Raw genomic sequence first — 576,716 nt, forward strand, 5'->3', positions numbered from 1 at the left:
ATAGTAAGTCCCCCACCATAGGAAAATTAACTTCCCTCATGAAAGATCTGTTTAAATTCATTGGACAATGCTGAACTCCTATATGGAGGAAAAAACAACCCAAATAGAGAGGAGGATATTCTCTCGGGCTGAAAGATCCTCCCATATGGTGCCATGAATGTCTATTATTGAGAGATAGAAAGGCCCTTACTAGGTGAAAATTTAGACTGAAGTCATGAATTCCCGATTTATAGGAAATCACAAAACAACACTCTTTGAATTACATTCCTGATTACTAAGACACTAACTAACTCTACTCAGCAAGATTATATCCCTAGGTTGCAAAAACACCAACATATTGCACACAAAGAAGAGACAGGAGACATGATAGCCACAAGGAGAAAGAACAAAAATGTGGTAAGAAAAGATTGGAAGTCCTTGTTCTGACTCCCTGATGAGCTGTAGAGACTGGAGTTAGTCCAAGGGCCTTCAGAAAACACTGAGAGGTAGCCCCAAACAGAAACCTTCAGTTGCCCTGGGACCTTCTAATCCCACGTGACAGCTAAGCCCTCTGTGAAAAGAAACTAGATTAAAATAGACAAGAAGCCTCAGAAATGCAAGTAAAGGGTTGAAGTTAAAGGTCAACTGTTACCCTTCTGAGGAATTCCTTTCTTCCTGGCCAATGCACCAAAATATGTTGTCGTCTTACCAATGCACCAAGATGTAACAGTCTTCCATCATGTGGAAGTTCTTTGTTCTACTTCCAAGAAGATTAAGGCATGCAGACACCAGGGTGAAGTTGGAGTGAAAGTTTAATAAGCTCAAAAAGAAAACTCTCCTAACGAGGTGCCTACTATGAGGCCAGTTCTGGGGATTTTATGAACTAGAAAGGGGAAGGAATGTGCTTAGTCTGTAGGCTGTCCTGGAGAAGGTGACTCAGCACAGCCAGGCACCTGGTCCAGGACCAATCAGAAAGCCTGGCATGGGACCTTGGCCTAGGACCAATCAGGGGCTGAAGTGATGATTCATAGAGACTGTTTAGCTTGGTCCGGGGACCAATCAGGAGCTGGAGTGAAAGTTTGACCCAGAACATTGGCCTAGGACCAATCAGAGGCTGAAGTGATTGATGATTCATAGAAGCCAAAATCAGTCCAAAACCAGGAGAGGAAAGTGCGCCACTGGAACCCACTGGAGCCTACTGTGCCCACTCCCACAAAAGGAGAAAGGACTTTTTCCTGGGAGCCCAGTGTCTATACAAAGGACAAAGTCATTTTTATGCCAGAACTTGTTCCCTCATCTGAGTGAGCCAGAGGTTTGTACAGCTTTGATCTGAATGGGCCAGAGGTTCTCCTATCTGTGCAGCCATGGGCATGTCTCCAGGCACAACATCCTTTGCTAGTTCCCTTCTCAGTGCCTGCAGCTTGGCTTTTTTTCCCAGGATGCTTTTTACATTATGTAGGGGTGAGGCACTGACCAGTGGGCTGAGGGCTCTCCAGGGACCCTTCCTGCTATTTACCTAAGGCAAGCTAACTACTTCCAGTGTCATCCTCATCTTTTGATCCTTAGATGGCTCACTGTCACCTTTGAATATAGCTGATATGAAGGGTTAAAGGGGAAAGGGATAATATCCTCTTGACATTTCAGATATTCATTCTGCTTAAATATTATTGGCAAGAAACTAGCCAGTTGTCCACCTCTAGCTATAAGGGAGCCTTGGAAATGCACTAGGAATTCTCAACACCCACGTACCAGACTAAACATTCTATTACCATGGAAGAAAGGAAGAAAAAATGTTGGGGCAACTAATAGTCTGTCACAGGAACAAAAATGAAGGTCATCTTGCAATGAGCAGAGCCAAGCAAATAATGTGTTGCCATCAGTTTTAGGGTAGGAGGTGCTATTTTATCTAATACTCGTAAGTCATATATACTTCTCAGTGTATAAAAAGTCCAGGTGTACAAAGAATGGATTACAAAAAGTCTTTAATATCTGTAATGAGGAAATGATATTTAAAAGAAAACAATCACCCTCCCCTTTCTCTGAAAGCACGTTGACCACAAATTCCACTTAGCCTGCCAGCTCACACTTTCAGCTTCTTTACCAAAACTTCCCTCCTTTATATCACAATATTAAAAGGGGAACTGAGAAAGCACTTTTCAGACAAATCAATACGTACCCAGGATGACAGCACAGATTAGTAAACCACAGCAAAGTTTATTCATGTGTGAGGGACATAAAAATACATTGTTTGTTTTTCTAGGCTGCCAGTATAAGCTTTCAAAATGTTTAAAGTAAATACAACCAATAATACAGCTAGATACCACACTGCAATGAACCCTAATGCTATTTATAAGCTTTAAAATACTTTCAACTGAAACCAATTACATTTTTATATACATAGGTATATTATATAGAAATTACCTATAGTTCTTTTTAAAAATTCTATGACGTTAACATGAAACTTTATTAGAATTTAAGATTCTGTAGGGTAAACCTGATAAACCCTTAAATTCAATTATGTTGGAGTAATGTCTTCTTAAGAAACGGTAGATAGGATAAAATAATTTACAGATTTATCTGCCTTTGACTGGAAGGAATTTTAGGTAATCGCCTGGTTCAGCCTACTCCCTAAAGCCACATAGTTCTATGATTTCCCCTTCGCTCAGCTATTTTCTATCTAAAGAGATCACAAGGCGATTTCCTATGTAATCATGAGACATTCAAGTGCAAGTTAATTTCCTAAGAAATCCTACTCCAAAATCCACTGTACGTATTGAGCAAGATAAATTAAGTTTGCGTAATGAAAATACACAACAAACATTGTGTTTAGTGTTTTGGCTCCACTTTTAATTAGTGAATCATAGCTCCTATGCTGAGGAAACATATTACGTATAGATCAATATAAATAAATTAATGGATTGACTAAGTGAAATGCATCCAGTTCAATGGAAATGTGCATTCCATTCAGAGCCATACTTTAGAATAAAAGAAAAGGAATATAAATAAGCAAAATATAATTCGGAGAAGGTTGGTATATCTGTAGTTGGAGCATCTTGGCTTGAATGTCTTTATATATGACTCAGAAGCCTATCGAAAGGGCTCTGAGCCTCAGACACAAGATCAATGCCTTCTTTGTACGTGTCCCTTACCCAAAAATGGCTCTGCAGGAGTGTCCTTGGATAACCAGGACATATAGACAGCCTCTGCAGGAACTCTTGGCTCTAGAATTTGGGACCGAGGGAGATGCAGCAAGCCCATCATGATGAGTGCAACCAGATGTGGAAGAATCCAATGCTGGGTACATCACGATCTCATCAGCAAGCCAGCGTAGGAGGAGAGGCTGCAGGGGCCCCGCTGATCTGGAAGATCTTCTCTGCTGCGTCTGTACACCTGGCGCTGTGTGACTAAGACAGGTCTTCCAGAGATTTGGTGGTGATGGAGTGAAACATATGTTCCAAGGAAATGTTTACTATGCCAGGCAGAAAGCAGTTGCTGTTCTCTCACTGGAACATGATGAAACGGTCCATTCCGATGACGGGTCCATCATTCGGAAGAGGGTGCGATGGCTGAAGTAAAATTAAGTGCCTCGTCTCCAGTTTTCTGCCACACAACATGCCTGTACAACAGAAATTTGGGAACACTGCAGAACAAACGGTGCATGTAGATGTTCCAAACAACATCTGATCTAGTAAGACGTGGCACCTGATCAGAGTAGCTACAGTTAATTACATCTATTTTGTATTAGGCTTAAGACCATCTGCAGGACCTTTTCTTTGGAGGGGCTGGCATCAACCACATGGCAGCCAGGATTCTCCATCCGCTGGTAGGACATTTCGACCCTGGGGACAGGCAAAACACAAAGTGTTGTTTACTTTTACACACAGCTATTTCCACGAATGTTCTTTTCCAAGCATAGTATAAAAAGCTTGAAATAAGCTTCGCATCTCACTTATCTCATTGTAACTAGCTGTGCTCACAGAAGACATTGATGCATTTTGTTTAATAAATAATAAATGAATAATAATGTTTAATAGCTAGCATTTGTTTTCTGCCAAGTGTTAGCATTTTACATGATTTTTCTCTTTTAATTCTCAAAGTAACCTTAGGAGGGAGACTACCATCATCCCTGTTTTGCAGAGAGAGCAACGGAAACTCAAAGAATTTAGGTGATTTGCTTAGTGGCGAATTTCCCCCCAGTCTGTGCCCTGAATAATTTTCATACAAGCCAGAGTCCTTAACATATGCATGGTTTTCACTGATGACTCTTCTCATATTTTGCCAGAAATCTACACATTCTTTCCAGGCCAGCCGGTCTTCATATGTATACAGAGTGATTAGTGCCCGTTTCTTTATGGAATCATTATAGCACTGTGGTTAAAACAGAGGCGCCGAGGTATCGGCTGCACTCACAACTCTGGTTGACCACTTCCTAGCCAAGTGAATTGGTCAAATCTCTTAGCCTCTCTGTGCCTCAGTTTCCTCTTCTGCAAAATGAAGACTGAAACGATACCTTCCTTGCAAATGTGCACTGAGGTTTAATGGAATTAATACAAGCAAATGGCGTAGTATAGTAACTTTACCCACAGCAGCCACCATTATTTATATTATAACATTACTATGTTATGATAACAGTGCTATCATTGTTTAGTTAGAGAAAATATTTCTGCTTCAGTTTTTAAAGGCAGTGCTGTAGAGCTGATTCACAGTCATGAGGCAGGAGGCCTGGCCTGACTCTCTTCTGCCGTCGTGTTTATAACTTTCTAATTAAAACAAACACACTGGCTGCAAAATCAGAAAGATTTTAATCCCGGTTTTACTACTGAAGAGCTATGTACATTTAGACTAATCACTTAATCCTTTGAGCCTTAATGTTGTAAACTGTAAAACATGGCTAATGTTTTCTTGCAAGGATGACATAACATCAGTAAAATGCCTGACGCACGGGAAGCACCTAATAGGTAAATGTTACTATGAGCTTGTTATCTAGTGCTCTGTGTGATTGTATTAAGACGGGAACCTGAGGCACAGAGTCACTTACTGTCTTCTCCAGGTGTAGCTTCTCCTAGCAGAGCCAGGACCAGCAGCAGGGTCTGATCCCCAGTCTGATGACCTTTGCTTTAAGATAACAATGCTGCAGCCCTGTGGTGACAAGCCCATTGAAAGGGGCTAAAGTCACTTAGAGGAAGTTGCCTCTTGCATTTGAAAACTGGAAACAGTATCACTTCCTCACAATCCTAAGGCCAGTGCCAGTGCCTCCTCTCCCTTCAGGAACGCCTGCTGCTCGCACTGTGTCGGGACACCTACTTTTGACGAAACACACTGTTGGCCTCGAGTTCTGCTTCTTCTCTGGTCTTCTCCATGCCCCGACCCTGCAGCCTCTGCAGCCTCTCCTCAGGACTCACGGTGAGCAGCAGGACGAGGTCGGGTTTCAGCAGGTCCTCTGGCCACTGGTATACAGGGTGATGGGCTGGGGGCAGGTGCTGGAGACCTCCACTCACCTCAGTGGCTATGGCATAGGTGGCCGTGCTGTGCCAGTACCTCAGAAAGAAAGGAGTAGTGAGTTCTCTGCAGAAGTCAAAATAGCTCCTGAAAATCAGGAGCTGGGAATGATAAAACCAGGGTTGGCTCTACAGAAGTTTTCCTAGTATTGTATAAGTTAAATAAAATTAGGTTGTATAAACTAAAAAAAAGTTATACAATATTGTTTAAAAAATAAAATCGACAACAGTAACAATGCAGTGTGTTCTTCACACAGCTCCACTGACCCATCTCGAACTACCGTTTAGTGTGGCCTCCTCCATTGCATCTTTTTGGTCCTGCTGTATGCTTTCCTCTAAGAAAGAACAGAGGGTGATAGAGGATGATGAACCTGTTTGGCAGTTCATTTGTATTTAAGGGCTGTGTCTTGGCAGACTGAAAACCTGGATAGGCCATGTCAGATCCTATACTGTTTTCACATTAAACTTGCCAATGAAATTCACGTTCTGGGAACTGAGTAGAAGCCTCTTCGTTTCTCCCCACTATCCAGTCTGCTGATGGTGCCTCAGTAGGAGACACGGAGACAAATGCACCCTGCACAGCTCCATGAAAGTCCCCCAAGCCTGAGCAAGTCAGTTGCTCTTTCTGCTGGCTGTTATAAAAAATGCTTTTGGGGGAGGAAAACAAAATCATTACCATAAATAAAACTCAAATCAGCCTCCATTTAAAAGTGCCTAGTGGCTTCTTACTACCTACAGGAAATGCTTGGCCTCCAGAAAAGACCCAGAACATCCCTCCTAGTCTGTACCTGCATACCTTTTCCTCTGGTGAGAGTGACGTTGTCAGCCGACAAAATTCTCCTCTCCCTTCAGACTCCTAGGAAGCCCCTAAGCAGAACTGATTGTTTTCTCCTCCGTGCTCTCAAAACCTTTATACCCGACTCTACTGAAAAACTCTTCAGTGTAAATTAGAGCTACTTGTTACAAGTATAATATCTCTTGTCCCCTCCCTTCGGTAATTTCTTGAGTGGGAAATCTGTTTCAGTAATGCATGTCTGGCACACAACAGATATGCAATGAATGTTCTTTGGGTGTATAAATGAAGAAATGAATTAAAATGATTTCATGTATTGGCATAGCTCTTAGACTCTTGCCCTGTTCATGCCATCTTCCAGTTTTAAGTGACTAAATGGACAATTCAGATCCAATGTAAAAGAACCATCACCCACAATCAATATTTATGATATAAACATTCCAACCTAGAGGTACCCAGGGGCCCCTCCTCATCTGTATTTTCAAATTACCACCTTCAATTATTTAAAGTCCTAAAATTTTGATCATTTTAGAATTGAACTCCTCTCCACAGTGAAAAGTACACAGTGGTATCCATATAATATATTTCCTGTGTCACCTGAGCTGTGCCTCATTCTGCCTCTGCCCCCTACTTGTTTGTAGATGAAGTTAAAAGTTATCTAAGCTGATATAGTCTCAATTTCCTTATCTGAAAAACAGAGATGATACAAGCTTTGTTTTCCTTCCATGATTGTTGCAAATATAGACAAGTGCTTACAAAAGAACTGTATCATACTGTTATTATGAGATAAATATCTAATTCTTATCAGACACTGGTTATAACTAAAGCCACATCATTGCAAATTATGATAACAGAACACAGGAGAGCAGTGACAAGGACAAAAGGAAAAAATCACTTGGGAGTTGATAACCCCAATGCCATCCATCTTTCAAAGCCCTTGTTCACCTCCAAAAGTGTGCTCTGAGAGCTTCAGGCCATTGCCAGCTCCTGTGAATTCTGCCTGGACACCTTCCTATGTGTTACTCAACTCCTGTTACTCACAAACTAGTACTTTCACCTTCCCTAGCAGATGGAGTTTGTCCCCCATGCTCAAAAAAGCCAATACAGGTCTCAGTTTTCCTTTTCTGGCCCTTGAACTATAATTTACATCACCAATCTGCACATGCTCCAGATTCACTGAATTAAATACCTACCTATGAATGCAGAATCTAATATCATCTGAATTTTCAAAGTCTTCTTTATTGTAGAAAAGTCACCAGCAAGAAGAGATTTCCAAAGGTAATTAAGGATAATTAAGTCTCCAACCTTAACCACAGTTCCCATCAAAAATTACTGTCTCTCATGTTTTTCAGCTAGATGATGGTGTTGTCTAAAATGGATTTCATTAAAATCTTTAAACATGAACAAAACCCACCAAAGACAACAGATAACTGCTCTTTTATTTTTATCTGACAAGGTGATACAGCATTTCTTTAAAGAACTAAATTGCACACAATTCACACACACAAAGAAGACAAATCAAGGGAAAGAATTAGGGACCTGTTTTCTATAGAGTTCTCCCACTGACAACAGGGCTGCTTGCTTTAAATAATCACACCCTTAGGCCATTAATTTCAGATGCTTCCCACTATTTAGTATTCTCCAATCCTGCCATCAGGGAAGCCACGTTAGTTCAAATCAAAAGCAATTTGCCAACACATTATACACAGCTCCTATAATAATGCTTTATATTTTAATAGCGATTTCCTATCTTCAGGGCACTTCCACACACATCAACTCACTGGATCTTCATCATAAGTCTTGACGGTAGGCAGGGAAGGGGTATGAGTATCCCCAGTTAACAGATCAGAAAACTGGACACAGAGCACAGAAATCCCTGCCTGCACACGGAGGCTGGCACTGCTTCAGGATCCGCAGGCATCCTAGGAAATAATGTGCTTCAGAAAATCATACCCTACTAGGAAAACTAATTCTCTTTGAAATAAAGGGGGCTGGTCAAAAAACATATCACTACGGCTTGGTTCTTTGTCCCCACTGAAATCTCACCTCGAATAGTATTAGTTTGGTATAAAAGTCATTTCAGTTTTTGCCATTAAGAGTAGTATCAAAAACCACAATGACTTTTGCACTGACCTAGTAATTCCCACTGTTGGAGATGAGGCCTGGTGGGAGCTGACTGGATCATGGGGGCGGACTCCCCTGTTGCTGTTCTAGTGATGGTGAGTTGTCACAAAATCTGGGTATTTAAAAGTGTGTAGCACTTCCTGCTTCTCTCACTCTCTCTCTCTCTCCTGCTGCCATTGCTTCCCCTTCACCTTCCGCCATGATTGTAAGTTTCCTAATGCCTCCCCTGCCATGCCTCCCATGCAGCCATGCAGAATTGTCATTCAACTAAACCTCTTTTCTTTATAGATTATTCAGTCTCAGGATGTCTTTATAGCAGTATAAGGATGAACTAATACAGATATCACATATGATAACATCAGGCATGTTAACAACAGGACAAAAACATTTTCTAGGCAAAGCCTTCCCACAAAGGAACAACATTTCTTATCCTCTTCAGTTCATCCTAAGATTCCACATAACTTGCCAACTTTGAAATTATTATTGTGGGCCGGGTGTGGTGGCTCATTCTTGTAATCTCAGCATTTTGGGAGACCTAGGCAGGCTGATCACCTGAGGTTGGGAGTTCAAGACCAGCCTGACCTACATGGAGAAACCCCATCTCTACTAAAAATACAAAATTAGCTGGGTGTGGAGCTGGGTGTGGTGACACATGCCTGTAATCCCAGCTACTAGGGAGGGTGAGGCAGGAGAATTGCTTGAACCCCAGAGGCAGAGGTTGCTGTGAGCCAAGATTGCACCATTGCACTCCAGCCTGGGCAACAAGAACAAAACTCCGTCTCAAAAAAAAGAAAAGAAAAAGAAAGAAATCATTATTGTGTTATCCCCATTGCCAACCTTATTGCCATCCCAGGGTTAAAACTACTCTTGGGCCATCACAGTCTAGACTGCAACAGCCTTCAAGCTGATTCTGTTTCCTTTCTTGCCCCTCCCCCACCACACACTTTATTCTCCACATACACTCCAGGTGGTCTCTTGATGGAATATTTCAGGCATACAGAAAAGTGTACAGAGAAAGATATCGTTTCAAGAAAGGAGTAGTAGTTCTGTGAGCAGATATGACAAGTCAGTTTTAAGTGACAAATTTACCCATCAGGAACAAGTGGGAAAGCTAGAGGAGTCAAAATTAAAGCTTGGTAATACTAAATGTCAGCAGGGCTGTTAGTCACAGAGAATTGGCAAACACTGCTGTGGGGAGGGGAGGAGACAAAACATTCTTTCAACCTCTTTAGAATCCTTTTGCAACACCTACCAGACCTGAGCAGCCACAAGACCCATGCCCCTGCAATTCTGCTCCTGGGAATCTATGCAACAGAATTACATCCACAAGTGCACCAAAACTGTATAAAAGCTAGTTCACAACAACAGAGGCAAATCTTAAAAACACATGTGGTATGTGCCAGGCCTCCATACACAAGCCTGGAGCCTGATAGTCTGAAGTCCCGCTTGCCTCGGCTGATGTCTCCCACCCACGGCCTGCATTCGCCATTGCCCCTGACTGCTTCCCTGGACAAGCCCCTCACCCAACCCTGCCATCTTAACTGTCCTTATGATAATGTAAATACCTCTCACCCAACCCTACCGTTGTAACTGAACTTGCGGTCATGTATACTCCTTGCCCCCTACCCCCCAGCACTGTAACTGATCTTATTCTGCAATACCCCTGCCCCTCAAAAAACTACCCAAACCTATAAAACCAACTCCTATCCCGCTGACCTTCACTAATGTCCTTTCTAGCCTTAGCCCACCTGCACCCAGGTAAATAAACAGCCATGTTGCTTACACAAAGCCTGTTTGGAAGGTCTCTTCTATCAAAGCGCGTGTTTTTTCAACAGTATGAAAGAAATCAGGTGCAAATAACTCAATACCTAACAAATAGTTGCATTTGTAGGCAGTTTAAGAACAGACAGAACTAACATATGGCTATGGCAGTTGGAACAGTTGCTACCCCTAGGGAGGAAATGGGCAGTGACTGGGTGGGGGCAGAACAGGGGTGTAGGGACTGCGGCAGATTCTCATTCTTGATCTCAGTACAGATGACTTGACTCTGTTCACTTCTTGAAATTCCTTGAGATTTACATTTATCATGGTTCCACTGGACTGTAAGTCCATTAAACCTTTCTTTTGTAAATTGTCCAATCTTGGGTATGTCTTTATCAGCAACATGAAAATGGATTAATACAATCATTTTTCATTGAATCCTCTAAACTGAGACTAGTTTTTTGACACACAGGAGGTGTCCAATAAGTATTTGTTGAATAAATCAATGAACAAATAAATAACTGAAAGTATAGACTCATTAATGTCCCCAATATGCTATTTCCAGCTACTTATTAATGTCCCCAATATGCTAGTTCCAGCTTACCTTTTTGATATCTATATTTCTCATCAGCAAACTGAGAAGAACATTTAATATTCATCTACCCAAATTATAATTCCAGATACTGGCATTATATATGTAATTCTCTAGCAAATGCCAGGCACTGGGGTAGGTAATTAACAATTCATAAGCAGCATTCCTATTATTATCATAATATGGTTTGACTTAAACACAATTTTGTCATGGCATATACATGTACACACACACAGACAAACTTCTATATTAGGGAGAAAATACCTAATTCAAGGCATCTTACACCTACCTGTCTACAATCACAGGAGACTTGGCAGATTCTTTAGCTATTTCGGAGGCCACAATATAATTGCCCAAAGAGTAGAAAGCTCTTCTAATGATAGCTGGTTCATCATCAAAGATTTTCCTCCACTGGCCAATGCAAGAGGGTGGTGACTTTAACAGGACAGCCTTAAGCGAGTCTGCAACTGACTGGGTCACTGTGGTTTTACCTGCAGGTCACACACAAAGTAGACACATCTTAACCACAGCCCAGAAGTTAATATTGACTTACAAAGAGCAAAGACATTCTCTCCACCTGCAAATCAAAGAAGTAGACTAAATAACAGGATTCTTTATAAAATGATATAGACCCACAGGGAGTTAGGATTCCTCTGTGTGGTGTTAGGAAATCTGCAGGAAGCAATTTTGGTTAGGGATCAAATCCAGTGCTGGGAGTCCAGATACAAGAGGCCCTTTTATGTGTGACTTTTATTCCTGGCAGCCCAGCTACTGCTTACCCTCTTACCAGGCTCCCCAACCTGAGGACATTCTCTCCTCTTACTCTGTCTATAGTTGAAAAACCCAAGCCTGGTATCCATGGCGACTCTACTCACCCCTCCTCTCTTTCTACCTTCTTCATATCCTGCTTCCACTTCTGTGTAATCCCTTTCCGATTTCCAGCCCTGGTTCTACCACTCCATCCTGTGCTTGCCCCTTTGGGCTTGGCCTTTAGAGCTTTTGTGTCTGCTTTAGGCTTCAGCTTCCTCCTCAAAGGCACGGCTTAGGCCTCCCTGACTTTCTGAGTCCCCCTTGAACAGCCTTGGGTGACAGATTAGCCCCTTGTCAGAGCCCATCTCACAATTTTCAGCTGCTGCCTGCAGCTCAGGACAGGTGGTGATGAGAGATGGTCTACTCCACACACTGCACACTAGCTTCTCTGAGCTCCTACTGTTTCAATTTATTTCTATGTTTCTCTATCACACACTCACCACTTTATTGCCAACTGTTTATTTTCTTTTTTTCTTGGATTGTCAGGATAGGCCCTAACAGTAGCTACCATTTCAGTGTCTACTAGGATCCACGTACGCAGCATGTTATGCTCCTAATTCTAGTGACCCTGCAAATCAGTTATTATTTAATCATCTTACAGATGAAGAAACTGAGCCCTGGAGAAGTGAACAAATGTACCCAAACTCACCCTCCTGGCAGGCCTGGGTGCAGGATGCAAACGCAGGGCAAACAGAACCATTAGCCTGTGTTCTTTCTGCCACTCTATGCTATCTCCCTGTAACGTCTATATGTGTGGATGCTGTGCTGAGGTTGAATGTTTATATCTCCTGTAATCCCACCAAATCTAAATTAGCTGTAGGCACAAAATAAATGATCAGCAAAACATATCAGCTGAAGGACTGATGGTGTTCCAATTCCCTCTGTGGCTGAAAGAAACTATGACTGGTTGTGGGCACAGCCAGTACACTTGAGTGATGACAGCTGGTCCCCTGAAGGCTAAGACATGGCCTGGTCATTCAAATGGAGCCAGGATGGTCAAGGTGGGCCATCACCTGTGCTGCATCTGCTTAGTGGGGTACACAAGAGCTTCTATATGAAAGTTGTCTTTTATTTATTAAAAGTAAAAGTCTGTACCCCTCAAGTTTACACAGGAAGAGAAACTCCTGTGCTGAACCACCGGATGCTAGAGTTCTCCAAGACCAGCCCTCTCCTCGGTGTCTCCTCTGCCACAGGAGCAGCACTTCTGCCCCTTTTGTGTTTTGGTCTAATGTGAGCACCTCCATTGTATTTTGAGCTCAGTTTGACAGCTCAGAAGACTTTTTTCCCTTCCATTTCCTAGTTCTTCCACATTTTGCTCCAAAAGAATCGCTGAATTTCCTGCGGTTCCTGGACATGCCACGCTGGTTCAAGCCTGCGGTTCCTGGACACGCCACCCTGGTTCAAGCCCTTGCACCTTTGCCCATGCTATTTCTTCTGTCTAGAGGACCTTTCCTGCTTTCATCACCTGACAACTCCTATCTGTACTTAAAATACAATCCAGGTATCACCCCTTACCATGCACTACACCCCACAAACCCCCACAGAGGCCAGATTCAGTGCCCTTCTTGCGTTCCGCCGGAGCATGGATGCTCTGCATCCACACTTCATGCTGCTTCACACTGAAGGTCTTATTCATCTCTGCACCGCAGGGCCTGCTACACAGTAGGGGCACACATAAGGCTCCATATAAAGTTTGACTTTGCAGGAACTATTTCTGTTTCTGCAACTAATCAGTTAATGTCATTGCCTATAACTAAAAGGTAATATTATCTTACCAGTGGCATCCAGTCCTTCGATGGCAACAACCTGGAACTTTCCTTTCTGGACCTGTTTTGGGCACTGGTCGACCAGGTCAAGCACCGCCCGGGCTTCAGGAATAAAGGAGGTACACTGTAAAACAACACCTATTCATCAGCAATGAAGCCAGGGGTTGTTGCAGAAATCACACCTAAATTGCTGAGGACAAGATTGCTGAATGCTAATAAGGCCTAAGTTATACCGAGCACCGTGCCAGGCCATGGGAATTCAGAGTAGTTTGAAGCTAAGATGGGCCGCAGTGTTTTATTTTATATTGAATAGCTGAGGCTCGAAAAAGCTGTGCTTGTCTGGGTCACTCGGTAGCCTGCAGCCCTCACTGAGCAGCTTCGAGACAGGCCCGGCAAGGCACGTCACAGTGTCCTGTGACACAGCAACCATGGAACTACAGGCCCGCTGGGAACATCGTGTCACAAGAATGGGTAATCAGCTACACAGTGGGCTGCATCTGCAGCATGTCCTCTCCTAGCCTCTCAGAGGGCTGAGAAAAACAGCCAAGTACTGCAATCATGAAACCAGCAGAGCAGCGTCCCCCTGGGAATTCCCAGTTCCTCAGTGTGCATTATCTCACTGCATGCTCACAGCATCTCACAGCGAGGCCCAGACCCTAACTTATGTGCTCGCTCTGAGCAAGGAAATCTTCTAAATGTTTTACAAGTATTCAGCCAATCCCTCTGATAGCTCTGGGGAAGGGGAGAGGGGACTATTATTATTCCCATCCTATGAATTAAGGAAACTGAGGCAGAGAGTTGAAGAAACTCCTTCGAAGTGACACAGTTAATAAATGCCAGAGTTTGCATTTAAATACAAATGGCTGATCTTGCACTCTTAACGGTTCTACAACCCTGTGCCATAAGGTTGGAAAATATTCCCAATATCCATGGGGCATCCTCAGGGGTCATCCTTGTCACAGGAGGGCATCTGTCTAGCCTGCAATCAGAAAGAATCCTCAGTCTCTTTCTTTGAGTACCTGCTGTGAGTCAGATGTTTTCTTAATCATCAGGACAACACCCCAAGATGGGAATCGTACAAGCCAAAGAGGAAAACGGAGCAGTTGAGTACCCTGCACAGGTTCACGCCAGTCGGTAGGTAAACACTATTTAAGTCTAAGTTTCTTAAACCTCCTAAACTCACACATTTTCTTTTTCACCCCAAGATCCTTGAATGGTGATCAAAAGCAAATAAATTACTTCCCAGCTGACATTATCTTCCCACCCTCCGGGCAGCCCCTTTACCCCTCCTTAGTGCTGTCGGATGCTTTTACAGAAAGCATGGCACAGCTTGGTGTTGGGCTCTGTCCCGCATCAGGTTGCAAGACTTGTAAACAAGAATCTTTAAAGAGCTGCCTGACACACAGGCCACCTTCCCTACCTGATTTGTGAACAGAAATAAACAAACCACCCAGCCAAGAACCAGCTTTACAGATCAGCCTCTTGGTCCAGTTCTCTGGTCTGAAGTGTCCCGAGGCCACGCTGGGCACTGGAAAGGGACAGAACTCTTACCTCCTCCAACACGGCCCGGGCGACTTCCCTGTCCCGGAAGACAACGGAACTGGCCAGGTCTGGCACCACCGGGTGCAGCGGGGGCTCCGGGGCGGCCACGACGCGTGCGCAGCCCACCTGCAGGCGCCGGCCATCCTGCATCTCCCAGAGGCGCTGCCACAGCTGGCCGGGCGGGTCGGTCTCGAACTCTCCCAGGTGCGGGCGCGGGGCCTCGGCACCTTCGTGGCAGGTGCCCAGAAGCTCCAGCAGCGCGCGCCGGGTATCGGGGTCATCCTGGGGGTCGCGCAGCAGGAAGCCGTGCTGCGCGCCGCCGGCCTGGCCGCCCGGGCAGTAGCAGAGCAGCCTGAGCAGCTGGCACCGCTGGAAGGGGCCGCGGCGCAGCTGGTGGAGCAGGCGGTGGTGCAGCCGCGCCGCCCGGACCCGCGCCCCGCAGCCGGCGCCCGGCGTCACGGGCACGCACAGCGAGTAGCTGCGCTCCGGGGGCCCCAGCAGCGCCGCCAGGCGGGGGTCGGGGGCGTCCGCGTGGCCGGGGGCGTCCGCGAGCAGGGCGAAGTGCGCCAGGCTGCAGTCGGGGAGCTCCAGGACGAAGCGGCGCGGCGGAGCCATGGCCCCAGCGCAGACCCCGCGCAGCCCGACCCGCGGCCCCGAGAGTCGCCCGCGCAGGAGCCGGCGGGCGAAGGCCATGGGCGCGCCGGGCGGTGGACCCCGCCTTCAGCCGCGCGTCGGAAACGAAACCCGGGGGGGAAGCGAGGCGACGGCGGGAAAAGGAAAGCGAAGCGCTGCGGGAAAACGAAAGCAAAGCGCTGCGGGAAAACGAAACCCCGGCGGGGCAGGAGCCCTGGGGAGAGGGCGCCCTTCCGGCCTGGCCTCTTCGCCGCGAGATCTGCGCGGTAAACAGCAGGCGCTCGGGAGCAAACGCTCGGCCCCGAGGCCCCAGGTGCGCGGCGCACCGAATGAAGACCTGGGCTCTCGGCCCCGAGGTAGCTCCGTGTGCGTTCTGTGGGTGACTGGCGGCCCCGACCCCGGTTTGACTTCCTCCTCTGCGGCTTCTGCCGGGTGCATGGAGTGGGGGCGGGGTGCACGCGCGAGGGACAGAGAAGTCCCTTCCCGGTGTAACTGGCTCTTCATCGCGCACGTGCAGGCGCACTACCGCCCTTGGATGACTGACCAGGCCCTGCAGACCGTGAGCGCCTTCCCTGACCTCGGCTCCCAGTTCTGACCGCGCGTCCCCGCCCCTCCAATCCCGCAGAGCTGCTTTCCTGCGGGAAGAGGGCGCAGATCTGGCTCTTCCCTCGCCAGTATCTGTGTCACCTGTGCACTCACTCATCTGTGCACTGACTCACCTGTGCACTGACTTACCCGTGCACAAGCATTTCCCTCTTCTTGGGATTGCCCTCTCCCTTTTGTTGATCTCCAACTGGGAAGTGTCGCCCAGACTGGCACCTCGAAATCGCCTTTCATTCACCAAATTGCCGTTTCCTGCACTAAGGTGAAGTGTTATCAGGATAGCATCCTCTGCCTGCTACAGTCTAGCATCAGCACTGTTGCTGCGCGATTGGGTAACTGCCTAACAGGGTAACAGTGTTTGCCCCGTTACATGGATATTTTATTCTGTGTTTACTCATTAACTGATGCCTTTTAAAAGGCAACTGATGCCTTTTAAAAATGATGTCAGGCAAACCAAAAGCAAGCTGAAGGATAATAATCCCCAGGGAAAATAAAAAATTTAGAATTGAGACAAAGATTGAAAACTTATATTTTTTATGTCTTAATCAAGTTGAACTTAAACTTGGGGTTGTGTTTGATTCCGAAAAGTCTTAACAAAAATGAAATATAGATCGGTGGTTGGCGTGTGAGTTAATAGGCCAAGAGGAATTAGAAGTTTAAAATTGTTTAGCTCTTTGAGAATAGAATCGTTTTTATACTCTATGAGGAATTTCAGTTTTGGACATTTAGCACGTGCGGATGGTTTCACATGTTTGTAGTATATGAATGCAAGAGCCTTCCTGTCACCGCTTTAAGTCAGTGCTGCGTCTTCAAGCCTGCTTGGCCTTTTCCCTATGCCATCCACCTCTCTGGATGTATTACTCTATCCTGGCTGCCATCACAAAATACCACGGACTGGGCAGCCTAAACAACAGAAAATGTATTTTCTTGAAGTTCAGGAGATCAGAGAAGTTGGAGATCAAGGTGCCAGCAGGGTTTGTTTTTTCTGAGGCCACCTTCTCCCTGTGTTCTCACGCGGTCTTTCCTCTGTGCTTGCATCCTTGGCGTCTCCGTGAAAGTCCGAGTTTCCTCGTCTGGGAAGGACACCAGTTAGATTGAATTAGGTCCCAGCATGTTGTTCTCGTTTTAATGTAATCACCCATTGAAAGCCTTATTTTGAAATACAGTCCTACTGTGAGGAACTGGGGGCTAGGACTGTAACATATGAATTTTGGGGGACATGCTATAGCCTGTAACCCCACATATCTGGGTTAGGAACCTCTCCTGCGTGCCCCACCAGGGCTATTTGTATCCTCGGACTTTCACTCTCTGCAGTCACTTGCCCGTCTGTTTCCCACCACTGTGCGCCTTGAGGGTAAGTTGGAAGCCTAGCTTATCCCTAACTTTTCCCTGAGCCTCCGACTGAAAGAAAACCTGACACGCAGTTTGCTAAATGAACCATCCTATTTTTTTTAAAGTTTTCCTCTATTTTTCACCTACCTTTGCCCTACAAAGGATGTAAAGTTAATAACACTGCAGTATCTGGGTCCAGTCAATATTATAAAAGTGTTGAAGATGTTGAAGATATAATATCTTCATTCATAAAGGACAAATTTTGTTAGGTTTTCGAGCCCCTTCAAATTTGTAGGACAGAGCCTCTGGCGGCCACAGCTGGAGGTTTATAGTGACTCAACTTGCCTGTAGCAGCCCACTCTTGCAGGTGTGAAGGGGAGAAGCTGCAAGCTGGGAAGATACTTCACAGAGGTGTCTTTAAGTGAATGACTAGCACAGCTGTACTATAGGGAAAAACGTAATCTTCGGCACTTATAAACAAGAAAAAATGAAACTTTTCCAGCCATTCTGCTCCTAAGAAAAAAAGAAATAGAAAGGGAGAATTAACCAATATAAACAGCAATTAATAAATAATAAAATGAAAGAAATAGCATTTAGGAAAACAGCTTAGTTTTCAAAAACATGTTTGAACAGATATGAGTACTCAGTTCATAAAAGAAAGAAAGAAAATGCAAATCAGAATAGGAATAAATGAGATGGTAGAACCACAAGTTGAAAAGGATACCCAAAGGAGAGTACTGCGAACAATTCCACATTCATAAAAGTGAGTATTACAAAACAAATGATGAGCTCAAAAAGCAAGAATTAATACAATGAGCCAAGGATAGAGTGATGACTCTATGACCCTGTAACCCAAATCCTAGGCGAGAAGTTAATGAAAGGGCGAAAAAGCAGTGAGCAAGTTTCAGAGATCACTTATTTATCAGGGAAGAGATAAGCCCTCTCCTACGTAAGCCTTCGGTTTGTTTTTCAAATAAAAAATTATCCTAGCACATTTATGGGTTTACAATTTGAAGAGTATTCTACTGTCTCATGGAGTTGGTTTTCTCACTGAGAAATGCTGTTGATACAGCTACCTTTTAGGGAAGAGTTACCATGACAGGTCCAGCTGCTCACCCCTTGCATATCTCCATAGGAGTCTGAAACCATGATTGCTCTTTGGCCAGACCTTGGAAAGCTGACCCTCCAAAGGCTCTTTATATTCATGATTGGTGATTCTGTCGTGGACACTGGAGCAATAGCCCATGACATGCCAACTTGCAATCATTTTGCGCAAACATTAAGATTGACGATATGCACCTCACTCATTGTTGGGGTCCTGAAATTTGGTTACCATAGCTGGACACATGGCAGGATGTGCCTATGTGTCTAGCCCTTCATATAGTGGCAGACCCTGAGACTCAAACGGGCTTTTCCTGGCCAGTGGTTTCAAACATGTCCTGATAGTTCACCGCTGGAGAGAGCATACCCTGTGCAACCCAGGTGATGAAGGACTCAAAAGCTTATAACTACCCTCTCCAGACTGCTTGACTTACCCCTTTTTCCTGTTGCTCTTGCTCTACAACCTGGTAGAGGAATAAAGCCCAGATGGGAGTATAACATGCTGCTGATCTTATGAGTCCTGTTTGTGAATCATCAAGCATGAAGGTGGTCTTCAGATGTACACACACACACACACACACACACACACACATGCTCATGAAAAGAAAAAAATAAAAATTTCAAAGATTAGTACTCACTCATTTCAGAGCATGTTAATATTCCATTTCATGTATGTAAATACACAGACACACAAACACAATTACAACTTTGGGCCCATGAATGAGTGAAGGGGAAAGCCAAAGAGAAAGAAGATGTTTGCAACCAACATGTAACCAACAAAGTGTACAATATGCAATGAATTTCTACAAATTAATGATAAAATGCAGGAAATCTAATAAGCAAAGGATTGGAACAAGCACATCACACACACAAAATACTCAAATGACTAACAGAAGATACTGAATGTCATTGGTCATAAGGGAACTGGAAATTACAACCACAGCAAGCCTATTGTGACGTGAACAAATGTGAAATGGAAAGAGTCAATCCTTCAAGATGGAACCCAAGTGGCTAACTAGGCCTGAATTTAAAATAGAGCCAAACAGCCATTTGCTGACCAGAGATCACACAAATACTGTGACTTCCTGGAAAGCCCACCCTTTCTAACTTTGGGACTTTGAGAGTTCATCTTAATCCACCAATCAAAACTCAATAGTATTGATTAATCAGAGCTCAATTGTATCAACCAATCAGGATGCAGCTGTGTCACCCAGTCAGGACCAAGTGAGTTTCAGTCTTTCATTTGCATAAATGTACCTGATTGGGACCCTAGGTGGGACTTTGCTATAAAACCCTAGACTTCTTTTGTTCCCTGGAAAACACCTTTGTTTAACACTGAAGGCTGGTGCAAATTGTTCACTGGAATAAAATCTCTCTCTTCCAGAATCCTTTTCAGAGAACATTTGTTCACATTTAGAGGGTCAGAAGTGTAATTTGAAAAGAATCCTGATTTTTTTTCCCAGAGCAGTCCTTAACCAACTCATTTGTGCCTCCAAGAGGCCCCTGAGCTCAGTTGTCTTAAATAAATAATTTCAAGAAACAATACTCACTGTTATTTCGAGTATTTTGAGATTTCATTTTATGTGTATAAATACACAGACCCAAAAACATGATGATAACTTTGGGCCCATGAGATGGGGGGAAAGAAGGTGGGGAGGTCTTCAGATAAGTCTTCCTGAATTCATACCTTCCATGCTTTGGATGAGGTCTCGGAGACACAGTTTCCCCCATAGGTCCCATCTATTGTGCCCCCAAAGAGAAACTTCTTTTAGCCATGGGATTGGGTGAGAGAGTGCTCTCAGCCAGTCTCTCATCTAGATTGCAAAGGGAGCATGTCCTCTTGACCCCAGGTTGAGGAGGGAGCCTTTCCAGACAGTTTCCTCCATCCAGACCCTGGAGGGTACTTTCCCTATTGGCCCGGGGTTTAGGAAGGGCCTTCTCGGTCAGGCTCTGCCAGTCTATAAAGTTTAGTGGGGATGCTCATGGTAAGGGCACTTCAAAGAACAAGTTTGTGAGGTCAGTGCAATGAGTAGGCCATGTTTTCAGTTCTTCCCAGTGTTTGAATCTCACTGTCTTCTAAGCAAAGGGATTTTACCTGACTCATGGCTCAAGTTTTAAAATTAAAGCTATAAGATCATTATTTGCACCTACCTATATTTTCGTGTGTATGTGTGTATATACATGTCTGCTAGAATATTCTCTACAGTACCAGATTGGCTTCTAAAAATGGGTACTCATAAATTAAACAAATAAGTCAAAATGCTTTTCAAGTTCATATGACTTAGTAATTTTTAGGTGGATAAGACTAGTCTAATATTGTTTGTTTGATGAGAATGTCTGTGTCTTTGAGTTATCAGAAACTATGCATATATTTAACATTAGGTTTTTTTATTTCATTATAATTGCCTGGCATGCAGTAATATAAAGTTGGTTGATAGAAAACAGCTTGAGATTATGCTAGATTTGTCTAAAGGATCATGAAATTTTCCAGGTATAATTATTAAAAATGAAAAGATGGGGTGGATGTGTATGGGATAAAAGTTTTTAAATGAACTTTTGGTAATGGTTATGTTTTGTAATATGTTTACTTAGGAAGGCTTTTCCAAGTCTTTTTACTAACTATAGCTCTAGAATTTTTCTAAGCTAGATTAAATGATTAATATTAATTACATATCTAGATCATTTAGAAATAAGATAATGCTAAGACATTATTGCTAAATATGAGTTTAGGCTTACATACTTTTGGCTTCTTAATTCAGAAGAACAAGAGTTATTTGGATCTCTCAGTAAAAATGTTCTGTTCCATATTAAAAAGTCTTGTGTTAGAAAGCCTATAGCTCTTGAAATTGTAGAATGTGTATTATTGGATTATTGGTATGGCATTGATGGTTAAAAATTGCTTACTTTCTAGATTTTTCACTGAAAATTAGGGTTGCTAAGAAATAGTATTATAATTAATGTTTGTGATTAAGCTACTAGAGCAGAGGGCATTCTGTTTGCAAATAGTATTGTAATCAGTGTGTGTGATTAAGCTACAAGAGCAGGGCATTGTTTGCAAATGTATGAGGAGGATATAATGTATTTTTGATAAGGAAGGTTGAAAAGAAAAGAGAAATGAGAAAGAAACTTGTATGGTATATTTTTATCTTACAATAAAATGACTGGTTGTTTAGGAACGAGGAAGTTTGGAACGAAGCAGAAAGTCTAAGCATGTCATCAAAGGTCTAAGTAAATCGTAAGCTGCATGAAAAGAAAGCTTATAAAAGCAATTTTCTGTTCAATCAGGTTGGCTACAATTGAAAAGAAATTGTGTATGAGTCTTTCTAGGAATTAAACTTTAGTATTAAAAATATACTGATAGAGAACATTAAAATTTGGTCCCCTGTGTTAAGATTTTCTTGAAATATTGATTTGCTCTTAGTAAAATTAGAAGAGGTTTTAATTTTTAATTTGCAAATCTGTTCCCTTAATAGTCATCCTCTAAACTGCAAGCAGTTTCTGTTTCTGGCACATTTTCTCCTGAGATCTATATAATCTTCCTGGTTTCAGGTTGTAAATGCAGCTCACCTTCTCTTGGTCCTGGAAAAGGTAAATTCTTTTGTTTGGCCACAAATCTCCTTCAACCTTTTTTGACACCTGTAACTTTTTCTCTGGTTATAACACTGCTGTCATGGCCTGATACTAAAATGTTTATCTTGAAGGTCTAGAAAACCAGTTTTTCTGCACTATAGCTTGATTTTTACACTCAGCTTTTCTTGATGTGTCTGAATTTTTCCATGTAACCAGGAAGCTTCCTATGCTGTTCCTAAGAACCAAGGATTTCCCTGCTCAAGGTGCTGGTTTTCTTGTTTACATTTCTCTCTATATATATACAATAGAATATGCTTAGAGTCCTGGATACATTCTTCTGTGCCTGATTAAATTCAAATACTCTTTGCGACAGGTTTAACTTCCAGGTTATGCAAATGGGCTTTCAGTAAGAAGAAGCAATCACACTAAAGAAGGTTTGTTTCCCCTTTACCTATTAGGTAACGGGCCTAGTAAACTAAGATCCTGTGTTTGCTTCATGTTTTTATCAGGCATTTGATTACTTAGAGAAACTGAACTTTAAAAAGGTTAGGGTTGGCCGGGCGCGGTGGCTCAAGCCTGTAATCCCAGCACTTTGGGAGGCCAAGGCGGGTGGATCACGAGGTCAAGAGATCGAGAGCATCCTGGTCAACATGGTGAAACCCCGTCTCTACTAATACAAAAAATTAGCTGGGCATGGTGGTGCGTGCCTGTAATCCCAGCTACTCAGGAGACTGAGGCAGGAGAATTGCCTGAACCCGGGAGACGGAGGTTGCGGTGAGCCGAGATCGCGCCATTGCACTCCAGCCTGGGTAACAAGAGCGAAACTCCGTCTCAAAAAAAAAAAAAAGGTTAGAGTTATCATATCCATGTAAATCTGTATTCTTTTTGAAGTCTTCTAATTATCACTCTTTTTATTTAGCAGTGACATATGGTTCTGGTTAATCAAGTATTTTGAACCTTTAGACATCTTTGGCAGGTTTCCCCAGCATCAAAATCCTAAATTAAGTCTTTTTGATCTTGTAGAGATATTAAATGATTAGGCTTATTTGGCAAATCATATGGGAAACATATCAAATAAGAAATGGTGTTTAACTTATTTTAAGTTATATTCCTATAAATATTTTACTAATGTGTGCTCCAAATTGCATGAGATTCTTAAAATTCCTAGATGCCATAGATATGGTTTAGATCTGTGTCTCCACCCAAATCTCATGTTGAAATTGTAAAGCTCAGGGTTGCTGGTGCAGCCTGGTGGGAAGTGATTGGATCATGGGAGCAGGTCCTCATGATTGGCTTGGTACCAACCACTTGGTACTGTCTGCAGGATAGTGAGTTCATGTGAGATCTAATTGTTTAAAAGTGTGTGGCACCTCCTCCGCCCCAACATCTTTCTCTCTTGCTCCTGCTCTGCCTATGTGAGACACCTTCTCCCACTTTGCCTTCTATCATGATTGTAAGTTTCCTGAGGCCTCCCCAGAAGCCAAGCAGATGCTAGCATCATGCTTCCTGTACAGCCTGCATAACCATAAGCCAATTAAACCTCTTATCCTTATAAATGACTCATTCTTGGATATTTATAGCAATGAAAGAATTAACAAATATATCATAATAGGTATTATCAGTCATGAGTATGATTATTGTGTTAAATGGTGGTATACACAGAAATACCTATATTTACTTGCAATTATTTCTACATTCTTTCTTACAATTTCCTTGTAAACTCTCATCAGAGTTTTGATCATGGCTGTTCTAGATTTTTCACATCCATAATTATTGTTTTAAATTCTTTTCTAGTAGCATTTGCAATCAGCTGTAGCCCAAAATTACTAATTAAGATTAAGAAAAACAAAATTAATTACTTGAAATTAAAAAATTGATAAGGATAATTTTATGACTTTTATTTAAAATGTTGGTTCTCCACTTAAATGTTTTGTTTTTCAGATTCAAGGACATTTCCTTTCATAAGCTATAGTTTGCAATAATTTGGTGAAGTATACTTTTATGAACGCAAGTGGAAGCATTTGCCTCTCCCCCTACTTGAATCCTCTAGAATGACACTATTTGTCAGCATTCTTATTTTATTTCCATAAGTTCAGTAAAAAATCTCTCTTTTATAAGCAAAATACTGTTGGAAATACTGATTATATTACTAGGCTTTGGCTGAAAAGTCATATTTAAGAAGGTTCATAAAATGCCTGGCTTCAAGAGTTCCAAGCTTTACAGTGAATGCATAGAACTTGTCACTTCCCAGTAGGCCCAAGGACCTTAAGACCCTAAGTAAAATCTAAATTCTACCTTCATTTGGCTTCCTAGTCTCTAGAGGTTCTAAAACCTGAAAGTTTCTCTATGATTAATGTGGAGAGAAAAAGTCATGTTGTTAAGGAAAACTAAAGTGCACCTATTAATAGGTTAAAGCTCTGTGCACTGTTTTCAGGTGCTGGTTTTCTACCTGTAGACTGGACTGGATCCTGAGTTCTCCTGATTTCCTACAATATCTGGCTACAATTAAATCCTGACAAAGTTTACCAGCCCTCTTCCCTCAAGCAAAACCATAGAGCCTCTCGAGACATTTCCCCTACTCAAATTACTCAACTAGGGGAATCAGTTATTAAGATTGGAAAAAAACTCATCAGAGCTCTGTTCAACACTGTGACTACTCTGTCTGTCCTTAAACACAGCATGCTTTTTTTGGACCGTCCTCGGAGTTCTAAATTCATCCAGATGGTTGGGGTAGCCAGCCCACCTATGATGGTTCCTAATCTGTTTTTTTTTTTTTTTTTTGGAGACAGAGTTTCGCTCTTGTTACCCAGGCTGGAGTGCAATGGCGCGATCTCAGCTCACTGCAACCTCCGCCTCCCAGGTTCAAGCAATTCTCCTGCCTCAGCCTCCCGAGTAACTGGGACTACAGGCACACGCCACCGTGCCCAGCTAATTTTTGTATTTTTAGTAGAGACAGGGTTTCACCATGTTGACCAGGATGGTCTCGATCTCTTGACCTCGTGATCCACCCACCTCGGCCTCCCAAAGTGCTGGGATTATAGGCATGAGCCACTGCGTCCGGCCTGGTTCCTAATCTTTATCTATTATTTTCCAACGAGGACCCTTCAATGGCAGTTGTTTTTCCTTTGGACTTTCACATACTTCCTAGGATGGAAGTTCTTAGAAACATGCCAGGCCCATATTTTACTATCCTAGAAAGAAGAAATGATGCTTGAGTTATCCTCACCAGGATATTTTGCCACAGAAATACCTTTTATCCAAGTTCCCATCTATTCAGTTAGCTCCACCAACACTACCTACCCTATTCTCTAAGAGCTACAATCCAACACTCATGATAACCCCTCAGATTATGAAGGTAATAGTTGTGGATACTCTCAAGGATATAATTCATCTAGAAGGGTTAACCCTAGTGAAGGAGCTAGATTAGGAAGGTTTCTTGGATCCCATTTAAACTAGATTCTGCTCAGAATTAATAAGTGATCAGAAAACCTTCCTGAACTGTTCACAGAATTGCCTGCTCCCAAGCTATTAGGGTGTAGCAGAGGTCCATAGACTCCCTTGCTCATGTAGCCCTAGACAAACACATTGCTTTAGACTATCTCCTCCCTGCACAGAGTGAAGTTTGTGCTGTTGCTACCACTTTCTGCAGGGCAGAGACTTCCAGGTAGGTTGAATTGGAAACATCTAAGATTTTAAGGCTAGCCGAATCTCTGGAGAAAAAAAAAAAAAAAAAAAAAAAACCTTCAAAAAGCCTCCTGGCTGGACTTACCAGGTTGAGTTTCTGATTTCCAGATATTTCCACCTGGCTTCCCCTGCAGTAGGGTTCCTTCTGCATGCCACCCTACAAGTCTTGATACTCCTCATGTTTGAGCAAAGTATTTGGCTCCTCTTTAAGATTTTCCCAGCCTATTTTAACAGATGCCTGCAATAGACCCCCAGTAGGATCGTGCCGACCTAACCCTTGAGACTTCAAAATTGCTCCAGCCAGAAAGGAGAACCAACTTAACGCAAAAGAGTTTGATTCAAATTTAACAGGTACCTGTATGCCTCTCATAAGTGAATGGCTGTAGTTGATCAATTGGCCACTGCCCTGCCACTAGGGTCCCTGTGCAGGACTAGATACACCCAGAGAAGACAGCCAACCAATCCAGCACCATGACAGGCCAAAACCAGCCTAACCTATCATCAACGCTATCTGCCTAAAGGTTTTGATCCAGATGGGGGAAATGTGAACAAATGTGAAACAGAATGAACCAATTCTTCAAAATGAATCTGAGTGACTAACCGAGCTGATATTTACAATAGAGCCAAGCAGCTATTTGCTGACTAGAGGTCACACATGGACTCTAAATTCCTCAAAAACCTGCAACCTTTGAACTTTGGAGTGTTCAGACCTCACCTAAATCAACCCGTCAGGGCTAGGCTGTATCAAGCAATGAGGATTTGTCTGTGTTGACCAATCAGAACTCAGCTGCATTGAGCAATCAGAACTAAACAACTTGTTTACATAAACATAAACATACCTGAGTGGGAAATTTCACTATAAAACTGTGATCTTCCCTTTATTTTCTGGAAGGCACCATCATTTTATATCAAAGGCTGTGTCTCCCCAGTTTGCAAACTGTTCATTGGAATAAAGTCTCTTTCCTCCTAATTCGTTTTCAAAGAACTTTTATTCACAGTCTGAAGAACAAATGCATAGGTTTTAGTTGTCTATGGAGGCCCTCAGTTGGCATTTGTGGCTATAAAATCTGTACCTGTGGCGTGAAGTCATCTCCCTTATATAATTCAATATGTTTCAAAGAAAGTCTGCCCCTCCTGAATGCTCCACTTAGATGGGTGGGGAAAGAGAACCAATGAAGGAAAAAGCATATGTTAAAAGAATACCAACATAACTGTTGAATTTTGTGACCTCATTGGCAGCAGGGACTTTGACTTATTTATTTCATCTGTATTTTGGTTATATTTATTGCTTTTATCTGATACATAGGAGACTCTCAATAAATATGTGGAAGGAAGGGAAGAAAAGTAAAGAAAGCATGTGTGAATAAATAAATGAATGAATTAAATAATAAGTGAATTTAAAAAACTGAACTAAATAGTATAGGTCTAGGAGCAATAATAAAACCATGTGATGATAATAAGCAATTACTGAGCAGTGTTGCAAGTGCTTAAATCCCAGCTCCAATCTTTTCTCCTGTGTGATGTAAGTTTCGTCCTCTGTAAACTAAGGTAGTACATGCAAAATATCAGACAATGCCTGACACACAATAATATATTCATGCAAGATATTTCTCATATGAGGCTAGCGCTACTCTCGCTGCTTACTATGCATTATATTACTTACTCTTTAACAGGCCTAGTGTAAGTTAGAGATCTTATCTGTATTTTCCAGATGTACTTGCAAGATCAAGCGAGTAAAGACATTTATCCAAAATCATACAATATTGGCAGGTAGGAACCTGCCTGGTTGAACCAGGTAGGATTCAACCCTTACAATATTTTGCTTCAAAAAGCCTGTGTGGGTACCCTCTGTGCTACCTAACATTGATTTGAAATGTAAACCGACTTAGTTCTCACTTCTTCGTAAACATGTGATCATGACCTAGCAAAAAGTAATTTTCAACTGGGTAAGACCATGGTATGAGAGTTTAAGAAACTTTGGGCAAGATTTCAAGGTCCTGAGACATACCTACTGTTGCATATTTGGTAATCATTAAGCATGCAATTTTGCAAACGTTAAATTAAATATGCTTAATGTTTTCTTTTAAGTAAGATAAGTCATTTCTGTTTCTATTCAGAATATGATAGTATCAGAATAACAAGAATAATCTGTTTCTATTCAGAATATGACACTATCAGAATAACAAATTAGGGTTAGAATAACTGAACACTCAAAGTTTGCCAGACACTATTTTGTGAATTCTTCACAAAAATAAGCATTTTCAGTCTGCACAAAAATCGCATGAGATACGTGGTTTTGCTGATGAAGAAATGGAAATCCAGAGACATAAAGTTGCTTATTCAAAGTCACCCAGCTACATTGTGGCTCTAGCAGTTCAGCAACTGGGACTCTTCCAACTTTCTGCAGGTGTCACAAAAGCACAAGATCGCATGTTTACACACACTTCTCAGGAAAGAGCGCTAGAAGGAAGGTTTCAGTAAGAAGGTAAACAAGGCTTTCAAGAAAATGGTAAAGATAAATAAATGATGAGTCACAGTAATTCTCACCAATTAGGAAGCATCTTAGAAAAGCATTGGATTTCCTCTAACTAAAAATGTCTATCAAAAGTGATACTGAAATGCAGGAAGATGTAAATATCTAAATTTTAACACTGTCACCTTGCATAAATGAGGCTGAATAGCTAATGAAGTAGTAAAACCTAAATTCAATTTGGTTCCATGCCTTTTCACTGTCATCTGAAAGGGATCTCGAGGTGAATGATCTTGGACTCATCCTCCACCAGCCAATCAGTCTGTTTATTATCTGGCTTTAAAAAGAAACTTTTCCAACCAGGTGCGTGGCTCATGCCTATAATCCCAGCACTTGGGAGGCCAAGGCGGGCAGATCACAAGGTCCGGAGTTCAAGACCAGCCTGGCCAACATGGTGAAACCCCAACTCTACTAAAAAAAAAAAATACAAAAAATTAGTTGGGCATGGTGGCACACACCTGTAATCCCAGCTACTCAGGAGGTTGAGGCTGAGTGGGAAATTTCGCTAATGGGAGAACTGCTTGAACCCAGGAGGCAGAGGTTGCAGTGAGCCAAGATCGTGCCATTGCACTCCAGCCTGGGCAACAGAGCAAGACTCCATCTTGAGAAAAAAAAAAAAAAAAGAAAGAAACTTTCTGAGGGCCCACCCATGATGGAGCAAAAACTGTTACTTGGCTATGTCAAGAGAAAATAATGCAGCAAGTACAAAGCGTGTTGATCAGTGCACCTGTGTCTCCCTATTGGATGGAGAGTTAGATATTCATAGAGACTGCTGTCCTCATCTGTAACTACATCAAGCTAGAGAGACTGTCATAATACAAATGGACTAAGGCAGCTGTGAGTAGAGAAAGCAGGAACACTGGTCCCCATCTCTACTCTTCAGTCTTGGCCCTGTTTCAACTTTCACTTTCATCTATGGTAAAATCGAAACTCTAACTCAGCTGAGTGTTAGTCGAAGAAGGTGTGTCCTGCTCCCTGATGACAGGTTGCTCAGAGACTGCTGATTTCCACCCCTATATAAAGCAAGTCCCCAGCATGCAGCGGCCACTCTGCTCCAGGCATCTGCCACCATGTGGGTGCTCACACCTGCTGCTTTTCCTGGGAAGCTACTGAGTGTGTTAAGCCTGCCTTTGAGCTCTCTGTGGAGGAGCCTGGTCCTGCTGTTCTGTTGGCTGAGGGCAACGTTCTGGCTGCCAGGGATCAAGAGGACAAAGAAGCAGCTGGTCCCGAGAGAGCCAGACAAGACCAAAGAGGAGGAAGAGGACCCCCCTCTTTCCACCACCCCTACCAGCGTCAACTACCACTTCACTCGCCAGTGCAACTACAAATGCGGCTTCTGTTTCCACACGGCCAAAACGTCCTTTGTGCTGCCCCTTGAGGAAGCAAAGAGAGGACTGCTTTTGCTCAAGGAAGCTGGTGAGTCCCTAGTCCCAGGCAGAAATCAGGATTCTCACCCACCGGACAGTGGGGTAAGGTGAGGAGGGGCTGGGGGCACACAAGCTGGAAAGCTTCTCCAAAACTCAAGCTCACCATTTGCCATTGCATGGTCAGTATGTTGTCCTGCAAGAAAATAATTCAGTGAATTTTGGAGTGAGTCCTTCCTAAATCACAGAGTTGGCCCAGAGTGGGGGATTGGTGGAGCAAACCTGTCCCTCCTATCTCTTGGAAGCAAGCAGAGGTCTACGCAAAGGGCAGGTCCCTGTCACACTCAGTGTTTGGAAAGAGGCAGTTTGGGAAGACTGCACCACTTTCTGAGTTCACCCACAACACTAACAAATTTGGGTTTTCCAGAAACAGTTATTAGTAATTAGGAAAGTTGGAAACAAAAACAAAACTTTGACATAAAAACAGCAGTAGTTGAACCTTATATTTGAGTTTGTGTATGTTCTTTTCATAGGAAACCTTAAAATTGTTTTAACAAATATGTCAAAGACTTAGCTCTAAAGAATGCTTACTGGGCATCACCACATTGATAACTTGCAGCATCTTGGAGATAACTCAGTACGTGACCTTCAAATGCAACATCTTCCACTCCAGATCTGTTCTTCCTTCCATCCTTGTTTTTCTGTCTTTCCTAGAGTACCTTCTCAGCTAGTACCTTCAGCAACATCTCTAGCTTCCTCCCCTTCTTGTTTAACTTTTTAATGAAAGCATGGCATACATGCATCAGATTATACATATTCAGAGTGTACATCTTGATGAATTTCACAAAGCAATCACAGTGAGGTAAATAGCCTGCAGATCCAAAGAGAAAGCATCACCAGCCCCCAGAAGTGCATGCTGCACTCTAGCCACTACCCTGGTCCTCAAAGGTAAGCACTTGCTGGACTTCTAACTCACAGATTCATTTTGCCTGTCCTGTTCTTTATATAAATGGAATCATACGGTGTGTGCTATGTTGAATCTCACTTCTTTCCTCCTCGTTACATTGGCTTAGTCCCCCAAAGCTGATTGCTCAGGTGAGAACCTGACTTCCCATTCTCAGTGTGGCTTAACCCAAATTCCTGTCATTTCTCACCGTGATTATTATAATTCAACTCACTGCCTCTGCTCACCCCACTGAAAACTCCTGGTCTTATTTTAAAATGTAGTTTTGGTGATTTAACTCCCCACCTAACTCTCCTACTTATGAGCATCATTGTCAAGGCCACTGGCAAGCTCAGTGTTGCTCTCAGCATCCACTACCCTGATGGCTTGGGTTCCCTCTGCTGTAGACACAGCCTTTCACACTCATTTTCTTCAAACACCAAAATCATTAAGAGTGGTCATATTGTTGTCTCTTCCTAAAATGTCGGTCCTCAAATCTGTGTTGGTGAACTTTCGAAGCTCCTTTGAATTCTCCTTGGTCCTCTGTGGCCATAATTATGCCCTTTACTTTTCATTTGTGAACTCGTAGCACTTGCTACAAAGGTGTCTTGCAGCTTCTATAAATGTACTATTTTGTTCAGTTTTGTTTTTAATGTCTGGGTCCTCAAAGAAATTATGTTCCAAGGTTGAATTTGACCCTCCTATGTATCTTCATGCCTGGCAGAGTGTCTAGAATGTTATAGAGCCTTAAGAAATGTTTTTAGATAAATGAATGAATATAAGGAGATATGTTGAATGAAATTACAGCTTTCATTCAGAAGGCCAGGGTTTGAGTTTCTGTTCTTAACATTTACTAGACTTGTCAAGACATTTAACTTTTCTGAGTATCAGTTCCATGATCTTAATATTATCATTAGATAAAAATGATAACTGATAAACCAATCGCAAAAATTGGTGCAAGGCAGAAACAAGTGAATGTTCATGTATTTTTGTCATAAATGATAACCTATTAATAATTATAATTAATACTTTTATATAATAACCTCTTGGTTTAAGTAAGTAAAAGCAAAGTTCATTGAAATGCTTACAGGATAGTGTAGGTTGTATTTTCCTGTAAGAGAGATTTCTAGATAATGGAGGAAAACATATTTTTGTGGTTGTAAGCCTTAAAGAAAGAGGAAAAAAGCACAAAAGGTGGCTCTGCAGTCAAGGACAGGTTTATTTTAGAGGAAACAAACATGAGAGGGGCTTCTGGCCAAGTTAAGTCAGAGCCCACACTCTTACAGACTAAGAGTTTTTAAAGATTTAGAGTGGGAGAGTTTATTAGAGGGTTACACTGCTTCTGTGTTTCTTTGTTGTGCTTATCTGGGAGAGGGAGTTATGTGTTTGTTTCCATACATCTTCCTGCACTGCTGGCATACCCACCCTGAGTCTGCTTTTAGCTTCCCTATCAGTCCACCTGAAGGGAAAGGAATGTCCTTATTAAGGCCCACTGCTTCACTGGGGCCCATTATATGAGGGTGAAGTTTGGCAGTTACCCAAGAGACCTCCCGCCCCACCTCTCTCCGTGCCTGAGCTGTCTTATCTGTGTTTTACTGTCTGTTCTTTCTGGCTTCTTGCAGTTAGAAGAGAAGTGATTTTCTTGAAACGCGTGAGGCTAGAAAGGGTGCTGGAACTTAAAGTGGCAGTGTTCGTCACGAGATGACAGTGCTCCAGCTCTGTCAGTGGTAATTAAAGGTTTAAAATTACATTAAAATTTGAATTTTAATATATATTTTATACATTATATTTAAAATTAAAATTTACTATTCTGGCTAAAGATACTTCTAAAATATATTATTTACTTTCCTGGCTTTTAAACTGCTTTGAAATTCTGTTCAGAAAGACTGAATATAATCTAAAACAATGAGCATCAGATCTGGGCTGTAATGGGATCACTCGTGTATGTTAACACCATTGTCAATCAATTCCTCTTTGTCTAAGATCTTAACTATGCCTCTAAATTCTATTCCTTCCGTTTTCTTATTCTTCCATCCCTTTTAAATATACTCCTCAAAATTGTTAGCAGTTCTTTGCCACTGGCCAGTACCCTGTCTTACTTTCTCCAGTTTATCTGCTTCTACATCACCACATTTATTAGGTAACTATGTTTTGTTTTGTTTTGTTTTCAAATTATAATGAATGTCACTCAAGCAGCCTCCCAGCATGATGGATTATAAATAGGGAGGTGATATAATGTCTCACTGTCCAATCATTGACACATCTGAGAGTGTAAGGGGGCGCTAACACTAACTCACAGATATTGTTTTGTCTACCATAAACCAAAACTGTTCCAGGCACACCAGGATGGAGGCTTCTCTACTTATAAAGACTCAAGGCTTTGGAGCCTAGGCAGGTACCCTAGCTCCACTTTTCTCTAGCTTTATGATCTTGAACAAGTTGTTTAACCTTTCTTGGCTTCAATTCTTGCACCAAATACCAGATAATAATTCCTTCCCATGGGTTATTTAAGAACTGAAAGTTTTAACCATATTACCTTGGGTGGTGTATGGTGTATGGTGAGGCCAGATACAGAATAAGAGAGACCAGAAAGAGCTTTGCAGCTTTGTGACTCCCAGTACCTTGGGGAGTGCACCATGGGCCCTCCAGGACCACACAGGAAGCACCAGGTTAGTCATCAGGCAGGGGAAGACGGGGATTGTAGAATAAGCCCATAGGACAGTTTCTACAGGAGCAAACAGGTGAGGCAGGGCCAGCAGACTTGGCACGGGCTGGTTTGGATAATTTCAATGGGCCCTGAAGCATGGGTCCTGTCCCTGGTTTTCTGGTACCAGGCCCTGGGATGACTAGAGTGGTGAAGAGTGTCCCAAGGTTTAGTATAGACAAAGTAGTCAGAGGGTCAACTTAATTGGCTGCTCAAGAAGAAGAACTGACTCACTTCTAGCCAGAGCCTCAACACTAAGTCAAGATGGCATTTCAAAAGATACATGGCAGTGAGACTGTACACATTAAACTGCCAAGCACGGTATTCAGCACTTAGTAGGTGCAACGTTTGAGCGGATAGGCTCATGAAAAATGTTCTTGTGGTTCTGCTGCTCTAGCTGGTATTCCTATTTTATTCCCATGACCTAATCTGTTTGAGATGTTTACTGGGTCTAACACTTACTTCTTTGGTTTCTGATTCTAATGTCTGCGTTTTTTTTTTTGTTTTTTTTTTTTTGTTTGTTTTTTTGTTTTAGATGAACTCTCGCTCTGTCACTCAGCCTGGAGTGCAGTGGCAGGATTTTGGCTCACTGCAACCTCTGCCTCCCGGCTTCAAACAATTATTCCACTTCAGCCTTCCAAGTAGCTGGGTTTACAGGCACCCACCACCATACCAGGCTAATTTTTTTGCATTTTTAATAGAGATGGGTTAGCCAGGTTGGTGTAGAACTCCTGACCTCAGCTGATCCTCTCACCTCGGCCTCCCAAAGTGCTGGGATTACAGGCATGAGCCACCATGCCTGACCTGCTTCCATTTCTGTGACTTGTCACCTTCTTCCTTTTCTTCTCCATGTTTTAAACCAACAACTGCTCTCCTCTAATCTGAGCACATTGTTTTACAACTGGTTTCAACACAGCCAGAGTTCTGTGAAGTGGACATTGAAAACTTCATCTGGTGGGAAAAGTTGCTCACTCGTGAAAGGCTCATTCTGGAAATTACCTACTATGATGTGTCCATAATACAATCAGCTAACAAGTACTCAGTGAACTGGATTGAACAGAATAGAATTAGAAATGAACCTCATCATGATAATATCACTGTATAGACATCTGAATTTCAAGATATTCTGGGCCTTGTAGTTGATTGTGGCATATTTATCTTCATTTCCTCCAACTTCTCCTCCACTGCATTAGAATTACAGTAAAAGAATTAAAAGAAGGACAATAAAACCACAAAGAAATCAACACATAGTTGTAACCAATTCATGGCATGAAACAGTTTCTGCATGTGTCTTCAGGGAGATGGCAACAGGAAACTCACCAGATTGCTCCACAGAGCACAGAGAGTTTCAGAAACTGGTCCCGTCATTTGATACGGAGGGTTGGTGTGAGGCAGGAATGAGGTACTTTTTTACTACTTTATACTTTCCCCATGGCCCCTCCCCAATTCCTGCAGAGGTTTTTTTTCTGAAGGATCTGGTTCCCAAGGGCTGAGCACTCAGGGATACTAGCTATAGTGAAGAATAGAAACCACCCACTGAAAACAGCAGAAGTAAGAGCAAGTCTGCCCAGCAGGTAGGGAGGCCCCATCCTCCTAGCATGCAGACAGGCAGGTAAATGACGCAAAGGCCCATCCTCCTAGAATGTAGACAGGCAGGTGTATGATGCACAGGCCTATCCTACTAGAATGCAGGCAGGCAGGTGTGTATCGAATAGACCCCATCCTCCTAGAATGCAGGCAGGCAGGTGTTTAACACATACACTTCTCCTAGAATGCAGGCAGGCGGGTGTGTAATGCACAGACCCATCCTCCTAGAATGCAGGCAGGTGGGTGTGTAACGAGTACACCCATCCTCCTAGAATGCAGGCAGGTGAGTGTGTAATGCATGCACCCATCCTCCTAGAATGCAGGCAGATGGGTGTGTAATGCATAGACCCATCCTCCTAGAATGCAGGAAGGCAGGTGTATAACACATGCAAGAGACAGATAATCTCTGAGAAAACAGGATGACTCCAGAGTAAAGAGCAAGGATATTAGCATTTGGAGGTTTTCCAATGAATAAGCCAGTTTACCTCTCTGTCTCTTCATAGTAAAACCCTCCTTTGGACCAGCCCCTCCCTTCATCACAAAATTCCATTCAGCTATTTTGCACCACACTGAAATTTGAATGAATGAACAAAAACATCAAAAGAAAAGACAGACACCAAAACAAATGCACATAGAGGATGTAGAAAGAAGAAAACTTCCAAAAAATCTATAGCTAGTAATTACAGAGAGATAAAAGAAAGAATTGCATATGTGAAACAAGAATAGAATGCCGGGAAAGGAATAGTCAGAATATGGAAGCATCTTGGGAACTAAAAGTGGGGTTTCTAAAATTACAATTTTAATAGAAAGACAAAAAGGTAAAGTCTTACCAAAATGAGACGAAAAAACAGGATAGGCATAGGAAGGAAAATGATAAGAAAATAGTGGTTAAATTTAAACACTCCAATATTTCAGTAATAGAAGTTCCAGAAAAAGGAAAAAATAAAAATTGAGACAAGGTGTGAACAATCAAATAATATGAGGTTTTTTTTCATAACATAAAGAGCTGTGATTTTAGATTGAGGCCTTCCAGGTGACCAGATGGTGACTAAAGAGAGATTTTTAGGACACCCTGTCTTGAAATTTCAAAACGTTAGGAAGAAAGCTTCTGGAGAGTAGAGAAAACCATGCACTTACAAAGGATTGCAATAGGGTGTTATCAGGCCTCTGAACAAGAACACTTAAAACTGAGTAAGTTTGCTGAGAATGATGGTTTCCAGATTCATCCATTTCCCTAAAAAGGACACAAACCCATCATTTTTTATTGCTGTATAGTATTCCATTCCACATTTTCCTTGTCCAGTCTATCATCGATGGGCATTTGGGTTGGTTCCAGGTCTTTGCTATTGTAAACAGTGCTGCAGTGAACATACATGTGCATGTGTCTTTATAATAGAACAATTTATAGTCTTTTGGATATATAGCCAGTAATGGGATTGCTGGGTCAAGTGGAATTTCTATTTCTAGGTCCTTGAGGAATCACCACACTGTCTTCCACAATGGTTGAACTAATTTACACTCCCACAAACAGTGTAAAAGTGTTCCTATTTCTCCACATCCTCTCCAGCATCTGTTATCTCCAGATTTTTTTTATTGCATTTTAGGTTTTGGGGCACACGTGAAGAACGTGCAAGATTGTTGCATAGGTACACACATGGCAGTGTGATTTGCTGCCTTCCTCCCCATCACCTATATCTGGCATTTCTCCCCATGCCATCTCTCCCCAATTCCCCACCGCCCGCTGTCCCTCCCCTATTTCCCCCCAACAGACCCCAGTGTTTACACAAGAAGAGAAAATCAAACCACATGTTCTCACTCATAGGCAGGTGTTGAACAATGAGAATACATGGACACAGGGAGGGGAGCATCACACACTGGTGTCTGTTGCAGGGGAATAGGGGAGGGACAGCAGAGGGTAGGGAGGTTGGGGAGGGATAACATGGGGAGAAATGCCAGATGTAGTTGACGGGAGGGACGGAGTCAGCAAACAACGCTGCCATGTATGTACCTATGCAATAATTCTGCACGTTCTGCACATGTACCCCAGAACCCAAAGTGCAATAAAATGTATAAAAAACAAACAAAAAATGCTGAGTAAAAATGATTTCACCTAGAATGTGACACCTGGCCAAACAATTGATCACCAATGCATTTTGAGGTATACAAGTCTCCGCTTTAATTCCTACTTTACATTTTTTCCAGGAAGCTTGTAAAGGAATTTTCCAAAATCAGGGAGTAACCCCAAGAGAGAGGGGGACGCAGAATCCAGGACAAGGAGTAGGGTGGGAAACGCAGAGTGAGGAGGAGTGTCATTCTCAGGCTGGCAGCTGGTCCATGGACCGTCACGCCACGTGGCAGGCGGGTGGGGGGCGTGTGGCTTTCTGCATTGCAAATCCCCGTGTTGCCTCATTGTACCCTTTGGTGTCTGAGCAATTCTGTTCATCTGTGTAACCAATTCCCTGCATCCCTGTTTAGACCCTGAATCAAACACATGCTATTCCCATTGGGTAGGATTGGTGTTGGGAACTAGGGTTAGGGGAGGGGAAGATAATGAGAAAGTTTTATTTCACTTTTTTTTACATTGAGAAAATATTATTTTTGCTATTAAAAATATATATATATATTTGTTAAGTGGTAAAACTGATGTATCACCTTGCACAGGTATGGAGAAGATCAACTTCTCAGGCGGAGAGCCATTTATTCATGACCGGGGAGAATACCTGGGCAAGCTGGTGAAGTTCTGCAAAGCAGAGCTGCAGCTGCCCAGCGTGAGCATCGTAAGCAACGGAAGCCTGATCCGGGAGAAGTGGTTCCAGAATTATGGTGCGCTTCATGGGATGGCCCTCTCCTTATTGCTATTGTTATTGTCGGTTCTTGTATTTCTTTCCATCCTGGGCCTTCAGCCAGACCTGCTGAGGAACTGGAAGGGAGGAAAAACTAATCTTGCTTACTCTAATCGCTTTTCAAGCTGTGCATGGCAGTATGGCAGTTTTAGTTCCATAGGGCTCTCAGTACACAAGTTTGGCAAGTTAGATAATAGACCTTATTACTGAGATGACTATCTTGTACATTGCAATTTAGCAAATATAAGACCTCTGGCCTTAGTTTAGACACTAGCAGGGAAAATTGACACATTTGACAACTTTGTAATAAAATATCTCTGTTGGGACTGGACTGGATCCATGACTAATTGTATCAGAACCTCGTGGTGGGTGGATTGGCCAATGTGGGGGGCTCAAAGGGATTTCACCGTGTAGCCAGGATTAAGAACTGCTGAATTCTAAGGCTGCTGAGGTTCCTGGGAGTTCAGTTTTATGCAGATGTCATGTCCATATAGCAGTACTTGAAACTTAGGAAGGACTTGGAAAACATTAGCTCTTCTTGTATGTGCTATCATGTTGGGGCACAGGTATAGCCTGTTATGGTACAATTCTCTTACAATGGTTCTCTTTTTGTCTGAGCTGTTCGAGCCTTGAAATCGTTCAAAGAGAAGCTGCATTTATAATCTCTTGAGGATGTTGCTGAGACATCTTTGAGACCTCATCTGAGATGGTGCAGACATGGACTGTGGGGGAGGGACGCTGTGGATGTGCGTTGAAGGGTCCATCTGATAAGGGTGAATCAGGAAGAGAAGAGCAAAAGTGTCAGGTGCAGGTGTATTAGGAAGGGCCCACAAGGCCGTGTGTAAAACCAAAACGGTAGTGAAGGGCGGCACTTTGTCACAGAAAAACAGAAACGTCAGCGTAAACACATACATCACCAGAGTCCAGAGAGGCCAGACACAGGCTTCTGAGTCCTTCTCCATCCCAGGCCTCACAGGTTGTACTTTCTCTCTAGCAGTGAACTACGGGGACGTATTTGGAATGTCTTTGCACAGAAAGGTCCATTTGAGTACTAGGGTGTGAGGCTTTATACAGGGCTGGTCATTTACGCCCATGCTGCTTTGGAATCAGCTATTGAAACTGAAACTCAGGACCCTAACGATGCAAACAAGGAAATCGTGGATCTTGTTAAACAGTCCTGGCAAGTCTTGAGAAGTTGATTCAACAGGCCCCATTGCTCCAGGTTTATACACCTCATCAATTAGTGATATATAGAATATTGTGTTGGTCATATATGCAGGGGTTGGCCAAGATTCCACCATGGTTCCAGGTTCTCCTGGAAAGATGTAGGGGCTGAGCAAACAGATCTGCTCCATTAGATCTGTCTTCCCAAGAGCTTTGTAAAGGAAACGCTGAGAACAGGAGGAGAGTTATTATGGAGACAGAGCAAAAGTTGGAAAGGGGGCAGAATACAGCAATTGACTTACAGATCCTCAGATGACTTGGAAATCAACTAGGTCAGTCTTCAGTATAACTGATAAGTCTCTGTGTTTTTGGTTTTGAACTTAATTTCTGGTCTGTCTGGAGATCAGGTGCTCAGTTACTTGCTTTTTCACCATGTGATATGCCATGAGGAATTTATTTCAGATCAATTTTAGAATGTTTTGAGTTGTTTTAAATAATGGACAGTTGCTTTATTCTGGCTCCAGTTTCTGCTAGATGTTTTGAGGGCATATGTTACTTATGGGCAAAATAAAATTAGCCCCAAAATAGGAATTAAAATGCCTCTTTTTGTAACATTAGAGGATAGTTGCTTTAAAGAGTTTTGAGACTTTCTAGCTTCTATAATTTGAAAGTAATTTTAAGAAAAATAGCTCTTAACAACTCACAAAACTAGGAAAACTCAGACTTAATCAACTGCAAGGAATGACTCAGCCATTGAGAATGCCTGTACTTAAGAGATAAGTGGATGGCATGAAGGAGCAGAGGAAACTGAAGGGGTAATAAGAGAGATGGAGTAGGAACTAATGTTACAGAAACCAAAATGAAGGTAATTGTGAACACTTTCTGTGCTCCCGAAACAACCTGCTCTCACAGCTCCTCCCATAAGCATGTTGCACGGAGGGACCTGTTGATAGTTTATTCCCACACCAGGCTTCCCTTTCTCTTGGTTTTCTCCACGTCTAGCACAGTTGACCCTGACATCACGTAGAGTGTCTCTAAATATTTAGAGGATTAACAACTATCAAGGAGATGTCAAGAAGAAACTGACGAACTAGGCAAAAATACTAGGGATCTTCAATAGGGCAGTTTTATCTGTTTGATGGAAAGAAAAAGAAGTAAATTTATAATTGTTCATAAGTAAGTCTGGAGGCATCCAAATATATCTACCTGCCTCAGAAATTACATACTTTCTGTGCAGGAATAAATGAAAAACCTCATTTAAATATATCAACAAGCGTTCACACATACACACGTGCAGAATTTTCAAATAATCAGCTGTGTTTGCATCATTATTTTACATGCGTATTTTCAAGTTTCTTTGACACCAGAAGAAAGTATAATTCATATCTCAATGAGTTTTGTGGGTATAAGGAAAAGTGCCTTTTAAAAAATTAAAACAAGATATATTTTATCACAAGAGATATAAATAGCCTGAGGGGCTCGGTCCTTGGATAGAAGAGTTTAAAGATGATCATTTTCCTTCAGGTGAATATTTGGACATTCTGGCTATCTCCTGTGACAGCTTTGACGAGCAGGTCAATGTCCTTATTGGCCGTGGCCAAGGAAAGAAGAACCACGTGGAAAACCTTCAAAAGCTGAGGACGTGGTGTGGGAATTATAGAGTCGCTTTCAAGATAAATTCTGTCATTAATCGTTTCAACGTGGAAGAGGACATGACTGAACAGATCAAAGCGTTAAACCCTGTCCGCTGGAAAGTAAGTACACAAGGTTCCTTTTGCTGATTTCCTGCAAGAAAACGTTCAGGAACGCCTTTTTTCAACGAAACTGAACACAACACTTACACAAGAGAACTCTGGACCTCGCAAGCCATTCCAGAAGTCAGGTCCTTGGTTTTTCAGCTATGTTACACTTAAAGCGATACTTTTCTTTGCCTTACTTCCCTTTTCTGAAAACTTGAAATGATTTCCTTTGGAAATATTGTGAGGATAAACATCAAAAAATATGCTCAGTGCTTGGAAATGTTTGAAAGAATATGTTCATAGAAAGCCAAAATTTCTTTCTGAAACTCTTGGCTCATGGATGGAGAGATACAGGTTCCTTATACATTCTGATGCAGTGAATTTCTGGAAGACATTAGGGGTAAAGTCATCCCCAAGTTGTAGCAAAATGGGACTTTTATTCCCAGATTCATGCTTTAGGGCTGACCCCACTACCCACTACTAAAAGCCTAAAGGCCACACACACAAGCCAGCTCCACGTATGCAGCACCCGCTACATGCAGACACGATGACTAAAATCCTTGTTTTCTACCTTTGACTGCTCATCAGCATCGAATCAGGAGGCTGTTTAAAAAGCAGCCTCTTGGGCGTCATATCTGCTGTCCTGAAACAGGGCCTGTGGTCAAGGCACGTACAGTCGGGAGGGCTTGCAAAACATGTATTTCTAATGAGCAGTTCTGGGGACTGTTGTACAGCTACGCAGCACCTGTGTCTGGAGCCCAGCGTGGATGCAGTGAAAGATCAGATGCAGAGCTCAGTGCTGGCACAAACACACAGAGATGGGGGAAAACTCACACAGTAGCAAGCTATGTGGGCTTCCATTACGTGAAGTGGCAAAGCAGGCCAGACTTAACTGGAAGGCTTCATATAGGAGGAGGCGTTTGGCTATGCTCTGAAAAATGGAAAGAATTTTCATAGGCGGCAAAGACCTGAAGCAGGAAGTCACGTCCAGACTAGAGGGCTTGCCTGCACAAAGAACAGCCTTTCCTTCAAAGCTGCCTTGGAGGTTTCTTTCAATCCCATGTCAGCATTCCAAATAGAGTTAGGAAGGAGGGAAAGAGGCATTCTGTCATTTTCCCAAAGCTGTCCTGTAATATGTGGAAATGGGTTAGGGGAAGCTGGAGATGGTACTTATAACATTTTTTAATAGGTATGTTGAACATGGACTTATGATTACATATATAAGGACGTGAAATATCAGCCACATTCCCAGGTCTAGAAGGAAATGGAGGAAAGATAGAGACGTATGATAGGAAAAACAGGGACTACGATCCACCAGGAAGGCAGCGGCTCCAGGCGGGGGCTGAGCCGCCTTAGAGATGCGGACACTCCTGCCAGACCCCACTCCTCTCCCCACCTCTCTCCTCTGCCAGACCCTGCTCCTCTCCCCACCTGTCTCCTCTGCCCCGTGTTTCCTGTTGCTACCATCTTCCTCATTCATTCTAGATTTGCCATTTCAAGATCCTGACTCTTTTGGTGGAAGCAGCTCCTGCCTGTTTGGAAAACCAGATTGTTGATGTTTTCAGGCTTCCAATTGACATAGATTGATGCCCCTGTATCAGATGCCTGTTCTTAGTCTAATCGTACATGGCACTTGGAATCTGGTTTCCTGAGGCTATCTCCTCCACCACGAGGCTGTGGGATGGAAGGTGCCACCAGCTGTGTGTCTGGGACAACAGCACTGAGCATGTGGACTGCTCACTGGGAGGCTTTGTTGTGAACTGTAGGCTTGCTCCAGCAGCATGGGAGGAGGGGGCTCCTTCTACCCCTCCATGCCCAATCCCACACCCTCAGTATTGTTCCCCTTACTGCTCCTATGACTTGGTTTTCTCCTGCAGAGACCCTTCCATTCTGGCTGGCTGATTCTGCAGTCAAAGTCCCTGGAAAAAAAATGCCCGTGATGTATGTCTTCTTTGGTAGTCAAGCCTGCTCATTATTCAAACCTGCATGGGAGGACAGTCCCTCCTTGCCAGACCTCTCCTTACCCTGAGCCTGGATGGGGCATGGGGGTGGGTGACAGTCCCTCCCAAGATGCTCAGTCTGTTAAGGAAGACACCATGAAAGCAAATAGCAAAATTATCCTGTGAGCAGGGGCCAGTGGAGGCAGATATCAAAAAACAGAGGACCAAAAAAGAAGGAGAAAAATAAAGAGTGAGCAAAAAAGCAACACTGAAGTGTTGATGGTTTCTTCTCATCTGACTACAGTGGGATCTGAGTGGTTCAGACAATGACATTAGTGAAATTCTGTGTAGAACAATCCTTTCCATGGAAACCCTTTACATCTGGGCTTGTCCTGGCTCTGTCTTGGGTTAGCTGTCACCTTTTGTCACCTTGGGCAAGTCTCTTCATTGCTTGCCTTCCCTAGGACTGACTTCTATTTTCAAATGATGGTAGTATGTATAGAATCATACACTGTACACACTCATACACACACATTTGTATACTTAAAACACTGTTGAAAGATAATAGTGATGATTTTGAAAAACAGTTCTTAGATATTAAATGAAAAACAGACATACTAGAGGCTTTAAGAAGGATATATTAAAAATCAGCAAAGAAAACAATGTCTTTAAAATGTGTTTTTCTTGGTTATGGGATTACACATGATTTATTTTTCTTGCTTTTTTATAGTTTATACTTTTTCAATAAGTATCCATTATTTTGTTGCCTGAAAATACTAGATTATAAGACTAAATCAAACATAATCTAGACCAGTTTTTGAAAGTTTATATTTTAAGAATGTGCTTCTAACATCATATTCCTAAATTTCAGGGCAAGCTTTCCTTTCACCAAAGTCATATCCTTATAGAATGTTCCTCAGCTTGTAGAGTCTTCTTTGCTCAGAAAAGATGAAGCTTGAACAGGGGAAGTGAGGTTTGGGGGAAAACATGGAGAGCTCTCTGCAAAACCAATGCTACCATTGCCTTTCAGGTGTTCCAGTGCCTCTTAATTGAGGGTGAAAATACTGGAGAAGATGCTCTAAGAGAAGCAGAAAGATTTGTTATTAGTGATGAAGAATTTGAAAGATTCCTGGAGCGCCACAAAGAAGTGTCCTGTTTGGTGCCTGAATCTAACCAGAAGGTTGTATAAAGCAAAAGTTGTTTTCTTTATCATTATATATTCAGATAGATTCCCAAAAGGGAAATCTCTCAGCCAAGGGCACCACACATTGTTACTCTAGAGAGTTCAGTGGTGAGAGGTGGGAGGAGTGCCATGTCAGGGCAGATAAGGCTGGCATTGGCTCTACGACCTCCCAACTGTGGGTTCTTTAGAGAGCTTCAGTTTCTCTGTCTACAACGGATAGAGTGGTACTCTGCAAATGATACAATTGTATATAGATTCATGTAGATATTCTTGATATATGATTCATATATGTATAATGTCCCTATGTGTCATACATGTATGACACAGTCCCTAAACATAGAAAGAACTAACAAATGCTACTCTATTGATATCAACATTATCACATTATTTAGTTGAATAATCTGTATGTATAATTTTGTTGCATAGAATGTAAAAGAAATGTTTCACCAACTGTTTAGTTTTCTAATGTAATGACCATTGGATCCATCCTATTAGCACAAATTTCGTAAACAGATAAAAGAGGGTTGATCAAAGCAAGTCCACACTATGGAGCTTCCAGGTAATACTAGAGGCAGGGTATCTAAAGATGTATTCTCAGAAGCGACAGGAAAAAAAAAATCCTTCTTCCTGCAGCAGTAGAAGGAACTCCTTATTAATGAAAGATACACACTTAAAAAAAAATTATGATAGTATAATTGAATGCATAAAATTAAAACTATATGTCACACATATAAAATTAAAAGTGAAATATTTTAATGTGCTTTACTGAATTGTATCAAATAAAGTCTTATATATAAAAAGTTCTTTAAATCAATAAAAATCTATTAACACCAGAAAAGCAAAACAGGAATGGGCATAGATAGATAATTTACAGAAGGAAAACAAATGGTGAATAAACATTTTAAGAGCATTTGATATTGTATTTAGTTCATATTGTTAGCAAGAGTATATCATTGCAACTTTCTTAGAAAACAAATTGCTAACTTTATAATCTTTGAAATAGTCACATATTTGAACTCAGAAATTGTACCTTAAAACATGAGAAATACTCACAGATGTAGAGAAATATTTATGTAAAGATACGTTACTGCAGTATTAAGAATAATACCCTAAAATTAAAGATAGCCTGTCATTTAGCATACAGAGAGAATGGGTAAATCTGTAGGTTCACAGAATGATATGTTACACAGACTAACATGCATATTCCAAAAATTTTTAAGTGACAAGGAGAAATTCTGATAATACAATACTAGATACAGATAAAAAACAGTATGCAAAATTAATTTGAAGTTTAATCCTAACGTGTAAAAAAAATGCATACTCCTATGGTTATCTTGGTGTAGTGGAATTATTAGTAGTTTTTTTTTTACCTTTATAACTTTTTGAACTTTAAAATTCTGTGACATAAATATTAGTGTTATTATTTTACAAGCATCTTCTCCATCTGCCATCCAAAAATATACATACAGGAAAATATTTACCCCGTATGCTTACGTAATGCTAGGAACTCACATAGCAGACATTCATTCCTTATGCTTTAGACTTCTGAGGCTCTAGGTTAATAGTTCAAGGTTAAAAGGTAATATTGAAGCAAGCATGAATAAGAGAATTTTAGAATGCAGGACAGGATGACCATCAAAAAGAAGAGAAAAGGGGTAGAGGAGGTTTTCTTCTGTGCACTATTTTATTACATTTTTTAAGACTCCATTTTAATTAAATAGTTAATATGAGATGAAAGAAAATCTGGTTGAGTGCCTCCTTTGTAAGAGGGACTGTTCAGCCTTTGACCCATTGCCATTTTCACAAATGCTTCATGAGCCAGGATTTATTATCCCCATTGTATGTATACACCAAGATGCCAAGTGGTAGGTGCCATTTACCTGACTTGTATCAGGAGCAAAATCTGAATTTTGATGACCCCAAAGCTCACCAACCTTTTAGCCAGTTTGTTTCAAACTTCAAAAAAATCACCTGAGATCTTGTGAAAAGGCAGACCCTTATTCAGCGGGTCTGAGCTGGGCCCACCACTCTGCACCTTGAGCTGGTTCCCAGGTGACGCTGATGCTGCTGGTCCCCCACTAGACAGTGAACAGTGGGTCTGCTCCCATCCCTGCATGGGAGTCGGCAAATGCAGGCCCGAGGGGTGGGTCTGGCCTGCCACCTGTTGTAGTACAGGATGCAGGTTGAGAGTTGATGAGGGAAAATATCAAAGCAAGAATCGTACTTATGACCAGTGAACATTATGTAAAACTTGGCTTTCTGGGCTCATGAATGAAGTTTCAGTGGAGCTCAGCCGAGCTCTTTTCCTTATGTATTGTTTGCTTTGTCTTTGGGGCTGTGATGCACGGTTGATTAGTTGTGACAGACTGTGTGGCCTGCCAAGGTGAAAATATTTACTATCTGGCCCTTCACAGAAAACAGTTTGCAGACCCCTATCTATGGGTAGGTATGGAAGAAATACCTTCCGATTGACAGTACAGTTTCACCTTCTTTATACCTATAGAAGGCATAGCTATTTATAAGTAATGTTAGGGTAATATTAAAATCCTCAGGTAAAGTCACCCTTTAGCTCCAAAAAAATAACATCGAAGACAGTTCTGCTTTATAAGTTGAGAAGGGGGATATTAGATACACGGTGGACACAGTTGTTGGGAATATCAAGTAAGGAAGAAAAGGGCTCTCCCAAAGTGTGAAGGGATGGGGAAATTGCCTTGGAGTTCACTGTCAGGGAAGCCTTCAGGATGGAGGTTCTGATGTTTGACCTTTTCAGCAAAGAGCAGAGAGTCCAGGCCTGTTGTGATCTGTTGGAAACCGAATGCACACAAACAGAACCTCGTCTTGCGAGGGCCACGACAAAGGAAACTCAAGGGAAATGAGAAATGCTTGGTCCAAAATAACACAACGCAAACACTAAACGTGGACAGTTGAGCTCACATACTGAAAAATATACCTGAAACTAAATTTGTATTAACTTCTCCTTTGCAGATGAAAGACTCCTACCTTATTCTGGATGAATATGTGAGTATTTCTAATGAGTTATAAAATGATCACTTAATTAATTAGCAGCAATGCCAGAGTTGAGTTCCATGAGCGTAGCTACCTAGTACCTATTTGTCCTTAATTAGCACTTCACAGTTTTATGGTCAGTGATTATGATTGTGCCAGAGCCCTCACTTCACAGGGTCAAAATGTGGAGCTGAACACTGGAACAGCATAAGCTTGAACCCAGGTCCTGGCATTGATTTGCACTGAGCACCCTGTGACATTTTCTCCCATATGGCTGTACATCGTGGATAGCACATCGAACCCATTATCACACATAACAGAGTCATCTGTTATGTAGTCCTGGGCTGGAGCTTCTCCTGAGATAGGGCATCCAGCCTGCTTTGGAGGAAGGTCATATCACTCTTCTCTTTATCTTGGACAAACCAGACACAGCTAGCTTTTCCTCTGATTGATAAACCTTGGCTTTGGTGAGGAGAGGCTTATGGTTCTGCTCCAAACACCATTAATATTATTCCTACCCCACTGCCTTCCAAAGGCAGAGGGAAACCTGCCCTTCTGAAAATTGAAAAACAAATCACGTTCCCCTTTCCTCTGTCTTTTTTCTCCTATATCTGTAACCTTTGCCATTCTTCCTAGCAAAGGACAAAAAATTCCATTTGAAGACGTTTTAAAGAAATTAGCTTCAACAACCTTGAGTTCAATATTTAAATTGGATTTGTTTTTTGGAGAAATGCTTACTGTCACTTTTGATATTTGCTTTTCTTTCTGGTTTTTTTTTTTTTTTTTTTTTTTTTTTTGAGACAAGGTTTCCTCTGTCACCCAGGCTAGAGTGCAGTGGCACAATGTGGTCTCACTTGATCCTCCTGCCTCTGCCTTCTGAGTAGCTAGCTGGGTGCACTACCACACCCAGCTAGATTTTTATGTATTTTTTGTAGAGATGGGATTTTGGCATATTGCCCATGCTGGTCTTGAACTCCTGGGCCTCCCCAAATGCTGAGATTCCAGGCATGGGCCCCCATGCCCAGCTGATAATTTGTTATTTTCAAGTTAATCAATCATTGTTTATAGCCATCCATTTCTTAACAATATAACCTTTCTTAATAGAGCATAAAGAACAAGGTGACAAGGAAAACATTCAGTTTCTGAGAAACATTCAAACAATTAATTTTGGGAATGGAAATGATTATGATTGACTTGGGATTTTGACCGGCATCCCTCAGCAAACTAGCTGCTAGTCTCCACATATTTGGAAAACACATAGTCAAAGCAAAATTTATTTTACCAATTGAATAACATTTTGCTTTAACAAATATTACTTGAGCTCCTATGAAACAGTCAGTGTAGGTCATACGGAATGTGAAGAAATCATTGCTGCCTACAGAGTAGAATAGGACAGAATAAAACAAATGAAAATGGATGGAATAAGATTAAAACAAAGACCCTTAGCAGGTCATAGAAAACTCTTCGTGATCCAGCACCCGTCTGCCTCAGCAGCACGTTTCTTTTCATCCTCTCTCTTTCTCAAAACAAGGTTTCATCAATATTTACGTTAATACATGCATGCACTTATACAGGCACATCGTTTCTATTCCAGAAACATCGTCTACCTCTAATTTCCCCAATACACCATGCTGTATCACACTTCCATGCTTTTGTGATACCATTCCCTCCCATTAAAAATCTCAACACGTAATCTGGATGTCAGCATTTGGGGGAAGCCTCTCCTGATCACCCCTTCCCCCAGTGCAGCAACACCTGCCCATGTGGGATGCATATGAGTCTGTTTATTGTGCGCTTAGTTAATCTACTATGTTTAAGCCAGCCTCTTCCACCAGAACATGAGCTGGTTAAGTAGAGAGATGGGGTACAACTGGTTCAATATCAGCCACAGATTTCAAAAAATATCTGTCGACATGATCGGAATATCCAAAGCTATTTGAGATTAATACTCTAGACTGAGTTTTACAGGATTCATTGCATGGAAATATACCAGTTTCTGTTATGAATTTTCTAGATGCGCTTTCTGAACTGTAGAAAGGGCCGGAAGGACCCTTCCAAGTCCATCCTGGATGTTGGTGTAGAAGAAGCTATAAAATTCAGTGGATTTGATGAAAAGATGTTTCTGAAGCGAGGAGGAAAATACACATGGAGTAAGGCTGATCTGAAGCTGGACTGGTAGAGCAAAAAGTGGAATGAGACTTCAGCGTACCAGTGGGGAAACTCCAGAGTGACTGCCATTGTCTACAGCACTATCCCGTCGGTCTTTCCCAATGGCTGAAAACCTGTTTCTGCTGCACGTGACATCTGATTACCTGTGGTCACTGAACTCATAAATAACTTGGGTAGCAAATCCTGAGACAATGTAAAACCATTAACTTTACTTGACTGGCTTATAACCTTGTTATTGAAACAGCACTTCTGGTTTTGAGTCTGATTTATCTAAAAAGAGAGAATACACACAGGAATAATGACCCCCCCAAAAAGCTTAGATAAGCCCCCTGTACACAGGACCTAAAATTTAGCTCAATGATGCATTTGTAAGAAATAAGCTGTAGTGATATCTGTGGTGGCAGTATTGAATTTGGATTTGATTTTTTAAGCAATGTTTACTGTGACTTCTATATTTCCATTTTGAAGCTTTTTCCTGTTCTAGTTTTGTTCATTTGAGAGAGTCAGTATTTTTTGCTAAATATCCAGATACCAATTTTCACATCTGAGACATTACAAAGTGTCTGCCCCAATTATTTCTGCTGGTTGTAGTGCCTTTTCCTTTTTGCCTTTACACCATTGCCGTCTTGTACTTCTTACTGCGAAGTATAGAAATGGGCAACAGATGTTTCCAAGAACATGTGGTATGATAACCCTACCAATTTGCAAGAAGTCCCTAGAAGGAGACAACACATGGAAAGCCAGTGTGGTGCAGCCAGCACACAGTGACTGTTCCGTGAATGCTGGCTACCTATGTGTATGGTACCTGTGTCCCTTTCTCTTCAAAGGTTCTGACCAAAAACAAGACACGCTTTCCATTTGATGATGCAATTGACATGGGGGCAGTGCTTTCACTGCTTTGTTCACCTGTCATTTAGGTCACATGAGGCTGTCAAGCAAAGGAATCCGAGTGAAGTTGAATAGCTGGTTGTCCCTACGTCTCTGAGAAGTGACGGCACACTGGCTTGGCATAAGATATCCTAAGATCATGCTGGAACCTTGGACGAGGATGAATGTGAGCGAGAGTAGGGAGAGTGCCTGGATTTCATGTCAGTGAAGCCATGGAACCATCTCAGATTTTTGAATGAACTTTGAATCAATTTAAATAAGGTACCATTTAGGTCAGCCTAAGAAGAATCAGCTCAGAGAAAGCAAGTATGAGGGAAAATGTCATGTAAACTGGGTCAGGGAACAAAACCCTCTCCCTGTGGAAGAATCCTATGCAGTTTGTTTGTGTAACTTCGTATGTTGTTGCCTAAAAAATAACAATTTCTTATCATTGTTTCAAAAAAGCAAAATCATGGAAAATTTTTGTTGCCCAAAAGGTCATTTTAATTCAGCTGCAATTTCAGTGTTCCTCACTAGGTGGTATTTAAACGTTGCCTGATGTCATTAAGCACCGTCCAGAAATTCTGCTTCATAATCTATTTTCAAGACTCGATGATTGTTGAAAGTTTTGTTCCCTTGCTGGTGAGGAGTTGTGATCCTTTGGAGGAAGAGAAGATGCATTCTGGTTTTTGGAATTTTCAGCATTTTTGTGCTGGTTTCTCCTCATCTTCATGGATTTTTTTACCTTTCATCTCTGATGTTGGTGACCTTCACATGGGGTTTTTGTGTGGGTGCCCTTTCCGTTTATGTTGATGTTATTCATTTCTGTTTCTTAGTTTTCCTTCTAACAGTCAGGCACCTCTGCTGCAGGTCTGCTAGATGTGCTGGAGATCCACTCCAGACCCTGTTTGCCTGAGTATCACCAGCAGAGGCTACAGAACAGCAAAGATTGCTGCCTGCTCCTTCCTCTGGAAGCTTCATCCCAGAGGGGCACCTGCAAGATGCCAGCTGGAGCTCTCCTGTATGAGGTGTCTCCCAGTCAGAAGCCATGGGGGTCAGGGACCCACTTGAGGAGGCAGTCTGTCCCTTAGCAGAGCTCGAGTGCTCTGCTGGGAGATCCACTGCTCTCCTCAGAGCCGGCAGGCAGGAACTTTTAAGTCTGCTGAAGCTGTGCCCACAGCTGCCCCTTCCCCAAGGTGCTCTGTCCCAGGGAGATGGGAGTTTTATCTATAAGCTGGTGATGGGGCTGCTGCCTTTCTTTCAGAGATGCCCTGCCCAGAGAGGAGAAACCTAGAGAGGAAGCCTGGCTATAGTGGCTTTGCTATGCTGTGGTGGGCTCTGACCAGTTCAAACTTCCCAGTGGCTTTGTTTAAACTGCTACTCAAGCCTCAGTAATGGTGGAGGCCCCTCCCCGTACCAAGCTCCAGCATCCCAGGTCAACTCCAGACTGCTGTGCTGGCAGCGAGAATTTCAAGTCAGTGAATCTTAGCTTACTGGGTGCTGTGCAGGTGGAATCCACTGATTCTAAGTGAATCTTAGCTTGCTGGTAACTTGGCTCCCTGGCTTCAGCCCCTTTTCCAGAGGAGTGAGCGATTCTGTCTCGCTGGCATTCCAGGTGCCACTGGAGTATGAAAAAAAACTCCTGCAGCTAACTCAATATCTGCCCAAAGGGCCACCCAGTTTTGTGCTTGAAACCCAGCCCCTGGTGGTTTCAACCCGAGGGAATCTCCTGGTCTGCGGGTTGTGAAGACCATGGGAAAAGTGTAGTATCTGGCCTGGAAAGCACTGTTCCTCACAGCACAGCCCCTAATGGCTTCCCGTGGCTAGAGGAGGGAGTTCCCCAACCCCTTGTGCTTCCCCAGGTGAGGCGATGCCCCACCCTGCTTCTGCTCGCCCTTCGTGGGCTGCACCGACTGTCTAAGCCATCCCAGTGAGATGAGCCAGGTATCTCAGTGGGAAATGCAGAAACTGCTTGCCTTCTGTGTTGGTCTTGCTGGGAGCTGCAGACGGGAGCTGTTCCTATTTGGCCATCTTGTGAGCCCTACAGGTCAGGTTTAATTGCATGAAAATGCCCCGTGTATGCTTAGGATAACTACAGCAAGCCCACTTCAGATGCCACTAAAATGGACTTAAAAGATCAGAAAGACTGTTACAATATTTATTTTATAATTCTTTAAAAAATACACATTTTGAAAACAGAGTAAAACAAAATGAAGAAAATTAAAATTACCCATAATTGTATCACATAGAGGTAACCCCTAATTTAGCTCATGTCTGTCCAGTCATATATATTGCTTAATAGAATTGCATTCATACACAATAATTTATTTTTCACATAATATTTTCTGAAGGTTCTTAAAGTCAATTAGCCTTTTATACTTTAATGAGAACAGCCATTCTTAACAATTCACACTAATAGATGAGAAAACATTCGATGACATTAAAAAGCCAGAGTTCATTTCAGAAAAACCATTGGATTTGGTTTTTGAGTTGTTTACGTATTTGTTTATGTATGTGAGTGGTATTCTATTAATTTTGGTAATATTCTCTCTCTCTCCACACACACACACACACACACACACACACACACACACAAACACAAAGCTTCTCTGTGCAAGTTCATTATTGCAGAATCTGGAAGACTGCCCAAGAGTTGTTTATTTTTTAAATTCAAGGCTGCCTCAACTTGTTCCTGACACCCCCTCAGCAACACATCTGAATAGACTGACCTTTATCAGTTCTCTTCCTGGATTATACTCAGCTTTCGGAGAACTCGCCCACATGAGTAGATGTCAGAAAACCTGTGTGTGTGTGTAGTTGGTGCTATCTGCTTTTGTGAAGAATACCTCATTTTTCATTAAATCATCACTCAGATACCACTCTTTCCAGGAAGCCTAGCAGACAGCAGATATTCAAATGCTAGTTGAGTCAAACTGACCTGAATTAGTCAGCTCAGGTTGCCATAACAAAATACCATATACCACGTGGCAGAAACAACAGACACTCATTTCTCTGGAGGCTGGAAGTCCAAGATCAAGGTGCCATCTGGTTCAGTTCCTGGTGAGGCTTCTCTCCCTGGCCTGCAGATGGCTGCCTTGTCCCTGTGTCCTCACATGGTGGAGAGAGAGATCTCTCTCCTTTTATAAGGCCACCATCCTTTTGCATAAGGACTTCATTTGAACTTAACTACCTGCTAAAGACCTTGTGTCCAGATATAGTCACATTGAGGATCAGAGCTTCGACGTGTGAATTTTGGAAGGAGACAATTGGGTCCATAGCATGATCCATCATTGAAGCAGTAAGATGCAATATACCTAATAGATTTCACTTGACTTTGATGCCATTTAATAAGGTCACTTCTATTGAAACAGGCAATGCTGTGAGCAGTATGACTTGGTGACACCTGGAAGTTTCTAGTGCTTTAAATATTGCCCCCATCATCTGTGACAGAGCCTGAAATATCTTCGTTATGATTAAACATGTAGTTTCTCCACTGATTTTCTCTAAAACTGAGGGAGTTTGGGAAAGTGGCAAACATTAATCTTGTTCTTATCAAGTTGTCATGGGGATGTGTCAGTCCCACTTTTCTCCCAGGTATAAGCCAGGAGAGGGAAAAGAAGGGAACAGAGAGTAAACCTGAGCTATTTCCTACCTATTTGGCTACCATAACCTGGTGATGCCTGGCAAGATCCTTGCAGTTGAAAGGTTTAATTCTGGAACAGATTGGTGCATATCTACCATGTGGTCAGACCTGTGCCAGACGCTATGGGGAATATCTAAGAAGAGGAGTTAGGGTTTTCACCTTTGAGAAACTTACAAATGTTAGGACACGAGTTATATACACAAGCGAGTTAAACAACTGAGTAAGAGGGCAAAGCAGTGATAGAAAAGGCACAGGTTGTGGAGACAGGCTGGCGTGAGCTGTAGTACCACGTTTGATTAAGGGTGGGATACTTAGGTTCACAGAGGCCCAGTTTCCTCATCAGCAAAATGAGGGATCAATGCAAAGATTACAGTAAGGACTTGAGTTAATTATGCAAACAGCCCCTGGCAGCCTCTGATAACTAATAACAGTTACCCATGAGTTCACATTGTGTCAAAGCTATCCTTCCTAATCTGATGTAACTTAGGACAAAATAGATAAAAGCTCGTGTCGCAGTTTGAAGTCCTGATAATTATCCTGAGCAAGAAGAGAGGACATTTGGGGTTTGGGGAAGAACACCTGAGAGAACAGGAGACTTATGATGACTGCCCTTTGGTTAACTTATTACACACCTGTGATGTATCAGGTTTTATAGCACCCACTAAAAACACAAAAATAAACATGACATTGTTTTGTTGCTAAGGTGCTCAAAGCTTGTGGAAAAGGCAATCTTGTAAACGAATAGGTAAAATAAATGTTGAAGGTTAGTAGAAGTAGCAACAAAGTTATCACCCTCCAAAAAAACATGGCAGACTCTGGTCTCCCATTCTACATCTTAACGGGAATAGTGAGATGAGCGCCTCCCAGTGCTCGGATCTGACAAATTTGGCAGAACATAACCTAAAAATGCTCCGACTACTCAGCCACAAAAGAGAATGAATTAATGGCATTCGCAGCAACTTGAATGAGACTGGAGACTATTATTCTAAGGAAAGTAACTCAGGAATGGAAAATCAACCATTGTATATATCACACTTAAGTAGGAGCTAAGCTACGAGGATGTAAAGGCATAAGAATGACACAGTGGACTTGGGAACTCAGCGGGGAAGGGTGGGATGTGGGTGAGAGATAAAAGACTACAAATTGGGTGCAGTGTATACTGCTCGGGTAATAAGTGCACCAAAGCTTCACAAATGACTACTAAAGAATTTACTCATGTGGCCAGGCGCTGTGGCTCATGCCTATAATCCCAGCGCTTTGGGCAGCCGAGGCGGGTGGATCATCAGGTCAGGAGATGGAGACCATCCTGGCCAACATAATGAAACCCTGTCTCTACTAAAAATACAAAAATTAGGCAGGTGTGGTGGCAGGCACCTGTAATCCCAGCTACTCTGAAGGTTGAGGCAGGAGAATAGCTTGAACCCGGGGGACAGAGGTTGCAGTGAGCTGAGATCACATGAGTACACTTCAGCCTGGAGACAGATTGAGACTCTTTAAAAAAAAAAAAAAAAGAATTTGCTCATGTAACCAAACACCACCAGCTGTTCCCAATAACTTATGGAAACAAAAACACAGCAAAATAACCCTGTTTTGTTTTGTGAAGAGGCCAATGTAGGCCTTCAAATGGCCTCAAAAATCAGAGATACAGAAATGTGTGAAGTAACTGGATATAAGACAGTACAGGGTGTTGGGAGCTGGGGCGAGCTAGGAAACATAGTCCTCTTAGAGGCATTCAAGTTGTATAAAACATGACACTCCCCAAATGAAAGACCTCTGAAGATCTGACTTGTCTTATCAGATGCCTGTCTTCAAATTCAAGCCTCAATGCCACCAAGACTATCCCTAATTTATTCAATGGTATGTCAGGCATTGGCCGTTCACTGAGAACTTATAACCTTAATCAATCATTATTCCTTAAAAGAAATTTTTTGACTGAGAACTTATAACCTTAATCATTATTCCTTAAAAGACATTTTTTGACTCCCTGTTGTAAAGACTTTGAGTAGTCATTCATAACCCCTTCCGTGAACATGAGAAAATTATGCTTCCTCACTCTCTTTCAGTTAAGCAAAGCTACTGATTCCAGCCAATGATGAGTGCATTGCTGGTACAAGGCTCTACAACATTTGCTTTTGGGTCCACACTGATTACAGAGGAGGCCTCAGGTTGAGATGGCGGAGTCTGAAAACAGGCAACCTTGATCTTGTATGTTTCTAGGGAGGATAGTGTCAGAGAGACAAATATGGTCACAGCAAACTGTATATATGGGACAGTCCAGCTTTTGAGATTACTTGTTACTGTAACAGATTAGTCTGTCCTGATCAAAAAGATCCGGTAACAAATAACACTCAGATTGTCTAAGGCTGATGCTGGAGATACAATTTCAATAGGGGTTAAGGCATTGAGACTTCATAGTCCCATTTTACAAGATTTCCATTCTCCATGCGGGTGGCTCTACAACTGATAGAATCACAATAATCTTAGTCTCGGGGAAATGTGCCATTGCCTTCCACCAGTGGACACACAATTCTTCTCTTAACTTAAATTATATGGTCCTTAAGGGGAGAGAGCATGTTTTGGCAGCTAACAGCTTTTGAACCCTGGAGCATGTGGCAAGTATGGTGTTAAGTGCTCTGATAATTTTTATTTTAACTGCTCACAGAAACCATGTAAGAGAAGTGTTATCATCCCTCATTTTATAGTTAAGGAAACGAACTGAGGGAGTCAGTTGACATGACCACATGCACAGCTAGATCTTGATGAAACCCAGACTGACTTTAGCGGCAAAGCCTGAGCCAAGCTCAGGGAGAGGAGGGCTTTGTCCTTCCTTCCAAACCGTCTGGGACTCAGCTTCCAGGTTTCCGGGTTTTATTTGTTGTTGTTATTTGTTTGTTTTAATCCGTGAAGCCTGCTCCTCTCTTGGTGATTAGAAACTGTGAGTGCATGTCTTCTTTAGAGGAAGTGGGTTGTGGCTTTGCTCTGTGATCCTCTGATAAGAGTAAGTTCTCAGAAATACAGCCCAATAGACCCAACTTTCACACAAAGATATAAAATGAGAGAAGAAGGAAGGAGAAGACAGATTGATAGAGATCTTCATACACATGCAAGATGGGGAAAGGAGAAAGAGGAGTTTGCATTCTTTCATTCTAATATTACTTTCTTTCACGTCTAAGGCCAGACATACAAATGTAATAATATAATAAGAGTAACAAAAGTTATGTGAACCCAGCTCAGCAGAAAGATTGGCTAGCCCAGGGGAGTGACAGAAATGTTACCAGAGGTGTCAGTGCTACACTGAAGTTGAAAATAGTAGGAGAAATTTTCCAGGTTGTCAAGGAGTGGGGGTTCTCTGAGAGTGTTTGTGTTTATTACTATTGTTGATGGTGGTGGCGATGGGGGGTGTGTGTGTGTCTGTGTGTGTGTGTGTGTGTGTGTGTGTGTGTGTGTGGAGATAGAGAGAAAGAGAGAGGGTTTTTTTTAGGTACTGTATATATTTTAATGAGATTGAATAATCTAAGGCTAGGAGCGTTTAAAATCATAGCAGAATGAAAGTTAAATACTTAAATACAGGTTCCCATCTTTTCCTAGTGCTCGGCTACCTGCCTCAAGTGTACTCTCATGTCTAAGACTGAATGACTTACTCTGCCTACCTAGTACTGTACTCGGGCTCTCCTTAAAGACTCACGTACCTATGAATCACTGCTACTCAAAACCGGTTTACAGTGAATGTGTTAGCTTTAGTTGTTAGTTTAGACAAGACCATGCCGCAGTAACAAATAAACCCTAAAATTTCAATAGCTTAACACATGCAAGTTCATGTTCTCCTGAGAATCATCCTAGCAGTGGGCAACCCACAGATCCAGCTGACTCCGTTTGGTGGTCCCACCGCCTCAATCTGTGGCTCTGTTATCACTGGGACGGGGATGGGCAAGTTCAGTGTCATGGAGGTCTTCTCATTGCCTTGGCCCAAAAGTGAGGCTTCTGTCCATAGTCTATGGAACAAAACGAGTCACATGCCCTGTCCTGACAGCGAGGGGGCTGGGAAATCTGGAAAAGTGCATGACTATCTAGTGAGCATTAAATGTTCACCCACAATGAAGTCAGCCTGGTGTTAAATATAATCTAATCATTCTTAGAGAATTGAGAACGTCTTTAAAAATTTTGTCAAGCCCAAAGGGCCATATTCAATTGATTACTATAGAAAAGCAGTTTAATAAAAAGTTAGAAGCCCTGTGAATCTGTAGTATTACTATGTGTGACATGAGCTAGCAGGAATCCTGGACCTGGCACAGCCTTTGTAAAACCTCAGTGTTTCCATAAGTGAAATGAAAAGATCAGACAAAACTTTCTCTTGGGTCTTTTTCAGTTCCGAGTAGAATCTATGGAGCTTGCATTTGAGCCATGCATAGAAAATCTGGTTAATAGAGAACCATGGAAGATTTATTTTGTTCAACAAATTTTTGTTAAGTGCCTGGAACTCATCTTGCCAGTGCTGAATATGATGTCAAACAAGACAGACACGTCTCTACGTTCTGGGAGAATGCTTTACTTTTTAATTCACATGTTAATATTTTCATTTATTGTCATCTATTTTGCCACCTTTGTATAGCACTTTTATTTTTATCATGACTCTTGTTCTCTAAATTGTAGGCATGAGTGGACACCTTCCACGTGCCTGTATTAGTTTGATAGGCCTGGTGAAACAAAGTACCACCTTCTGGGTGGATTAAACCACAGAAATTTATTGTCTCACAGTTCTGGAGGTGTATTAGGGTTCTTCCAGAGACACAGAATCAATAGGGTAGAGAGAGAGAGAGAGAGAGAGAGAGAGATAGGAAATTTATTATTGGAATTGGCTCACCATGATTATGGAGGCCAAGAAATCCCATGTTGTCTGCAAGCTGGAGACCCCGAAAAGCTGGTGGTGGAAATCAGTCAGAGGCCAAAGAGCTGAGAACCTAGGGGTGGGGTGGGGAGGGGGAAGTGCGCTCCCATGTAAGGCTGGAATCCTGAGGAATCCTGAGGCCCAACCAGGAGCTGTGAAGTCAGGGGGCAGGAAAAGATGGATGTGCCAGCTGGAACAGAGGGAACATCATATGTGCCCTTCCTCCTCTTTGTTTGGGCTCTTCAGAGATTGGATGATGCACATCGGTGAGGGCAGATCTTCTCTACTCTGTCTAAGGATTCAAATGCTGATCTTGCCCAGAAACACTCTGAGAGACCCACACGGAAATAGTCTTACTAGCTATCTGGGCATCCTTTAACCAAGTCAAGATGACACTAAACATCAACCATCACAGGGGGCTAGAAGTCCAGGTCAAAGCTTCGGCAGGATTGCTTCCTTTTGAAGGCTGTGAGGGAGACTCTGGTCCAGGCTCCTCCTCCAGCTGCTGGTGCTGTGCTGGTCGTCTTTGGTGTTTCTTGGCTTGTAGAAGCATCACCCCGATCTTTGACTTCAGGCTCACATGGTGTTCTCCTTGTGTGTGTCTGTGTCCAAATCTCCCCTTAAATAGGGACACCAGTCATATTGGACTAGAGCCCACTCAGTATGACCTCATCTTAACTAATCCTATCTGCAATGACCCTAGTTCCAAAGAAGGTCACATTCTGGGGTACTGGAACTTAGAACTTCAACATATGAATTTTAGGTGGACACAATAAGTCCATGCAGTGCAGTGTTAAGTGACTGGAAGGATGAATTTTCTTCCTCACTTGCACTTTCTTTCTTGAGGTTTTGTTTGAAGCTCTTTGAAGACACCTCTGCATCCTGTCTTACGTGGGTGCTATACCCGTTGCAGAGATTACTTGAGATTTCAAGGTTGGAAAAGAAAAAGAGGATACTTTTGAGGAGAGGAGGGAAAGAGTACAGACAAGGGAAGCTGTATTAGTCTGTTCTCATGTTGCCAATAAGGACAAACCCGAGACTGGGTAATTTATAAAGAAAACAGGTTTAATGGACTCACAGTTTCCCATGACTGGGGAGGCCTCACAATCATGGTGGAAGGTGAGGAGGAGTAAAGTCACGGCAGGCAAGAGAGAGTGTGTGCAGGGGAATGCCCATTTATAAAACCATCAGATCTCATGAGACTTATCCACTGTCACGAGAACAGCACAGGAAAGCCCCACCCCATGAGTCAGTTACCTATGACCAGGTCCTTCCCATGACACGTGAGAATGGTGGGAGCTACAATTCAAATGATATTCAGGTGGAGACACAGCCCAACCACATCAGAGGCTTTCCCAAGAAGACCCGGAGAGTAGCAGGAACTCTCCCCTGTTCCTTGGCATCACCCGGGGAAGGCTGTGTGGCTAACTGGGGGCTGTGCCTTGGCAGGGAAGCCTTGTGCAGTCTGCCCCTGAGAGAAGACATGGCTTCCGGGATGAGACGGTCAGTAGCACAGACGGGCTGAAGATGAGAGGTTGCATTCCACATTCGCAGAACCATAACATCTCCCAGATTCCCCTGTGTCTCTGAAAAGAGAGAGACAGAACACAAACTGACATTTAATTTCCTGCTATTCTGGAGAACAAGATAGTGAATTTGTTAATTTTAAAAATAAAAAAATTGAATTTCTATATTTATGGAATGTGTGATTACAAATTCACACAAACTGCATTGTCTAATTAAAAAAAAAAATTTCAAGTGTGGGTCTTGAGCATCCCTTGATTTTGTGTCAAGAAGAGAAGTGTCAGAATGGCTGTCTGCCTTCCCAGCCTCTGGCCGGTTGGCTGCAGCACTCAGCCTGCTTCCCATGAGCAGAGAATTTTGCCCATCTAGGTAATCAGGAAGTGAATGTTCGATGAGTGAAGGGTGAGTCACACGGCATTGGCACAAACACTTGGCAACAATGAGTGTCCTTTACAATGGGCTTTATGGGGCAGCCCTCTGGGGGAGATGGGCCAGCCAGAGCTGAGTAGGGGGCTGGACCGAAAACTGACAGTCACAGGTGGAAGTGAACTTGAGAGACCCAACTAACTTGTTGTTGGAGAGAACGAGGGCAGGTGCTCAGAGGCACAGCTCAGAGGAAAGGATTTTACTCAGTGTTTATTGAACGCTTATTGTGTTCAAGCCCTAAGAGGGAATATGTAGAAAAATACTGTTCTCGGCTGCACACGGCGGCTCACATCTGTAATCCCAGCACTTTGGGAGGCTGAGGTGGGTGGATCATGAGGTCAGGAGTTTAAGACCAGCCTGGCCAATATGGTGAAACCCCATCTCTACTAAAAATACAAAAATTAGCTGGGTGTGGTGGTGCGCACCTGTAGTCGCAGCTACTCAAGAGGCTGAGGTAGAAGAATTGCTTGAACCTGGGAGGCGGAGGTTGCAGTGAGCTGAGATCGCGACACTGCTCTCCAGCCTGGGCAACAGAGCAAGACTCTGTCTCAAAAAAAAAAAAAAAAAAAAACTCAAAAAGGAAAAATGCTGTTCTCTAGAAGCTTAAGATCTAAGAATCAGAGAGTGAAGGCCACAGACATGAAGTGTGACAGATAATCAACATAGACAAAGACCAAGTATTACATCAGCTCAGAGATCAGAGATCTGGGGATGGGGCATGCCATGATAGGCTGGGAAGTCTTCGCAGAGAAAACTGCCTCTGAGTGCTCTTTGAGGCCTGCTGCAAACTGTACTTTCAACGCCTGTGTCGCCTCTCATTATCTCCCCAACAATGACTGCATTCACAAAGACAGGGCATGGGAATGAAGTCACATGTGTTACCACATGAGCACTTACAAGTCTCAGTTGAGTCAGGGTGGTTTTGCACCTTAACTCTCTTCCTGTAGCCCCAGATGCTCCTATGCATTCCCCAACTTGACTGCTAGGCCTCTGTGTGTCACGGGAATGCCTGCATCTTAATCCGGACCATTTTATTGTGGGGTACACCGTCCACCTCTTGTGCATTTGCAGTCACCCACCCGTACATTCTCTGAATCCTTCATTCATAAGTAGTACTCAACCAGGAACTTCTCTGGTATCCCAACCCGGACATAGGAGCTGTGAATAAATTTTTCATAAAGCTCAGGCCTTTATGCAGAACTATTTTCATCTTCCAGTGAGAGGCTGGAGCAACAAAGTGCTGTTGTTAAGATTCTTCCCATTGTGCATTTTTCTTGAATAATGACATTTCTAAAAAGAATCTGAAACTAAGGCATTAGAAGGCAAGTGCTCGTTCATATCTTTGGAGAGGGCAAATATTTACCAGAACAACTTCTCAATCCAGAGGAGGCAGATTTATTTTATTTTACTACAAAGATGTATGTGTAGCAGAATACAAATTATGCACAGCTTTGAGTTAGTTAAGAATCACCTGATTTAATTCTTTGGAGAAATGAGACAAACTGTAGCTAAGGACTACAGAGTTCTTTTAGTTTGCCAGTTATGTTTAATTTGACTATCTATTTATCTATTTATTTAGGGACAAAGTCTCACTCAGTTGCCCAGGCTGGTTGCAGTGATGCAAACACAGCTCACTGCAGCCTTGATCTGCTGGGCTTAAGGCAATCCTCCTGCGCTGGCCTCCCAAAGTGCTGGACTTACAGGTGTAAGCCATGGTGCCCGGCCTATTTGATTTCTTTAATCCCTCCCAAGAACTCATATATACTATTGCCACCTCATTTTCCACATAAGGAAATGGAAGCACAAAGGCGTTAAGTACCTTGCTTAATGGCTAGTAGGCGGTAGAGCTTGAATTTAGACCACGCAGTACGGAGGGTATGCCATTAAGGAAAAACGATGATCCAGTGGAGTTTCCATTTCATACTGCAGAAAAGAGAATCTATATATTGAAGAAGGTGTTATTTCATGCACAGTCATAGGTTTTGTTCATATATGCACCATCTGACATGTAATTTAACAGTTGTGTGACTTGAAGCTTCTACGAGGAGTGGCAGAAGATACAGGAATTCTATGAGTACCTTCGCAGATAGACCTTAGATTCCAACAAGCTAGACAGCTTAAGGAAGAGAAAGAAATTGCTGTGCTTGGATCCCAGATGTCCATCCACCTTTGGGGACCACCAGGGGTGCCCTCGCTTCTCCATCCTTCAAGACAAGCAGGCAGTGGGATGAACAGACAGACTTTCCTTGCGAGGCTTGGTTCAGGAAGGCTCTGGGCTCATCCCACAGCCGCCCCAGAGAGGGTCTGTCTGGGGGGCAGGTGCTGGCTCCGGCAGGGTCTGCGGCCGAGCGGGAAGGAAGCCCAGGGCGCAGCTGCACAGCTCAACACCGGTTCGCGCCCCGGTTTGCCCCGGTTTACAGTGTTGGGTTGGGTCACCCCTTCTTTCCTAGCTCGCTGATGTGTGTTCCCTCGGTGTGGGAATCAGGGGAGTGTCTTCTGGAGGCCACTGAAGCAGGAGTGGCGTTTCACGTTCGCGTGCCCGGGCTGTCTCTGCAGCCCCGCGTGGTCCCGGAGCCTGGCCTGGGAGCTGCGGGGCGGCTCCCGGCCTCGGGCGGGCGCTGGCGCGGGCGGGCGGCAGGGGGCGCTGTGCGGCGCGGCGAGGCGCGGGGCGGGGGCGGGGCCGAGCCTCCAGTGGGCCCAGCCTCTGTGCGCGCTCGCGCCCCGCCCGCGCCGCTGCCTCTCCCTGCGCGGGCTCTCGGCAGGCGGGAGGCGGCAGGGCCGGCGCTGCCGTGCGGGCCGTGCGGGCTGCGCGGGCGCAGGGAGGCGCGGGCGGCAAACGGCTGGCACCCGGCACCCCGCAGCTGGCACCGGGCGGAGCCGTCGGAGCAGCGCGTCGCGGTTGAGCAGGAGCCCCGGCCGCGCGGGCCCAGGTGGGGTGACGCGCGTCCCCTTTGTGTCAGCAGCGCCCGGGCCGGCCGCGGCGCGGGGAGGTAGGGCGGGACGCGGCGCTGTGGGGCCGGCCTCGGGGCTCGGCGATCGCGGCCGCGCCTGCCCTGCTGGGTCCTACCGGGGCGCCTGGGTGGCAGCGGGCGAGGGGGGAGCGTCCCGGGCGGGCACCCGCGGGCTCTGTGCAGAGGACGCCCGCCCTGCCCTGCCCCTGCCCCTGCCCCTGCCCCGGTCCATGCCCTGCCTCTCGCCCCAGCTGCCCGCGCCCTAGCGCGGTGGCCACTTTGGGACCTGGCGTCCCTGCCTGCCCTGCGCGCTCGCGGGTCTGCGCTGTGGCGCGGGATCAGCGCGCCCGGGGCCAGGGTCCCGCGGGGGAGCCGGCAGCTGGGCTTTCTGGATACGGGGCCCCGCCCTCAGGCCCCGGGGCTGGAGTCTCGGCCACAGACGAGGTTTGGGAAAGGACGGGCTCCCGGGGCGGCCACCGACGGGGAAGGTCGGAACTGGCCGAGGAGGACGCCCCCGTACATCCCCTGCGCGCGGGTCCGCGGCCGCCACTGCCCCCGGTCCCCGCCGAGAGCCCATTCCCGGGGAATCAGCCGCCGCCTGAGCCTCGGAGTTCCCCGCAGGTCTTACCCACCCCAGTTCCCGGCTGCCGCCCCCTGGCCCCCTGCACCTTGCTTGGCTCCCGGCTGTTATGTCGCCTATGTCAGCCTGGAGGCTTCCTGGTCCTGGGGTGAAGGGGTGACTTCTTTACCCTAGTGGTCTTCTTAGGCAGGTCTCAGGATGGGCACTCCAAAAGTTCCTTGTCTTTTTTCTAGCAAATCATAATTTTGAAAATCCATTGAACAAATATCTTGTGCTTGCCTCGTGCAGGGTCAAGGCTGGTAACAGGAGTTAGACAAGGCCCCAGGGACCTATTCAGTGGGTCCCTGCTGCCCTGCGGTGAGACCTGGAAGAAAGCACTTCCGTAGTGGGGCCTGGGAGGTGGAACCCGGACATGCCCCAGTGAATGGGCCTGGGGTTGAGAGCTGAGCCTGGCAGATGGGATGCATTTGTAAATGAAATACTGGGAAGAAAGTAAGTTGGTATAGATGCCTGTGGAGCTGTGGGAGTCCCCATCAGAGAAAGGAGGGAGTCGGGGTGGCTTTGCAAGGGAGGGGGTGTCTGAGTCAAAGCTTGCAGGTGGGGCAGGTCCCAGGTGGCAGGAAGGGCCTCTGTCCAGAGACAGCTGCCCCAGCAAAGGAAGGGGGAGGGACAAGGTATGTGACACGGTGAACTTTCCCAAGGGATTCACCCCATTGGCTCCAAAGGAGACAACAGCCTTTTGATTGTATTCTCTTCTCCAGTACTGAGATTAGGGAACCTCGTTTTTTGCATGTTTCTAGCGCCTTTTACATTTTTGTTTTTATTTTTAATGCTTGCAAAGGAAATGTGACTAGAGAGGTCAGATGAGGATACGTGGTGAACTCTTTGAATTGTAGGCCAAGATTTTGGGTTTGACTCTGTGTCAGTGGGAGCCATTGATGGTTTTGGAGAAGGAGAGTGATCTGAGCCCTGCTTCACAGTGATTGCCACAGTGTTAAGTGGAAGGGAAGGCGTGGTGCAGTGTGCCTACTGTGGCCTTCAGAGTCAGACCCCCACTGGCTATGGGGTTCCACCTGCATCAGGCATCAAAGGCTGTGCATGGATTGAGGACCTCATGAGAAAATGGGTGCAAATTACCCAATTTTAATGGGATGGAAATTTTCCAGACCCAGCTCAATTTGAGTTTTGCAAGAGGCCCTAATTCTAATGTCAGCAACTCTGGAAGGGGAGCTAATGAAGGGCAAACTCAAATGCACGACGAGGGCACCCCCAGGTCATCTGTGCAGTGAGGATTTGGGAACTCAAAGAGCATTGTAAAATGTATATATTTTATAAATAGATACCAGTGCCCTCAGCTTGCTAGTTGGTAATCCCTGTATCCAGACTGTTACTAGAGTAAGTCATGTCTCCTGGGGATTCAGTGTGGTTTGGGACTTTGAAGGGACCTCACACTGCTCATCTGAAGCGGCTGAGGTTTAGAGGCAGACGTGCCGCTCTGGCAGGCAGCGGTAGGGCCAGGAGCTACAAGCCACGTTGCCTGCCTCAGAACATTTTCCCCTGTGGTCCAGCATGTGGCCCCACTGCCTGCTTTTGTTCATATTTCTCTGCCACCCCTGGAAGCCTTTCCCTCTGAGGGTAGAGATGGATAGAGAGTCCACCCTTGGAGACTGAGAATCACAGAAGCAGGTGGGCCAGCACCCATCTGCCAGTACGACCCCCTCGTCGTAGCCCTGGGAACCTTGTAGCTTGGAGAGGAGGGATCAGGTAGCCCAGGCCACAGGAAGGGCTGAGGCTGGTCCAGCCCTGGCATCAGCTTTTCTGGTTCTGTCTGCTGTCCCCTTTTCCCACACCTCACTTGCAATGGAGGATGGAGCTGTGCTCACTGCCTGCGTGTTAGGTGGTCTGGAACCACTCAAGATGGTACTGAGCCCTCAGGCGCTCCCAGGGCACTCGGCCAAGTAGGAACCCCTGGCTTCCCAGGATGTGGGATCTCAGAGGCAGCCCAGAGGTGGGGAATGGAATGGAATGCTGCTAAGGAAGAGGGACTCTCCCTGTTTTCTCTGGGGAATTTCTTAACTTTGAGATCCAAAAATGAAGTTGATGGTGCCTTTCTTTTCTTTAAGAAATAATAATTTCCAGGACCAGTCTCCTTTCTCCATTGTTTCTGCATTACTGAAACACATGAATACCCTTTCTTAATTAGATGAAGAAATTAAATTGAAGCCTCCGCTTACATACCTGCTGGGTAGTGGGGCTGAAGGATAAAGCTTTTTACAATTTCCTGACCCAGCTGTTTGGCCCTGAGCCAGCATTGTAACCTCCCTGGATGGCCTCAGTTTTTTGAGGGTAAAACTGAGACATTGGCCTAAATGTTTTCCAAGATCCAGACATAAAAGTGTACCATTTGATCATACTTTTTTTTTCCCAGGAGAATCAATATTGCAGGGCAAGTACAAACATTTGTAAGGGTTTTTTTTTTTTTTTTGAGAAAATATTTTAACTTTCAGAAGAGTAGCTTTTTTCCCAAGATGAAATGTTGAGAAATGAAGCTTTGAGGAGGGTGGCTCATTCCTGATAAGAGCCTTCACCTTGCTCTGCTCCACAAATAATCCAAAACCTGAATTTAAAAGTGTTTGCTTTCTGGATGTTCTTTAGAACTGGAAGACGGGCTTTCTCTAAGGAGCAGGCGTATAAGCTGGATGCCATGTTCCAGACAATAAAGTTCCTTGATGGCACAAAATGTGCTCGCTGGTATTTTATCATGTCAGGTATGCTTGGCACTAGAGGCGGAGGAGGCGGTGGTCAATACTCACTATGCATTTGCCTGATCTTCAGGGCTTTGCTTGGATCGTGGATGCCGTTCTCACACAGCCCCACAGCACAGACATATGTGGCTGTACCCAGCTGACAGAAGAGGAGAGTGAAGCAGAGAGCAGGGATGTTATCCAAGGTCACACACACGTCGTCGATTTTGAAGCCTGACTTTGAACCCAGAGGCCTGCAGATAATGATGGATCCCATGACCTTAAGGAGGCTACAGTCTAGGGAGCGGAAAGCTCAAACATTAACAGACAGTTTGAACAGTAGGCTCAAGGCAGCAGGGGAGGTTCGGGCAGAGTGCAGTGGGACCCATGGGAGGGCGCCTGGATCAGCCCCGGTGGCAGGGAGTCTGCTGCTTGCTTGGGGCGATGATGCTGGTCTGGGATGGGAGGGATGAGTCAGAGTTAGCCAGGCAAATTAGATGGTCAGGGTCACATTTGGGGCCTGAGAACAGTCAGAAACAGCCTGGGGTGGACAGGGAACTTAGGACCAGCACATGGGACCGAGCTCCCCAGCTGCCTTACTGAGCCTATTTGGGGTGGCTGGTGGTATCTGAGCTGTTTGGACCCAGGTTTCCATGTGTGACATCTCCTGGAGGGTCCTGTTGGTGCGTTTTCATTTTCACTGTTGTGTTCTGGAGCCTCTTTCCTTATTCCCTTGCCTGCTCCTGCAGTTCTACCTACTGGGAGTGTGAGTTCAGGGTAAGATCAGGGGAACCACCCATCGCAACCATTGTTTTTACAGTCAGCTACCTTGCTCTCCTGGCTCCCGAGTGACCCAGAGTCGCCTGGGGCCAGCGACTGGGAACCTCCGAACTAGACATGAGCCCAGCATAGGTGCTGGATATAGCAGTGCAGGCTCGGGGGGCTTCTGCCTATGGGAGCTATGGGAGCAAAGGGGTGGGGTTCCAAGTCCTGAAAGTGGGTGTTGGCAGAGTCTCTTTCTTGATTAAACAGGCTTTTGTGTCTGTCCTAGGACTGTGCACTTATCTTAACAAATGTGTGTGGCTGGGAATACTCTAGGTTTCCAAAGAACTGCTTTTCGGGTAGTCTTTTGGGCCAGGCGTGTTTATTGTTGGATGTGTGGTGTGGTAAGGTCCTCTGGAGGGCGAGCGAGTGCAGAATGCTGCCAGCGAGACTGCCTCCACTAGCCATGAAGAGGGCACCCGCTTTGTCACAGTGCGTCTCGGAATCCAGGGTGTGCCACCTGGCTGGCGACCTGGTGGGTTGCAGGAGCCCTCTGTGCACCCTCCGTCACTGAGCAGTCCGCACCTCATCTGCAAGCTTTCCAGCATTCTAGAGTGAACTCTCAGATGTCTGCACCCGCTGCTGGCCCCTGCTGCTGCCTCTCCAGTGAAGGCTGCCCTATCCTCTGAAGGAAAGGGGGCCTGCCAGAGAGACAGCAGACCTTCCCCCGTCCCTATTCTGCTTCTGGGTGGGGTAGGTAGTGTTCACCTTCACAGAAATACTCAGATGTCTGCATTGGGGGACTTTCTCCTCAAGTTCAAACATTCACTGAAATAGACATGTGCTGGAATCAATGCACACATTTTTTGAACTTTCTTTGGCAGCTTGTGTTAAGCCTGTAGGTGTCTTAACACTTCTCTATTCAGACACCTCCAGCAACTCTAGTTGCTTAAGTCACCTCTCAGCTGGCGGTTGAGAGTTCAAGCCTCTTCCTGCCTTGGCTCCAGCCTGTCTTTCCAGGGCTGATCTCAGCAGCTGCTGACTTGTGCCCTGGGATGCTCTCCCACCATCCATGTGCCAGCTTCCTAATCATCCTCAAAGGCTCATGGCAAATGCTGCCTTTCCTTCTAGCTGTCAAATTACCTATGTGGGTGACTGTGGAGATGCTCTCCTCTGACACTGGCGTTAGATGGAGCCACATGGAGCAAAAGGGGACAGAGTTAAAGCCCCAGGGCCCAGCGAGGTCCTGCAGGCCCAGGTGCCTGTGTTCTCTCTCCTCTTCCCAGGCAGAAATGTTTTCCCCACCAGGTGCTTCCATAGCAACTTTTTTTTTTCAGAACCTATAGTTGCATTTAAAACTGTCTAAACTAATTTTAGTGACTTATGTAACTTTAGTGACTTATGTAATTTTAGTGACTTCCTCTGCTAAATTATAAGCTCTGCACGGGTAGCAACTTACTCATTGTTACATTCTCTCAGTGCCTATCGTGCTCTTTCTGAATGGATTTTTGTTAAGTGATCGACTACAAGAGAGAGAAACCTGGTTCAAGAGGGAAGCCTGCAACAGATTATGAATGAAGAAATGGAATTAGAGTTTAAATTCTGTACTCCGCCATGATCTGAGCAAATCAGGTTCTCTCTTTAGAACAGGTCACAGAACAGTACATCGCAGGACTGTGAGAGGTTGGGTGGGAATATTTGCTTGGGTTTAAGAGTGAGGGTGGCAGAATGTAGCCCGGTGGCCTGGAATGCAGAGAGAGAATCCTGGGTACTGTTGTTGTGTAGACAACACGTATGTGAGATCCAGTGTAACAGTTGGCGAGCCTTCCATGGCCGTATTGCTTGGGATCCTGGGGCCCGAGGTCCTCCGTGATGCACGGGAAGTGTGTGACGTGGCCCTTGCCTGTGATGTTCCTCTTCCAGCAAAGGGAGATGCATAACGCAGGACAGTTAGGACCAAGTGCCAGAATGTGCTCATCTGAACGCGTGTCCTGTGAGTTTGGTGAGGAAGTGATTGTGGAAACTGGAGTGAGCATAGGTGGGCTTGGAGAGCTGGGGCTATTAGTGAAGGGGGCACTCTGAGCTGGCACAGAGAGGGGCAAAGACCCAGGTGGGGCAGGGTTTGCTCTGGAGGATGTTGAGGAGACAGGGCTGTAGAGAAGGGCCCTCCATCTCCCTTCTGAGCACGGGACTCTATGAAAGGCTGGCATGCTTTCGCTAGTGCCTTGGAAGAGCTTGCCAGGTAGGGCCGAAGGGCTAGAGGTGCATGTGGTTCTTCCCGTATCGGAGTTGAACTGCAACTGTGAAGTGTGCTGTGCTGTGAGGAGCCATTCTTCGTGTTCGCTGTGTTCTCTGTCTCTAAGGAACCCATTTTCTGTACCTTCCGTGCCCTTGGTCTGTGGTGCCAGTTGTGCACTCACAAGCATGACGCAGGCGGTGTGCTCCGAGGGAGCCTTTGCTTTGGGAAGGGTGCGGGCTCGCAGAGACCTTGGGCTGACTCTTTGTTACCTGATGGATGGAGAATGTTGGGAAGCACTTGGGTCCGCCTGTGAGTTTTCTGGCGGCCCTGATTGCTCCGTGGCGCGTCTTGGTAGATATGCACTGGAGCATTGTAGTCTAGGGCAGCGGCATCCAGAGAGCTTCCAGGAGACTTTCTGAATTGGCACCTTAGATCTGAACTCTCTTGACTAAAACGTGTGCATTTCCTCCTAATCACCTGGCAGAAGGAGAAAGGTTGTAATCCCTGGTGTGGACGGGATAGGGCTGGATCTGTGCTCACAGGTCTTACTCACAAATCGCAGTTTTTTCTCTCTTCTTCTTGTCTCAATTAAGCACCAGCCAAGACCCTGAAAATGGAGCCAGTCTGGTTGTTGGTGGCCATCAGAGCAGTGGATAGGACCAGGTGTACTGGGAAAAAGGAAAAACAATCTGTTTATTTAATCTATTGTGAGACCCTAAGAAACTGCCTGTGTTTCAGCTTCTGCCTCCTCCTTCCTCCCCAGTTGCTCTCCTTTCTTTCCCCTTGTCATCACGTGCAGGGGTGAAAGTGGCTAGATACAAGAATAGGATTTCCCATTTATCCAAAAACCAAAGCAGACAGGAACTTCAGAATCTGATATGGGCAAGCTGCAGGTAAAGGGCAGGTTCGAGGCCTAGAATCAAGATAGATGATTCTCTGTAATAGCTGCCTACATCTGTATGTGTCTGTCTTCTCTCTCTGTCTCTGCGCTGGGGGTGCGTCTCTTCCCACAAGGCCATCAGTCATGTTGGCTTAGGGCCAACTCTGTTGATCTCATCTTCAGTTGATTGCATCTGTGAAGACCCTAAGAAGGTCACATTCATAAGCATCAGGGGATAGGAGTTCAGTATATCCTTTGGGGGAGACATGATTCGATGTATACGCACACACACACACACGCATACATAACACACAACGCATATATATGTACCAGTAGCAGGTACGATGTGTGTTTGTATTTGGATATGTTAGCATATGTTTGGCCAGCAACATAGCACTTACTAACAAAGACTTAAACAGCTTTCTGTTTCCCTGATAGCAAGGCACTGAAGGTAGGCGCTTCCAGGCGCTGGTGCAACTGCTTGAGATGTTACTGAGGGCCCAGGTTCTCTCTTCTTCCTGCTCTGCCATCCTTAGCACGTTTTCCTTTGTGCCATGGTGCAAAAGTGCTGGCCATAGCTGCGGCACATCCGTGTTTAAGGCAGTGAGAGAGGTGGGGGAGTTGATGTCAGCTGCATCTGTCCCTTTTTGTCAGGAAGTGACAAGCTTTTCCAAAAGTCTGGCAGCCGACTCTTCAGGGCGCAGTGCTAGAGCTGGGCTGCATGGCCAGCTCCTGGAGAAAGGGAAGGAGAGAAAATGAGGGTCTGCCTGGGAGGAGGTCTGGAGGATTGGACAGAATAACACATGTGAGATCCTGCCCCATGCAGGGGTTGGCCATGCTAGGCCTTGGTAAACTGCCTTTTCCTCTCTTACCTGCTCTTCCTGGCAAAGCAGAGGCCATATGGATTAGGCCTAGAGCCATGTGCATGCAGCTTCATACAGGTGTGGTGTAAGAACACCTGTGCATTCATCAGTAGGCTCGGCACGGGTGCAGCATGGGCTGGGAGTCCCAGTCCTGTCCTGGTCATCGTGTACACCTCTAGCACCCGGCACACAAGCTTCTCATAGGAGGCGCTCAGTACATATTTGTTGAATCTGCATCTTTTCCCTCCAGGGACAATTGAGTCCAGAAACAACCACATGCATTCACTATGATATTCATGGATGTCTCACTCTTCATTTCTATTGTTGTTGTTGTTATTTATTTACTTTTGTTCTTTTATCCATCGTTTGGCAAAACTGCTTGGTACTGGGGATTCAGAGACACACCGGGACTGTATAGTGAAGGTGAGGGCTTGCAGACAGGAAGGAATGGGGACGGGGTACCTTTTCTGGAATAAAGGGGAGTTTACCGTTCTGGAGTCCTCATGGCAGGGATTCATCACTTAAACCTGCGGCATTTTATTGAGTCCAGTTTCACTCTAGTAAAAACAACCAGCTGGAACACATAGGAAGCCCTGTCGGTCCAGCGAGATTGCTTGCTCTTCACTTCTCCTGTTTGTGAAATAGCACAGGATTGGAGGTGCAGGGTTTTTCATATGCTGAATAAATATTTGTGTAGCCTCTGCTCTAGGCCAGGTACTGTGCTGTCAACTGTAAAAACCTGAGTAAGACTCAGAAGGATGTGTGTGCAGCTCCTCCTGAAAGGAATGCACAGTTTCTGCCTGCAGATTGGCCGAGGGAAGCATTTCTTATCCGTTAATACTTTAATCACTCCTGGTGCTCTCTCCCTTTGGCCTGCAGCTCTGCTTCTGTGACAGTGACCTTGTTTTTTTTTTTTTCTGTCCCTGGCCACATGCAGTGGATCCAGCCTTTCCTCTTGAGGACCAGCTTGACTGTGCCTGCCTAGGCGAGTGATCAGGGCCTTGAGCTGTGTCCTGCTGGCCTGGCAGATAAGGGCTGCTTTCTGGAGGCAGGCAGAATTTCTTCCTTGTGGAGCAGGAAAAACAGGATGCAGACAGGCAGAGGCGAAGCGAGGACCTGGAGCGGGGCTGTACTGTGTGGTAGCCTCTGGCCCTGCGGGACCCCGGAGCCCTTAAACTCTGGCCAGTCCTGATGGAGCTGTGTCGTCGGTGGGTTTTGAGTGTGAAAAATAGAATGTAAAGTACCCAGTCATAATTGTTGATGGATTACATGTTGAGATGATTAAATTTTGGCTATATTGGGTCAAATAAAATATATTACTGAGTTAACTAATTTCCCATGCTTTTTAATAAGATGTGGCTACCAGAAAATTTAAAATGATGCCTGTGGCTTTCGTCAGACCGAAATGGTGCTGATCTGGAGGGCCTTGGAGAAGTGTGTCTCTTTGCAGGTTGCCAGCCTTTGGACCAGTTCTTCTAGAGAGCTTACGTGTCCTGGAATCTGGGGTCCTAGCATGGACAGCGCCCCTCACCTGCATCTGGGGGCCTGGTTTGTGCCATTTCACTGTCACCAGGCACGTCCTACATGCCTTGAGTTTAGTTGTGGATGCTTCAGACTCTTTCTCCACTTGGCCAATCTGGAGACATCGTTCTTTGTAGCCTGTATTATTCAGACTCAACTGCCCAACCAACTCAACTCTGTCAGTCTCAATTCAGATTCCAACATGTTGGGGCCTTTTTAAAAAATGTGTAAAATGGAGGATTTGGGTCAGATGAATTCAATATTTTTCCTTAAAAACTCTACTGTGAAAATCCACCCTAATACCCATCATCTTTCCGTGAAGTTCATTGCCGCAGGCCCCCTTCATTTCTCCGCTGGGTCCACCACCTGCCTGCGTGTTTTTCATTGGCATCATCCTGGCCTTCAGTGGTCAGGGCAAATGGCACCCAATGGATCTTGCACACATATTTGATTCCCAGTGAAGACTGGTTGACAGAAACCTCTCCCATACCTCTCTTCTCTGCACATCCTACATCTGCTCCCCAGACCAAGCCCGCACGTCTAGAATACTAAGTGTGCTCCCAAGGCCACCAGCGCCTCACCTGGGTACTGCTCTTCTCCACTGGCTTCTGCGTGCCCTGGCCTCTGTGCTCCTCCCTTCCTTTCTGGCAACCATGCATTCCTCATTTGAGCCCTTGCCTTCAGAGTTGCCCCAGATTTTTTTCTGCATCTTTGAAACCTGTGGCTTTCCCTGGCCTTTTCTCCACGGCTGGCTCCAAGGCCTCCGATTACCTGATGCCCTCTGTGGTCCTGGCTTTCCCCGTGGACTTCCTCCTCACCTGCTTTTTCCTGAATCCTTTCCTGCCCCGGTGTCTCCTGCTGTGGCAACCTGCCTTTGGTGATGGTCAGAAACTGGCTTGTCCTCTTCCTGCCACTTCTAGGGGTTCTGCGTGGCCCCTTTAGGCCTCATCAGTTCCCTGAGCAGCTCTGGCATTTTGAGGGTGACATGGAATGAAGTCAGCATCCTTTTGCTCCCTAGGCACAGCAGACTTGGTGCCGAGGGCCTATGAGATTTGCCCAATGAAATATTTTTAAAAATTGGAAACAATTATTAGCTCTAGAGTATTAAAAAAAATTGTTGTTAACACATATGACATGTTATATCAGCAAAATTTAACTGTCATTGAGTTGACTGAAACTCCATGCATAGTTACACTGGAATTGTATTTAACCTGATGTGAGGGTGCTTTTCGGTTTTTGACATAGAGAGAGATGAGACCTGTGGAAGTCACATGTTCCCGAGTTAAATACTGCCCTTGCCGCCACAGTTTATATCTTCCCAGCTCTTCCTGATGGTAGAGTTGAGACTCCAAGTTTGACATTTATTTGTTGCACTTCTATAGGTTGAATGTACAGTGAGCTTGGCTCCTGGAGCTAAGCCGTGTGTCTTACTCATTTTGAATTTCCAGCACAGGACGTGGCATGCTGAACTTCAGTCTGTGAAACTTTTCACTGAACTCAAGACTTTCTTTTTTTTTAATAAGAGACATTCAGATCCTGCCTGAAGGTCTGGGTTTTCTTTTTACTGAAACACCACAATATGGTGGTTTTCAAAACCACGCTGCCTATACACTGACCCCAAATGGCAAAAACCCTTAGCTGAGATGCTAATAAAAATAATTATTGGGAAGCTCATACGATCATAGTTTGGAAGACTTTAGTTTAAATTAATTAGAATATTTCCTGGTATTGACTTATATATGTTATCTACACCTACTATTTATATAGAAATCAATTTAACTATAATATAACTACCATTATGTGATAACAAATAGCTTTGGAGATAGGATAAAGTTTTTCTTGTTAAGCATGGAACCGTTATTTTTTTTGAAAACATTTTTCTAAGAGAAAGTAGCTAAAATGGGCATTTTCTAGTATGATGAAGTGGGGCCTGCTGCAGGAAGGAAATAAATATAAATCATGTTGGCTCAGCAGAAAGAATGAATTTCTAGGCCTAAATTAGGGGAAAGGATGGCTTAAGGAAAAAAGCATTATTTTTATTTGCAATGGCATGATTACTTTAGACAGTTGCACTTTGGGGAATCCAGCTCAAAGAAATGATACTAAATGTGGGGAAAAAGAAATGCTTGATGCACAAATGTATTTCTTCATGGTTTTTAAAGAATAATAGCCCCAAATGGAAAATATCTAAATAAGGCTAAGTAAATACCATGCTCTAATTAGATAAGATTTTTGGAGATAGTGGGCATGGGAAATGTTTATAATAGATTATTAAATGAAAACAATTTTGAGACAGACTTGTACAGTTTGATGTACAAACATGAAAAATGTGCTGAGTAAAGGAATCAGAACTCATAAGGATTGTGACATTTTCTCTAGTTTTTATTTTTCAATTATGGTTTTATTTCATTTTTACTGCAGTAAATTAGTTTTGTAAAAAATTAATTATAAATCTGTCACCCCCTCAGTATACACATACAAATTTCATTACTTCATATACCACAAATACACACACACACACCCCCACACATACACATATGTTTATATACACACACACACACACACACACACACACACACACACACACATCATTTAATTTTTTGAGATAGGATCTTGCTGTTGCTTGACTAGGGTGCAGTGGTATAATCTCAACTCACTACAGCTTCAATCTCTGGGGCTCAAGCAGTCCTCCCACCTCAGCCTCCTGAACAGCTGGGACCACAGGTGTGTGCCACCACATCCAGCTAATTTTTATATATTTTTTAAAATAGAGATGGGAATTTGCCATGTTGCCCAGGCTGATCTTGAACTCTTGAGGTCAATAATCCTCCCACCTTGGCCTCCTAAAGTGCTCGGATGACAGGCATGAGCTACTCTGCCTGGCTAATTATATATATTTCAACCAATAAATCTACCTTATATCTTTTGTGGATATTTGTGGCGTTGAAGTGAAACAAGGGAGGAACCCTCCTGTTATTAATAAATTGGACAAAGGCATGCAAGCTTCCACGTTGCCGCGGAAGGGCTGCCCTCCCAGGCTGACCTGATCCCATCCCCTGCAGGTGTGGCTGAGTGCCGTTCATGTTAGAACTGGGACAGTGTGCCTTGCAGAGTCCCGAAGCATCTCCTAGTGCAGCGGCTGTGGTCAGTGCTTGAGCAGAGAAGGCAAGACTGTGGGGACAGAGACAGAATCCTGCTCAAGACTTCAGGCCCTAACCTCTCTGTAAATGTTCCTGTTTTATTCACCTCTAAAGTGAAAATAGTACTAGGGTTACTTCTTTTGTGGAGATCCCCTGGGGATTAAAGAAATCATGCCTATGAAATGTTGAAGGAAAACCATGAAGGCCTATCCAAAATGCACATCCACAAATCACCCTTGGAATTCCACAGGTCAGAAGCTGGGTTTTGGGAATGGGGAGGAACAGGCCCTGCTGAGCTGCCCTTTCCTCACTGTGGAAAACTTCATTGGCTTAATAAAAGACTGTCCTCTGGTCCACAAAAATGGAAAGTATTTGAGCTATCTGTTTTTTTCCCCCTAGTTTTCAGGTAAAGTTAGCCTAGGTGAAATAATGCCATATTTCCATATTTTTTTTGAATTATCCATTTTGGTGGTTATTTTGTTTTAAATGTATGGTGAAAATGCCAGAGGCTCTTGTATTATTTAGAAGTGTGCAGTTTAATCTCCAGATATTTGGAGACTTTTAATCTGTCTTTCTCTTACTGATTTCTAGTTCAATTCCATTGTGATATGAGGGCATACTTTATGTGATTTTTGTTTTTTCCTTTGTTTGTTCTTACATTTAAGCTGTGTTTTGTGGCCTGGAATGTTTCCTTTGAACTAAAGGAATGTGTATTCTGCTGTTGTTGGATGGAATATTCTTTATCAAGTAGATCAAGTTGATTGTTAGTGCTATTCAGTTCAACTATGTTCTTATTATTTTCTGCCTGCTGAATTTGTCCATTTCTGACAAAGAGGTGTTAACGTCTACAACTGTTAATAGGGGATTTGTCTGTTTCTACCTGCAGTTCTGTCGGTTTGCTCTATTGTAGGGTATTATATGGTTAGCATTGCTATGTCTCGGAGATTTGATCCCTTAATTATCCTTAATTATTTTGTGATGGCCCTGTTTGTTGTGATGATTTTTCTTGCTTTGAACTCTGCTTTGTCTGAAATTAACATAGCTAGTCCAGCTTTATTTTGATAAGTGTTAGCATGGTATATCTTTCTCCATCCCTTTCCTTTTAACCTGAATCTTCCTATTTGAAGTAGGTTTCCTGTGGCCAACACAACATGTAGTTGATGCTTGCTGCTTTACCCACCCTGAATATCTGTACCTTTTAACTGATATATTTAGACCATTCACAATTACACACACATTTAAAATAGAAAATACTATGTATTGCTATTTGAAGATTTTTTCCTTAACATATTAAGTTACCTTATTCCTTTACAAAATTACACAGTCAAAGGAATTGCTTTGTAAGCTCTTTAAAATTGGTATGTGTTTTATCTCACCATTCTAAATAAACTATTTTTTCCAGTGGTAATGCCTCTAATATAACAAGCTCCTTATTTTGTGCCTACTTTGTTATCCGGTCGGGTAAATCAATTGGTTCTTTGTGAGCAGTTTAAGCCTCAGACTCAGCTTCATTTTTATGAGTGATATCTTAGAATCAGGAATGATGGTAGAATTAGCCAAATGCCTTTTATCACAATAAGGGAATTTTAAACAATACTCTTTAATTAATTTATAACCAATGAACCAATGAGTTTGTTCCATAGCTATAATTTGACAAATGCCTCCACTACTGAAGAGTGTGTTTCATTTTCCCCCAGAGAAGACAAGTGCAAAATAACTCACTGCAGGGCGACTCTGAAGGGATCCCTGTGTTTCCCAGCATACAGACTATTAGTATACGATGCATGCAGACAGAGAGGTGCTTTATCAAAGCAGGACAAGACGTCTATTCACAGCAAAGTCAAACAAACCACACATGTGAAAACCTCCACTTATAGTGGCTGCTTAAGCTTAACTGCACAGAGCTATACTGCTTTTTGAAATACTAACTTGCAAGTTCAGCAGCAGCAAAAAAAAGAAAAGAAAAAAAATGACAACAACAAAAACAACAACAACAACAACAACAACAACAAAACAGTCCTAACTTGGAAATTGAAAGACTGGAAGAGAAGTAGAGGGATTCCTTTGGAACCCCTCTGTGTACATGTGTGTAAGGAATTGTAGGTAAGTTGGAGGGTCTCTCATGAGCAGTGTTTTGCTGTGATAACCAGTGGGCACAGAGTCTAAAACCCTCATTCATTATGGAGAAGAGAGAGGAAGGATATGGAGAAGGAAGAGCCTCCACTAACTGGGATTTCTATGTGGATTTCAGAGCCGACCTTACTCTAAGGATTTGTTTCAGGGAGGCTGCAATGCAAAGAAATGCTGTCTTTTTGTGGGATTTTAATTTAGAGCTTGCAATTTGTTATACGTATGAGATACAATCCTTGGTGAGGCAAAATAAAAATAATTGTTTTTTCTCAGTGTGTAGTATCTCATGGGTACTGTATCAAAAGTCTTTAGCATCTAAAAATTTAAAGTTATAAATGCAGAGAGCAAAAAAAAAAAACTTTGAAAGAATATAACGGAGAATAAAATTTCCTTTATTTTAAAGCAATTGTCTACATTTTAAAATTTTCATTCTTCTAGAAAAATTGTATTTTGAGTATATAACTTAAACATATATTCACAAATGGGATCATAGTGTATAAATATTTTTGTACTGTGCCTTTTTATTTGCTGATGTATCTTAGACATCTTTTCATGGCAAGACATGCAGGTTCAGCTTATTCTTCAGTCCTATAGCTGTATTATTTATTCAGCTTTTCTTCTATTGATGGGTATGTAAGTAGATTTTCAGTTTTTGCTATTGTGAAGAATGCTTCCAGAGTTTTTCGTTTTATTTTGTTATACACATCAAATTTGTTTTTGCCAATGTATCTCTAGAGTAAATACTTAGGGCAGCACATGTGTGTCAGAGTTACGTGTGTTTTATATTTTGATCTGTTTCCAAGTCATTTTCCAAAATGACATCTATCCCTGTACTGCTAAAAAATGAATGAAAATTCCTCTTTCACCACATTCAACAGTATTGGGGTTTTATTCAACAGTATCAAGATTTTTAATCATTGCTGATTTGACAAGTGAAATATGGTATCTTTTTACTTAACGTCTTTAGGAGTAAGTTTCAGTGTCTTTTCAAATGTTTATCAGTCACTGCTATATTTCTGTTAACTTATTCAGATTCTTTACCTGCTTTTCTATTGTAGTGTTTCCTATTGATATTTTCTTAATAAATTAGAAGTATTAATTTTTCATTCCATGAAATGAGAGTAATTATTCCCAGTTTTGTTATTTACTTTTTACTTGTCTTATGTTATTTTTTTCCAAATAGAAATAAACTTTTTACGTAGTTAGAACTTTATGACTTCCTTATTTTCGAAGTTTGTTTTAAAGGCCTTTCTCTGTGCTGGGTTATACATATTTTAGTTATTTTTTTTTCCTCTGGTAAAATTGTAGTTTTACTTTTAGCGTTGTTAGGAAACCAGCCTAATCTTTATTCCTAGCCTATTTTCTCCACACCTATAGCATCTGAAAACTGTTTAGTGAATGACCCATCTCTATTATTCTGAGATACTACCTAGAAGTATTTAAGGATATCTGCATAGAAGACTCTGTGGAGTCCTGGATAAGAGCAGGTGCTCTGCAGCTGGACGTGGGTTGCTACTGACTAGCTATTTGATCTGGAAAAGGATTTTAACCTGTTTCCTCTTATGTAAAATGCAGCTCTTTTGCAGTAGCTGTACTTTCGCCAATATCGTGCTTATCACAGCCAAGTTCAGTGACTATAACAAGGTCAAGGTGGAGTAGATTCCGTCTGTGCTTCTGATTGCCAACTAGGCCATTGTGCCCTCTTCCTCCTGAAAAATCCCCTGTTCCCTTGAGACATGTGCCATCTGACTTTACCATCCCTTTTCCTTCTTCTTTGAGCCTTCTACAGATATGCCCTCCTCTTGTCCTCCTCCGCATTCATAGACAAGTTTAGCAACTAATTCACTGTCTTCTTCTTCCTTCCTGTCACTACTTTAGCCATTTCAGCATCTGCATAGCAGTCCATTCCAAAACCAGATCCTTCACTTTCTTCCTTGGCCTCCTCCTCCTTTTGGTCACCCTCTTCAGTCCTACATTAACTACCCATTCCTGCAGTAACACGCAGTTCTTCTAAAATCTGGACATGCAGCGTCTCATTCTGAGGGCACCACCCTCTCAGCGCAGCTCCCCTGTTACTCCTTCCATGCTGGTCAGTCTTCATCCCTGAGCTGCATCTCTGTGCCTGGACATCCGAGAGCCCCGCGGCTCCATCCTCAGGCCTCTTCTGCTGTCTTTCCCTTCTGCATCCCTGCCCATGTGAGCTCATTTAGCCTCCAGTGTTAATGTTAACAGTATGTAGTTGGCTTCTCACTTTGTGTCCCCAGACCACCCCCATGAGCCCATGCTTGTTCTCGGCATGGCAATCTGCACACCTACCCTAGGGCTTCTGAGGGACACCCGTGTCATGGACGATGTGGCTCACACGCCGTTCAGGACAAAAGTCTGGAAGCATCTTCAACTTCTTCCTTTCCCTCCTTGCTTCCCTCCCTCCCTTCCTTTCTCCCATCAAATGCTTTGGGAGGTACCTTCACAATCTGTTGGATTTCTGCTTGTCACTGCTTTTCACTGTTCCTTTAGGCTGAGCCACCTAAGGGAACACTTCTCTTAGGAACTGGGGCTGCTTGGCCTAGGGGAGCAGTGAAAGCAGGGAGAGCTTCACTGTCACTGCTTGTGTGGGGCAGTGGGCATGTTTTTGGAGCATGTTCTTCTCCCTATGTTCTCACGCCCTGCTTGCTCATTTCATGCAGGAGTCACTTAAAATATTGCATCTTTAGAGAGGCCTTAAAGACTAAGGAAATGGCACCTCTTTTCTTTACCTGGTTGTATTTTATTGTAGCTCTAATCACTAACTGATGGCATGTATATACACACACACACACATATAGATGCATATATGTACATGTGTATGTATATAGATGCATATATACACATGTGTATACATGCTTGTGTGTGCATATAGATAAATTCTCAGACTGCAAAGTTCTAAAGGTTTTGAGTGGTTGTCACTGTTATTCTCATAAGCCTTTTTATTGTAGTGATTTCAGCTGCTGCTATTTTGGTGCCTTTATTTAACAAGAGTCATCTTATAGAATCTTAAAAAATCACCAACAGGATCCTTTTCTATATTGATATACACACACTTGGTGAAAGAAAGAAATGAATAAAATAATTTCTTTAATGTGTCTTTTTGCATCAGGTTGACTTTCTCAGGTTATTCTGAACCATTGAGTCTTTTGTTCGTAATTTGAAGTAGCATCTGCGTTCCTAGAAAGGTGTAAATTAATTACTTGTATTGAAATTACCAGAGAACCACACTGCTAGGAATGAGAAGCCCTATCGTATCCTTTAGTGTGTCCGATTTTCTCCGAGTGACACACAGTTGTGTGTGTGTGTGTGTGTGTGTGTGTGTGTGTCACTGAGGGCCAGGTGTGGTCTTAGAGGTTCCTACATTGTCTGAGCTCCTTGAGCACAGGGATCATGTCTTCTTCACCTTGTTATCACTCCTACTGGGTGACTCAGCACATGGTCGGGGTGCAAGAAAAGGTTGAGGAGTGCGTGAACATCTACGATACATGTTTCTGCTAAAACCCAATACATGCACTCCTGATGTTCTGCAAAACCAGGTACTAAAAATATGAGGCCTTCATGAGAAACATAAGGACAGGGACTGACCACTCAATACCTGTGTGGCTTTGTAACCGGAGTAGTATGAAGAACAATTCTTGATTCCTAGGTGCCCATGCAGCCTGGCTGGAGGCTGTGTGTTACAAATACGGATGACGAATGACCAAGTGAAATCCTGTGGCACTTCATTAGCGCCCATTTGCCGGTGCTAGGAAAATACGGATCCAAGTCAGCTGTGTGGCCATGCGCTGCTGTCCAAGTGGGGACAGGAGACTTTACAACCTACCAACAGCCCAGGAGCCACACTGGACTCCCAGCACACCCCTCTGGGCAAAGGGTTCTGTGGCCAGGCTCAATTTATAAATCTTTTTATAATGGAGCTGGAAAAGGCTTCGTTTGTCAGTGCACCAGCTGAGCAGAGAGCTTTTCTTCCTGCTGGAAGTTATAATTCTGTTTACAGGCTCTTCTTACCTGGAGAAAATGGCAGAAGCTGTAGTAAAAAAGACTATATTGTCTTGCGTTTGAAGGCTCAGAATTTATTGCCAAATAAAGGCAGAGAATAGATTTGCAACAACGTGGATTACATTTTCTGGAATGGGTATCTTGATGCTGCTCAGGACTAAGGAGGAACAGCTTTCTGGAGGTGAGAGGCTTGCTCTGTGCAGAACCAGGTGATGATTGATTGGAGGCTGTGTCAGGGCTCTTGGCTGGGGAGACATTAGCATTAAAGGCTTTAGCTTTAGCAGCCTGATCCTGAGTGTTGCAAGAAAATTAGCATCCTTAGGCTGCATGTGAGCAATGCTCCTTATTTTAGTAAAGGGGCAGTAATGAGGGAATATCTGCCAAAAAGATATGTGGGCCTGTCCACCAGCCTGTGTCTTCTGTCTGGTCAGATGGAAACACTGCTCCTCTGATTCTCTCCTTCAAGAAAACCAGGACGGCCCTGCAGAGGCAGAGTGGGAGAGAGAAAGTTGTGGTTGAATTTGTTCTTTGCTTCCTGAACAGAAATGCCTAAAATTAAGCAGAGTTTACATGTGGTGTCACAGTGCTGATGAACGAAAGCTATACTGAGAAAAGAGAACATTTGGGAAATCCTGAAGTAATCTTGCCATCGTCTTTTAAAATTTTTTCCACTTGGCATGTTTCTTTCTTTTTAAATAATAGTTTTATTAAAATGCAATTCACACAGCGTAAAAGTCATCATTCTGAAGTACGCCATTCTGTGGTTTTTAGTATAGTTGCAGTTTTGTAACTAACATCACTATCTAATTCCAGGACCTTTTTGGCACTTACTCCTTATCCTCAGGTTCCAAGCCTCTGGAAGCCTGTGATCTACTCTCGGTCTCTGTGGATTTCTGTTCTCAACCTTGCATGTGAATGGTTCCATAAAATACGTGTTCTTTTGTGTCTGACTTCTCTCATCTGGCACAATGTTTTCAAGCTTTACCCATGTTATGGCATGAATCAGTACTACATGTCTTTATATGGCTAAATCCACTGCATGGATTCACCTCATTTTTTTTTATACGTTCACCAGTTGATGGACATATGGGTTGTTTTCACTTTTTGGCTATTATGAATAATGCTGCTGTGAACATTTCTGTATAGGTTTTTGTGTGAAGGTGAATTTTCATTTATCTTGAGTACTTACCTAGGTGTAGAATTGCCAGACCATATGACAGCTCCATGTTCAACACCTTGAGGGCTACCACACTACTTCCTGAAGCAGCTGCACCACTTTACTTTCTCCCCAGCAATGTGTAAGAGTTCAAATTTCTCCACATTTACACTTACTAGCTGTCTTTTGATTCTAGCCATCCTAGTGAGTGTGAAGTAGTATCTCATTGGAGTTTTGATTTGCATTTCCCTAATTGATTGGTCATATAGAGCATCTTTTCATGTGCTTATTGGCCACTTGAATATCTTCTTTGGAGAAATGTCTATTTCAATCCTTTGCCCATATTTATATTTGGGTTGTCTCTTTTTCTTTATATATTCTGAATCTGAGGCCTTTATCAGATATATGATTTGCAAATGCTGTTTTGCATTCTGTGGGTTGTCTTTTTACTCTCTTGATGGCGTTTTTGACATACAAACAATTTTAACTGTGACGAATTGCAATTTATCTATTTTTTCTTCTTCGAACTTTTAGTGCCATATTTAAGAAACTATTTCTTCATCTGTGGTCATAAAGATTTACTTTTATGTTTTATTCTTAGAGTTTTATAAATTTAGCTATTATATTTAGGTCTATGATTCATTTGCTGTTAATTTTTGTAAAAGGTTTTAAGGTCTGTGTCTAGATTCAGTTTTTCAGCACTATTTGTTTAAAAAAAAGAGTACTATCATTTACCCATTGAAATGTCATGACACTCTTGTCAAGAATCAATTAACCATAAATGTAGGGACTTACTTTTGCACTGTCACTTCTAATCCATTAATCCATATGTCCGTCCTTATGTCACTATTACACTGTCTTGATTAATATAACTTTATAGTAAGTTTTGACATTAAGAAGTGTAACTCCTCCAACTTTTTTTTTAAGATTCTTTTGACTATTAAGCATGTCTTGGATTTCTTGGTGAATTTTAGGATCAGCTTGTCAATTTTTATAAAAAAAGAGAGCTGTGATTTTAATAGAGATTACAGGTAATCTATTCACCAATTAATCAGTCTGTTAATATATTAGTTTGGAAAGTGTTGCTGTCTTAACAACACTGTCTTCCATCCATGAACATGGGGTGTCTGTCTTTTTAGGGCTTCTTTAATTTCTTTTAACGATGTTTTAGTAGTTGTTAATATACAGATCTTACACATCTTTTGTTAAATTTGTTTTTAAGTATTCTTTCTGGTGCTATTCTAAAGTATGTTTCTCGTAATAACGTAGAGTTGTTACTCATTCAACTAATTCCTGCCATGTGAATGGAGTGTTTAAACCATTTAGTTTAATTACTGATAACGTTGAATTTATGTCTGCCATTTTACTATTTGTTTTCCATGGATCTTAATGTTGCTTGTGTTCGTCTCCTCTTCTGTTTTGCCTTCTTTTTTATTAGTTTATTTTATCCTCTTTTAATTCTATTTTTATTTTATTATGTACTTTTGAGTTAGTTTTTTACATTGTTGCCCTGAGGAGCAAGCTTTTCTGTGGATTTGCATCTCTCTCTATAGGAGACTCACGGAGCAAAGCTGAATGGCTGTGATTGAAAAGGAGGAGACAGAATGAAGATTGAGGGACAGTTTGTTATCTCAGAATTGTCTGTGTTGATGGATTTATCCATTAACTTCTTGGCAGATTTTTTTAACATAGTAAACCTCAGTTTTTTTCTCCAGTGTACTATTATGCTTCACAAATCTCTGACTGGATAAGATTTCTAATGATCTCAGTAGCCCTTCCTCTGGGCTTGAAGGTGAGAAAGGCTTTGTATCCTGCCCCTCTCTTCCCTGCTCCTCTAACTGCCTATGTCCTTCTGTTGTTTCTTAGGCATCCAGCACCCTGAGGACTCTGACATGCCCCCAGCCTCCGCCAGCTCTGCAGGGAGCCCTGGTGCCAGAGACGTTCTCCCGCTTCTCCCTATGTGCGCCTGACCTGAAGGCAGAGCCGTCTGAGTGTGCATAAGCACAGCAGGACACCAGGACCTGGCCTGAAGATATTTCCTCTCCTCCCGTCTGGACTTCTCAGAGGTAACTTTGAATTTGGAAAATGAAGGCATGCAAACCTTCATTGATCTCTTCTTAGTGGAATCTCAGGCCATTGTTGGTAGGCCTGCCTGGGTGGATTTTTCTGTACCTCTTAAGCCACGCCATATAGGCGGTTTTCTAGTAGGTTTCCCTGGAATGAATTTTAAGATAGTGTTCAACACATTATTTTGTGCTATTGTAGTTATTTATACTTTGGAAAGATTTCCAGGTTTGTTCATTTGCTCCTTATAGCAATCTTTTGCGTCTCCTGTTTTAGATCTCCCTGATTCACTAGTGCATTGAGAACACGTGGACTGAGCTGCTGCACGTGCCAGGCACAGCTCTAACACAGAACACAGTGGAGCAGCACCAGTGCCTCTCTCATGGAGATTCTGTGTTTTGGGGAGTACAAGTGGAGGATGGGGTGGGGACAGGCAGGAAGATACAGACAATTTCCATTTGACAGTAGTGGAAGCAAATTATATGCTATGCAACAAGATCTAGATATTGTAGAGAAAAGAAAAAGTAGACCGTGTTTAGTGGGATGGGGCAGGTTGTAGTTTTAAGTGGGGGGTCAGGGAGGTCTCTAAAGGTGAAATTGAACATGGACTTGAAGGGGGTGCAGGAACTAGCCACTTAGCATCTGGGCAAGAGCGCTGTAGAGAGAAGGACTGGTAGCTGCAGCTTACTGACAGCTGGAGGAGCACGCAGGCCAGGGTGACTGGAAGGACGCAGCACAGAGCCATGAGTTGGGGCTGGCTGGGAAGTAGCAGGACCTGGCTGTGCCTGGCATTGCAGGCTGTTGGGAATTCTAGGTTCATAATGGGAAATCAGTGTAGGGTTTTAAACAGAGAAGCAGGGTCTGTTTCATTTTAATAGGCTTAGTCTGGCCTCCACATTGAGAATAAACTCTATAGAGGGTGGAGGACAAAGATAGAAGGTGGAGACCGTCTTGAAGGAGATGTAGAGGTGGAAGACAAGGCCAGAGTCTAGGAGACAATCCCAGAGGACATTGGAGAAGGTGGAGGACAAGGCTAAAATCCAGGAGACCATCTCAGAGGCCATTACAGAGGGTGGAGGACAAGACTAGAGTCCAGGAGACCATCTCAGAGGCCATTACAGAGGGTGGAGGACAAGGCTAGAGTCCAGGAGACCATCTCAGAGGCCATTACAGAGGGTGGAAGATAAGGCTAAAATCCAGGAGACCATCTCAGAGGCCATTACAGAGGGTGGAGGACAAGGCTAAAATCCAGGAGACCATCTAGGGGCCATTACAGAGGGTGGAGGAGAAGGCTAAAATCCAGGAGACCATCTCAGAGGCCATTACAGAGGGTGGAGGACAAAGATAGAAGGTGGAGACCGTCTTGAAGGAGATGTAGAAGGTGGAAGACAAGACCAGAGTCTAGGAGACAATCCCAGAGGACATTGGAGAAGGTGGAGGACAAGGCTAAAATCTAGGAGACCATCTCAGAGGCCATTACAGAGGGTGGAGGACAAGGCTAGAGTCCAGGAGACCATCTCAGAGGCCATTACAGAGGGTGGAGGACAAGACTAGAGTCCAGGAGACCATCTCAGAGGCCATTACAGAGGGTGGAGGACAAGGCTAGAGTCCAGGAGACCATCTCAGAGGCCATTACAGAGGGTGGAGGACAAGACTAGAGTCCAGGAGACCATCTCAGAGGCCATTACAGAGGGTGGAGGACAAGACTAGAGTCCAGGAGACCATCTCAGAGGCCATTACAGAGGGTGGAGGACAAGACTAGAGTCCAGGAGACCATCTCAGAGGCCATTACAGAGGGTGGAGGACAAGGCTAGAGTCCAGGAGACCATCTCAGAGGCCATTACAGAGGGTGGAAGATAAGGCTAAAATCCAGGAGACCATCTCAGAGGCCATTACAGAGGGTGGAGGACAAGGCTAAAATCCAGGAGACCATCTAGGGGCCATTACAGAGGGTGGAGGAGAAGGCTAAAATCCAGGAGACCATCTCAGAGGCCATTACAGAGGGTGGAGGACAAAGATAGAAGGTGGAGACCGTCTTGAAGGAGATGTAGAAGGTGGAAGACAAGACCAGAGTCTAGGAGACAATCCCAGAGGACATTGGAGAAGGTGGAGGACAAGGCTAAAATCTAGGAGACCATCTCAGAGGCCATTACAGAGGGTGGAGGACAAGGCTAGAGTCCAGGAGACCATCTCAGAGGCCATTGCAGAAGATAGAGGACAAGCCTAGAGTCCAGGAGACCATCTCAGAGGCCATTGGAGAAGGTGGAAGACAAGGCTAGAGTCCAGGAGACCATCTCAGAGGCCATTACAGAGGGTGGAGGACAACGCTAAAATCCAGGAGACCATCTCAGAGGCCATTGCAGAGGGTGGAGGACAAGGCTAAAATCCAGGAGACCATCTCAGAGGCCATTGCAGAAGATAGAGGACAAGGCTAGAGTCCAGGAGACCATCTCAGAGGCCATTGGAGAAGGTGGAAGACAAGGCTAGAGTCCAGGAGACCATCTCAGAGGCCATTACAGAGGGTGGAGGACAAGGCTAAAATCCAGGAGACCATCTCAGAGGCCATTGCAGAAGATAGAGGACAAGGCTAGAGTCCAGGAGACCATCTCAGAGGCCATTGGAGAAGGTGGAAGACAAGGCTAGAGTCCAGGAGACCATCTCAGAGGCCATTACAGAGGGTGGAGGACAAGGCTAAAATCCAGGAGACCATCTCAGAGGCCATTACAGAGGGTGGAGAACAAGGCTAAAATCCAGGAGACCATCTCAGAGGCCATTGGAGAAATCTACTGTAGTAATCCAGACAAGAGGCAGTGGGGCACACTGGTGATAGCAGCAGCAGGGAAGAGTGGCCACATTCTGGATACAGCTTGAAGACAGAGCCCTTACCATGTCCTTACAGAGTCGTTGTGAGTATGAAGAAAAGGGAAAAGCCTGTATTGATTCCAGGGGCTTTAGTTTGAGTCACTAGATGGAGTTGTCACCATGGAGATGGAGTAGTTTGCAGCTAGAGGAGGTTTGGGTGCAAAAAGGGATTCAGAGGCCGGGCGCAGTGGTTCATGCTGGAGGCTGAGGTGGGTGGATCACCTGAGGTCAGGAGTTCAAGACTAGTCTGGCCAACATGGCAAAACCCCATCTACTAAAAATATGAAAATTAGTGGGGCATGATGGCAGATGCCTGTAATCACAGTTACTCGGAAGGCTGAGTCAGGAGAATTGCTTGAAACCTGGGAGTCAGAGGTTGCAGTGAGCCGAGATTGCGGCATTGCACTCCAGCCTGGGTGACGAGCAAAACTCCGTCTCCCAAAAAAAAAGAGAGAGAGAGACAGATTCAGAGTTCAGTTTTGAACTTGTTGAGTGCGAGAAGATTATAAGATACCCACATGGAGATGCCGAGTGGATGGTCCTATCCAGATTGGATCGTTTAAGAGGGCAGTCTGTGCTGGAGAGGTGATAGAGTCTTTGGCCTCTGGTTGGTATTTCAAGTAATGAGATCAGATGAGACCCCCGGTGAAAGAAGAGAGGAGATGTAAGGACTGGGCCCTGGGACATTCCAGTTTCATGAGGAGCGGAAGATGACAAGCCAGGAAAGGAGACCAAGAGAGAACAACCAGGGGGATGCGGGGAAACCGAGAGCCTGGGGAGGAGGACTGCGAATGGAGGATCAGATCAGCCGGGGTCAGTGGTCTGGTGCCTGTGGCAACACAAGCTGGATTGGAGAGAAGGGCGCAGGGGAAGATGTGGAGACAGGGACTGTAGACAACTCACTTGAGCTGCTGCAAAAGGGAGCAGAGTCTGAGGTGATATCTGGTGGGGTAAAAAAGCTTAGAATTAGTTTTCAGTTGGAAGCATTATCAGCATGTTGATATGGGGTGATTCAGTAGAGAGGAAAATATGGATTACATGGGATGGAAGTTGCTGAAAACACTTCTTGAGTAGGAGAGAGAGATGAGTTTGTAGACACGTGGAGTTACTGGCTTTAGGAGGAACGTGGATAGTTGTCAGTGGGGATGGATCAAATGACAGATACATGCGTGGGTGGTGCTAGGAGGACACTCTGCAGTTCTCTTCTGATTGCCGACCTTTCTTTGTGAAGTGGGAGTCAAAGCCAGCATCTGAGCACGCCACGTGGAGGAGGGATTGGAAGTTTGCAGAGACCAGCAGCAGAAAGTCCTCTAGAGAGGAGGTGCAGAGCAGCCATCTGATGGCCGTCAGAGCCCACTCGAAGCTCTGGCCTCAGATTCAAAGAGCCACTCTGGGTGATTGAGTGCTTCTCCAGATAGCACTGCGGGGGAGCTGATACATGCAGGAGGTCAAGAACTGAGAGATCTTTTGACCAAGCTGAGAAGGACACAGTGAAAGTGTGGCCGGAGTTGGTAGTGTGTGCCGGCGAGAGAGGATCCTAATCTCAGAGAGCGCGGAGACAGGGGGGTGAGGAGAAAGGACAGTGGGGCTGAGGGAGGAAGGAGCAGAGGAGGAGCCATTGGAGATGTGGGAGGGTGCTGGGCGCTGTGGGACCTGCAGTGGCACAGGCAGTGATCTGAGGTGGTGCGAGGAACCAGCTTATGGGGTGTCTGCGGGAGCCCCAAGTTCCAGCGTTCCTGCCTGCAAGCCTGGCTCCTCAGTCATCCTGCCTCCCATTTTCATAGTCTGTACTTTAAAAGGGCTGCTGGGGAGATCTTCCCTTCTACCTACTCGATTGCCTGCTTACTCTTTGGTGATCCTGGGAAGGCATTGCTAAGGTGTCACTGTTGCGTTTCCTGGCTGGGACACTGTGACCCAGATGTGGCCACCGTGAAGGTCGACATTTGGAGCTTCCCTCCCACTTCCTCTTCTATTTCTTGGAAAATAAGTGCATTCCAGATGTATGTTTATTTTTTAATGTTAACTTTAGCATATTAGGATTATTGCATCTTTCCTTGCCGTGCACTTACTGGTCCCGAGATACAGACTCCTCGGGGGTGAGGGAGACATTAAAGTACCCTGGAGGAAACTCATCATGAGGCCAAGTGGAATTTTGTGTTCTCTCTGTTGGCCATGCCCACCCCCCAGGACGCTCTATGTGGGACTCTGTCTCAAACAAAGTCCAAGAACTGTGAAGTGGCTTCATATTCACAAAAGAGTCATGGTGAAGTGGCCAAAATACTAGAAAATGACATTCCAGCACATGCAAAGATGCTTCTTAATGGTTAGGATTTATAAAGAGAGATGGTTTTCGTGGAGTATAAACCAGCCTCAATTCAGCCTTCTATGACTGAAGTAGTTAAATCTGAAATACGGGTTTTTGTTCTGTTCTGTTTTGTTTTGTTTTTCCAAAGTGGAAAATATCAGTAGTTTAAAAAGAAATCTTTGGTTAAGAAATTTGGCCTTGGCCTTGACCTTCACTCAGCCTTGGGACCGGCCATGTCTGGGGACCTACAGCTTTGTGTGGCCGGCTCATTGCTGGTCTGGCTAGTTAGCCTTCAGGGCAAAGGTCACTTTTAAAGCACGAACCAGAAGCAAAAATATCGGTACCTGGCTCTAGTTTCTCATGGTTTCAGAGTTGCTGACATGGAGAAATGAGCAGTATTTTTAGAAGTGGACACAGAGATGCTGTTCTGAGATGCAGCGGCTGATGGTGTTGTGAAAATCCATCCTAACAACCACATTTTCCACATTTAGCTCAGTTACAGCTTTCTGGGGTTTGTTTATCTTTGTGTTTAAGCTCTTCCGGTCATGTTCCTCCACGTACTGTGCTCTAGGCTACTATGTGAAGTCAGTCTGTTGCTGGGTCAGTCTTCTTTGAGCCTTCCCTGTGTTTACACATGCCATATTGGAGGGGCAGAGAGAACGCCAAGTGCCTGTTTTCTATGATAAGACAGATGTCTCTAGAAAGATCAAGTCGGCATTTAATGAGCATCCACTATGTGCAAGGTCTCATGCTTGAGGCCCCGAGGATAAATGAGAAGACATAGGCTGACTTCTGTTTGTAAGAATGTGGTTTCTTTTGTTGATTTTTTTTTTTTTTTTTAAGTACTGTTGACAAGCTGAGGATATGGAATCCAGTTCCCACAATTTGAGCATGGGCCAGAGTAAAAAATAAGACAATGAGAAATGGATGCCGATTGTTAGAAGAATTCTCACAACCAAGACAGTTTTGAGTCTGCTGTGAGGAAAGGAGAGGAGAACTTGGGCCCTCGGACAGCAGGACTTGGGGGGGCCCTTAGAGCCTGGAGTCTGAAGATTTGCGGTCAGGAAGAGGTAGAATCTGTCTCCTGGGCAGGGAGAACCATTCGGATGTGTCAAGGATAGCGATGCGATTAGAACAAAAGGGTTCTGGATGGTTGACTGAGTGATGTTGTGCTTCTGGGATAAAGAGAAGAAGATTCAGTAGGAAATGTTGGGTCATGAGGCTTAGCAAAAATGAATGTATTTTTGTCCCTATTTTAAACTTACAGTTTCTTTTGATTGTTCCCAAAAATTTAACAACAGAGTTTCACAGACACATGCATATACAATAATGAAAGAAATATCATGCCTGATGAGAACACCATTAGTATCTTGCCTTTATAATTTGTTATAAAATGGGCAACATAATTCAGTCACCTCAATCTTGTTTTAAGCCTGACCTTACTGATTTTAATAATCTGTTTTATGAGCTGTGTTTCATAATTTATCTCTCAGTACTTTAACAATTATTTTTCCTTCTTTCTCTCTCTCTAAATATATGTGATATAAATATAATACATATAATTGTATGTACATAAATATATAGTCATTGTAAAAACATTTATTTGAATTTAAAGATAAGATAACACCTCTTCTGGTAGAACATAGGTCTGATCGATTTGATAGTGAGAACCTCCTTTGTTTCTCAGGTTATTAGAATGAGCTAAACATACAAATAATATTGACAAACATGTAACTGAAGCATTTTTAATAAAATCACGTATTAAGATTTTTTTCAAGCTCGTTCTGAGTATATTAACTTAAACAAGGTGCCTCTAAGTGAAAAAGTAATGAGTACAGTTATTTATGAAGTCTTAGTATAGCCTCTTGATGTATTTCCCAGAAATTGGACCTGAATGACTAATGTCTTGGTTGTACATTCTTTTGCATATCTGGTGATTCCCAAAGGTTTACTTTTGTGGGAAGATCTGCTGATTAAGTTGTCAGCTGATCACTTAAAGTTAGTTTTCCTTTTATTACTATGTTATTTTTGGCATATACATAGAAGTTCAAAGACTTGGGTTCCATTTTTACAATGTATCTTCTAGTCCATCTGTGTATGTATGTGAACAAAGTAGTGAAGTTATTATAGCTATAAAAATGGAAAATTGGAACAAAATTGATCTTGAATTGAGTCTTATTACACATATAAGTAACATTTATCTGTAGATATACAAACTTGAAGAGAAAAAAATCCAAATTCTTCTATTTTCAGTAGAAGTTTATTTTTTAGATTTAAGAAATATACATTAATTTTATATTTATCCTGTTTGTATTAATTATAGAATCATTACAATTGTAGTAAATTTTAATAGTAGGAACCTTATGATAACAAGCTATTTCAAAAATTAATACTTTTCTTAATTTTTAAAATCAGTAAAATATTTCTGCTAGTAAAATATAGACAAAGAATCCTAGATTACATTACATGAAGTAAAAATTATGTCAGGAGAATAACAATGGTAATATAGTTTCAGAGAAATAAAGGAATGCTATAAAATTTCTACCCAAGAAGAAAGTTTCTACATATATAAAATAGTGATAGATCAAAAACTAAATCTTTTTTAACTAACATTGACTTATGTGAGAAGTAGAAAATTTCCTCTTCAAAGTTTCCTTTCTTTTTTAAGAAAAATTCGTGTTAGACATAATTGTTTTAAACACTTTCTTCAAAAGCCTTCATGCTTTTTGCTAGAAGCCCTATCCTATGTAGCTGTTAGACATGCTTACAGACATGTACTACATTCTGTATCTTTGTACTTTAACCAAGATATCTGCTGGACGTGCTCACAGGCATGTCCCAGGTTGCAGCCTATGTTTCTTCCTTATTTGGACTTCCATTTTTTTTTTTTTTTTTGCTCTCCATTGCTTTTACCTGTTTAGAAAAAAGTTTCAAGTTATTAGCCAATCAAGTTTTAGTTTAGATTGTGAGGTCTGGCTCCAGCCAACGGAGATCAGACACAGAAGTAAGGACAACCCCAAATGCATAAGAAATAAATATGTCTGCTTTCCTTTGTTCATTGTACTCTCGTGGCAAGATTGCTAACGGAAGTACTCTTTCTGCAGGAAGTAAAAAGAATTGCTTTGCTGAGAGATCCTTTGTCCCAGTACTAATTTTTCTTTGTGGCACCAAAAAGAAAAAATTTATACATAACAACTTACTTTTTAAAAGGGAATATGCCAGAAATTACATCATTTTCAGCAATTTGTAGTTCTTATGAAGTTTTTTGATGGCAATTGGGGGACATGCAAAGGGCCTGAGTAGCTTTTAAAAATTATTTTAAGCCATATTTAAGTCAAAAAAGGGGGCAGCCTCCACTGCAGGCCACACAGAGCAGATGAGAGGGTCAGTGGGAAGAGGTGGAGCTGGAGAGTTGGAGAGGCCTGGCTCTTCGCCGTCCTGCTCACGTGATCTGGAGAAGCCATTTCCTCTCAGAGCCTGGATTTCTTAATTGTACAATGGGAATGGCAGAGGCTGTCTCTCAGGATCAGATGTGTTGAAGGGTGGGGAAATTGTTCATAACGTGTAATCAACATTCAGATATTAGTCACTCACGTGTTAGCTACAGGCTAAGAACTAAAAGCACATGAAATGACCACCTGTAGCCCAATCTAGGTCCTGAAGGAAGAGGGAAGGAGGTCAGTGTGTGTACCTGGTGCAGCTCTGCTAAACCATGGAAACTCAGCAGATACAAACAAGATACCAGAGAGCTCTGTTGCTCCCAGCTGCAAGGAAGACTAGGTATTGAGATGGTCTACATGTTTTGTTCTCTCAGGGGAGAATACTCTGATAGTGCTGCTGTGTTGCAGGAATTTGGGAGATTCAGATCTGGCTGAGGGATGTCTTTTGTTCGCAGCACAGAAAGAAGGGACAGCCTTAGAGGAGATTGATTTTTATTCTCAAGCTCCTGGAGCCATGCAAGTTTGGATCCTGTCCAGAGGTCTAGGGACGCATGAAATGACACATGATTGCTGCTGACAGCTATCATTTGTTTATCACTTTGATGTTTATAAATGAACTTCCATTTGCATGGTTATTTTGCCAGCTTACACAATGCCCCTGTGAGCCATAGTGCTTCCTGTCATCCAACTGAGAGAACAAAGACTGAACAAAGCTTGCTCAAGATGAGGCAACGGGCCATTGGTGGAGTTGGAACAAGCCCAGGATGCTCCATTTTCAAGTCTCGCTTTACCTTTCTGCCTGATAAAAGTTTTGCAGGGACCCTTAAGAGGTGACTTTTAGCACCAGGAAAGCAGGGGAGATTAGAACATCTTGGAAAACATCTTGATTCCAAATGGAAGTGATTTAGGATTTTAAGACCTGGCAGGGTCCAGATGGGGTTGGGTGTGGTGGGAGTGGAGTGGATCATTTCTGAACATTGGTGTTTTGGAGGAGCCATTTTAAGGACTATCAGCTGGTATTTTATATGCTTCAGAAGAGAACTTGAGTACCAGAAATAATGGTGTCCAGCCAGCTGTAGGAGGAAGCACATATTGAAATCAGATGAATTATTTTGCAGAGATTAGGAATGCCACTGTGAAGTCCATTGGTGGACAAGGTCACCGGGGGCAGAGGAGAGGCACCACTGGGCTCTGGGGTGTCTGTCCATCCCTGAAAGCGTAGGCCATGCAAGATGACCACATGGTGCTTTTGATCCTTGTCTGGGTCCTCTGGGTCTGCTTTGTCCAATTCAAGTTGAAACTTTGGTGCAGGCTAAAGTCAGCTCCAGAGAATATAATATTATCATCGACACCTCCCAGAAAGCAAGTCTAATGCAATTTGAGGTTTGGAAGAATCTGAATGAAGAGCCTGCTATTTCTCTTATTACGTGAGTAAGTCAACTGAACGTGAGCATTAACTACAAATGGGAGGTTTATATATAAATTGTTCCAGGATGGAGGAAAAAAAATCACATTTCAGAGTCTCTGAAGAGAGGGTTAGCCTGGGGAAGGCATTTCACAGTCCTTTTTCTTTCTTTCTTTTTTTTCTTTTTTAAGGAAATCAGTAAACTTCTGGTAGACTAGAGAATGATTGAAAGACATGGTCCAAGGAAGGTTCTCATATAGGACAGGTATTAAAGGACATCCTCTTTATTAAAAGGATGAAAATCCACAGACTTTGAGAGCTGGCCCTGGAGGCAGTCTAGGTCTTTTTAGCACAGAGCCGAGTCTCTGGCAAAAGAGACAGTGAAGTGAGGAGGGTGCGAACAAAATCCAGGACTTCCATTTCAGAGACCTGCACTCAGTCAGGGTAGTTATGTGTTCTTTAAATTCATTGACAGATCAACATTGGATTTTCAGGATTCATTCAGGATCTGTCTTTGCTCTTAATCTTAACTTTTGTCTTTGAGTTCTTTAAGTTTTCTAAGGAATTACTTAGTTAAGTAATTATGGATAATTTATTTTAAAAATAAATATACATACACAGTAAAATTATTACACTACAGAGAGTGTATTAACTAAAAATTTAAGTTCTCTACCTTCTTCCCCAGAGAAAAACTATGATCATCATCATCATTATTATTAATTTTTATTTTTTGATTTACCCCTCTAGAAAATTTAGGAGGGATAAAAAGATACCCATCTTTTAATGAAAACAGGATTCTGCCATTTTATTGTTCTAAGCAGTGCATTTAAAGAGCTGTATTCAGTAGAATTTGACCTGTGGAAAACTTCATTATGTAAGTTTTGAAGCATAATTAATGAATACCCATTAGCCTATCTTTCAAACAAAAGCATTGTGGATGTGAATGGTGCTCCTATATCTTGCTGCCCTGGCACCCCACCTTTCCCCTGAACTACCTACTAATCTTCCCTTGCTATTTCAAGCATTCTTGATTGCTAAACCTTGTATCCTGTAGATCAGTTTAGAAAGAATTGATATATTCTGTAATACTGACTTTTCTCATCCATGAACAGTATATCACTATCCATGTATTTATGTCTTAAACTTCTTCTATATTTTGTACTTTTCTCTAGATATACACCTTACTTATCTTTTGCTGAATTTGCTCCTAGTACCTTAGTTTCTTTTATACCTTTGGAAATGGAATCTTTGCTGGAGTGCATAAATGTAATTACCTTTTTAATATTGATCTTGCATCCAGTCACTTTACTAAACCTTTGGTATTCTTAATATTTTGTCTATAGATTCTTGTACATATAATGTATTTTATAAATAATGAAAGTATTGTTTATTCATTTTCAGTTCTTATACTTTTGATTTCTTTTTACTGTTTTCATTTTTGCATTACAGCCCAAGGTACATTGTTGAATTGAAGTAATAGCAGATATTCTTTCCTCTAGCCTGAGTTTTATAGGGAACCAAGAATATGTTTGCTATCGTATTTTTCTAAATGTCCTTTGTTAGGCTAAGGAAATTACCTTGTGTTTCTAATTTGTAGAGTTGTATTCTATGTTTTTAATCATAAATACATGTTGAATTTCATCAAAGACTTGTTCTGCATCTATTAAGAGGACCACGTGGTGCTCACAGTTTTTATTATGTTCTGTTACATTTACAGTATATTCAAATGTTAAATTCTCTTATACTTCTAAGATAAATCCAGCTTGTTTAAATACACATCTGACACACATCTGGATTCTATTTGTTCATATTTTGTTTTAAATTTTTGCTTCTTTACTCATGAGAGAGTTTGGCTTATATTTTTTCTTTCCTTAACTGGTTTTGTCTGATTTAAGAGGGAGGTTTTGTGTGTTTTTTTTCCGATTTTTCCTAATTCATCAGAAGATTTTGTGTATGATTTTTATTATCTGCTGTTGAAATTTTGGTAGTACTCAACTGAAAATGAGACCTAGTGATTTCATTGTAGGAAGATTTCTAATCAGTTTTTTTCAAAGTTTGTAAGATTATTTATACTCGTTTCTTCTTCAATATTCTTAAGCTATATATTTATAAATATATATATATAAACTAAGATATATATTTGCATATATTTATATATATAACTTAAAAAAAAAATAAAAAATGAACAAATAGTATCCAGATGTGTAGAATAGAATCCAGATGGAATCTTACTATGCTGCCCAGGTTAAGTTGTATTTCTTTAGGAGTGTGTTCATAATTCCCTGCTTTTCAATTTGATTAGCATAAAATTATTCACAGATTTTAAAATCTCTTATATTATTTGTTACAATACAATTGTTATTTTTTCTTCCTCAACCAACCTACCAGATTGTTCATTTATTATGATTTTCAAAGAATAGCATTCTTGACTTTGTTGACCCCTCTGTATTGTAACTTTACTTTGTGTTTTATTTATTTTTGTTTTTGTTTGTAATAGGTCTTCTTTTGCTCTGAGTTTGGGCTGTAGTTGCTTTTCTAACTTGTTCAGCTAAAAACAGCTCAATAATTTTTAGCCCTGTTGTTAAAATATACACATTTAAGATTATAAATTTTCTTCTCAGGGCCGGGTGCAGTGGCTCACACCTGTAATCCCAGCACTTTGGGAGGCTAAACCAGGTGTATCACCTGAGGTCAGGAGTTTGAGACCATCCTGGCCAACATGATGAAACCCCATCTCCCATCTTTACTAAAAATGTAAACAATTAGCCAGGCATGGTGGTGGGTGCCTGTAATCGCAGCTATTTCTGAGGCCGAGGCAGGAGAATCACTTGAACCAGGGAGGCAGAGGTTGCAGCGAGCTGAGATCGTGCCACTGCACTCCAGCCTGGGCAACAAGAGCAAAACTCTGTCTCAAAAAAAATTTTCTTCTCAGTACTGCTTTAATCGCATCTCATAAGTTTTCTTTAATAATATTCTCTTTAATATTTAGTTCTACATTTTTTTAAGTTACATATTTTTCTGTAACTCATTATTTTATTTATTTATTTATTTTGAGACAGAGTCTCACTCTTGTTGCCCAGGTTGGAGTGCAATGGCACAATCTCGGTTCACTGCAACCTCCGCCTCCCAGGTTCAAGCATTCTCCTGCCTCAGCCTCCCAAGTAGCTAGGATTACAGGCACTTACCACCATGCCCGGCTAATTTTGTATTTTTAGTAAAGACAAGATTTCTCCATGTTGGTCAGACTGTTCTCGAACTCCTGACCTCAGGTGATCCACCCGCCTCAGCCTCCCAAAGTGTTGGGATTATGTGTGTGAGCCATTGTGCCCAGCCAACCCATGGGTTATTGATGAGTCTTTCACAATTTTCAAACGTGGGGAATCTTTACATTATCAATATCTATCTTAACTGCATTGAGGTCAGAATACATGGTCCATGTGATATCATTTATATGAAATTTGCTGACTTGTTCTTTATGTCCCAGCATAATGTAAGCTTTTGTGAATGTTCTGTGTATTTTTGAGAAAACTGTGAATTCCCAGTTTATTGGTTCTGGGTTTTACAATCTATCACATCAAGATTGTTTACAGTGCTTTTCCTATTTTCTGCATTTTTGCTGGTTTTGCACGTTTGCCGTTTTAAAGCAATGTGTAGTGAGTTTTCTCAGTGCAGTGGTGTGCTTGGCATTTTTCTCAGTAAGCCTGTTGTTTTTGCTTTGTGTATTTTGAAGTTACTTGATATATACAAATTTAGAATTTTATGGCTTCTTAATGAATTGAGCCTTTGATAATATATTAACTTCTTTTTCTCTAGTTATGCTTTATTATTCTTTTTTTTTTTTTTTGAGACAGAGTCTTGCTCTGTCGTCTAGGCTGGAGTGCACTGGCGCGATCTTGACTCACTGCAGCCTCCACCTCCTGGGTTCAAGCCATTCTTCTGCTTCAGCCTCCTGAGTAGCTGGGACTACAGGCACGCACCAACATGCCCTGCTAATTTTTTGTATTTTCAGTAGAGACGGGTTTTACCATATTGGCCAGGCTGGTCTTGAACTTAAAGCCTGTTTTGCCTGATAGCTTTCTTTTGGTTGGCATTTTTCTTGATCACTTTTCTCCATTCTTTGACTTCTGATTTCTCCAATTTCTTATGGTTTTAGGTATATTTATCTGTTTTCAAGATTTAGCTTTACCATTTCTTTCTTTTGGTTATCAAGTTTAATCCATTTATTTCCTATGATCTTTAATACATTTGGGTTTTTTCTCCAGATGATTTTATGCTGTTTTCTGGTTTTTTAAATGCGTATTTGTTTCTTTATATTTTTACTCCTTTTTTTCTTTTATAATTTGGAAGTTATACCTTCTGTTTCTCTTCTCTCAGTAGTCACCACTGATATTTTTCTGTGTTCACAAAAAGTTAAAAAAAAGTCTTAACTTTTCAGTTCCTAAAAACTCTAAAAGCCTTAGAATTCTGTAGTTGACTTACAGGTTTATAAGCTAGGATGCTTATTTATTTTTTAGTTCAATCTGTTTTAACTGGGCTTTATTTATTTCCTGGTGGAAAGGGTCTTTGTAGAATCTAATTCGTCATAATGAGGGAAGTGGAAGTCTGCAATTTTATTTTTATTGCTACTGAAGACCTGAGTGGCCCTTTTGTTCAAACCTGTTTCATCATTTGGATGGAGCATCAAAGAAGATGGGACCTCTTCGCTGATAAGTTTTTCATGACACTTACAAAGATTTTCAGTTAAGTAGGCACAACAGATTTTCAGTGTAGAAAAAATATTTTTAAATTCACGCATGTAAGTCTAGGGCTATGTGACACACTTTGCAAATGTAGAAGGAACACAGCACTGGTAAACTTAGCTGTTATCAAGTTGATATTCTAGATTATTTTCATTCTATAGTTTTTTAACCTTATTTCCTATAGTAAACATATATCAACATTTATAAGGTGACCCATGCACTACCTTATCCAAGAAGATAAGTGTTATTCATAAAAATAGACACCTCTTTGCCCTGTTTTTTCTGTGTGACTTGAAATTTGGGGACAAATCAGGATTTCATTATCAAACATGTTTATTAGAGTGTCCACAGCACAATGACAGAGCTTGTTAGGGTAAGATAGGAGACATTTTTTCCTTTGATTGTTTTACTGTAAGGCAACACTGTTGTGTCCAAATATGAACACTTAAAGGAAATCATAGGGATCATGCAGTACAGAGTTTTCAAAATTTTGGGAGTAGTTTTGTGGTGATCCATTTTCCAATGGAAGTCTTATGGACGCCCAGTGTCTTAAAAATAAATAAAAATAAAATTCAGCTCAGGCCCACATAGGAATAAGTTTAGGGCACCTGTGACCCCCATCAACTAAGGCTTCTCTCCATGGTTCTCCTCCACGAAACCCACAAGACCATCCCTATATTTAAGGCCTTCGTGTTACAGAGGAGTGATCAGAGGCCTGCGGGGTCCCAGGGCTGGCCAGTGGCTAGACAAATCTGTTCTTCTCAGCCTGTTCCAGTCCCTCCTGCCATCCACAGTTCACTTCCACAGCCAAATAGAGTTGCTCCTTCATGCAAAGCCAATTAGGAAGTGTCTGGTGCGTTTTCTTTCTTAATTATTTCTTTTAAAATCAGTGCTGTGTCTAGATGTTTTGCTTGGATGATCCCTGATTTTCCAGCCAGACTTGCTCTGTCTGTTGTGCCCCAGCTCCGTGCCTGCAGCCGGCTTTGTTGGTGTCTCCCAGACTGGAAACGCCTCTCCAGTGTCCCAAGACAGGGATATGGTGACAAGAAGCCCCATTTTAATGACTGTCTTTTGTTTGCTACAGGCCCTTTGCTGGTCTTCTAGCTGTTGTCACAGAGGGATTGATTCTTTTCAAGGAGACAGACCACATGCTATTTCTGTGCTGTAAATTTCCAAAGCTGCTTCTCTGTCCACCTCTCCAACCACACACTGGAACGAGAAGTGTGTTTGCAGCTATAATCAGCACACTTAAGTACTAGTTAAATTCAGGGTGAGTACAAAATCCGTACAGCTCCTGACTCTGAAAGAGGCTATAAAAATATTATAACATGGCTTCAAGCCCTCTGGGACCTTTAAAAATAAGGCAATCCCTCCTCACCCATTTAAAGCTTATTGGGGGTTCTAAAATAGCCCAGATTACATGTTAAGGGACTTGTCTGATTCATAGAGGATTGTGTCAGACACTCAGGAGTCCTGGCTGCCGACTGGCAAATTCTTTTCTTGTTTCTGTTTTTTTTTTTTTTTTTGGTGGGGTGTGGGGGATAGGACACACAGTTATAGCCGCTTACTTTTCCGTAAACTCCTTGAGGCTAGTCACCTTTCTCTGTATCCAGTACACGGTGTGTACCTGAAATGGTTGTGAAATAGTCAAACTATAGAGTCAGCGGTGCCTCCAGAAGAAGCAGCTTTCAGCTCCCTAATCTCATGTGTGCACCACACATCTTTGTGGATGTCATTTCTGTCAGTCATTGCATAGATCCCCATGGCAGCCCCGTGAGAAATAGTAGGGCAGTTGTAGATGATGATACTGAGGCTTTATGGCACTGTGGAATGGTCCAAGGTCTCATGAATTTAATTTGCAGTTGGGTCTTGAGTCTGGGTCTCTTGGATCTTAGACTGAGATTTTTGTTTGCTTGGCTCACGGTTCATCTCGAGTCTGGCTTTAGGATGCTCTGTTTAATCTGGTGGCATCCTGGGACACTACTCAGCTTCAGTGGAAGAACAACCTACATGCTTCCGGGAGGCTTGGCGGCTTATAGTTCACCCCCTCACACATTATCTGATAAGCTTTCAGCACATATGTATGCTCCGAAAGATATGCAGGGCGCTTGCAAATTATTACTTACCTGCAGCAAAGTTCTGACTGCTTTCCTTGCCTCAGACTGTAGAAAATCATGCTGAAATGACATGCATATGAAAATGCTCTCTGTGGAAAACTCCCTCAGTAGTTCTCGGGGCATCAAGAGCAAAGTGTGGACTCTTCTCCTGAACCTGTGAGGAGGCCTCTGGCCTGGCTGCAGCCTCATTTACTCTCAGGCCCCCAGCACACTCCAGCTGGAACATAAGGAAGAATTGATGGCCCTAGATCACCCTTTGGTGGCGTGGTTTCTCACTGGACGTTCCCTGCCCTTGGTTGAGTGTCTGCAGGAAGCTGTTCCTGAGAGTCCTTCTGGCTGAGAAACCCCTCCTCTGGCCTGCATGCTTGCCTCTGTTGAATCCTGCATCCCTCTGCCCTGCGTATAGGGATTTACCAGCTGCGTCTGGGCTGTGAGCTCAGCGTAGAAGGCCTTACCTCTGCTCTGGTGTTGAGAGTGCTCAGAGGTCAGAAGGCAGTGGTAAATGTTTGCTGAATGAAGGAACTGCATTTTAAAAAGTTCCCTTTTACATTGTACATGTGTGCAAAGTGTGACTGGGGGATGTGATTGTGTGCAGGTAAGTGCTGGATGTTGCGCTTACTCAGAGGGAAACTGGTCTACCTGATGTGCATCTTGACACTGACCACACCAGGTGCAGAGAGCCCACTGCATAGAGGCTGCCGTGGGATTGGCAGGGGGGTGTGTACCCACGTGGTTTATGTCTGTATCTCCTCCAAGCAACTCTGCACACTTTTGCATCGAGCTGGCCCTCAGCAGGTGCTCCTGGGATTGAATGACACTGTAATCTCTCTAAATACTTGGACTTTAGAAGTCCTCTGGTCTAGACTTCTGCTGAGATCCTAGAGGACACTGAAAGGCATTTCTGAGACCTACCTCTTTGCAAATGCTTTTATTTTAAGTAAAAGAAAATGTCCTTGTTTCCTCCTACCCTTTTCCAATCTTAGCTTCTATATTGCCTTGCAGGGACTGTGGGCCATCACTAGCTCCCCGCCTCTTACCACTCAATCTCAACATGTCTGTTTTTTAGCAGCTCGATGTGAGGTTCTTAGCTTTCCTTCTGGGGGCTGCAGCTGAGGCTGCCTAATCTTGGATGTGCCCAGTTAGGCAACGACAGAGTGGGGTGGGGGAGTCAGGATGGAACTCCAGGGAAGCAGATGGATCGCCGGAGGGCTGCTGTCACATTGCACTGGAAGGTGACAGATGGAAGCACACAGTAGTCTGCAGCCAAGCTGTCATGCGCAGCCACCACAGGGCCCTGGGCGTGTTGTCTCCTCCTGGAAGGTGGAACTTGATCTCTGCTCTGCCTGGCCTCAGCAGCCCCCTTGCAGGGCTCTGCTCTGCGCTGGTGAAGTAACAGAAAGCAAAATGGAGTAATCGGAGGACACAGCACAGTAACTCAGCCACCTGCCATACCAGACACAGAACAAACACACAGACAAGGTCAAGCCTTCCTTGCTTTCCTCCCCCACCCCCAGGTGACCACCCAGTTTGGGACAAAAAAAGAATGTTGCATTTTAGGTAGAGCAGCTGGTGAAAGTTCTCAAGCCAGTTGTCTTAGTGATTCATAGCTCTCTCTGAGCATAGACCTTGAGCAATAACCCCTGTGGCCCACTTCTGTCATTCGTGGTGGAGCTCGGGCTCCCTCTGGGAGTTACAAATGTTGGGCTGTGACCAGCACCCTGCGCTAACGCGGCAGCCTCTCTCCTGTGTCATGGTGGGGAGTGTGTGGGATGTTGATGTACAAAGCTGAAGAGGGTTCAGTATCCGTGATTCTGAGGGACTGTCCACGTGGCTATAACGGATTTCCTGGAGGGTCCCAGGCTGGCTGCCTTCCCAATCAGACAGTTGCTCCTGTGGATCCCGCAGGAGGAAGCAGAGGAGGCCCAGCCCGGCTGTGCTCATGAGGCTGCTCCCCCACGTCTGCTGGCACCACGTGTAGACACAGAGAGCAACACGTGTGCCACTTTCCTCTTGTATGTCCTGTGACCCTCAGGGCAGGTGGCCTTACCGTATTTACAGAATACTAGACACAGTGACAGGGTTAAGCCATAGAACGTCAGACCCTATGGGGACTTTAGCCACTAGTAGGCCAGGTGTCTACAAGCTGCTTTTGTTTCCGCAGCAGGACTGTCCTTCCCCCAAATCAAATACCATATGTGACTGAGCTGGGATGGAGGTCTTGGAGTCCCTTTGCTTCTACCCTGAATTTCTGTGAGGTAACTGAGGTGCTTCCTGGTTCCATGTGGGCCTGCTTGCTGCCTCCAAGGGCGGTCAGTCCAGGTGCACAGGCGTATCTAGCAGGAAGGCCAGGTGCTGCATGCCCCTTGCCTCGGTCCCCGTGCAGGGCTCACTGTGGACATTTCTACCGCCTTGTTTAGTTTCATGGGAATGAACTCAGATGTCACAGGAGCCCCATGGGCCCCATGGCTATCAGGAAGCTGAAGCCTCCCCTTCATGCCTCCTTGTTGTGGTTGCCGCCTGTGTGCCAAGAAGGATTAATTTTGTCACACAGAGGACACTGGAGGATAGCCCACACCACTGGCCACTTCTTTGAAATACTTGGAATTATGTTGTGATGTGTTTCTGTTAAACATGAGAGAGCTTTAGTTGTGTTTTTTTTTCCTTTAAGCAAATGTTTGAGAGCCGTTTTGTTCATGAGTTTCATGTTGACTTTCAATAATGAACGACATTATTTAGAGAACTGTTGTTTATGGAGAACCCCCTTCGACAGGCAGGGATGGGCATTTTACACAAGTGACCTGGTTCACTTCTCACAGCACCTCATGAAGAAGGCGTCATCCTCAGCTTATTTTGTACAAGAGAGAACAGAGAGACAGAGAGCTGAAGCTCAGCACTGCCAGGCTGCTCAGTGGCCGGGGCAGACTTAAAATCCAAGTTTGCTTGATGACGCATCCCACCCGGTCTCTGGTGCACAATCACTTCCACTTGTAGCAGGTAGGGTGGGTTGTCTTTTCTTGGGCGATTTTGTACATTGAAGCGATTTTGTACTCTCTCTAGGCCAGTTCAACCATAAGCTAAGCTCCCATATAGCAGAAAGCAAATGTTAGGCACCCTCCAGCGTGCCGTTATTAAGAAGCTGCCGTCTTCCTCACAAACCCACTGGGGGAGTTGAGAAGAGGACGTGGGTTTGCTGTCTCACCTGCAAGGTGGCAGTGGGGTGGGCTGTGCAGAGATCAAGGTTGAGAGTAGGCCCTGCTGAAAGGTGCTTGGACACTATTCCAAAGCGTCTCTTTTACCCAGTGGCTCCCTCAGTGGTGCCTTAGGTCATCTTGCGGGTGCAGCGTGAGGTCCAGTGGCTGCTCTCCAGTGTTGGCTCCCTGTCTGCACTTGGAGCGGAGAACATGTGATGCTCCTGGTGAAGCACCCCATTGACTCATTCCAAATAAACCCCCTCGGTGAGAGGACAGGGCCTCCGCATCTGTGTGGCCAAGTCACAGCTCTGGGTGTGAGGCTGGTGATCTGATGTGTCAGAAGCGCCCCAGCCTGTCTGTAACTCCAGGGAGCTCCGATCGCAGGGTCTCAGGAGGCCTTGTAACTTTCACAACTTGTTCTCTCAGTGGGGCACTGGGGCGTGACCAGGAGTCAGAGACTATGAAAAGGGAGCAGAGAGATTGAAAGGTGGGATGGAAGTGAAAGTGGAACATGGCACATTGGCATGATTATTTAAAAGTTTATTAAGAAAACAGGGATCGTGACGTACTTGTGCGTGTGCACATCCAGGTAGGAGAGCTGCTGCCGGATGTCTTAGTTCATTTTCTGTTGCTGTAATTGAGTACCCGAGACTGGGTAATTTATAAAGAAAAGAAATTTATTTCTTGCAGTCCTGGAGGCTGAGCAGTCCCGGATCAGGTGACCTCGTGGGTGGGCTGGTGGGGGTCTCATGCAGCAGCATCACAGCACAGCAGAAGGCAGCACAGGACGAGGGGCACAAAACCGAACCAGAGCGGCTTCTGTAACAGACTTACTCTCATGACAGCTGCTCCACTCCCGTGATAGCCCATCAACCTGTGAATGGATTAACCCAGTCATGAGGACAGACCCTTTATAACCCAGTCACTTCTTAAAGATCACCACCCCCGATACTGTTACATTGAGGATTAAGTTTCAACATGATCCAGAGGGAACAAACGTTCAAACCATCGCACAAGCAAGTGAAGTTCCCAAGTCTTCTGGATTCCCTGGGACTTGTCTATGCCAAATAGGCATTTTGAGCTCAATCAAGGGGTTACCTGTACCTGCCCTCAAGGGATCATACAACGCTGCTCCATGTTACTTCCTCTCTGTGGCCTGTTTTCCTAAGACCTTCCCAGCCCTCACATTCTGTGATTCTAAGAGTAAGAAATGTATGTCTCACCCCTAGTATCTGGGAGGATATTTCATGGCAATGGAGACCACTGGAAAACTCAAGGAAGCATGGGTGGAGGAAAAGTAAACTGTGTTGTTTTGCCCTTTTACTCAGTGAAGCCCTAAAATCCTCTTCTTTTTCCTTTTATTTTTTTCCTTGGAATAGACTACGGATAATGTCCACATAGATCCTTGTGCCTTTAGCATGGAGTCTTTGCAACAGAGTGAAAACCTTTGAGGTTCCCAGATCAACTCTTAGAATCTGCCTTCCTCGCCTGTTTTTTTTTAAAATAGCCTAGCTGAAGGTGGCTTCTGATACTTAGAAGGCATACCGTGAAGGGACTTTAGCTTTTCTGTTAGAGAAGTTGAGTCAGGGTGAGTCCACCTGAGCCCCTGGATGATACTCTTTTGTAAAGGCAATGAGAGTGGCCAAGGATGTGTTCTGGAAAGTGATGGTCACAACACACAACTGGGGAAGTATAACGCCATCTTTAATTGAAGGAGAAATTCATCACGACTCGGGAGTATTGGTGTGTAGAGAGAAGGAGATTGAAGTTGAGGAGCACTGACTTGCGCTCTGTGTAGATCAGGCATGTATTTCATTCCGCTGTGAAGGTCACGCCAGGTAAATCTCGAGGCCCTTCCACACCTAAAATGTTCCTGGCAAATACGTGGGTTCCCTGGTGTGGAGGTATGAGAGTTCTTTTCTCCTTAGCTGTTGACAGGCAGTTTCAGGCTCTCTGCTGCATTCAGGCTCACAAGTGGTTTGTTTACTTCCTTCAACATGAAGGAAGAACTGAAGAAAGTACTGGGGGGTGCTTAATTTTGAAATTGGCAGTGAAGTGATTGTATGAAGTCATTAGTCAGTATAATGCCAATTTAAATTGTGTGTGTGTATGTGTGTGTTTGGTACTGAGGAAAGCTTTCAGAAAAATCTGCTTTGCTATTTGAAATACACCTTGGTCTTCTGGATGTCTTTCTTGGAGTTAGATGGTTTTTCTTCTTTATGGCTTTTAGTGTAATTTCTCTTTAAAACATGTAATAAATTAGAAAAGGAATAATTCATGCGTTTTTTTTTTAAGCCTGATGTTAAATCAGTCCATGAGTTTTCGTTACCTCTTACTACATCGCAGAAAGGTCTATTGCTTCATCGCTATTTAACATGTTGTGATTACATTTCCTGTCTTCAGCTATACTCACATGTTAAGATGATAATGATTATGTGCAGCGACAGTATAACCAGGAAGAGACAAATTATTATCTGCAGGGTGGAGGCATCTTATTTTCCAGATTGAATTCCTATAAAGGTACACTGTTTTTTTTTTTCTTAGAATGTGAACTGCTTTTTTACAGTCCTGAACTGAGTGCCTGCTGTGCCCAGGGCACAGTGGGTGCAGTCCCTGGGATCCAGAGTATTTGATACAGATCCAGCCTTAGGAGATAGCAATGTGTTTGGAGAGATGAGACATGCATGCCTCCTAATGATGCCATTTATATTTTATTTCAAGAGCAAGAGAGGAAAGCTCCGATGAAGGAATCTTGCTGTGGATGACATCCTTGAGGTCATACTTCATGTCTGACACATGAGTTTGAATATCCATCTCTCTTTTGTCCTTCTGCCTAGAATTTCTTTCACTCACATAGCATCACTCCAACCTTATAGCCCAGCATAAATAGCACTTCTTCCACGAAGCATTCCTGGCTTGGCCACCTGGAAATGCTGTGTTTTCTTGGAACTCCTAGGCAGTGTGTGGTATTGTGGAAATAATCTTAGCTACAGTGTTTCATTGGCATTTGAACATCTGTCTCTCATTTACTAAATACATGTGAAATTGAAACAGCTTCCTTGTCTGGGGTAATACCTGAGGTTTGTTGTCTCATCAGGGAGAAGAAGGACACGGACACATGAAGGGTGAGGTTGAGAGTGGAAGTTTAATAGGCAAAAGAAAGAGAATAGCTCTCTGCTACAGAGAGGGGTCCTGGAAAAATAGGTTGCTGGATCCATGGTGAAATGCATGGGTTTTATAAACAAACTGATGGGGAAGTGATATCTGATCTAAATACGGAGCAAAAGACTGGTTAGTACAGGTGTGCCATTTGCATAGGGCTCAAATCTCTGGTAGCCCCTGCCCTAATCTTTTATTATGCAGGTGGGTTCTCTGCCTGAGCTGCACCGTGTTGCCCTTTTATTTATTACTGTATATGTGGTAATAAAAACGGGAAGATGGAACCTCCGTGTTTGGCATGCCTGGCCCACAGGTAACCGTTTTCTATTGGTGCAGCTGCTGGCATTCCCCCATGCAGGCTTCTAGCTTCCTTATTTATGTTTACAGCTTGATTTTTCAGGCTGTTCTTTGTTAGAAGAGAAATTATTCTGGGACGTTGATTTTTGTTAGAAGGGAAGCTCTGCTGAGGACTCTTTTGCCCTCACTCTCTGCCTAAATAATTTCTTTCTACCTCCTGTTTCAAAACTTGGTGCTGTTTATTCTTCTGACTAAACACCCATTACCTAATCTGTGAAGTCACATATCTCATCAGATTATGGATAGTTAAATTCACTTAAATAGGGATAACTTCTAACATTTGACTAGAAAATTAAAAAAACAGGGCTGGGCACGGTGGCTTATGCCTGTAATACCAGCACTTCGGGAGGCCGAGGCGGGTGGATCACGAGGTCAAGAGATTGAGACCATCCTGGTCAACATGGTGAAACCCCGTCTCTACCTAAAAATACAAAAAATTAGCTGGGCATGGTGGCGTGTGCCTGTAATCCCAGCTACTCAGGAGGCTGAGGCAGGAGAATTGCCTGAACCCAGGAGGCGGAGGTTGCGGTGAGCCGAGATCGCGCCATTGCACTCCAGCCTGGGTAACAAGAGCGAAACTCTGTCTCAAAAAAAAAAACAACAAAAAAATTTGTTTTTCCCCATTCTATTTTGCTTAGATATTTATGTACTTGTCTTATTTTGTTAACCACAGCATAAACTTCCAGAGGCAGGGCAATGCCTTTTCCATTACTGAGCATAGGCATTTAATTCAAAGAAGGTTTTCAGTTAATGACTGGCCCAGCCTTGCTGGTCTCCATGGTTTATGCCATCATGATGCCAGTGTTGAGTTTTTGGTGGTGTTTGAACTGTGATTGATCACTGAAGGGAGATGACAAGATCATTTTGATAATTTTAAAAGATGGATGAATAAGGGGACTGTCCTCAGCACTGAGAAGCAGAGGTCAAGGATGAAGTTGTACTTGGACTAGAAGTAGGCTAAGTTATAAGTGGTGATTTGATGCATGAAATCCACCTATCTGTGTTTGAGATACTGGAGGACACCTTTTCTGAATCTTGCCTTGTTCCACAAAGAGATAGTGAGGCCTGAACAGACAGGATCATAGTAATATCATGAGTCCTCAGGTAACATGAACACTAAATATCTGAAAATGTATGTTTGATTTTTACCCTTACTGGTCAAGCAAGGAGTTTCTGGTTTGAAATATTTGTGGGCACTTAGAGGTAAGTGAGTTTCCAACCATTTTAGGGGCTTGAAAATTAATACACAACACATTCGGATCTGATATACCTTCTGTGTTGGCTGCGTCCTGTTCCTTAATGGATTGGTGAACCCCTCTCGGTATCATGTCACTTTCTGAGTTCGTAGGCATTCCTTGTCACGCAGTTAAATTCTTCGTGACTTGTTTCTCTAAGTTAAACCACCTTTTCTTACCTCCTTCCCCTTCTCAGATTGAATCTGTGTAATTGGATGTGTGAGGTCTGCTTAGTTGCCATCTATCTGAGCCACTTTCTAAAAAATGACAGAACAAAAGACGATTACAAGAGATGAGGCCCAAACAAATCGTGCAGTTTAGCTAATTTCCTTTTCTCCCCTCTTCTTCCCTTTCTTGCTCTCTCTTTTCCCCTTTCTTCTTTCCTTTAATTGATGAGCAACAGTCTTTAGCTAGTTAATAACATATCTAGAGTTAAAACGCAGAGGTTCTGAGTCACGTGTCCTTGGTGTGCAGTCATTGGGTGAGGAACTGGAGTTGTTAAAAATGAATTTAATGTGGTCCCTCCCCTCAAGCAGCCACAAATTAGAGGCGTGGGACGCACTGTATGCACAGAAGTGGCTTTGCATTTGAACACCATCATTCTGGCAGTTGTGCGGGCAGTGGGTTGGTCTGGTCTTGCATTTCCCTCACCCCCCTCCTGCCCCACTCCAGCAGCTGATAGGCAGAGCTGTAAAGAAACTAATGACATGGCTCAGAAAAGAGGCATGAGGTTAAAGAAAAACCGTGGCAAGGGTAGCAGAGATGGAAAGAAGAAACAAAGCATCATAGCAAGAGAACACATTGGCTTCCAATGTGACTTTTCATTCTTTGAAATAGGGAGTACAGTTTTGCACTTGACACAGGAGCAAGGAGTTTAGGTATAAAAGTAGGATTTCTGCACATGGAGGAGTTCTGCCTGTGTGTGTATGGAGGGCGCCCTGTTTGGAATTGTTCACAGACAGTTGTACTCAACAAGTGTCAAATGTTTGCCTCACTATAGTTGCCAGGCCTGTTGTGATGATATTTACAAGAAATGTGAAACAACCTTGTAGACACATGCAGTGGGACGAGGCACGGCTTTTCTGGGCCTGGAGGGAAAATAGGACGTGTTCTCAGTTCATGAGCAGGGTGTGTTGGAGGCCATGATAGGAGGCAGTGGTGCCCCTGAGAGGCAGGGAGCAGCCCCCACCACACATGCTAAGGCAGGTGGAAGCTCTTAGGTGAGTGGGTCATAGCACCAGACTCCTCCCATCTAGCGAGAGCAACTTTCTGTCAATTACTCAGGTATAGAAAGGTTTGTATATTCAGGGCCTTCATGGAGGTTAGGGGACCAGTGCCTTCTAGAGGGAGAAGCTTTTCTCTCCTCCCCCTCTTCCCTGCCCCCTCCTCTTTTCAGATGGAGTTTTGCTCTTATTGCCCAGGCTGGAGTACAATGGTGCGATCTCAGCTCACTGCAACCTCACCCTCCTGGGTTCAAGTGATTCTCCTGCCTTGGCTTCCAGAGTAGCTGAGATTACAGGTGTCGGCCACCACACCTGGCTGATTTTTTATATTTTTAGTAGAGACAGGGTTTCATCATGTCATCTTAGTACTTTGGGAGGCCGAGGCATGGAGAAGCTTTTCTAGGCCTCAGGCGTGACGCAGAACCTGTAGCGGGAAGGTGGGGAGGTGAGTCCTGGCAAGTGTGGAGCTGCAGGCCGGTGTGGTGGTGCAGAGCTTGGGGAAATGGGACAGAATTGCATCTTTAGGATGGCATCCATGAAGCTGTTTCCCCATCCTTTCCAGGTAAATAAGGAAATAAGCACCATATTTACAAAAATTGCTTTTGGCAAGTAAGTGTAATTATAATCTTAAAAGGAAATCTCTATTTTACCTGCCAGATTGCTATGCTGTTTGTATTTGGTGAACAGACAAAAAATTTGCCTGTGTTTATCAGGGTTTTCACTTACTAAGCTTTCAGTTTTTAAACAGGGTGTGCATTTTAGGTTTGAAGGAGATAAATCTTTAGTATTATTAAAAAGGAAAGAAAGAAAGGAAAAAAGAGCCCCCCCCACAACACACAAATACCAAAGTTGCACATTCTGCATTAGAGAAGTTGTTGACTCAGCAACAGTTGTTACCGCCTGACTTTTGCAGGCACTTCAAAGTCTTAGCCCATATATTTCATAGTCAGAAGAAATGGTGCTTTACATTGACTGTGTATGATCCTGACAACATTGGCCAGAGAAACACTGGAATATTTTAAAATTTGAGTTATTCTCCAAATGTCGGATGTTTTCTTCACCTTCTAGCTGGGGTGCAGAAACGGCAGCAACACTCAGACTGAACAGCCGTGGTCAGTTAACCCACTTGGGTCTTCCCAGAACCTGAAAAGTCTGTGCTCTGAGGTTTGTTTGGGGAAAGGATAAATTGCCCCTGGAGAAATCCCCAGTCACCAAAATGTCTAAAGCAGCTCACTATAAAAAGAATATTTTAAGAGGCTAATAGTAGCCAAGCTCCTTTTCCATGACAACCCCCTCTCTTGAGTTTTGAAATACAGTAAATATTGGCATGAGAATGGGAGTGATTTAGGGGCTATTTTCAGGAGGGCTGAAGCATTTCAACTATAGTAGAATAATAACTGAGCAGAGTGTTCCGTCAACAGGGTAATTAGGAAGTCAGTGGTTAGGGCATTAGCACAAGCTTGTGCATGGAAGGTGATTCTTGAGCTGCTGTAAACCTGGTGGGGATTTTCTGTTGCCAGGTCTCTGGTTATACATCCTGGGCACTTCCACCTGGAAGCCCTCCTGATCCTTGAGGATCCATGCTTCTCCCCTGCACAGACTTATTTTCCCGACCGACCTTCGTCTCTTGGCTTTAGTGCTTTGGTTCATGGTGTCAGGAGTTCTTTTTTTTTTTTTTTTAATTATTTTTTTTTTTATTGCATTTTAACAATGAGAACACAGGAGTTCTTATAGCCATCCGACCAAGACATTTTGGAGACAACTTGGTCTCCTCCTCCTCCCCATGTACCGTCCCCCGTGCCTGTATGACATTCTCCCTTTGTGTGACTCTCCCCGCAGGCCTTTGCTCCTCTAGTTTCCCATGGTCACTCCCTGAGTCAAGGTTCTTATCAGTTCGAATGTGTGTGATAATGAACTTTAATGCGTCACTATGCATGTAGGTTGTTCTTCCTCCAATGAGAGTTTATTCTGACAAATTACTACAAATCAAACTTTGAAAATGTTATATGAACCATGTAATTCCTCATATACAGAAGACACAGTTGGTTTGTCATCTGCTATAGAAAACTTCCCTTGGGGCGTGTGGGTACCAGTGGTTATGGGGGAAGGAGGATGAGGGTGAAGGGAACTGGCCAAGGGTCTGTTAGTGCCCCATTGTGCCCCACCCTTGCCCCTTTTTTGCATGGGGACTTTGAGGAGCCCCTCAGCCTGGTCCTGTGGCCCCCTGCCCTGGAGCAGCCCCCAGTCATGGGAGACAGAGTTGGTAGATCTCAGCCCCTGCTCCCTATTTCTGGATAACTATGAGGCAGGGGTGTGACAGTGACTGTCTGAGTCCTCCCTAGGATTAAGCATCCATTAACCTCAGTGGTGACTGGGGTGGTGAATCCTTCAGTTTTGTTTCATTCACCTCTTCACATCTACAACTGTTTCCTTGACTCAAGGAACTCACTTACCAAATACATCAGTTGCCCAGGAATCATTGTCTCAGGGTCTGCTCTTGGGGAAGCCAAATTAAGATACTCCCATAGATGACTTCTTTCTTTCATTTTTTTTCTTCAATGTGCAAAATGAGGGAAAACTCAAAAGTTCACTGGAAATATCAAATGAATTAAAAGTTCATGAACATCCTTGCAAACCCAAAGCACTAAGCTACTTGATTTTGGAACTCATGTTTCAGTGGACCTTCTATTAGCATTTTAAGGAGCAGTGTTATTTTCAGAAACAGGTCACTGTGTGTAACGAATTGCTGATAACTATGGAGTAGGGGAACTGGTGTCCTCTTTAAATGATTCTTAATCCTATGGGATTCGGCATCAGTTGCTTTTGAATGGTATATCTCTTCTGCTCATTGCTCCCGGATGGTATCATGTAAGACAGTCTGGTGTGGGCAGCCACCCTGTCCTTGCCCATCCTTCCTCAAGGGCCTTCTTTCCTCTGGGCTACCCTTGAGAAGGCTAGAGGAGATAAGTTCTAAACTCTTCCGGTGTTCCTTACTTGCATTCAAAAATACAGAAAGAGGATATCCTACAGGATGAGTTGCAAGTAAAATACGTGGGCACAATTCTGTCTTATATTATTTTAGTTGAAGGAGGGGAACAGTGAACACTTTGGGCCCAGAGCAGGCAAGGTTGGAACAGACTCCTGGTGGGTGCAGCTGGCTTTGCCAATGGTTCTTCACCTCCTCAGCTGGGACAAACCACTGATTTATTCTGGGAACAGAGAACTCAGCTCCAGTAATTGAAATGTGTTCTTGTGGCTGTGGCAGTCATGGGGGCCCCTGGCCGAGTCTTGAAGACAAGAGCTTTGCTCCCCCTACTGGGATCAGTCTGTTCTCATCACAAGAAACAAACACATTTGACCAAACATTCCTTTTCTCCAACCGTAGAAAGTAATACCCACAATTACCTGTCAATGTGTTTTTTACAAATTTGGCCACAGTTTCTGGAAAAATGCATCAACTCTTCAGGGCAGAGCGGGCACTGTGGGCACTGTGAACTTGGTGAGAGCGTGGCCAGTGTCTCTTCGTGTCATCCTCCTCAAGCATGACTGGCAGTCAGAGCCATGGTGTTCCCCAGGTGTTGTGTGTTCAGGCTGTCCCATTAATTCCCTGCAGTGGCAGTGAGTGGCTGGTGAGATGTGGGGGTTCCTGCTCATCACATGAGGCCTCAGGCTCAGGGCCACCATGGCCATAGCACAGAGCCACACCTCGAGAGCACAGCATCTGGACTCAGGGTGTGCCCGGGTGTGCCCGGGTGTGCCCAGGTGTGCCGCCTCATGGTCCAGGGCTATAGCCAATAGGTTAGATAATACCCCATCCTCGGGACTGCGTACCAGTAGTGATGACAATAATGATGATTCCAGTCATCACTGTGGTGATTCCAATCTTCTTCAGTATATCGGAAGCCATTCCTGCAGTGCATCGATGCCATTACAGGCTTTGTTAGTAGGGTGCCACATCTGTTAACTTATTTAATCCTCATGATTCTAAATGCCATTATGGGATTAACCATGTCCCCTTAAAATTCATATGTTGGAATCCTAACCCCCAGTACATCAGAGTGTGACCCTATTTGGAGAGAGGGCGTTTACAGTGGTAATCAAGTTGAAATTAGGTTATTGGGGTAGCAGCATCCCTAATCCGGGAAGACTGGTGTTCATATAAGAAGGGGAAACCGGGAGACAGAGATGCACGTAGAAGGAGGATGATATGAAGAGACGCAGGGAGAAGATGGCCACCTGCAAGCCAGGGAGAGGGGCCTGGAGGAGATCCTTACTCATAGCCTCAGAAGGAGCCGACCCTGCTCACAGCCTGCTTTTGCTCCTGCATCTTCCAAAAGTGCGAGAAAAGACATTTCTGCTGTTTGAGCCACTCGGCCTGTGGTGTTTGTCACTGTAGCCCCAGGAAACTAATAAAAGTACAGGCTGAGCATTCCTAATTCAAAAATTCCAAACTCTGAAATGCTGCAGAGTGTGAAACTGAGTGCTGACAGTGCCACAGATGGAAACGTCCATATCTGACCTCACGTGACGGTTCACAGGCAAAAGGCAGTCAGTCTTCCTTTCCTGCATAAAATTGTTGCAAATCTTTTATAAGACTATGCCTTCAGGCTATGTGTGTATAAGGTATACATGGAGCAAAAGTGAATTTCATTTTAAACTTGGGTCCTGGTATGGCTTGGCTCTGTGTCGCCCCCAATCTCATCTTGTTGCTCCCATAATTGTCATGTGTTGTGGGAGGGGCCCGGTGGGAGATGATTGAATCATGGGGGGCGGGTCTTTCCCATGCTGTTCCTGTGATAGTGAATGGGTCTCATGAGATCCAGTAGCTTTAAAACTGGGATTTTCCCTGCACAAACTCTCTCTTTGCCTGCTGTCATCCACGTATGATGTGACTTGCTCCTCCTTGCCTTCTGCCATGATTGTGAGGCCTCCCCAACCATGTGATACTGTAAGTCCAATAAACCTCTTTCTTCTGTAAATTGCCCAGTTTCAGGTATGTCTTTATCAGCAGCATGAAAATAGATGAATACAGGTCCCATCCCCAAGACATCTCATCAGGGATATGCAAATATTTCAAAATCCAAAACTCTCTGTCCCAAGCATTCTAGATAAGGGATATTCAGCTGGTACAATTTTCCTCATGTTATACAGGAGGAAACTGAGGCCTGGAGAGGGAGGAACCTGCCCAAGTTTCCTCAGAGAGCAGAGCCTGCGGTAGACAGTGAGCCCCAGGACTATCCCAGTGTCCACACCCTTGGCCACTGGCTTCACCAGGCAGTGACTTGCACCTGCCTTCTCCACCTGCGTTTTTCTCACCATGCAGTGGCTTCCCCAGCGGCCTAGTCCTTCCTGCTGCAGCCCTCATTCCTGTTTGAAGTCTTGAAACAAATTAATTTCCCCCGAAGTGTGGCCTGCACAAAATTTAGTGCACAAAGTCATGTGTAAAACTAAACTTTGAGAATATGAATTTTGTGCACCAAAATCACTCTTGTCTTTACCTCGCTTTCCTTATTTGATACATTGTTCTTGTTTTTCTTGTTGCAAAGTATAATGTACACTTTGTAAAATAACTGGCAAGTATAGAAAAACAAAAATACTTGGTGACCATGTCGTTTTACTCCGTGGTGCGCAGTCACCGAGTTTCCCGTTGTTCTTTGGCCTTGTCCTTGTTGCAGGATCCCCAGCTGGTTGGACAGTAGCTCCTGGCTGGGAAGTCATGCCCAGGCCTCTCGGGAGGGGCGTGCAGTTTGCCATGTTCTCCTGAGTCCCTTTCTGTTTCCACATCTGTGAACCATTGCCGGCTTTGATATTCCTTCAGTTGCCTGGTTCCTTAAGTGGGCCCGACTTCTCTGCACTGTGAGCTCTGGTAGGGGTGGTAGGGACAGCCAGGGTGTGGGGTCCCAGTGATCGGGCTGTCTAGCACACATCGTGATTCCAGTCTTCTTCAGCATATCTGCCAGGTGGATAATAAATACTGCAAAACTAAAATATGGAGCAAACCAGGTCATGGGTGAGTTAAGACTGAATAACATTGTGAGGTGGGGTCTGGCAGAGAGCATGCTGCAGTTTCAGGATTAATGAGAGATTTTTCCTGGACCCTTCCCTCGTGCAGTCTTCAGCTGTGTGGAACAGCTTGCTAACACGGGCAGTCAGTTATTCCAGACACAAGCCCTGGCATCTGCGTGGGGAGCAGCAGCACTGCTCATCCGGGCCTTGGAATCCTGTCCTCTGATTTGTTTCTGCCATTCGTGCCGTGGATCTGAGTGATGTCAGATGAAGCTTTGGACTAAAGGACTCCCTGGGCTCCCGCTAGTTCTGACCTTCACTGTTTTTTGGGCTTGGATTCAACTCCCAGTTTCCAGTTGTCTAACTAAGCCTGCTTCTCTGCTTTTCAGTGGGACCTGGGATATTGCTCTACTGCAGTATCTATTGCTCTACGACTTATCACTTAACCAATCTGCAGTCCCCCGCTTTTTGCACAGTGTTTATTTCTAGAGTCCTAATTTCATTCTTTTGAACTTAATGCAGTTTCCTTTCTAGTCTTTTCTTAATGGATTGCAAAAAGGGGGGGATTGCAGATTGGTTCATGAATGGAGAGCCTTGGAAGGGGAGTCTCATTTGTACTCTCACAGGCCCCTGGGGGGGAATTACGGTCTCCCCCAGGGTTCCAATCCAGCCCACAACCTTATACAAGTAACTTCAAATGAAGCTGAAGCCACCTAAACCCACCCATTTCCCTTGAAGCCAGAGCAACAGCAAACAGCAGAGTGGATTCTAATTTTAACTGGTCTGCTTCATCTTCTTTCCCTCCTCCTCATTGCAGGCCTGGGTTGTGGGCACACGCTCAGTCATTTGCCTGGCAGTTCTGCAGCAAGATTGAGTGACAGTCTGAAATGCTGTCGTACTTCTTTGTTCAGCTGTCAAACTTCGGGAGGTAACTTTCCTCCTAGCTACAAAAGGGAGATTATATAACTTCTTATGTTAACCGACACTTACCCTCTTAAACTGCACGTGGCTTCCTAAGTTTATAACTTATTTTTTCATTTTCGAAGACTTTTTCAGGTGGGTTGGGCTGAATGGAAATAGCCTCGGGGGGGGGGTGGTTACTCCTCGGGCTAATTGCTGTTTCTTGGAGTGGGGCTGTGGGATTGGAAGACTCCCCTCGACAACCCTTTTCTTTTTCTGGTTCCCTCCCTTCCTGGCCTCTAGCACATAAACCATCTTACCTTAGAGATTTACAGTTCGGTGCGTGTGTTTTGTAGGACCATAGCTAACAAGGCAGTCAGCTGCGTCTCAGAGTTGTGTTCGCCCTGGGGGTGCGGTGTGTCCCAATTAGCCAAGGACTGTGGTTGTGTTCCTGGGCCACATCCAGGCCCAAACTCCCAGAGAAAAGGTCCTACAGATGCTTGCATCTGGCAAAACAGAAGATCTGCGGGAAAGAATTGATTAAGTTAGTTCTTTTTTTTTTTTTTTTTTTGAGAGACGGAGTTTCGCTCTCGTTACCCAGGCTGGAGTGCAATGGCGCAATCTCGGCTCACCGCGACCTCTGCCTCCTGGGTTCAGGGTTAGTTCTTGACTAGAAAGGTGCACGACCTCTAACAGTGGGGGATGCTAATTATAATAATGGTAGACACCAGCACCAGTGAGGCCTAAGAGGCGAACATTTACGGTTTGAAGAGTAGGGTTCTGGAGCCAGATTGCCTCTGTTTGAAGCTAGGCTCTGACACTAATTTTGTGACATTGGACAAGTTGTGGAACTTTAGAGCCTGTATTTTCTTATCTGTGAAATGTGGATGAACATACCTACTTCATAGTTTGCTGAAAGGATTGAATGAGGCGATATACAACGAATGCAGCTTCGGATGGTGCCTTAGTAACTGGAGCTAGTGTTAAGTGAAGGCGATTTGCCACAGTCACATGGTTGGGTGTCTGAGCTTGGGCTCAAACTCAGTGGCTGCTGATCCCAGAAGATGGCACACTTTTCAGTATAGGATATTGTGTCTAATATTAGGCTCACGTGGTGTCTTAGGATCCTTGGATAAAGAGACCTAGGCTCTCATCCTAAAATTGTCATTAACTGTTTAACCACAGACAAATTGGCTTAGTTTTATTGTACTTCCTCCATTTCTCCTGTGTACATTGGCATGTAAGGCCCTCATATTGCCATCAAACACACAGATTAAATGCCGATGGAGGGTGGCCTGGGTAGAAGGTCCTCCCGGTCACTTCACAGTACAGGGTGGGCATCCCCGCAGGAGACCACCCGGCGGCGCAGTGCACACTGGCTGCAGGAAGATGGTGGGTGAGGATGAGGTTGACAAAGGGCTTCACGTCAGGCCTAAGTCTTTGGAGTGGAAATGGAAATTTAGGAAAATTAACTCTTCTAATATTTCCTAGAGAAAGGAGAAGATTGGAATGGTGAGACGGATTTTCACTATCCCTAGAAAATTGTCAGTTCCCACCGCAGGGGTCAGCATAGGATCCCTGGGCCAAATCCGGCCCGCTGCCTGTTTTCATAAATACACCTTCACAGAAACACAGCCATGCCCGTTGTCTTATGTGTCATCTCTGGATGCTCCAGCATCAGAGTGGTCTTTTCTACAGAGACCCCATGGCCCACCACACCTGAAATATTTACCGTCTTGCCCTTAGCAGGTAGACTTTACCAATGTCTTATCCACACTTTTACTGGCCTTCAGGATAGCACGTTGTTCACACAGAAGGAAGAATGTGGAAATTAAGAGAGAGTGAGACTGCTGGGGGATCTGGTTTTTTAGGCCATGGCTCATGCTCGTTAATGGATCTTAGATTAGTCATTTACCAGCTCCGCTAGTTCGCAGCCTGTAAAGTGTGAGGGGGAAAGTTACAGGCGTATACCTGCTCCCTGGGAGTACTGAATAGTGCAGAATTCTTAAGACGGGAGAATGGAAGTTGTAGCATGATTCTGCACTCTGTCGAGGTCGTGGCTGCCCTATGACCATCAGTGCCACCTGCATTCTAATTTTACTTCAGGAAATAATTAAATACAGCATTGGGGTTCAGAGCATGGGACTGGCTGCAGACAGCCAAGATCCATGTGCTGTTTCCATGTGTGTGGTGGTGTGATGCTCAACAAGCTTCTTAACCACACTGTGCCCAGTCTCCTTGTACCAAATGGGAGATAATAATGCCACCGCCCTAAGCTGTTGTAAGATTAAGTGGCTTATGAGTTGGCACGCCTAGTAAGATCTTAATACATGTTAGCTATTATTAGTGCATAATTCTTGTTTGAATTAACACTGCTTTTTTCTTTTTCTTATGGGGAAAATAAAAAGTCTCTCTGAAAGGCTGGCACTGTGAAAGTAAGTCAGACTTTACTTAGTTATTGTGAAAGTAAGTGTGACCTTCACAGTGCCATGAGCTGACCAACCCTGTCTAGCCCTTAACTCTTGACAGGCAGATGCCTCAAGAATGCTGCACCTTTTGACAATAAAATACATTTCAGATTTTAGATTAAGAAGACACATGTAGGGGAGCAGACATACGCTGACATTTTTGGAACTCCGAGTTAGCTCAGAGACAAAAACTTTATTAAATTATTATTTGGAATTTTTTGGGTAATTTATACAATGCCAAAATACATTTCCTAACTTTGAATAGCCAAATAGATGTATAGAATGAGTAGGCATGATTACTTGATTAAGACTGGAAAAGAAGTTAGAGACTGTCTGTTTATTCTAAATGATTATAATGGCTTTTATTTTTATCTTGTTATAATCTTTGTGATTTTTAAATATGCATGTACATTTTCATGCTGCTGGTAATGATATACCTGAGACTGGGAAATTTACAAAAGAAAGGTTTAATTGGACTGACATTTCTATGCGTTCTGGGGAGGCCTCACAATCATGGTGAAAGGCAAAAGGCACATCTCACATGGTGACAGATGAGAGAAAAGAGCTTGTGCGGAGAAATTCCCATTTTTAAAACCATTAGATCTCATGAGAGCCATTCACTATCACAAGAACAGCACGGGAAACACCTGCCCCTGTGATTCAGTCATCTCCCACTGGGTCCCTCCCACAACACTTGGCATTATGGGATCTACAAGATGAGATTTGGGTAGGCACACAGCCATATAAGCATGTGATTCACAATCAAACTTCTTTAAAGGCGTCTATTGAGAATCTAACTGGCATCTGTGCCTGCTCATTCTCTCCACTATCCAGCCCTCCTTGCCATGTTAAGTAACTCTTTAAATTAGAATCTTGGATGTTTGGTCAGATGCAGTGGCTTACACCCGTAATCCCAGCACTTTGGGAGGCTGAGGCAGGCAGATTGTTTGAGCTCAGGACTTTAAGACCAGCCTGGGCAACAAGATGAAAGCCCGTCTTTACAAAAAATACAAAAAGTAGCCAGGTGTGCTTGTGGCACAGACCTGTGGTCCCAACTACTTGGGAGGCTGAGGTGGGAGGATCACCTGAGCTTAGGAGGGCAGTGCTCCAGTGAGCCAAGATTGTACCGTAGCACTCTAGCCTGGGGGACAGAGCAAGACTCTGTCTCAAAAAATAAAAGAACTTTAGATATCCATCCAGTGTTTATTTATGCACATACAAATAAGTACAAGTATACATAAAGTTTATCATAGAATATATGCTGTTCTATGCTTTGCTCTTTTTACTTAACACATTTTGCAGATCTTTCCATTTGAATGCATAGAAGGCTTTTTCATCCTTTCTTCAGTGGCATAGTATTCCACTGTGCAAACCTTCCATGGTTTAGTCCACAGCCTTCTACTTGGGTTGTTCTCAGTCTTCTGGTATTACAGACAAGACCCCAGTGACTAACTTCCTCCACTGGGCACATGCCTGGAAGTGGGATTACTAGGTCAGTGGGGACATGTAGTAAACCCTTGGTAGATACATAGATATATTCCCCATTTCATGTGTTGTATCATTTCACACTCCAACCAGTAAGGTGTGCGAGTGAGGGTTGACCCACAGCCTCCCGAACAGAGAGTTTTGACAAATATTTGAATTTTTGCTAACTTGATAGTTGGGGAATGGCATCTTGATATAGTAAGAGTGAGTTTCTCTTCTTATAAGTGTGTTTGTTTGGGGGCCGTTTTTCTTTCCCTGTGAATTGTATTTTGTTCCTTGATAATTTTTTATTCAATTGTTGCTCTTTTACTTCTCAATATATAAAGTTATATATGTATTAAGGAGAATAACTCTTTGGGATACATTTTGCAATGTTTTTTATTTTGTTATTTATTTTAACTTTCCTTGACTTGCAGAAGTTTTTGAAATTTAACTTTCCTTGTGTTGCAGAAGTTTTTGAAATGTATATATATACACATTTCATATGCATAACTATATATGTTAATTTCATATATATAGCTATATATTTCATATGAATTATATATAACTATATATAAATTTGCATATATACATTTCATATATAAACTTTGTATATATATGAATATTGCACAAATAAAAATAGTTACTCCTCACTCTCATAAGGAATGATTTTATGTGAGTACGTATTCTCCTTTTCTTTGTGTATAGTACCGTCATAATGAACAGATGGCTCTTATGCTTACTTTCCACCTACCAGAATTATACCAAAAGGCCATTGGTTAATCCTGCAAAATGTCATTCGACAGCACATAGTCTTCTTTCTTTTTATTTAACTGGTCTGATATGCCTTTGAAAATATTACATTCATGCACTTAGAGCTTTTTAATATTATAGACAGTGCTGTAATGCATGTTTTCATGCCTGCAATTATTTGTTCTATGGATAAAATTTCCAGAAATTGGGCTTCTTGATCAAAGGATTAAAAAAATTTTAAGCTCCTTGATAAATATTGCACGTTGCCCCTTAAAAGTGGTATTTCAATGATGTTACCATTAGCCACGTTTATTGGTTTCTCTAAGGGTGTAACCAAGTTATTACAATTTTTAAAATATTGAGTTGATTTTATAGGTGGAAAATGAGCCCTATCATTCTCCACATGAGTAAAGCAGGATGCAGAGAGCTTAGGACATGTGCCAGGATCTCAGGGTGGGCATAAGGCAGGCCCGGGGCTGGAAGCCAGGCCTCCTTGTTCCCAGGGAGAGACAGCTGCACGTGCCTTTTGAGTTCACCACACGCAAGCACAGGCAACTGGACATGGTTCTCTTGAACATTTTAACATCAGTTCATTGGGACCAAATCAACACTGAGCCTCTGTATTCAGTGCTTAATGCACATTTTACTTTCACTGCAGAGAGGATCACATCTCATTACGAGCAGTTATTGAGTCACCCCTCCGTAAATATTTACTTTCTACATGTAGTACATTATGCCAAATAGTTGATATTATATGAGCATAAAATGATCCCTGTTACTAGGAAGCTTCTGGTGCAGGAGAAGTGGTAAACCTTTTATTGCTGTTACAGGAGCTTTCTCCCAGGCAGCGAGCTTTAGAGTGTCTATTAAACTTTACTGACCAGTTTTTATGGAGCACCTCCTCTATGCTTGCACTGTTATAAATTCTTGGGATACAATAGTGAACCAAGCAAATAAAAACTACTGCCCTCATGCGGTGTCTATTCCAGAAAGACAAAAAGAACATAAACAAGAGAAATAAGCGATATAGTAGACAGTACTAAGCTTATTGTTTTAAGGAGAAAATGAAAGCGGAGATGCTAGTGAGTGTCAGTGGGGAGCTGCTGGGGAGTTTGCATTTAATATACATCACCCTGGAGTCATTGGAAATTTCCATCTGGGAGGCATCTGATGAAATAGTGTCGTTTGTGGGTAAGTGGTCAGCTGGGGAAGCCACAGAACTGTATCATAGCCCCACTCCTCATCCTCAGCAGGGGTGAGTAGACCAGGAGAGGAGAGGAGGGGTAGGCACTCTCGTGGGACAAAGGTGCCTGTGGTCCTGTGTAGCCCTGGAGGACTTGGACTTACTTCTTTCTGGAATGTCAGGGAGCGCCTAACAGAACTTTATGTGTCAGAGACCTGCGATAGCCTGATTGTGGAAAACTTGGTTGGATTTGGTGGGTTCTATTTTTTTTGGTGCTGTAATTCTATATTAATGATGCTCAAGTGACCAAAGACTTATACTCTCTTAAGAGGACATAGTCCCATTAGGCCCATTATCATTTCAACAAGATCTTTCCTGGGAACAGACTTCTAGACAGCCTATGTCTGTTCTTCATGACTGGTGCCTCCAAGCTCAGGGATGCCTTAGAAAGGTTCTGGGGTAAAAACCCATGTTTGAACGTGAGGCTGGAAATAATTACTCCATATAGACTTGTGTTATTATGGGTATTCCCAGCAGAAATGTTTCCTGCCTTGAAGACTGTTCCCAGGTTGCTGGGGTTTTCTTGGGAATAATTTGAAGTTGGCATCTCTGTTTCCCTCCAGGAAAGGTTGCATCAGTTTGTGTGATGACGTTCAAGTCCCTCGAGGTTGGGCTCAGAACCAGGCTGAATGCTCAGGAAACAAGTGGGCTGGTTCTGCAGTCTGAGCCTGGACACTGTCTGTTCGGAGACTTTCCTTCTTTCTTTGTGAATATTCTCTTTAGAGGAAAACTCTCCTTCTGCACCTGTGGGGATAATCGCCACCATGTCAGAACTAATTCTGAGTAAGTTATGTGGTTTGTTTTTATAGCTAACAGTGTTTCCCAGTGTTGTCCAGCAAAGGGACAGAGCTTTGGATGGGTGAGGATTGGCTTCCAGGAGAAAGGGTGGCATGAAGGGTCCACAGTCCTGCAGTGATGACATATCTCTGCCCAACTTCTGGGCTGCCTGTCTTTCTCATGAGCTCATCTGCATTTGGTGGTCTCTGCAGCCAGGGTCAGAAAGTAGAGAGAGAGGGAGAGCCTTGTGTATTTCCCAAGTGCCTATTAGAGTCTGGATTCTAGAATAGTGGGTGAGGGGCTGGGACAGGGTCTGAACCTTGTGTATCTAATGGATGTTGGACAGAGAGGTCTCTTCTGAATGGGTGGGAGGCACTGCTGTGGGTTGGCCCTGAGCCTGTGGTCTTCAGTCTTGGCCAAGGCCGTAGGGATCACATGGACTTCCTCACAGGGAGGCTAGGAGATTCAGATGAGATGAGATATTTTTTTCCAGGTTATTAGGACAGGCAGTCTCCAGCATTGGCTGTGAGGGAAGCAGAGGTACTTTCTGTGTGATTATGATTGGGGAAGTTGACCACTGGATTTATCTCTGCATCCTAGCCAGCTAAATGGTCTGTCATTCCCATTGTTAAACCAAAGGCTTTGTTTAATACCTAGAAGACTATGTGGTGAAACAGACATTCTTCTTAGGTGTGAAAAGGTAAAAGAAATCATTGGCTTTTTTTCTCAGGGGGTGGCTTCTTTAGTGTTTTTAAAGGTGAAACAATCAGATTAGCAATTACATCTTTGGTGGGGGACCAAAAGTTATTGTTTATCAAGGAGTCTTCTAGTCTCCACAGAAGCCTCCAGAATGATATGTTCATGAAAAGAATGTGGGCTTCATAAGTCGAAAGACTTAGGCTTGAGTTCTGGATTTGCCACTTATTACCCAAGGGCTTTGGGCAAATTGTGTATCCCTCATAAACCTCAGTTCTTAATCTGCTACATGGAGATAATTGAGTATTAGTATTAATGTATTAGTTCATTTTCACACTGCTATAATGATGCTACCTGAGACGGAGTAATTTATAACAAAAGAGGTTTAATTGAATCAGTTATGCATGGCTGGGGAGGCCTCAGGAAACTCACAATTATGGCTGAAAGCAAAGAGGAAGCAGGCACCTTCTTCACAAGGCGGCAGGAGAGAGTGCACGCAAGGGGAACTGTCACTTTTAAACCATCAGATCTCATGAGAACTCCCTCACTTTCATGAGAACAGCCTGGGGGAAACTGCCCCCATGATTCAGTCACCTCCCACCAGGTCTGTCGTCCCTCAACATGTAGGGATTACAATTCGACATGAGGATTTGATTGGAGACACAGAGCTAACCCATATCATTTCAGCCCAGCCTCCCAAATATCATATCCTTTCCACATTTCAAAACCAATCATGTCTTTTCAACAGTCCCACAGAGTCTTAACTCATTCCAGCATTAACCCAAAAGTCCAAGTCCAAAGTCTCATCTGAGACAAGGCAAGTCCCTTCCACTTATGAGCCTGTAAAATCACACCGAATTAGTTACTTCAAAGTTATAATGGGGGCACAGACATTGAGTAAATGTTCCCATTCCAAATGGGGAACTTGGTCAAAACAAGGGGGCCAGAGGGCCCACGCAAGTCTGAAACCTGGCCAGGCAGTCATTACATCTTAAAGCTCCAAAATCTCCTTTGATTCCATGTTTTAAATCCTGGGCATGGAGATGCAGGGAGTAGGCTTTCATGGCCTTGGACAGCTCTGCCCCGTGGCTCTGCAGGGTATAGCCTTCACAGGCTGGCATTGAGTGCCTGTGGCTTTTCCAGGTGCCTGGTGCAAGCTGTTGGTGGGTCTACCTTTCTGCAGTCTGGAGGACAGTGGGCCTCTTCTCACAGCTCCACTAGAAAGTGCTCCAGCGGGGACTCTGTGTGGGAGCTCCAACCCCACATTTCTCTTCCACATTGCCCGAGCAGAGGTTTTTCATGAAGACTCTGGCCTGCAGCACACTTCTGCCTGGACATCCAGGCATTTCTACACATCCTCTGAAATCTAGGTGGAGGCTCCCTAAGCTCAACTCTCATCTTCTGCTCACCCACAGGGCCAACACCATGTGGAAGCTGCCAAGGCTTAGGGCTTAACTCTCTGAAGCAATGCCCTGAGCTGTATCTTGGCCGCTTTTAGCCGCAGCTGTAGCAGCTGGAACCCAGGGTGCCATGTCCTGAGGCTCCACAGAGCAACTGAGGCCTGGGCCTGGCCCACAAAACCTTTTTTCCTTCTACACCTCCAGGCCTGTGATGGGAATGGCTGCTTTGAAGATCTCTGAAATGCTCTGGAGACATTTTCCCCAATTGTCTTAGTGACTAACATTCAGCTCCTCATTGCAGCTGGCTTGAATTTCTCCCCAGATAATGGGTTTTACTTTTCTACTGCATGGTCAGGTTGCAAATTTTCCAAACTTTTATACTCTGTTTTTTTTTTTTTTTTTAAATAAGTTCTAATTCAAATCATCTCTTTGTGAATGCATATAACCATATGCTTTCAAGAAAAGCCAGGTCACATCTTGATGCTTTGCTGCTTAGAAATTTCTTCTGCCAGATACCGTAAATTATTTCTCTCAAGTTCAAATTCCACAGATTTCTAGGGCAGAGGGAAAATGCCACCAGTCTCTTAGCTAAAGCATAGCAAGAGTGACTTTTGCTCCAGTTCCTATTAAGTTTCTCATCTCCCTCTGAGACCACCTCAGCCTGGACATCATTTTCTATATCACTATCAGCAGTTTGGTCAAAATCATTCAACAAGTCTCTAGGAAGTTTCAGACTTTCCCGTGTCTTCCTGTCTTGTTCTGAGCCCTCCAAACTGTCCCAATTCTGCCTGTTACCCAGTTCTAAAGTTGCTTCCACATTTTCAGGTTATCTTCATCACAGTATGCCACTCCTGGTACCAATTCTCTGTATTAGTCTGTTTTCACACTGCTATAAAGATACTACCTGAGATGGGGTAATTTATGAAGAAAAAAGGTTTCATTGACTCACATTTCCCCATGAGGTGGGAAGGTCTCAGGAAACTTACAATCATGGCAGAAGGCAAAGGGGAAGCAGACACCTTCTTCACAAGGGGGCAGGAGAGAAAGAGCCTACAGGGGAAGCGGCCACTTTTAAAACCATTGGATCTCGTGAGAACTCCCTCACTATCACCACGACAGCATGTGGGAAACATGCTGTCACCCATGATCCAGTCACCTCCTGCCAGGTCTGCTCATGGACATGGGGATTACGATTCGAGATAAGATTTGGGTGGGGACACAGAACCAGATCTTATCAGTTGACATCACGTGAGTGGCGAAATATAAAGTGGAATACAGAATACAGATATTAGTAAACCTTGCAGCTACTCGTGTGTTGCAATGTGCTATTTGTCATTATTTGATCAGAAGATGGATACATTAGGTACATGGGAACTTCTTTATTTTATCAATGGAGGGAGAGCGTGCATTACATTTACTTGGCTCCATGGTTGTTGAAGAGGAATTGCCCTCTTCACACCAAGGAAGGAGGCATTGCCTGATTCATGCTAGTATCTATTCCTTCCTGGGTAACTAGGCAATAAAGAAAATAACAAACTATAGCAATTATTTTTATTTGAATAGATTTTTTAAACAGTTAGACGATAATACTGACTCCCTGATGAAGCTCACATTTTTCCATCAGGGAAAAAGCAACAAATACGTAAGTCTGTGCCAAGTATGTCAGAGTATGGCTGTGGAGTAAAGTGAAGAGGAACAGGGAGAGAGCGGTCAGAGCCCCGGCCATGTCTGTAGCAATCAGATGATGATTGAGAAAGTGGGCAACTTCATGGGTCCTTGGCCAGTGTGCTTTGGAGAACATCAAGCTTGGTGACACAGTTACCACAGTCATCATCCTGCTGCAGTAACATAGGGATTCTTTGCGTTTTTGTACCTGTTTTCTAAAAAGAGGGATCTTTTCATCATTCCCACACCTTTAGTACTTGGAAAATAGCTGAGGCCCCGTGAAATGGAATGCCATAGCTTCTGCCTAGCAGCTTATGATTTACTGGTGATTCCCAGTGAGCTCTGGCTGTACCTACAGGTAGAAATGAGTAAGGCTTTTGTCCTAGAGGTGCTACAGTTTCCAGGTCCATGAATACCCCACGTGTTCTTCAGTGGCATTTGCTGGCCTCTCCCATGCTTGTGCTGCTGGCTGTCAGATGTTACTGCTTCCTTTGCTAAAGATATCAACTCCATTACCAGGCGGGTGCAGTGTTTGTCAGTCTTCTTCCTAACGTGAGCTGTTTGGCACGCTTCAAGTGGTAGAAGGGGAATTTAAAGGCTCCAGTGTTCTTTTCTATAAGAAGTCTTCTGGAAGCTGTGTGTGTGCCCTGGGCCCTCTCCCTGGCTCCACGCTGTTGTCTTTCTAGGACAATCTCTGGGGGCCTGTGGATCTCTATGAGCTCAGGTGCTAAGAGGGGACAGTGTTGACTTGTCCTACAGCCTTTATATCTGGCAGTGGGGTTTACTGTCAACATCACACCTCTGGATATCCTGAGTCACTGGATGGAGCCCAAATTGTGAGTCCTGTCTCTTCTTTCTTTCTGATGGCAGAGGATGCTAGAGGGCTGCTTATTCTTGTGCAGATCTTAAGTGACCTTTTCATGATGCAGGTAGCTGCCATCCTTTGCTTTGGTCCTGGCCTCTTACCCACTCTCCTGGAGGATTTCTGGCAGGAGTTTCCTGGCTGTGAGCCTTATTCCAGAATCCTCCTGTGTGGGCCCCCACTGGGTATGTCTACCTTACAGCAAAGCAGAGGCTGAAGCTCAGGAGGACTCTGTGTTCCCAAAGCCATGCCTGCAAATGGTGGTGACGCTCCTGATATCTCCACAGACGTGCTGTTCCCCAGATGGCTTGGGTTGGCAGCTTCGTCCCTGCTGCCTCCGTAGGGCAGAGGCCTTGGAGCTATGCTTGATTTCTCTTTCTCCCACACCCATTTTGAAACTCCACATTCTGAGCAGCTTCTTTTATAGAGCAGCTTCTTTTACAAAGTATATCCAGAATGGGACTACTTGCCATGAGCCCTCTGTCATTGGGTTTCGTTGGACATTCCCTATCTTGTCCCTAGATGGTTGTAGTCGCCTCCCAATGGGCCACTGTGTTCTGCATTTTCCCTTGTGCATCGGGGTGCTCATCACACAATCTCAGCCCCAGCTCCCACTCCCTGCCTCATTTTTGCACTGAGCCTGCATAGCTAACAGGCTGTATCTTACTGATTTCTCTATTTATTTTCTGTCTCTCTGCTAGAGTGTAAGTTCTTGAGGGTGAGAACGTCTGTCTATTCTGTTCACTGTTCACATTTCCAGCAAGGAGAGCACTACCTAGAAACAAGTTTCTTCTTCTTCTTTTTTTTTTTCCTTAAGAGATAGTCTTGCTCTGTCACCCAGGCTGGAGTGCAGTGGCATGATATCGGCTCCCTGCAACCTCCACCTCCCAGGTTCAAGCAGTTTTCCTGCCTCAGCCTCCTGGATAGCTGGGATTACAGGTACCCACCACAACACCCAATTAATTTTTGTATTTTTAGTGGAGACGAGGTTTTACCGTGTTGGCTAGGTCATGGTGTTGACCTCCGGAGTTGGAATTGCAGTGAGTTCTTAGGAAGGTGGACGTGGAAGGTTAAATGATTTAATAGACGCAACGCAACTCAGGCCACAGGTGTAGCATGTGCTCCTGACCTCGTGATCCACCCGCCTCGACCTCCCAAAGTGCTGGGATTACAGGAGTGAGCCACCGCACCCAGTCCCAAGTTTCTTGAATGATTGGAAGGATGTCTCTGTCATTTGTTGTACTGTGTGGGAATTTATTAACTCTTTAATTTGTGTTTTATTCATCTTAACAACATTGGTATGCACTGGGAAAATAGGAGTGCATACGTGTATATATGTTTTCTTGATTGTGCAGATCCTGAAGATTCCCAGCCTTTAGGACTCAATGTAGTCCTGACACGCAAGGGTGACTCCAGCACCCGAGGCCAGGATCATTTTCCTCTCTTTGTTATTTCAGACCGTGCATGGGGGCCGCTCACTCATCCCACTGGGTTTTGTCTCCAGAGTCTGCAGATGTGTATGCCTCCCTCACCGGAAGTGCGAAGCAGCTGCTACCACCCCACAGAGTTCATTGCCTTAGTTTATTCTTCTCTTTCAGTGTTTCCCATACTCTTTTCTGTTCCCTGACCAGTTATTAGAAAGCTAAGCAAAATCCTGCTGGGCGCAGTTGCTCACACCTGTAATCCCAACACTTTGGGAGGCCGAGGCAGGCGGATCACGAGGTCAAGAGATCAAGACCATTCTGGCCAACATGGTGAAACCCCATCTCTACTAAAAATACAAAAAAATTAGCTGGGCATGGTGGTGGTGCACACCTGTAGTCCCAGCTACTCGGGAGGCTGAGGCAGGAGAATCGCTTGAACCCGGGAGGTGGAGGTTGCAGTGAACTGAGATCGTGCCACTGCACTCCAGCCTGGTGACAAAGTGAGACTCTGTCTCAAAAAAAAAAAAAAAAAGCAAAGCAAAATCCAAGTAAACTTCACATAAGAAATATCAGACTTGGTGCAAAAGGAAATCTGCTCTATGTATTTGAAATACATAATTATCTGGGCAAATGGTCAAATAGAGCTGTGGCCTAATACTGATAAATAGAAATAAATGGGAAATGATTCTATAGGACTCCCCTGGTTTCTTTGAACAGATTTAGTGTCATTTTGCATATTTTATTTCATTCCTGCCCTCCCCCACCTTTTTTTTTTTTTACAATGAGATGATCTTCAAAGGCAACTGCTTTATGGAAATAAGGCTTTGATTATTATTGTTAGACAGTGCTCCGCTCATTCTGCCCTGTTGGCTTTTACAATTGCTTGTCTAAAATGGTATTTGAAGCTTTCTAGAAACCTAATTCTGGTTTTCTCAATAACTGATAAGGAGTAAGTGGAAGCATTAGGGGCTTGTAAATGTTGGAGTAAGAGATGGAGGGACCTCTGGGGTTGGAATTGCAGTGAGTTCTTAGGAAGGTGGACGTGGAAGGTTTAGATAATTTAATAGATGGAACACAACTCGTGCCACAGGCGTAGCATGGGCTCTGAAATTGATCTGTGTCGATGAGGTTTTAAAATCTGATAGCAAGTTTTATCTTAATCACGCTCTCACTTTGAGATCTGTTCTGCTCCCTATGTGGAAGAGGCCTCTCACTGATGAGCAGAGTCACACGTTTTCACGTGGACAGGAGTGAAGGCTGCACAGGTTTAGAGAGAGGACGCCTGGAAGCCAGCTCTCCCAGCCAGCATCCTCGGGTTGCTGATGAGGCCACTGGTCCATGAAGGTACAGTGACAGTCTCAGGATCACATGGTCAGTCATCCCCAAAGCTTGCAATAAAACCGAGGTTTTTTAAAGCTTACAGAGGCCAATTTCCACCCAATTTCCTCCTCCTTACTCTGTTACCTCCATTATGTCTTCTTCCATTAACTCAAGGGATTGACAAGCTGCAAACCCAGAAATTTCCCAGGCTTGTTGCTTAGCAACAAGATTTCTGTTTGGTGCCTTGAAGGAAACAGCCATTGTGCCCGGCCTGCCCCCGTGCTGAGCTGGCCAGAGGCCTGTTCACCCTCGAGATCAGCAAGTACTGACCTGAAGGAACTGAAGAAACTGCAGATGACCAAACAGACCAGTCTCTCCATCCTACAAGTGGCTTTTTGTTTAACAGGGTGTGATTAAGATCAGTTCAGAGCAGGGTACTGCTATTGAAGGTTTATCATAGATGTCCAAATATATATATATATATCTCCTGCTGCTTTTTCTTGTGTTCTGTCTGACAGAGAAAAATAGGGAGAAGGAGAAGGAGAGGGAGAAGGAAGGGGAGGGGGAGGGGGAGGGGGAGGGGAAGAGGGAGGGGGAGGGAGAGGGGAAGAGGGAGGGGGAGGGGGAGGGGGAGAGGGAGGGGGAGAGTATGTCCCTAGCAAGGTTTTACAATAAAATATTGGAGGTAGTTCATTATCTGATAGAAGGAAGTAGAAGGAAGTGGGGTTGGGGGAAGGAGCAGGGTTGCTGTGACTTCTTAGCCAATCCCTAAACAGCTCAAGAGTGAGAGAATTCTCTCTAAAGAGAAGGAGGGATGATCCAAACATCACCTCTTCAACTCTAAAATTTAACGAGTTGATGTTCGATTTTGACAGCGTTGCTCTCTGATAGCCAAAATGTAATGTTTATCTGGGCAAATACATTGGTGTTGAAATAATAGGCCCTTTGTGTCTTCCTCTGCATCTCATTCCCGGGTGGGGGTCAGAACGCCTGGCTGTGTCCTGGCCCTCTGTGGGAAACCAGCCATAATGTTGAAGGCACCAAGAAACGTTTAAGTTTGTGTGTGGAGTGTTTTATCAGCACTCTGGGGAATGGTTGAATCAACTGTTTTGGTCTTAGGAATGAAAGAACGAGCTTCCTGCCATGAATGGCAATTGTTTTCCAGGCCAGGTGGCCTGCAAGAGAGGCTGCTTCCAGAAGCTGCTCTGCAGATCTACCAGGGCCAGGAAGGAGGTGTGTTGGGGTCACACGTGGACAGTGTTAGATGCTTCTCTAAGGTCATTTTCAGCAGGGTTTCTAGTGTGTGTGTGTGTGTGTGTGTGTGTGTGTGTCCCTGTCAGATCACAATCCTGTCTTCTCTGTGGCCTTGATGTGGGACGTACAGATTTAAGAATGCTCTGATGGGCTGGAGGGAGAAGCACAGGACTCGGCATGGAGTTGCCCGGTCTATGAAAGAAAGCAGTTCCATGTGAGTAGACTTCTTGCTCACCTGCCCTGTATGCTTTATTGTCCAATTATGGATTCTGTCCTCTGCAGTTGAGGTGCTCCCAATGGCTGACACTTCACTCTCACCTGCAGAGGTAGGTGACAGTAGAAAGTAGAAAGCACCCATGACCTCCACTTAGTGCCAGCCTGTGGCCGTTTGTCTAGTGAATCTGTCACCATCTGGCCCTGTGCTCAACAGGTGGGCGCCCTTCCTCTGGTCCCTGGGTTCTTCCTTGTTGATTGTGTCTGTTCTTCTCTGCACTCCTGCAAAATCTTCATTTAGGGAAATGTGTTGTATTGAAATGACGAAGATCAGCTTTCTTTCTTTTTTGTGTTTCTTACAAAGCTTTAATGGTATGCAGTAGTGCTGGAGAAAGTGTTTTATGGGCTCCTTAGGCCCTTCTGCATACCCTTCTTGGACTGTGATGGTTTTCATTAGCATACCAAAAACCATGAGAATTTTAAAATGCTGAAAAATAAACAAACAAATCTGTTTAACTATATTTAATTTAGTGTTTCTCAGATTTTTAGTGTCAAAGTGTTTCATTTAAAAATAAACTTTTATTTTAGGGCAGTTTAGATTTAGATTTACAGATTTAGTTTTAGATTCAGATTTAGACGGACTGATACGGATTTAGATTTAGAAAATGACGCAGGTTAGTACAGAGAGTTCCCATAAACCTCATGCCCAGCTTCCTCTGTTAACATCTTGCATTAGTTTAGTACATTTGTCACAATATTGAACTAATGCTGTTACGTGCTCATCAACTCAAGTACCCACTTCAGTCCTGTTTCTTGAGTTTTTACCCAATGTCCTTTTTCTGTTCCAAGTTCTCTCATTGCATTTAAGAGTCTTGTCCCCTTAGACTCCTCTCCCACTGGGATAGTTTCTCAGGCTTCCATTGAAGACTTTAACAGTTTTTGGTTAGGGATTTTGTAGAATATGCTTGAATTGGGATTTACCTGATGCTCTTCTCATAAGAAGACAGGGTTACTGATTTTGAGAGGAAGACCCAAGAGGTGAAGCCTTACTCTCATCACATCCTGGTGAGTGTAGGGGGAGTGGCCACCGTCAACACCATCCATGTGCACAGCCATCCCTGATGCTGTCAGGGTCACCTCACCGAGGCAGCGTTTGTCCTTTCAACACTTGTAAGCTCCTTTTTCCACCCTTGCCAAGCTACACGCTTTGGAAGGAAGTCATTCTGTACAGCCCACTCCAGAATCAGGAGTTAGGCTCCACTTTCTTGAGGGCAGAGCACCTACAAAAAGTATGTGGAATTTTCTGCATGAGAGATGTGTCTTTTTTCTCATTTATCTGAGTATGGGCTCATGGGGATGTATTTTCTATTCTGGGCTATAATTCATGCTACTTTGTTGCTCTATTTTTTTCAGCTACAGCCATCGGGAGCTTTTCAGTTGGCTCCTATATTATTTGGCCATCCTCCAGCTCAACTTGAATGCCCTGCCCAGTCCTAGAATCTGCTGTTTGTCCAGTGAACCCTAGTTTTGGTAACTGGAACGCTGTGTTAGAATCAAGATCTGGGCACTAGATGTGCTTGTTGCAAGCTAGGATGTCAGTCCTTCTGTGCCCTGTCAGCTGCTAGAACAAGGAAACATGTGTACACTAACTGGTGTGTGCCCACAAATCTATACATATTACTATATGTACCCAACTGAATCTGTATGAAGCTGAACATGAGTTCCTACTGATGAGGCCAAGTCTATTCCATGAGCACCTTTGCTTATCAGAGACCTTTCACTTCAACAGTGAGAAACCTGGATCCCACCATCTACCATTCCAGTGTAAAGGGATAGTGGTTTCAGAATTGTTAACCCATGCCCTGCAGCAGGCAGCTTCGTCACTTAGAGCTCAGTGCATATGAACTTGGCTATTCTTATTACAGGTTCAGCCCATTCCTGAAATCACCTCAGTCAGCACCTTTCCCCCCACCCGCTTGTAATACAGGTGGAACCTTGGTCACAGTCTGTATCCCATCCTGCCATGCCCCTGACCTCCTCAATGATTATTTAAGAATTGCATGCCTTTAAGGCTCACTCTTTGTGCTATAAAGTTCTTTTTTATGGGTTTTTGTAAGTGCAGCGTGTCCTGTGTCTATTGTTGCAGTGTCATACAGAATAGTTTTATTGTACTGAAAACCCCCTGCACTCAGCCATGCAAGCCTCCTCTGCTCTCCCAGCCCTCCCTAAGCCACCAGTAACCACTGATCTGTTTGCTGACTAGGGTTTTGCCTTTAACCGAATGTCATATAATTAGAATCATACAGTAGGTACCCTTTTCTTTTTCTTTTTTTTTTTTTAAAAAAAAAGACCTTATGTTTTACAGCAGTTTTAGGTTCAAACCAGATTGAACGGATAATACAGAGTTTCCATACACCCCATCCCCACATACACACAACTAGCTATCATGTCATACCACAGTGGCACATTTGTTACAATTAATGAATATCCATTGATCAGCATTCTCTCCCAAGGTTCATAGTTTCCTATGGTACTCAGTTGGGGCTACTGTAACAAAATACCATTGACCACAGGGCTGAAACAACAGAAATTTATTTTCTTGCAGTTCTGGAGGCTGGAAGTCTGAGAGGAGGCTGCCAGCGTGCTTGGGTTCTGGTGAGGACATCCCCCTGGCTTGCAGAGGCTGCCTTCTTACTGTGTCCTCACATGGCCAAGAAGGAGCATGGGAGCTCTCTTTTCTTCTTGTAACTCCGCAGTCCTATTGGATTACGGTCCCACCCTTATGATCTCATTTAACCTTCATTCCTTCCTAAAGACCATATCTATAAAGACACACACACATACACACACACACACACACACACACACACACACAGATATGTGTAGATATATATAGAGAGATTGCTATGTATACACACACACACACACACACACACACACACATATCTATATATATAGATAGATATACAGACTTCTCGATGTGCTGAATCTCCAGATATAGTCACAATGGGGGTTAGGGTTTCAACATACAAATTTGCTGAGAGGTACAATTTAGTCCATAGTTTACATTAGGTTTCACTCACCCTTAGTGTTGCAGACTCTGTGGGTTTTGACAGATGGATAATGACATGTAATCACATTACGCTTCATACTGAATAGTTGCACTCTCCTAAATACTCTCTGTGCTCTGCCCAAGTATCCCTCCCTCTCCATGATCCCTGGCAACCACTGACCTTTTTATTGTCCTCATAGTTTTGCCTTTTCCAGAATGTCCTAGAGTTGGAATCATATGTGTGCAGCCTTTTCAGATTCACTTCTTTCATGTCGCGATGTGCATTTAAGTTTCTTCCATGTCTTTTCTTGGCTTGATGGCTTATTTTTTCAGAGCCAAATCATATTCCACCGTCTGGATATACCACAGTCTGTCCATTCACCTACTGAAAGACAGCTCAGTTGTTTCCAAGTTAGGCAGTTACGGTGGAGCTGCTATAAGCGTGCATGTGCAAGTTTTCATGTGAACATAAGTTTTCACATTAGCTGGGAAACTAGGAGTGCGATTGCTGGAAATAGTTACGTTTTTATCATTGAGGTAGGCATCATCTGCTTGGGAGGAGACAGCGTCCACACACTTTCCTAAACATCATGAAACCATACACTTGAATAAGCCAACTCTTTTACAGCCAGCTTTCTACTCAGCCACGATTCTCCAATTTCTGCTGCAGCTGACAGCTCCAAATTATGAAGATGTCGCTTTTCCCAGCCACCGCCGATCTGAATGTGCTCAAGTTAAGCCCAGGAAGCTCAGAAGCAAAACTGAAGTTGGTTTATCTTGTATCTCTACAAGTCCAAAAGGCTCCGTCTCACTCAGCTGATGAGGATACACAGAGGAGGTTTGGCACAGTAAATGCCTGCATCTGAGGGCCACACAGACTGTGACTGAATAGCCCCATATGTTTGTACAGGTTACCCTAATCCTCTCTGAACCTTGGTTTACTCATTGGCAAGATTTGAATAATAGCAAACTATCAAAGTCTCAAAGTCATTGTGCAGAGAAATGAAGCTGCATATGAAAATGATAAACACGATGTCTGATGCACATTTATCAGGTCTCTCTCATACACACACACACATATATATAATTTTTGTTATAATTATGGAATATCTGCTGTGACCACTGTCCAGAAGGCTAGAACATAGTTCCTACCCTGAAAAATGTTAACATCAGGTTGGGGAGATAAATTTGTATATATGTCACACTTTGAAGGCCACACTTACTCAGAAAGACTGGTGACGTGGTGGACTTCCAAAGCCACACTTACCCAGAAGAAATGAGAGTTACTATGAGAGTCTGGCCCAGTGCCTTGTAGAAACGACAGCTGAGTTTTGGTATTGTTGAAGAACTGCGCATTAGATGGGCTTCAGCCCACACAGACTTGAGTCAGATGGACCTGGGTGGAAATGCTGTGGAGTGGAAGGATACACAACAGCGGTTGTCAGGCTTTGTTGTGCATCAGAATTCCCGCCAGCCTCATGGAAACAGATCACTGTGCCTGCCCACCCACCTCCCCAGAGTTTCTGTTTTAATGAGTCTGGGTTGGAGCCCAACCAGTTACATTCCAGCAAGTTCTCAGGTGATGCTGATGCTGCTGTTCAGAGAGCACAGCTCAAGAATCCAGGTGGACCACACACAGAAGAGACCCAGGGACAGGAGAGACAGCTGAGAGATGTGAGAATCAAGGAGATGCCACACAGCGCCAGGACTGACGCTGGGTGTGCAGGGTTTGTGGGCTGTGGAGAAGTGGTAGGTAAGGAGAAGGGAGGCTGGGGAGGAAACACGAGTGTGTCCCAGGCAAATGGAGGAGAGCAGGGACCTGCTGGAGGAAGTTGTGAGAGTAACAGGTGGATGATGACTGGATGGCAGCTGCTTGCCCTTTCCCAGATTTGCTTGGAAGGAGAAAAGGTGGGAAGAATAGGGGCCTGCAGAGGTCCATAGCCCTGGGGCTCAGAGGTGGGATAGTTCTGGCCAAATAACCACATTGGACCTCATGTGAATCTGCCGAATCTCTCCCTCAATGGACTGTTTTCTCTTCAGCTCTCTCTTCCTTGTGTCTATACCTCTTTCATCACAAGGCACAATCCTTTGCACAGCCTCAGTCATGCTTAATAAGTAAATTGCCTTATACGCTTTTGGAATTGCTTAAATTGAATAATACTTATAATGGACCAGATGTTCTTGAAACAGTTTGCCATTTCATGTGACTTGACATTCACATTAGGAAAACAAAGACTGAGCTTTCTTTTATTGTGCATTGTGATTTTCGTAGCACAATCTGATTGCAAATTCGCAGCTGTTGACTGTTTGCAAAATCATATTAAGGCCATCCTGTGTGTAGGGAAGGTCTGTGATGGGTTTAAACAATATAGACCTTTTTTTTTTCCGTAAAATATATCCTGTTGTCACCGTTTGAATCATGATTTTCAGCACGGCTCAGAGGCTGTGTATTCTGTTGGGGAAAGAATAGTGATATGATTCCTGGAAATAGGAATGTGACCTGCTTCAAATCCAGCTTATGAGGCTTGGTGGGGGAGTGGGAGGTGAGGGCCACAGGCTGACCTGTGCCAGGGCAGGGGAAGCCACTGGGGGCTGAATAAGAAATCATGGTCCAGGCAGAAAGGAAGTCAGACAGATGGAGCCCTGTACACTGTGCCAGGGGTCACGGCAGAGAGGCTGTAAACAGGAAAAGGAGCCCAGATCTAAAGCTGGAAGGAGAGAGAATTGTCTTAGGAACAAGCACGATGGGGCAGGGCAGTGGTCCAGGACAGAGGCTGTAGCTGGCTTGTGGGCAGGGAGCTGTTCCCGTGGGATGGAGGCAGGGATTCAGGGGCCCCATGTGGGGCGGTTAGGCTCTGCCATTTGGTAATGCCTTCTCGGGTGACGTCCAGGCTGGGAGCATTGCTGCATGGCTGACTATAAGGGAGGAGGCTTTAGGAGGTTTTGATGTTTGATTCTTCTAAAAATTTTCTTCACTGGATTGAGCTTCCTAAATACTAATTTTATGATATAATGTCTGCCCAAGAACTTGTTTTATCCATTTCATCTATGTAGGTTAAAGTCTAAGCTTGTTAACCTGACATATCGTAATGACCTCCACTTACCAAGCTCGTAGTGTCTCTCAGAAACTTGTAAATATATTACAGAGGGGGGGAAAAAAAACAAAAATGAAGTTCACAGAAGTTAAGTAAGTTATGCAATTTCTTCAACATCACATAACCAAGTGGCCAAAAAAAGGAATTCGAAGCCCAGTCTGCTTGATTGCAAAGCGCGAACTCTTTACCTTACAACTTCCCCTGCAGCTCGCCAGAACCCGTACCCTGTGCTTTTTCAGCATGGTCAACAGCAGGCTCTCCCCAGGTCTCCAGGCCAGAGGAGCCAACTGGCAGCCCCAGCCCTCTTGAAACATTTCCAGTCTTGACTGATTTCTGCAGCCTGCCTCAAGCCTCAGTGCCCAGGGCTGAGGTTTGTGATCCAATTTAGGGCCAGCTAACATTTTAAAACATAATTATCGTGTTGTCCAGTGAACTTTAAGAGATGCTAAAAAAGTTATTAAGTATTAAAACAGAAAAAGATACAAAGAAATATAAAGAAAAATATCAAGGCCCATCAGCTTAGGACCCAGAAAAACCCATGTAGAGATTTCAAATGATGACAAGCATAAGCATAAGCATAATCATAAAATTCAAGGTGTAGAGAAATGATCCAAATGAAAATGACCTTGGGGAGGAGAGATGCCTTGATATCTGTACCCCCTGCAGCCCCAGAGAGCTGCGTGATGCCTCCAGTTATCTCACTCCTCAGGACCCACCAGCTTGAGGTCAAATCAGGATGCTTGTTTACATTATCTTGAAAGTGCTAGTCAGCCCAAAGCTACTGGAATTTGTGTCAAGGATTCCTTTTATAACAAGGAAGACACACATATTTTAGACTGAGTGACTCACAGGCATCAGCTGCCCTTGGAAGAGGCCCCTCTGACTGCTGCCCACTCCCACCCCCAATGCTGAAGGCCTACATGGATTCCCAGTGCAGATCCCAGGTGGCCTTCAGCCGCCCTGTCAGTGGCTTGAGCTCTGATAGCAGGGTCTCCTCCCCGAATCTGGCTCATTTCTGCCTCTCACATCCTTTGTCCTGTGTCACTGGGTCCCATCTGCTGGGTGAGCTTTCTGGATCCTGCAGGCACTTCCTTCTGGGCCACACATGTCTTCTCCCTCCTGGTGCCATGTAGAACTCAGCAGGTGGGTTTTCCTAACCGAATGTTCACTCAGTGGCACCCAGGGAGCTGTGAGTCACAAAAATTGAGAAAGGGATGTTATGATTTTTTTTTTAAGTCAGGACAGCTCCTTGACCCTGGGAATCCACTACTCAAGTGACAGTAAGTCCCACACTTAACTGTGTGCAAAGCGGCATCACCACATTCTCTGCCTGCTAAGCTATGGCTGAAGCAGACATCACAGGGGAAGGGGAGTGATTTACTTGGGGTTCTCTAGAGAGACAGAAGTAATAAGATAGATGTTTAGATAAAGGGGAGTTTATTATGTAGCATTGACTCACACGATCACAAGGTGAGGTCCCACAATAGGACGTCTGCAAGCTGAGGAGCAAGGACGCCAGTCCAAGCCCCCAGACCTCAAAAGTAGGGAACCAAGAGTGCAGCCTTCAGTCTGTGGTGGAAGGTCCAAGAGTCCCAGAGCTGAGGAACTTGGAGTTTGATATTCGAGGGCAGAAAGCCCAGCGTGGGAGAACGAAGGAGGCCAGAAGATTCAGCCAGTCTAGTCTTCCCACATTTTTCTGCCTGCTTTTTATTCTGACTGTGCTGGCAGCTGATTAGATGGTGCCCACCCTGGCTGAGGGCGGGTCTGCCTCTCCCAGTCCACTGACTCACATGGCAGCACCCTCACAGCCACACCCAGGAACAGTACTTTGCATCCTTTAATCCAATCAGGTTGACAGTATTAACCATCACAGGGAGGAAGGGATTTTCCTGAGCACTCGCTGTGTGTGGCCAACGCTTTATATGATGTCGCCTCATCCTCAGGACACCTCTGTGAGAGGGGATTATCGCCCAATGGCACGGATGAGCCAGCTGAGGCTGAGAGTGGTTAGGGAAGTGTCTGTTTATGGGCAGAGGGAGTTTTAGAAATGGAGTTCTGTCTGATCACAGAGCATAGCGCTGGTCCTGCCCCTCTGTGTGACCCTCGTACCCTGTCTTCTGGTGAAAGATGCTGTGACATTTCTTCCTTCTGTTCAATGTCCACCTCCTTTCCAGCTGCCCTGAAAACTCAGGTCTCACTGTCCCCACCAAGGCTTTCTGCTCTGACCCTTCCACCCAGGCTTGTCCTCATTTTGCCATGTCTTTAACACTGGAGAACAGTTAAATCCAAGCAATAAGTATTTTAGCAAAAGCTTCTCTTCCGAGATGGCTAAGGTTTCGCTCTCCTGGGTAGGAGCCAGGTTGGCAGGGTCTTACTAAAATGCACATCAGTGGGAGGGAGGGAAGGCTGAGCGTATGGGTGAGTCCTTTGGCATTTTGAGGGCAGACATGAAAGTTACTATTAGAATGGTAAGGAAGCCACTCACAGACCCAAGCCAGGCACCCCTGGTTAAAATTTCTCAGAGCTTGGGAGGCTGAGGTGGGCAGATCACGAGGTCGGGAGATCGAGACCATCCTGGCTAACATGGCGAAACCCTGTCTCTGCTAAAAATACAAAAAGTTAGCTGGGTGTGGTGGTCTGTGCCTGAAGTCCCAGCTACTTGGGAGGCTGAGGGAGGAGAATCACTTGAACCCAGGAGGCGGAGGTTGCAGTGAGCTGAGATCGCACCACTGCACAACAGCCTGGGCGACAGAGTGAGACTCTGTTTAACGAAAACAAAAACAAAAACAAAAACTTCTCAGAGCATCCAGATGCTCTGGGCCCCATCAGCAGTCAGTTGGCCACCGCCCTGGGCCCCAGCTACAGCCAGGAGACGTGACTCCTGCAACAGAGCAGGTGGATGCCAGGGGTGCAGAGGTCTGACCTTCCATGCTTCTCTCATTTCAGACTGTTCTGCGATGACCACAGCAAGGTACCGGCCCACCTGGGACCTGGCCCTCGACCCGCTGGTGTCTTGCAAGCTCTGTCTCGGGGAGTACCCAGTGGAGCAGATGACAACCATCGCCCAGTGCCAATGCATCTTCTGTACCCTGGTTGGTCTTTTTGGATACAATATATGTCACAGTGATTTTAGGATGAGCGTTTTGCTTTTGTTTTTCAGAGACACTAGGCAAACCTTTGGACTAAATTTTGCCTGACAGTGGAGTCTTCTTGTTGAGGCCTTCACACAGTTCTTGGAAGAATTCTTCTGTAAGTCAGGCAGGCTCCCAAAGTCGAAGATTTCCATTACAGTCGCTTGTGATGCAAAAGCAATCGCTTATACAGAATTTTAGAAGCTAGTGATAACAATTCACAAAATGCATCATGGCGCATGTTCTCCTTGCTGCACAGCTAAAGCTTCCACACCTTATATCAAATGTGTTTCAATAATCAACATGCCTGGGGTTGTGGCAGTGCTAGTGATTGCGTGTAGCTAATCAGTCATTAGCGTCGTCTTTCACTGGTTTTGTGCTAAACTAGAAAGGAGATACTTTTAAATCACATTTGATATTTGTTATGATGTAGCCAACATTCTTTTGGGGCCAGATGATCCTTTGGGGCTTAATGAATATAGGGACTTCCAAGTCAAGAAGTCTGGGGTTTGGGTCAAACTCAAACCTTAAATTTTATCTATCAGAAAAGATAAATAAATGTGTGAGGTTTACTTTTGGTTAATCTCATTGAATTTTGCTTATTTTTTTCTGTCCATTCAAGGAATGAAAAAATAAAGTGAGTGCATAGAAGCAGGAAGTAGGATGGGAGTTGCCAGGAGTTCACAGGGAGTGAGGAGATACAGGTCAGAGGGTCCGAAGTTGCAGTTATGCAGGTTGAATAAGTTCTAGAGACCTGACGTACAGCATGATAACTGCAGTTGATCATACTGTTTTGTATACTTGAAATTTTCTTTGAAGGTAGATCTTAAGTATTCTCATTACACACACACAAATTGGTAACTTTGTGAGATGATGGATATTTAATTAGTTGATGGTTTTATGATATATACATGTATACAAAAAATATACATATATATCAGAGCATCACACTGTTCATTTTAAGTATAAAATGGACACTTTGTCAATTATAACTAAATAAAGCTGAAAAACAAAACACACATTTATCATTTTAAAAAGTACAGAAAAGAAAAATGAAAAACTGTCTTCCAAAAAAAATTGCTTCTGAATTTAACCGCTGTTATATGTGGATGGTGTAGACGGCTTCCTTGTGAGTTTTTCAAGTGCCTGCATTATAATCTGTCACTCAGACCGTCTGTCCCACCCTGTACACTGATGCCTTCATCTTTCATGCATAGCTTTCAGACTTTATTTCATTTGTGCCTCATCATGCCCTTGGTATGTAGGCACAGCAAATATTTTTATCTTTTATAGATAAGGAGAGGGAGCTTTACAGACATTTAAGTCTGCGTCTTCTGTTTCTTGTTTATGCTAGATTCAGACTTTCTTAAGGGCAGAAAAACTTCTGGCCCGTTCTCTATCCATCTAGCACCTAGTTTAGTGCAGGACCCAGAAGAGCTAATCTGGCTCATGGATTGAAGTGCATTGATCTCAGTAACTGTAGTTGCTGTCCAAGAAATGTGCCTCATTAAAGCACTGGGAATAGAGCTCCAACCTGAAGGAAAGGGAGTTGCTTTTGACATTTTTCTGAGGTGGAGAAGGATAGGAGGGAGATCGATCTCCATCCTATTAACACAGTGAATGGGGCTCATTGTCATTTCTAGGTGAGTTAGGATGGTAGACCCCGTCAAGATGGATTCAGTAATTAGCTTTGTGTAAAATCACCTCCTCCTGCCTGAAAGGACATCTTTTGAACTGATTGAATGGATCCCCCTCAGCCAAAAATGCCTGGGGGGACAGTCACAGTCTCTGCAGTCAGTCGCCTGCCTGCTGTCAGAGGCCATAGCTTGTGTGCTTACCCTTGAGATAGTTCATTCTCCCTGGCCTTTTTGCGGACGCTTTCATTTTTGTTATTGTTGTTTTAGTTTTCTATTTCTAGGAAATTGTAGTAAAAACAAATAAGCCACTCAAATTGAGACCAAAAGCCTAATTGAAGTCAATGGATGTGAAAGGAAGAAGCTAGCATTGTGTTCTCCAAAAGAGGTTGCTGAGAATACCAAAAAACAGTGACACAGCTGTGATTTTTTTTCACAAGTATTTACTAAAAATGGAAATCTTGAAAATATTTCAACCTCTGTCCGTAGCTCACTGTGGCGTGAAGAGAAGGAAGCACCTGTGTTGTTGCAGATTGAGAAGGGAGGAGGCGTCTGAGTTCCCTGATGGCTTCGGTGGCACGCCTTCCCCTCTGTGTGTGCTGCAGTTCACCCCAACCTGGGGGCAGGCCGTGGGGAGGAGCCCCGAGTCTGTGGCCAGAGGAGTTGCAACTGTCCTTTTCTTGGTAGGGGGCGCAGACATTGGAAGGAAGAAAATTGTCTAAGAGGGAGGCACTCTTACAAAAATAGTTACTACAAAATTACAGTTAAGTGCTGGAGTAACTTTATCTCAAGGAGGCCAAGGCTGGAGGGAAAAGCAAGGCATTTGGAGTCAGGCGTCCTGGAACTGAAATATCAGCTCTATTTCTGACCTGAGCAGGCCTCATTTACCCCATCTGTATAATGGAGATAAAAATAGTTTACCTCCAAGTTCAAGTGGAAGAACATATGTGAAGTACCTGTCACGTGGTAGGCAGTCAGCAGGCCTAGTTCTTTCTCATTTTGCTTCTAAGTTTGGGTTTAGAACGGCAGGAATAAAAACAGAGTTTGGGCAGTTTTCCCTGAATGTCTTCTGAGGAACATTTATCTCAAGAGAGGTACTCAGAAATGATGTGTGTGGTTCAGCGGGTTTGCTAATGACTGATGCTGTGTCCCTGTCCACATCCCACACCACCAAGGTGTTCCGGGTGCCCAAGAGCAGGAGGAACGTGCCGAGACATCCACAGCCAGAGACATACTGTCCACTCACCTGCGTTCCTTAGATGTATTTCAGCATGAAAGGGATCTGCCTGGCAATTGCTAATATGGCCCTCCCCTGAAGCAGGTTCTCCGGGGTTTCCTTGCTTGCAGGGTGCTTGGTGGCTTCTTGGTGATTCTCTGGAGGTCCCAAGAGCTTGTGCCTGGGGGCCCATCACACGCTTCAGGTGCCGTACCAGGCCTTGGGAACTTGGGGGTGGTGAGAACTACCAGGTAGCTCACATGGTTCCATTCGGATTAGTGTGAAATCTAACTTTAGAAGACCAAGTGTAAAGCTGAATATTTGTGTGCAAAATAGTGACATGTAAGTATATAACCAACAAATTCCGTGCTGGAGCACTGGCAGGAGAGAAAGGACTGTGGACACGTGTTTTGAAATAGAGCTGCCGTTATCCCACCATGAGTGCCGACCCCATGTTTGCTGTGTCAATCAGAGATGCAACCTGTATGGGGAGTTGCCTGGGGATTCCTTACGGGCTGAAATCTAAAACGTAGAAGCTGTTTTAACTTAAAATGGGACATATTAGAGCCATTTAGGTCTGTCTTCTACTTGTGGCATTTGACAGTTATACTGAGAATGCTCATGTGGTGTTATTGCTGTCAGAGTTGTTTCCATTCAGACAGCTGCCATAACTAGACATGATACTCTCATCCCGAAGGTGGAAACATGTGAAGCTCGAAAAGGGAGGTACTGTGGTCCCATCCCAAGACACAGGTCCCTAGTTATCAGGGAAGGTAGAAATGTCCATATTTCTATTAGTTCTTAATAAAATAGTCTAGTGTGACAAGATTGAATAAGCCAAATAAAACATATATAGACATATATTTTATATATATATAAAACTTATATATAATGTATATATAAATTATATATATATATATAATTTTTTTTTTGCTTTCAGCCAGAATTACATCTATTCTGATACCAGCTATTTATTTGCATTTAGGAATTTTGCCATTAGAACCCAGATGACAGGGTTTTGATATATAACCATAGAAAGTTGTTACTTAAAAATGTAACTTTTGGCCGGGCACATTGACTCAAGCCTGTAATCCCAGCACTTCGGGAGGCCGAGGCAGGTGGATCCCCTGAGGTCAGGAGTTCAAGACCAGCATGGCAAACATGGTGAAACCCCATCTCTACTAAAAATACAAAAATTAGCTAGCGTTGGTGACACATGCCTGTAATTCCAGCTACTTGGGAGGCTGAGGCAGGAGAATCACTTGAACCTGGGAGAATCACTTGAACCTGAGCCAAGACTGCGCCATTGTGCTCCAGCCTGGGCAACAAAAGTCTCAAAAAATAATAATGATAAATAAAAATAAAGAAAAATAAAAATTAAAATGTAACTTTTTGCCCCGGCACAGTTGTTCATGCCTGTAATCCCAGCACTTTGAGAGGCTGAGGTAGGAGGATTATTTGAGCTCAGGAGTTTAAGACCACCCTGGGCAACATAGGGAAACCTTGTCTCTACAAAAAATAAAAAAAATTAGCTGGGCGTCTGTGTCTCTAAGCTACTCAGGAGGCTGAGGCAGGAAGATCGCTTGAGCCCAGGAGGTTGAGGCTGCAGTGAGCCATGATTGCACCACTGCACTCCAGCCCGGGCAGCAGAGCAAGACCTTGTCTCAAAAAAAAAGGTAACTTTTAGTAGACAGAATCTTTCCCATGGAATACTACAATAAAAGTGACTCTGAGTGGTTTAAATAAAAAGTTGGGACCAGATGGTTGGTTAAGTTGTGTGGTTGAACATTGCTATGGGGTGTAGGCTCAGATCTCTGTTCTCCCTCTGCTGCCTGTTAACTCTGTGATTTTCAGCAAGCATCCTAACTTCTCTGAGCCTCGGTTTATTCATCTCTAAAATATGATTAACCTCATGAACAAATTAAATGGGATAATGTGTATAAAGTATTGAGCAGTAGCGTGCCTGGTGATAAATAATACAATATCATTTTGTTTCTTCCTATACATTTGCAAGGTCATTCACCTGGTATGCTGTGGAAAAGCTACGTAAACCCTAAGCCTCTGATTGTGTAACTTATTAGGAAATAAGTGGCATTTCCTCACTGAAACATTAAACTGATTTCGGAGATAGTCTTCCTTTGCATGTCTTTATGTCCCTGTTAGCTTTGCATTATGGGTACCACACATAGTGGGTGCTTCCTCGTGTACATAGTGGATATTTATTCATTTAATGTTTTACCAGTTTTGAACACCTGGCTGGTGCCAAGTGTTCTGGACTCGTAGGTAAGACATAATCCCTGCCCGCTCTGATCTCTTGATCAGCAGGAGATGCAGGTGTGGGCTGTGATCACTAGGGGCTTGAAGTGCTGTATTTGCAGGGTGGATAACGGGGTACAGCACAAACAGAAGAGTGAATTCTTCCAGAAGAACCCAGGAAGGCTTTAGGGACATTTGAACTATCTCCTTAAGAAAGCATGTGTGGATAGAGCCACCACGCTGGGACCAGCGAAGGAAAGGGGGTGTGTGGCGTGATGGAGCCAGATTGAGAGGACTTTGCTAAGGTTTCTGCTAGTTTGAAGCTCAACAGAGACAGTCATGCACCACATCACGGTGTATTTCTTCATGATAGACCACAGATATCATGGTGGGCCCGTGAGATTTTCCAGTGGAGCTGAAAGATGGATTCTGCCTAGTATTTACTATTCTGTACTTTTTAAATCATTATTTTAGAGTGTACTACTACTTATGAAAAAGTAAGTGAGGTGTGATAGGAGGTATCGGAAGAAGGCATTGTTACTAATATCATATGAGATGACAGCTCCGTGGTGTTGCCGCCCCAAAGACCTTCTGTAAGGTTTTTTGGGTCCTTGCCGAGTTTAAAATGAAGAAACTGAGGCCAGCACAAGAAGATCCAATGCGAAGGGTTTATGTGGCTCCCGGGCAAGGTTCTGCAGTCCGACAGGAGGGGCCAGAGAAGTCTCACGGACTCCTCTCAGACGTGGGGTTTTATAGGGAGTGGAGGTGTTCGATTGGTTGTGGGAGAGCAGGGTGTGGGCAAGACAGGACTGCTATTGGGTAGGGTTACAAGCCTTTGTTTGCATACAGGACTTGACTGCTATTGGCTAGAGTTACAAGACTTCGTTTGCATACAAGACTTGACTGCTATTGGCTAGAGTTACAAGACTTCGTTTGCATGCAAGACTTGACTGCTATTGGGTAGGTTTACAAGACTTCGTTTGCATCTTGGTGGGGTTTTTAAGGGAAGGCTAGGCTGTGCAAGGGGGTGGACGTGTCCGAGCTCTTGGAAAAAAGGGGGGTGGTGTGCGTCCAAGCTCCCGGCGAGGCAACCAGCCTTACACCTTCTACTGGGAGAAGATGTGGAGGTTGGAGACAGTGACGTGGCTGATCCTGACTCTGTGTAGGTCTAGGCAAATGTGTGTGTGTGTCTTAGTTTTTAACAGAAAAAAAGTTAAAAAAAATAAAAAAATTTAAAAATAGACTAAGCTTACAGAATAAGGATATTAAATATATACGTATATATTTGTACAGTTGTGTTCGTATTTTAGGCTGAATGTTATTATGACAATAAAAAAGTTTAAAAAATGAAAAAATTTTCATAGTAAAAAAGTTACAAGAGGCTAAGGTTAACTTATTGAAGAGAGAAATGTTTCTATGAATTGAGCGTAGCCTCAGCGTGGAGTGTTTATAAAGTCTGTAGTAGCAGCAACGGCTGGGCCTTCACTTTCAGTCACCACTCACTGACTCGCCCAGAGATAACTAACTCCCAGTCCTGCGAGCTCTCTTCATGGTAAGTGCCCTATATAAGCATATGATATTTTACATCTTTTATAGCATATTTTACACCTCTTCTGTGTTTAGAAATTTAGGTGTGCAAATACTTAGCATTGTAGTTTAGATGTGCAAATAGTTATAATTGCCTACAGTATTCAGTACAGTAGCACAGCACCCTGTACAGGTTTGTAGCCCAGAGCAACCAGGCTGTGCCCCCTAGCCTCGGTGTATAGCAGGCTATGCCATCTACGCGTTTGTTACTACACTCTATAATGTTTGCACAGTGACAACATTGCCTAAGGATACATTGCTCAGAATGTATTCTGTTCTTGGACAGCTCATGACTATAGCTGGCAGGGGCTAGAAGGCTCTAGAATAGCTCTATGTGTACAAAGCCTGTGAGAGGGCAGCATGCTTTGTCACCTGCACTGTGGCCACTCTGGGCTTTCCTCGGGTCATCAAGGTTAGGATCCAAAGGGGGCATGCATTTTCTCACGGCCCCCACTTTTCTGCCCACTTTGTTTACATTCATAGCCATTGTTTGGCCATTGTGTGGGGACTGCATGTTACGGTAGACCAGGCAATCAACTGGAAAACCATGAGTGTCACTAGCTCTCAGATTGGCTCCAAAGCTAATGAACGGGGAGCCTCGGGCAAGCCCTTTGACCACCCCTCGTCCTCTTGCTTTCTCATCTCGGAAAGAAAGGTAGGACTCCCTGGTCTCTGAACTGTGAGGTTACGTGGATTTTGTCACTTGCTGTCCCACTGCCACTGCCTTTGTGTGTGCACTCAGATTCTTCCTGTGGCCTTGTGAACCCCTCAACTCTATGCAGCTCAGACCAAGGAGAGGCCTCTATTGCTTTCATCCTCATCCAGGGTCTCCTCACTGTGGTAGCAAAGTGGTGGTGGCTGCAGATGTCACTTACTCCCCTGTCTGTACATAGAGAAAGAGAAGGTCCCTTTCAGTAACTCCTGTAGATAAAACGGAGACTTCCTTTCCCAGCAAGTAACCTTCCAGCTCTATTGGCTGTACAGCCCTGTCTGATCCTTCTTCTGGGCCCTTAAGATGAGATCTAGTGACTGGCTTAGAACCTAGCCCGACTCTAGGGTCCAGTCCACCAGACCACATGGCCAAGACAGGCAGAGGAGTTTCCTGAAAGAAGTTCAGGGTGTCCCTTCCAAGAGGGCAAAACTGCATCTCCACTCTTAATTTGAAAGATAGCCTCTGTGGGAAGGGCCTTCCTAAATGAAATACCTGGCTTCATCTGGTCCCTGCCTTTTTTTTTTTTTTTTTTTTTTGCTTTTTTCTGCCTTTTTCTCCAGCTTCCTACCTCCATTGCTGATGTTCTTCCCCCCGCCCCCTTTCTCAGTTTCCTGCATGGAGCCTCCTAAACTATTGGACCTTGATGTTTCTCAGCTCTTCAGATATCTGGGGCTTAAACTTAGAATAGCATTTCTCATACCATGTTGTGGTTGTGTTCACTGGTCTGTAACTTCCATTAAAGGAGTTTTTTAAGAGAAGCGGTTTTCTTGTGTTCTGCTTTTTCATAAACACTGACACATAGTGGGCCTCCAAAAAAATGTTGATGTTCAAACATTAAATACTTTAGTTCCAAGTGACTTAAGGCAGGTAAGAGTGAGGTGGTTCCATTTCTAGTTTTATTTTTACAAATACAACTGCTGTTGCTCTGGTTTTATCTCTGCACTTTCTGTGAGATGTATCTGAGAAATCATAGGGTCATCAGATTAAGAAGAAACTAAATATCTTACCATGTGGTATTGGCCTGCCTTGGTAGGACCTCTCTTCTGGGATATGAGAGGTTCAGAGATGCATGAGTCCAGCCATCAGAGTTGCCTCTCCTAAGCAGAGGGCCTCCTTTTAGTCTTGGTTTTTCAGATGGGGAGAAGGCAGACTTGGAGGGTGGGGCGACTTTAGGGTGCAAAGGATAAGTTCCAGTTCCTTGTTGCAAAGAGCTGAATCTTCTAGCTGCCAAGATGCCTGCAAAGTAAAGACCTGCCTCTGCAAGTCCGTCCCATGTTCCCAGAACACAGAACACAGAATGGCTTCCTGACCTCCTTTGTCTTAACACCAGCACCCGTACCCCTCAGATTCCCTGCTGACAACTCACAGGCTACAACCAGAGTGTTCTTTTGCTGCAGCTTGGAGACATGAAGGGGCCCACACTGGAGCGAGGCACTTGTGGGAGAGCCTGACTCCAGTGCACCACCTGCTCCTTGCATTCAAATCTGACACTTTTTTTTTTTAGCTTGTGGTATTGATGAACTGAAATGCTATTAGAGAATTTCACATACCCTAATTTACACACACATACAAAATAGTTTTCTTGCTGGCATCATTCCTTTAATGAAAAGCATTTTCTCCTAGTGGCACCCCTGAGATCTTGGCAGCTATGTTCTCCCTCAGTCTAAAGCCCAGATCCCACAATACCCCTTTCGCCCAATGTCACAGGCTTGGTGTGGAGGACATATACATTTGTTGAAGGCATGGAGGGGTCGAGTCCCTGCCTGTTCCTGCCTCTGATGTTGGTGCTGTTTGTGTGCACACCCTCCTACCGCAGTGCCTCTGTTCTGTTCCACGGGAGGTCTCCATGACGAAGCCATGGCTGGGTGCAATAGGCATTTTGGCCCCTCTGTGAATCCGAGTTTTCATATTCAACAAACAGAACAAACAGGCTGCGCTGCCCACACTACCGCTTCTCTTGCAGCTTATGTGGAAGCTGAGGCTGCAGGAGCGAGCTCCTTGCTAAGGAGGGAACAGGCAACCTCTCCAGAGCTCTTCCCTCTCAGCCGCTCCGCACTGCTTCTGGAGGAGAGGAGCAGCTGGACAAGGTCACTAGTCCCCGTGAAACAGCGGAAAGTGCAGCTTCCACGTCAGTGTCTTCCCCTCATGGCTGACGAGGAGCCAGGAAAAGCCCAGTGGTGTCCCTAGAGAGCCACATCTTCCTGGCTGTCACCCCAGTCTCACCCTGCCTCTGGCTTCCTGGGCTCAGTCTTCAGATCCTATCACTGCCTCTTTGGCTGCCGCCCAGACCTCAGTACAGACAACTGTGAGAACAAAGAGCGACCTTCCAGCTTTTTTGGCAGCGGGTGTGTGGTCACATGCGCAGGCCTCCTCGGAATGTCCAGCTTCTGGTGGCTTCTGTAGACTGTGGCGGAGCTGCAAGCTCGTAGTGCCCAGTCCCTTACCCCGTCACAGCGTGTGAGCTATGCCCAATCCCTTATGCCCATACACAGCTTGCGAGAACTTCTGCTCGCAAGCCCTGCTGACACGGTGCCGTGATTGAAAACCGCTCGCCTGACCCATCGCACTGGCCTCCCTGCCCAGATAGGTCCATCCTCACCCTACCCAGAGTGGGTTCTTATAAAGCAGCCGTGGACGACACAGATCCCCTCCCGACGCGGTGCGCTCTCCACTGCCCGCAGGAGTGAGCCCCGCCGCTCCGCTCAGCGCTGCTGCTCCTTCTGGCCCACCGCACCCCGTGCTTCTCTGTCCACCCGGCCAGATGCTGTTCCTGGGCACACCCCTTCTTGGGGAGCCCGCTCCCTTTCTCCTGACCACTGTTTGTCTTGGATGAACTCAACAATGGAAGGGGCGGTTTCATCCCTGTATAAGGAGATGGAATAAACAGCCTCCACATCCAGCCCTGCGGCCGTGCCTTGGGCGTCGTCCTGACATCCACCCCAGGTCCCTGCATGCCTTCCCACAAAAGCAGGTGCTCAGTGCTAGCTGCTGAATGGGTCTGAAAGTCCCAGACAGTGACAGCCTTGCTGCTGATAATGTCCCACTTGGAGTTCTTGAAAGAGCGCATTTAACACGAAATCATTCAGTCCACATCTTCACTGAAACTCTGCAGTCACCAGCCACCGTGTGAGGGCCTGTGAGGGCTACACAGGACCACAGAGGCATTACCCCAGCCTTGTCTACACTGCAGGAGGTGAGGTTGCACTAATCCTCTACATGGGTGACTGAGCACCCACACACAGCTTGCAGGTTGGAAGGCTCTTTGATGATGGAAGCTGTGCCTGCGTAGAATGAGGTGTAGTAGGTGGAGGGTACTGAAGGGGTAAGAACTAGTTTTTGCTGGGGCCTTTATATAGGGCAAAATCAATCCTTCCCGCAAGGATGCCGCATGCCAGGCAGGATCATTTTCTTGTTCTGTAGTTGAAGGGACTTAGTCTGAGGTACCTTAGGAAAAAGGTAACGCAGGGGAGCCACGCACCGATCCTGACCCAAAGCAGCTGATTGTGAGCCTGCCTACCTCCTGGAGGCCACCCACAGCCGTGGCAGAGGGCCTGGGAGACGGCAGGTCTGATGGTTCAACAGAAACAATAACTCATGTAGGCTGGGCGGGGTGGCTCACACCTGTAATCCCAGCATTTTGGGAGGCCGAGGCAGGTGGATCATGAGGTCAGGAGTTCAAGACCAGCCTGGGCAACATGGTGAAACCCCGTCTCTACTAAAATACAAAAAATTAGCTGGACATGGTGGCAGATGCCTGTAATCCTGGCTACTCAGGAGGCTGAGACAGAAGAATCACTTGAACCCAGGAGGCGGAGGTTGCAGTGAGCCAAGATTGTAACACTGCACTCCAGCCTGGGCAACAGAGTGAGACTCCACTGGAAAAAACAAAACAAAAACAAAAACAACTAATGTAGAGGAGAGCATTTATTTTATGTGTAAAGTCTGAATTGTTTTTTCAAGAGCTTTATCAATGCAAACTTTGTATTTTGACCTCTTTAGAATGTGAATGAAGTCACATTTGTTCATCCTTGAGGAAAGGGATCTTTGCCAGAACACATACTGTGCAACTTGCTGGGCAGTTGGCTCCAGGTTCCCAGGCCACCCAGTGAAGTTGCCAGGGGATTCCCATGAGGCTGTCCTCAGGAGGCTGTCCTCGGAAGGCTGTGCTGGGAGTCATGCCTCCAGCCTCCTTAACCGCAGCCCTCCAGCCTCCTTAACCGCAGCCCTCCAGGCTGTGCTGATTACCCAGCTGATATTGCCCTGCGGTGGTGGTGTGTAGCTAGCACACCTCTGTCTCAGGGCTTCAGCCCCCTGCTGGGCTGCAGAGGAATGTTTGTTGCCAGGTGTCTGGTTACTCTGTGTGTTCTATTCATCTCTAGGACCTTCTATCCACCCTCTATCTGCACAGCTTTGATTCATCCCTTGCTATTTGCCAGCACTCTCTTAGGTATGTGGAATAGAAAGATAAATAATTAATAGTTCTTGCTTTCAAAGAGTTCACCATCTACTAGAGAAGAAATATAAACAAACCATGGATTATTGAAGACTCCAGAAAGGCTGAGAGAAACCCTTGTGGAGTGTGTGATTAATACTCCAGAGCACCACTGTCTCTGGGGCACTTGAGCTGTGGAGTGATTTTCTTTCTGTCTGCCAAGCTTATCCCACAGTATCAGGAAGTGGAGGCACTGGGAGACGAAGGTCCATGCTAGAGCCACATGTCTGCTAAGTGGGTGAGCTACAATTTCAAAGCAGCCTTGTGATTCCAGGGTCCTTTCCCCTGACCGCTGTTCACGGGCCCCTGCTGCTTTCATTTGAACCTGCCTGCATGTAATTCTTGTGTCAATCAATCATGGATCCCAGATGAGCACCTCTGAGCACAGCTTCTAGGCATTTTCTCCTGCGTTTAGGGCCATCAGTAGCCAACAGGACTTTGTGTGAAAAAGCAGACAAAAATCAGACTTGCTGTAGTTTCAGGCAAGGCAGATATTTCTCTGTGGCCACTTCTCCTTGGCAGGAAACTTCTGACGCATTGGAGGTATATTAGCAAATCAGCAGTGCTGTCTCCTCATCAAGTTTCAAAGAGTTGGAAACCAAAGTGGAAAATGAAATTCCTGGAACATTCTGTGGCTCACTCCCCCCACCCCTTTCTTCTCTTTGTGTGGCTAATGCCTTTTTTCCTGCAATGCCTTTGACCCTCTGCCCAACTTTTCATCTCTGGGAAACCCTCCCTGGTCCCACCTAGGCGGGACCCCTCCTCGTTACCCCTGTAGTGGCCTGTGAGAGCCTCCACGCCCCCTTGAAGTGGCCCCATGAGAGCACGGAGCACAGTGCATTGTGGTGATGATCTGTGTATGCCTCTTTCCCACACACAGGGCTGTGCTGGTCTTGATAGCACAGATCATTGCATTTGCAGCAGCATGAACATGAACATGTAAATGAGATGTTCTCGGGTTGACTGACACTATGCCCCTTTAAAGTACATACGATTCCTTGTTCTACAAAATAGTTTATGAAGTAAACAAAAAATACTTAGCAAATGATTGCTTTTGAAAGAATCCTTGTTTAAAAAACTAAATTTTACTGTATATATTTGAGGTTTACAACATGGTATTATGGGATACATATAGATAATAAAATGGTCATAGAGTGAAGCAGCTCAGCAGGTGCATCATCTCACGTAGTTGCCTTTTATGGTGATGAGCAGCTAACCTCTCACTTAACAATTCCTGATACAATACAGTTGTATTAAAATTAGTCCTCATGTTGTATGTTAGCTCTCTAAACTGGCTCATCTAAAATCTTTCAGTTGAGGAGGAAGTATGCAAAAAATTTAAAACAAACAAACATAGAACCTGACCAGCCTTGGAATCGGCCACAGGTGGGTCTGAGCCTTAGCGCTTCTCCTTGAGCTGTTCTTAACTTCTCTGAGCCTTGGTTTTCTCATATGTCATGTGAGCGTGATAACAGTGATTTTTTGTGCATGTTTAGTGAGCTAACATAGGTAATGCGATTCACATGGAGTCTACGACGTAGAAGGCATATGACTGCTGATACCTATAATTAATGAGATAGTAGAAACATGCGTCAGTGTCTGCTGTTAGGCTGTGTTTCCTGAAGTTTCTCTGAAGTTTCTCTGTTTACCTATTTTTGTGTTCATTTCAAGACATCTTTTTGCAATTAGATTGAAAACCATAGCTTGTGAGTCATGACCCACTTTATATCTGGAAGAAAACTGGGCTTGTTTTTGATGGATGCAAGATCAGGCACTTGGAACTTCATCTCTCTTTATATAGTGAACAAATTGATATTCCCAGAAGATAATCGTTTTGCAAATTGCACAGATAGATGCATCATGACGACACATGGTGTTCACTCTTGGGAAGCTTTGAGACCCAGATGTGTCTCACCACTTGTTGCCATATGGGTGTACACTTCACACCAGTTTTAATAGTTGTATTTTCTTCTTAGGAAGAGTCATATTCTATCATTAGATACTGATATGCACAATATTATGAGAGTTTTCAGCATTGTTTGTTGGTCTAAGGCATTCCAGTATCCTCCAGAGACCCAATTTAGACAAACTTAATTATAGAAAGTAAAGTAATGATCTTGTTGCTAAGGTTTTGGGATTTTTAAATGCCTATAACTGTAAGAGATATATCACATAAGTAGACAAAAAAGAGCTAACAGCCAATATTTACTTAGCTGGTGCTGTCCACCAGGAATTGTGCCAGTGCTTTCATAGGTTTCATTTCTTACTGTCACAGAAGTGCAGGAAGATGGGCATTCCACTTTCATTGTCAAGGGAGCTGTTGGCCCAACTCTGACTTGAGGGACAAGGATTGCTTGAGCCTGTCTGGCTGTGAAGCCTACAGTCTTTCTCCCTTCTCATGTGGGACGCAGTCACAAACAGGAAGTTCCACTGCTCTGCCAGCTGTTCAGCTCCTTGTTACAATGCTTCACTACTCTAGTGGTCCACAGCGCCACTGCCATGTAACATGTCGGCAGACGCTGCCCAGAAGCGGGCTGAAGCCCTGCTGGAGGCTGGATGTGACTCCTCTCTCTCTTGCTCATCATCTGCCTCTCCCTTGTTCTGGAAAAAAATCTTTGCATTGGTTTTAACGAGTTTATCTCTGAAAACTATGCCATCTGTAGCCTCATGTAGAACTCCAAGCCCGGCCTCATCTATACTCACTACTCTGGGAACTGTCTTCATAAACCTTAGGTTGGCAAAATGTAGATTATCCATGAAAACCTAAGTTCAGGGCCACTACAATCATCAGAGCCCAGGCAGAGCAAAAGATCGCAGGCTGAAACACAGGGCTCAGTGTGGAGCCACCAACATTGTAATTTGCACTTGAAGTTACGGCTCTTGAGAAAAGCTTTGGGAAGTGGCTGTTTCTGAGGGTCGCCTCAATTTCTAGTTTTTAAAGAAATTGCAATCTAGAGTCTTCAATGAACGAAATATTCTTTTTTGCTAGAATGGGGAGAATTACCAGTTTAGATCAAATTATTCTTTATATATATCAAGCATATACTCTTTTCTGTGTATTCCTCTCGACGTTTTCCCTTGCCTGAGATTCTCACAACTTCACTGTGAGGTAGGTTAAACTGCCCCTAAATTGCAGATCAGGAAAATAAAGATAGTAGAAAGAGATTAACAGACTTGTTCTGAACAAGGAGGTAGTAGGAATTGCGCTTGGATTTCAGTTTGGACCCATTCATTAGTAATAATCATGCATTCCTGTAATAAAATGGATTATACATTTTTTGCAGGAAGGTATCAGCTTAGCAAATGTAGCTGATGAATTTTCTTGATGAATTGCTATTATATTTTAATAATGATTGTAATATTATAATATTACTGCTATTATGAACTTTAAGCATACCGGGACTGTGATTGAAGTTGATCTGGGGATGCCATTGTGGTATTTCACATCATTTTCTTTTTCTATGCTCTTTAAATTCTTAAAGAAGCTCTCTATCTAGTTTCTGTTGGTGGTGAGCCTAGGTGGCGAAGGCCGTATTGTTTCTTCTCGTTGCTGTTTATAATATGCTTTTCAGTGAATCACTAGATTTCTACTAGATTTCTATTAGACATTGTAAAGCAGGAGTGAAGACCATGGAATCTTTTGTATTAACTCTACTTCATGTCTTTCACTTCCTTTTTTTTTTTTCTTTTTTGACTCACTTGAGGCTTTAAGCAGCGCTCCCGAGTAGGTAAGGTAGGTAGTGAGTCATTGCCAGGTAAGTGAGGAAAGACAAATACACTCAGGTTCTCGGCAGGAAGAACATGGGCATTTTTTCTGAGCTTCTCAGCAGAGAGAACATGGGCATTTTATCTGAGCAAGCTTGGGTTCACATCAAGGCTCTGGGTACTATCTGTGTAAGCTGGCAACTTCCTTCTTTGCTGACTCAGTTTTCGCATATGAAAAATGGAACAGTCATACCTTTCTTGTAAAAATGCTCCAAGGCTTCCGTGAAACAATGGGAGATAAAATATTTAGTGCAGCGCCTGCATCTCATATGCATTTGAGAAATATTACCTCCCAGCCTCCCCTGGTGCCCTTCTTCTTGCTTGTAGAATTCTTGGCTCTTGTGTTTGCTGAGGTTGTGTGCCGGGATCTAAAAGACAGCCTTAGCTTTGTGATCGATCATACAGTCCCTGGCACAGCATAGGTACCCCATAAATAGTTGTTGAATGAAGAAAACCTCTCAACCTGAAATCTGTTGATTGCTGTGGACTACGCAGTGAAAATATTATACTGTAATGGAACCATGTGCCTGGTCATTTTTTTTTAATGCATCATGGTTTCTTCGGAATTAAGGAGGTAAAGATGTTTACAGACACTTTTCTGTTTTCTTTCAGTGCCTGAAACAGTATGTTGAGCTCTTGATCAAAGAAGGATTAGAAACCGCAATTAGCTGCCCAGATGCTGCCTGCCCTAAACAGGGCCACCTACAGGAGAACGAGGCAGGTGGAATTGAACAGATTGGGCTGTTGGGTGTGCGCTAGCGTTGACTGCTGAGCTTGTCAGAATAATGTGGGTTTTGTTTGGGTGAATGTTGCATTATATTCTAGCTCTCAGCTTGTTATAATTCTTGTTTGTATTTTTTTTTCCTTAGATTGAGTGCATGGTTGCAGCTGAAATTATGCAAAGATATAAAAAGCTACAATTTGAAAGAGGTAGGTGCCCTGGTATATCTGCCGGTTACGGTTCCTGCAGTGTATGAATGTGAATAACTTTGTGGGGAGTTCTTTTGGTGGATATGATTATACAGCATTTGGTAGGAGTGAAAAAGTTGATGTAAACAAAACTTCTGAAATTCAATAGAAATTCTGGATTCTCTGAACAGCTCACAGTTTGAAGACCTTGTCTAGGGATGTGTTGGGTAGCAGGAAGAATCTATGGAAAACAGTTGGTTTATAGGGATTGAGTCTCCTGGGGGTGGTTTAAAGATGATGGCCCTCATGGGGTATTATATTTCAGCCAGCTTAAGGCCTAAGAGTTTGAGGGCTAAACTCTTGGACTGGCCCAAATTGTAAAAGATGCTGTCATGGAGAGAAGTCATGAGGGTAGGCGTTGCAGAAATTACAGGAGCCACCGACAACAACAGTGAGACTGTAGGTGTCCTCTCTGTACTGACTCACCACTGGACACAGGCCTAGAGAGTAGCAGCTGAATGAATAAACAAGTCGCTTATCCCAGTAAGTGTCACAACAATTCTGCAAGGCTCATTTGTCATTATCTAATCAACGGATCCCCGGAGAGGCTAACTGACTTGCCCTGATTTCTAAATATAGTGAGTGCTTTGGGACCACATCCTGTGACCCTTTGTCATGAGCCCTCCACTGGCCCTGCATAGCCCTCCTCACTGGAGCAGGCCTGATGCAGACCCAGGGGTCCTCTGAGAGAGCAGTGTGGCCGGTGTACATGGAGCAGAATGTGATTCTCAGGATCATATTGCAAAGCCTTAAGCCCTGTGGAATGTCCAGGAGAGGTCTTTAGCTCTGCTCTCTGAAGTACTTCGGGGTCATACAATGAAATTGTAAAGAGTCTGTGGACTCTATTTGGCCTTGTTTTCATATCTATTCTGGGCCTCGGGCTCGCCTGCTAAAGAGCAGAGTGACAGATGTGTGCGGGTGACACTCCTTATGCAGAACATCATCGTGAGGACCCTGCAGGGAGATTCTGAGTTTTGATTGCAGGCATCTGCTCTCCCTCTCCCTGCACTGATTCTCAGGTTCTTGACCGGAGCAGGGTTTCACCACTGAGACACAGCCCTGGAGGATGGGCTTACATGGAAACAGGGCAGAGTAGACCAGAGGACAGAGACGCCCAGTTGAGCTGCATGCAGAAACCTGTTGCTTGTTTATTTTTGCTTTTTGCTAAAGATAGCTGGGCTGATTGGCACATACCTGTAGTCTCAGCTACTCAGGAGTCTGAGGCAGGAGGATCACTTGAGCCGAAGAATTCAAGTCCAGCCTGGGCAACATATTGAGACCCTATCTCAAAGCAAACAAACAGCAACAATAACAAAACCCCCAAAAAACAACAACAGCAACAACAACAAAAAAGGTAGCTAATTTATAACAACTTAAACAGGATTTTTGATGGCATCGAAATTTGTTTTCAAGAGTGTGTTTATTTAAGTGTCATATATCATTTGCTTTGGGGCAGTTTATAGCTTTATTATAATGCCATTTGGTACAAAAGTCAGTATGTAGAGCAATAAAGTTGATTAATTTGGATTTCTGAGACTTTGAGGCTCTTCTGATAATGTTTTCCAGAGAGAATCTTGACAGAAACAGACTGTTGTTTGCCTTACAAGAATATGAACTTTCTATGACATTGAATTTAATTTAAAAATGCAGCTGGATAAATTTTCCAACCTAATAATTTTAACTGTTATTTCTTTAGTACTTTGGCTTAGTCAAAAAATCTTTTTTCCTTTTGCATAAACATGAAGCCAACTTGGCTTCTGTTAAAAAAAAAAAAAAACAAAAACTCTGAAACCTCTCACTTTAAAATATTTTACTAACATTATCTTAGAGGTTTTTTTTTTTTTAAGTATTCGGACTTATTACAATAAAAGGCCTGTCTAGATAAAATGCTAGCATGTCAGAGCTAGAATATAGCTACAGATCATAGCCAGCACCTTCAAAGAGTTTGGAGACAAGATCAGAGAGCAAATTTTGACTGTCTCTATGCCTCTCAAATCTAGTCAAGTAGAGGATGCCCTGGAAGAAAACTGAGATAGTTCAATAATTTTCTGAAAACATTTAGTTACCAGAAAGTTCTATGGTTAGTTCATGTTGCACACACTGTCTCCATTTAGTCTTAGAATGTCTCCTCTGATATAACAGTCTTGATTTTAATGTCAGTGTCTCCTCTTCTCCAGCTCTGGGGCCTTTGGCAAGCAGGAAGCCAGGGAAGGGGGCCAGGAAGCTGAGTTTTCATTCTGAGCACCTCCTCACAACTGGCTCACACCAGAGTCTGGGTGGGGACAGATTCTTGAGCGAGGCATGTGGATGGCTCTCGCTGTGTGGACCCCTCTCTGCATGCTCCTCTTGACGCCTGTGCCCTCTGAGACCCAGCGGTGCTGTGCTAAGGGTATTCCTGCACACGTTCCTCTGCCCGGAAGCTCAGCCATGCCAGAGATGGGACTGTGGGTCCTCATGCCTTTATCCCCGTGCCAGCACAGTGCCTGGCTACATGAATGCTGATATCAGATCTCATTGTGTATTGTTTTGTTTTGTTTTTTAAAAAGAAAGTAAAGCTCAGAGAGATTAACTAATATGCCGGGTTATCCACCAGTAATCAGACCTGGCTAGAGCCAACTCCTAAAAATGCTGCTGCCTTGCAGCAGGATCAAGCCCACCACCCCAGCCCCATACCAAGCATCAGCCGGGTCAAGGAAAGCCACCTTTTAAAAAAGTTTTAGGCTTTTTTTTTTTTTTTTTGAGATGGAGTCTTGCTTTGTCATCCAGGCTGGAATGCAGTGGCGTGATATCGGCTCACTGCAGTCTCTGTCTCTCGGGTTCAAGCGATTCTTCAGCCTCAGCCTCCCGAGTAGCTGGGACTACAGTCACACCCCACCACAGCCAGCTAATTTTTGTATTTTCAGTAGAGACAAGGTTTCACCATATTGGCCAGGCTGGTTTCAAACTCCTGACCTTGTGATCCACCCACCTCAGTCTCCCAAAGTGCTGGGATTCTAGGCGTGAGCCACCACACCCAGCCAGTTTTAAGCATTTTTAAGCAGGGAGTTCTTAGAGACCTGCTTCATTAATCTGTCATGAATATAATTCTGGGAGATAAGAGTTAAGATTAGTTTTTTCTAGTGTGCCAAAAAGTATATTATTTGCTTTATGTGAAAATATGTCTCATATACACACACATATAGATATTTAGCCATGGGGAGGATAATGCAGAATGTTAATAGACATCTTTGCCTGAGCCTGGGACCATGTTCACAGGGTGTATGATGTCCCCAGCAGCACAGGAGGGACTTTGGCAGTCAGCAGACTGAGCAGCTATTTGTCCTTGAGCTTTCCGACAGCGAATCTCTCCGGGTGAGGACAGGCAGTGCCATGTCACAGCTCTATGAGGACAGAACTAATAAAACTTAAATCCTTCCCATGGAAACCTTCGCCAGGTCTCCCCTGCGTGCTGTCCTGGGGAGCTTTTGTGATGAGGGTGCGTCATAGCATCTCCCACCGTCGAGCCACGAGGGTGGGCAGGGGACGGTACGTGACAATCACGTTCATGAAGAGACCGAGACCCAGCTTTGGGACGTCTGCTCCGTCATGATGTCAGAAGCTCTTCACAGCGCAGGAAGGGTGGGGAAAGCAGTAGGAATGGAAGGGGTCCGAGCAGGCAGCGCTGCCCTTCTGGGTCTAGCCCCAGAGCTATACTGGAAGGAGAGCAAAGAGCTGTGAGGATGTCTCTTCCCGTGCGGTGTGGTGTTTAGTGCACGGAGCACTTGCACCCTGCGGGGTGGGCAGACACAGGGCCTCCTGCCTCATCAGGGACAAAGCTGGGCTCACCCTATAGCACACACAGAGAGCAGGCAGAGAGCTGTTGGCGGCATCGCAGGACGGGATGGGAGCGTGACCGGGGCCAGCTGCCTTCGGTGTTTGCTCCTCACTGCTCAGTGCGGCGCTCAGTGCCCCAGGCTGGCACACGTCCCCACTCCTTGCTTCACTGTGGGCCCTCAGCATAGGGAAACCCCAGGCATCTGCCCCCCAACATGTGACCCACAGGCAACAACTGCATTTTCCCAAAAAGCCACCTTGTCAGACCTGACAGCTAAGAGCAGTCTTAGAACAGCAAACGCTGAAACTATCAACAAATAAGAGCTAATTTTGTCCATTCACTCAGTATTGGGAGTGTCCTGGGGATTTTAGATGATCATAATGAAGATGCTGAGAGTAGAGCACCGGTTCCTGAGCTCCAGCGTTCCTTGTTATTACCAAGTTCTTCACCTTCCACCACCCCAGCAATGTGACAGTTTTGTGTGTTGATTAATTCATGCTTTAAAAAAAGGCAGGGGCAGTCAGGTTAGATCAAGGGTCAGCCAGCCATGGCCAGTGGGCCAAATCCAGACAGCCCATGGCATGCTGCTCTCGGTTTTCCTAGAACATTCATTTCCAGGTCACCATGTCTGCTTTTGCACTGCAACAGCCAATCCCAGTCATTGCGACAGAAACCCAGGCACAACATGGTCCTCAATGACCCACATGATTCCTGGCAGACCCTCTACAGAGAAAGTCTGTCAGCCCCTGGACTGGATGACTAGATCATTTCAGAGTTAGACCCATACAAGATGGTGTATAGAGGGCTGAACCTGGCTTCCCCATGTATTTGGGGAATGTGGTAAACACACAGGGCCTTACACATACGTACACGTGTGCACAGTCAGGACACCCAGCAGGTGATTTGTCACTACCTTGCTCTTGGTTCTGTGGTGATACGTATAGGAGAAGTCTGGGTCCATGTGTGGCACCAGCCTGTAGTGGATTCCAGCGAGTAGGAATCACATGTGTGATGCAGGTGAGCAAGAGCTGTCCGGCTGCCAGGCACATTTGCGAGGACTTGTCATCGCCTTTCAAGTTGTCTCTGAAACTCAGTTGTCCTGACTTCTTCCCAAGAAGACCCCTGCTGAGAACTTAGAAACCAGTGGCCCACCAGAATGCCTTTGGAAATAGCCCATGTTGCGTGGCCTTGGAGAGCTTTCTGGCAGAGCCTTGCTGTTCCCTGTGGTTTCCCTTCACTGAGAAATCAGCCTCTCACTGGACAAGAGGGAAAATGAGATGAATAAACAGGCTCATTGCAAAAGGCAGCCAATAATGTAAAGAAATACAGTTTTTGGACAAGGATGTGAAGAAATAGGTGTGTCAAGGCATCCTGTTTTTACAAATAAACTTCTTGGCTGATTCCATTACATTGGGCTTCTTAGAAATGTGCCCTGTGATTCAGAGAGAAAATCTGGCCCTTGAAGGGTTAATTTCACTCAGTACTTAACTCATGGCTTGGATTTGAGAAGGGGAGACCATCTGAGGCAGGTGAGCCATTTGATTAGAAGAATAATCCAGCCATCTTCTTTCCTTCTTCCTTTCCGTCTTCTAACAGCATTTTCCTGGTGCCATGTGTGCCCAACACGGAGTCATCAGGGGCCTGGCTTCTGAAAGCTGTCCCCTGGGGGAGGTACATGATCTAGCGTGATGTGCTTTGCTCAGAGAAACCCGACAGGCAGGTGGGCCAAGTTTTCCAGAATGTGGAGGCCTTTGAGCTGTGAGCTGAGTCTCAGAGGCAAGCAGGGCTGGCCCAGGGCCCCAAGGGCATTCCAGAGGCAGGAGCAGCATTCGTGAAGGATGCCTGGAGTGTCTGGAGGTCCCTAGCCACCCCCATGCATGAAGGGAGACTTTGGGAAGAGCTACAGCGGAGGCGGAAGGGCAACTCGGGCAGCTCATCAGTTGGGGCTGCTGGTGCTCGCTGTGTTACCTGGACGTGTCCCTCCCTGTGCGTGCACTGGCGGGGCTCCTTCCTCTGAAGCCCACATGACTCTCTGGCCTAAGTTTGATTTGCCCATTTTGTCTCCCTGTACCAGAGGTGCTGTTTGATCCCTGTCGGACATGGTGCCCGGCATCCACCTGTCAGGCTGTGTGTCAGCTCCAGGACGTGGGGCTGCAGACCCCCCAGCCAGTGCAGTGCAAAGCCTGCCACATGGAATTCTGCTCCACCTGCAAAGCCAGCTGGCACCCTGGCCAGGGCTGCCCGGAGACCATGCCAATCACCTTCCTTCCCGGGGAGACCAGGTACCCTTTGTACACAAGCTGCCACCAAAGGCGTGGGCTGTGGGCCAGGAGAAGCAGGTGTGCTTTCTTCTTAAAAGTGCCACTGCGGTGTAGGTGGCTGTGGCTCAGGCAACCCTAACACACACTCTGCCTCTCGAGTCTCACTCGAGCCTGTCATTGTTTGTATGTCTGTTTGTTTCTTTTTGAGAACTGACTATGCACCAGGCACTGTGTGAGGCCCTGGCAATAGAAAGGTACATGAGAACCACACTTAACACGGTTTGGCTGGCATGACAAATGCATGCGTGGTTTATTACTTTTAAGGGTTGTAAGTCCTGTAATACCTGAAGTTTCTCCAAGGCTTCACTGTGTTGAAGGTGGTCTGAAATGGGGGTGCAGGAACAAGAACAGGAGTAGGGGCACTGGTCACAAATACTGTCTGGAAGGGGGTGGGAAGACACTTACTTACTCCCCAGGCCACCTCCCCTGCAGCCACAGTCAAGCTGTTTGCCCGGGAGGATGCTGCCGCACCTCACTCTGTACCTTGACATTTCATAGGTTGATGCATAGGAAGTTGATCATACCCAGGTCTTTTTGTTCTACAAAATCTGCAAGGTCACATGGCTCCACTGGGCACTTGCCCCTGGTCCTGTTGAAGCCACAATCCTCGCAGAGGAGCTGCCACTCTGCCCACTGCCCTCCCAAGGGTGTGCCCACCAGCTGCTCCCTGTGCTCCCCTCTTCCCATTCCACTATCCCCAGCTCCCGTTCCTTTCCACCTGACTCCATGCCTGTCCCAGCCCCAGACTCTCTCAGGGTCCCTGCCATATACCCGACCCCTGGTCTCCTTCCGGGCGAACTTCTGTTCCTGTGCCTGGAGCACCCTGCTCCACCCTCCTCCTTTCCCTGGGGGCTCCTGCCACAGTTTAGGTCGTGATCACATCCCATTGTCAAGCTTCCCAGTTCCCAGGACAGGGCTGGGGGCTCCACCCTCTGAGTTCCTGCTGAGATCCTCTGCATTGATTACAACCCTGGACGTACTGGATTTGAGTTCTTCCACTGACAGGGCGACTCTGCCATCAGGCTGAGCTCCAATGGCGGGGCCTATGAGTGTCTGAGCCGCCCACAGCAGGCAGGCAGCTGCAAGCATCAACTGCTTGTACTTACACTTTGCTTGTACTTGACATCTTAGAGGCTTGGAAACTTTAGATGGGGGCTGGTGAGTGTTTGGAGCTTGATGACTTAGTTTTCTTTGTCTGTGACATTCTTGTCTCATTTAAATCATTCTCCAAGGATGGTCTAAATCAAAATTCAGAAATTTCATTTTGTGGAAATTTAAAAATCAGAAGATGTCACATAAAAAACGGAATTTCTGGCTTCTCCAGGAAATCTGAATTCACAGCCTCTCCGAGCCTACCTCCCGGTGCTGGCAGCCAGCGCAGAGCAGCAGAGAGCCGCCCTCGCTGGAGTGGCCTCCTGGGCCCAAGCCCCACAGTCCTCACCACTCCGTCTTGTCCCCTGGAACTGAGGCTGCCTGTCAGCTGCCATTTATAACTGTGAAGACGCTCAGCTATTTTTTGTATTGGCTTTTTTTTAAGGTTAATCTTCCCCTCACCCATGCTTTTATCCAGCTCCCGACCACTTCACTCATTAGCCTCACTGCCTACCTTTTCAAGGTGCTGGGCTACACATAGATCATGATTATACTGTCAAAACTCTTGTCTGCTTTTATAATTGGAGTTTACAGTAAATGTTATTGGTAATAATTTTAAATGCAATTCAGATACTAGGGAATATTTGAAAACTGTTGTCTATACCTTGCACATTTTTTATGCATGGCGCAGTACACCAGAACTTGCATATCTTAACTGTTTTCACTTTGAAAAGTCTCCCCAGGAGACACTGTTCACACTGTTCCTGCCATTGCTTTCAAAATTAGCTTGTGAGTCACATGAGAAAACTGGTTTCATAGCTTTAAGGTCACGCCTGGTTTTCAAAACAATGTTATCTAACCTGAAAACCAACCTTGATCGCCAGATTCGGTGTCTCATGACTTCCAGCTTTTTGCAAAATGAAAGTCATTCTCAGAAGGAGGCCAGGGCTAAGGTTTGCTGGGGGCCGACTCTGGGCTTCGTCCCTCTGGAGATATTTGCACATGTGTTATCTCCTTTGCTCCTTGCAGCAACCTTTGTTCAGTCTTTATCACACTCTCTGTGGTCAGGTTGGTCTGCAGTTTGCTTTTATTTATTTTTATTTTTTAAAATTTATTTATTAGACTTTAAGTTCTGAGGTACATGTGCAGATTGTATAGGTTTGTTACCTAGGTAAACATGTGTCATGGTGGTGGTTTGCTGTATCCATCACCCCATCATCTACATTAGGTATTCTCCTAATGCTGTCCCTCCCCAATCCCCGCACCCCCTGCTATTCCTCCCCTAACCCCCCACTCCCCAGGCCCTGGTGTGTGATGTTCCCCTTCCTGTGTCCATGTGTTCTCATTGTTCAACACCCACTTATAAGTGAGAACATGTGGTGTTTGGTTTTCTGTTCTTGTGTCAGTTTGCTGAGAATGAGGGTTTCCAGTTTTATCCATGTCCCTGCAAAGGACATGAACTCATCCTTTTTTATGGCTGCATAGTATTCCATGGTGTATATGTGCCACGTTTTCTTTATCCAGTCTACAGCCACACCACCCTGAATGCACCCGATCTTGTCTGCAGTTTGCTTTTAAATTGGAGAAGCATTTGAGCTAGTGATGACTGTGTTATTGTTCAGTAGTTGTTATAAATAATAACTACTGTTTATTGAGTGCCTGATACTTACGTGCTGGCTTCTAAGCGTAGCATGTGCAACTCTGTAATCCTCACAACACCCTGCAGAGACCGATGCCGTTAGCCTTATTAGTCTGTTTTGCAGACGAGGGAACTAAGACACATAATACTTATAAATAGCACACCTAGGATCCGTCTGTCTGAAGACTGTGCTCCTCAATGTGAGGACATTCTGCTTCTCTCATTGCTTCTCACTCTGTTGCCTTCTACGAATGGACCAAACCATCATGATTGGTTGGAATGTACACCCCAAGTGGAGGATTGTCCACTACCAGTCATCAGACAGCTCACACTAAAATGAAACTACATTTGATGCTCATGTCAACTAGGAAGTTTGTGATAGATCCTTCAGCCAGAATGCACTCAAAATACTTCAGCGAATATATACCCATAAACGTGTTACATTCTGAAAAAGCTGCTCACTCCAAAGGAGTCATTTTCTCCTGCTGATGCTGGTTTGATTTAGCGAGTTCAAACAGTGTAGCGAGGACACCCCAATAATCAGCGATAACTTCTCCCGACAGTTTATCATTTATTCCTTCAGATGCTTTTAGGAATATTCTTACCTGTCTTTTAAACATTAATAACGTGAGATGAGTCATACCTGATGTCTGTGTTACCTTCCTTTAGCCATGTTGAACTCCTGCTACCCTTTATCAAGGGCTTCCGACAAGCTGCCCCCTGCACCGTGCTCCCGTCACAAGCTCTCTCCTCTCACGGGCACACTTATGAGAAGCTGGGCTTGGAGAGCTCTCTATGGCTAGTTTGTAGCAGAGCCAGCCCTGACCTCCGCTTAAAGCCCTTCGTGCTAACTCTGCAGACCTAGCCAACCTCTCAGGGAAACAATTTTGTGAGAAGAGCCAGGTGGCTCTAACCAAGTGAACAGTGTGTGTTTATGTGTGTGTATTCGCAGCATTTGTTTATTTTTTTTATAACAGCAAAGCACATAAAGTTTATATCAATCCTTTGGAAAGTAGACAGCTCTGTGAATAATGACACAACATTTGGCCTTACACTATTATTCAGATGCCTCCGTTATAAGAAGCTTTTCCCTGTATTTTCTTTTGTTTATATATATCTCTGAATTTAGATGTGTGATGATGTTGCTTTTTTTATTTTCGTTTTACCTAACTCAAAGTGGCAGATTCACAGTGTTTTGGTTAATTTTTTTTCTGGAGTTTCCATTTCTTTGTTTTCTGGTTTTTGTTTTGTTTTTTTATTTAATACCAAGAGAACTCAGGCCCTGAAGTGGAGCTAATGCTCCCAGCATGGCCAGTGCCACTGGGTCTCTCCTGGGATCTGTTTGTGCAGAGTTATCACGGAGTTTTCTCCCACAGTGCGGCTTTCAAAATGGAAGAGGACGACGCGCCCATCAAGCGCTGCCCCAAGTGCAAAGTCTACATCGAGCGAGACGAAGGCTGCGCTCAGATGATGTGCAAAAACTGCAAGCATGCCTTCTGCTGGTACTGCCTGGAGTCCCTGGACGTGAGTACTGCCCTCAGCTCCACCTGCTGCGTTGAGCTTTGAGCTTTAGATTTGGAATGAGAAAAACAGACCAGCTATTTCCTAAAGAGCTTGGTGCTTATTCCTGTGTAACAGTGAAGGAACACTATTTCGTGTTTTTCCTGTGATTATGAAAACATCAACTCCGTAGCGCCACGGCGTCAGAAGCCTTTGTGACTCATGTAGTTCTGGGGCCTAATTTATGCAGGTTCAGGATCCAGCCTCGGTTTTAAAGGGGTCTTACAATCTTAGGTTTCATCTAAGCGGGGCTGTCATTGTCAGTTTGGGCTGCTGTGACATAATATAGACGAGGCAGGTGAAATGACAGACATTTATTTCTTATGGTCCTGGGGGCTGGAAATACAAAATCAAGGTACACCAGATTTGGTTCCTGGGTTCCTGGTCAGGGCTCCTTCCTGGTGTTCAGGGTAGCAAGGACAGGCAGAAGCAGGGACTGGGGAGCTGCTGGGCTTGGGGCCACTTTTAAGACTTCATTGACACTCATGTCATCTGCAAGGCAGGAAAACGTGCAAGCCCTTTGCTCTCTGGCAGGATGTTCGGAGTCACTTGGGGTGATTGGCAAAATATTAAGGGAACTATTAGGGAAGTTATAAGATTATAGTCTCAAACCTTTTAGAAGGGCAAAAGGTTTTAATGAGACTGGCTGAAGGCAGCCAGTTCTTACGTTAGAGCATTAAGTCATAGGGTGTAGATTAAGGATAATAGAAGCTTCCCCAGTTAAATCTGTTTTCCCCACATTCCTTTGTCTCTACTCTATTTACTCATATAAACTTTGTGCCAGGGATGGGGAGGTTGAAGGGGGATTACCTATTCATGGTGTTTGTTCTGGGCCCGGGAACCAAAACCTTTTATCATTCATTAAGCCACTGTTTTAACGATGTTAATTATCCACAAGTGTGTTGACTTAGAGCCTCTGTTAGGAAATCTTTACCAAATAAATGTGAAGAAGAACAGGGAGAAGTTATGGTTTAGCTGCAGTCGCCCTCTGAGAGCAGCTGACGTCCATCCCTAGCCCACTCAATTCACTGTATTCTGGTGTGTGTGAGTTGCATTCATTCATCTGTTGCTGAGTCAGGGTCGGCAGGGCAGACCTCCGCAGGTGGCAATCAATGTCTCAGCAGAATGGAAGTTCTAGCTTCATACAGCAACCTTCTCCTAATTGTGGTCTGCTTGAAGGTTTCTCAAACACACCATACTGTGTGTGGCTGCCTGTGGTATTGTGTTATTGGTGCATACTTTTTTAAAAACTATAATTAGGCTGTGCATGGTGGCTCACGCCTATATTCCCAGCACTTTGGGAGGCCGAGGTGGGTGGATCACCTGAGGTCAGGAGTTCAGAGCCGCCTGAGCAATATGGTGAAACCCTGTCTCTACTAAAAATACAAAAAATTAGCCAGTCATGGTGGCATGCACCTGTAGTCCTAGCTACATCAGAGCCTGAGGCACAAGAATCACTTGAACCTGGGAGGCGCAGGTCGCAGTGAGCTAAGATGGCACCATCGCACTCCAGCCTGGGCAACAGAGCAAGACTCCATCTCATAAATAAATAAATCAATAAATCTATAATTGAGTAGCAGACCTATTTATCTATTGAAACCATTGTAGCTAGGGACAGTCCAAGCAAATCAAGTCATGTGTCATGAAGTGATATATTTGTATCTGTTCTGCACAGCAAGGATGAATGCACCCAGTCCATCCAATAATATTATTAAGCCATTCAGGTCTCATTCAGATAAAGCTGTGGGGCAGTCAGAGCAGGTCCATGCTTTAGATATTAGCAATTCATCTGCCCAGAGACTATTCTTTCTTATCAGTGCTTCTGGGTAAGTGTGTTCATACCATGGGCTATTTCAGAGCAGTTCAACTTCACACATAATGGCTGAGATGGGTCCCCTCAGGCCTCAAAGGTGAAGGAGAAGTGGGTCAGACCAATGGGCAAAGCCGAATGAAGCACTGGCTGAGATGTTTGTCCAGAAGAAAATGAGTGTCTCTTTGAGATGGAATATTACATAGGGCAACAGGTCTGTAATATAAAGGCTACCTTAAAACATTCGATTCCTTCTTTTGGAGTTGTTCCTTTGAAAGGCCTGTTGTCTCTTTACGAACTTTAAATTACTAAATTAATAGTAGAACCTGATGTAGCTGAGCAAATCTGGGTAAAATCTCACCATCTTCTATCCTGAGGCTTCATTTTCACTTCCTAGGCAAGCTTAATGAATCAGCATGGCAAGATGAGTTTTCTTTAGCTCAAGTCCAACTAAGCTGTTCCTGGCCCTGATGTGTTGCGGAGGGGATTTGTGGAGTGACATCTGAAGCCTTTCAAAGTTTTTTAGGGCCTTCAAAGTCTTATTTATTTATTTGCCTTTTACTGTATTCCAGTTTCTTTCTTCTGAAAACTGATCATTGAGTTATGATACAATATCTAATATCTGGCCTGCAACTTACTACTCTTTGTAACTTTCCATAAAGAAAGGAGGAAGTGAAATGGCAACTTTCCTCCACCTTGTCACAGAGCCTCTTGCAGGTCATTTAGGGACAGCATTACACATGGACTCACAATAGTTCGGTTTCCCCAGGCTCCTTGGACTAAGTTACAGGGACTAGGAGGGAAGCCTATGTTCTTCTGCTTCCAGCACAGAAGTGTGTCCTCTCTGCCCTAGTCCCTGAGGCAGGCCCTCTCTGTCCACCTCCACCCTGAAGCAGGCTCTGCCTCTTGTTAGTGGAGAGGAACCAGGCTGCACTTTTCCTCCATCAGAGTCATCCTCCTTATGGCTGGCAGAGTTGCCCGTGTCTTCTGTGCAGATGAAGAGCTGCTGAGAAATGACCCTGTGGTCAGAGGAAGCGGATGTGAAGGGAAGGGAGTCTACTGTGGAGACCCTTTACCAAAGACATTAACAGTGATTTAGGACAAGCACATAAATGCACTGTCTGAAGCCAGCCAAGAGCACTCAGAGGAGAGAGGAGGGCTTTCCACTGTGCCTTTCTCAGCTGTTTTCCCCTAGTGCTTTCTGGCACATGCAGACATCCAGGTGTTACGAATATTTCAGACCGCCTCCTTCACATCGTGGCCCTTTCTCCGTCTCCTCTGCACCTGGCCCAGCTCATCTCCCCTTGAATCCTCACTGCTCCTCAGCTGTCAATGCTGGCCCAGCATTCACCGTTTTCTGTAAACAGGGACATGTAGTTTCTTTTATGTATTTTTTTTTTTTTTGCAGTAGATAGTGAATGTTTATTGAGGTAATTGTTCCAGATCAGTATTATACAATTTGTTCTGCATACCCGTTTCACTTTAATACACATAGTATTTCTGTGAGTTGGAATGAGGAAGGCCAGAGAGGTTTATCTTTCTCAAACTAGTGAGGAAGGGACAGCCGTCAGTCCCTGATCTTTCAAACTCTACAAACCACCTGTTCATGTTAGACCAGACTGTGTCAAGCCAGAGTTTACGTGGACAGTTTAAAGCTGAAGGGGCGTGAACTGCCCTGGGGGATTTGCTCCTTCACCCACCTTCTCCCTGATTGCAGCTTCCTGGAGCATGCGTGGTGGTTTCATTCCCACCCAGAACTTCTTTGAACAATAGGAGGAAAGTATCCCCTATCAGGAAACAGATCTTCATTCCTGCAGCTCCAGGATTGTTATGCCCCAGGGCTTCGTCAGTACACTAAACATCACAAGTCAGTTTCTAGAGTGTAAAACCATATTTGAGTGCTTTTATCAAGGGATAAGAAAAGAGCTTTTTTTAAGTCAACATTCATTTTGTTCATGAAATCTGGGGGAGCGTCAGCAGCTCTGCTCTGCTGGACGACATGCGGGTCTGGTGAGATGAGAGCGGGGGTGAAGTTCTTGACCTTGAGGAGCTCCTCATCTCTCTGGCGAGCCCCCATGATCTAGATACATCGCTCTAAGGAGTCTGCATGGCTAACGGTGTAAAGTCCCTGGTGGCCCAAAGAAGGAGTCAGCAAGTTACTGGGTCTGTGGGCCTGAGGGTAGCTGAGGACTTGGAGGCTGAGTGAGTTTGTTCACCAGAGAGGACAGAGTGTGCCAAGCCAGGTTACTACCAAAGACCTGGGCATGATGAAGCAGGATGTGACCTCACTCGTGGCCTGGCCAGAGATGCTGGAAAGATAAGGTGAGGCCCAGACGATGGGCCCTGTGTATCAAGATCAGGGGCCTGGCCCCCAGCACGGAGGCCTGTGCTTTCCAAGGACAGGATGGATCAGAACCACTTAGGGAGTGTGAGGACTGGGCCCTGCCTCAGACCTCTGAGTCAGTATCTTCAGCTTCCAAAAGCTGTCCAGGTCCCTCGGATGTGCAGCCAGGCTTGTCCATGTCTGCTGGCAGAGATCAGTAACCACTTCTCAACTGGGTAGTCCACAGGATTTGGTTTGCATTTCAGAAAACAAATTCAAAAGCTTTTAAAAAGCCTGCAATGCAAGACCTTGTGAGAGGTGGTCGAAAAAATGGAGAATGGGCTCATCTCAGTGTGTAAATGAATATCAGTGCAAAGGAAATTTCGGTTAAGAGTTCAAGGAGGAGAGAGCTCACAGTGGTGGAAGTGGACAGAAACAGCTTCGTAGTCCAGAAAGGTGTGGCCAGAAGTGGCTTTGTGTTCGCCTGCTCCTCCCCTTCCTCTCACAGATGAGGCAGCTAGGCACTGATGCTGGGCGCAAGGTGGTAGCTGGGACTCCAGTTACCAGCCGAGGCCTCCTGCTACTGCACCCGTAACAGCCAGGATCTGATGGCTCTCCACTCACTGTGCATTTAGACACCAGGAGGCTGTACCCCGAAACTCAGCAAACTCAAGGCTGGTGTCCTCCCCACAAGGAGAGGAAGGCTGGCTGCAGCCCCAAAGCTATCCTATCAGAGCTGATGGAAGGGAGCAGAAGGCCCTTACCCCTCTCCTGCTCCTCCTGGTTTTCAGAAGAATGACTTCCTGTTCCTTCAGGCACATGGGACCCTGTGTTCATTTGCTCTTTTCTGAAAAAGCGCTGTCTGTTTACAGCCCTCGTTAAATGAATCAGCAGCTTCGCCCCTCCGTGGCGCCAGGTGCCTCACCATTTCCTGCATTGATCAGGATTGAAAACGGTGCCTCCTGGTCCTGGAGGAGCAGACAGTTTGGTATAGAAATGGCATTTCTCTCATGCCAGCAGGTAGTCATTGAGATTTGGGTGCCAGGTACTGAGCTGGGGAACACAGTTAGACCAACATGTGTGAGAGTTCCAGCTCCAGGAGATGGAGGTGGGATGGAGAACGCCGGGAGGGAGGTGTCCTCAGGAGTGCCGGAGTGCAGAGAGCCGCTGCCCACTTGGGAGGGTCTGAGAAGGCGCAGATAGAAGGTGCTCCCTGGGCTGCATCTTGAATCATGAGAAAAATCAAGTGGCCTGAGTGGAGAGGAAGCACTTTCTAGGTGAGAAGCCCGACCTGATGGAGGGGGATGGGCCAGCAACAACGAAAATCATCCAGTCCTGGGAATAGCCCTGTCCCTGCAGCGGGAAGATGCCAGTGCAGAGGGAATCACACACAGCCGGAGCCAGCAGGAGCTCTTTGGAGCAGACGTGACCTGCGTGTTTAGTAGTCCTGTGTCTCCACGAGATCCCTTCTTTCCCACAAGCTCAGAATTGGCCACTGCACAGAGGCCCTTCTTTGATCTGGGCCTGACGGCTGGTCCAAGGCTCCCTCTAGTGCCCGAGGCTGTGCTGTCCTGGGTGGCTCTGTGGTGAATGGAGGCCCTGGGAGGAGCGGCCTGGCCCACAGTGGCTGTGGCCAGGTGTTCCCGGGTGCGTCCCTTCCCCTGAGTCGCCCACGTCTCCACTTATTGTGAGCACAGGAGAAGAAATTCATCAAAGGCCAAGATGCTCACTGAACTCAGCAGGAACCCCTCGTTCACTCTGTCTGTCTCTGCCCTCACAGGATGATTTCCTCCTGATACACTACGATAAGGGACCTTGCCGGAACAAGCTAGGCCACTCCCGGGCATCTGTGATCTGGCATCGGACACAGGTAGGAGGTGATTCACCTGGAAGTTTGATCTCAGAGAGAGAGAGAGAGAGAGAGAGAGAGAGAGAGAGTGTGTGTGTGTGTGTGTGTGTGTGTGTGTATGTATGTCTTGAGTGTTTCTAGACTTGCCTATAGGATGAAGATCTCTTGGATAGAAAGAGCTAGTAGATGTGGTTCTTGCTGGGTTTTTGCTGAGAGAGAAAGAGAGAGAGAGACTCTGTGTGTGTGTGTGCGTGTGTGTGTGTGTGTATCTTTAGTGTTTCCATATTTGCCTATATATAGGATGAAGATCTCCCGGATAGAAAGAGCTAGTAGATGTGGTCCCTGCTGAGTTTTCGCTGAGAGAGAGAGAGACACTGTGTGTGTATGTGTGTGTGTGTGTGTGTGTGTGTGTGTGTGTGTGTGTGTGTATCTTTAGTGTTTCCAGACTTGCCTATAGGATGAAGATCTCCTGGATAGAAAGAACTAGTAGACGTGGTTCCTGCCAGGTTTTTGCTGATCTAGGCTTATCCTTACAGAAACCCTGGCCCAAAGTTAGCGTCAACGTGCATCACAACCATTGTCTGATGGGTCTTCAACGTCAGACTTCAGATCACTTGCACATGACTCATGGCTTTGGTCATGAGCTGCTGACGGTGTTTACGTAATCCTTGCCTAGCCCTTAACAAAGAGCTTTCTCTGGAGGCCCTGAGATAAGCAAGGTAGGAACAGAAATGGATAACAGGAAAGGAGTGGAAAAATTTCCTAGGTCAGTGGTCCCCAGCCTTTATGGCACCAGGGACTCACTTCGTGGAAGACAGTTTTTCCACACACCAGGAAGGGGGATGGATTTGGGATGATTTAAGCACATTGCATTTATTGTGTACTTCATTTATGTCATTACTACATTGTAATATATAATGAAATAATTACACAACTCACCATCATGTAGAATCAGCGGGAACCCTGAGCTTGTTTCCCAGCAACAAGATGGTCCCATCTGGGGATGATGGGAGACAGTGACAGATCATCAGGCATTAGATTCTCATAAGGAGCGTGCAACCTAGATCCCTCACATGCACAGTTCACAGCAGGATTCGAGCTCCTGTGAGACTCTAATGCCGCTGCTGATTGACAGGATGCAGGGCTCAGGCAGGAATGTGAGTGATGGGGAGTGGCTGTAAATACAGATGAAGGTTCGCTTGTTTGCTCCACCGCCCCCGCCTCCGCTGCCACTGTCAACCTCCTACTGTGTGGCCTGGTTCCTAACAGGCCGCAGATAACTGCCAGTTCATGGCCCAGGGGTTGGGGACCCCTGCCCGAGGTGGTAATGCCTGTGCAGACTTTGGAGTTGATAAAGGAAACTCATGTTGGTGAATATTAACTTGTGCTTTAAACACATATATATTACCTACTGTGTGCTGGGTACGGTTCTAGTAGCTGGAGATACGGTGGTACATGAGACAGATACGTCCTTCTTCTACGGAGCCTGCATTCTATTTGGGGTCAGAGATGATAAATCAGCAAGCCCCCAGAACCTGATAAATCAGCTAAAGATGATGCGATGGGGAGCTGGTCAGAGATGAGGGCAGGCACAGACCCTTTAGTGCTTGGCAGGCCACAGAGCGACCCTGGATCTCTTACTGAGTGAGTGGGAAACTGGGAGGGATTAGCGGCAGGAGGCGTTTGGCTGCTGCTCCCTGCCTGCTCCTCCGGGGGCGTGAAGGGCTCAAGTCTGTGTCTCCTTTACCGCATTTCTTGGGAGAGCCTCTGAGGCACGTGTGTCAGCCCCATCCGAAAGACGGAGAAACTCAGCCTCAAGGCAGTTGCCAGCTCGAGAGAAAGGTCCACCTACAGCTGCACTTCCTCCACAATCTTAAATGCCGACCACGTGGCAAAGCGTGTGGGTGTCCATAGCCAGGGATAAGACACGCCTCCTGTTAGGAGCAGAAGCTGTGCATTCTTGGCCTCCCAGGCCGTAGGTCTCTGCTGCAACTGTCAACACCTGGTGGCACGGAAGCATCCAACAGTACATCAGCGAGTTACCTTGGCCGTGTTCCAGTGAAACTGTTTACACAGGCAGGTGGGAGAAGTGGCCGGTGATGGTTGTGTAACCCTGTGAGCACACTGGAAACCACTGAATGGGTGTACTTTAAATTCCTGAATTGCGTGGTACGAGAATTATATCCCAATAAAGCTGTGTGGATAAACAAAACAGAACAGAGATGAAGTCAGATTTGGCCCACGGGCCGTGGCGTGCTGCCCTCTGCTCTAGAGCTGGTCCCAGCTCCTTTGACTGTTGTCTCTGCACGTGGCCTTGCATGGCTAGAATCCACACCCCTTCCAGATCTGATGTGGCTGCTGTGACAAAGCACTACAGGCCACGTGGCTCAGAACGGCAGAGACATATTGGCTCAGTCCTGGAGGTCAGGATTCTGAAATCAAAGTGTCAGCAGGGCCAGCCTGCCCTGAAACCTGCAGGAGAGACCCCCGGCCTCGTCCAGCTTCTAGGGTTTGCCGGCCACCCGCGGCATTCCTGGGCACATAGGTGCGTCACTGCAGTCTTCCGTCATCCTCCGGCCGCCTCTTCCCTGTGCGTCTTCACCTCGTCCTCCGCCAGTGTCCGAATCCCCCCTTTCTATCAGGATGTCAGCCATATGGGATTGAAGCCCACCCTAGTCACCTCATGTTAACTTGATTGATCTGTAGAGACGCTGTTTCCAAAGAAGGTCACATTCTGAGATACTAGAGGGCTAGAACTTCACGTATTGTTTTTTTGGGGGGACACGATTTAACTCATAACACCTACAACCCCCTCTCCACACAGCATAGAAACCACCCGGCTGCATTCCTCTGCGTGTAGTTTTCCCCGGGCTGTAGGTAGGGGGATGACTGGGCGCTGATTTGGGGGACCCAGCATTTGCACAGCCACTGTGTTAGTGGACGTGGTGTATGCACCTTGGTAGAAACTGAGTCACAACTTGGTGAGAGCCTGGACCATTGCCCAGCTCTGGCAGTTTACCTGTAGAGAAGGTGAATACCGGGTGGGAGCGAGCTCTTTCCCCAGGGACTCTGACTGGCTGTTGCTGAGTGCTGAGCCTCCCACATGCTCAGGCTTACCATCCTCACATGTGTTTTGCTCTGGAATCTGCGGTGTAAACAGGACTCAGCCCAGCCAGCCCACGTGCGGCCCACGTGGTGTCAGCTGGGGCAGCTCCGAGGCTGGGCAGGAGCCCCTGCAGGCTTGCGCCCCATGCAGCTGGTGCTTGATCTGGCTGCTGGCCGGGGCCTCAGGTGGGGCTGGCAGTTAGATACCCTGATGCCGTTGTGCCCTGGAGGTGCCAAAGGCCCAGTGCTCTGGGAACCTGGGACAGCCTCAGTGTGGGTCTCGGCGGCTGCATCTTCCCTGCCCTCCAGGCTCACTTCGGACTTCTCTGGGCTGCCGCGCCCATGCCCTCCCTGCCTCTCCACTTTGCCCCAGCTGCTGCTGCCGCCTTGGTCTTCATCACTCTCTTCCTCTTGTCCTGTTCTTGCCCAGCTCTGCTTGTCTATATTCTAACCCCCTCTGTGGCCCAGTCCAGGCGTGTCCTCCTCCGTGAAGTCTCTGGTGCATGATTGTCATCCAAGAAGAGCCCTCCCTCCCACATGGCACAAGCGCGCTCTGGTCATAGCCCCGTGCTCATCTGCTTCTTATCTCTTAGGATACAGAAAAGTGCTCTTGAGAGCAGGGACCTGATTTGCTCATCTTTGTAACCTCTTTGGTGCCGGTCCTGTGCCTGGGACAAAACGACCTTTGGAAGTAGTGCACGGGCAAAATCGTGCATGACCTGTCTGGGTGTTGATTTGCCGCGATCTCCACAGGGACGATGGTCCTCATGCCTTCAGTAGCTCTTTACACATGGGGAACTTCACGGGGCAGGGCAGGGAGCGAAGGGTTGCTGTGCCCCCATCCCAGGAGCTGTGAGAGCTGCTTTATTTTCCAGTTCTTCTCCTAGTGAGGAGAAGGTGGAAGTGGATGACTTGGAGCTTGTTTGTCCCCATTCAATGACAAGAAGAACTTTTTTTCTCTCCTAGGGAGGGATAGGAGTAACACCACCTCTCTAAAGGCACCTAAGAGTTCTTCTTTTCTTTGAAGGCAGAGGTTGCAGTGATCCCAAATCGGGCCACTGCACTCCAGCCTGGGCGACAGAGCGAAACTGTCTCAAAAAAAAAAAAAAAAGTTCCAGTTCACAAAAGTGCAGTGGGACCGGAGCGATAGTGTTTTGGGAAGCAGAGCAGCCAGGAGTGTCAAGGTGCAGCAAGTGACGGCCTGCAGCTGCTGGAGTGGTCGCCCACCTCCTTAGGAGCCCCGGCTTCGCTCAGACTCATCTCTGTCTGCCTTTTGGAAACCAGTCCATGTAAAGAGATCGCTTCTGTCATCTCCTGCCTGGTTTTCGGGCTTCTGGCATCTCTCCTGCCCTGTCCTTCCCCTGGTCTGCTGCAGCACTGAGTGCGCCCCCAAGTGCAGTGCTATGAAGGAAACCCAGCAGCCGCAGATGCCTTTGGAGCACGTGCACCTGCCAGGCTGTGGGAACGCCTAGATCACAAGGCAGGGTGAGGCATTAGAAGCAAAGAATTATTTCTTGTTGATAATTCAGCAAGCTGGAATGTTCGAGAAAAATAGTTTGAAATGAGTGGCACCTAAATCAGACCATAAAGGTCCTAAATATTGGATGTTGCAGAAAATGCTTTGAAGGAGAGGACAGTGTGAGCAGAGGCACAGAATGGGACCCTGGGGGGCCTCCGGGAGTGCAGCTGATGGGAAGTTGGGGGCAGAGTAGTGATTGGACTTGGAGAGGGTGGAGTATCATGCTCTAGACTTAAGTCTGTTTAGCACTAGGGAGCTACAGAAGGTTTTATAGCAGCAGAATAGAATGCTCCGATGGGGCATAACCTGAAGACTTCTTCTCCTGAGGCTCCTGGTCCCCCACATTTGACCTCCCTTTATTTTAACTTCATCTGCATCTCTCAGCAAAGCAGAATCTGCCAGCTTTGTGGCCTCAGAACAGCTCCACTCAGGATGGCCTGCTGTTCTGCCTTCTCCACTCCTGCTTCTCTCTCTTGCTCTGTTTTGTTCCTTCTCTCTGTCAATCTATCTTCCTCCTATCCATTTTTAAGGCTCTGCTCCAGCTCCTGCTCCTCCAGCTACCTGACTGTAACCAGCCCAGTCTGCAGCACGTGCTGAGCAGTGACTTTGGAATCTTACTTGACTGCAGCCCACAAGGAGATATGTTCCAGGCATATAGATCCCCGTGCACACCCACGTCGACATAAATTACCCACCCAGGGCGCCTGCATTTTCTGTTCTGCTCTGTTTACTAAAGCCTCATCTTGACTCACAAAATTGCTTTATCATCCTACAAATGGGTCAGCTGGGCCACCCTCTGGCACAGACCCTGCCGGGGCTTAGAACTTCTTGCCTGGGTCTGGTTTCATAGGCTCCCTGGGGAAGCATTTCTCTGTCACGCAAGGAAGTTGCTCAACTCAAGCCTCATCAGCACTCAGAACATGCCCTGAATTCAGTGTCCTGTGATTTCCAGCGTTCAGTGTCATTTTGAAAGGTTCCTTCTCCCAGGTTCTTCCTGCCTTTAGAGGTGAAGCTCAGTAAGATTATTCTAAGAGATCTGGGGGAATTCCAACGTGTCTCCTTGAGATGGCAGGCTGGTTTCATTATGTTCATGGGAGCAGAGGTTTTATATGCCACGAGCAGCTTTACCCAGTGCCCTTGTCAAATGGACCTTTCTAACGAGACAGCAGTGCTGTAAGGAAGAAGTGTCTTTGTTGCATGAAGTTTTTGTACAGTTTGTATCCCAAGTGATACATTTTTTATTCAGTATAGCAGAGTCTCCTATGGAAGGAAATGGCAGTGAGAACCAGCAGAGTGGCCATGAAGGCAGGGCCGCAGGGTGGACAGATGTCTCATGGGGACTGACTGTGCGGTCACTGGAGTGAGCGTGGGCGCTGTGATCCACACCTGTGCCCTGTCCATCCGCCCTCTTGTGCATTCACTGTACACACGATGGCGTAAAGTGCTTGTGGCCTTTTTCTGGTGCTGTCCCAGAAATCATCCGTCATGTGGAGGAGAATTTCATTTTCACTGAGTAACCCGCCTTCCTCAGGACCCCAGCATCTGACAAGGGAGATCTTATCCAGCACCAGCTCTTCCTTCTCTTCTGAGACGTGAGAAGAAACTTTACCCCAGTTCAGCTCTGATCAAGAGCTCATTTTTAGCTGAAGGATGGCGTTAACTAAAGCCAGCTAATTACTGATTCTCTGTGTTCACATCCGTGGAGGAGTGCACAGTGACAGTTTCTGAGACTGAGCTGAAGGACCAGGAGTTCCTTCCAGAAATGCTTGTGTCCTGGAAGCCACATGCAGTCACTGTTCTAAGGGTCTTTCTCACTGAGATCAGTGAAATATGCACCAGATAGCTCTTGTATTTACACAGGATGCTCAGCTCTTGTCTGTTTTAAACAAATATTGGACCTCTGGGTATAAGTTTTTTTGGGATAGGGGTATAGATTTCGCATCTGTGAAATGAGAAAATTAGACTGGATTAGAATCCAGGGATCAAATATGATACCATGATTCTGCACTTCTGTGCCACCTTCAGATGCCTAGTATCGGTGAATTAGTAGTGTTCCATTCACCTTACCATAGCTCAGATTTTGGCTTAGTTTTCTAAGCCCTTCAATGTGGTTTATAGAAGAATTCTCTGGGGGAAGCCATTCAGAACATTACCAGTTTCTTTTCCTGGCTCATCCCACGAACCTGGGTCGGACATTTATTATGAGAGGTGCCGAGCTGTGCATGGAAACTCACAATGGTTTGCAGAAAGGTGTTCTGGCTTTAAGTAGCATACATTTAAGAAGCTTCACGGGAAGGGCTAACTGTTCCTTTAAATCTCAGGGTTTGCCAGTACGAACAAAGCTGTGCTGTGCAGATCCTCAGGAGCCTGAAACCGTTTACCCGTCCCTCTGCCTTCTGTGATCAAGTATCTGACACACATCCACAGCACACACACCCAGTGATTCTTTCTGTTTTGTGATATTATTTGCTTTCTGTCTCATTTTTCACTGCTGGCTGCATAACTCTGGCACCACCTGTATCTGCCTGTCACCAATTGGCAATAGGTTGGGTAACCCAACTTTTCAAACAGCCGGCAACTTTAGAGATGAGGTGGACTGAGTGAAAGGAGAAGATGATGTGTGACTGGCCAGGAATGTGATCATTTGGTCAAGGATTTTGGCATCATTTTGACTGCAAAGAATGTGTGGCTCCTTCAAGACAGACAGTTGTGTGCCAGGTAATTGAGGTTGCTCAAGTGTGCCCTTCAAATAAAGAAGAGCTTACTGCATGTTTTATGCGTTCTGCATATCAGCGTGCACATGATTTCAATAAGGCATGACCCGAATTCACACTGGATAATGTCACCGCTGATGAAATGTTCAGACAAATGAACGTAGCCAACTGGGCAGCAAGCATGGATTCCCAGCATTAGCCGAATCTAATGTATAAATGCAACATGACATAATTTATTAAATGCAAAATGTATGCACGTATGTGTGTGTGTGTGTGTGTGTGTGCGCATTGGTGTGGACTTTCAGGAGAAATCTAAGTCAAGGTATACTTTCTTCCACACATCTGGGATGCTTTAGTAGGGTATCACATTTGAGAGCTGGTAATGGCCCATAGAGATCTTTTACTTCATTTGTTTATTTTATCCGTGAGAAAACAGAGCCGGGGAGAAGTGAAGGCTGAGTGGGAATGATGTGCTGGTGCTTGCGTTTACTGGCCACTCTGAACGCTAGGTGGCGGTCTAGCCCCGTCTTCCATCAGTTCTGCAGGCTGCGTGCTTGGGTCAGACTATGCCAATGGCAAGGCTGGCTGGAAAGCCGGCTCTGTGCCCCTTTGACCGGCCATGCCACCTGACTCAGATGATGGCATGTCTGCATTTGAGGCTTATTTCTTTTAGCCTTTATTCAAAACTAGGGATAAACATGTTTTAAAACAAAAATCAAAATACGTAACAGTCAGTACTGGGCTTTAAGCTCCAGGAAGGACAGGGTCCAGGTCATTCTCTGATGCACTATGCCTGCGTCTTTTCTATTTTCTCGTTGGAAATGCCCTATTCCAGTATTTCTTCTGTAATAACAACCTGCTTGTCTCCATGATCTCAGCCACAGCCATTGGAAACCGACCTTTCCCCCAGCAAATGTAGGTGTCTGTCACTCTGAGGGGGTGGCATTCACCCCTGGAAGCTGATGGCAGTTTCTGTAGAATGTCTTATTATCAGTTTATTAGATCTCAGTCTTTTTATGCCAGACAGAGTCTTCCTTGAGGACCAAGACATGTGCAGCTCTGTATCTGCAGCATCAAGGGCAGTGTCTGGGTCAGGGTAGTAGCTGAGAGGAAACTGGTTAGTTAATTGGATATATAGATGTATGGATGTTTGGGTGCTTAGATGGAAAAGGGTGGAGAAAGGGAAGGAAGGGAAAGGAAGAATGAGGGGAAAATGAAGGGAAGAATTTATAGTGAATGGATGGATATACAGTGGGTAGATGAGTAGATGGGTGGGTACATGGGTTGGTGGGTGTATGAATGGAAGGGCATAGACTGGTGAATTGGTAGGAAGATGGATGGTGGTTTAGATGGATGGATGGTTGGATGGGTAGATGAATAAATAGATGGGTGGGTGAGTGGGTAGATGGATGGACGAATGGGTGGATAGATGGATGAGTGTGGATGGGTAGATGAACAGGTGGATAATAGTTAGATGGATAGGGTGGATGATGAATAGGGATGGATGGATGGATGAATGGATGGATGATGGTTAATGGGTGAATGGGTAGATGATGGCTAGATGGGTAGATGGATGGATGGCCAGATGAATGGGTGGGTGGATGGCTAGATGGATGGATGGATGGGTTGGTGGGTGGGTGGGTGGGTGGGTGAATGGATGGGTGGATGGATGGATAGATGGATGATGGTTAATAGATGAATGGGTAGATGATGGCTAGATGGGTAGATGGATAGATGGCCAGATGGATGGGTGGGTGGGTGGATGGATGGATAGATGGATGGATAGATGGATGATGGTTAATGGGTGAATGGGTAGATGATGGCTAGATGGGTAGATGGATGGATGGCCAGATGGATGGGTGGGTGGATGGCTAGATGGATGGATGGATGGGTTGGTGGGTGGGTGGGTGAATGGATGGGTGGATGGATGGATAGATGGATGATGGTTAACAGATGAATGGGTAGATGATGGCTAGATGGGTAGATCGATGGATGGCCAGATGGATGGGTGGGTGGGTGGGTGGATGGATGGATAGATGATGGTTAATGGATGAATGGGTAGATGATGGCTGGATGGGTGGATGGATGGATGGGTGGATGTATGGGTAGGTGGTTGTGTAGTTTACACTTCAGCTCTGGAGCCTACAGACCAGCCCTCCTTACCTCTACCCCTTTGTTTCTTTCTTCCAGGTCGTGGGCATTTTTGCTGGCTTTGGGCTCCTGCTCTTGGTGGCCTCACCTTTCCTACTCCTGGCCACTCCCTTTGTACTTTGCTGCAAGTGCAAGTGCAGTAAAGGTGATGACGACCCGTTGCCCACCTAGAGGCAGCACGATGCCGGAACAAATCCCTGCCTCCGGGAAGTGCGGCTCTCCCCCACCCCTCCCCGCCGTCCCCCTCTCACTAAACATCTTTCTTGCCTTATGTGCCCCATTGAGCTTCACAGTGTCAGGCTGGACGCCGTGATTTCAGGGACCGATGTCACAACGTTCGCTGAGGCCCCAGGTGTGGTCACCTAGGTGTGGGGAGGGCGAGGCAGGTGTGGGTAGGGCACATCCCCACAGATCATCCTCTGCAGATGACAGGGAGGTGCTGTGAGAAGCGCACCAGGCAGCCTTCTCTCTGTGGTAGACTAGGCATGTCTGGGGGTCGCCTAAGAGACTTTCTCTTACAAAACGTTCTTCGTCTCCTCCTTGGCTTCAAGATGACACCATGTTGTTGAAGAAGTCTTTTAAGGATTGCGACTCTCTTCAGACAGAATCTGATTATTCCAGCTTGAGAAAAGCACTCTGTTTATGACAACTGTTTTTATTACTAATGGCATTTAGTAAAATCCTTTTTAGAAGGCATTTTTTTTTCCCCAACTGAGTAGTGAAAATCAACAAGGTGCATATAAACCATCCTATGCCTTTCTTGAAATGTGCATTTTAAGAAGTTATAGTTAAACGACTTTTCAGGAGATTTAGAAAGCCTTATGCACTCTTTGTGTTTTTCTTGAAACTTGCTGTAATAACTTTTTGGACGCTGTAAGCTATGTACTGTTACAAACGTAGTTCCTGTATTGTTGCATTTTCCTTGAAAATATTGACATGTTTAGAGGAACATCTCATCTCCATTAGATTTGCCTTTTGTTGTTTTCAGCTCTTGGGTCTCATCCCTTCTCAGCGAGGTAGCAGCACATGCTTTTTATTGTTTTCAGTCCAACTGCTTTGCTCGGAAATGGCTCTCCTCTGAATCGCCGCGATCTGGCCTCTGGCCTCCGTCTTCAGGTAGACAGTAAAGAAAGCAGCGTTACTGATACGCAGACCCATGGCCTCCTGGCAGAGGCTGGAGGACTCTGGGCATTAGGGAGGAGCCGACCAGATTTCCACATTTTTAAAATGCTTTAGCCATTTTGAGAAATCGTGTATCTTACACAGTTCCAAGTCCTGTTGCTAACCATTTTGCTCCTGCTGGGGGGAAACCCTCCCATTTCATTTAGTTTTAATGTGAGGATTTCAGCACTTGATCTTTTACAGGGCTGTGTGTGTCCATTTCCACGGCAGCAGGGTGCAGGGATGAATAAGGAGACACACACATTACTCCACCAATGGACTCTGAAAAGTGGAGAACGTGTATTTTTTAAAGAGAATCTACTTCTAAAAGCCGCAGGTGCTTTTAAAAAGCAAACTGCATTGAACTTAAACCTTCTGAAAATAACAAGCAACTATTGTAGATGTATTACAGTGGGATTTGAAACATCTTATTACACATTCTGTAAAGAAGTAAAACAAAAACAAAATCCTTTTATCTCAGTTATTTGCTCATCACAAGCACATTTTTAAAATGTCGCTTCATGTGTTTGACTTCTGCATTTGAGTGTCAGTCTCAGGTCCTAGTTTACTTTCCCTGGTTAGAAATTTATTTCTTATTTTCCAACATCTAAGTCCTAGAGGAGACAGCATCACCTCACTCTTCACCTCTAGTGTTGATTTTCCTTATGAAACTGGAGCCATTTGGAAAATCCCTCTGTGTCAAAATTACATTCAGAAAGCTCCCCTTGTAATTGCACTGTATGAATTTAGTGACTAAGAACATGCCTGTGACTCCCTTTCTGGATGAAGCCTGGGCTGCGGCTGTCTGTGGTCTGTGCTGCTGTGACGGTATCTAGAGGTAGAAGAGCGTTTCTGGAGATGGGTGGCAACTCCTTCAGGAGTCGTTGGCTGGGCTTGAACCCTCAGCCTGTGATATGTGGATGCAGCTGTCCAGCTCTGCCCTTTAAAGTGCCCAGCACACATGGCAGGCCTGTGGCCCTGTGTCCAGTGGTCCCCAGGAGAGGCCTCCACCCTATGCTCATCCTTCCTGCCTGAAATTCCTGCTGCCCATTGCACGAGCCCACACAGCAGCCCCCATCCTCAAGATGAGAGTCGGAGCCTTTGGAAAGGTTGCATCCTAAGGCTAGATCTCACATCACCTTATTTCTAGAGGGGCAGGCTGTTCACCGAGGAGTCTCGGGCCCAGTCATGCACATCTGTAGCCCCAGCCGTCCTTGTGCCTTCGCCTCTGATGTGTTTCACAAGCACGTAGTTCAACCCAGATAGGGACCACAGAGATTCTGGGGCCAGCCAGGGGCAGTCAAATTAGCACCTACTGGCTCTGACTTTTTGTATGATGCATGCCTCCATTTGCTCATTTTGATCTAGTTGTAAAATTAAAATTGTCCATTTTCTTTATAAATGCCAGCAATGCCCTCTGAGATACATAAACTCGCATTTCCTTCTGTTTTAGTAAGGAATGCCATACTCTTATGGGAATTCAGTATCAACCCTGCTTGATATAAAATGTAAATAGCACACTGGAAGATGGCTCTCACCTTGGACTTTGGTCTTGCCATCACTCCCCAGTAAAACTTGGGGAGTTCTACATTGAGTGAATGGACCTATTCCCATTAAGCAGCATAATTTGTCTCAACTGAAAAGTGACATTCACTTTTACAGATGGTGTTCATTCCGAAACCCCGGCAGCATGTGGCATGTGTTCCTTAAGAGGTCTTTAAATTGGGGAGTAAGGGGTGAGGGCCCTTAGACAGCCACAGCCGCTGTACTGCTGTCCAGGTGGGGTGGACCTGTGGCTTATCCGAGGGCCTTCAGTATGCCTGACCACATTTGGAGGATTTGCCGGACACGCCTGACCTCTTAGTCTGGCTCTGCTGTGTAGTCCATAGCTCAGCCAGATGAGCTGTGCACCCTCACAGGAAGCCAGCACCTTGCAGAGATGCAGTCATCACAGATGATCACGTAGTAGAGACTGACTTAGGATCTGAGCATAAACAAAGCCTTGGATTGCATGAATAACTGCCCAAATTAGTTCTTCCTCCTCAACTCACAAGAGTAGCTGTGGACAGAGGAAAGAGGAACCAGCATCTGCCACCTCTGGCATTTTCTTTCTTTTGAGGTGGAGTTTGGCTCTTGTTGCCAGGCTGGAGTACCATGGCACCATCTCGGCTCACTGCAACCTCTGCCTCCCAGGTTCAAGTGATTTTTCTGCCTCAGCCTCCCAAGTAGTTGGGATTACAGGTGGCAGCCACCATGCCCAGATAATTTTTGTATTTTCAGTAGAGACGGGGTTTCACCATGTTGACCAGGCTGGTCTCAAACTCCTGACCTCAGGTGACCCGCCCACTTCAGCATCCCAAAGTGCTGGAATTACAGGCATGAGCCACCACACCTGGCCTATTTTCTTAAAGGGGAACAAATGATCTTGACAACATATTATTCCATAAAGCCAGTTTAGGGCGCAGACCATTTCCTGATTGGAACATAGGGCCCGTGGGAGGGACTGTCAGAGATGCAAAAATTACTTCAAGGTAAGTTTATTGTTTTCATTTCTATTGCAAAAGTTAGAAGTCGTTTTACAAATTTAGAAGAGAAAACTTTCTTGCTAGTCTTTAAAAATTAGGGGATCAAAAGGATCCAGGAGGGGCTTTGTGCGTGTGTCTCAGATTCTCATTTCTTAGTGAGCACACCTGTGTATATATATAAATCACAATGAGATCATCAAGGGAAAACATTTTGCATGTGTAAAGCTTCATGAAGTTCTCTTTAAAAAATACCAAAGCTTGTTTATTTCTGATAATTAACCTAAGCCCTTATGAAAATAAACACAATGAAGGGATTATGACTGGTCTTACCAAAAACAACAAATGGAACAAATGGGGCCTGCATTCAAATCTGTTCGCTAATGCTTCACAACTAGGAGAGCATGCTGTCTTGACGTTGAAAAACCCCGGGTCTCCACCCTCCCTTTGATTTGTGCAATTCTGTCTTCCACAATTCCAGGAGCCTTCAGTGAGGGGTGGCTACGTGCCCCATGCCTGCCCTTTCTTTCCTTCTTTGCTGACTTTACTATGGGTGTATTTTAATCTTGTATAAAAATATGCATGAATGAGTCATGCACATGTATACGTTATGTATTTGACAAGTGGTGGTAAAACAAAATCAAAACAGATTTGATTTGTGTTTTTGAAATGTCAGTACATTTTGTGCCACTAACACTGTGATGTATAAAAGAGCTGTTTGAATGCCTTTTAATGTTGTGTTTTGTACTCTGGAATCATATGGAAAAAGTTTGATTTGTAATTTCAATACATATTTTAAATGTATTGTGTCTTACGTAGTTTGTCCCCCGCTTTAGCAGGGATTCCTTTTTAAAGATATTTTGTCTGGAATACAGGTGACTTTTGTGAACCCTGCGTGGCTCCGTCTTTTGTAGATGCTTGTTTGACTATTGGCCTGAAGATGGGAAATGTTCTACCTTCCATTTTCAATATTTAATCTATTGAAGATTGAAAATATTCAATATGGGAACTAGGGGTGGAGGGAGGAAGGGAGAGGCAGGGGAGGGATCTTATATCACTGGGAAAACAGCTCTGGTACTCTGAGATTTTCTGTTTTAGGAATGTTCTCGACTCTTGGATGCCAAAATTACTTGGTTCGGTGAGTGAAATCAACACGTCCAGCCATTCCTAGCTCCCTCTTGTGGTGCCAAACCGGTACTGCAGCATCAGGAAGCCATTCATCCCCTCTTAGGGCGCTCTGCCTCCATCCACAAAGACGAGTGCCTTACAAACGTGTCACATTCTGTGGGATGCATCATGAAAATCAGCATGCATCTTTTCTCTGCCGGGGGGAAAAAGTGGAATAAATATGGATCCTTTTCATTTCGTAGGAGAAATAATAATGAGCTGAAGATGTGGTGGTTTACCGTGATTTTCATTCGTCTCACTCCAGCTTTGTAGGAGAATCTGTACCTCATGCGTTCATATGTCTCCAAAGTCTGGAATAAGCAATTGGTTCCTTGTCCTGCTTTTAAATTTAAAAGCCACCCTTTATATCTTCAGGTACACATTAAGGAAGTGGATTTTGTTAACTGGTGATCCATAGTGAAAAGACTCAATATACCTGCCCTCAAGGAGCTCTTAGTCTCAAGGGGTTGACAGATAAGTCAGTTATCAATTATATTTGATAATCGATAAAAATCAATTGTTTATCAGTTATAAACAATGATCATAAGAAAGTGTAATAAGTTCAATGGTAGACGCGTGCTCAGCAGGCTTTGCAGACACAGAAAGCATAGTCCTTTCAGCCAGGCCTGAAGGTCAGGGAAAGCTGTCCAGAGGATGTCGTGCATGAGCTCGGTCTTGCAGACAAGTAGGAACTAGCCAAGAACAACTGAGACGTGTGTTCAAAGGAAGGGCCCAGTTCAACAAACGCATGGAGTTTGGTCTGGCTGGCGTGTCGGGGTCGGAGAGTTACTCAAGTGTCTGACCTGGTGGGGGGCACAGGATGCCCAGCTCAGGAACCTGACCTTCATGATAAAGGCTGTACGGGAGGAGCGGGTTAGGGTCCCAGGGCTGCTGCCCCAAAGGACCACACACTGGGGGTTAAAACAACAGAGTTTACTATCTCCCAGTTCTGGAGGTTGGAAACTGAAGGTTCAAGTATCTGCAGGGCTGGATTCTTCGGACAGCAGTAAGGAGGATGCCTGTGTCACTCTGCAATCTTCTGGTGCTGCTGGCAGTCCTTGGTGTTCCTTGGCTGGTCGATGCACCCCCAGTCTCTGCCTGCAGGTTCCCATGGCGTTCTCCCTGTGTGCATGCCTGTGGACATGGCTCCTTCATATAAGGGCAAAGTCATATTGGATGAGAGCCTGCCCTGATACCACATCTTCACTCAATAATCTGGAAAGACCCTATTTACAAATAAGGTCACATTCACAGGTTCTAGGAGTTAGGACTTGAACATTGTTTGTGGGGAACACAACTCACCTCCATAGGAGAGAGCACAGACTCTGAGTGGGCCATCGGGCCCCAGGGAGGCCAACCGGAGAAGGTGGACGGGAACAGCAGGTGGTGGGGCTCCTTTGCAGCGGTGCTGCCTCGGGTGCAGTCCAGAAGCAGTCCCTCCCTAACGCTGGGTTGCACATCAATTCTTCAAGCTGACCTGGAATGTAGGGATTGCTCCCAGAAAACACTGCCAAAAAACGATTACTTTTAAGCAAAATAAATCCATATTTCTCTGTCTACATAGATACATATATTTGTTTCTAAAAATTGAAAAAAAAATTGTCGGCAGAGTCTTATCAACATTAAACAGAGACTCTTAGAGGAACCCAAATTACAGGGCATAGAGGGTGGGAATGGCACTGACTTTGACAGCAGGTGCTTCTCTGGAAGGTTATTCTAAACTTGACCTTGTTTCCAGGAGTTACACGAGAGAATATAACTGCCTATGTGGCTTGACCACAAGATAGTGTCCAGTGCTCAGCTCAGCTCTGTCTGTACCAGTGAGCAACTCAGCCATTGAGAAACAGCAATTGCTGCCCATGACCTAAGGTGTGCTACCTGCTTTTCTCTAGCTAAAGTCACCCAAGATGTGCATTTTGGATGAAGCCAACATTGAATGAGCCACAGAGCAGCAGGATGAAGAGAGCTGCCGTGGCTGCTGTAGGAGGAAAGGCTGGAGCCACACTGCACGAGGTGACTTCCCGTGCCTGTGACTCACTCAGCCTGGGAGCAGCCACATTGCACGAGGTGACTTCTCGTGCCTGTGACTCAGCCTGGGAGCACCTGTAATTCCTCTTTGAAAATTGGGATAAAAAGTCCCGCACAGGATTTTTTCTCAGGATACGTGAGGGAACGACAAGGAAGCTGTAGAGTACATTTTGGTGATATGTTAAGTTGCTCGTGCAGTTCCACTGTGAATGTGGATGTGGCTCCTCCCCAGTAGCGATAACTGCTCAGCACTCCTGCTTCAAGCACAGCAGGACCCTCTTCCCTCCTGTTTTCATTGTAGGACCTGAGAAATGAACAGCTCGCATCGTGGCTCATGCTGCCCAGGGGTGCCAGGAAGTGGTTGTGCTACAGCCTGTGGTTAATGCAAAGGAAATGGAGTACATTTTATTATATTGGAAAATCTGAATTTGCAGTATCAAAAAATCATTCACTTGTTCTCCTGGGTAATTATCTGTTTTGTTTTTTTTTTAATGGAGTTTCATTCTATCACCCAGGCTGGAGTGCAGTGGCACCATCTTGGCTCACTGCAACCTCCACCTCCTGGGTTCAAGCAATTTTCTGCCTCAGCCTCCTGAGTAGTTGGGATTGCAAGCACCTGCCATCATGCCCAGCTGATTTTTGTATTTTTAGTAGAGACAGGGTTTCACCATCTTGGCCAGGCTGGTCTTGAACTCCTGACCTCATGATCCACCCTCCTCGGCCTCCCAAAGTGCTGGGATTACAAGCAAAAGTCACCAAGCCTGGCCTTCAAATATATTTTTATTTATTCTTAGTTTTTTTTTCTCACTGACTTACAAAATTCATTCAGAATGTGAGTACAGATGATGTGTTTCTACTGCACAAGAAAAATCCAAAAAGGAGTAGTCTTTTCTCACTTCTCAGAATTTCTCAGCTTATCACAACTTTTATAAAAAGCCCAAAATGCAAAAGGGAATACATTTGAAAAGCTTCTGACAGTTGGACTCCATGTTCATTTTATCCAGGGATTTAGGAAATGAACATTGTAAATAGGTTTTCATATTTGCCTCCTCAGCCCCTGCTGTTATTGGACACATAGTGGTGACTTACTGAATGCTTGTCAGATAAAGGAATTAAACTCCTGCTCCCGGGGAGGTGCGTGTGCAAGAGCCTGTGTGAAGCACATGTGTGAGTGTGCCTGTGTGTGAAGTATGTGTCTATGCGTGTGAGTGTGTGTATGAATGTATTTGTAGTTTGGGGAGCATATTAGTCCGTTTTCTCACTGCCGATAGAGACATATCTGAGACTGGGAAGAAAAAGAGGTTTAATTGGACTTACAGTTGCTCATGGCTGGGGAGGCCTCAGAGTCATGGCGGGAGGTGAAAGGCTCTTCTTACATGGCGGTGGCAAGAGACAAATGAGGAAGAAGCAAAAGCAGAAACCCCTGATAAACCCATCAGATCTCGTGAGACTTACCCACTATGATGAGAATAGCGCAGGAAAGACGGGCCCCCATGATTCAATTACCTCCCCCGGGTGCCTCCCGCAACATGTGGGAATTCTGAGAGATACAATTCCAGTTGAGATTTTGGTGGGGACACAGCCAAACCATATCAGGGAGAATGTTCAGTCACTTGGGATGTTCAGCTACAAAAAGCCTTACACTTGAGCTGTAGACAGTCTAGAAGCAAAAGCCTCACTGTCGCTTGGAAGAAATCCTATTGTGAACTGAGAACCTCTTCTGAGCCAGGCACTTGCTCACTGCTTTCCATGGGTTGTGTTTAATGCTCACAAAGCTGCCAGTCTTATCATCTTCATATCACTGGGGCTTGAAGAGGCTCATTTGCCTCAAGTCACACCAAGGATAAGTGGTCCGTAAAGCCAGGAACCCAGGTCTGCCCTATGCGGGGGGCCAGTGTTCTTCCCACCACATGGCTTCCCTGAGCTGCTTCCCTTCCTGTTTTACCCCGACTGACATGCAGAGAATCTCTCAGCCATACGGGGTGGTTTCCTTTCTGTTCCTGGGAGAGTTTACACCCTTCATCTGAAGATCATATCCCAGGGGAAGAAAACCCAATCCTTCCTGTTTTCAAGACAGCAAGATGAATGAGAAAAATGAGCTCAGGGAATCCTGAGCGGGGGAATAGTTGCTCTCAGGCACACCCATACTATCTCAGACGATTTCAGAGACTACAGACAAAACAGGGCTCATCTCCACCTTCAGATAATCAATCGCATACCCAAGGACCTTCCAGGGGACCAATATCAGGTGGGAGACGGTGCCCATTGCAGCACAAACGTTGTGCTTCCTGGATCAACATTTTGTTCAGAGGAGAAACTAATAATCAAAGTCACCTTGGGACATGAACTGTTATTGTCACAAGTTTTCACTTTACACACAAGAAAATTAAGGCTCAGAATCGTTAAGAGTCTTACCCTGTAACAAGCAATGAGTAGACCCTGGAGCCTGGCCCACCCCACAGCCTATAGGAACACACCCAGGGTTCAGTAAGACACCCAAAACCACGTGAAGGGCAAGGGTGGGCCGAGAGTGCCCGGAAGACCCTCCCTGCAGAAAGGGCCTCAGGGAGGCTGCAGCAGGGGCCGCCTTGCTTGGAATTAGGGGGATGACCATAGCGTGGGGACCTTTCTAAGCCATGTTTTTATGGCAGCAAAGTACTTCGTAGGAAAGGGTCACCTTGGAAATTAACATTCCCACAATCTGAAATAGAATTAATCTAAGAGCCAAATAGACATTGAAAACTGCGGAGATTCTTACCTCTGAGCCGGTGCAGTCCACTCAGCCTTGTGCAAGAGATTCACTTTCACCTAAAGCCAAGCAGCGGCTAAACACAGCTGTCTTGGGTGCCATAGGCTCTTCATTGGATAGTACTCTGCAGAAACCCACGGCAACTAAGAATGATGGAGATGCAAAGCCTCCCAGCCCCTCTCTCCCCAGGGCTCAGGGTGTGGTAGGATTTACAGCGTAGACAATTACACTCCTATGGGAGGGTTTGTGAGGCCCTATAGGATCACAGAGGAGGAATGGATGACTGCACCTGGAGGGAGGCAGGGTCTGGGAATGCTCCCTGTGTGAAGCTAATCCTCTGAGATGAGTGCTGGAGGCCGAATAGTTTTCAGCTGGGCTGTGGGGGTGGGGCTGGACTTCCAGGCAGAGGAAGGTAAGAGATGAGAAAGACAGATAGGAAGGTATTGCATTTTCAGAAGCACCAGCACAGCGGCTGAGCATAGTCAGTGCTCAACAAACATTTGTCACTTGACTGAGCAAATGACGCTTCCAAAGTAACTGTTCATGTGGTTCAAGTCCAGGAATGAGGTGAAATTGGCTGTATATAAATTATTGATCAATGGTGAGAGCAATGGATGAGAAATGGCTGATTAGGTAACATCGTTCACACTCAGGAGAGAAAACCTCTGGAGATTTTGTTTGCTGATTCCACCTGGCACACAAGATCCTGAAAAAGGAGTCTCTTGGAATCCACAAAGGATGAAGAGGACAGTCAACTGCGCTCAGCTGTTGAGTTTTCAAAGACACAAAGGTGAGGTTGCGGTCAGAGCAGATCCATTTCTGGATTCCACACAACTTTTCATACATTGTTGGTGCACAATAAATGTTAAATAATAATCTATTGTTTTTATTAATGACAAAGGAATCAGCAGGTTAATGAAACTTGCAGATGATACTAAGCTGGGAGTTATTACAAACACCAACGAGGAGATGCGGATGATGAAGAGGAACGGAGGAAAGAAAGTTCCAGCAAAGTGAGCTTCTTTCTTGCAAAGACAAGCAAATGCACCTGCAAAAAATGTGTGCTGTGGGAAGCTCCGGAGGCAAGGCTGAACGAGGCTTAGGAGGGAAGGCCGTCCAAAAGCAACGGCGTTTGCAAATGCTAGGGACAGGATGTGTGATGAAAGTCATAAGGGGAAAAAGCACAATCTTCCCAGGTTTTCCAGTCAAAAATGCATTCAATACCAAGTCTTCTCACTTGGTTGCAGTTGGAAGCTGGACGTGACTTTGAAGGAAGGACAGTTTGCCTTTCCTGGGAGATGGATTCACCAGTGAGTAGGACCTGGTTCCCTGTCCTCAGTTCAGCTCCTGACATAGTTTGGCTGTGTCCCCACCCAAATCTCATCTTGAATTATAACAATCCCCACGTGTCAAGGGTGGGGCCAGGTGGAGATAATTGAACCATGGCTGTAGGATCCAGCCCTACAGGGTCCTGTGAGCCCCTCCCCGCTGGTGTGGAGATAAGAAATTGTAGAAATAAAAGACACAAGACACACAGAGTTTGGGCCTGAGGGTCCACTGCCAACAAAAGCTCAGAGTCCGACCGTAGCCCGAATGCCTGGACGCTCTCGATTTTATTGAGTTGCACATCTGGGGGCAGGGGGTAGATAGGGCGTGGCAGTGATAGGGTCACGTACATCACGTGTCATACAGGTAGGGGCTCAAGACTTTCAGGTAGCCAAGATGAGGTAAGGAGAACAATGCGTCAGCACTTTCCCATACTTATGAAGAAAGAACAAAGACATTAAGATTTACGTTACTTTTACTGATTATCTCTTCTAAGAAAAGAAACCAGGTGCAGAAGCAGATCATGAGAGTGGACATGGAATGTGACCACTAAAGCACAGCGTCACATAGAGACAATTAAACTCCCGGGTGTCTGCGGGCCTCCCTGACAGCGTCAGGCCTACCGCGACAGCTTGGAGAAGCAGAGTTTTCTCCTAACTCCTCCGGGGAAGGAGACGTCTCAGCCATTTTGGACGTCTCCTTCCCTAGCTGGCTAAACAGCGGGTGCCTTCCCAGTGCTGGTGCTGCAAAGCTGAGGCGCCCTCCAGCAGCCCTTACAGGAGTGTGACAGAGGGCTTAAAGCCTCTTGCCTTAGGGTCATTCATTTCACAGTGTCACCCCAGGTTCACATTTCCGACCTGAGAAGCATTAGTAAAAGAATTAGGACCACACCCAAGCTGGGAGCAGAGAGGAGCTCCACCCCTTGCAGAAGTCACAGCAAACTCCCAGAGGAGATGGAATTGGGGTCAGGGGGATAGAGAAAGCAGGGGCTTGCTCAGAGCACAGATGGGGAGCGAATGAAACGGCCCAAACACTCCCGCCCACAGACGCCCTGAGAGAGCTTGGCAAACCTTCAGGGCAGAGCTTAGCTCCAGTAGGCCTGAGGGGATTGGAAGTGGAGCAGGTGGATGGGGTAGACCTGTAAGAGACAGAGGGGACCGACGTTTAAGGTTCAAGCCAGGCTGGAGGATTTTGGGGTAAGGCTGGTGCTGACATGTAGGGGTTCACTCAGAGTGGTGGCAAAAACATTAAAGGAAAAATATTAGAGATAGCTTTAGGGAGTAGTCACAAACCTTTTTGGAAGGCCAAAGGTTTACATAGCTTGTAATGATTTAATGGGTCGAAGGCACAGGCTCTTACCCTAGGGCATTAGGACAGTAAATACTAGAAATTGTAAAAAGTTTCTCCGGATAAGTCTGTTTACCCCACCTCCATTAGCAAAACCTTTGATCATCTGCAGGTGCTTAACTGCCCTCTACTCAGGGGGTCAGCTGAAGTTAATTGCCCTCTAATGGTTGTTATCCAAAGACCCTTGCCCTTTGATATACTAAATAAAAGCCTCTGCTTAAGGCTGGCTGCCATTAACTCCTTCTATTGAGTGGCCCGGACACCCCAGCTCACTCTTCCACTGTATTCTGTGTTTGAGTGTACGTTATTCATCTGTCACTGAGTCTGAGTCTGCAGGACAGTCCCCTGCCGGTGGTAACCCTGACAATGACCCTGACACAATAAAATGTGAACTTTGCCTGCACCACGGCAGGTGCACGTAGGGGAGCTTGGATGCAGAGGATGAGGGCCAGGACAGGAGGTAGGAAGCCGCCGGAGCAGGGAAGAGGAGATGGGGGTCTATGCCCAGCCCGTAGAGTGGAAAGTAACAAGCAACAGTAAAAAGACAGTTGAGATCAAGGAAGGTTACATTTCAGAGGGCGCTCCCTTGTTGGCTGAGTCATTTGGCCTGCTTTTCAGGGTGCTGGAGGGTGGGTGGGTGCCTGAGCTATTTGGCTTGCTTTTCGGGGTGCTGGAGGGTGGGTGGGTGCCTGAGCCATTTGGCCTGCTTTCAGGGGTGATGGAGGGTGGGTGGGTGCCTGAGCCATTTGGCCTGCTTTTCAGGGTGCTGGAGGGTGGGTGTGTGCCTGAGCTATTTGGCCTGCTTTTAGGGGTGATGGAGGGTGGGTGGGTGCCTGAGCCATTTGGCCTGCTTTTCGGGGTGATGGAGGTTGGGTGTGTGCCTGAGCTATTTGACCTGCTTTTAGGGGTGATGGAGGGTGGGTGTGTGCCTGAGCCATTTGGCCTGCTTTTCAGGGTGATGGAGGGTGGGTGTGTGCCTGAACCATTTGGCCTGCTTTTAGGGGTGCTGGAGGGTGGGTGGGTGCCTGAGCTATTTGACTTGTTTTCATGGGTGCTGGAAGGAGGGTGGGTGCCTGGCCCTTGTGTTGCTGGGGACTGCTTAGCTGTTCATCCCCAGGAGCCTGGCTTCCAGGTGAAGGCATTCTGCCCTGGCTGCTCCGGTGTGGTCTGACTGCTTCAACCTCATGGGATCTTCCTGAGCTTAGTGCTGACTTCCAAGAGCATCACTAAATCCCCCAATATTCAGAATAACTGAAGGACACCCTTACCCAGGTATGCCCAGTTCTCACTCATATGACTCCTCCCTTAGTCCAGCTTAATTACAGTGCCTGATTGGAAATAACACAAATACATCCAAAATGCCTTATTGCCTCTGTAGCTGTGCCCTGGAGAGAGGAAGTCACAAGTTAGCAGTTCATGGTGTCACTCAGAAAGCAGATGGTTTATACCTTGGCATCACCTCACCTCGATTCTGAAACAAGAATTAAAAAACAAAACAAAACAAAACACTGGCCATGGCAGACTTGAGAAAAGGTCGAGATGATGAGGAGACTTTTTCCTTTCTTCTGTTGAGCTTCCCTCCACCTGGGAGCTCACTGCCCCGCATCTGACAGGAGGAGCCCTGGCACTTTTCATTTTCTAACCCTCACAAAAATGCTGCAAATATTATTTTTGCCCATTTTATAGATCAGAAAACCTAAGTCTCAGTGAAGTTCACCTGCTCACAGTGAAAGTGAACGACCCAGGAAGCCAGAATGTGAGCTGTCCCGCGAACTCTAAGGATGGTTCTCTCTACTGAATCATTTTGTTACCTAGTGCTTCTCCTGAAACGGGGTTCTGTAGAGGCAGGGAGGGTCGTTATTTTACAAGAGAAGCTCAGTGTGTTTCAGAGAATGTGTTCTGAGTATCACCCATGCATGCATCCGCTCAGGGTGTGCAGCGACTCTTGCGGTCTGTCCCCAGTCCTGTATTTCAGAAGGCAGAACTCTGCCTGCTACCCCCACGCTGAGAGCATGTTTTAGGTCTCTGTTGTGAAATGATAGCAGGTGGGGGTCACTTGTTCACTGAGGGCCTTCCTGTTCTCTGGAAGGCTCAGTTTGTGTATGAAACAGTGAGTCCTACACCGGAACCCCCCTCTCCAACACACACACGCACACACCATTTGCTTATGTTATATTTAGTCAAGGCTGGGAAGTTTCCTATATTTCTCTTTACAATATTTATTTCATCATTTGCCTTTTTTCTCCTGTACTGCATTAAGCATCTCTTGAAAATGACTTCTGTGAAATACTCCCATATGCATTTAAACTTGTACAACATAATTTTTCAGTTTTTAGTGAAATTGTGAAAGTCAGTTTAGATATTTGCAACTGGCGATAAATCTTTTTATTTGATTCCCATGTTATTTTCTTCTCTGGCTGGTATATAGAGAGTTGGAAGGAATCTCAATAGGCATCTATCTACCGTTTAATGAAACTGTGGTTTTAGACCAGAAGAATGAGCATTGTCTGAGAACTAGTCAGAAATATAGAATCTCATCCCTACCTCAAACCTACTGAGTCAGAACCTGGATTTTCAAAAGATCCCTAGGTAATCAAGATGTACATTATATTAGTTGTTTATTACTGTATAACAAGTTAGAAAAACTCAGTGCCTTTAAACATGTTTATCATCTCCCAGTTTCCGTGGGTCTAACTGGGTTCTTCGCTCAGAGTCTCACAAGGGTGAGAAGATGCCAGCCGGGCTGTGTTTTCATCTGGAGGCTCAGTGGGGGAAGAATCTGTTTTCCAGTTCTTTCTGATTGTTGGCAGAATTTATTTCCTTCTGTATGACTGTAATCTCAGTGTTTTGTCATCTGGAGGCCACCCTTGAGTCTTGGAGACTGCCTACAGTTCCATGCCATGTGAGTTTCCTCAACATGGAGGCTTATTGCATCAAATCAGCAAAGAAAATTCATTTCTAGTGTATGATAGCAAGATAAAGGACTATTTGTTTTTGTGTTTATGTATACATTTGTAAGGTACTTGGATGTGCTTTGGTCAAGAATGAGACTGAGGCAGATAGCCAGACCTGCATGACTCAGCAGGATTGGTACACAGTCACACACCTCCACTTGTTATATAACCTGTTTGTATAAGCTCATACTTGGCTTGGAGCCACTGTCGTTTGAGAAAGACATAACTGCCCTGCTGATGCTGTACAGGTGCTCTTGGGCATGGCTTGACCTGGCTGTTGTGCAGGAGCTGGCACCAGAGAGAGAGAACCAGAGCTGTCCATCTTGTAGACAGAGAGAGGGGAACCAGTGTACAGCTCGGCATGGCTTGGCACGACACAGCATGGCATGGCACAGCATGGCTCATGCTTGTGCCCAGAGAGAGAAAGAGTTAAGCTGCTGACCCTGAAGGCAAGGGAGAGCCAGCTGCCCAGTTGCGTGTGGGAGTGGCTGGCTCAAGCAGCTGAGACAGAGCAGACAGTGTGAGAAAGCCGCTGATGAGAGAGCAGTGTGAGAGAGCTGTTGATGGGAGAGCTGCTGAATGAAACTACATTTCACCTGCCTACTGCCCCCCAGGTGTGCTTTCAGCCATCACCCATCCACCCACTCCCCTGGACATCACATTCATATGCACACATGCACACACATTCATCATACATATGTACATACAGACAGAGATATGTTAATCATAGAAGTGACATCTTTGCCTTGGTGAGAAGGAAGTTGCATGTCTTGCCCACACTCAGGTAAGGAATTATATAGGCTATGGGGCACAAGAGCTACCCTAGGATTTTTCTGTCATGCAGGTTAAAGTCTTCAAAATGATGGGCAAATCCAATCTATTGCCAAATCCCTCATAGGTGCTAGTACCTAAAGCTTTCTTCTTCCATGGTCTGAATGTATGTGTTCCCCCAAAATGTATTTGTTGGAACATAGGACTCACTGTGATAGTATCAAGGGCTCAAAGGAAGTAGCGAGCCCGATTTGCCTTCCATTTCTTCCACCATGAGAGGACCACAGCAGGAGGTACCATCTTGGAAGCAGAGAGCCATCCTCACCAGAACCACATCTGCCAGTGCCTTGATCTTGGACTTCCCAGATGTTGGACTTCCTCCAGAATTATGAGAAAATAAATTTCTGTTCTTATCATTTACCCAGTCTAAGGTATTTTATTATAGCCGTACAAACAGACTAAGACACTTCGCTTCTGCACCAATTTTCTTAAGTGACACACCTGGGTTTCCTGCTCCCCTCAATTGCTTTTTAACCACTGTCCCTCGCTCCTGCGCCACCATTCCACCCAAACCTCTCCTGCTGAAGCCATTAGTGACTTCTCTGCCACCTGCCCTGCAGGTGCTTTTCTCCACTCTTCCTAATGGCTTCTCATGGGAATTGGTAGGTTGGCACCTCCTCTTTGAAGCTCTCTCTCCTCCTTTACTGTCCTGTATTTCTCGCTCTTCCAGTTTCCTTTCCACCTTTCTGGCAATTTTTTTCTCAGCCTGCTTCGTGCCTTCCCTTCTCTTCTAAGCTTTGCAAATGACGGAATTATTCAATGCTGAGCCTTGTAGCTCTTCTCAATGAGCTTTCTTTTCCAGGCCATGCCCTCAACCTCCTCAGCAGAAACTGCTTCTCTGAGCTGCAGTCTCACACACTGAATGGTTTACGCTCAGTAACTCCTCTTGATTTGGTATCAAAAGTTCTTCAAATTACACCTGCTCTCAAATCAATGTTTGAAAGCATTACATCACCCTTGGCCTACTCCTTCCCCACAGCTCCATGACTTAGTACTGACACCACCATCCTCTCTGCTGTTCCTTCTCAAAACCATTCTTGACACTGCCCTTTCCAGCACTCACACATCTAATCTTTCACCAAGTTATTTCCATTTTACCCGTAACTATCTCCCCAGCACGTTTATATGTTACCATTTGCATGGCCAGGAGTCTAAATAAAGCCATTACCCACTCCTGTGTGGGCTACTGCCCAGGTGAGTCTGAAACCCCAGCAGGTACCATTTATCAAGTCTGCACTTTCCCAGACAGAACATTCACAATTCCAAATTGCAATCATTCCCATGATTCTAAGCTGATTATCAGGAATTAAACTGAAAATCTCAGGTCTGTTCTCACCAGTGGAGAATGGAGTTCACAAAAACCATCCACGGAGCAAAACTAGCCCTGTCCTGTGTGGGTCTCTAGGACTTTCCTCAGAGCAAGTGACTTTCCTTGTCACTTGCTTCCTCTCATGGTCTGGACCTTCCTACCCAGATGCTGGGTGAGCATGCATGCTTTGTAACCCACTGCCTTCTAACGAGGGTCCTTATGGAGCCTCCGCTCTGCCCAGTAACTAGTCAGGAGACTGTGCGGAGGCTTCATTTCCTTCCCCAGCCTTAGCCCAGTGGTTTGCTGGGATTCCCTCACCCATAAAACTGATTTTAGCATTAGAGTTAATGACTTTATTTCTCTGCGGTCTTGGTTCTCTTACAAAACGAGAAGCCTATAAAATGCAGTGACCAGGTGGAGGAGAGCCTCATGGTGGCTCTTCTGATCTCATTATGCCCTCTGACGTGCTTACTGTCAGTCTCTCTTCAAAGGCATCTCCATGCCAGAATGAACTTCCTTCCTGCCACCCCACACCCTTGGTAAGATGTGTCCTCTGTGCTTCCCTTCCAACCTTCTCGTTTATCCCATTCAAACCTCAGTTTCTCAGGTAATTGTGGGACATCTCTCTCCTCTGCCACTTGTGACTATTAGACTGAATTGTGTCATTCTTCCCTCCCACCAAATTCATATATCAAAGCACTGATCCCTATTACCTGAGAATGTGGCTGTATTTGGCGATAAGGCCTTTATAGAGGTAATTAAGGTTAAAAAAAGGCTGTTAGGCTTTGCTTTAAGGCAATCTGACTGGAGTCCTTAAAGAAGAAGAGATCAAGACACATGGAGAGACACCAGAGATGTGCGGGCAGAGAAGAAAGATCACATGAGGATGCAGGGAGAAGGAGTTCACCCGCAAGCCAAGATGAGAGGCCCCAGAAGAAACCAACCCTGCTGACACCTTGATCTTGGACTTCTAGCATTGAGAACAGTGAGAAAATACATGTCTGTCATTTAAGTTGCCCTCTCTGTGATATTTTTACTATGGCAGCCTCACCTGACTAATACAGTGACACTGTCTGATTAATCTTTCCTTATGCACTTCAGCCATACACCAACCATCCCTCCTCCTCCTCAGCCCACCCACCATTCTCAATCTGAGGGTGTCTTGGCTCTTAATTTTCTTCTAGGTCATTCCAGTCTGGTTCCTGCAGCACTAGCCCAATTCCATTTTCAGTTTTCAGTATTCTCCCAACAGCATTTCCTGCTGCAGCCCTCAAGCGTTCCCTCCCCCGTGTTAGGGAATCCCCACTGCACGTTTTGTTCACAGTCTTCACGGCCCACGCTTGATTCAAATTCCCTGGTCTCCTCAGTTGTGGCCTTCTCTTCCCTTGCCTCAATAACTACTTTGGAAGCATCTCCTTGTCTCTTCCTTGTCTGCGTATCTCATGCACCTGCCTCCATTGCAGTAAGGACAATATTAAATGTGCACACCAAAAACTCCCTCAGGAAGTGTGTTGCAGAGGCAGTAAGATGGTAGACAGTCAGGAGACCTGGGATGTCAACCTCAATTCACTTGCTAGCTAGATACGCTTTAAAATATACTCTTTTTTCTGATTCTCAAGTTTTTAATTTGCCAAATATTGAAAATAACTCACATCTCTGAGTGCTCTCTAATGGATGGGAAAGCTACTATTTGCCTTTCATGTAGAAGAGAGGTTCCATTCATCATGTGGAGATTGGAGTTAAGATCTAACAATGCCTAACAAGCCTGAATTATCAAATTCTAGTTGCTGTGCATCAAATTGAATAAATGTTAGATAGTCCCACCATCACCATCATAATTGCTTAGAGTGGATAGATAACAATTGAAAAAAATGCTAGTACATTTTCTCATAGAAATCTGCCCAGGGATCAAATGGTAAGCAGAGATGTATTAGTGTACAATGTAGTCAGCAAAGAGGCTGGTAGCATTTAAGATGCTTCCTGGAGGACGCAGAACTGGAACTGGGTGTTGAAGAGATGTGAAGGTTTAAAATGATAAAGGGGAAGTGGAGAAGTTAATGAATGTGGCACTTCTGACACATGCCAGGTGCTTAATAAATGTCACTTAATCCTCACAACACTGAAGAGGTAAAACTATCTTCTTTTTAATCTAAGTACTGACAGTGTGCCAGGCATCAGCTAAGTCAATATGATACCTGAGATGGCTGCCAGGGTAACATAAGCTCACCCTGAGGACCTAGGGACAGTTCTAAAGAGCTGAGACTTGAAGAAAAAGTAGGAATTAGATCAAAACAAGGAAAGAGAAGGGAAGTAATGATGGAGAAAAGGGTATACCCCAAGCCATAAGGATAACATGAGCTATGGCACTCAGTTGTGAAACCACAGGAAGTGTATGGGGAAATTCCAAAATAAAAGTCATTATCAGAATATTTTGTAAGTCTCTTTGACTCTACAGTTTTCTTCTATTTTTTTCTTGCAAGGTTTTTGTTAAATAGCTCTTTTTTTCTATAAAGCACCCCACATTTTGCATTTTGCCAACTATATCCCTGTGTGCTGAGATACGCTCCCCCTCTCCTGCATTACCTGTGTGTATGCAGGTCGTGGTAGTTACCTGTACGTATGTATGGGAGGTCCATCTAGAGGTGCATTTAAAGAACTTAGAGTGTGAGCTTTGTAACATGGATTGAGACAGGGTGAGGTGAGAAACATGGGTTTTTTTTTTTTGTTAATACTGTAAATGTACCAAAATAATATTGTAAAGGATTTTACCAAAGGCTTCAGCTCTCAGTGCATCTTGTTCTGTCCCATGCCCCATGTTCCCCTCCCACCCACTTCCTGAGTCATGCAGCAAGGGCATCTATGCTCATGTTGTCTGGTAGGGTTATTACATCAAACATGCAGAGAGAGACGAAAGAGTCAAGTGTCAGTTTTCTCATTTCAGAAGAGGCTTTTGTTGAAGATGCAGAGTGACCAGTACATACAGAACCCTGGGGACCAGCTGGAGGCAGATAGCTCAAGCCATACTAGAAGGTTTATGTGCCAGCAACCAGAGTCCAGCAATCAAGGAGAAATCTCAATAAATTCTGATGATGGCAGAGCTGAGCAGTGAGAACCCAACACTTTCCTTCTCATTGCTCTGGTTCTCAAGAACTTATACCAAGTCAGAGGAGAAAGGGTGAGGGAGAAGCACTAAACCAACCAATAGTAATCTGAGCCAAGGCTTTCTCAAATGCTTACTTATCTCCTGTGTCCATCTGCACACATTTCTACAGGCCATGGTTCCATCACAAGCAACCGGCTAAAGATTAGGGTTCAGGCAAGTCTTCTGCTGTCAGAATGTTTTCAGAAACCAACTGACAACAAAAGCCTTGATTTGATTAACATGAATTGCTTAAAATTTAATTTTCTTCTCTTGAGTGAAAGTGGTGCTTGTAGGTAGGAAAAGGAAGTAATGTTATTCTGGACATCTGAACCCATAGAAGGGCTTGTCTGTGTAGTGGCTTATTTGTTAGGGTCTTAAAATGCTGCCAGAGGAAAATAGCACATTTAAATTATTATTCCCCATTACATAAGTGTCTTGAAACATTATCCATGTTCCGGAATTTTCATTCAGATTTCAGAATGAATCTTCTAGAATGAATCTACTGCTATACACAGTTCCACCAACTGTCTCCTCTCTCTCTATCCCCTCCTCTCACTTCTCTTCCTTATGTTTCTCTTCTTTTCTGTCCCTTCTCTTCACACTTTCCTCAAAACATTTGAAAGTTGAAATAAGACAGAATCCCATTTTTTTCTGATCTAAGGTTTCCAGATGGATTATGCTGGCATTCTGCTTTCCCAGAAAGATTTCCAGGGGCGGGACAGAGGGCAAATGTGCTGTTCCAAGCTGTCCAGGGCCTCTGTGTGGTCATCCATCATTTCCTTCAGGCACACGATGACCTGCAGGGCTGGATGTTGCTTTTATTACCTTCTAATCCCAAAGGATTCAGACAGGCTAACATTCCAACACCCTTTATAATCTTTTCCCCTGGCAAAACTTCAGCCAGAATAAACCAAAAATGAAATGGAGGGAAAGGTCACTGCATGTTTCTGGATCCCCAAATTTCCATTCCAGATTTAGGGCTGATGTTTCCAGCTTATGGTCCCTAAGCACATCATTGTCACACATGGTTACTGAGACCCCACCAGAGATGCATAGCATTCCCTTGCTCTCTTCTCACCTGCAAGAATTTATAACCTCTTCCGAGACCCGCACAGATGCCCCCTCTTAGATATAGCCTTTCCTGTGCAGTCAGCCACGTGATCCCACCGCCCCAGCAATCTCTGCAGGCTTTTCTTTTTCTTATGCTCTAGTAGTGTGTGGCCAGATCAGCATGTCAGCACTTGTGTTGAATTACAAATACCCGTGTATTCCTTTTTGGCATGTAGTTTCTTTGAGAGGAGATGGGACCTGAGTCTAAGTTTGTTTTTCCTAGTGTCTAGTAGGTGGCACTAAAATGATTTCTAGAAGACTATATGGAAACTATGGAATCAAAAGGGAAATAAAGCAACATTTTGATGGCCTGGGCTCTGCCATGGTAGTGGTCCAAGTGTTTCTACTCTGCTTACCTCTGACATTTATGTGAGCTGTCCATACATATAAAAAACTGCTATCATTTCAGACCTGAGCTTCACCATCAGGTCCAAATTAATTCCCGATGTCCAGGCAAAAGAAGAACATGGCACTCTGACAACTTACCCCAAGCTCATTTATGTAAATATTTTTTCTGCACAGTTTATGTCTTCAAGTTGGTTTCAGACTTCCAGTGTCAGCACAGAGCTCTCATGGGAGTATAACATTCCCACCAGGCTTCAGCCGAATATTTATGAATGTTCTGTAGTAGCTGCTTTCTATTGTTCCTGGAAGATTTTTATTATTTAGAGAGCAATTAATCATATTCTGAGGGGAAAATGGGAAAGCAAAGTCACATGGAGAGGGTTATAATGTTTTTTTTCTTCCAAGATGAGCAAAATAATAATCTCAGCCAAGGGTTTCTCAAGGATTTGCTTATCTCCTATGTCTATCTGCACACATTTCTGTGGGCCACGGTTCCATCACAAGCAACCAGCTAAAGAATAGAGTTCAGGCAAGTCTTCTGCTGTCAGAATTGCTCACCATTGGCACATTGCTCTTTAGAGTATATGATTTAGGCTGAATGCTGAGGCCTAGAACTCGATCTTACGTTTACTTTGGTAAGGAAAGCATTACTTTTAAAATTATTCAACACAAGAATGAGAAACATTTATAGTTTGTAGAAGGTAATATAAAGAAGGATGAATACTTTGTTGAGTGCTTGTTGTATGCTTTAGATATATTATCTGATAGATATTACCTATAATATATTGTATGTATTATAACTAATACATATGTGATGGCATTTTCCCCATTTTACTGTGATACACAGAAAAGATGTGTGAGTTTGTTATTGATAAGTAACTCATCACTCCAAAACCCAGTTGCTGAAAACAGTGAGCATTTGTTATTGTCCATGAGTTGAGTGGTGACCTGGGCAGTTCTCATCTCAGCAGAGATAACTCAGGCACCTGTGAGCAGCTCTGGGTGGGCTGGGTACCTGGTTCTGCCGATTGAGGCTGGGCGCTCATTGTGTCTTGAGCCTTGGCTGGAAAATAGGACCAGCTTGGCTCTGTTTCATGCAGTTTCTCATTTCCAGCAGGTTTGGCAGGAATTGTCTTTGGTGCAGTCTGAGCAGAGGTTTGAGAAAGAGAAGAAACACGCATGGTTTCTTGAGGTCTGCGCTTGAAACTTGCACTTTAATTCTGCTGAGTTTGTTCGTGGTGGTGGTTGTGTTTTCATTTTTGCTTTTTGCCAAAGGAAATCTCAAGACTAGTTCAGAGTTAAAACTGGAGAAGTACAGTCTTCCTCTAGCTGGGAGTTCCTGCAAAGACCCATTGCAAGGGTTATGAATAGAAGAGGTCATTTAATCAAGTACAGATGTGTTTTGAGAAATGCTGCTGGGTGCTAGAAAAAGGAATGGGGGGCTTTCAATATCAACACAGAAAGGTCACAAAATACATTGCAACATAGTAGTAGGGACATTTTAGCCCCAAGATAAAATAAATTGATAATAGACAGTGAAGAAAGAAAGCCAGATAAGGTTTGCTCACCAGTGGTACTGGAGCAGGATGGACCAAAGGAAAGAAAGCAGAGATATTTATCCAGCTTCTCTGAGTCCCTGATAACATGAAAGCAGAGTCTTTCCCCTGGCCAGAGGACTGGCTGTTTAATTCTTACTCAGCTCAGATATTAAGCTGCTGGTTCCTCTGCATGTCGGGATGCTCATATTACAGATTGGGTAGTTTCCAGTGAGCACCTGTGAACCCAGGGATCCTCTCCTTTCTCTAGGAACTCTTCTTTTGGTGAAACAAAACAAACAGAAGACAAAATAATAAAAACATATTAGAAATGTTTTTGATCTGAGTACAGAGAAAAAAAGGTTTGACATTTATCCAGAGGCTAAGCTTTAAGCAGGTGAGAGGCATGATCAGCATTGCAGCATTGCAGTTGGGGAGGAGGACACCTGGTCTGAATGCTAACACCAGATTACAGGGAAAAACCTAGATTTGGTGGTAATCCAGGTAAGAAATGACGAAGCTCCTAACCACAGCACTGGCAGTTTATTTGAAGAAAGGAGGACATATTTAAGAGATGTTTACAGAACAGACCTTGGAAGTTGCTTATGTGTAGAGATGTGGAGGTTACAGGGAGAAATAAGCAGCTCTCTGAATTTTGTCTCTAGACCCTGGATGAATGTGCACAGCTTCCGGGGGTGGTTGATACAGGAGGAAGAGTAGGATGGGAGTGATTATGGGTTTAGTTATGGACAGGCAGAGCTTGATGTGCACACTTGGAACTTAGTGGAAATGCCAAAAGGTCAGGTAAATATAAGATAACAAAGCTTAGGAAAGTAATTAGGGTAGGGCCTTAATTTTAAAGCTGTTGTGTTAAAGATGAACAACAAGGATATGGGAGTCAAAGAGGTGTTTGAGAGAGAGTTATACCAAAGGAGAAGAGGCTCAAGGCAGCTGATCAACATTAAAAAATGGGCAAAAAAAGAGCAGGCAAAGAAGGTACACTCAGAAGTGGCCCAAGTAGTAGAGGGAGAAAACGGGAGTAGAGAACAAAACAAGGCAAAAAGAAAGAAACAATCTAATGTCCAGTGCTCCAGAGAATTCAAGATTGATCTTTCTGAAAGTATCCATTACTGATGGCAATAAGGAGATCATCAGTGATCTTGACAAATTCCACTTCATGAAATATGCCTTAGTCCATTTTCTGTTGCTATAAAAGAATACCACGTGGTGAGTAAATTATTAAGAAAAGTTTATTTAGCTCATGGTTCTGGAGGCTGGGAAGTCCAAGAGCATGGCACCAGCATCTGTTGAGAGTATTCCCATGGTGGAAAGTGGAAGGCAGAAGTGAAATGTGAGGACGTGAGGCGGAGAGACACAACACAGGCTGAACTAGCTTTATTTATTTATTTTTTTTGAGGTGGAGTCCAGCTCTTGTACCTCAGGCTAGAGTGCAATGGCTCAATCTCAGCTCACTGCAACCTCTGCCTCCCGGGTTCAAGCGATTCTCCTGTCTCAGCCTCCTAAGTAGCTGGGACTACAGGCATGTGCCACCATGCCTGGCTAATTTCTGTGATTTTAGTAGAGACGGGGTTTCACTATGTTGGCCAGGCTGGTTTCAAACTTCTGACCTCAGGTGATCCACCTGTCTTGGCCTCCCAAAGTGCTAGGATTACAGGCATGAGCCACCGAGCCCAGCTGGACTAGCTTTATAACAAACCAGGCTTGTGATAACTAACCTGCTTACACAATAACTATTTCATTTGTGAGGGTTTTGCCCTCATAACTCAAACACCTCTAATTGGGCCCCACTTCTCAATGCTGTTGCATTGTATTGTAGATTCAGTTTCCTGTGCATGAACTTTTGGAGGACACATTAAAATTATAGCAGGAGAGAAAGAAGAAAACCAGAGACTAGGAGGCAGGGTTTGCCGAACATGCTTTGAAGACGTTTGAATGATGAAATGGAGAAACAGAACAGTACCAAAGAGGAAAACTTCTTTTATTTTTTCACTTTTATTTTTTTGAGACGGAGTCTTGCTCTGTCACCTGACTGGAGTGCAGTGGTGAAATCTTGGCTCACGGCAACCTCCACCTCCTGGGTTCAAGCAATTCTTCCACCTCATCCTCCTGCGTAGCTGGGACCACAGGCGCACGCCACCACACCCAGCTAATTTTTGTATTTTTAGTAGAGATGGGGTTTCACCATGGCCAGGATGGTCTCAATCTCTTGACCACGTGATCCACCTGCCTCAGCCTTCCAAAGTGCTGGGATTACAGGCGCGAGCCACCGCGCCTGGCGAGGAAAACTTTTAAAAAAACAAAGTGAAAGAGATTTACGAGCATTTAAATGCTGATAATAAGGAACCAAGAATAAGCAGGGGATATCTTGGAGGGAGCTTTACGAAGAGGAGCACTCTTCTACTGTGACTCCGGGGGAGGCTCACCCAAGGAGGGACGGGTGAACTAGTAGGCAGTGCCAAAGGAAAGCTAAGGAGTTTCTGTCCCCTGGCTTTCAGAACCTCACTGAAGTAAAGGGAAGAGTTCTGTGGTTTCAGTCACAGAGGGAAATGAACAGGTAGCGTAGACCAACATAGGCTGTAGATTAAGGAAGATTCTAGTGATGACTTTGATAGAAATTCAGGAGGATGGGAAAAGGGGAGACTGAAGTTGGCCAGAGACAGGGAAGGATAAAAGGTGGTATTTGAGCTTTGCCTTGACACATGAAGAAACAGATCTCAGCTTTCTGTAAATTGTAATTGAGGATGAAAGGAATATTCACATGGATCCCAGAAAGTTCTAAGCAGCCCTGAAGACAGATGTGGAGGTAGCCAGGTAGGCAGACCCTCTTTAGGTCACTTGCATCAGATTAAATCACCAAGCCCTGAGAACTCGGGGCAGTAGTAGGTCTTTTCTGGCCATCACAGGTAAACAAAACATTCTGTGACAATCTACATTCTAAGACAGCTCTGTGATAAAGTGAGCCTACAATAATAGTGCAATAATTCTAGCTAAGATTTATGGGTTGTCTGCTGTTGACTTATGTAATTCTGATAACATTCTAATGAGGTAGGTACCATTATTCTTCCCAACATACATATGAGAAAACTGATGCAGAAATAGGTTAATGAACTAATCGCATATCGTATGACCATTAAGCAGGTCTTGGTCTCTAGTGTGGGAGTCATGCTATCAACCACCGCACTGGACTGTCTCCTGAAATATATGCTGAAAAAGTGGAAGTGTTTGTGAATAAAGAAGAAGCGTTCCATGGCATAGGTAGCATGTGAACTGAGTTTCTGCCTTATTTCCTAGGCAATTAAGTGACTTTGATGAGAGGTATGTTTTAGCAAGTGTAATCCAGCAGCAATGTGAAGATGACCTGTGAGAGAGAATGGAGACAGGAATACCAGCTTGTAGTAAGAAACATAGCTATTATGTTACAAGGACTTATTATATGCCAGAAATTTTGCCTGGAAGTTACAGTAATATGGTACAAGCTAACCTTTCTTGAATGGCTAAGTATCTCCTGTGAGACACTTTGTGTTTTCGGCACATTTTCTTTTCTTTCTTTTTTTTTTTTTTTTGACATGGAGTTTCGCTCTTGTTACCCAGGCTGGAGTGCAATGGCACAATCTCGGCTCACCACAACCTCCGCCTCCCGGGTTCAGGCAATTCTCCTGCCTCAGCCTCCTGAGTAGCTGGGATTACAGGCACGCGCCACTATGCCCAGCTAATTTTTTGTATTTTTAGTAGAGACGGGGTTTCACCATGTTGACCAGGATGGTCTCGATCTCTTGACCTCGTGATCCACCCGCCTCGGCCTCCCAAAGTGCTGGGATTACAGGCGTGAGCCACCGCGCCCGGCCACATTTTCTTATTGAATACCCTCAACAAGAGTATGAGTTGACATTCTCATTTTATAACTGAGCACCAGCAACATAGAAATGTTACATCATTGGCCTGAGGTCCCACAGCTAAGAAGGAACAGAATGGAATGGGATTTCAGACGCTCTGATCCCAAAGGCAGCCCTCTTAACCAGTACTTGATGAGCACTTTTCATGGTGTATTAGTTCAGACACTTTGGCCCAAAAGTACCAAATGCCACCCTTTAAGTGCACTAGAAAAAAGAGATGGATTTATGACATGATATAGGAAGAATGCAGGTGGTTCTCCTATTTAATGGGAAAAGACGTGGCCTTTCTAGGAAATTCAGATAGTTTTCTCCAACTCCTTTGCATTGACCTTTTTCCTTTACTGCAGACTGATTCTGTAAGTTTCCCATACATCAGTTTCCTGATTAAAACTGTTCTTAAGTTTATATTTATTTTGTCCAAAAAGGATTTAGATTGACATTGGAGTCTCTTGGTTCCAAATCTGAATTCCTGGAGGAAAACTCTGTTTCCTGGAACAAACTGACCAAATACCTTCCTCTGACCCCATCAACTGAAGTCAGGGCCTGGACCTATTGTAAAATGACTGCTTCCCTATTGACCATGGCAGTTAGTTAGGGAGAGCTTAGAGAGGCAGGTTTCTCAAAAGTGGGATGGGGTTGACAAAGATTCTTTTGCTTAGCCAAACTTTTGTGGAAAAGGAATCCTGAAAAATAACATTATCTTTTGCTGCCAAATGCTGAGATGGGATAGATTCTTGTACAAAGTTTTATTAAAATTAGGTTTAGTATTGTACACCAGTGCAGAACTAGAATTTGGTCTTCTCCATTAAAATTATATGAAAATGTATGTCACAGAAATAGCCAAATATCTTTGTCAATTGCATAAGTATCATAATGAACTCTCATCAGATTTTCAAGCATGGCCATTTTAAGTCTTTTGTCATTTATGGACAGTTATTATTTTACTTTGGTTTTTCTCTGAAAGCCTTTGAAATCAGCTACAGTCCAAACTTGCTTCTTTAAAGATATTCATGGAAAAGACCATGAAATTTACTTTAAAAATACAGGCTTCTGCTGAAAAATTTAAGATTATACCAGTGGACTCGGTAAGAATTTCCAGAACTCTAATGAAGAAACTTATGGCTTCATGAAAGTTCTATCCCAAGCTCAGGAATAACAAGAATGACATGGAACTGACTGAGCTGATGAAGACAATATTTTAGTGACTTTTTGTTTGAAACATTGCTGGTTCCTTAATATTTTGTTTTCCAAATTTAAGAAAACTTTTTCTATGTTATCTTAAGCTGTCTATAGCTCAGAACAATTTGGTAATGTATACCTTGTGAATAAAGAAGAAATAATTACTTTTTCCTTCTACCTGATCCCTCTGGAATTAGAAAACTATTAGTAAACATTTTTATTTTATGGTAATGTAGTTATTTGCATATGTGCAGGAAGAATATGTTCTTGTAACAGTACACAATTGAAAACATTGGATATATTATGAATGCTTTAACTGGAATGTTGTATCTTCAGATATGACCAGGCAACTTTAAGAAACTAAGGTTGACTTTATGGAGTCAATAAAGTCTCTTGGAAAAAAAAATATATTGCCATGGTGTGTGGCATACTTGGTTCACTTACATAGTTTTCTTCCAGGTAAATAGTGTCACTTCCTGGCAGGCCCAGGACCCCCAGGATATTTTGAAGACCTATAAAAGGGGAATTCACTCAAACCCCTAAGTGTTTCAAAAACAGCCTGAGAGCACGTCCTTGGCTTAGCTTTCTAGTTTTAAGAGCCTTTTAACTGTTCAGTCTGAGATTGCCCTATGAAAAGTTCCAGGAAAGCAAACTCAAAAAGAGCGTAGGTGGTCAATCATTATTTTTGCTGCGTTTGTATAAATAATCAGGCCAAGTTAATGAGACTAAACTTATTTTGCAAGCAAATCCGTCTTTGCTTATTTTTGGTAGGAATGGGGGTGAATATATATAGAGAAAAATTATGTTTCAGAAGAAAGCTATGCACACCCCTCATTAAATTTTAGCCCTGATCATTGTTTATGTGGTTTTCTGATTTGTCTACGCACTGGACTGGATCCTGAATTCTCCAAGTTTTCTCCAAAATCTGGCTACCACACTCCAGACTAATATCTCCAATTTTCTCCAACACTGCTGACTTGGAATTTTTAACATTAAAAGTGCTTCTTTCCTGGAGCCCCGAAAGCTGAACCTGGAGGCCTTGATACAGACATCAGAGAGGTCACCACAAGAGCTCACGTGTAGACAACCTTCATGACGTTAAAACTGAGAACCAGGAAGGTCTATCAGCTTGTCACTGCCTGCTTCCACTCCATCTGAAAAGGCTTCAAGCGGAGTGTTTAGAAATCTTTTTGATTGGCTGCCCTCTGGGCTCAGAAACTGAGTTTCCAACTATTAATATTTTTTCCCATAAAAACAATTCCCTATTAAATACCTGACTGCTAGCACCATCAGTCTGTTGGGACCATCAAGTCCCAATAGGTGACTCAGCGGGTCCTCAGTGAACAAAAGGTGACCAAATGAGAAAATGAAGTTATAGTGTTCAAAAGAAAGAAGAATGTCTCTTCTTTCTTTGAACAAGAGGAAGGACTGACCAAAACTCCTTGCTTGGCCAAAGTGTAGCCAGTGTCCTGAAGCTTCTCCTATGTCCATCTGTGTACTAAAATCCAGTCAGGGCCAAGAACTCTGCTAAGTCAGTTTATCAAGAACTCCCCACCCTTGATATCTGATTCCATATTTTCAACATATGACCACATTTCTCATTATCTGTCATCCCCAGGTGATGTCTGATCACCATGGCCTGTTTTCAGCAAGAATCCTGTTAGATTTCTTTAGCCAGAATCCCCACACCCTCACTCCTGATACCTCCTCTTAGTAACTTTCTATCCAGTGGTCTCCACCCTGCTCCTTGGCTGTAAATTCCCATTTACCGGTGCTGTACTCCAAGTTGGGCCCAATCTCTCTTCCGTATTACAATATCCCATTGCAGTGGTCCCTCTATTGTGATGGTCTTGAATAATGTCTCCTTTTCTGTGCTTTAGCAAGTACCATTGAGCAAGGGTTTCTCTAACAGGGTGATGGCATCTTAGAGAAATGCATTCTCCATGATATTGAATCTGAGTGTCATCTGTGAGAGGTGGGTTGTTCATAACACATTTTGAAGATGAGAAAATTAAAACAGAGTAATTCATTTGGATAATGGCAAAGTGAAACTTTATAGAGAAAATGGTGGTAGGATCTAATGATTGGCTTTCAGGCGTTATAGAAGAAAGAAGAATCAAGAGTGGGTTGAGCTTCCAATCCCTCTGGCCAAGAGGATGGTGCTGCTAACAGAAACAAGAAGCAGAAGAAGCAGAAAGCGGGGGTGATAGCAGAGATTTTGAGCATTGATATGTTCGTCCAGGTTGAGGCCATCAGTGGAGAGGAAGAAGGTTTCAAAATGGCAGACCGAACTGGAGGCAGGGAGTCAGAAGAGAAGCCAGACTGAAGATGCCAGCCCAAGGGCTAGGGGTTTTACTGAGCATAACATAGAAGCAGCTGGGAATGAGTGAGGAAACAGTAGAATGATGAGCGATGGCAGATAGAGACGGGGGCCGAGCTTTCAAGTTCTAAGAGAGAATGAACTTGGAGGACGCCATCAAACCCAGGTCACAGGTAATGTGGAGATGGCCATGAAGAGCCTGGGACCCAAGTGTCTCACATAGACCTGAGTATCATCGCCCCATATGCTGAAGTCCCCACACACACCTAAGCGGAGGTTGCCTGGCACTTCCTGGATTCTGGAGTCCGAGGTGGGTGCCTTTTCACAGGTTATTACAGTGCCTTATCTTCACAGCAAGCCTACAAGGTAGCTAGTGTCTGTATTTCACAGCTGAGGAACCTGGAAATTGAGACAGTAACTTGCCCTGAGTCAATAGTAGCCCAGAAAGGAAGCCGGTCAGCTCAGTCAGCCTCCAAAGCCCGTGATTTCACATGGGGCTTGTCCAGATGCACCTGATAGGTATTGAGTTGGGGGCAGCTGCGTGGGAGGCTACCTCAGCCCATCAAATGTAGAGGCGCCTCAGGCCACCCTCTCATTGCCTCCCGCTGTCTCCTGCATGACCAGGAGGACCGTGCCACAGCCTCCAGGGCTGGCTGGGACTGGCTGTGATCTGTGTGGCCAACAGATCCCTATCTTACTTTTTAGCAACAGATTAATCCTATTTTGAGAACAAGCTTGGGCACCAGAGGGCTATTTGGTTGGAAGTTTTTCTACCAGGTGTTATTTTTCTCATGTCATCATTCCAGCATTGCCTGTTTTCTGAGTGGCTTCAATACCTTCATTTGCTCCACATTCTCTCTTTCCATTCCCGTCTCTCTTAGTTGTTGTTGACTTCGGGGTCACTTGCTCCCTCTCGTTCATATTCCCATCTTTCCCACTCCTTCTCTTTCATCTTCTCTCTGCCTGACTCTTTTGTTCTTTTTCAGGCAGCCTAAGATACGAGGGTTTTTAATGAACCTCCAGCCATGTGTAAATAAACACAAGGTAATAACTTATGTTTTATTCCCTCCCAAATTTTGGAAGGTTGAGTACAGGGAATTTGAGTTCAGGGAGATAAGAACTCAGGCTCAGGCTTATACTCAGGAAGCTTATGTAAAAAGCAATTGATAAGATGATAAAGAGGCAAGTTGTTACTAGAAGTTTCTTAACATCCCAGAGATTAACTTGCTGAAATGGTTTAAAATTTTGTTTATAATGACAAGGAACAGCTTAGCTTTCAATATGTTGTCAACAGCTCTCTTGCTTGAACTTTTCAAGGTTTTGAGTTATCTTTTTGTGTGCATGGAAGTACTAAAATAAAGACACAATTGTGTCTCCGTGGAAATGTGGCATGTGGATGAGAAGGTTCACAGTGTCTTCCAAGTATCAGGGATGTCCCAGGATTGATCAGACTGAACTTTGAGACTCTAGGAGACTTCTGGAAGAATGAAATCTAAAGGCAACATTCAGCAGAATCAGTAAAATGGAGCTTTGCTTTTCTCTCTCTCTCTTTTTTTAAAAATCTTTTTGAGACAGGGTTTGACTCTGTTACCCAGTCTACAGTGCAATGGTGCTATCGTAGCTTAATGTAGGCTTGACCTCTCTGAACCCAAGTAATCCTCCCATCTCAGCCTCCTGAGTAGCTGGGACTGCAGGCCTGTACCATCACACCCAGCTAAGTTTTGTATTTTTTGCGGAGAAGGGGTTTTACCATGTTGTGCAGTCTGAGAAATGGAGCTTTTTGTATAAAGAACAGGATGAGGTCAAGGGAAAACACTGTGACTGCTTTGCAGAGGTTGGCTTTCTACTACTGGTATAAGCCTGTTGTGGATTAAATTGTGTCTCTCCAAAAGTTATGTTGAAGTCACCCTCCCAGTACATGTAAATGTAACCTTATTTGGAAATAGAGAGTGTTTGCAGATATAATCAAGTTAGGATGAGGTTATACTAGATTAGGAAGGGCATTAATCCAATGACTGATGTCTTTATAACATTAGGGAAATTTGGACACATATACCCAGAGGCAAGGGCTATGTGAAAACAGACACACAGAGAGCATGCCATACGATGGAAGGGGTAACAGTTGAAGTCACACTGCCATGAGCCAAAGCATACCACGGATTGGCAACAACCACCAGAAGCTAGGGAGAAGCCAAGACTCTGACCAGTCTCAGGAGTGCTTCCCTGACGAGCACCCTGACCCTGGATTTCCAGCCTCCAGAACTGTGTGCCAGTCCATTTATGTTGTTTTGAGACTGTTTTGCTGTGATTTTTTTTGTTTTTTTGAGGTGGAGTTTCACTCTGTCACTCCTGCTGGAGTGCAGTGGCATGATCGCAGCTCACTACAACCTCTGCCTCCCAGGTTCAAGTGATTCTCCTGCCTCAGCCTCCGGATTAGCTGCAATTACAGGAGCGTGCTGCCAAGCCAGGCTGATGTTTTGTATTTTTAGTAGAGACAGGGTTTCACCATGTTGGCCAGGCTAGCCTCGAACTCCTGACCTCATGTGATACGCCTTCCTTGGCCTCCTAAAGTGCTGAGATTACAGGTGTGAGCCACTGTGTCCTGCCTTTGCTGTGATTTTTTTTTTTTACAGAAGCCCGTGTAAACTGACGCAGAGCCAGGTACAGATGCATGGTTAGGCAGAAATGTGATAGGCAGTGACTTGGATTTCCCTAGCATGGGAGGCACTGCAGAGCTCCTCATGTGCCTGATGGTCAGGGACAATGCATGGGTCACATTGCATCACACTCCTCATTTGGACAAGGTCTTAGGGCAAAAACATTTATTATAGTCAGACCGTGTAAATTCACATTACAGCCTCGCTGCTTCCCGGCTGTGTGACTTGGTCTGAGTTATTTACATTTGCCTTCATTTCTCAATTCCAGTTTCCTTGTGATCACATTCCTGTGATGATTACAGGTAAATGTCATTGTGGGTGAAGTATAAGGAGGAGGCCTGGCATTTACTAATTACAGGATAAATCCCCTCCTTACGCTGCACTTCTTGAGGTTTGGATGCTGATTGGAGTCCCTTCCTGTGATAGCGTCGTATGTCAATGTGGCAAGGCTAGAGTCTCCAGTCACTCAACAGAACAGTCATCTAGGTGTTGCTCTGAAGCAATTTTGTAGATGTGATTTAACATCTACCACCAGTTTGCTTTAAGTGAAGAAGACCATCTTCGATATTCTGGGTGGGCCTGGTCCCCTTCACCTGAAGGTCTTAAAAGAAGAAAGAGCTGAGGTTCTCTGAGGAAGAAATTCCACCTGGAACTCCAGCGTCTGCTCCTGCACAAGAGGCTCCAGCCTGACGTTAGGATTTTGGATTTGCCCAGGCAGCCCCCCACGTTGCCGAAGCTAGTTCCTAGTGGTTTTGTTTTTCTGTCATTCTGCTTGATGACAGTAGGAAGTAGGATGACAGCAGCTTGATGCTGCTGTAACAAATGCCTAAAAATGGGGCAGTAGCTTTGGAATTGGGCATTGAGCAGAGGCTGGGAGAACGCTTAGCCACGTGCTAGACAAAGCCCAGATTGCCTTGAGCAGACTGTTGGTAGAAATTTGGAAGCTACAGGTGCTACTAGTGAGGGCGCAGATGATTCTTGCTATAGAATCGCAGAAGGCTTAGCACAATCACATCCTTCTGCTGTGTGAAAAGCAGAGCTTGTGAGCGATAAACTCAGATACTTAACAGAGGAAATTTCAAAGCAAAGTGTGGAGGGTATGGCCTGGTTTCTCTTTGCTGCTTACAGATAAATGGAGGGAAGAACTGTTAAGAAAGAGAAGCCAGAGCTGGATGAAGAACTGCCTGTCAGGCTTGTCGAATCCTGCAGGAACCTGAGGAAATGGATGCAGTTTGTACAGGCCTCCTTCAACTTTTCTGCATTTGTCTCTCTTCCTATGCCATTCCATTTTTCACAGCATGTTGTTTTATTTTCTCACTTATTTTGCCACAGAATGTTTCACTGATCTATTTACCTGTCTTCCCCCAGGCAGTGTCTGCTTGAAGGCAATGGCAACGTCTCCATTACTGGGTCTTAGAGCTTAGTGGTGTCAGGTACAAAGCAAACACTCAATAGAGATTTGTGGAATGAGTGAATGAATGCATGAACCAACTTTGGGACACATGCTGAAGGATAACGATCAGGATTTTGAAGACATTCTAGAAAATTAGAACAAAAAGACTAGAAAGTTATTTTCTTGAATGGGATCCAAGTGTTTACCTCAAAGGGGCTGAGCTGAAGTCAGGGTCGTGGTCCAGAATGAACTGAGCATCTGGCCTGGAATCTGGGGCCTGACACTCCTTGTGGCTTCCTGCCTTTCCTGTCCTTGGACTTCCCTCTGTCCCATACGTATCATTAAGACTCCTATAAACTCTCTGTCACTTCTCCAGCTTCACCTGTCTACAGTCCACCCCATTTCTTCTGGCCGCACTGGACAACTTTGAGTTCCCCAAACAGCCCTGTCGCCACTCAGACTCTTACCTGGCTCTTTTCTTTGCCAGGGATCCACCCTGTCTCCATCCCCGGGAAGGTCTACTCCTCCTTCAAGACCCAGCTCATGCAGTAGCCCGTGTGGAAAGCCTTTCTCAGTCTCCTCCTCCTCCCCCCACATTTGGCTGTTGGGAAACTACTTAACTTTCTTGTACTTTCTCATGCTGGATTACAAACGTGTCTAACACTCCCTGAAACTGAGTGTCAGCTCTGGAGGGCAGGAATGATGTGACATTCATATTTGTATGAAGACCAACATGAGGTCAGAATACTGATTCGTATTCATCATAGATTTACACATACATGATGATAATTTTCTGTAGGAGGGCAGTAGAAACTCCTAAGGAATGGGTAACAAGGAATGAATCATTTTTATAAGTAACTAACAGTCACCACTGGAGATAATGAGGTGTCCTCATGAGGTCTGGCAATCTTACCGTATGCAAGCAGAGGAACTCAATGCCTGGCACATTGAATGTGTTAAATAACCATTGTTATTTCAGTGAATAGTAAAAATTATAATAAACTGATGTTTGTTAAGTACATACGTTATGCCAGGTACTGTTCTAAGCACATCCCATGTGTGACTTATTTAATCCTTACATTTTATTTAATCCACACATGAGGTGAAGATATAAATTGGTCCTCATAGGGTCACACCACTGTGAATTTAGAATATTCTGCTATCTCCTCAACCCAGGTCCTCAATCGGGTCTGTGCAGCCTTCAGGGGCATGGGGTAGGCCCACTTCAAACATCAGCTCTTCTTTGAGCATTCCTCAGTTCTCCTGTTCTCAGATCCTTTAACCCTCACAGAGCAGGGTCTATCCATTTATCATCCCCCTTACTTGACTATCCTGTCTCTGTGGAACAGAGCACTTGCCCCATTCTCAAGACAAGACTGCAAGTTCCAGAGGGCAGGAGTAATTCTGCCTAATACTCCCCAGAGCCCATATCAGTGCCTTGCACAGAGGACACATGAAATACATTAAATCACAGTGACTTTGTTACATGTTCCTGGATTTCAGGAGTTTGGGAGCTTATATCACGTAAACAAAAGTCAGTGGATTTCCAGGCACCAAAGCTTTCCTCTCATAGCACTTACCACCAGGGAGTGATAAAATCTGTACTCATTTTGGGCCTGCCTACCCATCCATTTACCCACCTTCCAGCCGACACACCTACCGTACCTCCACCCTACATTCTAGCAAGCATATGTAAGTGCCGACGTAGCCCACACCAAATGTGATCTTAATATACAATCAAACGAATTGAATTAGGATTTCTAGTTGACATGTTATTTTGGTAGATTTAAAAAAAACATTAAATTGTACTTTGCAGCTTTTAAAAATTTTGTGTTGCCAACAATTTGTTGTAGATGTCTTAAATATTTTCCTGGGCCCTTAAAAGCTCCATGAACTTGGTATTCCTCTTTACTATATAAAGAATTAAACTAGTGAAAACTCATTATATGTCTGTCCTTTCTTCTGAGTCATAAGCTTTGTGGGGCAGAATGTCTGTGTCTATGTCACCCCTAGAACCGACCCCGTCCCCACTGAGCAGAGTACCTGTAACATAGGAGGTGAACAATGAGTATTTTCAGAAGGAAGAAAAGAAAGGAAGAAAAGAAAGGATGGAAGGAAGGGAGTAATAAGGGAAGAAAGAAGGAGGAGAAAATGAAGGGATCCCTGTATCTTTAGAATTTATTTGAATGAATGGGATCAAAGAATGACATAGATGAGGAGGTTCTCAATTTTTTTCTATAGCATGGCTTGAATTTTTTTAAGGGTAAAGAATGGTTTGTAAAAGTTTTACTTTCATTCCAGGTACAATTGCTACTAACTAACCTTCCCAAAACGTTTTTTTATACTCATGGATTCTATAGATCAGAAGTTGGGCAAGGCACAGTGTGGGTGGTAGATGGCTCATCTCTGCTCCATGACATCTACAGCCCCAGATGGGAATAATAAAAGGTTCATTTTCCACCTCACTCTCCAGCCAGACTCATCAAGAGGCATCTTTGTGTCTCATGATTGATGGCAGCTGGGGCTTCAGCTGGGCTATCAGCTGGAATATCCTCTCTCACACAGTGTTCTCCTCTCATGGGCCAGTTTGAGCTTCCTCCCAGCATGGTGGGCTCCAAGTGAATAAGGTTAAACAGTTAGCATTTTTATGATCCTGTGCTATGGACTGAACATCTCTTCCAAAATTTCATGTGTTGGAAAGTTAATCTCGAAATCTCTAAATTTCTATGTTGATAATATTTGGAAGTGAGGTCTTTAAGGGACAATTAGAAATTGCTAAGGTCATCAGGGCCCCCATGATGGGACTGGTGGCTTTATAAGAAGAGGAAGAAAGACCTGAGATAGCACATTTGTTTTTTTTTTTTTGTCAGTTGATGATTCCTGTCATGTGACAACAAAGCAGGAAGGCTCTTACCAGATGCAGCCACCTGATCTTGGACTTCTCCGCCTCCAGATCTGTGAGTAAAATAACCTCTACTTTTTACAAATTACCCAGTCTCAGGTGTTCTGTTATGACAACAGAAAAGGGACTAAGACATTCAGCCTTGAAAGACACAAGGCATCACTTCCACTATATGCTACTGATCAAGCCAGTTGTAAAGGTTGCTTAGGCCTAATGGGTGGGGAAATGTGAGATGGATCATACTGTGGAGGCCTCCTTGGAAAGTGCAATATGCCGTTACTGGTTCACCATGTGAAATGTGTTTCTTACTGTACTTTGTGGTCAAAAAAGTTTGAAAAAAATCTCTGCTTATTATTGTGTATGTTGTGAATAACTACAATTATTGCATCAGGCTGTTCTGATAGACATTTGTTTCTAATTTCTCTTAATTGAAAAATCAGTGCTGCAGCGAGCCTCCCCGTCTGTGTTTCTGTCTGCACACGGAACAGTTTCCTGGATGTGCATGCTCAAAAATCCAAGCCCTTTCCCTAGGGCTTGCTGAGGGGAAGATGGCCTGTGTGGTTGACGTTTTTTTCCTGATATTAAATATCCATTACTGTGTAAGAAATTCATTGTTAATATAATTGATCACTATTTTGTACTAAAATGATACTGTAATTTCTTACTTTACTAGAAATTGTTTGTAAATATATCTTATTTTTCCATTTTTGGATTATGAATGATTTGGTTGCCACACTATATTTTTTGCTAGCCTGATTGCTACATTAGGAGGTTCATAGAAGGGGAATAAATGGTTCCGAGGAGACCAAAAACACTTTAAAGTTTCCTGGTACATATTGCCAATCAATAGGATGCTATTTCAGCTAGACTGCAGAGATGAAATAAAACCTTTTGAAATCCCATTAGTGTGGTTGTACTAAGTCCTCCTGAATATAATTAGGGAAAATTTAAAGTGGCACAATGTAAGCAATTATCAGAAGAATTACTCCTAGCTAGTTCATAACTCAGTTTCTGAGCCACTCATTGGCACAGCAGTGGGTGCATACAACCCTGTATACAGTGCTTGCAGGGAGACAGGGGATCTGTAGCACCACCCGTCCTGAGACATACATCTCGGGAGTTATTGTGAATTAGCAATGCTTCCTTGGCCATGGATGTCCTGTGAGACATGCTGCGGGGAAGCCCATCCTGCAGGGGTAGCACTTTCCTCCTCAGTAAAATCTGGCAAAATTTAACTCTTTCTTGCTCACAGCATCTGTTCAACTCCGTTTAGCACTCAGGGTGTGCCAGCCCCTGTACTAGAGATACAGATGGAGATTTTTTGTGTGGTTCATTGCCAGGGGAGCTAGTATATAAGACAGAGAGAGGTTGGTGAGCAAATGCTTAGAACACAATAGAAAAGTAATGATAAAGAGACATACAGACTAACGTTGAATGGTTGCATCATCCTGGGAATAAGGAGTCTTAATAGAATAACCCTCTTATGGTAAGTATAGTGGTGGTGGAGGGATAGAATTGTCCCAGAGGAGGTAATGTTGAAATGAATCGTGAAAGATAAAGTATTTACTGGACAGAGTAAAGAATGAAGATGATTTCAAGCAGGGACAATTCATCAACAAACATACTTTGTAAATCAATTGGGAAATGACCTGACACTTATGAGGAACCCCCACCTGTTCCTTAGGAAAAAGGGACAGAAAGGTAGACCAGAACTCCGGTGCCGGGACCTTCCATCTATGTGGAAACACGATTAAGTGACCACAGAGTAAACTATCTAGGGTTCTCACTCCAGAGTGTGGAATTGTGATTTCTCAGCATAAAAGTTAATTCTGTCTCTGAAGTGCTGCCTCCAAAGCACTTTTGTTAGATCTCTTCACTGATTCTACCATGTTTTGGCTATTGCTGGCGGGACTCTGACGCTGTGTAGTAGGGGAAACAGGCCCATAAGCGCTGTCCTTAGAGAATTCAGGCCTAAAACTGCTTATTAAACATGAGATTCTGATCTTCTCTAACACACATCTTGGAACAGTTTTTCCTGACTTCCAGAGAGTAACCCAGAGCCCTTTCTTTTTCCAAAGACTTACATAGGCCAGCTTCAGCAGGCTCAGGCTGTCAGCAGGAGGGGCTAGACTACAGCATGCTGGGGTGCCATCTCTCTGGCTCCATGGGCCATGGGCCATTGGACAGCGAGGGGATTGCCCCTCCCCACTGAATAAACCACATTTGGGGCCCATTATTTTCCATAATTGTTGTAATATAACTCCATAAAACTAAATGCTTTATTTGTGTTGCTGCTTGACAGAAAGTTTCCTTAACAACACAACACCATTGTATGCCTACGGAAACAGCTGCATGAGGCAAAGGAGCGATGACACATACTTGGAGTTTTCTCGCTCTTGCAATCCTGTTTCCCAATGACTCTCCTGTGAGAGGAATAAAAGTACTCTGCTGTAACAGGCCGGTGTGTACTCCCAGCTGCTCCCTGTACTCCCCAGCAAATACTAGAATGGCCCATTATAGTAAAAACCAGGAGCAGCCCTCTACTGAAAATCCTAAATGGCACCTAGTGTGCGAAGCAATTTCTCCTTAATACTTCACATTCTTTCTTCAACTCTGAGCAGTGGGCTTCATCTTGAAAAGGAGCAATGAGAAACCAAGTGAGAAACTGTAAGAAAAATTGCATAAAATGACATTGTTAGGAAGAGGTGGCTGGATTTGGCTCACCCCAAAGTCTGAAGTCTCAGGACTTGACACCTGCAGGGGTGAAGAAGCCAACCCAGTCCAGGGCTGAGTGTAGGTAGAGAATATGGCGTATATCTCTGTATTTGCCTCTTCCCTACTCTCCTCCCCTGGGTGCTGAAAGAATCTCACCATAACATTACCTGGTTTCTTTGTGGGATCTAGAGTGTTATCAGTGGGCTCTTAATTTTTACTTCCATATCTAGATCTCTGTTCGTGCTCTTCTTATACTTTATAACAAGTATCTCCTTTTTTGTCTTGAACTTATTTCCAGAGTAGTGATGACACTGGTTCCAGGACTTTCCCCTGCTCTATCCTTTTGGTACGGAGCCCAGGATAAATTACCCCTGGTCCCTGGGACCCTGTATGATGTTGAACTGTCTACCAGGCTGAATTCTTTTGTGGCTCAGCTCTAAGCACAAATTCAGATGATGACAAGTAAGATAATTCCACTATTACCAGCAGAGGTGAAAGGGCTACCACCCCACTGCTCAAACACGTGGTCAACCTGTACGACTAAGGAGGCCTTTGTGAGTCACAGAGGCATTCCATTCATGGAAGTCCATTCTCCTCAGGTCCGCCTAAACTTAGGCAAAGAAAACAAAGTTCTTTGCCCAAAATGCTTGCACATCCCACTGGCTTGATCCATATGTGTGATTCTGATGTTATGAAGTATTAAGCCAAAAAAGACTTAAATGTTTTATTGACAGTCTATTCGTAAAAGTCACCCTTAATTGAGCATCGTTCTGGAACTACTTTGTTTTTCTCAGCATTACTTTTAAGCTGAAAAGGCCCTGCAAATTTGTGTCTCTGCTATATAGAGGGCAATGTGAACTATTACAATTGCCCTCAAACAGCTTTGAGTTCCTTCCTTCCTTCCTGCCTGCCTCTGCCTTCCTGCCTCTCTTCCTTACTAATTAAGGCTTGATGGTCAGAGCAGGCTCTGAAGTTACAGTTAGCAGGAAACTTTTCATTCAATATAAAAGATATGAACTACTATTACTAATACAACATGGTAGGCACTGTCAGAGCTCTTAGAAGCTGTGGAAAGTCAATGAAAGAAGTGCCGTCCCTTCCTGAATAGATGCTGTTCAGGGAAACTTGATGTTAAAGGAGGCACCATGTGATGGGCATGAGGATTAGCAGGAAGCCTTGAATGCTATTCCCGTTTATCTCCTACAAAGTAGAGGGATCTTTATATATTTGAAATGTTAAAAATATTTGGCTTTTCCAATATCAAGAATGACACAGATTTTGTAATGTTCCTAAAAATATCCTAGATATTAAAAAGTGAGCAGAATTATGAGTACATTTATGGCAATACATTTGATAACCTAGATTAAATAGCAAAATTCCTTGAAAAACAAGAAAGCATATAGGACAAAGAACAGAAAACCTCTAAGAGCTCCATATTTCTGAAAGAAACTGAATTTATAATTAAAACCTTCCATAAAAAACAAAAACAAAAACTCTAGGCTCAGATGGTTTCACTGGTAAACTTTATCAAATATTTAAAGAATATTTTTTGAAAAATCTAACAGAGTCACTGAGAAACTAAATGAAGTGACTACTACTCACTTTATATTATAAGACCACCATAACCCTGATATCCAAACCTGGAAAATTATAATAAAATAATACTGTATGAATACAGATGCAAAACTTCTTATTAAATTTAGTAATTCAAATCCAGGAATATACAAGAAGAATAATTCACCGTAGTAACAGAATGAAAAATAAAAACCACTTATCATTTCAGTAGGCATTGAAAAAAATCTTTGACAAAAGTCAGCTTCCTTTTGTGTAACAACTCTCACTAAACCATGAATGGGAGAAAACTACTACAGTTTGTTAAGGGACGTCTATAAAAAGTTACAACTAACGATGAGCTACTGACTGCTTTTTTTAAAAACATTGAGAACAAGGTAAGATTATCCACTCTTTTTATTTCTATCCTCCATAGTACTGGAAATCCAAAGTCGGGTAATGGGCAGAGAAGAGAAATAAAAGGCATGGAGACTTGGCTAGGTGGATATAAATCTGGCATTATTTGTGGATGACATGTTTACTTACATAGAAAATTCTAAAATTCTAATAGATCCACACAAAACTACTAAATACTAAATGAATTTAACTATATGTAGAATATAAATCAATATATAAAAATTTATTGATTTCTATGTACTAGCAACAAATATTTGAAAAATTAGTTTTAACGAGTCCATTTTAATTACCACAAGAATACAAAATACTTAGGAATATATTAAACTAAGTATGGATAAAGTTTTTACTTTGAAAATCTTAATACATTGCTAAGAGAAGTAAATAAATAGAAGATATGGAATGTTCGCGAATTGAAGGATTCAGTGGTGTTATGACATCACTTCTCTCCAAATTGCTCTGTAGATTAAATGAACTTCTAAAGTTCCATCAGACATTTTTGTAGACATTGGGAAGTTGATTCTGAAGTTTATATGAAAATGCAAATAATCTAATAGGTTGATACAAAAGTAATTGCGGTTTTTGCTATTAAAAGTAATAGACTAGATAAAACAATCTTGAAAAAATAAAAAACAACGTTGAAGGACTTGCACTACGGATTTCAAGATCACCTATACAACTAAAGTAATGAAGACATTATTGTTTTAAGATAAGGACATATAAAAACAGGGATTGGAAAAATACAGCTGTGGGAAAAATAAAGCTTGTTACTTGATATCATTCTGCCTGATATTCTACAGAGATAATTTTTTAAATATTTTTAAAAGTTTGACAAAAATCAAAAGAATAATTATATTTCGTGGCACTCAAAAATTATGTGAAAGTTAAATTTCAGTGTCTGTAAGGAGAGTTTTACTGGAACACAGTCATGCTTATCCATTTATCTGTTTTCTATGACTGCTTTACCACTATAAGGCCATAGTTAAATATTTGTATTACAAATCATTATGGCCTGCAAGACCTAACATGATTACTCATTGGCACTTTACAGAAAAAAATTCAATCCTCAGACAAATAGATCAAAAGAGCAGAATACAGAGCCTGAAGTAGGCCCATATAAGTAGCATAAATAAACTTTCAACAAAAGAGCCCGGAAAAGTGTTCTCAACAAATAGCTCTGTAACTGAGTAAGTACACGGGAAAAACTGAACCTAGATACTATGTCACATCCTAATAGAGTTGATTTGTGATTGAGCATAGATTTAACTTAAAAGCTACTAGAAGAAAACACAGAAGAATATATTTGTAACCACGAGGTAAACAGGGATTCATTTTTGAGAAGACAAAAAAACATTAACCATAAGCAAACAAGATGATAAATTGGATTCGTCATAATGAAACGTAAAACTCAAGACACGATGCCATTCAGAAAATTAAAAATCAAGCCATAGAGTGGAATAAAAACATTCACAATATAGTATCTGACAAAAGGCTTCGATCTAAAATATATAAAGAATGCCTGGAAGTCAATAATGAAATGAAACTAACCCAGTTTAAAAAGTGGACACAAGACTTCTTTCTATAGCCACATCACAAAATAAAATATATGATTAGCCAATAAACATAAGAAAAGGTACTCACATTATCAACCATTCAGAAAATGCAAATTAAAACCACAATGGAATACTGTTAAGCATTCACTAGAAAGATTAACATTAAAAACATGGACAGCACTAAGTGTCTGAGGATATGGAATAACTTGAACTTACATACCTTGGTGTTAGGAATCTAAAATGACACAGCCTACTTGGAAAATTGTTCCATTTTCTCCTAACGTTACACATAAACTTATCTTAGGACACAAGATTTTCACTTCTAGGTATTTACTCAGGATGCATTCCAACATACTTTTACAAAAAGGCTGAATACGAATATTCATAATAACTTTATTCACAACAGCCAAGAGCTGTCAACGAGTTTTTTGTGTGTGTGACAATCCAAGTGTTTGTTAAAATGAGAATGGTTACAAAAATTCAATATAAAAATTGAAATGTATTTTGCAAAGAAAGAATGAATCATTGCTATATGCAACAAGATGGATTAATTTCAAAAATATTTTTGTGTATAAAAAGCTAAATGACACCATGCAATACGTACACTCTATACACATTTTTGTATATACATTATTTTTGTATATACATTATTGTATACACATTTCTGTGTATACAATAGAGTGTACGTATTGCATGATGTCATTTAGCTTGGTGGTGTCCAGTCTTTTGGCTTCCTTGGGCCAGATTGGAAGAAATGTCTTGGGCCACACATAAAATACACTAACAATAGCTGATGAGCTAAAAAAAAAAAAAAAAAAAATCATTAAAAAAATCTCATAATGTTTTAAGAAAGTTTACAAATTTGTGTTGGGCTGCATTCAAAGCAGTCCTGGGCCACATGAGGCCCACAGGCCACTGGTTGGACAGGCTTGATTCACATAAAGTTATAGAACAGATAAAACTAGTATATGGTTATAGAAATAAGAACAGTTTTTACTTAGTGCAATGGAGATTGATAGAATGAGGGCATGAAAGAATCTTGGCTTCAGACTTGTTTATGCTGTGGCTTTAAAGTGACAAATAAAAACTTAAATTTTATATGCTGAAATTATATTTTGTTCACATATGTGTATTTATTTGAAGTGGATGAGATATTTAGTTATAGTCTTCAAAGATCTGTCAATCTTCTGAAATACAGCTACTCTCAAATTTGTTGTGCAAATTGGTACAATAAATATAATATCAAAGTGGTAAACTCTTGTTACAGACAGAATTGTGTCCACCCCTCCTGCCCAATTCATATGTTGAAGTTGTAATTGTCAATGTGACTGCATTTGGAGATACAGCCTAAGGAGGTAACTAAGGTGAAGTGAGATCATAGGGTGGGGTCCTAATCTGATAGGTCAATGTCTCTGTAAGAGGAAGAGGAGACACCAGGGATGTCTCTCTCCCATGCACATGCACAGAGTCATGGCCATAAGAGGACACAGTGAAAAGATGCCTCACCAGACATCAATGCTGCTGGCACCCTGATCTTGGACTTCCAGCCACCAGAACCGTGAGAAAATAAATTTGTTGTTTAAGAAACCCAGCTTGTGGTATTTTGTTGCTGCATCCTGAGCTGACATAAATCTGCTGAGAGTTGTTATGGAAGGTATGATGCTCTAGAAGAGAGTTGAGCAGGCTTTTTCTGTAAAGGGATAGACAGTAAATATTTTAGGCTTTACAGACCATACAGTTTCTGTTACAAACATGTAGCTCGTCTGTAGAGGGAAGAGTCACGGACAGTATGTAAACAGATAGGAGTGGCTGCGTTCCAATACAACTTTATTTACAAAAGGCAGGTGTCTTCCTTCAAAGGGGAATAGGAAAAAGAAAAAGTTGGTGCCTGCACCCACAGAAATTTCCACAGCCCACTCTGACTCCACCAAGCACAGAGGACCAGCAGTTTTCTGGGAGTGGTGGGTCTTCTGGCGACCTAACCATTGGCTTGGGCAGCCTCTAAGAGAGTGTAGAGTACAGCCCACCAGAGCTGTCTTGGGGCTAAGGAAATGTGGGTGCAGTGCCAGTGATTAGAAGGACCTCCTCCAAGGCTCGTGAATGAACTTGGTAAGGGGAGGTCGTCTCTCACCCCCTCCTCCATTTCCTGCTCTGCAGAGAGCTGCTGTGAATGCACTGAAATACAAAACAGGTGCTAATAGCCTAGTGCCATCTACTGTCTCGCAGCCTGAATTACACCACTAAAAAAAAAAATAATTTCCTTCAGCTTGCATTTCTTGTGAAATCCAATGCAGGAAACTAACCACAGCTAAGAAACCCATACAGAGCCTTGGTCCTCTGAAAGCACCCAGAAATGAAGCCAAGTGACTACACATAACATACAACACAGTCTATAAAAACAAAAGATGCATCCAAATGACAGCAACTTCAAAAGGATAAAGAAACACCAACCCTCTCAGATGAGAAGGAACCAGTGCAAGAACCCTTGCAATTCAGTAAGTCAGAATGTCTCCTTACTTCCAAAGGATTGAACTAGCTCCCCAGCAATGGTTCCTAACCAGACTTAGATGTCTGAAGTGACAGACATAGAATTCAGAATCTGGATGATAAGAAAACCAAAGAGACTCAATAGAAAGTTAAAACCCGGGCCCGGTGTGGTGGCTCACGCCTGTAATCCCAGCACTTTGGGAGGCCGAGGCGGGTGGATCACGAGGTCAAGAGATCGAGACCATCCTGGTCAACAAGGTGAAACCCCGTCTCTACTAAAAATACAAAAAATTAGCTGGGCATGGTGGCGTGTGCCTGTAATCCCAGCTACTCAGGAGGCTGAGGCAGGAGAATTGCCTGAACCCAGGAGGTGGAGGTTGCGGTGAGCCGAGATCGCGCCATTGCACTCCAGCCTGGGTAACAAGAGCGAAACTCTGTCTCAAAAAAAAAAGAAAGTTAAAACCCAATCCAAGGAAGCCTGTAAAGTGATCCAAGAGTGGAAAGATGACAGCAATTTTAAGAAAGAACCAAACTGAACATCTGGAATTGAAAACTTTACTAAAAATTTCAAAATAAAACTGGAAGTATTAACAGCAGAATAGAGCAAACTGAAGAAAGAATTTCAGAGCTTAAAGTCCAGTCTTTCAAGTCAACCCAGTTAGACGAAAATTTAAAAATAATAATTAAAAAAATGAGCAGAACTTCTAAGAAATACAGGATCATATAAGGAGATCAAACCTACGACTCACTGGCATTTCTGAGAAAGAAGAAGAGATAGTAAGCAAATTGTAAAATATATTTGAGGATATAGACCATGAAAATTTCCCCAGTCTCGGTAGAGGGGTCAACATGCAAATTCAAGAATTGCAGAGAACCCCTGCAAGATACAAGACAATATAGTTACCAGACTTTCCAAGGTTAATGCCAATAATGGTATTTCCTAGTTTTTCTTCTAGCATTTTTATAGTTTTAGGTCTTATATTTAAATACTTATTTAATCTTGAGTTGACTTTTGTCTATGGTGAAAGGTAGGGATCCAGTTTCAGTCTTCTGCAGTAACTACTAGCCAGTTATCCTAACACCATTTATTGAATTGGGAGTCTTTTCCCCATTGCTTGTTGTTGTCGACTTTGTCAATGAGCAAGTGGCTGTAGGTGTGCAGCTTTATTTCTAGGTTCACTATCCTGTTCTGTCGGTCTATGTGTCTGTTTTTTCTTTTCTTTCCAGCATCATGCTCTTTTGATTACCGTAGCCTTGTAGTATAGTCTGAAGTCAGGCTGTGCGGTGCCTCTGGCTTTGTTCTTTTTGCTTAGGATTGCTTTGGCAACTTGGACTTTTTTTTTTTTGAGACAGAGTCTCCATCTGTTGCCAGGCTGGAGTGCAGCAGCACAATATCAGCTTACAGCAATCTCCACCTCCAGTGTTCAAGCGATTAGCCTGCCTCAGCCTCCGGAGTAGCTGGGATTACAGGCGTGCACCACCACACCCGGGTAATTTTTTGTATTTTTAGTAGACACGAGGTTTCACCATGTTGGCCAGGATGGTCTTTATCTCCTGACCTCGTGATCTGCCCGCCTCGGCCTCTGAAAGCGCTGGGGTTACAGGCGTGAGCCACTGCACCTGGCCAACTTGGACTTTTTAATTGATGTTCTATATAAATTTTAGGATAGTTTTTTCTAATTATATGAAAAGTGACATTGGTAATTTGATAACATTGAATCTGTAAATTGCTTTAGGCAGTATGGCCACATTAACAATGTTGATTCTTTATATTCATTAACATGAAATATTTTTCCATTTATTTGTGTCATCTCTGATTTCTTTCAGCAGTGTATTTTAATTCTCATTGTAGCTATCATGGTTAGCTGTATTCTTAGATGTTTTATTCTTTTTATGGCTATTTTAAATGGGATTGCATTCTTGATTTGACTCTCAGCTTGGATATTATTAGTATATAGAAATGTTACTAATTTTTATGCATTGATTTTGTATCCTGAAACTTTACTGAAGTGTGTTATCAGTTTTAGGAGCCTTTTGGCAGAGTCTGTGGTGTTTTCTATGGTATAGAACCATCATTTGTGAAGAATGATAATTTTGCCTCCTCTTTATTTCTTCCTCTCGCCTGATTGCTCTGGCTAGGACATCCAGTACTAGTTGAATAGGAATGGTGAGAGTGGGCGTCCTTGTCTTGTTTCAGTTCTCAGGGGGAATGCTTCCAGCTTTTGCTCATTTAGTAGAAGTTACCTGTGGATTTGTCATATATGGCTCTTATTATTATTTTAAGATATGTTCCTTCAATGACTAATTTTTGAGAGTTTTTTTAATCATGAAGTGATATTGAATTTTATTGAAAGCCATTTCTGCATCTATTGAGATGATGCTGTTTTTTTTTAAATTCTGTTTATGTGGTGAATCTTATTTATTTGAATCTATTGAGATGATGCTGTTTTTTTTAAAATTCTGTTTATGTGGTGAATCTTACTATTTATTTGCATATGTTGAACCAATCTTGAATCTTAGTAATGAAGCCTACTTCACTGTGATGAATTAACTTTTAGATGTGCTGCTAGCTTCAGTTTGCTAGTATTTTGTTGAGGATATTTGTGTGTATATTTATCAGGGATATTGGTCTGAACATTTTGTTCTTGTTATTATTGTTGTATCTCTGCTAGGTTTTTGTGTCAGAATGATACTGGCTTTGTAGAATAAGTGAAGGAGAAGTCCCTCCTCCTCAGTGTTTTTGGAATAATTTCAGTAGGATTGGTACTAGCTTTTCTTTGTATATCTGGTAAAATTTGGCTGTGAATCTATGTAGTCCTGGGCTTTTTTTAAATTTGGTAGCCTTTTTATTACTAATTGAATTTTGAAACTTATTATTGATCTGTTCAGGATTTCAATTTCTTCCTGTTTCAATCTTAGTAAGCTGTGTGTTTCCAGGAATTTATCCATTTCTTCTAGTTTGTGGGGTTGGTTCTAATGTCACCTTTGTAATTTCTGATTGCATTTATTTTGATTTCTCTATTTTTTTCTTCATTAATCTAGCTAGTGGTCTGTTACTCTTGTTCATTCAAAAAAACAAACTTTGATTTCATGGATTTTTGTGTTAAGGTTTGCATCTCAACCCAGATTAGCTCTGATTTTGGTTATTTCTTTTTTGCTGCTAGCCTTGGGGTTGGTTTGCTCTTCTTTTTATATCTCCTCTAGGTAATCTTAGGTTGTTAGTTTGAGATCTTTGTAACTTTTAGATATAGGCATTTAGTGCAATAAACTGTCCTCTTGACACCGCTTCAGCTATTTCCCAAACAATCTGATGTTCTGTGTCTTTGTTTTCATTAGTTTCAAATAACTTTTATTTCTGTCTTAATTTTATTCTTGATCCAAAAGCCATTTTAGAGTGGTTGTTTAACTTCCATGTAATTGTATGGCTTTGAGAGATCACCTTTGTATTGATTTCTATTTTTCTTGTACTATGGTATGCCTGAGAGTATGGTTGGTACGATTTTAATTTTTTTGAATTTGTTGTGACTTGCTTTATGGCTCAGTATGTAGTTAATATTAGAGTATATGCCATGTGTAGATGAGAAGAATGTATATTCTGTTGTTGGGTGGAGCATTCTCTAGATATCTATTAGGGCTGATTGGTCAAATGTTGAGTTTAAGACCAGAATATCTCTGATAGATTTCTCCCTCAATGATCTATCTAACACTGTCAGTGGGGTATTAAAGTTTTTCACTATTATGATGTGGTTATCTAAATCTCTTTTTAGATTTCTAATAATTTACGAATCTGGGTGCTCCAATGTTTGGTGTGTATATATTTAGGATAGTTAGGTCTTCATGTTGAATTGAACATCATTATTTAATGAGCAGTATTGGTTTAAAATTTGTTTTATTTGATACAGGAAAAGCAACACCTAATCTTGTTTTGCACTTACATGATAGATATTTCTCCATTCCTTTAATTTGAGCCTATGGGTGTTGTTACTTGTGTAATGGGTCTCTTGAAGACAGCAGACAAGTGAGTCTTGCTTTTCGGTTCAACTTGCCACTCTGTGCCTTTTAAGGAGGGTGTTTGGCCCTTCTATTTACATTCAAGGTGAACATTGGTAAGTGAGGAATTGATCTTGCCATTGTGTTCTTAGCTGGTTGTTATGTAGAATTGGTTGTATAGTTGCTTTATAGTGTCGATAGGCTATGTACTTAAATGTGTTTTTATGGTGGCTGGTATCAATCTTTCATTTCCATGTTTAGAACTACTTTTAGGACCTCTTGTAAGGCAGATCTAGTGGTAATGAATTCTCTTAGTATTTGCTTTTTTGAAAAGGATTTTACTTTTCTTTTGCTTATAAAATTTAGTTTTGCAAGATGTGAAATTCTTGGTTGATATTTATTTTCTTTAAAAAAGCCAAAAATTGGCCCCCAATCTGTTCTTGTCTGCAAGGTTTCTGCTAAAAGTTCTGTTGTTAGCCTGATAAGGTTTCCTTTGTAAGTAACCTGCCCCTTCTCTCTAGCTGCCTTTAAGATTTTTTTCTTTTGATTTGACAGTAGGTAATCTAATGACTGTGTGTCTTTCAGATAGTCTTCTTATATAGTGTCTTACAGGGATTCTCTGAGTTTCTTGAATTTGCATGTTGACCTCTCTGGTGATATGGGGGGAATTTTCATGGACTATAGTCTGAAACATATTTTCCAAGTTGCTTGATCTCTTTTCTTCTCTTTCTGAAATGTCAATGAGTTTGGTCTCTACATAACTCCATATTCCTCAGAGGTTTTGTTCATTTAAAAATTACTTTTTCTTTATTTTTGTCTGCCAGCATTGCTTTGCAGGAATGGTCTTCAACCTCTGAGATTCTTTCCTCAGCTTGGTCTAGTCTGTTGTTAATGGTTCCAAGCATTTTATTAAATTCCTGTAGTACATTTTTCAATTCCAAAAGTTCAGTTTGTTCTTTCTTAAAATGGCTAAGTTGTCTTTCAACTTTGATTTTTTTAATTGTTTTCCTTGGATTGTGTTTCTGCCTTCTCCTTTATCTGTTGCTCGGCCTTTCCATCCAGAGCCCAAATCCTATTACTAATATTTCAGCCATTTCTATTTGGTTAAGAATCATTGCTGGGAGCTGGTGTGGATTGTTTAGAGGTAAGAAGATACTTCCTTCTCATCTGTGGGGCTAATGCTCCTTTATCCTTTGAAGTTGCTGTCCTTTGGATGGGGCTTTTTTGTTTTTATGTTCTTTATTGCCATTGTGGGTCTGACTGTGATGCAAGTTGAGTATAGTCGAATGGCTTTGTTTCTGGATGCCTTCAGAGGGCTAAGGCTCAGTTCCACACTCCTAGGCTGTGTGCTTTAACCATGGAGAGCTGGGACCAGGTCTGTGGCTTTTCATCCAGCCCCTGGAGGTTAAGAAGTCTGGGAGCACCTCAGTCCCCAGTTGAGGCTGTGCTGCACCCGGGGCTGAGGTGATCCCAGACTGCTGGCAACAGTGTTCCATTGGAGACTGTACGTGAAGGCACACTGGTGGGGCTGCAGGTGAAAGTGCTCAGGAAACTTTAAAGGAGGCACCATGTGATGGGCATACACTCATGATGAGCAGGAAGCCTTTAATGCCATTCTGATGTATCAGCTACCAAGTAGAAGGATCTTTTCAGATCTGAAATATTACAAAGATGTGGCTTGATCAATATCATCAATGACAGAGATAATGTTTCTACAAATATTATAGACATTGAGAAGTAAGCAAAATTATAAACACATTTATAGGCATAAATTTTATAACCTAGGTGAAATAGGCAAGTTCCTTGAAAAACACAACTAATCATATGTGACAAGGAATAGAAAATCCTAAGAGCCCTATATATCCTGAAGAACCTGAATTTCTAATGAAAACCTTCTATAACAGAAACAAAACAAAAACCCTAGGCCCAGATGGTTTCCCTCTGTGCTCCATCCTTGAGCAGCCATGGTTAACTCTGAGCCTGTCTACACCACCCACTGGCCTATGAGCTCCTAGAAACAGGGACTGTCTTTCCAACATTGTTTATGTTTATATCTGCTTGACCCCAGTGAAATGCTTGGCTCTGAGTAATCACTACACCTTATTTGTTTAAAGTATAAATGTGCAGTCATCCCATGAAGTGGTTGTTAAACTTGAATGCACATTAGAGTTACCTTGGATCCTTTTTTCAAAATAGACTTCCCACCAAAGTCAGAGGTGAAGCTCTGGGAGATAAGATTCGGTTCAAGCTTTTCCTGGTAATCTTGATAAGCAAATCTGCTTAGAAAACTTTAAAATAGACCATCCACCTCCAGTTATAAAGAATCTCTTAAACTTATCCAAGCAAGTAAGAACCTGGCATTTAAAAATATCCAGGAAAATAAATGTCATGGTTTATATTTTGGAGATTACAACATGTTATTTAAAAAAGATAAACTGCTGGATAATTCGTGTCTTTTAGGTCTTTTCCCCCTCAGGCTGAGCTCACCTTTTTTTTTTGAGATGGAGTCTCGCTCTGTCACCTGGGCTGGAGTGCAGTGGTGCGATCTCTGCTCACCCAACCTCCACCTCCCTGGTTCAAGCTATTCTCATGCCTCAGCTTCCCCAGTAGCTAGGATTACAGGCATGCACCACCATGACCGGGTAATTTTTGTATTTTTAGTAGAGACGGGATTTACCATGTTGACCAGGCTGGTCTCGGACTCCTAACCGCAGGTGAACCACCTGCCTCGGCCTCCCAAAGTGCTGGGATTACAGGCATGAGCCACTGCGCCCGGCCTGAGCTCGCCTTTTCTATCTTAAATGCACTGCAGTGTGAACTGAGGCTAGCTGTTCTGGGCATGCTTTTCACTGCTCCTGCATACTCTGTTTCATGGAGTGGTCCTGTTCCTCCTGCATCCATCTGTTGTCTCCTGATCTGCTTTTCCAGTTCCCTCCTGTGTGTGTTTCAGTTTGGGTGCATGCCCAGCCCCAGACACTACTGGGCAGCATGCTTTTCTAGTGACGCATCTGTGGTGACCAAAAGAGCTGGTCACTTTGACTGAGGCCTCTTCCCAACAGAGCAGGGCACACTGATGCTGCAGAAACTCAGGCGTTTAGATTGATGACTTCCTCAGAGCTCTCCTACGCGAACCATGATCCAGAGACATGGGCCAAAACTGGCTGGGGAGTAGCGGGCCTGCCCTACCTACTCCGAATGATAGGAGTGTGGCCGTCGGCATTAGAGCTGGAGAGAGTGAGATCGGCGTCCCACGTCTTCCTATAGCTTCACTTTCTATACTTCATGCTTAAAGTTTTTGTTCAAAATTTTGAAACAACTTTGTCTAATCTTGGTATGAATCTCCTTCATCAGATGCACCTTACCTTGCTAATGAGGCTATTAAGCCTTAGGAAGGAGAAAGTCATTCACCCAAAGTCACGTGGACGAGAGCTCCGCTCTGCTTTAGTCCCTTTCAGTTCCCTGAAAGTTTTAGTGCAAACCAGCAGGAACTTGATGTTTCCATGTAACTTGGCTTGGAGTCTGGGAATGATGAAAAGCAGAGAACAGAGGACTGAGTTTCTGCTTTGAGGAACGCCAGGCAGTGCAGAGGTGTGGGTCGTCTGTTTCCTAGGCCTGCTTCACAGCTAGCCCTTGTCTGAGATGGTTTGGGGTGACTAAGGGTGAATAGGCCACACATGCTTCCTGGAAGGAGGATAGAGCCCAGCAGGGATGCCGCAGGCTCCCGAGGAGAGCCTGTAACAGAGAAGGAAGCTGCGAGCATGGCTGCAGGTTTGGGTGGGCTTCACTGAGAGGAGGAAGGAGCTAAGCCTAGAAGAGTGGACACGATTCAGGTGTGTGGCATTTGAGGCGGACAAGCCAGTTAGAAAGATATTAGCAGACTTAGAAGTCTAAAAATATTCAAGAACACTTCAAGTTAGTTAGTTTGACTGAAGCCTAATGCACTTTTTAGAGGAACTAGGGGCCGTGTGATGGGGGAAGGAGCTGGAGGATGACCACCTTGGTCCTAGCACTGGGCAGTCGGGCCTTTTCCTGGGAACCAGCTCTCTTAAACCGGGTTCCAGAGGGCAGCAGTATCTGATGATGTGGCGCTAGGTGTGCTGCAAAGACTGCCCTTGTCTTCCACCTGATAAAAAGAGATAGGAACATAGGAGCAAACTTACAGTCAGATATATTTGGAAAATGATGGGATAATAAAGTTACACGTTTTTCTTTTTTTTTTTTTTTTTTTTGAGACGGAGTCTCGCTCTTGTTACCCAGGCTGGAGTGCAATGGCGCGATCTCGGCTCACCGCAACCTCCGCCTCCTGGGTTCAGGCAATTCTCCTGCCTCAGCCTCCTGAGTAGCTGGGATTACAGGCACGCGCCACCGTGCCCAGCTAATTTTTTTGTATTAATAGAGACGGGGTTTCACAATGTTGACCGGGATGGTCTCGATCTCTCGACCTCGTGATCCACCCGCCTCGGCCTCCCAAAGTGCTGGGATTACAGGCTTGAGCACGTTTTTCTTTCTGTGTGATTCGTCAGACCCTCTCCTGAATCAATTGGCTTTGGAATCTCTGTTGGAAGCAGAACATGAGGCACTTCCCACTGGCACAGATTTGGAAATTGCTTGTTTTACCAGAATCTGGTATACATAGGAGCCCCATTTCAAAGTCTGGGGTAAAAAGAAAGCTGCCCCAAGCAATGTTTCAAAATATTAACCTTCTACTACTGTAGGCTGGCATCGATTTTTAATCTAACACACCCAGGGTTCTTGCCCTCAAGATAGGCTCAGAAATATCCAGACACCCATTTCTATTTGCTCCTGCCTTGTTCCTGTAGCCGAAACCCTGAGGTGCCCTCTCCAGGGAAGAAGAAATTGGCAGCAGGAGAAACGAAGTTCTGGAGCATCCAGCTCAAGCCTCTGCTCCCCACAGCGGCTCCTGCTGGAACCAAGGTGCCCATCAGAGGCACTCATTACTTCCCTGCAGAGAGCTCTGGCAGGGGCCACGTTATAAGCTGCCTCCTTGGAGAAACACCCTCACAGCTGTGAGAAGGGCCTGCAGTGGGGCCCATAATCAGGTGGAAGGAACTGGGAGGTTTCCAGCCAAAAGGTTCAGGTTGTGGGACTGAAGTGTGTGTTTGTGGGTGTGTGTGTGTGGTGTGTGCATGTGTCAGCCCAGTTGCAGGAGCTTTTCACCATGAACGTAAAGGTAGAAAAAGAGATCAGCGCGCATACGAAGTCACTGCAGAGATGCTATTCAGTATCTCTAGCTACCACTAGGAAGTACAGTGGATTAAAGTTAGCCTGGTCGCTGACTTTTGACAGCTGAGTGTGCACTGGCTGCACTGGTGCCCTCTGCTCCCTGACAGGCTCAGTCACTGGCCTGTGCCCTGTGCCAGCAACCCAGGCCCACCTGTGCCCCCAGGGAGCCCCAGCCCCCAGCTGTCTTTGGCTCCCTCCTGGAGTCGGAGCCCTGCCGCCCTCTACCCAGGATTTCTAGTTTCTCATGGGCCCTCTGGGTGTGGGGGAAGACCTGGTGTCTCTCTTTTGGGCTCAGCAACTTCCTAAAGTGGTGCTGGCTCCTGCCCCCTGCAGCCCCAGGATGCTGAGGGGCCGCTGGGCTACAGTCTTGGCGAGGGTTCCGCAGCCCCTGCAGGGTGGGCGGCTTTTGAGGAAAGGCCTGGGGCAGGGCTGTGGAGCGGGGCAGGACTCATGACCTCCAGACTTCGGAGGCTGGATCCTGGGCCAGAGGCAAAAGGCCCCTGGAACCGGGCTGTGTCGCCCACTGTTCTGCCTGGAAGGCGGAGGATGAGTGTCGGCTCCTGCCTCCCAGGGGTCAGTGGGATCCATTGAGTCAGGACATTCTTCCAGTTTCTGAATCCGATTGTAAATCCCTCGTTTTTTTTTCTAAATCTCTATCAGATTTTTAAAAAGTTGTCCTCACAAAACTTTCTAATGTAGAGGGAGAAAGAGAACTGAGGCTTCCCAGTGCTGTTGGCCAGAAAGTCAGGGGACTTGGCAGGTACAGCTCTCTAAAGGTCTGAATGCAGATGTCATCTGGAGCCCTGGAGTCTGCTGGAGGCCCCAGGTGATGAAAGTAGGGGAGAAATGAGAGGCCAGGGGTGAGATAAATAACCGGGGACTTCATGTCCATCCTTGGGCTTGCGTAACTCAAGGTGTTGGAGAGTCAAAGCATGCTCCTGGTTTTACGGCTAACATGAAGAGGTGATGAGCACATTTGCGGCCCTTTCCCCGATCTGATGAGAGAATCTTGCGGGGTGTTTTAGGACGATGCCGGGAAGAGGCAGGAGCCCTGTCTGTCTCTGAGGGTCTGCAGGGCACTTCCCCGAGGGCATTTGGTATGGACACAAAGGAGCTTGGGGCCTCCCTCTGAGCTGGACCCTGAGCTCTGCCTGGGGATCATGCAGGGAAGCCCCATTCCCATGGGCCAGGCATCTGCACCTCTGGGCTGGTCTCTCGGGGGCCGGGGATGAAGGAGGAAGGAGGGAAGTGCGCACCTGGGTCAGAGGCCAGGCTGGGTGTCGGGAGCCTGTTTTTCATTTAGTGCTCCCAGCTGTCCCATCACATAGCCATGGCCACTACTCTCATTGTATAAATGAGAAGATGTAGGCTCAGAAGGGTTAAATAGCCTGTGGTTCTACCATAAACGAGGCCCCAGTCCTCTGGGGCCCACACAGAAGTCTGCTGACTTTGCTCCAGGAAAGCCTGGGTGCGGAGCGGGTTTTACAAAGACAGAGTCCACGGCCCGCCTGGCCTTGCCCAGTCTGCGAGGCAGGTGGGATCAAAGGGCCTGGGGGAGGAGGAAGGTGGACCTTCCCTGAGCCGGGCTGGAAGACGCTGCCGGGCCCAACTCAATGGCTTTTTGACCCTGGAAACTTCCAAGAAGAGAGTAGGAACATTCAGGACAGTCCATAACAGAAGGAGTAGTTTTTGCAGCTGCAAGCCCAGAGAGAAGACAGCATTATCTCACTCTGCCGGCTGACGTCCCGCAGACAAACGCTGGGGTATTACTCATGGCTGACCTGCTCTGGAGGGTCCCCACCGGCCTGGGGCTGGCCGCAGGTCACCTCTAGCCCTGGCTACCCGGGACCCTTCACTAGCCCTTCCCCGGATACTTGTGTCCTTTCTGGTTCTGTGACAACACAAAATAATGATGACAATGATGTGTGTTTATCAAAGCCTTATTTGCCAAGTCTGCGCTCAGGACAGTCTCAGGCCACAAGTGCTATCCTCGTCCCTGCCCCAACCCATGCAGAGACCCTGGAGGAGCTTCCTCACCATCGTCCCATTCTACTGTCCCCTTCTTGTCCTTTCTCCTGAGTTCCATTTGCAGGGATGGTGGCCGATCCAGTGTGAGAGATGATCCTCTTCTGGGATCTTCCAAATAGAAAGACTCTCCCCTCATAATTAACACTCAGCTTAGAGATGCATACTTTCAAAGGAAACAGCAGGTGTATTAATAAATATTGTAAATATTTTTGTCCTTACAACGTACTGATGCTACACACCAAAGCTTTTAGCTTTAAAAAAGCTGTGGATGGAGATTTTTCATGGCAAGATTTTATGTCTGTGGTTTGCAAATCTACTCTCGAATCATAGTTTCAGCCCCAAGAATAGGCCATTTACTTAATATGTTCATCTCTAATGTTGATTTTTTTATCCTGACTTGCCTGTTTTTGAAATATATGTAGTTTTATTTTTAACCGAATTATGTTAAGGATGAAATATATTCGCCGGGCATAGTGGCTCATGCCTGTAATCACTTTGGGAGGCTGAGGCAGGAGGATCAGTTGAGCCCTGGAGTTTGAGACTAGCCTGGGTGACATGGTGAAACTCAGTCTCTACTAAACAGTACAAAAATTAGCCATGTGTGGTGGCACACACCTGTGGTCCCAGCTTCTTGGGAGACTGAGGTGGGAGGATTGCTTGAGTCCAGGAGGTTGAGGCCTGTCTCAAAAAAAAAAAAAAAGGAAGAAAAAAGGTAAAGAATAAAATAGATTGAAATATTAAATGTTGCATTGTCTAGATGGTGAAAATATGGGCAATTTTATTTATTGAAAAATTATTGGTAAGTAAAATGGACAACTGTAATGATATGGGGAAACATTAAAGGAAATTTTGTAATAATTATGTGATATTCATCAATCCTAGAAAAATACGGGATGTCTATGTAATAAAATAGGAAAGTATTTGCCTCATTGTATTGAGGATAAGAAGTATTTTCTCATACTTCCTAAAATAAATTCCAAATTTGCAACAACTAAATATGAATTCATTTTTTCAGCTTTACTGAAGTATAACTGACCTTATAAAATTTGCATGCATTTAAAGCGTACAACTTGATATTTGTATATATTGTGAAACGATCATCACATGCTGATGTGCGTATCCATAGCCTCACAGTCCGTCCTTCCTCCTTCCTTCCTTCCTTCTGTCCCCTTTTCCCTCTCTCTCTCTTTTCTTTGTTTCCTTTCTTTTATTCCTGGTGTGAATACTTTGGATCTACCCTGTTAGCAAACATTTATAAAGAAAGAGTATGGCTAATTGAGCTGGAAGGAACATTTCATGAATATCTCAGGTTCTGCATTTCTGAAATGGATTCCAAATAGTATGTGGATCCTGGAAGCTCTTATATCCTTTTCTGTATTTATCCATCTGTTCTCTGTCCCATGTCAGGTCAGGGATGGACAAGAGTGAGCAGGACAGACTGCAGGCTTTCTTCTGGGACTGGATTGGAAGCCTTGGGAGGACACAGGGTCATGGGCTTTTGGAGCATCTCCCAAGGCTAGTGGGCTGCTACAGACACTCCTCGCAGCAGCAGAGGGAGACCAGTACGTTGTAAAATGTTCCAGAAACTTCTATCCACCTGCGAGCATGTGGACAATGGATAGGAACCATGGTGGGCAACTCAGAGTGTCTTTTCAAGGAAGTTGTACTTCGTGTTAGTGCTCTTGTCTTCTTGGAACCGGATAAAACCTGTTATGCTCCTCTGTAGAGCATTATTAGATTTTCAGAACAGGTTTTCCTTGTTGAGCACACTTAAAGTGGGAACTGAGACCAGTTCCTTCACCCTCACCCCAGGAGGCCTAGAGAGGAATTGCTGGCTTGAGCCAGAAACAGGAAAGCAGGGGAGAGAGGAGGAGACGGACTGGGAGATGGCGGGGGCGTGTTCCCTGATGTGCCAGTTTCCTGGCAGTTCATGAGCATTACAGAATGCTTGAGGTGAGTGGAGTGTGTATGTGTGCGTGCACCTGTATGTCTGCCTGCGTGTGTGTGTCTGTGTGTGTGTGTGCATGCTCAGCAGCACAGCCCGGTGAAGGGTCTGGAGTGGCATGGAGGGAAACGCAGGGTAAATCTGAAAAGGAGGGACCACCATGACTGAGAGAAATTTGCAAGAGGGAAATGTGGGGGAGAGCTTGGAACCCTCACTGTCTCTGGAACGGGGTCCAGCAAGCTGACCTCAGCGGCTCGAGGGTTCTGCTCACTGTGTTACTAGAGGTAGCTAGTCAGGCATGAGCAGGGCAGGAGAGGGCTACACCTACCCCCTACACCGGGAGTGTCTGGTGACCATCAGGTGATGGTCAGGCGGTTGTTAAGAGTCTTGCTAAAGTAATAATTGGTCACAGCTGGCACCACAGAAAGGCAGGCTCCAAATAAAAAGAAAACACCTGAAACTGGTGATCAGCAGCTTCCTGATAAGATCTCAGGAGGTGGGCGAGCGGGCTCAAGCGTGCATGTTAAGAGGCCCAGCGGCGGAGTTTAACTGGCCTTTGACCTTCCTCTAGGAATGCTAGGCTGGTAAGGCAAGAACGCCTTGAGTGAGCATGCACAGAACTCCAGGAAACACACAGCACATGCTCCCCTCCCAAGGGCTGGCGGGCCACTGTGCATGCAGACAGCCCACCCCAAGGGACAAATCAGGGGAGAAGGGACACGAGACCCCAGAAGCATACCAGCATGTAAAAACACCAGTCAGAAGGTCAAAGCCCGCACTTGTCCTTCAAGTTACCTGCGTGGGCCTCTTCCAAGGGTGCCTTCCTTCCTTTCATTCCTGCTCTAAAGCTTTTTAATGAACTTTCACTCCTGCTCTAAAACTTGCCTTGTTCTCTCCTTCTGCCTTCTTCCCCTCAGTTGAATTCTTTCTTCCGAGGAGGCAAGAATTGAGGTTGCTGCAGACTCGTGGGATACGGGTTCCCTGCCGGTGACACTAACATAGATGCTGAGCTGTAATTCAGGGCAGACGCCAGCGGCCTGAGTAGGGGGTTGTGTGCCGGAAAGAAGTGTGTTCTTTACTGATACACTTAGAAGGCAGAATCAGTGGGACACAGTGAGTAACTGATGATGAATCCCACATTTCTGTCCTGGGCATCTGGGCAATGGTGGGGTCTCTGCTTGGTGTGCAGGACTCGGAAGGGGATTTTAAGGGAGCAGGAAGCTGGCGAGTGTAGGTTTGCCCCAGGGAGTTTAAGGTATTGCAGAATATCCAAGTGGAAAGGTGACTAGTTGACTATTAGATTCTAGGCTTAGGGGAGACACCTGGCTTGGCAACATAGCTCTGGCAAGATTGGTTTATGCTTTGAGACCAATCTGAATGTTTTCCCATGTGAAAGCATTTAGTTTTGAGGATGGAGATGAGTGCATTTGGGTGGGGCAAAGAAGAGAAAGGCTGAATGAGCAAAGGAACCCTGTGGGGAGTGGGGGCAGGGCTTTGCTGCAGGGAGAGGAGCCTGGGGCGAAGCATTGCTCAGGGACACACGATTACGGCTGTCCCGGGGTGGCAGGCCCTGTTTGCTTCATGCTGCCTTATCCTTGCTGGGTATGACCAGGTGTTCGGTGCCTCTTCTGTGCCGGACAGTAGATTCTCCAGGAGGCAGTAGAATCCCTGGGGGCAGCTGGTCACCTTATACAGAGGCTCAGAAGGAAGCGTCTCCTAAGTCCGCGTGGTGAGTTTTTGTTTTGTTTTTTGTTTGTTTGCTTTTTGAGACAGAATGTCCCTCTGTTGCCCAGGCTGGAGTGCAGTGGCACAATCTTGCCTCACTGCAACCTCTGCCTCCCAGGTCCAAGCGATTCTCCTGCCTCAGCCACTCAAGTAGCTGGGATTACAGGGGTGCAACACCATGCCCGGCTAATTTTTGTATCTTTAGTAGACACGGGGTTTCACCATGTTGGCCGGGCTGGTCTCGAATCTTGACCTCAAGGGATCCACCTGTCTTGGCCTCCCAAAGTGCTGGGATTACAGGTGTGAGCCACCACACCCAGCCCACGTGGTGAATTTTAAGCGAGGGGCAGATCCTGGCTCTTCACCATCACTTTTTTCTGTGAAAGACATCCAATGATTGAAAACCTTTGAATTTTTAGCTGTAAAAGCCTCAGCATTTACTTAGCAAATATTGAGACATCGGATGGGAAGACTCTGATGTTTCAGGCACTGTGTTTCCTGTTCTGAGGAATAAATAAGATACTTCCCTGTAGGAACTCAGAGATTAGCAAGATGAAGAGGCAGGAAAGGGGCCAGGGACTAGGCACCGAGTCCCCAGAAAGGGGCACAGGGCTGAGAAAGGTGGGGGAGGACAAGCTTTCCTCCAAGGAGAAGGAGGGAGGTGGTTTTGAATGGACCTTACGGAAAGGCATGGTGGTTTAGCAAAAGGACCCTGGGGTTAGCCATTTCGAAAGCATAGACTAGGGCCGGGTTTTGTTAGCAGCGAAACACCTCTGAGTCACAGGGCACTGAAGTATGTTAGCAGCAGCAACTGCGTAGGAGTCTGCGGCAGCCTCATTCCTTGCCTCCTCGGAAGAAAGAGCTCAGCTGGAGGGCATAAGGCAGAAGGAGAGACTGAGGCAAGTTTTGGAGGAGTGAAAGTTTCTTAAGCTTTAGAGCAGGGATGAAAGGAAGGAAGGTGCCCTTGGAAGAGGCGCAAGTGGACAACTTGGACAAGTGCAGGGTTTGGCCTTTGACTTGCGGTTTTATATGTTGGCATGTCTCCAGGTTTTACATCCCTTCTTCCCTGATTCCTCCCTTGGGGTGGGCTGCCTGCATGCATGGTGGGCAGCTGGGGCTTGGGAGGGGCGCATGCGCAATGTGTTTACTGGCGTTGTACACGTGTTCCCTTGAGGCGTTCTTCCCTCACCAGCCGAATATCCCTAGGAGGTCATATGCCATTTACACGCTGCCATTTTGCCTCCTAGTATGCGTATGTGAGCCCACCCACCTGCCTCCCGAGGTCTTATCTGGATAGAAGCTGCTGATCGTGTCACCGGCTACAGGTGTTACTATATAAGGGGAGACAGTCTTTCTCTGGCGCCGGCTGCAACCAATTATTTTAGAGCGATCTTATCAACTGCCTGACCGCCACCTGATGGTCGCCTGCCCTCCTGGTGGGATTGGAGAGGCTCTCCTCCCCTCTCATGCCTGACCAGCTACCTAACAGTTGGATGTCCTTGTGAACCATGCTAAGGAATTTGAACTGGCTCCTATATGAAACGGAGACCACTGGCAGATTTTCAAGTGGGAGTGAAATTTAAATTTCTATGATTTAGAAAGACTCTGTGGCAACTGGATTGGACATGGAGGATCCTGGGTGCTGGTAGATTGCTGGGGATGCTGAAGTGCGCAGGAAGCTGAGGCTGAGGGGCAGGAAGGGGCGGCCAGCGTGCAGCGCCACGACGCGGCCAGCAGGTGGCGCGCGAGCACCGCGTTTAACCCGTTTCTAGGGGCACGTGCTTTGCTGTCTTTTGTTACCATTTTGTTTGTTGTTTGTTTTGTTTTCGTTTTGGTCTTTTTGTTTTCCGTGTGAGTGATGGATTTTTGTGTCTGCCTTGAGCCCTTCCACCCTGTGCCTACTCAGCCTTCTTCCAACTTAACTTATGATTTTCTCCCTCTCTCTCTTCACCCTGAGATTAACCAGAATTAAACAGGGCAGAATAGACAGAGGAAGCAGGTGTGCAGTTTCAGAAAGACCACGTGGATGCAGTGAGCCCAGCTGGCCTTATGTGCACCTCCATCCTCCACCAGAGCTTTGCAGCCACTTGCCCTGCCCTGGGCCCAGCAGGCATCACAGCTAGTGGGAGGGGCCACAGGCTGCCCTGAGGTGTGGAGAGGCACCCTCTAGCTCCCCATCCCATGCGCTCTGGTCCGTTTCTTCCTACATCCCAGATGGACTCACCAGTTTCAAGAGGCTCCCCTCGAATCAGCTTCAGCCTTCACCTTGGGAGTCCTTTAATGCAGGACTCAGAAGTTTGCATTTGTTCTTAAGGACAGGAGATCTTCTTTAACTCAGACTATTTGTCCTTATACACTTCTTTAAGGAACCCCCAGAGGCACATCCTCCTAGCAGGTGGTTCTGGCCCCTGTACTGCCAGTCACCTGCATGCAGCCCAGGCATGCCACTCAGACACACTAATTGTCAAGGACCTCACCATGAACGTTTTTACTTTCTGTGCTCTGTCCCCCAAGGTGGTGAGAATAAGAGAAAAATAAAGCAAGTATTGTGATCTCCCCTAGACCAGTGTTTTCAATAACTTACACCATTTAATCCTTGAGCTAGGATTTCTGCCCTCATTGCCTTTGACATTTAATGCCTATGAGACCTTGGGGAAGTTCTTCTACCTCGCTGACCTGTAGGTTCAGGCAGAGTTTCTTGCATTGCCCAAGTTATTTGCTCCATACCCATAAAATGTGGATAATAATACAAATTCATTAAGGATTCCATTAATTGAAGAAATATGTATAAAATTGTGTTTAGTATTCCTTATGATTAGTATACTGTCTTAGTATCTAACCTGATTGCTAATCCATGCATGGATAACAAGAAGACCTCTATTTTTGGTTTTTTTTTTGTTTCTCTTTTTGTTCTAATTTTATTTTTTAATGGACAAATAATTGTAAATATTCACAGGGTACACAGTGATGTTTCAATACATATAATGTATAGGGCTCAGATGAGGGCAGTTTACATATCCCATCAGCTCAAACATTTATCATTTCTTTGTGTTGAGAGAAGTCTTACTTTTAATTTTTTCCCATTAATTTCTTAAAAATTTGTATACATCTATGATGTACAGATGCAATTATTTTTTACATGTAGAGGTTGCATATACTTCAGCAAATCCACTTAAACTGGCACTTATCAAATGCCAGATTCTATTCAGTAAAAGGTGTCAGAAACATTTGGTTATCTATCTTAAGGGTGAGACTTTGCACTGCAAAGCAAATTCTTACCACAAGTAAAAAATTTGTTGTCCAGTAAGATGAGTGATTCCAGACCATTCTCATGCTGAGGGGCTCAGCACAGCCTCTAAGTTGAGATCATGGGGGTGTGTAGAGGCTTGTAGCCAACTGGAAATTGGAAGGAAAAAGTGAGAAGACCCCAGGTTCTGCTTCTGGGTCTGTGCCACTAACCAGCTGGGTGGTCTTGGGTGACTCACTTCATGCCTTCGTCCACGTTTCTTATCATTAAAGGGACTGACTTTTCTAAGCTCTCACACGCTCTCCCATGGGCCAGATAGAAATAGTGGATGGAAAAACTCTTCTGCAACCATGGGGAGCTCTGTAAATGCAGCTGTTAATAAGTGGGTCACTTAATGTTTCTGACAGTTTACAGAACCCTTCTGTGACCTGATGCTATGTGAAGCACCAGGCAAGAAGCAGGGTGAGAGATAGAGTCAGAACTGAACAAGACTTACTTTCTTCTCTAGAGTTGTCACATAGAGCCCTTCAGTTTAATAAAGTTTAAGCCTATTTATTTATTAAGGTTGTATTCCCCAGATATGTTTCCACCAAATAGGAAGGTGATTTCAATTTTAAAGCTTAAAAAAAGAATATATTAATAAAATATATGCCCCTGGGCTTTATTTTCCACATAGGATCATTGTATACCTTGAGAATCTTACTTCCTTGATGAGCATTGCTGTGAGTTTTTTACTAGCTACCAAAATAGGTGGCATGGTCAGGCTTTTTGTCCCCAACCAAGTCTCATCTTGAATTGTAATCCCCAGGTGGGAACCCGGTTGGAGGTGATGGGATCATGGGGGTGGTTTCCCCTATGCTGTTCTGATGATAGTGAGTGAGAGTCCTCAGAAGATCTGATTGTCTAAGTGTTTGGCAAGTTCCTCCTTCACTCACTCTTCTCTCTCCTGCCACCATGTGAGGACCGTTCTTGCTCCCCCTTTGCCTTCTGCCATGATTGTAAGTTTCCTCAGGCCTCCCCAGCCATGCAGAACTGTAAGTCAATTAAATCTCCATTGTTTATAAATGACCCAGTTTGGGGTATTTCTTTATAGCAGTATGAAATTGGACTAATACAGTGGGTGAATTTCTACCCACTTTATACCTCAGCGATACTGATTTAAAAAGGTACTAAGTGCATGAAATCATCTGTGGCCTTTGAATTCTGGAAATACTCCTAGCTTTCTTCTGAAATCACAGCAGGCTAGTACATTTATAACATGGGGCCACTAACCTTTCTTCATCTCTGCCTGATTATTATGCATTACTTATGTATTTTTCATATATGAATTATTCATTCTTTGTCCTTCAGAATCATGCCTAATTTTGAGAGATTTATCTTATCTGCATGCAAAATTTTGCTTATTTTCTCCTAATTCCATTTTAACTTGCCTCTTCTTTCATCTCCATAATAATTATAACCATTTTCCTATTAACAGTTTCAAATCTTTCACCTGCTTATGCCTTATTAGACACAAGCTTAATATATTTGTAAAAGCTGCAAATCCAAGCACCACGTCACATGGATACTTTGGCTGGGGAGCAGCGTGGAGGCTGACCGTCACCATTGCCTGCATTGCCCGGCAGAGAGGTGAGCTTTTCCTCTAGGAGATCTTTTGTCCAGTCTAAAGTCTAAAGTTAAAAGTTTGTGAGTAGAAAAAATTTACCGTCTTATCCATCTCTATTGCAGTATGAGCTTTAAATCAAGAATAGGTCTGTAATTGTATCAAATAGTTTTCCTGCTCTTACACAAAAGATTATACAATTTTACCTTTGTGTCCTCTCAAATGGTGAATTGTACTGATGGGTTTTCTAATATCAAATTGCCTTGTATTTCAAGGAAGAACTCCACCTGCTGATGGTGGTAGTCTTTGGATGGGATTGGATTATATTTGCTAATATATATCAAGCAATTTAATATCATCATTCAAATGTGCAGGTGACCCACAGGTTCCTTCTTCGTGCCTCTTCGTTGGGTTTCAGTTTTATGTGTTGCTGGCTTTACAAAAGGATTTGGAACTTTTCCTCCCCTTCTCCCTTCTCCCTCTTTATCCCGTCTCCTCCTCCTCCTCCTCTTATGCCTTCTTCTGTTTACAGAACCATTTCATATTAAGGTAGCCTATTTCTCTAAGATTTGTTAGAAATCTGTTAAACATACAGGGCTTGGTGCTCTTTTGCCAGGAACAGTGTTAGTTCTCTGAGAACTTCATCTGTTCCATATTAACTGGTCTATTTGGGATATTTTCTCTTTAATAGGGTCAGTTTGGATAATGTACACTTTTCTCTCTTTGAGATCTTTAAATTCTGGAATGAAAGCAAAGTATGATTTTGTCTTTCTTTTCCTTTCTCCTTACTTCTGTAGTCCTTTAGTATCAGATAATATTAATGGTTCATCATTTTTGCTACTGTTGTTTAATATTCTAAAAGCAACTTTTGGATTTATTTAGTCCTACAATTTTTTGTTTCTTAGCAAATAATTTCTGCCTCTACCTTTGTTAATTCTCTTGTTCTGCTTTCCTTAATTTTATTTTTCTTAGTTTTTATAATTTATTGGGTTGAATAATAAAAAATGCATTGCCATTTATACTTGCCAACATAGTGGAGAAATTTGTGTAGACTCTGATATTTCATGTTTTCATTGTTATTATGTCTAGATATATTTTGCATTTAAGTATTGAGGCTTTGATTTACTCTCTGATCAAAGTGTTGTTGATGGAAGATTCTTAAATTTCCTTATGAAAAGCTTTTCAAGTTAATTTTATTTTCTAATTTTGTTTCTTTAAAAATTTTCAAAGCACTATATACAGCATTGCTCTTTGGGTTTTTAGTGAGGTTTTTCTTGTGGCCTAATAAAAGGTCAGTTTTTTTAAATAATTGTGACATGAACACGTGAAAATGCATGTTTTCTGTTTTTATGATGAAGAATTAGACATATGTTAATTATACTCAGTCTAGTAATTACATAACTTAGGTCCTCTATATTGAGATATATTTTTGTCTACTTCTATTTCTTATGAAGCCAGAGTGGTAAATTAATATTCCACCACTGGTGTGTTTCTGTTTATTCATATGCTATCTTTAATTTTTGCTGCAAATGTTCATTCAAGATATTTGGAGCATAAAGCTTAGGTGTGGTCTGGCTTAATGGAAACCCTGGCTCTCCCACCTGTGAAGAGTTGGCTTCCAGGAGTTACTGCATTAGCTGAACTTCCGTGTCCTTATCTGGAAAATTGAATAAGGGTTCTTTTTTTTTTTTTCTTTTTTTGAGACAGAGTTTCACTCTTGTCGCCCGGGCTAGTGTGCAGTGGCAGGATCTCAGCTCCCTACAACCTCCGCCTCCCGAGTTCAAGGGATTCTCCTGTCTCAGCCTCCCGAGTAGCTGGGATTACAGACATGCGCCACCACGCCCTGCTAATTTTTATATTTTTAGTAGAGATGGATTTTCACCATGTTGGCCAGGCTGCTCTTGAACTCCTGACCTCAAGTGACCCACCTGCCTCAGTCTCCCGAAGCGTTGGGATTACAGGCATGAGCCACCGCGCCTGGCTGGGATAATAATTCTTATGTTGTGGAATCATGATAAAGTTTAAGAATAATGCTTGTAAAACACCAGGTCTCTAGTAGATGCTGATAAAATGCACTGTTTTTAATAGTTGTCATTATTCTTACACTCCTTCTCTGTTAGCAAACATAATGGCTAGCTTTGATCACGAAAGGGTAATGTGAAGCTCACTTTCCTAGTGCTTTCTCTGTTTCTTTGGGAGTTATGCGTGTAAATCCTTCTACACACACTGCTCCGACGGTGGCTCACACTATGTTAATTGCTTCTGCCCCTCATGCTGCTGCTAGTTCTTAAGCTGTTTCTGTTTCTGCTTCTGTTATTGTTCGTTCCTCGGTTATTCTACCTTCGCTCTTTTGCTTCTATTTCTATTGTTGACGTGCCTTCTAAGAAGGCTTCTCCTGCTGTTATTTCTATATTTACATTATTACTGCAACCACTGTTAATGTCCTGCTTCGATCTAAGAGCACTTGAGTAGAAAAGATCATGGGACTGGAAGCTGGAAGGTTAGGCCATCGTCCTAGTTTTGCTGAGTCTGGAGCCACTCACGTACCCTCTCTGCACATGCTTCCTCATCTGACAGATGAGAGCCTCACTGCCCAAAGGAATTCACTCACAGAATTGTCATAAGACTCAAATGATTTCATGTTTGCAAAAGCTCTGCAGAGATGCTGAGGGCCCTGGAAGCTGTTTTTATTTTTTTTCAAGTTCTGTAGGTCATTTGGGTCCCAGAGAGGGCTTCAAGGATTATGAACGCGTGGTTTCTTCTCTCTTTATTTCAGAATAGGCCTGGGCCTTGTCAATGAGTGTGTCGGAGTGTGTGTGTCAGAGCTTGTGTGTGTGTGTGTCAGAGACAAAGAGATGAAGAGAGAGAGAAGTTAGTGCCTTAATTTCTGCCTCCAGTCTAAGATCAGATGCCACTTCTACAGAGAGACGACTGTGCGGGGCTGGAAGTTTTAGAGCTGCAATGGTTACTGGATACTGTTCCTGTGGGGAGAGTAGGTATAGAGAGGCCAAAGTGTTAGCGCCACTCCCTTGTAGAATATTGCATTTCAAATTTTCAGTGTTACATCTTAGCTAAAAATATGTGCCTGTAGATACAATAATCTAGTTTAGGTTCCAAGATTTATAATCTCTTAGGAGAGGCTAAGAAGACAGCTTCTGCCCAGGCTTCCAGGAGACTGGGACTGTACACAGAACAGAACTTGCTTTGCGAGGGGGAATTACATGTGGCTTTCATTAGTTCTGGAGCTTCTGATGTCACTGACAAGCCGGTTACTTCCCGGGAAAATATGCACTTCAAAGGTCTCCTGGGCCGTCCAAATCGCAGGACAAAAGTGGTCTTACCTGTGTGCCCTTCTCTAGCCACCTAGCAGCCAGACGTCATGTTACAGAGAAGCAAAAGCCCTGCAGTCCAGGTGTGACCTTGGCTGACCTGGGTGCTTTGACCCAAGCAGGCCCTGTCTGAGCGTCCATTTTTTGGTGTTTGTGTGGTGTGAAGTAATAACATACAGGTAAAAATATTTGAAACTGAATTTGCATAGTAAGATTTCAACCAATGTTAGTTTTTATTAGCAATGCAGAATACTAGGTTTTAAAAGATCTGACCAAGCTCTTGGCGTATTTTGAGTGTTTTAGAAATATTACCACCTTCCTTTAGATATTCCGTCTTAAGAAACAAAACAGAGGATTGAGCATTAGAACAAAAGGATGTTCATGGTGCTTTCAACAACCAACAGGAGTAGTAGAAATTTGGAGGAGTAATTAGGAGAGAGTTGGGCTGCCTTAATTTCATTCAAACACGCATGTGTGCAGATACATGAACACACACGTACAGAACAAAGCCCCATGATATGTAATACTGTCTAAGAACAAGTGTAGCTGGCTTCCCTGCATTGCTGGACCTTGGAAGCTCCTTATCTGGAGCAGGGGTCCAGTAAGGGTGACACTCGCTCCCAGCTATAATGTGTCCAGTTAAGGGAAGGGGCCATGTCAGCACATTTCAGAGACGGTCAGGTGGATTGTTCTAAGCAGTCAGCAGTTGGAAGCACGAGAACCCAGTGGGCTGGGAAGCATGGTGAGCTGGAGGGAGTTGTCTGAAGTGTCAGATGAGGAGGAAGCCTAGAGAAATTGCCTGAGCTCTGGTGTGTATTGCTGACCCTGGTTTCCATCGAGAGCTCAAGCACTGTGCCAGAGTGGGGCAGGGGTTGCTCGAAAAGGAGCTGCCTCACGAGCAGTGTGGACTGAGGCCAGGAGGCCATTGCTATGGTCTGGCTCTGTGTCCCCATTTAAATCTCATCTAGAATTGTAATCCCCGTGTGTTGAGGGAAGAAGGCGATTGGTTCGTGAGAGCGGATTTCCCCCTTGCTGTTCTCGTGATGGTGAGTGAGTTCTCACAAGATCTGATGGTTTTATAAGGGGCTCTTCCCTCTTCGCTAGGCACTTCTCCTTCCTGCCGCCTGCTGAAGAAGGCGCTCACACTCCCTTTGCCTTCCGCCATGATTTTAAGTTTCCTGAGGCCTCCCCAGCCATGCAGAACTGTGAGTCAATTAAACCTCTTTTCTTCATAAATTACCCAGTCTCAGGAACTCCCTTACAGCAGTGTGAGAATGGACTAATACAGACACACAAATCCGAGTTGGGGAAGGAGCCAAGACCCAATAGAAGAGCTGCCTGTGTGGCGGGAGGAGGACCCTGCTGGAGGCCATGTCCAGTTTGCAGCAACTGAGCTGTCCATGCCACCATATGCAAAGACAATAAGAGGCTCTGATATGGTTCAGAGACGTGTGCACCCCTGTCCCAGGGCAGGAGCACTCAAGGTCAGGGAGGAGCATCTCCCAGTGAGTAACCGGGAATGAGGGTTCTGGCCCGTGAGAGGTCCTCAGTGCAAGGAGGCTAGAGGCAATGGGATCAGAGGGGTGGGGGTGGGGCCACAAATGGGGACAGAATCCTTGGCCTTTAAAAAATTGTCTTAGGGCTTACTTGTTTTAAAAAATGGAAATTTGTGCCTGTAATCCCAGCACTCTGGGAGGCCAAGGCAGGTGGACCACTTGAGGTCAGGAGTTTGAGACCAGCTGGGTAACACAGCAAAACGCTTTCTTTACTTATAATACAAAAATTAGCTGGGTGTGGTGGTACACATCTGTAATCCCAGCTGCTCTGGAGGCTGAAGCATGAGAATTGCTTGAACCCAGAAGGCAGAGGTTGCAATGAGCAGAGATCACACCACTGCACTCCAGACTGGACGACAGAGTGAAACTATTTCAAAAAAATAAAAATATTGGGAGGCCAAGGCAGGAGGATCACGAGGTCAAAAGATCGAGACCATCCTGACCAACATGGTGAAATCCCACCTCTACTAAAAATAGAAAAATTAGCTGGGTGTGGTGGCGTGTGCCTATAGTCCCAGGTACTTGGGAGACTGAGGCAAGAGAATCACTTGAACCCGGGAAATGAAATGAAGGTTGCAATGAGCTGAGATTGTGACTGGCAACAGAGTGAGACTCTGTCTCAAAAAAAAAAAGAGGGAGAAACAAAAAACAAAAATATAAAAATAGTAATTTGCCAACACAGAAATCTGCAAATTGTATTTTTTAGGTATATTTAATCATTAAAACCACCTCATTTAGATATTACAGATGAGGAAATGGACTCTGAAGATAAAGAATGTGCCCAGGTTCATGTGGCTCCTAAGAAGTGGAACCTGGGTGTTATAGCCTTCACAATGAGGGTTCTTTTACTCCATCACTGGGCCTAAGTGTCCTATGTTTATCTAGGCTTTTGGAGGTAAGCAATGGTTTACCTCCTTTTTGAAGGTCACTTATGGTAGCTGTGCAGCCTGGTGCTGTGTGTGTGTGTGTGCGCACACACAGAAGCAGGTGTGTGTCTGTGTGTGTGTGGTATTTACTTGTGCATGCACCTGACTTGACATAGGGTAGGCAGCGGTGGTTCTCACAGAGCTTATCCAAACACCTAGTGAGGACACGGGCTGTTTTATAATGCATGTGACTGAGCAGGGTCAGCTTCTGTTGTATGATGGTGCATAATTCTTTTTCATTAAGCGATGGAAACATCTGTTCTCTTCAGCCTGTTTGAAGGTTTTACTTTATTAGATACTGCTTAATGATCACAAAGTCATTTGCCTTTAAAAACAAGTGCTCTCCTCTGCAAATAAAGCTTGTGTCTGGGGCTAGTGGGAGGGGAAATGACCCTGTACACAAAGTGTAGGCATCTCCCAAAGAAGCCCTGAAGCACTCCGGAGGCGGCAGAGCATTCAGCTGAGATCTCTTGGCTTGCCCTAGCTTTATACTTGTCCTGTCTACGCAAGATTATTACCATTGTTGATGTGGGTGGAGGCGTGGGGAATGTGCTTACTTCCAGCATTGTGGAATGTCCCATTTGGACACGAAAAATCATTCACAGTGGAGTTAGTCTGGGGATGGCTTATGGTTGTGCTGATCTTCCTTTTGCCAATAGGATCGACTGCCTGCCCTAGGGTGCTGAGAAAAAGAGTGAACTTTGATAGTTGTTTGCCTGATTCTCTTGGAATGGTGTACCCTGACTTTGCTTGAGCCAGACATTAGAAGGAGCCTTGTAGCCAAATTGCAACCACTACCAGCAACCGCAAGCTATCAGGCTGTAGACTATGATCGATGCAACGCCTGCTGGGTTGTCCTACAGATGCTGCAGCTGTCGGCTGTGAGAACGGCTTACTCCATGTACAGGTGAATGTCAGATTTTACAGGAATTCTAGGAGAAAAATTTTAGAAGTCGTGATTCTTTGATCTTGTTTCATTCTAATTCTATAAATGATTTCTGTGCTCCTACTACGTGCAGAGTGGTCTGAGGGGCGTATGATGGCTGGAAGTCATCCTTCCTACAATGAGTTTAAAAAATAGTTTTGAGCACCTAATAAAAGATTCAATTTACAGCTGGGTGCAGTGGCTCACACCTGTAATCCCAGCACTTTGTGGGGCTGAGGCGGGTGGATCACGAGGTTAGGAATTCGAGACCAGCCTGGCCAACATAGTGAAACCCTGTCTCTACTGAAAATGCAAATAAAGTAGCCGGGTGTGATGGCACATGCCTGTAATCCCAGCTACTTGGGAAGCTGAGGCAGGAGAATCACTTGAACCCAGGAGGCGGATGTTACAGTAAGCAGAGATTGCACCACTGCACTCCAGCCTGGGCAACACTGCAAGACTCCGTTTCAAAAAAAAAAAATTGAATTTATATCTGCGTGACTGTTAACAGCCACATTCTTTCTACAACAGCATGTGTTGTAAGCAGGAAGTCCGATGTGTTGCTCTGAGTGTGTCCAGAAGCAAATGGATGGGGTGAGGTAGCCTGTTCCTCAAATGCAAACCATGTCGCCCTTTTGTTCATTGGTCTTTAATCTGGACTGTGCATTAGAATCTAGAAGCTTCTAAGCATATCAAAGCCAAGGCCATGCCCCAGAGAATAGGTCAGAAACTTTGGACTAAGACCTAGACAACAGGATTGGCTTTTCATCTCCTGATCATATCAACATGCAGTGACTTTCAAGAGCCAGCATTCCAGTTCTTAGAACAAACGACGGTGTGCCGCAGCAGAGAAGCCAAGTTTCCTCCACGCTGAAGCAGCCAAGGTACTTAGTTTTCAAAAGCGTGGTTTGGCCGTAGAGTATTATTTCGAGATCTTTAACACCTAACAATAAAAAATTTCTTAAACTTGAGCGATAGAGAGGACACAACACGTGCAATTTCAAACATCCATTTATTCAGTTGCACTTGGCAAGGGCGTACTCGATGCTGAAACTTGTGCTGGGCACAGTGAGACATGAGGATGAGCTAGCTAACCTCTGTTTAAGAAAGTCGTAATCCAGTGAGTGAGAGAACCAAGTAAATGGATGACTCCAATTCAGCGTCAGTGAGGGAAACCCATTTTATAGCAAACTGGCCTAAGTAAAAATTGCTGCCCATCTTAACCCCGTAAGGTAGACACAGATCCCCAGATGCGGCCATGATGCAGGCAATGACTCCAACCACTCACCTCATAGCTCAGCTCTTTCTACCGGAATGGTAGATGACTGGCTGTATTCTTTTGTCCTGAGATGTGCTTCAGGCCCATTCTGTGTGAATAGCTTCCCTGAGCCCCAAGCGCGTGTGTGTGTGTGTGTGTGTGTGTGTGTGTGTGTGTGTGTGCACGTGCATTTCTATAAAAGTCCATGATTCTGTGTAGTATATGTTATCATACATTTACACATTTGTTTTGTGGATAAGAAAATGTGGATTGATTAGGTATTTTTCCCTTCTGGGATATATCAGCATTTTTCTCAGTTCTGCTTTGGGTGGAGAGCACTCCCCTTCCATCTGTGACCATGGAAATCCAGCAACCACACTTCACTTCAGCCTCCTTATTTGAAAAGAGAAAGAATCATGTAAAGAACCAAGTTAAGTCCAGGCCCCTAAAAGAACATTAGTGGAATGAGCCAGACAAAGAGAGCTGGTGTGCAGAAGAGCTGCCTAAAGCTCCGCTCGGGCACGTGAGTGGGGCCTTCCCCTCGTCTGGTTAGACTCCAGCCAGGTAACAGACGCACTGGCAGTCATCAAGTCTCCCATGCCCTGAAATATCCAACAATCCCTGTTTCCCCTAACACTCCATTTGTATTCCCCCAAACCCAGATATTTTTACAGTAATTTTAAAGCCTCGGGTTCCGTAAAATTCCTTCACACTTAAAAAAATTAGAGTCTGTATATTTACTGTAATCAATGCATCTTTATTCCAACCATGAATAGCTGACCTAGAAGAGTTTTAAAAATCATCACTTTTGGCTCATAGGACCACATTGGGGAACTTGAGAACTTATGCTACGTATTTGACACATCATTAATTTTCTTTTGAAGTAGGGGTGGTGCTACTGGGTTGCCTTCAAGAGAAAAATTTGCATAAAGACTACGGGTATTTGTGAAAAGGCTGAGTTCTACTTTCTGCTCTCTGTCAAAGTAATTGTGTGAGCTTGGGCAAGCTGTGTGGTTTGGACTCGCAAGGCCTTAATTTTCTCACATGTAAAGTGAGAAATTGGTGTTCCATTTGAGATCTAATTTGAGTTTCTGAGCTCTATACAGGATATCATGTGAGATCACAAAGAATATTCGATTCTCAGTGAATGAGGGTGGAAGCCCCAATGATTAAATGGCTCACTTAGAAGGCTATAAGAAAGGTCAGGGGGTCACAGCTATCTCTTAAAACAGCCCCGCACCCCTGCTGAGGGGCACCTCCAGGCTGTGTTTGTTGGAGCAGAATGCTCAACCCTCCTTCCCCTCTGGCTGTCACACAGCACTTGGGGATTAAACGTAGAAGTTCCCATCAGGAGGCCGGCTCAGAGCAGGCTCCCACACATGCTGCTGCTGCCTCCCAGCTCTGCTTTCACACGGAACACAGTAGCAGGGCCCTCTGAGGACTGGACGTTCGTGATGGCATTGCACATGGCACTATCCTCTGTGTCCAGGTGACAGGTTCAGGAGAGTCACTTTCCTGACAGGGCTGTAGGTGGCAGGTAGTTGTATTGTTTAGTAGCTAAGGAATAGTTAGGTGTATGTTAGCTTCTAGAAAAATAAACACAGGAGCCTTTGGGTCTCTTCTGTTTTGCTTTTCTGGCTGGCTGCTTCCTGCTTCATAAATCTCGGAAGGGAGGCGAGGGAGGCAGCGAGCTGCTTCCCTGAGCCCCGAGCCTCTGTGTGAGTGTGTGTGTGTGTGTGTGTGTGCATTCGTGTGCATGTGTGTATGAGTTGGGGGGGTCAGCCACAGCACCTCTCTGGACCAGCTGCTGCGTCCATCTGCAGCTGAGGCCGGCTCAGTGATGTATTGCCACAGCACTGCACCGGAGGGGCTTTATTGCTGCTCCATGGCAGCTGGTGTGAATGGGAGTGGAAAAATAAACTCTCCGCTTCCCCAACATCAGGAAAAATGCTCCCAAAGACAAACAAGCACACACCACAACTCTTCATCCTGGGTTAGGATTCTCAGACCTGTGATGTGAGCCCCTCTGGTTGGGGCTTTCAGTCTTGAAGGCCTGCTTTTTTCATTCAAGAGCATATTAAATCCCCCTGGATATATCTTAAGATTGCCATTCCTGCTCCCAGCTTCCAGGGGAGTTAGGGGTCCCTTGAGAAAGGTTTGGTCTTGAATTAAGAGGAAAAACACCTTCATTTTCATTTAGTTTAGTTTTCAGTTTCAAAAATATTCTTTGAAATGACTGATCACAAACAGCTATTGCACTGGCCATTGATTGTGCTGTGTTTTACTGGCCTAGCTTGGCCACCCAGGGGCCTGGAAATGGTCCATGAGTCTGTGCATCCACCATCAAGTCCTAAGTCAGGCCCAGCACACAGCAGGCCCCACTGAACCATGTGGAAATACCTGTTTGTGGAAATGGCTCTACTCCCTTCTGGAATTCCGATGGTCCAGTTCAATAGGGCAGAGAACTTGATAGGAGCTGAACTAAAGAGTCCTAACGGGCGTGCCATTTCCTTTCATGGTGCATAACTTTTGTAGATACAAGTAAGTGCCAAGCACTCTCTTCAGTCTTTGGTTTAGAGAAATCCCAAATCCTGAAGGGGTTCAGAGCCCAGAGAGGAAGCAGAAATATCGGTAGGGGGCCTTGTGGAGCACAAAAGGGGCCAGCAAGGAAGACACGGGGAGAGGACTGAGGCAGTTCACAGTGGGAATGTTGGAATATGATCAAAATCGCCAATTCATTATCACCCAGATTAAATGCTACTGTCTCCAGCAGACCTTCTCTGATGAGCTCAAAGTGATTTTTTTTTTTCCTTTTCTGGACTCTAATGTTTTAGTGTCTAAAACTTTTTTTTTTCATAATGGATATTTAATTTCTGTCCCTTAGATATCTTGAGGGGAAAGACCGTATGTGGCGTATCTTGTATCCCTGTTTTATACCCGACATGGTTCAGCTCTGTGTCCCCAGCTAAATCAAATCTCACCTGGAACTGTAATCCCCACATGAAAGGGATGACCTCGATATGGTTTGCTGTGTTCCCACCCAAATCTCAGATTGCAGCTCCCACAATTCCCCTGTTGTGGGAGGGACCCAGTGTGAGGTACTTGAATCGTGGGGGTGGGTTTTTCCCATGGTGTTCTCATGATAGTGAATAAGTCTTGTGAGATCTGATGGTTTTTTAAAGGGGAGTCTGTGTGTGTTAATTCTTCACATTATGAAAGTGTAGTTCAAAAATGCCCATTAAAGATCAAGAAACCAAAGTTTAGAGAAACTAAACCATATATCCATGGTAGTAGAAAAAGAAAGCCCATGAACTATGACTATTGTAATCTGTTATCTTATCCCGTCAATCCAGGCTTCCTCAGTGTTTGCTTCCTTTAGCCAGGACAGGCCTTACTCCCTTCTATCCCTATCAGCTGCTCTCTCTGTATGGGCTCTCACCATTCCTGCTTGACGGGATGAAGATAAAGGATAGTTGCAGATACTGACCTCCTCAGGCTGGGCAGCATCCTTAAGGGTGTTTTGCAGGCAACCGATTCAGCCTCCACCTTGGATCTGTGAAGATCCTTTCAATGTTGGGGGCCAAATGGAAGTCAAAGGCATCCATGTCTCAGCGTGAATTCAAGTGAAGTGGATTCTTACCCAGTTGTCCATTCAGACAAAGAGAAAACATGTGCCTCTATCTACTGCCAAGGATATTGTATTACTCTTCTCTCTCACTGCTATAAAGATATTGCCTGAGACTGGGTAATTTACTCTGTTTGTAAGTTCTAGAATTCTGATTTTTGAGATCTCTGGTTTTTTCATACTTTTTTTTTTTTCAAAGAGAAAGAGAGAGAGAGAATAGGAAGGAGGAAAAAGGAAAAGAAAGAGAGAGAATGGGGAGGAGGGAGAAGGAAAAGAAAGAGGGAGAGAGAATGGGAGTATTGCTTTCTTGCCCAGGCTAGAATGCAATTTAGTAATGGGTATTGAAAACCTCTTTTATACTGATAATTATACTTAATGATGTAGTCAGGAAGGAATAAGGGAAGAAGATAACAAACAAACAGCCAACCAATATTTAATTTAAACCTATGAAATGCTATGCGATTACTGAGGAGTGATTTACTTCCAATTATATAGTCACCTTTGAAATAGGTGTGAGGTGGTAATGTATGTTTTGTGTATTTGAAGTGGAGAGTTCTATAAATGTTTATTAAGTTTACTTGTTCTGGGTCTGAGTTCAAGTTCTGAATATCCTTGTTAATTTTCTATCTCGTTGATCTATAGAATCGTTAGCTCTTCTTGTTGCATTGATCCTTTTGCCATTATGTAATGTCATTCCTCGCCTCTTTTGATCTTTGTTGCTTTAAAGTCTACTTTATCAGAGGCGAGAATTGCATCTCCTGCTTTTTGTTTATTAGTTTATTTTTACTCTCTGTTTGATTGGTAAATCTTCCTCCTTCTCTCTGAGTCTTTGTGTATTGTTGCATGTAAGATGGGCCCGGATGCAGCATACCGATGGGTTTTGGCTTTTTATCCAATTAAAATATATATAAGTTTAATACCGGCGTTTGATGCTAGCTGGCTGTTTTGCCCATTAGTTGATGTAAATTTTTTATTGTGTTAAAGTTCTTTGCTTTTTGATATATTTTTGGAAAGGCTGATATTGGTTGTTCCTTTATATGTATAGTGCTTCTTTCAGAAGCTCTTGTAAAGCAGGCCTGGTGGTGGTGAACTCTCTAAGTACTTGTTTGTTCGCAAAAGATTTAATTTTTCCTTCGCTCATAAAGCTTAGTTTGGCTGGATAGGAAATTCTGGGTTGAAAGTTCTTTTCTTTAAGGATGTTAAATATTGGTCCCCACTCTTTTCTGGCTTGTAGGATTTCTGCTGAGAGATCTGCTGTAAGTCTGATAGGTTTCCCTTTATGGGTAACCTGACCTTTCTCTCTGGCTGCCCTTAGTATTTTCTCCTTCATTTCAACCCTAATAAATCTGGCAATTATGTGCCTTGGGGTTGGTCTTCTTGAAGAATATCTTTGTGGTGTTCTGTGTATTACCTGGAGTTGAATATTACCCTGCCTTGCCAGGTTGGGAAAATTTTCCTGAATGATATCCTGAAGAGTATTTTCCAACTTGGATTCATTCTCTTCATCACATTCAGGTACACCTATCAAACGTAAATTAGGTCTTTTCACATAGTCCCATATTTCCTGGAGACTTTGCTCATTCCTTTTCATCCTTTTTTCTGCATTCTTGTCTTCTCGTTTCATTTCACTGAGCTGGTCCTCGACTTCTGATATCCTTCCTTCTGCTTGATCAATTCGACTGTTTAAACTTGTGCATGCTTCGCGAAGTTCTCGTGTTGTGTTTTTCAGCTCCATCAATTCACCTACATTCCTCTCCAAACTGTCCACCCTCGCCAACACTTCGTCAAACCTTTCTTCAAGGTTCCTAGTCTCTTTGCACTGGGTTAGAACAAGTTCCCCTAATTCACAGAAGTTTCTTATCACCCACGTTTTGAAACCTGCTTCTGTTATTGGAACACACGTGTAATCTATTAAGCCTTGTTCCGTTACTGATGAGGAATTGCAATCCCCTGTAGAGGGAGAGGCATTCTGATTTTGAGTATTCTCTACCTTTTTACGCTGGTTTCTTCCCTTCATTATATATTTGTTCATCTGTCGTCTTTATAATTGCCAACTTTCTAACTGGGTCTCTGACGTCCAACTTGTTGATTCCCTGCGCCGAAATCTGAGCAATCCACTGAGCCGGCCAAAACAGCGGTGTTAAGATTGCTGGTGCTTTTCTGCCCGGGAATCTCCGGACTCTGCACCAAGAACTGGCGTGCTAAGGCACCAGCAAAACCGCCACGCCGGCCACAAGAGTCGCCCTGGCGACCCGTGGAGCTCCTCCACTGGGAATCTCCTGGTCCGTGAGCAACTAATATTCGTCTGAAAGTGTGGCGTCCTCTCGTTCTTTGCACTTTCACTGGGAGGTACGTGCCCGAGCTGCTAATTATCAGCCATCTTGGATCTCTCTCCTTTTTCATACTTTTAAAAAGAATTTTCTCACCTTATTTTCCATCTACTATAATTTTTGAATTTCTGGTAGGGAGATTTTCTCAAACTTAGCTTCTAGCCCTTTTCTTGTGTTTTAAATTTTATCTATTACAGTTTTAATTTCTATAAAAACTCTATTTTAATATAGAGATCTCTGGTTCTTGTTTGACTTTAATAGCATTCTTTTCTTGTTTCATGAATATAGTATCTTATCTCCTTGAGGATATTAAATATATTTTTTAAAGTTTTTTCTACTCATTGTATTCCCTCCATTTTCCTTTTCTCTGCTCTTCTGTTTTCATTTGTCTTTCATGTTGGAGGCTTTCCTCAAATGGCTAGTGCTTCTTGGTTTTCTGCTTAAAAACTCAGGTACCAAAAAGCTGATCAAAAGGTCTATGTATATGTTTGGCTTATTAATTAGCAAGCTTCATTTAGAGTCACGGTGCTTGGGATAGATATGATTGTGCCCCAGGACTATGTTTTATGTGCTGGGCTCTTCTACTCTCCAGATCAGTCCTCTCATCTCCTGCCAGGGGTGTGCTGAGACCCAAGGAAAGAAGGAGATTGGGAAGACTTCCTCTTTGTTACGATGACTGACTTATTACCTCTCTCTTCAGCCTCATACTTGATCTTCTCTCTCCTCTTTACCAACTACCTCTAAATCTAGAGACTCTGGTTCAATTTCTCCATCAAGTAAACATCTGATATCTCACCTGGACAGAGGAGTGTTGTTTCGCTGCTCAGGGTGGAGCAATTGGGCTGGAGCACGTTCTCTGTCTGGGAGTCTAGTTAGCTTTTCCTTTTTCATTTACTCTTCTGACAGCTGCTTTCAGAAGTAAGTGGGGCTCTGATTTCTAAGATTAAACCACTGAGTTTAAAATATAACCATTTTTATTTATTTTTTTGTTTGGGTAAACAACAAACACTGAACACAGTCTATGTGTCAGCTACATTGGGCATAATTTGAGGAATGGGATTGCTTGGTGAGGCGAAGCATCAGTAGGGGAGCATGCAAGAGATAATCAAGAATTAATTGAGAATAGTCAGGACAAAACCAATCAGAAAGTCCCTATATGCTGTACCTTAAAGTTTGAATTCGTTTTGTGTGCAACGGGGTTTCCATGAAAGGTTTGAAACAGAGAAGTGCAGGTGTCTGGGAAAAAGCTCAAAGAAGCTTGTACACAAAATTCTCCATCTTCTTTCTCTGTCATTGCTTTTCCTTCTTGTGCCCCTTCTCTTCTTCCTATTTCTTCTTTTATAATCTTCCTCAGAATAAACACTTGAATTTATAAATCTCTCAGTTGATTCCTTTTCTTTGATTTTGAAGTATTGTATAATCATCTTTTCACTAATTTAGGTACTCTTGTTTTATGCAGTTTTTTAAGTAACAGACACAAAGAGTTTGATTGTTTGAAGCCGTTTTTTAATTATTGAAATGAACAGTTTACACCAATCAAAAAGAAGTCAGTGCTTGGAATAGCTGCAAATGAATAGACAGAGAGATTTGGAGCATGTTCTGATAACTGAACAGGAGGACAGCTTCAAGATTTGTGACTCAGGGTTGTCCAAGATTCCCATATTTTGAAGATTTGCAGGCGAGCTCACAACCTGTTTAAAATAAGGCTCTCCTGTCTCAAATGCTGATCACACTTGTCCTATGAATAGACAGAGCGTATTTTACAAATGTCATCCAAGGGAAGGTCAGAGCTCCCCACCTGGTCCTTGTCTTTACCAGCTGTGAAAAGAGAAAGTTGTGAAGAGAAGCTTCCAAAAAATTCACATCTCTTGACACACAAGAAGAAAAAAAAGGAAAGGAAGCCAAATTTATTGAACACCTATTATGTGCAAGGCACTGAGCTGGGCACTTTCCCATGCATTTATCTTGTATCATGCAATCATGCTGAGAGGCAGGTGGCTGTAATCCCATCTTCAAATGACAAAACAGGGAGTCAGAGATAGACAGGTCCAGAACACAAAGCTGGAATGGGGAAAGAGCAGAGTCTGCGCCCAGGGCTGTCTTTGTTCCCCAGCTGCATTTTCAAGTTCCAATAGAGTCCGATTCATCCTATGGCTCCTTCTCATCCTGCACTGCAGAGGGAAAAGAACTCCAAAACGCTACTGCATATTCAGAGGGAAAGCATGTCTCTTTAGTGCCTCCTCGTCAGCAGTGACAGTCTGTCTTCCCCCAGCTTGGTGCAGAGGGTCAATTTAAATCCTCTGAAGTGCCAAGAGCCCCATCTGCTCTTCCATCTGAAATGGGAATATTTTGCTCTTTTTTTTTTTTTTTAATCTTGATTTGGTCTTTTGGTGTTTGTGTTGCAGACTTCAGCCCAGATGCCAATAACGAGGAAAATGTATTAAGTGATAAGGGGCAAGTCAATGAAATTAAAATGAATGAGGGAGGAGAATCAGATATGGGGAAACATGAAGTCTCCCTGTAACATCCAGTCCAGGTGTACCAGGGAATGCCAGCAGGTTCCTAAGCGATTCCAGCAGACACTGACTAAGACCACACGTCTGGGGTAGAGGAGTCAAGACGGCCCCAGAAGACGTGCCAGAAACACCTTGAAGAGACTCCGCCTGAAGACACAGCCCGCTCTGTGGTACAGCTGCTGTTTGTTAGGGATGCTCATATTTTATGTATGCTAGCCTGAGAGCGGAGTGCTGTGGTAACTGATGCACAATATGTTGGAATCTGCAGATTATTGTTTTACATCCATGTGCAAAGCTACGACTCTCCATTATAAGAATGTGATCACAAAGTTTCAGAGAACGTCAGGATTACAGAGCTCTGGGCTAGCATGGTTGCCGGTGTGGGATCAGGGCCTGAAGGAGCACTCAGTAGGAATGGCAACACGGGCTGAGAACCAGCCTTGCTCTGTGCTGCTAGCTGACTTCCAGAATCTCCCTGGGTCTGTTTCTTCAACCAGAAAATGGAGCTGAAGATGTATGTCACAGCAAGTTGATGTAAGAAGCAAAGAAAATGACTGTGTTTAATATACTGTCCGAAGATAACGATGTTTTATTAATATGTCCTCATCAAAAGCTCTTATTTCCTAGTTGTAAAAAGAGAGAACTACGGAAGTAAAATTATTTTCCTTTTAAACGCTGTAATATTGGTTTATCTTTTTGCACTAATTAATCCTTTTTCAGATGAGCAGTCACCCTTGCTGCTCACAGTGACTGCAAAGTAACCCTGTAGGCCGAGGCACCCTCATTCTGTAGATGAGATGCAGATGCAGGGTCCTGGAGCTTGATAGTTCCCCGGGCTGGAGATCAGGGTGGCTTGCCCTGTGCTTGGCACTGGCCCCTGAGGGTCTCCATGCTGCTGAGGAGTCTTTTCAAGGCTGCGTTGGGGAAAAGTGGGGACCCTCATCTTTTCCAATTTTAGAATTTGATTTCTATGAGGGATTGTGTTTTATATATGCAAAACAGATTCAACAGATTTCTTTACAATTCAAAAACTCTTGAGTTGTACTCTGATTTCTTGACTTGATGCACACAGAACGATGGCTCGAGTTGGAGAAGGGCAGACGTCTCTCAGGACACCCAGCTGTGGACAGTGCTCTGCCCCTCCTGCAGGACTGTCACCCCTGCCACCAAACTCAGACTCTTCCTTTTTAGGTACTAGTGGCATGGAATTGATAGATTCCCTATGAGAGTCAAAATGAAAGCTGCACTTTACATGCATATAGGTGAGAAAATATTTTTGGAACCCCAAAATAATAACTTTGTAAGTATATCCGTGACTACCTGGAAAGCAGGTCATTTTAAAGGTTATCTTTAAAAAAATTTATAGATAAGTTGATAAATCACAGAAACTTCAAATAATACCTTATTTAAAAATTTAGACAAATTAAAATAGCAATAATAGAATTGTTTCCTAAGATACAGGGCAAATGGGAACTAGGCATAGATGCCAAATGTTTCCTGTTTGAATTTCTAGGGTGTTAAAGCAATCAGGGAGCTGTGACTCTCAATGTGTCTGCAATGTCAGGTGAACTCTGCTGAGCCTGGAGCAAGCAGGATTCATTTTCACAATGCAGGGCAGATGGAAGAGTGAGACCATTTCTCATTTCTCACTCCCCGCACCCCATGAAGAAGGGACCTCAGCACTTCTTTGCTCGGAAAAGTCCGTCTGCAGGTGCCAGCTCCATTGTGGATAGACACTGCTCTAAGGATGCCTGCCTTGGTGTCCTGTGTTTTGAGAAGGTGTCCATGGACAGCGACGACTTCTCAGAGTCCTGGGTGGAGAGGGCCATCTCCTGTTTGGTCTTTTCTGGCAGGGCAGACCCATGACCAGGCTGCTTTGTCACATGCCAGTGGGGAGGGGTCTTTGATTTCTTTGTTTCTCAACCCAGCAGACATTTTCTTTCCTTTTTCTTTCTTTCTATCCCTGCCTCTCATCTGATTTTGCTTGCTCAGCACAGCAGTACTTATTCCCTGCAAAAAGAATCCATTTCTCCTTCCAGATGTTGGAAATTGAAAGCAATCTCGGTCCCACAGAGAATTTTCTTTGAGAAATCACCCGCTTTGTCTTCAACAGCAGGTGTCACTGTTGCAGCAGAAAACCCTGTCGCTTCCAGGGCTGGGCCAGTCCAGAGATATTTTTACCCAGAAGAGAAAAGGCCCAACATGAGACTCAAACTTGGCAAAAGAAATTCCAAAATGAATGTGAAGCCTCATAAAAGGCTGTAAATTATCAGCATCTCTTTAAACGCTGAGCCCAGGACTTTGAGCACCCCTTGCTTCGGAAGAGAGACCGTGGGGCTGGTCCCAGTCTGTAATCGCTCGTGATCTCATCCGTCCTGCAGCCCCAGGGCTGCTGTCCTGGCCTCACAAGGATGTAAAGGAGCAGTGACCAAATCCCCCCCTTGTCTCCTGGACTGGACCACAAACCTCAGGGGAACACAGGGGATTTTGCTGTGCACATGCTGGTGTCTGGTGCTCCAGGATTAGCTTTCCTGAGGATGCTTTCAGCAAGAAGCCTTGTATGCTGGAGCTCACAGGGTCACATGATTTGCCCAAGGACACTCAGGTCATGAGCGGGGCAGCTAGAAGCAAAGCCATCTTTTGCTCGGCCCCAGTGTTTCTTCCAGGCTATATATCTGGTATAGCTTGAACCACAGAGATAATGTGGCACATGTATGCATGACTTCTCCCAGTTTTCTGTGCAGAACACAGCCTTTTTTTTTTTTTTTTTGAGAGGGAGCCTTGCTCTGTCACCCAGGCTGGAGTGCAATGGTGTGATCGTGGCTCACTGCAACCTTCACTTCCCAGGTTCAAGCAATTCTCCTGTCTCAGCCTCCCAAGTACCTGGGATTACAGGTGTCCACCACCACACCTGGCTAATTTTTTGTATTTTTAGTAGAGATGAGGTTTCACCATGTTGACCAGGCTGGTTTCGAACTTCTTACCTCAAGTGATCCACCTACCTCGGCCTCCCAAAGTGCTAGGATTACAGGCATGAGCCACTGCACCTGGCCCAGAACACAGAATCTTTAAGTGAACCCAATTTAGACTCCCTTGTGGCTGGGGCATTTGGTGTGGCTGGGCTACCCCCACTGGGAAAGGTGGTAATGGTTTCGAGATTCAAAACCCTATCTTTACTCCAAAATGTGCTTTGTTCTTTGCAAACATGGTCATTCACTTAAAGTTCAAACATCATGAACTATAAATAAGAAGTCAGAATTTATATACTTTTAGGCACACAGGAAAACTGCCCATGTTAGTAGATTGGCCCTTGACATACTAACATGCAGCTTAGCATGTGGCCACTGTGTTCACGTCTAAATAGAGGAAACAAAAGAAATGAAGAAAATTTGGGAGAGACTGGAGCTGGGGGCCAGATGAGGATAGAGCATGATCCATTACCTTCTTAAGCAGCGTCTCTCATCCCCAGCAAGGCCTGTACTGGGGGCGGGCTGGGATCTGGGATTGCTGTTTAGTAGAGTGGCTCATTCCTTTTTTCATTTTACTTTAAATTGTGGGATATGTGTGCAGAACGTGCTGGTTTGTTACAGAGGGAAACATGTGCCATGGTGGTGGTTTGCTGCACCTATCAACCCGTCTTCTCTGTTTTAAGCCCCGTGTGCATCAGGTGGCTCATTCTTAACACGCAAGCTAGGCCCGCTAAGGCAGGACTGTGGCATCTGCAACACACCAGGACAGAGACCTCATTTTTATCAAGGGCAAGAGAAATCAGAATATTTGTTAACTAAAATGTACTAGGTGCTTAGGATCCCTCAGAGGGAACAGATACATTTTTCCTAAAAGATGGAGGCTGTCTTGGGTGACTAGCTCAAACTCTACATCCCCAAAACAAGGCTAAAATTCTGAATCTGGAGCCAGCTAGCTATGTAACCTTAACTAGTCATCTTACCTTTCCAAGCTGCATATTCCGAATCTGAAAAATAGAATTTATAACCCTATCTACTTGATGGGGCTGTTATGAAGATTAAGGGAGAAAATGAATATATGTCCTATTCACAGTAAATGTCTAATATGTGTTGACTAAGGATTTATTCACAGTAGATGAGATGAATTGATACTGGGTCCTGCTTCCAGATTCATGGCTAGAGGAACCCTGGCTATCAGAAGTGACCGAATGTTTTATCCCATGGGGCTCCATGATCGATGTTAGGGGTTGTCTGGAGTGCTGTCTTGTGTAGGATCCTGAAGCCAGGTCCTACTTAAGTAGACAAGAGTTTTGATCTTAATTATCAATGCTTGTCAAGGGCATAGGAAGCAGAAGTGACATCACAGGGCTACCTAGTCCCAATTTCATTCCCAAATTAGTTCAACAGCCTCACTTTCAGACAAGCCCAGAGTGGTCAGTAAAACTTGGGAAACACATTTTTCAAGCCAGTTTTGTGGCTAATGGAGTCCCGATCTCAGTCTCTAGGTTTTTCTGAGGCCATTTATCATTCAATTCTGCTGCAGCCCCTGCCCCTCCATGCAGGAAAGGCAGTTCACCTCTATCAGATACAGAAAATGCTATATACAAGAAGGTCACTGATACCCCTACGTTATTTTGCTCAAATCTTTGTCTGGGTTCAGGAAGTAAATTCCTTAACTCCAAAGTGGAATTTCTGTAATTACTCTGTCCTCATCTATACTCCCAGGCCAGACCAAGACACTGTGAATTTTGCTAGGCATCCATCAGAAAGATGCAAGAGGACCATGGCTGAACAGGATCCCTAGAGACCCCGCCCTGCCCCTGCTGAGGTGTCCCTTAAAACACGTTCCTACAGCACTCTGGAAAGATGTGGAACAAACAGTAGTTTAAAGGCAACGTTACAGGGAACATATGTTACAATAGCATAGAAATAGCTGCTGGCGACACTTTAAGGTTTGGGTCGGCTTTTATTCTAAAAGAGTCATGTTCTTTTTATGTCATTTTTCCCCCTTCGCTTTTTCCCTTCCCTCAGTTTCCTATATCCAGACAGAAGTTGGTTTAGAGAGAACAGGATCCATGTTAATCCATGGGTAGAAGTATTTCAAATCTCCACTTCTGATTTCAGACAAGCATGGATCCTGCTTAGCTAGCCCCATCTGTTTGGTTTGGAACTGCTGGAAGGATGGACTTACTTTGGAGTAACCCTCATGGCTCTTGCTGCCTAAGGAAGAGAAATATCCTGGGATATAACAGCCACTCAAGGCACAGGCAAAATGAATGAGCAGACTGGAGGTAGCGCAGAGTGCTTGACCCAACAGGTGTCTTCCGCAACACCAAGCCTGCCTACACCTTGTCCAGGCCACCTTCTCCTCGGACTCTGCTTAATCTGTTTGTGGCCGGATGTGGTGGCTTACATCTGTAATCCCAGCACTTGGGGAGGCTGAGACGGACAGATCACCTGAGGTCAGGAGTTTGAGACCAGCCTTACCAACATGGTGAAACCCCATCTCTACTAAAAATACAAAAGTTAGCCGGGCATGGTGGTATGTACCCATAGTCCCAGCTATTCGAAAGGCTGAGGCATGAGAATTGCTTGAACCCGGGAGATGGAGGTTGTCATAGGCCGAGATCACACTCCAGCCTGGGTGACAGAGGAGTGAGACTCTGTCTCCAAAAAAAAAAAAAAAAAAAGAAAAAGTAATCTGTTTGCCTTCTTTTCCTGTCTGAATTTCAACTTCAATGGTCCAAAATTAAATTTCTAGCAGATCAAATACTATTTCTACCAATATCCAAAGACCTCTTTAACTCACTGCTTTCTAAAGATGGCAAGAGAATTGAGAAGGACCAAACCCACACTCAGGACTGAGGAGGAAAAAACTCTACATATTTAATTAAGCCTATTCATGCACAACTATAAGCTCTATCTGTAGTGTAGGGTTCTAAAATTAATTCCCGCAGCCAAGTCTGACTTAGATAACCATCTCTAGGGCAGCCTTTTCCCGATTTCTCATATTCTCTTAGCTGAACTCAGCTGGTCAGCTTCTGCAGGTGCCATGCCTTGTGGTCTCATGGCAACACGTGCTAAAATGTTACTTTATCATGTTCTTTTAATAATTTTTAGAAAGTCCTTGATTTTTAATTTCAGTTGCTAAATATCACCAAAAAGACCTCATTCTCATCAAGGACATTGCTATAAAGGCTTCCTCTCTTCCCCCTGCTTTGCTTAACTCAGCTCATTACCTGATGAGTGGGCAGGTGGGGGTGGGAGTGGGGGTGGGGGTGAGGGTGGGGGTGGGAGTGGGAGTGGGGTGGGATCATTCTTTCTTTTTCTGTGGGTGAACTCCAGCTCAGTTGGTGCCCATGTGTCTTTCACCAACTGCCTCTGTCTGTCCCATTATAAGCATTCTGCATTTCTTCTATTACGAATATTGTAAGAGATCTTTAAAATCTGTGGGTTTTGGTTTATTTGCATTACCATTTGAAGAATAACTTCTGGATTCAGTTCTGAAATGACAAGTGATCCACCACCTCCTCCCATCTTTGAGCATTGATGGTTTTCCTTGGTGAAAGCGGCTCCGGGTGATAATATTTCACCAGTTCATGTCTCTTGATAGAGAACCCAGGTGTTCCATTTGAGAGGGAACAGCACACTCAGGACACTCTGCGTCCTGCATCACAAGGTTCCAACATCTATGCAGTTTGTGATCTTTGAGAAGTTCAGGCTGAAGTCACAGATTCCTCCCTTATCTTTTGAGACTCCACGGACAGGAGCTTCAAGCATCCATTGGCTGCCAAGGTATCCGCTGGCCTTTCTGATCACCCTTGAGGGCAGACATTTCCTGTGTAAGAGCATCCTGCCAAGGAGAAACTCTATCAGCCAAGGTGAGGGGAGATGCCTCTCCTTCATTCCCCAGTACTTTGTCTCTTGGAAAATGAATGAATTTTTTGCAAAACCCCTAATAGTACATTTTGAATGGGTGATCACTAACTGAAAATGCAAATAGTCAATTATTCCAAATAAAAGGACCATCGGGAGCTGGTGGTGGCAGCCATTCTGTTTGTCTGTGGGTTGCTCAGTTTGGAGCATCCTAAGTGCCGAGACACCTGGGTCTCTTCTCCTAGGAATTCCTAAGAGGTAGGGGCTCCGTAGCACAATCTGTTCCCTTGGCTCTGCTGTCCCTGTGCTTCTGAGGCAGAGAGGTAGCCAGGAAATGTGCAGTTCTAGAGCTATATCCTCTGGGTTCTTTTTGAAGTAGAGGCTGAGCATTCAGAATGGAGAGAAACAAGAAATGCAGAAAATGGGGAGAAACTTGATAAGGAAAATATTTTTAAAATGGCGTAAAAAAAAACTGTAGCATAAAATCTAAATACCTTAAAATTTGAGGCGTATTTTGTATGTGTCGAATATCACTTGAAATGAGTGGTCTTAATCAGTCAACAGTGAGTTTTCATTTTCTTTTACTGTGAAGACTGACAATGATTAAATAGAATGAAAATATACAGTGTTGAGGGCAAGAGGGGTTGGCACACGCATACACAGCTTGTATGAAAACAAATCGCCACATCTCTGCAGCACGCATCAGAGGCTTTAAAAGTGATCAGTGTTTTGATCTGCTTTTAAGGATTGATTGTAAGAAAATTATTGATCAAGTGCCAAAATATGCATATACAATGACGTTCATCAAAGTGTTTTTTAAAAAAAAAACAACAAAAGTTAATCAACTGTAATCTTAATAATTGAAGGCTGTGTAGATGATAATAATAGTCTAGGCCCATGCAGTGGAAAGACACAGCCACAGAAATAATAACGGGCATTTTATCTACTCTCATAAAAACGTAATAAAATATTACAGAAAATATATGCAGTGTAATTTTATGGCATGACGTAAGCATGTTTGTTGGAAATCTATAGGAAATTTTAAGACAAGCTCCAAAATTGTCATAAGAAAATAAAAATCCTCTCATTCCAGTTAGGTTAACAGAAGTCAAAGCAAGCTGATGTCAATACCCTGCTGTTTCTAAAGGGCTTAAGGGTAATCTTTCCTTTCCTTTCTTTCTTTTTCTCCTTTTGTTTCCCATTTTTCCAACAAAGCCATGCATTCATTGTATCATAAAAGTAATTAAAATGAAAATGGGTCAAATGTCAACCTGAATTTGAACTTTTGAAATCTTTCTTTCTTTCTTTCTTTTTTTGACTGAGTCTCGCTCTATTGCCCAGGCTAGAGTGCAGTGGCACCATCTTGGCTCACTGCAACCTCCACCTCCCAGGTTCAAGTGATTCTCCTGCCTCAGCCTCCTGAGTAGCTGGGATTACAGGCACCCAACACCATGCTTGGCTAATTTTTGTATTTTTAAGACAGATGGGGTTTTGCCATGTTGGCCAGGCTGGTCTCGAACTCTTGACCTCAAGTGATCCACTTGCCTCAGCCTCCCAAAATGCTGAGATTACAGGCATGAGCCACTGCGCTTGGCCTGAACTTTTTCTTAAAACAAGAAATCAACAGTTATTTGATTGATCTCTGTTTTAAAAGTGATTTTCTTATTAAATTTCAGGTGTTTGTCAGCTTGGGACCTTTTGAGTCTTTCTCTCAATTTATTGCAAACTACAGTTTGGATATACTAGTTCCCATCTGTTCAAGTTTGACCTAGATCATCAGGAAGTACAATTGCACTTAGAAAAGAAATACAGAAGATAATTTAGAGACTTAGAATGCAATCCAAGTACCAAACCCATGACCCTCCCTAGAGAACCCTAGAGAGCTAGGGACTATTGGGGCTGCCTCCTGTTTCCCTCTAAGTGCTGTACGGGTCAGACACCTGGAGTTCTGGGGGTTTGGCTCCAAGGAGGTCTCTTTGGGTCCCATCCAAGTCCTTGCCCAATAGGCAAAAATCATGTATTAAAGTCTGAATTATAACATGCATTCAGTCTTGTTCTGTCTCAACAGAGCTGTTTCATAGACAGCATGCAGGTATGCTATCAATCTTTTATTGCCATGTAATAGCTTTACGAAGTATCCAGTTTGCTTGTCCAATAGGAAGCTTATCCAATAGTTAATGTATTATTAGCCCCTGAGGCTGGTTCTAGTTTGGGCCTGGTAGAACTGAAGCTGAATGATAAGTGTATGTCCTGTTTCCCAGCCTTCTTAGATAAGGCAGGGCCATGTGACTTGTGTTGCTCAGTGGAACGTGGGAAGAAGGAACAGCCCTTCTGAGCTTTTGATGGTGCTCTCCACACCATCTCTTCCCTCCATGCTGAATGACTATAGAGCATCCAGGGGAATCGTGAGGCTGGCAGATGCTCCTGAAAGGATGCTGGATCCTCTCAGTGAATGGATCCTTAGAGGAGAACTCTGAGGGAAGTCTCAGCCCACGACGATCCACACTGAGCTCTGTGCGGCTGCAGAACCAACTCAGGTTTTGTTAAGCTGCTAAGGTTTGAGTTGATAAGTTCGCAGTATCAACTCAAAGATGAACATTTATATGGATCTGGCTAAATATTGCCAAAATCATATGAACACTGTACAATTTTGTGTTATCTCCAGAGATATATGCCTATATGAACTGTAGGTCTTTCATCTAGGGCAGAAAAGAACATTGTATTAGTCAGGGTTTTCCAGAGGGACAGAACTAACAGGGTATATGTACATATGAAAGGGGATTTATTAAGGAGAATTGGCTCACATGATCACAAGGCGAAATCCCATGGTAGGCCATCTGCAGTCAGAGGAAGGAAGAAGCCAGTAGTGGCTCAGTCCAAGTCAAAAAGCCTCAAACACAGGCTGACAGCGCAGCCTTTGGACTGTGGCCAAAGGCCCAAGAGGCTCCAGCAAGCCACTGGCATAAGTCCAAGTGTCCGAAGGCCAAAGAACCTGGAGTCTGATCTCCAAGAGCAGGAGGAGAGGGAGGAAGCATCCAGCCTGGGAGAAAGATGAAAGAAGGCTCAGCAAGTCTCCACTGGTATAGGAACATGACTTTCTTCCTACTTACCCCCCCTGCCCCCACCTGCTTTGTTCTAGCTGTGCCGGTAGCTGATTGTCATCCACATTAATCATGGATCTTCCTCTCCCAGTCTACCAACTCAAATGTCCATCTCCTCTGGCAACAACCTCACAGACATACCCAGAAACAATACTTTACCAGCCATCTAGGCATCCTTCAATCCAATCAAGATGACACATAATATTAACCATCACAAAAATCTATATCTATGTCTGTAGAAATGTATCTCTCTGTATTTATGTATTTTGGAGCAGGAAAACTGTAGTAATGTAGGACTCCTGCTTAGGCATTTGTATACTTCTCTCCCTTCCCCTTCCCTCCCCTCCCCTCCCCTCGCCTCCCCTCCCGTTCCCTCCCCTCCTTTCTCCTCCTCTCCCCTCCCCTCCCCTCTCCTCTTCCTTCTCTCTTCCTTCCCTCTTCCTTCCCTCTTCCTTTCTTCCCTCTTCCTTCCCTCCCTCTTCCTTCTCTTTCTCTTCACCTCCCCTTCCCACCCCAGGCAGCACTCTCCTTTTGGAAGAGGATATAAATTTTTTTAGTCCTATTTGGAGAAAGTCAAGTGTTATATGCACAGACACTGTTATGGCTGCTCATTGCTAGCTCTCCCCTGAAGCCCTTTGCTTACTGCTTTTCTGATCGATCAGCCTGTCATTGTGTTTACCCCTGGTCGTGGATCTCTGTAATTGACCATATGATTTGGAGTCCTTATCTTTGTTTTCACTTTGATATTTTCTTAGCATCCATTAAACATGTGTTTATTGAGCTCCTCTGTATGCCAGGCACTGTACTAGGTTCTTATATAGTTTAGTGGATAAAACTGACATGGTTTTTGACTTTATGAAATTTGGAATTTGCAACACTCCATCTTAGCCTCTCGGCTTTCTGTATATAATCACAGGTAGGAGGCACCCTTTACTCAGGTCTTCTGACCTCCTGACTTCAGCTAGGCAAAACTGTCCTCTGCCTACTATTTTCCCATGAAGAAATTAGACATGTAAAGGAAAATGAGTCCTGAGCTGGGAGAAGATCCTATATAAAAACCCACTCCATGGGTATCCCAAAGATTTAAAATAAGAATTTTTATATTATTTTTTTCATCAGCGTATTTTAGAATAAAATAATTTATATAGGTCAGAAAATTTGCTAAAGTTGGGGTGACTTTGTGAAGAAATTTCTAGAATCAATAATGTATGTATCTATTTGATTTTACTTTTGTAACTCTTTCAACAAAGATATAGGTGAGTGGGTGGAATATATGTTCATCTATCTTCAACTATGTTGTCTTGAATCAAGAAAACTGTCTTGTCTTCACAAAGAAACACTGGAAGATGCACTTCCTGTTCTTTTTCAGCGCTATTCAAAATATTTAATAGCCGGTGTAGCCCTGAGCACCAACTAGTCAGAATGGCTGTGGTTTTCGTTTTATGTTTTTAAAGCCATTTGTGATCATATTTGCATGCTGGTGGGAAATCAGGGGAGCACTGGTGTAGGAACATAACTTTCAGTAAAATCATTGGGTTTTGAAGAACATCTTATTTTTCTTTTTTGGAGCAGGAAAACTATAGTAATGTAGGACTCCTGCTTAGGCAATGTCTTAGTTTATGCTGCTCTGCCTGAACACTTTGGACTAGGTGGCTTAAACATCAGAAATTTATTTCTCACAGTTCTGGAGGCTGGAAATTCAAGGTCAAGGCACTGGCAGATCTGGTGTTTGGTGAAGGTTCCCTTCCTGGTTCGCAGGCGGCTGTTCTGTCTTGGTACCTTCATATGATGGGGGGACAAGAGGAGCAAGGTCTCTTATTTCTCCTTATAAGGGTACTGATCCCATTAACTGGGCTCTACCCTCATGATCTAATTACTTCCCATAGGCCCTACATCTAAATATGAATACATTAGAATTTAGGCTTCAGCGTTTGAATTTTGGAATGGAGGAACGGCACACACACTCCATCCATAGCAGTGGTGCATAACTTGGACTTTTGAATTGATTTCTACTCCCCTTTCTGGTGGATTGTCCTTAGCTTGATAATAATGGTCTGGTCCACTTAATAACATCTTTGGATTCCGTTAGAAGATTTAAATCTCAGTTGCAGCCCTCAGCAACAACATGTTCTTGGACAAATTATTTGCACTTTGGAGGCTCAGTCTCCTAAGCCACAAAATTGGGGCAATATTATTTATCTTGCCCAACTGTAGTGCAGTTAAGACAGTACAAAACATGCTAGATGCCTGCATGGTCTAGCAAAAGTAGAGACTTTGTAGTGGTTCTTCTAATAAATATTAATAAAACAAAGTTAAAGTTGGCTTTTCAGTAAAAAACCTGCATCCCTTGGAGGCAGTCTTTAAATGTGAAATAGCCTAAAAAACAAGCTAATTCTGCAGCCAGTGCAAATACTAATTAGCAGTCTAGCAAGAAGCAGGTCGCAATGCTGAATGCCAATGTGCTAAAATGTCTGCTAGTTTCAAGACAGTAGCACCTTGCTAATTTGTCATTACGGGGCCCCTGGAGCTGAGAGAGATGACAGAAATCTGTGTGAAGAAGAAATTCTCACTGATTAAATCAAAATTCTGCAGTTTTATAAAAATGTGCTGCTTTTGTTAGCTTTGCTTTGGAGTTTTTAATGCTATTCACATAATTGGCAGTGTTCTTCTAGAGGTGAACATTTACTTCTTCAATTTAAAAAATTGGTAAACAGTTTTTCTATCTAAAGGGGCAAAAATCTGCACATTGTGGGCCTGAGACTAGAGACTTGCCCAAACATAAATTTCTCTCTGAATTTTAGTTGAACCATCTAGACATTTTCACCTGGCTTTATCATTAAAATGAACACGTTGTTACTTTATCAGAAGAATTTAAAGATTCTTTGGTGTTGTCACATAAGAATAGAGAGATTTAACAGATTAAAAGTAATGAGAAAGTTCACATTTTCAGAAGTAGATACCACATGTTGAAAAGAATGAACGTTTTGAATTCAGATAGTTCTCAGTATGATTTCTTATTTTAGACTCAGTATATGAACTTGGGCCAGACGCCGCCATATATGGGGGCAATTTTTCCTGTCTTATGAGGTTGATAGAGGTGAAAAGCACAAGGCTCTGGAACGTGGAAGACATAATTTTTCTTACAGATATCTGTTAATATCACTGGAAAGGGAAAACAGGCTCAGGTAGGAATTCTCTTCTTAATTCCAACTCTTCACCCATCACAAATAGTTAGACTCAGAGCTTTCCAGCAGTACCTGCAGAGGCCTCCTCAAGACAGACTGGTACTCAGTTTCCAAAACAGCAACTTGGTGGGTACTCGGCTTACCGATATTTGGGGGATGGTCTTTCCAAGTGGCCTAGTGTGCAAGTCTCATGATAGATATGCTCTTAACAAGTAGGGTTTGGAATTGAAGGCTTATTCAGAGTATCTGGCAACTCCATGTGAACACTCTAATCCAAAATAAAAACCCTGGCATCCTGTGCAGGGCCTCCCACCACCACATTGCTCCTTTTGTTACTAGGAGGTCCGCTTCATACAAACAGTGCCAACATTTTAGGCGGGAGGCAGACCTGGGCTGAGGAGGCAATGCCATGCTGTTTAAACGTGAGATCCTGGAACCTAGGTTCAGTCTCAATTTTGCCTGCAAACTTGAACAAAGCATGCTGTTTCTCTATGGTAAATTTTCTTATCTTCCAGTCCTATCAGAGCTTGCCACTCTGCTCCCTGATCCTGCAGTTCAGGAAGATGCATCTGCCCAAGTCTAGGTTTGCATTGGAAAATTGCTCATTCAATAAAGAAATAACAGGGCCGGGCGCGGTGACTCACGCCTGTAATCCCAGCACTTTGGGAGGCCGAGGCGGGTGGATCACGAGGTCAAGAGATCGAGACCATCCTGGTCAACATGGTGAAACCCCGTCTCTACTAATACAAAAAAGATTTAGCTGGGCATGGTGGCGCGTGCCTGTAATCCCAGCTACTCAGGAGGCTGAGGCAGGAGAATTGCCTGAACCCAGGAGGCGGAGGTTGCGGTGAACCGAGATCGCGCCATTGCACTCCAGCCTGGGTAACGAGGGAAACTCCGTCTCAAAAAAAAAAAAAAAAGAAATAACAAAGAAGTAGCTTATAGACACCACTGTATAAAAGCTTTTAGTAGTCAGAAGCAGCATATTCTAACTGGGCTCATTTACATGTTTACTAGAGTTTATACTAAAGGAAATTCAACTGAGAGTTTTGCCAGTGGGATAGTCTTATGCTATATACGTATACAATTTACATTTTCCCCAATTTTAGCAAATAATAAAATTCTCCAATTGAGACATTTATGTTCCATAACATTTTGTGTGTGTGTGTTTTTAGCCATAATTAATATTAAGATGCTCTCTTTTACCTCCCAGTGTTAATGCATAATTATGCATATTTAATACTTGTTTTTACTTATAAACTGTGGTTATAGAGGGTCTACTAGTCATTTTTACAAACAATGGCTCTTTAGAGCAGTCAAATTCTTTGTTCCAATGGGAACTTCTTTATAACCCCAAGGTATAAAATAGATAATAATGTCTAACTTTTTTTAAGTGCACGTTTTGTGTCTGACAATTTGCTAAGATATTTAACTCATATAATCCTCGTAATAAATCTACAAGTTTGGGAGGGTATCATTATTATTCTTAATTTATGGATAGAAAAAAACAAGGCACTAAGAGACTGACTGTCCTGTTGAAAGCTATTAAGCTTGTGAGTGGTGGCAGGTGCAACTGAACCCAAGCCGTCTGGGGGCAATGTGGGTAGAACAACTATGCCATGTGTATTTCCACAAAAAGTGGAGTCAATTTGTTTGAAACAGGTTTGGGAGCTACAAGCCCTGGGCTCTTTGAAGTTCCCCTGGGACAGTCCTCCTGGAGGCAGCACTCAGTGCTGGAGCAGCTCGGCCTCTCCCTCCAGCTTTCCTTGTCTCTATAGAAACACTACTCCTTTGCTTTTTCCCCATCTTCTTGCTTTAAATAATTCCTGTAATCCTGAGTATATATTTCAGCATCCCTCCACTAAACTCCAGACTCCTCAATCTGTCCACCTGACAGCTTTTGTTGGATATTTAATAGGCATCACCACCTAACCTGTCCGAAACCAATGCCTCGTTCCTGTGTTCCCACGCAGAACTGCCACCTACATCTCAGGGGATGAGAATTCCTCTTTGCAGTTTCCAGAGACCAGAAAGTGCATCATGTTGTATTTCTTTCGGTTTATGTGGTGAATCCCAGCAGACTACTTTCAAAACAAATCCAGAATTTGAAATCCTCACCCCTTCCATCGCTAGGCGCCAACCCAAACTGCCCTAAAGCCTCTCTTGCCTCCAAATTAGTTTGAGCTTCTCCTCCTGCCTGTGTAATGCAGTCTACTCTTGACCTAGCATCCAGAGGGACCCCTTCACAGGGAAATCCGACTGTGCTGCTCCTCTGCGCACCACCTTCTGAATGGTTTCCACCGCACCCCGCAGGCCTGAGCTGACTCCCTACTGCTCTGCTAGCCTGGCCCCCTGCTGCTCTGCTGGCCCGGTCCGCTCCTGCTCTGCTGGCCTGTCCCCTGCCGGCTGCCTTGCCTCTCTTTCCTGCTTGTCTCGTGTCCTCTCTATTCCTTCGATGTGCTGAGCTTTGCCCACTCCAGGGCCTCTCCCTCTGGTCCTCCTCTTCGAATGCTCTGCTATCAGGCATTCTCAAGATCTCTCGGGTCTTTACTGAAACCTCACTGTGTTACAGATGTCTGTGCTCGGACATTCCAGAACATTCCTCCTCACCACTCCTGGAAAGTCTTCACCCGTATATCTTTCTTTATTGTCCTTCCTGACACTGAATACCATCCAACAGGCTCCATTTTGATCATTTACTGTCCACTCCCTCCCACTTCCACCTCTACTACAGTGTCATTCATGAGGACAGGACAGGGACTTCATTTCAGTTTGCTATTTTTACAGGTTCTTGCAGAACCTATAGCACTCATAGGACTCAGGCAATCAGTAGTTGTTGAATTAAATGAGTAAATCTTTAAGAAACTTCCAGGTTTTATACAACACAGTTCTATAAACTGCCATAAGCCACCTGGACTCGTAACAGAGACACGGGTATGATACCAACATGAGCTGAGGTGTAAGGAAGGAAGTTAGGATCATATCAGAATGGGCGGCCGGGTCAGCTCCAGGTCATCCTAACCAGGAGTCTAACATTCAGACTCACCTAAAGTGGTAAGGGGGGAGTCAGTGGGGATGGCAAGCTTTCTGGGTCTAGGGTGACCTAGTCTGAAAGGTGAGATGTAAGAGGTGACATTTGCAATGAGGACATCAAATAAAAATTCCAGTCTATTTGGAGCAGAGGAAGTATGGGGTGGAGAAGCTGAAAAGAGGTGGCAGAAGCCAGGGCCCAGTGCTACGACCAGCCCGGCCCCAGGGATGGAGAAGAAATCCCAGCACAGACCAGGCCCACATGCAGAGATCTTAGAGCCACAGAATCAACGCAAACAGAACTCAACCCAAACAGACTAGATCATGAGTCTGGGAAAACACCTACTGCTAAGTCCAGACTTCCTCGCTCGTGGGTGGAATCTGCTCCTGTTAGTTTCTTTCTCTGGGGCTGACATTCTGCAGGTGCTGCAAGGCAGCACCTGTAGCCTTGCTAAGCTGGGGAAGGCAGGGTGGATGCCTAACAGCCTAAGATTACCTTTCTGGAGGCTTCTCCAGCTTCTGTTTATGGTATTTACCTTCTGTTCCTTTTGGTTTGTTTACTTGTTTAAAGGAAGATTAAATAACCTCACACAACATCATACCACTTGAAAATAAAATGAATCTTGAGATTTTTTTTTCTTGTTCTTGCAAAGAGATAATGAGGTAAACAAACACCTCTGTCTCCTGCCCACCTCTCTCAGGTGCGCCTGCTGTCAGAATTCTCCTGTTATAACAACCTAACTACTGAATACACATAAATGTTTCATCTGCAATATTTTTCATAAACCTCAGGGGATCCTGCAGCCCATCTTCTCCAGGAAGTCTTTTTGTGAGTTTCAGTTGACACTCACTCTTCTCCACTGACGGCCGACACTCTCTCTAACTGACAATGTGAAATGTCTCTTTTTCTTACTGTTGCCTCAAATTGTTGCCCCTTTATGTTTCTAGCCCATGTTTCTCCTGTGAACCCAGAGCAGCAGCACAGTTTGCATCTTCACTTGGGTATGTCAAATGAAGCCACCTCAAACTTCAAAATCGAAGTCTTCTCTTCATGCTTGGCTTACTTCGATGAGTGACGTCAATATCCATCCTGGAATTGCTCATTTGGGTTAGCAACTGTTTAATCTTGGAAACCACATCATAACTGGCTGCAGTCTAATTGCCAAACAAAATGTGCAAGCCCAGCAAGCATCATCTGGACTTGGCAAGTTCAGTGATACAGCGTGGAACGCAATGGTGAGTGAGCCTTGTGTGGGGTGCAAAGCGGAGGAACACCCATGGCTGTGCCCTCCCCTGCCTGGTCCCCCTCTATCATCTGCTATTGGAGACTCCTTTCCAGCAGCCATGTTTCCTGACCTACCTCAATGATGAAAGCAATTAAAATGCCATCAATTTTCAATTTTTTTCCTAGAGGTATTTTCCTAGAAATAAACAGAAACCATCTTTGTAATTTCATCAATAACCCTTTAAGAATATAAAGACCACCAGAGGCCAACCACACTGTAAAGAGAAGCTAAGAGAGGTAAGAAGAGCAATTAAATAAGCCATCTCCCAGAGGACACTTGCTGAAAGGGTGAACGTGTGATTCAGTTTTCAAGGCCACACAGAGCACTGGAAAAGGTTCAAGTCCAGCCAGGTGTGGTGGCTCATACTTGTAATCCAAGCACTTTGGGAAACTGAAGCGGGCAGATCATGAGGTCAGGAGTTTGAGACCAGCCTGATCAACATCGTGAGACCCCGTCTCTACTAAAAATACAAAAATTAGGTGGGCGTGGTGGCATGCACTTGTAGTAGCAATTACTCAGGAGGCCGAGGCAAGGAATCGCTTGAACCCTGGAGGCGGAGGTTGCAGTGAGCCGAGACTGCGCCACTTTACTCCAGCCTGGGCGACAGAGGAGACTCCATCTCAAAAAAAAAAAAAAAAATGTTCAAAGCCAACGTTCCTCCGTAGGCCCAGTACATCTGCTCACCCACCAAAACCTGTGATTTTAATTACACCTTTAGCCTAAGAGTAAATTACAATGCGCTCACTCTCCAGTTAACTACTGGAAAATCAACTGTTTCCAACCTTGAGTCTAAGTTGGAAGTAAAAAAAAAAAATCTTCCCTAAGAATTAAAAACCACAAGCAGAATCTCATATAGGTATGAGCATCAAACACACACTTTTTATGTAGTGTTAAAAATGACAAGTCAGGATTCCGTGTCTCCTGCCCTTGGTAAAACAAATGCAGTTCCTGTCTGAAGGAATTTACCTCGGAAATAGAAATCCTCAGGAGCTGCCCCAGTACCAGACCTCCCCACTAATATCTTAAACTCGCACACAGACAGAAATTCCACAGGGAAAGTTTCAACAAACAGGAAGTCACAGCAATAAATAATGGAATGACAGGGAATCAAGACACTGTGAGGAATAAGCAAAAAACAGTATAATCCTAAAACAAAGACATCAAATACTGACCTAACAAGACACCAAGTGTCATATAACATGGTTTCTGAAAATGTATGAATCTCCTGGTGATATTTTTATCTTATTATAATGAAATTTTAACTCAACACGTCTGAGAGTTGCACTTCGTATTCTGCATTTCTAGCAAGCTCCAAAGTGTTACCACTGCTGCTGATCTGTGAACCGTAATTAAGTGGTAAAGTTTTGATTTTCTGTTTAATATGTTGCATTAGTTTTTTATCATTGCTTTGAAGAAATACCACAATATTGGGTCTTGAAGCAATAAAAAGTTATTATTAGAAGTCCAAGTTGGTGCATCTGAGTTATTGACTCCAGTTTTTATAAATATAAAGCACAAAATCAGGGAGTAAAAATAAATACACACATATATTTGCACGTATGTGTGTGTATAATATAATATAGTTGTAATGAAGTAAAATGTTCAGTTAAAAGACAAAGACTTGATGGGAATAGCATTGAATCTATAAATTACTTTGAGGGGTATGGCCATTTTCATGATATTGATTCTTCCTATCCATGAACATGGAATTTTTTTCCATTTGTTTGTGTCCTCTCATTTTTTTGAGCAGTGGTTGGTAGTTCTCCTTGAAGAGGTCCTTCACTTCCCTTGTAAGTTGTATTCCTAGGTATTTTATTCTGTTTGTAGCAATTGCGAATGGGAGTTCACTTATGATTTGGCTTTCTGTGTATTGTTGGTGTATAGGAATACTTGTGATTTTTGCACATTGATTTTGTATCCTGAGACTTTACTGAAGTTGCTTATAGGCTTAAGGAGTTTTGGGGCTGAGACGATGGGGTTTTCTAAAATTACAGTCATGTCATCTGCAAACAGAGACAATTTGACGTCATTTCTTCCTATTTGAATACCCTTTATTTCTTTCTCTTGCCTGATTGCCCTGGCCAGAACTTCCAATACTATGTTGAATAGGAGTGGTGAGAGAGGGCATCCTTGTCTTGTGCTGGTCTTCAAAGGAAATGCTTCCAGCTTTTGCCCATTCAGTATGATATTGGCTATAGGTTTGTCATAAATAGTTCTTATTATTTTGAGATATGTTCCATCAATACCTAGTTTACTAAAACACCAAAAGCAACCGCAACAAAAGCCAAAACTGACAAAGAGAATCTTATTAAACTAAAGAGCTTCTGCACTGCAAAAGAAACTATCATCAGATTTAAGAGTCAACCTACAGAATGAGAGAAAAAAATTGCAATCTATTCATCCAACAAAGGGCTAATATCCAGAATCTACGAGGAACTTAAACACATTTACAAAGAAAAAACAACCCCATTACAAAGGATATGAACAGACACTTCTCAAAAGAAGACATTTATGTGGCCAGAAAACATAGGAAAAAAAAAAGTTTGTCATCACTGGTCATTAGAGAAATGCAAATTAAAACTACAATGAGACACCATCTCATGCCAGTTAGAATGACGTTCATTAAAAAGTCAGGAAACAACAGATACTGGCAAGGCTGTGGAGAAATAGGAACGCTTTTACACTGTTGGTGGGAGTGTAAATTAGTTCAACCATTGTGGAAGACAGTGTGGTGATTCCTCAAGGATCTAGAACCAGAAATACTATTTGACCCAGCAATTCAACTACTGGGTATATATTTGGAGGATTACAAATCATTCTATTATAAAGGCACATGCACATGTATGTTTATTGCAGCACTGTTCACAATAACAAAGACTTGGAACCAACCCAAATGCCCATCAGTGATAGACTGGATACAGAAAATGTGGTACATCTACACCATGGAATACTATGCAGCCATAAAAAAGAATGAGTTCATATCCTTTTCAAGGACATGGATGAAGCTAGAAACCATCATTCTCAACAAACTAACACAGGAACAGAAAAACAAATACCACATATACTTATTCATAAGTGAGAGTTGAACAATGAGAACACATGGACACAGGGCGGGGAACCTCACACACTGGGGCTTGTCAGAGAGGTAAGGGGCAAGGGAGGGAGAGCATTAGAACAAATACCTAATGCATGCGGGACTTAAAACCTAGATGACAGGTTGATGGGTGCAGCAGACCACCATGGCACGTGCATACCTATGTAACAAACCTTCATGTTCTGGACATGTATCCAAGAACTTAAAGTATAATAATAATAATAAGAAGAAAGACAAAGACTAAGTTTAAAATTGTTCTTATTTATTTTTTAACTTTTATTTTTAGGTCCAGACTTATACGTGTAGGTTTGTCGTATAGGTAAATTGTGCATCAAGGGGGTTTGGCGTACAGATTGTTTTGCCACCAAGGTAAGAAGCCTAGTAATTCAAAGGTGGTTTTTTGATCCTCTGCCTCCTCCCACCCTCCACCCCCATGTAGGCCCCAGTGTCTGTTGTTCCTTCTTTGTTTCTACGTGTACTCAGCGTTTAGCTCGCACTTATAAGTCGGAACATGTGGTGTTTGGTTTTCTGTTTCTGCACTACTTTGCTTAGGGTAATGGCCACCAGCTGCCGCCATGTTGCTGCAGAGGACATGATCTCATTCTTTTTTATGGCTGTGTAGTATTCTATGGTGTACATGGACCACGTATTCTTTATCGAGTCTACTGTTGATGAATGTTTAGGTCGAGTCCATGTCTTTGCTATTGTGAATATTGCTGTGATTATGTATGTGTCTTTAGGGCAGAATGATTCATATTATTTTGGATATAAGTCCAGTAATGGGATTGCTTAATAGTAAATTCAAACTTAACCCTGCTATTATTTTAAATAGTCAGGGTTATGCTATGCATGCTGAAGAGGTTAGAGGATTCATATTACCCATGCTGGTTAATGAAAATGCACATCATCATCTCCATAGTGCCTGAAACAACCTAGAACATCTAAGGCTTCGGAAGACTCTTGGGATGGAAGCTTCATAAGGCTGAAACCTCCATTTTGACTGCAGTTCTGAATAAGAAATTAGCAAATACATAGAATTCCTTTGTTTTTGTAACACAATCTGACTGATTTCCCTTTAATTGCTCTACCCACTTTAATTCTGTGGCAGGCACATCATCTTATTCCGACACTAAGCTGTGCTATTTCTCAAGTCTTAAACTTTTCAAATGCCTTCCTCATCTCAGTCTTAAAAACTTTTCAGTGCTCTCATCTATGTCTCTAGCTTTACCACCTCCAGTCATAGAAGATGTCGATTTATGTGTCATGCTTCTATTTCTCCTCCGAGCATCAGTTCAATATATCCAAATGATAAGTTGATTTCTCCATCTGGTATGCTAAGGCAGCTCAAGCTCAACGTTTTCCAGTTCGAGTTCATGATGTATTTACTTCATATGGTGTTAACTGCTCCATGGAAAGGCCCTGGTATCTATTGTCTTATGAAGGCCAGAATCCCCAACATCAAGAGACAAATCCAACACATAACCTGTTTTTATATGGCCCGTGAGCTAAGAAAGCTCTGAACCTTTTTAAAATAGTGGCTGAAAATACAAAATTCAGGATAAAATAAGAAAAAAGCATATGCAACACAGTTTACATGTAGTCTGCACAGGCTAAAATGTTTAGTGTCTGGACCCTGTATAGAAAACGTTGACCGATTCCTGACTCGGATTGAGCTGCTTTGAAACTTTCTGTTTGTTCATGTGTCATGAACAAGATTGGGTAGTGCCTTATCCAGTCCATCACAAAATTGTATCCATTTTGCCTTGTGAACATATCAGAAATATTTTCGGTTGTGTTTATTACAGTTGCCACCACTACAGTCAAGAATCTGATCGTCTCTTGCTTCAACTACTGCAATAGCCTACTAATTATGGCTTGTTTCCCCAGTCCCCTCTGAGAGAAGGTAACTTTTATCCTACACCTGCTAAAAATCATTCAGTGGTTTTACATTAATCTTCAAATAAAGACCAGCTCCTTGTATGGTATGTAATATATGCAAAGGTCACTATCACTGTGCTCCAGCCACACTGGCCTTATTTCGGTTACCAAAACATGCCTGATTTCTTTCTACCATGGGACCTTGGCACACATGCTCTTCCTGTGTCTTGAGCATCCTTCATCCCCCCATCTTCCTCCCATAAATTGCTACTGTTCCTTCAAACCTCACCTCAACTGTTGATATCTATCCACTCAGACCAGGCTAATTTTTCTTATTACATGTTCTATATTGTAGTACTTATAACAGATGTAATTATATATTTATTTGTCCCAGATTTAATTCTTCATTTTTAGCTTTCATTAATTTACACATAGTAGAAGTCACTTTTTGATGTACAGTTCTATGAGTTTTGACAAATCCATGGAACTACGTTTAATGATCAGCACAATCAAGTATAGAAGGGTTCTGTCACTCCAAATAGTGACATCAATGCTTTCCCTTCCACCTCACTCTTCAACCCTGAAAGCCACTGATCTATTCTCCAACTCTATAGTTTTACTTTTTTCAGAATATCATGTAAGTGGAAGAAAACATAGCACACAGTCTTGAGTCTGGTTCATTCACGTGTGTTAAAGCATGTGAAATTTACCTTTGTTACGGCACGCATCAATAGTTCACAACTGTTATTCCTGAGTAATATTAGTGTACTATGTTTTATTTATCTAGTCACCATTACATTTAAATTATTTCTCTTTTTGGTGATTATTAATAAAGCCTCTATAAACTTTTACATATAGATTTTCATATAAATAAGCTCATTGTTTTTATCTCTTTTGAGTAGGATTGGTCATACAATAAATTTATGGTTAGACTTATACTAGACTGAAAAACTGTTTTCCAAAGTAGCTTACTATCTTGCCTTCCCCTTAGCAATTCATGAGAGTCTCTATTGCAGCACATTTTCACCAGGACTTAAGATTGCCATTTATTATTATTAATTTTTCAGCCATTCTAATAACTGTACAGTGGTTTTACATTGTGGCTTCAGTATACGTTTATCTGATGACCAATGATATTGAGCATCTTTTAATATGCTTAAATGGCCATTTTTTATTGTTAAATGTTGTAAGTTCTTTATATATTATTGTAAAATGTTTGCCAGACACTTGACATGTAAATATTTTCTCCCTGTCTATGACTTGTTTTCATTCTAACAACAAGTTAAAATCTGGGCAAACTAAAAAGTCAATCACCATTCTTTGCTATGCAAGAGAAATGAGGTCACAGACCAAACTGCTGCCCCCTAAATTGAAGATCAGTTGGTGAATACTGAATCCACAGAACAACCACCTAGCAGAGCAGAAAGCTCTGTGACAACTAGTGCCAGACTAGGAAAACCTGAATTGTAATTGATGAACTAATAAAGGCTTTGTGTGAACAAACCTGACAGTTAAAAACTCCAAGGAGATCCAATCATAGGAAAGCCCCCCTTTTGAGACTTTTACCTCTAAAAGCTCTTCAAGGTCCCCATAGGGAATATCAGAGAAAAATTCTCTTAAAATTTATTTGTGGACAGGGAGAAGAGAAAACAAATCATTTTGGAATATACCAGAGTACTGTGTTCTTCTTAACAAGGCTTGTCCTCAGGAGGAATTAATTAATCATAGCCCAACTCAATGGATTCTTAAAGTTTTTTTTTTTTTTTAAGAGAGACAGAGTCTGTTCTGTCACCCAGTCTATGCAATGGCATGGTCATAGCTCACTGTTAACTTTGGACCCCTGAGCTCAAGTGATCCTCCTGCTTTGGCCTCCCAAGTAGCTAGGACTACAGGGGTGTGTCACCATTCCCAGCTAGTTTTCATTTTACTTTTGTAGAGATGGGGTCTCACTATGTTATTCAGGCTGGGCTCAAACTCCTGCCCTCAAGCAATCTTCTTACCTTGGCCCTCCCAAAGGATTACAGGTGTGAGCCACTGCACCTGGCCTTACTGAGATTTTATCTGAGCCTAATGGACCTAGGGAAGGAAAATATCCAACTCCCACCCTCTCTGGCCTTTCTGTCCCATGTATAGGAGGGAAGACTGGGCAGTATTTGTCAAGTTCAAAGACTGAGACCTAAATAGGACTATAAAATGCTTCCCTTCTCTCTGTACGTTACTACTATATTACTAAAAACATGTACAGCAGTTCCTTTTACTCAGTATATTATGTTTTGGTATAAGAAAAATTACAGGACATGCTAAAAGGTAAAAACGTAGTTTGAAGAGATACAATATGTATTAAAACCAGATTCAGATATGATAATGATGTTGGGATTATCGGACCAGGAAATTCAAACAACTATGATTACTATACTAAGGTCTCTAATGAATAAGTAGCACATATGAACAGATTTACAATGTAGGCAGAGAGATAGCAATTCTAAGAAAGAACCAAAAAGAATGCTACAGTATTAAACGTACTGTAACAGAAGTGAAGAATGCCTTTTTTGGGCTAACTAGTAGACTGGACAGGGCTGAGGAAACAATTTGGGCTTGAAGAGATCTCAAGCAAAACCTATAAACTTAAAAGCAAAGAAGAAAAAGACTGAAACATAACAAAACCAGAACGGAATATCCAAAACTGTGAGGAACTCCAAAGATGTAATATTTGTATGATAGAGATACCAGAAGAAGAAGAAACAGAGAAAGGAACAAAATAAATATTTAAAACAATAATGACTGAGAATTTTCCCCAAATTAATGCCACCAAACCACAGATCCATGAAGTCAGAAAACAACATGCAGGATAAATGCCAGAAACACTACACCTGGGTATATCATTTGGAAATGATAGAAAAACAAATACAAAGAAAAAAGTCCTGAAAGAAGCCAGAGGGGGAATACCTTACCAGTTGATATGGTGTGCATCTGTGTCCCCCCCCCGCGAATCTCATGTTCAGTTGTAATCCCCAGTGTTGGAGGTGGGGCTTGATGGGAGGTGATTGAATCATGGGGTTGGATTTCTCATGGATTGTTTAATACCATCCTCTTGCTGCTCTCCTCCCAATAGTGAGTGAGTTCTCACGAGATCTAGCTGTTTAAAAGTGTGTAGCACCTCCCTTCTTGCTCTCTTGCACCTGCCTTTATCATGTGAACTGCCTGCTCCCACTTTGCCTTCCCCCATGAGTGAAAGTTCCCCTGAGGCCTCCCCAGAAGCAGATGCAGCCATGCTTCTCTTGCAGCCTGCAGAACTGTGAGACAATTAAACCACTGTTCTGATAAATTAGTCTCAGGTTTTTTTTTTTTTTTTTTTTTTTTCAGCAATGCGATAGTGGACTAATGTACCAATTAAAGAACAAAGATAAGAATTACATCTGACTTCTATGTAGAAAGCATGCAAGAAAGAAAATGTAATGAAATATTTAAAGTTTTGAGAGACAAGAAAACCATTGTCTTAGAATACTGTATGCTGAGAAATAATGTTATTTATCTCTTTTATATATTGCTGGCTTTAATTTTTTTTTTTTTTTTTTTTTTTTGAGACAGAGTTTCGCTCTCGTTACCCAGGCTGGAGTGCAATGGCGCGATCTCGGCTCACCGCAACCTCCGCCTCCTGGGTTCAGGCAATTCTCCTGTCTCAGCCTCCTGAGTAGCTGGGATTACAGGCACGTGCCACCATGCCCAGCTAATTTTTTGTATTTTTAGTAGAGACGGGGTTTCACCATGTTGACCAGGATGGTCTCGATCTCTTGACCTCGTGATCCACCCGCCTCGGCCTCCCAAAGTGCTGGGATTACAGGCGTGAGCCACCACACCTGGCCTAATTTGTTAATATTTAGTTAGGGTTTTTGGTATCCATGCTCATGAGTGATATTTGTTTATAATTTTAAAAATAATTTCTTTGTAAACTCATCTGATTGTTGAGGTAATACTAGTCTCATGAAATAAGATGGGAAATAATTCTTGAAACTTTCTTTGGGAGAAGTTACATAGAATTGGTAGATTTTCTTTCTTATATATTTGGTAGGATTTTCTATTGGAACCATCTGAGCCTGGAGTTTTCTTTATTGGAAAGTTTTAAAATGTGGATTTAATATAGCTATTTGATAAAGGAAATATCATATTGCCTATTTCTTTGGTGAGGTTTGGTAATTTGTGACTTTCAATGAATTGTTCTATTTCATCTAGGCTGTTGAATTCGTGGGCATAGAGTTGCTCATAGGATTCCTTTATTATGCTTTTAAATTCCTATGTGTCTTAGCCAACCAGATCAGCTGAATCAACCCTGATGATCAATGGGGTGACCAATGTCACAGCCAGTTGAGTAAAGTGGCTAGCCATATGCAGAAAAGCTGAAACTGGACCCTTTCTTTACATCTTATATAAAAATTAACTCAAGATGGATTAAAGACTTAAACATAAGACCTAAGATCATAAAAACCCTAGAAGAAAAGCTAGGCAATACCATTTAGGACATAGGCATAGGCAAAGACTTCATGACTAAAACACCAAAAGCAATGGCAACAAAAGTCAAGATTGACAAGTGGGATCTTATTAAGCTAAAGAGTTTCTGCATAGCAAAAGCAACTATCATCAGATTTAACAGGCAACCTACAGAATGGGAGAAAATTTTTGCAATCTGTCCATCTGACATGGGGCTAATATCCAGAATCTAAAAGGAACTTAAACAAATTTACAAAAAAAAAAACAACTCTACCAAAAAGTGGGCAAAGGATATGAACAAACACTTCTCAAAATAATACATTTATGCGGCCAAGAAACATGAAAAAAAGCTCATCATCACTGGTCATTAGAGAAATGCAAAAAAAAAAAAAAAACCACAGTGAGATACCATCTCACACCAGTTAAAATGGTGATCCTTGAAAAGTCAGGAAACAACAGATCCTGGAGAGGATGTGGAGAAATAGAAACGCTTTTACACTGTTGGTGGGAGTGTAAATTAGTTCAACCATTGTGGAAGACACTGTGGTGATTCCTCAAGGATCTAGAACAAGAAATACCATTTGACCCAGCGATCCCATTACTGGGTATATACCCAAAGTATTAAAAATCATTCTACTATAAAGACACAAGCACATGTATGTTTATTGCAGCACTATTTACAATAGCAAAGACTTGGAAGCAACCCAAATGCCTGTCAGTGATAGACTGGATACAGAAAATGTGGTACATATACATACCATGGAATACTATGCAGCCATAAAAAAGGATGAGTTCACGTCCTTCGCAGGGACATGGATGTAGCTGGAAACCATCATTCTCAGCAAACTAACACAGAAACAGAAAACCAAACACCACATGTTCTCACTCACAAGTAGGAGTTGAACAATGAGAACACATGAACATAGGTAGGGGAGCATCATACACTGGGGCCTGTCAGCAGGTGGGGGTCTAGGGGAGGGATAGCATTAGGAGTAATACCTAATGGAGATGATGGGTGCAGCAAACCACCATGGCACATGTACACTTATGTAACAAACCTGCACGTTCTGCAAATGTATCTCAAAACTTAAGGTATAATTTTAAAAAGGAAATCAAGATAAATCTAAGAGTCAAATGAAATGACGTATCTGAGAATGATGTGCTACATTTGGACATTAGATGTTTTATATATTTTAAAAATTAGGAAGTTTGTTCCCTCTGTTTTTTTTAGTGGGTTTTTCAGTCTGGGTAGTGCTTTATCAATTTTATTGAATTTTTATACCAATGAATTTTTTATTTTTTTTGACTTTTAAATTATTTATTTAGTCAGTTACTGCTGCATACTTCTGCAATTTAATCACACTTGGGAAGAGAAAGGAGGAAAAATATCTATGAAATTCTCTCTGGCTATATCAGTTGTTATTCAGGTTTTGACTTCAGCTCCCAATCTACCTGATGTTGCTTACTTTTCAGAGTCCTCAAGTAGTTATGTGTTGCATTTTGTAACAGAGTTTTTACTTGTAACCAGTGGGAGAGATAGACTGTAGCTGGCTTACTCTGTTGCGGCTGGCAATGGAAGCCTGTGAATGGTTTTATGATGTTAATATCCATCTCTTCTATGCTGTAAGTTAACTGAGAGCAGAAAGTTTGCATTATTTACCCTATCAGTCTACCATCCATGTTTAGCAAAGCACCTGTTAACATTGGTATATGTTTTGTCAATTGTTCAATCCTCTTGCTCAGTATAAATTCAGTGCAGTAATCATAATATTCCATTAAGATTGCTACATTGATTTTACAACTTGTAAGGTGGTATCTTAGGATCCAGGATGTATTCCTTTTCCATTACTGCATGACAAGTTGTTACCAACATAGATTCTTAGGATAACACAAGCATGAGCTCAGTTTATGTGTGCCGGGCATAGCTTCCCTTGGGTTTCTGCCCAGGTCTGAACAGGCTGCCAGGCTGAGACCGAGGTATTACCTAGGTTGTATTCTCCTCTGGAGGCTCATTGAGGAAGGGTCCATTTCCATGTTCATTTGGGTTGTTCTAGAATTTGTTTCCCATGGTTGTATGATAGAGGCCCTCAGCTACTTACTGGCTGCTCTCTGATCTTAGAGGCCACTGTAGTTCCCTGCCACTTGGTCCTCTCCATAGTTGCTGTACAGAATGGCTGTTTGCTCCTTTAAGACTACAGGAAAATATTTCTCTCCTGTTCACTGAGTCATGGCCTCCTATGATATAAAGTAATTATGGAGTGATATTGTTCACCTTTGTCATATTCCGTGACCTAATAAATAGTGTGATATCCTATCACCTTTGCCATATTCCATTGGTTGGAAGCAAGTAATGAGTCCTATGCACAGTCAAGGGAAGGGTATTCCACAAGGGCATGGCTCATTAAGCATCACCGCATGGTGTGTCTCCCACAAATGTATTTCCTTTGTTGCATGTCAGTATCTAGAACACACTATTAAAGGGGACTCAGACTGAGTGTGGGAGTAATAATGTCTCTCTTTGCACTTACTGTCATGTTCCTTGTTTCACATTTATATAAACCAGGGGAGTTCCATAGGAAATGTCACCTGAGTAAATAAATGGATTGATCAGTGAATGCTTGGGACTTAAACAGCTGACAGAATGTAGCACTGCTGACTAAAATCTAAAGAAGATCCAGAATAAATCCCATTGTTAATTTTATTTCATTTTCCTGTTCTAAAGTAAGATTCCCACGAAACCCAGTGTACTCTGATGGTTTTGTAGCCTATTACAGAGTTTGTGTTTGTGATTTCAGATTTTTACTTTCCATTTTGGCCCCAGAGTCATACTTTCCAACCTGGCACAACTGAGTCTCATAGGCCAACCTGAGCTTTTGTTGGGATGCTGTCAAAATGACTAATGAACCAATGTGTTTAACTGTTACTTCAGTGAAACCACATCTGCTGAGGCCCTGTGTACATTGCATTTTCTAGTAAAGATGAAATTGAACATACTCCACTTCTTGAAAATTACTTGACAAGTAATATTTTGATATCAATTGAAAAACCATGGAAGGCTGAAACATGAAATCATAGCTTAGATCTATGGATTTTTGGGGTCATATCACATTACTTCTCCATTTTCTTTTGTTGACAGCATTCAGAACCTTGACGTCCTCTCTAAGCATTATCCAGACAATATCTGTTTTCCCACCACATAAATGATCCTCTCCCATTCAGGGAAGATCAGCCTTCCTGTATGTATGCCTGTATTTTTCTAGTTCAAATAGGACTTTCCACAGGTATTCTCAAATGCATTTACTAAACCCAACAGCATGTTCTCTAAAACTTCTATTGGACCTCAGTGTCTTCAGGGATTAGCTAATTTCCTTCCGCTGATAAGAGATGGGTTTTCAGTTGTTAAAGGAGGCTCAGGATGAGTGTGCTTATTGTTATTATTGTTGTTCTTGTGGGTCTCTAGGTAGGATTATATTTTGTAAAAATCTCCAAGGTTAAATAACGAGAATTATATCTGAAATGTACAGTGATTACAGGGATGAAGTGGAAAAGGGGTGAAGCTGCAGGAATGAGATGGACAGGTTAAGTGCAAGGGTGGGAAAACAAGTCATAGTAAGTCACACTCTACCACACCTTAGGGAGAGTGAGGAGGACCAGAAAAACCAAAGGCCCACTCATGCTAAGGACCATGAAAAGGTAGACAAGGACATTATATATCTTTTGAGCTTGTCATGAGGTCTCCTTGCTATGAGGGCCTTGTACTGTTCCTTCCCATCTCTTGGTACTCCTGTAACCAAGATCCTGCTCGGTCACACTATCTCAGCACTTTCTTGACATGAACCCTCTGTGGGCTTCTGGGTCTTTGTATTTGTTCTTTCTAGTTCCATACCTAATATGCCCTCTTTTTTTTTTTCTCTACCTGAGGGTCATAATCACCCTTTAGGATGGAATTTGAAGGTGATTGTCTTTATGAAGCACCTAATCCCTCTCTTTCCTGCACATTCACCATCAAGCATGACCCACTGCAGGGCTCTCATCTGTTTCCTCACCTGCGTTGCCCACCACAGTGTGAGAGCCCCGTCCATTGCAGACAGGGGCTCTAAACCAGACACAGTAGGTTCTTTAAATGTTTCTTAATTTCATTCTACTTCAAGTCAAATAATTCTGGTAGCATTCATTACAGCGGAAGATAAAATAACCAAGATCCTGTATTCAAGAAACAGATTTTAATGGGCAAGCTGACATATTCCCATATGAAGAGCATCTGATATAGAATGAAAATGAGCACTGGCATAGCACTTTACAAGCCATGACCATGACCTGGCTTGATTTGCACAAGGTGTAAGAATCATATAATACTTTTGTCACAGCTTTATAAATACAAAGGAAGTAAGAGGATTTTTCAAAGTGACACAATTATTGGCCAATAGTCTTAATTAGGAATTTAATTTTGACCACTCTACTCCAAATGCTATGCACTTCCCTCAACTCATAGTGCCTTTGACCAAAATGAATGGTGCAAATGACTTTGATAGGAGTCTCTGAAGGAAGGAGTGCTTGCTTTTGCCCATTGGTTAGAGAAGGCTTCTTGGAGAATGTACTACTTGAAATGCCCCTGGAAGAAGAAAAAAAATATTTGATCAATGAAGTAAAAGTGAAGACCATTCTGTAAAGAGTGGAAAGAGTGAACATGTTATATTTGGGGTATAAGTTTCTGGCTGGGAATGACTTCAGAAAGCTTTAAGTGCCTGTTGGAATTTTACTTTACCTAGAAGACAATAGGAGCATTAATGGCTTTAGAGTAAGACAATTTAATGATAACTGTGGTATATAGTTATGTCCCAACTTGGAGGTGATGCTAAGTGGATGAATTGTTGAAGGTTCTTGAAGGTAAGATAACCAATAAGGAAACGTGCACAGCTTCAGGTGTGCTGCTGTCTCTGACAAACTCTGAATGTCTCTATAGGGTGCATTGGCAATCATTTCATTTAGAGAAGCAGCCATTGCATATATCCACACAAATCTTTCATATGTGACAAGAAATAATATTATTGTTTTAATAGAAAATGTGGTTTGGTCTGCTTGATAAATGACAACCAATAATGTTTGAGCACCTACTGTATACCCAGCATCTACTCTACAGCTGCAGAAGATGCCATAATGAGCAATACAAAATTACCTGAATGCAGCATCAATCCCACCATTGAATGTGCTCCCAATAAGGATAGTAGGCACTTACTGACAAAGAGCCATTCTTTTTTGAGGGGAGATGGTGTGAAGGGCAAAAAAAAGAGGCTGGTCTTGAAAAGCAAATGCCTCATTTTAGTAGTTTATGCCTCAGTGAACTGGGATGAAACTATAAATGGCTTTATTCTTGAAGCTGCCTAAAGGAATTCAATTGAATAGAAAAAAATATTTTTTTCTTGTTCCTGTGGGCAGCTGGATGAGAAGTTTGAGGCTTTGTTTTGCTGGGAACACTGGTCATTTTCATCAAATTATTCAGAATATTCTGGTCTCCCAAGGAAATGCCCAAGCAGGAAGCAGGTACTGAAGCAAAATTTTTTCTAAATTTAAAATAAACCCAGAGGGTTTTGTGCCAAATAATCACCAGCTGCTGTGAGATCAATGTGTGTAGAATTATTAACAGGAAGCAAATTACTAACTACAACCTTTGGAGAAAATTTATCTCAGGCAAGAACTTTCTTTGAAGGATTGTACCCAGCATGAAAACATTTAATTTCCCCACAGTCACCCCACAGGGACCCACCAAGGGTGCCATTGGCAATAAACAAGAAGATGCTGGCTGCAAAGCTTTGGAATCACTAACCTGAAATACAGAGAGAGAAGTTGTAGTGTAGACAAAGTGAAGTTTATCAACAATACCTTTAAGCCTTTGTATAGGAACACTAGATTAGAATTTTTATAAGCAGGTCCCTGTCTTTGACCCTGATATCCCATGCACAGTAGGTCCTCAATAAATACTTACTGTCCTTTGTTGGATGATCCACACGATTACACTCATGCAGTGTTATTGCTTCTAGAGACTCCGTGGACCACCTAAATGATGTTTGTTTTTTATCCAGAGACATATTGGTCTGATGTTGGGGCCAAAGTAGTTAGTGACCTAGTAAGGAACTAGAACATAGATGTTCAGGCAAAGGTACATTGTTCACACTATCTCATCCAAAAGGGTCTAACAACCCTGATACATCCCAATCAATATCTTTTTTTAAACTTTTTTTATTTATGAGGCAGAGTCTCACTCTGTCGCCCAGGCTGGAGTGCAGTGGCATGATCTGGGCTCACTGTGACTTCTGCCTCCCAAATTCAAGCGATTCTCATGCCTTAGCCTCCCAAGTATATGAGATTGCAGGCACCTGCCACCATGCCCAGATAATTTTGTGTTTTTAGTAGAGAAGGAGTTTTACCATGTTGGTCAGGCTGGTCTCCAGTGATCCTCCCACCTTGGCCTCTCAAAGTGCTGAGATTACAGGCATGAGCCACCATGCCTAGTTTGAATCAATCTTTATTAGAAAATTAGACCCCAAATCCACAAAAACCTTACAGAAAAGCAGCTAGCGAGGTGGCTGAATATGCCAAGCCTCTTTCCTGATCTCATCCTGACTCTCTAGTTCACCAAGATTGTGTTCACAGAATCATCTGGTAATAACCACTGAGGAAGTGGCAAAATAGCCTCAAAGTGGTTCAAATTGTTCCACTAACACTGTGAGTTACTGCTTTAGCACACAGCCTGCAGAAAAATGACACGACCACGGAAATCTGACTTCAGTTGGAAGGAGGCATGATGTATAAAAAAGTGCATGTGCTGTAGACTCAGGTTCAGGTTGTGGCACTGGCATTTATTAACTGCTTAATCATTTTTTTTTTTTTTTGAGATGGAGTTTCACTCTTTTTGCCCAGCCTGGAGTGCAATGACCTGGTCTTGGCTCACTGCAACCTCTGCCTCTCAGATTCAAGCAACTCTCCTGTCTCAGCTTCCCAAGTAGCTGGGAATATAGGCATGCACCACCATGCTCAGCTAATTTTTGTATTTTTAGTAGAGACAAAGTTTCGCCATATTGGCCAGGCTGGTCTCAAGCTCCTGATTTCAGGTGATCTGCCCCCGTTGGCCTCCCAAACTGCTGGGATTATAGGCATGAGCTACTGCGCCTGGCCAATCTGCTTAATCTTAAACTAAGTACTTAATTTTTGCGTTATATTGTTCTAACTGTGGAAACAAGGCCTTGAGAGAACTCACATCTTCCATAAAGAGACTGATATGTACACAGGCAACTACAAATTCAAACACCAAATTCAATGTTAGAGTAATATTTAGGATACTATGATATTGTTGGTGATGGCTGCATAAGGGAGAATGTCATAGAATTGAAGGGATCTGGGCTGAGTTTGAGGAATGGGTAAGACTTTACAGGAGGCCTAGCAAAGGTTTGTCCTCCAGGCAGAGGATGCTTCATTAGCAAATTGAGATAAGAAAGGAAGGCCTCAACCTAAGCACAGTGAGAAGATTCATGTGATGGTTGATGGTACAGGGAGATGAGAGAGGGCACTCTGCGGGCAACAGATCATGATTGCAGATCAGCTGGCAGATCGTGGGTGACACTGTCTATGCTATGGGTTTTGGTTTTAGGTTGTATTTCATAGGGCGATTTTAATAAGACACAAACAAATTTGGATTCTTTATAAGACTGATACAAGCAGGGATGTGAACAATGGCCTTGACAAAGGAATAGGAGGGGTAGGGCAAATAGCTAGACATTGTTGCTGTCTTCTAGGGCGGCTATGAAGGTTGGCAGTAAAAGATAGCAGTACAGATAGGCTAGGGGATACCATGGGTGCGAAGCAATCACAGATTCCAGGGGCGTAAAACACCAAAGGCTTATTCCTTTTTCCTACTTGATGTTCCTCTCAGGTCAGCTGAGAGTGCTGCTGTATTCTCAGGCTGTCGGGCCAACCTCTATCTGTCATTTTTTGGCAGCCATGTTAGAGAAAATGAAGAAAAGCCATGGTGACATCTGACCTTGGTATTGTAGGGATAAACAACCTCTCAGTAAGAATGAACAACCAATAAGATGGTGACTTTGAGGAGACAAACTTTCCAGTACTGTGTGGGCAGCCACACACAGAGTAAAGGATCTTACACATCTGGGGTTGTATTTAGTTTTTCTTTTCTTCTTCTACTTTTTTTTTTTTTTGATACGTCTCATCATAAAACTATATGGTCATGGGTGCAGGTTCAAATGTGTAGATGTTAAAAACAAATAAGTAAAATCAAAAGGTTGTTTCTCTCCTTTTATTCAACAGTGTTTTAGTTTTATTACAATAAAGAGGAAAAACTGGCCATCCGTCCTGACTGTCTCTATGAAATAGGGGTTTCACACCCACTCTGCTGGTGGCAGGAATGTTTTTTTCCCCACACATCTATTGATGCCAAATAAGTTTGGCCTCAATCCCTGGATTTGGTTTTGTACTTTTCTGGCTATTTGACAAAGTCTGCAGTTGAAAAATATCTGGAGACCGAGATCACAGGGTGACTTTTCTGATTTCTGTGGAAGCGTGTTTTAAGGCTCATCCAAAGAGGGATTAAACTCACGTATATTGTGAAAGAAGATGTTTTTCAGAAGGTTGATGTCATTTTGCCATGTCCGTGAGATAGATGGAGGCAGCATTTCTTTTTATATTTTTCTAATTAAGAATAAGTACAGGATGATGAGTTTAGTTAGAATCAAGTCCTCTGAATCCAGTTCCTCTAAGACACACCAAGGCCTGGTCAGCAGGGGAAGAAGTACTGGGTGCCACCTGTGTGTTTTTCACTTGCATGTTCAGAAGAACTGTTGTTGCCATTTCTGATTAATGGTTGTAATCATCTGTGGGATTCATTAGGCTATTTTCTTTTTCAACTACAGTGCACCTATCTAATCTTAAAATTGGGGTAAGTGAGCAAAGATAGTATTACTTTACATCGAGTGGGGATAAGACTTGAGAATCAGGTAGACTGGGATTAAGTATCATGATTTAGAATTAGAGTTGTTGACTAGGCTATGCTGAGTTCAAGATAAACAGCAAAAAGTGGGCCAGACTTTCAGATAGAGCCCAAGAAAATATCACCTTGGAGACAAAGTAGAGACAGGACACTAAACTTTCTACTTGGCAAGTGTGAATTCCCATCTCATAAAGCCTGGCTGTAAAGTGAATTGTGTTTCCCTTCTTGAATTCTGTATTATTTTTAAGTTATTGAAATAGTGCTCTCTCAATTTATTTAACTTTGCTTGAATGGATCTCTATAGTTTGCAAGTAAGGAGTCTGAAGTGGACACAACTAACTCTGGCTGACCTTGAGGGAGTATACTTTTATATTTCAAATAAGAGGTAATATTCTTCATATTTTAAAATGTGTTTCAACATCTAATTATGTTGCAAAAGAGAACTTTCATCTTTGGAACCAGTTAAATAATTTTGAGAAAGAATTGTTGTTTTATAAAAACACATCTTTAATTATTTTGAATTTGAGGACCCATGAGCATATATTCACAGATCACTGAGTTTTCCAGATGCCATATTAAAGTGGAAAAGTTCAGCAAATAGATTTTGTGATGGTTAGTTTTATGTGTTAATTTGGCTAGGCTAGTTATCTATTCATAATCTAAGAGTTTCCGTGAAGGTATTTTGAAGATGTGTTTAATACCTACAATCAGTTGACTTTAGGGAAAAGAGATTACCCATGATACTCTAGGTGAGCTTCACCCAGTCATTGGGAAATGCTGAAGAGCACAAACTGAGGAGTGATGCTGCCACGTGCCCAAGGGACACCAGCAGCCCCCAGAAGCCAGCAGAGGCAAGCAGAGCTTCTCCAGGGGAAACTTCAGAGGGAGAGAAGCGCTGCTGGCATCTTGATTTCGGGCTTCTGATTTTCAGAAATGTGAGAGAATACATTTCTGTTGTTTTAGGCCACCAAGTTTGCAGCAATTTGTTATGGAAACTCTAGCAAACTAACACATTACTCTCTGACAGTTGTGAATTGGATAGGGAGTGATGCTGTGCATTCCCAATAAGGAGTATATAGGCATTTTGTTCTAATATTGAAGAATGATTTTGAACTAGTCTGGAATGACCCAGTATAACAGTGCAAATAGGATGAAGTATTAGTCCCCAGCACTAAATGCTACTTCACATGTAATATGTAAGATAATAAGAGGTATGTTTATGTATCTCCAGGGTTGGGGGTAAGGATTCCTTTGAAGAAAATAGATACTTCCAATAACAGTCATTCAAGAACACTGTAAATTCTAGGCTACAAATAAAGGCATGGCCAGTAAGGACAGATTTCTTTTCCTGAATACCAGATGCATTCGGGTTTTGAGGCCCCTGGTGGTTGTGAGGGACCTGGCACTGCATAAATGGAAGCAGGTTGTGAAAAGGATAAATATACAGCCTGTTAAGGATTTTATGTGATTGTTTAAGTCTTACTTAATAGTCATTTTAAATATTTATGTTGTACCTCATTATTTTTAAGACTTCATTAAAATTTTGGTAAAAGAGAGATCTCCATGTCTGGCTAAAATGGAGTAACAGAGATCAGATTTACCTTGCCACTTAAAACTATCATAAAAACCAGGAAGCATATGTGAAGAAACTATTTCCAAGACAGTAAGTATCAGGCAGTAAGTTCAGGAATTCCTGAAAACAAGTTAAGCAAACCCTGTGATTTCCCTAGCTTAACGTCTTGAGGAAATTTCCAGGCCATGGTGCACAGTGCAGAATCTGGCAAAATCCCTGGCAGAGATAAGAATATGGAGCTGAGAGCCCAGGGACAGTGAGGCAGCAAGATTTGGAAGGACAGAATACCACAGAGGAAAGAGCTATGCACAGAAAAAACTTTGGAAATCTGCAGAGAGTCCTCCTTGAATATTAATTAGAGAATTCAGTGCATGTGAAGAAAGTACCTGAGGCTAAGGAAAGAATCACCTGAGAGCATTAGAGAGCCTAGTACCCTGTTATAACACAGTACTGAGAACAGTGACTTTTCCCACCTGCCAGACTGGAAATTCTCACAATTCATGAGATATTGGGTATATGCTCAGAATGCTGGTGTGTTAGCCATGGGGAATAATTAACTTGAGATTAAATACTGCTCTGGTACACTCTGACAAATCTTATCAAGACTTCAAAATATCAAACTGTTTTCAAGTAGTTTATCAGCATCTCAGGGGGAAGCTTTATAGGAAAGAAAATGTATCTAGCCACTAATCAGGTAAAATCACAATGACTGGCATCAAATAAAAAATTATCAGGCACTCAAAGAAGCAGGAAAGCACAAAGATAAATGAACAAATCAAAACTGATCCAGAACTGACTCAGATGCTAGAATTAGAAAAAGAGGGCATTAAAATAGTTATAACTATTTTTCATAATTTCATTCATAGTGGAATAAAATATATGAAAAAAAGTATAAACACAACTTCTCAAGATGAAAGCTACAATGTCTGAGATGAAAAATACAGTAAATGAAATTAACAGTAGTTTAATATTATTGAAGGAAAGATTAGTGAGGTTGGTGACATAAGAACAGAGACAAAAATAAATTACAGAGAGGAAAGAAATTAAAAATGAAAAGAGCAACAGAGAGCTGAGGGATAACTTCAGGTAGTTTAATATACGTGTAATTACGTTTTCCAAAGGAAAACAGAAATAGAAGGGTAGACATTTGAACCAACAAAGAAAGCAGTTTTATTTTCAATGATTTGCAAAGCTGAACTATAGATCACTGTATGCAAGAAGCTTAATGTGGCATTAGTGTTGGGAAAAGCAGCAAAGAAGAAAGGACTTACAGAGTGCCTACATAAATTGGTTATGAGTAACATATAAACAAGGAACAACAAACTGTGGAAGGCCGCAGGAGGCCTCTGAGGAGGAAGGCCTCTCCATGCCTCATGTTCCAGTGCAGGGTAACCTAGGCTCTGCTCTGTTACCATAAACATTGTGCTCAAGGCGGTAAAACCCCTTTGTAGCACTATGACGTAGCTAGACTTGAAGGCTCCTTGTAAGGTCCATGTTCCACCAGCTGTGCATAGATAATAAGCTAAAGATAACCACATGTTTTGTTTTATAAAACTCCCAAACCACCACTGTTATCAGTCCTTAGGATGACACACCAGTGCTGGCTCACTGATTCAGTTCCAGCTCACTGATTCACTCCACCATCACTCCACCCCTACCCTACAGATCAAAGTGATTGTAACCAATAAATAGTGTGGATGATCAGAGCTTGGGGCCTTCACTGTCTCCTCCAAAGTAATGAGTGATGGCCTCCTCATCCCACTATCTCTCTTAATCTGTCTTTTTCTCATTCCTGTGTCACCACCAAACTCGGGGTACCCATGGGTGATAAAGGGCTGGCTCCCTACATTCTGGTGCCCATTGTGGGGCTCATGGTTCCCTTTATTATGGCACCTTATGTGTGGGGCTCATGGATTTCCTACACATAAGTACAAGATAGATGAAGAAAACTACATCAAGTTCCATTGCAATTAAACTTGCAGAAACTAGTGATAAACAGAACATGTTAAAAAGAAGCCAGAATGATAAAATACATGCTACATACATAGAAACACAAGATAGGCATGCCAGTACACATCTTATCAGAAAGAATACAAGAACAATTAAGAGTGCAGCATCATTTTCAAAGTATTGAAGGAAAATATCTGTCAATCTAGAATTATATACACAATGAAAATAACGTTCAAAAGTGAAGGTGAACTAAGAAAATTTTTAGACATATAAAAGTTGACAGAATCTATCACCAGAAAATCTGCATTATTTCCTTCTTCAGGCATTAAAAAAATATAAAAATGGATGAAATATGCACCTACTCAAAGGAAAGAGGGGCATTTGCAATGGTAACAGCATGAGTAAAAAATATAAAGTTGTTTTCTTATTATTCAAATATATTTAAAATGTTCTTGACTGTTTCAATAAAAGTAGGAATGTACCATAGAATTTATAACATACATGAGTGAAACGTATAACAAGAAAAATGGAGGTTTGGAAGGGATACTGTAGAAGTTATGATTCTATGGCTTGTGTACTATAGTAAAAGTAGTATAAATCACCTACAGGTAGATTGCGATATGTGAAAGATACATATTATAAATCTGAAAACAACCACTAAATAGCTAACTAAAAGTCATAGCAAATAAAGTAGATTAAAGAAAATTATTTAAAATTTAATCAAAATAATGCTGAAGAGGAGGAACAAAGAGCAGATAAACTGAATAGAAAACAAAGAGCAAAATAATAGACTTAACCCAAATGGTAGCAAAAATCCCATTAAGTGTAAATGGTCTAAACAACCAAATTAAAAGACAGAGATTGTCAGATTGGATTGAAAAGCAAGATCAAGGTATGTACTGTAGCACTTTTAATACCTCAAAACACTTGAATATAAAGACACAAGTAGATTAAAATGACAAGATTCAAAATAGTTATAAAAGAAAGCTGAAGTGACTATATTATCATTCAAATTATATTTCAGAGGAAATATATATTACCAGAAATAAAGAATATTTTTTCACAATGATAAGGGAGTGAATTTATCAATAGGTATAATAATTATAATGGTTCACTTACAACAAAGCTTCAAAAATGTGTACAAAAGATGAAAGAATTGCAAGAAGAAATAGACTAACACTCATGGTTGGAGATTTCAATTTTTCCTTCTTTGAAAGCTGAGAGAAGTAGGCATGAAATTGGCAAGAATATATTCGTCTTCCAAATTATCTGATTTTGTGGACAAAATCATGTGGCTATTAGGATTTTATAGATTAACTAGTGTTATCTTTAACTGTGGAGGCTTTGTTTTGCACCAGAACAATTTTTTTCTCCTGACTCCAATAAAAAGCACTTATGGAGGGAGAATGCAAAGAGAACATATTTGTATCCAGCCTTCCCAGGAGCATGTGAGGTTCACTGGCACATGAAGTAGCCCAGGGGTTGCATTCTGTCCTCATACAAAAAACCTGTTGCTAATTAAGGATTTAAGAAATACAGCTGGATAAGTAACATTAGCCCAGATGGCATTTCAAGAAACCTCTGGTGAGGCTTGAGGCAGACAGTAATTCTGCATGATTTATCACCCAGGTGGTAGTGTGGGATTATTGGCTCAGTATACTTAAGGTGAAAAAAGACATTCAAGAACAGGACACTCAAGGTCAAGTAGAACTTATAAACCATGCGAAATCATTCAGGAGCAAAATAACCTATAGGTCTAACTCCTTTTGTCTGTTTCATGGTGTATTTGTTCAGTTTAGTGATTAAGAAATAGAGACTCCTATTCATGCAGATTTTTATAGAATTTTTACCTCTTTATAATAATCAAATAAATGTATGTTTTTTAAGTTTTACTGTATAAAATTCACTGTGCTAGATTCGTAGGAGATGCATTGGTGAAATATTTCCCAGAATGTGTTTCATGGAACTCTTAATTTTATAGTGAATGGTGGGTAATGTGTTAAGGAATAAAAGGTGGGTTTGTAGCTCAGGAAGTACTATATGAAGAAGGTCACTTAGGTTTTGATTTTTTTTTTAATTAAAATTGTAGAACTAATAGAACTTGTAATAATTTAGGGAATAAAATGACTATCTCTCCAAGTCTGGATGAATTGATTTTGACAGGAGAATTCCATAATATATTTCTGGGATTCTTCCCTCTTGATGGAGGGACAAATAGAATAGAAGATTTCCTTTCACTTCTGGTCAATGACTGGAAGCTTCATCTTGGCTGATGCTGTGGTTTAAGGAGTTCCTTATCCTGAGCAGCTCAACAAAAATCAGTGTCTTAGTACATTTTGTGTTGTAATAAAAGAATACCAGTGACTGGGTGGTTTATAAAGAAAAGAGGTTTGTTTGGCTTATAGTTTTGCAGGCTGTATAAGGAGTGTGGAGCCAGCATCTGTTTCTGGTGAATACCTCAGGAAGGTACAATTCATGATGGAAGGGGAAGGAGAGCCAGGATGTCACATGGTAAGAGAAGATGAGTGAGAGAGGAGGGAGGTGCCAGGCTCTTTCACAATCAGTTCTTGCTTGAACTAATAGAATAAGAAGTTACTCACTACCACAAGGACAGTACCAAGATGTTCTTGAGGGCTCTATCCCTATGATCCAAATATGTTCCACTAGCCCCCACCTCCAACACTGGAGATCAAAGTTAAACATGAGATTTGGAGGGGATGATTATCCAAACTATAGCAATGAGTTTACAGTAATGTGTCCTAAAGCTTAGGTAAATTTAGTTGTCTTCCTTGGTAAAGAATTTATAAATAATAATACATTTTTAAACATTAGAGATTTAGGTCCCAACCTCTTTTGAGGGTATCTTTGGGCAATTGACCAAGTATGCTTACATAGAAATATCTTTCATTGCAAATTGTCCTCTCCTGCACACCATGCACATACATCCCTGAGAATATTCCTGGCAACTCTGAGTACCAATGGGGTGGAAGGAGGCAAGAAATTGAAGGACTCTCAGATTTTAGTTGCTTCAAGCTAAATACTTTTTTGTCAGTTGTTGCCTCTGATCTCACACTCCTTCCTAGGGGAGGACCCTAATTCTCATGTTATGAATATAAGCAACACAGTGAACTTTCTAATATGAAAAGGCAAAGTTTTAAAATTACTAAATATATCTTTAAATGTGTAACAGTTGACAACATGTCCTTCATTTAAAATAAATCATAACCTACTCTGTTACAGACCTATAAATCTCCTAGAAAAACATAGAAGCATATGTATGATTGAAAAAGTGGCACCCTCTGATATGCTTTGGATCTGCGTTTCCACCCAAATGTCTTCACTTGGAATCCCCATTGTTGGAGCTGGGGCCTCCTGGGAGGATGTTGGATCATGGGGACAGATTTCTCATGAATGATTTAGCATCATCACCTTGGTGCTGTCCTTGAGATAGTGAGTGATTTCTCACCAGATCTGGTTGTTTAAAAGTATGCAGCACCCCTCTCCCCGTCCTGTTTCTCTCTTGCTTCTGCTTTTGCTGTGTAATGTGCCTGCCCCGACTTTGCCTTCGACCATGAGTAACAGCTCCCTGAGGCCTCCCCAGAAGCTGAGCAGTGTGGGCTCCATGCTTGTACAGCCTGCAGAGCTGTGAGTCAATTAAACTTTTCTTATTGATTACCCAGCCTAAGATATTTCTTTTTAGTAATGCAAAAATGGTCTAATACACCCTCTAATCAGGCCAACTGGTTGTCTGGAAATGGCCTATGTCTCTCTTCCCTTGGTGGGGACTATTCAATTTTGGATTTAAATTCACAAAAAAAGCAATGTGTATTTCTCCTTTGCACAATGTTTAGCACATAGCTAGACTAAACAAGTGTTAAAAATATTGTAGAAGAGGCTGCTTTTTATCCAAGAATATATCAAACACATGGTATAGAGTTATAGAGTAAATGGAGTACTAATAATTTAGTTATATTTTGCTTAAATCGATTTGATGTTAACTGACTAAAATCGAATTATCTCTAAAAGAAGTCAATGAGAATGACTAAGGGAGACTCTGAGTATTGAGTTTCAGACTACAGTGGAGATTAGGAAAAAAAAAAAAAAGAAAAGAAAACCTAAAGCCATACCTTAGATGACTAACAAATGATAACTCCAAGTATTGGGGTGTGTGGGAGTGCACATCCAAGGGAGTGTAACTGGGAAAGACAGAATAAAATTATGCAAAGGAAAATTAAAGTAGTCTTAACAGTGAGGGCTAATAAACCATTGAAAACTCTCCCAAGGGAAGTGACGGAAACCTCCTTGCTTGAGTCATTTCAAAATCGACATAACAACGGAAAATACGAGGAGGGAGGGATCCTGTAGCTTTGGGGAGCAGACTCGATGATTTAATAGTTTTTTTCTGTCTCTTATTTCCATGTTCTGTGAAATTGTATTGCAGCTAAGAAACAAGAAATCCTTCACTTTGACAGTTTGTTTACAGAAGATTCATCTGAAGCACAAGTTGAAAAAAAGAAAAAAAACATGCAATTTGAAAATTCTGTCAATCCTTCACATTCATTTTATAAAAATTTTTTTCAGATATGGTGTAGCATTGGAATTTAATTGAGTTCTGTGGTCCTTCCACTTAACGTGTAAGAACATCTATGACTTTAATTAATGAAGAATTCTAAAGTCAGCCTGCATGTGTCCCAAGGTGTAATGGAATATTAGAAAAATTAAAGTTTGATGATTTCTTTGAACAGCCCATGACAATATCCAAAAAAAGTACAGCTTAGAAAATTCTCATTAAACACCAAAAACTAATTTTAGCACAAAAGGAAAAGAAATATACAATGAGAGTAGAAATCTAAGGAAAAGTGTATAAATATATTGTGTAAAAAAGGTCCTTGAATTTCTTTGCTGTATAATTCTTTCTTAGAGATGTTAGAACTGCTCTTATTAGCCAAGGGAATACTTGGGAGAAACCTACCTGCATGCTAAAAACGCAAGCTCACTAAAATCAGTAGTGGGTTTTGACTTGAAGATCTTTACTACGAAGACCTCAGTGTAATTCTTCAATCAAGGACACATCTATCATTACTTTTTAACTGTTACCTTAAACTATTGTATTACGAATGACTGACTTTGTACCAGAAATTATACTAAGCCACTTACAAATGTAAAACTTTTATTTACCAATATATTGAGTCCATATTCTGCACAACATAATTTAAAAAAAAAACCTGCACAATATATTTTTTTTTAATTAAGTTTATTTGAATGATTTTTAGATTTTCAGAAAAATTTTTTTAGTGAGTATGGGGTAGCACAGTTTTACAACATTCATCATTAAGTTTTAGTTTTCCTTAGTGTTATTATCTTATGTTAGCACTGTATGTTTGTTAAAACTAATAAATTAGTACAGGGAACATACTAGTAAATAAACTCCATCCTTTGATTTCACCAGTTTTTCATTAATGCCCATTTTCTTTTCCAGAATACCATCCAGGATCTCCCACTGCATTTAGTTGTCATGCTTCCTTAAGCCTCCTCTGCTCTGTGACAATTTCTCAGAATATCTTTGTTTTTGATGACCTTGATAGTTTTGAGGAGTACCAGTCATGCATTTTGTAAAAGGCAGATGTATTGTTTCATGATTAGAGTTGGTGTTATCTGTCGTATCTGGGGATGTTTGATATACACATAACATCATATGATTTAACCTCTTTACTCAGTTAAGGAGTTTTTGCCAAGTACTTCCATTGTGAAGTTATTATTTTCTGTCTCCTTACTCTATTCTTGGAAGTAAGTTACCAAGTTCAGACCACTCCCAAGGGTGTAGGTGGTAGATTAAGCTGCACCCCCTTTAGTGGAGAGTACCTACATATGCAGTGTGAGGTTCTTATGTAAAGATGATGTGTCTCCTCTCATTTGTTTGCTTGAATATGCAATCATTTATTTATGGTTTATAAATCATAAATAATATATGCTTTCATAATAAATATGAATTATAATAATATATGATATAATAATATAATAACATGAATTATACATAATACATAAATTTATTTAATCCTATGGATTTATTTTATCCTATGGGTTGTAATCCAGTGCTGTATTATTTGTGTTGCTCAAATGAGTCTAGCTTTGGCTATGGGAGCTTTTTCAGGTTGGCTAGTGTATCCCTTTGATATGCCCCCATGTTTTCAGTTTTTGAACACTTTACTTTTAGGAACTCATCTTATATATTTCCAGGCTCATCTTATATATTTCCTGTCACTGTCCTAGAATTAGATATTTCTCTAAGGAGTCCTGTTATTTTTTTATTTTTATTTATTTATTTTTTTGATAGGAGAATAATATTTAGGAATCAAACTCTGGATGTTAGATGTATTTGCTGGTACCCAGGTGTCAAGGCCTTCTCAGTGGGTGGAGCTAGATAATATTTGTATGTGCACTAACCAATATATGCACACATTTGTATCTGTATGTATGTGTACATGTATGTGTGTACACACACACACACACACACACACACAAGTTAATACTTGATGTGTCTGACTCTAATCCAGCATCATCACACACTCATTCTAGCCATTTCTTCTTGCTTACTGGTAACTTCCCTTTCCAACAATGAGAAGCTTGATTCCACCCATCCTCCATCTATTTCTTATTTGTTCAACCCCAGTATACATGTACAGCAGTTAAAGATTTATTAACCATACCACCATGAAAAGCAGATTTACATGTAGTCTTTGTCTTTAGCCTTATAATTTTCAGTTAAAACACAAACAAACAAAACCCAAATATTTCCAAGCTAACTTAGGTCAGCTCCTCCTCTTCTTCTCTGCACTGAGGTTATTCCTATATCTGTGATACAATTAGATTCATTTGGCATTTGATGGTCTATTCTTGGATTTCTTGACATCAGTTTTAATTGTTATTTCTTAGATTACAAACACTGAAATTTACTCTTTGACATGTGCAGTATGACAGATGCATAGATTCTTGCATTCATCACTCCAGCACCACACACAAGTGCAAAAAGGGGAAATTACTGACTTTCAGAGTCACTTCTTTTAAAATTTTAGTGGTTTCCCTTGAGTTTGCAATATGCATTTACAATCAAAGTCTACTTTCAAATAACAATGTACTGCTTTATGAGAAATGCAAGTATCTTTTATAACAGAATTCTCGGAGAGAGATCCAAGATGGCTGACCACTAGCAGCTCGGGCACGTAGCTCCCAGTGAAAGCGCAGAGAACGAGAGGACGTCACACTTTCAGACGAATATTTGTAGCTCACGGACCAGGAGATTCCCAGCGGAGGAGCTCCACGGGTCGCCAGAGCGACTCTTGTGGCCGGCGCGGCGGTTTTGCTGGCGCCTTAAAGCGGCAGTTCTTGGTGCAGAGTCCAGAGATTTCTGGGCAGAAAGGCACCATCAATCTTAACACCGCTGTTTTGGCCGGTGCAGTGGATTGCTCAGATTTCGGTGCTGGGAATCAAAAAGTTGGACGTCCGCTCAGAGACCTAGTTAGAAAGTCGGTAATTACAAAGACAACAGACGGATACATATATAATGAAGGGAAGAAACCAGCCTAAAAAGGCAGAGAATACTCAAAATCAGAATGCCTCTCCCTCTACAGGGGATCGCAATTCCTCATCAGTAACGGAACAAGACTTAATGGAGAACGAGTGTGTTCCAATAACAGAAGCAGGTTTCAAAATGTGGGTGATAAGAAACTTCTGTGAATTAAAAGAACTTGTTCTAACCCAATGCAAAGAAACTAAGAACCTTAAAAAAAGGTTTGACGAAATGCTAACGAGAATGGACAATTTAGAGAGGAATATAAGTGAATTGATGGAGCTGAAAAGCACAACACGAGAACTTCGCGAAGCATGCACAAGCTTAAACAGTCGAATTGATCAAGCAGAAGAAAGGATATCAGAAGTCGAGGACCAGCTCAGTGAAATGAAACGAGAAGACAAGATTGGAGAAAAAAGGATAAAAAGGAATGAGCAAAGTCTCCAGGAAATATGGGACTATGTGAAAAGACCTAATCTACGTTTGATAGGTGTACCTGAATGTGATGAAGAGAATGAATCCAAGTTGGAAAATACTCTTCAGGATATCATTCAGGAAAACTTTCCCAACTTAGCAAGGCAAGGTAATATTCAACTCCAGGTAATACAGAGAACACCACAAAGATATTCTTCAAGAAGACCAACCCCAAGGCACATAATTGCCAGATTTATTAGGGTTGAAATGAAGGAGAAAATACTAAGGGCAGCCAGAGAGAAAGGTCAGGTTACCCACAAAGGGAAATCTATCAGACTCACAGCAGATCTCTCAGCAGAAACCCTACAAGCCAGAAAAGAGTGGGGACCAATATTTAACATTCTTAAAGAAAAGAACTTTCAACCCAGAATTTCCTATCCAGCCAAACTAAGCTTTATGAACGAAGGAAAAATTAAATATTTTGCGAACAAACAAGTACTTAGAGAGTTCACCACCACCAGGCCTGCTTTACAAGAGCTTCTGAAAGAAGCACTATACATATAAAGGAACAACCAATATCAGCCTTTCCAAAAATATATTAAAAAGCAAAGAACATTAATACAATGAAAAATTTACATCAACTAATGGGCAAAACAGCCAGCTAGCATCAAACGCCAGTATTAAACTTATATATATTTCAATTGGATAAAAAGCCAAAACCCATCGGTATGCTGCATCCAGACCCATCTTACATGCAACAATACACAAAGACTCAAAGAGAAGGAGGAAGATTTACCAACCAGAGAGTAAAAATAAACAAATAAACAAAAAGCAGGAGATGCAATTCTCGCCTCTGATAAAGTAGACTTTAAAGCAACAAAGATCAAAAGAGGCAAAGAAGGACATTACATAATGGTAAAAGGATCAATGTAACAAGAATAGCTAACGATTCTATAGATCAACGAGACAGAAAATTAACAAGGATATTCAGGACTTGAACTCAGACCCGGAACAAGTAAACTTAATAAACATTTATAGAACTCTCCACTTCAAATACACAAAACATACATTACCACCTCACACCTATTCCAAAAGTGACTATATAATTGGAAGTAAATCACTCCTCAGTAATCGCATAGCATTTCATAGGTTTAAATGAAATATTGGTTGGCTGTTTGTTTGTTATCTTCTTCCCTTATTCCTTCCTGACTACATCATTAAGTATAATTATCAGTATACAAGAGGTTTTCAATACCCATTACTAAATTGCATTCTAGCCTGGGCAAGAAAGCAATACTCCCATTCTCTCTCCCTCTTTCTTTTCCTTTTTCCTCCTCCCCATTCTCTCTCTCTCTTTCTCTTTAATAAAAAAAAAAAAAAAAAAACAGAATTCTCAATTCCTTCTTCTTGTTCCTTGTAATAGCTGTCATTCATTTCACTTATCCATATGCTATGGTTACAGAACACATTCTTGACATTATTTTGAACAAATTGTTATCTGTGAGAGCCATTAAAAATAGAAAAAATAAGATATTATTTTACCTTCATTTACTCCTTAAATGCTTTCCTTTTTTCATGTAGACCTGAGTTTCAGACATGTACCATTTTCCCTCTCTGAAGATGTTCTTTTACTATTCCTTGCAAGACAGGTCTACTGCTGACAAATTTCCTAAATTTTGTTTGTTTTCGAAAGTCTTTAGTTGTCTTTCAAGTTTGGAGACTAATTTCATTAGATATAGAATTCTAGGTGGGTGGTTCTCTTCTTTCAAGACTATTTTGCTTCACTGTCTTCTTGGTTGCATGGTTTCTGAAAATAAGTCCAATACAATTCTTATCTTGGTTACGATCTCTATAGGTAAGATTTTTTTAAAGTTTATTTTTACCTGTGGCTTCTCTTCATCTTTCATTTTTTGTGGTTTAAATATGATATGTCTGGGTGACTTTTAAAAAAATCTATTCTTCTCTGTGTTCTCTGAGCTTGGTGAACCTGTGGGTTAGTGTCTGACATTAATTTGAGAGAAATTCTCAGTCACTATTGCTGCAATTCTTTCTTATGTTCCTTTACCTTCTTCTTCTCCTTCTGGTATGCCCATTACATGTATGTTATGCCTTTCCCGGCTGCCCGTGTTTCTTGGACATTCTGTCCCCCTTTTACCTTTCCTTCTTTTCTTTGCTTTTCAATTTGAGAAGCATGTTTTGACATATTTTCTAGCATTCTGATTATTTCCTTGGTCATGACCAGCCTACTGATGAGCTCATCAAAAGCATTCTTCATTTCTATTACAGTGGTTTTGATTTCTAGCCTTCTTTCTCAGCGTTTCCATCTGTCTGCTTACATAAACAATCTATTCTTGCAAGTTGTCCATTTTATCCATTGGAGCACTTTGCATATTAATTATTATTTTAAATGTCCAGTGTGATGATTCTAAAACTCTGCCATATCTGTTTCTGATGCTTACTTGCTTACTTTATTGTTTCAGACTGTGTCTTTTTATTATGCCTTTTTTTTTTTGAGATGAACTTTTGCTCTTGTTGCTCAGGCTGGAGTGCAATGGCGCGATCTCGGCTCACTGCCACCTGCGCCTCCCAGGTTCAAGCAATTCTCCTGCCTCAGACTCCCGAGTAGCTGGGATTACAGGCATGTACCACCATGCCCAGCTAATTTTGTATTTTTAGTAGAGATGGGGTTTCTCCCTGTTGGTCAGGCTGGTTTTGAACTCCGGACCTCAGGTGATCCACCCAGCTTGGCCTCCCATAGTGTTGAGATTACAGGCGTGAGCCATGGCCCCAGCCTTTATTATGCTTTTTTGGGTTGTTTTTAGTTGTTTTTGTTGTTGCGTTTTGAGTTTTTTGTTGAAAGCTCAGTATAATTTACTAAGTGAAAGGAATTGGGGTAGATAGACATTTGGTATGAAGTTTCATGTTTTCCTGCCCATGAGTTAGACTGCTTATTGTTTGCTGTAGCTTTAGGTGTCAGAGGCTAAAATTTTCTCTAGTGTCTTTGTTTTTGTCTTTCCTGTTGTGCGTATTTCTGTAAAGACTCCTTCTTGAAAAGAGTTTAAGCTTGGCAGTTCTTTTAGCTGTAATCAACTGTTATTTTACCAGTACCCAATTGCTGTGGGGGTAGGTCTCTGTCTTTGGTGAGCCCAGGCTTCTGGGCTATGACCTTCATAGGTTAGTGAAGCTGTGATAAATCCCACAGTGGTTAAGCTCTAGTAAAATAGTTTCTTTTGAGGGCAGTCCCTTGTTAAAAAAAAAAAAAAAAGAATGCTCTGTGCATATGTTAAAAGAAGAGATTGCTCTGTGCCTATGTCCACTTCCCTGCTGAAGTGAGGAGGAAATTTTTCTCAGATTATTTATACCTTGATAACCTGGTAAAGTCCAGGAGGTAGAACTCATGGGTGTGGGTTCTACCTCTAAGACTAGGCCTCTCTGGAGGTTTTAATTATCCATCCAGTCCACACTCAACTTCCAGCAATTTTGCAATTACAATTCAAGATTTTTTATCTTGTTAGAATAATCAGTCATGTGAAATACACACACACCATTATTTATTTTATGTGTATGTGTATTAAATATGATATTTGAAATATTTTTGATATGCAGTATATACATATATGCATATATACACTTCTATATACACCACTATATATAATTTTTATATATCCATACCTATGTACAACTCATATATGTAATACTTATATTATATATTGTAATATATATATACACAATTTTTTTTTTGGAGACAGAATCTTGCTCTGTTGCCCAAGCTTGAGTGCAGTAGTATGATCACTGCTCACTGCAGCTTTGACCTCTTGGGCTAAAATGATCTGCCTGCTTCAGCCTCATGAGTAGCTGGTATCACAGGCACATGCCACCATGACCAGCTAAATTTTTTTTTTTTTTGGAGAGATGTGGTTTCACCATGTTGCTTAAGCTTGTCTCAAACTCCTGAGCTCAAGCAATTTGTCTGTCTCAGCCTCCCAAAGTGCTGACATTTGCTGTTGGGAGCCACCATGTCCAGCCTGCATATTAATATTAAAACATATTTCCAGAAAAAGGAGAATTATTTCTGCAACGAAAGCTATGTAGTTTTTGAAGTCTTTGGTATATGTTCTATATCTTTTGCCCCATCTCTCCATTTACCATCTATGTATGCTTCTGTCTCCTCTACATTCTATAATCCACTTTCCTAACAGCACTTAAAAAAGTTATAAAATTTGATACCCCTGGTAGTTACAACTGAAGTATGTTGTCTCATTGCATATTTAAAAAAAATAATTTACTCTTTCAGAGTCAAGGATATTCTTAAATTCACCTTCCATACACCTTCATTCAAAGAAGGTGTATTATTTCTTCTGCTTTGTTCTCCTGCTAGCTGAGTGTTTGAAATGCAGGTAACTGCATGTTGAAAAGCTGACCTCTGATTCTGTGATTTTCTTTCTTTCTTTCCCGCCTCTGACAAGAAAGCAGATAATAGAGGAGCCCTAGCAGTGGACCATTCAGGTCCAATAGTATGTCTATTTCATAATGCTCTTAGGCTATTGTGTTGCAGCAGATTTTTTAAAACTCTCATTTCTAGAAATATTAATCAGATGCTTATTCATAGTTTAACAAGCATAGCCATGTGAAATTTAAAAGAAGGGTGCTTGACCTGAGGGAAACTTGTGTACAATATGAAATACAGCTCTAGACTTTCAAAAGAAATTTAAACTTACCCAACTTTCCTCATTTTACTCATTTAAAATTGATGAAGAGAATGGAGGGAGCTGTCATTTACTCTCTGGGCTGTGACTAACGCCCAGTATCAGAGCGGAAATTTCCCATCTATCTTTATTCAACTTCAAAGGAGTCTGGAGGCAAGTAAACACTCTCTTCAGCTATGAATCACAATACTCCCCTTTTCTCTCTTTACCAGTAAATCCCAGTTCTTTTAGACTCAGCTCTGTCAAGATCATAGATAGTCTGATAGGACCGATGAAGTCGGATGTGAACTTATATCATCAACATTACTGAATTATCCCTAAGAAAAGACATTTTGAGCAACTTAAAGACAGTCCAGTTCAATCCTTTCAATTCATGTACAAGGAAACGTAGGCTTCATGGTTCTCACTGCTTTGCCAACGGCACATAACTGGTTGATGGTAGAGAAAGAACAAGAAATAAGTTTCCCTAGCTCAGTTCAATATGGCTTCCATTTTCCATTCTGATTTATGGACTTACATACTGAGAATCACAGATAACTTGGAACTAATAAGATGAAACACCATGTAAGGTAAGTTGTGTTTTCTTATAAGGTATACATTTTCCTCACAGAATATGCAAACACATTTAGCTCTACATTTGATGGGATAAGCTGCCTTGAAACGCCTTTACATGTGGCAATCTGCCCCTACATCCTAATAAAAAGTTCACTGTAAAATCTTTTTAAAAAGGCAAATGTGTAGGGACGACTTACCTCCCAGAAGGCTGTCACCCTGTGACTTGCCATATGGACCTAGGCTTTATACATCAAGATCCACTGCTATTTAATGAGTTACTGACTGATCAGCATTACAAAATGTTCAGTACAGTAATTACAAGAAAAATAAAGCTGATTTTTTCATGCATTTCTATTTTTTTTTTAAATCTCATTCTTCTGCCCATCCATCTTGGTGCTTGTTCTCATTTTATTATTTTTGTTTCCTTTTCTGATGGAACTTGTGACATCTATGTGCCATATTTACAATGCCAAAATCATTACCTCCTTTATTTATCAAGTAATAACTATTGTATGACCAACATCTGTCTTTGGCTCTGTAGAGAGTAGACCTGAATGTAAAGCATCTTCCCTGTGTGAGATGTTCTAAAGGTGGCAGAGCAAGGCTGTTGCCCTTGCCCACTACTTGCACTGCCAAAAACCTTGAGCATACTTAACATGTGTGCTTTCATTTCAAGTTCAGATGTGTCACCTCCCAATTAAATCTATTTAAAAATACAAGGTATGAAATACTTTGTTTTATTTAGAAGTTTTAATATAAGACAATGTATGACAATAGCTAGCATTTATCATGAGCTTAATTTATAGCAGGTACTATGTGATAAGAGCTTTTCATCTTATCTGAACTTTTATAGATAGGAAATCTTATCCCCTTTTACAGAAGAGGAAACGGCCCATAGCACAACTGTGTGACTTACCCAAAGTCATACTCCTCACATATGGAACAACAAAAATTTGAATTCCAAAACTGCTTCATAAGAATTATGCTTCTGTTGTGGCAAAAGGAAGCAAAGTAAGAAACTCAAACGAATAAGCCACATGTGGGGTTGAAGTTCAGCTCCATCCTTAAGTCAGCGACCCTGAACCAGTGTGCATTTCTAAGTTGACTGTTAGTGGTTTTTTTCCTTCAATAGAAATAGAGCCATAGATTGGAAAACATTTATCTCCATTTATTTTGCATTTTACAGTCTTCCATTTGGAGATAGCAAGGTTTTGCACCGCATGGAAGAAAACAGAACTAATCTGCAAGATCTGGCTTTACTTAAGGTCACTGAGGATAAGCGAGTGTGCAGAAGTAAGCCAATAGGTTTGGAGCAGAATAGGGAAAAGAGTTTCCTTGCACTAGACTGATGACAGGTAGATAGATGATGGACAGATCTATAGACAATATGTAGATGAACAGATGATAGGTGTTAGGCAGGTAAATAGATATATGATTGGTAGATAGGTGGATGTTAAGCACAGATGGCAGATAGGTAGATAGATGATAAGTAGATTATCAATTGATTAATTGATAGATAATAGAGATATAGAGAGATAGATAGATGACAGACAATTGATTTTCTCAGTTGGGGAAAAGAGTGATGCCTTTCAGCCTTATAGAAGTGAAGCTTAAAAGCTGTTTCTTGGTCATGGCCCAGAGCAGCTGTGAGACCCCAGGGATGATTGATAGATAGGTTGGTAGGTAGATAGACACATAGATACATACATATATACATACATACATACATACATACATAATAGAGATATAGAGAGACAAGTAGATGATAGACAATGATTTTCCCAGTTGGGGCAAAGAGTGATGCCTTCCAGCCTCATAGAAGTGAGGCTAGAAAGCTCTTTCTTAGTGATGGCCCAGGGCAGCTGTGAGACCCCAGGAAAAAATGGTTCTCAGGGAATAAAGACATAAACAAATGGAACCAGATCTGAAGAGGTTTGGACGCTTCTAAAAGATTCCCACAGAGATGCTGACCTGGTGGGCCACATTGACAAGGGCAATGTCCATCTCATTGGTGCCTTTGCAGTCAAATAGACAGACCCAGAGGGTGCCAACTATGCAAGGCCAGGGGCTGGGGTATATCCCTGGGAGGGATGGTGAGAGGAATCCACAGGGATGACTAAAAATGACTTTCCTGCCAGCCCATCAGAATGGAACTTGGAATAAAAGACTCAGTTATGCATATACAATATGTTCTTCATTGTAGATGTGTTTTAAATACCTAACATGTGTCAGACACTAGAAACTCAGAGCCAGTATAAATTATCCATGATGATTATGTAAATATTCATGTCATTGACATTTAAAGTAATTAACAATTTGCGTAAATATTTGCGTTACCTCCATTTTATGCCAAAGCTATATTGTAACCACCAAAACTAAGGAGAGAAAACAACAACAACAAAAAAACAGAAAAACCTCTAGAACACAATGTGGGAGGCGGCTTTTGGATGGAATCTTGACCTGCTTCCCCTGGTGCAATATATCTTATCAGAAAACAAAAACAGTAACAGCAAATAAAAAGTAGGAGAGAGGAAGGATGCACGTGTGAACAGCAGAGGGTCTATTATAGTTACCAGCAGATTATGTGTTTTGAAAAGACACCAACACGTTTTGTTTGTTTGTTTTGTTTTTGTTTTGAGATGGAGTCTCCCTCTGTCACTCAAGCTGGGGTGCAGTGGTGTGATCTTAGCTCACTGCATCCTCAATCTCTTGGGTTCTAGTGATTCTCATGCCTCACCCTGCTAATTTTTGTATTTTTAGTAGAGATGGAGTTTCACTACATTGGCCAGGCTGGTCTTGAACTCCTGGTCTCAAGTAATCGACCCGCCTCCACCTCCGCCTCCTAAAGTGCTGGGATTACAGGCTCGAGCCACTGCTCCCAGCCAGATACCAACATTTGTACATGCTACTCTATGTTCTGTATATGATATTGCAAATGAAATTGATACAGATTTTCTGTACCTAGTCCCTGGAATTCATGGAGGAGTTGTGTCTTTGGGGTCAGACTATAAGCATCTGAGGCCATGGGCCTCTGAATACAGCCTCATGGTGATTTTATCAGAACTTACCTCCAATGGGTAGGCATCACTATTGTCTAACAATCCATTTTACCAATATCTGTTAGATTTGTTTGCTAAGTAAAATTCAGTGCATGTGTTTCATGCTTAGTAACTCATATAAAAACCAAGATGTAAATATAATCAAATAATAGCAATTTAATCCAATGGGATCCATGATCTGGAAAAAGAAGACGGCAATAGAGAAAACAAACTTGCTTCTTCCTTATTTCAAGTAACAATACTAGTAATTGTATACCCACAACTGGTTTCTTACTTTTCAAGGCATGACAGGTTAAACTGGTATTACTTATCATAAATCTACTGTTTCTCAGAATTATTTAGAGCAACACATTTTCTTGGCAGGCAAGGTCTTTGTCAGGAGCCCTGTGTGATGGCCACAAGCAGAGCTGCCTTTCTGAAGCAGGGGCAGGAGGCTGCTTCCCTCCTTCCTAGGTGTTGCCAGCGTGCCTCCTTGGGATGGTTGGAGCTCTTTGGAGCATCTCAACACACTACAACAGCTTCCATGCCCCTCTAGAGATGAGACTGTGCTAACCCATTTGGTCTCTCCGGCACGTACCTAATGCAGAGCACTGATTACTTCCTGACTTTACGGGATGAAGGGGTGGAGTGAGCGGCAGAACTGAAGCTCAAGCCCCGTGGTCTTAATTCCCAGCCCTAGATTTTTCCCACGACACTAGAAATTTATCTCTGGATTTCAAATTGTGCATAGCAAGGAATATATAAATTTACGAGGTTCAAACTTGCACATGCTTCATCCAAACGTCAGTATAACTAAAAATCTGAGGGTTCTAGTTATTTCAAAATCTCCTAAGCCTTCTGTAGGAAAATATATTTACCACAGCTAATAAGACTCTGTCTCTCCACTATCATTACATTTCTTCAAAGCATTTCCAATAAGAACACTCCAAATTATCTCCCCTCAGCTAGTTCATCTGTTCAGTCAATAAACAACGTTTTATTGCTTTTATGAATTAAGCCCACTTTGCATCCAATCATTTTGCAAACATCTGTAGCAGAAGCAGTCTAGGGAGCTTTTGAAAAATCAATCAGAGAGGAACAGCTTTCACTTCATGTGTTGGGCTTTTAAAAAAAAATTTTTAATAAAGTATTTACACATGTTTGCTGTGCCTGAAATGGAAACACAGCAGCGCTGGCAGCCCCAGCACCGCGGCGGGAGGGCGAGGGTGGTCAAAGCCCAGGTGGCCCGAGCTGGGGGCCGCAGGGCCTTGTGTGGGCTGCCAGGTGAGGACTGACCAATAGCGACGGCTGCCTGGGGTCCAGCACAGAGCACACCCAGCATTAGATGGGGGCATTTGCTTAAATAAATCCTGTCGACTGGTTGAAGACACCTATTTTTTTCTCCTACTGTCTTTTCTATGAGTTTTACACATAAAGAGAAAAAAGAGGGAAAGGCTCAGTTATGACAAGGTACCTAGGTCTGGTCTTTAAATATAAAATGAGTAGTTCCCCTGTGTGCAGGGTGAAAGGCTCCAGGGTTACCTAATGTTGATTTCCAAAGTCACTGAGGGTATGAAGCAGGAGATGCCATAAAAAGGGGAGGAGACACAGTTTGTTGGTGGAAATTTAAGTCCAGACAAGTGAATATTCTTTTTCAGAGAGAAAACCTCAAGAGATTATATGTCAGCGTGAGATTCTCTACCTGCTTCACTCTGTTTTCCACTCTGCCTTTACCACTGATGGGTTGAAGGAGGTTTTCTTTTAATCAGTGCAGTGATCTTATTCCAGCAGGGGCATTCCTTATTGATGAGAGGAAGACGTCTTACAGACAGTGAGCTCGTTTTGAAGAATAAGAGGATCTAGAACAAAATAGGACATGGGATTTGCCCACCTTGCAGAGAACCCAACATTATGGGGCAAACCCATGTGCTCCAGAACTTAGCAGTGGTGGCGAGATGATGATGGGACCCTGGAGAGGGTCAGGGAAAAGCGCTGGGAGGAAGCTGAGAGAAGGGAGATGCTAAGGTCCCCATGCAAGATGCACATTGCACTTTCTAAGACTAGCAAGGGGAAAAGCTAAGAGGTAATCCTAAACTCACTCGCAACTCACCTAAGAGGAAGGGACGGGCCCTTTATGATGGAAGACTCTTCTGGGTGTCTCCCCACAATTGACGAAGGCACCTGCGGGGTGGAGAGACAAAGATCGTGATGCTTATGGTTGGTTTGGGAGGCAGAGCCCTGAAGCAGAAGTGGAGAGAGAGTTCGAGTTTTTTATCCAAAGGCAGTTTTCAGAAAAAGTCTGTAGCTGCCACCTGGCAGTTGAGAAGCAGCGTGAATCAAGAAAGCACCCTTTGCTCAAGAGACTGTTTTTGTGTGGAGGCCAAGTTTAACATGCGCTTCCCCCAGAGCGATCTCTGAATTATTGACTAAAAGGATTCGAGCAGAGGAGCGTGCTTCCTGCTCCCTGGTGTCAACCCCTTGAGCAAGTACACCTCCACCTTACTTTTAAAAAGCCGTAATCCACTTCGCACTGAAATGAAGCATAGAAAACTTGAATTCATCAGAATACTAGGCACATGTTAGTTATTGAAAGCTCAGGTTTTCCCTCAAACCCTTGATGTATTAATATTTATTCTAGTTTTCATTATCACAGGCATTTGAATGCTGGTATATTTGCAGGAATACATCTCTACCTGTTTCTTCTTACCTCACCACAAATAGGTGGCTCCCACAAGAACAGAGTTTAAACACATCACCTTTTTTTCTTTTTCAAATAAATATGTAATTCAATATTACTTTGACAAACACCAAAACAAGATTATTTTTTGTAGCATGAGAATATTTGTGTTGAAGTGACCAGAGCATCATTACCCTGATTTAATATTTCACGGTTTCCAGTTCTACTCTGTAAAACAGGCAAACATAGGGACAACTGTAAAATCCCAGTTCTATTTTGGATTTACTCTGTGTCTAGTGAGAAACGTCGCTGGTTTAGATGGCAGTCCTTTGATTTCCCTCTCGACTGCTGCTGCAGCGAAGCTGTTGTCTGAATGTACCAAATCCCAGAAGCCAAATTCCTTTTTCACTATTCACTGCAAACCTCGACAAATCTCAGCTGAGCCCCTCAGGGCCACCTCAGTCTTCCGCCTTCTCCCAGCTCAGTTAGCGTTGCTTCTGGAACTTTTATGAGGTTTAGGATGTATTCTAGGCCACATGCTGTGGACTGGTGACCAAAATACTTCCTGCATCATTCCCATCCCCTGGGAACAACGCCTGTTATGTAGACCAGGCTTTCCCTCTCTCTCTGTTGGCTCATTGTAAGGCACATTTTGGATCCTAAACTTGCGTGAATGGGCTTATTGTAATCTCCAGGGTATTAGTGAGTGAAGGGGGAGGGTGGACAGTTGGAGGAGACATGAAGATGAAAGCAGGATGGGAGCTGAGATGCACAGAGTGACCCTTGCTAAGTGTCTGTTAAATGAACGAGTTCCAGGCAGTGTTCCTCAGAGCATGAAGCTTCTTCCTTCATGCCTAGATTCATTGATTACCTGGAACGTACAAAACACTGTCTTGGTACCCAGGCCGTGACTCCCAGTCTTTGCTTTGCCATCTTCATATTTCTTGCTGTTTTCTGAACGCCATGTTAATTGTTCTGCCACTCACTTTTCCTTGAAACCCTTTCTTCACTTACCTCTAAGGGATCCACCTCTCAAGGCTTCTGTCTCTCTCATTGACAGCTCCTCCTCAGCCTCCTTTGCCAGATCCTCATCTTCCTGGCTTTCAAATGCAAGCATGGCCTAGGCCCTTTGTTTTCATCAAAGACCCTCTCTACCATCATGCTCCCACGTAATCTCATGGCTTTAATTATTACCTATTGCAGTGACCTCCATGTTAATATCCCCTACTTAAATTTTTCTGTAATATCCACATTTAGATATTTAATTGCCTACATAACATTATATTTGTTGTGGGATGAATTGTGTCCCCAGAAGATATGTAGAAATCCCAGGACTTTTACCTTAAAAATCAGAGGCTTTACAGATGTAATCACGATGTTCCTTAATATCCTGGAACCTAAACATTTAGAGTCACCTGGGTGTTAAGACAAAGAGGTTGTGGGTTCATGTGCAGTTGCTCACACTCACCATATTTTTGGTAAAAAAGAAAGCTTCCATTCCATTTTCCCTCCAAAGAACCATTTTGGTCCAAGCAAGATATAAAATGAGAGGAAGGGACTGGATGATTTTTAGGTTCCTACCAACATAAGTTATAGCAAGTTAAGTTCCTCCATTGAATTTGGCTTCTGTGATTCGAAAATGCACAGACTGTGACTAGAGCCCAATTTTCACCTGGGCTCTAGTCTCCTTGGCATTGTTTCTTGAAGCTTGGATTAGGGCGGGCTCTGCTCCAATATGACTGATGACCTTAGAAGAGACAGAAGAGACACAGACACAGGGAAAAGGCCATGTGAAGAAGAGGCAGAGATGGGAGTCATGTATCCACAAGCCAAGGAATGACAAGGATTGCTGGCAACCAAAGCATCTAGAAGAGGCAGGGAATAATTTTCTCCAAGAATCTGCAAAGAGACCACAGCCCTGCTGACACCTCGACTTCTGACCTCTAGCCTCCAAATGAAATGTTGAGATTTTCAGCCAAATAGTTTCTAGTACTTTGCTATGACAGTCCTAGAAAATAAGTACAGTGTCCAAAACCAAACTTCTAATTCTGTCACCCCTCAAGCTACCATTTGTAGAGTCTTCATTTTACAGATAGTGATAACCTCCTTCTTCTGGTTCCTTTGGCCAGAAACCACCTCATTGGCCACCTGGATTATTGTAGCAATTGCTTCTTGATTTTATTTTATCCTCATCTTCCCAACTTAGCACAGGGTTATTCTCCAATGACAGGTTCTTTGCATGGCTTGCTCTGAACTGCCTTCAGGTCTTTCTGTAAACACTACCTTTTCAATGAAGATTCTCAGGCAGGTTACGTCGCCTCTCTTCCTTCCCATTCTCCTCATCCCCTCCCTTTGCTTACTTCCTCTATGGCAAATATGATGAAGAAATACATCACATATTCCACCTATTTATTTGTTCTTTTTCTTCCCTGACTGTTTCACAAAAATACAAGCTCTCTAAAAGTAGAAAGGTAGAGATTTTGGGTTGTTTTTTGCTGTGTCCCCATAGGAAGGTCAATGCCTGGCATATGGGTACTCTATTAATATTTGTTAGATAAATGAATGGGTGTCTTTGGCCAATTTTCAGATATATGGTGTCTGCTCATTGATTCTCTCTTTATTAGTTTTCATCCTTTTTCATTCCAGTGAAGACAGAGCTCATTAACAAACCCCTGTGTTCTTCTCACCTGTATGAAATCTGGTCTGGGGAGCAAGCTTCTGGGAACACAGGGTCCATGGCGGAGGGGTTTATGTTGGTAGAAACCTAAAAGCCATCCAGTTTCTTCCTCTCATTTTATAACTTGCTTGGACCAAAATGCTTCTTTGGAGAGAAAACAGGACAAAAGGTTTATTTTTTTACCAAAATACGTGGTGGGTACTGAGCTACACGTGAACCCACAGGCTCTGTTCCTAAACGCCCTGGGTGACTCTGAATGTTTAGCTTCCAGGATGTGAAAGACCAATTGGAATCCCACATCCTTCCTACCTTGACTTTCTAAAATGTGTCTGTTCCTCACCTGGACTCTAGTCTCATTGGCATTGTTTCTTGAAGCTTTTTTTCCCCTACCTTATATGTTGTCAGAAACTTATCTTACTCCACTGTAAGACTCTTGAGACAGGTGATACGACATCTTAATTTCTTATTGTATTCCTTAGCTGGTAATTTCTCTTCTCGTTTTTTTAAAAAAATTTTAATTAACAAAATTGTGCATATTTCTGGATTACAACATGATGTTTTGAAATATGTTGTTTACATTGTGGAAGGGTGAATCAAGCTAATTAAGGTATGTATTACCCGACATATTTATCATTTATTTGTGATGAGAGCATTTAAAATCTACCCTCTTAGCAATTTTCAAATATACAACACAATTGTTATTAATAGTCACTGTATTATACCATAGATCTTTTGCTTAGCTGGTAAATGTAAGAAGTGGGGCCTGGGGAGTGCCCATTGAAATAAATATTTTTTCTGTTGCCATGAAGTTGTGTCCTCTAGTGAATGTAAATTGAAAAACAAAAATTAGGCAGGTAAGCTAATAATTTGTCATATTATCACCTCTGTGAAGCCCTCCTGCTTATCCCAAAGTGCAGAGAGTGTAGCGAGCAGGACAAAAATATGACAAGATTCTACCTTGAGTGAGTCGCACGCTTTACTGTGTTACCTCATCCAATGCTACCCAAAAAATATGGTTAATTATCTCCATGTTTCTTAGGCAGAGACCAATCGAAGTTCTCAGAGCTTCCAGGGGAAGCAGTAGGATGTGAAGCCAAGCCTGTAACACACAAAACCCTTTTATTTCTGTGTTTATTTGCAGAATGTAATATTTCACGTGGAGATGCATAAGAAAATGACACAGATATGATTTTGTTCTGCCTTTTGTCCTAAGAAACGTGCATGTATTTAAAATGAACAATCTTCCAGGGATCCTAGGGCCTTACCCTCTCCTATCTTCCTCTTTCCATTACTTCTTACACAGGGAGTATGTGTGGGAATGATGTAGCCCTGAATGTTTTCAAACTGATGTTATTCTGTAAAGCAAGCCAGGTTCATATTTACAAAGCATTATATTTTCACTTAGTAGCCATAATATTATTGTGATATAATATAGCAATAAACAAGATTTGTAGTCTACTATGCCCTACCAAGAAAATGAGAGAATGTATCCTAATGGGCAGGAAAATCCAAGTCCTGAAGGATGGGCTGACATTCTGAGCCTGGGCCGAGGTCCTAGACACTTCTCAAATTAAAACCAGCCAGATGTATACTGACCCAAAGTTCAGAGAAATAAACGGCATGAAATATGTGTGCAATGGTAAATTTTATGTGTTCATTTGACTGGGCTAAGGGATACCCAGATAGCTGGAGAACATTATTTCTGGGTGTGTCTATGAGGGAGTTTTGGAAGAGACTAGCATTTGATTCAGTGGACTGGGTAAGGAAGATTAGCCCTTACCAATGCGGGCAGGCATCATCTAATCCTTTGAGAGCCCTAACAGAAGAAAGGATATAGAAAGGGCAAATTCCATACCCTTTCTCCTGAGCTAGAACATCTATTTTCTCCTGCCCTTGGACATTGGACTTCCTGGTGTTTTTGTTTTTTTGTTTGTTTGTTTTTACTTCGGACTGGAACTGAATTTCACCATCATTTTTATGGATCTCCAGCTTGCAGAGGATTATCATGAGACTTCTCCATGCCCATAATTATGAGAGCCAATTCCCATGATAAATCACCTCTAGTGTCTATTTATCACCTCATCTCTATCCATCTATCTCTCATCTACCTACTATCTATCTATCTATCTCTCTCATCTACTATTATTTATCTACTATCTCTCTCATCTATTATCTATCTATCTCTCATCTACCTATCATCTACCATCTATCTATCTATCTATCTATCTATCTATCTATCTATCTATCTATCTATGGAAAACCTAAACTAATGCAATTGTGGATTTTTAAAATGATTCTGAAAGGAAGGCTTGCTCTAAGGAAGAGTGTAATAATAAATGTTGGCTAGTGGAAATGTGATCGCCAGCTTTGGTCATTGATAAAACTGGCCTTTTATTGGCATATCCAGGGACTTACTGGACCATTCAAGATAGAGTTAACAATTGAATTAAAGGCCTGGAGGTACTGGGAAGAAAACTGTGCTTGTGGACTGAAGAACAGGAATGACAGACCCATGGTAGATTTGTCTCATCCAAAGCCATGGCTTCCTAACAGATTATTACATGCCATTTATAATTGCTTTCCCTACAATTAGAAAAGAGTGATGCTTCGTCCCAAATGACCATTAGGCCATGGATTCCAGAGCATTTGGTCATGTTTGCTTTGCTAGAAAGGGCATCTAATACAGTTTCTGAAAAAATGAAATCTGAAAACAGAATCTTTGGACTTCTTCATCATTGTTCTGAAATTTTATATGCAGTCAGGAAAGCTAGCCTACAGGTGAGCTGATGTTCTTTGTACAGCTCTGGTCATGTCAAGCTACTTGAAGGGGAATCTCACTGTTAATGTATTATGTAGCTAGACTTACCGCTTTCCTTTGCTTAAAGATTTTTGGGAGAGGAAAAAAAAAACTAAAAAAAGCAAAGACTATAGGGTTTCCTAGACTTTTGTTGGACACTTCACCTCTGAGCAATTTTTGCGTGCTGTGTATTGCAGAGGTGTTGTATTCACAATTACGCACCTGTATATTGAAGAGGGTCCCTCTTTTCACCCATGATTTCCAAGATGTGTCAAAACAATTTCGATGTTAAAAATAATTATAAGACATTTCCCCCAAATTCTCTGCCAACCAAATAAAAAATGGTTAGAGTCCAGGGAGAATTCGAGAAATCAAGTGCTAGTTCCCCTGGGCTCTTTCCTCTCTCTGTCAAAGAATAACAAGACAGATGTCGCTTTCGATAGCTCTGAAATAAATTTTCTTGTTTGTGGTAAATAAGCTCACTCCAAGAATAGATCAAACTCCTTGCATTAGGTAAGGCAGGAGCATTGGTCCAAAAAAAAAAAAAAAAAAGGAAAGAAGTTGAATTACTATTTTTACTATTTTTATAGTTTTGTCTACGGTGATTCCCTTCCTATAAAAGTGGAACAAAAATGTTACCATGTGACAACTTCTGGAATTCTACCCATGGGCAACAGAGTTGTCTCTTGATGTTTCCTTTTCCTTTTCTGCCAAGTTTTGCTCAGAGTCATGGTTTGCATTACCTTTGTCCCAGCCTTAGTCATTCTTGGTGTAAATGTTACTATGCAATCCCAGCAGATTATTGTCCTGCCAGGGCTCTCATTCCAGAGGGCTGGCTGGTGTGCTGATGCTGGTCGAGTACACCTGGAGCTTGTGCAAGGCTCTGAGCTCCTCGGCCTCTAATTCTTCAGTTTGCTCCAGTTGTAGATAACGGGCTGGAGAGCAGTGTCGATTAGAACAAATATCCCACACCCTCCCTTCATGCGATCTCCTTCACCTGCTGATGGAGACACACATTCCCCCCACCCCCTGGTTAAAAGCTAACACTTTGCTTTGCACACAGGTCACTGTGGGCTGCCCTGAGCTTTCACAGGGAGACCACACCCCCTTTTGGCAAGTGTAGCTCGAGCATCAGAAATGTCCGTCGGGGTTGCTGCTGCCCTCTAGGCGCTCTTTCAGCCTAGAGTACGGGAATAAGTACAACCCTACAGGGTGATGGTTTCCACTCCCGCTTGCATATTACACTCATGTGAGGATCTTTAGCAGTCAACACCCCACACCGACAATACCAGAATCTCTAGAGCTAGGGCTCAGTTTTGTTCTTTCCCTTTCTTTCCCCTGCTTCACTTCCCCAGCGCAGATAATTTAATATATTTCCAAAGTTAAATGGTGAAGCATCAAGTTAGAAGGAACACAGGTTTTTAGAACCTTTGTGGGATACCTTAGGACAGCTATGAGTTCAGATTGTCGTGCCAGAGAGAAAGAGTTTCTCTCTTGTTTTACTCACATCTATTCCATTTTTGGTAAAACAGATGGCCCCATAGCTGATTAAGGCAATCTTACTGGCATATCTTTAACTCATGTCTATGACTCTTGGCCTACACTGGCTTAGATTGAAATCATGAATATACATGTTTAGTTTTCTTCTCTACATGGTCAGTTCTTTGAGAAAATGCACTCTAATGTATGCATTCTCAGATAGTTTCATTCATCGAATATTGCTGTGCATACGTCAGGTGCTGCTAATGATGCAGTGTCATGCCAGACCCCTGTTAACCTCAGCAGGGAGGGGACCAGGTTCAAGAGGCCAAAAGAAGAGTCTGGGAGCCAGCAGACCAGACTGAGGGTTTTATTAGGGGAACTTACATGCATGGACAGTCCAGTGGCTGAACAGGCAACCACAACTGCTTGCAGAAAGCATGCGTTCTTATAACCCCCTCACTCACCATCCTCCCCAGCAAGCTCCACGGGGCCACCCTCATTTCTTAATTTATTGCTATTGGATGGATCTTCCATACGTCAGGTATTGAAAATATACAAAATAAACTTCCCAACTTCGAGAACCTAATATCCTAGCAGAGGACACAATATACACAAACAAATGAGTTTGTCAGATGGTTATAACTGTTCTAAGGAAAAAATTTTTAAGGAGTTTGAATAGTATTGTTATGGAGAAAAGGATGGTCAGGAAAGGTGCTTCTGTTCTAGTAGAGTGGCGCCTCAACAGTCACACGATACAATTTTTGTGGAATAAAGAAACCTAATTTGCCCTGGAATATATACCTATTTGGAACTAGAAGTAAGGCTATAGCCCACATGACCTTTCTCTAATGTAGCTCTCCTTCCAGCTAAGATATCAACTCTCATTCTGGTTCAATGTACCTATCTTGGTATTTATTCACTAGCTCTTCTAAATTGTGGCTTATTTATTGAGAATGGGACAACCAGATAAATTCTATAAAGGCTGTATGAAAATTAAGAGTACATAAGACCTAAGTGTGATTAGATGATCTATAAATATATTTCTGTAAATAACAGACAGGAATTACATGTATGCATTTTACGAGTCAGAGGTATTCTCAAATGGGGAGGTGCTAATAGTCCACTCCATATGCAAGCAATAGGTGCATTGCTTGAAGATAATCTAAAAATAATAATGAAACCAATTAAAAATGGTCTGTTTTTATTGCCATCATGCACCAATAGTTTTAATAATGTCAGTGATACAATGCCCCTTCTTCATTCACTGAGAGGCCACCAGTAAAATGCAGTGCTCAGCTGTGGAAAACGGACCACTCTCACTATTGTAAGCAGAAAGGATTTTAATAGAAAAAAACTGGGCTCTTTCAAAATTGTGGGAAAAGCTAGAGACACAGGTTCTAGGTTGAGAGTAACTCCCAGAACATGACATAACCACAGTCAAGAACATGAGGGCATCAGAAATTATCACTGGGTACCTGGGCTTTAAGGAGACTTCGTTGTTGCTGCAGCCCAGAACTGAGGGGGCAGCTACCCCTCGGCAGCGATGGAGCACCTGACTGCTGTGGCCGAATGCCCAGCTCTTTAGGACTTCTCTTGCCAGAGGCAACAGCAAAGCAGCAGTCAGAGGGCTTCCCCCTCGAACATTCCGCCTGATGGTGACCTGCTCACACTCATCTCCTCCAGACAACCTAATTGTTGACCAGAACTCTAGCTGCCAGGAAGTCTTGGAAATGTGGTTTTCACCTTTCTAATTTATAAAATACAGAAGGACACACAAGCAGGAGACTGGAAAGGGTATACCAAGAGCCTGCCAATACTGCACTCTTCCAGACCCCACCTTACTGCCACTCCATATCTGATACCTCTTGTCGCCAGATTTAAGTGGCCACACAATAACGATGTCATAGTAGGCATATCCCACCTAATATATGTAACTGTTCCTTGTTTACAAGGTAAAATGTACTTACCTGTCTTAAGAAAAGGGAGGCCCAGAGTCCTATAAATTACTGCATTATCCCTGTGACATAGTATATTTTGATACTACTGTGCAATCCTGTAATCTTACAACATTCAGGCTAAATCAGTTTTACCGTAACAACTTAACTTATAAACAAGCAACATGGAAAATAGATGAAGAAAAAGGAAATTGTTTAACAATTAAAAGTATGTATGTGAATAGAATAGAGAAGAACTTAGGGGAAGCTATTGAAATGTTTGTTCCTGCAGCTACTCATAGACCTGTATTTGGTATTAATAACTTCCTTCCTTCACTCTCCATTCTCTGGCCCAATTTGTCAGGGTTTTATATCGGGCAAGGTGAGGTACCTCATCCTCCCTCACAAGCTGAGCCCTGGGTGGTCCTCCGTATAATAGGCTGCTGAAATCATCTGTTAGCTTTTATAGCTGGATATGGGGTTCCTGGAGGAATTTCAGAGACTCTCCTGGATTTCAAAGCATCCCTTCCTGCTGGCGTTCTGTTGCAGCAATGCTATTACTCCTTAGAAATCAGTGCCAATGACCTGGGTCAACACAGTGACCCTCTTTTTCATCCTGCTGGTCCCATGTCACCTGGTGGTCCAGTTCAGCGGTACAACCTTTGTGGAAGCATTCACATGTTGGGTGATAAGAGCTCTAACTAGCAGAGCTCAAAGTCATGGGAAGAACAGTGAAAGCTTTAGAAGTGAGTGAATTATCGGTTGAGTTAGTGAAAATACAGTTCCTCCCACAACCCCTGAGTTTCCAGACCCATTTATTCTGGCCGTGGGAACTCATTATCATAAGTTAATCCCTAATTCAAAATACGCCATTCATTTTGTAGGAATCATACTGACCTCAGCTTTTGCAATTACTGAGACATCTATAAGCCTTTCCGTTATTCTTTAAGGCCAGTTACTTCTGGGACTGCTGAATTAAACACATAGATGTAAACTCTGGATCACCACCTTTACTGCCATGCCTGCAACAACCTCACAACACCTGTGAACTAGTGACTGGACCCTGAAACCACCCTACAGAAAATCCCCAGGTTTCCATGGCTGTGTTTACCACTAGCAACAGCTGAAGTGGTAAGCAGATGGACTCCACAGCATCTCCAACTTCCAGTTCTTGCACAAGAGCATCTAACTAGCAGAAATGAGTTCACGACCAGCATTCTAAATTCAGGGGAGTCTTAGGAATCAAGTTTTTAGTTTTCCAGCTTTTGCACAACAGGAAAGTGTACCACCCAGCAGCTGAGATGCATTTTTTTCCTTATTCACAACAACATTTCAAAGAATTCAAGTAAATGAAAAAAAAATCGTCACAAGCTGTTAAACACGGCTTATTAACAGTGTCATTCAAATGCATACTATGTTGCACATTTGGCAGTAGATGGATAACATACATTACAATACTTACTGAATTCTCACCGTTTCTCTTTGGGTTTGTTTTTTTCATCCCCATTTTGTTGATTAAGACAAATACACAGAGAATTGAGTTAATTCATCCAAGAGTTTACTGCCAAGATTTGAACCGGGGTTTGTTTTCCTTTCACTATTCCACATTGCCTTTCAATATCTGTTTGAGAAATGTAAAGATTATTTTTTATTCTTGCTCAATGTTGAGACAGAATATGCCAGCTCTTTCCCTCCCATATTTAGTTGCATAGGTTGTGCACTGCAAAAATCTTGAGGGCACCATACAGTTCTGAGCATTATAGAATTGAAAGCCTTATTTTTTGTAACTTGTGTCTTTCTGTGGGATTTATATTGTCCATCATGCTTCTCAACTGAAAGGAGTGGGACTTAATTGGGTTTTAGAAGTGAATTTGCTAACTTGCCTCAATTGCATTCATTTGAATCATAGTGAGTTCTCTTACTGGAAGATATTTTTTCTTTATATTTAAAGAATCAGTCTGAACTTTTAGGATCAGAATATGAAATGAGCTTGCTTCACTTGGAATGTTCTTCTGTGTAAGGAGTGAGCCGTTTCATACGCAGTTTACTAACCGTATATATTTTCGTACATGCACCTAAGGAATCCTGAATATATTTTCCTAAAATCTTAGAGGAAAAAAATCATGAAACAAAAGGTGAAATACCGTAAGCTGTGTAGTTAGACTTCAGTTGGAGTTAGTCTCCTTTTATTCCTCCCTGGAGCCATTTCAGAAATAGAAGATTTCCTTAGATACTAAGTTTCTCAGCACGGGTGGGAAAAACAAGCAAACAAGATGGTCTAGATGCTAAGTCACATCACTGACTGAGAGAAAAAGGACTTTAAACTTTTTTTTTTTTGGTTGGGTAAAAAAAATTCCATAAGAATAGCTGCTTCATTTCCTTTGAAATTGTGATGGTAGAAACATTTTAGTAACTTCGTTACCAGGCAGTGGGATTGGTAGATAAGGCTCTTTTTAGTCTGGCCGTTCCTGCATCTGAACCCTCTGTTGAACTTCCACCGCAGTTTATTCTTACCTTTCTCCTGGTTCTAAGGTATCAAATAAACAAAAGTTGAAGGTGATCAAGGTGCATAAAGTAGAATTTTTACAAATTATTTTCTAGAGCAAAGAAATCCAGGGAGAGACCTCAGCAGTTACTGACTCTGCTCTTCGTCCTGAGGCCGTCGCCCCCATTCGTGGTTTTCCTCTGTTACCCTTTCCAGGTTCCGCTTGCATTTAGGCAGCACTTTAGCCATCATTTTCTGGGTAGAGCTGCCAACCCTCCTCCTCCCTGTCCTGAGGTCCTGTCTGTGGAGCTGCAGTACCTGCACATTCCCTGTCTCCACTGAATAGGCCTCCACTCCCCAAATTGTCTCCATATTTGCTGAGTTTCCTTTTCTTCAGCAGCGATCTCCTTTCCCTTGGATTAGAGGATCAAGACTGCAACCAATAGCATGAACTCCACTCACATCAGCTTAACCTCCAGGGGCTAAAAGATCCCCAGTTGGCCTTGTGGCTGTCTCAGGTTTTAATCTGATGACACAGTTCTTGTGTCCCCTGTCAGAGAGGTTCCTCCCTTGGGTGAAAACTCTTCAACACAGACCAGAATGCTGGAGATGAGAAAGAAACATGTTGAGGTGGGTCATTCGGCATAGCAAGGGGCGCTACAACTCTGAGCCCTGCATATTCTGCCGGTGAGGAGAATTTCCACAAAATGCCGGGGAAAAATCCGGTGACTTGTAGAAAACTGGCAGCAAACACAGAGTTACAACACAGAGTGATCAGTGCTATGGAAGAATCTAGGGCGGGGGTTCCATGTAATCAGACATGAGATTTTACATACATCTGTGGCCATGAAAAAGTAGCAAGTCCAGGGGGCAGAGAAAATGGGGTCTTGGAGGTGGAGTGAGAAGGGGTCAAGCAGGGAGCAGCTTTCACAGCAGGGAAGAGTCCGCGCTGGGGCTTGAGGAACTACGCATGGCTGCCGGAACAGACGGGATGATGTGGAGAGTCATGGCGAAGATCAAGGCAGATTTGGGTTGAGTCCTGGGCCTGATTCTTTCCAGTTGTGTGTCCCAGGGTAATAAACCTTTTTCTGTGTATGTCTGCCTATTTTTCTCATTTACATATATATAAATTAGTAACAATTTTACTTACATCATTTTAAATGAGCCAGTCTAGGAGACATCAAATGAGGGCAGACAAAAAGCAGGAAGTATGCTGAGATTTTTGCATGTGATGCAACTGTTTCTGGAACTTAGTTTTGTGCCATCTACAAGTATAGGAAAGTATCTTATGTTCATCATGTAGCCTACTCTGAAGATGTTCCTCTCAGCTTCCATTGGAAGAGTGCAAACAGGGCATTTGCAGAGCTTGAGCTTCTGCTGAACTAGGGAAAAGGGGACTGATATCATTCGGCTGTGTTCCCACCCAAAATCTCATCTTGAATTGTAATCCCCATAATTCCCACATGTCAAAAGAGACCTGATGGAGGGGATTGAATCAGGGGGCAATTTCCCCATGCTGTTCTCACGATAGTGAGCGAACAAGATCTGATGGTTTTATAAGTCTTTAGTAGTTTATCTGGAGTTCATTCTTTTTCATGCCACCCTGTGAAGAAGGTGCTCACTTTCCCTTCACCTTCCGCCATGATTGTAAGTTTCCGGAGGCCTCCTCAGCCATGCAGAACTGCGAGTCAATTAAACCTCTTTCCTTTATAAATTACCCTGTCTTGGGCAGTTATTTATAGCAGCGTGAAAATTGACTAAAATAGGGATATTCAGCACAAACTAGAAGTGTGGGAATGTATAAGAATAGTCAGATGTGGGAGCAGGAATTGTGGAATTGGTCATCTATTAGCAATTGGCCCTCATGCTATGGAACACTTTCATACATCTTTGCCTCCTCTGATTCATGTGGATTGTTTATGAGGCTGACTGCTAGTTGGGCTTACCAGTGTAGATGCTGGCAGAATGTGGGGCACTGGAGTTGTTACATATTGATGCCCTCTCCTCCTGCTACCACTCAGATTGCGTGGCTGGCTGAGTCCCCCTCCTAAGGACCACAGTTCCTTTCAAGCAGCCTTTACAGGGTCTAAAATCTCCTACTCACAGCTCCCTTGAGAGTCAGGGGTGTGAACATCTCCTGCTGTTGCTCACCTCAGGCCAGGGCCACGATATAATCCCTCGTGGATTCCCCAAATGCTCCACATACATTTGTAAATAGTCATTTTAGTAAAAGCTCCTCAAATTACCCAGCTTGAGAGGGTTTCCAGTCAGGACCTTCACTGGTCCACAAGGGCAGAATGGGTACCATGAGAAGGAGGGAGGGGTGGGTGCCATATGGCAAGGCCAGGGAGTCAGCAGGAGTGTGGTGAAGAAAGAAAAATTTCCACATTGGGGAAGGAGAGAGAAGGAAAAAGATCAAGAAGAGCAAGAAAAATCAAATGGAGAGGGAATTCAGAGAGATCTCATGGCAATGGGAGACTGAGCACCTGCTCATGAACCTTTCTATGGCCCAGATCTCAGGCGAAATCCAGCACGTGTAGGTCATCCAGCTGGATCCTGCATGCAGAAGTGAGTGCATGAGTATGTGTGTGCATCAGTGAGTATGTGTCTATGAGTATGTGTCTAAGTATGTGTGTCCATGAATGTATATATATGTGTGTGTGCATAACTAGTGTGTCCATGAATGAATGTGTGTGTTTGCATGAGTGTGTATGTGTCCATGAGTGTGTAAGTACGTGTGTATGATTGTGTCCATGAATGTGTGCATGAGTGTGTTTGTGTGTACATTAGTGAGTTTGTGTGTGCATGAGTGTGAGTCTGTAGACTAGTGAATTAGCGGAGATCAATCCAAGGTTGAATAAAGACTAACATTCAGCAAAAGGGCTGGGGCAGAGGAGATTTAGGAAACCACGTTCTTAGGGATTCATAAAAACTATAGAACAGAATTTGAGGAATCTTTTTCCCAAGGCTTTGAAACTGGGGGTTTGAGGACCATTTACCTAAATCATCCAGGGGCAATGGGCTCCAGCTGCCAGGTTACAGCTTGTATTATCAATTAAGTACTAAATTGAAGAGTAAATCACTCTAGTGACAAGAGGATTCTCCAAAGAGCTCAACTTTTTTTTCCTTTTTTTAAAGGCTTTAAGATAGTCTATTTAAAAGGAGCATGCCAGACAGCAGCTGGTTTTGGCTATGAGGAGAGACTGGAGTTGAACCTGGGTTTAAAATAGAGTATGTTAGTTCAGGGACTGAAAGCTAGACAAGAATGGCCAAATATTTAGATTCTGTGATATTTTAAATAGATTTTTAGAAACCCAAGCACAGCCTTTTTTTACTTGGACTCTTATTTGCACAGAAAAAGTTTGTTAATATCAGTTCAAGGAGATTACTGCTAATTTGCATTCATTTATGCAAACACTAGCTCTTTAGGAAATCTAGAATGTTGAAGCTGGAAGAGAAGGTTCACTCATTCCTCATTATTTGGCATATCAGGAAATGAAGATAGAAGCTTCGGACTGCTTGCCAAAGGTCATAATGGAGATCGATTGAGAATCAAGGTTGTCTGAGTCCCATATGGGTCTCTTTTCCCTGCACCTGCTGCCTCCTGTTTGGGGATTTCCTTTTCTTGAGAGAAAATCATATAAAAGCAAGATGGTACATATCGAAAAACACTTAGGAGGCAACACAGTAACTTGCAAAGAATGTAAATTTTGAGGGCAAAACTGACCTGAAATTGAGTTTCTGCTCTGCTGTTTAGACTTCTCCAAGCCTTAGTTTCCCCCTTGTAAAAATGGGGGTCATAATATCTGCCATGCAAGGTAGTATTAAAGATTAGGGAAAGGTGTGAAGCACATCGTGGGACACAGCTGGTGATCAGCAAGTGTATTGACTCTACCCTAGTGATACAGCTCCACCCTTTGCAGTCTTAGCCCAAACAACAAACAAAGGATCCGCTCTGTGAGGCCGTGCACAACGAAGTGTCATGATGTCATATGGAGCTTGTCCCAGGGGGGTTGCTGTGAGTAGATCTTTAGCAGAAGCTCCTGCTGTCATATCCATCTTGTGTCTTTGCAGCTGATGTGATGAGAATGACGACCTTAGCGTTCTGGTTTCTTCTGAGTGTGTTTGGTCTTGATGTGGATTGTGCTTCACCTTATCCCATACTGGAAAAAAAGTCACATTGAAGGGGTGTGACATTCAAATAATTGTCACTTGGGGTTTTCAAGAAGCAGTCTAGATGGGTTGAATGCTGAAATTTGCCATTTCTGGGTGAATATGATAGTATTGAGGAGGAAAATAATGAGTCATCCCTAAACTCATTCTTTCCCCATTTGTACCAGAAATCACCTATTTACTCTGTTTTCCCCTCACTCCCCTACCCATATGCCTTGTATGTAATCCCAGAGTCTCAAGGCTTAGCAGGTTGTGAGGGTGATGTTACCCTGCAAGCTGTCTTTAATTAAAACTGGAGCCCAGGAGAGATGGCTGGTCCCATCCACTCTAAGAAATGCATGATGAGGTCATCTCCGTGATTCCTTGCTTTAAGAATGCATTCTGTTTGTGAGCACACCAAGTTCACGAAGGCAGTACTTTCTGTTACCTGGTGCTTACTGCCTGCCTTTTCAAACACTAGTCTAATTTCTCTGGATATTTTTTCCTTACAAAGACCAAATTACCTGTTCATATTCATTTTGTAGACAGAAATATGCTTTTTTTTTAAAAAAAAAAAAAAGGAAACAAAAAACTACTGCCTTTTGAAGTCAGGTTTTTAACTTCTTTTCCTGCTTACTTCTTTTCTGCCACTGTCTGCCACTGTCTGCCACTGGCAGCTCTCCCATAGCTTGCCCTTACCAGCACAACTGCCACAAAGTGTGCCTGGGAAGTTATGCTGGAGCCTCTCTGCTCTCTGAACACAGTTTACCTCTCCACCAATAATTCTAGACATCGTCTTCCACACCAGGAGCCACTGAGCCGCCTTGATAGTTACAATTCTGCACTGCTTCCTTGACAGTCTCCTAAACAGGGGTTCTGCTGTTCTGTGCTTGGTGCATTTCCAAGGGGGTCTTTAGCCCTTGAATGAGAAGTTATGGAGTGCAAGGGAAGGAACTGAGGTGATGGAGGTCAGTCAGCCTGGGATCCACATTTAACTGGGCCCTGACTTGCTCCGTTTCTGTGGGTAATTAGCCATCCTCCTGTCTCTTTTTCTCTCTATCGTAAGGAATTCTTGTCTACGACGTAGTCTTTCCTTCATGCTTTGTGTCTGCTTTGCCCTGTGGTTGCTCTCTCTTGGAATTTTTCTACTTTCTGCACATCTGCTTTGTCATGTGAAGGCCATAGCTTATCCACATACATGTAAGGAATTCGCCCAGTGGAATTAAGCAGACCAGTGACTTCATGACCTTGGTATGTATTAGTCCTGCTAAGAAGCCTGGAACTATGCCAGCTTTTAATGGAGAACGTGATCCCCACATAGTGTATAAGCTGCTGTTGAGTTTACAACCTTGGGCTGTGTGTATTTCATGGTATCATGAGCATTTTCTCAGATCTCACTCTTAACCTCTTAGCTTTATGATTTTACTTTATTATCTAGAAGTTGAGTTGCTCCTCCCTTATCCCACTCCTGCTTATCGTTGATTAGCTTGTAAAATATCCTCCTGTACCCAGTGCAGTGGCATGTGCCTGCAATCCCAGCATTTTGGGAGGCCAATGCAGGAGGATTGTTGGAGGCCAAATGTTTGATGCCAAGAGTTTAAGACCCGTCGCTACAAAAAATTAAAATAAAAAAATTAGCCATGTGCGGTGGTGTACACCTATAATTCCAGCTATGAGGGAGGCTGAGGTGGGAGGATCACTTGAGCCCAGGAGATCGAGGCTGCAGTGAGCTATTATCACACCACAGTACTAATCCCAGGCAACAGAGTAAAACCTTGTCTCTGTTAAGCAATCAATCAATAAAAATAAAAGTGTAATATTCTCCTATAACTTTCATTCAAAAATATTACTTAAGAGTTTCGTGAATGTATATAAGTTAGGATATACATACATTTTCTTGCAGTGTCAACTATGATGACCCAGAATTAGTGGTACTCCAGTAGCAATAAACACATCTACTGCCCAGATGTTGTTTTCTAGTACCATTCTCTCATGAAAGAAATAAAGGATCCAGGCAATAAACATCTGATTCTAGAACTGGGATAGAAAATATGCAAGAAGAGCCTGGAGCATCTCGTAGTGCCAGAAAATGAGCTCGGGTAGAAACAACAAAAGACGAAAATCCCACAATGATGGAGATGTGACAGAGGGAGAAGGGAGGCAAATGAAAGAGTCCCCCATGGTGAGACCTGGAAAGCCTGGAGCAAAATAAATAAAGTAGTATTGTATTATAAACAAAAGCGTCCAACAAATATGCATGAATCATTGTTGATATAAACTGAATAGCTAACTACAGGGGGGAAAACAGCAAATCTCCTATGCAGAAGATTTGCAAATGATTTCTATAGATATTTTATCCTCAAGGCAGTGGGCACAGTTCTCCATCACTTGGATATGGGCTGGGTATAGTGATTTTCTTTTAACGAATATGGTTTGGGAAAGAGGAAAAGATTAATCTGTAGAGGGAAAACTTGACAAGCACGACCTCCGCCAGGTGATCAAGGTCAAGTCAACTGGAACAAGTCATCTTGCTAGTATTTACTAGCAAGATGTGGTGGGATGACAATAGAAGTTTGCCAAACCTCTTTGATCTTTCTCTCAAAAGTACACAGTCATAGTCTAATCATGAAAAAAATAGAAAAAATCCAACTGAGAGACTTTACAAAATACTTGACCAGTAGTTCTCAAAATTGTCAAGGTCATCAAAAACAAGGGAAGTCTGGGAGACTGTCACAGCCAGCAAGGCCTGGGAAGATATTACCACTAAATGCCATGTGATATCCTACATGGGATTCTGGAATATGAAAACACATTAGGTAAAAACAAAAATAATCTGAATAAATTAGGAACTTTAGTTAATTAAAATGTATTAATGATGGCTTATTATAATTCATTAATCATAACAAATGTGCCATACTAGAATAAGACGTACTAGTGGGGGGCACTGGGAGTAGGGATATGGAAGCTCCCTGTGCCATTTCCACAACTTTTCTGTAAAACTAACACAGTGCTAAAAACAAAACATTTAATGAAATTATTTCTTGACTTCATACTAAGAGCCGGACCCTACTCTACACATTGTGGATACAGTAGTGAATGAAAGGAAGAGCCTCTCTGGGTACGTCTGGCTTATTTTTTAGTGAGATGTATTTCCTAGTTTTTTTTAAAAAAATTGCTATTAGATTTAGATCTCTGCTCAAATTAAATTTGCATGAGCCCTTATTTCAGACCCCTCATTTCCCTATGTCATTCACAAACTTATTCAGATATCAGACTCAGCTAGAAGTGAACATGAAAGTTAAAAGAAAAATGTCTTCAGATAATCCCCGACAGTTGATACAAATATACTCATTCCTCTTTGTGAAATGAAATTGTGATTATTTATTGAACACAAAATTCTACCCAATTGGGCTTTCTCAATATTTAGTCTGTGAGGAGGATGCCCAGATACTGTGGCAGAAAGAGAAAGAGGGCAAAGAAAACACAGCAAAAACAGATGCTGATGTGAGCAAGTGGAATTCTTTGAAGCCACTTGCTACCTACAATCAGATCGTATGTCCTTCAGAGATTTTATGTCTACAACAAATTACACTCACTGATGGTCATAAAGATGCTTGGTCTTCATTGTTGAGAACATGAACTCTAGGTACGGATGACCTGACTTTAGAACCTAGCTCTGCTATGTGGTAGCCCCGTGAGCATGCGCTGTATGTGACCTTTTTCTTGCCTTAGTTCCTCACCTATAAAATGAAAGTAATGGTGATTTCTACCTCATCATTTCCTTAGAGACTCAATTTATGCCTCAAATGGACTTAGAATAGATACCTCACAAATATCATTAAGGATTTAAGAAATCCTTAAATTTCTTAAATTTAGGATTTTTAAGAAATTTAGGATTTAAATTGAGGATTATTAAGAAACAGCCAAATTATTTCAGGTTATTAATGGTAAGCATATACTCAATGAACTGAAAATGAGGTCAAGCAAAGTCACAGAAAAAAATCAATAAAGGACAGTTTTACAAAATCCAATATATGATCAATGATTTAAAAAATATTATCAGTCTCTTTTCTGACACCCATAATGTTACCATGTTAAATACAGAATAAGAGAAAGGAAGGAAGGAAAGAAGGGAGTGAAGGGAGAAAGGGAGGGAGAGAGAGAGGGAGGAAGGGAGAAAGGGAGGGAGGAAGGAAGGAAGGAAAGAAGGAGGGAAGGAGGGAGGGAGGGAGGGAAGGGAATAAATAAATGGGGAAACATTCATCAGAGTTTGCCCCATATGGGTTTCTTGAGTAGTCTTGGAGAGGGGTTGAATGTTCCAATGTTGCAATTTGTGGGACATTTTAATAGTGTGTTAGAATAGCAAAATGAACTTTGACGTCACTTTTGTCTGATTTGTACTAAAAGTTATTTTACTGTCTAAAACTTGATCGAGAAGGAGGATGCCTGTCGCCGCACTTCTGGTAGGAGATTTCTTTTCGGCAGCTTTCATACCTGCCAGCGTTGTGGCCGACCTTGTGGGTGCTCTGCCAGCAACTTCTCTACCTTCCCACGCGGGTGCACGTCGACCGCACGGCTTCCATTTCTATACACCTGAGCCTGGGATTCTTCCAGGGCTTTCTTTGGCTCCCTGAATGGCAGTCAGGAAGGCTGGAAGAGCAGGGTGTTCTGTGCCCCCTGAAAGTAGCCCTCAATCAATGGCTGGTAGGGTTGGTGGATGAAGACCCCAGGTCCCTCTCCCCTGTTTGGGATGGAGCTGAGAGGTGTGATCTCTTCTATCTCCCACAGCGCCCCTGTGGGGTGGACTCCATTGCCCATGGTGAGAACCTACTCCATCACACACTTTCCTAGCTCATTTCCCACATTTCCAGTGCTGCTTCCAGAGATCATCATTTAAATAACTACTTGCTCTCATATCTTTGTCTCCAAGTCTGCTTCTAGGAGAACCCAAATGAAGACCATGCACCGTTTTGCCTATTTTTTAATAATCCTTGAACATTTGCTTTTCTCAGACAGCAGTACTAATGTGCAGGCCAGTGTGTGATGTTAGTCACCAGAGAGTCTTTCACAGCAATAGTGCCCAGTTTCCATAAATAAATAATTTTTCTACAGGTGCATGTGAGGGAGGGTTCAACTGGGATCTCTCCCCATCAAGGTTGCTCTCTTTTATTTTTAATCTATTTTTTATTGACAAATAAAATTGTATCTATTTATTCATTGCAATATATTGTTTTGAAATATGTATATGTCATGAAGTGGCTAAATGTAGCTAATTAGCCTATGCAATGCCTCATGTGCTTAACATTGTTTTGGGGGTCAGAACACTTAAAATCTACTCTCTTAGCAACATTCAAGTGTACAATTCATTGTTACTAACTATAGTCACCATGTTATACTATGAATCTTTTGAATGTATTCCTTCTATCTAACCAAAATTTTTTATCTTTGACTAACATCTCCCCACCATGGCTGTCCACATGTAAGTGGGATCATGAGGTATTTGTCTGTCTGAACTTAGCTTATTTCACTAAATGTAATGTCCTTCAGATTCATTTGTGTTGTTCCAGATGACAAATTGCCTTCTATTTTAAGGTTGAATAGTATTTCAATGTGATACACACACACACACACACACACACACACACATACACACACAAACATGCATCTCACATTATCTTTATCCATTCATCTGTTGATGGACACTTATTTCTTGGCTACTGTGAATAATGCTGCAGTAAACAGGGAGGTGCAGGTATCTCTTAGGGATCCTGATTTCATTTCCTTTGGATATACACCCAGTACTAGGATCGCTGGATCATAAGATAAATCTACTTTTAAATTTTTTGTGGAACTTCCATACTCTTTTCCATAATGGTATGTTAATTTACATTCCTGCCAACAGTGGGCAAGGGTCCCCTTTATTCCACATCCTTGCCAACATTTATCTTTTATCTTTCTGATAATAGCCATTCTAACAAGTGGAGGTGATATCTCATTGTGGTTTTAATTTGCATTTCTCTGATGACTAATGATAAGGCCGCTCTCTTACATACTGGGACTGCTTACATTTAGTAATGGAAGTTTCCCCTTTGGACCTAAAATGATTCTTGTTTAATTAGCAAATTCAAGTCATGATAGGAGGAAGAGGTGATAGAGAAAAATATCTGTATTGCCCTTTCCAAAGCTCATGTGAGGAACAAAGGAGAGAACAGGAATTGAAAGTATAAGCATCAAGCAAAATGCTTTGGTTTCCTATGCTATTTTGTAACTTTCTGGTGTTTTCCTTATAATAACCAAGCTTTTCAATGCCTGCCTTTCTGTTCCCACCCACATGTGTCTTTCCAATCTGCGATATCCTTGCACCCTGTTCACTCACCTCTGCTCCATGTCAGGTAAGAGCACTGAGTATAAATTAAGCTGTGATTTGTTTTAAAAGTAAGAAATCTGCATCTGCACCACTTTTGAAATCATAAACAAAGGTATAAAGAAAAGACTGCGTAATTTAATTTTCATTTTAAAGGTTTCAGAATAGCAAGTGGCATTTTGGAGAATGAAACTGTTCATCACACAGTTACAGGGCGCATGGCCCCCGGCATCTGTATAACTGCTAACCTGGAAGAGACTTGTTGAAAATCATCGTGGGGAGAAAGGAAGAAACACAGCTTATCAAACCAATGGAATCTCTGAAAAGTAATAGTCTCCTTGAAGACAATGAGCCTGCATAGTAATTGCCAGTAATTGCCTTCTCATGAGACTGTTACACACAGGATAAAAAGAAATGTTGAGTGTGAACACGGTTGTATGATAAGACATCTTGAGAAATACAGCTGTCAAACCAAGTATTTGGCAAGGAAGACAGAGTAGCATTAGCGTCTCCAGACCTCAGCAGAATTCTTTGGAGTAACAGATTCTTCAAAATCTATCTTCACCCTTGGAAATGAACTAGTTCTTCAGCTCATTAAAGACTCTCATAATTGCCTGAGCCTTCACTGAGGAATTTTGCAGCTAACATCAATGTTTGTGATTCACAATACATATTTTCTCTACAGTTCCAGTGAGAAAGACCCGAATGCAAGATCTTTTGAGTGCTTTCCAGATGTCACTCCAGCCTCTCAAGGGCCTGGGAAGCATCAGGTGGCAGCTAAAATGAGTAGGCTGCCCTTAAGATGGGACTGAGTTCAATGTTAAGGAGCACTCAGCTTGGATTCAATTGTGCCATCTGAAGAAAGGTCAAGGAGACTTGTCCACCACTGGAAAAAAGAACAGAAACACATTGGAAATCAGAGGATGCAAATCCACCCACACATCTATCCATCCATCCATCCATCCATCCATCTGTCCACCCATCCATCCATCCATCCATCCATCTGTCCACCCATCCATCCATCCATCTACCCAACCATCAATACATCCATTCATCCATCTACCCACCCACCCACCCAATCATCCATCTATCCATCCATCCATCCAATTATCCATCTACCCACTCAACCATCCATCCATCCACCCACCCACCCACCCAACCATCCATTCATCCATCCATCCATCCATCCATCCATCGATCCACCCAACCATCCATCCATCCATCCATCCATCCATCTATCCAATCATCCATCCATCCACCCACCCACCCACCCAACCATCCATTCATCCATCCATCCATCCATCCATCCATCCACCCACTCAACTATCCATCCATCCATCCATCCATCCTTCTGTCTGTCCATCCATTCAGAGCACCTGCTTTTCATAAGGCACTTTGTGCCCATAAATGTTTTAGGGAAAGGCTAGACCAAACACTCCTGGATATTTTCTCATGATTTTCTTGTATATTACAGTCTTCACAACCACCTTCTATTAGGCATATGAGAAAACTGAGACTCCAAGCCATCTCTGTTTGCTGGCTTGCTATAAATGATGCTGTAGTCTCAAGATTTGGAATATTTTGACAAGTAAAACTTGTCATTAGTGTTGTTGTTTTCAGCTTGAAAGAAAGTAATCCTTCAAGAAGAACAGTAAAACTTTCTATGATACAGATTTTCTCCAACCATTTCATTGTGACAGTAATTCAGGATGAATGCCATAGTATTTGCTTTACATTCAGAAGTCAGGTTTAGTTTCTTAAGAGAGCTACTTGCTAGACCAAGAACTTCAAGTTGTGTGATGCTTCTTTTTCTTCCTTAGGTAAAGATGTGAGTTTTTACTCTAGTCAGTGGCTCATTGACTGGAGAGAGTGCTTGTTTAACCAGGACAGGCTAGCAAATGTTTTGCATTGTGCAGAAGCCAACGTGTGGAAAGAGTTTGCATCTGGGAAGAAGTAACAGGAAATTCACATTATTCTTTTGCAGTTAGCAATCTTGAGAAAAAAAAAAAAGCCTCCTTCAGGGGTTTCTGACCTTGTCCCTGGGTCATGGAAGACACAGATAATGATATGTGTGCAGCCATTTGCAATGGAACAAGCAGCCGCTCCAACAGAGGTCACCCCTGGCTGCACAGCCTCCTGATGGCCTTGGTAACTGGGCTGTTGACCCACCTGAAATCCATTTGAGCCACAGTAAGTCACTAAGTACTGGGCAAGAAGTTCTGATATGTCCTTCAGGATCCCCACATGAAAAGTAAAGCAATATGACATGTTTTCCTATTGAGTCATTCACATTTAATTCATTTAGCTAATTCAACCAACATTTATAAACATCTAGCAGGTGTTAGATTACAAGGTGCTGAGGGCACAAAGACAGATGATGCCCAAACCTTGTTTTCAACAGTGCTGCAATTAAATATGAGAGACTGACATAGATGTCAACCACAACAATGCTCCCAGGATGGAGCTATGTGTGTGATACGATCAGGAGCACAGAAGAGAGTAAGCAACCAAGCAATGCTATTTAGAGGAGGGCACATTTTGCTGCATGTGGCACACTTTCTTATTCCAAGAAGAAAGGCTGGTTTGGGTTGAAAGGAGTCTCCTCTGGTTACTTGCTGGACAATCCTGGGTTTGAGAGGATGTTTTTTATCCACTGCTATCATGACTTGAATCCAGGTATTCATTTGACAGTCACTGTGCATGTTTCCTGTGCCACACCCTGTGTAAGGCATTGAGAAGATACAGTTCCTGTCATCAAGGGACCCACAAGTTCATAGAAGGGACAGATAATAAACAACCATGGTGCAACATGTAGCTAAATTCAACATTGTTGGGGTCGAGGAGGGGCCTCGTGGGAGGAGCCACCAAATCTGAACAGACGCACTTAACTCCTGTGTGACACTTGGATATCTGTCTGGCTTTTCCTTCAATCTTGGAAACGTGGTTGACAATAGCAAGCTGAATTACAGGTAGGCATCTCCTTTCAAGCCTTTAGGGACCATGAGGGACCATTGCATAAGGACCGTGGCAGCCTTTACCAAGCAGTCACTGTTGATCCCACTTACTTATATGATGGGCCTCACAGTGCCTTCTCTTTCCTCAACAAAACCTGGATCCTAGAATCACTTGCTTCCTGCTTTGTGTCTGTTTCTCTGTGCCTTATCAGACCACATACGTCCTAACGACCAGGACTATTTCTTAGCACCTGGTACATGCTGTCTCTTCACAGCCTAGTCACCTACACTTGATCTTCACTTAGTTTTTCCTATTTCAATTAGTCAACCATATTTAGCAACTCCTACTGTATGCTGGACAGTGGATTAAATGCTAAGGACTCTGTAGTTACAAAATGGAGTAGTTGCTGCCTACATGGAATTGGCAGCCCAATGGGGAAGACAAGTAACTCAAGGCCCAATTAGAACACAGAATGTTTGAAAAATACACTTTAAGACTAAAAAAAACATGTTTCGTTCCTAAGTGTTATGTTTTTATCACATTTATGACTCTTTAGCAAGTTAATTTAAAAAAGAATAAGTTATATGATGTCATAATTAAATAATTTTGACATTTACAAGCTGACTTCTCCAAGGTATCCTAAGTATACATAATGGTAGAATATGGTTTCAGTGAATAACAGTCAAAGCAGATTTGCAGACAGCCCAGTTTCATCTTTTCTTCTGACATTGTATCTCTTAACATCCCTAAAGACTGGTAGGATTTCTAGTTGAATACCCGACTCTGCCATGCTTGAGATAGCACTGGCTCCGCTCAGGAGAAGGGGCTACAGAACTAGGGATCCACCTCTTGCAGTCTCAGAACCGGAAACTCCAGGCACTGGGGTGCAGAGTGGCTGTGAGTAAAGAGGCCAGAATGATTCTTGGTGAGGAGCTGGGAACCTGTAAAGGAATAAAACTAGACAAGAGAGAACTGTTGAGTAGCAGGGTCTTGCAGAGTAATCACCCAGAACCTCTTTCTTTAGTGCTATTTTCCCGCACCTTGGTGCCAGGTACGGTGCCTGCAGCACCTTACAAATGATGCTGGGTTATGGTAGTGACTGTGTGTTTACTATATTTTAATACCTGAGCAAGAAATTCTAAGGAGCAGAAGGATGATGTTTATACTAAATTCCAGTTTGTTGTTATCAAAAATATGGCCTATCCCATAAGTCAGGAAAATGTATTACTTTTTTAGAAAAAACCAACAGTTTATGTTGAATGCAAATTGCTGTATCAGAAAAGTCTTTTTTCCAATCTTTATCATTTCAGAATGTATGGTGCTGACTCTGGGAACAGAGAGGGGTTGTGACACCCCAGGATAGATCCCCAGGAAGGAAGATCTTAATCAATGTTACACTTTCTGCGAAATGTTTAAAAACCAGTAATACATTTTTTTTTCTTCCTTCCTTACTCTCTCTCTTTTTTTTTTTTTTTTTTTTTTAGGCATTCTCCATTTTTCAGCAAGGTGGGTTGCATTTTGAAGTGTGTGTCAGGAATGCTTAGCCTCAGTCCACACCGTCTTCTGCGTTCCTAAAACCTTGCTTGTATTTTTCTGCAGTGCCTAAATAGAAAGTGCTCATTCAAATCTTATTCAACTTCCTAGAAATGAAATATGAAAGTGGTGAGAGCTCAGTGCTCTCTGCTATCCAATGCAAATGTATGCAAATTTCTTCATATTAGAATCATTGTCTAGTTGTCATCCTCGCACGGGGCACATCAAAGCCATACGACCTGATTTTTGCACCTGCTGTTTAATTAAATTTACAAGGCAGACACACTCCCCACTCCCGGTGATATACAAATCCGTTTTTACAACCACAGCTTCTAATTTACAAGGTAGTTGACTGCTGAGATTCCCCATCAATAGCTGTCCAACTGCCCTTTGTTATGCTAAAGATTAGAAAAGGAAATACATGATGATTATTTGGGGAGATGTATTAACAGAAAATATTAAAAGTACTTCCTCTGATCCAATCCCAGATTTTTTAAAGCTTTATTGAGGTATAATTGATATACAACAAATTGCATATATTTAATATATACATTTGGCGAGTTGGGACCTATGTATACACCTGTGATATATTTCTTCAAAAGAGAAAAAGGAAAATATGAATCAAGGTACTCAATGCCAGTGGAAATAGCATTGTTGCTTGTGTTGATTTACCTCTAATTTTCATGAAAGGCACAAAACTTTAACCTTTTCTGCATTTTGATGCTTTCAGTTATTTAGTATTTCAGGGAGGAAAAAGTAGTCCGTAACAGAGCAAGGCCACGGTGGTTTTAGGAAGGATCAAAGTGCTAAGGCTATAATAAGATGTTAGGTGTTTTCTGAAAGATATTTGTGGTTTGAAAATAAAGTACTGTGAAATTCTCCCTCGGCTTCTATCCACAGGGGATTTTGAGTCTTCAAATTGTATGTATCTCCATAAAATGATGAAAGAAAATAGTCGAGCCTGATTCTCACTCTTTTATGTTTTATGTTATTATTTTTTCTTAGGCCAAAATGGTGTTCTTCTCCTTTTCTACGAGCTGATGCACAGACATGGATTTGATCTCCCTAAGAGACAGCTCAGAAGAAAAGCCAGCAGAGATATTTTAAGAGAAGCCTAGGGCGGTTGAAAAAACACTTCTTTGTCTTTCTCTACTAATTCATCCAGTCTAAGGACCTACATGGAAAAATCATGCCTTTTCAGGTACTGTAGAAAAAATAATTTAATGAAAGTAATATTTTGTTTGTCCTCACCGGTATACTCTGAAATCTTGAAGACCCTCAAAAAATATGATTTTTATGAAATACTTAAAACATGTTATCGTCTGATAATGAAAAGTGAACTTCTGAGGGTCCACCAATAGGTGGCGCCACGCATTCACCGAACCAAACAACGCTGCAGACGAGTTTGGAACAAGCCTCATAAATTAAAGCCTTGTGCTGCAACTAACTGTGAGACATATGGGTTGAGTCCCAGGCCTGCCCAAGAATAACTTTGAAGAAAATTTTGTTTTCTGGCAATACAGATGCTAACACACCACAGAACCTTTAAAAAGAATAAATATGTAGATGGTTCATAGCTTTCAGAATAATTTAACCTTCCCCCCAAAGTTAAGATAGCATCACAAGAATAAAATAATATAGGCACTGTTTTTTCTGGTTTTGGAAAAAAAAAAACAAATTGATGGCTGTGATGCTCTCAAGAATTATTTGTCAATTACTTCTTATTTAATGACATTTTATTTTATTAATTCCAAAGGGGAAGGAAAGCAGTGACTTTATCTTGAAATGAGCTAATCCTCGAGGCACACATAATATTTAAACAAAGAGTTCTATGTAAGAAAGTGTCACTGCCTAAATTTGGAATTGCCTAAATTTGCTTCTTTGTTCTGTGGTATGACCTCCATGGACTCAGAGATTTCCCACTTGAGAATCAAACATACTTCTTACAAAATTCTCCATTCTATCACGGAAGAGGTGACTCATCACACTAGAAGAGATGGCACAGTGTCTGAAAAACAGAATTTACAAAGCGATTAATTTTTACTAAGCGTTGAAGCTATATCTTTAAGATATTAGCACCTAAATTATAAGTCAGTCTTTCCCCTTAAAACTTAGGTTTTATTTAAAGAATGACTGTTTACAGAAGTCTTGGAATCAGAGTGTGATTGCTGAATGCCATGCCAGTTGAAGTTACTCTTGATACATGGACCTGCTCAGCTGAGGGTAGAAACTTAGAGAAATGCAAGCAAAACACATGGAGTGGTTTAAAAAAGAATAGTGACAAACATAAATGTCAGGCTCCATTGACTAATACAACATTTCTGCAAAGGGAAGGGCGCTGGAAAGAGCTTAGGATAAAGCCAGCTCTGAAATAGGTTTATTTGTTGCCTTAGAAAGGTAGAGAAGGACAGAAAAAAAAGAGTAAAAGGTTTTTATTTATCCTCGGACCCAGTATTATTGGTGCATTTTGCTGCCCTGAAATTCTACTCAGTAGCTGAATGGATTGAGTAAGGTCATCTCTAATATGTTTCAGTATATAAACGAGCAGTGTTTCTGCAAAGAAAACATTCGCAAGTGATTTATAAGATGAAATCAATTATTGTGGTTGGTGGTTGTTTTTATTGCAATATCTCTCAAAGGCAAAAGGGAAAAATGGAAACCAGCATTTAGGCGTATTCTGTGCTGGGTGTGATGTTAGTCGTTAATTTGTGACAGACATACATAGACATGGAATTGAGGAAAGGCTAAAAAGTATGTAACCCTCCATCCCAAAGCAGGGACTACAAATATAAATCACTTTTAATTACTGGATTTTGATGTCCGTAACATTATTTTTACTTATTTATTTATTTATTTATTTATTTTTGAGACAGGGTCTCACTCTGTCACCCAGGCTGGAGTGCAGTGGCATGATCTGTACTCACTGCAACCTCCACCCCCTGGGTTCAAGCGATCCTTCTACGTCACCCTCCCAAGCAGTTGGGACTACAGATGTACGCCACCAGGCCTGGCTAATTTTTTGTTGTTGTTGTATTTTTAGTAGAGATGTGGTCTCACCATGTTGCCCAGGCTGGTCTCGAACTCCTGAGCTCAAGTGATCTGCCTGCCTCAGTCTCCCAATGTGCTGGGATTACAGGCATGAGCCACTATGCCAAGCACAAACATTAAATTTTATATTTCTTGTGCCCAGCACTGAGCCTGAAACATAATTAAAATTCATTTGTATGTTCATTGTTGCTGCTATTTTATTTTTATTTATTATGTTTTGATTGATGAAACCAATGATGTGATTTCTAGGTGCCAGTCACTGGGGGGTATTAAGGAAGAGGCTGACAGGGAAAACGACCTTTTTTTTTTCTGATGGAGTTAATATTTTAATTATAGAGACAGACATATACACGTGTAATGCTGACAAAGTAAACAGTCCTTAGCCCTTTGATCATTTTTTTTTTCCATTTGTGAAGTGGGGCTATTGTAAAAGGACTTCTGCACACAGCTGGGAGGAGTAAATAAGCCAGGACCCAGGTCACAGTGTGCCTCCGCTGAGCTCTTGTGGACAAGGTGTCACCACATGCGGGGACATCCCAGCCGCTCCGTGCAACTATTTCACCACCTCCCTGAGTCACCAAGGCAACTCAGTGGGGTGCCACCAATATCAGCTCCATTTTACAGATGAGGACATGGGGACTCCTTTTTTTTTCTTTATTTTATTTTATTTTACTTTAGGTGCATACTATATCCAGCATTTCTCCCCATTTTATCCCTCTCCACCCTCCCCACCCCTGCTGTCCCTCCCGACACCCCCAACTGCCCCAGTGTGTGCTGCTGCTCTCCCTGTGTCCACATGTTCTCATTGTTCAACACCCATCTATGAGTAAGAACATGCAGTGTTTGGTTTTCTGTTCTTGGGTCAGTTTGCTGAGAATGATGGCTTCCAGATTCATCCAGGTCCCTACAAAGGACACGAACTCATCGTTTTTTATGTCTGCGTAGTATTCCATGCTGTATACATGCCACGTTTTCTTTGTCAAGTCTATCATTGATGGGCATTTGGGTTGGTTCCAGGTCTTTGCTATTGACTCCTTCTTATGTTTCCTTTTATTCACTATGTAAGTCATATTGACAGTGTTCACCAACTGTCCATGCCTTGTAAGATTCCAAGCTCCTTCCCATGGCAGACCAGGCCCTCCTCATGTGACCAAGCCCGTCCTCCATCGCCCCCTGCAATCTGTGTCCCAGCTGCAGCACATCTCCCGGTTCTGACCGGCTGGTGCTCTTATCTTTCAGAACATGCCTGTCCTTCGAGCATGTCTGTTAGGGGAGAGAAGCTGCTCCGAAGCTGTCCCTTCTCATCTTGGTTTGGTACAGATAAGTCATCCTCTTGAGGGTAGCTGGTCTGTGAAGGCATCGAAGTACAAGGCACAGCCTCTGGTGGCATTTGCTAAAGAGAGGATTGGGTGTTGATTCAAGGGATGGTGCTGCTGCCATGGCCAAGCAGAGAGGACAGTGCACCATGTTTGCTGTCCATCAGCAAGCATGGCCGTGAGACAGGGAGGAATCCACGAGCAGCCAAGCTTGCAGGAGGCATGAGTGCAGGCTGAAGCATGGCCCGGATCGCTGATGCACTGTGTACCGGGAGCACGCTGCTGCCCACACCGATCGACGCGGGGGCACACAGAAGGAAGGACTCTCAGCTGAAGGTTCAGGCACACGGCTGGGCTTCCTTTGTGCCTCCTCCCCTGCTGAATTCATCTTCATAGCCCTAGCTGAGGGGATGCTCAAACACAGTAGGGTAAAGTTCCAGAACCTCAGATGCAACAGAAAGGAAGGCAACGGAATCCCTGATTGTTGTTGTTGTTGTTTATTCAGCACAAAGCGTGATTACCTGGTATTGGGTGTGACAACGTATGAAAAGGCCTCTTATGTCATCAAAAGGGGATACAAACCCTTGCTGTGTCTTTAACTAAGGAAGTCACTTGCAGACTTTAACACGACATTGCCTCAACCATACAGTGAGATGACAACCGTCCATCCAACTTCTAGGATGTTGGAAAATTTGCTGGGGCAATCCCTGCTAAAGCTCCTTGTAGACTACCACTTGGGGAGCAAATGTCAGCGATTATGATGAGGCCGACGCAGACTCCAGCCAGTGGGGTGTCATCACGGAGAGTGGCAGAGACCTTGTTATCATAGTTTCCCAGTGACACTCAGCAGAGAACACATTCTAGTGATTCCAGAAAATGTATTTTTGGCTTTTTAGGCAGAGAGTAGAGTCAAGCCAATTGACTGTGAGATCATTCAGAAGAATGAGGAAGCTTCTGCATCTGTGGAGGCTCTATGGGCAGTCATGGGGTGGGGAGCTTCCTGTTTCCAAGGCACTAGCCCAGACTGCTTCACTGGGAAGGGGAGACGAGATGGCTGCTGCCCCCGTTGTCAGCTGGGGACAGGCAGGAAACTTCATTGCTTCTGGCTCCATCCAGCTGCTGCAAAGTCAGCCTCATGGACAGTGGTGATGACCCTGGGTTATAGTTCACAGGTGACACTTCCACCCATCAGCACCAGGGTCTACTGTATAAAATAACGAGAGGGTGTTTCCACCCTCAGGACTTTTGCGATTTCCCAATCCTCCTGCATTGGCATCTTCATACACTCTTGATGTTCATGTGCTTGTGAGGTTAACTGAAACACAGGTCCTGCCTAGATGCAAATCTCTAGCTAGGTCCTGCCTAGATGCAAATCTCTGCTCCTTTTTTTTTTGAGATGGAGTCTCACTCTGTCACCCAGGCTGGAGTGCAGAGGCACAGTATCAGCTCACTGCAACCTCTGCCTCCCGGGTTCAAGCAATTCTCCTGCCTCAGCCTCCCGAGTAGCTGGGATTATAGGCACATGCCACCACGCCCAGCTAATTTTTATATTTTTAGTGGAGATGGGGTTTCACCATATTGGCCAGGATAGTCTCGATCTCCTGACCTCATGATTCACCCACCTCTACCTCCCAAAGTGCTGGGATTACACGCATGAGCCGCCACGCCCGGCTTGCTCCATACTTTACTTATGATCCTACAACATTTAGTTCAATGTTTAGAGACTCAGCATCTTTGCATCAAAGTGGATGGTAAGAGCTACACAATGGATGTGATATGAAGCTTCAATCAGACCACAAAGGAGCCCCTAGTCCATGCCTGGTCCATTAACAGGGCTGTCTGAAGTTTGAGCTCCCTTGAGAGAAAGCACTCTCTTTCGTGTCTTCAAAGACTAGGTACTGGCTAACCTGTACTAGATGACCAAGTCATCGTCATTAAATGACTACACTGAGCCTCGTGTATGAAGGCAGCTTTTGGATGCTTCTCTGCCAGGTAAGTTATAGAACAAAGAACCTTAGAAAAGATTGTTCAGTCTGTAGTTAAAGGATGCTTCTAATGGGCTGTCTAGGAAAGTCATGAGAGTCTATTTTGGGGTCATACAACCTGAGTCAAATCCCGGGTCCTCTGCTTGCTATTCTGTAACTTTGGTAGATGTTAAGCATGAGCCGGAGTGTCAGGAGGCTATGACATAGCACATCCTAAGTGCTCAGCACGGAGAGTGGCACGGCGGGTACGCTCCACAAACGTGGGCAGTTCCTGCTGCATGGCTGAGTCTGCACCGATAACCGTGATGCCGATCTCACGGGCTGTGCGTCAAGTGCCGTGGCAAGGCACCACGCCCCGTGCTCGTGAGGCCCGTGTCTCACACACTCAGAGACACCTGTGGAGCTGTCGAGACCACATTGCATTTTGACCTCAGTGTTCTACTCGATGCGGGAGCCGCTGCTGCAGGTCCTGTGGGGAGGGTGACTTGGCCTCCTTAGAATCCTTGCCAGGCAGCCACGGAACGCACCGCCTCGCAGTGCTGTTGATTTCGTCCAGTAAAAGCCCCCCTTTGGAGAGTCTATTTTTTATTTTTTGAAGAAATCTTTATTCTCTCTCCAAATCTGTCTGTCTACTGACTTCTAAAGAAAAACGGAATTCTCCTTCTAGCACATGACAGTCCTTGAGCATCTCAACAATTTCCTTTCGTTAAAGTTATTGTGGTGCATTTGGTGTATTTTATTGTCATTATTTTATGCAGAGTCCTCTCTTGCCCCCCATCCCTGCTCCCCAGTTAGCATGTGTGTATTTAGAAAGAGAAAACTGGTCCCACTGTTAAGGATGAAATCAAAAGAAGACAGCAGAGACGCTTTAGCTTTACGGTTTGAGCCTGGCCACTGCATGGTTCCAGCCAGTCCCCATGGCCCTACGCTGCGTCAGGCCACTTCATCTGCTGACAGCTGGGGAGGCTCCAGGCAGCAGATCTCCGGGCTGCCTCCCACTCCTGCCACCTCTCTGCCCAAGCCCGGCTGTGGGAGCAGAGAGACACCAGCCAACTGCAGAGCTGACAGGCCTCAGGGCCGGGGCGGCGGAGGTTTCAGAAGCCCAGTCGTATGTGCCATCATGAAAGCACTCTCTGTTGGCTGTCTCTGAAGAATCTTCTTTTGGAAAGGTGTAAACATGTTGGCCCATCAGAGGAAGCCATAAATCTCCCTGTATACATAGCAGTACAGTGGTACCGAACGGAAGACAAGCGGTTGCCAATCTCACGTTTCACTTCAACCTGGCCATCTGGGTTGAGACAGAACTTGGGCTAACAAGCTGTACACACCCACAGCAAAGAAGCATTCCACTGGAAGCTTCTGGGGCTACTAAACTTTTCACGCCAACATGTTTCAGTACACTATGATGGCAGCTACGCCATTCCCCTAATTTCTCCCCAAATTTAGCCTTAAAGACTTACTATGGGATCTTCTCACACAGATAATGAAAGCTAAGTCTACTGAGAGTCAGGTAAAAAAAAAAAAAAATGGCCAGAGTTCTCACCAAGCAAATAGGCTCTGTGGGCCAGAAGACTCGGGATGAATTCAGATGCTTTGACACAGCAGCTGAGCAAGAGGCTTTTCTGATCTTCAGATGAACTCTAGGGTCATTCCAGTATCAGGCTAGCGTCAGAATATGTTTAAACTTTACTGGCTAAGTTAATCAAGGCTCATTCACTGATGAGGCAGATTCTACAGTGCTATATAAATCGCAGGAATATGATAGTAACCAACTTATATTCAGTGCCGAGGGTTCTTTATCTCAGATAAAATCCCACACTAGGCCGGTCTCAAGCTTGAGGTAGGTGCCTCACGGGGGCCGTGGCCCCTCTGAATCCAAGCTTGCCTGTGTGACTCCATCTGCTGCTGAGAGCAAATGTTCATCTGGCTGCTGGAGGTGCAGCTTTAGAGGGCTTCTTGTGGACTTGGATTGCAGAAGACAGGTATAGAATATCTATATTGCTTCATTCAGCCTCCCAAGCAACTTTCTGAAGCAATCATCTATCATCTGCCAAATACATGCTAGTTCTGTGGGGTTTATAAAGACCTATAAAAATGGTTAAGTTTGAATAATATAGCTGAAATATGCACATCTCATTAACCCATTTATGCTGGAGGTTGCACATTGTGTGTGTGTGTGTGGTGTGTGTGTGTGTGTGTATGTGAAAAATCAGACCTTGGCAATGACCTTGAGCAGTAGGGTATAAATAACTCCCACAAGTTTAGCATTCCAATAATGGAACACTAGGCATAAGTGGGTTAAAACCTTGTAAGGCAGGATGTTTTAACCAGACAACAACCAGTACAGAACCCTTGCTCAGAGTTCAGAGGAGGAGAGAGAGGTCTGGGCTTCAGTGAGCAGAGAAGGGCTAATGGGGTGAGCCATGTGCATTAAGTCCTGAGGGAGGGATCTGAATGGAGGCAAGAGGGAGAAGCTCCTCAAAGAGTTAGGGTGCGGTCCTCTGCCCTGCTTCCCTGAATCCCTCAGAGCTGAAGGAGGTGAGCCAGGCCTTAGCTGCTCTCTCTGGAGCCTTGCTTTCAATTGCGAGTGCTTGAAGATTAAGCTAATGAGCTTTCCTGCTGCGGGTGGTGGGGAGCCAATGCCTCCACCCTGGCACCCAGCCCTGGTTATTTTTCTTTTAAATAAAGAAACAGGCTGTCTAACATCAGGTGGAGACCTAGGTGCCTTGCACAGTCTCAGGTTGGAGAACATCTTTGCCTCGGGTGACAGATGGCCCCATCACACTTCATCTCTCAGACCTCTGGCCCCAGCCACACTGCACATATGACACTCGAGTTGGTGACACTCTGTCATCCATTCCCATTAACGTATGATAGAACTCAATCAGTCCAGCTGCCAGGCCAGCATCAGAGCGGAGTAGCAGGAAGCAAAGAAAACCACTTGGACTCCTGCATGACCTGCGTTCCTTTCCTCCCAGCCCTTACTTCAGTAAGGATTTCTTGCCAGCAGAGCAATTTTTGAATTCCCAGTTGATGATGAGGTTTTGAGTTGACCAAGCAAAGCCATTTATCAAGCCCCTGCTCCTCTTTGGAATCCTGGCAGGCGTGCCGCATACCGACTGCGAAGCCCCAGCAAGTCACAACTCTGTTTTTGCTCAGTGCTACCAAATTTGCAGGAGGTGTGTTTGTGGGTGAGAGTAAGTTTTGCAGGAAAACGTTTCCTGTTTGTGTATGGTTCTGCGCGTCAGGTTTTTATTCACCATTCTGTTGTTTATCGTGCTCTTTTCATTTTTTGTGTGCTTTGTTTTGTTCCTTGTTGCATTGCGATTGAGACTGATGTCAATTTTAAGACTCTAGAATTCTGTCTTTATGGTAGACTTGCAAAAAAAAAAAAAGTCACAAAGTTATTGGCACAAGAAGAGACTGTGGCATCATACCAGTGACTGACTATCTCGCCTTTGCTCCCCCTTATTTCTTAGTAACGGGACTCCTGATTTTATTATGTGCCTGTCTACACCCTACATTTCCCAGCTTTTCTCTAAGCTCGGTATAGCCACGATGCTCTGCTCTGACTAATGAGCTGTAAATGTGTGTTACATATGACTTTGGGGCAGCACCCTAAGATAGAGTAGGCGAGCCACACTCTTCTTCCTCTATCCAGTCCCGTATGAGAATGTGCTGCTGGGACGAGGAGGGTGAGGACCGGAGCTCAGCGATGGCAGGGAGCATGTGGTCCTTGCAGGCGACGAGGAACCACCCTGTCAACCCAGGACTCTTCTTGTTCATGAGAAAATTAAATCTTGTGGTTTATGCCACCACTGCTTAGGTTTTCTGTTATACGCACCCAAAATTAATCACAGCTGCCATGTCAGTAACATTTCAAAGTTACCTTTACTTTACTGGGAAAGTTTTGTTCATCCCCCATGCATGAAATGCCTGTCCATTACATACACTCCCCACTGGTTCTCTCACTGCTCTTAGGATGATGACAGGGCCACCATGATGGCAGTGCTCCTCTGAAACACTCTGCGTCTTCCTCCCCCTCGTTCTCCATCCCTCTGTGCCTTCCTTCCTTCAGTATCCATCCAGTGCTTCCCATGTGACAGACGCTGCACTGGAGGGCGACCCTTATGGTGCTTTAACTTAGTGGTGGGGAGAAAAGACAGGAGCATTTACAAATTTGGCAAAAGTCGCAAAGAGTAGTATGAGATTTTATGTTCCGAGGCCTCACCACGGGTGACACAATGGTGTCGGGTGATAAGGTTTTGGTATTTGCCCCTGCCCCAATCTCATGTTGAAATGTGATCTTCAGTGTTGGAGGTGGGGCCTGCTGGGAGGTGTTTGGGTCACAGGGGACAGATCCCTCATGGCTTGGGTGCTATCCTCACAGTAGTGGGTGAATTCTCTGAGATCTGGTTGTTTGAAAGTCTGCGGCATCCCCCCTCTTGCTCCTGCTCTCCCCATGTGATAACTGGGCTCCCCGCTTTGTCTTCCACGATAATTGGAAGCTCCTTGAAGCCTCCTCAGAAGTCAAGTAGATGCCAGTACCCTATGTCTTATACAGCCTGCAGAACTGGGAGTCCATTAGACCTCTTTTCTATAAGGTATTCCCTTATAGAAATTCAAGAATAACTTTGTACATGGAGCCTGGAGGGATAAGTAGGAATTAGCTGAATGAAGAAAGAGTGAAAAAAGCTTCAGATGGAAGGTTCATCACAGGTAAAGGCCTTGAAATAGGGAAAGATGGAAAAAAAGTCACAGAAGGCCTGAAGCATACCCCGTGTGGCCCAGAAAAGAAATAAAGTGTGGCTGGGCATGGTGGCTCATACCTGTAATCCCAGAACTTTGGGAAATCAAGGTAGGAGGTTTACCTGAGCCCAGGAGTTTAAGACTGGCCTGGGCAACATGGTGAAATCCTGTCTCTCCAAAAAATACAAATATGTATATATACCTGGGCATGGTGATGTGTGGTTGTAGTCCTAGCTACTCAGGAGGCTAAGGCAGGAGCATCACTTGAGCCCAAGAGGTCAAGGCTGCAGTGAGCCATGATTACCCCATTGCACTCCAGCCTGGGGAACAGAGCAAGACCCTGTCTCAAAAATAAATAAATAAATTTGTGTGTGTGTCTGTGTGTGTGTGTGTGTGTGAGAGAGAGAGAGAGAGAGAGTGAGAGAGAGAGAAGATTGAGATGAGTTTGGAGAAGTTGGCCAGAGCCAAGCAGATTATTCAGGCCCTCATTCAATTGCAGAAGGCTTGGTGAGCATGCAGCTTCCTTGTGGGTTTGAACTTCATCTTGAAAAACCATAGAAAACATTTGAAGGATTTTAAACCTGGAAATGACATAATGAAGTGTGCGTTTGAAACGCCTCCTGTTTGCTATGGTATGAGGAACAAGCAGGAGGAAGGCTAGAAAGGTTGGTCCCAAAGTCTTAAGAATGTTGCTTTATTGATCTTACTGATCAGGGCTGAGTGATGCTGCTCATGCCCACTGCACACTTTAATTCCAGTTCTTCCCTTGTTTATTCATCTTCATACCTTTCCTTGCATGTGTTTTGCTGTTTTCTCTGTCTGCAATTTCCATGTTAATCAGCTAGCTTGATGTTTGCAGGAATGTGTCTGCAGCAAGTTACTCATTTCTTTTTCTCTTATCCTTTCTCTCCCAGAGTTCCTCCTGTTCTCAAAGGTATCCAGTTAATGCCATCATGAGTGGTCATTAGTAGCCATTCTTTCAGTATTCCTTTGTTTAACCAACTGAATAGAATGTCTTAACAAAGCGTTACCCTCCAGTACTCCTGGGTCTAGGAGCCCGAGGATATCTTTCCGAGATGCTGAGGGCCACATCTTGGATGGAGTCTGGGAGTGAGTGGGCCTGGCAGTTGGCCTCTGCCCCTTTCACACATATCAAAATGGGGCTTTATCTGCTTTATGAAAAATGAGTTTCTGAATAAGAGTTTGCTTGAAAAATAACCCACTGACATTACAGGCTTAAGAATGCTGCTCTGCAGAACTAATACTTCCAGATCAGCAATTTGTCATTTCATCAACCTGTTTGCTTAAGACCATCTTAGGCTTTGTCCCAGCCCTTGCGCCGGGACGCCTGCAGCAGCAGCCCTGCCGCCCCTCTTTCAACTCCAGCCCTTCCCTACAGATCTCAACACCTGACCGCCTACACATTTACTCCACACTGGGCCTAAGCTTTCGTTCCTGGTTTCTTCTTTTTTTTTCTTTTTCAGGTGGAGTTTTGCTCTTATTGCCCAGGTTGGAGTACAATGGCACCATCTTGGCTCATTGCAACTTTTGCCTCCCGGGTTCAAGTGATTCTCCTGCCTCAGCCTCTCGAGTAGCTGAGATTACGGGCATGCGCCACCATGCCTGGCTTATTTTCTGTATTCTTAGTAGAAACGGGGTTTCACCGTGTTAGCCAGGCTGATCTCGAACTGTTGACCTCAGGTGATCCTCCCTCCTCAGCCTCCCAAAGTGCTGGGATTATAGGTTAGAGCCACCATGCCCGGCCCGTTCCTGGTTTCTAAGTCCTGGGTAATTTCCTCCTTAAACAACCAGCATGCTGTGCTCCCCTCTTACAAGTCAAAGCTCTCTTTTTTCTGTCTTATTGGCCAGACTCTAATTCATCTCAATTTTCCTCACCCTCTCTCCCTTCCTGCTAGCCAAAATGCTTTTTCCTAAGTTCAAAGCTTAGCTCATTTTCTACCTCTTGCAGGAAAATGCCCATCATTAGGTCTCCTTTCCCCAGGATCATTAAACGTGAATCACTTGTGCATCAGACACAGCCCTGAACCACTGATTGGACATAATCTTGTGACATCTTCTGTTGCCATTTTCTCAGCTAGATTATAAACTGTGAGAGCAAGGGCCACATTTCATGGAGAGTTAAGCCAGAAGAGTATGTTTAAGCAAGACAGTGTCTTTTCATGAGAACATCAGGCAATTTTTTTTATACTTTAAGTTCTGGGGTACGGATTGTTACATAGGTATGCACAGACCATGGTGGTTTGCTGCATCCATTCCCCAGTCATCTACATTAGGTATTTCTCCTAATATTATCCCTCCCCAATCCCCCTACCCCTTGCTATTCCTCCCCTATCTCCTCCACCCCCCAGCTTTTTTTTGAGATGGAGTTTCACTCTTATGGCCCAGGCTGGAGTGCAATGATGAGATCTGGGCTCACTGCAACCTCCTTCTCCCAGGTTCAAGTGATTCTCCTGCCTCACTCTTTCCAGTAGTTGGGATTATAGGCATGTGCCACCACATCCAGCTAATTTTGTATTTTTAGTAGAGACGGGATTTCTCCATGTTGGTCAGGCTGGTCTCAAACTCCCAATCTCAGGTGATTCACCTGCCCTGACCTCCCAAAGTGCTGGGATTACAGGTGTGAGCCACCATGCCTGGCCCAAACATTAAGCAATTTTAATGGGGCCCCTGTGGATTCTTCTTCATTTGCTGTGTTATAGGGTGTGAAATGTATCTTCTTACTTCTAGAGGACACTAGGAGATGAACTATTTTCTGTCTTTGAGGAAGTGCGGCTAAGCTCTCAGTGACAGATGATTGGAACTCTGGGTTCAATGAGCATCAGGAGCTGTTGGGAAAGTGAGAGAGGACAGAAGGCTTTGCAGAGGCAGCACAGACCCAAGGATGAGAATTGAGAGTGGTGGGGGAAGGTGAGGGAGGGCAGTGAAAATAATGCCTGCAGAAGCCCCAGAGTCTCAGTTGTCCTGGAGGAAGTTACCCCAGAAAAAAGAATTCTGACTTTTGTGAAAAAGCTGGTGATTTGGGCGGTGTGTCTTGAGTGTGCAGGAGCCTGTAACAGAGGAGGTCCTGCCTTCTGACAGCACAGAATTTAGCTGGGACAGAACCTGCCAGTGCCAGTCCACAGAGTTCATGCCCAGAATTCCTCCTGCAGGCCCTGGAGAAAGCTTTACTGAGACAGGTACCATGTCCACTGCTTAGACAAAGTAGCACCCAACTGCCACAGCCTTTGCTCTGTTCCCTTTCAATTGTGCATGAGAGCACCTACAATCCCTAAAACAACTGTGGGTGCAATGATGAGTTGTGGACAGTTCATAGGGAATTTAGTGGCAGGAAAGTTCTTGCAAATAAGCTTGGGATGGCAAAACTGAAAAAGAGCAAGACCCTTGAGCTGGAACCGTGACGTCTCTCTTACGTTTTAAGTTGGCTATTTTAAGGAAAGATGGTAACACTAAAATGTCAATTCTTGCCTTCTTTACTCCACCTAATCTGTAATCAATGATGCCTTCTACCTGGAGGCTCAGTCACACCTTAACTCCTGGGTGTTAATACCAGCCCTGGACCCCCAGGTCCCTCCACTGAACCCTCAATCCTCTCCCTAGAACTTGTCAAGCTTTTCCCCCAGGAACTTGGAATCTACTTGCCTGCCCTTACTGCACAGAACGTATGGCCTGCCTACTGTTAGCCAGGTTCTGTGTAAGGTGCTGGAGACATTCCAGGTTCTACTTGTCCCTTGGATCCCCTTTGCTGGGTCCACACTCATGATATGGTTTCCCTTGATGAATACCAATGACTACTGTGACCATATCTCACACTTTGGGCTCAGTGGACTGGATTTGAATACACCTATCTGAGATCATCCCTACAACTTTCTGGTATTTATAGTCTATGATCCTGCCTTCTTTTTCTCATCCCCACTAGCCAATGTTTCTGATATCTCAGAACTAAGTCATAACATTCTTGTAATTAGCAGAGAAGAACCTTATTGGCCTTTTCTTGAAGCACAGTTGGTTAATTTCAGATCAAAAGGGACAGTATGGTTCATTTTCAGAGCATGTGGCTCTGAGCCATTAAATGCACCTGTGTTGAAAAATGACCGTCTTGCTTGTAAAATTCAGTAATTACTTACTGAAGCAATTGCATGTCTTCCTGTGTGAGGATCGGTAGCAGTTGGGGGAAATTTCACTGTGGCTGGTGGGAACTGAAGCTGAGATAAAGGCAGGGAGCGTGTGTGTCAACAGCTGGGAGGTGCCACATCACCTGCGCATGGGGCAAGTGGGCACGACAGAAGACCAAGCAGCATTCGCCACTTTCCCAGTGCAAGCAAGCATCTGGGGAAGGGAACTCCCAGGGAACAGACCGGGCCGTAGAAAAGGCCAGGTGTTATTCGTTCATCAGGCATTGTTAAGCATAGGTGCTGCCATTGCAGAGAGGGCTTGGTCAGTGAGTCCAGCCAACCCATCTGTTCTGCCTGCCGTGCCCTCTGCTGTGTTAGGCGTTGCATGAGAATGCGAATGTCCGTGAAACGTACAGCCTCTGTCTCAATGTCTCAGGATACAGAACCATTATGTGAACCATGAAAGAAGCCACCAAACAAACCATGTCGCCCAACCATGCACTGGGAGACAGAGGTGAGGTTTGTTCTAACATTTTAAAACTGGAATTATACCTTTCTTATCGGCTGCACAACTACAAATGCAGAATGTCTCAATAGCACACCATTTCCTTCTCTCAGAACCTCAGCTCACTCACCTTGATTCTGAACTCAAGGTATCAATCAATTCAAAGATTCCTCTTCCTTCTGATATCCTACTTAACAACCTTTGAGCCCAGCATACCAGTAATCAAAACTGTGTTCACTTCCCCTAATGAAAAAATCATTTGCAAATTGTCTACGTAGTTTTTCTCACTGTAGTAAGTCAACACGACTCAATTATTATTAAAGCTTCTATGTTTGAGAAGCGAACTTTTCATAATTTGGAGGACCCAACAAAATTCAGCTGTGATTTTCCCTAACCATGGCATGGACCAGGGCTCTGGGTCAGATCCTGCTTCCGTCTTTTCCACTGGAGGCTGCTTGCTCAGAGGGGTGAGTCCCATGCGGGGCCTCTGCTCTGGTTTGACTGAGGTCACTAAGTACTAAGCTTTATTATCTCTTGGGAAAATTAGATACGACCTGTGGAAGTCTTTGCTCTGATTGGAATTGTTTTCTTAAAATTATTGGTGAAATTGTGTTTATCTGGCCTGACTTTGTCTTGCTCTATATTATCAAGAACATTGTCTGAAAGACCACGGGTTAGTAGAGAAAATTCCTACAAATCCATCAACAAAACTGACTCCAAGGACTGAAGAGTTTGTGGCCCTGTGGTGCCACTGTCCCTCACTGAGCAAACTTGGCCTTGGGTCACCATCTCCACACCTCAGTGTCTGCTTTCCTCTATTTTGTCTTTGCATCTCTGAGAGTTAATTTAAAAGATAAAATCTCCAAAACTGCCTCTTCTGGGAAAGGCAGATTGTCAGTTCTGAGGACAGAAATGGCTGTCCCCCTTAGAATTAGCTGGTATGAAGCAGAGAGTTCAAAATGTCATCTTCAACCAGCTGTCAGCAGCGCTCACTAGATGACGTCTCCCTCGTCCTTACCCTAGCTGGCTGGGTGCTTGCTCCCCGTCATTAATGCATGTGTCCCTAATGTTTGTGTGTGCCATATGTGGCATCATTTCATCGATTATAATTTCACCAATGATAACTTGAGGAACCATCAATGTGGCCAAATTATCCATCTTAGAAGTGCCTCAGAGCTAAAAGTCTTGACAATTTATAGTATTTAATAATATGGCTATATCAGTTGGTACGAAAAATAATTTTTAAAAATTCAGACTAAAAAATAGCTTCATTAAAATGTGTTCTGAGGAAGAATTTAGCTCTTAATTTCCTTTAAATCCACAAGTGTAATTATCTTCAATCAAGATCTAAAATCACTGTCTTCTTGTAGATATGCCAGTGCTTAACTTTTAAAAATCAATCCTGCTGGGTATGGTAGCTCACGCCTATAATCCCAGCACTTCGGGAGACCAAGGTGGGCAGATCACTTGAGATCAGGAGTTGGAAACCAGCCTGAACAAGATGGTGAAACCCCGTCTCAACTAAAAATACAAAAATTAACTGGGTGTGGTGGTGGCTGCCTGTAATCTCTGCTACTCAGGAGGCTGAGGCAGGAGAATTACTTGAACCTGGGAGGCAGCAGTTACAGTAAGCCGAGATCATGCCACTGCACTCCAGCCTGGGCAATGGAGTGAGACTCTGCCTCAGGAAAAAAGAAATCAATCTTACTACTCAGTCTGTTCCTCTTGTTCAGAGTGAATGAATGCCCAATGGTATTAATAGGTACCTCTGATAGCTTCAGACATTCCCTGCTTCCTAGTCAATAATTGCTACCTGGGATCCTCTGACGGAGAAAATAATTTTTCCTTTTATGATATCCACCATCCAACTTAACTGGGGAGCTTGGTTAGTAAATAGAATTGGTGTGTTAAATGCTTCTTGTCAGATCTCTTCCCTGAAATTCCTGAATTTCCCTCTATAACTACTGTAGACACAGACTTATTGGTATTTTTGTGCTTAAATCAGACCCAAATTTGAGGATTTCTTTAAAACATCAGACTCTACATGAGCCAACATTCTACAGAAGTTGAAAAATTATTAGGGCTGAGCCCAACTATGTTCAGACAGGCATCTAAATCTTTACCCAATCTTGCAAAATATCTTTTGAAACTATGTGTGAAGAAAGGAATAAAGCTCATAGTTGAAGAAACAACACAAAAATGTATTAATTACTCTACCTTGCACCAGCCATCGTGATATGGTTTCACTGTGTTCCCACCCAAATCTTATCTTGAATTGTAGCTCCCATAATTTCCATGTGTCGTGTGGGAGGAACTCAGTGGGAGGTAATGAAATCATGATGTGGGTTTTTCCCATGCTGTCCCCATGATAGTGAATAAGTCTCATGAGACCTGATGGTTTTATAAAGGGGAGTTCACCTGCACATGTTCTTTTGCCCGCTGCCATGTAAGACATGACTTTGCTCCTCCTTTGCCTTCTACCGTAATTGTGAGGCCTCCCCAGCCATGTGGAACTGTGAGTCAACTAAACCTTTTTCCTTTATAAATTACCCAGTCTCAGGTACATCTTTATTAGCAGCATGAGAACAGACTAATACACCTTATAACACTGTTATCCCACTTACGAAGAAACTCAGTGGGCAGGGATACAGATTCATTCAAGATCTCAGATCTAACAATAAAATAATTATCCCCATTTTCTTTCAGTAATATCAAATCTAAATTCCATTTATTTTTCCTTAATCCCACCCAAGGCAACCTATTATATAGTTGCCAATCTATGTTCTGCCTTTTACCGCAAACTTTAGGTTCAGATAGCCACTACTTGTTGTCCTTTTCTTGAAGATCTAACAGTACATACGGATGTAAACTTTCTTTCTTCAGGGATTTACTGAAGTTTTGTTTCCTTTTCAAGATTTTCTAATCAGGATTTCAAGGCCTTCTGGTTGTCCTGTTAGTCTACCTTAATCATCTGTGGATAACCTTTCGCTAAGGCCTAAAGAGAACATGAGCTTTCAAATGAATTCTAGTTACCATCTGACTCATTCAGCCACAGAAGGACATAAGTTATCAAGGAAAAAAAATTGTAATGTTGCCAGCAAAAGTTCCAGTATCTCAGGCATGGTGTATCTCAGAAAAGTGAATTTCTCTCCTACAATTATGACAAAGCATGGGAAGCTTCCCTCAGCCGACTCAGTGGAGATACTCAGTGGATCCCCAAATTTTGCCACTATTGTAAACAATGGTTTCTGAACTTCTGTGTTTTTATTCTCTTTATGACCTGATTTCATCCTTTTGACAGAATCTGTCCCTTCAAAATGCAAGTATAAATGTCCAATTTGCAAAATAAATTATTTAATACCCCCTACACTTTCTGGCCACCCAGGTCTAGCTGTCATTAATATTTTTCCTGTTTTTCAGGAATAATCTGATCAAGACCTTGGTATTTTAACTCAGCTACATAAAAATCACCAAAAACAGCCTTGTTCTCAATGCAGTGGCCAAGTCCTACCTGCCATGCCTGAAAGCTATGGAGGTTACCACCAAATTCACAGGGGCTTCTTCTGATGTAGTTTTGGGTCTTCCTTGAATCCTATGATTCTGCATGCAGTAGAATCTTCATTACTTACTGAAAATAAGGAAATTTTGGGGCCGCCTCATATTCTGTGAGTTATGGTTACTTTTCTTTTGCATTTATTATTGTTGCTATAACACTTTATTATCAAAAGGAGAAATACAGGACTAATTAGCCTTTATCCAAGACATGTCCATGGCCTGGGTAGATTTACTAGACATTCCTTTGAATGATTCTGCTTGATCTTTATGATTGATAAATCATGGCTAGAGAGATAAAAAGGAAATAATCAGAATGAATATACCCTAAATATTTCAATTCATACTTTGAATCTGAATCATAACTAGGGGTTAGAACAGTTCTGATGACAGGACTGACTGTCCTAACCAGATAGAGCATGGTAAATGTTCAGGAACAAGAAACTGTGTCGACTTTTGGGTTTGTCCTTGGCACAGAGATGCTGAGTAAAGATCTCTATTAAAAATGGGCAAGTTGATGTTTAGATTAGACACCTGTATCAGGGGTTCAAACAGGGAACAAGAATGGCCAGGGTGTGTGTGTGTGTGTGTGTGTGTGTATACACACACATATACATACACACATATATACATACATATGTATATATAGAGAGAGATGTATTGCTATTCACAGGGAAATTTCTTGTTATTCTCCCTTCTAAGAGAAGTTTCAACTCTGTTCTGAAGGCCTTTCAACTGATTGAATCAGGCTCACCTATGTTATCTAGAATAATCTTTCTTACTTAAAGTCAACTGATTATAGTTTTAATCATAAGTTCAAAGTACCTTTACAGCAACACCTAGATTATTCTTCGATTAAATAACTGGGGACTATGCCGTAGCCAAATTGACACATAAAACTGACCATCACAATGCCTTAATGATTTAAAAAATGGAGTTATTGTAAAGGTAGATGCTCACTCAAGTGAAAATAAAAGGTCACCTAGAAGTTAAGGGAAACATTCTGGCTAAATATTTTATTAAGCAGATGGCCCTTGCATAGGTAGGTTCTTGTGCCTTTGATATGCCCAAATAACTAAATTTTGAACACCAGAAACCATTTTAGGGTAGATAAATATTTCATCCCAGTTATCAGAGATAAACTTGGAAAAGCTTTGATGGTTTGGTTGCATACGAATAATTTCTGATGATCTCAAAATGATACTGGTGGCCTCAAAGTGATATAGAACCTTGAGTGGAAGCTGGCTAATATCCAAATGAGGTTGAGCATTACAGCAAGAAAAATTGGCCACTATTCTAAACCAACATTGATAGAGAATGCCAGAAAGAAATAAATGTTCTTATTGCTTGTGGGTTCTAAGGGCAGGCATCCTTAACAGCAATGTCATCATGGGAAACTATAAAGAGCAAGCCATACATGTAGCCAAACCCACGTTCAGATGACACTGACAGGTGAAGGGAGTTGGAGAATCAAACTGAGGTGAGGAAAAAATTAGAGAATTCAAAACTTGTAAAGTTCTTGTAAGCACAAAGCAGCACCATTTACAAAGATAAGACTTCTGACCATAGAAAGTGATCTCAATTTTAATGGCCTGAGTCCAGTATGTTGTGATCACAGTTTTGAAATATTAAATTCATGGAGGGTGTGTATGTGTGTGTGTGTGTGTGTGTGTGTGTGTATTTCTGACGATTATTTAAACAGAGTGTTTAAGACATCAAGGACAGTTTTTGGAGAATATTTTATTATGGTGATAATCACTTACATTGTTGAATTCATTCTGTAATACTTTTTTATATGATAAAATTAATGCCAAATTCAAAGAAGTATTATTTCCTAAAGATTTGTAATCATTGATTGGCTCAAAACCGATCACTACCAATAATTTTTAATGGGGTTGGGGAGATTAAAAAATAAGGTTTTTTTTTGCATCTTTCTAACAAATTATTTGGAACCTATGCTCACAGAAATCTCTGTTAAATATCTGAATAGGAATTTGAAAAGGATGGCAGATGAAAATTTGCAGAACAGCCAATTTTGCAAACTAAACTCTTCAATACTCGTCCCTCACTCCTACCCAGGTCTAGCTTTCAATAATATTTTCTTCTATTTTTTGGGAGTAATCTGCCCAGGATCTTGGTATTTTAACTCAACTACATAGAAATCAACCCAAAGCAGCCTGGTACTTGTTTCAGTGACCAAGTCCTACCTGTCGTACCTGAAGGCTATGGGACCTACCACCAAATTCACGGAGGCTTCTCCTGATATAGTTTTGGGTCTTCCTTTGACCTTATGATTCTGTGTGCAGTAGAATCTTTACTTACTGAAAATAAGTAAATTTTTGAGCTGGCTCATATTCTGTGAAATTTTGTTATTTTTCTTCTTAAAATTAGTTTTTTTAAATCTGTAATCTTGTTTTGAAGAAAAATTTTTTCTAATATTAGTAACACATGTACTTGATATTTTATGATAAAGTTTGGAAATATCTTTTTCCTCTTTACATACAGTGTTAATGTCTTTATATGTTTTAACTTCCCTCCCAATTCCATCTTCCATCCTCTCTAAAATTTTTGCCTAGAATTTTAGTTATATCTTATTTAAATAAGAAATATTCTTACAGTATTTACTGTAAACTCTTTGGCCTCTTGATCTTTTTTTTCTACTTTATGGAAAACATATTTTAATAGTTCTTGTTTTTTATGAAGATGTACAGATTATGAATGCTTCCAGTATATGTAGGTTTGAAAATGCTACCATTCTAATCTTTGCCTGAAATAAGAGATAAGCTGGATATAAAATCCTAAATTGAAAATTGTTTCCCCTCTGCACTTTAAGTATAATACTAAAGATTTCTGACATCTATAGTTACTGATCAGAAGTCTGCTTTCCTTCCTACATTGATCATTTGAAAATAATTGATCTAATCCTGTCTTGTAGTTTAATATGACTTTTTCTTAATAAGACATATAGTTTCATAACATAGTGACTATGTATAGATTTGTTTTTCATGATTCTACCTAAATGATATTATTTTTAAATCTGAAGACTAATGTATTTTTTCATCTGAAAAAGATTTTTTATATTTTAATGTGGTTTTACCAATATTATTTTACATAATATATTGTTATTTATTGCTTCTTTTGAATATGTTAAATATACTTAAGTTTCTATTAGATTTGTTCGGTCATAACTAATTATTTAAATATAAATTGTATTATTTGTTGTGTTTTCCAACCATCTCTTCTTGGTAGTGTGATTCCTTCTTCATCTATAATTTATAAACATATTTCAGCTGGGACAATTTTCCATGGGTGTTTTTCTCCACAAATGCTCTGCCTTTTGAAGGCATACTTACAGGGTTGTTTCACATCAGTTTTTTTTTTTTTTTTTATCAGCTTATACAATGATTTCTGAACTTTAATTTGTATATATTAACACAAGTTTCAATATTTTTGAAGCTCTCTCTGATTCTATCCATGACTTAAGACAACTGCTTACTTCTGGGCATGCCCTTGAGCTTCAGGCAAAATTGTGCTAGTTCCAGCTTATGACTGGTCCAGCCCTTGGCTATCTGCAGGGTTTCCATCTCTGCTTCTGATGATTTCTATAGTTTTCATCTCCATTTCAGTTCTGGGATTAAAATTTATTTTATAAAACATACACCCCCTGGACTTGCCCATGGGCTGCATGGCTTCAAATCTCACTCATTAACATGGCAATGGATTTCATCTTTAGTTCTGGTGTCCAGAGATTTTTCTTTCCTGTTTTTGGCTTTAATATTTAGAGAAGGTCATCTGTAATTTCTATGTTTTAGGAATGAGTGAAGGTACTGGGTGGGGTTTCTTATGTTCTCAGTTCTTGATCCTGTCTGGAAATCTACAATGTTGTTTTTATCTGCTTCAAATATATTTAATAGGTTTTCTTATTCTATTTTAGCTGTTATAACAAAATCACAAAGTGGCATGAAGACTGAAATCATGAATACTGAACCATTGCTCTTAGGAGAAAAATAAGATTACGCATCTATGAGTCTCTAGTCATGTGTTCATCAACCAACCAGTACACAGCCTTGTTTTATGTGTAGTTATGTTTAAAGACACCTTATTTATTGCATACTGTTGATTAATTAAAATTGAACTCACAGCCAATTGCATAATTTGGCCTGAATTAATCTTATCTAGAACACATATTTTTTCCATAAGGCACATTATAGTCTTACACATAAGAACACAACACAGGTCTTCAGTACTATGCTTAGAGGTCATTTTAAACAGCAAAATTACCAGCAAAAGATGTAGCATACATAGACCTTAAAAAGGACATTTGTTTAGAGTCTAAGAGCTAAAACAAGAAGTCAGAGCATTGCCTTGCTCAGTCTCAGCTGGGAACTTCTGTATTGGAAGATTCAAATATTTAGCTTCTCTGCCCACATTATAAATGACTACAAAAGTGCCAATAGCATTGATTTTGGGGTTAAAATAAATTTTAGGAGTAAGAGAACTCACAAATACAGAATCCATGCATAATGAGGATTGACTACTCTTAAAAGTTACATGTTACAGCAGCATAGACAGAAATTAGACTGGAAGTCACCACATGGGTCTTTGCCATGATTCTGTTCCTAAATTGTTGAGTGTACTGGGATTAGTTACAATCCTCCTGTGCCTCTCCTTCCTTAATTGTTAAATAAAAGCATTATTAATGAGATTTCTATTCATGGATAATTATGTTTGTGCTTTCTACCAAGAGACAAAAACGTAGTTTAAGTGCAGTCTTGGAAAAAGAGTTTACATGATAATATATAAGGAGACTTAAAAAAGTTCGTGAAAAATGTAATTAAGAGATAAAATTTTTAAAACATAAACTTTATTTCTTAACATAAACTCCATTAAAGTCAAGACACTTTTATAAGTAATGATACCAACAATTTAGTTCTTCCCTACAAAATCTGAGGGTCCTGGAAATTTAGATTTATCAATGAAGTTTTTTTTAAATTTTCAACTGAAGAAAAATGGTTTCCCTTTATAGTTTTTTTTTTATGGTTAGAAAACAAAAATGAGTCAAAAGTAGCCAAATTAGGACTGTAATGTGAGTGCCTAAGAATTTTTATGGAAACTCTGAGAAAATTACCCTTGTTTTGTGAGAGAAATGACCAGAAGCATTGTGATGGTTAAGAGGGACTCTCTGGTGAAACTTTCCTAGGTGTTTTTTGGCTAAAGATTTGGCTAACTTTCTTAAAACACTACAGTAATAAGTAGACATTATCATTCTTTGGTCCTCCTGAAAGTCAACAAGCAAAAGATTTGAGAACATCAGAAAACTCTTTACAAGACCCTTGTTCTTGACTTGTTCATTTTTGCTTTGATTGGGCCACCTCCACCACTTGGTAGCCATTGCTTTGATTGTGCATTGTCTTCAGGATGGTACTACTAAAGCCATGTTTTATCTCTCATAAGTATTCCTCAAAAATATGCTCAGGGCTGAGCACTGTGGCTCACACCTTTAATCCCAGCACTTTGGGAGGCTGAAGCAGGTGGATCATGAGGTCAAGAGATTGAGACCATCCTGGCCAACATGGTGAAACCCCGTCTCTATTAAAAATACAAAAATTATCTGGGCATGGTGGTGTAGGACTGTAATCCAGCTACTTGGGAGGCTTGGGCAGAATTGCCTGAACCAGGGAGTTGGAAGTTGCAGTGAGCAGAGATGGTGCCACTGCACTCCAGTCTGGTGACAGAGCGAGACTCTGTCTCAAAAAAATAAAATAAAATAAAGACTCAGGATTTTAATCTCACCATTAAAAAAATGCCTATTGAGAACTCTGTGCTTGTCTCCAGCTGATCTGTGTGCAATGATTTTGATAACCATTACATGAAATTTTGCTCAACTTTAATTTTTCAGTCAGAATTGTCTAAGCTGAACTAATTGAGATGTCTATAGTGTTTACTATTCTTTGTGCTATTAATCACAAGTTCTTTTCAATTAGGGCCCAAACAAAATTAATGTTTATTCTCATAAATGATGTGGATGGTCTACTGCTATGCGCTTCATCTTCAACATCATCTTGTCTTATCTTAAACTGAGTTATCTATGTGTAAACTGCTGACTTATTTTTGAAATTGTCCCCACAAAACTCATAAAGCATCAATAATTTTCCATTCTTTCATCCACATTTTACCATATATTTGATGTTTGTCCTTGCTTTAATTTTAGAATTTTTGTTGCTTGGATAGGGGTTTTGTTCAAACTTGTGTTTTTGTCTTTCTTAGTGCCTCAAACTAGATCCTGTTTCAATGCACTGTACGTTAGTAGAAGTTTATTGTGGTGCAAAATTTTTTAAAGTTCATGCATAGCTTTTTCATGACATGCATTTTTCATGAACATTTTGAAGTCCCTTCACATTTGTGGGAAATTTTCCTCAGGAGATGGTCCTTTCAATTATGGTCAGATAATAGCTAGGTTTTAAAGGCAAACATCACTCAATGTTTTGGTGTCCTTTTGCCCAGAAAAAGTATAGCTTGACAGGGTGGGTTTTCTAAATAATATTCCTAAGATGATGAACTAGTAATATTCTCTCCACAGGAAACAGATGAAATTTGTGTAGAAATGAGAAGAACTATCACATCCTATACTATATGAGCCCAAATTTATCACATTAGTGATGTATATGTCAGCTGTCTTTAGCAACAAAATCGAGACTTTTAGGAAACTTTTGTTATTGTTGCTTTAAAGTTTAGGCCACACATCTAGAACCATGGCTGCTTTTGTAATAGTAAGCACGGATGTTCTAACACCCAGGTTTTACAGAACTGAGGCAACATGAGGAATCTGATATTCATCCTATGTCATTTCCCAGCATTCCCTAGGAACTTGCTGTGCAGCAGCATAGGCACCATCTGGGAGCTTGTTACAAACACTTTTCTAGGCCCTGCCTCTGCACTACTGAATCAGGAGGTGCAGCTTATGAAGATTCCTATGGGCTTTAAAAGTTGAAAAGACTGCTCTGGGAGCTCCATGCCTAATCCCCAAATTGCTCCAATGCCCAAATTAATTCTCTTTCCTCCAAATATCCAAAAGGCATTAGAAGAGTTAAATGACAGCATAAACTCGTTCTTTCAAAATAAAGTATGAGTTATCACTTGAATTAACACTGTAAGAGATTCCTTACATTTTAGAAAATGAGCTATCTTAATTCAATCTAATCTCCACATGAGAGGTAAAGCAAGGGAATCCAAGCAACATCAATTGCAGCTCAGAAAGATGTAAGAAGCTACTCTTTATCTAAGGTGTTAGGAGGTGTAGGTTAACAGCAACCTTTTAAAATATTCACTCAGGCCCAAATGGAGACCAAGAGTTGTGCTGTATTCAGAATACTTAAGTTATAAACAGATAAGAATTTGCAGAGCCTTCTTAGCTCCTTAAACAGCTGAGTTCATAAAGCCTATCATATCTCTTTGGTTCCTTCTGTTTTAGGAAGAAGAACAGGTCACTGAAGTCTCCTGTACAGTAGGGAGGCTAGACCCAGGGCATACTTACCATGAATAATAACAACAATAGTTAATAATATGTTTGTTGATGCCATTCACCTTTTCTAAGCATTTCTGAAGTATTGTCTGGTAAAAAGACCAAAACAAACTTAGGTGGTAGTTACTATTATCATCATTTTCATTTGTTGCTGGAGATAATGAGACATTGAAAGATAATGTGAATTGTCCAAAGTTTCACAGGTAAGCACTAAGTGTTTGAAGGCAGATTCTAGGAACTCAACCATTGCATTCTTCTAACTTTTAAGATTGGAAGTAGAAGTCAGTTGTATTCAAACAAGGACACTGCCTAGAGTAAGCAAGAGAAAGACAGCTGGAGCACATATGATCAGACACTGTTATCCTACTAATACAATTCAACAGAGAAATGGGCCCAACAAAAGTCAGATGACACTTTTCTCATTAGCTGGATGGACATAAGATCCTCAGCTTTTCTATGAAGGAGACTCAGACTGGATGGAGAAAGAGGTGTAAGTTCCCTTTCAAGCAATTTTCCAAGAAGACGAAGTATCTCCCTTCATAGACATGTGAGGGTGAGAGTACAAGGTATTTCTAATACATGCATCTTTCAGTTTTCCAATATTATCACACATGGAAGAAGAAGACATTACTGCTTTGTAACTTTTTATGGTATAATAAAAAGACTATAGAATCTGGGGGCAGAATTTACTGATGAACTATGAATAATAATGGTACCAATAGAATAAGATTCCAGTAAAAAGAACTTAGAACACTATATGGCACCCAACATATTTATTGTCATCATCATCAACATCATCAAACTAAGAATGAAAGGGCACATTGATTGTAAATCCACTTTGTAAATCAGGAGATCCCGTGCTAATGGGACTGGTACCAACAAATTTGGTCCCATGTTGAATGATGGCATTTCTCTTTCCAGATCAGGTCATTGAAATTCATCCTGTTAGAGTGTGGAAATTGCTCAAATCACGTTATATCTGGTTCAGAGTAAGTAACGTGATTCAGTGAAACCACAAGGACACATCAACAGTTCTTCTCTCGTCACTGTTTGAAAGAGCAAAATATCAATTTTAATTTACTTAAAAAAATCTATCTCTGTTAGAAACTCACAAATCTGATTGCCCTTATGAATTCAAAATCAGTCGTTAAATTTGCTGGAAAAATTTTCATAACGTGTCTAATGGTGGATATCACTTGAGTTTTTGCCATATTAGAACAAACTCAGGTTTAGTGATCCAGAGAATTTTGCTTTTGCTTTGTTAATCAGTTGAATAAATTTGGCCCATTCTCTTTACCTCCTGGGCTTCAGTTTCCTCATCTGTAAATCAAGGGGATTGAAAGAAAATAACTACAGAGTGGCAGCCAGTTCCATTATTATAAAATTCTATAATTCTGTGAAACCTGTTCACAGTCTCTAAGCTCCAATCAAATCACAATGTATTCTAATCCATAGTAACCCAGCTGCATTCACCACAATTTAATCAGAGAGTGCACATGCCCAGCCAACAAAGCTGGCTATCAACCCAACAGGTGGTTTTTAATAAGACAGATTCTACATTCTGCATTTAAAGCTACAGTTACATTAAAAAGAAAAAACATTTAAAGAGGCAACCTCTCTATAGAACTAATTAAGTAAGAATGCAAGAATGAAATATCATTATCCTCATGGAATAACATTTACGGTATCCCAAGTTGATCTGAGGCTGTAGGGTTGGGAACAAAAAAGAAGAATACTTTTAAAGTAAAATTAAAGCCATCTGGGCAAGAGACATGTTCCTGATTCTCTCCCAGTTCCTTACCTGACATTGAAATGCTGATTAAAGAATTGCTGCTATTTCCTTTGAGCAGGAAAAAGTGTAATGTTTTGCTTGAGCCTGCTACCTTGATTAATGTATAGAGCTCATCATTGAAGAGCAGCAAAAACATATATTATGCTTTGCTTGATTCTAAATGTGTGTACTTTTAATCTCTGTATTCAGTCTATGCCACGGAAGGAAAGTAAAGTATATACTGTACACATAAACCTCAAAAAGTACTGATTACTGATTAGAGAAAGAAAAAAAAAAAGTAAGAATTGCAAAATGCACCATGAGAAGGCACAGATCTGAATTGTTAAGAACTTATTACCATATTGCTTCGCTCAGGGAAACAAAATGCATCAATATATATTTTAATTAAAGTATGACGTATTTAAACAAATTCCACAAAGGTCTAAGTCAGCACCTTTAAAAAATATTTTATTTTATCTTTGTAGAAACCAAGTGCAAAATGATTTATTTGCCTGGCAATTTATGATTTGTGAGGCTGTACAAATCAACCGTTTGGGGGAAATTGACTCAAGTGGCAACATTTTTGTATTTGATATGAAGAGTTAGGGTTTGGGGAGAAATTCATTTGCTTTATAAGAAACTGAAATGCTTGTTGACAAATAAAATATAAATGTATGATCTGAAGCTCCATTTTTGGAATGGATTATTTGAGGAGTTTCAACATTGTTTGAGATGTATTAAAATGAATGCATATCATGTAGCTTTAAATGCAACTTAAATGGCAATAGTAACAAAAATTATCTCAGTCTTGTTAATTGAATAGTTTTCCTTGCATATTATATTTTATTAGAGATTAAACACAACTATTCTGTAAACCTAAATTAAGCTTCTGATTAATTGCTGATTCAAACTGAAACGAATAAAGTCTAGTGAAGTCTTTGTCTTTTGAAATAAAGTATAGGAAATATTATTAGTTTGAGAGTGAGGCATTCCAGAAAATTTTAGTCCAAAAAAGGCATCCTGGCATGATAAATGTTTGCAGTTAAAGGCCATTGATGACAACCAGGTGCTAGAAGAGGCTTTTTCCTTATCTGCATACAGGTTGGACACACCAAGAGCAATTGCTTTCCACCTTGCCTTGAAACCTAGTTTACTAAGGCAGAAAAGAAGACTGAGGAATGTAGATGTGCCTGGATGATCTTTTCACAAGACAATTTCAATCTCTAGGATGCATTCAACTTCATCATATACAGGCTAATTTCTGTCTCCCAGGTTTATTCACCCTCCTTAATGATCACTCACTGCTCCTTGAAAGAATTACCTACATTCCCTCTCTCCCTCACCCTCTAGGAAGAAAGTTATATAAGCATCAGAATCCCATTGAGTTATTGGGTCATCATTCTCCTAGGATTCCCCTATGCTAGGCATGTTAAAATAAATTTGTATCACTTTTCTTCAATTAATCTGTTTTTTTTTTTCAGCTTATTTTCAGAGAATCTTCAGAGGGCAAAAGGAAGTTTTCTCTTGGCCTGTACAAGGAACTCATCAAAGACATGTGCCTCCTAAAAAAAAAATGTATTACTACATATGTGAGTAGTTCAAAAGATGAAAGATTAAACATTTTGAATATTTGGAAGAATCACGTGAGTCTGAGCAAATTTGCATCATTTTACTAATCTGGAAGTTTGCCATTGTAGAATCACAAGTGAACATGTCATGTCACACTTTTCGTTATTGCTGTGTATACAAGAGCACATTAGGCTGAGGGCATTGTACAGAGCCGTAGACTTGAGAGATCGTGGACTCAGAGGAGATAAAGTCCTTAACTGAAAATTTGCATCATTTTACTAATCTGGAAGTTTGCCATTGTAGAATCACAAGTGAACGTGTGATGTCACACTTTTCGTTATTGCTGTGTATACAAGAGCACATTAGGCTGAGGGCATTGTACAGAGCCGTGGACTTAAGAGATCGTGGACTCAGAGGAGATAAAGTCCTTAACTGAGAATGCTTGCTTGCTGAGCAGATGCATTGAGCTACTTACAGGACGTATGTGGGGTGAAGATGGGGGGAGAGGCCAAGAAAACTGTCTTAATGCACAAAGTTGTGAAAATAAGTAATTCAAGTTAACGTTATTGGAACTTTGAATTATTTTAAAAGAAACATGTTGGTGGGTCCTGAGTCATGTAGTTATGTAATAGGTGGCTGCAACCTTTGTTTCTCTGATTATAGATTAACTTTTTCCTTATCTACATTGTTTAGTAAAATGTTGTAAAAGACTAAATAGTGTCAGAGGTAGAACACCTTCCCTATTAATTGTTGATGCTCTTTATAAATTAACTTTCTTATTTCTTGTCTTGTACTAGACTAGACCAGATAGACCAAAAGACTCTATAATTATCAAATTGCTTCAGATAGAATGTTAATTATGCATTTCCTGAAAATGAACCAGCGGTGACCAACCAAATTGCTGTAACTTGTAAAACAACTGTATGGAAAATATAATTCTGATAAACTTCTTTGTTTCTACCTATCTAACTAAAACTTTAATTTTTTTTCCACCCTACAGTCTTTATTTTTTGTCTTTTTTTAAATTGCATTTTAGGTTTTGGGGTACGTGTGAAGAACATGTAAGATTGTTGCATAGGTACACACATGGCAGTGTGGTTTGCTGCCTTCCTCCCCATAACCTTTATCTGGCATGTCTCCCCATGTTATTCCTTCCCTACTCTCCATCCCCGCACTGTCCCTCTCCTATTTCCCCCCCACAGACCCAGTGTGTGATGCTCCCCTCCCTGTGTCCATGTGTTTCACTTTGGAGCACTGACTCCATTTCTTTGGAGTCTGTGTTTCTCAGACAGCTATCCTTAAATTTTGTGCTTGAATAATTCTTTTTAGCTGGATTCTGATCCTATCAATTATTTCAGGTTGACAAAGTTTTTTAAGCAAATTTTGCAAAATTCTCAGCATGTTTTAATTTTCCATCTTTTGTTTTATCCCGTTGATACCATGTGCAAATTCTCCAAAGGATCTAGGAAATTCGGTGTTGCCCCAAAGAGGTGATTGGCCACTGGGGCCCCAGTGGGTCTTTATGTTTCTATTCTAGGATGTCTGCGGGGTAGCCTGTTTGCAGAGCACACTCACTTTTATTAGGACAAACACAACTGGGATCCCTTCAGCCTAGAGACCCTTGCCTGTTTAAAATTTCAGTGTGTAATTAAATTTGGCCTCAAACTGCCTCCTTACGAATTTTACATTAAGCCGAAAGGTTTTTCCATACATAAGGAGCTGTAACCCAATTTGATGTGTTAAATAAATTGTAACGTACCCTACTAACAAGTAGCCAAGTTTCAGCCAATCACAGCAGCTGAACTTCATTTAACTGGAGGCAGCTGATACAGTTAGGCTTTGTTGTCCCCAAGCCAAAATCTCATCTTGAATTGTAACCCCCATAATCCCCACGTGTCAAGGGAGAGACCAGGTGGAGGTAATTAAATCATAGAGGTGGTTACCTCCATGCTGTTTTCATAACAGTGACTGAGTTCTCAGGAGATCTGATGGTTTTATAAGGGTTTTGTAGTTGCTCCTTCATTCATTCTCCTTCCTGCCACCTTGTGAAGAAGGTGCTTTGCTTCCCCTTCACCTTCCATCATGATTGTAAGTTTCTCGAGACTTTCCCCAACTATGCTGAACTGTGAGTAAATTAAACCTCTTTCCTTTTTAAATTACTCAGTCTCGGGCAGTTCCCTGCAGCATTATGAGAATGAACTAAGACAGCAGCCAACTTTTCAAACCAGGTTGAAATAATGCAAGTGCCCCACTGTATCCAATCTAGCTGTTTCTGTTCCTCACTTTTGTTTTCTGTTCACCACTCTCCATTTTCTGTCCATATATGTTATCTGACCATGTGGCAGCCCTGGAGTCATTCTAAACCTATTCTGGTTCTCTGAGATGTCTGATCCATGAATTGTTCTTTGCTCAGTTAAAGTCTGTTAAATTTAATTTGTCTGAAGATTTTTTTAAACAAGAAATAGAGAAGCTTTCAAATAGATTTCTATTTCTTCCATGCCAGACATTCTGATGAGAGAATTTAGTGATCATGTATAAAAGCGTTATATCCTCACCCAAACATGTTCTTCATTGGAGTGTTCATCTTGAACACTAGAAGCTTCAAAAATTTAAGCAAATATATTTTGTCAATATCTTAAGTTTACTTTGGCTTATTACTTTCTTGTTTTAAGCAATTTGTGAAATATTTCATGGTTTAAGTTTGGAACTGCAATACACCTGTGTTCTCTCTTCAATTTAATGTAATGAAAGCTACAGGCTTGCTATCATAGCTTCAGATTGTGAAGCAGGCACCAGGGTAAGGCGGAAGGTCCATCCTAGCCGAGGCCACCTGGGACCTAAGAGGCAAGGCCAACAGTGCATGAACAGAGTCGGTACTTGATTTAGATGTGGGTGAAGGACTGAAAAAGTGGAGAGAAAAGTTGGAAAACTCTGACTTGACTAAACGGAGATCGGAGCAACCAAAGCTCAACATAACTTTTGATCTAGACCGTAAAGAATATATTTTTAAATGAGTGGGGGTGGATATAATATTGCGTTTGGTTTTGCTCTGGAAGTCACACAACAGTCTTGGAGCAAAAGAAGTAAAGTTTTTACCTGGATTAGATATTGTTACCATCATAATTAAAGTCCACAGCTTATATATATATATGTATATATATATATATCACATGTGGAGCTGGATATTTTTGTTGAATGCTTTGCAGAAAAAGAAAAGTCATGCAGTGCTCAACTTCTGTATATTTCCAAGTAGGAAATCTAACAAAATGTCTGAAGGTTTAGTATGTAACTCTTTTATACAATAAAGTATACAGGCATTTATTATCTATCCATTTTTTAAAAATACATTTCGCTCTGGCCCATCAATTACATCTTTGCAAATTTGTTTACTGACAAATATTATGTGAAAAGATAACTGTGAAAGAAGACTTACTGCAGCATTATTTATTATAAAATCATTAGAAACAATTTGAGCTTCTAATAAATAATGACAAAAATTAATTTAAAATAGTTTATTACCCACTATCCAATAGAAAACTATGTAGCCATTAAAAATAGGACATCTATTTTGTATGTCATCATTTATAACAGTTTTGGTATTGTTAAAAAAAGTAAATAAAGTGAAGCTTATATGGTATTCTACCACTCATGTAAACAATAGATATGTGTGTGTGTGTGTGTGTGTGTATGGATTATATGTACATACTTGTACATGTATAAAATATTTCTGGAAAGATACACAAGAAATAGGTAATGATGGTGTTCTCTGCTACAAGACGAACAAAGATGAAAAGAAACATTTTTTTCTGATTATTTCCCTTACACATTTAAAATATGTTATTTTTTTATCCTCATAAAATAATTATCTTTCAAATGAAAGTACTACAAAATGGGCAGTATCCTATCAACTAAGGAAAAATACCCTTTTACTTATCTTGCTTAGAACTCATTTTTCCTTCTCAAATTGAGAAACCCTGTCTTTCATGAATTCTGAAGAATCCATAGCATTATCTATTATTTCCATTACCTTATCTGTCTATTCTCATCTCTGAATTCCCATTAGCCAAGCATTGAGGGCTCTCTGTGTATCCTCTATAATCTATTATATTTTGTTAAGTCTTGCTCCCTGTCATCCCCTCACATGGGAATCCCATGAGGTAGGAATTGATGGATAGTTTCCAATTTATTTCTATCAAGGGTACAAACAACCTGGACTACATTTTTCTCTTTTAAACCATTAATTTATAGTTTATGATTTTCTTCATAATGAAGTAAATGCAATTTTTAAGTTCAAATGCACAGTTTAGTTTCTACTGGAAGTTTCTAACAGAATACATTGTTTAGGCATTGAGGGCAAGATCATCATTTTGTTTCCTTGTTCAACCATTGAACATAAATTTATTAGTTTCCATTTCCCTGAATTAGTAGCACTTGGGGAGTTCTGCTTTTATGCAGGGTAACAGTTTTTTAAAATTTTTATTTTTAAGTTCTGGGATACATGTGCAGAATGTGCAGGTTTGTGACATAGGTAAACGTGTGCCAGGAAAAATAGCTAACGCATGCTGGGCAGGGTATCACTTCTACCCTCACTTCTCATAGGTCGAGGCCTTCTCTTCCACCCATGTGTCGTCTGAAAACTCTAGGGCAAATTCTTCACTCCATGAGAAAATCTACAGAGTTACAGCAACACCAGCTTTGGAGCCTCACTCTTTGGCCATCCACTATTGCTTTATTTCTAGTAATAGAAATTTTTGTTTTCATGGCAATTCCAACTATTCCCTAAAATATATTTTGAAGACATCTTTAAGAGAGGTAAAAACTAACCCATAGCTGGGGAGGAAGATATTGCAATAAGCATATTTATCAAAGAGTTATATCCAGAATATTGAAAGAACGTCTTTATTTAAGGAATAACAATAAAACCAGAGTAGCTAAAAGGAAGACAGCAAAAGGAAGAGTGGTTGTAGATGAGGCTACAGGGGAATCTGGGGTCCACATCGTAACTGGCATTTCAGGCCTATAAACTATGGCTTTATTCTGAATGAGATGAGATGCCGTTGAGTGGTTTGGAGCAGAAGGGTGACGTGATCTGATTTAAGTTTTAAAAGGATTACTCACAGTGTTGGGGCAAGGGCGGAATAAGAGAGCTCAGTTATGAGGTCACTGTAATAACCTAACCATGAAATAGAGGTGCCTTGGGCTAGAGCATTAGTGGTGGAGGTGGCAAAGTATTATTGGATTCTGCATGCATTTTGAAAGACAGGATTTTCTGACAGATTGAATGTGTATTCTGAAAGAAATCGGGGAGTCAAGGTAACGTCTACATTTCTGGTCTGAGCATCTAAAAGAATACAGCTGCCAGTAGTCAAGATAGGGGATGACTGCCCATGAAATGAGTTTTGGGAGGGGGAGAAGAAATTTGAATTTGGATATGTAAAGTTAGAGAAAGAACTGGCAATGTTGAACAGGCAGCCAGATATGTGAATCCGAAATTACAAAGAGACATGTGGGTTGGAAATACAAACTTGAGAGTAGCCTAGCTTTTAGATAGGGTTTAAATCTTTTAGAATAGATGGTATTACTAAGGCAAAGTGATGGATAGAGAGGAGACCTAACTGCTGAATGCCCTTTGCATTCGATGGTTAAGAGATCAGGGAGATGAAGAGTCACCAGTGAGGGACACCGAGAAGGCACAGCCAGTAAGGTGGGAGGAAAACCATGGCAATGTGGTGTCCCGGAAGCTGAATAAATATCGACTACAGGAGGAGGCAATGATCACCGGTGTCCAGTGCTCTCATTAGGACACAGTTGAAAAATCTCGAGATTGAAAACTGAGCTCACAGATGTCAATATTAAGAACTGATCTTTGGACTTAGCCACGCAGAGCTCATCGGTGTCTTTTATAAGAAACATTTCAGTGGTGTGGTAAGACCAAATTCAAATTGAAGTGTGTCCAAAAAAGGATGGGAGCTTACGCATTACACTTTATTATTATTATTTTAAAGATAGGGTCTCATTTTGTCACCCAGACTGGAGTGCAGTGGTGCCATCAGCATGACTCACTGTAGCCTCGACTTCCCAGGTTCAAGAGATCCTCCCTCAGTCTCCCAAGTATCTGGGGCTACAGGTGTATGCCACTGTAGCCAGCTAATTTTTGTATTTTTTATAGGGATGGGGTTCCACCACGTTGCCCAGGCTGGTCTCAGACTCTTGAACTCAAGCAATCCACTTGCCTCAGCCTTCCAAAGTGCTGGGATGACAGGTGTAAGCCACTGCGCTCGGGCTGAAAAACTTGTTCAATAAGTAGTGCTGTATATGGGATCAGAGAAAGGGAAGAAGTTTGGTCAAGAGAAGAGTATCACACCTATAATCCTAGCACTTTGGGAGGCCGAGGCAGGTGGATCACTTGAGGTCAGGAATTCAAGACTAGCCTTGCCATTATAGTGAAACCTCGTCTCTACTAAAACTAGAAAAAATAGCTGGGTGTAATCCTAGCTACTTGGGAGGCTGAGGCAGGAGAATTGCTTGAACTCAGGAGGCAGAGGTTATTGTGAGCTGAGATTGCACTGCAGCCTGGGCAAGAGAGCCAGAGTCTATCACAAACAAAAAAAAAAAAAAAAAAAGAGAGAGATAGAGAGAGAAGGGTATTTTTTGTTTGCTTATAAGATGGGAAAATTCATAGTATATTTGTATCAATGGGAATGATCCAGTAGGGTGGGAAAATATGAGGGAGAGAGGAGAGCACTGCTCCAGCAGTGACCTTGGGTAGGTGAAAAGGTGAGGGAAGTAGTGTATAAATGGGTGGTGGGGGGGTACCTTAATAACTTGGGCAGATTTCACCCACAGTAATGGGGAATGTCATAGAATAGACAGATGTGGATTAGTTGGTAGATTTGATGCTGCTAACCTTTGGAAACTGTCTTCCAGTTGCTGCAATTATAGCAATAAAATACCAAGCACATCACTAGTTGATAGTAAGGATGGAAATAAAAATGTTGGAGGTTTGAGGAGAAAGGGCAGTGTATGATAATGCAACCGAAGGAAAAGTAAGAACTAACAGATTAGGAAAATACATAATGGCCAGACAGCAACAATGTCCACTTAAAATTCTTGGTATAAATATTGATTATAGAGTAGTCAGAATGGCTACATGCTTTTCTCTGGAAGTGATGAGATGTGTGAGCACAGTAGGTAGGGCACGGAGTAGGTAGAAAGTTGGATTGACTTGGGTTGTGGTTTTGCCAAACAAAGATAATGCGATGAAAGGAGTGAGGGGTTTGGAGATGAATGTAAAGGGCCTGCTGTAATGACTGATCATGGAGTTTAGTTGCATAAGGAGGGATGATAAGACACAGAGCGGTTGAGGGACAGTGGACAGATGATAGGACCTATGAAATGGTGGTAATATAGGGAAGAAAAGACTATTTGCGTTGGAATACTAAAGGAAGTGAGCTAGCAAGATAAGAAACAGTGGTCAAGAATGGTTGCTGGACATTGTGAATATGAAGGAGTTCTGCTTATCGGTAATGGCACAGTCTTGGAATGATTGGCTGGGGTCCTATGAAGGACAAGATCTATAAATGACAAGAGGCCAAGGAACAGAGAGGAAGAGCTTTGACGGAATTGTCTGGTGGGTATTGAATTCAGTAATTAAGTCAAAGCCATTGTGGGAGAGACTGGTAGTGGATTAGAAGGGAAAATCATCAACAAATGAAAACTATCCAGTAATTAAAATTTCTGGTCTGCTTTGCTTTCTTCTTCCCTACTTCCAGGCTTCTTTGCCTCTCTATCCCAAGATACTGTATGCGATTTCCTCCTAGAGGACCTGCTTTACTAGGATATGGCCTAGCAGGCCCTAGTAGGATCTGGTCTCAACTTTTCCTTTCCCAACCCCTTCTTCATGTAACTGTTTGATGGGTTAATCTAAAAAAATAGATCTGGTCTTACCACCCTATTGTTTGACAGCCATTTAATTGTTCCCCATCATCTGTAGCGACGTCTGAGCTCCTCTGCCAGGAATTCAAGGTCTTGTTTGACCTACAGACTTCTTACCTTCTCATCTTCTACTCTTGGACTTTAAATTTTAGCAACAGAAAACTATGTGTGCATTTCCATTTTCCCTGTTGTCTTTTCCGTGTGGCTTTTTATTTCCCTCAGCTGGGACTGCCTCTCCTTCCTTCTCACTGTGCCCAATTCTTTGTCTGGCAACATTCAATTCATCACATAAGCTCCCACCCAAGAATCGTGTTTTCCAGAAATCCTTTGAAGCTGTAATTGTTGTAGACATTGGACCATGGGCATAATTTTTCAGTTAAGTTTACCAGCAGTTTATGAATATTTGTGGAATGCAAGGACAATTGAATACTTGATATTTTTTCTTATACTTTTGAGGAATTTATAACTTACAGCAAATTGACTCTCTAAGCCACATTTTACTTTTTGTGCATATTTGTTTTATATTTGAAGGCAAGTAAAAAATAACATAAGGTAACATGGTACTTCACTTAGTCCTGAATTCTTCACTTACTTACTCCTGAACAATTCAAGAATGCTGAAAGTTTAAAGAGGTAAAAACCTAATCCAGTGCCACTCAAAGTACCCACTGTCTGATACCACTCCCTAAACACTTTCCAGGCTCTGAGAAATTTGTTTCCTATCTGCTATGAGATAAGGAGTTTGAACCAAAATGCAAGTCAGCCACATTCCTAAGCACACTCCTTAGTTTGCTGAAGTGTTTTTTGTAATTAGTCTTTCCTGATGATTCTCAATGGCATCTTGAACGGCATCAGCCACTCCTTTTACATTATCAGTGGGGAGACTGAGGCACAGTAAGAGGAGAGTGTCTTGCGTAAAGTCACATCGCAACTTAGTACACTGAAATCTGTGACTCCTGGCTCCAATCCAGTGCTTTCTAAGACTCCACACTTGCCTTTAGAACTGTTTCCTATACTCACGTTTGGTTCTAACTATTTGACTTTTAGTCTGATTAAAAAAAAATTCATTCCTATTCCATAGTAGGTTTATCTTTCCCAGAAAGTAATTTTTTTTTTCAATGTCTTTACCTTTCTGGTAGAAAAGAATCAGCATGTGTTGTGGTATTATTATTTAAATGTTTATAGTCTGCCATTTTCCGCACACCAAGTCCCCAGCAGCGTCGAGTCAGACGGTCTCACACAGGTATCGTCTGCTCCATCTGGTCCTCGGCTTTCTCCAGGCAGGCCCCTGTATGGTGCAGCAGCTGAAGGTCCATATGGTCTCAGGTGCAGCCCCAGGTAGAGCATATTGCAGCATGCCAGTCCGCAGGCCCTGCGGCAGGAAGAACTGCCGGGAGGCACACATCTGAGTGAAGTGGCCACCGCTGTGCCAAAATCAGAGGGCAGAAGGTGTTCTTGGCTGCCACGATGATCTGGCTTTCCAGGACCGGTTGGGGACTGAGAAGCATACTGCATTGCAAATGTCAGTGCCCAGGCAGGCAGCATCCGGAGGGAGCAAAGGAAACTTCTTCCCTTTACCTCTTTACCTGCTTTCCGTCCTACTAAGTCAGGTAAAGGATTTTGAATGGATAAGGTGATGTAAAAAGAAACCGATGTGCCTAAAATCACAAAGCTTTGAGTTTAGCCTTTTCTTCAAATTTGGCATTTTTGTTTTAGTTTTCTGCTTTGTTTCCTTTCTAAATATCTAAGAAGAGTGTCCTAAAGGAAATCTGTATTGAAAGTTTGAATTTTTTCCTTTATTCTAGTCTATATTTTATCAATGAAGTCAACATAAAATGAGTGTGTTCATTAATCTTTGAAAAATAAGAATTCCTTCTGAAATTTAAAAATTCCTGATCAATGATAGTGAAGGATACAAAGATACTGTCTTAGTATATCCCAGCTGCTACAACAAAAATACTGGGTGGCTTATAAACTACAGAAATTTATTTCTCGCAGTTCTGGAGGCTGGAAGTCCAAGATCTAGGCGCCGGCAGATTCGGTGCCTGGTGAGGGATTGCATCCTGATTCATGAGTGGCTGCTTCTGGCTGCGTCTTCACACAGTGGAGGGGGCAAGGGTCTGTCTTGGGCCTCTTTTATGAAAACACTAATTCTATTCATGAGGTTGTCATCCCCACTATCTAATCACTCCCTAAAGATCTCATATTCTCATACCATCACCTTGAGGGTCAGGATGTCCACTTGTGAATTTTGAAGGAACACAAACATTCAGAACCACTGTGATTTTCAATGCAAGGTGGATCCTGCTGCTCTCTCCCCAGGAGCCTCTGGTCCTGCCCACTCCTGACAAAGATTGCATGTTTGGTCCTCTATTCGATGAGGTTTCTTACTGGGGACACTAGGAAGCCCTCACTACCACATTTTACCATTTCACGTTAAACTCCAAATCTTTTAAAGTAGGTTTTAAAAGTCATCTGTGAAGGCTGAGGTGAGCTTTATAATGAAGCTTCCAGGGAACTGGAGTATGCAATAAATTGGATAACATTTTTTGGTGTAAAATTGTTTCATTTCTTTTAGAACACTTGGAATTCAGTTGAATTCCCCAAGGCAAGGAAAATATTAATGCACATCTATTTTTAAATCCTGAAAAAAAGAAAAATAAATAAAATGATTTTAATCCTCATTTTTCATGTCTCTATAAAACATGTATCAAAGGATATAATTTATTTCCAGCTTTCATAAGTTCATACAGTTTTATGGAGACAAATCCATTTGCTTTATGAAACTGCACAGTCCAAATTGAACCAATAACTAATATCCAGGTGTATTACAGGGAAGTTTTAAATTGCTTTCACTTTCCATATTCTTCAATGAATAGAGAAAATATGGATTAAACCACCTGAATATTGAGTGATCATGTAACTGGAGAGTTTAACTCATGGAGTGGAAATCAGAAATGGAAAGTTGACAACATTTTTACTAGTAATTTGCATTACAGAAAAGGAAGACTTTTTTTTTTTTTTGGACAGGGTCTCACTCTGTTACCAAGGCTGAAGTGCAGTGATGCAATCACAGCTCACTGTAGCCTTTACCTCCCCAGATTCAGGTGATCCTCCCATCTCAGCCTTCCAAGTAGCTGAGACTACAGGTGCATGATACCACACCTGGCTAATTTTGTATTTTCTTGTAGAGATGGAATTTCACTATGTTGCTCAGGCTTGTCTTGAACTCCTGAGCTCATGCAATCTATCTGCCTCGGCCTCCAAAAGTGCTGGGATTATAGGCATGAGTTACCATGTCTGGCCTCAGGAAGACATATTCTTTAAGTTATAAGTGATGTAGAATTATGAAATAATATAAAAGCAAATAGTAATAAACAAAGCAGAATAAAATAGAATAATATGAAAATATAATAGCTGTCATTATTATAATTATCCCAATTTACAGATGAAGAAACTGAGGCTTCAAGAGGATACTTAATTTGACTGATACCGTAAAACTAGTAAGTAGAAGAACAAGAATTAGAAGCCAAGTCTGTCTTTAATACCTGGGTTCTCACCACTGCGCATATTAATTGCTTTCTCCTAAAGAAGCAATGGTGTCCCCTACCTGAGACAGGCAGTACTAACTAGTCAGTACCTATAAGAAAGAAAAGAAGGGTCCTCAGAGAACATAAGAATATTCACATCAGTTTTGGAATCATGAGATCTCTGGTTGGATTTTGGCCAACCTAAAAGTAAAATTTTTAAAGAAAAAGTAGGTCTATCTAAGAAAAAAATGCATCAACTTGAATTTTGAAGCTAGTTTTAAAAATGAATATACAACAATTAATTACAATTTAAAAATATTTGAACTGGGTGTGCTTCTCTAGTTCCTCTGCCTGTAACTGCATTCTGAGGGGTTCCTGAGCACGCGAAGGCCCAACTATGCACCTGGCTCTGGCAGCCAGGAAGCTTTGGGTAATTAAAGTGGATGCAGCCCATTTTCTAAGCAGGGTACTTTATGGGAGCAGAGTTAAATTTCTATGCCAATGGTAAAACTCTGAGGTCCAGTTCACTGTGAACAAGTGCCTGTGTGCATTGCCTCGAATCCTCAGAGTCGGCTAGCATAACCCATCTCCAGTGATCAGCTCTCTTAGAAGGTAAACCACCTCATTTCACTTAGTGTGGTACCCAGAAGGGAAGCATTTTCTTCTCCACTGGCTTCTATAGGCCAAGGAGGAGGAACTGCAAAGGTCGAAAGCCTCTCTGGAGATGCCTTCAGAAGCTGGGCACAAGGCAAATGAGGGGTTAAAAGCAGAGTGAAAAAAACAAAGACAATTACACACACACACACACACACACGTATAGAAATAAAACTATATATAATCACAGCATCTGAATATATATACAAAGACAATCATATATGATATTTGAATATGTTTAATATAATTATTATATTAAAATAATTATGTTATATATATAATCACAGATTTTAATCTATTGATAGACAAAGTATGAGAAATAGCAGTTTTGTAGTTTTATTGAGATTAAATCAGAATTAAGCTGATTTTAAAGGAAAAAAAGTGTTGAAAGAAAAACTTTAGTGGAATTAAATTTAAAGGAGTTTAAATGAGAAATGAATGATTTGCTAATCGAGCAGCCCCCAAATCACAGTAGATTTAGAGAGACTCCAGTGCAGTCTGGTGGTGGAAGAAAACCTGTGCTCAGTGAAAGGAGAGTAACGTAGAGAAAACAGAAGTGAGGAGCAGAAGCAACCGGATTGGCTACCGTTTGGCATCTGTCTTGTTGGAACACAGTTTGAACATTTGGTGAAATTAAGGTTAAATATAAATAAATTTCATAATTCTGAGCAAGGAGTTTTATAATTTAAAAGGAATGTGGATGACATCTGAGGCGTGGCCTTGGAGAAGCTATTTCAAAATACGTGATTCATTTTGAATGTCAACTTGCCAACCTGGTCAGATGGGTATTAAATTTTTCATGACATTCTAAACAGATAACAATGATATAGCAGATCTTCCAGAGCAGGGCAGGGGTTACCCCTCTAGCTACTCATCTCTAATGCTAAAAACATTTAATGAAGAAGCTTCTTTTTCTTCTAGGACTCATTTGCTTATGCGGTCAGAACAGATGATGCCCTGGGGACATGACTACAGTCAAGATGCTGTTCATTATTTCTTTTCTTTTTCTTCTTTCTATCCAACAGTAAAGAACATGTAGGATTCAAATCCTCCAATATCTGAAAGCTTTCACTGGGTACCTACTATGTATAATCCGGAGCTTTGGGAATCTTGTTCTATGCCAAGCCTTTAGTCTTCTGTTCTCCAAGAGCCTAATTTTGGGGTCTATTTCTCTCTGAGTCCTTGGCTTTATGTATTTTCCACTATCTCTCTCCTGTTCTCACACTTCCCCAAATATCACTAACTTCAACCTGGGCCTTCCTCTCCCAGAATCAAGCATGATATTCTCAGTATTCATAGTTCAGCCCACTGCTCTACTAAAATATTCCTTACAATACCAAAAAAATAAAATAACATCTGCTTTCCAAGAAGCGTGTGTTTTTGAAACCCATCCCCAAAGTGCCTTTTCTTTTGCACGTTTATGGCCTGTTGTTTACTCTGTTAATATTTTTAGCCCACTTATTGCCAGGCATTGTTATATAAGAAGGAGTTTCTGAACACCGTTTGCTCAGAAGGTTCTCCTTGAGATCCGGTGCTTTACAATTTTACATGTGTCACTGAGTCTGCAATGGTGAAGGCTTAATTGGCTTTGATATGCTGTGAATGGCTAAGAAGCGTTTGTTTAGAGAGCTTCATGCTGCCATTCAGCCTTTCCTGCAAACAAAGGACTTGGCTGAGTAGCAATGTTATCAAAGGTTTGCAGACAGGAACTGCAGAAGGATCCTGCTCTGGGGGGCAGTGGAGAGAAGGGGTTGGCCATAGACTGGGATTTGGGATTGTTAATACCGAGGCCCCTGATAATGTTAGCTTCTGTGTATTGCCCTTGGGAGTCCTCCAGAAGGGTAGAGAATGGCACTTTTTTCTAATATGTGTTTTAGAACAGCAGCTGTAGCTATTGGGAAAGGAGAAAATTCTAGACTGGGAACAAAAAGAGGAAAGGGATGAAAAGCTTGGGTAGAAAGCGAGACCCAAAGAAAGGAGTAAAATAGGAATTCAGTCTTTTTGGAAGTCACCAAAAGCCTTAAGAGTCGGAATTTCCTCTTTCAAATGGAAGTTCAAAGTCACGTTCATGAATAGGAGCTCTACATTACAAGTGAATTTATAATTCTGCTCATTCGTTTCCTGACTAATTTCTCAAGGTTCAACTTAATTATGTGACCAACTCCAATGATCAGGTCAAGAAAACTAAGAATAATCACTCTCCTCTACTCTTCATAAAGCAAGGTCTGCTTCTCTGGGAAGCCTATTTCAATCAGAGAAACTTTGTCTCCATCTTGGAATCCATTCCAGAATAGGTTTAGTTGCAGGCACATAGTAGGTGCTCAGAAAGCATTTCTAGGAGTCATTTGCTTATGAAGTGTAGTGTTCAGAAAGCGTTTCTAGGAGTCATTTGCTTATGAAGTGTAGTGTAGACAAATAGTGACTGTAGTGTAGGTATTTTGAGTGCTAGGAAGGGCAGGGATCCTGGAGATATTGTGTTTCAATTTCCCTACTTGGAGACAGTACTTTTTAGACAGAGGACAGCTAGGTGATGGAGAGCACAGCCTGTGTGTGGAATATATCTACAAGTGGGAAAATACCAAAATGTAAACAGCAGTTTATCAAAGAAAAATCCCAAATACAATAAGAAAAGCAATTCAAAATCCCTCATAAGAGCCACATATGAGACATGGGATGTAACAGAAAAGTGTATTCATGTATCAAATATTATTCTCAAAGCAGACACAACATAAAAAAATTCAACATCCCCCAATCAAAAGATACAGACAGGCAAACTGGATAAAAAGCCAAAACCCATCGGTGTGTTGCATTCAGACTCATCTCACATGCAATGATACACAAAGACTCAAAACAAAGGGATGGAGGAAGATTTACCAACCAAACGGAGAGCAAAAATAAATAAATAAAAAGCAGGAGTTGCAATTCTCGCCTCCGATAAAAGAGACTTTAAAGCAACAAAGATCAAAAGAGGCAAAGAAGGACATTACATAATGGTAAAAAGATCAATGCAACAAGAAGAGCTAACGATCCTAAATATGTACGCACCCAATACAGGAGCACCCAGATACATAAGACAAGTTCTTAATGACTTATAAAGAGACTTAGACTCCCACACAATAATAGTGGGAGACTGTAACATCACATTGTCAATACTAGACAGATCAACGAGATAGAAAATTAACGAGGATATCCAGGATTTTAACTCAGACCCGGTACAAGTAAACTTAATAAACATTTATAGAACTCTCCACTTCAAATACACAAAACATATATTCTTATCAGTACCACATCACACTATTCCAAAAGTGACTACATAATTGGAAGTAAATCACTCCTCAGTAATTGCATAGCATTTCATAGGTTTAAATGAAATATTGGTTGGCTGCTTGTTTGTTATTTTCTTCCCTTATTCCTTCCTGTCTCCATTATTAAGCACAATTATTGGCATAAAAGAGGTTTTCAATACCTATTTTTAGACTGCATTCTAGCCTAGGCAATAAAGCAATACACCCGTTCTCTCTCCCTCTTTCTCTTCCTTTTTCTTCCTCTCCTTCATTCTTTTTTTCCATCTCTCTTTCTTTCTTCCTTTTTTTTTCATTTTTTCTTAAAAAAAAAGAAGAAACTCTGATATTTACCAGCAAAAAAAAAAAAAAAAAGACTAAAACTCATAATTTTCATCACAGCCTACAAGGCAGTTGTGTGGGCCAGCCCTTACCCAGCTCTTCAGTTTTATCTCTTGTCTCTCATCCTCTCTCACTCTGCTCCAGCTGCCCAGCTCATCTTAGTTCTTCCAGGATTTCCAGCTTGTTCTGACTTTGGATCCACTTATTTGTTGTTCTCTGAAATACACCACCTTTCAGCCTACTATATCTTTATTTGGATGGTTCTTTCTCACCATTCAGCTATTGGACCCAGGGTTCCCTTTAATAAAATAAAATTCAACATAAAAAAATTGGGAACAAAATACTAAAAATGAATGTCGAAATGAGACACAGACATTTCTTTTCCTATTTACAAATATCTCAGGCTATTTCTTAAGATTTCCTATAGGGGATAAATATAGATATACTTGAGTAATATGTACTACTTATTATGAATTTTTTTTGAGATAGTCTTGCTCTGTTGCCCAGGCTGGAGTGCAGTGGTGTGATCTCAGCTCATGCAACCTCTGCTTCTGGGGTTCAAGAGATTCTCAGGGCTCAGCCTCCTGAGTAGCTGGGACTACAGGTACACACCACCATGCCCAGCTAATTTTTTGTATTTTTAGTAGAAATGGGGTTTTGCCATGTTGACCAGGCTGGTCTCAAACTCTTGACCTTAGGAGGTCCACCCACCTCGGCCTCCCAAAGTGCTGGGGTTACAGGCATGAGCCACTGCACCTGGCCCTATTATGAGATTCTTACTTGAATATAAGCTCCATGCGGTCATGAGTTTGGTCGTCTGCCTTTGCATTGCTCCCCTAGTACCCCACTGTCCCCAGCACACAGGTGCAGGTGTGCACACATGGGCACACACACACGTTTCCTTGCCTGGCATGGTACCTGGTACAATACAGGCCCTCAATACTTTTAATGAAGTGGATTACACAGTCATTTAATAAATATTATTAAAACATGACTCTGGGAGAGGACTTTGGTACACCAGTGTCATAACACTAAGTAAGATGAAATGTTGCCTTCCAAGGGTTTACAATCTAGTGGGTGTCTGAACGTTTTCTGTTTTGTAAGTTTCAATAAAGTCTAACAGTAAATGGCATGAGGGGGTAAAAGGAAGAGAGGGTTCAATCTACTCAGAGAGGTCAGATGCTGATGCACAGTGAAGTGCTCAGCCATATTTTGAAGCAAAAAGTTTCTAGGTAGCCTGGGGTTGGGGGATGTCATCTAGTGTGGAAAAAGAAGTTTGAGTCATGTGTAAATTTAGAGTAGAACTTCTCCTACTGTGTCATAATGGTTAATTGTCCATATCCTATATTATCTTTCTGTTATTTTATTTTATTTGAGACAGAGTCTCAACCTGTTGCCCAGGCTGAAGTGCAGTGGCATGATCTTTGCTCAGTGCCACTTCCACCTCTTGTGTTCAACTGATTCTCCTGCCTCAGCCTCATAAGTAGCTGGGACTATAGGCACATGCCACCATGTCTGGCTAATTTTTGTATTTTTAATAGAGACGGGTTTCACCATGTTGGCCAGGGTGGTCTCAAACTCCTGACCTCAGGTGATGTGTGTGCCTCAGCCTCCCAAAATGCTGGGATTACATGTATGAGCCCCTGCACCTGGCCCATATCCTATATTACCTTAAACTTCTTGAAATTCAAGGGACTATATAGACCTCATTCATCTCTGTAGCCCAGAACTTAGAACAATGCCTAACAAATAGCTGGTGCTCAATAAATGCTTGCTAGGTGAATACAGAATAACAGAGGTGTGGTCCCAAAGAGACTGTCAATTCATTACCTCTGTTACAGTTTCCATGTTTGTCCCCTCCACATCTCACGTTGAAATATACCCCTGATGTTGGAGGTGGTGGCTTGTGGGAGATGTTTGGGTCACAGAGGCAGGTCCTTCATGAATGGATTCATGTGCTCCACACAGTATTGAGTTCTTACTCTGTACTTGGAGATCTGGTTGTTAACAAGAATCTGCGCCTCCCTCCCCGACCCCTTGCTCATTTTCTATGTCAGTGCGCCTTCCCTTCTGCCATGAGTCAAACTTCCCGAGACCTCTCCAGAAGCCCAGCAGATGCTGGTTCCATGCTTTCTGTACAGCTTGCAGAACTGTGAGCCATAATAAATCTCTTCTTTATAAACTATCCAGTCTCAGGTATTCCTTTATTACAACCCAACATGGACTAATACAACCTCATTTTATATACCTGACATGTAACCCAAATTTCCTATGTATGGCTTATCTGCAATGAGACTTAAAAATCAGGAAATTGTGCTGAATATACTTAAATTTCCAAGATGAGAACAGATGGTGATTTTAAATAGTTATGGAAAGAAATCAATGGAAAAGAAGACAATGGCAAGAAAAATGGATGCTTTCTCTCTTAGCATGAATCTGGGTGGAGTCATCAGAGACTCCAAAAGTCTTTCTGTTGTCCCTGCTCTGTGTTGACCCAGTTTCCCTCTGCAATCACTCCAGACAAGCTATAGCCAAGGGCTCTGTGACACTCAGTGACATCCACTCCAACTGGCAAATAGAAATGACAATCAGGCCTATTTTTAAGCAAAAGTTGAATTGAATTCATGTTAAGAGAGTAGGGGATGAGAGAATGAAAGCGAGAAGCTCTCAGGGGGTCCCATCAGAACGTCCTGTCCCAGGAGCTCCTTTCGCTCTCAGACACTGACAAGGGCAAGGACTAAAGCGAAAGCGATGGGCAGTCCTGACGCTGCTGGAGGACTTGTGCTTTCTTTTCTGATGTTCTTCCACAGCTCAATGCTCTGCATGGGATTTCTTTGAAAACAGGAAGGGCTTGAGAGGTCGCAGGGACATCCTGTCAGTGGTCTGACATTGTCTGGGGCACTCAGCATCATGGCCACTTTCACACCTTTGGTGAGAACAGTCACTGCTTAGCAACTTGTGTGTGTCCCTGCGTGTGTGTGTGTGCACGCCCACAAGTGTGTGTGTGTGTGTGTGTGCGCATCTGCGTGTGTGTGTGCACGTGTGTATGTGCAGGTGAGGGCAGGCAGAAAGGTCAAAGGTGAGTCATGCAGGAGAAATATCTGAGTACAACCCTTGCTGTTGGCAGCTTGAATTGATGGAGTTCCGAGCATTGATTAGGGCTTAGAGTGCAGTTAAAAACCTTAGTTTTCCCTTAGTTTAAAGAAATTCCAAAGACTCAGGGAAAAAAATAATAAACAATAACAGTTACAATTTTAATTTATTTTTAGCTGGTTTGAGGAATACACCAGAAGAAGAAATGTAACCCTGTCATTGGCAACTTAACACCAAATTAGAAAGTTTTTAAAATTGTCAAAAATACTCACAATAAGGAAACTGAAAGCAGACTTGTAAAGTCAGGGTCATTCAACAGCCTTCTCTATTTCCTCAGTGAGACAGGTTTCCTCGTTGCCTGCGGCTTAGTGTGAGATATAGGGGATGTTCCAGCTGAGCCACTTTTTACAGGGAAATTAAAAGGACAGAGGGAGTGGATGTAGCAAAGGGGTCTCCTCTTCTAGGCATCATATTGTTTTGGTACAGAGCTCTGGTTTCTGGAGTTTCCTGAGACCCCATTCCGGGTTTGTAGGTTTAGCCTGGGTAAAAACAGGCATAGCTGGCAAAACAGCGTGGCCATTGCTCAACTGGGCAGGCTCCGGTCATACTCCCTGGACACCCCAGAGCTGCCTTTGCTCCCTGGCTCTGATGTTGGGACTCCTCCATGTTTGTGGGTGAGAAACCTCACCCTGGGCACAGAGTAAAGGGCATTCAGTGCTGTCCTGGAGGAGGTCATGTGCACGGGCACCTCAAAAAGCATAAACGATCACACATGCTTCTCTCTTCTCTCTTCTGTGTGGCTTTAAGAGGTGGCTGCCCGTGTGAGACGGGGGCCTAGGGCTCTTGATTTTCCATGGACTCCTCCTGTGTTGTGTCTCAGAAACAAGGGGTCCTGCCCTCTTCCTTGCAGCCCATACGTCTACCCAACTCTCCTTGTTCCATGATCAGACATCAGGGCGGTCTTAATACTTCACATGCATGTGTGCAAGGGGATAGTAGTAAAACGCCATACCTTGACAACTGATCTCAGTGTAGTGACAGAACCTGTGTGGTGGTGACAGTGGGCAGAAAGACAGGTGTCCAGGCAGGCATCCCCAACACCCTGTGGTTGCTTTTAGGGATGCCCTGTGGGCCCTCGCTGTGTCTGCGTCTCCCTCCTCCTGCCTCTCAGGTGAAGACAGAAGGTAAACCTTAGCTCACACCTATCAGGTGATGCAAAGCACAGTAACTTGCCAAATGCTTGTTTTCAAATGTATGCTTTCAGCATTTTATCCTGCAGTAATGTTACTGGTATTCCAATAACTTTAAAATTCATATGCTCTACTGAGATATGACCAATTCTTTTTCTGTCTCCACAATGACATTATTTATGTTAACTAGTGTTTTTTTCCCAGTTGCACTTGTCTGTTCTTTTTTAGCACTCCACTGATAAATAAGTTCTATTTCAAATTACTAAATGTCAGAATGCCTTGATAATCCTAGACTCACAACGTAGTATACGATGATTTTATATGACATATGGATTTCCCTGAATATGGTTGTCTTTTTGGGAGGACCTGATTTTAATGGCAGAGCTGCATGTGCTTCTGAAGCGTGCTCCAACAAGATTCTGCTTTCTTTTAAAAAATTATCCATTCTGATTGAAATTTCAGGTGAACTGGCAGAAATCCTGTATCTTGCAGGAAGAAGGGGTAGGATGGATTAAGAGGTTGTGGGTTATACTTTTATGAGGGATCAGAATCTGAAAGCCCAAAATTAGGAGTGTTAGTAACTGATCCAAGACATTCCAGTCTTAGATTATAAGAGAAAAACACTTGGGTAAGCTTGAGGCAAAATGTTTATTATTATTATACTCTAAGTTCTGAAGTGCATGTGCAGAATGTGCAGGATTGTTACATAGTTATACATGTGCCATGGTGGTTTGCTGCATACATCACCCCATCATCTATATGGGGTGTTTCTCCTAATGCCCTCCCTTCCCTAGTCCCCCACCACCCAAAAAGCCTCAGTGTGTGATGTTCCCCTCCCTGTGTCTAGGTGTTCTCATTGTTCAACTCCCACTTATGAGTGAGAACATGCGGTGTTTGTTTTTCTGCTCCTGTGTTAGTTTACTGAGAATGATGGTTTCCAGCTTCATCCATGTCCCTACAAATAACATGAACTCAACCTTTTTTATGGCTGCATAGTATTCCATGAAATATATGTGCCACATTTTCTGTATCCAGTCTATCACTAACGGGCATTTGGGTTGATTCAAAGTCTTTGCTATTGTGAGTAGTGCCACAATAAACATACGTGTACATGTGTCTTTATAATAGAATGGTTTATAATCCTTTGGATATATAGCCAGTAATGGGATTGCTGGGTCAAATGGTATTTCTAGTTCTAGATCCTTAAGAATCACCACTGTTTTCCACAATGGTTGAACTAATTTACACTCCCACCAACAGTTTAAGAGCACTCCTATTTCTCCACATCCTATCCAGCATCTGTTGTCTCCTGATTTTTTAATGATTGCCATTCTAACTGGTGTGAGACGGTATCTCATTGTGGTTTTGATCTGCATTTCTCAAATGACCAGTGATGATGAACCTTTTTTCATATGTTTGTTGGCTGCATAAATGCCTCCTTTTGAGAAGTGTCTGTTCATATCCTTCTCCCACTTTTTGATGGGGTTGTTTTCTTGTAAATTTGTTAAAGTTCTTTGTAGATTCTGGATATTAGCCCTTTGTCAGATGGGTAGATTGCAAAAATTTTCTCCCATTCTGTAGGTTATCTGTTCACTCTAGTGATAGTTTCTTGAGGTAAAATGTTTCTAAACTATAGTTAGAGCTATCCTACAGAATTCAGGCTGCCAATCAGAGTTAGAAAAAATAATAATAACAGGCTTTAAAGAGCCAGACTAGAGCCAGGCACAGTGGCTCACACTTGTAGTCCCAGCACGTTGGGAGACTGAGGCAGGAAGATTGCTTGAACCCAGGAGTTCAAAACCAGCCTGGGAAACAGGACTCCAGATGTGGCAGTAGGACCCCATCTCTACAAAAAAATCAAAATTTAGCCTGGTGAGGTGTCACGTGAATGTAGTCCAGCTACTTAGGAGGCTGAGGTTAGAGGATCACTTAAGTCCAAGAAGTCAAGGATGCAGTGAGCCATGATTACACTATTGCACCCCAGCCTGGATGACAGAGCAAGACCGTGTCTCAAAAAAGCCAAGGTAACCAACTGTTACCTACTGTTTAATGAAAATGAAATATTTCTGATACAGTCTGGTAGGATCACACCAATATATTTGCTTTTCCTTGAGAGAGTATCTGATTATTTTTCTTTGAATGACAGTTATAAATGTAAGAAGAGCAAGTCTTGTGAAATTTTTGTATTCTGTGTATGTGTGTGTGTGTGTGCATTAGAGAGATCCAAACTTGGACACACCACACACACACGCGCGCACGCACACACACACACACACACACACACACACATATAGAAAGAGAGAGAGAGAGAGAGACCAGTAACAGAAGAAAAATCTTATTGGGAAAATGAGGACATAACGATCAGGGGTAAAGTACCTGTTTTGAATTACAAAATATTTATTTTTAATCTTTTTTTTACATTCTTATACAGTTTGATTTTTTTCACCATGCATAACTTTCATTCTGGAAGAAACACTTGGGTGTACATGCGTCTTCCTCGTATAACTATGGAAACAAGATGAATCCCATTCCTAGCCCTGAGTGGTCCCTGAAGGAATTCTCTGATCTTTGATCTCATTTGTTCTTATGGTTTATCCAGAAACTAGGTAGTGGCAAAGAGGTAGTGGGTTCTTTTTTCTCTGTGATTAGGAACTGCCCTTTGCAGGACAGACCTGGGTGCCCTGGAACTTAGTGGGGACATGATTTATGTCATCACCCAGCCAGTTAGCAGGGGCAAGTTCACATGGCTCCCCTCAAGAAAGCAGAGGCACACACTTAAAAAGCATCACTGACACAGTTTATTCAAATAAAGGCAGCACTGTTTTTGTATTTCACAGCACAACACGAACAACATACAATATTGCCAATTCCCAGCTCCTGAACCCCTCGGCTCCTGAAATCACTGCTAAAATCTTCCATGTGATACTCTGTAGGCTTCAAATGATGTCTTCCTTTAATCTACTTCTTCTGCTATGTTCTCGCCAGGTGTTTTCATTTTCTTTTCAGCTGCCTTTGAGAGGAATGAGCATAGGGGGCCAGGAGGCTGGGTTCAGGTGTGGGCTCCTCTCTAAGACAGTGTTTGCCATTTCTCTCTCTGAATCTCAGTTTCCTTGTCTGCAATAGGAGAGACATAGCCACAGCACTCTCTAAGATCCCTCCTCGTCTTGCAGAGTTGACATCTGTGTTGCAGTTCAGGAAGGAAATTCTGAGGTCAGGCCTCTCATTGTACCGTCTCCCAGATCAAGGGGACTTTCACATGACTCAAGGAAAAGAGGCCACTGCAGATACATCAAGACATAATGCCCCCAATTTTTGTATTTAGGATGAAACCAAATGCATATGTAATCCGAATTGTTATGGAGACATCTCATTTTCATTGTTGTTATTGATTTTTTTAAGTGTGTTCATCACTCTGCTTCTAAATCCATTACAAAGAACGAATACATATTTAAATATTTATTATTATCCGAGATTGTGGCCACACACTTCCTTATCCTCCCACTTACATCTGCTCCGTGATTGACTGAACAGATGGGTGTTGCACCCTGTTCTAAAAGCCAAAATACAAGGGCTCTGTGTTTTATACTAAAAGAAACTGTGTAGCAAAGGCAGATAAAGTATATAGTTACGTCATTCCTCCTCTTAGGCCTTTCCTTATGAGTTGAGCAAGAATTCTGTAGTGTTTTTGACATTTAGAACTATAGTATGTCAAAGAATACAGCCAAGAGAATAATAACTATTTATTTAGGTATTCCTCTGGGTTTCTTTGCTTCATTTGGCAACACTATCCACCCAGTCTTCCAAGCTAGAAATCCTGTGGTTGCCTCTTTTCTCACCCACCTTGGTAACTTAGTTGGCTATCAATTTCTAAGCCTTCTAAATCTGCAATATTGCTTGAGCCCATTCCCCTCTCACCATTCCCCACTGCTTCTGTTATCATCCAGTTCTTTGGCTCAGCTCTTCAGCATCTCTGCCTAATGTCTAACTTTCTATAAAACAGATGGAGGTTATGTAGATGTGTTCTAGGAGCATAGAGGGAGAGAAAGAGCATGTAAGAGCATGGAGACCTTCAAGAAGACAAAGTAGTTTGGGGGCACAGTCTGTGTACATAGGTATGAGGCAGAGAGTAGCCAACTTCTTACATCCTGCTAGAGATAAGCAAGCCAATAGGGGTTTACTGAAACTACAAGAATCACAAGATTGCTTCTGTTGTAGAAAGATGGTTCTACTGAGGAAACAGAAATAACTGAGGGGAAAAATTAATTGTTATACAAGTCCAGATGAGCCATCCGCAGATGCTAAACTACGTAAGTGTTGGTATATTTATAGAAAAGAGAATGGATGAGAAGTTCATTCAGGAAATGGTTATAAAAGATGGAAGGAAAGCAAGAGAGAAGCATTAGGCTGATGTCTAGTTTCTCACTTGAAAGACTGGATTGATATTGGTGCCAGGACAGGAATAAGGAATACAGAAGTCCAAGAAGAGGAGAAGCAGAATGAAAGGGGAGGGTTAATGAGAGGTTTTAAAACTGTTAGGTGATCCTTACTCATGGAATTACCCAGATAAAGATATTTAGAGAGCGGTAGTGTTGCTATGGTTTTGAATGTCTCCTCCAAGACTCTTGTTGAAACTTCTATTGTGATGGCATGAAGAGGTGAGACCATTAAGAGGTGATTTGGCAATGAGGGCTCCTCCATCATGAATGGACTGATGCTGTTATCATGGGAATAGGTTTATTAGCACCAAAGTGAGTTGTCATAATAGGGAATTTGGCCCTCTCTGTCTAATACTCATTCTTTCTTGGCCTTCCACCATCTGCCATGGGAAACACAGCATGAAGGCCCTTGTCAGATGCCAGAACCATACTCTTGAGCTTTCCAGCCTTCAGAACCATAAGCCAAATACATTTCTATTAATTATAAGTTACCCAGTCTGAGACATTCTGTTGTAACAATATGAAAAACTAAGAAAATAATTATTATAAGTTTTATTGATTAAAAGTAGTAATCTTTTCTACTAAAACTAAAAATGTGCATACCTATTACTTGGAAATCCACTTCTCAGCATCCAACCCTAGAGAAATATTCTCATATGTACAATGAAAGAAATGTAAGTTGATTTTATTGAAGCATCATTTTAGTACAGAAAATTGTAAACATTCTGACTATTCCTGAATTAGGATAACATAAAATGTAGTCTATAACTATGATAAAATGATACATATGGTAAAAAGGAATACAATGTTTATCTGATAAATTGTTAATGATTAGCCTCCTAGAAAAACAATCATAACCTTGATTTGTAGCCTTCACTAATTTCTGGGGTATAAATATTCCTACTGCGGCCAATTTCAACCTACCTAAGTGACAACATGAATTTTGCAGTTGTAAAAAGACATACACAAAAGGCCTTTATCAGCCAGTACAATCAAACTTCAGCACACTGCTGGGGATGAATTATTTTTCATATCAGTACAGATAACTCTAAAAATATTGATGTTGAATAAGAAATACAAATACTATATGTTCTCAAAAGACTTTGTAATAAAAGTATTCCCAATTAAAAAAAAAAAAGTCCAAGTGTGGTGGCTCACCCCTGTAATCCAAGCACTTTGGGAGGCCAAGGTGGGAGGAATGCTTGAGGCTAGGTGTTCAAGACCAGCTTGGGCAGCACAGGCCTCCATCTCTACAAACAAAAACAAAACAAAACAAAAATTAGCCAGATTTGGTGGAACATGCCTGGGGTCCCAGTTACTCAGGAGGCTGAGGTAGGAGGATCACTTGAGCCAAGGAGGTCAAGTCTTGCAGTGAGCAATGATTGTGCCACTGCACACTAGCCTGGGTGACAGAGTGAGACCCTGTCTCAAAATACTGCTACTACTACTACTGCTCCTCCTCCTCCTACAATCCTCTGGGAAGAGAAACACTAGTTTTCAACACAAAAGTTTCCTCTAAGGATGAGGGTGGGAGGGAAGTGAGAAGCACAGTACTATTAGATACTGTAGTCTTTGAGGTAGAACATTTTTTAAGGAATGTCTTGACACTAAAGGAAGGGACATTTATTTTAAGGAAGATATGAACTACTTTATTAAAATTATTTCTAAAGCAAAACAAATACACATAAAATGGAACATCAAAAATACAGGCAATTTTTTTTGTTTTATTTTTAAAATGCTGGAAAGGAAACCACCCCTCGTTGTGCAATATGCAGTGTTGGGGAGCTGTGAGGAGTGAATGGGGTTCATGGATGAAGGCTCAAGGGTAGATCAAAGGGCCTAGTTTCAGTCCTTCAGATTTGATCCTTTTTACACTAAAGCATTTGCATCCTGAACCTCAAATTCTGGCTGTGTAGTTTTCTCCAAAGTCCTCTTGTTTTTGTTCTGCCATCTAACCAGAGAGTGTTCCTTGCTGGCCTAGCTATCCCGCAGTAGAATAAAAAAATGAGTGAGGGTGATTTCAAAATTAAAATGTACTTTTAAGACGGTGATGTTATGGACCAAATGTTTGTATTACCCCAAATTCATATGCAGAAGGCCTAACCCCCAATGTGATGGTATTTGGAAGAAGAGCCTTTAGAAAGTAATTAGGGTTTGATGAGGTTGTGAGGGTGGGGATCCCGTGATGGGATTACTGTTCTTGTAAGAAGATATCAGAGAGTGTTTCCTCTCTCTCTCTCTCTCTCTCTCTCTCTCTATTGCTCTCTACTATGTGAGGATATAGCAGGAAGATGGCAGTCTGAAAGCCAGAAAAAGAGTTTTCACTGGGAAATCGAGTCTCAGACTTCCAACCTCCAGAACTGTTAGAAATAAGTGTCAATTGATGAAGCCAACCAGTCTATGGTATTTCGTCATAGCAGCCTGAACAGACTAAGATAATTAGCTAATGTTAAAGAAAGAAATTTGAGAAATGTCAAATGCCAAGCTCGGAAGGCCTAAAATTAGTCGCAATGTAACCTTGACAATGTCTTCAGAAAGGCCCATTATATAGAACAGGAACTGCTGTGTTTTATTTCATTCTACCGGAGTACCTGTAGTTTTGCAATTCAGTTCTCCTTATTATTTCACTAAGGGGGAGAAGGAAGAGATAATAGATAGTATCACTGAGATCTATGATATTGGATCATACCAATTAGAGGGAGTTATCCTGTGGATTGGCAAACCTGAACATTTCCTTAGAAGACAACTGGACCATCTGCTTCATGGGCGAGCATGAAGAATCAGATTGGGAGAGTGAGTTCCTTAGGTAACCCCACAGTGTGGTAGCAGAAATAGGGCTAGCCTTCTCCTTACACTGGCCAAGTATGGTAGAAGGGCTAGAAGGAAGGAAATTGGATTAAAAAAGAAAAGAGGCATAAGGAGATATTTAAAAACATGTCTACCTTATATAATGGGCTGTAGATTATTTATAGTCAGGTTCCCATGCCCTTGTCACTTCCAGCTATCCTGTGTGAGTCTTCCTTTTCTACTTAGAAATCCCCATGACATTAGGTGATCCTCGTCCTGAAAAAGCTACATCTGCCTCCATGGTGCCCTCCATAGTGCCCTCCATTTGGAAGCCTGCCCCAAGTAGAAACTCCAGATCTCTGTGTCCGCAAGCAGCCATTCATCACAGCTGATGAAAATCCATTCTGTTTTGCTTTCCATCCTTCCACGTTCCTCAACACTGGACAGATGGAGGCCCAGCACCTAAAGTTTTGCTGACTGTGATACATGACCTGAGCAGAGAAAGGGACTAAGAACTTAGGAGAGAATCAAGGGCAACTGCCTTTTCATAGATATGCAGGGTAACTCTTTTGACTCATTGCTATTTAGCATTGTGGAATTCAATGTAATACATAATTACTGGACATCTATTACATAATAAATAGCATATGGTTTCTACTACTGAGGAGTGGTGAACATATTCAATTTTTATAGTGTAGCTAGGATGAAATAAAGGCTTTATCAGAGGTTCAACAAATGTATTTCAGAAATAAAAGGAACTAAATAATTGTAACTTTGGAAACTGGAGAAGGTTGTTTGGTAGAAACAGCAGTTGAGCAAAACCAGCAAGATACGCAGGATTTCATCAGGTGGAGTGGAGAAAGGAGATTAGGAATTCCATGCAATGCCTGCTGGTAGGGGAAGCATTCACCTTGAGCTAACTCTTGAACACTGAATTGACACACAGGAAAACACATCAATCCTGTCAACTTAGGGAAAAGAACAGTTGAGCCAATAGTTTGGCAAAAAAAAAAAAAAAAAAAAAAAGACAAAAGGAACTAGCTGATTTACCAAATTTTGTGCTATTTTTCAAGTTATTGCATTCGTATTATACACATTCAGACATAGGCTATCTGAAAAGGTCTATTGTTCTGAGGAGCGGCAGATATCCCTTTGCAAAAATAAAACAAAATAGGTTTCTGTTTGTTTATGTGGGCAGCTTGGGATAGTACAAAAAAGCAATACAATATAGAGAAATTGCCATTCAGAGATGTGATGTGGCTCATTTTTAACTGTTTTCAGTGAAGTGGATGGAAAAGTGTCAGGATTGTCTTTGCCAGCAGGGAGCACGTTACAGGGTCACTAACACCACTGTTTACCTGAGCAGATGCTGAAAGCACCGCGTCTCAGGGCTCTTAATCTTTTCCAACTGAGCAAAATGTTCAGCATGAACTTTTAAATATAGTGACACCTCGTGTGTCCAATCTGCTGAAATTTGCAGCAGGAAACCAGTAATGGGGAAAGCTGTGAAGGTTTGCAGTGATTAAATGTTGCCAAGAGTCCGCATTTTCTTTAGGAAAGTAAAGATGGTTGACTTGGCAATTGACAATCAGACATGATGGGGTATATTTTGCAATGCATAATTATATCTGGATAATTTGGAAGGAGAAACCAGAGTTAAAGCTTGAAACTGTGATGTTTCCAGTGGCAAACTGAATTTTTGAAACATATATATTTTCAAACTAATTATATTGATCAATACATATGTAATCATTACATTGTGATACAAACTCTATTTTAGAATTCTTTACAAATAGTATAATAAATAGAATTCCTTATAATTTGTTTATATGTTATTGAATTCCTATTATTTCTGTTATTCTCAGAATCTTTAATAAACCATAAATTTATACATAAATATGTATACACATACACAAATATATGTAAAACTAAATTATATATATTTTTCTTGCTCCACCTGGGGGACTGATATACTAATGAGTGATTAGAGTGCTCATTCACTGTTAATATTTCTAGGGAATATGAAGGGAAGACTAGTTTGTTTCAACTGGAATATTTAAAGCATCTACCATGAGAATAATGATACAGAAAGGAATATCATCCCTTCCTTCAGTATTTCACAGGGTAGGGAGGGGAGAAAAGAATTTATAAGGCCTATTGAATGAAGTTTGGTAGCCGCAATGATCAAATTATATCCAGAACTACAGGAACATGAAGGAGGAACAGCTGATCAGACTGGGTTTCATAAGGGATTTCTGTGAGATGTGATGTCCATATTTAGTCTTCCTTTTCCAGATTTAAACTCTTTATATCCCTAGAGCCTGGTAACATTTTAAATAAATAAACAATTGTTGAATGGGTAAATATATACGAAACTCCTTGGTGACTCATCCTGCTCTATAAAAAATGTCATTTTTTTCTCTAATGAGTAGTGGTAACATTTGTGGCCTTGCAGATCTCTTGCCATGCAGTCACTTAAAAGTGACTTTTTAAATGACTAAAAGTAATTTAATCTCTCTGTGCTTCAATTTCCTTAAATGACAAATGAAATGTTGATGTAGATAACTTGAAAAGGACTTTCATATATGTAAAATGTGGAACTTCTCATTTTAAGAAGTAAATATGTAGTCAAGTTTCACATAAATAAAACATAACTGTGTTTTGAAAATCACAGAGTGAAGTTTAAATAAATTACATGAAGAATTATGTCTGCAAAAATAAGACTACATTAGCAACATGATTAATCTGCCACTCCCTAAAACAAATTTCCCATTTTCTTACAAGTGTACCTATTTCATATGTGTTTGTGTTGAAAGACAGAAACTCAGCTATAGCAAACAAAGGCAAAATGTTCTCAGTTATTCAGAATGACTCTTCAGCAAGATGACATTGATGTATTCATTTTATTAAGCTTATTGGAATTTCAATTTGTTGTTTTATAGAGAGGGTCTCTCTCTGTCACCCAGGCTGGAGTGCAGTAATACTATCATAGCTCAGGGCAGCCTCGAGCTTCTGGGCTCAAGCAATCCTCCTTCCTCAGCCTCCCAAATAGCTGGGACTACAGCATGGAACATCATGCCTACCTCATTTTTAAAAATTTTTGTAGAGAGTCTTGCTATATTGCCCAAGTTGGTCTTGAACTCCTGGAATCAAGTGATCTTTTCACCTTGGCCTCCCAAAGTGCTGGAATTATAGGCATGGGCCTTTGTACCTAGCAGCTTCTTGGAATCTTTAGATGAAAGATGTCATGCAAATACAATTACAGATTTGATACTGAGCAATAAAATAAGAACTACCTGACAAAATAACCCAGAAAACATTCGTGTGACCCTCCCGTGATGTTTGCCTGGAAAGCCCAAACTTTGCGGGTCTCAGAACATCTGGGCCTGAATTTTTGAAACATATATATTTTCAAACTAATTATATTGATCAATACATATGTAATCATTACATGTGAGGGAGCCCCTCCACCCACATACTCCATATCCTGCCTGCTTCAGCCTGGGGGCTTCCTACAATCCTCCTCAAATTCTCCTCATGTGAAGGACCTTGGATTTTTTTCCCACCTGCACCTCACCCATGAGAGATTGCAAAGGGGTGCATACCTCTGTTCATAGCTGTTTTTGCTTTGTCTGTTCACTTGGAATTAGTGATGATGAGAAATGAATGCTCTCCTTGCAACTCTCAGTGGCACTTCTTCCCAGCAGAGTGTCCTTGGCAAGCGACTGAGCCACTCTGGTCTTTAGACATCTTCTGCAGACTGAGATACAATCCCCCTGCCAATTTGCTATGTAGATAACATGAGAACATGTGTGTTAAAAAGCCACAGAATGTTTAGACTAGCGAGGTGTTGCTGATAACACTAAGGCGATCAGGGGAAGGGAGGCACTCCCAACCTCAGGTAATCCACCCACCTCGGCCTCGCAAAGTGCTGGGATTACAGGCATGGGCCACCACACCCGGCCCCTCCTTCATTTGTAAAGCCCATCATGACACCTGCTTTCCATCATCTCTCCCTCTCACAAGGACTCTGATGATTGCATTGGGCTCACTCAGATAACCCAGAATAATGGCCCTCTCTAAATATCCTTAATTTTAATCACATAAGAAAAATCCCTTTTTCCAGGTAAGGCAACATGTCCCCAGAGAATGAGATGTGAACATGGGGGTCATTATTCTGTCTACAACAGGTGCAATGAACTATGAGAATAGCATGAGGGTGATGAAAGACAGATTGCAGTATAGGGAAGGATATTCCGGAAAAAAAGGGAGTAGAAGGGAAGGCATAGAGGCATGAAAAAGAATGAAGTTATTTATGGCTGGACCATACAACTGGAGGTGAAGCTTGTGCTAAGAGATGAGGCTTGCGGGGGGCTGGGGGGCCATGGTCGAGCCCTGGAAAGCCCAGTGGCGATGTTGGGCATGTGTGCTGTCTTCTCCAGGTCATTGAGAGCTGCTGCAGCTGTGTGAAGCTGGGGAGAGGCAGGATCAGGGTGGATGTTAGAATGGTGACTTTGTCAGCTTGGGAAGAGTTGTTGAGTGTGGGTGGGGATGAGATGATGACAGCAGATTCAAGGAGAAAAGTGATAAGAGCCTGTGTTCTGGCAGCAGTAGAGGTGATGGAGGGATTGTTAGGAATCAGTCACCCATCTTCTGGGGTGAGGGGAGGGTGTGTGGGAGCAGGAGGAAGCTAGGATGATGACAGAGATAGGACACGGGGCACAGTGAGAAGTGACGGGCATTTCACGGGATGAAGGCACTGGAGGAGGAAGAATGTGATGGTGGTGGGTGGTGGCTGGTGATAGGGGTGTGGGCAAAACAAGCCCGGCCTTTGAAACATTGAGTCTGCAGCTTCTGAGAGACATTTAGGTAGAGCTCTGCAGGAAGTCATTTCAGGTATTCTCCCTCCCTCCATTTCCTTCTTTCCTTCATCCATCTTTCCTTCCTTTCTTCTTTCAGTGAAGATTTATTAAGTGCTTAACATGTACTAAGCACATGCTAACATTCAAACCTACCCTGATAAAAAAGTGAGATGTGGTTTCTGCTTAGCATTCAATGTTGGATTTCAAGAGAAAAATATAGGTCAGAAGTATACATTTGGAGGCCCTCAGTGTGTGTGCGTATGTGTCTATATAGGTACACACACACATATAACGTATAGATACACACACACAGGTATAGACACACACACACACCATGGAAACCTTGGAACTCTGTAAGGTTCTCCAGGGTTAGCACACCATGTGATGACAGGAAAAGAGGCAAGTATAGATTCCTGAGGACCAGAAACCTTAAAAGGAAGAGAAGCCCATGCAGAAGAGAAGAGAGAAGGAGAGGTCAGCAGACCAGGAGAACCCTGTAGGGGAAGGAATTCGAGTTAGCTGCAGGCCGAATCCACTGTGCCGCACGTGGCAGTCCACTGATAAGCTTCGTTATTTCACCCACGGTGAGGATTGGTGGAAAGTGAGGAAGCGCCATCATTGAATGCAGCTGCTTCTTGGAAGGAATTCAGCAGTGAGGAGGGCAGGGCAGTGACTAGAAAAAGAGGCAGTGCTGATTAACTTGTCCTGGTGCAAACAAGAAAGCTGGTGCTGTGGGAACTACAACAGGGCCCAGCCTGGAGGCACTGGATCTGGCACAGAACGTTAACCCTGACAACTGGCTGGCTCTCCAGGAAGGCACATTCCACTCTGTGCCCAGAGTTCATGGATTTAGTTCCCTCAGCTCCTGGTAGCGTCGTATTCATCACCGTCTTGTTCCCATTCTCTATACAGCTTTGTTCACAGACACTGCATCTTAGCCTGAGCTCTCCAACATTTACCCTTCACCTTGATACGTGTTCCCAAATCTGCGTCTCTCCTCTGTGTCCCTCCTTCCGCCATTTTCATCTTTCCACTGGGCTCAGTCTTGTTCACTAAACCTCTGTGTTATCTGCTCCTGGCTTAGCTCAGCCTTCCCCGCAACTGTTCCTGAGTTACTCCCACTGACCCACCTCATGAAAGAGATCAGAAAAGAAGAAGACAACTGATTTCCTCTAGCTACAGAGAATCAGCAGCATACTTTCACTTGTTAATAATTAATTAAATGTTTTCTTGATAAAGGTTGTTTCATGTTTTGCAAAGTGCTTCTGATGTTCCCCGTATATCAGTGAGAAAGGTTTAACAGCAGCAATTATAAAACAAGACTTAAAAAGTTAGTAGGATAGCAGCCAATAGGATCTGGGGTTTCTAAGTCTCAGGCCAGGATTCTTTCCTTTTTCCATTCCAGGGGCTTGTTCACCAGAGAGAAGCCAGGAAAGGGACATGATGTGTCCTGGTAGGAAGGCTCAGGGGCTCACAGCCAGGCCCCCCGAGAGCACGTTGAATACCACCCATTTTTTCCAAAGAAGATTCAACCTCCAACTGCAGCTTCGGACATGTGATGAGAGCCTAAGGATTTATTTCAGAGAAACAAACAAGGAGATGCCAAGGGTGATTTTGACATTTTAGAATATGTGCTAGGAAGGCTTGACATCTGTGACCTCAATAATTGGAAGGTTTTGCCATGCTGTGAAGGGGTGGGGGCCGGCAGCGGCACCTGTCAGATACCATGTCAGGATTGATAAATGCGTTACTTGGTGCTCTGTCAAAATGCTCATGTTAGCTGGGCGTGATCTCTCTTGCACACGGAACATGGTTGCACCATCTGCTCACTTTGGAAGCATAATCTTGAGCCCATATCCCATGCCCAAGCCTGGCCTGAGACTTGCCCTAACAAGGAGAGGACGCATGTGTGTACAAAGACGCCAGGCTCTGATCCCTGTGGGCACACAGCCTTAGGGCTTCGGGACGTGGGCGAATTGCTTGTGTCCGGCTGTGGTCCTCAGTTCTGATAAATCACCTCTGCTGTCCCTACCATCCATTCAGGGATAGCTCTGGCCTTGGTTGACTGCTGATGTTTTTGTAATGCGCCTTCCTCCCAGCAGATTGGAATCAGAAAGCAGGCTGTTAAATGCCCTTTGTTTCTCTTCAAACAAGATTCTTTTAAAAATCATCACTCTCATCAAAGCAGGGCTGGTGTCTCTGCTTGGCAGAGCCAACTGTGACCGCCGTTGGCGTGGGTATTCTATCAATCCAGTCCTGCTCGCTGTCAGCCGCAGGGGTCCCAGGCTCAGTGTCAGGAGCAGGACGGGACGAGGCTCTTGATTAATGTTTAAGTCCTTCCAGTACTCTGTCTTTGTGTCTAAGAAGCACCCGTGCATTGCAGGGATGATGAGGTGGAATCCTTGGCTTTAATTAGTTTAGGACTCGGTTCTGACCAGCGGCCGGGGCACATCTCCTGGAACGGCCTTGGGGCTCTGGAAACCCGCAGGCCTGGCTCCTGCGCCGACCACGGCATTGACTCCCCAGTAACTCTGGTAATATTATCAAATCTCTGAGCCTCAATTTCCCCCTCAAGAGAAAGGATCGTTTGCCATTTGTGGAATAATGAAATCATTATGAACTTACCTCTCCTCACGCTTGGGTCCTCACTCAGTTAATGCTGGTTTCCTCTATGTTCAGGTCCCTTAACATCAGAGGATTTCTAGTATAGTAGCAAGCATAAATTCAGTTAGGAGGGTGAAGTACTCTACTGTGTGACAAAAGCTTCTCACGTGCTTATAATTGATGTGGTGACCCCTTTCTTCTGTGCCCCAAATCTTAAACTTTAAGAGGTCCTTATAGGGACAATCAGGAGGTCCTTATAGGGACAGTGGTGAAGTGTGCTTTATAGGAGCATGACTCAGAAGACCGAGGTCCTGAACCCTAGATTGGAGCTTCTGTGCTGAGGAGGGGATCCTGGGTTTAGTATATTGACTGATAGCCACTTAGACTTGAACACTTCAGATGCCATGCAATTTACTATCACATGATAGAGCCCAAAACATCTGTGATGACTCATAGTGCTTTGATGGCTCTTTGCAGGTATTGGCAAACTTTTTCTGCAAAGGGCCAGATAGTAAATATGTTCAGCTTTGAGGGCCATCTAGTCGCTGTCACAGCTACCCCATTCATTCTGTGCCACTATAACACAGATGAAGATGAAGCAAGCCAAGGATGGCACCTAAACCAATGGGTATGGCTGGGCCCCAGTAAACCTCCATTCACCAAGTTCGGAGGTAGGCTGGATGTGATCACATGGCTGTGTTAACACCAGTGAGTTGTATGTGTACTAGGAAGGTACATATTCTACTTGTCCTAGCTGCAACTTTGAGTATTAGTATATAAGAAGAACTGAGGCAATTATTGTCTGTTTTCCAAGGCTCCCTAACAATGTTCCTCATTCCCTTCAGATTCAGTGAGAAATTTAAGCTGTGCTGTCTCCTTTCAGCTCCGAGATACACTGTGTGTGCATGTTTTCCAGGTGACAAGATTCTTAGCTTTTTAAACCAAGAATAATGATGATCATTATTATCCATTTTTAAAACCAAATGTAGAAATTAGTTTAGCATGTTTTAAAAGACATGTTGTCAATAACTTGGGAATGAGAAGTAGTCTGTATACTAGTGAAAGGAGGGAGATCAGTGGGATACCATTTTTTTTTTAAGACTAGGAGGGGCCAGGTGCAGTGGCTCATGCCTGTAATCCCAACATTTTGGGAGATGGAGGCAGGTGGATCATGAGATCAAGAGTTTGAGACCAGCCTGGCCAACATGGTGAAATCCCACTCTACTAAAAATACAAAAATTAGCTGGGCGTGGTGGCACGTGCCTGTAATCTCAGCTACTTGGGAGGCTGAGGCAGGAGAATTGCTTTGACCTGGGAGGCAGAGGTTGCAGTGAGCCAAGATTGTGTCACTGGAGTCCAGCCTGGGCTACAGAGTGAGACTCTGTATTAAAAAAAAAAAAAAAAAGACTAAGGGAAAAGATCTACGCTTGCTTAATGACATCTTAAGAGATTTTGTAAAACACCCTTAAGGTCAGTAATTTGGAGCTTTTTCTTCTGAGTGGAAGCTGAAGGTTGTTCTCTGCTCTACGCTGTGAGCTGGTGTCAGGTTTGATCTCTGATCCCACTTACAGCTGAAGTTGCCCTCAATGGAGTTTGCTCTGAAAAAACAAGGAGACTGAGGAGGCAGCCAACCTGAGTAGAGGCACCCCCAAGAACGGAGTCTGGTTTGACCCCTGTGTTTCTACATCCTGCTCCTTTTGCTGCCTGCGATCACCCTCAGGGTTAAGCAGAGGTGGGAAGAGAACTGACAAGATTCAGGGGACAAGTCTCCCTTCACCATAAGGAAGACCTGGCACCCAGGTCAGCCAGAGCTAGATTATGTCATTGGTCCTCTCTTTTTCTCTGTAGCCTCTTGTAGATGGGACAGGGGTCAGAGATGGGCAAGGAGTGGCTTCCTCTGCTCCCCTTGTTCAGGGCTGCTGGTAGCCTCTGACTGAATGCCTGTCTGCTGGGCCACTGCTCTGAGTGATACCTCTGTGTTGCATTTTGCTCCCTTTGAGCCTTAGCTGGTCGGGATTGGGCTGGGGCCGCCTCCGTAGAAGACGTGCTTTCCTAGGAGTCCTGAGCAAAGGGCTCGGTCTCCAGTGTTGATTCCCTGAAAAGGGGCCCTGAGGGACGACGTCCTGGACTCCCGAGTGTAGCCGCTCTCTTCGCCTCGCACAGTCACAGTCCTTCTCCCCTGGCAGGGAGAAACACTGGTTTTGGACAGTGCCTGGTTTGTCAGTCTTGGTCTTTGTTTAGGAGAGAATCTTTTCCTGAGCAGTCCCTCCCTGGCCTGTCCCCAGCTCCCTTTTTCAGCTCAGTGTGCTCAGATCCTTCCCCGATCTCCACTGCACAGAAACCCCCGGCAGGGTCACAACCCCACTCACACACACGCTGGACTGCTTTTCCCCAGAAGCTTCCCCACTTTCCATAACACAGCCTTTGAGATAAGCAGATGGATGCAAACAGAAATGGGGAAGGGGTGGTGGCCCCCGCACGGGCTCAGTCTTGAAACCATCACCATTTTACAACTGGAAGGAAGCGGATCTCAAAATGCTCTGAAGGTAATTCATGCCAGCATTTAATAAAGACTTCTTCTACATTGTAATGTTATATCACTGCTAAGATTCCTTGGAAAAAGAAGGAGTTAAATAAATCATGAATGAAATTGCCGTAAGTCATTTGCACTCACCCTTTCTAAACCAGAGCCGGATGAAGGAAGCACACATTTTGTTGGACAGGTACAGGCAATGCAGAACTCATCCCTAGTACTGTGTGACAGGGAACACTGTGGTTTCCACTAAGAATCAGACGTGTTCCAATCTGCTTCATAATGAAAATCACGTGGAGCCACTGAGGGGGCAGCTGTATAGGGGTGCAGTGATGGGGAACTCGAAGCCGGGCTGAAGTGTTCTAGTCATTCCTCTGGCTCTTCCTGGCATCGTGTGCTTGGGCATGTCAGCCACCCTGACCCTCCCTTTCTTTATCTGTAAAATACAAATGCCGTTGTCTGAAAATATCATTTTCTCTATCCACCTCACAGTAATAGCCTTAGGATTAAATGTAAAAGTGCTCCATAATCTTGAAGGAGTTTCCCAAGTGTAAGACATTCTTATTATGGGTGACAGAGAAAGTTAGTTCTCAGGGATGACAAGCACTTGTCCTATATTCTGCCACCATGGAGCATGGGATGGTGATGAAGAAAGCATGTGCTCTGTTCCCAGTAAGTCCACGGTCTACTGCAAGTGTGGACCACAAAGCAAATTTATACACAGCTAAGTGCAATCACTGTGAAGAGTGTTGTAATAAAGGCTTCCACTCCACACTGTGGGAGCTGAGAAAGAGTGAAAGTGGTGCAAGAGACGGAACTGGTTATTGAAGCCATATATATAAGTCCAATGCAGGTTCCACCACTTAGAAGTGAGGTGGCTTTGGATAATTCCACCAGCCTCTGTGAGGTTCATTTTCTTCAAATGTGAGATAAGAATGACAAGTAAAATATTATGGTTCAGCATCATAGTTATGAAAGAGAGATGACATATACCAAGAACCCAGTAACTCTGAAAATATAGTAGGGATGATGACTCCTGCCCATCATGGGCAGAGACGGGGGTTAAGGAGAAAATCTCTACACAGAGGCAAGAAATTTGCACTGGGCTTTGAAGTATGCCTATGAGTTCACCATGTGCAAGAGAGAACGTAAGTCCCTCCAAGTGGTATCTGAGAATGTGCATGGCAATTGTACGTCTTGCAGCAGTTATATGGAGTGGTGCCGGGGAAACTGGAGCAGAGGCCAGGCCACCAGCCCCGGAATACCAGGTTAAGGACTTCAGCTTGACTCTCAGAAAGTCATACTTCCAGTAGGAGAGATCTACCAGTGCAGTGATGTTTTCTCAAGATTTTTATATTCTCTTACTATTTTAATTATTTCTCTCTTCTCTCCTAGCTTCTTGCCCAGAAGAATGTTGTCCAGGGGGCAAAAATGAGCAGCATTTATTTTCTGCCTTTGACAAGTTCTTAGTACTCCTGGGGCAAATTTGGCTTGTGCAGAAATAGCTGCTGATGAACCTAAGTGTGCGTGTGTGTGCATGTGTGTGTGGGTGTGTGCGTGTGTGTGCATGTGTGCGTGTGTGTGCATGTGTGTGGGGGTGTGTGCGTGTGTGTGCATGTGTGTGTGGGTGTGTGCATGCACACGTATTTGCATGGGTGTTAATGTGCCTGTATGAGTGTGTAGGGGAGTGTTTGCATGTGTGTACATGCATGCATGCTTTAGTGTGTGCCCACATGCCTGTCTAGGGAAAATGTAGCAGGTTGCAGCCTATCCTGCCTAGAGATAGATGCCTGGTGTTCCCAGCTTGGAGCTGCTGAGTGGCCATTCGGGAGCGGCTGCTGGTGCCTGCCTCTTTGGAAGTATCTTGCGTCACCCTTGTTGCAAGCCAGGTGGGTGCTGGCCTGCAGGGGTGGCTTTGCAGGATTTCATCCACTTCTGCCTTGCAAGGGCACTCCCACTGTGCCTCTCGGGGGATGGTCCCATTAGCGCCATTGGTACTGTTAAACTCTCCAAAACAATGTTAAAACGACGATGCCTTCATTCTTTGGAGTAGGAGGGGTTAAAAAAATAAACATACACTTTCTCCTCCATGCAAGTCAAGCTGCAGGGGAAGTGACGTTGAGAGAGCTGAGATGCAACAGTGCAGGTGTGGGGCTTGGGGAAGTGCTGGGTCAGACTGGGTGCTGTAGGCTTTGCATGAGCATTTGGGGGGCTGGAGAAGTTCCTCACAGAAACACCCATGCAAACACTTGTTTGTCATTCTATAATAAAATTCAAATGGGTGAGTGAAAATTACTGTTTTTTCTGCACCTGGGAAGAAAACATTTTTCAGGTAAAACCTCAAATAACTTCAATAAGGCTATGTTGCACTGGCCACCAATATGTCCTATACAAGGCTTTGCTTCTTAGAGTCAGTTTCAAAATATGATTCAAGGCTATTTATCAAGCACCCAAGAGTGTTTCTTGTAGAAGACATCAAGGGAAGTAGAGAGGATTGAGCCAACAAAGGGATGCTGAGTACACGTGCCAGACCCTGGCCTAGGCTATTTATTTATCACACATTCTTACGATGCCAAGCTCTATAATACAGGTATGATCTCCATTTTATGGATAAGGAAACAAAAGCTCAGAAGGGAGGGAACCTTCCTAAGGTTATAGTAAGGCGATAACTCCAAGTCCACTTAATGACCTTGACTGATTCCCAGTCTTACTATCCTTTCTTCTATGTACAAGATTGTCTCACTGAAAAATAGTATTTAGGCTGATTTGGCTCATGCCTGTAATCCCAGAACTTTGGGAGACCGAGGTAGGTGGATCACCTGAGGTCAGGAGTTTGAGACCAGCCTTGCCGACATAGTGAAACCCCATCTCTACTAAAAATATAAAAATTAGCTGGGTGTGGTGGTGGGCACCTGTAGTCCCAGCTACTTGGGAGGCTGAGGCAGGAGAATTGCTTGAACCTGGGAGGCAGAGGTTGCAATGAGCCGAGATTGTGCCACTGCACTCCAGCCTGGGCAGCAGAGTAAGATCCTGTCTCAAAAATAAACAAACAAATAAATAAATAAATGATATTTATAGGAAACATAATTTAGTGGAGAGTTGATATTGTGTATACTACTGTTACTCATATACAGTCCCATGACTGCATCTAGAAATGGAAAAGTAAGATCTCATTCATTTGTGGAGATAATGAAATACGTTCCATAAGCAATTTTTCCAGGTAACCAAAGCTTTAACTTTTTAAGATCTAGATTCAAAATTAAAAATGACACTAATATCACTGTTTTGGAAATAGATTATATTCACCTACCCATTTGCTCATTCATCCATTCATTATATATACATTTACAAACATTTTATTTGTTTCCATTCATACATTGAAAGAGCAAATGAGAAAGAAGAATGATAAAGTAATGTGATTAGCGCTACGGTGTTAAAACATAACATAAAATTTTCTTGAGCAAAATGTTATTTTAATGGGTTATAATGTCTACTGCCACATAATCATGCTTGCCTTCTTCTGGGGTACTAGACAATTGGTGGCCATGCTGTTAGTTTCATAGTACATCTCTCTAATTGTCATTTCCAAGTCATTGTTTAAATTTTCTTGGGTGTCTTTTTGCTCATCTATAAAATGAAGTTATTAAATTGATCCTCAAACTATGCCTGGTTGGCTAAAAGCACCTAGGCAGGTTACACAAAACCCAAATTCAGAGCTTCTCAATTAGTTAATTTGGGTGAACTCAACCCAGGGATTTGTAATTTGTTTAATATTTTCCCAAATGAGTCTGATGAGCTGTCATACTTTGGAACCCTTTCATTTGGTGAAATCATAACTACAGTACCATGACTGTAGGTTCCCAGTATTTGTGTGTGTTTAGAGAAACCAGTTCAATAAAAAATAATGATTACAACCAGGCGAGGTGGCTCACATCTTTAATCCTAGCCCTTTGGGAAGCTGAAGCAGACAGATACTTGAGCCCAGGAGTTTAAGACCAGTCTGAGCAACATGACAAAACCTTATCTCTATAAAAAAAACAAAAAACAATAGCTAAGCGTGGTGGCATGCACCTGTAGTCCCAGCTACTTAGGAGGCTGAGGTGAGAGTATTGCCTGAGGCTGGGAAGTTGAGGCTGCAGTGAACCCTGATTATACCACTGCACTCCAGCCTGGGTGACAGAGTGAGACCCTGTCTCAAAAAAAAAGTGATTAAATAGGTATTAAAAAATCTAATTGATTCTTAATACCTCTTTGTAATCTCTGCTGCTTGGAGAAACAGGATCACCTGTCAAAACTGTATGTTAATTACATTTCAATAAAGCAAAGAGGATGTAAGGATTACTTTCCTTAGGCATTTATTCCACAGCTGAACAGTTACAGCTGTGTTAGTCAACTTTGCTACAGTAACACACAACCACAACATATGAGTGGCTTGTACAATAGATGCTCACTTCTCACTCAGGGGTCTACACATTTACAGTGACTCTTCTGGGCTCTGCTTGGCTCCATTTGGTTTGGCTCCAGTCTGCAGGTTGGGTTCAGTCATCCAGCATCCAGGCCAAAGATAAAGCTACTCTCTGGCATATATTATTCTTATGGTGGAGCATAGAACTTCAAGAAGCTGGAGAAAACTAGCCGTGCCTTGAAACGTGTGTACCTGAATTCGTATAAACAATGTCTTCTCATGTTCTATTGGCCAAAGCAAGTCACTTTGCTTCATCTAAACTGGGTACCTAAGATCTGTGCCTGTGCTTCTTCCATAAGAGGGAAGAGTGATTTGCTGGTTGATATAGTTTACCCCAGTAGGGCATGACCCAAGTACTACATAAGATTGGATTGCTCTAACTGTAAGGTTTGTCCTTGCCGAGTTTAAAAGGAAGAAACTGAGGCCAACACAAGAAGATCCAATATGAAGGATTTATTCAGGCTCCTGGGCGAGGTTCTGCAGTCCGACAGGAGGGGCCAGAGAAGTCGCACGGACTCCTCTCAGACATGAGTTTTTATAGGGAGTGAAGAAGCTCGATTGGTTGTGGGAGAGCAAGACTACTATTGGGTAAGGTTACAAGCCTTTGTTTGCATACAGGACTTGGCTGCTATTGGTTAGAATTACTCGGCTGCTATTGGCTAGAAAGACTCAGCTGCTATTGGCTAGAATTACAAGACCCTGCTTGTATACTGGGTTTTTTAAGGAAAGGTCAGGCTGTGCAAGAAGGGGAGAAGGGAACATGCCCGAGCATGTCCGAGCTTTCGGAAAAAAGGGGGGCGGTGTGCATCCGAGCTCCTGGCGAGGCAACCGGCCTTACACTAACATCTTATTAGTGGGTATATATTTTTTTAAAAAAAAAGTGCCAGGTGTTTCTTATACTCTTCTTAATCCTCCAGGGGAGATATATTTTCATTCTCATTTAAAACTCGCCAGTGCAATGCAGTATTTAACTATTTAGAAAAATGTTCATCATTTATGTCTCCTGGTTTCAAACTATTTCATAAATACGGTCCTTGAATTAGGAACATAGAAAATTTAATAGTTTTTCTGGATGGTAGGACAAATCACTTTATATTCTTATTTCTTTTCTTTATTTGGCATACATTTAAAAAATTTTCTAATTGAAAATAGAAATGCTAAAAAGTACCACACTAATCAAATATATTAACAAAGATGAGAGAAACAGGGGAGGAGGGAAGTAGTGAGGGGGTGTAAAAGAACTATCTGTACCTCTACTGAATTTTTATGTAAACCTGGAACTTTTTTTTTTTTTTGAGATGGAGTCTCACTCTGTAGCCCAGGCTGGAGTGTGGAGTGCAGTGACATGATCTTGGCTCGGTGAAACCTTTGCCTCCTGGGTTCAAGTGATCCTGCCTCAGCCTCCTGAGTAGCTGGAATTACAGTCATGCATCACCACACCTGGCTAATTTTTGTATTTTTAGTAGAGATGGGGTTTCACCATATTGGCTGGGCTGGTCTCAACTCCTGACCTCAGGTGATCCACCTGCCTTGGCTTCCCAAAACACTGAGATTACAGGCAGGGGTCACTGTGCCTGGCCATGAAACTTCTGGGAAACTTCTTAAAACTTTTTAAAGTTTAAAAAAATGAGATTATGTCAAAAGGGCACATGATTCATCTTGAGGGCTCCCAGTAAGTAAATCTGGGAAAATCTGAACATAAATGGTTAGAGGAATAAATAAATTGAATAAAATAGAAACATATGAGTTTATATAAATTTAAATAAAGTAGATAAATGAATGAATAAGTGAGCAAATGAATTAACAGGAAGCCCTTCCTTACAATAGAATGCTGGATGATAAATGCAAAACCAGTGGGAATGATGTAAACAGAAAATCTCCTTGTAGGAACCATCACAGTGGCAGTTGATTTGGGTGGATGTCATTTGAGGGGACTGTGCTGATGAGTACAGGTTTGATGAAGAACAGAGTATTGACATAATATCAACCATTAGCATCACAAAATGCTAATCAGTTAAAAAGGGGGAGAATGATGACTTTATAATGGAGAAACCTGGCAGACACCAACATGACCAGGTGACCAAGGTGAATGAGATGGGCGAGCATCACATGCCTTTCATGTGATTCACGGAGGAGAACACAACATCCTTCCTGTGGGATTTTTACCAAGAAAACATGACCTGAGTCTGACCATGTGTGAGGAAATGCTGGACGTCGGCTTGGGGTCACCTTTGCAATGTAGGGGAAGACTGAGGAGACATGGGAATTAATGCAATGCACATTCCTGGATGGGATTCTGGGCCACAGAGAAAAATGAAATGTTGTAGGCGCAGTTGTGAAATTTGAATGGTATCTCTAGATTGGATGGGATCGTGGCTACAATGATGGTATCTAGACATGGGGAGTTGGAGGATGATTACAATTTGGGCAAATACATACTGGAGTATTTAGGAATGATGGAGGTTCATGTCTCTGCCCTGGTTTCAAATGGTTTAAGAAAAACCATAGATAATGGATATGTCCTACACACACACACACACACACACACACACACTCTTACACTTTAGATAAAATGAGTGAAGGAGGGGATGTGGTAACATTTTAAGTCCTGGGGAATCTGGGTGAAGGCAACATGGATGTTCTTTGAATATGGAGCTATAGAACCTCCGAGGAGCAGAGGGGGAAGTGTCTGAACTAGGCTGGAATTCCCTGTGGAGGTCAGCTTGCCTTGAACATGAAGAAATGATTAATATCAGAAAAGAGGGAAGAGAACAAAGTAAGGTTCTAGTAGAGACAAACAATGTGAGCGAAGTCCTAGCCTTACAGCCTGGAACATGAAGTGGCATGAAGAGGAAACAGTAAGAAGACTGACTTGCTGAGGGCAAGCGCAGTGGGCTTCATGGAAGGGAGAGATGGTAGAAAGTTGTGGGAAATCACTGTCATTTGCAAGTTCCCACCATTCCATTTTCTTTAAGGACCTGCCCGTCCTCTCTTCCATGTGGTCCCTGGAATGTGTCTGAGACTGAGACTGAGACTAGCTTATCTTCCCAGTCCATCTTTCTGGAAAAAGTAGTGTGTGCAGAGGTAGTTTCATGACCCAAAGAGGACACAATCAGTGCACTCCTCTGGTTTTGCTGGGAAGGTGCTAGGGCAAGATCCTGGACCAGAAAAGGTTGAAAGATATGAATCTGAACTTTCCAGAAGCTGCTTTTCTCATTGCTGAGAATAATGTTATTGTAAACCTTACATAACTGACAGAATTTCAGGTGTACATAAAAGTGCCGTTCCTGTTTCGTAATACTGTCCTTTCTTCTTCCCGGGGTAGGCTGACCTCCTTCCCCAGGAGCTCCCAGCCAGCCTGGAGACTCCCTTCTCCTGTTTCTCTAAGTACCTATGCCTTTGTTGCCTTTATGTCTGCTACCTTTTTCGATTCTTAAGTTTATCTGGGCTTGTATTATTTTTTAGCGATTTTATATGCACATGTCTTTGTTTTCCTAATTCTATTGTTGATTCCTAGAGAGTGATTCATAAATACTTTGCAATTACATATTTGAAATACTTGATAAGAAAAAATGTCCTTTGGCTGAGGACAAAGGTGGTTGGATTCATTGACAGATAATACATACAAAGCTATTTGAGAAACTCCCCGTGTGTAAACTAAGCAAGTATTGCTTTCATTATTTATCCTGCCATTCTTTTTTTTTTTTTTTGAGACGGAGTTTCACTCTTGTTACCCAGGCTGGAGTGCAATGGCACGATCTCGGCTCAGCAACCTCCGCCTCCTGGGTTCAGGCAATTTTCCTGCCTCAGCCTCCTGAGTAGCTGGGATTACAGGCATGCGCCACCATGCCCAGCTAATTTTTTGTATTTTTAGTAGAGACGGGGTTTCACCATGTTGACCAGGTTGGTCTCGATCTCTTGACCTCGTGATCCACCCGCCTCGGCCTCCCAAAGTGCTGGGATTACAGGCTTGAGCCACCGCACCCGGCCCCTGCCATTCTTAATCATGCATTTACTTAGTCCTCACATCTCTAAATAAATCCTCTTATGTGTTGCTAATCTCTCTGATGTAGACAGCAAGCTTCTGGGAGGCAAAGGATCTTTCGGTTCTACTGATCCACAGTAGCACACTGTATTGGTGCTGAGAGGAGACTACCAGTGAAGGTAAAATGCATATGCTGGGAACTACCTAGATAATAGCTGGATGAAATGAAAAGCTATTCTAAATGCCAAAACTGCAAGAAGTCAAACTGCAGACGCTTCACTATTCATCTTTGTTATTGATACCATGTCGTTTGGCCTGGAAGCATTTCAAATTAGGGAAATGATGGAGGTTCATGTCTCTGCTCTGCTTTCAAATGGTTTAAGAAAAACAAACCATAGATAATGGATATGTCCTACACACACACACACACACACACACACACACACTCTATCTCTCTCTTACACTTTAGATAAAATGAGTGAAGGAGGGGATGTGGTAACATTTTAAGTCCTGGGGAATCCGGGTGAAGGCAACATGGATGTTCTTTGAATATGGAGCTATAGCTCAAATTGAGCTATAAAGAGAACTAGTTGTTCCTACCAATGCCATGTAGGCAAGTTCTGTGGCAGGGCTTTGCACTAGCAATCACAGGTAAAATGACACGAGTATATTATTTTAGCTATCATAGATTGTAGATAGACTTCCCCCAATATATTAGAAAGGCCTCCTTATAATTTCATGATGGAATCATTCACTTGTTAGATGCCTTGGGTCAGACATGAGCTGGGCTAGGGTCTATTTTATTCCTTACATGTGTTTCTATACATCATAATGGTTTAAATCATAGAGAATATATACAGATACAATTTTGAACATTCTTCAAGAGGAGAATTGCTGCTCTGGATGAAGATGTCCGGGGTATAAACATTTTTTTTTAATACAGAGGATTTACAATTTAATTTGAAGCTTGGGATTAGAAAGGCCAACATTGCATAATAAAAGGGAGTCCTCATTATGGAAGATGTCATGTCAACAAGAGCAGTGCAAAGTACTGTATTCTTAAATGTAAAAAGATATCTCATTATCAATATCATTAGCAATGCCACTGTCCTTTTTTCCCCAACAGAGAGGAAAAAAATCACCTTTATAAAACAAAGCATTCGTGACTAATGAAATCACAACTGAAGGACATATATCATTAATTACATAGTCGTTTCAGATGAATTAAGGAAACCATTTACTCTTCAATTGTGTGTAAAATTAAAGGGAGAATATACCAAGTGCTTGGGGTGTGGAACAACCGTAAATAAATGCATCCTTTATAAATCTCATGATCAAATTCACATGCACTTTCCCAGGCTCTGAGCTGAGACTCTTTCAGGGCTTGTGTAGTGAAATTAGAACATAAGCTCCTCCACCAGGTGTGACTTCGTCAGAGATTATTATTGATCATTATTTTTATCTCTTGGCATAAAACACACATGAAGATTGGGAACTTGAATGTATGAATGAATGCACTGTAACAGGCTGTGTTTATTCATTTCCTTTTCAATTTAAATGCAATAAAATTTACCCTCTGTACTGTTCCATTCTATAAATTTTAACAAATGAATGAATGTCCACAATCAAAATACAGAACCGTTCCATCATGCCCCAAATTCCTTTATGCTGGCCCTTTGTCATTAACTCCTTCTCCCCGCCAAACTGGTTTTTACCACCCTGCATTTGTGCCTTTTGTAGACTCTTACATAAGCGGAATAATATAGTCTATAGTCTTTTTACTTTTTTCACTTAGCAAAATACATTTGACAATCAGCCCTTTTTATTGCTGAGTAGTAATCTATGAATGTACTATAGCTGTCTATTCATTTAGCCATGGAAAGATATTTGGTTTTCCCCCAACATTTTTTTCCAACTAGAGATAAGGCTGCTGTTAACATTCACTTCCCAGTTTTTGTGTGAACATAAGATTTCATTTCTCTTGGGTAAATACCTGGGAGTGGGATTAATGGGCTATATAGCAAGCCTATGTCTAAATGTTCAAAAATTGTGAAACCATTTTTCAGAGTGGCTCTAAAATTTTTCATTTATCCCAGCAGGCACAATGAATAAAAATTTTATTTTTTTCCACCTCTTTTCCAACACTTGGTAATATTAACTTAAAATCATTTTTAATACATGACTAGTGGTGTCTCATTGGTGAGAGAGGTAGCTTTAGCATTAATGAAGTACTGTGTGTGTGTGTGTGTGTGTGTGTATACATATATATTACTGAAATTCTGTTGCATTTTACAGTTGATTACATCTTATTTCAATAAAAATGGTAATATCATTTTCACTTTTTTAAATCATTTCTTTCTCTTTAGAAACTTGTAGAAATCAGTAACTTGAAAGTTATTGAGAGGCCAACTATGGTTGCTCATGCGTATAATCCCAGCACTTTGAGAGGCTGAGGTAGGAGGATTGCTTGAGCTCAGGAGTTCAAGACCAGGCTAGGCAACATGTTAAGATCCTGTCTTTATGAAAAAATTTTAAAAATTAGCTGGGTGTGCTGCCACATGCCTGTGGTCCCGGCTACTCAGGAGGCTGATGTGAGATGATTGATTGAGCCCAGGAGGTGGTGCAGTGAGCCATGGTTGTGCCATTGCATTTCAGCCTGGGCAACAGCTGAGACGATGTCTCAAAAATACTTATTAAGAGAGGAGAGTGAAGAAGCCAACTTTGTCTCTCTTCCTTTGTGACCTTCAGGATCACAAATCTGGCCTGTACTGGTAGATGAGAGATAAAACTTTATATTGGATGAAAGGCTGAGTGAGGTTTTGATATTAAAACTGAGTATAATTTTTAACACCTAAAATAAGAATGTTTGTTAATATCTAAAAGTGGTAAGTTGTGGGACTGTTGTATTGGTGAGTGTGAAGATTAATTTTATGTGTCAACTTGACTAGGCTAAGAGATGTCCAGATACTTGGTAAAACACTATTCCTGGGTGTGTCTGGGAAGGAGTTTCTAGAAGAAATTAGCATTTCAATCACTGGACTAAGTAAGGAAGATCTGCCCTCCCCAGTGTGGGAGGGCATCATCCAATCTGTTGAAAGCCCAACTTAAACAAAAAGGCAGAAGAAGGACAAATTTATTCTCTCTGACCTGCGATATCCACTCTCTCCTGCCCTCAAATATTGGTGCTCCTGATTCTTGTGCCTTCAAATTTGGATTGAATTATACCCTGGCTTCCCTGGTTCTCCAGCTTGCAGAGGGTGGATTGTGTGACTTTGCAGCCTCTAGGATGATACAAGCCAATTGTCATAACAAATCTATCTATCTATCTATCTATCTATCTACCTATCTATCTATCTATCTGTCTGTCTATATCTGTCTGTCTGTCTATCTAATCTTTTATCCTATCTATATCCATCTATTATCATCTTGTATCATCTATCATCTGTCTCTCTAATCTATTTTACCTCTGTCTATCTATCTCTATCATCTGTCATCTATTATATGTCATCTATCTAATCTATTTTATCTATCTATTGATCTATCCATCAATTCATCTATCCATCATCTATTTATCATTTCTCCTATTGGTTTTGTTTCTTTGGAGAACCCTGAACAATGCAGTAAAAAAAAATTATAGAGCAGGCTTGAAAGGCAGTGGTAGATAATAATTGAATTTTAAATTACTTTTCACCTAACATGATCTTTCTAGTATGTTTAAAAAATAAGTTACAGAATGAATGCATCAATGATCTGGAGTGGGGATGGTGTTCAACAAAGACATGCTCTATAGCAAATTGATCCCTAAAATAAACATGAACATTCATTTGTTGTAAAACATGACCTAAACTTCTGAGGAAGAAATGCAACTGGATTTTCTTAATCTCCTAATACATGACTGCTTTATGAGTACATTTCCCAGTAGACATCCTCTGCAAGTGGGTGATAAATAAATGAGGCAATGGAAACCTACTTCAAGAGCGGAGGTCAGGCACTTGACTGTTTGCTAAAGTCGCCTGGTGGAACTCTGTTCATATCAAGCTCCGTGCCAGAGACACATTGTATCCTTCTCATCTTATGAAACTTCCTCATATTTCTTCTGTATTTCTAAGCTTACTTCTTCTAAGAATATTTTTCTGATGAGCTTAGCCCACAGAGAAGAGTCCTTTGAGGCCTGAGAGCACCTGTGATGAGACTCCTCTAGAACTCATAGTCTAGCGCACAGTTGGGTAGGTGTTATGCTTCTCTAGCAAATTTAAGTTGGTTGAAGAAGAACAAATACCTTACTTTTGAAATTCTGATACTTAGAGCATATCTTTTATAATATCAATAGTAAATATGTTTACTAATCAGTTAATCTGGCCCAAATTTATGAATTAGTAAAGAGAAAGAAAATAAAACTTTATCAAATACCTGCTGTGTGCCCAGCAGGTACTGGGCATTTTCTTATTTTTCCCTCATGTTCATATTTCAAGTAGGTATCATCATCTCTTTACATATAAGTACAAAATTAATAAAGCTATCCCCTCAGTGTATTTATTACTTTAAAAATTCATGCTTTATAACTACATGTTGCAGATTAGAACTAAAACAGGCCCCTACCACAAAGTCTAGTGTGTGATAAGCACTTAGAATATATTTATCAATTCGATAAATAAAAAATAATTAACACTTTTTAATAAATTGAGTTATATCTTCCAATTTATTATTGGGATAGATTGTGAGATATTTTATTGTCTACTTTTTCTATATTATCAATGACATGTAAGAACAAGCCAAATCAAACTTCTTATACTACAGCTGGAATTAGGGGGCCAAGGGAGACTTGGGAACCAAAGGAGAAGGCCTGTATGAAAGTGCTATAGAAATAGAACCTATTTTTATAATTTCTTTTCTAGTTTTTGCCCATGTATCAGGTAGTTACTTATCTCTACAGAGTCATCCAGTGGCCCATAAGCATACTGTTTCAGGGGGCCTCATAGTGAATTCTTCTGTGAAACAAAAAGGAAATCTCTCTCCTTCTCTCCTTGTTTGTCTCTCTCTCTCCCACCATTTCTTCACTCAACATATTTTATGGACCCAAAGGCAATGTGTAGGGCTCAGGATACTGAGATGAAAAGTTAAGATCTCCACCCTCCAGAAGTTTAAACAGATAGAGTTAAGAAATCGGCAATCCGTATTTCAGATATTTTGCATACTGGCATTTCTCAAGGCAGAGCCCAGGGAGACTGAGCTGCCTTCCTGCTGTCGGCACTCTCCCTTTCTGGCTCGCTCATTCTTTGTTTTTGGCTCCAAGTAGATGCATGTCTCTCTCTCTCTCTCTCTCCCTCTCCCTCTCTCTCTCTGTGTGTGTGTGTGTGTGTGTGTGTGTGTGTTTTAAAGTGCAGAGAACTGCACCGTGAAGTTCTTTTTCTCTGCAGATTTGGTAGGTGTAACATCTCAGCCAACACAGCCCACCTGCTCCAATCTCTGTTTAATCTTTAACAACTGGTGTTTTTAACAGTGGTGCTGACTCTGGCTTAGCTACTGAAGCATGAAGCAACCACAGAGGTCTCAGTTACCCAGACTCTTGAGGGGAGCATGGAGCCAGCTGTCCGAGAGATGGTGGCCAGACACCGGGCCTGTCAGAAGAAAGAAAGGGCTTGGATCTGGCATGCCCCTCCCGAGGAAAAAAGAAAACACGAGAAAATGATGGAACTGTGGGTGTTCTTTTTTTAAAAAGTATAAAGCAGTGAAAACCTTCTCAGTATGCAGGTGTGTGCCTAACTTTTCAGTTCTACTTGTGCATGTTTTCACAGAAAATTAAGGTAATTTTTTTTTAAGAGTAGTAATTTATAAGAAAATGACATGTTCCTGGGTGTCTGTGTGACCCCTTTTGAGGTACACTCTGGGTGGCTCTCAGGCCCTAGAATGACCCTCTGGAGTCTGAGGGGTGGTGCCACTGTTCAGTAACTTGTGAGTTTACTCAGAAATTTGTGAGAATCTTTTTTTTTTTTTTTTTTTGAGACAGAGTTTCACTCCGTCACCGGGCGCCAGGCTGGAGTGCAGTGGCATGACCTCGGCTCACTGCAACCTCTGCCTCCCGGGTTCAAGCAATTCTCCTGCCTCAGCCTCCCAAGTAGCTGGGACTACAGGCGCGCGCCACCACACCCAGCTAATTTTTTTGTATTTTTAGTAGAGACGGGGTTCCACCATGTTGGCCAGGATGGTCTCGATCTCTTGACCTCGTGATCCACCCGCCTCTGCCTCCCAAAGAGCTGCGATTACAGGCGTGAGCCACGGCGCCTGGCCGAGAATCTTAACTAGTGGCGATGCTGTGAACTTGGGAAGCCCATGTTGCTGTGGCTGATGCCCTCCCTGCCTGGGGTGAGGAGAAGCTTCTCAGCCTGCCTGTCCTCGTTCCTTGCTTCTCTTGTCTTTTCCCGACTCCAGTACCAGCCTCTTAGGTCAGCTGCCCCATGTGCTGAAGTAGCACTGGAGTTCTTTAGAAGGATTTTGTTTCTTGTTCTCTCTATGGGCTTATGATAAATTTGCGTTCCACATACCATCAAAACAGTTTAGTCATGGGACTTGCTGTGACCAGTGAAATGTCACAATAATAAGGCAAAACAGAGCTCATCACTTTTGGGGAAAAACTTTAAAATCTAGCGTATGCTTTGCCACACTCTTTCCCTTCTTCCATGGTAACCAGCAATGTCCCAGGTAGAAACTGTTCCTTTACCCAGAGTCCTAGAGTGAAACTGTGATGATGGAGATCAGGTCCCTGCAGAAGCAGCATGGGCAATAGCATAAAAGAGCTATGAGTGCTTGTTGTTTAAGCCTATCCTGACGAATGCAATCACCTAATCGAACCAAGCCCATCTTCCACAGGATGTCTGAAAATGTCAGTTACTTGTTTTCTTGCCTCTCTTGCAGCTAGGCATGGGCATGTCATCCCACCTTAGCCAAAAGAATGGTGTTTCCCACAACGTTAATTAATGTGATCTGGTAATGGTATTTTCAACTAATGGTTAAACACTTACGGAAAGCACAATCATGTATTCTCCAGTCGAAGTCCCCTGTTCTCCAGGTTAGTGAAGGAATAAACTCAACAGTGTTCAGAGCAGGCTTTCGTACACTATGATCCAGGTCTGATCTGACCCACTGTTACTTGTCTTTGCAAGTAAGGATTTTTGGAGCATGCCCATGCCCACTCATTTACTATTTGTCTACTGCTGGTTTCATGCTGTAATGGCAGTTATGTAGTGGTGACAGAGCATGGTGTCCACAAAGCCAAAAATATTTCTGTTGGAAGAATAATTTAAATACTTCAAATATGTTGATTTTGTGGACCAAACTTTCAAAATGCATCTAGTAGAGATGGTCTAAGGTTATGGGTTATGTCTCCTGAAAAGCGGTTAAAATGAAGCTATTTTATGTGCTAAGTACCACAGGCCAGCCTTTAGTAGCAGACGTTAGGATTACTTTGAATCTGAATTTTTAGTAACCCCGACTCCTGTCTTGTGCTTGGATTTCAGTGTTTTCCGCAATCCGTTCTCTAGCTGAGATGAGGATCACTTTGATCTCTTGTGTGAAAAACAGAACTTGAAAGCTTGATAAAGTTCTTTCTGCCAGGGGCTGCCTTTTCTCTGCTTTTTGTCTGGCTCAATCAGGTCTCAGCCTCGGTGTCACCTCTTCAGGGAGGACAAAGGGAAGTCTCTCTCCTTGCTTTCCTCTCTCTCAGCCTCTATTTTCTTTCACCACGCCCATCTCACTGGTAACTTCCCCCTTCCTCCCTAGGCCCTGGGTTTCATAAAACCAGAACCTGAGTCTGCCCCCTTCACATCGTGTATCCTGAGGACCTGGGTCGGGGCCTGATGCAAGGAAGGGGCCCAGTGAACAGGTTGGCACCACCACTTAGGACCACCAGCTAGTCCTAAGCCTGGGAGGACAACATGCAACTGATCGTGTAGCCTCGGGAATGTGAGTCCACAACACTCACGGGCATAAAAATGCAACTTATTTTGTCTCTACAACCAAACTAAGTAGCTTATGAGCAATAGAGCTTATGAGCTCCACTTTTCGCTCTAACAGGATATTCATCTTACCACTTCCAGAGCCTCAGGCCTTTGGTTAGAACTCAATTGCTTCCTCTTTGGAAATGATTCAGTCAAGGTCCTGGGCATCTCACTGGTTTTTCTGAGTCAGGTATTGCCTTGGCTCTAGATGAGGGTCTGTAGACTAAGCTCATGGTCAGCCTGGTCCCCACTCAGGTGTTCTCTTTGGATTTGGGCTTCTGTTCTCCCTGCAGACATGACTCATTCCTTCTCATGACATTGCTCCATCCAGAGACCCCCACCTTCCTAAACCTGTAAGTTTTGCAACTTTCTTTTGGCATCCCTTGCTTCCTTGAGACTGTGGGCCATGTTTCAGGTATGATTGTATGGATGGTGGGTGTGGGCGGGTAGAACCCATCAGCTTCCCACACAACACATTTGCATGGATTCTGAGAGGCTGCTCTCAGACCAAATTGCCTCAATCTATTGTTCATGTGCCCTGGTGGATAGAGACAGGACTTCCTATGAGAATAAAATCTCTTGGGAAACACTTTGGAAAGCTTCTCAGTGCTCTTCTGCTGTGGGATTTCCAAATCATCTGGGGGTTTCATTTGTCCTGCTCTTGCACTCTCTGTGGGCTTCAGGCAGAACAGGAGGGTTGCAGCTTAAAGCTCACAGAGCCTCTCTGCTTTTCAGCTGCATCTTCTCCAATCTTTCTTCCTCCAGCCAAGAGGCTAATTGTTGAGCTCCCTTTCCAGAGGTGGAAAAATTTCTTAATGCATCAACCTGTGTTTCTGCAAATAATATTTTGGTGTAGACCTGTGCTCTATGTCTCCAGGTTCTGGATATATTTTAGAAGAGGGCTTTTCCCTCTCAAAAGCCTACTTCATAGTATTAAAATATTAGATGTTCACAATGATCATCTGTAAAATGATATCCGAGTTTACTTTGGAATATTGAAACCCAATGCCCTTCCTATTCTAATATTCTCAGTTCTTTCTGAGTTTTAGTATATATCTGATTTGGAAAGAAGAGGACTGAACCCCTGACCTCTAACAGCCCACAGACTAGTGGAGGTAACAGACCTATAAACAGATGGTTCTAACATCACAGTGACTTTTGATGATGGAGATGCACACGTGACATCCTGTAACTAAAGAAGAGAGGTATCTATCCTTGCCCTATCCCAAATTCACTTACAATTTTATTCCATCTCATGTGGACACATATTTCCTTAGCCTTCCCGACCCCAGTTATAAATATTTCTCCAGATTGTTATTACATTGGAAGAAAAATAGCTCCAAAGTGCTTCTGTTAATAGTTTGAAAAGCATTATGCTGGGTACTAAGTGAAGCAGAAGATGAATCAGACCTCAATATGGGGCTACAAAGATACAAAGGTGAGGGAACAACATAGAGAAAAGGCTTTCACAGTTCAGGGTTAATTTCCACGTGAATGGGACAGACAATAAATTACGGGAGCCCAGAGACAGAATCGCAGCCTAGAGAAGGAGCTTTCTGGGTGTCCCTGTGGAGGGAAGTCAGCTGTTTAAAACTCCTGAAGTTATCTGACAAAAGGGCACCAAACCACTCACCTGGAGTCGCTGAAATGCATCCCTTAATCAAGCCATGACCTCACCCTTGACTCCTCCCTTGCTCTCTGTGTCTGCTCACCTGGGCTTATCTTCCTCATTCCCACACAGCCTGCTTCTCGCCAACTGGTGACCATCCCATCTCTACCTCCCATGCCTAAATGAGTCAGGCTTTGTTTTCAGATGTTTCTTCGCAGCTCATGGTAAGTCCTCTTTCCCTGGCCTGGACGTCGCTCTAACTGGTTTTCTCATGAGGCTCTCCCGGCCCAGCTTCAGTAATCTCAGCCGTCCCGGCATTCCCCAGCCTTGCCTCTGCCCTGGCCTCAACCCCAGAAAGGAAAGTGCCAAAGCCGGGATAATGAGTGGGATTTGGCCTGGCGCAAAGGATGTTGACAGGCAAATTAGCAAATTATCGGTGCTTCCTCTCCTCTTCTCTTGCTTCAGAACAGCAAACTCTGCACGAGGCCACACTCTTCACCTTCTGAAGATGTCCGAGGGTCAGACACACGGTGTTGCTTCTTTGCTGTAGACCCTCTCCAGGAGCCATAAAACATGGGCTGTTTTTTTTCACCTAGGAAGGCTTAGAAATCCCTCTGACTAAACATATTAATGTCTTTTCCTTTGATAAAACCTGACTCTGAGTGGGAAGAGATCAAAACATCTAAAACATTGCATTGTACAGATGGAAGAGGCCTAGATAAAGAGAGTTGAAATGACTTATCCTGGACATAAAGTCAATACTGGTCTCAAACTTGACTATATATTGTACTTACCTGAGGAACGTTAAAAATGCTGCTTTGAGGGTCCCAACCCCATAGATTCTGACCTAATTGGTTTGGAGGTGCTGCACGGGCACCGAGGCTTTCAAAAGCTTCCCAGGTGGTTCTCACTTGCAGACAGTGCTGAAAATCCCCGAGCCAGTTAGTGGTCAGCCAAGAAATTAAAAACAGGTGTTCTGCCCCAAGGCCTAGAATGAGTAATTATTTTTTAATAGGAGGGACCTGGAGCTTTCACATGTCACAGTGTCATGAAAATTGGAAGGGGACTTGCAAGGCCGTATTCCCACCCCTCGATGACTCTCAATGTTTTGTCTGTGGTTTTTACCATCGTTCTCAAACTCCTTCCACTGCTCACAACAACGTTTGAACTGCCAAACCTAGGGAGTAATCCTCTTTCAACAGCCTCTCGAGAAACCACAGAATTTATTCTCACAGGATAGAAAACTTAAGGCCTCATTAACAAATTAAATGAAGTGAAAGGTATGCTTTCTGTTACTAACAGAAACTTTTCACAGACTTTTAGGATCACTTAGATAAAACTTTCATTTCAACATGTAACATCTTGTAGTCAGTGTGGGAGAAGAAACTGCAATAAACACGAAGTAACCAGACTACTTAGCAATCACCCACAGACACACACCTGTCTACACCGTAAGCTGTTAGACTTCAACAGGACACAAAAACAAGCCCCTGAAAAACCCGTGGCCCTTTACAATTTAAGTTGCTGCTGATCTGTCCTAGCAGAAACTAATAGATTAGACAACAACCTGGAGATATGCTCAAAAATAAAAACCAGTAATTGGTGAAGATCAAGGTACAGCTCACAGTCTGATCGAAGGTGTCAGAAGGGTTTAAGCCTTCACACGTACGCCCCAGAGAGAGTACTAGGATGAGAACTTCAGGATGTCTTTAAAATCGGATCTTGGGATTCATTAGACAAATGTCATAGTAATCTGGCTACTTTTTCAAGAGTTTCTGCAGCCTTCTCATATTCCCTGTTAGCTAAAAATTCTTGTTTGTCTATGGGGCAACATTAGGTGTTTTTAAAACATCACTAGTTGGCTGGGTGCAGTGGCTTGGGCCTGTAATCTCAGCACTTTAGGAGCTGAGGTAGGAGGATTGTTTGAGGCCAGGAGTTTGAGAACAACCTGGGCAATATAGTGGACCCCAGCTCCACAAAAATGTTTTTAAAAAATTAGCTGTGTGTGGTGGCATGTGCCTATGGTCCCAGCTATGGCTGAGGTGAGAGGATTACTTGAGTCCAGGAGATCAAGACTCAGTGAGCTATGATCACCACTGCACTCCAGCCTGGGTGACAGAGCAAGTCCTTGTCTTTTAAAATAAGTAAATACAACATTACCAGTAGCAGTGACTTTGTTTTATTGGATTTTTTCTTTTGCAAAAAGTGCATGTACAGTATATTGTCTGAATGAAATTTTACATTAACATATCTATGTTTAATCTTTCCACAATTGAGATAACCGTTCTCTATTCAAATATTTGAATCATTCCAATAATATTTGGAATAGTAGCCTCTTTCCTTGCCAGAAGACAATTGTGTCTTTTTCTTATAATATGTCCCCAGCTTTTCTAAACGTATCAAAGCTAATTTGTTGATTTTCTGTATTTGGGTAGCACGTTGTACTCTTCCCAATTTCAGCATCTCCTACCACGTGTTATTATCTTCTAATTTTATAGTTAATGCTGGTCTGCTAGTTTGTGAGTTCCTTGGAAGCAAGCACTGTGTCTTTGAAAACACCTCCTGCGTTTTGGGAGGCTTAAGTGGGTGGATCAAGAGGTCAGGAGTTCGAGACCAGCCTGGCCAACATAGTGAAACCCTGTCTCTACTAAAAACATATAAAAATTATCTGGATGTGGTGGCATGCGCCTGTAGTCCCATCTACTTGGTAGGCTGAGGCAGGAGACTTGCTTGAACCCGGGAGTCGGAGGTTGCAGTGAGCTAAGACTGTGCAATTGCACTCCAGCCTGGATGATAGAGTGAGACTCCATCTCAAAAAACAAAACAAACAAACCCAAACAAACAAAAAACAAAACCACTTAAAACATCCAGATCATCAGGATGAAGAGAATCAGGGAAGGCTTGACTTGTGACCTGCACCAGTCACTGAGTTCATACCACCCTTCCTGAAACACATGTTGCTGCCTGTCATGAGCTGCTTGACATACTCTGAGGGAGTTTCACCTCAACAGGTTAAATGACCCACTCTGGAACTTGGTGCCTGATGCTGCCCTTCACATACTGTACTAATTTCTTGGGGTCGCCATAACAAGATACCCTAAACTCAGTGACTTGAACAATAGTAAATTTTTATCTCATAGTTCTGGAGGCAAAGAACACAGTCAAGGTGTTGGCAGAGGTTTCTTCAGAGGCTGTGAGGGGCGATCGGTTCCAGACCTCTCCTCTTTGCTTGTAGATGGCAGTCTTTGTGTTTACATGGTTTCCTTCCTGTGTGCGTGTCTCTAAATTTCCTTTTCTATCAGGACACCAGGCATATCAGATGAAGCCTGCCCTAATGACTCATTTTAACTCAATTACCTCTGGAAAGACCCTATCTCCAATTAAGGTCACATTCTAAGGGCTGGGGTTTAGGACTTCCAACACATGAGTTCTAGGGGACACAATTCTACCCAGCCCTCTTGGTGACCACGTTCTCTATTCATGACTATAAGTCACATGCCCATTTCAGAGTCTCCTTGCCTTTTCTCATGTGCTGTTTGTGTTGCCTGGGAGGTCTCGGCTTCTTTTAGAGTGTGGTCAAGACCCCATTATCTCCCTGAGTGTGGGACTCTCCAAGCCTTCTCTCACCCCTACTGACAGAGACTGTCTCTCCTTCTTGTGTCCAGCCACTCTTCCTTGGACTCCTGGCTGTCAGGCTATGGCTAAGCACTGACATTTCTTTCTCCCAGTGGCCTGTGCATTCCCTGAGGGTCGGGCCTGGTTCTTCTCTCCCAACTCCACATCAAGCAGTTTTCAACTTATGCTTGTTAGAGGAACACATGAGTGAATGAAACAATTTTCTCTGAACACTCCGTACCATTAAGATATCTGAGGAGGCCAGGTGTGGTGGCTCACACCTGTAATCCCAGCACTTAGGGAGGCTGAGGTGGGTGGATCACCTGAGGTCAGGAATTCGAGACTAGCCTGGACAACATGGTGAAACCCCATTGCTAGTAAAAATACAAATATTAGCCGGGCATAGTGGTGCATGCCTGTAATCCCAGCTACTTGGTAGGCTGAGGCAGGAGAACTGCTTGAATCCAGGAGGCGGAGGTTGTGGTGAGCTAAGCTCGCACCACAGCACTGTAGCCTGGGTGACAAAGCAAAACTGTGTCTCAAAAAAAAAAAAAAAAGCAAAAAGCAAAACAAAACAAAAAAGACAGCTAAAGGCCTCCTCACAGGGCTCTCGTTAGTCCTTTCAGTCTATGTGACAAAGAAAGAACATTGAACCAGGTGGTGGGTTAACCCCAACTGTAGCCCAGGGACCTAAAGCCCATTCCAGTGGGAGTGGGTTGGCCCTGACCGCTCTGCCTAGCAGGCACATTTTCTCTCCGTCTTTTCTTAGTAATATTGTACTAAAGCCGCAAGAGACCCAACATTCAGCTTCCAAAACATGATGAGTAGAGCGCCCTAAACTCAGAGATATTTAACAGTGCCGAATGGAAGTGAACTTCCATTATAATGTCTTGTGGATAATCAGGAATTATTTTAAGAAATAAGTGATATACATTAATTATAAATAATGGGAAAAATCAAAAGGAAAGAAATTTTCCCAGCAGATCCCATGTTCCAGTCAGAGAGTGAGGGATATTTCCTAAGAACTTGGGACTTTTCTTGGAACAAAATATGGATTGTGTTACATGGTACACATTTGTAGTCATGCCATGGATTTATACTTTCGTGTCTCACTTTTTACAGTTACTCCTACAATTACTTCTTATTTAATATTGTGTCATATACATCTTTTGGTTATTTCCAAATACTTCATAAACAGAAATTCAGCAGCTGGACTCTTGGCCTCTACCTGGGGATGCTGAGAGCCAGAAGGAGCCTCTCTGCAGCCCTCACAGGAAGCAAGGGCTGGCGAGCAGATATCCAGGGACCCACAAGGAAGGGAGCTGTAAACACCTGAAAATAAACTGGTAGAAAGGCCCCAAATTCAGCACAAGGATGGAAAGAGTGAAAAAGCAAAACAGCATCTAAAACATTCCTAAAAACATCAAACATTCTAAAATCTGCAGAATTGGAATCTGAGAGAAGATATCTGAAGAAATAACGGTGAAGAATTTTTCAAAAGTAATGACAGACAAGCAAACCAGAGATCTACTCATTGAACTCCAATCAGTATAAATACAACAGCAAAAAAGCGAAAAAAACAAACCAAAAATCAAACCCTGCAAAATTGCGTGTGTGCACACGCCCACACACCCTAGGCAGATTATATTTAAACTGATAAAAACTTAGCTGCTGCACAATATTCCATTTATAACCTGCAACTAATGAAATCCATTTGTTTACAGTTTTTCATTAGTTTAAATAACTATATAAGCATGTCTATGTTTAAAAGCTGCTTTGTATATAATTTTATTGTACATATAAGCATTTAAATATTACATATAGATATGGACCTACTATTTTCTAGTATGGATAGCAGGTAGGACAGTAAATTCTGAGATATACTTTGGAGTGATTCTTGTATCTTGGTAATTTATCATAGTTCCAATAAAGGATTGAGCTTCCTTCATGAAACAAATTATGTACAATTTGTTAAGAGAAACAATAGGCACAGTTTTTTAAAAAAATTGACAAAGTATAAATGACAGATAAAAGGCAGCCTTGTTATGACATCATTGTGCCGCAGTTTTCTCACTGAAAAAAAAAATGGGGATAATGATGGTAACTACATGACAAGGTTGTTATGGGGAACAAGTGACAATATTTATAAAGCTCTTAAAACATTGGCTAGTGACATCAATACATAATGTGTCAAGTGAACATTGCGATTACACTGTGAGTCTCATGTTGCCGGTCATCCTCACTGGGAGTCAGTTGTGCTCGGATCTGGGATAGTACCCCGCTTCATGTCATTTTTGGTCATCTTGTTTCTGCACCTCATGCCTGTATGACGTGCATCTTTATACCAGGCTAATGGGTTGCTTAAGGCTTCCGCATATTTGTAAAGTATTGTTAGTTTCTGTCTGCAGTTGATTAGCATGCAGTATTTGAAATATAGAAATATTCTACCTTAACTCACAGAGCTCTGAACCCATATGTGCCATATCAAGGCTTTTGGCTAACTTTGTTTTCTTTGCAAAATCCATGGAAAGAAGGCACCCAGGTGACCTACATTTCTAAATGACTTCTGCCAAGGCTCTCTCTCAGTGGAACTTTCCATAGGAAACATTTTTATGGACTTCAGATTTTTTTTTTTTTAGGTATAAAAAACAGTATCTCCAGGGAACACGTACTACGTTGCCCTGACACAGTTTTCTTCTGTAATTGTTCCAGTCTTTTCCTTCCAAACATCTTTATGCTACAGCATCTGACGTTAGCTGCCTACAAGCCTGTCTTTAAGAGTGGTGGAGTGGGATGCTGTGGAAATTCATCGTGTTCTGCACAAAGGCTTGAAAAAAGAGGAAAACAAAACAAAAACTTGAAGCAGAAATTCTAAATAGGTTTCATCTTCTTTATTGATTCCAGACGGCTGATGACGTAAGGGTTATATTGAGAAGTGAGACTCCCTGGGCCCCTCTGAAAACAGTGCCCTGTTCCAGTATCAGTGTCTCCTGTGGGGAGGGCTGGGGCTTGCAGGCCCTCCTGTCATGTATTTGCAATCCTATTTCTAAAGGATACAGGAGGTATAACTAAACTGGAAATATTAGAAAGAAGAAAACAAATGTCTATGTTTTCTACCAGAAAGTAAATAAATCTTAAAACAGCTCTCATAAATTTGACAAATGGTTCTAAAGAAACAAGAGGGAAACTTACACAGCTCCTCAGTGCAGAGGACCCAGAAAAGGCACTGGGCCCAGTGAGGAGGACCCAGAATAGTCATTGTGTGAGAAATGCATGTGTGGACATAGTCAACATTTTGAAAAATAAGTGGAGACAGGTTGGCAGGGGGATGAATAGAAATTCCAGTTACCTTATCCAATGATACAGAAGCCAACTTCAAACTGTAGCTGGTAGATTACCAACTAGCCAGTGGTATATTTCTACTGAGTAGAAAAAAGAATACGCATTACTCTCCCCAAAGGTTTAATTTATTAAGTAATTTATGAAATCCTCATAGCATATAAGCTTCTGTAAGATGAGAAACAAAATGTTACCTCAGAAAGAAAAAAAAGTAAGTAAATAGAATATAGCTGATAATTCAGTTTTCATTTATAAATATGTATGATCAGTGTGTTTGTCTGTATGTAATGAATATTAGTTTTAAGAGAATGAACTACATTAGGGTATATAATGTCTGCCTCAGAATGGAGATATATGAGTTTTAGATGAGATTCTGAGCATCAGATACACTTGTGATAGTCTGTACTTTAATCAAGTTGCCATATAAACACCTTTGCACATAAAGTTGTCTAATATTTGCTATATGTCAAAAATAGCTGGGGCAATGTAATATCACATCTTACTGGGAACCAACACTGGAAAATTGAAGAACAGATGCTTCATATTCACATAAAATTCTTGGTTTGGAAACCACTTGACTTCCTTTATTTAAAAAAAATTAGGTAAAACAATTTAAAATATTTCCATTGGGCAACAGAACTGATGATTCACCTACCCTGTTTTCAATGGAATATCCACATTTTCACTGGGGTGAATATCAAGAAATTTTTCCTGCCGACACGTGATAATGTACTTTTGATGTCTGGAGCCTCTTCAAAGGAAAACTATCTAAAAGCAAGAGTGTGTACTGCAGTAGAGTAGTTTTGTATACAACTTCTCAGAGGGCATGGACACAGGTGTCTGCACCCTTCCAGAGACGGCTGATTACCAAGGTGGCCCAGGTGGCCTATCCTTCCAGAGACAGCTGATTACCAAGGTTTACACCCACACATATTTTTCTCTGCCAAGCAATGTGGCAAACAAGAATCCGTCAGATGGGGTTGAGCCCTGGAGTTTTAAGATAGGTCAGGGTCACTGCCATGGCAGCTCCAAGACATATCTGGGCAAATGCTGTGGAAAGCAAGAGTGAAGAGCCCCAGGGAGAAGCTGGGAGCCAGAGAGGGAAAATAGAGAAAGATGCCGTGGAACATCCATGGAAGACCTCGTCATCCTAGAGAAAGGTGGAGTTACCCAGAGGAATGACTTCCATGGGATTCTTCTGATGCCACCGTAAGCTGGCTCTCTTTCCTTCACCCTGAATTATGCTAGTTTGAGTTGGTACCCTTTTTTTTTTTTTGGTAAATGACTCTGACTGAGACAAACATAAATAGAAACCAAACTTTAAAAAGAAAAAGAAAGAAAATATATTGCTTGCTAGACTCTCTACAGTAAAGAAAATAAGCATGGAATTCTGTCAGAGGCAGCAGCTACGGAGATTGAAAACATTCCATTAATTTCAGATATGCCATGAGACATTAACATACATATCGTGAGAGTGTTAGAGATGGGATTAGAGCTTAATATGAGTTTACAAAGGGCTGCTTCTTCCAGATTATCATTAAGCAAGAGAAACATCAACATTGACAAATACCAAAGACCTATGTTTCACATAAAGGTCAAAGTCTTCTTACTGTGTCCCTGGATCCTTCCTATCTTTCTAAAGGGAAAACTATTAAGGAATACATATAAACCTTGAAAAAATGTGCCTCTTGAAAAAATTTCTTCATAATAAAATAGTGAGTATTGATTTGGGGATGACAGAAGAACTGATTGTTCCATTAAAAAACAAATTTTGTAGGGAAGGGTATTACAGAAACATTTTGCATCACAGCCAGATCAAAGCATTAAAGAAACTAAGATCTGGTTTTGCTTTCATTCCTCCCAGCCACTGCATATTTCTATAATCTTGAACTTGCCTAATTTAAATATGATTTTGCTTGTATCTGCTGAGATACTGACGCACAGAGCTCTAACATAGTGTTGATGCTGATAAGTCATATTCAGGCCGTGCAGTATGACTCAGCATGTTAAGCTGTCCCGTAACATCAGTCATTGCTTTACCTAGTATCTATAGTGGTTATTCACTCTTTTATTCATTTATTCAAAAATTATATTAGTCATCCACAATGTGCCAACTAATTGGTTCGGTACTGGAAACACCATAGCCAATGGGACAAAGTTCTTGACCTTAGGAAGCTAATAGGAGAAAGTGAGTTACAGAGAAGGCTAGAGGGTTTGGTGGTGGTAGTAAGTCCAACATGCTGTGAGGACCCCGGAGAAGAAAACTTAATCCAGTCTCAGGAGTCTGAAAGAGATTCTGGGAAGAAGTTGCAAAATCCTGAATGTAAATACAATTTTCATGGATGAAGATTGGGTATAAGAAAAATAAAAATAATACACTTGATCTTAGCTAAAAAGATTTTTATAAAAAGGCTGAGAAGAGATGAAAAATAAAAAGAATAAAAGGAAACTTTTATTGATGCTTTATTATGTCCCAGACTCTGTAAAGCACTTTACAAGCATTATTTTACTTAATTGTCAGCATAGTCGTAGGAGGTACATACTATTCCAATGGATGAAAAAAGAGGGGAAGAAGACAGCAAGAGATTCCTAATTAGAATTACTCAATGACAAAATGGGCAGCTTTTAGAAATGGTGAGTTCCCACTTTTTGTAAGTAGTCAAACAGTGGTTAAATAACTCAGAACCGAAACAGATTGAAACACTGGGTGGGGCATTGCACTTTATCAGATGTTTCTAAAGCTTCTTCCAACCCTGAAACGTTCTGACATTGAAAATGCATCCTAGAAGATTTATATAGCAGTACATTTATTATGATAATGTACTTGGATGATGACTAATATTGTTATAATGTGCTAAGATCTGATTAATCTGAGTAATAATAACATTTTGGCAACAAACTAAGAATGCAGAATTTCTAAACATTTGTTATATCAACCAATAAATTTCTATCTCCTGAGGACAGAGGATTGTAATGATTTTGACCCAGGGAGCCCATATGGTTATAACGAGCTCCTACTCATTATGTATATATTCAGAAAAAATATGTTTATTGATTGATAGCACAATCATTTGGATTTTAATAGTAGCACTAATAATAGCAATAATGTCCTATATTCAGTTGTCCAAACTTGTTACAACAGTAAGATTTTCATGTTTCTTTTTCTCTTATTATATACTCACTAGATGTTAAACTAAATTCGAGGGTCAAGTCTAAATTCTCCATATTAAAAACTTAAGTGTATTAGTCAAGGTTCTCTAGAGGGACAGGACTAATAGGATAGATGTACAGATGAAGGGGAGTTTAGTAGGAGAATTGACTCACACAACCACAAAGTGAAGACCCACAATAGGCCATCTGCAAGCTGAGGAGCCAGGAAGTCAGTCCCAGTCCTGAAACCTCAAAAGTAGGGAAGCTGGCAGTGCAGCCTTCAGCCTGTGATCGAAGGCCTGAGAACTCCTGAAAAAACCACTTGTGTAACTCCAAGAATCCAAAACCTGAAGGACTTGGAATCTGATATTCAAGGGCAGGAAGCATCCAGCACAGGAGAAAGTTGGAAGCCAGAAGACTCAGACAGTCTAGTCTTTCCACGTTCTTCTGCCTGCTTTTATTCTGGCTGTGCTGGCAGCTGATTAGATTGTGCCCACCTGGATTGAGGACGGGTCTGCCCTTCCCAGTCTACTGACTCAAGTGTTAATCTTCGACAACACTCTCACGACCCACCCAGGGACAATGCTTTGCATCCTTCAATCCAATCAAGTTTGCAGTCAATATTAACCATCACAAGTCCACGTCTTGTCAACTTGAACCCAGGCACATCTCCTGAAGTCATACATAATCTTCAAAGAAAGACAATAATAAAGTCATAATTATGTCTAATATAATACAGCTATCCTTTGTACAACTGGAAATACACCAATCCCCAACCCAAATGTTATTATATAAAGTTAACAACAGGTAAATTCTGATACAAAATCAATATATCTTATGTCACATGACAAAGAAAAAAGAAAGGAAATAAAATGAAGATATTTTCTCAGCACAAGTGTATATATGCACAATCATTCCTAACAAAAGGAGGAAATACAACAATTACAGTCTCATTTCTGCTACTGGTAATGTGGCCATAGTTGGTATTGATGACTACCTTCTACTACACAGTCTGTATTCTCTTTGCCTTCAGCAAGCACCTCAGAAGGTCAAGGGTTTTTTTTTTTTTTCACCTGGTGAGGTGCCCCAAACCACTGTTGTAGTTTCCTATTGCTCTTAGTCACAGAACATGGTGATACTAAGAGACTCCCTGCTGGATCTCCTGTATCCCATGCATACTCTTCCTTACCTCCACTGTGGAGTAGTTGATTGATTTCATCTTCATAGTGCAGGTCAGTCACCCCAGCCAACACTATAGCTTCCTTCTTTGCCTGTTGACTTAGAGGTAGGAGGAACACAAAGTGTCCAGATGGCAACTTAACTTCCAGTTTAATAGAATTGTTGTGTCTTCTGGTGGCAGCATTCCTCCCACTGGAACTAAGACATCTAGGCCAGCAGAACGTAATGTTGCAGGAACAGGAAGCAAAACTTTTGCTAGTGGATCACTAGGGGCGATGGCGAGTGGTGCCACTTTCACTTCCACCCATTGATGACTGGACCCTTGAATCCTGGCTATGAGAGAAACAGTACCATATATTAGACACTGATTCAGAGCATTCACAGCCTTCTAGAGAACTTTGCCTCAGCCCTGCAAAGTATCATCACCTGGTTGGCATTGTAATTGTGACTTCAAAAGGCCATTCTGTCATTCTATCCAGCTGCTTCAGCTGGTATTATCATGATGGGGAACATGGTAATACCAGTGAATTCCATGAGTATGAGCCCACTGCTACACTTCTTTAGCCGTAAAGTGAGTGCCTTGGTCAGAGATGATGCTGTGTGGAATACCATGATGATGGATAAGACATTCTGTCAGTCCACAGATGGTAGTCTTGGCAGAAGCATTGGAAGCAGGATAGGCAAACCCATATGTGGAGTAAGTCTCTATTACAGTGAGGACAAACCTCTGCTCTTTCCATGATGGAAGGGATCCAGTATACTCTACCCTTCCCCAGGTGGCTGGCTGATCACACCGAGGAATGACGCCATGTCAAGGGCTCAGTGTTGATCTCTGCTGCTGGCAAATTGGGCACTCAGCAGTGGTGTAGCCAGGTCAGCCTTGGTGAGTGAAAGTTGAGCCCAAGTGTAACCTCCATCCCTGCCACCAGGGCCACTTTGTTCATGGGCCCATTGGGCAGTGACAGGGATGGCTTAGGAAGGAGCCTGAGGGGTGTCCATAGAACGAGTCTTCCTGTCCACTTGATTATTAAAATCCTCCTCTGCTGAAGTCACCCTTTGGTGAGCACTTAGATGAGATAGAAATAGCTTCACAGTTTTTGAAGATATTCAGAGCAGTCCATCCGCATATCTCTTCCCCAAATTTCTTTGTCACTAATTTTCCAACCATGTTTTTTCCAAGGCCCTGATCCTCCAGCCAAACCATTGACTACAACCCGTGAATCAGTATATAATCACACATCTGGCCATTTCTCCTTCCAAGCAAAGTGCACAGTGAGCTGCACTTGTCAAAGTTCTGCCCAGTGAGAAGATTTCCCTCTGCCACTGTCCTTTAGGGGCTGTCGTGCGGAAGCTGTCCACCTTTGGATGATGCCTGCATATTGTGCAAAGCCATCTGTAAACCAGGCCCCTGTCTTCTCTTCTTCTGTCAATTGATTATAGGGAACTCCCCATGAGGCCATCGGTGCAGGCAGGGAGAGGAAGCTAGGGTGGCAGGATTTTGACTCAGGAAGCCCATATGGTAATAATGAGCTTCTACTCATTATGTATATATTCAGAAAAAAAATGTTTATTGATTGATAGCACAATCATTTGGATTTTAAAAGCAGCTGTAATTATAGTAATAATGTCCTATGTTCAGTTGTTCAAAGTTGTCACAACAGTAAGGTTTTCATATTTCTTTTTCTCTTGTCATAAACTCACTAAACATTAAACTGAATTCAAGGGTCAAGTCTAAATTCTCCATATTTAAATCCCAAGATATTAACAACACGCATAACATTATTAAGAAATTTATATTTATTTATCATAAAAATTGAACTCTAGGGTGCTAAATTATAGACTGCATTTAAAAGAAACGGCCTAGATTTTCTATATAAAGCTGTGTAGTTTTTGCATTTACCAGAGAGGGAGAATATGACTAGGTGACTTTAAAGTTGCTACATTCAGGGATTAGAGAAGATTTATAGAAAACTTTGGGAATTGAAGTACATGTGCACAGAACAAAGAAAAGTTGGCAATGTATTTATAAACCAAAACTAATGAAGAAACCAACTTTAAAATATAAAAACTGAAAAACTTAAAGAAAATCTTAGATCTACAGTAAAACTAAGTTGAGTATGAACCTCTTTCAGTCTTGATAAGAGGCAGCTGTCAGACTCTGTCATTTATTCTATGGTTTACTGAAACCCTTAATGGACCAGATTGCAAATTTTGGGAGGAGGAAGGTACAATGTCTCCAGGTCTCTTCTGCCATATTTCCTCTATTCAGAGATGAGGATTTTTTTCATATTTTAATAAATCTGAAATTGGGGTGCTTATAATTGATATTATTAGAAAACATTGCATCATTACATAACTGGTAGCATTTTTCTTTAGTAGTGGTACACAAAACGTAGAGAATCCATATATGGCATTATAGATTTGTTCAAATATATTATGTCCTAGAATCCTGACTTCTACTTTATCTAGTTTACTTTGATTTATTTTTCATTTCCAATAAAAATGTTCTCTCGTATCTGATTTCTTCCCTTTCACATTTGTGTTCTCTTTCTATGTTACCTCCAAATAGCTTTCCCTTTTTCTAAGTATTTGCTGTTGCAGGAATGGACCGCCGGCCTCTAGGAGTTCACGCGCCTCTCCCCAGAGCATGCAGATATTTCTGAGAAGCAGCTTTCCAGCCAAAGACTGCCTGCATAGAGGTGAGTCCACGTGACTAGGTCTGGTCAGTGGGGTTTGAGGAAAGTGAGGTGGGTTACACCCGGCTGTAAGGGATTACCTGGTGAGAATGGCTCCATTGTGCCTTTGCCTTTCTGAAACCCTGGGTTAGCAGATCCGACATGCAAACGTGGCCTGGACACATGAATTAGTGCATGTAAGGCCACCTGCCAAACACCTGCATTGCATTGTTACAAGAAGCAAACATGCATTGCAATTTTGTTGAACCCATTTGATCTGGGCGGGGGGTTATTTGTTACCACAGCCCAACTCTTCTAGGAAAAGGAGATTCTGGGATCCTTTTGGTTTTTTACCACCTCTTTCTATCTTCTTCTGCACTGCTTTATATCATTTTAGATAGTTTTGAAATAAAATATCCTCTCTATTTAGAGAAGTATCGTGAGGTAAATATGGTCTTAAAAGTTGTTACTTAAGTAGTTTTCCAAAGTCATGTACATATTCTTACAGTAAGCAGTCTTGTGTATTGACATTTTTTATGTCTTCTTAAAAATGGTTGTTAATACAAATGACACTTTGTATTTATTTCTGAATTGTTTGTGTATATTTGAGGGTATTATTTTTCTTTTGGTACATTGACATGTTTGAAGTCTACGTTTCTAGTGAATAGAAACGTAGTCAAAATTCAAGAAAAGTCAAATTCTTTTGGAATTTGACTCCACCCATTTCTCACCAATACCCCAGCATACTTTGTTTCCCATTCCATGTAACATCACAACTGTATGACACACTCTAAATATTTCAGAGCAAGTGCACTTGGGCGACTCCTGGACTTACTCAGTGGATAGCAGCAGCAATTTTAAAATACTTCATAGAATTACAACATCAAGTTGAATAGGTAGATGGGCTCCTAGAAATCTTTTAGCTTCATCACCATGTTGAGCTGTCCTTAAAATAGATTTATAGAGTGGTTGCTGTCTTTCTAAGTCATAGGATAATTGTATCCATAAAATTTTCTGTTATTTGCAAAACACATGAAAAAAATTCATGACTAAATATGGTTTCAATGTGTGTTAAGTAATATATAAAACATTAGGTTAGGGCAGAAATTAAACATTTAAAATAAATCAGAGTTAGTTTATCAACATGTATATCATTAATGTTTATTCAATTGCTAGAAATATGCTAGAATGTTATTTTAATCTGCATAGCTGTCAGTATGGAAGGAAATGTTATTTACTACAATGTTTGAGAATGCTGATGAAATACAATTTAGTTGTTCATGAGAAGATCAGCTTTTCCTGGTGATAATCTATGAAAGAGAGTTCTTTTAGGAATTGCTATAAATTGACCTCAATCTGATATAGTGGGCATACCCCAACTCCAACAACTTTTCAACTATGAATACCATAGGATAATTTTAAAGAGTAATTGCTGTCAATGTATATTATAAATCCCTCTATTTGTGTAACTACCTAACATTCTGGCCTTTTCAATAACTCATACATCTACTTGCCTGTTACACGGAGGTTCTGATAGCCACTCGACCTTATTGCCTCCTGGAACCATGAGTCTGAAATCATCAATTAATTAGCTCATTCTATTTCTCCAAATTCCTCTACTTCCTGATGATATTCAACAGGTACCTACACAGTACTTCAATTTCTATCCGAAACACTAGTCCACAGATATCAATATTTCTCCACACCCCCCAATTTCACCACGTCTATTTCTTTTTAGTTTAACTTACTTAATTTATCCCCCGAAAACTCTCTTTATCAATATATTCAACATTTGGCTCTATATCCCATCTTGCACTCTTAGAAAATATGAAACCTAGATGCATCTCACTGGCTGCCCCTTCATGACTGCACGTGGGCATTGAGAGCTCTGGAGAATGACCCATGATCGTGTCCAGGGGCCTGTGGACATGAGACGCAGCAGCCCTCCTCCTGCTATCAGACGTACACAGTAGCTTTCAACATGTCGACAGTCCAGTCTCTGCCCATGGTCTGGTGGGTCTGCTTTGAGCATTCTTCTCTTTTTCTTCCTCTTCTCTTCCCCACCCCATCAGTCACCAGACAACCTCACTAATCACTGAGAAAAGTTAACCAGTGTGAACACTTCCAATTTTCTGCACAAATTTTACAAATGTAAGTTGAAAACTAAACCTTACTCTATTCTCACCTAACTTCCTGGGAGAAGCATTCCTGGATATGTGTCCAGCTGGTGCCTCTGTCTGCCTCTGGGTGGCCTGTGTCCCACCTTCTCAGACACTATATTTTCTCCAGTGTCCTTTTTGACTCAAATCTTCAATTGCTTCCTCTAATGACTTTGTCTCATCAGCTCTCAAACTGGATACTTTTTTCCCCCCATATTAAAGCTAAACTCAGGTTACTGCCTTCTGTCCATTTTTATCTCTCCTCCTACACCCACAAGCCCCATATTCTAGTTGTGGCCATTCATATTCTTTCAAAATCCTGACTTTTGAACTCCAGGTCAGGGCACCTGTTTTTGGAATCTGGAATTATTTTCCTTTATTGTTAACATGTCCACAGCAGTCTACTTCTCATTCAGGGCTTTACTCAAATGTTACTTTCCACGGAAGTCTTCCTGGGTTTTTCTGGAGAGGGTTCTAAGTATAGTGGATATGTGTGACCACAGCACCTGTTCCTTCATTTTCCACTCTATTGTCATTTCTTCCTTAGTTGTGTTTTCCCTTCTCAATTATATCTTACAAGAGGCAGGAATAAGTTTTATTTTGCTATTCCCAATGCAGAGCAAGTTATCTGGTACAGATAGACCTTCAACAGCTGTGTGTCATATGAAGGAATAAATGATTAAGTTTGGCTGCTTTTCCAGGATATGTTATTTCTTATTTGGAGAAGAATCTCATACCCTTCAGCTCCACCCAAAGCATATTTTGGAAACTTCCGAATGTGAAAACAGCCATAATTATTCACCAGCCTCATTGCTTGTGGAGAGATGAAATGTTCAAGATCTGAGGCCCACTTCACAATGCCATCTTAATTGGCCAAAGAATATTAGAATGGTAGGCTTGTGCTACCACAGACTCTGTTCTTATTCTTTGGCAAGAAGACATTCTTATTCAGTATATTCATTTTTACCTTTCTTGAAATGCATAATCAGATGAGTGCAGACACATTGCAAATACAAAGATGTATAACACACTTGTAGTTTTTTCTCTCTGCAAGTTAGAGATATTCCATTTGGTTCACACTCTTCTAAAATTTGTTTTGTACGTCTCTTTGTAACTCAGTTAAGTGAGTACCACCATCAGACCAATAGTGAGAGAACTCTGAGTGCCCCATTATGGAGCCTCATTCTGTCCAAGGCCAGAGACTGTTCTCACGAGCAGTTTCAACATCTATGACCTGAAGAAACAGATAAGCAGAATATACCACTGAGTGTTTCTTTCCTATTTACAGGTGAGCCTAATAACAAGTGTTTAGTATGACAGTGGTTCAAGTGAATTGTGGAGAAAATGTATGATGACACTACATAATGAAAAAAAAAATAAGGAGAGATTGTTTATATATTATGCATAAGTAAATATAAGTTGTTAGCTATAGGACAATGCTACTATGTTCCGATGTGTATATTTAAACAAACAGATACATGTATATAGCACTTAACATGGCACCTGGAACATACATGGGTCACATTCATATTTGCTATCTCGATCAATATTAATATAAAGTATATCCATATACATCTGCAGGTTATTTGTAGAGATTCAGTATACTTTCCCAGGAGAGACAAAGGTTTCATCATTAAATTAATGAATAATGCTTTTTATTTTATATGTCAGTGGTATGGTTTCACGCTGTGTCCCCACCAAAATCTTGTCTTGAATTGTTATCCCTATAATCCCCGTATGTTGAGGATGAGATCAGCTGGGAGGTGATTGGATCATGGGGGCAATTTCCCCCAGGTTGTTCTAGTGATAGTGAGTTCTCATAAGATCTGATGGTTTTATAAGTGTTTGACAGTTCTTTCTACATGTGCATTCTCTCTCTTGCCAGCTGCCACGTAAGAAGTGGCTCTTCACCTTCTGCCATGATTGTAAGTTTCCCGAGGCCTCCCCAGCCATGCAGAACTGTGAGTCAATTATAGCTCTTTCCTTTATAAATTATCTAGTCTCTGGTATTTCTTTGTAGGAATGTGAAAACAGACCAATGCAGCCAGGTTGTGCTTTCCAAATTAAACCTGGGCTACATGACTTGGTATTGCTGTGGGCCCTGCCTGACTCTGAATCTACCCTCCTTCACCCTCTCTTGTTTATTACACTTGGATTACATTGGCCTTTTGTAGTTTTTAGACATTTTACAATGATCTATTCACTTGCTTCTGACTCTGGGCCTTGGCAAGAGCTGCTCCCCTCATGTGGGATGCTTTCTGTAACCATCCCCTGTTCCCATCTTCCCCTGGCTCTTCCTCCTCATGGCCTCACCCTATTGGGGAGATGGACTTCATCCCTGCCCATTGCCATTCATGCCAGATAATTCCTTTTATGTTTCTCTGGTTTCTTCTATTTTACAAAATCGTTATTTCAAATTATTCTATTTATTGTGTATGCGCCCTGTCGTCTCCACTAGCATGCCAGTCCTGAGGGCAGGAGTTTGACCAAGTGTGGGCACACACCAGGGAAGTGCTTGGCAAAGTTGGGTCTCTCCTGTTACCACTTAGAGTTACCTGTGGAATCAAAATTATTTACCCCTCTATTGGCTAAGTGGTTTTTCTTCATTTTAAGACAGAAGTGCTTGGTTAGACTAGGTGTCCTGCCAAAGCTATTCTTTAAAGGTCAAGCAAGAAAAAGTGCCAGTAATAGTAGGGAGCCAGCAGTAGAAGGGACCATCCTCAATCTGATAACAGACAAAAACCTCTAGTGAAAACATCACTTTTAATGACTTCAGTATTCTTCAGACTGAATACATTCCCCTTAATATCAGGAACAAGACATGAATATTCTTGCAACTTCAATTCAATGTGCTACCCTGGCTTCTGTCATTGGAGGACAACTCTCCACGGCTATTTTCATGCTTCTACACAGTTGGGCTTTCTGAGCTAAGAGCACTGGGAAAGTTAACTAAAGAGTGATTGAATAGCACAGGAGGTAAATATATTTAGAGGCTTACATTTTCTGGAGCCATGTGCTTTTATTCCAGCATGAGGAAACTATTTTCTTGCCTGGAGAATATTTTTAAAAATTATGCAGTAAGATCTCTCTCCAAGGGAAGAGGCCCATAGGTACTGGCCATCCCATATCATCGCTGAGTCTCATAAGACCCAATTCAACACTTTGCTTAAATTCAACACTCACCTATAAAGCTACTGGATTTTTCTGGTGTGGTTCAGTTCTGATTTATGCACAGGCAAATATCGGAATTTCTTCCCATTGCTATGTGGGGATTTTGAGCATGGGAACCTTCTGTGAGTCATAATTGATCTCTTCTCTGATCCAGAGATTTTGTGTTTCCTATAAGAATATCTATATCTTCAATAAGATTTAAAACCTACCTAATTCAATAAATAAAGAAAAAAATGAAGTACATACAGATTGGAGGACAAATTAAAACCACTTTTGCTTGTAAGCAACATGATTATCTATGTAGAAAACTGAAAATTCTACAGCAAATCTTCAAGAATTCGGAAGTTAGTTTGGCAATGTTATGGAATAGAAAGATAATACAAAAAAATTGTGCTTGTAGATACTATCAACAAAATGAACAACTAATTAAAAATTTAAAAATATGTACAATAGCACTGAATGTGAATAATGTAGTTACAAATTTGATCAGAACAATATGCAAGAACGAATAGACACTGAAAACTATAAGAAAGTTAAATGAAATGCAAGTAAGTGCATTTTATGCACTTTCAGACTGAATTGTAGGTCTCCCTCCATTCACATGTTGAAATTTGAAAGCTGAGTACCTAAAACTGTGACTCAATCTGGATATAGGGTCTTTAATGAGGTGGTTAAGTTAAAATAAATCCAATAGAGTTGGCCCTGATCAAATAGGGCTGATGTCCTTTAAGAAGAGAAAGAGACACCAGGGATGTGCACTCACAGAGGAAAGTCTATGTGAGAACTCACTTAGAAAGTGATCATCTGCAAACCAAGAGGAGCCTCTGAAGGAACCCAACCTGCCAAGCTTTCTGGCCACCAGACTTATGAGAAAATACATATCTGCTGTTCTAGCCCCTAGTCTGTGGAATTATGTTATGGTAACCCCAGCAAACTAATACACTTACTCATCGATTAGGAAATTTGATATTGTTAAAATGTCAATTTTCACTAAGTGATCTGTTGATCCAATGCAAATGAAAAGAAAATCTCAAATGACTCTTGTGGAAATAGATAAGCAAATTCTAGAGCTTGTATTGAAAATTCAAAAGATCTCATTGTAGATAGGAAAAAATGGAGGACTTTACTTAAATTCAACATTTACTATAAAGCTACTACAATCAAGAAAATCTTAAGTTAAAAAGATATATAGATCAGTGGAACAATAAAAGGAGAGTCTATAAATAAAACCATTTATATGTGGCGAATTGATTTTTCAACACTGGGGAAAATGAGTTAAATGGATAAAGGATAGACTTTTCAATAAATGGAGTTGAAAAAACGAGGTATTCATATGAAAATAAAAAATCCTCACCTCTGACAATATGGTATACACGGAGAATCAACACGAAATGAATCATTCAACTAAATGGAAAAGTAAAAACTATAATACTTCTGTAGAAAATATAAAAAACAAACTTTTGTCACTGGGGTTTGGCAAAATTAGCTAAGACATAATAAACAGTAACCATTAAAGAAAACACAATAATGCACACCTCGTCAAAATGTAAAATTTCTGCTTTTAAAAAGACACCTTAGGAAAATGGAAAGACAAGCCGTATAATGACAGAAAATATCAGCAATGCATATTTGAAAGAGGACTTGTATTCAGAATATGTAGGTTAAAAAGCCCCTACAAGTCAATAATAAGGAGACAAACGACCCAATTAAAAAAATTTAACAGGCATTAATCCTAAAACGGTGTATGAATCATCAGTAAACACATAAATAACTGGTAGACATCATGAATCATTAAGGAAATTTAATTAAAATCAGTATGAGATACAGCTGCATTAATGTCAATAAGACTGCCAGTACCAAGTGTTATATGAACCAATGGATCTGTCACACACTGTGGATGAAAATATAACATTGTTACAATCACTTTGGAAACAAACAGCAATTTCTTATAAGGTTAATTAGAAACTTATCACGTGATGCAACAATTCCATTCCTACATATTTACACATGAGAAATGAAAATGCATATTCACATGAAGACATGCACACAAATGTTCCTGAGTCTTTATTCACTATAGTCTTTAATTGGAAACAACTCAAATGTTTATCAACTTGTCTATTGATAAACAAGATGCAATATATGAATACAATGGATTATTCAGTGATTAAAAGGAATGAAACTGTTAAATGAGCATGAATGAATCTCAGAAAAATGATACTGAACAAAGAAGCCAGACTAAAGAAAAAGTACATACTATATAATTTCAATTATACAAAATCTAGACTAATTCAATCGCTGTTGCTAGAAAACATGTCAGTGATGTGCTGGGAGAGGGGTGGGTTCTGGGTGAGAACTGATGGAAAGAGAACAATGAAAATTGTTGGCATGGTAGAAGCACTGTCTATCTTGATCGTGATTGTTGTTTCATGGGTGCAAACAAGTTTGTCCTAACTTACTTAACTGTATACTTAAAATAGTTTTATTGATTGCAAATTATGCCTCAGTATGTCTGATTAAATTTTTTACAAAAACTCCTTGATTCACTCTTTTCACATCCTCACTAATAAGAATGATTTATTTCACCTGTATGGCTGCCCTGGCAGTGGTGTTTGTATTCTATTTAACAGTTTAAGTAATTTTTAATTTTTAAAAGTGGTTGATTGTATTGATGTTCCCTCATTTAGATAATAAGCTTTTGGACACTTAGAGCTGCTTCATTTATTGTTGTATGTTCAGCGCCCAGTAAAGTGACTGGCCCAGGGTGGATCCTCCATAAATGCTTGTTGAATTGAATAGAGGTACATCAGTATTTGTTGAGCTATTAAAATGGCGTGGATTCTATCTCAGACAAACAAGCTATGAGAAAAGGCGAATAGCCACGTGGTCTAGAGTCAGATCCATTAGCTCCTTTTTTTGGCCAGCAGAACCTCTCTGACCAGCAGCAGGAAGCTGGCAGGGAGCACTCTGTGGGGAGCCAGAGGGCCCAGTTTGTTGAGATCTGCAATGTGTCAGGATGATGACCAGGTGAGACTGTGGCCTGAAAATCAGGTGTGGAAAGTACCAGAGAAGTCACGTCATGCTAGAAGTTAGAACAGGAAATAAAATGACTAGTTCCTTACTACAAACCAGGAGCGACCTCAGTGATTTACTGCCACATCTCATGTACCCTCATGTCATCTCTGCCAAAAGTACAGACTAGCAGGAACCTTGACCAGTCTTGTAAAGAGAGACACAGGATGAGTAGCAGTTGAGAAGTAGTCTGAGTTTTGGGAGTCCTCCCAGAGTCTGCAAGCAGATTGTCTGTGGCCCGTGCTGAATCCAAGTGAACATAAACGTCAAAGCCAGAGCCACTGGATGTCTAGAAGCAGCACAGAGGGGTGCACTCTGTGGCCTAGTTATACTACTTATGTTTTCTGGGGCAACCCATGGGTCCTGACCGGAGGTAATGAGCAAGAAGAAAGCTAGGCATCAGTGATTGTCAAGATTGCTGTAAATCTGTTCCAGCTTCTTAACCTCTGTGGCACAGAGGGCTGTGTTTGTGACATTGATCCTGCATTTTGTTCCCCTCTCAGGAGAGTCATGATACAATAATGATACACATGTCAACTAGCGTGTGTGAAACTGGCAATCAGAGGATTAAACTTGGGAGTGTCTCTAGGAAATTCTCAACATACTACCACGGGTTGTCTGAGCTCTGCCAATTCTACCTCCTAAAGGCTCATCTTCCATCTGTCCCTTCTCTCTCAACCCCCGGTGCCAGCACCCTGGTATACAGCTTCAGTCCTGGCTTTGTTACTGCAGGTCCCTCATTACTGGCCTTCTTGCTTTAATGTGATGTCTTTTCATCCATTTTTCAGTTAATTTGAAGTAATTTATTGAAAACACAAAATTGACTGAGAGTCTGCCCTGATTAATAATCTCAGATGGTTTTCTGGTAGACATCTATAGGAAAAGGTTCTAATTGTTAGATTGCAGGAACTTTTTGCAACATGGCTCCAAGTTAGTTTCTCAAGCACCTTACACTCTTACCATTTGGTGTCCCTCCAAGGTGGAGTCAATCTGTCCTTGTCTTTCTGCTTCTCTCTCTCACTATCTCATTTTAATAATTTTAAAGCATACAGTTCAGTGCCATTGATTATATTCACGTTGTTGTGCAAGCATCACCACCGTGTATCTCCAGAACTCCCTTACCCCTAGCTCCTAGCAACATGATTCTAGTCTCTTTCTCGGTGAATTTGGCAACTCCAGGCACACCATATGAGTGGAATCACTCACTTTTTGTCTGCTTATTTCACTGAGCCTACTGTCTTCAAGGTTGATCTGTGCTCTCACATGTGCCAGAATTTTCTTTCTTTTTAAGGATATATAACATTCTATTGTCTGTACATAGTATTTTGTTTGTCTATGTATCAGTTCACAGACATTCGGTTTGTTTTTACCTTTTGATTAATAGAAAAAATTTTGCTGTAAACCTTGATATACAAATATCTGTTAGAGTGTCTGCTTCTAAGTTTTTTTGGTTATATATCCAGAAGCAGAATTGTTAGATAATACAGCAAATCAATATTTAACTTTTTGAGAAATCACCAACATGTTTTTAAAAATAGCCGTACATTTTGCATTCCCACCAACAATGAACAAAGGTTTCAATTTCTCTATATTTTTGCTAGCACTTACTATTTTCTTTCTCTTCTTCTTCTTCCTTCTTCTTCTTCTTCTTCTTTTTTTTTTTTTTTTTTTTTTTTTGGTATATTTGCTACTTCACCAAATGGATGTGAAGTAATATCTTATTGTGGCTTTGATTTGCATTTTTTAAATGCTTAGTGATATTGAATATCTTTTCATGTGCATGTTGGTAATTTGTATATCTTTTTTGGAGAAAAGTCTATTCAATACATTTTCCCTTTGCCCTGTTTTTAATCAGGTTTTGTTGTTGTTGTTGAGGAGTTCTTTGTATATTTTGAATTTTAATTCCATTTACAGTATTCAAAATTCTTTTTCCCATCCTCTGGGTTACCTTTTCACTTTGTTGATGGTGAACCTTGATGCATAAACGTTAATTTTGGTGAAGCACAATTTATATATTTTTTCTTTTGTAACCTATGTTTTTGACATTATATTTAATAAATCATTGCCAAATCCAATATTATGAAACTTTTCTCTATATTCTCTTCTAAAAGTTTTCTATCTTTCATTCTTATGTTTAAGTCTTTGATCCACTTTGAGTTCATTTTTGCACATGGTGTAATGTAAGGGTCCAACTTCATTCATTTGCATGTGGATATTCAGTTTTGCCAATACCATTTGTTGAAAAGACTATACTTTCCCCAAAAGTAAAGGTCATGACACACCCTTGTCATTTGACCATATATGTGAAGCTTTATTTCTGGGTCTTACTTTTTTTTTTAATCTAATGCTTTCTCATCTTACAATATTTAAGTAAATGTTACATTTTCTATAAAATGTTCTCTATTTCTCTTCTTTAGGGTCATTTGATATCCCTTGAATTATGTTTTTCTTAAATGTTGAATATAGACTTTTTTTGTCTATTCGGTGTCTTTACCTTCAGGGCTAGGAACGTGTTTTATATTTAACCACCTGTGATGTTCAGTTTTAGATGTCAATATAGATGCTTGGGATAAGGGTTATCCATATAGCTGGCAAAATATTATTCTGGATGTATGTGTGAGGATGTTTCTGGAAGAGGTTAACATTGGAATTGGTGGACTGGGTAAAGAAGGTCAACCCTCACCAATGTGGATGGGGATCCTCTAATCTGTTGAAGGCCCAGATAGAACACAAAGAAGGAAGAAGGGAGAATTTGCTGTTCTCTCTCCTGGAACTGGTGCATTTATCTCTCTTACCCTCAGAAATCAGAGTTTCAGACATTAGACCAGTCACTTTCCAATTTCTCAGGCCCTTGGCTTTGGACAGAATTACATAACCAAGTTCCCTGGTTCTGTTTGTAGAGTGCTTATTGTGAGACTTCTCAGCCTCTATAATTGCATAAGCCAATTCCCCTAACAGAGCATATGTATCTATCTATCTATCTATCTATCTATCTATCTATCTATCTATCTATCTATCATTTATCATTTTTGTGGATGAGAGTTCTTTTCCTTGAAAAATAATGCATGCATTTTGACCTGTTTCTTTCTTTAAATGAAGCAGCATGTTACAGTTTTCTTTCTTCTCCTTTCCTTCTCTCTCCCTTTCTTTCTTTTAAAGCTATTTCTTTATTCAGTATCATACTAGCTTTTGGCTAGATTCCCACCAACATGTTTGAACAGAATTTTAAAAGCATTTTTGCTTCAAAAGTTTCTATTTTTTAAAGATCTGTAGGTACATCAGCAAAATATGTGCACAGAAAAGTCTCACTATCTTTTTTTAGCCTCACACATGACCTTTTATTCAGTCATTTCTGAGCCAAGGTGAGAGACAAAAATGATTGCTTATGACAAATTCAACCCCATAGAAATTAAGAGATATGGGGAAGCACTGTCACTCATTTTCACAGAATTCTCACTGAAATATGATTAAAAATACAACAGGAAATTAATAGAACCAGCCATAATGATTATGAAACCTGGTCTGTGTTTTAGAGTGTATCACATACTTGCCTTCCCTTTAATTTTGCCTTTGTCACTCCCTTATCTCCTTATCCTGACTTCCCTATCATCTCAGACCCAGCCTTCTTTCATGAACCTTTCCTGGCTCTCTCCACAATCCTTCAGACAGTCATATTCTCCCTTCCTGTATGACACCCTCGTATTTTGCATCAGTTAGAATTCTTGGGTGCAGACAAAAGGTAAGCTGAATAGGTATCTGAAGCAAAAATATATACCTACTATGAGAAAGGAATGTATTGAAAGGATTCAGTATCACTTAAAAACTCAACAGACTATCTAGACAGAGAACCAAGCTAAGAAAGTTGGCAAACAAGAGCACAACAGAAAATCTAGCCAAGCTTATCCCACTCTGCACTTCCAGAGAGGAGAAAAGCTTTAGGCCTGGATTAAATATAAGACCCACAACTTACTGTGTGTCCATGAATGGGGATCTGTACTCTCTCTAAGTCTCATTTTCCTCACGTACAAAATGGGCTAATCCTCACCTTCCAGTGTTTTTGCAAGGATAAATTATGCTGAACAATAGGCATCTGTGAAAAAATCTAGCTCTGCATCAGTCATGTTACAGGTACTTAAATCTCTGTATCTTCCCTGCAAGGATCTTCAACCCAAGGATGACTGACATCTTGTAACAGGCATCTACCATCTTAAGGTTGCTCAGTATCTGAAAGGTAGCACAGATATAAATTTTTCTGCACTGTATTGTCTACTACCCTGGGGAGTGATTCTACCTTCATGGGCTCCCACTGAAAATGAAATGGGAAGAAAACACATCCCTGGGGAGCAGCACATCCTTTTTGGCAACTCATTGACCATCAGCAGCAACACTGGGATGGTGGCGCCACATGCAATAGTGATGAAAATAGCATGGCATCACTTTAATACAGGGACACCTCCATCATCTCCCTGCCTTATTTCCTAGAAGCAAGGGATCCCTTCTATGGATGCTTCCAGGATGAGGATTTCTAGCTCAGAAACGTAGAGAGATTGTACTGTATCTGCCATGAACCAGTGGGCGAAGGTGCATAATAACTTAGTACCATTTTCCTGACTCCAATTTTGATGAATAGAAGAGTAACTTTTGAACTAGTTCTGTTATTGTGCTTTAGGCGGGCGCTTTTTTTATCTTTTTCTTTTTCCTTTTTCTTCTCTGCTCTTTCTTTCCTCTCCTTTTGAAACACATGTATTATCAGTATTGCTGTTGATTAATAGTCACTAAACACACCATTGTTCTTAACTGAGCTTGGCATTTCACTATAGAAATTTTCAAAAATAAATTCCCGAAAATTTAACAATGATGAAGAAATAAGCCTCAGCTTCTGAGAGTGATGCTCACCAATTTTGTTTCCATTTTTTCCTCTTTGTTTTCATTCTGATGCCAGCACAATTTTCATCTCCTTCTGAGCACTCCCTATTGAAAAGCTAAGTGTTTCAAATAGCATGGGCAAGATTCAATGCACTGCTCTACACCCCAGCAAGTCGAGGACACACCATCTGACCATTAGCACCCCGCTGGGCCTCCAAAGGCCTGTTTTGCCTCAGCCTAATGTCATTTCAGCCAGTAACAATTATTTACTTCTGGAAAAAATTTGCTAAGGGACATGGAGCCAACTGGTGCTTTTGATTTCAAGGCCTGCTTGGTTATTCCTAAATTTCAGCTTGGGAAAGAAATTTGCAATTACCTCTCGAGAACATGCCATTTCACAGGAATCGTAATGGCATTTCACTGTGAGAAGAGAGTGTGTTTTATTGTAAGATGCACCACCAGGTTTCTCATCAAGCAAATGGCTTTTCTCAGACTCAATATACCTTGGATGGTGCAAAATTCACGAATTTTCCAAATCTCAGTCTTTTCATCATGTATAAGTTATGCTAAATTTATAGCTCTCTTATCTGCACATAAGATATTTTAAAAAGAGTACACATTTCCCATCTTCTGTAATGTCAAGAATTCTTCCTGGTAAAACAAAAGTTGCTTCTCCCCTGAAGCCTCAAAGCACTCTCTCTGTATCTTTGTTACAGTGTTTATCTTGTCCGCACTGCATTTTCATTTATTTGTGAACATATTTTACCTCTGTTACTATCAACAGGATTTCTTAGGTGCAGGAAGTATCGTTCACCCTACATTATCTTATACAATGCCTTATATCCAATAGATGTAATTGTATGTTATATGTAATTATACATTACTTATAAGTAATTAATGTTAATATTATTGAATAAATTAATAACATTTATGTTTATGAATGTTGGATTATATACATCTATATGCATATAACATATTTTATGTTATACATATTATTCTATGTTATATGTGTTCCATTTTATATATTATAAATATTTTATATGTACATATTCTATTCCTACTGGAATTTCTCAATTCACCCTATTAACCCCAAATAAATATAGAGGCAACTGACATATTAAAAGTCATTAAGATGAATTGACTTCTCCCTTCGCCCATCTCACTTTTTGCTTTTTTTCCTGTGGTTTGGTACCTATGACAATTGCCATTTTATATAAAATTTCATCTGAGATTAAGCATTGGGGTTTTTTGTTTGTTTGTTTGTTTTGGTAAAGGAATGTGGAGGCCACATAGGTAAAATATATTTGTAAGCCTCAAAAATAAAAGAATTAAAAAATAATTGAACATAGTCATTGGTTATGCTGACCTTATAGAAATGTAGCCTATGTTATACTTTATAGGAAAGGCATTCATCCTGGCTTTTCAACCAGCTCTGGAGTAAGACTTGTTAGGTAATCACCTTGAATTAATCGCTGTCTGCATTGTCTGCTGCCCAGCTGACCTGAAGTGGTATCCGAAAGCCAAGGTTTACGTGGGAGCACAGCTCTGCTTGTAACCTGTAGGCTTTTCTTCCTACCAACTCCTTCCCTTGCTCTGATGTGAATGGCATCTTCAAATGATACAAGAATAAAATTTTGGTGTAAATAATCCTAATAAACATGTCTAAGTGTACTTGAAAGTGTACATGTGAGTATTTCTATACAACCAAATATTACCTACATAGTATGAGGTACTGGTTATTGCCAGAGTATTTTACATACATTTAAGGCTGATTATTTAATATGAGTAGGTCAAACACTAACAGGATTCAGTAGATTTCAGATATTTTATGTAGTCTTTTTTTTTAAACACTGGTCTTAGATCTGTCTCAACTCATTACTATTAAATATCCCCTGTGAGCACATCAATCCCTGTGTCTCACAATTGTCACCAGCAAGGTGAGAATAATATCCACCAATCTGAGGTGCTGTGAGAATGTAATATGAAGTAGAATAGGAGAGTGCTTGGAAAACTCAAAAGCAGTATATGCGCTAACATATCTTTATGATTACACCATTGTTCTGGCTAGGAATACCCAATTTTCCTATGGTTGCAGCTCAGTTCTCATTAAATGGGATTATTCTAAAGAAGAAAAGAGAAAACAGAACAGGGATAATTGTGAAGATAGCAGTAACTGAATAAACTGGAGCCAATGCGGTGACCTGACAACAGAGCAGAGGTGACACCAGGAACAGGTAGGCACATGTGAAAGGTCCCTTGAAGGCTCAAGTTTTACTAACAGAAACAAGCATTCGAGCAGCTTGGAGTCCCACTGATGACTGAGGTATGGGCACCAGAGTTAATCTTGAAACCATGAGTACTATTTCCTAGATTGACTCTGTTTAAACTTGCTTACTTTATAGTATCATAATGAAGGTCCAATAGCGCAATTAATAATAAACTTATTTGGAAACTCTTAGTAGCCAGACAAATATAAGGAGGTTTAAGATCATTACTGCATGAAAGGCTGGTCTGTTTTTACAGCAGCGTATGGATACTATTGATCAATTCAACCTCCCAATACTCAGTGTTTCAGTTTCCCTGGAGTCCAGTGCTTTCTATCAGTAGAGCTCTGAGAATAAATAAGCAGCTATGCAGAACTCTGAGGTAGAAGATACATAGAAAGCCTGTTGAGATCAGCTATATTTGGGAAGAGCCCCAGCATCAGACCCTTTGATATGATGGGGCCCTTCTTCCCAGGAAATGCCCAATCCAAATCTGTCTGCCTCTGTGATCTCCTGGGCTTAGAGACTCTCAGTAACTCTGTCTTTCAGTGTGCATTTTCTTTTCTAGACCTAAGTCTAGACACGTGGTCTCAGAGTAACCACCCCTGTGTTTCTACTTTCATGTTATGCCACCGGCAAAGTTTGCCAAACCCAGTCTGTGTGGCACCGGCATTATCCTTTGTGGTTTCCATTTTGCAAAGTTTTGATCATCGCTGCCAGATTTGCTGTAGCAGTCAGATGTGTCTGTGTCTCATTAATCTCTCTTAGCCAAACATATTTTTTTAAAACTTATTCGACCGGATATGAAAGTATATTTGCAAGTATCCCAAGTGTAAGTTGCCAAGCCTTGGTGAGTGGTTGGTCCATAGTGAGATCTTTGCAGTTCTTACAACTTACAAAAATAAACCCCTCAGGCTTGGAGTAAATTGAAATTATTTTTGATGGTTGTATCTCCACTATGCTATTCAAAATTCTCATTCTTACCCCAAAGCATCCATTGTGTATATAAATATATCTGCTTTGTGTTTCTCTTTCTCTACCACATTTCCAGAAAAGAATAATGTTTCCAAACTGATTTGCCTGTGAATAAAGGATGGCAAACTGAAACACAATGCAGATCGCTGCAGTTGCTGGATTTGTGGCTGTGATGCACTGTTCAGTCAGCAGAAATTGAGAAGTTGTTCATTTCTCTGTGTTGTCACTAATACGTGAAAGGGTGTCTATTGGCAGACAGGGGGCTGAGCTCAGAATGGTCAGATAGGCGCTGCCTAAGGCAGAGTAAAAGGCTGTTCACAAACCAACTGGAGTTTTAGCTCAGTTCAAGTATAGACTATTAGTAATGTGAATTAACTGTTCCTTTCCAAAGCTTTACAAAGCATAGTGATAATCAACAAATTTTCTAACAGGACTGATTCATAAAGCTTGAACCAGGAGCACACAGAAATGATAAAGACTAATTCGAATAAAGAAAATTTTTTAAAAATCACAGTTTTGTGATGTTAAGCAAAGTTGTTGAAGAAAATATGAATCAGAAAGGTCAAGAAATCAGTGACTTCAAATGGGCACAACTCATTAAAATGAACCTTATACAGTCACACCACTGTATATAAAGAGGATTTTCCAAAACATAACTTTGTCAAAATGTAGATAAGAGAATATTATTGGGCACAGTGGTTCATGCCTGTAATCCCAGCACTTTGGGAGGCCAAGGCAGGCGGATTACCAGGTCAGGAGTTCGAGACCATCCTGGCTAACATGGCGAAACCCTGTCTTTACTAAAAATACAAAAAAAAAAAAAAAAAGCTGAGTGTGGTGGCATGCACCTGTAGTCCCAGCTACTCGGGAGGCTGAGGCAGGAGAATCACTTGAACCCAGGAAGCTGAGGTTGCAGTGAGCCGAGATTGCTCCATTGCACTCCAGCCTGGGTGATGGAGCAAGACTGTCTCAAAAAAAAGAAAAAAAAAAAAAAAAGAGAGGGAGAATATGTGAATATCTTGCATAGATACAAATTGGAGGCCCATTGAATATTAATTGCATGATTATGTTTCTCCTTAACATATGGGTCTTCGATGTCTGGTCTGTTCTGATCATATGATGTTTACATTTTTCTTTTAATTACTTAACTTTATATTTTAAATATATAACCCCTGTCCTCATAGACACACAAAACCTCCTACACTGTCAACATCCCACACCATAGTGGTACACTTTATAATGGATGAACCAATATTGACACATCATTATCACTCAAAGTCCATAGTTTATACGGGGGCTTGTGGCGATGTACGTTCTGTGGGTTTTCACAAATGCATAGAGACACTTGCTATCATTACAGTATTATACAAAATGGTTTAACTGCCCTAAAAATTCCCTGTGCTCTGCTTTTTCACCTATTCATCCCTCTGCTTTCACCTGCCATACAACATCGCCAACCACTGATTTTTCACTGTCTTCACAGCTCTTCTTTTCCACTTTGTGGGATAGTTGGAATCACACTATGTCCGCTTTTCAGATTGACCTCTTTACCTTAGTAATATGCATTTAAGTTTCCTTCATGTCTTTTTGTGGCTTCTAGCTCATTTATTTTAAGCATTAAATAATATTTCATTGTCTGCTAGTACCAGAGTTTATCTGTCCATTCACCTACTGAAAGAAATCTTGGTTTCTTTCAAATTTTGGCAGTTATGAATAAAGGTGCTATAAAGGTCTGTGTGCAGGTTTTTGTGTGGACATAAGTGTTTGGCTCTTCTGGGTAAATACCAAAGAGCCCGGTTACTCGATCGTATGGTATGAGCATGTTTAGTTTTTATGAGAAACTGTGAAACTGTCTTCCAAAGTGGCTTTACCATCTTGTGTTCCCACCAGCAATGAATGAGAGTTCCTGTTACTCCACATCCTTGCCAGCATGTAGTGTTGTCAGTGTTCTGGATTTTAGCCATTCTAATATGTGTGCTGTGATATCTTCTTGTTGTTTAATTTGTTGTCAGAAACCACCTCCCAGTAGTGGTATGACATTCTCTTGTCATCCACATTGGTGTCATGGTCTCCTATTTCTTTAGAAAAGAATCCATCTGTTCTGTTCTGAGTGCAATATGTAATACTTTACTTTTTGGGAAAAGATATTTGTGACTCTCCAATAGATTTTTTAAAGAGAAAATTCAAATATAAGTAAAAGAGACAAAAAACTCAAGTGAAATAAAGTGGATTTGACTGTCTGACACTGTGTTCAACATGACAAACTAAACATTTTTGGTCAATTTTTTATTAGACCAAGATGCAGTCCTTGAACTAATGTTATTTTTTATATTACAGTATAACAACAGCCATGACCTCTGCTTATTTTACTGAGAAAAAATTAATGGTTCTTAAGGGTGTCTTCTGTTTCCATATCTAGAAACCAAGAAGTGTGGGCTGAAGATACTGTTGCTGTTGCTGCTGCTGATGCCGCTGTTGTTATTACTATTTTGGCAACTTCTCATAAAATGCTTTGTCAGGTTCTCCTAATTAACTTGTTTCAACTTCAGTTTCTCATTATTAAAATGGGGATATTTCCAACTATGCGGGTTGCTGTAGAAATTCAATTAGATGATATAAATGCAAGCATGCATCTCATTGTTTGAAAATATCAGACACATTTTTGAATATACGAAAACAAAGGATTTTCTTCAGTGCCATTGCCACAGATGATTATCCTAAAAAAATGAAGGTATTTAAATGTCTTACATGTTTTGAAATATAAAGTGATTGTAAATTGAAAAGAATTGGCAATTTTCTGTCTGAATCAATATGTCAATTCTTTGCATAATTTTAATTTTCTGTGTTTCAGAAAGGAGTTGCTTAGATTGTATTTTTCTCTAAGAGTAGATTTTTGTTTAGGTGCAATCTCTTCTTCTACTCCCATGTGTCGGTGAAACTCAGTCTTAGATTCAATATTGACTAGGAAAGGAAGAAAAAGAAATATAGCAGATAATAGCCACGTAAGTGAGGTTGATTTTACTGCAAGTAAAAACACACTTTAATAAAAATGTATGGAACAATTTGGACATTTATTACCTCACATGCCAAGGAATTTGGAGGTAGGAAAGAAATACAGATGCTTAGTTCTTTGGCTCAAAAATATCATCAGTGTACCAGAACTCTCAAAATTTCTTCGATGCTCTTAGAATATTGGCTCTTGCCTTTAAATTTGTTTAGACATAGACATCCAAAAATTTGTCAAGGTCATCTAACTATATCACAAAGCTGGGTGTGGGGTAATTTCTTCTCAAATATCTCTTTGCATTAGTAAAGAAAAGGTTACTCACAAAAACATGTGTGTGTGTGTGTGTGTGTGTGTGTGTGTGTGTATACATATTCTTCTAATTTAAAAGCCAGTGGTCAGACAGGGGGCTCTTATTATATATATTTTTAAACTATGTTTAGATTTTCTTTTCAATATGTGCACTTAAAAACATTTTATATGGGCTTGAGTAGAATACATATTCTGTAGGCTGGGGGTATGCACATCTACTTATATGCATACATTAGACCACATTTATTATTTATACTGTTCAAATGCTTTCATTCTTGCTATTTATTTTCCCAGCTTGAGCTTTATCAAGCTGACACATCTGAGAAAAGATTATTAAAACATTTTTCTATGATTTATACTTTACTATTCATCCTTAAAATTTGGTCATATAATTTTCTTTAGAATATTGCAGCATAAAAAAATATATGACATATAAATATGTATTTATGCTTATGTTTTAATCCATGTATGAGTTGGTTGTTTATATAAAAATGTCTTAATTGTGATTATATAACCCAAGGATATTTACTTTGTATTTGAACTATTCTAATCAAAAGTCAACATCATGAGAATGCAAAATGGCACAACCACTTTAAAAGGCAGTTGGGCAGTTTCTTATGAAACTAAACGTACCCGTACTGTATAATCAGCCAATTTGGCTCCTTTGAATTTACTCTATTAATGTAAAAACTCAGTTCCTCTCACAAACCTGCTTGTGGATATTTATATCAGCTCTATTCATAATTGCTAAAACTTGAAAGCAACCAAGATGTCCTTCAGTAGAAGAATTTATATATAAATTGTGGTACACCCAGAAAATTAAATATTATTTGGCACTTAAATGAAATGGGCTATCAAGCCATAGAAAGACCTGGAGGAACCTTAAATACATATGGTAAATGAAAGAAGTGAGTCTGAAAATAGTGCCTACTCTCTTTTCAAACTCTATGACATTCTGGAGAAGAAACCACTATGAAGACAGTGAAAACATTAGTGGTTGTCAGGGGTTACAGGAGAAGGAGGGACGAAAAGGCAAAACACAGAAGAATTTTACGGCAATGACACTCTTCTGTATATTACTATAATGGTGGAGATGTGTCATTATACATTTATCAGAGCCCAGAGAGTGCACAGCTATGGATTTTGGGTAACAATGATATGTCAAGGCAGGTTCATTGATTGTAGCAAGCCATCATGGTGAGAGATACCAATAGTTGGAGAGGTTGTATGTGTGTGGAGGAGTGGGAGCGGGGAGTATGTGGGAGCTCTGCATTTAATGCTGACTTTTTCTGTGAACCTAAAACTTCTCTAAAAAATAAATTATGTCCTTTTCTTAAAAAAAAAAAAGCCAACATCAAAGTCATTACTGTAAGTGGATTGAATTGGGTTCAAGGTGTGTAGATTGTCCTGGAATTATACAGGCCCTTCCACCCTAGCATGAAGGGTACTCTTTGGTTATATGAATCTAGCAAGCCCTGTAACCTATATTCTTTTTTTTTTTTTTTAATTACTATACTTTAAGTTCTGGAGTACATGTGCAGAACGTGCAGGTTTCTTACATACGTATGCACGTGCCATGGTGGTTTGCTGCATCCATCACCTCATCATCTACATTAGATATTTCTTCTAATGCTATCCCTTCCCTATCCTCTACCTCCTGCTATCCCATATTCTTAAGAAGTACACCTTATCGGATTGTCCCTCCATCTTCCCACTTATAGATGAGTTTTATCACTTGGCTCTAATAGGTTGACTGAATTCTGCCATTAAGTGTGTTACTTTCGTTTCCTGTGAACTTCATCTTCAAGATGTTGTCAGTGCACTTAAGGAACAGAAAGGTTACAGGGCAGATTTTATAATTTACTACTTTTTTTTCAAGATGAAGTTTTGATCTTGTCACCCAGGATGGAGTGCAGGGGTGCCATCTATGCTCACTGCAACCTCCGCCTCCTGGATTCAAGCAATTTTCCTGCCTCAGCCTCCCGAGTTGCTGAAATTATAGATGCCCACCACCACACCCTGCTAATTTTTATATTTTTAGTAGAGATGGTGTTTTACCATGTTGGCCAGCCTGGTCTCAAACTCCTGACCTCAGGTGACCCACCAACCTCAGCCTCCTAAAGTGCTGGGGTTACAGGCATGAGTCATCATACTCATCTGTTACCTTCTTATTAATAACAATGGAACAGCTGGAAGAATTTGGTTGAGACTATTTTTCATTGCAATGTCCCACCTGGTGGAAAGTACACCAGAAAAGAAGCTTGCAGTACTCACCTTCCTCTAATTTTTGGAGACTACCAATATTTACCTCAGAAAAGCAAATCATGTGAACCTTCATATTCCCTTTGGTCAGATTGCAAAATGTGAACTGTATTTTATTTATTATAATGTTATGTTATTAGGTTATCAAAGTTCATGATTTTAAAAATCATCTTGATTAATCTGTTATGATCTAATTGTGTTTTTCCTAATATCTATCAATACTTTCTGCGTCAAATTATATTTTCTTCAATATCAATATAATCACTTCCACAAATTTTTTGCTTATTGGTTGTCTGGAGAAGCATTTTTATACTGTGTTTTCAATCTTTCTGTATGTTTTATTTTACCCATCTCTGGTAAGCTCTATATAGTTGATTTTGAAAAGTTCTTTAATTGGTATAGCTAGATTTACTTCTACCATATTCTTTTGTAATTGTTTAGTGTGCCTATAATTTTTATTGTTTTTTTCTTTATATTCTTTCCTGTACTCCTTTGGATGAATATATATATATATATGTATATGTATATATGTGAATATATATATTATATATACATATATAAAATCATGCAAATCTCATCCTCACTTCTCAGAAGCTTTATGTAATATTTCTATTATTGCAGTAATTATACTTGAATATTTAATAAATACCAATTATGCTTTTTTCTAACAAGATCAAGTTACTCGTTATTTATGTCCTCCTGTCAAATCATATGAGGACTTCTGCTGATAGTCACCGATTATCTTCATCATCAACATTGTCATCTTCCTTAATTATTAAAGATTTATTCAATCTTTTTATAACCTACTATTAATTACAATCAGTGTATGACCAAATTTGTCAACATACTTACCAGTTTCTGTGCTCATTTTGGAGATTGTACCCCCGCGGCCCCACCATTTTTTGTTTGTTCGTTTGTTTGCTCTGGTACGTACTCGAATGCTTCTTTCAGAGAGGCTCACTGTTGAAAGAGCAAACTTTGTACCTCTGAGAAAGGTTTGCTTTTCACGTATCCTTGAATGATGATTTACTGAATATAGAACTCCAGGTTTACTTTCATTATGTAGTAAACTCAGCCATCAAAATATATTATATTATATTCTGGAATGTACTGATCTTCTCAAGAAGTCTGGTGTCAGTATAATTTTCTTGTTCTTTTATTTGAAGAAGTGTGTTCTTTCTCTCTGACATTTTAAAGATTGGGTCTTTATTCTTAATTTTATATAATTTTAATATAATTTTATATAATTTTTATATAATTTTAATATAGTGTGTACAGATATTTATTAATATATTTATCCTGCTACACACTAGTTGTGTCTTTAATTGGAACATTCATGCCATATTTTAACTTACCTTTAAAATAATTTTTTCTAGTTGCCCGTGAACTCTTTCCTGTACAGATCTCCTAAATATGTCTTTGGTCTTAAATGAAGTTTATATTTTTGTATCTTTGTATTTGTCATGCTTCATGCTGACTCAGTTCCTCAGTCTTCAGATTTACAAATCGTATCTTCAAATGTATCCAATCTGAAGTTTATTCTATTTGCTGAGGACTTTTCCTATGTTTTAAATAATTCATTTTTTTTAGAAAAAGACCTGTCTTCTTTATTAATATATTTGCTTATTTTTATTAATATTATTCTTTACTTTAGCTTATGAGCATTGTAGATACAATCATGCAATTTATAGTCTAGTTTCTTCCTTAATTTTCCTTCATCGGAAGTAAATTCACATTAAATAATGAATTTGAGGGTGCTTTTCTCAGTATTAGTTTTATATGTGGATTTCAGAATTTTGATTTGAGAATCATCTTGATCTTGAATCTCTATTAGGATCTGTGTGTGTGTGCTTCTTTCTCTCTTTCTCAGAGTTCTTGTTCCCACACGCTATACCTTCTACCTCCCTCTCCCTCAATTTTGAGCTTGAGTCTATCCAATTACAAGTCCTCTGAGTTTATTCAATCACAGGTCCTCTGTTTAGAACCAGGACACATAATAACTCCTCTACTCTTTATCCCACTTAACAAACAACTAATACTTTAGAAGGAGGTGAGCTACAAATAGTTAAAATTATTTTTTAAATCCGTCTCACATATTCCTTTTCTGCTCTGTTCTGAAGTGGATGTAACTTATCTCATCCAGAATCTAGTAAGCATAAGAAGCTAAAACAATTTAAAAATGAGTCAGCATGAAGGTATATTGAAAGAAAAGGAAAATGAATAACAGCAGAAACAATTCAGAAGTATAAACACACAAATTCAGCTTTGTTTTCCAGCATTCAATGACAAGATACAAAGAAGATCTGTGTAAGTCATAGAACCAGTAAAGCAAAAAAACAAAGTATTTTCCCCTTAAAAGCACAGTTATGTCTGATAATTAAACTGGAGAAGACATTTTTCTGTTGAGAGCTAATTATATCACATAATGGGCAAAATTCATAAAAACCCTCACAATAAACGCTGAGATGAGTTTCACAGGTAAACGTTTAATCATCTCCTTCAATTGTTTGTTGTCTGTAAAAAAACAAAAACAGAATTGGAAAAAGCAATCTATGGGACATTGATATGGAGGCAAATGTGATGCCACTCAGGCAAGTGACTCTTCATGTCTGGCTTTAAACTGTGACAGATTTCAGAGTACCTGGGTCAGAGATCACAAACCGGCAATTTACGGGCTGCATTTGACACACAGATTAGGTTTGTTTACTCTATGGTATCGGTTCCCATCATGTCTGGTTTAAAAAACAATAGTTGCCATCATGTAAAAAATAGGTGAGTTCACACAAAAATCCAGATTGTCAGTCAGGCTTGGGAAGTGAGACCCTGGCAACACTAGATTTTCATTTTCACAAGGCAGCCCCTGGCTGGAGAGTACCCTGTGACTGTCAGCTGGTGTGCACGATCCCTTCACCCAGCCTTCACTACTCTGCACCCTGTTCCATAACACTTCCATTCCACTCACCCATGCCAACAACCTAGATTTCTATGCTGGCAAACTTCCTCCAGAGGCAAAATGAGAGGGACCACTCATTCCTCAAGCCCTCCCATTAATATCACTTCTTCCTACCCAGCTTTGTGAAGGTTTTAAATGGCAGTGGGTTTAAGATCATTCCCGTGGCACCTCAGGGGCAAATTCCAGCCAAATGCAAAGTTCTGTTATCTACCATTCAGTTGAGCTGATGGTGGGATCCAGTCCTTGCCACGGATAGTGTTGAATCAGCTAACACTCATGCTCCAAACCTGCTTGGGGAAAATGACTAATTCTCATCAGTAACAGCGAATCATCAATAAGGCCCTGGTTTTTAATGAGAATGTGATTTGTGGATTGCTGGCATTTAATGTCACTTTGGAGATGTATATTTGAATTCTTTTCCTGGGTTTGGGGTGAGTGGTGGCAGGTAGTCATTCCGTGTTTTGAAAAGTCCCTAAGACATTTTTCTTCCCAATTCTTCCAGCCTAGAAATGCTGCCTTTCTTTGAGAACCACTGCTTTAGTGTATAGTGAGGTAATTTTTGAGGTAAAAAATGCTAATTTAAAATGTATCCATAAGAAATTATGCTTTAAAACTAATCTTCTGTTTATTAAGACCATCCATTAGCCAAAAAATCTCTCAGAGAACAGGACTTTCAAACTGAAAGAATGAGAAAGACACAAAGTCCAAGAATTTTTACCCTTGACTCAATCTAGTTAATGCTTTACACAATGTAAGTTTCACATCTTACAGAAGTAAGTGTTGCCGATTTTTTCTCTAATTAGTAAATTACCATATGTCAATATTCTATACATCCTTTAGAACAGATTTTTGTCAAGTTTTATATCAGTTTAAAATAATCTACTTCAAATCACTCAAGAATCGTGAATATGAATTGAGTATATCCGATCGGATCTGAGTTTTCTTCAAAAGATACTTTTTTTTAAGCACTGCCCAATCCATTGTGGTTAAAGCTCCAGATGTAGCCAAGACCTTTCTATAAAAAACCACAAAATGCTTCAGACTCTGCCTCTCACCTTTCTCCATTAGCAACATACAAAATGGAATGAAAGAAATTTCTTGGAATTATTATGATTCAACACTTTCAGAGAATGTATTTGTGCCATATTTTTTTTTCAAGTGTGTTTTTGTTGTTAAAATGTGTGTATTCTGTTTTATCTTCCCACCAGCCTCTTGGAGGCCATTATCTTTCCATTAGTGAACTCTCAGTACACCTCTTCTGTTGGCCTATGACTTGCCACATACCTTTATACATTCTTCTCAGTGGTGTTTTGGGTCCTACAGAACCTCCCTTCCCATCTCCCCACACACTCGAGATTTATAAGGACATTTTTGACTGCCTACTGTATGCACAAGGGTCTGTTTATTGATGGAAGATGGAACAAGGGTTCACACTGCCTTGGTGCTCTTTGCTACCAGGACAACTCTCTGTTTTATTCTGTTTTATGTAAATTGGGTCACAGATGTTTTATTGCTGCAAAAGGCTTTGAAACTTTTTCATATGTTCAGTGGGAAAAGAAGCCTTTCAAAATTCATGCTGAAATAATTAAGCTTTTTAATTTCACTGTCAATTTATCAGAACAAGTGATAAATCTCTCTTTATACTGCCTGCTTCTACAGACATGACTTTTCAGTCCATTTCCTCCCTCGGATTGTCTGAGGGTGCCTTCCTAGAGCAGCTCAGCATGCCGTATGGAAACATCAACACTTTACCAAAATATTAGACAGGCCGGGTAATCCCGGGAGGTATTGGTTCACACTCCCAGGAACCTGGGGGAGCTGGGCCCTGGCTGCTCTGCAGGAGCTTTGCACTGTGGCAAAAGGACTTAATGAACCTGATTCTGACTCTGTTCCTTTCATGCTCAGAATTTCTAGACATATCAACTCACCCCAGAGACAGATTTCTTGCCTTTGCGGATGTGGCTAATCCAGTTTTACAGCATATAATTCAGTAAATGCAGCATGGCAGGGTGGAAGTAAAGGCCTTGTCTGGATCCAAATCAGAGTCCCCAGCTCTGCTCCTGCTTCCATAAGACCTTGGACAGCTCTTTCATGTTTAAGATCCACATTTCCTTGTGTCAAATATGAGGAAGTAATCCCATCCTCAGAGAACTCTCTGGCTTCAGATACGTATAGCTTCTCTCTGAGTGCCTGATACGTGCTGAATGGCCAATGAATATCAACCCCTTTCTTGTTCATAGATTTCACAACGTTTTTAATCTGTTAACTTGGAATTTGATGAATCACGACATGTTGCTAATCTATTCAAAAAGATCCCGAGTGCTTATAAGAGTCAGTACTTATGCGTTCTCCTGTTTTATTGCTTTTATTTGACCTATAATTTCTATGATGAATGGTAGCTTTCTGGAGTTTAAGTAGAAGAGGCTGATCTTAGAGACTCAGATAGTGTTGCTTTAGAGCTTTAGAAATAAACTTGTGATCATGATATTCTCAGGAAAAAGCTGACCTGCCACCTGACATCTGTGCATTGGTCTTTGTGTCAGAAAAACAACAACTCATTTTTCCCCAGAGACCAAGCTACTCTATGGTTCTCTACCTTCCTTCCCTTCTTCCTTTTTCAAACACTGAGTTCCTTCCATGTGCTAGACCAGAAGTCGGGAGACACTATCTGTAAAGAGGCAGAGAGTAAATATTTTAGACATGAAGAGGCAGACAGTCTCTGTTACAACTTCTAAACTTCATTGCCTTCATTGCTTTTGCACAAATAACAGATAGACAATAGTGAAATGAACAAACATGGTTGTGTTTTAACACAAAGGTGGTTCTCACCAGGGAGTGATTTTGTCTTCCAGGGCACTTATGGCAATATATACAGATGGCTTTGATTGTCAGGAAGGGAGAAGGGTGTTGCTGGCCCCTATTGGGTAGACACCAAGGATGGGGCTCAACATCAATGCACAGAGCCCTCCTTCCCCACAGGAAAGAATCATGAAACCCAAAATGTCAATGGTGCTGAGTTGAACAATAAAACTTTACTTAAGGACACTGAAGTTTGGATTTTATGAAGTGTCACACATAATAAATATCAATCTTTTGATTTTTTTGTCAACTATTTAAAAATGTAAGACCACTTAGCTCACAGTCCATACAAAAACTGGCAGTGGGTCATACTTTTTCTACTCTGCTGCAAGAATCTGGGGAAATAGAGAAACAAGGAAAAATAGGTGTCCTTAAGATCCCCTCTCAGAGCCACAAAAGCAAGACAGACTTCTGAACTTTCTTAAGGGACCGTGTACTTCAATAGAACATTCACCCGAAAACTTACAGAGCATTTCCTTGGCAAAACCCACCAATCACTAAGTGAGGGTCCTTGGGTTAAGCCTCCCTTTTCCTATATTTTCTGCACAGTGCTTTGTGTTCTCCATCCTCCATCACAGTAGCTTCTTTGGTTTCCTTCTGGGAGCATTCATCACAGTGCTGTCTGTCTGGTTATGAACACAGCTGGCCCAAATTGAACACCTTGCATCCTGATATATATCTCCAGCCAGTGAAAAATCACCCGACATAACAGGTGGGCAGTAGCTGCATTGAGAACTTAACAGGATTTATCAGGCTCACCTGCAATGCTGTGCTTAGCGCCGCTTGGCAATCTCAGCAGCAATCCACACAATTGATTCTACCCTAGAGTGTGTGAAGATCCGAATGCACTTCCTGGTCTTTGAAGCCATAACGTCTCTAGCGCACCCTGAAAAGTCCTAAAATCTTAATGGTTTATTATTTTGTACTGGGGAAAGTGACACACATTTTGTTTCTCTAAAAATGTTATAAATTGCCAAATATATGCTTCTGGTCTTTAGAGCTTCTCAGATATCTCACAGTTCTTCCACGTGTCTCCTGCTATGTTGAAAAGTTGCCGATCAATCATGCCTCCAGTTGTCCCCAGCACAGAGGGCCCTAAGGAGGAGTGAGGGATTGTTTTCTTCCTCTGCCTTCATGAAACACAAGCACAGGAATTATATGAGCCTCTTTTAGCTTCAGTGACCTGGTTACTACTTGGGCTCCAACGGGATGGTCTTGCTGATTTCATGTATAAAAGTTTGATGAAAGGAACTCATGCAGTTACACAAACACACACATAAGAACAGACACACTTCTCAAAATGTTCAAATGTTCAAAGCTCAGCTGTAAGCTGTTTTGGATGCAAAAACTGTTTCTACACTGAGTGCTTTTGTAGATGGCTGATAGATTCTTAGACTGTCTCCTGAAAGCCTGACTAATCCAGAGTATGAGTGGAATCTCCTGTTAGCCAAACCTCCATGTATAACAATGGTTTTATAAAGCCTCATCTATTCTTAGACATACGGCTTTACTGACAGGTTGCTGAGGGAATCATTTCTTAATTTTCCTGCTTCCAGGTTGGAAGAAGTCTAAGCTTCTATGAGTGGCCTGCACAGCTTGCCAGGGTCTGACAGATTCTGCCTCCAGTGTCATCTCTGGTCATTCTCTGTCATGAGTACCTCTGCCACATCCAAGTTTATATCCAGTGGAGATTGTCCTGGTTCAAATTCCAGCTATGGGATTGAATATATCATTTAATTTCTCTGTGCTTTGTGTTCTCCATGTGTAAACTGTGATAATAGTATCTACCTCTTAGAGTTATTATAAAGATCGAGTATATAGAGATATGGTATCTCTCTCTATACACACACACACACACACACACACACACTCTGTATCTGAGTATATAGAGATACGGTATCTCTATATACTCAGATACAGAGATAAGGCATTTTTATATCTCTGTATATCTCTTTAGTACACTGGCCCATAATAAGTGTTCCAAAAATACTTGTTTCTGTTTTGTAATAAATGATTTATTGAATCTAACAATCAGCACTACTAAATTTTCTTCCCCTACTTATGTATTATTTTATATCAGTTCGATGGGTCAGTAGAACACATAATTTTAATGTCACAGAAGTAGAATGTGAGGTGCGGAGAAATTAAGTAGATCACACAGCTAGTGAGAGATGGCATTTTAATTTAAATCCATGTCTGTCTTTCCCCAAGTGTAGAATATGCTTTCTTCTGGATTTCACTGCATCCCCTTTCTTACTTCTGAGACACAGTAACATAAATATTTTATATCAGACAGTCTTCCAGTTTCATATTGTATTGGTGTTCTGATGCTATATAACAAATGATCACAGGTGAGTGGTTCAAAACAACACATGGCTTAACTGTGTCCTCTGCTTTGAGTCTCATAGGCTGCAATCAAGGAGTCGACCAGGGCTGAGTTCTCATCTGGAGGCTCAGCTGAGGAAGGGTCTTCATGGGTCACATGGTTGTTTATGACTTTATTTCCTTATGATTGTAGGATACAGAGCTTCATTTTTGCTTTTGTTTCTGTTAGATGTTTGACAGAGGCCACTTCCATTATCTAGAGGCTGCCTGAAGTTCCTAGAAGATTTTCACAATTTTTTTCCATATGAGATTCTAAAACATGGTTATTATATCATCAAGATGGTCAAAGGGTGTCTAGAATGAGCCCTACAAGCAAGACAGAGTCTTACAAAATGTAACTGGGTCTCATCTAAAGTATGATCATGGGAGTGTCACCTACAGCATTGCTGTTTGTATAGCACAGCTTTGTGTATATACACTGGCAGAGTAGAGGGGATAAGAATGGACACTCGTGACTTCATGACTAGCTGATGATGCCTATAGCTTTTCTTGAATAGCTGTGTTATAGAAGAAAATTAATATTCTATGTGTTTTATTATATCACACAAGCTTGTAAAGTTTTTTTGTCTTCCATGTGGACTCTGAATAGACTACCTTGAAAAATAAATTCTTCCCCCAATGGATCCAGGTTGGTACCTGAGAAGAGTTCATTTTTTTAATTGATTTCTAGGGCACACACCTCTGGGAACTACTTTAGAAAAGCTAGGCAAACCTCTTATACCTCTCCTGGGCAAAAATCTCCAGAATCTCATCACCTGCAGCATCCCTTGGGCTCTCTTCTATGTGTCCTACTCTGTTTGTGCCCCTCCCTCACAGCTCTGCTCTCCCTTATGCTTGTTTTCATCCACATCCCCCCTGCCTGTTGCTCCAGCACCCTGTTGTTGTCTTTGTGGGTGGGCCTCATGCACATAGCAGCACATCTTGCTCTCTCCTGCAGCTCCTCAGCCTCTGTTTGGTGACCCAAGGCTGCCATTGCTGCATAAATGCATTGGTGATCCTACCAAGGAAGAGATTTTCATATTAATAGGGCCTTCTGGAGATGAGTTCAGTCTCAGAGAGTGTCCCACATATCAGAACCCCCTAGGAGACTCATAGAAGAAAAAATTCTGGGAAGTTAAGCCTCACAGCATCTTTAGCTGTAGGACAGGGCTGGGACAACTCCTTTACAGACTTCATATTTCTTCATCTGTAACCTCTGAGCAGAACAGTTGCTGACAAAACCTTAGACTCCCATGGACATGAAAACATTAGCTTTCTCTGGTCATGGATGCTGTAGCAGGGTTTCTGGTTCTTGATGAGAGGCTGATGCTAGGTTGTGAATAAGGCTATGCTTGACTCTGCTTTTCTAAAACCATAATGCTTCAGAAAATCTCTTTGAGTTTTCTGACATTTTATTCTTCCACATTTTTGCTCATTTACTCACTTATTTACCCAACAAACATAGTTGAATACCTGTGATATAGAAGACAGGATAGTAAGAAATCAGTGTTTCTCCTCCAGAGAAGTTTATATTTCAATGAGCTATATTAAAAATTGTATATCCCATTAAGATGTATGTGATTCTTATGATAAACATATGGGGGAAAGTATGTTTTTATATATATATATATAATGTTATATATGTAATTATATGTATATATGTGTGTGTGTGTATATATATATATATATATATATATATATATGAGAAATTGTTATGAAAATATACATCAGGGAGCCACTAGCTGTGGCCTATTTGGCAGAGGCCTCAGAAAAGAGAAGGCACTGAAATTGGGCCTTCTCAAATAAAGAGGGCCTCAGGTTATGCTAGAAACATTCCTTTAGCTTTGCAGGAGACAGGAGAGTTTACATAATTATTCATTAAAGGGTAAAACATCCCTGGATACAGAGGGAAAACCACAGATTCTAGTCAGTTCTATAGCTTACTAGAAGAAAGTAAACAGGAAAACAATGAATTCTGGTCAGTTTTATAGCTTACTAGAAGACTAGCTTACTATACTAGTGTGACAGTGAGCAGGAATATTTCTGAAACTCAGTTTCTTTATCTATAATGGGTATATTAAAATCAGCTTGTTTCGATTCAGGTTCTTAGTTACAAACAACACTAATGTATTATAATGGCTCAATGAAAAGAGAATTTATTGGAAGTATATTGGAGGGATCACAGTTTCATTGTGTGGCTGGAGGACCAGGCTTGGAAGAAAAACAAGGATCCAGGAAGTTTTCAAAGACTAGGAACAGAAAGTAGACAAAGATATGCTGACCTCTGCACTGCTAAATCAACAGGCTTGACCTCCAAAGATTGCCTTCTGATTGTCCCCTTCTCAGTATTGAAATTACTAGGAGCTAGTGACTGGCTGAGCTGTAGATTTCTGAACTTCCATAGTAGGAAATAAGGTGCTGGGGGATGCTAGTATAAAACAGGAAATACTAATAGAACAGGGGATGCCAATGGAACAGAAATACTAATAGGACAGAGGATGCTAGCAGAATAGAAGCTACTAATAGAACAGGATCTCATACTGAAATATAATCCCCAGTGCTGGAGGTGGGGTCTGGTGGGAGGTGATTGGATCCTGGGGCAGATTTCTCATGAATGGTTTATACTATATCCCTTGGTACTGTCCTCATGAAACTGAGTGAGTTCTCCTGAGACCTCCTGGTCATTTAAAAGTGTGTGGCACCTCTCCCACCCCACTCTCTTGCTCCTGCTTTCACTGTGTGATGTGCCTTTTCCCTGTTCACCTTCCACCATGATTGTAAGCTTCCTGAAGCCTCCTTGGAAGCAAATGCTGCTGTGCTTCCTGTATAGCCTGAACACTGTGAGAAATTAAACCTCTTATGTTAATAAATTACCCAGTCTTGAGTATTTCTTTATAGCAATGCAAGAACAGGAAAATACACAGAGGATGCCAATAGAAGAGGAAATATTGACACGACAGAGAATGTCAACAGGACAGGAAATACTAAAAGGATAGGGATGTTAATAGAAAAGAAAACGCCAATAAAACAGGGGATAGTAGTAGGACAGGGAATGCTAATAGGACCAACAATACTAACAGGACAGGTGATGCTACTATTATAAAACAGGAAATGTTAACAGGACAGGAGATGCCAAGAGAACAGGAAACACTAATAGGTAGGACCAAGATGCCAATAGAATGGGAAATAACCAGCAAGACAGGACATACTAATAGGATAGGGTTGTCAATGGAACAGGAAATACCAATAGGTTAGAGCACATTAGATTACTCAATAACAGTCAGTTCCCTTACAGAGTCTAATGCTATCCAAATGAGATTATGAATTTGGAAGCATTCTATAAATTTAGGTCTTTTATACAATGTTAGGGTCATTGCATATCCACTATGTCTTTGTTTCTATTGCTATTACCTGATAATGAATTTATCTAATCTGATTTTTCAGATGAGAGTAGAAGAAGGTCTCCTTTGCAATCAGCTCTATTCAGTATTTGCATGAACCCTTTCTTTGGGGGAATAGCCAGGTACGTGCTGAACTGCTGAGTTAAGATGCCACATATACTTCCCAGTTTCATATTACAAAACCAAATTTTCTATTCATTTTCTACTAGACATTTTGAATGCCCAATAGCTGTTGAGAAACTACATTTTGATGAGAGGTATAAATGATGCAGAAACATATGGATGCATTTTTCTTTAAAATAAATACAGACATTAAATGAAAAGGGACAATTGGATTGATACAATTTAGTCTGTCCAAAAAGACAAAGTGTTTGTGCACTAAAGTAGAAACACACTCACTTCTTTTCTATTGAATATGGGAAAGACTGCTGACCATCCAGTGAAGCTCCTTCCTCTTCTTTCATAATACAGGCTTATTATAGCCTGAGTGGAACTGTTAGCTCAATTGAATTTCACAGGCTCCCTTGGCATTGCGTTGCCAATGACTAAAGTTTCCTCCTGGTTAAAAGAAGCAGAAGTGGCATGTGTTGTTTCTAGGCCTGGCACCAGTGAGAGTGCCTTTTCCATATTCCTTTTACCAGATGGAGTGGTGAGTCCAGATGTAGTGTTGACCCTGGTTCAACCATGCAGACCATGACAGTATCCTAGGGCAGAATTCAGCATATATTTTCCGTAAAAAGTCAGAGATAATAAATGTTTGAGGCTGTGTGTGGTGGCTCACGTTTGTAATTTTAGGAATTTGGGAGACTGAAGTGAACATATAACTTGAGCCCAGGTGTTCAAGCAGTGTGGGCCACATAGAGAAACCCAGCTGATAGGGTTTGGCTGTGTCCCCACCCAAATCTCAACTTGAATTATATCTCCCAAAATTCCCACATGCTGTGGGAGAGACCCAGGGGGAGGTAATTTAGTCATGGAGGCCAGTCTTTCCAATGCTATTCTTGTAATAGTGAAAAAGTCTCATGAGATCTGATAGGTTTATCAGGAGTTTCTGCTTTTGCTTTTTCTTCATTTTTCTCTTGCCACTACCATGTAAGAAGTGCCTTTTACCTCCCGCCATGATTCTGAGACCTCCCCAGCCGTGTGGAACTGTTAAGTCTGATTAAATCTCATTTCTTTTCAGTCTCAGGTATGTCTTGATTAGCAGCCTGAAGATGGACTAATACACTGGTATCTACAAAAAATACACACACTCACACACACACACACACACACACACACACATAGCCAGGCATGGTAACATACACCTATAGTCTAAGCTACTCAGGAGTCTGAGGTGGGAGGATCACCAGAGCCTGGGAGGTGGAGGCTACAGTGAGCTGTGATTATACCACTGTATGACAGAGTGAGATCTGTCTCAAAAAAACAAAAACAAAAAAAAATTAAATAAATAAAATACAACATAAAATAAATGTTTTAGGCTTTGTGGACAATAAGGTTTCTATATTAGTACTTACTTCTGCCACTGATACATAAAAGCAGTCATAGACATTACATAATGAATAGTGTGTTCTCATAAAACTTTATTTAAAGAAACCCAATAAGGTACCTGGTGTGCTGCCCCATGAGTGTGGTGGTAGTAGGGAGGAAGATGAATAAGTAATGGTTTGGAAAGAATCTAGTTCCGTGAAGTACCATAAGAAATAAAACTGCCTTAACACCTGGCTCTGTTAATGGTAAGACTGCTATGTATGAAATAAGTAACTTTTCCACTTTTTCTATTCTTTAAGCTATAGGTTTATGGAAGTCTTTGTTACAGAAACCTATTCTTATCAACTATGTGGAAAATTAAAAAGTAAAATAAAAAATCACCTTTTAGAAAAGCTTCATGAATAACTAGATCAATTAATAAAATTTGTGCAATAAAATCTCTAAGACAGAACCTTATCTAGTCCTGTTTAAATCCCCTATTGCTATGGTTTGAAAGTCTCTTCCAAAGTTCATACATTGAAAACTTAATCCCCAATGCAACAGTATTGAGAGAGGGATCTTTTAAGGGATGATTATGTCATCAGGGCTCTGCCCTTATGCATGGGTTAATGCCATTATTATGAAAGTGGCTTAGTTATGGAGGGAATTGATTCCTGATAAAAGGGTGCATTCAGCCTTTCTCTGTCTCTATCCTTGTCTTTCTCTTTCTTCTTCTTTCTCTCTCTCTCACACACACATACACACACACACCCTCTCTTGCCTTTCTTTTTTTTGCCACGGGATGATGCAACACAAATGCCATCATCAAATACTGGTGTCAGACTCTTAAACTTCCCAGCCACCAAGATCATTAATGAAATAAATTTCCATTAATTGTAAATTGTTCAGTCTGTGGTATTATTAGAGAAACACAAAATAGACTAACATGTCAATAATATCTAGAATGAACTGTGCACACAGTGTTTAAATAATGTTTATACCTACTTTATTATTTTATATTATCTTCAAAACTATTATTAATATTAGAATACCTGCTGCTCCAAGCTATATTCATCAAACTACTGGAAGAAAACTAATAGCTTGGACCGTTTTTTGGATTGTAGATAATAATAATTTGTTATACATCTTATGGAAAATGTGTACAAATTATAGTGTACCTAGAACAGTAGATTATGGATATGCCAGATCCAGTATGATAGAACTGGGATTGTACCCCAGAAAATAAAAATACGCTATTTCTATTTTAGTTGGTGTATTAGTTCATTTTCATGCTGCTATGAAGAAATAACCAACACTGAGTAACTTATACAAAAGAGGTTTAATTGACTCACAGTTTCACATGGCTGGGAGGCCTCAGGAAACTTACAATCATGGTGAGAGGGGAAGCAGACACATCCTTGTTCACATGGTGGCAGGAGAAAGAAGCGCTGAGCAAAGGGGGAGGCCTCTTATAAAACCATTGGAACTCATGAGAACTCACTATTACGAGAACAGCATGGGGTGAGGGGAACTATCCTCATTATTTAATGACCTTCCACCAGGTCCCTCCTCATGACATATGGAGATTATGGAATTACAATTCAAGATGAGATTAAGGTGGAGACACAAAGCCAAACCATATTAGTTAATTTGAGCTGCTATAACAAATTACCATAAACTGGTGGCTTAAACAGCAAACATTTATTTTCCGCGTCTCTGGAGGCTGGGAGCCCAGGATCAAGCCCCTGGCAGATCCCATGTCTGGAGGGGGGTTGCTATCTGAATTGCAGATGGTCATTTTAAGGTTTGTTGAGTTCTTGCCAAGTTTAAAACAAAGAAACTGAGGCTAGCACAAGAAGATCCAATGTGAAGGGTTTATTCAGGCTCCTGGGTGAGGTTCTGCGGTCCGACAGGAGGGGCCGGAGAAGTCACACGGACTCCTCTCAGACATGGGTTTTTATAGGGAGTGGAGGTGTTCGATTGGTTGTGGGAGAGCAGGGTGTGGGCAAGACAGGACTGCTATTGGGTAGGGTTACAAGACTTTGTTTGCATACAAGATTCGACTGCTATTGGCTAGAGTTACAAGACTTCGTTTGCATACAGGACTCGGCTGCTATTGGCTAGAGTTACAAGACCTCGTTTGTGTACTAGACTTGACTGCTATTGGCTAGAGTTACAAGACTTCCTTTGCATCTTGGCGGGGTTTTTAAGGGAAAGCTAGGCTGTGCAAGGGGGTGGACATGTCTGAGCCTTTTAAAAAAAGAAGGGGAATGTGCATCCGAGCTCCCGGCAAGGCAACTGGCCTTACAGTCATCTTCTTGCCTGTGTCCACACATGGAGAACAGAGAGAGAAAATGTTGGCGTCGCCTCTTCGTTGGGCGCCAGATGTTGTGGTCCGTGAGATCAGCACGTCTGCCGGGGGTCTCTTGACCAGCAAGAGGGTCCCAATACCTGGAAGAGAGAGTGCATGGAAGAAAAGAATGACAGAAAGAATGAGGTCTGGAGAGCTGAATCAGGCCAGGCCCAAGACAGCAGTTTATTTCTGGTGCACAGGAGCTTATATATGTTTTTACATACAGTGACTGACGTAGGTCCCATTACAAAAGTATTATCAGGAGGGAACAGAAAATTACAAAGTAAGCAGGGGAGGGGGTAGCCTACAGGTTTATCTAAAGGTCACTGAATACAAAACAAACAAAAGATTCTTATCCTATAAAGATTCTTATCCTCTTATCAATAACTACAGTTACAGTAAATAACATCAAGGCAAGCGATAATTTGAGGGGTAGCAATTTTCTAGTAACATGTGAGCGATCACGGGATTTAGTGAATGCAGGTAAACAGAGTCATAAAACCAGCCCAGAACGGGAACTTCAAGGGAGACAGTAGTCTCGTAAATGGTCACGCAGGCCTCACCTAGACATGCCATTAGCTCAGTGGATCAAGAATAAGCTTCTGCAAACTCAGGCCTCTTTCACTTCCTTCTTTTCCTCAGCTCGACTGCCCTCAGCGGCGGGAGAATATGTCCGGGCTCTAACTCTGTAATGGTGGAGACACAGAGGGGTCTCTACACTGGCGGAGTGATCCCCATAAGAAAAAGCAAGTTCTCATGTGTCCTTATATGGAGGCACTAATCTCGCCCATGGGAATTCCACCCTTATGACCTAATCACCTCCCAGTGGCTCCACCTCCTAATCCATCACCTTGGTGATTAGGGTTTCAATTTATGAATGGGGGGAGGAATGAGTAAACATTTAGTACCTAGCAATCTCTATCATTAGTTACTTAGCCAAGAGAAAACATACAAAAGAAAAATTTTACTTTGAAAATAAAAACAAAAGCATACAAAATAAAAATTTACTTTGGTCCTAACAGATAGAAAAAGGCAAAAGCTATAGAGAAATAGATTTTGCTTTCTGAATGAGTAGTTGGAATAAATGGTAGTCTATACTCTTAGACATGCAAAGATGCCATCTTCCTTTGTTCTGATAATATAATTTAATTTTATTTCAGCATCCCCTCCCCACGTTCAGTGGTGGAAATGCATTTGCAGGCTACTCAGCATCATCCCCTTTTAGGAGATGTGTACACATTTGGTGCAGAGTTTTCCTGTTTCCAAGATGCTGAGCATGTATGGATAGGGTCGTCTGGCCTTCAGTGCCATTACCCAGCCACACTGATCAGTTTTAAAGTCCCAACTCTATTGACTATGTGGTCACCAGCCCACAGCGGACACCACTTGTTCTATGTCCACTCTCATTCCAGTGGGGAGCTTTCCAGGACAGCTCTCTGTGCCTAGGGCAGGCCAATTGCCAGTCCTGGAAAAATGAAACTCAGGCTCCTTTTGATTTCCTTTTACCTTCACCCTCAGCCTGGAAGTAGAATGGAGTAGGAGTATTTAAAAAATGATGTTCTCCTCAGCAAGCATCCCCCTACTTTTTTCTTTCTCACATCATACCCTATGTTTTTGAAAGATAATGTTGAATGTTATTCCCCCTTCCACAAATTATGCTGAGTCACATTTTTTCATGTAGAATAAGCCTGGCAAGCCCTGTCAGCTTTCTGAATGAGGCAGTTTTCTGTATAGAGGGAAGCTGTTTAAGATTTCAGAATATCCTGCTTCCAGAAGGACTATCCTACTTCCAAAGCAGCAAAGTTGCCTTGCAGAGTAGTGAGTCACTTATCACTAGACGTGACCAGTCAGAGGCTCAGCAGTCACTTGTCTGGTAGGTTGTTGAAGACTTCAAGCAATACATCAGAGTTTGGCTCTGTAGAAAGTGGGATCAAGCCAATGATAATAACCTCCGGTGTTTCTTAAAACATTAACTGATTTTCTTACCTTGCACTGAGATACACTAAATTAAAATCTAAAGGGGCAAGAGAGATGTTTCGTATTTTAAATGAAATTACCAACTTATTTTTATTCAGCCGTATCTTAAGTGCACTGGCATTCCACTTGATCCTGAGATATTCAGAAAAAGACTTATTCTAATTAATACCCACAAAAGCTTACCAAATTGGGCACGTTACATTGTTCCTGAAAGCAACATACAAACAGTGAAGACTCCTTTTGTTTATGTTGTTAATAACAGATGTCGCAGAGACATCACACATGCTTGGTTAATATTATCAAAACAATTATTCATTTATTCATCTCAGCTCAGTGTACTGGTGCAAGCTGGCTCTATAGATCTTGCAGACGTGGCCTTTATGAGTGCATAAACAGAAACCTGTGTCACATGTAATAAATCATCTCCAAACCCTCACGACTCAGTGAGTACTGACAGGAGATACGGGGAGCCTAACATCTGATAGACTCTGCAGAAAACTGAGATTCTAATCATCTAGGAGGCAGTGATATGAAAGTCTGATCCAATTACTTACATTTTCCAGAATACTCAGAGTGGAGGCAGAGTCTTGCCTTTTGTTGAATGGCAGTCTAATGTGCACCAACACAGCAACATGCAGGAGCCGCAAAGACAAAAGTGAGATGCTTTAGTTGGAATTGTTTTTATCCAATTAAGCAGTGAAGCTAACCTATGTAAAAACATGGCATGATGTTCACATCTAATTCATTTTCTAGGGTTTAATGAAGAAGTAAAAATGTTGTAAGAAAGAGCCTTAGTTCTATATTTAATTTTTAAAGAGCTTTGTTAAAATCAAATAATTTAACTAAGAGACTATTTAATTTCATAGGGAGCCTGTATTTTGCAGTCAGTCCCTAATAGCCACTTTGTTGAGTGGCCATGGGAGTGTTACTTAAACAGTTCTGTACTACAGAAACTGCAGTACACCATGTGGGAAGCAGGAGGTGCCCAACCAACACTCATCCCATGTTGTTCCTGTGACCTGCAGCTGCCATCACTCCTGTTAGTGGCTCCACCTCAGCATTGTAGGAACTTGCGATAGTGCCTACCTCATAGGGTTGTTGACAGGATTAAAGGATTAAAATGTAATGTATTTAGAATATCCTCTGGCACTTGGTAAACCCTGTGTTATTACCTGCCTTTTCTTTTAACAAACATTTATTAAGTGATTATCACGTGTCAGTTAACAGAAAATTAACAATAAATCGAATACATTTCTTTCTTCCATTCAAGAAGAGAATTTAAAAGGTAGACTCAAAATATATGTTAATTAAACGTTTGTACAATGCTGAGGTGGAGCCACTCATGATTCTAACAGGAGTGGCGGCGGCTGCAGGTCACAGGGACCACATGGGATGAGTGTTGGTTGAGCACCTCCTGCTTCCCACATGGTGTACTACAGTTCTATCCTGTGAATTCTCAAAGCTTTGTAGGAGATACTGTCTCCTTTTATGAGAGAAATGAAGATGGGGAAAGCAAGGAAGAAAGGGAGGTAGAAAGGGAGGGAGAGAGGAAGGAAAACAGGAAGGAAGGAAAACTCAGAAAATTCATGTAAATTTTATGTTACATGACTAAGTAGAAAAAGGCCGAGTATGTAGTTGTAAAATTTATGTTTTTGACTTTTTCTCCTTGAATCTTTTAGAACGAATGCACTTTGTATGGCTGATAACCTATATGATTTTTCAACCTATCGGTGAACTCTAAGATTGCTTTGTGCCATGGACTTGAATTCTACTTTTCTTAGGCAAGACTGATTTCATAATTAATTTAATTAAAGAAACAAAGCAGCTAATTTTAGGAACTTTTTTTTATTGCATTTTAGGTTTTGGGGTGCATGTGAAGAACATGCAAGATTGTTGCATAGGTACACACATGGCAGTGTGATTTGCTGCCTTCCTTCCCATCACCTATATCTAGCATTTCTCCCCATGCTATCTCTCCCTACCTCCCCACTCCCAGCTGTCTCTCCCCTATTTCCTCCTGACAGACCCCAGTGTGTGATGCTCCCCTCCCTGTGTCCGTGTGTTCTCATTGTTCACCATCCACCTATGAGTGAGAACACGCGGTGCTTGATTTTCTGTTCTTGTGTTAGTTTGCTGAGAATGATGGTTTCCAGGTTCATCCATGTCCCTGCAAAGGACACGAACTCATCATTTTTGATGGCTGCATAATATTCCATGATGTACATGTGCCACATTTTCCCTGTCCAGTCTATCATCAATGGGCATTTGGGTTGGTTCCAGGTCTTAGCTATTGTAAACAGTGCTGCAGTGAATATTCGTGTGCATGTGTCCTTATAGTAGAATGATTTATAATCCTTTGGATATATACCCAGTAATGGGATTGCTGTGTCTAATGGAATTTCTATGTCTAGGTCCTTGAGGAATCACCACACTGTCTTCCACAATGGTTGAACTAATTTATGCTCCCACCAATAGTGTAAAAGTGTTCCTATTTCTCCACATCCTCTCCAGCATCTGTTGTCTCCAGATTTTTTAATGATTGCCATTCTAACTGGCGTGAGATGGTATCTCAGTGTAGTTTTGATTTGCATTTCTCTAATGACCAGTGATGATGAGCATTTTTTCATATGTTTGTTGGCCTCATGTATGTCTTCTTTTGTAGAGTATCTGTTCATATCTTTCACCTACTTTTGAATGGGCTTGTTTGTTTTTTTCTTGTAAATCTGTTTTAGTTCTTTGTAGATTCTGGGTATCAGCCCTTTGTCAGATGGGTAGACTGCAAACATTTTTTCCCATTCTGTTGGTTGCCGATTCACTCTAATGATTGTTTCTTTTGCTGTGCAGAAGCTGTGGAGTTTGATTAGGTCCCATTTGTCTATTTTGGCTTTTGTTGCCAATGCTTTTGGTGTTCTGGTCATGAAGTCCTTGCCTACGCCTATATCCTGAATGATTTTGCCTAGATTTTCTTCTATGGTTTTTATGGTGTTAGGTCTTATGTTTAAGTCTTTAATCCATCTGGAGTAAATTTTAGTGTAAGGTGTCAGGAAGGGGTCCAGTTTCTGCTTTCTGCACATGGCTGGCCAGTTTTCCCAACACCATTTATTAAACAGGGAATCCTTTCCCCATTGCTTGTTTTTGTCAGGTTTGTCAAAGATCGGATGGTTGTACATGTGTTGTGTTGCCTCCGAGGCCTCTGTTCTGTTCCATTGGTCTATATCTCTGTTTTGGTACCAGAACCATGCTGTTTTGATTACTGTAGCCTTATAGTATAGCTTCTTCACAGAACTGGAAAAAACCACCTTAAGCCGGGTGCGGTGGCTCACGCCTGTAATCCCAGCACTTTGGGAGGCTGAGGCGGGTGGATCACGAGGTCAAGAGATCGAGACCATCCTGGTCAACATGGTGAAACCCCGTCTCTACTAAAAATACAAAAAATTAGCTGGGCACGGTGGCGCGTGCCTGTAATCCCAGCTACTCAGGAGGCTGAGGCAGGAGAATTGCCTGAACTCAGGAGGCGGAGGTTGCAGTGAGCCGAGATCGCGCCATTGCACTCCAGCCTGGGTAACAAGAGCAAAACTCCATCTCAAAAAACAAACAAACAAACAAAAAACAAAAAAAACAAACCACCTTAAACTTCATATGGAACCAAAAGAGAGCCCGCATAGCCAAGTCAATCCTAAGCAAAAAGAACAAAGCAGGAGGCATCACACTACCGGAATTTTAGGAACATTTAAAGACATAGAATTGTTTTAAGAAGCCAAGGAATATAGGTGGGTATAAACCCGGTTCCTGCCACTAAACCCTTGCTTCTAAAGTGCCTTACATGGCCCATTGAGAATCCATTCCACACACAAAGCTGGCTGGGCGTCTCCTCCTGCTGAGACTTGAAGATGTAAAATTAAATTATAAATTATCCTTGTCCTCCAGGAATGTGTGGCAAGAGTATATAAAAGAGGGTCTTGAAAACCCTGGGCATTCAGTATTTGAGGCGGTCTTCTGTGCCTAAGTTTAAAAAACATTGCAGGATTTAGCAAGATGAAAAATAAAGAAATGGGGGGAAACGGCAACCTAGGCAGAGAGAAAACATTGTGAGCAAAGGCACGTGCTGGGACAGGTTAAAACAAACAAAAAAGCAAACAGACACGGAACTGGCGGTGGTGATGGGGATGGTAGGCAGTTCTGGACGTGATGATTGATGAGTATGAGACAAGGACAACAGCCATGAAGATTCTGGGTGTGTTTGAGTCAAGAAACAGAACTTTTGTCTTCCAGATGATAGAAAGCCATCTACAAACTTTTAGCTAGAGTAGCATGGCTGGATGGCAAGTTGCTGGATCCTTCTGGAAAAGTCAGGCATCTAAGGAAGCCAGTCCAGGAGAGACAGGAATCTTCCTACAGAAGTTCAAGGAAAAGGTGGAAGTGTCTGAAGGAGGAGAGGGGTCATGGGAATGGGGAGATGAAGAGTCGTTTGAGAAGGATTTCAGAGACAAACTTGGGAGGACCTGGCAGGTGATCATAGGGAATGAAGAATATGAGTGAAGAGGGCCATGAAGAAATGTCAGTTTTCTAGCCTGGGTGGCTGGGGTGGTGGTCACATCCACTGAGATAGAAAACATCAGAGGAACAGGCTGGATTTTTAAGGTTAACAGGTTTTTTTTAAGTACAAATTTTTTAAACAAAAAAAATACATGTTATTATTAAACATAAAGAACTAAAATAAAATAAGTACATTAAAAGTTTCAAAGAAAATTTTGAAAAGCACTCACACTATCTCTGAGTAAAATATTTATTTCATTCTGAATACATACATATGTATATACATATATAATAGATATAAATAAGGTATAAATGTCATATATGTATATATGTATGTATTTATAGAAAGAGCATAAGAATATTAGACATAACTTTTTAAGTCAATTATATTTTAAAGAATTACTTGAAACTAACAAATGACAAAAGAATTAAAGAAAAATAAAATGTAAACATCTCAAATAAACCTTTCTTTACAAGAGCTATGTTTCTACAAGAAGTCTCCAATATTTAGAAAAAAACATGTGGACCATTAGGAATGGGAAGTTATTAGTATTTATTTTTAATTGCATGCTTCATTATTTTCTTACATCTATTGACTTCCTGCTATGAAAAGTTTGAAAAATGAACACACTTCTTTTTACTTTCCCTCTGAGAGTAAGATTTTGAGTTCATTTCTGGATAAATTAAGTTTGTAGTGGCTGTGAAATATTTCAAACAAGATTGAGAGCAGACAGTTGCATAATTTTGAAATATGGTTTTGTGAAGAGAGGCCCAGTGAAAGTAAGGAACAATCAAGGAAAAAGGAGATCCTAAAGAGCCAGCACTTATAGAACTCAGTGGTTTCTTATAAAGAACCAAGTACTGTCTACCAATCCAAAAGAAAGCAAATGGAAATTCTCCCACTAGATTTGGCAGTGGGAAGGTACCAGTTGCCCCTGTGAAGAACTGTGCAGATCAGTGTCCAGGGGCAGGAAGCACTAGGTGGGGTTTGAATGGGATTGAGTTGAATGGGCTTGAATGGAAGGAAGAGAGCATCACCAGCCATGTGGACACATCATTCAAGAAGTACTGTTACACATGATGGAATAACAGAAGCCAATACAAATGGCGAGTCCGAAAGGTATTCAGTAACTTGGAAAATGCTTTAATATCAATTGTTAAATTAAAAACAATAAATTATGAATGTTTTGTAGATAATAAAATATACTACCCTCATCACTAGCTATGAAAATTCTTCTCTGTTATTATCTTTTTTAAACATTATTTTCTCAGTTTATAAAATTTTTAAAAATAGATCTTTATACAAGGAAGACCTGTGTCGACTCTGAGAATCTATTTGTGTTTTTATGGAGTGACAGGAGAGAAGGCTCACCACATAAACCCTTTGTATGTCACTGTTAAAATATATTTTTCTGTTTTTTTTTTTCTTTTTATTTTTTGTGAGTGAATAGCAGATGTATATATTTATGGGGTCTATGAGATGTTTTGATACAGGCATGCAATATAGAATAATCACATCATGGAGAATGGGATATTCATCCTTTCAAGCATTTATCTTTTGTGTTACAAACAACCCAATTATACTTTTAGTTATTTTTAAATGTACAATAAAATTGTCATTGACCATAGTCACCCTGTTGTGCTGTTAAATAGTAGGCCTTGTTCGTTCTTTGCCTCTATGTACTTTTTAGACCCATTAACCATCCTCACCTCCTCTCCCCAGTCAAAATCCTTCCCAGCCTCTGGCTACCATCCTTCTACTCTCTATTACTGTGAGTTCAGTTGTTTTAATTAAAATGCATTTTTCTATAAGAAAGATGAGGCCTACAAAAACACAGAACAGGTAGTCACTCAACCAGAGACATTGAATAGGGCATCATCATGATTTATGATCCAAGTAAGCTCAGTTGGTAGAGTGAAAAGGATCACCAACCCACTGGGTCTCTGAGCAGACCTAAGCTGACAGGCTCCTGTGAGCCTGCAGGGCATCTGGTCCCCACAGGCGTGAAGGACACAAATTGGAAGTCCTCATTCCACACTTCTTTAGTGTTCTGAGGGCTTGAAATTGCCGTAGATGATGATCATTTTGGATCAAAGGCTTGAAGGTTTCTTTAAAACAAAAGTATGAGATAGGCATCTCTAAAAAAGATTAAACACAATCGTCTTACCAGATCAGCCGAATTCCCTGAAGGTGTTTGAGAAATGAGACATTGTGTTAGGCAACACTAGGCTATGCTAATGAATGAACTAAAGTAGTCAGGGCTCAATGCGAGAAAACTTTCTCTCTTACTCACTGTTTTAGTTTCCTAGGATTGCTCTAAAAAAATACCATGAGCTGAGTGACTTTAAGCAAGGGAAATTTATTCTCTCAGGATTCTCGAGGACAGAGACCCAAACTCAAGGTGTCACTAGGGCCATGCTCTTTCCCCGGGCTCTAGGGGAGAACCCGTCCCATGCTATGCTCTTAGTTTCCAGTGTTGCCTTCAGTGCTTGGTGTTCCTTAGCTTTTGAACATGTCACTCTAGTCTCTGCCTCTGTCACCACCTGGGCTTCCCTCTGTGTTCTTCTCGTCTTATAAAGACACCAGTCATGTGGATTAGAGTCACCCTATGTCCTCCATCTTGACTGGATAACATCTATAAAGACCTTATTTCCAAATAAGGTCACATTTGCAGGCACCAGAGGTTAAGACACTGTTTAGGAGGACACACTTCAACCTAAACCAGAACTTCAGGTCAAGACAGCAAAATAATTTTGAGAGATAGAATAAGATGGCACCTAAAGCCCCAGTGACATGGGTTTAAAAGTGACAAGAAGATGACCAAGCAGAGTGTGTGTGAACAAGGTCTTGAGAAATTTATCTCTGAAAGGAAGGAAGCTGGAAGGAGGTGAAGGATTAAAGGGAGATTTAAATATGCATAAAAGGCAGTAGTAAGAATCCAGTTGAGAAGGTAAGTTTTAATATTAAATAAAAGAAAAAAATAGTATGAACATCACATGCCTAATGCCTAGGCAGAAATAAATCCAAACCGTTGGCAAGGGCCTCAGCTTTGGGGAAGAGAAACAGCCCTTCTAGTAAAAGTGGAAGAACAGGACAGGATAGGTTTATACTGCAAGGTACAGAGGTTAGAAATGTGTAGGAGTTTAAGCAGGAGACTGGCTCACTGGGGTGGGCTGGGGAGGAGGCGCTGGTTGGAGAGAGGAGCTTGAGGTAGGAGGAAGGCTGGTTATGGTGAACCCTGAGTGAGTGAATGACCAGGGAAATGGAGTTGCCAGATGGTGTGGTTTTTCTGTGTCCTCACTCAAATCTCATCTTGAATTGTAGTTCCCATAATCCCCACATATCATAAGAGAGACCCAGTGGGAGGTAACTGAATCATGGGGGTGGTTACCTCCATGCTGTTCTCCTGATAGTGAGTGAGTTCTCATGAGATCTGATTAAATATATATATGACAGAGTCTTGCTCTGTCACCCAGGCTAAAGAACAGTGGCACCCTCTCGGCCCACTACAACCTCTACCTTCTGGGTTCAAGTGATTCTCCCACCTCAGCCTTCCAAGTAGCTGGGATTACAGTCACGTGCCACCATGCCAAGCTAATTTTTGTATTTTTAGTAGAGACAGAGTTTCACCATGTTGCCCAGGCTAGTCTTGAACTAGTCTTGAACTCCTGACCTCAGGTGATTCACCCACCTCAGCCTCCCAAAGTGCTAGGATTACAGGTGTGAGCCACCGTGGCTGGCCAATCTGATGGTTTTATAAGGGAATTTCCCCCTTCTTTATTCTCATTCTTCTCTCTTTTGCCACCTTGTGAAGAAAGACATGTTTGCTTCTTCTTCCACCATGCCTGTAAATTTTCTGAGGCCTCCCAGCTCTGCGGAACTGTGAGTCCATTAAATCACTTTCCTTTATAAATTATCCCAGTCTTGGGTATGTCCTTATAGCAGTGTGAGAATGGACTAATACACCAGGGCTGCTGAAAGCCACCTTGAAGTGGTTCCTGAGATCAGAACTTAAGACTTATATGTGGCATGGTCTTGCAAATGGCAAACCTAGAAGGTGGAGGCTTGAAAAGAAAAAATAAATTAATTGATTAATGAAAAAAAAATCAAATGGAAAAAACAAGTAATGCCTGGGTTTGTGAGTTGAGGGGTCTGGGGTCCAGCGAGGTGTAAAGCAGAAAAGTTGTTTCCTGGTTATCCCTCACCCTCAGCAGCCAGGACTCTCAGGGGTCTTGGTTCACCCAGCTCTGCTGCTTGACAAGCTCATTCCTACCTCCGTGATGTGTTTCTTCTCCCCACATTAACCATAAGGTCCACCAACATAAGAATCACGACTTTCAATTGCTTTTGGCAGCACTCAGGATGATATTGTATGTTATATATATAGGCATTGATCCATACGCATTGCTAGATGGATTTTTGGACCCTATTTACATATGTGTAAATATATATGTAGATTATGTATAATATGAAAATACCCATTCTATTCTTAATTGGCGGAAGTGTATCTTAATTATTTACACATTCTACCAAAGTTATACAAGTGAATTCTAGTTAAGAGATACAATGATTTCCCAACAATTTTGCTTTTGTGTTTTTTAACTTAGACTTTGCTGATGATTTTGATAAATCTATCAATGAAAATTAATTCGACAACCTTTTCTAACAATTGTTGATGTCCTAATTTTGCCTAGCATTTGGTTTCATTTTCAATTTTTCTGTTCCCTAACAAAAAGTCTTCATTTCTGAATATGCAGTAAAATTTCTTAATGCACAGGCATTAAATGTGGAGGTGATATAGTGGCTGGATTCTTGAAAACATCACTGTAAATTCTCTCTACGAAAAATATAATCAACAGTCTTTCATCATTTGAAATAACTTTACATGAATACTCCTGTGAAGTATAACACACACACACATATAAATCTTTTCATAATATAATCATCCTTCAGTTTGAAATTTTCCTATTGATTAAATTTCAATATGTAGAATTTCCCTAAAGAAAGTTTCACCATAATGGGCAAAGACTGAGTATCAATCTCTGTATCCCCCATAGTTCCTGAGGCACAATGAACATGATTATTGCTTAAGTTTAATTCTGACAAGGCTGAGCTAAGCTTACCTTTGCATTAAAAACAAAAGACAGTTTGCTATGAAAGTTAATGACGTCAGCCAAGTACTGTTCAGTGTAGCACATAGAACAGACTGCTTTCAAATACTTGAGAGACTGCTAGTATGATACAAATATTGATCCCCTAATTGCCAACCATTCATTACAATTTATTAAAGTAGGGCCCAGAGGACCCTTGCTAGGAATCGCCCACTGCTGGATATAGGACATGAAGTCAACCAACGTCTTTTCTTAGGAAAAAAGTCACCCTTCCTCCCCTACTGCCATCACCACCACCACCACATAAACACAAGAACAATACTGCCCAGCAAGGTTTCTTAATGCTAGTTGCTTTTTCTTTCCTTTCCCTCCCCATACTTTGTGTGAATCTTAGGTCCTTTTGCACTTTCTTGCAGTACTCAAGAACCAAACTGCCTTGGCAAAGATGCTTTTTCTCTTCCATGTCCTTATTTCCCCAAAACATCAAACTTGGTGCTAACAAATATTTTGTTTGATTTTATAGGACAAGATATTCCAGCATTGCTTTAAACAATGGTCTCTTTTCAGTCCCTACAGATTCCCTTTGCACCAAGATGCCAGATTTAGAAATTCTGTGCAGACTTAGAGCAGGTTTAAATACTGCCCGCTCCCCCGCCACTAGGAATGGCAATGGCTGGACAAACATTGAAAATAACACACACAAAAAGGCAGTAAACTCACTCACTCACTCTTAACAAAGGTACCACTCCAAGATCTTCCTCCAGGCACCCCTACAAAAGGGGTCAAAGGACCATTCTAACTGAGAGTGCTGCGCTGTTCTGAAAGAGCATGAGTGTGACGTCCCCTGGCCCTGCCACGCAGCAGATCTGTCCCTACTCATTCATCAGCTCAGTGCCTCCTTCATGGATGCAGTAAACGGAGATGAACTGAACACACCAAGGGTCTCAAAGAAGGTCATGCAACCTGTCTCAGTTCGCAAAACTGTAAAATGGAATTAGAAATATTCCTCCTAGAATTGATTCCAGTACCAAACAAGAAAACTTGTGGAAAACCTGGCATTCATTTTTAAGTGCTATGCAAATACAGGGGTTTTTTTTCTTTTTCTTTTCTTTTTTTTTTTTTTTGAGATAGAGTCTTGCTCTGTTGCCCAGGCTGGAGCACAGTGGCATGATCTTGGCCTACTGCAACTTCCACCTCCCAGATTCAAGTGATTATCTCACCTCAGCCTCCTGAGTAGCTGGGATTACAGGTGCATGCCACCACACCCAGGTAATTTTTATAAGTTTAGTAGAGATGGGATTTCACCATGTTGCTCAGTCTGGTCTCGAACTCCTGACCTCAGGTGATCCACTCGCCTCGGCCTCCCAAAGTGCTGGAATTACAGGCGTGAGCCACCGCATCTGGCCACAAATACAAATATTTTAACGTTACTCTTAGTAAGGGACCTTGGCCTTCCTTCATTACAGGGGCTTGTTAACTTTCAGTGATCAGGAGCCCAGTGACACTCATTCCTTTAGGGAAACATTTGGCTAGTCTTGTGAGTTGCTGCCTTATAGAGGCAGACTTTTTGGAGGGAACTGTTGGCTCTGTAACCACCATTTCTGATGGTGGTCTTCGTGTCTTTCTTTGTGCACACCATCCAGGGTTTCCCCGCTGTTATTTACAGAGCACATCAGTATTTACAGACAGAGCTCACCCATGGAGTCCTCAGCATAGCGTGAAGTGGCAATTTCATTGCACCCAACATTTGTATTTTGTCTCAAGTTTTGTTTTAAAGCTTCATGTGAAATTGACATTATTTCCATAGCATGTTCATGTTTTTTTCAATATAAAAACATGTTATACATTTCTTACTCATTACTTATTTAAGTATCTTTTCCTTACCTTCTAGGACTACTGATAATCCAGGAAGATTCTTTTATTCATTCCATAAAGTATTTGTTGAAAACCTCTATGCTTTGGATGAATGATCTCTAGTAGCTCCCAAAATATGCAATTTCAAGTTTCGTAAGTTTTCTGGTAACCGCAGTTAAAACATAAGATGAAATTAATTTTACTAATCCATTTTAACTAAGCATATCTGAAATATTGTGTCAATATGTAACAAGTACAAAAATTGATAATGTGATTGTTTTCTTTTCATCAGAAGTCTTCACGTTTCAGTATGTACTTATGCTTCCACCACATCTCAATTTAGACTAGCCACACTGCAACCACCAAATACCCAAATGTGCCTAGTGGGCACCATATCAGACACACTTCTAGATACTGTGTATGTGCACAAAAATATAAATATTTACTCTCACATTGCCATATATGCTACAAAGGACAACCACTTTTTTTTTCAGAGAAAATCATTTTTAAGATGTAATATGAAGACTATCATCTGAAAAGTGAGGAGTCAGCCTGCAAGGAGAAGGGGAAGAACATAACAGGCAGAGCAGATGTTATCTGTGAAGATTCTAATATTGGAAAGAGCCATGTGCATTCAGGAAATTGAAAGAGGCAAGTGTGTCCCAAGCTGAGAGTGTAGGAAGGAGTGATACAAAGTGAGGTTGGAGAAATAGGAAGGGGTTTGATTATGCAGGGCCATTATAAAAAGTTTGGGTTTAATTTTAAATGCATTGGGAGGCAGGGGACGACACGATCTGATTTTTACCTTAAAAAATTATTCTGGCTCTACTAATGAGATTGAAGACAGGAATTCTGCTAGGAGAGAATGGTGTCTTGGATAAAGTACTGGAAGTGGTGATGAATAAAGGATTAGAATTGGGAGGACCCAGCATGGCAGGGGCGAAGGTCAGATGCTAAGATGACTTCCCATCTTTTTCTTATGCAACTGGAGGGATAGAAGGAAGGATGCATGGATAGATGGATGGTGGAGAAATTTGCTATGATAGAAAATTCCGAGGGAGTGTAGGGAATATTGAAATGATATTATTTTCACAGACTCTTCTAAATGCTTCACATAGGTAAGTTTGTTTAATTTTTACCACCATCCTATGAGCTGATATGCTATTATTGTCACCTTTATATTACTGATGAAACAATTGCCAGAGTTTATGGTTAAGAAGTGTAGAGTTAGGATGTGTACAGGTCAGTCTGACCCCAAGTCTGGTTTCTTCACCCCTAGACTACACTGCCAATTCAATTCAAGTGGCCTGTGAGATACTCTATAAGCGGAAACTTTAGTAGGTTGCCCAGACGGAACTTATGGGGAATTCAGTGGAGAGATCCTGAGCGTTCTGGATGAGAGGAAAATCCTCACGTTATGCTGTTCCTGTGCCCTAGTGTAGTTCCAGGTACACTGATAAGGATGTTTGCCCATGGGTACAGGAGTACTTCCCATTCTTCTCATTTACATATGAAGACAGGGAGGTCCCAAGTGTTTCAGAGACTTGCCCCAAGCCACCCCGTAAAGGGCCGGTCCAGAGAAGCTCCTGGTTTTCCTGGCATTTGCTCTCACATTCTTTCAGATGCACCTGAGGACATTTCTGTGCGGCACGTTGGAAAAAACATGAGAAAGTTTTTGAAGATTTTCCTAGATAGCCTCAATTGGGCAATTACATTTTCTCAAGTTGATCACAGTTAGTGTTCCAAAGAAGTAACTAAAAAATGATGAAACCTAAGCATGTTTTGTTCTGTCTTTTTTTTTTTTTTTTGAGAAAATCTGTGCAATGGAATTTATGTTTCTATTTATTCAAGAAGAAGCACTCAGCCTGATACTTGTTGAGTGAAAAGTACAAAAAAGACTCTAGTATTCACCCTGCCTAAATGTGACCCTAGAAATAGGGTCGGTTTGCTTCCTGGCAGAGGCTCAGCAGCTACAGGCTCTGGAGAAAGAGGGGCCAGGATGAGCCAACCCGGGTGACAGCCCTCACTTCTGAAGCTACCCGCTCTGTCACTTAAGAAGTTCATTTAGCCTGTTAAGCCACAGTTTCCTAATCCGTTAAAAGGGAGAATCCTTGTACTGCCTGCCTAGTGGGCTTGTCACGAAGCTCGGATGAAACAAGGGAAATAAGGGCCTTGGCAGAGCCCTGTAAACCACAGAGTCTGCTGGAGACAGATGGGCACCCTGTGCTTCTGATAATGGAGGGACCTGTCGTCATCACTGTGGTCATCTTTGTCTTCAGCATCCTGGTTACAGCAGCTACAATTTCCTGGATTTTACGTGGGGGACTTTACACACTATTTTATTCCATTCTCACAGCAATCTTTCAGGCTAGGGGTTATATCCATTTCACAGATGTAGGAGGTGAGCTAAGGGAATTATAACTTGCCTTGAGTCCCTAAGTTAAGGGGTTCAAATGAAGGTTCTGGTCCAAGCCCTGCCTCTCTCAGCCTCTGCATTCATATTGAAGCACACTGGTTTCTTCTCCCCAGATTACTCTCCCCAGAAGTAACCACCACCTGCGGAGGCACTTCTCATTTCGCCTCCACTGGGCCTTGCTTGCTCAGATTCCAGCCAGTCTGTGGGAACTGGGCAGCCTGGCAGGGGAAATCACTCTGTTCTAGCTGACTCACTGTCCTGAGGGCATCTGCTGACTCAAGGCCCTACGACCTGCAGTCGCTCTCAGCATCAGACCCCTGGGTCAGACTTCAGAGGTGAAGCTCCCCCAGGCCTGGAAATTCTCTTCTCTACCTCTGAAAAGGCATGTTGGAAGCCAAGCTGACTGCAGTGGGATGCTCTGTCTAGAGCTGTTGACGGCCTGGAGTCTATTCAGCTGAGATTCAGCGAGAGCGCCTTTCACTCCCATCTCCTCCTTACCCATAGGCAAAGCAGGGCCAGGGTGACATGGACCATGACTTCCCAGGGCTATTGACCCCGGGCCTGTCCCCACCCCCCTAGAGCTCTTCTTCCAGGAAGTGGATAGAGCATGGTATGCTTCACAGACCTCCATTCCATCCATTCATTTCTTTCTGCTTCACAAACATCTGTGGAGGAGCCAAGAGGGATGGCTAAGCCCATTTGCCACAAACGAAATTACTGTCTGCTGGGTACGGACTTTGGGGTCAGCCTGACCTGGATAACACCCTACATTATTAATTAACCACCTTCACAATTTGGGCAAATTACTTAAGCTCTCTGAGCTTTAGTATCTTCCTCTGTAAAATGGGAAGAGTAGCACCTGCCTCTCGGGGCATGTGAGGGAAAAATGAGGAAATGTGGCAACTTTTGGACTTGAACTATATTTAGTAAACTCTGGTGTCTTCCCCCCACTTACCAGATGAAAATGAGCTTTCTAGAAATGAAGCCCCTGCAGGAGCCTGTGACCCTGGGAGGTAGCACAGTGGGCGTGCATCCAGGTGTTCTGACCCCACGTCTAGGACATCCTAGGGGCCCACATTTCCATCCTGGTACCTATCAGGACTTGCAGAATTAGACAGCTGGTTAAGAGGAAGGGCAACCTCTGTACTTGGATCCACTAACATTTCTCTTGTATCTGGGACCCAGCTTTCTTCAGCCTGGGATTAAGAAGCAACCTCAGTGGCACCTGGGTTAACCTCAGTGCCCTTTTCCATGGTTAACTCAGCCAGCTTCCTGATGTAGTTTTACTTCTCCATGGTTGTGTCTGGTTTTGTGACTTTTTATGTCACGCAGCTTTCCATGGCGATGAGGCATCATTAGTTGCAGAGTGCTGGTGAAGTCCGTTGTCCCTGCTGATGGCGAAGCTGGGGAGCTGGAGTAGCGGGCTTCGGTCTATGCTCCACACTTGCCTGTGGCTCTGTGTAATGTGTATCAGAGATGTGTGCACCCAGCACAGAACTTTTAATCAAATACATTTTGTCTTCTTAGACACTTTGTGTATAAAAGATGATGAAACTGAGGACTGTATTAAATTTTTTAAAGGAGAGATTCTACTTTCAAAGGCTATGGTTCAAAGCCTATTAGCAGCATCATTCTCATTTCTGAAGCTTTCCTTTAGAGTTGTGACCATCCCAGCCTGGGGCTGAGGATAGCCTTGTCCCAGCTCTGCCTTTTTGCCCATCAGAATCCACCTTTCAGATTAGGCACATGTGGCTGAAATTTCTCTGTTTCATTTTCTTAGTCTTTTAACCTGCTTCTTAAAGTCATTTCTTCTGTATTGAATTCCTGGAACACTTTTTGCCTGTGCATTTAATAAACATTATTTTGCCTTTATTTTATCTTTTACTCCATGCTTGCCTTTCCTCTCAAAAGAGACCAGATTCTGAGATTTACTCATCACTGAGATTTACTCATATAATTGCTCTGAATGTAGTAGGAGCTCCATGAAATGCAGTCACGCCCTTCTTTTCAGAAGCCATCCTCGTGCCTCTCTCATCAGAAACTGGGGTGCTTCTCACTGCCCTTAGGACTCACTATAAACTCTCTGGCACAGCCATAAATTCCACTGATTGATTGTTGCATCTGCTAACCTTCCCACCCTGGCCTCTTCTCTGGCCACTTCCTTAACTTCATCTGATGGTCCAGCCTCAAGGGAGCCACTCGTGGTCCTTAGACTTCTCCAAATCCCCTGTGGTCTACAGAGTAAATTGCAGTCTGCTGAGCCCTGCAAAAATTCAGAGCAAAGCCTCTTTGAATTATGCACTTTGTGTTATATCTGAATAAATATATGGGGTCTGCTGGTTCTACCCCGTGAATCCAGACCTGTTAGATAAGCATGGAGGGGGCAGTTTGTATATTAAGTGAGAACATTTTGTTAATGACATTTGGTGGCACAAACGTGAATTGGCTACTGAGCGGGACTCTTCTCATCTCTTAGACATAGCAGCACTACATGGCTTAGTGGACATGCGGTTCTCGGGGTTCCAAAGCCTGAAGGACCGCATCAGCTGCCTGGAAACAGGATGCCACATGGGGCCTCATTCTCCTCCCCAAGAGAACAGCCTGTGGATGCCGCATACAGCAGAGATGCTTAGGAGCCTGGCAATCACATGTCAGACGTGTGACGATTTTGACCCTGAAGACAAACAGTTAATTACCATCAAGAACTGTCTGAACTGGATTCAACCCCGTGAGGAATAGGGACATTATCATTTCATTATTGATTTATTTACTTCTTATCCCAGTAGGTCTCTGAGCCACAGTTTTCTCATTTTTGAAATGTGGGTATTTCAACTTTATTTATGCAATCATTATACAGAATAAATTAAATCAAAAATATATATATAACAGAAAAGGGAACAGCTTATAGTAGAGGCTCAATACATGAAGAGTATTTATGTAATCAAATTTTCAGTTTGTGAAAGTCTCCCTAAACCTCCAACTTTCTGGAGTCACATTTTTTTTTATTGAGATATAATCACATATCATACAATCACCCTTTCAGTGGTTTTTAGCATAGCCACAAAGTTGTGCAAGCTTCACCACTATCAAACTCCTGAATATGTTTATCACCCATGACAGAAACCCTATATTCATTAGCAGCTTCTTTCTAGTCTCCCTCCATCCCCAGTCCCTGGAAACCACTAATTTCACTTTCTGGCAAAGGCAAATGCCTATTTGGAATGTTTTGTATAAATGGTATAATACACAATGTGACCTATGCTGCTTTTTTTTCACTTAATATGATGTTTTCAGAATTCATCCATAGTCTAACATGTATCTGTATTTCATTCCTTTTTATGGTTGAATAATATTTCACTGTATGGATAGACCACATTTATTTATTCATTTATCAGTTAATGAACAACTGAATTTTTTCCATCTTTGACTATTATGAATAATGCTGCAATGAACATTTGTGTACAAGTTTTTGTGTGGACATATATTTTCTTTTTTAAAAAAATATTTTAAGTTCCAGGATACGGGTGCAGGATGCTCAGGCTTTTTATATAGGTAAACGTGTGCCATGGTGGTTTGCTGCACCTATCAACCCATCATCTGGGTATTAAGTCCAACATGTATTAGCTATTTATCCTGATGTTCTCACTCCCTCCAACCCCCCAACAGGCCCCCGTGTATGTTGTTCCCTCCTGTATCCATGTGTTCTCATTGTTCAGCTCCCATTTAAGAGGACTTGCAGTATTTGATTTCTGTTCCTGTGTTAGTTTGCTGAGGATAATGCCTTCCACCTCCATCTGTGTCCTTGCAAAGGACATGATCTCATTCCTTTTTATGGCTGCATAGTATTTCATGCTGTATATATACCATGTTTTCTTTATCCAGTCTGTCATTGATGGGCATATCAGTTTATTCCAGAACATACATTTTCAATTCTTTTAGGTATATACCTAGGATTGAATTACTGGATCATATGGTGTTTCTGTGTAACTTTTGAAGAATGGCCAAATTGTTTTTACAAAGTGAATACATCATTTCACATCCCCACCAGCACTGTTTAAGGATTCTGATTTCTCCATCTCACCAACACTTACTATTGTTTGCCTTCCGAGTGTGTTTTAAGTGATATCTTATTGTGATTTTGGTTTGCGTTTTCCTAATAACTAATAACATTGGATACCTTTCCTGTGTTATTTGTGCATCATCTTTGGAGAAGTGTCTATTCATCTTTTGCTCACTTTTAAATTAGTTTGTCTTTTTATTTTTGAACTGTGTTTATATATATTCTGGATACAAGTCTCCAATCAAATATATCATTTGCAAATATTTTCTCCTTTTCTGCGGGTAGCTGTCTCTCTTTCTAATAGTGTACTTTTAAGTGCAAAAGTCTATAGTTTTGATGACATCCCGTTTGTCAGATTTTCCTGTGTTGCTTCTGCTTTTGTTGTCATATCTGTGAAACCATTGTCTAATCCAAGGTCATGAATATTTATGCCTCTGTTTTCTTCTGTTTTACAATTTAGTTCTTCATAAATATTGTTCTTATATTTATATCTTTCATAAATTTTGAGTTACCATTTGTGTGGTGTGAGATACAGGTCCAACTTCATCCATCTGCATGTGGCTATCCAGTTGTTATAGCATCATTTGTTGAAAAGACAATTCTTTCTCCAGTAAATCGTGTTAGTACTCGTGTAAAAGACTAATTGGCGATAACATCTTCTTAAACATTTAAAAATTGAGAGATGCTTTCATCCCATAAATGGTAGGAAGCTCAACTCAAATCTCCAGCTCCATGTCATCCTGTATTCTCATAAACTTTATGTTCCTCCTAGTACTTCTATTTCTTATTTGCTACTTCCACTTAATTATTGACAACCTGTGTCTCGGTTTTCAGCTGTTCTCTGCTATCTTCCTAAATGTGGCAAAGGTGAACCATAATGTCCTCTTGCCTTTTTTTTTTTTTTTTTTTTTTTGAATCCCTATAAAATGCTACCAAAAGCCTTATCCCAAGGTATATTTTTGTTGAAATTTGGGGATAATGATCTGGATGATGATGATGCGGATAATGAGATAGGCAAGGATCACTTTCAGCATAGCTCGGAAAACGACTGGCATTTTCATATTACATGATATGATTCTTAAGAGTCCTTTCCTCTTCAGTGCTCTGCACCCTGAGCTGCTTTTTGCTATAGACTCAGTGAGGCACCACATGCCCTTGGCTTCCAGATACCAGCTAGCTTGCTACTGATGACATACTCATAGAACACAGCATCTACCAATAATTTATTAAGGCAGGCTGCAAGATTCTTGTAGGTGAAATCAGTCCTCAAGTCCTTGGGGGGTCCTCTCTACCATCACTCAAGCTGGGCTAGGAACTCCTCCTTCTCTGCTCCTCTGGCACCTACCATGCTGTATTACACCTTCTGGTTTCCTCACCAAGCCCCCATCAGTCACTACCACCCTGACCCCATTTCCCCTGTAACTAGTGCCCAGTTCCTGGAACTCCAAGAAGGCTCAGAAAATTGACCAGAAACTGTTAAAAATTTGCTATATTACAGGTTGAAACCTTGTCTTCTTGCCTCACTGACATGAAAATCACTGCATAGAAAAACACCAGTTGTTCAATAAAGTTTATGAGAATGTTTAAGGACCTTGTGCTGGGATAAAACAAATCAAAGTATAAGGTCAGGCCCAGTGCAGGATTGCATGAAACAGCTGACTCAATTACTTCTTTCCTTGTTGGCTGATAAATCTGCTGATCAGTCTCACAAAAGTCCTTCCCACATCTGCTCCCCTCACTGTGACACTGAGGTATTTGGACACCTGGAGTCATATCAAAGGTGGAAGATTTAGAATGTCACACCATTTTTCCCTTAAGTTACAGGATTACTAGTGTTTGACTAAAATATGCCATGGAGTTTAATGGGAACCACACAGGTGAGCCAAAAGTATGATTTTAAATTTTCTTGTAGTCGCTTAAAAATATAAAATTACTTGTAATTATGTATTTTATTTAAACAAACATCTGAAATTTAAAAGTGTTGCCAATATAAAAATTATTTATGATATTTTATATGCTTCTTTCCAACTAAGTCTTCAAAACCTGGTTTGGATTTCACATGTACAGCCCTTCTCAATTCAAATTAGCCACATTTCAGTGCCCAGTAGCCCGTGTGTCTAGCGGCTGCCTCATTGGGCAACACAGACTGGAAGCTTCATCGTATGGAATCACTGTGGGAAACAATTTTACAAAATCAGTAGCAGTAGTTGTACTACTGCCACGCCATTAGAAAGTTGGAAGCAAGCAAAGGTGTATATTTTCACCCAACATGGCAACTATGTTCACAGTTTTGGACAAGGTCACTTCTCTGGCCTAAAGAAGAAATTCTTTAGGCAGAGCAGTAACTCAATTCTGTGTTCAAGTTAGAGGTAACTTTTAGGAATTTATATCAAAGTGCAAAACACTGCTAAAACAAGGTTCCTTTACATATTTGCAGAATTTCCAGATAACTATTCTGTTTTCTTTTGAAGAGATTTTTTAGAGCTTCTGGCAGTTTTTATTTTTTTTCTTCCAGCTCTTGTTGAGATTTTTTTATAGACCCTAAGTTGTTCATAATAAGCCACCCACTTTCAAATAGGTTCTCTCTGGTGCATCTGTTCCTAGCTGGTAGCAGTGAGCAAATTCGAGTTTAGAAACACTGTGAGAAATGTTAAACACTAGCATTTGGTGGAAGCAGGTGCCACGAGACCGACGTGAATGTCAGTAGTTGCAATTGATCGGGGATTCTGGGGAAACATTCATTTGGCCTCTGCTTAAAATTCTGGGAAGGGTGGCATAATATCCATGTGATTTCCCTTCAAGTTTAAGCTTTGGAAATATATCCCAAAAGCTGTGTGAATCTCTCATGAAGGCCAAGACCATATTGGCTGTTTTTTTCTTCCTCTTCTTTTTTTTAAATTTAAGTCTTCTCCACCCTTTTCTCTCTTTTCTCCATGTACGGCATTTATGATTCCATTGTGCAAAATCTTACTTGCTCTCTGAGGTTCATTCTACTTTACTTGACTCTAGTGTGGACTACCAAATTAAGAACATTGAGAGGAAGGCGGCCACGTCTTTCCTAACCTACCACTTGGGAAAGAGGAAGGAATGACTCAAACTACGGATCTACTGGAACCAAACGATAAGGTGCTCATCTCTGTTGCACACACTTAGCCTCCCCAGTGTCTCAGTTAAATGTCAATTTCAGACAAAAAAATTTAACATTTAAGAATATAAGTCTGGGTGTGGTGGCTCACGCCTGTAATCCCAGCACGTTGGGAGGCCGAGGTGGGTGGATCACGAGGTCAAGAGATAGAGACCATCCTGGCCAGGATCAAACCCCATCTCTACTAAAAATACAAAAATTAGCCGGGTGTGGTGGCACGCGCCTGTAGTCCCAGCTACTCAGGAGGCTGAGGCGGAAGAATCGCTTGAACCCAGGAGGCGGAGGTTGCAGTGAGCCGAGATTGCGCCACTGCACTCCAGCCGGGCGACAGAGCAAGACTCCATCTCAAAAAAAAAAAAGAATATAAATATGCCCCAAATATTGCATGGGACATCTTATGCTAATGTATGTATATATATATGTGTGTGTGTGTGTGTGTGTGTGTGTGTGTGTGTGTATATATATATATTTAATATTGTAGCTTATCTGAAACTCAAATTTAACTAGGCATCTTTTTTTTTTTTTTTTTGAGATGGAGTCTTGCTCTTTCGATGGTATGATCTCAACTCACTGCAACCTCTGCCTCCCAGGTTCAAGTTATTCTCCTGCCTCAGCCTCCCAAGTAGCTGGGATTACAGCTGACTGCCACCACGCCCAGCTAATTTTTGTAGTTTAGTAGAGATGGGTTCACCATGTTAACCAGGCTGGTCTTGAACTCCTGACCTCAGGTGATCCACCCGCCTCTGCATCTTTATTTTTAGTTGCTAAATTTAGCAACTCTACATGAAAGGCCAATCTGTTTTTCAAGCCTTGACTCTGAACACTCTACATGTTCACCACTGAACAAGTGCCTGCCTTTTTATGCACAGGCAACTCTGGTGTCTTTGCACATCCATTTAGTGAACACACATGTGTTGAGCATCTACCAAGAATGCTGGTGATACCAACCTAAGTAAATTATGGATGCTATTATGAAAATACTTATAATCTAATAAAGTGAGTCAGATATGCAAATAAATCAGAGAAAACAATGTTACATACAGGCTAACAATAAGTATCTGCACAAACCATAATGTGGACCAAAGAGGCAGTGGTACATTCCATTTGGGAATGTCTGGGAAGATGCCATAGAAGAGGTGACCTTAAGGAAGAGTCAGAGAAATACAGAGCTACTTATTAGGGGGATGACTTTATCTGCAGAAGAAGTATCCCAAGAAAAGGCCAAGGCATGGGAAATCTTAGGGTGTCTGACCAATTGCAAGCAGTCCAAGGGGCCTGTGTGGTGGGATGCTGAGTGTGAAGATCAGTAGCAAGAAATAAGAGTGGCTCAGAAAGTAGAGGCCCAACCATTGAGAGTCTTTTAAGCTTTGCTAAGGAATTTATTTATTTACTTATTTTGTGGTAGTCAGTAGAACTCTTTTCAGGGTTTCCACCTGAAATTCCTTTAACATCTTCTGTCACTGGCAATTCCTCCTCATTTGTTAGAAGACAACACATAGTCATGTTCTGTGAATCTTTTCAACATGTCCAGACCAACTGGCCATTCTTCCTCTGGCTGGCCACATTATGGCCTCATTGCTCTGCCCTAACCCTAAGCCTCACCCTAACCACACTGCTGCGTAAGGCCCTAGTCACAGCTTCTGTTCTAGACTGCTGTCCTCCTTAAGGGTTGCCAGGGACTAATTCCATCTCTGTCATCCCAGAGCCCAGCAGAAGACTCGGAAGTGGTCGACATTTACAGAATGATGAAATTTGAACAGCACATTTCAAAAGAATTAAAGCACGGTGCACTTCTCTAAAATTCCGTAGTTTAATATAACAGAGATCTATTAACCATGACACTGAGCCAGTGTATTAGTTTGGTAAGCTACCATAACAAAATACCACAGACGGGGGTTATAAACAACAGAAATTGATTTTCTGACAGTTCTGAGGGCTGAAGGTCCAAGACCAGGGCAATGGCTGGTTTGGCTTCTCCGGAAGCCTGACTCCTTGGCTTGTAGAATGGCCATGTTCTTGGTGTGTCCTCACAGCGTCATCCCTCCATGTGTGTCTGTGCTCTCATATCTCCTTTTAATAAGAACACCCATCATATTATAATAGGGTTCCACCCATATTACCTCATTTTTACCCCAATTACCTCTTTAAAGATGTTTTCTTAAATACAGTTACATTTCTAAGGTACGAGGAGTTAGAACTTCAACACATTATTTTTCAAGTTCTAACTCCTAGTACATTGGGAACCTAAGGCTCCTGCTGCCACTCCTGGAGTCACCTCCTCCCTGGTGCTTCAGGTAATAGAGACCGCCATGCTCAAGATGTTATGGTACATGATCCATTCCACAACATCTAGATAATGTGAAAGTTAAAAATGTGGGTCCCAGTCCCTGTCCTCAAGTTTCTTACATTCCAGTTGAGCTACAAATTCACAAGTCACAGATCCTTTAGAAGTGTATCTGGCATCCAGTCTCAGCGGAGGGGATGAGTAATTGTTAAGCACTCTGAATCCTCATTTGTAAATGAGATTATAGCATTCACTCCACAAGAGTCATTGAAAAATTAAATGAGAATAAACATATCAGTGATTTGTGAATGGCCCTGTAATATAAAATACTAACCAGGATATGATTTTGAAATATTAATTGATGTTTTTCCTTGTTTATTTTTCTTCTGTTATGTATTTCCCACTTTTCTCTGCAGGCAACATTTAGGCAGCAAAGACTAATTTCTGTTGGTTGTTTCAAGGATGGGACTTACACTGAAGGACAGCAGGGGGCAAGCGTTTTATCCTAGTTTTTTGGTTTCAAACATAAGGCCTTTAGTAGAATGGAAATGATTCACAATAGAAAACTTTAGGCAAGAATATGCCAAGTGTGAGGGCTCCCTCATCCCACTCTCCTTCAGGGACCCCTAAAAGTGGGGTCATGAGGGAAGAGAATTAAAGGGAAGTCAACAGAGTGACTTGTCAACAGAGTGACTTTCCAACAGTCTCTTTTTCATGCTGAAACAGAAAACAAAAACTCATTGTTTTTTTTTTTCTGTTTTCTGGAGGGAGACTGAAGCAGCAAACCCTAGACTCCTATGGCCCCAGGGGCAGGGGTGCCTCGTGCTTCCTGGCCTGAGCCTGAAGACACAGGAAGGCCGGAAGAGGGCTGGCTCTGTGTGGGGCAGGTGGGCCCCGCAGGTTTCCCCGCACGTGTACCCTGGAACGGAGCCCAGGCCTGCAGCGCTGCTCCAAATCAGCAGAGCAAAGCTGGCTCTGAGCAGGTTCTTCAGATGGGGTTGCAAATATCATTTCAGCGTCGCCGTGGACCGATTCTCAGGACCCTGTGGCTCAGGTTGCTGGGGGAGCTCACGGTAGCCTTTGTGGCCTGCCTGGTGCTCTCGACCCCCTGGTCGCTGCAGAAATCATGAGTTCTGAGAACTTAGACACAGCCTGTGAGCAAAGCTGAGAGGTATACATTTTGAATTAAATCAGATGTCTTTCTGTCTGCCCTTCCCTCAGTTCCAGGAATTAAAATACTGAGTTCTGGAAGAATTAAACAGATACTTCACCCATGCTGTGTCTGTGGAAAGAGATCAAGGCACCCCATGATATTTTAATATTATGGATGAAGCTAATTTAATTGGTAGGAAATTCTTCTCTACTACATCCTCAAAATGAAACTAAGCTCTAGTGGTTTCTATTGCTTTTATCAAATCAGCTCTAACTTTTCTACATGTATCCTAATTGAGACTCCAGGAGTTGAATGTAGTTCCTAAGAATGGCCAGGGCCCACACGTGGCAAGAAGGTCCATGGGCTCCTGCGCTCATGCAGGAAGCCCCACGCACAGAGGCAGGGGCCAAGGAGAGCAGGCAGGTTCCGTACGGCCTGAACACAGGGTTTACCTAAGAGTGATGGAGGCAGTTCAAGGACGCAGGATGAAAGCACCTTAGAAAACCTCCAGTGCCGAGTGAAATGGAAGTGGGAGAGAATGCTGCTGCCCCTTAAATTCTTGACTCCAGCGTGCCCCTGGTGGCCTCTTTATACTGTACATCTGGCTGTGTGCATGGAGATGGCTCTCTCTCCATGCTGGGGGTGGGGGATTCACTGCCTTGAGTCTGTTGGCCCCAACTCCACCTGCTCGGGTCTGTGGACTGCAGGAAGCCTCTGTAGCATGTGAGGGGACTTCCACCACTGAGGGACAATGTGCCCTCTGTGTGGTCTGGAGAATGTTGGGCCACATCCTCACATCTCAGTCTCTGGCTTGGGGCAGCTAGAGCCCGGGCTGCAGGCTCAGGATCCCTGCAGTCTGTACTGACTTTCCCTCACTGACCTTGGCCGCCACCAGGTGGACTGAACTCCCTGGCAGGTGGCCTCCCTGTGTGTGTTCAGCAGGTGACCCTGGGAGCAGGGAATAAAGGAGTTCTGTTTGTGACTCTCAAAGAGGCCAAGCTGACAGGGCCAACTCCGTTCAGAGACTTTGCTTTCCCTGCTCCAAGCTTCCAGAGTAGCTGATGATTAACTGAGCACCTAACCTTGTGACTTGTACTCAGGGCAGGCTGGCCGGAGCCCATGGGAAGCAGGTGTTCTCCCCTGACACCAGCAGGGAACATAACGGGGCCACAGACACAGTCACAGACTGCAATGATGGGTCCAGGCTGGAGTCCAGCACCTTCCTACATTCTCCTGCTCCTGTTCTCTAGTAAACCATGGAGCAGAATGGCTCAAAAACACAACCTGAGGCCACTTTGTACACTCTCAGCTGTAGACACCCTGCACCTCCTGGAGCCATCGCCTCCCTGGTGCTTCAGGTAACTGAGACCACCAGGCTCAAGGGCCGCCTCCTCCCCATGGCCTGTGGGCATCTGAAAGCATCCAGGGTGCAGACTGGTCTCTGCCCCCACCGCACTGGGCCTGGCCTATCTGCTCAGTGGAGAAGCAGAGGACATTTCAGGGCCTTCGTACAGCCTTAGCCCTCAGCCATTCCTTCCTATCTTGAGGGTGTTACCTGCCTTTTTCTCTTCTGGAATAGGATAGGAATCATTTGTATCAAATCGTCCAGGCCACGAACCTCTCCTCTCCCCGTTTTTGCCTCCAGGTTTTCCCTTGGCTCCCCTGGAAGTTGCCTCCAATTCTGGCCAGGTTTCTGGAGTTTGATGGCCAGATTCTGCCTAGTCCAATTTTGCAGGTTTTGTTTGTCTGTTTGTTTTCACTGTCTCTTCTGAGATATCACTGGCATACCATACGATTCACTCATTTCAAGTCTACAATTCTATTTTATAATTTATTCCTAAAGTTGTACAACCATCACCACAACATAATTCCAGAACATTTCATCACCCAAAATAAATCTGGTACCCATTAGCGGTCACTTGCCATCACCCCCAAACCCTAGGGCCTTATTCTGGAGGTGGTATCTAAATACAATCACATAATAAGTAGTACTCTCTGTCTGGCTTCTTTCGCTTAACAAAATGTTGTCAAAGTTCATCCGTATTGTGTCATGTATAAATTCTTCACTTTTTATTACTAAATAGTGTTCTATTGTATGGATATGTCACATTTTATTTTTTCATTTATTGACAGACACTCACATAAAAATTTGCCTGAACATATGTTTTTATGTTTTCTGGACGTATATCTAGGAGTCGATTTGCTGTGTCATATACTATCTCTGCATTTAACATTTTGAGGGTTGCAGTTATTAATATATAAGTTAAACAAAATAAAGGCATTTTTAGAAAAAAAGGTAGTCTTCCTTTTTCTGTATGGAAGCAATCACAAAGTAGCATTTCCAGGGAAGGAATCTTGATGTTTCTGAGCCTGCAACAGTGAACAGGTAGTTGAGAGAGATGTGCCTCCTTTCTGCCTCTCATCTGCCTGTGGACTGAGAGCCCTGGGCTCACGGGCAGGGCAGAGGCAATAATTAGAGTTTCCTCACAAAGGCTGGGATATTGGGGTTAGCCTCAAATAGGGTTTTTCTCATCTATGAGATAGAGTAGGGAGGACATCCCTCTTTCTTTTCTTTTCTTTTCTTTGGTGGGAGAGTAATGTCATTTGTGAGTGCAATAGATTTATTTTGGTTTGTCTGATCTTTGCTGAGTGAAAAATCACTGTCCTTCCAGAATAGGCTTGAGCAGGTTCACTTGCCTTCTCATCAAGGCTGACGTGAGTGATAACGAAAGAGGGCCTGTTTTCGTTCTTATTTCTACATCTGCCCTCATGGCTCTTCCTCCACTGGTGCTGCCCCCACTGGTGACCGCAGCCCTGCCCCTGTTTTCTATGCTGGTGGTGTTGCTGTGACTAGGAGAGAGCCTGGGTCTAAGTAAGTGATGATACGTACTTTTTATTTGTGTGAACCAGTGACCCTTGTCACTCAAGCTACAGGAGGCGGCTGACTTTGGAGGTGCAGTAGGATTCTTCAACCATGGTAAGGGCTCCGTTGCAAAAAGAGGCAGTAAGTTTACAGTGGCTCTAAGCTCCATGATATGTGCAGCTGCTATGATTAATAGTCACCACCGGCTTTTGTGAAAACATGAGACTCCCTCTATATTTTTTAAACTGCACTCATTCCAAGCTTCCTTCTAGCTCAACAGCAGGAAAATTAAATTTAGTTCAATCTATTAAACTCAATCCAGTCCAAAAACTTTCTAGTCCTTTTCTTTTGAAGTAGAGACTGTATTTCCCACTTTAAAAGAGAGAAACGTGATGTTATTTGTGTCTTATGCCACTATCAGATGACTAAAAACCCTTTACTTTAGGGCCAGGTTGGACTCTGCATTCCTATCGCTAGCACAGAGCTGTGCTGAGTCAAATTGGAGCCTGAGATTTTGATGCTTTTTCATGATGATTTTTGCCTTAATTTTGATTAATTGTATTGCATTCAATATTGTTCATGATAACTGGGTTTCTGGCATCCCTTTTTATATACTTGAGGAAACTGAGGGACTTGGTTAACCTGGTATCCTCCCTGGCCTAGCCTGCAATCAGCACTCAGTAAATATTTGCTTAATTATGGAATTAAGTAAAGAAGAGACTCATGATCATGGTTTTCGGTTGTTTATTTGTTTGTTTTGCACCTGGACAATCCCTGTAGACAATGTATTCTCCAGGTTGTCTTCAAAGCCAGTGCACAGAATCCAAAGATACAGGTCATACCATAGGCTTCACCCACAATGGAAACGTAGCACTCATGGGATCCATGGAATTCATGGAGTGCAGATGTAGGGATTGGGAGCAGGCTGGGGACTAGAATGCTCTGAAGTATACACCTTTAGGAAGCTGGGAGTTTTTACAATTCTGGTGCCCATTCCCTTGGCACAGTGAAGTTAAAAGAAGGGCACACTTAAAGCAAACCATACTTCAGAGCAGTGGAGAAATGAAGCACGGACTTGGCACTAGAAAGAACTGGGCACAAATGCTGACTCTTATCTCCTCCTGGCTATGTCACAGGACAAGGGATTTGACCTCCCTGAGTCTTTATTTCCCCATATGAACAATGGACACAGTCCTATTAATTTCAGAGAACTGCACGGAGAATTGCATGACCATAGGGTAAAAGGCAAGTACATGTGTGTTATGTAGAAAATCTTCAATAAGGGGTGTCTCATAGCACCGCTCAGTTCAGTGGCCACATGAGAACTTATTTGAATGATGACTGACTGTTAACCCATCAACTAGTGAGATCTACTCTGATGGTTCTGGGGCCAGCAGCTACTAAACTTACACTAGAGTGTATGTGAACAAAGACTAATTTGTAATTTGTGCAATTTAGTGTTCACATCCTCCAGAGACATAGCTGAGGTTTGTGCTATGGCTGCCAAGCACTGCCATTTATTCCTGCTGCAGCTAGAGCTGGGGCAGAATCCAATCTCATCACAAGTACTTTAGATTCCTTGGAAGAAAGGGTTCCTGTTGAATATTAATATAAACTGTTATTATAGATACCCGCCAAAGTCGCCTTTTTATTTTGTATCTCATCAGAGGTTGTAAAATAAAACCTTCCAGGAAATATGCAGTTGATTGGCTTTGATTCCTTCCAACAATGATTTGCAAAATTGGAACTTCAATCTTTTTGGATATGTACATTTATATACCTGACACCATATACCAGAGGGAGTTAGGCTAGGTAAGTAGGCTTCCATTTAACCCAGGGTCACCAATGCCTTTCCACCGGCAGTGGTACATGAGGAAGGGATGAGTGGGCTGGAGTCAGGCATAGCTTCAAATACCTGAGGTTGGCGTGGGGATGTCTGGGCATTTGAAGGAAAGTTTGTGCAAAGGGGAAAGTTCTCCTTCCAACTCCTTTCATTTCCCTGGCTGGGGTTAGGCTCTTTTTCTTCTTTTCCACTGTGTTTGCAACACACTGTCTTTCCCCTGCCGTCTGGCTGTGTTCTCTGCTATTGTTCCCTGGCCTGGAGATTCTCTCAGCTCTGTCGACAGCTCCTTCTTCTTGTTTGCCGTGTGTGTGTTTGTCTTTCTGGGATGAAGTTTGTTTTTCAAGCTCTGACAGACTGGCAAGGCAAACAAAGTTGCCATTTTTGTTTTGTTTTGTTTTTATGAGTATGGCAATTTTTAGCCCTTTGAAAACAATCCGGAGACTTGGGAGGTTATAATTCGGGATGCCATGTGTATAGGCATACATTCAGAGCTTATTGTGGCTGAGGGAACAAACTGAGGAAAGGAGGTGGAAGACAGATTAATGTGGATGATTTATAAATTGTAAAGGGACCAAGCTCCTGACAGAACTAAAAGATGAAACAGCAGAAAGGGGAGGAATTTTAGAGAATATTTTGAAAAGTTAATGTTGAAGAATATGTTTATGCCTGTATATACATATGTATATGGAGTGCAGAAATAAACATTGCATCTCACACACATACTTACCTCCTGCTTATATATGTCAGGCTGTTGGCAACCTCAGTCTTTTAGAATCCACAGGAGTAAAGACAAAAGGGTCCCTGAATGTGATAAATAGTGATCTCAAAGTTATGCAGTAGGCACGGGACATATCTCTATCTCCATTTTGCAGATAAAAAACCAGAGGGTCAAAGAACTTCCACAGCTTGCTTCAAAAAAAGAGCTGTGAAACATCAGAGCCAAGGGTGCGGCTCTAATCTTACTTCTGAATCCAGGTTAAGCCTGGAGGCTTCAGCTTCAGAATGATCTCAGAAGGTGCAGAAGCTGAGATACATCAATGAAATTCCACCATTTACTTCTAGATATTAGCAGTTAGGCTTATGAGAAGCAGCATTATTCAAAAGATAGTCTTAAGACTGGCTGTAGGCAGTGATTTTCTTTAAGGATGCTACAGAAGCAGAGGTCCTTTGGGAAAGAAAATTAACAGCATAATTTGAGCTAATCTTTCTTTATAGTAGTCCTCTGTTTTTACTATATATTTCTGTCTCCTTTTAGATATGACAGCTCTTTGGGAGTATGAGATATATTTTTTTTTACAGTAATTTTGATTTAGGTCTTTTTACAAGTCTCATCTTTACCATCAGTTAGCTGTTTTGGCCACTAGGCAATTCACGTTTTAAAGGTGAACATCACTGAATTCTCAGAGCCATATATCTCGCTTGGAATCTGATCACACCGCAAGCCTTCATCTTTAGAAAAAAACAAAGAGGAAGCTAGCTGTGAAAGCATATTGGGGATTTAAGAGCTAAACAAGGGAAGATTAGTTTTACTATTATGAATAAATTACTAATTTTTGCAAAGCAGTGCCAGTAGCGGACCCAAACCAAGCCTGCCTCTCTGGTTATGCTCTGTGGTTTCCTGAATCCTCAAATGACGTAAGAACATGTCTGAGCTTGAATACTCAGTCCCGAGCTTCCTAAGGACCTAGATTTGATCTGAAATTCACTAACTCCAAATGATGAAACAGTCTCTAAACCAACACAGAAAAAATGTGCTAGAGTTATTATCTTTTGTTATAAGAGTCTACAACATTTCTAGTAGAAACCTATGTTACAAAAACAACACATTCAAAAGGTAAAAGTGAGTCAACATGTTTGTAAGCTCTTTGAAGGCAGAGGCTGTTGCCTCTCTAGCACTGACTCAACTCACTGGACTTCAGTAGGAGGATCTCATTGCATGAAGTCTTCTGGTTTTGTGGAAAAGTTCCTCATTGGCTTGTGGTGATAGTTCTGGAGAAGGATCTTTTCCTTTCTCCCCTCCTTCCTGTCTTATTCTTTTAAAACTTTCTTTGGTATTAATGAGCAAAGAAGAGTTAAACACCATCAGTCAATTTATTATAACTAACTGTTCCATCATTTGGTAGTGAATATTGTAAATGACTGGCAGGAGAATAATAACAGCAGTGAAGACATTATGAAGGACCTTTTATATTCTTGGCCATGTAGCTAAAAAACTGACACTCTGTTGAACACACTTATTTCCCAATGTGAATACCATACCCACGATAAAACAGGAAAAAAAAAACCCGGGACTGTCAACTGTATTTTGGAATGTAATCTTGGGAAGAATGCAAGCATAACATGGAGGTGTTAAATGGCAGATCTGTGATAAATATAAATATCAAATGTGTTATTTTGATGTATATGAGTGATAATTGGATTTTAAATTACCCAAATATAAAGAACAGAATCTATGGTGCAAGAAGTTTAGTTATGAAAATAATTATTTAGTAAAGCTTTGTCAGCCTTACATGTAATTTAAAAATATACACACATATATATTGGAAACATCCTGAGTTTCCATTTCTTACTCCCAATTTCCCATAAAGTTATCGCAACAGGTTCATAAAGCATGAAGTGAAATCCCTCTTAACCTCTACCTGATTATGAAGAATGAGGATTAAACCAGAATTTCTAACCTATGAGGCATTCTATAAATTCTTGTTGCTATTGCTTTGACCATCAGTAGCCTCATTTGCCACGGAGTAGGACTACACAGGCTCCCAGGAGCATGAGAACGTTGCCAGAAGAAAAAAGGTTATGTATAAAAGTATGTCATTCCTTTATTCATGCTTCACTTATTCAATGGACAATTGCTGAACATTGTTATTTACCATGTCATTTATTCATGCTTCATTTATTCAATGGACAATTGTTCAACATTGTTATTTACCATGTACTCTCTATGACACGGTTTGGATCTGTGTCCCCACCCAAATCTCATCTCAAATTGTAATCCCCAAGTGTCCAGGGAGGGACCTGTAATCCCCACATGTCAAGGAAGGGAGGTGATTGGATCATGGGGAGTTTCCCTCATGCTGTTCTCATGATCGTGAATGAGTTCTTACGAGATCTGATGACTTTGTGTTTGGCAGTTCTTCTTTCACATGCCGTCTCTACTGCCTCCTTGTGAAGAAGATACCTGTTTCCCCTTCCACCATGATTGTAAGTTTCCTGAGCCACACCCCAGCCATGTGAAACTGTGAGTCAATTAAACCTCCTTTGTTTATAAATTACCCCATCTTGGGTAGTATCTTCACAGCAGTGTGAAAACAGACTAATAACATTCTATTTCACACTTTCAATGAATTATTTTATTTAATCTTTACAATAACTGTCACAGAGTGATACCAGCAGTATGCCCATTTCAGACTTGAGGAAATCGACATACATAATTTAAGAAACTTGGCTAAAGTCATGCAGGCTTCAAATAGTAAACCTGAGATTATCTCCTGTGAGTGGTGTGCATGCCACGCTGGCTGAAACAGAAAATGGAGGGCCTGGTCATCTCAGGAGCTGATTTGTCCTTCAAAGATTTGGCCTCTGGGTTTGGGACAGCCTCTGCATGGTTATAGCTGTGATAATAAACGGCTGCTGATAAATGTGGGTGTTATCATCAAGCAAATTAAGATAGAAGCAATATGGAAATAAATTATTTCTATCTAGATATTCCATATGAATCTCAGAAAGCTTGAATATGAATAGAATAGTTCTTAACAATGAGAGGTTTAGAAACAGGCCTTGATCTTGTTCTCTTTCTGCTCAACTATGTATTTAATTCTTCCTAATTATGCACTAAGGCTTATTGCATAATTATACATTAATATATGCATTAAGGTTTAATGCATACATTAAAGATTCCTAATTATGCATTAATGTATGCATTAAGGTTTATTGCATATATTACTGGTAGCATAAAGGTGAATTTGAGTAAACATAACCTCTGAATTTTTATGAATCTAAAGTCAGGGTATCCTAAATGCTAACAGTGTTCCTATTCAGATATTTTGTAACTAATCAGGCCTTTATGATGATAATGTTTTTTTCTTGTAAGATTGAAGAATCACACAATCAAACAGTCCACCTCTGAAATTTTATGAAACCAAAGTCAGGGTATCCTAAATGCTAACAGTGTTCCTATTCAGATATTTTGCAACTAATCAGGCCTTTATGATGGTAATGTTTCCTTCTTGTAAGATTGAAGAATCACACAATCAAACAGCCACATTTCTTTATGGAAAAGCTACCTTCAACTATAGGTAGGTCCAAAAGTAATTGCGTTTTTTTCCATTAAAAGTCTCTTTTGCACCAACCTAATGATTGCAAACAATGGATGGTAACAATTTTATGCAGGCTTTCATCAATATGTGAAGATCTTAAATGGAAAATAGATTTTAAAAAACACTACAGGCAGAAAGCCAAAAAAGGTTTATCTGATTTTGCACTCATGACATTTAAGATGGGATAAGTGAAATTACAACGTTTCAAAAAAAAAAAAAAATCTAAAAATACCCAAACTGGGCATGACAACACGTGCCTGTAGTCCCAGCTACTCAGGAGGCTGAGATGGGAGGACCACTTGAGCCCAGGAGTTTGAAGCTGCAGTGAGCTATGACAGTACCACTGCATTTCTAGCCTGATTGACAGAGTGAGACCCGATCTCTAAAAACAAATAAATAAAAAATAAAAGTTAAAAAATAACAAAAAATATGAGATTGATGTCTGTGTGTAACCTAAATTCTAGAAGAGGATCTTCCTCTAAGACATAGTAGTTTAGGAGTGTTGGCACATTCCTAGAAGGTATGGCAACATGGCACTACAGGGCATGATTAATAAAAGAAAACTGACATAGGGCATGAAATCCTATTCTATGAATATTTTCAGTTTTTTATACTGATATTACGTATTAGGCTTATTCTGGCAGCCCCTCTTTAATCTATCATTTTAATACTTTTGGTGACATTGAATAATTCAAGTGAATTTAAATATTGACATAATCAATGTGATAATGTGACATAAAAATGGAGGAAAAAGATAATTTCAAAGGGAGAGGCTTATACGGGAAATGTGCTGTGGCGTGAGAAATACTGTGGAGCAGGAAATGTATGTCCCTGGGGATCAGCGTCAAGGACAATAAGATGATAGCCATGGATTTGGGTTGTCTAAAGTTATGAGTTACAGTGGCAAGATATGATTGCAAAGCAAACTAAAATATCAGTTATTATATATAACATAATGAGTAGCACAGATCCATCTAGGACTCTTATTTGAGGAAAGTTAATAATGTATTAATATGAGGAGGATATCATTATTAGTGGTTACTGCCCTAACATAGTAATTGGTAGAGAATAAGGAGAAAATCAGCTATTGCAAAACAGTAGGAATTGAAATGAAATTATCTGAATCCTAGTCTTTGTTGTATCATTAAGTAGCCATGTGTCATGCCTTAACCTAGAATTAGTGAATGTTCTGAAAGGTAGAATGTATAAGCAAAAGTCTTTTAAAGAACTATAAACAAAACACAAGTACTTTTCACATCAAAGATTTTATACCAAGTATTTTAGCAAAGACATTTCTTTTGTCCTACATATATCTCTTTTTTGTTTATTTAGGACATAAAATATGTACAGTAGTGGGACATTGAAATGTCATTAAGCCTCGTGTTATTGTTTATATACCTTAAAGAAAAAGAATTTGAAGAATTTTTCTAATCTCAATTGCCTCTCAATTCCCCATGACGATTATCAGATTTTGGGATGGGAGGCAGTTAAAGTTGTTCAGTATTATACCAACCCTTAAGTTAAAGAATTAAATCATACATTATAATAAAAATAAAAACTGCACAATGACAAAAATAAAACATATCAAACTTAGAGGATTTATCTTAATATTTTTAAAAAGTGTTAATAAGCTTAAATGATTATATTGTTGAAAAATGTTCAAAAATTAATGAGCTAAGCATCAAATGTATAAAGAATGAATTATTAAAAAATAAAAAATAGAAGGAAAGACAGAGAAGACCATAAATGAATGCAAAAGAAAACAATTACATTGTGGCACATCAATAATGCTACAATGTAATTTCCTAATAATAGTAATAAAACAGTAATACAAGAGGATGGAAATAACAAGCCTAGACAGTTTTATAAACAATCTCTAACATCCTAGGAACAAATAATTCTAATCACAGGTGAACTTTCCCAGAGAATAAAAGATAAGGGAATATTTTCCAACTAATTTCATAAAGATAATAAAACTTTGACACCAAAACTAGGCAAAGTTATTACAATAAAAATATTAAAAGTAAATTTAATTTTTGAATATATGTGGGAAAAATCTAGATAATATTAACAAACCAAATATAATAATGTATATAACTTTGGGTTATTCCAGAAATTCACAGTTTAGTTTAACATTTAAAAATCCATAAATACAACTTAAAATATTAACACATTTAGGAAGAAAAACAACCTTAGCATACATAGAAAATTTTCTTAACATTTGCTATCTGCTTATGATAAAGATGATTGGTAAAATGGAAAGAGAATAAAACTTTCTTAATATATTAGAAAATTTCATTGAGTATACAAAGGTTAAATAATTTCCTCTGAACTTGGAAAAAGACAAGGACGCTCACCAGGACACTGCTATGAAACATTTTACTAAATATTTCAGCCCAAGAAATAAGACAAGAAAAAAATACTGATAGACTAGGAAGTCGAAAACAATACTGTCATTATTTGCTGATGCTGGGATTTTCTATAAAGAAAACACAAATTTCTGTATCATTATATAGAAATCATTACAATTATTATAAGACTGTAGCAAGACTGATGAATTTGAAATGATTATATAAGGGTCAGTTGTACTTTGCTACCACAGAAATAAACTACCCAAAAGATGGAAGGTAAAATACCTAAAAATAAGTCTGATACTATATAAATGTATCTATTCATATTAAAATTATTGAAAAGAGTTAAATTCCCTAAGAGTAAACTCATTCTAATGCATAAAAATACTGCATTGTGAAGACAACATTTGTGCAGAAGACAACATTTGTGCAAATAGATGAATGGAACAGAAAATAAGAACCCAGAAAGAGATCAATGGTCAAAAAATATTAATAAATGAAGTCAAAAAAGTGTACAATTTATGAAAAAATAAATATATATATTTCTATATTTTTTCTACATAAAAATGTATATATATATACACAATATATATACTATTTCAGACTATACACACAAATAAATCCCATATAACTTAAGGTTTATATATGAAAATAATAACACTTTCATATCTATATGTTTGGTACACAGAATACTCACTACTGTTGAGGTTGTGATGCAAGACAGCCTGTGCAGGAATGGAGGCAGGTTCAGGAATGTCCACAGCAGAACTGGTCATTGCAGGAGACTGGAAACCAGCCAAATGTCCATTGAAGGAACACAGACAATGTTTAGCAAAGAAAAAAAGATAATGTGGTGTAATCATCATATAAAGCAGGAAACATCAATGAATTATAGTTGCCTACATCAACATGGAGAGAAATGTAGAGTGAAGAAAAATAGAAAGAACACATTGTGAAGAACAAATACTACATAATTCCAGTTATATAAGTTTCAAAAGGTAATATGTTGTTTAGAGAGTTACACTTTTATGAAATAAGTCATTCTTATTTTAAATAGGAAGGGATGGTAAACTCACAGTTGAGCAGAGTGGTGAAATCCACACTGTGAGAAGTGAGACTGAGCTGAGAAGAGCACAGGTGGCTTCATGTGCATTGAGATTATTCTCATTCCCATCTGGAGAGTGCATGCATGGGATCCCATTTCAATTGTATTCTCCTATCTATCCATCACCTATCTATATACTCCATATATGCTAATATATATAGTATATATTACTGTATATATATAGCATATATTAGTGTATATATAGTATATGTACTAACATATACTATCATATATACTATATATTATACTATAGTATACATACTATATATAATATAGTATAATATATATTACATAGTATACTATATAGTATACTCTTACAGTATATATAGTATACTGTTATACTATAATAGTGTATATAGCATATATATAGTGTATATTAGTATACATAGTATATACATACTAATAGATTATAAGTGTGTATATGTGTGTGTGTGTGTATCACTTTATAATCAAAACAAGGAAAGAAAGAAAGGGAGTGAGGGGGGAGGAAGGACAGACAGAAAGAAGGTAATGGGAGAGATCCAAGATGGCTGATCACTAGTAGCTTGGGCACATAGCTCCCAGTGAAAGAGCAGAGAACGAGAGGACGCCACACATTCAGACGAATGTTTGTTGCTCATGGACCAGGAGATTCCCGGCGGAGGAACCCCACGGGTTGCCAGAGCGACTCTTGTGGCCAGCGCGGCAGTTGTGCTGGTGCCTTAGCGCAGCAATTCTTGGTGCAGAGTCTGGAGATTCCTGGGCAGAAAAGCACCATCAATCTTAACACTGCTGTTTTGGCCAGCGCAGTGGATTGCTCAGATTTCGGCGCTGGGAATCAAAAGTTGGACGTCTGCTCAGAGACCTAGTCAGAAAGTCGGTAATTACAAAGACGACAGAGGGATAAATATATAATGAAGAGAAGAAACCAGCCTAAAAAGGCAGAGAATACTCAAAATCAGAATGCCTCTCCCTCTACAGGGGATCGCAATTCCTCATCAGTAATGGAACAAGGCTTAATGGAGAACGAGTGTGTGCCAATAACAGAAGCAGGTTTCAAAATGTGGGTGATAAGAAACTTCTCTGAATTAAAAGAACTTGTTCTAACCCAATGCAAAGAAACTAAGAACCTTGAAAAAAGGTTTGACGAAATGCTAACGAGAATGGACAATTTAGAGAGGAATATAAGTGAATTGATGAAGCTGAAAAACACAACACGAGAACTTCGCGAAGTATGCACAAGTTTAAACAGTCGAATTGATCAAGCAGAAGAAAGGATATCAGAAGTCGAGGACCAGCTCAGTGAAATGAAACGAGAAGACAAGATTGGAGAAAAAAGGATAAAAAGGAATGAGCAAAGTCTCCAGGAAATATGGGACTATGTGAAAAGAGCTAATTTACGTTTGATAGGTGTACCTGAATGTGACGAAGAGAATGAATCCAAGTTGGAAAATACTCTTCAGGATATCATTCAGGAAAACTTCCCCAACCTAGCAAGGCAGGGTAATATTCAACTCCAGGTAATACAGAGAACACCACAAAGATATTCTTCAAGAAGACCAACCCCAAGGCACATAATTGCCAGATTTATTAGGGTTGAAATGAAGGAGAAAATACTAAGGGCAGCCAGAAAGAAAGGTCAGGTTACCCATAAAGGGAAACCTATCAGACTTACAGCAGATCTCTCAGCAGAAACCCTACAAGCCAGAAAAGAGTGGGGACCAATATTTAATATCCTTAAAGAAAAGAACTTTCAACCCAGAATTTCCCATCCAGCCAAATTAAGCTTTATGAGTGAAGGAAAAATTAAATCTTTTGCGAACAAACAAGTACTTAGAGACTTCACCACCACCAGGCCTGCTTTACAAGAGCTTCTGAAAGAAGCACTATACATATAAAGGAACAACCAATATCAGCCTTTCAAAAAATATATCAGAAAGCAAAGAGCATTAACAAAATGAAAAATGTACACCAACTAATGGGCAAAACAGTCAGCTAGCATCAAATGACAGTATTAAACTTATATATATTCTAATTGGATAAAAAGCCAAAACCCATTGGTATGCTGCATCCAGACCCATCTCATATGCAACAATACACAAAGACTCAAAACAAAGAGAAGGAGGAAGATTTACCATCCAAACAGAGAGTAAAAATAAACAAATAAGCAAAAAGCGGGAGATGCAATTCTCGCCTCTGATAAAGTAGACTTTAAAGCAACAAAGATCAAAAGAGGCAAAGAAGGACATTACATAATGGCAAAAGGATCAATGTAACAAGAAGAGCTAATGATTCTATAGATCAACGAGATAGAAAATTAACAAGGATATTCAGGACTTGAACTCAGACCTGGAACAAATAAACTTAATAAACATTTATAGAACTCTCCACTTCAAATACACAAAACATACATTACCACCTCACACCTATTCCAAAAGTGACTACATAATTGGAAGCAAATCACTCCTCAGTAATCGCATAGCATTTCATAGGTTTAAATGAAATATTGGTTGTCTGCTCGTTTGTTATTTTCTTCCTTTATTCCTTCCTTTCTACATCATTAAGCATAATTATTGGTATAAAAGTGGTTTTCAATACCCATTACTAAATTGCATTCTAGCCTGGGCAAGAAAGCAATACTCCTATTCTCTCTCTCTCTCTCTTCCTTTTTCTTCCTCTTCTTCATCCTTTTTTTCTTTCCAAAAAAAAAAAAAAAAAAAAAAAAAGAAGGTAATGGGATGTCCCCTCATTTCTCCCAGCTCATCTTTGAATCTAGTGCAAAGAAAATGGGAAGACATTCACAAATTAACAAGATCACAGGGTATCACAGGGTATCTAAGTGGAGTAAAGATGCTGAGAGGCAAAGCCTCTGGACTCTGTTCTGCAGAATCAGGAGGTGACCCTGGAGGTTAGAGAGCTGAAGAGAGAGCAGGATGCTGAAGCAGGCTGGGCAGGAATATGAGAGTTTTGGGTCTACATCAATGAATGTGTCTATTCCAATAGCAGTGGACTTTGAGTGAATTTTGCAGGAGCTGGATCAGGAGGAAGCTGCCTTCTGGAGTGCCTGGATGAGCCTCCTGGGCAATTGATGAGAGGGAGTTTGGGCCTCAGACAGCTCCCCCTAGGGTTTGCACCTCTGGCAGGACTGGGGGCAATCAGTCAGCAGGAGTTCCTTGATTTGTAAATTCTGCTGGGAAGAGGAGTCCCTTAGATTGCGAGATGGTTGGAGGGGTCGTTATTCTCAGGACCCCCACCCAGCTGGCTTCTGCCTCCACCTGGAAGCCTTCCAATATACTTCCCACAGGTTCCTGATTGCACTTTCTGGCTCAGATATCTGAATGCATTATTTCCCACCCCCATAACACACACAAACACACACTTCAGTGCTTTTAGGACCAGCCTCAGCCTTCAGAATAAAATCTAGACTCAAGGTATGGGATGTGGAATTTACCATCTGTGTGGCTCATGACATCCCTTCTGACCCTACGTCCTTTATTACCAGAAAATTGGAACTCCTCGATTTTCCAAGCACACGTCATCCTCTCCCATACCTCTGATCATGGGTGCTTGTTGTCACCCTGACCTTAGTTCCTTCCTGTCAAAGCTCATTTCCCCTTTAGGGCTCAGCCCAAGCACCAGAACATCCTTCCCAATCCTTCAGACGGATTGGGCTTCCTTCTCACTGCCCCGCTGCCCCTGAGGCAGATCTCCAGCAGAGTAGTGATTACCTGGTGCTATCCTTCTCACCGCTAGCATAGAAACCTGGTGCCTTTCAAGGATTTGACCTTGAATTAATGCATAAGCTTTACCATGATGTCACTCCTGAAATACAAGAGAAACAGTCTTGCTTTCCCTGTCCCTCTGCTTCCATTACCTAAGGAATCAGATTTTTGGCAATGAGGGAGACCTGCAGGACATCCTGGTAAAGTTGGCATGTGAAAAAATCCTAATCAATGACCTTGAACTTGAACCATTCATAAACTCAATATCCAGATCTTAGATTTCTTAATAGCAAAATGGTCAAGGACAAAAAGTCCCAGGAATACAAGGAGCCTCCCTGTAAGCACCCCCCTTGAGGGCCTTATAATGTGAAGACTCACTTTTTAAGAGTCACTACCCTATACAAGCTTCTAACTCTCTGCTATGGACCCCCAACAGCTACAATAAGCTACCGCAGGCTCCATCTATTATGACAAAGTAAAAAGCCCAGTTGATTAATGAACGACGCGTGTATGTGAAGCAGAACAGACAATTATGGGTAAAAACAATGCAAGTGAAACCCAATGTTTTTGGCTTCCCAGGAGAAATAGATCAATATGGTTTCATATAGATAAGGAGTACGAGCTAGAGATGTGGAGTGATTAATGCGTTCCATAGTGCTCCATGGGAGAGTAGCTTGTGGCCAAACTCAGAGAAGTTAAATAGAGGATGTAGGAGGAAGTGGAATGCGCAGTGCACGAACAGTAAGAGGACTGATGGAAAATGGGTGAGGGCTCTGAGAGTCAGAATGAAAGTCAAGTAAATGTGTCAGCAGCAATTGTGCAATACTTTGACACCTTGGTCGTTCTTTCCAGTTAAAATAATGCAGGTTAGTTATAATGAGATTGTCATCTTCCTGACAGTTTTTTTAAGTAGGCTTTATTCTCAGGTTTGCAAAAGCACTATTTGATGCTGCATTAATTCATTTGTGTATCAGACACTTTAAAACACCTCCTCTGGGCTTGATGCAACACTGAGTACTAAGTATACTAAGATGAGTAAACCATGGAGATACAACAAGAAGAAGTGTCCACACGTTGTGATAAGTGCTATCAGAGAGTACACAGAAATGCTCTAACACCAAAATTGAAGCACCAGAGCCAGCAGAGTCCATTGAATGGACAGAATCACAAAAGAAGTATCCCTGGGCAAGAAGCCAGACCCTGGTCTCAGCTCCACCGCCGATGAGCTCATCAACTGGGGCAAACCATTTCCCACTGTGGGAAGTCAAATGGAGACTGGAAACGGGTGGAATAACTTAAGGTACATGCTGGTTCTAGGACTCCTGGTGAAGGCCACAGACGGTCACAATTTGTAGTGCTTCTGAGTTGCAAACAACCAACAACATTTCTTCGTTCACCTTTCTACAGAAATTCAGAGCTCCTGGAGCTGGATGGTGAGGCTCAGGGGTTCATGCAGACTTTCTTGGTCTACTCCTGGGCCTCACAGAATACCCAAGGCCCCTCAAGTGTGCAGATGGGTCTTGATCACACCAGGCTTTTGCTCCTGTGTTGCCTCTGTCTGCAACGTTGCTTCTGCCACTGCACCTTCTTCTCCTGAAAACAGCCCTGTTTCCCCGTAAAGCTCCTTTTACCTGCTAAGTGGTATTACAACGATCTGTTTCATGCAATTTTCTGTACTAACTTTTATGACTTTTCAAGGCAAGGGCTCTGTCTTTTTCATCTCTGGATTGTAATAATGTGGTATGGTGCCTGGCACCGTGTGTGTGTGTGTGTGTGTGTGTGTGTGTGTGTGTGTGTGTGTGTGTTTTATAATTTGAGAATACATGAAATGACCACACTATACAGCCTAAACAAATCTATGTTTTCTTTTATTACAACCATAAAGCAGTTGTAAAATGAAGAGAAGGAGATGGCCTGGGTGCTTTGGCATGGTGAGTGGATGTCTGAAGGTGAAGGTGGGGCTGATTTTAGAGGAGGTGTCTATGGGAGACTCCAGGTCCCCTAAAATCCCACTGGCTCTGCCAGTGTTTGGCCTCCAGGTCTGTGGACTTGGCTCCTGAGGACCCAGGTTTAATCAGATGCAGGGATGCTGATCAAGACAAACTCATCCCCCAGAGACCAGTGGCCAGAATCATGATTTATTAATTTGTAGGGGCAGCTGCATCTGTTAGAAAGACCAGATACAGACACTCCTGTGAGACTATCACAATCCCTCCCTATCGAAAAGCCCCATGGGAGCCAAATCATAATCAGAGGGCTGCTTGTGGAGAATGCAACCCAAGCAGAGAGATGTAGTAAAAAAATAAATTGTCCTTGGCATTGGGGTGAGAGAACTGGGGGCTTCTACCTTGCAACTGGCCTCTATCTAGGCAGGGGCTGCATAGTCCTTGTCTGGCACTGTTTGGATGGACACCAGCAACCTAGACATGTGAAACCATGACCATAGGAAGCCACCCCGGCTTGGGATTAAGTCCCCCTACCAGTGTGGTCTTCACATACTTAACTCCATCCGTGAGGCTCAGCTCCTCACCTGTGAAATGAAAATAGTGGTAATACTCACCTCTAGAGTGTGTGAAGATTAGACATGGTCTGAAGAAAGCAACTGTTGGGGTCCGTGAGATCGGCACGTCTGCCGGGGGTCTCTTGACCAGCAAGAGGGTCCTAATACCTGGAAGAGAGAGTGCACGGAAGAAAAGAGAGATAGAGAAAGAAATGGGTCTGGAGGTCTGATAAGAGCTATGCTCAGATCAGCGATTTATTCTTTGTGCACAGTTGCTTATATGTTTTTTCATACAGTGACTGACATAGGTCCCATTACAAAAGTTTTATCAGGAGGGAACAGAAAATTACAAAGTAAGTATGGGAGGAGGTAGCATACAGGTTAAGCTAAAGATCCCTGGACCCAAAACAAACAAAAGATTCTAATCCTATTAAGATTCTTATCCTCTTATCAATGACTACAGTTACAGTAAATAACATCAAGGCGAGCGATAATTTGAGGGGTAGCATTTTTCTAGTAACATGTGAGCGATCACGGGATTTAGTGAATGCAGGTAGACAGAGTCATAAAACCAGCCCAGAATGGGAACTTCAAGAGACAATAGTCTCATAGATAGTCACGCAGGCCTCACCCAGACATGCCATTAGCTCAGTGGATCAAGAATAGGCTTCTGCAAACTCAGGCCTCTATCACTTCCTTCTTTTTTCCTCAGCTCAACTGCCCTCAGCGTGGGGAGAATATATCCAGGCTCTAACTCCATCATGGCGGAGACACGGAGGGGTCTCTACGCTGGTGGAGCAATCTCCATAAACAACTGGCTCAGAGCCTGGCACATGGCCGGTGCTCTACAAATGGAACGTTCTCACATTCACCCCTGGGAGTCTCCCATCACAGATTCCCCTTATCCAGGCTTGTGCTATAAATAGGCTTCCATCGTTTAGATGAATTGGGAGCTCTGTAGTCCCTTTAACCTGGCTTAACCTATTGTTATACAGGAATGGTTTCCAGGAGAAGGGTTTTCCTAGCCTCTGGGTCTCACTCCTCCCTTTTTTTCCCCTGCTCCTGGGAGGATGGCTTGGCACTGCTCTTCCTGGTATGGGGAGGCCATGACCCATGCTTCCGTGAGGGATGGTGGTTAAATGCCTGAACCTGGCATTACACTTCCTAGCAGGACCCTTGGGCTCTCATACCGCCTATGTCTGTCAACACAGACACCACAGTAATCCAGGGCTTATCTTGGCTTCTACCTGCCATTCTTTTATTTTAGTTCTCAACTTGTTCTGAACCATGGTGAAGAAAAATTTCCCTATCTACATGGAGATCCTTCAGAAACTCAACACCGACCTAAAATCTTTACTATTCTGCTCTGTTCTAAGCATTGAATTCGTAGAGTGTAAATACGTTTTCTTATTCTAAATTTCTAGAGTGAACACTCTAGAATTACCTCTAGCTGTCCCCACTTCCTACCTTGTTAGAGCAAGTTCAAAGTATGTACCAAGGGTGATGATGGGGACCACAGCACCTGCAGCTGTAGAGGAGGCCACCACCATGCCTTTGCCACACTGCCTCCCAGACCGTGGTCCTCAGGGTTAACCCCTGAAAACGCAAACGAGGCCCTAGGAAGGCACTGGCATTGCCTTGCGGCGGTAACCAGCAGGAGGCCTGGGAGGTCACCAGAGATCCTGTGCACGTGACCATCAGCTCTACTGCTTGCCAGCTAAATGGCCTGGATAAAGCAACAGCATTAGATGTTTTAGTTTTCTACTCTGTGTATTTGTAAAAATCACCTGTTATTTCTGGTAAATACAAAATTAAATAGTTCACATAAAGTGTTTACCGCAGAGCCTTACACACGGCTAGTGCTTTAGTCCATAGTAGTTTATTATTATTATTTCTCATTCTCCCACACGGACCCTGAACCCTTTAAGGACCAGTGTTCAACTTTGTGTACCTGTGACCTCGGATTCTCCAGACCTCACCTGTCTTTCATGCCCCCAGCTATCTGCTGGATTGTGGAATCAGAAGAATGGCCATATCCGGGGTATAACATCCCACTTTATCAGCAGATTCCTGAGGACTCAGGTGGCCCAGCCCAGAAGTTCAGGGGAGCTGACATCCTGAAAGATGTACTGTGACTCACGGAGCCCAAAAGCCTGGGGAGAGCCCGGAGGTTCACCTTTCTCTATTCTTTGGGTTGAGTGCCTCCCAGGTGTGGTGTCACTGTCCATTTTGCCCAGATATGTCCTGTGGGATGCCCGAAACCATGCTGAGTCTTTGGGAAGCAGTGGCCAGCTGGGTAATGCCCACCTTGTATTTGCCCTTCTTCTCTTATCAATGCCCTGTTGCTTCATTCTGGCTTCTCCGGGATTGAAATGGTATGTAAATGTTACCTCAGACTCTATTTTCTAGAGGCTAGCCTAAGCAAAGCCCTACTCCCTTTCGTATCGCTGGTTCTTAGAGCAACAGTTTATGCAGAGGTAGTTCTCAGTACCTGTTTACTAACTTGAAGAATAAAAGAATAACAGGTCCTCTGAATGCCAAACTGCATTAATGAATGAGTCTTGTGTTCACACCTGTATTTCCACTTGACAGAACTCTGAATTTCTGAAGAGTCTCAGTCCCTCTGATCATAACAAACTGAAGGAAAGAAACACAGGGAAAGAAGAGAGGAAGAGAAGGTGGCAGGAAAAGAAAGAATCCAAGAGAAAAACTGCCTTGCAATTCCAATCTGTGCCAATTGCCTTATTTGCCGAGTTTCACTTTGGGCCAAAACAGTGCTAGTTTAGCAAAAGGGAGACCAAGGCTGGAATCAATTCTGAGAACTGAGGGCACCTGGAAGATCTCTGATACAATGAATTGTGGATTATTTTTAATCTGGACAAATGTCAAAAGCATGAGCTGTTCAATGCCAACCACTCAACTTCATGTGAAACTTTAATTAGTTATAATACTTGGAAGCCTTTCCTGGGATGCTGTTTCATTGCCAGTGAACTCACCATGCTCAGTGCCTGGCAACCATCTGGTGCTGAAGTCACTGGGTTGAGAGCCGTAAGCCAGGTCTTGAGTCCCTGCCTTGCCTCCCATTCCCTGTGTGACCCTGGTGTGTCCCTCCCTTCAAGACCTCTGCTGCCCATTGTGCAAAGTGAGGACAAGAAGCTCTAACCTTCCACCAGTCTATGGCTGATAGTGAAGCATCCACATCACCCACATGTTGGTCTGTAGAACACATTCACCATTTTGGGAGACTGTAATATGACGGTATTTCGGTTTCCTTAACATAGTCTTGAAAGGGCTTTCTAAACAGCCCTGCTGTGCCCACACACCAAGGGAAGAGATAAAAGAAGTCCAACACAGAGACCAGTGGTCAACAGGGCTTGAGGCTCCAGAGTGTGTCAGAGACTAGAGACATCTGGGCCTCCAGATTACACTCTAGTTGCCCTGGAATAAAGGGAGTGGTCCTAGCTGCCATCCAAGGCAGCCAGCATATGTATCTCGTTCAATTTCAGGTTCATTGAAGCTGGCCTTGGAGGGAGCATTTCTCCATTTTCTCTATGAAACTGGAGTTGGTTGAAGCATTCAGGGCTTGGGTCTCTGCATTTTGCACATGAGGCTTTTCCTGTTGTTCCCAGAATCTGCTGCAGCTTTTAATATGATAACATTCAAAATGTTTTTGCCCCTTACACTGCCTTTTTTGACATCTCAATGATTTTCTTTTAGCTGAAAGAGAGAATGAGCCACTACTGAAGTGGTGGTTTTGGAGTGTTCTCATTAGGGAAGTGTACAACCTCTGAAGACTCACATCATTTCACAAGCTGAGCCTCAAGTGTTCTTCCCTATCAGTGGAGAAGATGCTGCTGGAAGCTGACATACTTCTTTACCTCCAGCACTTTTTACTCCTGCAAAGTGGCTTCCTTAGGTTGTAATCAGAAATGATCATTCTCAATTTTTTTCTGGCTATTCTCTTCACGTGGAATATCTTCCGTGATGAACCAAGAGATTTATCCCAAATCACCAAAAACTGTCATCAGAATCAGCAATGGCTTTCAGTCAAAGACCCATCTGGCAGGGCACCCTGCCTCTCCTCCAGGCTCCCACTCCACCACCTGGATGACTTCTACCCACAACTGATCACTCTACCACCCTGGCCTTGAGATTTGTGGGAACCAGGCCCTGCCCTTGGAGGCTGCTATGCCGACTTTGTACTCTGTTTCTTAGAGGTTATTTGGTGACTGATGGCATCAACTTCACTTCCACAGGCTTGTTGAGTTCACACCTAGGGTGCCTGGGTCTCATTGTGTTTGCTGTAACAAATAATCATGAGCTTCTTACTGTATCCAGCCCTGTTCTGGGAAATGAGGGTACAGATCATGCTAAGACTGGGCCATATCTTCAAGGAGCTCAGAGTCCATGACACCTGTATATGCAGTGGGGGGTGCATAGAAGAAAGAGAAATATTCTCTAAGGACATAGAAAATAATTTCATTAAGGCATTGAAGATTTTGATCTCTCAAATAAAAACACTCCATTCAATCAAGGTGTAATTATTTGGAGTCTAGAAGAATTTCATATCATAGAGAAAGGTTATGCAGCAAAGATGTGCAGCCTTGCAGAGGAATGCACACAGATGTGTACCAAGAAATGTCGCACATGTATACTGCACGTGGCACAACATTTTAATCAAGTCAAAGATTTTTATTTTCCATCTGTGCATTTATTTGGCCATCAAAGCAACTCTGTGCTTGGTATTTCATGTTAAAATTGAGGAGACAGAGGCACCGAAGGGGCAAGCTATTGAACATGGTTCCGCCGTCACCCCATAGGAGAACAGGAATTTAAACCTAAATCCCCTGATACCCAGCTCAGTTACATTTCTACAGGTCCACACTGTCCTTACAGCTATGGGCTCCCCCAGATTCAGTAAAAATAATAATCATATTTTATTATTTAAAGTAAAATGGATCTAGAAAGTTTGTTGTTACCTGTGTTGTGCTGTTTAAACTGACTCTCTAACCCCTTAAGGAAAACAACATGAGAGGAAGTTGTGTTTGTGATCCATTTACCAAATGGCTAGTGTAGGAATCACCCGAAGGCGTGAGGATGCCCTCGTCTGCAGAGACAAAGCTGGCAAGTTTCCGTTCCTTCAGAAATCATGCAGGGTGACAGGAGAGCTGGGAGGAAAAGAGGGACTCTTGTGCTTGGGTTAGAGTCTGTTGACATCCACGCCTGTGAACATGACTTGCCATGGTCTCAACTGAAGAAAGAGAGACCCAGACCTGTCTGGAGATGCACTTTTTGGGTGATGGTAAATGTGCTTTCCGTGCATACGGATAGCAGCCTTGCCCTCTGCATGTTTGTACCTCAGACTTCTCTCCCCAGAGGACTGGAAATTGCAGGGCAAGAGAAGACCCAGGCTCTAGAGCACCAGTGTCTGTCCTGGGCTCCAAGCACAGATAAGCAAGGCTCAGGCTACATTCCATAGCCTCCACCCCCTCTGCTTCTGGCAGGATGCAGTCCTTCCTTTCAAACACACACACACACTCAACTGCAGGTGAGGAAACGGACATTTCCCTGGGCGTTTCTGTCTTTGCAGAGGAATATTTTGAAAATAGCCACTCCTGCTTTCTCCACACTCTCATCCAGCGTGCCTGGCCTCTTCTGCACTGTGTATATTCTGGCTCTTTGCCAGAGGCCTGGAAAATCCTGCCAGGCAGCCGTTCACGCAGCTGCCCCCAGGGGCAGTGACTGACCAGGAGTGAGACACACCACTCCCAGCCCAGCTGTCTGCTCAGCACAGCTCAAAGCACTCGTACCTTGAGGGAGAGAAACCCAAGCCACACGTTCTGACAGCCTGTCACCTGAGTCCCTTGGAAAACACAATCAAGAGCTTCCTGCCCACTCTTGTCCCGAGCTGGCCGGGCTCAGTAGACGCCGTGCCGCCAGCTCCTGGCTTAGCCGGCCTCCCTGGTGCGTCTGCCCTCAACTCTTTGTGCAGCTGGAGTCCCAGAAGGGAGTAATAATTAAAGAAAACTTTGTAAATGTTCAAACTGAATAAAACTGTTGTTGTTGCTCATGGTTCCTTTTCTTCCTTTTTTGCCATCTGGAGCCACAACCTGTCCGGTTTGCAAGCCCAGATCCACGTCCTGCTTCCTCCCGTCACTTGTCTGTCGATCCTCTTCACTGGTGGTTCTCCGCAGAGAAGGGATTTGCTGGTTATTTTTGTCCCCTCCCCTGCACGCCAGAGCCCTGCGAAGCTCGTCACTGTCCTGGCTCCAGCGCACCTCCTCATCTCCCTGCTTTCCATATGCTTTGAAGATATTCCTGCCTCTACCGCTCGTTTGCAAAGCCATGTGGCATGTGTGTGCGTGCGGCTGCCTGGGTTTCTTGTCATTGCCACTGAGAAACTGCCCATCTGAAGGGCCAGGGGGCCATCAGAATCAGGCTCTGCCCACAGCTCTGGCTGCCATCTCAACTTTAAAATATATATATTTTAAAGTGACACAGGAAAATGAGTGGATGAAAAGAAAGTAACAAAATAAAATCACACTAATCTTAATGAATTAAGGCTTCAAGTTACGTAGACACTGCAAGCAAGTACAAATCACCCTGTGCATGCCAGGGTGAAGCCAGTGTGATGGGCTACATCGTGTCTTCCAAAAATACATGTGGAAGTCCTAACCCCCGAAACTCAAAATACAACCTTATTTGGAAACTTGAGTCGTGTTACAGATGTAATTAGTCAAGTTAAAATGAAGTCACCCTGGAGTGAGATGGACTCCTAATCCAATAGAACAAGTGTCTTTAGAAGAAGAAGAAAGTGTGAAGGCAGGTGGCCACAGAGGGAAGACTACGTGAAGACAGCTACGTGGCAGTGGAGGCTGAGACTGGAGTCGTGCGTCACAAGCCAAGGGAAGCCTGGGGCTACCAGAAGCTGCAAGAGATAAGGGAGGAGATTGCCTTAGAGACTTCAGAGGGAATATGGCCCTGCCAGCGCCCTGACTTAACTTCTAGCCTCCAAGGCTATGAGAGGAGTCACTCCTGCTGTTTAATGCCACACAGGATGTAGTAGTTTGTTATGGCAGGCCTTGGGAAATGAATGCAATGAGAGTACAAGCAGAGCACAATAGCTTCTACGTAAATAATGGTGAAACGTATCCTCATTAATAAAATTACATGGTTCACCCAAAACATGCTTACTCAGCATATAGTCTTCCAGAGTTGCTCTATCCTTTTCTCTATCCATGCTGGTTTTTTTATTAGATGCTGGTCATTGTAGGCATGCAGCAATGAATCAAGCATCTGTATTTATTCTCAAGGATTGCAGTCTGGCAGTGGAGTGACTATAAGCCGCTATATAAACTCTCCTACATGTGGGAATATGGACACCTCTCTCAAGAGGGGTGAAGTGCAGCAGGGGTGCCGTCTGGGGACACTGCAGAGGCTTCATGAAAGCTACGACATTGGAGCTGCCCGTGGTAGTGGTGGTGGTTCTGTGGAGACTGGGGAAGGTAGGTGAAGAACACCTGTGAAAGTAAATATCCCGAGACTACCTAGAGGAGTGAGGGGCGGCTTTCTACATGGGGTGAGGCTTGAGCCAGTGCTGGGGAAGACATGACACTCGTAAGGAGAAAAGACTTTGGTAGTGGTGGTATTTGCTGACGTTTCCTTTCAGATAGTCAAAAACCATGTGCAAAGGCAAAGGAGGTGAGAGAAAGCTTTCAGTCCCCAAGGAAAGTAGGGCAAGGCCAGATCAAAGAGGTCTTCAGAATCGACATGAAAGGTCCCAACCTTCTTTCAGCGGATGGTGAAAGGATCCAACACACTGGATACTTCGGTGACTATCGTCACACGCAGACCATCTTCTGAATCACATACCGTCTTGACTTTCTTAGATTCGAAATATTTTTATATATTTTTTTTTACTATATATCCAAAGCACTTCATTGAATAGTTTTATTTTATGCCTACTTCATGAATACTTGACTTCTAAGAAATAATTGTTCTTTATCTAGCCTATTTAATTTACCCTACAGCCTAGCATAGATACATGCCTGAAAATAATTTTTCTTGATTCAGGCTGGGGGTGAGTTTTAAAAGGCAATTTGTTCCTGCCTCCAGCAGGAACTCCCCAACCCCCTACTCTCCCCTTCATCCATTTTGATAAGAGTCATCCAGATCCAGTGATTCAGGGACAAAACAATCACCACCTCAAGTGGTTCATTGAATCCTAAAGACCAGAGCTCCAGGAAGACCGAAGAGACACTCGGGAGCTTTCCTGGCTGACAGCACTCCTTGCCTGTCACCACACATTGATGCCAGGAGGGTCAGGTGAACCACTTCAAGGGGAGAGGGCCATGGAAGCTTCTGTTTGAAACCCTCTCAGACTCTGCTCTAAGCATGTCTTCCTCTGGCTGACTTTAATCTGTATCCTTTCCCTGCAATAAACCATAGCTATGGCTGTAACTGTTTTGTGAGCCCTGCTAGTAAATTTTCAAAACTGAGGGTAGTTTATGGATCCTCCCCTACAACCTTGAAGTTGATGTCAGAAGTAAGAGAGGTCTTGGGAACTGTGTCCTCTATCTCCTGGGCAAACTCTATCCCCCTAAATTCTTTTTTTTTTTTTTAACTTTTTATACTGGTATTCTAGATTGTAGCTCAAACAATAAAGCAAACCTGATAAAGAAGTTCTAAGAGTCAGGCCCTTCATACCATATACAATGGAGGTTGCCTGGGATTCTGTATATCGTTCTAGTTCTTAGAATACAAGCTATCTCCTCTGAATTCCATGAGGCAGGATTCATCTCAGTACCCTCTAGCACAGTGGCTAACAGAGAGCAGGTGCTCAGAGATGCCTGTGACTGGAGCCACATATAAGACAGGGTCTGTTCTCAGGAGCTCAACATGCACATGTGGAAACTTCTCAGGAAAATGCATGGACTTTCACATTGGCAGCATCTAGTTTCACAGAGAATGGTGACTGTCTCAGTCAGCTAGGGCTGCCATAGTAAAATTCTACACTTCTGTTGGCTTAAGCAACAGAAATGTATTATCTCACAGTTCTGGAGACTGGAAGTCCAAGATCATGGTGCCAGCATGTTCAGGCTCTGGTGAAGCATCTCTTCCTGTCTTGTAAACAGACATCATATTGTGTGTGTTCACATGGCCTTTGCATATGCAGAGAAAGAGAGAGAGAGAAAGAGAAAGAGACTGAGAGAGAGAGCTTTTTCTTACAAGGGCACTAATCCCATGATGAGAGCCCTACCCTCATGACCCCACCTAAACCTAATGATCCTCCCAAAGCCCTGTCTCTAACTACCATCACATTGGGGGTTAGGGCATCAACATAGGAATTTAGGGGAGACAAAATTTTATTTATAGCAGTGACTTAATCTGAGGTGACCCAAACAGCTTTGAGTAGAATTGGGACTAGTGGACTCAAGAGGAATGGAAAACAGGGTCTGAAGGCGTAGCCTGCAGGGTGACCCCAGGGCCCGGAATGCCCATGTCTTCTACTCCTTAATCTACTTGTCCCAGGAAGTGCATAAGCGGACATTGCGGACACAGGAAGGCACATGTCTTCATCAGCAGAGGAAATAGCTCAGGCAACCTCCCATGTGTTCTTTGCTTTTCCTCTTTATTAAGACCAACCATAAGAAAAACGAGAAAGGAAAATCCACTCTTCCGCCTGATATGTGTGTTCTTGTGACTCCCACCTGATGGAGACGGTTGCTAGGAAACTGTGACCACAGTCTGCAGATTCTGTTAAGGAGAAAGGACCCCCTCACCCCTGAGTACTCCCTGAAATTCACAAAGTGCTTAGCTGCAGACTGTGGTGCAGCATTCAGGAGGGTTAATGCCAACAATTCACAGAGAAGGGAACTGAAGATTAGGGGCATCAGGTAGGCAGCTGGTCATGGCATCAGCTCTCCTGCTGCCCAGGGAGGTGCTGTCTCTATTCCATTGCACTGCCTTCAAGTAGAGGGACCCAGTTCAAAGTCAGAAAGGTGAGGCTGCCATGGTCTGCCCTTTAGAGGCACCTCTGGAAGAGGGTGCATCCTCATTAAAGGTCTTCCTTTGTGTGTTCTCACAGGATGGCGATCCCAGGTCTGGATTAATGCCTGTGTTTCCTGAAAAATAGTGGGGCAGACAGAGCTGGTTCATGGCTGCCTTCAACATGCTGCTAAATTTCAATCTGCTCTAAAGTGGAGAGAAAAAGAGTGAAAAACTAAAACGGGAAGGTGATGATAGTTACATTTGCTAACTTAAAATTCATTAGTCTTAGTCATGACATCATCAAAATGGGGTGGGAGAGGATAAGGCTCAGATGTCTGGCTGGGGTGAGTGCATGGACACAGTCACCCTGCTTAGAGAGAGGGGACAACAAGCAGCAGGTTTAGGGAAAAATTTCCCCCAAATTTCCCACCTTTCAACTTCTGGTGCGTTGAGTGTGAGCTAACTGTCAGAAAGGAGGGTGGTGATGCCCAGGGCTGGCGGATGGGGCCCAGGGGATCATGGGAGACACAGAGCTGGAGTGGAGGCTGTGGCTGTATGTGATGGCATAAAGAGTAAACGGAAGGGAAGAAATGAAAGAAGCGAATAAAAACTATTCTTTTCATAATTTTGGTAAAGAAGAGAAAGATATGAGTGAAATAGTGTATTTTATCAGCAGTGTTGGGATTAAGATGGCCAACTCTCAATCCACGCTGCCTGGGTTTGAATTTTGGCTTTGCCAACTTTTCACTATGATCTTGAGCACGTTACATAGTTTCTCTGGGTTATAAAACAACGGTGATGATGATGCTGATGAAAACCTATTTCGTATATTCTTGCAAACAATGAGTATATTAATATATGCAAAGTTATTGAAGCATTGCTATGTCCATAATAAACTCAACTAGTGTTTGCTCATGGCAATTATCCAGAAAAATTATGGAGAAGGAAGGAGTTTGGGCAGTAGTTTTGGAGGCAGATGCAATAGTGAGGGAAGATACTTTTAGGATAAGTGGAGGGAATTGTGAATTCTGACTGCTCTGGCCTGATCCTACTTTCACTTTTTAGCTAGGTCCACTCACTTTATGAAATCACAGTGGCCAGGGACCCTCACACAAAGCACCAAGATGAGATGAATGTCAGGAGACAGGGCAGATTGGCAGAGCCCTCTGTGGGGCAGCTGAGCTGTCCCTGGTCTCATGTCTTGCTATTGCAATAATCAGAAGAGCAGGTCTCATATGTCACCTAAGTTCCTCAGAATTTGAGGCTACATGGATCTCTCAAATGTGAGCACCAAGTCTGAAAACCACTAAAGATAATGAGAAACTGTTTTGGGGCACACATTTTGGTTTCCTCCGATCCATGCTGAAAATAGCCGATTCAATATCATCAGAAGTAAATTTGAAATCCATCTTTTCTGATCCATGTTGATCATTCATGAAAAATTTGCCAGAGATATCACCTCACGCCCATTAGCTCAGCTACTATTAGAAAAAGAGAGAAAGAAAGAAAGTAATGAGTGTTGACAAGAACAGGGAGAAATAGGAATGCTTGTGTGCTGTTGGTGGGAATCTAAAATGCTGCAGCCTCTACAGAAAACAGTGCGGTGGTTCCTCAAAACATTAAAAACAGAATCCAGCGATTCCACTTCTGCAGACATATCCAAAAGTATTGAAATAAGGATTTTGAATAGGTACTTGTACACCCATGTTCATTACAGCATCATTTATAATAGCCAAAAAATGTCCACTGACTCACAAATGAAAAAACAAAATGTGATATATACATAGAATCGACATTCAGTCTTAAAAGGGAAGAACATTCTGATGCATGCCACAACACAGATGAGACTTGAAGGCATGACTAAGTGAAATAAGCCAGTCACCGAAAGACCAACACGGTAAGATTCCACTTATATGAGGTACCTAGAGATAAAAAAAAATAGGATGATGGTGTCCAGGCACTGGAGGATCGGGGAAATGGAGAGATGTCGTTTCATGGGTGCAGAGTTTCGATTTTGAAAAATTAAAAAAGATTCTGGGGATTGGCTACTCAACAACCTGAACACACTTACCACTACTGAACTGTACACTTGACAATCATTAAGATGATCCATTTTACATTTTGTGTATTTTATATCAATTACAAATTTAAAAAATCCCAGAGATATCATGCTGGGAGACATTCTCTGGCCTCATGGAGTTCCCTGTTGGATGGACACAAAAGCAAGCAAGACACAGGGGAGCGTGACAGCAGCTATGAGAGGTGCTGGAGCCTGCGGCTGGGGTGGGCGTGGTGCCGGAAGGCTTCCTGAAGGGAAGGGCTTCTCCACCAGATCCTAAAAACCAAGTAAGAGATAGTCAAATAAAGGAGACAAAAATATGCTAGGACGTCAAAACCATATGTGCAAATTCATGGTGCTATTCGGAAACTGCACATGTTTCTGCTGGGCTGGCACATTGGGTGGGAGTTGAGGGGTGTAAAACGTGGGGTTTGTCTTGATTTATCCAGCATCTGCTGTGCCCAACCTCAGGAGAAAAAAAACTTGTGGACATAAGGTGACCGCTTTCAGCAGATAAAGCAGAAATGTGGCTGTGCCCTAAAGTTTCTTCCCTGGGGAAACTTACCACCAGAAATATTGTCCTGAAAGGCACCGGCGTGAACTCTGTTTCCACTCCATAAAGGTTTACATTTGTTTGTTTCAAGCAAATGCCACCAAGTCCACCACCACCCCAAACTACCTGTTATTATCAGTCTTTTATTTAGTGGTCAAATAAGCACTTATTAAATTAACCAAGCTCTGTGACTATACTCCATTTCAGGACTTTAATGAACATGCGGGAGGGAGAAACTGCAGGCGTTTGGGGTTTCTTGAAACTGTTCCAACTTCAGGGTTTGATGTAAATAATCTTTGCAACTTCTGGATCCATCTCTAAGCATTTGCTTTAAATATGCATGTGTTTTTTCTTTAAATGCAGCACTTTGGACTTAAGATAAAGTTGAAGCTATGCAATAGGTAGATTTTTTTATAAATGGACTATAAACAATAATTGCAAACAATGCATAGAAAAAAGGAACAGCCAACTTGAGGGACTTCACACTTCACACTTCCACTTTCCAACCTTTTTCTTCAGGCCAGGAGGACACCCTCATTTCTTGGTTTTCTAAGCCACGTTATAACCACAGAAATTGAGGGACTGCTAGATCCAGAGCACTCTATTAAATGCTGTGGGGCAGGTGGAGCAAGGAAGAGAAAGAGAGAGAGAGAGAGAGAAGCCGAGTGATGGACAGCAGTCGAGGGAGACAGAGATGGAGGAGAGAGAAGTAGAGAGAGGGGAGAGAGAAAGAAAGAGTGAGGTGGGAGAGGGGGGAAGCCAGAGAAAGATAAAGGAGACAAAGAAGTATGGAGAGAGAGAGAGAGAGACTATTGGATTCTGGTAGGGAATGAATAGGTACACAATACATGTCTTTAAACATTTATTATAATCCATCTTCATTAGAGATCTAAATGGCTGAGTACAGAAATAGGTAAGATAAATTCTCTGTATCAGGGGTGGAAGGTGGAGGTATGAGCTATTAAGGGAAGGAGGTGTGGGAGTGGGAGAGGAGCCTTTCCCACATGCCTCTGTCCCGCAGGCCTTTCATGCACATGGCAGAGGCTGGCCCACACTTTTGAGGTGGCTGATAGCATAGAGGGTGGCAGGTGATGAACAGGTAGATAAATGAACAAATGGGTGAGTGATTTTGAGGGCCAGACACTATCAGCATGTGAGAATATATTTGGAAATGATTTGAATTTGTACCTCCTTGGTATCCTGGTAGCCAAAGTTTCAAGGAGAGGAAGAAAACATTGAGCTCCTATGAGGATGGCAACATTTTTCTTAGGCCCTTTCTATCGTGCTTTCTTCACACTCACTCTGTGATGATCAGTTTTAGGTGTGCATTTCACTGGACTAAGGGATGCCAGATAGCTGGGGGAGCATTATTTCTGGGTGTGTCCATGAGGGCATTTCCAGGAGTGATTGAAATTAGAATCAGTGGATGAGGGAAGATCTACACTCACCCCAGGTGGGTGGACCTCGGATCAGCTGAGGCCTGGACAGATCAAAACAGCAGAGGAAAGGCTAATTCTCTCTCTCTCTTCTGGAGCTGGAACACACTTTTTTCTCCTGCTATTGGGCATCAGAAGTCCAAGCTCTCTGGCCTTTGGTCTCTAGGACCTGCAACAGTGCCGTGGTTTCCCTCCTGCCCCCAGTGGATCTGTGTCCTGACTGAAAGTTACACCATCAGCTTCATTGGTTCTGAGGCTTTTGGACATGGACTGAGCCACATTGCCAGCTACCTTGGTTCTCCATAAGCTTGTAAGCCGGTTCCCGTGAGTCCCTTTCTGTATATCCCTTTCCATATATCCCGTGAGTCCCTTTCTCTATGTATCCTATTGGCTCTGTCTCTCTGGAGAACCCTCACTAATACATACCCTCTGAGTTGAATATAATTTTGTTTTACAGATGAGAAAACTGCGCCTCAGGGAGGCTCAATAAATTGCTCATATTCATTCAACTATTAAGTGGAGAGCCCCATTTGGAATCCAGGCCCACTTGATGTGTACTGTCCACCTGCCCATTGGGTGCTGTTTTCAAGGGGTAAGAGTGTTCATGGGTGGCAATGGAATCTCTATTCCAGTTCAGTGGTGCTTAACTTTTGAAGGTTTAGAGGTCTCAGGAATCTGATGCTGGTTGGAAATGTGCTTTTTCCTGCTTGACTCTTGGTTTTTCTCTGTGTCGCTATCCCCCAAATCACATGTTGAATGGTGATCCTGAGTGTTGGAGATAAGGCTGAGTGGGAGGTGATTGGATCATGGGGGTGGTTTCTAATGGTTTAGCACCATCCCCCTAGTGCTGTCTCATGATAGAGTTCTCAAGAGATCTGGTTGTTTAAAGTGTGTAACATCCCCTACCACCACCGCCACCCCTCTCTTTCTCCTGCTGTGACCATGTAAGACCTGTTTGCTCTCCCTTCACCTTCTTCCATAATTGTAAGTTTCCTGAGGCCTCCCAGCCATGATTCCTGTACAGCCTGTGGAACTGTGAGTCAATTAAACCTCTTTTCTTTGTGAATTACCCAGTCTAGGTAGTTCTTTGTAGCAATGAGAGAATGGACAAAAACACCCCTGAAGTCAACAGTTCTTCAAAAACAAGGCTGGTTTGGAAGCTGTCAGCCTGGTGATGGTAGGGGTGGGAAGATGGTGGAGGTTCTGATAGCAACCTGAGATTTGCCTTCATTTTTATATCAACCAGTTAGGAAAGTCAGTGAAGTATGGAGTAAGAGATGACTGCTACTGTTCTGCCACCTCCCAGGGTCACGGGAGTCCATGAGGACCTGTGGGCATATATGCGGAAGGCTCCGCATCCTGTAGACTTCAAGTTCTGACTCTTTTCCTAAGCAGCCCTCCCACTGGGGAGTAAACACTGACACAGCCATAAAGAAAACTGGATGCCACCTGTGACACCACAGAATCTCCCAGTGACCCCTCCTGAGGATCATTGATTCCTTATGTTATTTATAAATATGAACCCAGAATTCCATATGGTGCCTCTATAGGGTGGATGATTGGCCATGAAATCAATATCATAATTGGCTCAAAACCATGACCCTGGCTTCAGTGTGTCTCTTATCCCAGTATAGCTACTTTATGAAATAGATGTGCAGAAAGCTTCTCTTTAATCATAGACAACATTGGTGCACAATTAGTGTCAAATATTGCACTAGAACAGTGGCTCTCATACTTGAATATGTGTATTAGTCCATTTTCATGCTGCTGATAAAGGCATACCCAAGACTGGGAAGAAAAAGAAGTTTAATTGGACTTAAAATTCCACATGGCTGGAGAGGCGTCAGAATCGTGGCAGGCGGTGAAAGGCACTTCTTATGTGGCAGCAGCAAGGAGAATAACGAAGAAGCAAAAGTGGAAACCCCTGATAAACCCATCAGATCTCATGAGACTTATTCATTATCACGGGAACAGCACAGCAAAGACCAGCTCCCATGATTCAATTACCTCCCCCTGGGTCCCTCCCACAACACATGGGAATTCTGGAAGATACAATTCAAGTTGAGATTTGAATGGGGACACAGCCAAACCATATCAGTATGCATCAGAATCATTTAGAGATTTTGTCAAATGTATATGTATTTTTTAAACTCCTAGTGGTAGAGTTTATCTTGCCAAATATTGTATTGCTAGGCCCAGCTCCAGAGTTTCTGTGTCAGTAGATCTGGTATAGGGTCCCAGAGTCTGTATTGCTGAAAGATTCCGTGGTGAGGCTTACGCTGCTGGTCCAGGCACCACACCTTGAGAAGCACTGTGTTGGGCGCTGAGCACTGCAAGAGTTCTAGCGCCTCTGCGGACTCCATGTCTGTTGGCATTTTTCTGGGAAATACCAAAGTCCAGCTGCCAAATGGCAGGATATGGGCAGCGGACAACTGTCCCAGCAGTTTGTTGTCACACCCCATTTTCTCAAGAATTGGGAAAGCAGACTGCAGCATGTTTGGCATTTTCAAGTCAGTTATAGCTGAATCATTTAAAGGCCTTTTGATAATTGCTAATTGACAGAAATAGAGTCAAAAAGTCACACCTTTTCCACTATCAAAAGAAAAAAAAAAGGAAGCATGGACATAGCCTATCTTTATTGATATATATTTATATGCCATTATATATAGTGACATTACATACATGAAATATAAATATATGTTTATATATTATACACACATATGAGTGAGAGAGAGAAAATGCTCCATAGCAGCTGAGGATAAAACAGAAAGATACATGTCAAGGCAGGCTCACAATTCAGGACCAGAGACTCAGTAACCCAATGGAGTGGCAGGTGGCAGAACAGGTGCAAGGGTATCAGAGTTAAAGTCAGAGCCTGCAAGATGCCCCAGGTGCACAGAGATAGAGACAGAAGGATCAAGATCAGGGCAATGTGGTTAAGGTATGGCAGAGAGTGGCTGGCTGAGGCAGCATTTAACGGCCGAGGCACTCACCTTCACAATTTATTGGTGAAAAACCTCATGAGAAAGGAGACGTAGCACACTGCCTTGATCATTCTAGGTGTCTGGAGTTGTTTGTGTTTAAGGACTTAGGAACTATTTTGTGACATTTCTTTGGATTTTGTTTGCATGATTGTTCAAAGAGTTCAGTAACTGTTTTCAGGGACTTCTCATGCATTCATTCAAGAACTATTTACTGAGTATACACTATGCTACAGTCATTAAGTATCCAATGGATTAAAAAAAGCCAGGTGTCTTCTATCATGGGGACTATTATCTAATCAGTGAGACAGACAATGATCAAGGAATCTCCCAAATAGGCAATAGGAAAGGTCTGCTATGGAGAATGACTCTCAGTAAGTCTGAAGCAGAGGGTAATACAGGAATGAAACCCACCTGGGCAGCTGGAGCGAATGCCCACGGGATGTGCCCCTATGCGCTGGAGCCTCAACAGTGAGTAGAACTTCACTAGAGAGAAACAGTCTTTTGCTTTCACACTTCAGCAGTATTATCTCATGCCATCCTCCCAATGGTCTTGCCAGGTGGACGATGCATCCCCACTTTGGAAGAGTAGGTTGAAGCTAAGCAAAGGCTGTGGGCTCCACCCATGCCTAGAGTTTCTGGTTCCTCAGGTCAGAGGCAGGCAGATGATTTGTCTTTCTTGATGAATTTCCAGGTGAAGTGGCTGTTGCTGATCTCAAGGCCATGCTTGAAGAAACAACCTGTGAGCCAGAGCTGCAGGAATGACCCATTAGGAATGTGGTTCCTATTTTGAAATCTGTCATATAAGAAAGCATATGGAATACTTGGAGCCTGTCAGATGATGGCCAGGCTTTGTCAGATCTCCTGCTGCTGTGCATGACTCTCTCATCCTTGATGAGCAAGTCCATCCTGGCTTCAAATATCATACATCCTTTCATATCCAGTTCAAATGACATCTTCTCCTGGAAGCTTTCATCATCCCGTCTTCCCCCAATTTTAGCTACACTAAACTAGCATGTCAAATAGTTGGTCTCAGCTTTGATTTTTACCATAGTCTTCCATTATAGTTATCAGTTTGCAGAGTTATGTCTAATTTATTTTTGTTTCCTTGCATAGTGACTTTTTATAGTGTCTTGCACAAACAAAGCCTTCAATGTACATGGATTGAATGAAAATCTTAAGTATGTAAAGTCATTCAACTGTGCATTTTCACATTTTATACACTAATAAGCTCATGAAACAATTTGAGCAGGAATCTTTTCTGCTTAGTTTTAGAAAAGGAAAAGGAGGATTCCATGCACAAGAAATGTACATGGCGTACCCAAGTACCATGACTCTGCAATCATGGGTCCCTGCAAAAAATACAACTGGGGCATTCAAATGTGATATTGAGGAGGCTTAAAAAACTCATTGTTTACAATGACATGCAGTGTTTAGGAAAAACAACAAAGATGAAGCAGGACCAGCAGTGAGAAGCTGTCACCACCCTGCAGTGGAGACCAAGAGAGGGCATTGTGAAGAAAGAGTGTCGTGACTCTAGAAGTAAGTTAGCACCTACAGTGATCTGCATCAGGAGAGCTGAACATACGACCCTGGCCCCACCCTTGATCTCTTGCAGAAGGCAAAGGAGTCCATGCATATGGGCCTCTGGCGTGCAGCAGAGTGAAGGGGATAGACGGAGGATCTGGAAGGGCAAACAGGACACACAGACAGTGATGCCGGCCTCCAATTTCTGTGCATTTTCTCCCCAACCCTGCTGCTTCAACAATCTCATAAATCTTCCTGTTAAAAATGTCTACTGTGTGGAATGTAGATGGTTTATTGATAAAGACAAGACAGTTTAGTTAAATCTTAGATGGAATTGCTTTAGGAAAAGGCTCATTTTAGAATTCACACTTCCAAACAAACTTTCTGCTTTATGGATGTTAGTTTCTTAAAGAAAAAAAAAAGTCAACAAACCATAACACTGAAAATGTTGTTTCATGCTAGCTTATTACAAGCTGCCTCGCTGAGCAGATTGTACATTTATACTCGATGGTAGGACTTAACATGCACTGGGATAATGATAGAAAAATGAAATGAATTTCAACAAATAATCAAGGATGCAGCTTCAAAAGACTGGTGAAATTCTTGCTATGGTAATCTTTTTTTTTTTTCGAGTCATGTTTATTTTATGAGTCTGAAACAACTGATTCCAATAAGTCTTTGGGCTATGGAAGCAGAAAAGGAACACGATGTAATGTAGCATAGCATAATATATGAAGCAATCATTCAAACATAGCTTGCAGTACATACGTCAATAAACTTCTACTGTATTGAAGCCAGTGAAGTATAGGAGATATTCAAGCAGAATATGTTTATTCAGTGCATTGTAAAAAATCCATTTTTCTTTGGCTTGCCAAATGTACCTGAGAGTTATTACTAATTTATCATGAAAAAAAAAACTGCCTCTGCGATAAAGGCAGAGAAAACTGGATAATGCCTCATCTTGCTCTTTTGAACTTTAATAAGATGCTATGGAATTGAGACTATAATGATCATAGTTAATTGGATGGAGACTTGTCTTGACACAGTGGAGGTTGAGATAGTGTCAAGAACACGGGCCTGGGTGTCAGAACACTTGGGTTCTTCTCCCATCTCTTGCAGGAGGTAGCTGTGCCACCAAGAGCCTCTGGGGGCAAGCTGAGAGAACCAGATCATGAGCTTGGCGGTCCCTTACAGTGATGGAGTTTGTGATTCTTGGGTATGCTGGAAAATCTCTGCTGTGTTCTGTAGGGTCTCCTCTGGGCTAGAAGCTTTCTCATCTGCTTGTGGGGAGTGCTTACTCTTCACAAAATTTGACTGATGGTAACTCATTTCCACCTGCCTCTGAACAGCTGGGACAGCAAAGTATTCCATAGAGAACAGTGACTTGTGAAGCCCCAAATGGTAGGTCTAGGAAAGTTTTCAGGTATAAATTGGAGAATCTAGTGGAATAGTTGTATTTGATTTCCACTGCTACATAAAAAATTATCACAAACTTAGCAATTCACATTGATTATCTCATGATTTCTGTGGGACAGGAAGCCAGGCATAGCTTAGCCAGGTTCTCTGCTCAGAGTCTTATAAGACTATGCTCAAAATGTCAGCCAAGACACTTTTTCTTTAGAAGATTCACGGGAAAAGCTCTGCTGCCAAGCTCCTGCAGGTGGTGGGCAGACTTCGTTTCCACATGACTGCAGAACTCATGGTTGCTTGCTTCTTCAAGGCCAGCAGTGGAGCATCTCTCTTGAGGGAGGGACCAGTCCCTTTGTGAAATGCTTTCCCTGATTGTGTCCTGCCTGCCCAGTACAATCTCCCATTTGATTAAGGTCCCATCTAATTTGGGCCCTTAATTACATTTGCAAAATCCCATCACCTTTGCCTTATGACAGAACTCAGTCATGGGAGTGGTACTCTTTTGAATCAGATCTCCCTCTACACTCAAGGACAGGAGAGTATTCAGGGTGTAGAACCAAAGGGCAGAGTGTTGAGGGGCATCTTAGAATTCCTGTCTGCATCCAGAGAAAAGGATGCTTTATATATTCCATTCATCATTCAAGACCAAAAGTTCTAATTCTACTTCCTTGAGAAAGCAGTCGTAACTGATGTTCCCATCCTCTGAACTCTCCTGATACGGCTAGACCAGCTCTTTGGCCCCCACCACATTCTGTGATTTGCTGATAGTTTATCATTCTCTGCTTGGTTTCTCCAAAATTGCCTGCAAATTACTTAAAAACAGAGATCAGAACTTTTAAATCATTGCATTTATATTGAGCATGCCAACTTATATATGTAGTAGATAGTAATTAATGATTGCTAGTATTGTAGAAGTACTTGATATGTATACAGTTCTGCAAAGTTTATAAGTCACTTTCGAGTGCTTTATTCCATCTGATAACTCTGAAAGGTGAATACCCAGAAAGTACTTACTAAAACATGCTTTGGTAGCATGAAAAAGACACACATCAAATTAACTATGTTGTAAAATGTGTAACATGTATGCGAAAAATGAAGAAAACTTTTTTGACTAAATTATACCTGCTTTGCTTATATTTTTTATAATTACTAGATTACTTCTAGGATAGCAAAATCCCACTTTTTGTTGAGTTTTTAAAACTCTATGTTTTATTAATGTTCTACAAAAATTGGCACATTTTATTTCAGAAAACAACTTTGGGGAGGGATGGTCAAATGGACCAGTGAATCAATCAGTATAGACTAGACCGTTCTCATTTGTGAACGTGTTTCTAGTTCCAGACAGAAGATTTTTTTTCAGGATCATTTTGGTTTTATTTAATTTTTTTGTGGCCACATCAGAATTTACTGCCTATAGATTCTGCTATTTTAAGTTTTCTTTAGGGATCATTATGTCTTTTTTTAACTTTTATGTTAACTTCAGGGTACATGTGCAGGTTTGTTATATAGGTAATCTTATTTCATTGGAGTTTGTTTTATAGATTATTTAATCACCCAGGCATGAAGCCTAGTGCCCATTAGTTATTGTTCCTGATCGTACCCTCCTCTTACCCTCCACCCTCCAATAGGCCCCCGTGTGTGTTGTTCTCATCATTTAGCTCCTACTTACAGTGAGAACATGCAGTGTTTAGTTTTCTGTTCCTGAGTTAGTTTGCTAAGGATAATAGTCTCTATCTCCATTCATGTTCCTGCAAAGAAACATAATCTCGTTCTTTTTAATGGCTGCATAGTATGCCATGGTGTATATTTACTACATTTTCTTTATCCAGTTTACCACTGATGGGCATTTAAGTTGATTTCATGTCCTTGCTGTTGTGAATAATTCTGCAACTAACATACACATGCATGAATCTTTATGATAGAAAGTTATATTCCTTTGAGCATACTCCTAGCAATGGGATTGTTGGGTTGAATGGTATTTCTGTTTTTAGGTCTTTAAGGAATCATCACACTGTCTTCCACAATTATTGAACATTCCTACCAATAGTGTATAAAGATTCCTTTTCTGCCACAACCTCACTAGCATATGTTATTTTTTTTTCTTTTTAATAACAGCTATTATGACTGGTGTGAGATGATACCTCATGGCAGTTTTGATTTGCATTTCACTAATGATCAGTGATGTTGAATTTTTTTATATCGTTATTGGCAGCATGTGTGTCTTCTTTTAAAAAGTCAGACATAAGATTTTGAAGTAAAAATATTCAAATAGTATAGAATTGTTAATTGTGGCAGAACTAATACCATGAGAAACAATAAATGTAAATCTGCAAATTTAATTAAAAATATATAAGATGGAATATGGCTATAGCAAATGATTCACTTAAAAAGATGGTAAGCCACAGGACACTACACTGCTGACCAAGGTAATGTTTCACCTCTCCCTTCACATAGAGGACATGGTTCACCAAGCATTTTCTGAGGGCAGAAAGGCCATGGGAGGCACAAGAGGAATGTGGCAGAGTCCCTGAGCTTAAGCAACTTTTACCTGCATTGGCCCCATGCAATTAGCTATAATCATGTGTTATGAGGGTAAGGTCAAAGCAAGTTGCATTTTGAGCCCAAGGAAAGGCTCTAACTCCTGAAAAGGGAGAAGAGGACATTTCACCTGAAGGTAAAAGGTTAAAGAGGGAGAGATGAACACTTTTTTTTTTTTTTTTTCCTGAGACGGAGTTTCGCTCTCGTTACCCAGGCTGGAGTGCAATGGCACCATCTCGGCTCACCACAACCTCCACCTCCTGGATTCAGGCAATTCTCCTGCCTCAGCCTCCTGAGTAGCTGGGATTACAGGCATGCACCACCATGCCCAGCTAATTTTTTGTATTTTTAGTAGAGACGGGGTTTCTCTATGTTGACTGGGATGGCCTCGTCTCGATCTCTTGACCTCGTGATCCACCCGCCTCGGCCTCCCAAAGTGCTGGGATTACAGGCGTGACCCACCACGCCTGGCCCGAGAATAACACTTTAAGCAGAGGGAAGAGCACTTACAAATGCACAGGGGTGCAAAAATGACCCCAATATATTGAGAAAGCCAAATAATTTGATGAGAGTAATGGAGGTGAGAAGGTGAGAGACTGGACTGAAGAGACAGATAAAGAACATACGCCATTGCTTAGAACACCAACATGTTCCAATACATGATGCTTAGAACACTAAGCCATCGACTTCATTTAGACTCAGCGTACTGTATGTAGACATATAGGACGCTAAGACATTTAGACATCACTGTGACCATAGAGAGCTACTGAAATATTTTAATCATATTTTTAATTGTAAAAAATTTACTCTGTAAGTCACAGGAAGGATACATCTGAAGGTTGTGAGTGGCGAAGACAGAGTAATTACCAAGAATATGATTGCAATAATATGAGTCAAAAAGTATCAGCCATCACTAAAGCAATGCCATCAGAGAAGGAGGATTTGGTATGTTTAAGAAATAAACTCTATCAGCTTTGTTGGTTAATCCAGTGTTTTTAGGTTACACCAAGGGAAATTGAAGGGAAAAAAGGTAAGGCCAAGATTTCTCACTCAAGTAACTTGGCGGTTTTGGGGATTTTCATTGTGGTAAGGAAACAGAAAGAAACAGATGTTGTAGGAAAAGAATGACGTTATTTTTGTAATGTTGAATTATGGGCGTCTGTGAAACCCAAATGGAGATGTGGAGCCGGCAGTTAGATGCACAGGTCTGAGGCTTTGAGGAGGGTTCAGGTGGTGCTAAATCTGTAAGGAACGGAGAGAACAAAATTCTACGCAGAGGTAAGAGCCCTCAGAAATATACAGGGGGACAAAAATGCTCACACTGTATTCAGAAATCCAAATAATTTGGTTAGAGTAAAGGGGGAGAGAAGGCGGGAGACTGGACTGAAAAGATAGACAAAGAACATGCATGATTAATATAATATGTGGAAAGTTAAGTGCAGGTTTGTATTAGGTTGACCAGGAATAATGACTGCTGTGGGAAAAGGAGAGGAAATGCAACATATAAACAGTATACATGAGAAGGGAAACTGAGGAAGACTTGGAACCAATGACCATGAGTGTGGCCCCAGAATGCTGCTATGGAAATTTGCACTAACCCAACATCCTCAACTGCCTTTCTGGACTTTCTGTATATTTCAAGGTGCCAATTAGATGATGTTTCTGCTCTACTGAAAGATTTTTAATGGCTCCCCACTGTGTTCAGAATAAGGACAAGCTCCCCCATCAGGCCTCACAGAGCCGCACTGTTGCACAGAGCCGCTTTCAGTCCCATCTCCTCTTATGTCTGGTGCTTAGAGGTTCATCTTTCTCTCTTTGCATCCACCATTTTCCCAAATGCAGTCCCTATCAATCATGTTCTCCCATCAACTCTGTCCCAGTTTTTAAAGTCTCCAGACATCCTTTCCTAAAGGAAACCCTTCCAGAAGTATCTAAGAACGGCTTCGTGCCTCTCCTCTGTGCCTTCATGGATTTCATCAGGATTTGTCAGGTTACAAGTGATGTTGGTGAAGATGAATATCTAGGAATGAACTGAGGGAAGTGGGACACTGATGGCCAGATGACCCATTTGGAACCTGCAATGATCCACATCCAGGGGTGGTGTGGTTCTGGACTAGAGCAGTGTATCAGCTAGGGTTGTCTGGGTTGCATGCAACAGATACCAAAGCTAGATAACTTAAGCAAAATGGGAAGTGAAGGAAAGATATTGACTAGCTCCATAAATCTACAGAGCAGCTAGAGAACTAGGCATAAAATAGTAAGGAGCTAGGGAATGCCTAGAGCCTTGTAAGCCACAGTCACCCTCTCATGTGAGCACTCTACTGGAATCAAGTAACTCTCACAGTGGTGGTTCTGTCTGCCACTTGGCTCAGATGTCAAAGTCTAGGATGGGACCATGGCATTGGCCTGTGTGGAGTAGCATATCTGATCTTTTTGGGAGAGTAGAGAAAGACATTGTTTAAAAACAGTGTCACTTGTTGACTGTTGCTTCCAATAAAGACAAGTGGTTCAATGAAGAAATGAAGTAATTTCCTTAAGGAAGTGAAAACAGCTTCCTATGAGGAGCATGATTCTCAGAAGGAGTAATCAAGAGATAGGAAAGATGGTTTCAAAAGGAGGTGGGACACATGCTAAATGGTTTTTGTTTTAATCACTAAGAAATAAGTCACTCTGCAGTGCAGAAACATAGAGAAGGGAGCCTTACTGCAGCTGTTAAGAAGGAGGAACTGACAGGTCCTTGTAATGATTTTCCATGAGAATGCTTTCATGCTTTGAAGGTAGTCTGTATTCAAGGAAAAAAGCACCATTTTGCCTTCAGGATATTATATTCAAAGCCACTTGGTCATGTTTTCAAATTTCATATTACTTTTTCCTCCAAATTTTGTTTATGTAGAGATAAGACATAAAGAATGGTGTGCCGTGACTTCCCAGAGAAAGAAAATACATCACAGAAGTTAATCATACCCAGTTTAATTATTAAATTCATTTCTGGAGAAAAGGATAGGTCCTCCAAATTAGAATCTATGAGATGCTCTCAGGAACGAAAGTTCTGTACCAGGAGCCACTGATATGCAGGTGCTGGGTTTCTAATCTGGGAGTTTCTATTGGGTCGTAAATTAGCTGTATGTCTTAGAAGTTACTTAGTTTCCTTAACTGTAAAGGAAATTTTATCTTAACTGTAAAGGATTTTGATCAAAATCCAAGGACTCTTCTCAACTTTGAATAACATCACTTAATTATATAGATACTTAAATATTGACCATTTTATTGCAAATTCTTCACAAACCCCTCTTCAGAAAACTGGAGAAGGTCAAGCAAAGCATTCAAAATGATAGAACTCAAACTCAGTTTCTTAACAAACACTGGATGTACAGATAAAGTATGCCAGATATTGCGTTGTACACGGGTAAAAACTTTTTATTCTGATAAGACAATGTAAAGAAGGAATATACAAAGTTCATTTAAAATTTATAGAATGTCTGACATTAAGTGGGGAAAGTATTATTTATAGATGATAGAGAGAAACTTGTAGAAAGTTTATTCATATGGTAGCCACGAATCTCTCATTTCCCTGAAAGATCTTTCCTCGGGAATGACTCATTCTTTCCAGCAAACACACTCAAGGCTTAAGGAAACACTTTTGATCCCCTATAAATAGTGGACATAATAGTATGTACCTATGGAAGAAATAATTTGCCTCAAATTGTTTGGCTCCATATTCCAGTAATAAATGTTTTCTTTGAATTATAGCACAAATTGTGCCTGATCATTCATTACTTGAGATGTTAAACTGGCCTCCATTGAAATGTAGAATCATGGTTCTATGATTCCATGACTCCATTTACAGGGACAACTTGAAGAGAAACTTAAAAGAGCTGCTCCCTGTCTCACCTGAGCAAACATCCCCTTGTGTGTGGCTGGGTCTGGCAGCTAAGAGTGGAATTTGCTAAAAGGTGAGAGGGACAAGAGGTCTCAAAACTGGTATATCCAAAGTTACTGAAGCAAAGCTTTGTCTAGAGGGTGGACAGGGAAACTGAAGCAAAAAACTGTGTAGAGGGTGGACAGGGACAGATCTGAAAATCAGAGAATGCCTCTAAGAATAAGCTAGACTGGATTGCAAGCTGCGTCCTGTGTGGACACATGGAGGCCTGTGTGAGTGCTGCCCACGGAACTCAAGTAGCCGTGGCTTGTTGCATGGGCTGTTAGCCATGTGGCGTCTGGTTCAGATTAAACTAAACTAGTGAAGTCCGTGATAAAGTATCTGTACTTTCTTCTGTAAGGTCCTTGAACTTGCTACTCACGTTGACTCTTTTCTTCCTAGAAATTAACACACAGAGAGAGAAAAAAAAGAGCAGTTATAAAATTCACAGATTCATAAAAATATAAAGCAAAATGTTCTCTCTTTTCTATCCAAGAGAAGCAAATCTATATATAGTACTAAAATCCTAAGGAGGACACCATGTAATAGAATGCTTAACATTTTCAACAACATGTGTAAGGTATATGCAGTGTTAAGTTTTAAAGTCCTATTTTACACAATATTCTTCTACTATGTTCCTTCTGAAGGATTTCTGATGCTGCATTTTTGTTTAAAACAGCACGGGAGAAACTGTACTACCTGGGTTTTATGTGTGACTTCTCTTCTGGGGTCTAAGTTGCTTGAGATCAAGAAGAATGTCTAATATTTAATCATTAAATAGCCATGTAATCATAACCACATCATTAACCTAACTCGCTAACTCACTTTTATATAATGTACGTATAAAGTTCTGTTCTTTGAGATTATTGAATGTATGTGTATAAACACACACACACACACACACACACACACACACAGAGCTTTTTTTTTTGTAAATTATACAACAGTGTTAATAGGGTCCTAATATTTGTATATTCAGGTCCTAGTTCCTGATGACTTGAAGTGGTGTTTTCTGTGTCATGGGTCTGGTGGCTGGGAGATCATCATTTTATAATTGACTCTCCCCACAGTGTCCCCACACTAACCCACACTGAAACTCATCTGCCACTTCCCACCCCCTCAGCCAGCCTGGAGCAATCCTCCTGCTGCCGTCTATCCCTGTCAGCTTGACGTCTTTCTACCCAACAGCATTTTTAGTCTTGTCTGCAAACCTAGAAATGACACAGTGCACCCCCTCTTCCGGATTAATAAGTAAAATAAGAAATAAGATTCATCTGACAAGTATTTTGTAAAACATTCATTAGTCCTTAAACATCTTTAAAGAAACTTGTTTTTATTGTTTTTGGTGGATTTTTTTTTAGCAGTTTCATGATAATTGAGATTGGAGTAATTTTAGATTTGCATGTTTGTTAAAATACTTTCAAAGGAAAAATAAAACTACAGAGTGACGAAATACTGGATCTGAAGATGTAGTAGGAGCACTTTAGAGGAGCACGACGCTGTCAAGTGACCCTTACAGAAGTGTCTGAGATTTAAAAAGCTGCACCAGAGAGACAGTGAAAGAGGAGACAGAGACAGAGAGAGAAAAAGGGAGAGAGATAGAGAGAAAATAGAGGAAGGAAGAGAATGAGAGAGAGAAGAGGAGACTGCAAAAAAAAAAAAAAAGAGAGACAGAGAAAGAAGAGGAAAGAGAAACACAGAGATGACGGGAGAAATAGAGAGAGAGGCAAACTAAGAGAAAGAGAGTTTAAAAAACGGACACGGAGGTGCCTTCAGCCTGGGGGCCCGAAGGAGGAGGGCCAGCTCTGCAGTCTGTATGGGACTGGAGTAGAGGGGCGCAGAAGGGAGTGGAAAACAAGAACTCGCCCCCTCTTCCTTGGTCAGCTGCTGTTCCTTTGCTGTTTCCTGTAGTGGGTATAAGGGCTCCTAACGGGTCCCTGGGAACAGCTGTGTAGCCAGCTCCTGAATAACCCATTTTCTCTTCACCTGTGCTCTGTTCAAGGCTCTTGGAAACCCTGCAGAAAATGTACTTCCTTCCCTGTTAACCTCTATCACCACCTAATTCAGGGTACTGAAAGATTTGCAATAAAACCAATGTATTACCTGTAGTTGAGGCTTCTCCTGGACACATACACTACCCAGCACGTTCGGGGCACAGCAGGTGTCTGGCATGGCATCAGTCTCACCTGTCCAGTGGCCCATCCTGCATCACCTGTATCTGGGGAGGCTCTGCAATCAAAATGTATGTGACGGTGAATATTAAGGATTAGTCAAGCACAAATGATAATGATTGCTACCATTATAGAAAATAGTGTATTAATTCAGCTATCTACAAATATCAGAGGTTTTAAGACTTCAAGTAGTATTGAAATTATGAAGAAGAACTCCTTCAATTAAATCCTCTAGGGTTGAACGAGGAACCACAGGAGTGCCAGCTCGCCAATTTTTAAAACTGTGGTTTGTTTATGTTCCAGAATCCGAAGATGGAGCTTCTTTGATCTCAATCTTTTATCTTCATATCCATCTAAAGTCAGTTGATAGGTATCTAGTTGAGGTTGCCTGTGTCTCATGCATTGACAGATTGTTGGAGCTGTATTAATTTGCATGAATTTGGTAGTTTACAAAGGGACAGAGGGTCCTTTCTCAATGTTTTTTTTTCTCCATCAAATCCTCCATAAGCCTCTATGTCATCAGCACTTTCCAGCTTAGTATCCAGGGAGACGTTTCTAGATTCATCATCAATTTGCAGAGGAAAAGTCTTGAAGGAAGAGGCTTTAATTTGTTGTATTTTTGCAAAACTTCATGGTTTATAAAGTGCTATGGAAATTTTATATTCAGTCTAAACAATATCTCTTAAAATCTATAGTAAAATGGTACAATCACTATTTTACTAATAAAACACTATGTTTTAAAGTGTTGAATGCTCCCCTAAGGGCAAGGACAGGCTCTGGCTTTTCCAGTTAGGTACGTTTTCAAGATGATCAATCTCAGCTTCTATCAGTTTTAATGTGCCCTCACTAATTACCAAGGGAATCATGTGAGCCTGCAGAATCAGAGACTGGCTCTTTTTGGCTTTGTGAGTCAACGCTATGAACTCAGTGAGTTTTCTTTATTTTCCTTTTCAGCTCCAGGATAGGATCGTGGTAGTTAATGTAGGAGCTTACAAGGTGCTGATTTCCCCTTTGAAAACACAGGCTCCACAGGAAACCACGTGCTGTGTAGCTGCCTGATCAAAGCCCAGCCAGCATCTTGTCAGTTCAGAATCATTAAGTGGACATCTTCCCCTTCTGGGCCCTGCACACTTGCAATTCCCTGCCTCCTTTGAGAAGAAGGTATGTTAATGGGAGCCACTTACTGCCACCTCTCCAGGGCTTTGCAGGTGCACCTGTGTTCTCCACCCTGTAGTTAAGTCCCCTTCTCTGCTCCTTGTCTAGGATGGGACAATGCAGCTGTCACTGCTGTGTGTTCTAGAGCACTAGTTTAGAATACATTCTCCCAGGTTTCCTATGCTCAGGAGCTTTCTGGACAGAGATTTTTGTAAACCTGCTCAGGTCCTCCAGAAGTAAATTAAATGTCAGCTACTTTTGTACTCATTTGTTTTCTTTTGAACCTGGAAAATACATGTGAAATTTTATCTCCCTAAAATACAAGTTTGCATGGCTATTTTATTATCAGATTCTTATATCTATCTAATTCATATAACTTTGCTTGTTCATCTGTAAAATGGGTTTAATGATGCCTGCCTGATTTACTCCACAGTGTTTCTGTGTTGTCTTGCTATGCCTAAATTATTGATTGGTATAAAATATCCTTTCTGAAACTGGCCTCATGGTGACCACCAGTGGAAACCCACACATATATTATCACGTGTCTGCATAGGTTTTATTGCCACCAATATTTTGATCCACAGGAATTTATTGAATTGGCAAAGAATAGGTGAGGAGTAAATTAAAAGATGTAGGGTGGTCCCCTGCCCTCTAGCTGCTCAGAGTACAGCAATGGGGTTTGAACTCTGGAGCCAGACTGCCTTGGTTTGGGTGCTGACTCTGTCACCCTTTCACTGAGTGATGTGGGCAAAGTGTTTTGTTTCTACCTGCCTCAGTTACCACATCTGTGGAATGGTGACAGCAACCATCCCTAAACCACAGAGCTGCTGGAAGTATTCAGCGAGCTCTTTCATGTACACCACTTTGAAGAATAGCTTGTACATGATAAATGCTATAAGTGTTTCTTGAATAATTAAAAAATAGATGTTCTAGTGAAGGAAACAAATGTATTTTACATAATTTCACTATAATCAAACAGCAGGCAGGGAATTTCTCAAGTACTGCCTATGGTAAAGGAAAGGTGAGCCGACAGGACAAACGAAAAGACTATTTGGCATGCAGCTGGGGTGTCATCCCGGGGAGGTCAGGCCTGGGGAATGGCCTGCAGTGCTGTACAACTGCACGACGGGGGCCTAAGAGAGGGTGGGAGGGCTGCACTAGCAAGAGGGCAGGATCTCCTGGCCACAACGGGGAATCAGATCCCTTTCTCCTCTCTCAGTTATCTCACTGTTGTTTGGAATTTCTGCTCTAAATCTTGAAGTCTGAAGGGAAGTGTTTTCTTGATTTGTGTTTCCTCTGAAATTGAATTTGACTGGAGATAATGCTGGCATACCCGAAAGCTGCATGTCTGCAAATATCTGCCAGTTCTATTCTTGAAAATTGACATATGTCCACATTCTACAGAGGGATGCTTTTGCGATCTGATTAGAAATAATGGAGCCCACAATGTTACCCAAGAAGTAGATTCCCAGGAGCTAACAGTGCCCCATCGCTAGCACCGTGGCCCAGGGGAACCCAGATGGCAACTCCCTTCCTCCAAATGGACATTAAAAGCAGGTACTTCCAACACCAGCCGGCTTGGCTGCTCAGTTTTCAAAGGATGGCTATCTCTGATAGAGGGATGACTTCCACACTTGCTTCGACAAACCTACAGGTATATTAAGAACAATGGCTTCTGTCTCACATAATTGTTCCTTAAACAAGTGCTCTCTTGATTGGAAAAGTGATGATTTTATTTCATTTTATTTTTAGAAAAAAAAAAAATCACTGAGCACTGGATGCCGAGGACAGCTGGAGTGCGTGGGACGTGGGACGCTATTTTTTCCTAGCTGCTTTGGGAACCAAGCAGATGGGTGGCTACTTGATGACATCAGGGGCCATGTACGGTGCATTCCAGCTGCTGACCACGTGGACACGTTTACTATGGGTAAAGAAGAGAATTTCCCTCCTGCGCTCCACTTCTCCCTTGGTCCCAGCTTCCTTAGATTGTTTTTCTGGGCTACAGAAATCATGTCTGCCTCCTTCTCTCTGAAATAGGCAGCCATAGAGTCTCCATGGGGAAAAGAATTTCCAAATACTTTTTGTGATATATGCAAAGGGGCTTTGCCGGATTCAGGTAACTTGAACAGAGCATGGACTTTCTAAAGAAAGCGGTGCATGCACTTTCTCCTAAGTTGTGTAGATAAGACAAAGCAGAACGCTCAGGAGAGGCTGGCTCACAGCAGAGGGTTGGAAGTGAATTTCCTGCAATCACAAGGGGAAGGTCTGAGGTCTTCCTACTAGCAGTAGACATTCCTCTGCTGTTGGATTGGAAACCAGTAATGAAAAGATAACACTGTATATGCATATTTGCACTTTACAGTTTGAAAAGAGCTCTATACTTTACACATGACAAATGTGATTTCAAATGCTCTCAGCTAAACACCAACTCCTGGGGCCTCTTGTGTTTGCAAGACAGCCAAGCCTTCAGACATAGGCTCAATATTTCATGGCTGATGAGATGTAAAATCCTCTCCTACGATAAAAGCGTCTGTGAACGTGTGAGTGACAAGCGGCATGGCGTCGTCAAACACGTGGGCTCCAGTCCTGGCTGTCCCAAGTCCCTGTCTGAGTGACAGTCTGCTCATCTGTTAAATGGGGATTCTTCCCCACATTGCCCATCTTATAGGGTAAGGTTGGGTCAGAAGAAAATCCATTTGAGAAACTGCCTTGGAAAGTATAAAGTCTTATGTACATGTTACCAATATTACGAGTAGTCTAACACTGACATGCTCTCAGGAATATTATAATTCTACATGGAATCTTTATCAAACAATAAACCTGGACTTCCCAAAGACCTTACCTCTTTGTGAAAACAAGAACGCTTTTTATCATAACCCCCTCTGCATGTCCCTCAGAAAAGGCCAGGAACAAAACCATGTGAAACAGAATTCGGCCTGTCTGGTGCTTTAGGCATTGCATTATGTTTTTTTCCTCCCTGTCTTTCTCAGTTAAGCTTTACAATATCCCTGTGAAGTAGGTAACACCTCTGCGACTTCACCTTTGATGAACCAATGCTTAGAAATTGGAGGATTTCTCCAAGACTCAGCTGGCAGCAGGAGGAGCTGGGATTGGAACCCATGCCTTCTGACTGTGACAACTGAGGCATTGTCAGTGGTCGGCTTTCTTGCAGAGATCCAGCAGGCTCTGGTTCAGCCTCCCTTGGGAACCTGCTGCTTTAGAAAACCTTTTCTCATTTCTGTTTGGTCATATAAGATTTCTTCTCTGGCTTCCCAAGAGTCTCTGTGGGAAGGGGACTTGAAGCCAGTTTGGAGTTTTAGTAGAAACTTCTCCAGTACAAGGCAGGTACTCAGGGGTGGGTGCAGACTTGATTTTACAAGTACATCTGTTCTGTTTATTTTTGCTTCTTTGCAGTATTATCAACTTCTGCTCCATATGGGTGATCCATATTGTGCCTTGGTGAAATGATACCACATTATGCTTTTATGCCTTTATCATCAAACACTACTCATGAAAAAATCACCAGGTTTGCCTAGGTTCATCTGTTCAATTTATTTTTCCCAAACTTTATTTTGAATAAAACACCTACGGTAAATGTGATTTATGTAAATGAATAAAACAAAACTGTTATATAAGCTTTTTTGACATCATTCAGTCCCATCCTGTCGGGGCGCCACTATACAAAATCCTCTGGCAGCATGTTTTCCATAGGATTATATTATTTCTGAAATCGCAGAGCCAAAGAGATAAAACTATAATATACTTTCAAATGCTTTAATTTAATTTTTTCTCTTCTCTCCCCAAGCTTCCCATATGGAGGAACTCCAATATTTTAAGAGAAGCTTTTACTTATGAGAATCTTGCAGCACTATTCCAAGTGCCTGTAGCTATTCCTCTCTCTCATACTCTCTGCCTTTCTCTATTTTTCTCACACCTCGCTCCCTGATTTTATTTAAAGAATGGCAATCTATCTTTCCTCCCCCCTCCCTCCTTTATTGTTATATTTTCTTACTTTCTACCCCCTGGGACCTTGAATGGAAGAATTTTCACTTTCCAAGCTAGTGCTAGGGGCCAACTCCTGTGTCCTGGATTGACATACATTATCTCACGTATTTCACACAATGCACAGCTCTGGCAGGCTTTCTTATCTCCACTGTGCAGATGGGAAATGGAGGCTTGGGAAGCTGAAGGGCCTGCCCAGCTCAAGGGCACAGCACTAGGCTAACTGTGGTGCCACTGAACTTGGGGACATCCGAGTGTGCACAGGCTGTCTTGGAGGATAAATGCCTTTGCACTGACTCTTCCATTGATGGGGACCACCACGTGTAGCTGATGCCCTGGGCGGCAAGGCCTGGCTGCTGCTGACCGAGGCTCACCACACGGGAGACCCAATGGGTCATTTCATCCGGAGGACCCTACTGAGTCCCTACGTGTCAGCCTGCACTTGGCCGCTTTGTTTTATAAGGTGAGGAAACTGAGTCCCAGAGAGAAGGTCATGGCCTGCCCAAAGCAACACATCTAGCAATACCAAGTGTGTGACAATGAGATCGTTCAGCTCTGTGCTCAGCACGCATTTCCTTATCACCTAACACGCAGCTGAAGACCCACACTGGCCCCAGAATGAAGAAGAAACCACTGATTAATTCACTAAATATTAGTTTGTAAGAACTTCTCAAAGTACATTTCTTATATCAAATGAGGTGATAGACATTTACATTTAACACACTATGTGAAAGCTTTTTCATATTATACATTACTTAAATACCTGTTATGTTGGTTGTTGTAAATATGAATATTGAAGAACAAAAGTGAATTAAACTGAATCTTTCCATCATAAACAAACGTCAGCTGGTTTGAGTACCTTTGGCTCATTTTTTCATGTTTGTTGAAAGCTCTGTCTTTTATCAAAAGCTGAATTTGCATTACTGTTGAGAAATCCTCTACAAGATTTCTCAAAGACTTCTTTAAATTTTGTTGTAATTTCAAACACAATATTCAAACACCGAACTCTTCAGCCCAGCGATTTTCTTGTGGATTACTCATCAGAAGATACACACTCACTACAATAACTCCAGAGGCTATAAATCCCTGGAAAGTTCATTCGAATGACAAATTTCTATACTACAAGGATAGAAAGTAGTGAATATTTCTGAAAGCCTCTCACTGCAGAATAGCAGGCAAAATTGAAAACAAAAACAAAAACAAAAAAGAACAAGATTCTTAAGTAGAGAAGAGCTAGTGACAGGTTGGTATTTTTCATTCTATAATACCCTGTGAAATTGCTTAGCCTGAAGGCAGTCATGAGAACACTTAGCCCCAGTAAGTACTGTATCTCTCACAAGGTAACTGCAAAAGAGTAGTCGTACATTTGGTGGCCATCAAGCAGCTATCATGAGCATTACTGTTTTAATACTTACTTCATTTGCTCATGATTCACGCTCAGTGTCAGTGTTTGGGAACCTGTTTTTGATTATGAAAACTGAGGTTCTATGTTGCTTTTGTTCTTCCCTTTTTTCCACATTCCTACTTCAGGGGAAAGAATGTGCTCTCAGCTGCCTGAATACCTGGCTGAGGAGTCCTTCCTAGCTCAGTCCCCGATGCTCATAGGGAAAGGATCGTCGTAAGAGCCTTTCTATTTCAGAGTGCAACTTACTCCTCATAGTAATTGCTGTCCTAAAGAAGGTGGTGTTTTTTCTCCTACACAGTTGGTATTTGGCATTTAACAATGCAACGCCTCACCTCATTCTCTGCCTGGACAATGAGAGCTTTAAAGTGTGAGAGTCATGGAAGACTTTCTGAAACGTTTTACCTTAATGAAGTGAGGAGTTAAGAAAGGATGACCAGGAAAAGGCAAAGGCAAAATCCAGAGTCATAGTCCAGTAGTAGTGGCCCCTGTATGCACATTGCTTTACATGCAGGAGGTGCTCCACATGGATCATGTAGCAACTGGACAATGAAGGTGTCCTTCCTGTGTTGTAGCTGATAAGGAAGAAGCTCAGAGAGGCAGGTGACTTGCTCAATTCCCGCTTCCAGCACCTTCAGGTATTCTTACATCCAGATCTCTACTTTCTTTCCTCTTTCCCCTTTAAATTCCTTTCCAGATTTGTGCCCATTTTGCTTAGATTTGGTGTCACACTCAGAGGTGATTGGATTAATGCATTCCTCAATATTCTTCCAGAGAGAATTGCAGCCAGCAGGAACATTCACCATAGACCCGGGTGTTAGTGAACAAGCTCTACCTTAAGCCCTATTCTGGACAAGCAAGTAATGAATTCACATTTGATTTCAGGATTCCAGTTGACCCTTGATTTCCTCCGTTGGCAGAATCTGTTTTCCCAGGCTTCGGAACAAGAGAGAAACACTTGCTATCTCCCAAAAATACCTAAGTCAACAAATGAAAACATGAACTTCAAAGGATAACGTCAAGCCTAGTGTCTGGTGGCAGGAATATGGTAGAAGAGCACAGAATGGCTTTGCGAGGTATTGACCACTCTAACTATACTTCTTGTAATAAATCAGTATGCTAGTGCCTAACATGCCACATTCTTTTGAGAATTATTTATGTCACTGCACTTAAAAATGCCAATATCCTCACCAGTGCAGTGGAAAGCATTGTAGTACTTTGAGATGACATTGCTTTCACCAGCTGAGCCAATTCTACTCTTATGTTTATTTCTATTGCCATCTAAGTTAATGTAGATTTAAAATCTCAGGCTTCCAAGAGTCCTAGAGTCTCAGGAACTACCCTCATTTCTACCTTCCACTTCCTACACTCCATGCCTAAATCCTCTGGGTTCTATTTGAGATATGACTCCTACATCTAACTACACTCTCCAGCCCTGATCTGTTTCTTTGTGGAGTTTTAAGGCCTCCATTGTCAAGTACTCATGTACTATTTCACATCTGTACAATTGAAGCTGCCAGCAGTGTCTTCCAACTCTGGCCCCTTTTTTTAAATAAACATTTTAAATATATTTTGGGCTCCCAGAAAAATTGAACAGAAGGTACATGTATCTGCCATATTTTCCCTGCCCTCACATATGCATAACCTCTTACTAGCAACATCTTTCACCAGAGTGGGAAATTTGTTACAATTGATGAACCTATACTGATACATCATTAGCGCCCCAAATTCATACATTCCGTATCTTTGGGCAAATATATAATGGCCTGTATTCGCCACTATAGTCTTATACAGAATAGTTTCACTTCCCTAAAAACTCCCTGTGATCCACCGTTCACCCTTCCCTCTCCCCAGCCCCTGGGAACCAGCACATTTTTTCTGTCTCCATAGTTTTCCTTTTCCAGAATGCCATTTACCTGGAATCATATGTAACCTTTTCAAATTGGCTTATTTTACTTAATAATTTGCATTTAAGTTTCCCCCATGTCCTTACCTGGCTTAAAGTTTACTTTTTGTACTAAATAATATTCTATTGTCTGGATTACCAGTTTGTTTGTGCATTTACCTACTGAAGGACATCTTGGTTGATTCCAAGTTTTGTCAATAGAATATAAAGCTGCTATAAATCCTGTGTGCAAGTATTTTTGTGGACATAAGTGTTCAATTTATTTGGAGCAATATCAAGGAGCCTGATTACTGGATTGCATGGTAAAAGCATGTTCAGTTTTATAAGAAACTGCCAAACTGGCTTTGAAAGTGGATGTGCCATTTTGCATTCCCATCAGCAATATACAAAAGTTCCCAATGCATGAGATTTGGAGTACCGAATCCTCACCAGCAGTTCATGTTGTCGATGTTCTGAATTTTGGCTATTCTAATAGGTGTGTAGTGGTATCTCATTGTTTGAATTTCCATTTCCCTAATCATATATGATGGGGAGCATCTTTTCATATGCTTATATGACATCTGTGTATCTTCTTTGGCAAGGTGTTTCTTGAGATAGGGCATTTTTATTGAATTATTTATTTTCTTACTATTTAGTTATAAGAGTTTTTTTTGTAAATTTGGGGTAGCAGTCCTTTATCAGAGATTTCATTCTGCACATATTTTCCCAAAGTTCATGGCTTGTCTATTCATTCTCTTGACAATGTCTTTCACAGAGCAAAAAGTATTAATTGTAATAGAGTATAGCTTATCATTTTCATATTTTAAAATTGTGCCTTTGATGTTGTATCTAAAAAAATCATCACCAAACCCAAAGTCATCTATATTTTCTCCATTGTTATCTTCTAAGAGTTTTATAGTTTTACATTTTATATTCAGGTGTATAATACACATTGAGTTAATTTTTTTGAAGGGTGTATGGTCTGTGTCTAGATTCATTTATGTGTTTTTTTGCACGTGTATGTCCAGTTGTTCCAGAACCATTTGTTGAAAATACTATCTCTTTTTTATTGTATTATCCTTACTCTTTGTCAAATATTAGTTGAATATATTTATGTATATCTACTCCTAAGCTCTTTATTCTGTTCTAGTCATCTATTTGTCTATTCTTTCATTAATACCACATACTCTTGATTATTATAGCTTTATAATAAATCTTAAAGTTGAGCAGTGTCAGTCTTTCAACTTTGGTCTTCGTTTTCAATGCCATGTTGATTGTTCTGGGTCTTTTGCCTCTCTGTGTAAACTTTAGAATCAGTTTCCTGATATCCACAAAATAAGTTGCTAGGATTTTGGTTAGGACTGCACTGAATATATAAATCAAGTTAAGAATAATATCTTGAAAATATTGTGTCTTCTTATCCATGAACATGAAGTATCTCTCCATTTAGTTTTTCTTGATTTTTTTTCATCAAGGCTTTGTAGTTTTCTCACACAGTTCTTGAATGTGTCTTGATACATTTATACTTAAGCATTTTATCTTGAGAAAAACTAATATAAATGGCAAGGTGTTCTTAACATAAAATCCCACTTGTTCATTATTGGTATATGAGAAAGTTATGACTTTTGTATATTAACCTTATATTTCCTAAATTTGCTATAATTATTTGTTAGTTTCAGGAGTTTTATTTTGTTGATCCTTTTGGTTTGTCTATATAGACAATCATGCCATATGCAAAGAAAAATGTTGATTTTTTCCTTCCTTATTAGTATGTTTTTTTGCTTCCATTTCTTGTCTCATTACATTAGCTAAGACATTCAGTATGACATTGAAAAAACATGGTAAAAAGAAAAGATCCTTGCCTTGTGTCTGATCTTAGTGTGAAAGTTTTGAGTTTATTACTATTAAGCATGATGTTAGCTGTAGTTTTTTTGTAGATAATCTTTATCAATTTGAGAAAGTTACCCTCTATTCCCAGTGTACTTAGAATGTTTATCATGAATGGGAGATAGACTTTTTCATATGCTTTTTTTGCATTTATTGATATAATCATGCAATATTCCTTCTTCAGTCTGTTTATGGATGTGATGAACTACATTAATTAATTTTTGAATGTTAACCAGTCTTTCACACCTGGAATAAATCCCACATGATTGTGGTATGTAGTTTTTTTTTTTTTTATACGTTCTTAAATTTGATTTGCTAATATTTTGTTAGAGATTTTTTTCGTCTATGTTCATGAGAGATATTGGGCTGTAGTTTTCTTTGTCATGTGTTTGTCTGGTTTTGATATTAGGATAATGCTAGCCTCATGGAATTATTTGGAAAGTATTCTCTCTGCTTCTATCTTCTGAAAGGAATTGTAAAGAATTGGTATTTTTTTCTTAAATATTTGATAGACTTCACCAGTAGACCCATCTGGGGTTCACACTTTCTATTTTGAAAGTTATTAATTATTGATTCACTTTTAAAAATAAATATAGGCCTCTTCTCATTGCCTATTTCTTCTTGTGTGTTTTGGCAGGTTATAACTTTCAAGGAGTCGGTTAATTTTGCATAAGTTATCAGACTTGTGATTCTAGAGTGTTCATAGTATTTCTTTTATATCATTTTAATGTCCATGGGATCTGTAGTAATGTCACCTCTTCCATTTCTGATATTAGTAATTTGGTTTTTTTTTCTTTTCTCTCTTACTTAGCCATAGTAGAGGTTTATTAATTTTTTTCAGTTTCCTGCAATGCCAGTTTGAACTATTGATTTAAAATTTTTCTTTTTTCTAATATATGGATTCAATGCTATAAATTTCCCTCTAGCATTGCTTTCACTATATCCCAAACATTTTGATAAATTGCGCTTTTATTTTCATTTAGTTCGAAGTATTTATTTAATTTTGATTGACATTTTGTCTTTGATCCATGTATTACGTAGAAGTATGTTATTTGCTCTTAAAATATTTGAGGATTTTCTAGGTACGTTTCTATTATTCATTTTCAGTTTAATATCCTTGTGTTTTGTGAGCAGTCATTATATCATTTCTATTATTTTAAATTTGCTAAGGTGTGTTTTATAACACAGAATGTGGTCATTTTGGTGAATCTTCCATCTGAGGTTGAGAAGTGTGTGTTCTGCCATTGTTGAATATAGTAGTCTTAAGATGTCAGTTATATTCAGTTAATTAATGATGATGTTGAGTTGACCTATATTCTTACCAGTTTTTGACTGCTAGGTTTGTCTATTTCTGAGAGACGGGTCCTGAAGTCTCTAACTCTAATAGTTGATTTAGCTATTTCTTCTTATAGTTTATCAGTTTTTACCTAACTTTTTAAACACTTTGTTGTTAGGCCAATATATTTAGAAGAGTTATGTATGCTAGGCAAATAGATCTTTTGTTGCTATTGTTATATAATGCCTCTTTATCCCTGATAATATTTCTTGCTCTGAAGTTGGTCCTATCTAAAACTAATACAGGTATTCTCACTTTCTTTTTATTAGTATTAGCATGATATATCTTTTTCCATGAAGTTACATTTAATCCATATATATCTTTAAATTAAAAGTGTGTTTCTTATAGACAACATACAGCTGGATCTTGTTTTTTGATCCACTCTGACAATCTCTGCCTTTTAATTGATGTATTTACAACACTGATGTTTAAAGTTATTACTGATATAGTTAAATAAATAGCTAATATATTTGGAATGTTTTTTATGTGTTATCCTTGTTTCTCATTTTTTATTTTTGTCTGTCAGTCTTTTTCCGCCTTTGTAATTTTAATTGTGCATTTTATTATTCCATTTTCTCTTCTTTCTTGGAAAAGCAGTTACATGTTTGTAAAAAATTTCTTTTAGTTGTTGCACTAGAGTTTACGATATATATTTACAACTAATTCAAGTTCATTTTCAAATAACACTATACTATATTATGGCTAGTGAGGGCACCTTATAATAATAAAATAATTCTAATTTCTCCCTTGTATCATTGCTGTCATTCAATTTTTACTTATACATAAGCATGTACAAACATATAACATACATAAAATAAATAATCAAATATGTTATTATTATTTTGAACCATCTCCTATCTGTTAGATAAATTAAGAATAAAACAAACATTTTTTATGTTACCTTCATTTGTTCTTTCTTTAATGCTTTTTACTTTTTACAATGTAGACCTGAGTTCACAACCTATATTTTCTCCCTTCTCCATAAATAATTCATTTTAACATTTCTTGCAAGGCAGATCTATTGACAATATATTTTCTCAATTTTTGTTTGTCTGGGAAAGTATTTATTTTGACTTTGCTCTTGAAGGATAATTTA

General features: G+C 42.1%; 3 protein-coding genes across 8 annotated transcripts; 2 read left to right on the plus strand and 1 right to left on the minus strand.

Moving 5' to 3' along the window:
* Nucleotides 1-1,950: 1,950 nt before the first annotated feature.
* On the minus strand, nucleotides 1,951-15,558 carry CMPK2 (cytidine/uridine monophosphate kinase 2). The gene is made up of 5 exons (XM_012441943.2): nucleotides 14,875-15,558; nucleotides 13,333-13,447; nucleotides 11,037-11,238; nucleotides 5,284-5,517; nucleotides 1,951-3,818 (listed from the first exon to the last, which is right to left on the minus strand). The coding sequence occupies exons 1-5, from the start codon at nucleotides 15,556-15,558 to the stop codon at nucleotides 3,701-3,703; spliced, it is 1,353 nt and encodes a 450-aa protein (XP_012297366.2). The 3' UTR covers nucleotides 1,951-3,700.
* A 13,652-nt stretch (nucleotides 15,559-29,210) lies between these two features.
* RSAD2 (radical S-adenosyl methionine domain containing 2) lies at nucleotides 29,211-49,535 on the plus strand. 2 transcript variants are annotated; one of them, XM_012441946.3, is made up of 6 exons: nucleotides 29,211-29,734; nucleotides 37,578-37,739; nucleotides 40,448-40,677; nucleotides 43,633-43,782; nucleotides 46,771-46,803; nucleotides 48,806-49,535. In XM_012441946.3, exons 1-6 carry the CDS (start codon nucleotides 29,389-29,391, stop codon nucleotides 48,968-48,970), a joined length of 1,086 nt encoding a protein of 361 aa, XP_012297369.1. In that variant the 5' UTR covers nucleotides 29,211-29,388; the 3' UTR covers nucleotides 48,971-49,535. The 2 variants fall into 2 exon arrangements, with proteins under 2 accessions (XP_012297369.1, XP_064219897.1); XM_064363827.1 differs by having other exon boundaries at nucleotides 29,729-29,792.
* A 13,472-nt stretch (nucleotides 49,536-63,007) lies between these two features.
* RNF144A (ring finger protein 144A) lies at nucleotides 63,008-384,614 on the plus strand. Of its 5 annotated transcripts, XR_010337882.1 has the most exons (11): nucleotides 77,455-78,088; nucleotides 85,164-85,363; nucleotides 142,933-143,078; nucleotides 159,392-159,496; nucleotides 159,649-159,709; nucleotides 165,637-165,844; nucleotides 169,991-170,138; nucleotides 176,088-176,177; nucleotides 223,505-223,591; nucleotides 354,267-354,462; nucleotides 383,324-384,614. XR_010337882.1 is itself a non-coding variant. In XM_021667208.2 (10 exons), exons 3-9 carry the CDS (start codon nucleotides 142,944-142,946, stop codon nucleotides 216,234-216,236), a joined length of 807 nt encoding a protein of 268 aa, XP_021522883.1. In that variant the 5' UTR covers nucleotides 63,008-63,235; nucleotides 85,164-85,363; nucleotides 142,933-142,943; the 3' UTR covers nucleotides 216,237-216,239; nucleotides 222,995-224,341. The 5 variants fall into 5 exon arrangements, 4 of the variants coding, with proteins under 4 accessions (XP_021522883.1, XP_021522882.1, XP_064219899.1 ...); XM_021667208.2 differs by lacking the exons at nucleotides 77,455-78,088; nucleotides 354,267-354,462; nucleotides 383,324-384,614 and adding exons at nucleotides 63,008-63,235; nucleotides 216,177-216,239 and having other exon boundaries at nucleotides 222,995-224,341; XM_021667207.2 differs by lacking the exons at nucleotides 77,455-78,088; nucleotides 223,505-223,591; nucleotides 354,267-354,462; nucleotides 383,324-384,614 and adding exons at nucleotides 63,186-63,235; nucleotides 185,685-190,222.
* Nucleotides 384,615-576,716: the final 192,102 nt, after the last annotated feature.

The sequence above is a fragment of the Aotus nancymaae genome, unplaced genomic scaffold, assembly GCF_030222135.1.
Source record: "Aotus nancymaae isolate 86718 unplaced genomic scaffold, 86718_ANA_hifiasm-v0.15.2.pri h1tg000057l, whole genome shotgun sequence".
Lineage (NCBI taxonomy): Eukaryota > Metazoa > Chordata > Mammalia > Primates > Aotidae > Aotus > Aotus nancymaae.

Bases quoted from the DNA above. Each gene is read 5' to 3' on its own strand.
- CMPK2 (XM_012441943.2), bottom strand. From the start codon at position 15,558: ATGGCCTTCGCCCGCCGGCTCCTGCGCGGGCGACTCTCGGGGCCGCGG. The intron at 11,239-13,332 runs GTAAGATAATAT...TGTGACCTGCAG, and splicing joins CGAAGGACTGGATGCCACTG to GTAAAACCACAGTGACCCAG. The intron at 3,819-5,283 runs GTAGGTGTCCCG...GCCTGTCCCCAG, and splicing joins AACAGTGTGTTTCGTCAAAA to GGTCGAAATGTCCTACCAGC.
- RSAD2 (XM_012441946.3), top strand. From the start codon at position 29,389: ATGTGGGTGCTCACACCTGCTGCTTTTCCTGGGAAGCTACTGAGTGTG. The intron at 40,678-43,632 runs GTAAGTACACAA...ATTGCCTTTCAG, and splicing joins TAAACCCTGTCCGCTGGAAA to GTGTTCCAGTGCCTCTTAAT. The intron at 46,804-48,805 runs GTGAGTATTTCT...TGAATTTTCTAG, and splicing joins ACCTTATTCTGGATGAATAT to ATGCGCTTTCTGAACTGTAG.
- RNF144A (XM_021667207.2), top strand. From the start codon at position 142,944: ATGACCACAGCAAGGTACCGGCCCACCTGGGACCTGGCCCTCGACCCG. The intron at 143,079-159,391 runs GTTGGTCTTTTT...GTTTTCTTTCAG, and splicing joins AATGCATCTTCTGTACCCTG to TGCCTGAAACAGTATGTTGA. The intron at 165,845-169,990 runs GTACCCTTTGTA...TTTCTCCCACAG, and splicing joins TTCCTTCCCGGGGAGACCAG to TGCGGCTTTCAAAATGGAAG.